Source organism: Aquarana catesbeiana, linkage group LG05, assembly GCF_042186555.1.
Source record: "Aquarana catesbeiana isolate 2022-GZ linkage group LG05, ASM4218655v1, whole genome shotgun sequence".
Lineage (NCBI taxonomy): Eukaryota > Metazoa > Chordata > Amphibia > Anura > Ranidae > Aquarana > Aquarana catesbeiana.
Genome location: NC_133328.1, coordinates 349,890,611 through 350,467,326, shown reverse-complemented (window position 1 = coordinate 350,467,326; position 576,716 = coordinate 349,890,611).

Genomic DNA, 576,716 nt, shown 5'->3' with positions numbered 1-576,716 from the left:
GTAATTAATGACACGAATTAGTATAAGGGAGGAATGTACTTATAAATTTATCTTTAAAAACACTTTATAAATTATATAAATATAAACACGAATATACACGGAAGGGAATTTTTTTTTTTTTCACAATACATAACAAGGAATTGTAGGGACTAAAGACACTATTCAGAATAAGGGGGGAACTCCCCACCCCCCTTTCTTTTTTTTTTTTTTTGAAGTGATTAATGACACTAATAAGAATAAGGGGGAAATTATTTAGAATTTTATTTTTAAACACTTTATAAATATAAGCACGATAAACACGATGGGGTGGGTACCAATTTTTTTTTTTTTTTTTTTTTGTCTCTCTTCACACAATATATAATTATGAATTGAAGTGATTAAGGACATTAATAAGAATTAGGGGGAACTTATTCATAATTTTATTTTTTAACACTTTATAAACATAAGCACGATAAACATGGTGGGGTGGGTACCATTTATTTATTTATTTATTTATTTTTTTTTTTTTCTCTCTTCCACAATACATAACAAGGAATGGAGGGGACTAAAGACACCAATTAGAATAAGGGGGGAAGTATTTATAATTTTATTTTTTTTTACACTTTATAAACATAAGCACGATAAACACGGTGCGGTGGGTACCAATTATTATTTTTTTTTTTTCCCCTCGCATATGTAAATGTCGGCCGCTGGGACAGGGGGGAAAACGGTGGTAGGTGATGTAGGATGTAATGTGTAGTATGTTTCTATTGTTTGAACAAAGGGGTATAGAATGTTGTATAAATGGTGTATTTATAAATGAAATAAACAATAAAAATTTTTGATTATTAAAAAAAAAAAAACACGATACTATGAAACCCCTTATAGTTAAAATAGTATGATCCCAAATGGGATGGTGGCACGATGTGGACGTGCTTCTCTTCTATAGCCCCTCCACAGTTGGGAAAGTGCCAACGGTCAGCAAAATTGGAGGCCACAGTCTGCCATTCCTGTGGCGTTGAAGGAAACTGTGGAGTCAAAACAGAGAAAAAAAAGAGTACTTTTGCACATAACATTGCAAGCAGATTAGACACAAACATTCTTGGCCAACATCAGTATTTATTTAATTTTAAGGAGTATTTAAAGACAAAAATATAAGGCCCACTTATCAGATTAATCCCCCCTCTGATGGCCCATTGTAAACATTTTAGGGGTGGGTAGGGTTTGAGATGAGTTTGCACCCCCCAAAAAAAGCCTTTGGCACTCTGCCTGAATTTAAGGACAACAATAACATTTGTAAACATTTTAGGGGGTGTTTGGGGTAAAGCACTACAATGGAACTGACAAAATACATTGTTAAGTGACTAGGCTATAGGTGTATATGGGCCCAGGATAGCATGTTGGGGAGGTTAGTGAAGGAAAATATGCATGTAGGCCAAAAAAGGAGCATTAAAAGATTACAGCATGCATGGGCACAAAGGGGCAAAGGGGACATTCACAGCATATTACAATCATGGTAATTAGGGAATGATGAAAGAAATACAAAACATTAGCAAGCTTTAAATACATAGAATGTGAGGTTAAAGGAGAAAACTTACTTTAATATAGTCCTTCTGCAGGACCTGAATAATAGCAGAACAGGTCTCTGGAATAATGATCCCCAGAGCCTGGGGGGAGATGCCTGTTGAGAACTTGAGGACCTGCAGGCTTCTCCCAGTCGCCAAGTACCGCCTCTGCTCTGGAGTGATGGCTTGCCGTATGCAGGTATCCTGCCTGCTAATATAAGGGGTCAGCAAAGCCAACGGACAGTGAAAGTTCCTGAAATCATCAGGATTATTCTCCTGGATCTCACGAAACAAAGGCATATGACAGAATTGGTCATGCTGGAGTAACCAATTCTTGGTCCATAAACTCCTCCCCACCCTGTTCATGGACTGGGCTTGGGTCAAAGAATGCACCCCAACACCAAGCTTCCACACAGCACAAACTCTACAATGAGTACGTACCCGCAACATGGCTTCAAAATGGTCGGCTGGTTACATAGTTACATAATAGGTGAGGTTGAAAAAAGACACAAGTCCATCAAGTCCAACCTATGTGTGATTATGTGTCAGTATTACATTGTATATCCCTGTATGTTGCGGCCATTCAGGTGCCTATCTAATAGTTTCTTGAAGCTATCGATGCTCCCCGCTGAGACCATCACCTGTGGAAGGGAATTCCACATCCTTGCCGCTCTTACAGTAAAGAACCCTCTACGTAGTTTAACCACTTGAGCCCCGGACCATTATGCTGCCTAAGGACCAGAGGTCTTTTTCCAATTTGGCACTGCGTCGCTTTAACTGCTAATTGCGCGGTCATGCAATGCTGTACCCAAACGAAATTTGCGTCCTTTTCTTCCCACAAATAGAGCTTTCTTTTGATGGTATTTGATCACCTCTGCGGTTTTTATTTTTTGCGCTATAAACGGAAAAAGACAGAAAATTTTGAAAAAAAATGATATTTTCTACTTTTTGTTATAAAAAAAATCCAATAAACTAAATTTTAGTCATACATTTAGGCCAAAATGTATTCGGCCACATGTCTTTGGTAAAAAAAATGTCAATAAGCGTATATTTATTGGTTTACGCAAAAGTTATAGCGTCTACAAACTAGGGTACATTTTCTGTAATTTACACAGCTTTTAGTTTATGACTGCCTATGTCATTTCTTGAGGTGCTAAAATGGCAGGGCAGTACAAACCCCCCCCAAGTGACCCCATTTTGGAAAGTAGACACCCCAAGGAAATTGCTGAGAGGCATGTTGAACCCATTGAATATTTATTTTTTTTGTCCCAAGTGATTGAATAATGACAAAAAAAAAAAAAAAAAAATATTTACAAAAAGTTGTCACTAAATGATATATTGCTCACACAGGCCATTGGCCTATGTGGAATTGCACCCCAAAATACATTCAGCTGCTTCTCCTGAGTATGGGGATACCACATGTGTGGGACTTTTTGGGAGCCTAGCCGCGTACGGGGCCCCGAAAACCAATCACCACCTTCAGGATTTCTAAGGGTGTAAATTTTTGATTTTACTCCTCACTACCTATCACAGTTTCGGAGGCCATGGAATGCCCAGGTGGCACAAAACCCCCCAAAATGACCCCATTTTGGAAAGTAGACACCCCAAGCTATTTGCTGAGAGGCATATTGAGTCCATGGAATATTTTATATTTTGACACAAGTTGTGGGAAAGTGACACTTTTTTTTTTTTTTTTTTTTTTTTTTGCATAAAGTTGTCACTAAATGATATATTGCTCACACAGGCCATGGGCATATGTGGAATTGCACCCCAAAATACATTTAGCTGCTTCTCCTGAGTATGGGGATACCACATGTGTGGGACTTTTTGGGAGCCTAGCCGCGTACGGGACCCCGAAAACCAATCACCGCCTTCAGGATTTCTAAGGGTGAAAATTTTTGATTTCACTCTTCACTGCCTATCACAGTTTCGGAGGCCATGGAATGCCCAGGTGGCACAAACCCCCCCAAATGACCCCATTTTGGAAAGTAGACACCCCAAGCTATTTGCTGAGAGGCATGGTGAGTATTTTGCAGCTCTCATTTGTTTTTGAAAATGAAGAAAGACAAGAAAAAACATTTTTTTTTTTCTTTTTTCAATTTTCAAAACTTTGTGACAAAAAGTGAGGTCTGCAAAATACTCACTATACCTCTCAGCAAATAGCTTGGGGTGTCTACTTTCCAAAATGGGGTCATTTGGGGGGGGTTTGTGCCACCTGGGCTTTCCATGGCCTCCGAAACTGTGATAGGCAGTGAAGAGTGAAATCAAAAATTCACGCCCTTAGAAAGCCTGAAGGCGGTGCTTGGTTTTCGGGGTCCCGTACGTGGCTAGGCTCCCAAAAAGTCTCACACATGTGGTATCCCCGTACTCAGGAGAAGCAGCAGAATGTATTTTGGGGTGTAATTTCACATATTCCCATGGCATGTTTGAGCAATATAACATTTAGTGACAACTTTGTGCAAAAAAAAAAATGTGTCTCTTTCCCGCAACTTGTGTCGCAATATAAAATATTCCATGGACTCGACATGCCTCTCAGCAAATAGCTTGGGGTGTCTACTTTCCAAAATGGGGTCATTTGGGGGGGGGTTTGAACTGTCCTGGCATTTTATGCACAACATTTAGAAGCTTATGTCACACATCACCCACTCTTCTAACCACTTGAAGACAAAGCCCTTTCTGACACTTATTGTTTACATGAAAAAGTTATTTTTTTTTTTGCAAAAAAATTACTTTGAACCCCCAAACATTATATATTTTTTTAAAGCAAATGCCCTACAGATTAAAATGGTGGGTGTTTCATTTTTTTTTTTCACACAGTATTTGCGCAGCGATTTTTCAAACGCATTTTTTGGGGAAAAAACACACTTTTTAAAATTTTAATGCACTAAAACACACTATATTGCCCAAATGTTTGATGAAATAAAAAAGATGATCTTAGGCCGAGTACATGGATACCAAACATGACATGCTTTAAAATTGCGCACAAACGTGCAGTGGCAACAAAATAAATACATTTTTAAAAGCCTTTAAAAGCCTTTACAGGTTACCACTTTAGATCTACAGAGGAGGTCTACTGCAAAAATTACTGCCCTCGATCTGACCTTCGCGGTGATACCTCACATGCATGGTGCAATTGCTGTTTACGTTTGACGACAGACCGCCGATTGTGTTCGCCTTAGCGCGAGAGCAGGGGGCGACAGGGGTGCTTTTTTTTTTTTTTTTTTTTTTTTCTTTATTATTTTTCTGCTTTTTTTATCTTATTTTTAAACTGTTCCTTTCATATTTTTTTTTTTTAATCATTTTTATTGTTATCTCGGGGAATGTAAATATCCCCTATGATAGCAATAGGTAGTGACAGGTACTCTTTTTTGAAAAAATTGGGGTCTATTAGACCCTAGATCTCTCCTTTGCCCTCAAAGCATCTGACCACACCAAGATCGGTGTGATAAAATGCTTCCCCAATTTCCCAATGGCGCTATTTACATCCGGCGAAATCTAAGTCATAAAATGCTCGTAGCTTCCGGTTTCTTAGGCCATAGAGATGTTTGGAGCCACTCTGGTCTCTGATCAGCTCTATGGTCAGCTGGCTGAATCACCGGCTGCATTCTCAGGTTCCCTGTTGAGACAGGAGAGCCAGAGAAAAACACGGAAGACGGTGGGGGGGGGGCATTCCCTCCCACGGCTTGTAAAAGCAGTCTAGAGGCTAATTAGCCGCTAGGATTGCTTTTACATGAAAGCCGACCGCTGGCTGAAAAGAATGATACCAAGATGATACCTAAACCTGCAGGCATCATTCTGGTATAACCACTCAAAGTCGTGAATGGCGTACCTGAAGACAAAAAAATGGTTAACAATAAAGCACAGTAAACGGTAAAGTATAAAAAATTGCATACCTGAAAAAGCAAACATGATAAAACATAATAACAATAAAACATTGCAGAATAGAATACAGTAAAAAAGAGCAGAACAATAGAGAGAGAATAGAGAGAGAGAGAACAATAAAACGACAACTATTTTTTTTTATTTTATATATATATTTTTTTTTTGACACTTTTTTTGTAACTAACTTTTGTAACTGTAACCGGTTCCAGGTTCGGGTCTCTCAAAATGCGATGGCATCTTGGGAGACCCTGTGAAAGTGTGTCCTAGTCTGTGCAATGCTGTACCCTACGCTAATACTCAACTAGTGAATGGTAGCGTTCAAAACATTCACCAATGCAAAGACCAGGATTGTCAGGACAGGAGGGACAACAATAGCGGGTGTCACGCCTATATCCGCGCTTCCTGCAGACACAACATCTTTTTTGGGGGTTCGTTGGGTAGGGGTATTCGGGAGGACATAAAAATGCCTCTCATGCAGCCGACTGCATTTGGTTGGGGATGTGAATGGGGGAAGTACGGGCGCTGCAGAAGTGGTGGGTTCCCAATTAGGATTGGCGAATGCAGCAGGAAGGGCACTATGGGCACGACGGGCCTGTGTTTGTCTTCTTGGTGGCAGCGGGACACTACTTGTGCTTGCCACCTCACCAGCTTGAACTGCACTTATGGGACTGGCCACGTCACCAAGTGTTGCTGCAGTGCTGGTTTGACTACGACCGGGGTGTACTAGGCCGCTGGTGCTTGCCAGTTCACCAAAACGCTACCAAAAAAACTGTTAGCGATCGCAGGGGTGAGGCCTGACTCTGCGAACGCTGCAGTTATGCGTTTAGTGTTTTGTAAGTGTCAGTGATCGATCGATACTGCACTTGGGTGGGCTGGGCTGGGCCGGGCGGAGGGGCAAAACACAGGTGCTAGCAGGTATCTGGGCTGATCCCGCTAACACTGCGTTTTTGGGAACCCTAAACTGCTGGGGACGCTAGTATAGATCTGATCGGATCAGATATTGATCCGTTCAGATACTATACCACTAAGGGAGGTGTATGCTGCGTGCGTGGGTGTTAGCGGTACTGGCGCTAACCTGATGCTGCCTGGGGCTGGTGCTTGCCAGTTCACCAAAACGCTACCAAAAAAACTGTTAGCGATCGCAGGGATCAGGCCTGACTCTGCGAACGCTGCAGTTATGCGTTTAGTGTTTTGTAAGGGACAGTGATCGATCGATACTGCACTTGGGTGGGCCGGGCCGGGCGGAGGGGCAAAACGCAGGTGCTAGCAGGTATCTGGGCTGATCCCGCTAACACTGCGTTTTTGGGAACCCTAAACTGCTGGGGACGCTAGTATAGATCTGATCGGATCAGATATTGATCCGATCAGATACTATACCACTAAGGGAGGTGTACGGTGCGTGCGTGGGTGTTAGCGCTACTGGCGCTAACCTGACGCTGCCTGGTGCTGGTGCTTGCCAGTTCACCAAAATGCTACCAAAAAAACTGTTAGCGATCGCAGGGATCAGGCCTGACTCTGCGAACGCTGCAGTTATGCGTTTAGTGTTTTGTAAGTGACAGCGATCGATCGATACTGCACTTGGGTGGGCCGGGCGGAGGGGCAAAACGCAGGTGCTAGCGGGTATCTGGGCTGATCCCGCTAACACTGCGTTTTTGGGAACCCTAAACTGCTGGGGACGCTAGTATAGATCTGATCGGATCAGATATTGATCCGATCAGATACTATACCACTAAGGGAGGCGTATGCTGCGTGCGTGGGTGTTAGCGGTACTGGCGCTAATCTGACGCTGCCTGGGGCGACGCATATCACCGCCGGGCGATCAGGGGGCTAAACCTTTATTCGGTAATAAACGGCGGGTGCCCTGACACTATAAAAAATAAACGAACTAACCAGCGTCAACCGTAACGTTTATACGGTGATCAGTGGTGAAAGGGTTAACTAGGGGGCAATCAAGGGGTTAAAACATTTATTAGATAGTATATGGGGGTCCCTGACGCTATAAAACGCTGACGGCGAACCTAAATATTTACCTCACTAACTAGCGTCACCAGTGACACTAATACAGCGATCAGAAAAATGATCGCTTAGCAACACTGGTGACAGGGGGTGATCAAGGGATTAAAACTTTATTAGGGGGGGTTAGGGGGGTATCCTAGACCTAAAGGGGGGTAATACTAACTGTCCCAACACTGTAACTGTCACAAACTGACACTATGCAGTAATCAGAAAAAAAAAAAAAACCTGCTGGTGTCAGTTTGTGACGGGGGGGGGAGGCGATCGGGGGGGGGATCGGGGTGTTTTGTATGCCTGGCATGTTCTACTGTGTGTGTAGTGTGTTGGTGCACTTACATTGATGTCTTCTCCCCTCGGCGCTGGAACGGAATACCGAGCTGAGGGGAGATGACATCATTTCCTTTGCTGCTGTTTAGCATACAGCAGCAAAGGAATGTTCCCATTGGCCGGCGGCGATCGCGAGGGGGGGGCCACGAACGGATGGCCTCCCCCTCATCTCGGATCGCCGGGGAACAGAACGGGACCGCCTCGGGCGGCGGGGGGGGGTCCGATCGGACCCCCCACCCGCGGAAGGCAAATCACGTACATGTACGTGATTTTGCCTGCCCGTGCCGCTTTGCCGACGTAAATCGGCGTTAGGCGGTCCTTAAGTGGTTAAGGTTAAACCTCTTTTCTTCTAATTTTAATGAGTCGCCACGAGTCTTGTTAAACTCTCTTCTGCAAAAAAGTTGTATTCCTATTTTGGGGTCACCAGTACGGTATTTGTATATTGAAATCATATCCCCTCTCAAGCGTCTCTTCTCCAGAGAGAATAAGTTCAGTGCTCGCAACCTTTCCTCATAACTAAGATCCTCCAGACCCTTTATTAGCTTTGTTGCCATTCTTTGTACTCGCTCCATTTCCAGTACATCCTTCCTGAGGACTGGTGCCCAGAACTGGACAGCATACTCTAGGTGCGGCCAGACCAGAGTCTTGTAGAGCGGGAGAATTATCGTTTTATCTTTGGAGTTGATCCCCTTTTTAATGCATGCGAATATTCTGTTTGCTTTGTTAGCAGCAGCTTGGCATTGCATGCCATTGTTGAGCCTATCCACTAGGACCCCCAGGTCCTTTTCCATCCTAGATTCCCCCAGAGGTTCTCCTCCCAGTGTATAGATTACATTCATATTTTTGCCATCCAAATGCATTATTTTACATTTTTCTACATTGAATCTCATTTGCCATGTAGTTGCCCACCCCATTAATTTGTTCAGATCTTTTTGCAAGGTTTCCACATCCTGCGGAGAAGTTATTGCCCTGCTTAGCTTAGTATCATCCGCAAATACAGAGATTGAACTGTTTATCCCATCCTCCAGGTCGTTTATGAACAAATTAAATAGGATTGGTCCCAGCACAGAACCCTGGGGGACCCCACTACCCACCCCTGACCATTCCGAGTACTTCCCATTTATCACCACCCTCTGAACTCACCAGTTTTCAATCCATGTACTCACCCTATGGTCCATGTCAACAGACTTTATTTTGTACAGTAAACGTTTATGGGGAACTGTGTCAAATGCTTTTTCAAAATCCAGATACACCACATCTACGGGCCTTCCTTTATCTAGCTGGCAACTCACCTCCTCATAGAAGGTTAGTAGATTTGGCAAGAACGATTCTTCGTGAATCCATGCTGATTACTGCTAATGATACCGTTCTCATTACTAAAATCTCGTATATAGTCCCTTATCATCCCCTCCAAGAGTTTACATACTATTGATGTTAGGCTAACTGGTCTGTAATTCCCAGGGATGTATTTTGGGCCCTTTTTAAATATTGGTGCTACATTGGCTTTCCTCTAATCAGCTGGTACCATTCCAGTCAGCAGACTGTCTGTAAAAATTAGGAACAACGGTCTGGCAGTCACTTGACTGAGTTCCCTAAGTACCCTCGGACGCCAGCCATCTGGTCCTGGTGATTTATTAATGTTATGTTTCTCAAGTATAATTTTAATTCTGTCCTCTGTTAACCACGGAGGTGCTTCCTGTGATGTGTCATGAGGATAAACACTGCAGTTTTGGTTACTGAAGCCCCCCCGATTCCCTTGTGAAGACTGAGGAGAAGAATAAATTCAATACCTTCACCATCTCTCCATCCTTTGTAACCAGATGTCCTTCCTCATTCTTTATGGGGCCAATATGGTCTGTCCTCCCTTTTTTACTATTTACATACTTAAAAAATTTCTTGGGATTTTTTTTGCTCTCCTCTGCTATGTGTCTTTCATGTTCTATCTTAGCCATCCTAATTGCACCCTTACATTTCTTGTTGCATTCTTCATAAAGTCTGAATGCTGATGATGATCCCTCAACCTTGTATTTTTTAAAAGGCCTTTTTTATGCATTTTTACATTGGAGTTAAGCCATCCAGGACTTTTGTTTGCGCTTTTAAATTTATTACCCAATGGGATGCATTGGCTAATGCCCTTATTTAATATGCTCTTAAACCAAACCCATCTCTCCTCCGTGTTCCTAATATTTTATCCCAATGTATGCCTTTTAGCAAGGTATGTAGTTTAGGGAAGTTGGCTCTTTTTAAATTCAGTGTCTTTGTATTCCCTTTATGTTTCCTATTTGTGTGATTTATACTGAAATTAATTGACCTGTGATCTCTGTTACCTAAATTGCCTCGTATTTCCACATCCGTGATCAGGTCTGTATTGCCGGTAATCAGTAGATCCAGTAATGCTTTATTTCTAGTTGGTGCGTCTACCATCTGACCCATAAAATTGCCCTGAAAGACATTAAGGAACTGGCAAGCCCTAAATGAATGTGTGGTTCCCTCCGCCCAGTCTATGTCTGGATAATTAAAATCCCCATTATGATAACACTTCCCATCCTTGCTGCTAATCCAAATTGTGATAGGAGATCTGTCTTCACTTCCTCCCTCAGCTTAGGGGGCCTATAGCATACTCCCAGTATTATTTTCCCCTTAGCTTCATCCCTTTGGAGCTCTACCCATAAGGATTCCATCTCTTCCCTAGCTCCCTTAGTGATGTCATCTCTCACATTCACTTGTACATTAGTCTTGATATATAGGCATACGCCTCCCCCTTTTTTACCCTCTTTATCCTTGCAGTAAAGGGTTTACCCTTGAACGTTTGCCAGCCAATCATGAGAGCTGTTGAACCAGGTCTCTGAAATTCCCAAAAATTCAAATCATCCTCGTACAACAGTGTCTCTAGTTCACCCATCTTGTCCGCCATGCTCTTGACATTGGTGAACATGCCACATAGTTTAGACCGGTCACATATTGTCCTCGTATTGGGAGTTCTGAGATTGCAACTAGGACTTGCTACTATACTTACCTTGGGTTTTTGTGCTTTGGTCAACCTACCACTAATGCCCCCAATACTGCCCTCTGGAATATGTTCTGTGCTGACTATCTCTACCTCTGGACCCTCCCCCCCATCACCTATTTTAAAAACCCCTCTAACTTTTTGGCCATCTTCATTCCCAGCTGATCCGCACCCTCCTCATTTAGGTGCAGTCCGTCCCTTCTATAGTACCGGTTATCGACTGAGAAGTCGGCCCAGTCCTCCAGGAACCCAAACCCCTCCTTACTACACCAGCTCTTCAGCCACTTGTTTACTTCCCTAATCTCCCTCTGCCTTTCTGGTGTGGCTCGATGTACTGGTAGTATTCCTGAGAATACTACCTTGGAGGTCCTTTTCCTCAATTTAGCTCCTAAGTCCCTAAAATCGTTCTTTAGGACACTCCATCTGCCTCTGACTTTGTCATTGGCGCCAACGTGCACCATAACAGCTGGTCAGAACGCACTAACAGAACGCACTGAAGAACAGCAAGGCCTGGAAAGAGCGAGCTGAAAATCAGAAACAAGCGGACAAGAACACACTGAAAAAAAACAGATACAAACTGTCTACAGGCTCTGAAAAGCACATACAAACCCACAAGCACAAACTGAAGAGCAGTAACGGACTGAAAAGCACGAAAGCTGAAAAGCGCGAATCATCTCTCACCAAATTTCTACTAACACGAGATAACCACGAGATTAGCAAAAGGAGCCCAGAGGGTGGCATGCTGGCTATTGCACTTCTTTTCTAGTCCCGTCGTATATGCTGTATGTCACCTCATTCTAGACGGTCGGACTTTGGTTTGACCTTGTGTAGGCAAGACCGCTTGAATGGAATTCCATCGGAGTTCCGTTGGAGAAACCTTCAGAGTTTATTCCGACGGCAAAACCAGTCGTGTGTACAGGGCATAAGGCTATTTCGAAATCAAAACTGCCTCATCACACTCTCTTACATTTTGGCCTTACCAAGCTGCTTACATACTGTCCACTAAGTAGGATGGCAAACAATAGGCGGACATGGAAACACAAAGAAATACAGAGGCAGACTACAGGCTAGGAGTGCACAAGTGCTGATAGCAAGGGGCTGACTGATACTTATAGGGAAACACACTGGTGCAGACAAACAGAAACTGATTGAAGTGCAGAAGATGAAGGAAGACTGGATGCTGGCACCAATGCGCATGGGATCACTAGGGTAGGAAAGAGATGACGAGACACAAGGATCAGAGGCACTGTCTCAAGGTAACAGGTAGGGGTACACAAGATTGATGCAAATATGAACCCAAAGACACTGGGAATGTTGGAATACTGAGGTACACATGAGTACAGGTTGGATGGACACTGGGACAATACTGGGAAACACTGGGAACCACAAGAAAATATGTAGAACACAGGGGTCCAGCTGCTAGCATGTGGACACGTTGCTCAAACACTGAGCAGCCCACATTCTAGACTTTTAAGACAGGCCCTTCTGTAATTGTCTGGATGCTAAAGCATGGAACAGATGAGTGTGACAATTACCATACCTTTTTTTTATAACACCTTGCCTATCAACCTGGAAAATTGGGGTTTAATGATTTCTTGATATGCGTACACACATGAAACTACGAAATGGACATACAGTGCCTTGAAAAAGTATTCATACCCCTTGAAATTTTTCACATTTTGTCATGTTACAACCAAAGACGTAAATGTATTTTATTGGGATTTATATGATAGACCAACACAAAGTGACACAAAATTGTGAAGTGGAAGGAAAATTATAATTTTTATATATATATATATATATATATATATATATATATATATATATTTCTTGCAAAATAGCTCAAGCTCTGTCAGCTTGGATGAAAATTGCTGTTTACAGACACTCTCCAAGTCTTGCCACAGATTCTCAAATGGATTTAGGTCTGGATTTTGACTGGGCCATTCTAACACATGAATATGCTTTGATCTAAACCATTCCATTGTAGCTCTGGCTGTATATTTAGGGTCCTTGTCCTGCTGGAAGGTGAACCTCTGCCCCAGTCTCAAGTCTTTTCCAGACTCTAACAGGTTTTCTTCTAAGATTGCCCTGTACGTGGCTCCATCTATTCAAAAGTGCACCTTGGGGATGGATTGACTGTGCACCAGGGCCATGTGTCTCGTGCCATTTGTCATCTTCTCATCAACTCTGACCACCTTCCCTGTTCCCTCTGAAGAAAAGCATTTCCACAACATGATGCTGCCATCAACATGTTCATGCTGGGGATGGTGTGTTCAAGGTGATGTGCAGTGTTACTTTTCCGAAACACATAGCGTTTTGCTTTTAGGCCAAAAAGTAACATTTGACCAGAGCACCTTCTTCCACATCTTTTCTGCCCCCCCCCCCCCCCACATGGCTTCTCACAAACTGCAAACAGGACTTCTTATGGCTTTCTATCAGCAATGGCTTTCTTCTTGTCACTCTTCCAGATTTGGCCAAATTTGTGGAGTGCACGGCTAATAGTTGACCCGTGAACTGATTCTCCCACCTGAGCTGGGGATCTCTTCAGCTCCTCCAGAGTTACCATGGGCCTCTTGGCTGCTTCTGTGATTAATGCTTTCCTTGCCCAGCCTGTCAGTTTAGGTGGACGGCCATGTCTTGGTAGGTTTGTAGTTGTGCCATACTCTTTCCATTTTCAGATGATGGATTGGACAGTGCTTTGTGAGATGTTCAAAGCTTGGGGTATTTTTTATAACCTAACCCTGCTTTAAACTTTTCCACAACTTTATCCCTGACCTGTCTGGTGTGTTCCTTGGCCTTCATGATGCTGTTTGTTCACTAAGGTTCACTAACAAACCTCTGAGGGCTTCACAGAACAGCTGTTTTTATATTGAGATTAAATTACACACATGTGGACTCTAATTACTAATTAGGTGACTTCTGAAGGCAATTGGTTCCACTAGATTTTAGTTAGCGGTATCAGAGTAAGTGGGGGCTGAATACAAATGCACGCCACACTTTTCAGATATTTATTTGTAAAAAATTAAAAAATCCTTTCACTTCACAATTATGTGCCAATTTTTTGTAGGTCTATCACATAAAATGTCAACAAAATACATTTATGTTTTTGGTTGTAAAATGACAAAATGTGGAAAATTCAAGGGGTATGAATACTTTTTCAAGACACTGTATATTCAATCCCAAGCATTATGTTAACTGTAGAAGGCAAGGAGTGATATATTTAATTACCTGTGAATGTCTTTGCAGCTATGTCTGGAAAACCAAGCTGGAGTTCTAGTACTACCTATGGGTCAACACATGGCCCTGGTGCACAGTCAATCCATCCCCAAGGTGCACTTTTTAGCACAGGATTAGATCCACCCCAGCCCCCAGGAGAGACAATTTTAACAAAATCCTTCTACAACAGGAACGGAGGAGGATCTATAATCTTAATGCCACCTTACCACCAGGCTTAAATAAAAACTTCAATTTTAAACCCATTTTGCAGGTTTTTATTTTACCAGGAGGTTGTGAATTTAATCTGTGACTCAGTTGCCATAATCCATTTTACTTCTACATACATTCACTAGTTTTTTCCCCTTCTTATTCTCCTTTCTTTGTTTTGTTTCATTTAGTTTTGTTCAGTCTTATTTAGTAAGGCTTTGGTTTTATTCTTAAATTGTTTTCAGTTTTTATTTTGTTTCCTCTTGCTTCCATAATATGTATATTTTTGTATCAAGGATGTATTTAATACAATGTACTATGTTCTCTGTAAAGATTTCACTGCTGCATGCAGCCTGTCCATTGGGTGGGGGCAGTGGAGGACCATCGGCAGCTGGCCTGCTCTATGTGTCATACGACATGCAGGGGCCTCCCAGATTCTTCTATTGGGGTGGCCTTAATGGGCTCTGGGTGGACCTGGCATTGCCAGCACCTACCTCTAATGGGGTTGGCCATTGCATCTCACTTCCACCCTTCCTGCGCACCTTCCCGGCCATGGGTCAGCCAACAACATGTCGGTGGCTCAGTGGTTCTTGATGTCATCCCACCCTGGTGGACAAGAGAACCCTCCCACCTCTGGCTGCTGTGGAGGGCTTGGCAGCCTGTATGGTGCTGATTGCCCAGCACTAATTTTTTTTGAGGACTTGGTTCCTGCCCAATCAGGATAGGGTAGGTATATATATACCACATGGCTGATGATTAGCCTCTGTCTTGATGGATCTGGTCAGACTTACACCTAGGACACAGTCTCTCTGTGATAAGTTATGCACACTTGTGTATCTTGTTTCTTAAAGAGGAAGTAAACCCTGGTGGGTTTTACGTCCTCTTTATTTCCCTGCAAAGGTAAAGCATAATGGGCTACTATGTATCGCATAGTAGCCCATTATGTGTCACTTATCTGACACCGAAGCCCGCTCTGTCGCTGTTGTCCCCACCAGCAGGGAGCTTCCATCTTCACCCCTCTTCCTTCTGGGGCCGCGAACTCCGGCTCGGTGACTGGCTGGAGTCGCGTGACGTCACTCCCGTGCATGCGTGCAGGAGCCACCAGTCACGGCATGACCCCTATTAGAAAGCGCACAATGTGCCCTTTTTAAAGGGTGCATGCATCAATGACACCGGTGCCAGCGCTGTAGTCATCGCCGCTCATCATTTTAGTAAATATTTCTTAAACCATGGAGGTTTAGGAGATATTTCAAGCACCTACAGTTAAGCCTTAATATAGGCTTAGCTGTAGGTAAAAGTGGTTGTACAACCACTTTAAGTGGACTCTTTATTTTTCAATCTGATGGGCCAATCTACCTTTTCTATTATATATACTACGTTATTGAGTTTATTATTAATACTTTCTCACAGTCTGCTTTACGAAAAAAGAGCAAACATTTTGAAAAAAAACAACAATATTTTCTACTTTCTCTTTTTAAAAAATCCAATAAAATCAAATTCCATCATAAATTTAGGCCAGAATGTATTCTGCTATATGTCTTTGGTGGAAAAAAAATATCATGATACGTATACCTTATAATAATTGGTTTGTGTGAAAGTTATAGTGTCTATATATAGTGCATATATATATATATATATATATATATATATATATATATATATATATATATATATATATATATATATATATATATATGCACTTGTGTTTAAACTTTAAACTACAACTGTGTTTTAGTGAACCCACTATAGTAATTAGAGCTAATGGCTTACGGCTTTAATGGTTCACTGCTCTAATACTTTTCAAGTATTTTTTAGTAATACTTTTAAAATAATGACTTTTAGCTCCTAATGGTTTTTAATGTTTTTTTTAATGCTTTAATATTTTAATGTTTCAATACTTCAATGACTCAATGTTCCAATGTTTTAACATTTTTTATACGTCTCTTGTCTGTAATTACATTGTATAATGTATAATCCCAACACTTTGTATACATGTGCCTTCTACTAGAACCTTAATTATACACACATACATTTGGTATTTATCTCATCTAGAGCACTGTGATGTGGATACTTCTAGAGTAAAGAAGAATACAGCACCCACTATGTGACACATCTCCTAATCAGCCATTCCTCTCTATGCATATCTACCACAACCTACAGACTTTCTTTTACTTTCCAAGGCTCTGATGAAGAGGGAACACCTCGAAATGTATTAGCCTACCTTGAGCATTTATATGACCAAAAAGAACTGCGCTAGCAACTTGCTAAAAATAAATAGTGTCAGAACCAAATACACTATATGAAAAAATATATAGTGAATATAACACAATATCATACAAAAAGAAAATTAGATATATGCCTAACACAACACACCAAGTGCTGAGTGGAACCGTGCACGAAATGCACTAACAAAAAATTACCTACAATATAATAAAGGATGAATCAGAAATGTGCAAACTATACATGTGCAACTGTGAAGTGATATAGATAAAGGTTATCACTGCACTCATACAAAAATATAAATAAATATATGTGCTCTCGTGGATTCACAAACACAAATGTTAAAGAAGCGAGCCTCTAAGAAGATGCCAGGTGGAATAGTAAAACAAAAAAGTCATCAACAAAATTTGCAAACTGAAAGTATTTGATTGAATAAAACTCTTCCATAGGAGAGACAATTGGCAGACTACCAACTAATTCATCCGTATAGTAAACAGGGCAGACGATATACTGATGTTGAAGATGCCCGGAAGGAAGCTTTGGAGGATCACAAGGACTCGCGTTCCGCCAAAAGAGAAAGAAAAAGTATATGGTGTAAAACCTTAAGATAACATAGGGTCACCTGCGCATATAAGCGCTAGTCACGGGACCGGTATGCAGAGCAGGCATTCAGATACTAGGTCGGTTCGCCACTAGTCAGCGTGCGTTCCACCAACTCCAGGAAGTGATGTCACTGGTCACTGGTTGCTGGTTATGCGTAGGCAGGATGTTGCATCGACGCGTTTCACCCCTCCCCCAGGGCGTTATCAAAGACTCTGATAACGCCCTGGGGGAGGGGCGAAACGCATCGACGCAACATCCTGCCTACGCATAACCAGCAACCAGTGACCAGTGACATCACTTCCTGGAGTTGGTGGAACGCACGCTGACTAGCGGCGAACCGACCTAGTATCTGAATGCCTGCTCTGCATGCCGGTCCCGTGAGTAGCGCTTATATGCGCAGGTGACCCTATGTTATCTTAAGGTTTTACACCATATACTTTTTCTTTCTCTTTTGGCGGAACGCGAGTCCTTGTGATCCTCCAAAGCTTCCTTTCCGGGCATCTTCAACATCAGTATATCGTCTGCCCTGTTTACTAGACGGATGAATTAGTTGGTAGTCTGCCAATTGTCTCTCCTATGGAAGAGTTTTATTCAATCAAATACTTTCAGTTTGCAAATTTTGTTGATGACTTTTTTGTTTTACTATTCCACCTGGCATCTTCTTAGAGGCTCGCTTCTTTAACATTTGTGTTTGTGAATCCACGAGAGCACATATATTTATTTATATTTTTGTATGAGTGCAGTGATAACCTTTATCTATATCACTTCACAGTTGCACATGTATAGTTTGCACATTTCTGATTCATCCTTTATTATATTGTAGGTAATTTTTTGTTAGTGCATTTCGTGCACGGTTCCACTCAGCACTTGGTGTGTTGTGTTAGGCATATATCTAATTTTCTTTTTGTATGATATTGTGTTATATTCACTATATATTTTTTCATATAGTGTATTTGGTTCTGACACTATTTATTTTTAGCAAGTTGCTAGCGCAGTTCTTTTTGGTCATATATATCATTAAAATGCAGCACTTTTGATTCTGCAGCTGCAACAGTTTATGATTTTTTGAGTTTAAATAATATTATACCACCCAATATTTGCGAGCGCTGTTTTGTATGTATATATACCTTGAGCATTTGCCCTCGTATGGACATAATTAATTCTTAATGAACATCTTGTAACCTAGTTTTTATGAATTTGTAGTAATTTCTTTATCTACTTTGTTTATGAATAATCTATATCACTTTGAATTCATGCGTTCGATCACGCACCTTCCAGCCCCTTTTTTCCACTCAACATAATGCGTGACACCTTACACAAAGGTACACACCAAAGAATGAGAAGCAATTAGTCTCTGGAAAAGAACAGTCAAGGCTGAAATCTCGCCTTTGATTGTACACAATGCCAGATTGTGCTTAATGTCAAATCCTTCAAATTTTAAATACTGCACTTAGAGGCGGATTTTTTCTTTTTCCTGTAACTATCGCCATTGCATTTTCTATTTCAATCCAGCTTCTCTACATAAGATTATACAAATGGTCACTACCTAATCCTGATATTTCATCTTAACAATATTTTATATTCTTTGGTTAACATTTATGTCAAGAAGATCAAATTCCCTAACTAACTTTTCAAAAAAGTGCACAGCTGCCGACAAGGCCTATTCCTTATGGGAGCAGACTTCAATGCATTGGAGACTCTATCATCGACTCTACCCCAAGAAAAAGAAAAAAGAATGAAGGTCCTGCAAAAAAGACAACAAAGGGGAGGAAGATGATGAAGATCCATCTGACAGAAGATATCCACAGAGAAACAAGAAATAAATCCACGTATGTTGTCCGCTTCTCCTGTTGTGAATCTGACTGATGTAAAGTTAGCAGAGCATGAAACTTCTCTTTTGTCTTGGGGTCTTTCCATTTCATCAACTTGGACACTAATAGATTTGTCAGAAATCTTTTGTTACAGAAACATTTAAATAAGAATGAAGGTACACAGGAAGAAAACCCAGATTTACATTCATGTTGATTTCTTTTCCGTTTTACCTGCCTCTCTTTTTCCTGTTGCCATGTATTAGTATTACCTTTAATCTCCCCCTGGTCATTTTTGCTTATTTTCTTGGGGTTTTTTTTGTTTTCTTCTCTTATTTCATTTTAATCTTTTTTTGTTATGTAACTGTGTCTGTCTGTGTTTTTGATTTAAGTGTTTGTGCTCGTTTATATACAGTATGGTGTTTTAACTCTCCAAGCAATTCAAATTATTCACTAATTTGGATAATTAACAGCCTATGCTCCCGGGAGAGGGTAATACACTATATAATGTGTAATTTTTGTGCATGCCATTTCTTGCAAACAAGGCCCACAAAGCTAAAACGCATTAGCAGCTGCTGTCTGGACATTGTGTTTTATGGAGAGTCAATACAATTTGAAGATTTTTAAGATGGTGAATAGTGATGAGCTTGATGTTCATTTGTTTGTAGAACAAACAAACATATGGGGCACTCATGGGACATTCGCCTGCCGCAGAGCACCCTTATGATGCACTGCGAGATCGCAGTGCATTGACAGCTGCTGATTGGCCAAAGCATGCACCTTACCTGTATGCTTTGGCCAATCACAGCGCGATGTGCTATGAGAGCCATGACTGGCCAAAGGCAGGGTGCCTTTGGCCAATTATGGCTCAGGGTAAAAGTCCACGCCCCACACCATATAAGGCTGCTTACACAGTGGCTGTATGTAGTGTGTTGTAGTGGAGAGAGATTAGGCAGGTTAGTTAGTGGACTGAGTGTGTCGGCAGTGTAGAATATATAATACAGTGCAGGCAGTGTAGAATATACAATAATATAATACAGTGCAGGCAGTGTATAATATATAGTACGATGCAGTCAGTGTAGTGTATATAATGCAGTGCAGACTATCTAGTGCAGTGCAGAGTATATACTACAGTGCAGTGCAGAATATATAGTGCAGTGCAGAGTATATACTACAGTGCAGTGAAGAGTATATAGTGCAGAGTATATACTACAGTGCAGTGCAGAGTATATAGTGCAGTGCAAGGCATATATTACAGTGCAGTGCAGAGTATATAGTGCAGTGCAGAGTATATAATATGGTGTAGCGCGGTGTGACTAACACAGTGATCCCATTATTTTTTTTCCATTAATCTTTTTTTTTTTTTACAATATCAGGTTCTGTTGCTGCATTATTAGTACTCCCCCTTCTGTGTCGCAGGTGTTATTCCTTCTCTGTCAGCACAGCAATGGCATACTTTCATTTTTTTCCAGCGGCGCAGCAGCACCAAAAATATTTAGAGCATAATTGCTGTCCCCCCTTCTGCATCACTGTTTCTCTTTCTGCATCAGCAGCAGATCCTTTTTTGGGGGGGGCTTTTTGAATTTTTTGGTTTCTAGCAGCAGCAAATAAAATATATCTCCATTATTGCTGTACCTTCTTCTGAGTCACAGGTGGACCAGAACACCAGCCACTTGGGCACCACATGCTTGACAAGACATAGCACGACCTGCCATGCAGTCCATTGCCAACAGCACCTGAAAGACCTACATCATAAAAAAATGCATACTTCTCTTTGCTCCTCATCTGTGATCTCTACCCCTACTATAACTCAAGTCTTCTAAAAAACCTGAACTGAGAGGAATGATGGTAAAGCAATGGGTGCCACAAGTACTTGCACCCAATCTGCTAGCAGTACACCACCTATAAATTTCACCAGGCAAATTTCGCTACCCCAGTTGCTGAACCGTAAAAAAAAATACTGTCCCAGCCACCCACATGCTCAGCATTTAAATGCTAGCTTGACCAAACTGCTAGCACTACAACTGCTGTCTTTTCATCTAGTAGACTCTTCCCCCTTTGGTGAATTTGCGGAATGTGCTGTACCACAGTGGCAGGTTCCAAAAAGAAGTTTCTTTTCACTTAAGGCCCTTCCAGCTCTGTACAGTCATGTGGAAGGCAATGTTTTGGCTTTGTTGGACAGGGCAGTCAGCAGCAAGGTTCACATTACTACTGACTCATGGTCCAGCAGGCATGGTCAGGGACATTACATTTCCTTCATGGCACACAGGGGGTAACTCTGTTGGCAGTTGGGAAGGATGCAGGGCAGAGTTCAGTGCTGGAGCTTGTTCTGCCACCATGCCTCCAAAAAGCTGGTGGTGATTCTGCAACATCTGTCTGCTCCACCCCCTCCTCTTCTTCTTCCCCTATGGCCTCTTCTGCTGAATTGTCCTCTGAACCAGCAGTACCCCCAAAGCATTCAAGGGGCTATGCAAGCAATCAGGCTAAAATATGCCATGTGGTAATTCAGACTGGGGCAGAGATTCAGGGGCAGGCTCAGAGGTGGTTGACGCCATGGCAGCTTGAGCCAGGAATGGTTGTATGTGACAATGGCACCAACCTTCTCTCCGCCCTCCAACAGGAACACTTGTCACATGTTTCATGCTTGGCACACATCCTGAATTTGGTGGTGCAGCATTTCTTGAACAGGTACCCCATCAGGATCTTCTGAGGCAGGCCAGAAAAGTCTGTGGCCATTTCCGGCGGTCATACAATACCAGTGCTTGGCTGGCTGACATTCAACTGGAATTTACCTGCCCACTAACCTCCTCATTTGTGACATGCCCACCAGGTGGAATTCAACAGTGCAATACTGCAGCGGCTGCACACACAGCAGAGGGCCATCAATGAGTACCTGTGTGAGTATGGCACAAATAAAGGCTCAGGGGAGCTTGGCTTCTTTTCGCCATGCCAGTGGCTACTGGTAAAGATGCATCCACTGTCCTGTCACCATTTGAGGAGGTCAAAAGGATGGTGAGCTGCGACAATGCATGCATCAGTGACACTGTCCCTCTAGTTTTCCTGCTGGAGCACACGCTTCATGGAATCATGGACAGGGCACTTGAGGCAGCAAAAGGAAAGACAGGGACTTTGCTTTCTCTTAAGGTCCCCCATTATGCAGATACCATTCCTGCAGGGATGTCAAACACACAGGAGGAAAGAGGAGGAGGAGGAGGATTGTGTCAGCATGGATTAGAGAAAAACATACAGCAGTCTTCAAGGCATGGTTTTCAGTCCCCAGAAAACCAATGAGTTGTACATGGCTGGGAGGAGGTATTTCTTGACAATGTCATCCTTAGTGACCCAGAGGACCTCATGCCTCCTCAAACTTACGCTGCATGGGCTCCCTGATTCTGCAAAGCCTGTGAAAGAACCCGGGGATTCATGGTATCAAGGAGAAAGACCATTGCTGGCTGGCAACCCTTCTTGATCCACATTACAAGGGTAAAGTTGCAGAGCTCATCCTACCGTCTCAGAGGGAGCAGAGGATGAAACATCTTCAGGACGCCTTAAAAAAAAAATTTGTGTAACACCTTTCCAGACACTGGGAGGTTACCATTTCCTGGTCAAAATGTTTCTGAGGCTTCATTCGGTCAGAAGAAAAGCAGTGGAGAAGGCGGCCGACTGACTGATACCTTTAAACAATTATTTAGTCCTCAGTGCCTAGGATTGTTAGACTTACGCAACCATCTGCAACATCTGTATCATATGGTACAGGATTATCTAGGGGCAAGAGAAGACTTAGAGACCGTTCCAAATGAGAATCCACTGGGTTACTGAGTCTTGAGGATGGACCACTGGCTAGAACTTGCTCAATATGCAATCGAGCTACTGGGTTGCTTTCCAAATGGACATTTAGTACTGATGGAGGGTTTGTAATAGATAAAAGAGTGCACCTGTCCACAGACTCCATTGATAGGCTGACATTTATCAAAATGAATCAGTTCTGGAACAAAAGCAGCTATCAAGCCCCTGATGCTGATGTAACTGATTGAATTTGCCAGGGATCTGGGATCCCTTGAAGACTGCCTATGCTCCCTATCCTATTCCTGAATCTTGATTATGCTAGCTTCCAACAATATTTTTGGTTTAGGGCACCACCAACACCTAAGGCCCAATTTTTCTGCACCTTTTTGACAGGTGCATGTAATTTCAAATTGTTTTCACATTTTTAACAGCAGGGCTCATTCCTGCGCCCAACAAGAGTAAATGTGAGGGGTTACAGTGTTCAGGCACCACTAGAGATGGGCGAACGGTTTGAGCCAAGCATAAGTTTGGCCTGAACGTTGCCCATTCAGGTACTTACCTAACACCCAAACTTTCAGGGCACTTAGCGGGATGTTTGCCCCCCGCCGAGCACACAGTCAATAGGCTGTTAAGGCATCCCCTCTGAGAGCTGAATTTAAAAAAAAATGTAAAAAAATAATGTAAATTAAAAAACACTGGTGAAAAACAGCATGGGGGACCCTTTGGGTCTGGTATGAATTTTAAGGAAAACCCCATGACAGAATTAAGAAAAAAATGGCGTGGGGTCTTCCCAAAAATCAATACCAGGCCCTTTGGGTCTGGTATAGATTTTAAGGGGAACTCTATGCCAAAATTGAAAAAAAAGTGATTTGGGGTCCTTCACAAAATCCATATATATTCAGTGGTAACAAAATTGGAAAAGTACTTGTGTAGAAGCACCTGTGTTATCAAAATGCATAGATGCATGCATGCAAGGGTGTGCATAAGGATTTAAACCTGTGAGCTTGCCTACTGCAAATGGAGTGAGTTGACAGACTGGTAAAAAATAGGGGGGATCTGGATGACACCTACCTACATGCCACAGAATAAATGGTTGGTTTGTTATTTGTTGTTTGTCTGTCATCTGTACCTACGGAGATATCAATGACACAGATGGACCCGGAAAGAATGACCCAATATAATGATATAATGCAGACTTGACAGTATCAGTAGGTATAAAAGGAATAGAGTGAATTGAATCATCAATATTGCTGACCTGCTTTTGAACTTGTTGTAAGGCTGCAGCCCATACACATCAGTTGCAGGCTGAAGGCAGTCTTTCTGGGAGTTCTGCGTCATGCATATTGTTCCTCTGGTCAGATCACCTGTGATCCATTGGGGTCCCAATTTTGTTCTTTCAGTTCTACAATTACCTCAACTTGAGCCTATTTGGGACCTTCCCTTAGTTTTTGTGACATAGAAAGAGGTGTTCCTTGTTGCCTTTCGGTATGAAGGGTATCTGAGCTGGCAGTTCTTTCTTGCAAGGAACCCTTCCTAATCCTTCACCTAAGGATTGTACACCAACATACTCATGATGTCAGAATACTATGCCCTCCTGAAGCGATCAGAGCCACTGTTGTTGCTTCAACCCGAATCCTGCAGAACAAATGCAGAAAAAGCTGCAATGGAGGGAGGGCAAAAATCTAAGAGAACTAGACCCATGGGGTTGTCTGTGCATAAACTACAAATGCCTGAGGATCTCTGGTCCTGGAAACAAACATGTCCAACTGCACATTGAACCTGGATCCTAGAAGATCTAAATTAGTTGTGTCTCTTCACCGGCAGAGTTCCTTGAATACTGTTCATTGAATACTTCTGGGTGAAGAGCTCACTCCCCCAGTGACAACTGTTGGTGACTGACAAAGTTCCACCTGGCAATTTTCCACTCCTTTAATGTGAACTTTGGACAAAGCGGGAACATGAAGTTCTGCCCAAGACAAAAGGAGGTTCACTTACTCCTGGGCTGCTCAACTCCTAGTACCCCCCTGATGATTTATGTGTGCCACAGTTGTGGTGCGGCCTGACTGAATCACTACAAGGAAACACTGCAACTGAATCAACCAATGCAGGAGAACTAGGCAAATTGACTGAATTTCCAGAATATTGATAAGTAGTAACTTCTCCATCAGAGGTTAAGTTCCCTGAAGTGAAAGTAACTCCATAACTCCCTCCCCCCAGCCTATTAGGCTGTCATTGTCAGCACATTCCAAGATGGGAAGAAAAGACTTTCCTGCCTCCGACCGCTACAGAAGCAACCACTAGTCCCAAGACTGCCCATTGCTGGAAGTAAGGACATTAGAGAGCCCAATGACTGCAATCTCCTGTCCCACCTCATCACAATGTTTTAATACAGAGGCCTAGAATGAGGCTGCATGAAGAGAACTGCCTCAAATGAGGTCACCATTTTTATCAACATATTTATGCAAAGCCGAATTGAGGGAAAATCCAGGGACCTGAGAGAAGTAACTTTATCTCTCATAGCCAGACATTTCCTCTAATGCCCCGTACACACGGACGGATTTTATGATGGAAAATGTCTGATCAGAGCATGTTGTCGGAAATTCCGACCGTGTGTGGGCTCCATCGGACATTTTCCATCAGATTTTCCAACACACAAAGTTTGAGAGCAGGCTATAAAATTTTCCGACAACAAAATCCGATCGTGTCAATTCCAACCATGTGTGGCCTGTTCCGACGCACAAAGTGCCACGCATGCTCAGAAGAAATTCCGACACGGAACAGCTCAGTCTGGTAAACTTAGCGTTCGCAATGGATACAGCACTTTTGTCACGGTGCAATGTAAAAAATGGTTTAATACAGCGCACTCTCTTCTTCTTTATAATGTGAGAAGAATTAAGTGGTTTTGCTGCTCATATTCACACACACTTCTCACAAACTTCTTTCTTTATTATTTAGCGGGATTCCCTTAATATATTTTGATTTGTCACATCTGACAACATTATTTTGGTGTTGGATTTTTTTGGTTTTGGTTTTAAGGCAGATTAGTTATTTTTGGTTTGTATCTTTTTCAAGGCTGATCTTTGTTTTATTGGATTTTTATTTGGACTCCAGAATATTTTTGTGTGTGTTTTGTGTGTCAAGTTACCACAACACCATTGATATCTTATATTATTTAATCTGTAGGAGATTGTTTGGTGTTGTTGTCTCTTGTTAATTTCACATTGTACTTTAGAAATGTACTTGAATCCTCACCAACAAACTGTCCTTTTTGAATGAAAACACACATAGGCAATACAATTTTCCTTAAAAAAACATTTATTAAGGGCTCACAACTAAACAAAGAGGGAGGCAACACTGGAGAAACATCTGAAATGGGTGAAGCCTTGGACCCCCAGGGCACACATCAACCATTTTGAAGCAAAATTGGTGGCCTGAGGAGTCCATATGTAAGGGAGTGCAGTCTGGTCCAGAAGTCCCAGAGATCCGGAAAGCAGCAGATGACATCTGTGTCCCCAGGCTGTGGTCATACGAGAGACTGCATCTTTTGTCAGACCAGACTGAACCCAGGGCCATCACTCTCTTGTCTTCCTTCCATGCTTCCTTCCACGCGGTGGCTCTCGTGGTGGAGTTGTGGCAGCAGGAGGAGGAGGATGGTCCAACTCAATCACGTCGATCTTGGGTGTTAGTTCCCCACTCACCCCCTTACTTAGGACTTTATAGAAGGTCCTCACAAAGCTTGCGTTGACCCTCCTGCATGCCCAACAGTTTTGTGGCAGCCATGCAGGCAAAGGCCTCTTCAGGAGTGGGTAAGGCTCGGAGGGACGCAGAAGCCTCCTGAATCAGCCTGAGTGCAGAATCCTGCATGTGAGTCGCCTTCCTCGCCCTTTTGTATGGAAGGCGGAGGGGAGGAACCTACGATTCGGTCAGGCTTCGACTTGTCCCAGGCTTATTCTGGCTGCCACTTAGCCCCGCCTCCTCCTGGCTGCCACTAATCCCCGCCTCCTCCTGGCTGCCACATTCCACAGCCTCCTACTGGCTGAGGTCTTCCTGTGTATGAAAAAGGGACATTGTTTTAGTATTTTTTTTCATCAATCACCCACATTTTTCACCTCCTGACTGTTGCAAATTGAATGTTAACAAATATAACAGACTATCATTCTGAGTCCAGCATTTTTCATTATTGTCCCAATTTTGAGTGCCCACTACTGTCTATTGATATGTAAAACACTTTTTTCAATCATCAATTAGTGATCAATAATAACATCTAGTAAACATTTATTTATTGACCAGAAATCTGTAGAAGAATGCTATACCTGACTCAAGCTGGGCTCCTCCATTTCTTCCTGGCTGGAAGGCCCAGGTTGGACATCGGAAGCCTCAGCTGGGTTGGAAGGAAGAGTGGAAAGAAGAGTGGAGAGGGATTCCCTGACTTCAGTGTGGTCTGACAGAAATCGCAGTCTCTCATAGTACCACAGCCTGGGGACATAAATGTCATCTGCTCCAGCTCCGGATCTCTGGGAATCTGTGACCTTCTTGCGCTCCCTAAGATATGTGCTCCTCAGGCCACCAATTTTGGCTTTTAAATAGGGGATGGTTGCTGTGGGGACCACCAACTCCAGCAGTTTCTCCACGCTGCCTGCCTCTTTTGTTTATTATTGTATTGGGGGTGTCTGACCTGCCACAGACAGGGCAGCTCCCTGTATTTGTCTATGAACAGGGGGAGGAAATTGTGGTCCTTGAACCCATCCATTTTCTCTGCAAGACACAACACAAGACAAACCCTAAATGTCAGGCCAAACTCTCCGAATCTTGTTACTATATAGACCTCAATCTAGAAGCAGTGTAGGCCCAAGTTTAGATCTTACCTTTGTTATCACGATCGGCGCCTCTGATGCTCCTTCCTCCGCTCACAGATCGTACGTAATACGCACGTGTGTTAAGCTTTATACACACTGCGCATGCGTGTAACTCCGCCCGCCCCTGATGTTCTTTCTAGTCTATTCCGCGCCCCTTTTCATTCTGCGCAGTGGGGGAAGAGCACATGGCGGAGACACAGCAGGTGCGTGCTAATTACAGGAACGAGGAGGAGGGGGAGGAAAGCCCGAAGCCGGAAACGTCCCGATCCAGAAGGAGATTTAAGGCATCAAATATGTCCTTTGTGGAGATGTTGGAGATGGTCGACATACTGAAGAGGGCCGACTATGATGGGAAAGGCCAAGATCATGGCGAAAGTGGTCAGGAGTCGCACCGGAATTTCGGGGTACGTCGATCGAAAGATCAGCTCAGGAAACGGTGGTCGGACCTCAATTTAAAAGAACACGAGCAGTACAGAAAGATCCGGAGAGTGCTGCAAAAAAGTAAGTAGTTGTGCTGTGTTCCTATTCTTTTTCTGTTTATTACGTTCGTGCTGCTCCATGTGCTTTACTTAAAAGTGTCCATTTTAAAATGGCAACTTTCATGTTCATGGGCACATTATTCGTTCGTATCAAACATTTTTCTTTCGACCTATAAAACACCATTGTTTTGGCCATATGCATCTTGCACATTTTTAACGCCCTACTTGTATGAAACCAGTTTGGTTGTGTAGATGGCTTTGTTACTAGAATGAAATGCAAACTAGATTCCGTGTAAGGAGAGGACACTCAGCAGCTGTTTTCACATCTGGACACTGGAGCACTAGTGTGGGACACAAGAACACCATTTTTATTAGGGGGCCCACACAGGTGCTCCAGTGTATACTATAGGGGGGTCTCCATCTGTGAAGCTTGTACAAAACAGGTAAAGTATTGAAGCTTGACAAAGGACACTCAAAATTCTACATCTTGGAACTCTGCCAAAATAGACAATTGTACCCCCCTTCCAAGCAATGTTTCCTATTTATAGTTCTGCCATCAAATATCTGTGTGCTAAGTATACCATTTTTGGTTTACATAGGGGAGAAAAGACTCGGAGGACCCCCCTCATCTGAGGAGACCACAGACCCCCCACCTCTGGAAGAAGGGGAAATCCGCCTAACCCAAGAAGAACAGGAGGAAGAAGACGTGGTGGAAATTGTCACCACAACAGGTGAGTGTCTGCGACCACAGGCTCAGGTAAGAGATGGGTGCTGGCATATTTTTGATACCTTTTTTTGTTTGGTTTCTCTCTTTTTAGGTGATCGTGATGTTGTGGATCCAGATCCTTTCACATCAGAAAGTGCCCAGATCCTGATCGGGGAGATCATGGGGTGTAATTTAGCTTTGGAAAAACTCAAAAAAAAAATCAATGATGTTATTCAAAAAAATAAGAACATCACTGATGTTTTGGGGTGAATTTAAAACCCCTCCAAATCCCTTTTTTTTGTGAGCTACAAAGTTCAAAATGTTTTAGCAATTTTTAGAAAAGCAAAATTTGGAAGATGCACACAGTGTGCCAACATGTGCTATCTGCCATCACGGTAGATCAATGGACGCGTTTTGGGGGTGCAACCCCTTCCTCAATAATAAAGTAGAGAGGAAGGGGTTTCTCCCCCAAAACACCTCCCTTGATACCCCGTCATGGCAGATAGCACATGCTGACATTGGCAAATTGGTGTGCATCTTCCAAATTTGGCCTTTCCTGGGGTGACTTCACCCCATCTGAATGCAATATCAAACACAGTTCCTAAATAATCATGTCTGATATTGCCTTCAAGTTCTACCAAATGTGAACTTTGTAAGTTCAAGATTTGTGTCTTTCTTGTTGGTTTTACACATGCCTGTTTTATCTTAAATGGCCATTTATCTTTTTTATAATGCCACCCCAAAGATTGTTATACAACAAACATGTTGGTTTGTTTTAAAAACCTTTTCTAAATGCACATGTGATTGTGCAGGTATTAAAATGATTGTTAATCAAGAATGTGTGGATTATTGTCTCAACGCTACAACACTTTTGTGGTGATGTAATTGCAGCTTTCAGTGAAAATGGGGGTTATTTCCTAAGGGCAAATCCTCTTTGCACTACAAGGTGCAGTTTCAGTGCAGTTTCAAGTGCACTTGTAGTGCAAAGTGTCTTTGCCTTTAGTAAATAACACACAACAGTGCTTTGTATAAGGTTACACAATCACGCCATTTGCAGGACTCCCCACATTTCTGTCAGGGTCAGCTAAAACAAACACAAGCAGTAAATGTCACCAAAGATTTGCTTTTTTTTGGATTTTATTTGATCAAGGCTTCACAAATGGTCTGGCATATTGATGGCACCCCTACCCACAAAGAACTCAAGGTATCGTAACCAGACATCACGGGCACTCAGGGAGGGCAAGCCAGGACGGCCACTTTCAAGCGCCGTCAGGGTTGTTTCATTTATCATTCCAGCCTCAGGCCCAACTGAGCCAACATAGTTGGCAGAATGTTGGCGTAAAAAGTTATGTAGAACACAGCATGCCAGGATTATATGATTAAGTTTATACTCTGCCATATGGATGGGGGTCAGAAATAGGCGGAACCGGCTGGCCATGATTCCAAACATGTTCTCCACCACTCTTCTGGCTCTGGCCAGCCGGTAATTAGAAACCCTCTGTTCCGGGGTGAGGGTCCTCACCAGGAATGGCCACATAAGATGGCCCCCCAGCACAAAGGCTTCATCCGCAACGAAGACAAATGGGAGTCCTTCCACATTCTCTTCTAGAGGTGGCAAGTCCAAGCTGCCATTCTGGAGATGCCTGTAAAACTCTGTCTGGGCGATGACTCCACCATCGGACATCTGGTCATTCTTCCCCATGTCCACAAACAAGAAGTCGTAATTAGCCGACACCACCGCCAACATCACAATACTATTGAACCCCTTGTAATTATAATAGTATGACCCCGAGTTGGGTGGTGGGACGATGTGGATGTGTTTCCCATCAATTGCACCTCTGCAGTTAGGAAAGTCCCACCGCTGGACAAAGTGGGAGGCCACAGTCTGCCATTCCTGTGGCGTGGAAGGAAACTTTTGAGGAAAACCAAAAAAAATTAGTATTTTTGCACATAAACATGGAAAGCAGATTAGACACAAACATTCTTGGCCAACATCCAGATAAAACATTTATTAAGGGGAATTTTACAACACCAAAGTTTAAGATACACCTATCATATTCCCCCTCCCCCCATGGGTCATTTCTGACATTATAGGGGGGATCTTGGACAGGTAACCCTCTTCACTTCATTGAGAGATGAATGCCTAAATAATGGGTATTACTTTGAACAGCCCCTCCTTAGTTACACTATTGGCAGCCCACTGGACAGGTAAGAAGTGTCATAATACAAAGATATAAATACACACTGTACACATTTAAGCACATTTGGACATTATGCTCTTACCTATCAAGATAATAATAGTATACAAAAACTTTAAACAGTACCATTTGCAAGTATACAGGCAGGCCCTTGCACTACATGCTTTGGGGAATTCATCCATAAATCTGACCACAAAAGAGATGGGTATAGTGTGTATGGGTTTGGCAAAGTCAGCAGATAGATGATTGAGAATAGATAGATAATTGGTATCAGCTGACTTAGCAGTTGGGGGGAGGGAGGGTTAATAAAAATGATTTGGGGACACTACAAAAAAAAAGCCTCTGGCACTCTGCCTAAATTTGAAGCACAAATCACATGTAAAAACATTTTAGGGGGTGTTTGGGGTAAAGTACTACTATGGAGCTGATAAAATACATTGTTAAGTGACTATATGAGGTGAATATAGGGCCAGGAGAGCATGCTGGGGAGGTAAGTGAAGGCAAATATGTATGAAGGACAACAAAAATAATTACATAAAAATCCAGCATGCATGAGGACAAAGGGGACATTCACAGCATATTACAATCATGGTAATTAGGGAATGAGGAAAGAAATACAATATATTAGCAAACATTAAATACAATAAAATGTGATATTAAAAGGATAAAAATCTTACCTTCATATACTCCTTCTGCAGGACCTGGATGATGGCAGAACAGGTCTCTGGGATAATGATCCCCAGAGCCTGGGGGGAGATGCCTGTCGAGAACTTGAGGTCCTGCAGGCTTCTCCCTGTCGCCAAGTACCGCAGGGTAGCGATGAGCCTCTGCCCCGGAGTTATGGCTTGCCTCATGCAGGTATCCTGCCTGCTGATATAGGGGGTGAGCGAAGCCAACAGATGGTGAAATACGGGGTCCGTCATCCTAAGAGAGTTCCTGAAATCATCAGGATTATTCTCACAGATCCCACGGAGCAAAGGCATATGACAGAACTGGTCACGCTGAAGCAACCAATTCTTGGTCCATGAAATCCTCCCCACCCTGTTCATGGACTGGACTTGTGTCAAGGTCAGGACCCCAACACCAAGCCCCCGCACAGCACGAACTCTATGAGGAGTACGTATACGCAACATGGCTAGAAAACGGTCGGCTGCTCAGAACGAAGTAACAGAACGCACTGAAGAACAGCAAGGCCTGTGAAGAGCGACCTGAAAAACAGTAACGACAGAAACAAGAACACAATGACTAAGTCACGCGGAACTTGCTTGCACACACTGAAGAGCAGATACAAACCCACAAGCACAAACTGAACCGCAGAAAACGATCTGAAAGCCACGAGTAGGAAAAATCGCGAATCGTCTCTCACCAAACTTTTACTAACACGAGATTAGCAAAAGGAGCCCAAAGGGTGCCACGCTTGGTTCTGAACTGGCCTTTTCTAGTCTCGTCGTACGTGGTGTACGTGACCGCGTGGTTGGCGATCGGAAATTCCGACAACTTTGTGCGACCGTGTGTATACAAAACAAGTTTGAGCCAACATCCATCGGAAAAAATCAGAGGATTTTGTTGTTGGAATGTCCGATCAATGTCCGACCGTGTGTACGGGGCATAAGGTAGAACAACCTTTTCCTGAGCAGAATAAAGGATCAGGCCTATATATTCCAAGTGCTGAGCCAAACCAGCCAAACCTCTCCAGAATGAGAGCTGTGAGAGCTATGTTACACTCCTGCAGGTACATAGATTGCTCCCTGAGAAGCAAATTGCACAGGTACCCCAGAATAAGCTCCCCCAGGGTCCTTAAAATCCCCAAAATAGGAGCCAGTATATTTGTGAAAACCCAGGAGGTCATAGACTGTCTTCCACCCCAAATCTAAGAAACCTCTTATGAGGTAGAAAAATCAGGATATGTATATAAACATCTATTTTGTCCCCTGATGTCAGGAAATCTCTTGGACAAAGAAAGGCCACCATTGTATGCACTGTGTCCATTCAAAACCTTCATACCTGGAGAAAGCTGTTGAAATATCTCAGATGCAATGTGAGGAGAACATCACTGTTTGGCTTTGGAACAGTAAACAATATTAAAATAGCAACCATGAAACCTTTTTGCATATCTGGTAGTGGATTGATCACTCCTAGACATACAGTACTGTAGAAGATGATCTAAAGATTGCAAAATTAATAGCCTTTTTTGTGGATTCATAGAAACATAGAAAGCATGAAGAGTGGAAGGGGAACATTTGGGAATTCCAAACCGTATCAATGAGCAACTGTACAGCAGACCAATTTGTCCACTACCTCCCCCTGCCAAATTTCCACAAAAGCCTGTAAAGGTCCCCTCAAATGAGTGAGGCTCCTCTTCATTGTGAAGAAGCCTTAGAGTCCTCTTTTGCTGGCTTGGGGACCTGGAAGCTTAGGCCTATAAGCAGTAATACATATATACATATCTAAATGTGGTCCAAACAAACATTCTCCATGAAAAGAAAAAACTTGTCAAAAACTTTTTGCAAGGCAATTCTGCAAATCAACACTTTAACCGAAGAATCCTGCATATGTGTACGTACAAAAAACCCTAAGTGAAATCTGCTGGATGGAAACATTCAAGGCATCCACAGCAAAACAAACAAGAACAGACTTGAACAGACAAGCAAAGTCCATCGGATACTTTCAAAAGTCAGCATCACAGCTTACTGACTCCAATCCCCTGTATAGGTGCCTTACTCCAGTCCTTTGTCTTTGGCAAACTGCAATACCCCAGGAACCCCTCCCTGACATTGAGGACATATGAATATATATACAATGAAAATCACAGCAATTGCTGATGATTTATTAATTTACATTTCCATCCCAAAGTCTAGTATTAATTAATAGAATTTTATGACACTGCCTCTGGTTACTCTATATATTTAGATAAGGCAAAAACACTGTATCTCAATAGTAAATATACTAAACCTCAATGGAGGGCCATTATCCTTTTACTTGGTGTAAGAACAAGGAGCATTCATCAACAAAAAAAAAAAACTTAAAAAAATGTATAAGGCTGGGTTCACACTATGTGCGGCCGCGGGGCACAGCAGGGGTCCAGTGCATCTCCTTTCACCATTTCAGATCCAAATTAGATAAGGATATTTGGCTGAATTCGGACCTGAAATGGAGCCAAAGACGCACAGCACTCTTCTGCTGTGTGCTCCGTGGCTGCCTAGGAGATGTGTGAACCGGCTCCATTGAGAGCCGGTCACAGTCTCCCGTCATGCGAATTGGATGTGGTACCCATCAGTGCAGCTTCATCAGTGTACATTAGTTAGGGAGAAAAATTACTTATTTACAAAATTTACTGACAGAAACTGAGAAATTGTTTGGTCTTTTTTTTGTAAAAAAAATTAAAAACCCAGCAGTGATTAAATACCACCAAAAGAAAGCTCTATGTATGTAAAAGAAATTATTAAACATTCATTTGGGTACAGTGTTGCATGACTGCGCAATTGTCATTCAAATTGCGACAGCGCCGAAAGCTGAAAATTGGTCTGGGCAAAAAGGGGGTGAAAGTACCCAGTATTGAAGTGGTTAAAATGTTCTGAATGCCCGGGGGCAGAAAAAGTAACAGGCTACTGGCCCATATGTGATAGTAATAAAGTTAAGATTAAAAAAATTTACAAACATTAAAGTAGCAAATACAAAGTAGAACAAAAATCCCCCCAAATTTTTTTTAAAGGCCCCTGGTCCATACGTACACACATACTTATGTCAATACATGCTTTGGGTGTGGCTACATATGAAAATGATAATTGTAATACCTATGTTGTATATCGCTGCACATGCTGGATTGAGAGCAATAGTTATATGGTCATCATTCACAATTAACTCTAAATTGATAACCTGTAAAGGCTTTTAAAGTGTCACCTCTGGGTATTGACATGTTTTGCATTTTCACAGGAATTTTAAGGCTTGACATGTTTGGTATCTATTTACTTAACACCATTTTATATTTTATATATAAAAAAGAGTAATATAGTGTTTTGTGTGCCCTAAAATAACTTTTGTTTTTCTACTGAAAATTTGCATTTGATAAACAGTTGAACTGTTATCCTGTGACATTAAAAAATGCAGCAGTAACCATTTTAGTCCCTGGTCTTTCTACTTTCAGATATTATATAATGTTTGGGGTGTAAACTAATCTTCTGGCCTAAAACATGCATTTTATCTCTAGCTTGGCACTGGCAGAGGAGGGGTTAATCATTATTAAAAAACAAAACAAAAGCTCCTCTCTGACAAACTTTTTTTGATATATATATATATATATATATATATATATATATATATATATATATACATACATACACACAGCATTGGTACATGTCCTTCAGGGCAGTGACCAGCTCCCCATGCTGTTTGTTTGATTCCCCATGTTGTTTTTTACAACAACAAACAAGGCTGCAGGCAAATGTAATTTACTGGCTGGCAATTTAAATTGTATGTTTTTTCTTTGTAAATACCACAGTATATGCTACAGGTGCCTTGCTCCAACCCCCAAGAATGGCATGTAAAAAAATTGTTTTTTAAAGGTACACAGCATTGGAAAAAAGATAGCTGCTCTCCACTAAATGGTACATTTAAAAAATCGTTTACACTGGTACATAACCCCTGGCAGTGCCCAGCTCCTCTTATCCTATTTTTTGACAATATCTTTAAAAACTTTAATAAACCTGTGCTAATTGTGTAAAGGATATGTAAACAGCAGCTGTACACTATGTCCTGATGACCGACACTCGAAATAAATACAAATTCAAACAGTGCAGCGCTCAAATGAGCAACACTATTAAAATAATAACTTCTACAAACAAGTGATTCATATTACAATACATGTAAATTATTAAATAAATATGTGACAGAAATATAGAAAAAAGCCAAAAATATTAAAGAAAGAAAACACTCAAACAACGAGTCAAGGTTTAGTCCCTCTAGCTGTGATGGAAATAGAAATCTTCCTTACCGGTGCATATGTGACCTCGTAATAAGAGTGGTCAATATATGCTTTCTTTGAAACAGTAAAACCAACATTGCAAATTGAAAATGATACTCCCAGGAGAACTTCAAAATCACCACCACAGGGATGATGATCACAGCCTCCTCTGCAGTCCAAACAGACACCACTGTATATAAAACTCAACCCGCCAACGGGAGGGTATATAATGGGGAACATGTAATAGAAGAATGCTCCACATAGTGTATTCTTCCAGGGATCAAAATGACCAATGACAGGGCGCACTTTCATGGTAGCATGTGTGTGTTTCTCCTCCCTACGCGTTTCATCACATATGATACAATTAGGGGCTGTCATGCATGCGCAGTTGGCCATCGGCCATTTTGGTTCCTGCACAAAGTTTTCCCCTCTGCATTTACATACTTGTTATGCCAACAGATATGTGAATGTATTTTTATTCAATAAAAACATCTGGTTTTATGATAATACACTATGTGGAGCAATCTTCTATTACATGTTCCCCAACATTGGTGGGCTAAGTTTTATATACAGCAGAGTCTGTTTGGACTGCAGAGGAGGCTGTGATCATTACCACTGTGGGGGTGATATTTTAAAGTTCTCCTGGGAAGATCATTTCCAATTTGTGATGTTGGTTTTACAGTTTTAAATAAAGCGTATATGGACCACTCTTATTAGAGGGTCACATACATTCCGGTAAGCATAGCATGAGAGTGGATATTGTCACCTTGGCTAGACTGATGATTCCTATTTCCATAACAGCTTGTGGGACTAAACCTTGACTCATTCTTTGAGTTTTTTTCCTTCTTTGACAATATCTTGCATTTTAACCTTAAAATGGAGTGAATTGATTTTCAGAAAACAATTCTCTTTGCCATCCGTGGGATTTGCAATAAGACAGTAACTGTAGAAAAAGAAGAACTGTAAAACATGCAAAATAATGATCTCCTCTGGGTAAACAACTGAACATGCTTGTATAAATAAGATCTAAAAATGCATTAAAGAGCAAAGCCCTTAACACAAAAGTGGCATACACAGCTACAGTATATCCAACTTTTATAAATGGGCATTCTAGTGCTGTAGGGTAAGAGTGCTAACTGAGAAACCCAATATGCTATGTACACTTTAATGAAGGAAAGATGTTTGTTATTGTCCCTTTTCTCTAGCAGAACCAAAATAGGTACTGTTTAAAAACAAAGGCCAAAACTTCCATATAGTTTTCAAAGGGAGAATAGATTTGTCTAAGAAGAAAGGAACATGTCTGGTGTAACCAAAATAGCATTTTATTTCTTTGGCATAAAGATGACAGTTGTTATCATAGTTTTGAAGCAGATGTAGGAGTGGAAAAGTTGACAGCATTAACAATGCTACATTATATTACAAAGACATATTCATATTTTCTGTATGGTTGGATAGGTGTCATACTAGATGAATGTTGTTTAAAAAAGAAAATAAATCAAAGTAAAATAACAATGTGAACATTGCCTGATACCATTTTTACTGCTGTTGAAAATGAACGTCTTTTGACATTATGTTTTTATGTTTTTACATTTTTTTTTTTATCTAATAAATGGCTCAAAAAATTGCACATAATGATTACATCCTATTAGAACACTAATCATGTTTTAATCCAAGTTCTATAGTAAGTTTTATAATAAGCTTATTATTTTGTGAATATCCATAATTAAATAGGAGAAACTTCTCTTAAATTATTTTAATTGCTTATTAGCTGTATACACAGAACAAGTCCTTTAGTAGCTTATGTATATTTATTTTAATAACAATAAGTCAACCTCTACTATTATTTTTGAGTTTAACCTGTTGCCTTAGTGAGGCATTTCTTTGACAGCAGCATCATAGATAATTATGCCTAAATCCAGCTACTAAGGAACAATCTTTAATAATTTCAATTGTTTGCCTTTGGAGGTGCTGTATAGATTTGTATTTTATTAAAATTGACATTTATTGCACCTATAGTTATAGAGTTATCAGGTGACAGTCTGACAAAGGATCATAAAAAAAAACTACTTATGAAACTAGTGTTGGATGGAAAAAAACAGCTAGTTGGAAATGTACACTGGATCTGCACTTATTGAGTGCATAGAAATAAACAAAAGTCGGATATGAAATAGTTTTACAACATACTTTGCTGTGCTATATGTTAAACATATCTAAACCCAAAAGAAAAGTATATTGCAGCTCTCCGGTACGTAGATGTGGTGGCTGCATTTGTTTTCTTTTTAAGGCTTTTGTCCCTTTATTTTATATTTTGGATTTTGATGGTTTTTGCCGGTAACACATTTCCTGTCCTTGACATTTCACCCCTGCGCTATATCTCTGAAAGAACAGCTTTTTTACCCTGGGCTGTTCTCTTGATTTGGACTACAGACACTTTGCTTCTCATCTCCATTACATATAGAGAATTGGTAGTGTGGTCCACAGAAAATAGCTTATAAGGCTGATTCCAGCATTTCAGATTTCAATATATTACACAGAAAATTACAGGGATAATACATTTCTATCATGATCAAAAGGTACTTTTCTGTCCTTGGGTTTAAATATACTACTATACTAGAGCCTAATCCTGCATACACACGATCTGACATTCCAACAATAAAATCCTGGATTTATTTCCGACGGATGTTGGTTCAAACTTGTCTTGCCTACATACGGTCGCACAAATGTTGTTGGAAACTTCCAATCACCAAGAACGCGCTGACGTACAACACGTATGACGGCACTATAAAAGGGAAGTTCAATACCAAGTGCGCCACCCTTTGGGCTCCTTCTGCTAATCTTGTGTTTATCTCGTGTTAGTAGACATTTGGTGAGAGACGATTTTCAGCCTCTTTTCAGTCCGTTACTGCTCTTCAGTTTGTGCTTGCGGGTTTGTATGTTTTTCAGTGCATGTAGTCAGTTCGTATCTGGTTTGCAGTGCGTTCTTGTCCACTCGTTTCTGATTTTCAGCTCGCTCTCCTCAGGCCTTTCTGTTTTTCAGTGCGTTCTGTTAGTTCGTTCTGACCAGCCGACCATTTTGAAGCCATGTTGCTGGTACATCCTTATCGTAGAGTTTGTGCTGTGCAGGGGCTTGGTGTTGGGGTTCTTACTTTGACCCAAGCCCAGTCCATGAACAGGGCAGGGAGGAGTTCATGGACGAAGAACTGGTTACTCCAGCATGACCAATTCTCTCATATGACTTTGTTGTGGGAGATCCGTGAGAATAATCCTGATGATTTCAGGAATTATCTCTGGATGACAGACTCCGTTTTTCACCGTTTGTTGTTGGCTTTGCTGTCCCCTTATATTATGAAGCAGGACACCTGTATGCAGCAAGCCATCACTCCTGAACAAAGACACAAAAAAAGTGTCAAGCATTTAAATAAAGGAATTGTCAAAAACTGTCTCTTGTCATTTTTAACATTTTTGACAGTTTTTTAGTGAAATGGTAGGGGTACTTTTGTACCCCCTTACCATTTCACACAGGGGGGGGGGCGGGATCTGAGGGTCCCCTTGTTAAAGGGGGCTTCCAAATTCCGATAAGCCCCCCACCCACAGACCCCCACAACCACCGGGCAAGGGTTGTGGGGATGAGGCCCTTGTCCCCATCAACATGGGGACAAGGTGTTTTGGGGGGCTACCCCAAAGCACCCTCCCAATGTTGAGGGCATGTGGCCTGGTACGGTTGAGGGGGGGCGCTCTCTCATCCCCCCCTCTTTTCCTGCAGCCTGCCAGGTTGCTTGCTCGGATAAGGGTCTGGTATTGATTTTTGGGGGGACTCCACACCATTTTTTTTTTAAATTTTGGCACGGGTTCCCCTTAAAATCCATACCAGACCTAAAGGGTCTGGTATAGATTTTGAGGGGGACCCCCCACGTCATTTTTTTAAAAAATGTTGGTTCGGGGTTCCCCTGTGGGGAATTCTCATGTCATTTTTATCAATGAACTTTTATGTGTATTGTCGGACCGGCAATTCATTATTAGCCGCGAATAGTTTTAAATTACTTTTTTTCCTTTGAAATGTTATTTTGCTGTCAGACTGTTCTAAACACGGGAAACATGTGCCCCTTTACAGGCATACTATAGAGCCCCCCAGGTACGAAATTTAAAGGAATATTACACTTATATTGTTTCACTTTAAGCATTATTAAAATCACTGCTCCTGAAAAAACTGCCATTTTTAAACCTTTTTGCATTGATCCATGTCCCCTGGGGCAGGACCCAGGTCCCCAAACACTTTTTATGACAATACCATGCATATAAGCCTTTAAAATTAGCACTTTTGATTTCTCCCATAGACTTTTAAAGGGCGTTCCGCGGCTTTCGAATTTGTCGCGAACACGCAAAATTGTTCGCTGTTCGGAGAACTGGCGAACAGCTGATGTTCGAGTCAAACATGAGTTCGACTCGAACTCAAAGCTCATCCCTACTTAGCACACGGATATTTGAGGCCAGAAATAGTAATATGAAACATTGCTTGGAAGTGTCGTACAATTGTCTGTATTGGCAGAGTTCCAAGCTGAAGACATTATTTTTTTCCCTTTCTAAAGCTGCAATACTTACCTTTTTTGTACAATTTTCACACATGGAGACACCCCTAGTATCCACTGGAGCACCTGTGTGGGACACCATAAAAAGGTTACTGGGAATAGGGTTGTAGTTTAACAGTCATTTATATATGGAATTTTACTTTTGGATAGTCTTTAATAAAGATTTGTACCTATATCACTGAATTGTCCTCATAGAAGAGTTTCTTTGTGCTTGTCACGTTTTTCTTTTGGATTTAATTATAACTCAGAGGACTACTAAATCCTAGTGTCTCTGGATTGCTATCTATCATCCGAGATACTTGGTTTAGACGGTGGAACCGTTTAGAAATCCCCATTACAGGTTCAGGCCAAGATATGGCCAGTATGTTCTAAAGGGGGATTATCGAATCGGTATTTAGGAGCAGTTGAGAATCCCCTTTTGTTTTTCTTTGACCATAAAAAGGTTGTTCTCCTGCGTCCAGATGTGTAAACAGCTGATAAGTGTCCTCTTCTTACACTGAATCAAGTTTGCATTTCACTCTAGTTACAAACCCATCTAGATAATTATGTAATAAACTTCTTTTAATACAAATAGGCATGACCAAATGTAGCTGCATCTGCCAAAAACATTGTATTAGTGGGCGAACAAACAATGTTTACTATGACCGATTACTGTGCCCACGAACATGAAAGTTGGCATTTTAAACTGTACAACAGTAAAGAAAAGCACATGGAGCAGCATGCAAGTAATAATAATAATACTAACAAAGGACAAATACTTACTTTGTGGAAACACTTTCCTGATCCTTCTGTACTGATCCTGCTCCCTCAATTTCAGGTCTGACCAATGTTTCCTCAATTGCTCCATGGATCGTCGTACCCCACAATTACTGTGCAGACTTTTCACAACTTTAGTCATGATCTTGGCCTTTCTCACATTTGGGTTTGTGTACGGTCCACACTTCCCATCATAGTCGGCCCTCTTCAAGATGTCCACCATCTCTACAAAAGGACATATTTGAGGCCTTATATCTCCTACTGAATCTGGACGTTTGTGGCTCCGGGATTTCCTTGTCATTGCTGCTATTATCACGCACCTGTTGTCTCTCCGCCCTGTGCTCTCCCACTGCGTCAAAAGAGAAGGGGCGGGGAATATACTGGAAAGAAGGTCAGGGGAGGGCGGAGTTTCAAGCATGCGCAGTGTATATAAAGCGTAACACGCGTGCGTCGTACGTATGATCTGTGAGCGGGGGAAGGAGTAGCAGAAGCGCCGATCATGATAACGAAGGTACAATTTTAACTTGGGGCATCAGTGGCCTATACTGCTTATAGATTGAGGCCTATATTGGGACAAGATTAGGAGAGTTTAGCCTTACATTAGGGTTTGTTTTGTGTTGTGTCTTGCAGAGAAAATGGATCGCTTCAATGATCATGACTTTCTTCCCCTATTCATTGATAAGTACAGGGAGCTGCCCTGTCTATGGCAGGTAAAACACCCCTTTTATATTAATAAAAGAAAGAGGAAGGCAGCGCTGGATCAATTGCTGGAATTAGTGAAGCTGCAGATCCCCACGGCAACCATCCCCTATTTAAAGGCAAAAGTTGGTGGCCTGAGGAGCACTTATAATAGGGAGCGCAAGAATTTCCAGGATTCCAGGAGATCAGGAGCTGCAGCAGATGACATTTATGTCCCCAGGCTGTGGTACTATGACAGACTGCGTTTTCTGTCAGACCAGACTGAAATCAGGCCATCACTCTCCACTCTTCCTTCGACGCTTCCTTTCACCCCAGATGAGGCTTCCAACATACAACCTGGGCCTTCCAGCTAGGAAGAAGTGGAGGAGCCCAGCTTGAGTCAGGTATAGCATTGTTCAACATATTTCTTGTCGTAAAATTAATGATGTTAACTAGATGTTATTATTGATTGATATTATTGATCTGAGACTCCTAGCCCCACTCCCTTTGTCACTCCAACCACCTAACTTTAGGAATCTAGCTGCAGCAACAGCTCCACAGTATGGTGACTAAAAGAACTACATGCATCATATTTTTTCCACTTTTTTTTTTTTGCCCTCTTGCTTACCATGTTCTTGCTTGCATTGATGACTATAGTAGTCTGGTACAATAAAAATGGAAAGGCTCCCCAGCTCCTCTGGGAGGTCCTAGCTCAGGGGATGTTCTGCATGGGTCTGACACTCCAACCTAGCCCAGTCACCTCCAGGAGGTAACCACAAATAGACATACTGGGTCGCCTTACGCTGTACTAAATACGCAAATCCCGTTATGGCACACGGTAAACCAAAATGTAATTTATGAAATATGCAGAGGGATAATATATACGAATGACAACTCCTAATATATGAACCTCTCCCAACCCACAAGTCTTTTTCATTGTGGTTTGGAGATGGAGTCCCCGACAGAACATCCTCTACCCAATATATAAGACACACCCATGATAATTATTTTACTTCTGAACCTACCAGTAAGATACCAAATCCATATCACATGTGTAGTTTAAATGCCTTATATAGGGTCAGACTCTAGTTATGAGGGTTAACAAACCTGCTATACCGCAGGGATAGTTGATATGATCAATAGCATACTAAGGCCTACCTAGATACGGAAAGATTGCAATAAATATAAGGCCTTGCAAACCCTAACTCCCCTACCACATTAGTGTACCCTTTCTCATACAACATATCTTTGGTGAAATAACACATGTATATGACCTTAAACTACAACCGCTCCACAGGGGCTCCTTTTTGGAACTTCAACCCTGAAATAATAGCCCTCTTATATAAGGGCAGTGTGTATACCCTATATGTATGAGGTGAAGGAAAGGACTGCGCTATAATGGGGTAAGTGAAAAAAAGCTGCTAACACTCAAACATACAAAGTTCAAATTAGATAATACAGTGACAGTGTAGCGCTATTAAAAAGTATAAGTAAAAAACTAAATGTGAAACCAAAACATATTGGCTAGACTAAATGTAGCCCAGTAAGTAGGTGAAAAAAGTGTCCACAAGAGTGTTGAATGGTATGCCCCAATCTTGGAAAAATGGTGTAAGGCTTGTCTGTAGTCAATAACAACGAAACTCGAAAAGTAAATGGATACTCTTACCAGCTGTGACGGACCCCGAATGTCGTATAACAGAGGGGTCAAACAAGCTTGGGCTCTTGTGCTGTATTCATCGGAGCAACTCATCGGTTGCTTGGTTCTGGACACAGATGAATGGGACCTGGTTCAAGGTAATATCCTCGGTTCCTGAACCGTGCAGACTCCAAGTGCTCCCCAGCCTGATAGCCGTCTCCGAAGCTGTTCCGTGAAGGCTCCAGGAAGTAATCATATAAAAACAGAGGAAAGGAGAAGGACTCCAATGGTGCAGGTCAAAAACCAATTGGGTTTATTAAAAAAGTCAAATGGTAGACTCCAAGGTAATAAAAGTGAACACAAAAAACAAGTAATAAAATAAAATAAGATAAGAGCAATGTGGGACACTAAGGGGTCTTCAACTGGGGCCCCCTCCCAACAGGTAACACCCCTAACAATCATTAACTGGCTCTACAGTGGTAATATACCACACCGTCCTCACTTCACCCATACAACACCTCCTTAACCCTATTCCATATGACCTCCTCTGTTCAGCGGGTCACACCCCTTCTACTACAACTAACACTCCTATCAGTAGCAGGCTCCCTCCCACACTGTGGTAAGGTGAAAAAGTCACGTGGCAGTGATGTAACGCGTAGGAGGAGCCTGTGACGTCCCCAGTATTTGCAGTGTGTGAGCAAGCGGTGACGGATGAATTGTCTCATCGCTGAGCTCTGTGCAGCTGATCAATACAAACGCGATCGTATGGAGTAGAGTATGTGAGTGAAACTGAGAAGTCTGATACATAGTATTTAATTGATTTAAATCTCTGCGCAATGGATGTATATATTTTTATCTTTTCATGTCCGGGATTCTGAGCGGAGTAGCGGAGTCTAACTAAACAAGAGAAGAAGTAAAAGTAAAAATTTTTCTTGACACTATTTATCTATCTATTTATTTACAAATTTTGCCACAGTATAACCGGCACTGATTGAACTTGCTTTTTAAAAGAACACTTGATGGTTTTTGAGCACTTTATGTTAATGTTCTTTTTAAAAAAACTCACCTTTTCATATATTGGATTTTAGTTTATGTTGAATAATTTATGTGGTACGGCACACATTTATATATATTTTTTATAAGCAGCAGATATATTTCTGAGCGCCTGTATATTAATTAGTTTCAACAATCCAAGCATTTATTTTATGCACACATTTAAATTTTCTCTAAGCAGCAGATATATATATTTTTGAGCACTTGTATATTAATTAGTTCTAAAAATTCATGCATTTATTTATGAGCACATTCACGTTTATGATGGAGGGTTAATTTTAGTATTTTTGTATTTTTATATATAATATCGTATGAGGATTTTTTAAAATTTTGAGATTACTTGGAGGTGTTTTATTATTATTTAAGGAGGATGGTTTCAGTTAGTCACAGATTGTAGTATTCAATTAGTAATAAGAGGATAATATTAGCGCAATTAACCACCATATAATTTATTGACCTTTCCAACTAACAGACTCGCTCTCTGACCAAGAGGGGAGATACTTATTCTTAAAAGGAACTATTAAATCTAAGCCTATCACAATCGCCAACGTTTATGCCCCTAATACCAAGCAAGTTGCATTTTTTCGTAATATTAGCAACCTCTTATCTTCCTTCTCAACAGGTATCCTTATTCTTGGAGGGGACTTCAATGTCCCTCTCAACCCACTCCTGGACACATCCTCTGGTACCTCTGCCATGCCATACAGAGCTCTAAAACAAATAAAGTTGCAAATCCAAAGCCTCATGTTGCATGATGCCTGGAGAACGCTGAACCCCCAAGGTACAGACTACACATACTTTTCACCCCTTCATCAAAAATACTCACAAATTGACTACTTCTTCATTTCTCAACCCGACATCTCTCTGCTTAAGAAAACCACAATAGAGCCCATGACAATCTCTAATCACCACCCGATAACCATTCTCCTAGTCTTTCCAGAAACTAATACTAGGACCAAAACATGGAGACTTAACCCCTCTTTACTTAAAGACCCAGTGAACGTAACAAACATCTCATCTTGCTTTAAAGACTACTTCACACTCAACAACCTTCCAGAAACTCCTACCCTAATACAATGGGAAGCCCATAAGTGTGTCATCCAGGGATAACTCATAAAAATGGCCTCCAAAATTAAAAAAGATCGACAATCCAAAATCTCAGCACTTATGTCTCTAATACGGACACTAGAAGCTACCCACAAACAGAATATAGCTTCCAAAACATATCAAGAACTGACCCAAGCCAGACAGCTTCTCTTGGAAGAACTAAATATGAAAACCAAACGACAATTTATATTGAGACACAAACTCTTCTATGAACGGGGAAACAAAGCTGGTAGCTTACTAGCCAAAGCAGTTCAAAACGAAAAATATAGCGCCACCATACACCACAAAACTGATAGGCACGTAACCGCACACACCTCCAATGAGGCTATAGCCCACCAATTTGAAAAATATTATCAGACACTATATAACATACCACCCAATTCCAATAGCCCCCACAACTCGGACACAAGAAAACTCAATATCAAAGATTTCCTTTCCAAATATAGCCCAACACCTATCTCCACAGAAACGGCCCAAAAACTAGACACTCCACTCTCTGAGGAGGAATTTAAAAAAGCCATAAAGGACATGAAAGTTGGGAAAACCCCAGGCCCAGATGGCTTCTCCTTACAATATTTTAAAACCTTCAAAGACATACTTAAGCCCCACTTCCTCGCTGCTTTCCGATCCTTTGCATCCAACGTGCAGGCTCCCCCACAAATGCTAGAAGCACATATAGCGGTTATGCCTAAAGACGGCAAAGATGCTTCCCTAGTAACTAACTATCGCCCGATCTGGCTCATCAATGTAGATGTAAAAATATATGCTAAAATTCTTGCAAACCGCTTACTACCCCTACTCCCCTCCCTGATCTCCTTAGACCAGGTAGGATATATACCTGGCAGAGAGGGTAGGGACAATACCACCAAAGCACTAAACATCCACCACTGGCTCACTTCAAACAATAAACAAGGGTTCTTCTTATCTCTGGATGCTGAGAAGGCATTTGACAGGGTGGCCTGGGATTACATTGACCTCTCGGTCCTCTCCGCTATCGGTATACCAAACCTATTGTTGTCATACACAAGAGCTTTATACACCTGACATACTGCTAGGGTCCGGGTCAATGGCCACCTGTCAAATGCCTTCCAGCTCCACAACAGCACCAGACAAGGCTGCCCCCTCTCGCCGCTACTCTATGTTCTTACGCTAGAACCCCTACTCAATAACATACGACTCAACCCCGACATCAAAGGAATCACAATAAAAAAACCACACTTATAAACTTGCAGCCTTTGCCGATGATCTCCTACTCTTTCTTTTTTTTTTTTTTTTATTGCGTTCTCCTACTCTTTCTAACAGACCCACATATTTCGATACCGAATCTCCTAAAAGATTTAAAGCTTTCCCAAACAATCTCCAATCTTAAAATTAACTATTCTAAATCGAATGCTCTGAATGCAACATTAACCAGGCCAAGCCAACTTCCCTTTCAACTGGGCTGAAAAATCAATCACGTACCTAGGAATTAAAATACCAAAATCACTCTCAAACCTTTTCCAAGAGAACTTTACTCCAGCCTTAAAAGAAACCAGGGAAGATTTAAAAAGATGGAACACTATCAACGTGTCCTGGTTTGGCAGGGTCCTCTTTATTTTGTTAGAACCCATAATAAATGTCTATTTTTTTTTTTTTCACAAATACTTGCCTATATGTTTTACTTCAAAAAGGACAGTTTGTTTGTGAGTAGGCAGATACATTTCACGACAAAAAATATTATGGAGATCATTAGAAAAAAAAATAATATAAAAAAAAAAAACAAAAAAAAAAAAAACAGGAGATCTTGATTAAAAAATAAATAAAAAAAGATCACTATAAAAATAAATTTGAAACATTATTATGGAGATCTGACGAAAAAAATACAAAATATTATTCAGGAGATCACGAGAAATAATAAAGAAATCAGTTTGTCAGAACTCCATGTGAATATCAGCAGCAAAACAACTTCTTTATTCTAGCATTATAAAAAAGAAGAGAATGCACTGCATTAAAAGATTTAAAAATTTGCAGCGTGATGAATGTGCTATCTCCATTACGAACGCTAGATTTACCAGACCGAGCACTTTTGTCTCGTACTTGATTCAGAGCATGCGTGGAATTTTGTGCATCGGAATTGTCTACACACGCTCGGAATTTGCGAGAACGGATTTTGTTGTTTGAAAATTTGAGATCCAGTTCTCAAATTTTTGTTGTTGAAAATTCCGACAGCAAATGTCCGATGGAGCCTACACACGGTTGGAATTTCCAACAACAAACTCCCATCGAACATTTGTTGTCGGAAATTCCAAGCGTGTGTATGCGGCATTAGAGTGTGCATTAGTTAAAGAAGATAGAGTACTCGGTTAGTTACACACTAGAGATAAGGTGATAGTAAGATGTAGGTGTTGGTCTGAAATAATAAGAAAGGTGCTGACTTTTTGTAGGCTCTCCTTATGACTGCTGCCTGAGATAAAATGTGCACCCTGAGTTGTGTTGGGAAGGTGAAAGTGTGTCATGAACCTAGCAGAGAGGTCTAAAGAAATGAGGATAGCCTCTCTTACACCTTCATTCCATGGCCCCTGGTATAAAAAATGAATAGTGCAGGGGCATGACATACCTTGTAGGTATTGCTGCTGAATACTGATGCAGTAGGACAGGAGTCTCTGGACCCATCAGTGGTGTGTAGCCTTCCCTCAGGAGATGACAGGCAGGAGAATAGTCACTGGAATAGCAAGCAGGAACATCACAGCAGTGAGTGACAACCACACGATCAGCAGACAAGTAGCAGACTAATGCATCGGCTTAGGGCTAAGGCAGGCAAGTAGACTTGAGCAATGCCTGAGAAACTGCAGACTGGTGTTAGTTGTGGCATAGAAACTCAGGACTGGTTTAAAGTCAGGAAAGCTGGATCAGTCACTGGCAATCAGATCAGGTATAATAGCATTAACAGGAAGAGCAGACAGAGGCATAGTCCAGGTGCAAGCCTGCAAATATGGAAAAGCCAATATGGGTAGGAATGAAGTCACAGATCACATAATCATGGGTAATGCTGTTGACAAGACGGCATTGGCTATGTGCAGTTAACCAGTTTAAATAGCCTGTCTGGCGCAGACATTATTAACAGGCACATGTGCACATCCCCACACATGTTTATGTGTATAATCTAGTAGCAACCCTGGATGTGAGGCTACGAGCCAGCCTGCTGAGTCTATGCATGGATGCTCACACAGATTCAACATTCTGAATACTGGTATAACTTTCCTGACAAAATGGTTCTAATTTCAGCTGTTTCTTTACTGATTTTACCGACATATAATTTCAGGTAGTTATCACCTTACAATACAAATCAGTCCTGATCCTTCGCAATTGTCTACTGATCTAATTACCACTTTTATCTTATTTTGTATAAATTAATATTCATAGAGTTTTAGTGCAATGCATAACTTCTGTGATCAGAGATATGTAAAGTTTTCTCTTCAATTCTAACAGCAGAATTAATTTTATCTTAAAGTGGAACTTTAGTCAGAAGATTAGGTCCTGCTAGATCACTTCAAGCTGGCCCCTTTTGCAGGTATGTAAAACATTAAAAATAAGTGCCTATTCTGTTTAAAATCTAGTAATACACTGTCTCACCCTGATTAGTTTCTCTCTATTTTTTGGCACTGTGCCAAAACTGTAGAGGCAGATCTGCTGACAGCCTAAAGATTTTCTACTGCTCAGGGGCTCTAGTCTTCAGCAAAATGGCAGCCTCCAGCAAGAAGATACAGGAACAATGCTGCAGGCAGTTTACAGCACACACTGATTTTGCTAGCATAATTAATAACGTGGAATGTATGTTCCCTGCTAAAGAACATTATTTCTTTTTATGAGGTTGGTATGGGTAAAGTTCTGCTTTAAACAATAATAAAATTAGCATGGTAGATTTTATAAAGTTGTGTTTTATATTTTTTCTGCATACATACATTTTGGTGGTTGGTGGGTTTCCTTATCATGTAATTAATGCATTCTCCAGCATTTTCTACTGCCTCAATGCATTCATTCTCGAAGGTAAAACAAATCCAAATGCCTGAACCCAGTTTTGCAAATTTGGCGTGTGTTAGTAAAACTGTACAGATCATCACAACTACTATACTTTTTTTTTTTTTAATTTGGTGATAAATGGTAATGGGAAGCTTTAGGTAATTATTTTTTTAATATCAAAGGAAAAGTGACCCATATTAGTAAAAAAAAAAAAAAATAATAATTTACAATTAACTGTAAATATGTTGTCATTGCCATGACCCACTGTCACAAATACTCAAATTAAATTCTCCTACTCTTAATGTTTGTGACTATACCACATCTGTGTATATTGTTTATTGTTTAGTAGAAGTGCCAATAAACAATAGTGGGCATTTTGCTTCTTTACCCTACTTAAAACACACTTACCCGGACCATTGACCCTGACACCAAACTCAACCTAACCAAGCCCTGATCTAGCCATTATTTTCTTTTTTAATTTTTCAGATAAGAAAAACAATACAGGGGCAGATTTTTTTGAGTAATTACTTTGATAGGCAATCACAGCAATCTTGTGATCAAGAACATGCCCTCCTAGCTCCAGATCATTAGCATGTGAGCTATCAGTGAAAGCTCTTCCAGCACAAATGCATATACTGTATATATGGTGCCTTGGAAAAAGTCCCACTTATTGCATGCCACATATATTTATGAGCTCAGCGGAAATGGGTTAAAGTGGTTGTAAACCTCAGACATGAACTATGAACAAAGCATATCCCTCTATAGTGTGTAGTTGTCTCAAACCAGATCACCGAGTGTCATTTCTGTCCACTGCCTCATTCCTCTGCTTTAACTTATGTAGGAGGATTTGTTTCATCTTTGTGTACCACCTGAGGCCAGTCATTTCACTGGTTATATGTGAGGGTTTACAACCACTTTTAAGCCACAACATATGATAAGGGTGATGTTGTTTTACAATCCTATAAAAATATATAATCTGATCCGGCAGGAGGAGGAGCCTAGCGGAGCAGACATGCATTGTTAGAGCTCCACACCGCTGAGGAGAGAAGAGAAGGACAAAGCGGAGCCTGCAGACTCAAAAGGTATCCATTTGAACCTTTTTGCCCCTGGGAACAAACTGTGAAAGTTTGGGCAGGAAATATGGTACTGGGAGGAAACCGTGGCAGGAATAAAAATCACCTCACAAAGAGCTCACAGGCACTCACTGCAGCTGAAGCAGCTCCAGTCACCTCACAAGATACAGCATCAGGGCGCTCTCACAGACAGAAAATGTCACAGCAAGACTCTCCATTTGAGTCAGATACAGAACAAATCCTCTCACAAACTTCTCCACAAGCCTCCTCAGCATCCCCAGAAATATTATTACAATTTGAAAAGATGCTTCATAAGGCTTTAAAACAAACCTCAGACCAAATAACAAAAAGCCTAACCAAAGAAATAAGAGAGCTGGGAAACCGCACCGCAGCCTTAGAAATAAAAATGGATGAAATTGAAATTACAACCCAAGAAAATATAACAGAATTGGAACAATTAAAAAAAGAGAATTTAATACTTCAAACTAAGCTCGAAGATTACGAAAATAGAGCCAGACGTTCAAACTTGCGCATAAGGGGAATACCTGAAACTGTGACAGACCTGCAATCTACTATTACTGCTCAATTACAAGAACTAAAGCCAGATATCCCTATTGAACGTTTAGAACTGGACAGAGTACACAGAGCCCTCACAGCCAAAAAGAAAGATGGACCCCCACGTGATATAATCACAAAATTTCATTATTACAGAACGAAAGAACAAATACTAATTGCTGCAAGAGAAAAAAAGGAACTTAATTTTCAAGGACACAATTATCAAATTTTTGCTGACCTATCCCAACTTACTATTACTAAAAGACGATCCATGAAACCCCAACTAATGGAACTGCAACGCCACAACATTATGTATCAATGGGGCTTCCCTTTTTCAGTCAGATTTAACTACCAAGGTACAATTTACAGAAGCAGATCAGCAGATGAACTACAACAAACCCTTTTAAAATTAAATCTGACAGAACCCACAAGCAGCAACACTCCCACATGCAGAAGAATGGCATCATCTTCACCTTCAGGCAGCACCCAGAAAATTTCTGAACAAAATGGGAATCATCATTCTCACAAAAGAGGCCGTTATGCCACATCATTCATGGACCAAGAAGATTCAATGGACTGACATCCTAATTCCTGATATCTCTTCATTTATTATACTAAGAGATGGTTCTCTATAAAAAACCTGTATTTATAACTGAATGTAACTGCATTCTGATAGTCACACACTGTGTGGGATCATGTTACATTCCAGTTATATTTCTTATTACTTCTGATTCATGTAGCCTTAGAATATATAAGTGAAATAAGGAAATTCTTATTCAGTTATATATTATCAGGTAATAACAATGGATTTATTACTTTTTAGGACAAATATGTTCAATAATCCAGAAGTAATGGAAGCTTTTTCTTTTTTTTTCTTAAAACAAATATATTATTACCTAACTAGTTCCTAGAATTATGTTTTTGTTTATTCTAATCTGAAGCAATACAACCTCAATTTTATGAGTTAACATATCTAAACAGTTACATATGAATAAAATATGTAATTGTTTACTCTAAAAGGGTTAAAATCCCCAAATAATTCATACTATCTTCATCAATACCAAAGTTATTAACTGTACCTTTCTAACTGAATTATTTAGCCTAGGGCAAGACTAACCATATACAACCACCCTAGAATAAATAATTTCAACAAAAACTATATTCTGCACTCCAATTAATGAAACATCATTTTGATGTCTTTTGACAAAGCACTTCTCTCCTGTAAGCGGAAGATCCGTGTACCCCCATTAGCCCTCCTCATTCTCCCAACCATATTATGTGGGAGTGTGACGAAGGCACTTATTCCCCTGAGAGAGATATTTATTCTCTTTCACGGGTAAATTGTGATTACTTGCAAAAAATTATTTATACAATGTATCATCTAATCTCATATGTTTTTTGTTTACTTTTTACTCCAGAATTCACTGGTTTCTTTTTTATCTATTCATCTCTTCAGTCCACACAGGTTGATCTGCGCAGTCAGCTCTGCATAACAAAAAGTAAGTCAAAACTATTTGATCTTTTGCCATGGCACCACTGAATATACTTTCCCTGAATGTTCATGGAATAAATGTCCCTCAAAAAAGGACCAAAGCCTTCCGTACTTTCCATAACAAGAAGGCTCACATAGTATGCCTCCAAGAAACACACTTCACCAAAGATTCTACTCCAAAATATATTTCTCCTTTTTATCAACAAATTTACACGGCTTCTGCCTGTACCAAGCAAAGGGGAACTCTAATTGCATTTCACCGATCCACGCCATTCACCTTATCATCAGAAATTAAAGACCCAGAAGGTAGATACCTGATACTCATGGGTTATGTAATGGATACAGCAATCACAGTGATTTCCTACTACGCTCCTAACAAACAACCTACACCATTCCTCTCACATATATTACAAGTGATTAATACACACAAAATAGGAACAGTGATAATGTGTGGGGATTCGAACCAGGTCCTCCTCCCATTTCTAGATAAATCACCTTTTACACCATCCAAAATAACCTCTAGATTACCTTTTTCTCAACTTCTTTCCAAATACAATCTGGTAGATTCATGGAGAGAAAGTAACCCAATGAAAAAGAAATTCACTTATTTCTCGCACCCTCATCAAACCTTCACCAGAATAGATCATATTTTTCTAACAATAGGAATGATACCAGAAATTATTGCATCAGATATAATTCCGATTCCGTGGTCTGACCATAATGCAGTATACACTACTATAGCCTCAGCCATACCAAAAGCGCATGACCCAACGTGGTACTTACCGGACATAATGCTCAAACACCCACTACATCAGATGGCCATTGAACAAGCTTTAAAGGAATACATATCAATTAATAATACAACAGACATCTCCCCAATAACACTGTGGGAAGCTCATAAGCCTGTCTTACGTGGTACAATACAAAGACAAATGGCATTATTTAAACGGGAACGCAAAAATCTAGCAAAAAAACTAGAACTCAATTTTAATGCAGCCTACATATCATTTCAAGATAATCCATCTCAGAGTACAAAATCTCATCTGGAAAAATCTAGATTGGAATACGATCTATTTCTCACTGAGTCAGTTGATAAATCCCTCAAACGCTCCAAACACAATTTCTACATGAATACAAACAAACCAGGTACATATTTGGCTCGGGCATTAAATTCAACTAACAAATCTTTCAAACCAATACGTTTGAAATTATCAAAAAATGTTTACACTTGTAATCCAGTTAAAATAGTCCATAAATTTCACTCACATCTCGCAACTTTATACAAGACAAACAATGAATTTAATCCTACAGAGGCTGAATCCTTCTTCTCAAAAATAACCTTACCTGAGTTATCTCAGAATCAAAAAAGCAGTTTGGATGAGCCTATAACTATAGATGAAGTTGCTAACGCCATAAAAGACCTAAAACTTAACAAAAGACCAGGCCCAGACGGCTACTCGGCTTTATACTATAAAACATTCTCAGAAATACTCTCTCCCATTCTCACTGAAACTTTTAACAAACTTCTAGATGGACATTCTTTTCGGCAAGAAACACTAATGGCAATTGTTTGTATGATCCCAAAACCCCTTTCTGATGATACTTCCTGTGTGAATTATCGGCCTATCTCTCTGTTAAACCTCAATATTAAATTATTAGCAAAAATAATAGCAAAACGCCTCAATAGCATTATAGAAAAATTAATACATAGAGATCAAGTAGGCTTCATGCCAAATAGACAGGCAGGTGATAATATACGCAGGGCAGTGTTATTGGCACATATTGCTAAAAAACGGAAAATCCCTTTATGTTTTCTATCTCTCGATATTAAGAGGGCATTTGACACAGTATCCTGGCAATATATGCAATATTCATTACAAAAATGGGGTTTTGGACCCCACTTTTTAACATGGATCAAAGCATTATATAATAAACCCAAAGCCTATATAAAATATGCTGGATACAAATCTGAAGGCTTTAATATCGAAAGAGGTACCCGACAGGGTTGCCCATTATCTCCCTTATTATTTACCCTTATACTCGAACCCATGGCCCAATACATCAGAACAAACCAAACTATAACTGGCATTGAAGTAGGAGGTATTACACACAAATTATGTATATTTGCAGACGATATATTACTTTTTCTATCATCACCACAGGTCTCTGGTCCTAACTTAATACCAGCTCTTGATGGATTTGCAGCCCTATCCGGCCTTATGATTAATCCCAAGAAATGCCTAGTGCTTAATATTTCACTCACAAACATGGAATTGATCCCGGCTAGGGCTGCACTCCCATTCACATGGGCAGGAAAATCAATCCCATATCTTGGAATTCATTTAACAGCATCTCATTCTGACTTATTCTCATCCAATTATCCTCCTGTATTAAGACAGATCACAAATCTAATAAAACAATGGTCGCAACTTCCTTTATCCTGGATAGGGAAGATTAATGCAATCAAAATGACTATTCTACCCAAATTGCTTTATCTATTCAGAGTCCTCCCTATTCCAATTCCTTCCTATTTTTTTTAGAATAGTACAAAAAAGAGCAACTTCGTTTATATGGGGCTCTTCTAAACCACGTATACCTATACACACACTACATCTTCCCAAAAATAAAGGAGGCCTGGGATACCCTAATTTTACTAACTACTACAGAGCAGCACATTTGGCCAGTCTATCCAAATACCATGCAAAACAGGAAATCCCATTATGGGTATTTATAGAGGCTTCAGAAAATGACCCTCTATTAATATCAAATTTATTATGGCTTGATCCTAAAGACCGCTTTAAAATTCATAATCCCATAACTAAACACTTCTTATCTCTCTGGGATAAACTAAAAACCAAATATCAGTTACAATCTCCACACAATCCTCTCCTTTCTTTTATCAGAAATCCGGCCTTTTATCCGGCATGGATCTACCCAAATTCTTTTAAAGCTTGGACAACATCAGGCATTCAGACACTAAATGACTTCATAGCATCTAAATCATTCCTTTCATTCCCATCGCTTAGAGAAAAATATGATCTACCAAACTCTGAGATATTTAGATATCTCCAAATCAAAAATTTCTATACACCATTCCTAAAGGGGGATACACCATTATCCTAATTATCCATTTTTGAATCAATCTGTACAAAAGATCCATTTGCTAAAGGTACAATTTCATCACTTTATAATCAATTATATGGAGTAGCAAATCTTAATAGACCCTCTTACGTTCAGAGGTGGGAGGAGGACCTGGGACGAACTTTAGAAGACACGGACTGGTCTAACATGTGGCTCACATCTTAGTCATCTTCACCCAACATCTTAGCACTGGAGACAAATTATAAAGTCCTAACTCGCTGGTACCTTGTACCCGCTAGAGTGGCAAAATATTCACCTAATACCTCAGCTCTTTGTTTTCGAGGATGCCAAGAAATAGGCACATATTTACACATATGGTGGACATGCCCAGTAATCCAAACCTTCTGGAAGGAAGTCTTCGTGATTGCATCTAAAATATTTAAAAAAATAATACAACCAGATCCATATTTAACTTTACTTAATCTAAAACCGGAATGGTTAACACTCTCTCAATTCAAACTTATGATCCAACTAATAACGGCTGCAAAACAAACAGTGGCCAAGGCATGGAAATCTCCTACATTGGTACTAGCAGAAACAATTCACAGAATGAATAATACAATGTCCCATGCTAAGATGGTAGCCATCGATCAAAATCAAATTCCAAAATTTGAAAAACTTTGGCATCCTTGGATAAAACAACAGTTCCTGTCAAACTTCAATGACTCTGTCCTGTTGCCATGGTAACAGATTAAATGACTTACAGAGGCACCCATTCTAAGGCTTCAAAGAGAACTAAAAAGAATAATAAACTGACGAGCGGGACAACCTTGTAGACCATACCTCTACCTTTCAACCCTTTTTCTTCTTTCTCTTTCCTTTTCTCCACCTTACGATTAAAGCTCATTATCAGAATTTATTTGACCTATATACACTCTACTTGTAAACAATATGTATAGTAGGTATAAATCATTTAAATACCTACAAAAGTAACTAAGGAAATGATATATATCTTTAATTTAGGTTTACGTGAACCCAATGTTTAATATTTGAAATATCATGATATTTACCTATATAAACCCTACTGTAAAACAATGAGCTTACTTTATAGATCCTTGTAAACTTACGTTATGTATCTTTATAACATTGTATACTCAATAAACTTCTTTTGACAAGGAAAAAAAAAAAAATATATAATCTAGCTGTAGGTGCCACTTTCAAGGTGTTTCAGAGAAAATAATAAGCAAAGAGCTAAAAATGACCTGTTCCCTGATATAATTGCTCAGAAGAATCTCTTTTTATACCTGGTACACTCCGAACTAACACTTTCTGTATTTATTTTTCTTGAACTTTAGATTTTATGAATATTTATGATACTGATCTTGCTGGACAGTTTATGAATATACACAGAGGAATATCAGACTAGAGATTGGCAAGATCAGGGCCTGTGGATAGAGACAGGGAATAAAACTGTAGGTAAGGGTAACAGAAAACAGGGAGTAATCTCAGCCTCTGTGTGTTGTGTTAGTTGTTCACAAGCATCAAAAACAAAATAACAGATACAATTTTCATGAATACATTATGTAAAACGTCAGTTCAGCAGGCTTTCTCACATAACGTCCCAAAAAAAACCCATTTTATTCACATTTGTAAATGATTACCAGTCCACATAGCGTCCTTATGTTTACAATAATGGAAATCCACCATGAGTGAAACACAGAGGCTGTCACTGATGAGAACTAGTTTTAAAAATGTTTGTTGCCTGGGTATCATACTTCTCTTTCATCAATACTTTTAATTGTAGTATATAAATTGTAAAAAGTTAAATTATGTGCAGCGCTCAAAACATGGAAATACATATGTATACAAACTAATGCACACTGTACAATGCCCACAAAAACTAATAATAATGAAAATGAGATGTGAAATTCACACCCAAACTAAAATCAATGTGCCATCATACAAAAGTTGTTTTAAAACATAAACATAGCAGTCTTTAAATAAACGGTGAAAACAAATTGTGTAAATAGAAGTGGGATTCCACGTGACATCAATGTTGAGGTGAGGACACAGACAATAGAACCACTACCGGTTAGTGAGGAGGCTTACCGGAGCCATTTGAGGACTCAAACGGGTCAACAAGGCTTATGCTGCAACCACCAAAATATTGGACCTCCATGTCTGAGTTCCACATCAAGTTGTAAGGCAATCCAATTGGTCAAGAGATGTCACCAAGAAGACGTCTTCAGAAGCAGCCAACTTATCAGACCAAATGCTCTCAAGTGTTCAAAATAGCATAACCAAAAAAGAAAATACTCCACATAGTGTGAATCTGTATAAATGTAAAATTTATTAAAAGAAAATTGGAAACACTTACATTTAGAACATGTAGACAAAAGGGGGATTTTGGTGGGATTTTAAGGGTACTCAGCAGAGAAATTACCGACAATACATCAAATTATAAAAAAAATCAAAATTTATTAACAAAGATTTAAAATATATATATATATACTGGCTATACATATACACATCTAATTGAAAAGGAAAGGGAAGAAGGGAAGAAGGGAAGGGAAGAGGAAAGGGCAGGAAGGGAGGGGGGAAGGAAGGTGGGAGTTGTTGGAAAACAGGAGAAGGGGGGAGGGGAGAAAGGCAGAGGGGGTCAGGAGCAAGTAATCTGACCATAAGGAAAATGCTAAATGGTGTGGTTACAGGAAGGGTTTAAAACTCAGAGTTTCTTTGAGGCCAGGGTATGTCATGGCCTTGAGGCCATGTATCCACCTGGTCTCAAGCTGTAGTAGGGCACGGTCCACACTATTACCTCCTCTGGCATTGAGAGGTAGGTGGTCAAGGGCGGAAAAGGAGATAATTTGGGATCAAAATTATGATACAGACCCACATGTGTGCTTACAGCTGTTGCCATTTTTCTTTTGGCAGTAGGGCCTATATGGTCACAAATTCTTTTGAAAAATGGGTGTTTCGTTTTGCCGATGTAGTAGCAACCACATCGGCATTGCATAATATAGACCACACCAGGGGTTTGACAGGTCACCTTATATCTAATGGAGTGTGTTTGACCATTAGGGAGGAGTATATCACTACATCACATCCACCACAAGAAAAAGTCCCTGTTTTATCAGGGGCTGTGGTGGAGACTACATTGTGGTGACTTCCGTGCACGGCGTGTGCACACATAAAAACACTCCCGCACCTCACATCATCAGATGCTGGTTGGGTCTGCCATGCTGAGACATCTCTCCCTAGGAGGTAACTGATTATATCAAGTGCTTTCCTTTATCTATTTGGTTGTGAACGCCTTTAGTGCTGCTGCATTCTGTGAGTTACGCTCCTTCTGCATTATACTTACCCATTACTTTTTACCTGTTGCCGTCTTCATTTATATATGTTTTTCCCCACTCTTTTCAAATTGGGGACAGACGATCTGCAAACAGGGGTATGGTCCTCCAGTGTATAGGACGAACAATTCATTTGTATTCTGAACTAAATAACTTATAATTAGACTGTTGCAGCACGCATCAGAAACTAAAATGAATATGGATTTCTTTTATATATTTTTAGTTTAAGCAGATATTCATTCCTGTTTATACTTTTCCAATTAGACAACACCTTAAAACTTAGGCACCCTTGGCCTCCTCATAGAGCCAGTTTTATAATTTGTAAGTACATTTTATTATGGTTGATATTCTCACATCCCCCCCTTACTTTTGCATTCTTACACTGGTGTCCCTCCCCATTTTCCTCCTTATTCCCTGTGTACTCCTTCCTTACTCTACAGTCGGACTGATATACCACTTCACTCCCAGTATTCCTTCCCCACCTTCACCCCCCCCACTTTCCCATCCCCTTTTCCCTCCACTTCACCCCTCCTTTCTTCCTTTCCTTCCCCTCCCCCCTTTCCCCTCCTTTTCCCTCCCTTCTTCCCTTCCTCTCCTTCCCTTGCTTTTGTCTCCCTTCCCCCTTCCCCTCCCCAGTCTTTTTTCCCCTCTTCCCTCCATCCCTTCCCTTCCACCATCCCACCCTTCCTTCCTTCCTTCCCATCCCCCCCCTTTTTCTCCCCCCTCCCTTTCCCCCTTCCTTCTTTCCTTTACCACGTGTGTTTCACGCCTTCTCATTCTCCCTCCCCTCCTTTCCCCTCCCCCCTCACTTCCTCCCCTTTCCTCTTCCCTTCCCCCTTTATAATTTGATGTATTGTCAGTAATTTCTCTGCTGGGCACCCTTAAAATCCAACCAAAATCCCCCTTCCTGTCTACATATTTTACAGGGATGTTGGTGCCATTTTCTTGACATTGTCATCCATCCATACAAATTACTACTCACATTTAGAAAGTGGATCAAGCGCTTAAAATTTAAGTTTGTGGGTAATGCAATGACATCAGCAGGGCTCAGACGAGCCCCTGTATTGTCTTTCTCATCTGAATGGAGGGCACATTGCATGTTTTTAGTCAGAAAGAAAAGTGTAAACAAAGAAAGGTTGTGTAAAAAAAAAAAAAAAAAAAATTAAAAAAGTAAATAATGGCTAGATCAGGGCTGGGTTAGTTTGAGGTTGGTGTCAGGTTCAATGGCCCGGGGACTGCAAATGTGTCATCTGAGCCCTACTGATGTCATTGCATTAACCACAAACTTTAATTTTAAGCGCTTGATCCACTTTCTAAATGTGGGTGTTTCCAATTTTCTTTTAATAAATTTTACATTTATACGGATTCACACTATGTGGAGTATTTTCTTTATTTGTCATGCTATATTGAACACTTGAGAGGATTTGGTCTGACAAGTTGGCTGCTTCTGAAGACGTCTTCTTGGTGACATCTCTTGACCAACTGGATTGCCTTACAACTTGATCTGGAACTCAGACGTGTCGTGGAGGTCCCATATTTTGGTGGTAAGCTTTGTTGACTCACTGAGCATAATGCCCATTTGAGTCCTCTCACTCCGGTAAGCCTCCTTACTCCGGTGGTGGTTCTATTGTCTGTGTTCTCACCTCAACATTGATGTCACTTGGAATCCCACTTCTATTTGCAAAATTTGTTTTCACCATTTATTTAAAGACTGCTATATTTATGTTTCAAAACAACTTTTTTTGTGATGGCACATGGACTTTAGTTTGGGTGTGAATTTCACATCTCATTTTCATTATTATTAGTTTTTGTGGTCATTGAACAGTGTACATTAGTTTGCTTACATCTGTATTTCCATGTTTTGAGCGTTGCACATAATTTCACTTTTTACTTATTCCTTGATTTACACTGGTCTTAGTGTTGTGCTGGCTGCTACCAGATATATGTCAGTGCGATATACACCAATTTTTTCTATATAAATTGTAAGTTTATTTGTAAAGCCAAAACGCTTTTAGGCTGGGTTCACACTTATGTGAATTACATCCAGTTCGCATAGCAGGAGAGTGTGACTGGCTCCCTATGGAGCCGGTTCACATATCTCCTTTGCGGCTGTGGAGCGCACCGCACAGAAATGCTGTGCGTCTTTTGCTCTGTTTCAGGGCCAAATTCAGGCACAGATTCGGCCCTGATTCATCCCTGAAATGGGGAACAGGGACGCACAGCGCTCCTGTGCGATCCGCAGCCGGTTCCAGTGTGAACCCGGCCTTAAAAGTTGGTGATTGAATGGGAAAGTGTTAGAAGCTCTGCCAAGATTTTCATTGCTTTCTGTGTTTCCAATGATTTAGCCTCACTGTTGTTCCTGATGACCATTTTCTAGAGAAATCCAATTTTTTTTAAGTTGTCAGTCATGGGGACAGCCCCTAAGGACTGGTGTCCTATGGGGACACCAATCTTGGTGACAAATGCTTGAGAAGGGATATTCTCTCACTTTAGGGAGATCTCCAGTTATTTCCCACCGTATCTCTGGGATAGCACGTGAAGAGAAATCTCCCCAGTGGGAAATAGACAGAACAGAGAAATGGACAGGGATATCAAACATTTTGTACTCCAAAAAACATAAAATGTTTCGGCTTTGCATACACCTCAATGATCTTGACTAAGTATGCACTTAATAGTAAAGTAAAATGTTTTATTTTATTTTAGATAGTAGGGAAGCATTGAAACCCTTATCAGGGTATATTTTAATGCCTGTGTTCCATGGGAAGAATCCTATCATTTCCTCTTCTTGAGACACATAAGGAAATTAGCGTAAAACTCTCAAAAGCCAAAATAATTCAAATTTTAGAGAGCTGTCATAGGAACAGGTATCCAAATGGTAAGATAGACTCTCAACTTACTGTGGTGACAACTTAGAATTTAAAATTTCTCATTACTTTCTGTTTTGGTAGCAGTGGTCACCAGTACAAAATTAGGAGTACATTGCACTGGTGGGGACACAAACCACAATAAAAACGGAATCTATGTAAACCAAAGAAAGCCCTACCCAATCCCAAAAAGTCATTGAAAGTGGGAACGTTCAGTCCTCTTGCACCCTAATATGTATCAAAATAAGCAAACTGTACCGGAATCATGGTGCTGGAGAACTATAATAGTCAATAATCCACTGTTAAAATCTAGACTGCAACAGTAAAGGATCGCTCTTATAATACAAACGTTACCAATCAACTATAGAAGTATATAAATAGTTCACATAACAATCACACAACATGTTCCAAATATGACATAGTAATGGTGCAAAAAAAGTCAGTTGTTTGTACTCCTGCTGTTTTAGAACCACTATAAAAAATACTTGACAAAGATTCTAGCCCTTTCTAGTATATCCAGAATAGGGATGAGCCGAACACCCCCCTGTTCAGTTCCCACCAGAACATGCGAACAGGCAAAAAATGTGTTTGAACACGCGAAAACCGTTAAAGTCTATGTGACTCGAACACAAATAATCAAAAGTGCTAATTTTAAAGGCTTATATGCAAGTTATTGTCATAAAAAGTGTTTGGGGACCTGGGTCCTGCCCCAGGGGACATGGATCAATGCAAAAAAAGTTTTAAAAACGTCAGTTTTTTCAGGAGCAGTGATTTTAACAATGCTTAAAATGAAACAATAAAAGTGTAATATGTCTTTAAATTTCGTACCTGGGGGGTGTCTATAGCATGCCTGTAAAGGGGAGCATGTTTCCCATGTTTAGAACAGTCTGACAGCAAAATTACATTTCAAAGGAAGAAAAGTCATTTAAAACTACTTGCGGCTATTAATGAATTGTCGGTCCGACAATACACATAAAAGTTCATTGCAAAAACTGCATGGGATTTCCCCACAGGGGAACCCCAAACCAATATAAAAAAAAAATGGCGTGGGGGTCCCCCTAAATTCCATACCAGGCCCTTCAGGTCTGGTATGGATATTAAGGGGAACGCCACGCCAAAAATGTTTTTTAAAAAAGGCATGGGGGTCCCCCTCAAACTCTATACCCAACCCTTCAGGTCTGGTATGGTTTTTAAGGGGAACCCCGTGCCAAAATTAAAAAAAAAAAAATGGCGTGGGGTCCCCCAAAAAAATCCATATCAGACCCTTATCCGAACAGGCAACCTGGCAGGCCGCAGGATAAGAGGGGGGGCGAGAGAGCGCCCCCCCTCCTGAACCATACCAGGCCACATGCCCTCAACATTGGGAGGGTGCTTTGGGGTCACCCCAAAGCACCTTGTCCCCATGTTGATGAGGACAAGGGCCTCATCCCCACAACCCTTGCCCGGTGGTTGTGGGGGTCTGCGGGCGGGGCGCTTATTGGAATATGAAAGCCCTTTTAACAAGGGGACCCCCAGATCACGCCCCCTCTGTGTGAAATGGTAAGGGGGTACAAAAGTACCCCTACCATTTCACCAAAAAAGTGTCAAAAATGACAAGAGACAGTTTTTGACAATTCCTTTATTTAAATGCTTCTTCTTTCCATCTTCTTTCTTCTATCTTCATTCGGTTTCTTCCTCCATCTTCTTCTTCTTCTGGTTCTTCCTCCGATCCTCTGCTTCTGGCTCTGGTGTTCTCATCCGGCATCTTCCTCCGGGGCGTCTTCTTCCCTTCTTCGTTCTCGGGCCGCTCCGCATCCACAATGGGAGGCTCCCGCTGTGTGATGCTTCTCGTCTTCTGATGGTGACCCCGCCCCCCTCTGATATCAAGGGGAAAGCCAATGATCAATGAACTTATATGTGTATTGTCGGACCGACAATTCATTAATAGCCGCGAGAATTTTTAAATGACTTTTTTCCTTTGAAATGTCATTTTGCTGTCAGACTGTTCTAAAAACGGGAAACATGCGCCCCTTTACAGGCATACTATAGACAACCCCCAGGTACGAAATTTAAAGGAATATTACACTTTTATTGTTTCACTTTAAGCATTATTAAAATCACTGCTCCCGAAAAAATGTCCATTTTTAAAACTTTTTTTTGCATTGATCCATGTCCCCTGGGGCAGGACCCAGGTCCCTAAACACTTTTTATGACAATACCATGCATATAAGCCTTTAAATTGTTCGCTGTTTGGCGAACTAGCGAACAGCCGACGTTCGAGTCGAACATGAGTTTGACTCGAACTCGAAGCTCATCCCTAATCCAGAACTTTAAGAAATTACTTTAAATACACTTTAATAAGTATATATATATATATATATATATATATATATATTATATATATATATATATATATATATGTATTTTTATTTTTTTTTTAAACTTTCCTGGTGTGCACAATTGTTCCAGATCAGTATTGAGTGAAACTATGACAGCCCCATAGACAGGTTTACTTTTAGTTACATCACTTTACCCTTTTTTTTCAAGCAGCATTGTGTGTTTTAAATAGAATTGCAGTTAGAGATGGGCCGAACACCCCCTGGTTCAGTTTATGGCAGAACTCTCAAACATTGCAAAAGTACAGACCCAAACCATGAATTAAAGTCTACGGAACTTGAAAAATCAAAAGTCCCCATTTTGAAGGCTTATATGCAAGTTATTGGCCATAAAAAGGGTATGGGGCCTTGGTACTGTTCTGGGGGACATGTACCAATGCAATTATTTTTTATTTTAAATATTGTTTTTAAAGGAGCAGTGATTTTAATGATGCTTAAGTGAAACACTAAAAATGAAAAATTCCTTTAAATATAGTACCTGTGGATCCCCTTAGTTTGCCTGTAAAGTGGCACATCTGTATCATGTAAAGAACCTGCTGCAGCAAAACTGACATTTATAAAGTAAATGTAAATACATTTAAATTGATTTTCCCTGCAAGCTTTCTTAATTTAGTAAACAATGACTAGGGGCCACAATTTAGTGCATAAGCTTAGAGGTTTTTTTTTTGATCAATTCTGGTGTCTCTTTGGCAGACTTTGGATGGCAATAACAAAAGTTTTGCATCACAGTAAGCAAGCTTTATGTGAAGAAGCCAAATTTTTTTTAGATAACGTCTGGTGTCTCTTTCACAAACTATGGATAGGAGTAACAGGTGTGGAAAAAATGGGCTTTGGGTGTTTGTGGTGCCTTCACACTGTACCCCTATAGAGGTAATCTTGATGAAAGCAAGAATTGGCCTTGCTGTAAAAAAATTAAAACTTGATGCCCCTGTCACACAGTTGCGGAAAAATTGGTCTTTGGGTGTTGGCAGTGCCTTCACCCTGTAACCTTCTAGAGGCAGAATAAGCCACTCTGGCAGCTGTGGTGGACTGCACACTAGTGTCAGCTTGAGTCAGAGGATGAGCATGGTTTAGTAAGCCAGTTCACCACCTCCGCTGAATCTGGATAGCCCAGGCAACATCACTAAACAGAGACAAATGTGCCCTGCCAGAGGACAGACCACGTCCACCTTTGCCCATGGAAACAGATGCTGCTGGCCCCTTCATAGTGGCATGGAAAAGTCGGCCTCTCCTTGTTGGCCTCCCATACATGATGGGAGCTTATTACCAAAATTTAATAGAAACTGGAAAACGTCATCACATCTGTGAGTCTGACCAGAAAGGATTGTGGGATTTGTAGTCTTTCAGACCAGCGTTTCCTTTGCGTGATATGACATCTGGACCACACATCCCAGGGATCCTTGCTACGACCCGAAAAGACTCCTGGGAGGAATTCTAAACCTGCCTGCTGTTCGTCAGACATCCATGCGACACCTACCCAGCTGATCTACACTACAGCCACCTGCATCCATCAGCCGTGGGTCATCGCCAGTCGCTTGCTGAAGGACGTCTCTTCCAGGATCACTGTCTGCAAGGTATAAGCCGGTCCGGTCGTTGGTGAGAGGGCAATTGCTCATCCTTTGCAACCCTTCTTTGCTACTATATCTGAACACTGTGTACAGACACCTTTACCTTGGGAACACTTTATTGCATTACTGTTTGGAACACTGTATAATAGACACATTTACTTAAAACCATTTCAAGATATCACTAGCTTGTTTAAGCCCTTCCTCTATTACCACACTACTGTGCTTTATTGGATACAATCTAATGAGCTCCAACTGAAGACTACCAGGCTGCATCTTGGACACTGCTGTTATTACCATCTAAAGGGCCCTACTCTATCCCCTATTTCGCCCGATCTCTGATTACGATATAAAGGTTGAATAGCCTGGCCTGGGGTTCCCCTTTAGTGTGAGACTGCCTATCCTAGATAGCTAACCTTTTGCTGCCTTTACAGGTTATGCTTCAAGTGGTAATTCATTGTACATATACAGTATCTCACAAAAGTGAGTACACCCCTCACATTTTTGTAAATATTTTATTATAACTTTTCATGTGACAACACTGAAGAAATCACACTTTGCTACAATGTAAAGTAGTGAGTTTACAGCTTGTATAACAGTGTAAATTTGCTGTCCCCTCAAAATAACTCAACACACAGCCATTAATGACTAAAGCGCTGGCAACAAAAGTGAGTACACCCCTAAGTGAAAATGTCAAAATTAGCCCTAATTAGCCATTTTTCCTCCCCAGTGTCATGTAACTCGTTAGTGTTACAAGGTCTCAGGTGTGAATAGGGGAGCAGGGGTGTTAAATTTGGTGTTATCGCTCTCACTCTTTCATACTGGTCACTGGAAGTTAAACATGGCACCTCATGGAAAAGAACTCTCTGAGGATCTGAAAAAAGAATTGTTGCTCTACATAAAGATGGCCTAGGCTATAAGAAGGTTGCCAAGACTCTGAAACAGAGCTGCAGCACGGTGGCCAAGACCATATAGCGGTTTAACAGGACAGGTTCCACTCAGAACAGGCCTTGCCATAGTCATCCAAAGAAGTAGAGTGCACATGCTCAGCATCATATACAGAGGTTATCTTTGGGAAATAGATGTATGAGTACTGCCAGCATTGCTGTAAAAGGGTGAAGGGGTGGGGGGGGTCAGCCTGTCAGTGCTCAGTCAATAAGCCTCACACTGTATCAAATTGGTCTGCATGGCTGTCGTCCCAGAAGAAAGCCTCTTCTAAAGATGATGCACAATAAAGCCCACAAACAGTTTGCTGAAAAAAAGCAGACTAAAGACATGGATTACTGGAACCATGTCCTGTGGTCTGATGAGACCAAGATAAACTTATTTGGTTCAGATGCTGTCAAGCGTGTGTAATGGCACCCAGGTGAGGAGTACAAAGACAAGTGTGTCTTGCCTATAGTCAAGCATGGTGGTGGGAGTGTCATGGTCTGGGGCTGCATGAGTGCTGCCGGCACTGAGGAGCTAAAGTTCATTGAGGGGGAACCATTAATGCCAACATGTACTGTGACATACTGAAGCAGAGCATGATCCCCTCACTTCGGAGACTGGGCCGCAGGGCAGTATTCCAACATCATAACAACCTCAAACACACCTCCAAGACAACCACTGCCTTGCTAAAGAAGTGGAGGGTAAAGGTGATTGACTTGCCAAGCATGTCTCCATATCTAAACCCTATTGAGCATCAGTGGGGCATCCTCAAATGGAAGGTGGAGGAGCGCAAGTTCTCTAACATCCACCAGCTCTGTGATGTCGTCATGGAGGAGTGGAAGAGGACTCCAGTGGCAACCTGTGGAGCTCTGGTGAACGCCATGCCCAAGAGGGTTAAGGAAGTGCCAGAAAATAATGGTGGCCACACAAAATATTGACACTTTGGGCCCAATTTGGACATTTTCACTTAGGGGTGTACTCACTTTCGTTGCTAGCGGTTTAGACATTAATGGCTGTGTGTTGAGTTATTTTGAGGGGACAGCAAATTTAAACTGTTATACAAGCTGTACACTCACTACTTTACATTGTAGCAAAGTGTCATTTCTTCAGTGTTGTCACATGAAAAGATATGATAGAATATTTACAAACATGTGAGGGATGTACTCACATTTGTGAGATCCTGTATGCAAATTGTGCTGTTGTACTGTTTTAAGCTGCCTTTTAGGGGAATTATTTTTTCCGAGTCTGGGCTGTTATCCAGCACTCGACTGACTAATTCCCCTTTTCTGTGTTAATACCAGATCACTTACTCCAGTAAAAGTGTATATACTATAAACATATTTGAATTGTGTGATGTGTCATTTAAAGGAAGATGTCTGAACCCAGAGTGTCAGGTGGGTTGGAATGTTCACAGGGTCATGGCGATGCAGAAGAACAGGTAAATCCAATCAGTCCTCAAGGGGCTGTGCTACAAAAAAAGGGGGGCAGGCAGGGGACAAAAAATATGATGTAATGCTGTGTTAAGCACTGCACTACACTAACACACTACACTGACACTACACTATACTGACACATTATACTCACACTACACTATACTGACACACTATACTAACACTACACTAACACTCTACACTCAGAGTCACAATGAGTAAACACACTAACTCGTTAGTAGCAAACTGAGCCCTGCTCTATCCTTCTCCACTCCAACAACACACTGCAAAAGCCTCCTGTGGGAGAGAACCTTTTATAGTGTGGGTGGGACTATAAGCACTGAGCAGTGATTAGACAAAGTCATCATCACTTTCTCCAGTCAAGTCTCTGACAGTGCTCTGTGCCCTAATTGGCAAAGCCTTGTACCTGAGCGCTTCATCCAATTAGGGTCCTAGAATGCACTGTGCATTTTTGTTTTGTTTTTTTGTTTTTTATTGTCTTTTTTCTCCCCTGCCTGCCCCCTTTTTTTTAAATTGTTAGCTGCAGTTTTTCTGACTGCAATGCTGGTGTTCCCCCTTTTTTATTTTTTATTTTTTTTATAGTTTTTACATTTCTGCAATTGTGTCCCAGTGCACATCACATCTGCCACAGTCTCCCAGTACACATCACATCCGTGCAATGTCCCAATGCACCAACATCATCTACAATAGTGTCCCAGTGCAACATCAACATCTGTTGGTGTCCTAGTGGACCATTAACACCTGTCAGTGTCTTGGTGCAGAACATCTGCAATAGTGTCCCAGTGCACAACAGCATCTGTTGATATCCACAGTGCCCATCAACATCTGTTGTTATCCCCAGTACACATCACCATCTGTTGGTATCCCCAATGCACATCAATACCTGTCGGTATCCTAGTGGACCATATTGTTCAAATGGTTCATCATGCCTAATAGAAAATACGTTGCTGTGTTTGTTTTTTCCAAAATGTGGTAATTTGGTGGGCGTTTCCACCGCCTGGTTGCCCCAGGGCCTCCAAAAATCCAAATGTCTCAGTGCAACATCAATTGACTTGCCAGAAGGCCATAAAAAAAACACCCACAACTTCTACAGACTCTAGAGAGGTTTGGATGCTATATTAGGGGCTCCCACTGGGTTCAAAGAACGTCCAGCGAATAGAACTTTACTTAGTTTGCTCTTTCCTATTCAACATCCACGTTTCAACATTTATTTTATATCAAATCAGACCTTCAGGTCGGGTATGGATTTTAAGGGGAACCCTGCACCAAAATTTAAAAAAAAAGGCATAGGCGTCCCCTCCAAAATCCATACCAGACCTTATCCGAGCATGCAACCTGGCAGGCCACAGGAAGAGGGAGGGACGAGACATCACCCCCCCTCCTGAACCATACCAGGCCACATGCCCTCAATATGGGGAGGGTGTTTTGGAGTAGCCTCCCAAAGCACACTTTCTTTTGTGAAATGGTAGGGGTACAATGTACCCCTCACCAATTCACATGGGTGGGCTAGATCTGGAGGTCCCCTTGTTGAAGGGGGCTTCCAGATTCCGATAAGCCCCCCCGCCTGCATACCCCCACAACCACCAGGCAAAGGTTTTGGGGATGAGACCCTTGTCCCCATCAACATGGGGACAAGGTGCTTTGGGGGCCTGCTCCAAAGCACCCTCCCTTTGAAAAAGAAATCAGTGGAACAAAATTACAAGAGCTATTAATTAGGTGGGAGTAGCACCGCATAGTGAAGAACATGTGAAAAAGAGGTACCAAGATATCAAGGGCAACATCAAGAAGAATATGGCCTTGGTCAGGAAGGAAAGGTTAGTCTGAGTGTGTGTACTGACATTATACATTAGTAATGTACATCTTAGATGTCTAACTTGTTGGCTTGATTGCTTATCTCATTTCTTCTAGGCAATAAACTGATGGTGGATTACTAGCTTCTTTTCAGATGTTGTATGTAGATGAGTATGAAAAAAAGCTGATGCCTGAGTAAAAGGTTCCACCAAGCTCAAACAGAACATTGTGAAATGTTAGAGGGTCATTGAAAGGCCATTGAAGTAGAAATTAGGCATTATAAAATCACATACAGTTTAAGGATATGGCCTTATATCCCTAGACAATGCTGGTTACAGAAAAACGCGTTGGGAGGGGCCTCACAGGTGATGCTATTCCGCAAGTCGGCCTGACCGCTTGGACCTGCTGGTTGTATGTAACACATGCAAGATTGTGGTATATATGGCTGCTATGCAGCAAGGCACCTGATGGTCTCCTTTTATGATCAGAGCAGCTGGTAAGGACCTCATTTAATAATTGGTGATTCCTTTTGGGAGCACTTTTTCTTCGGTGGTGCATGTTATCATCATTCCTTCAGGACAAAGAAAGAGGAACTATTGAGGTTTAGTAAATCTGAGCACATCTTTGCACCTTATATATTTATATTTTTCGGGTCCCGCGGACTCGATTGCCACATGGATACCCGTGATCGCCTCACAGAGAGGACGAAAGGGTAGATGCTGATGTTAACAAGCATCTCCCCATTCTGCCTATTGACATGTCACAGCTAGCCCATCCCCCCTACAGTTAGAACACAACCCTAGTACTGAATTAACCCCTCCCCGCCCCTAGTGGTTAACCCCTTCACTGCCAGTGTCATTTACACAGGAATCAGTGCATTTTAATAGCAATGATTGCTGTATAAATGACAATGGACCCAAAAATGTGTCAAAAATGTCTGATGAGTCTGCCATAATGTCGCAGTCACAATAAAAATTGCTGATCACCGCCATTACTAGTAAAAATAAAAAATTATTAATAAAAATGTCATAAAACTATCCCCTATTTTGTAAACACTATAACTTTTGCGCAAACCAATCAATCGCTTATTGCGATTTTTTTTACAAAAAATATGTAGAAGAATACGTATTGGCCTAAACTGAGGAAAAAAAAATGTTTTTTTAATTATTTTTTGGGGATATTTATTATAGCAAAATGTAAAAAATAATGCTTTTTTTCAAAATTGTCGCTATTTTTTTGTTTATAGCGCAAAAAATAAAAACCGCAGAGGTGATCAAATACCACCAAAAGAAAGCTCTATTTGTGGGAAAAAAAGGACGTCAATTTTGTTTGGGAGCCACGTCACACGACCGCGCAATTGTAAGTTAAAGCGGCGCAGTGCCGAATCACAAAAAGTGCTCTGATCAGGAAGGAGGTAAATTCTTTCGGGGCTGAAGTGGATATTTGTGAAGTGGAAGAAAAATGATAAATGGTAAACTACATTTACATGTTTGGTTGTAACATGACAAAATGTGGAAAATTTCAAGGGGTATGAATACTTTTTCAAGGCACTGTATATAAAGAATAATTCTTTTCATTTCCTTCTATGTGGCTTTCTCTTTATAAATGACCTTGGCATGTATATAGGGGCTTAAATGAGGCATATGCGTTTCAGCTAAAAAATCAAATGAATTAATATTATGTAGGTATCCACTGTTCTCTACTGTCTGTATTTGTAAGTGGCTCTGCTACATAATGTTAAATGATAAATTACATTTTTTACAAATAAATAGCTTAAAAGTGTGGCATGCATTTGTATTCAGCCCCCTTTACTCTGATACCCATAACTAAAATCTAGTGGAACCAACTGCAGAGATCCACAGCTCAGGTGGGAGAATCTGTCCACAGGACTACTATTAGTTGTGCACTCCACAAATCTGGCGGCAAGAAGAAAGCCATTGTTGAAAGAAAGACATTAGAAGTCCCATTTGCAGTTTGCACAAAGCCATACAGAGGACACAGCAAACATGTGGCAAAAGGTGCTCTGGTCAGATGAGACCAAAATTTAACTTTTTGGTCTGAAAGCAAAACGCTATGTGTGATGGAAAACTAACACTGCACATTTCACTGAACACACCATCCCCATCCTGAAACATTGTGGTGGCAGCATCATGCTGTGGGGATGCTTTTCTTTAGCAGGGACAGAGAAGCTGGTCAGAGGTGATGGGAAGATGAATGGAGCCAAATGCAGGGCAATCTTATGCCGCGTACACACGGCCAGACTTCCCGACAGAAAAAGTCAGATGGGAGCTTTTGATCGGACATTCCGACCGTGTGTATGCGCCATCGGACTTTTTCTTTTTTTGTCGGCATTTCCGATGGACTCAGGTATAGAACATGTTCTAAATCTTTCTGTCGGAGTTTAGCCCGTGGGCAAGTCCGCTCGTGTGTATGCGGCATTAGAAGAAAACCTGTTAGAGTCTGCAAAAGATTTTAGACTGGAGCAAAGGTTCACCTTCCAGCAGGATAATGGCCTAAACATACAGCCAGAGCTATATATATATATATATTTAACAACAATTAAATACAACATCGCTACAGTATAATGCCCTGTACACGCGCAATAGGTTTTTCCGATGGAAAATGTGTGATAGGACTTTGTTGTCGGAAATTCCGACCCTGTGTAGGCTCCATCACACATTTTCCATAGGAATTTCCGACACACAAAGTTTGAGAGCTTGCTATAAAATTTTCCAACAACAAAATCCGTTGTCGAAAATTCTGCTCGTGTGTACACAAACCTGATGCACAAAGTGCCACGCATGCTCAGAATAAATAAAGGGATGAAAGCTATTGGCTACTGCCCCGTTTATAGTCCCGACGTACGTGTTTTACGTCACCGCATTCAGAACGATCAGATTTTTTTGACAACTTTGTGTGACCGGTGTATGCAAGACAAGTTTGAGCCAACATCCATCGGAAAAAATCCATGGATTTTGTTGTCGGAATGTCCGACCGTGTGTACAGGGCATATGGCTGCAGTATAGAAAATAGATAATAACAAAATATCCTTCCTTTATTCGTATGTAGATAAACAGACTAAGTGGTTTATAATATAGTGGAATAATCTTCTTTGAATAAATTGCAATCCGGGAACAACCAAGCGACTGGCCAGCAAGGCTATAAAGGATCCAAAACAAATAGCTAAATACACACCAAGTTCTCAAGAGTTAAGAGCTGTCAGTCCAATAGTCCAATGTATATAATATAATATATATATATATATATATATATATATATATATATATATATATATTAGGACCCGGATAAAGAAGATAATAACCCAGTGCAGCTGCCTAACCACTGGAAAATGGAAGTCTAGCAACAAAACACAGAAAAGCAGCGCTCCATGGGTAAAATCATAAGTCATTAAAGTACGTCTAAACTGGTATATAGATGAAAAATAGTTTATTGCACTGAGAAGATGAACAATCCCTGCACAGGATTGTATAGGATTGTGGGATATAAAAAACAATTGCAGCAGTCATACAGCATAAAGCATCAAAATAAGGATAAGTTTAAAATGTTTTTTTTTTTAAAAGCAAAGCGGTACCAAACAGAAAAACTGGATAGGGAGGATGGTAGTATAGTCCAGGTTGCTTGCTGGTAAGATGTGAAAAGTAAACTACCCATATGAAGAACAGCCCGGTGGAGAGGAGATGATATCCAGCCGATGGCAGCACACAGGAGACTCAGCTCCGTGGGTCTGCAAGTTGGAAAGCTGCACCTGCAAAATGACACTCTGCTGCTGGTGAGGAGCTGGGGCTGATCGTGAGGCACAGCCATGCAAAAATTGCCAGATGTACACACCGTAATCCACGCTAGAACAGTGGAGCCAGGAGAACCGAGCAAAGCACCGAGATCTGGGGCGCGCTGGTGATGTCAAAAAGCTACGTCCGGATGTGGAGAGATGGAAGCCTCGTTTTAGGGTGGTGAACCACAGTGAACAATGGGTACCGATCGCTCCTGTGTTCATTCATCACTGAAGCATCGCTGAAGCATCGCTGAAGCATAGTAAACTGTGAATAGGAGCTGCTGCTCTGTACAGAGGCTTCTATTCATTCATTTTCAATGCATCTGGGGCTGCAGAGAAAAGAAATGAGGACCACAGTCCATTTCTCTGGCCTAAAAAAGAGACATTAGAAGTCTGTTTGTACATTTTTTTCCCCCAAAGCCCCCCCCCCCTAAAAAAAGTAGAAAATATGAAAAATATGGTTTTTGAAAAAAAAAAAAAAAAAAGTAGGAAGGCCTCATTCACATGGGGCATACTACAGTTTACACCCCTTAAGGCTCCGTTTACCTACAGCCACTGCTTCCATATTAACATCAATGGAGCTGCCTGCATTAGGATGCCCAGAACACCTTTGCATCCCCGTGCAAGTAAACATGGCCCTCACATGAGTGTAACTGTCATGTGACTGAATTCTTTTTAGGACTTTTTAGTGAATGGAGGAGCACTCATGCTCCAAACATGCGCTCCTCCCCACTCTCTCACCATCCGGAAGTGACATGTCCAGCCACCCCTGAGCCGAATCTGAGAACCAAGAAGCATTGGGAGTGACCAGCGCAGCCAGGAACATCAAATGCCTCTCCACCTGCGAGCTGACCACCCTCCCCCCCAGGAGTGGATGAACTTTCTATACAATTTCACAATGCGCTGTAATCTCTATAATCTTATAAGTTTAAAATCGTCTGTCCTATATTAAAATGCTTTTTTTTTTTCACGCTGGCGCTGCTCTCTTCTTTGTGTTTTACTGTCTACAGAGCCCCTTCTAGCTTGTTATGAGCCGGCAGCCATCCAGAGTCAGCCCATCTGTGACCAACTATGCACCTCTTGCTGCATTTGAACTCTCATGCATGGACTATAGAGAGTAGATTAATCGCCCATTTCTCTCTATTTGAGCTGACAGAGTGCACATGAACATATGTATACAATATTTCTGTACATGACCGGCCTTCCTCTGGTTTGGGGCGTGCAGGTGCATGCCCCCTACTGACTCGTGCTGTGATTGGAAACACCGCAAGTTTGCCAGCTGATTTCAGCCAAGAATTTTGTCTGAAACCTGCTGATCGGCTGTGCTTAATCACACAGAATTCTGCGTTTACACACACACACACAGAAATTTGTGTACATAGGAATAGTAATCTGGCTGTTTCTTCTCCCTGAAAAGTAGAGAGAAAAAAACAGCCAGATTAGTAAGTAAAAGCGGCACAAATTATACACATTACACTTGTTAGGTACACAGTTTACCCCTTGATTGCACCTAGATCCTAGACATTAACCCTTTCCCAAGCAGTGTCAATAGTACAGTGCACAGTATTATCACTGTTCATTGTATTAGTGTCACCAGTGACATCAGTATCAGTAAATGACCCTCCTAGCAAGTGTCTGTTAGTGCCAGATTGCCAAATACCATTAAAGGAAAGCGCTATTTGGTGAAATAAAAATGTATATAAATTTAATTTGCGTACAGTGTAGTACAATGCTGAATAGCAACAAATACTCTGGTCATGAAAGGGGTAAAGCTTTCCTGAGGTCAAGTGGTTACACAGTCTCTGACTCTTTTAGGTAAGCCCGACAAAGCATTAGCTCTGTGAGACTCTTACTTGTGACACAACAATCATATTTTATAGGTACAAGAAGTTCTCTTTAACCACACCCCTTAAGCTCTTCCCACCATTAATACAGTTTGGCCACACCCACTGTTCACAGCAGTATCCTATGCGCACTGCATCACTCCTTTACTTAGCATGCTCACAGGACACCAGGTCTTTTACAATACTAGCAACACCCCTGGCGTAATGAAAACTATTCCCGTTCTTCACTGTGACCTAGGGTTGCCACCTCATCTTCATAAAACCATACACATATTAATCACACAGATTCTGTGGCTGATTAAAGTGGTAATTAAACTCACTTGGTGCCTTATCTGCATTAAATTAGCCTCAGAACCTGTGTTATTAATATGTATTCGGCTTTAAAGGGATGAGGTGGCAACCCTACATGGTACACTAAGCACACCACATTATTTTGTTATCAAGCAATGGGGCCCATTTCTTTTTTTTTAAAACAGAAACAGTAGTGACAATTTTAACTTTTGTCACCCCTGTTGCTGATCCACTGCTCTATTGCCTCTATTGTATTTATGAGCCACTGTTGCTGTGGTCACCTATAACTTCTGCTCTTTTTACCTCTTCATCTTCCTTTTAGGTGCTTTGTCATTTCCCTCCTAATGTTGCCATGTTATTCCTGACACTAGCACAGAGAAGGTTGCTTTCCTCTTTCCATAGCAAGCTGTTTCCACAATTCCCTATGAGATGATAGTGAATCAGTTTGGCAATTAGCAGTGCTTGTTACCACACAGGAATGTTTTTTAACCATCTCAATACAGTTCATTTTAACCCCCTTCCTGACCAAGCCATTTTTCACACTTTGAATGACAATTGCGCGGTCATGCAACACTGTACCCAAATGAAATTTTTATTATTTTTTCCTCACAAATTGAGCATTATTTTGGTGGTATTTGATCACATCTGCGTTTTTTATTTTTTGCGCTATAAACAAAAGAAGAGGGACAAGTTTGAAAAAAACACAATATTTTTTACTTTTAGTTATAATAAATATCCATTTTTTTTTTTAAAAAACAAATTTTTTCCTCAATTTAGGCCGATACTTATTCTTCTACATATTTTTGGTAAAAAAATCGCAATAAGCATATATTGATTGGTTTGCGCAAAAGTTATAGCATCGACAAAATAGGGGATAGATTTATAGCATTTTTATTATTATTTTTTTTTTTTACTAGTCATGGCGGCGATCTGCAATTTTTATTGTGACTGCTATATTGTGGCGGACACATCAGACACTTTTGACACATTTTTGGGACCATTCACATTTATACAGCGATCTGTGCTATAAAAATGCACTGATTACTGTATAAATGTGACTGGCAGGGAAGGGGTTAACACTAGGGGGTGATCGAGGGGTTAACTGTGTTCCTAGGGAATGTTTCTAACTGAAGGGGGAGGGGACTCACAAGGGGAGGAGACCGATCTGTGTTGCTCTGTACTAAGAACACAGATCGGTCTCCTCTCCTCTCTGACAGGACGTGGATCTGTGTATTTAGATACACAGATCCACGTCCTGCCATGTTACCGGACAATCGCGTGTGCCCAGCGGACATCGCGGCCGCCGGGCACACGCATCAGGTGCCCAGTGACGCCGACGGCAATCGCACGCGCGTGCCCCCTGGTGGCTAGGGAAGGCGAGGGCGTCATATGACTCCCTCCCAGAACGAGAGCCGCGCCGCCTGGCCGTCATATGACAGCCGGCGGGTGACAAGTGGTTAAACTTGGCCATTCACCTTAGATGGCAAGCAAAAGTTTATTTTGTCTGCCTCTCTTTTACCATTGGTGAGTATCATCAGTTGTACTGACAATCTAATGATTATCACGCAGCTTTAGAGTATCAATACTACATCGGCACATGTACAATTAAAATATGTTTAACTGCTATTTAAATATCAGTTAACCTATATGCAAATACAGTAAAATCTTGGTTTGAGGGTAACTTGGTTTGAGAGCGTTTTGCAAGACAAGCAAAATGTTTTAATAAATTTTGACTTAGTATACAAGCAATGTCTTGATATACAAGTAGCATCATGTCACAACTGAGTATAAAACAGAACAGAGGCACCTCTAAGTGTATCAATATTTAATGGAGGTACAACATTTAATGAAGGTACAACATTTTGCAAATTACATGGTTGATGATTAAAACAGGCACATCTAAGTATGCAGGCATCCAGGGTAAAGCTGTCCACATCATCCCTTCCATGCTGCACTCCATGAGCGCTTCAAGCTTTGCTTTCAAATCGCTCTACTGCAGGGTGGTTTTCCTGGTCATGATTGCAGACCAATAGCGGTAAGAGCCCCGGCGGTGCAGAGGATGGTCTACGTGGACAGCTTCACGCCAGGTGCTTGCCTCTTTTAATCATCAACCATGTGAGTTGCTAAATGTTGTACCTTTATTAAATGTAACCATATTGCTACACTTAGAGGCACTTCTCGTCTCTTTTATACACTGTAGCTCTTGCTGGATTTTGCTTCTAATCCCCTTCTGGAGGCTGCCATTTTTGGATGAACATTTTATGGTTACACAACCTATCACATTGCTATAATCTTTTTATATGGACTATAAACCGAAGGACTGAATAAATGGTTGTAGAACTAATCAACTGCGTTTCCATTATTTCTTATGGGGAAATTCGCTTTGATATACAGTACAAGTGCTTTGGCTTACAAGCATGTTTCCGGAAAGAATTATGCTCGCAATCCAAGGTTTTACTGTATATAGTTAATTTGGCTTGTTATGATTAAAATATTACAGTATGTGATATTTTACAAGAAAGAAAATAAAACATGAAAAAAATAACTTTTTTTTTATTAGCTGTGTGCATTATGCTAAATGGTAATATTTTTGCAAGCATTCATTTTCCAAATAAAATGCAAAGCAAAGTGTACATGAACAGGGAATGTTGGCTTGTTCTTCTGGATCACTGGAGATTGCTAATTGGGGCAACTAAAAGTGCACAGAACATTATGAATTCTGTGTTGTTTTCCAGTTAAATGAGCTGTAAAAAATTATAACAGTTAATGCATGACAGTGATAGTCCTATTAAAAGAAATATCCTAGAATTAGTGTATTTGATCTAAAACAATATAAACCAGTAAGCTGAGTCTATACATAAACATAAATTCAAATAAAAAAGCAGATATTCTACATGATCATAATAACATTTTTTTTATAGATTGTATAGGGAAGAAAGGTTGCACATACATTTTTATCTAAACCTGGCAGTCCCTCCAAGGTACAGAGATTGCCAAAAGCCTAGTGAAAATCTGAATTAAGCACTTTAGTTTAGATAAATTACCCTTTTTTTAGGTATTTTATGTCAGCATATGAAGGGCTGAGTGCTTGTAGGCCCTCAACTTAAGGGGTGGTAGCCTGCACATGTGATGGACTAGCACCATTTTTTAATTTGCTTTTTTTTTGTAAATACAAAAAAATTTGTTAAGCCCACAAGCACTCCTGTAAAATGAGAGGAATGCTTCCAGACTGTACAATAATAGCTTTTTGCCTATTTATAGTAGGTGAAAAGTGAAAATTAGCAAAACTGAGTTTTCATATCAGTCAGTTCACTTTGTTTTGTAGCGCCTGCCTCTTTTACCTCTCTCTAAGACCAAAAACCTTTTTTTTAACGAGTCCATCAAATTAGCCGCTATTATTTCCCATTGTCAGGTCTGGGCATTTTACCTCATGGATCAAGGAAGTGAAGTCTTGGACGGTGTATGTTCCCTGCTTGAAATAGTGGCTGAGCTCTGTGACAATCCTCATCAAGCTGCCACCATAGTCATAGATCCCTATGTGCCTCCATCAGGTCAGAGGCCTGTTGAAGAGATATAGAAAAATATATCTCTAATTTTAGGAGATGGACCAAAGACACCCAATTAAATGTCATTGCACTCAAACACTAGTTCTGCTTTAGAATCTCAGAACAGGTAAAAGACAAGCTAGCTTGTTTTGGAATTCTGGATTCGCTAATTGAGTTGGCCCAGATAGCTACCCAAAATGACAATAAACCCACTGGAGCTCCTGAATCAATTGGTCTGGGCCTGGCCCAGCCAGCCCTTTCTCCTAAAGTGTACCTGAGGTTCATTCAAGACAGCCCCTGCTCTACTGTGGATCCCGGGGCATTTCCTTTAGAACTGTCCTGTTAAGCTATCCAGTAATTAAGCCATCATTTCCTCACAGTTCACTTCTGTCTGAATTTTTCAACTCCAGTTTCATTGTGTCTGTCCTTGCATGGGCCCAAAAAACATTACAAACACCCAAGCTATTAATCATTCTGGTGCATGTGTGTGCTTCTTGGAAGCATCTCCTACCAGCCAACACGATCCACTTTTCCATCTCAAGACTCATACCCTACCCATTCACCATTAAGCCAAGCTTGGGCCTTTTACACAAGAAACCTATCTACTCCTAATTATAGTATCTCTGTGTAACTAAGAGTATCTCAGTTTTGATAAAATTCCTCCTTCTCTGTTCCTTGTCATTCTGGGAATACCCTAGTTACAAAACCCCAGCATAAACTGGTCCTCAGGAGAGGTCATTTTACAATTAGTCCACTGCCACTAGTTCTACTGGACCAACCCAGGAAGTCTATTCTGCATGTTGAAGGTAGAGGGCATCCCCAGTTGTACCATGATTTCCTCCAAGTCTTCAATAAAAAGGGGTCACCCTCTCCTGCCACACTGCATCTATGGTTGTCTGATTGAGCTCCTTCCCTTTGCAGTGATCCTGTTTGGTAAAATTTATCCCCTGTCCAAACCAAAGCATGTAGCTCTCAGGAAGAATGTTGAAAAGAACTGGAAAAGGGGTTGATATGGCCAACCACCTCTTTAGCAGGAGCAGGTATTTTTACTTTCAAAATAAGGACCGCACCTTATATCCATATATCCATAACCAGGCTCTTAACAAATTTACTATTAAGAGCAGCTACACACCATGCCACTAGTTCCTAAAATTTTTAAAAACCTTAGGTTATGCCAAGATCTTTTTTTTAAGTTAGACCTGTGCAGAATGTATTTTTTTTTACTACCAATGATCGGCCAGTAACTGATACTGTATTATAAGAAATTAAGCTCTCATTGAAAGCCTCATATCACTCTGACATAATGGCAGGTATGCAGCAAATTAAAGGAGAAGTGCAGGAGTTGGGGGACAGGGTGGCACATGTGGAAGGCAGGATGGAGGAATACACTGTATCATTTAACATCATGGTAGATGTTCATACAGCGCATAGTGATGACATCTCCTGGCTCAAGGACAAGGTATCAGATTTGGTGGATAGGTCACGGAGAAATAATATCAAAATCAGGGGCATCCCTGAAACTGTTTTTTCCAGACAGCTGCAATAATTAGTAGAAGACCTCTTCTACTCTCTGTTTCTGTCACTATCTCTTGACAAACTCATTATCAATAGGAGTCACAGGATCCCCAAGCCCACCTACCTCCATTCTAATGTTCCAAGGAATGTGCCCCTCAGGGTGCATTGTTTCCATGTGAAGGAACAAATTCTGTTGACCTTTCACCGTATGGAAAACCTTCCCGAACAGCTCTCCCAACTCCAGCTACTTCCTGACCTTTCCCAACATAAGCTTCAGAGACACAGAAATCTTGCAACAGTGACTAAAGCTTTGAGGAACCACAAAATTGTGCACCACTGGAAATATCCAGCCACACTTAACATTATCAACAATGGCACCACCACCATAGTGTCTACAATGAAAGAAGGCCTACACGTGGGGCATCATTCCTGACACAACCTCACCTCTGCAGGGCGACACTAGCCCACAGAATGTCAGGTGGTTTCCTACAAGAGATCTTCTCAGAAGAAAGCCCAAGGAGGATCCCCTTCACGTAAATATTTTATAATCTCCCCAGTGGTGAAAAGGAGGACTATACTCTCTTGTAAGGATCAGCCGAACACCCCCTGGTTCGGTTTGCACCAGAATATGGGAACAGGCAAAAAATTTGTACGAACACGTGAACACCGTTAAAGTCTATGGGACACGAATATGAAAAATCAAAAGTGCTCATTTTAACCGGTTCCTGACTGGCGCATGGCTATGTACATTTGCAGAATGGCACGGATGGGGACATGGACGTACCTGTACGTCCTTTTAAATTTGCCGCCGTGCCATTGGCCTGCACGTGCTGCGGTCAGGACCTCTGTGAGTTGGGTCTTGGGTCCCGTGGGCTCGATCGCTGTGGGGATACCCGCAATCGCCTCACGGAGAGGAAGAATGGGGAGATGCTAATGTAAACAAGCATCTCCCTGTTCTGCCTAGTGACAGTGTCACTGATCTCTGCTCCCTGTGATTGGGAGCAGAGATCAGTGACATGTAACACGTAGCCATGCCCCCCCCACAGTTAGAATCACTCCCCAGGACATACTTAACCCTTACACTGCCCCCTAGTGGTTAACCCCTTCACTGCCAGTGTCATTTACACAGGAATTAGTGCATTTGTATAGCACTGCTTGCTGTATAAATGAAAATGGTCTAAAAAATGTGTCAAAAATGTCCGATGTCTCCGCCATAATATCACAAAATTGTCGCTCTTTTTTTGTTTATAGCACAAAAAATTAAAACCACAAGGGTGATCAAATACCACCAAAAAGAAAGCTCTATTTGTGGGAAAAAAAGGACATCAATTTTGATTGGGAGCCACATCACACAACCGCTCAATTGTCAGTTAAAGCGACCCAGTGCCGAATCGCAAAAAGTGCTCTGGTCTTTGGCCAGCAAAATGGTTCGGGGCTTAAGTGGTCAAAGGCTTATATGCAAGTTATTGCCATAAAAAGTGTTTGGGGACCTGGGTCCTGCACCAGGGGACATGTATCAATGCAAAAAAAAGTTTTAAAAACAGACGTTTTTTCAGGAGCAGTGATTTTAGGGCGGCACAGTGGTGTAGTGGATAGCACTTTCGCCTAGCAGTAAGAAGGGTTGCTGGTTCGAATCCCAACCATGACACTACCTTCCTGGAATTTGTATATTCTCCCTGTGTCTGCGTGGGTTTCCTCCGGGTAATCCGATTTCCTCCCACACTCCAAAGACATGCTGGTAGGCTAATTGGATCCTGTCTAAATTGTCCCTAGTATGTATGAATGTGAGTTTGGGACCTTAGATTGTAAGCTCCTTGAGGGTAGGGACTGATGTGAATGTACAGTGGGGACGGAAAGTATTCAGACCCCCCTACATTTTTCACTCTTTGTTATATTGCAGCCATTTGCTAAAATCATTTCAAGTTCATTTTTTTGCCTGATTAATGTACACACAGAACCCCATATTGACAGAAAAACACAGAATTGTTGACATTTTTGCAGATTTATTAAAAAAGAAAAACTGAAATATCACATGGCCCTAAGTATTCAGACCCTTTGCTCATATATTTAACTCAGGTGCTGTCCATTTCTTCTGATTGTCCTTGAGATGGTTCTACGCCTTCATTTGAGTCCAGCTGTGTTTGATTATACTGATTGGACTTGATTAGGAAAGCCACACACCTGTCTATATAAGACCTTACAGCTCACAGTGCATGTCAGAGCAAATGAGAATCATGAGGTCAAAGGAACTGCCTGAAGAGCTCAGAGACAGAATTGTGGTAAGGCACAGATCTGGCCAAGGTTACAAAACAATTTCTCCTGCACTTAAAGGTCCTAAGAGCACATTGGCCTCCATAATCCTTAAATGGAAGACGTTTGGGATAACCAGAACCCTTCCTAGAGCTGGCCGTTCTGCCAAACTGAGCTATCGGGGAGAAGAGCCTTGGTGAGATAGGTAAAGAAGAACCCAAAGATCACTGTGGCTGAGCTCCAGAGATGGAGAAAGTTGTAGAAAGTCAACCATCACTGCAGCCCTCCACCAGTCGGGGCTTTATGGCAGAGTGGCCCGACGGAAGCCTCTCCTCAGTGCAAGACATATGAAAGCCTGCATGGAGTTTGCTAAAAAAAACACCTGAAGGACTCCAAGATGGTGAGAAATAAGATTCTCTGGTCTGATGAGACCAAGATAGAACTTTTTGGCCTTAATTCTAAGCGGTATGTGTGGAGAAAACCAGGCACTGCTCATCACCTGTACAATACAGTCCCAACAGTGAAGCATGGTGGTGGCAGTCACATGCTGTGGGGGTGTTTTTTAGCTGCAGGGAGAGGATGACTGGTTGCAATCAAGGGAAAGATGAATGTGGCCAAGTACAGGGATATCCTGGACGAAAACCTTCTCCAGAGTGCTCAGGACCTCAGACTGGGCCGAAGGTTTACCTTCCAACAAGACAATGACCCTAAGCACACAGCTAAAATAACAAAGGAGTGGATTTACAACAACTCCGTGACTGTTCTTGAATGGCCCAGCCAGAGTCCTGACTTAAACCCAATTGAGCATCTCTGGAGAGACCTAAAAATGGCTGTCCACCAACGTTTACCATCCAACCTGACAGAACTGAAGAGGATCTGCAAGGAGGAATGGCAGAGAATCCCCAAATCCAGGTGTGAAAAACTTGTTGTATCTTTCCCAAAAAAACTCATGGCTGTATTAGATCAAAAGGGTGCTTCTACTAAATACTGAGCAAATAGTCTGAATATTTAGGACCATGTGATATTTCAGTTTTTCTTTTTTAATAAATCTGCAAAAATGTCAACAATTCTGTGTTTTTCTGTCAATATGGGGTGCTGTGTGTACATTAATGAGGAAAAAAAATGAACTTAAATGATTTTAGCAAATGGCAGCAATATAACAAAGAGTGAAAAATTTAAGGGGGTCTGAATACTTTCCGTCCCCACTGTATTTGTAAAGCGCTGCGTAAATTGACGGTGCTACCTAAAGTACCTGAAATAAATAAATTTTAATAATGCTTAAAGTGAAACAATAAAAATTAAATATTAATTTAATTATCGTGCCTGGGGGGTGTCTATAGCATGCCTATAAAGTGACGCAATTTTCCCATGTTTAGAACAGTACCACAGCAAAATTACATTTCTAAAGGAAAAAAGTATTTTAAAACTGATGGCGGCTGTAATGAATTGCCGGGTCTCTGCAATATAGATAAATCTCAATGAAAAAAACAGCATGTGTTGCCCCCAGTCCATTACCAGGCCCTTTGGGTATGGTATGAATATTAAGGGGAACTCCGAACCTAAAATAAAAAAAAAATGTGTGGGGATTCCCCCAAAATCAATACCAGGCCCTTCAGGTCTGGTGTGGAAATTAAGGAGAACCCTGCTCCAAATTTTTTAAAAATGGCATAGGGGTCCCCCCAAAATCCATACCAGACCCTTATCCAAGCACGCAACCTGGCAGGCAGCAGGAAAAGAGGGGGGAAGAGAGAGCGCCCCTCCTACTGAACCATACCAGGTCACATGCCCTCAACATGGGTAAGGTGCTTTGAAGTAGCCCATGTTGATGGGGACAAGAGCCTCATCCCCACAACCCTTGCCCGGTGTTTGGGGGGGACTGTGGGCAGGGAGCTTATCGGAATCTGGAAGCCCCCTTTAACAAGGGGACCCCCCAGATCTCAGCCTCCCCCCCATGGAGGAGACACTTTGGGACAAGTCCTTTTATAAAGATAAAAAATAAATATGTCCCACGATGTAAATCAATCTCACGCCGCCCAACGGACCAAAAAAAGGAAAAAAAATCAGCCTTTAATGGTTCTTTTTCAGTTCAAAAGCTTGCAGGGGGTGGACACAGCTCCACAATCCAGCCACTCCTTCACTCCCTCCCTCTGGAGGACATGTGTGTGTGCCTGGTGAAGAGGTGCACACCCAGGCTGCTATCTAGAACAAGCACATTCTTCACGTGCCTCTGTTTCAATGGCAGCGTGTCCCCAGCTAAAACCCAGTGTGATACAAGTGAAGTCTTGCCTTTCTCTGGCTGTTATCTGCAAGCTCTCCTCTGCAAGACTCCAACACCTCTCCTCTGGGCTTTGATGTTCCTGTGTTCTTCGAATTCCCTCCCCCCTCTCCCCTCACTCATTCAAAGTTCATGTCAGCGTCTCCTCCAGCCGATGTAAGAGGGGGGAGAGTCACTGAAAACTTATCATGTACAGAAATGAACAATGGTGAGCTCTCTACACATAACACTGTGTTATATCAGAAGAGAAGACATGGTGAGGAGCATAGTCACATGTGCCCTATGTCTGTTCTCTGAAATGTACACAGTGCTATGTGTAGAGAGCATACCTGTGTACAGTGCATAGGAGAGGGAGACTGACAACTCCCCCACATCTAAAATGATCCCCAATATGTCCCCAGAGTTTCCTTTATTGTACATACAAATAATCCCCCGTCACTGATCCCATCCCCCCCACCACCATCCCTCTGTCACTGATCCCATCCCCCCTCCCCCAGCATCCTTCTGCCACTGATGTCACCCTTATCCCCCCATCCCCTGTACTCCTATACAATCCTATCATCCCCATCCCCTGTACTCCTATACAGTCCCATCATCCCAATCCCCTGTACTCCGAAAAAGCAATATTCCCCTAACTGGACTTTAAAGGCACTAAAATTCCAAAATACGTAGAAAAGTATACATTTTATTAATAACAAAGATTATTGCGTGAGATAGAGAATAAAAAAGCAGAATGTTAGCAACAATGCATATATATATACTGACAGTCATATAATAATTGACAATATTACTTTATGGGTCACCCTACGCGTTACGGAGTTTCCAAAATCTCCTTCTTCAGGGGTACGTAAAAGAGTCAATCATATGTTTATAATATATTAACAAAACAGTTTAGGCATATAATCTTAATAGCCAAAAGGATGGATAACAAAAATGCAATATCGGTAATGAGTACAGATGACAAATGTACTTACACATTTCTGAAACTGTCATATGCATAAACATTCAGAAAATTTTAAAAACAACAGGAAAATTGAGCGGAGTTGTGTCCTGGATCTGCCCGTCTGGGCTTTTGAAATGTGGATGTGCTTGTTGAAAAGTGGTCGGATCAACCCAAGGAGGGGTAATCACCCAACATGCTGAAGTCGAGAAGAGGTGTGACTCTATGAGTAAGAGAATTGTGAGAAATTTTTTGTATATATTTGTTGTAGCTATTATTTGAAGATCAAATATCAGTGTCACCCAGGGACACCATACCTCATAACAGTCATACCTTATGATGGAAAGATGGATGCTATTCATTCACAGGCAATGATGGTGTGCCATCAAACAAGTTGCCACTAAAAAGTAAAGTTTGTAAGAAGAGGGGAATTTTATTGATATAATGATATATATGTAAGTGTAATCATTACATAAACTGAGATATAATTTTAAATGTCCAAACTGATTACTGATCATATCTCATCTCATAGTCGGTCATATTAAAAAAGGCTCTTAGACTATAAAAAATTAGGATGAAAAACAAGAGGGGGAGAGATCTAAGTAACCATAGATAGAGGGCAGTAGAAATAGCATAAATAAATGTGATCATACCTTATAGATGTAAGAAGTGATGTGAGGACACAATCCAGCATCCAACCTGATGGTGGATGTCGGTGTGTGCTCCACACGTAGTTGCCAACAGTCCCAATTTTCCCGGGACAATCCCGATTTTGGGACCCTCATCCCGATTATTTTCCGAGGATTTTGCTTTTGTTCCAGGAAAATCAGGAATATTTTTGGCTAAAAACGGCAACGGGTGCACAAAAATGTCCGCCGCCTCCACGAGTGTTGTTTCCCCTTCTGTTCAGTGCAGTGGAGAGGTCGCCAATTGGCTTCTCTCTTCAGTGTACAAATAGAAAATGTTATTGTACACTGAAGCCTATTGGCTGCAGGGATTGGTGACCCCTCCCCGCTCTCCACTGAATACAAAGAAATGTTCAGCCTCCACCTGCCGCCACCGCGCCAACCCTCCGCCCCCGTGGGTTCGAAGAGCGAGGACACTGATGGAAGGATGGGGGCTCCACTGGCTGGGTACACTGATGGTCCTGGCTCCCCCCTTGCACCCCCTCCCCATGTCACCACCATACCTGCACCCCCTCCCCCCATATCACCACCATACCTGTTCCTCCCTCCCTCCATGTCACCACCATACCTGCACCCCCCTCCCCCCATGTCACCACCATACCTGTTCCCCCTCCCCATGTCACCACCATACCTGTTCCCCCTCCCCCGTGTCACCACCATACCTGCACCCCCGTGCCCCTGATGTCACCACCATACCTGCACCCCCTCCCCCATGTCACCACCATACCTGTTCCCCCCTCCCCCATGTCACCACCATACCTGCCCCCCTCCCCCTGTGTCACCACCATATCTGAAGCCCCCTCCTCCCCATGTCACCACCATACCTGCAACCCCCTCCTCCATGTCACCACCATACCTGCACCCCCTCCCCCCATGTCACCACTATACCTGTTCCCCCCTCCCCCATGTCACCGTCATACCTGCACACCCTCCCCCATGTCACCACCATACCTGCAACCCCCTCTCCCATGTCACCACCATACCTGCAACCCCCTCCCCCATGTTACCACCATAACCTGCAACCCCCTCCCCCATATCACCACCATACCTGCAGCCCCCTCCCCATATCACCACCATACTTGCCCCCCTCCCTTCATGTCACCACCATACCTGTTCCCCCCCTCCCCCCATGTCACCACAATACCTGCACCCCCTCCCCCATGTAAAAACAATGCTTGCACCCCCCATGTCACCACCATACCTGCACCCCCCCATGTCACCACCATGCCTGCACCCCCCTACCCCATGTCACGACAATACCTGCACCCCCACCCGCCATGTCAACACCATGCCTGCACCCCCCTCCCCCTATGTCACCACAATACCTGCACCCCCTCCCCCATGTCAACACCATGCCTGCACCCCTCCCCCATGTCACAATACTTGCACCCCCCTCCCCCATGTCAACACCATGCCTGCACCCCCCTCCCCCCATGTCACCACAATACCTGCACCCCCCTACCCCCATGTCAACACCATGCCTGCACCCGCCTCCCCCATGTCACCACCATGCCTGCACCCCCCTCCCCCATGTCAACACCATGCCTGTACCCACCTCCCCCATGTCAACACTACATATGCATCCCCCTCCCCCCATGTCAACACCATGCCTGTACTCCCTCCCCCAAGTCACCACCATGCCTGCACCCCCTCCCCCAAGTCACCACCATGCCTGCACCCCCTCCTGCCTAGTCACCACCTATTCACATTCTCTAAAGCTTCAGACTTCTCCAGCACAACTCTTATTTGTACACTGTTACTTTCTCTCCTGTGCAATACTTGGTTCCTGGCACAGATAGCACATGGTTAGTCCCAACTCTGAATTAGGCCCAACTTTTTTTTGTAATTTGCTGGAAGGAACTGCGGGCCCCTTTGGTGTAGCAACTAATAGCAGTAGAAGAAAAGAAGAAAAGTCTTTAGTGCTAGCTGTATCAAGGTGGACTACTGGTCCCAGTCAGTCCTGTGCAGACTCTGCCAGCCCTCCTGGCTGCAGCAGCCTGACTTCAATGCCAGTAACATCACAGTCTCTCCCACTGGCTCTACATCCACTCCTACCATGCCTCTCCCAGCTCTCCCGACTGTGCCTGTCACTCACTGACACCTGGTGGATCCCTCCTAAAGACTTGCCCGGCAGTGTTCCCGCTGTCCTCTCCTACTCCTGTTCACGACACCCCTTTGGTTGCATGGGGTTGCTTCACAGTTTTGAGCCCTTGGCCCACGGTCACCCCCCTTTAGACTAGGGGGCTCCCTCCAAGGCCCTGACAACCTAACACTCCATCTCTCAGTTCTTCCACCCGAACAACTTCTCCCTAGCTGGGCTGACCCAAGGTATTTAAGGAGGCCTGCCCCCTGCCAATCCTAGTTGGGGATTGGTCAGGGTTCCTTACCACACCCCAGACAGCTCTACCAATCTTCCCCTCCTCTGCTTCTAGAATCTTCCAGAGGCCAGAGGGAGGTAACCAAACGTTGATGCTATCTGAGTCACCAGCCTACACTAAACCACTCCTCTTCCCCCAGATCAAAACAAACAGGCCTAGCTGAAAGCTAGGCCTGCCTAAATTTACCTGCACTGGCCAAAAAAAATAACTCTAGCACCTACCTAAGGTAGAGGGTGCAATACTATTAAAATAAAATAGTTTATTCACTGACATTACTTTATTAATTTTATATTTCCTAGACATTAAAATATAATACCATAAAAAAAGATAATATCATATTTCTCAAGATTCTTACAGTCATTTTGGAAATATATTTGCATTTTTTTGAGGAAGCAAAACTTTTGAAAAAATTTTATTGCCCAGTGTAACCCTTTCACTGTCAGGCCCTGAGTTCCACTTTTAAACAGAGATGGCCAGACCATTTGAGGTTTTTCATTTTTTTTTTCACTGTAATAGTAGATGAAAATACAGAGAAACCTGATGATATCCAATGTTTGTCTTACCAGGGCTCTACATCAGTGGTCATCAGTGGTCATCAACCCTGTCCTTAGGGCCCACTAACAGGCCAGGTTTTATGTATTACCTTGGGGAGATGCAGACTAGAATACTGCAATCACTGAGCAGCAAATGATATCACCTGTGATGTATTTCAGACATCTTGCAAACCTGGCCCGTTAGTGGGCCCTGAGGACAGGGTTGATGACCACTGCTCTACATAACCCCAGGAGGCCAGTAAGAAATACACTAGAAGCCTTCCTAAAGATGAAATTTCCTTCTAAAGGCTATACATTGATTTTGTAGTTAACAAAGTTAGCAAAATCAAGGGTATGAGTATAAGTATGTGCTGGTCTGTGTAGACATGTTTTCAAGCTGGCCTGAAGTATGGTCAGTAACTAAGGCCACTGCAAATTCAACTGTAAAAACAATTACTGTCAGAAATAGTCTGCAGGTATAGGATCCTAGAGATTATAGATAGTGATCAAGGGACACACTTAGCAGGGGAGTTACTAAAGGACATTTTTAATGTCCTTGGTTTCCAGCAGGTTTTCCACAACCCTTATCATCTGCAGAGCATTGGCAAAGTAATGAGACTGAATGGTAGTGGCAGGCACTGGAAAGCCCTGGCTGACTGTAATGATCCTGTCAGTAAAGTGGTACCAAACATTAGTTTATTGTAACTCTGTGGAACCAAAAGGGAGGATGAGAAATACATTTTTATATTAATGTATTTATACTGTATATGATTACATATGTGATTTAACAGTTTTGTTCAGCAATTTTGAAGTTACTTGATCCCTATTTTTCTTGCATCTCTTGTGGAATTGTATACTGTATCACACACCATTTCAGTTTCAAGGTAAAATCTAGCTAAAACTTACTGTAATTTGCAATGTAAAGTGTAAGATAAGATACTTTTCTATAATTTAAACTGTTTCTGTTTAAAGTTTGTTCTCCAAGATTACATGCTGAGGATCAGATCTGGGAGTACAACTAATTACTTTGTAAATAATATACCATCATTCATTTGTCCTCTTCTTCATTTCTGTATAATAGTCCTGTCTTCTTGCCTAATAAACTGGAATAGTTTGTATGCCACTCCAAGCAACTTGATGTCTGTCTGCTTAATCGACAATTGGACTCAACTCATCAATTCTTACTGATGAAACTTGAAATTCCATCATAGTGCTTATATATTTTTTTGTTTCACAACACAGGAATCAGTAATTGCAGTTGTCCTTCAGAAGACAAAATATTCTTCAAAACTTTCCCTGTTTGCGCCTCCACCCCTGCTAGTGCATGGGTGCAGACTAGTATGCCCTCTACATTCACTGCCCCAGTGAGCTGTCAAGCCATCAAATGTATTTGCACAGAATGCATGTGACCTTTACTATGTGTACTGCATTAGTTGCAACAGGCTATTATGTGAGTGCAGAATCTGCCAAGTAATGACCAAAATTTGGAATACACACTCAACTATGTGGTGTGTAAATGTCAGGCAATTGTTAAAGACCCACATCTCTGTATACAATGCATGCTTAGAATATGATCTCAAAAGGCCCTTATGAAATGCCTCATCCCCCACAAATGCCATTGGCGAGATTGCTTAGTATTTCCAGGAAGTGAACAGCTGGAGCCAGAGCCTCAAAACTTGTTAGTGAAAATGTCTTTGAATACCTGAATTAAATGTACAGCATCCTCCATGCCCCTATTCAATCATTGCAATATTTTAAGCCTGTATTCATTCAGGCTGTCAGCATTTTTCCACCTCCCTAGATGCCAGCTTTTATACTGGGAGTGAGAGAAGTCTGCATACACTAACGCGTGTTGTGAATCTTGCTCTGTGATGACAACTTCCAGCTTTTTTTTTGCTTTTATTATTGTTAGTAAATTGTATCACCTGCCCTATCCAGTGTGCGTCACCGGTTCCTTTGTTTTATCCACTTAAAAACCCAACTCCCAAAAATACAATGGAAATATGAATCTATGTGCCTCAAAATGCATCAACAATGTGTGTCAATTCACAAAGAAAATGCATTAATGCACATTAATGCATGGCAATACACAAGAGCAAAACATGTTGATGCAAGCCAATGCACCTGCCTAATGCTACAAAATACTGCACACACTTGGATTTAAATGCACCAATAAACTTTTTTTTTTTAATACATTTTATTTTATTGAGTTTTGTATAAAGATTACAAAAAAAAAAAACAGAAACCGTGCACAATGCACTATATTTAACAATAAACAACTCAGTTGTACTCTGCTCATAAAGATTTCAATAAGCACATCAGTGTCATAAAGAAAAGTAATAAGGTAACAAAAAAAGCTAGCAAAAATTAGCAACATGCCTTAGATTTCAGGCAAATAACAATATCTTTGACAACCACCTCCATCATTTTCATTTACAGAAAATACCATTAATATCCTCTCAAATCTTGCGGCTGTACTTATAGGAAAGAATATTAATTTAGAAATTGTATCTGATTAACATAGATAATTAAGTACTTTCATGAAAGAGAAACATACACAACAGAATTGCATTAGGACTTTACAAAAATATAATTTTTCTCTCTAAATCTAAATGAATTACATAAATCATCACGTTACTTTGCATGCGTTAAAGATATCACTTAAGTTTGCATATATTTTATCTGTGTATTTTTTAAAGAACAAAAGTTTTTAAATGTATAAAATAAAAAGATGAATCTTCTTAACATATGCATAACTTACATGTATTCTGCAAAAGATTATGCATAAGTGCTTTAGTATTTGTCCCTGTATACTTGGTAGTGAAGTTCTGCATTTATATTCTGTTTTACTCTGAAAAGAAGATAATCTTTTAGGTTGACAGTCTTACTTATAGCCATATTAACCAATATAACTATGTTTTGCAAGTGCTTAAATATAATTTGTTTAAATTGTAAATTAGGAGACAGAATTGTAAAGTATATTTCAAGTGAGTATAAATTTTGAGGAATTGTAATAAGATCACTGAATGTAATTTCATATGCGTTGTTTACATTGTGATTTATTTATTTGATATAAATAGTTACATAGTTGGTAAGCCTGAATAAATGCAAAAAGGTATAAAAAACACAAAGCGCTGTGATGCTAAATAACTAGTAAGTACACATAAAAACAAAGTGAGGCTGCTATCAAAAAGAAGTGTTATCAGGATCACTTATAATAGAATAAATTATGGTGTTTGAAGCGCTTCACAGTGTGTTAAAGGAATGAATAATTAATTAATAGGCTATTTAAATTAAATCCAGCAGTGAGTGAAAAATCCCTAAAAATAATAATAAATGAATCCAGCAGTAAAAAAATGTGAAATAATAAGAAATAAAAAAATTAAAATTGGTGACACCACATGTGTAAGAAGATCCAAATAAACAATAACAAATTAGGCAGTGTTCAAAGAGTTCAAAAAATATATATATATAAATATAATCCGATGGATAAAGAGACTTAATCAAGTCCCACTAGCAAAGTTCTGGAAAATAGCACACACTTGCTAAATTGGGCTGTTAGTTGATACAATTTTAGCAACAATGTTTCTAATGCTTCTGTTCACATCAGATGTGACGACTACAAACAGATCTCACAAATAAAGCAGATAAAAGAAAACCACATTATTGTGCAATGATCTTGATACCAGGTACACAGGCAAAAACTTGGTACACAGGCAAAAAACTTATCTAAACCACTCACGTGCGCCTTATACTGATAAGGCGTATGCAGGTTTCTTATATAGCAGTCAGCCGCTTCAGACAGGAGCAGAATCACTGCAGTACACTGCTTGACACTGCTAGTCTGCACAGAGCGTCCTTGGCTCCTCCCACGTGTTACATCACAGTCACGTGACTTTTGCACCTTTCAAGGAAGATTAGAGGAAGATCTGCTCACATATCCAGTTCCCCAACAATTTTTGAAATGACCAAGGGGTAATTTAGGTGATAAAGGGAAGAGGGCAATTTTCCCATTTTAATCCCAAGATAGGTTATGTGAGATCTGGCTATTGTAAAAATTGAGTTGGCTGCCCAGGGGGGAGGATGTGCATGAGACAGCAGTAGAATTTCACTCGTAGAGAAATTAATTCTTAACCCTGAGCAGGCCCAGAACCAGGTGAATATCTCCTGGATATGGGGCATGTCGGACTGGGGGTTGGAAGTGAATATCAAGATGTCATCGTCAAATAGAGCCGTACGCAGCTCTTGATGCCCTATCATAACATGTGGAGGCAAGAATAAAATAAAAGATGATGTGACAAGGGCTCAAGTGCTAAATTAAATAGCAGTGGGGATAAGGGGCACCCCTGCCTTGTAACTTTGTGGAGGGGGATGTTGTTCGATATGTTTCCTGTAGAAACCACATTTGCTGAGGGGGCGGAATACATAGTAGTGATAAGATGGAAAAAGGGGCCAGAAAAAACAAAACTCTGCAGGACTAATCGCAGCCAGTGAAAGCTCACATTATCAAAGGCTTTCTCAGCATCTAGGGTGATAATGGCAAGGTCACTGGAGGGATTAGCCCTGGCCTGTTCTAGAGTGGTGAGGACCTTTCAAATATTAGAGGTGGCAGAGTGCCCTAGGGTGAAGCCAGCTTGAGAGGGATAAATTAAGGTGGGCATAATTACGGCCAGCCCATTGGCTATGATTTTGGATAATATTTTAGAGTCTAGGTTTAGCAGGTATATCGGGCGATAGGAAACTGGTTCCATGGGGTTTTTGCCTTTCTTAGGATGTGGGCTTGAAAGCCAGAGAGGAGGTATTGGCCCCCATCTAGGATTGACTGGTAGATGGAGACTAGGGTTGGAGCTACGGTGGTAGCTGACAGTTTGTAAAACTCTGTTGTATACCCTGAGCTTTCCCGTTTACTAAAGAGGTGATGGCAGACAAAACATCCGTCACTGTAACCAGGGCGTTAAGCTGTGCTAGTAGTGTTTGATCAACCCGCAGGAGGGGAGCCTGCTCGAGGAAGGCTTGCGTTGCAGCAACGTCGATGGGATCGGGAATAGAGGTTGGTGTAAAAGTGCTCTAGAATAAGGTTGATGTCTTTGGGGCATGTGGAGAGCTTACCATGAGTATCTTTTAGGACAGAGTTATGAGCAGGGACGCAATGGCCCCTGCTTAAGCAGGCCAACAGCTTCCCAGCCTTGTTACCAAACTTGTGGTATTGAAGGTCTAAGAAAGACTTGTGGATCCGCTCCTATGCGTCTGACTATGTATCAAATTGAGATTTGGCTTCACGCCATATCTTTCTATGCTCTGGTGAATTTTGCTGGGAGAGCCGTGTTTGGGCACAACGGAGGGTAAGTATGATATCAGCATGATATCTTTTGTTAACATTTTTTCTGCAGCCGGCGGAAAAGGCAATAATTTTACCCCGCAGCACGGCCTTCCCTGCCTCCCAGAAAAGGGAAGTTCAGTTATGTGTGCAGAATTGGTGTCCATATACTCTGACCAAGCCCCCCTGATGGACTTCAATAGTTCTTGATTGTTAGACAGATATGACGGGAAGCCCCAGGTATTGACCGGATTTGGCGGTAAAAAGTCTATCAGACTTACCAAGATAAAGGCATGGTCAGAGATGGCTATCACGTTAATGTGAGAATCAGAGGTGTATTTCAGTAGAGTGGAGTTACAGAAGAGAGAGTTGATTCTAGACAGGAAGTGGTGAGGTGGAGAGAAGATTGAGTATTCCTTCCCTACGGGGTGGGCCAGTCTCCATAGGTCTACTAACTGAAGACCATCTGCAAAATGTGTCAGTGGGGTAGTAAGTGATGAAGGTGAAATCTCTGGGGTACTTTTACCTGGGGATTTATCCTCCAGAAGGTGCATCACAGAATTGAAATCACCCCCTACTAGGAGAGGGAGGTGTAGGAAAGGGGCTAGGTGGGACGACAACATTTGAAAAAAAGGTTTAGTAGGGTAATTTGGGGCATAGATATTGGAAATGACCCATTCTCAATTGGATATTTTCAATTTCGTTGTCTCTCTTGATCGCTAGCACCTCACAGGGTACTTTTTTATGAATGAGGAGGAGGACACCTGCCTTACCCCTGACAGCTGCTGACCCTAAGACCTGGCCTACCCATAACTTGTGCATGCAATTAAAGCTCTCTGCCGCTAAATGGGTTTATTGTAATAGCGCAATGCCGGTTTTAAAATGGTTCAGGTGTCGTAAAATCACCATCCACTTGTGAGGGGAACAAAGCCCCTAACATTCCAGGAAAAGATTCTCATGGAGGGAAGAATTCCGTGGGGAATTTTACAATGGGATTACAAGGGATACTAAACACAGTGACTAGGCAGAGAGATGCCTAATGTTTACCTAATGTTTGGGATTGACATAAGGTAGCTTGACTCCTAAAAAAGAGGGTGATGAACAACTGAACCAGCAGGGAGTTAACGGGAAAAACAAGCATAAACATACCACAAGTAGAGGATGAAAACTAGTAGGCAATCTCCGATAAGGCTGTAAAATAAAGGAGGACATATAGAAATTAGAAAACTATCTATTTATGACCAATAAACAGGGCAACAAGATAAACTAGTACCAAAGTAATGTAGCAATGAACATTGGTTAATAGTTGTTAGGTGGGCATAGTGCCATCAGAGATATACAGCCAAAAGACATGTCAGCGGGATTTGTTACAGCTTTAGCTGTTAGTGTAGCGGGGTCTTTTTGGTGGGACCTTCCTCGGACTGTGTTGGTTCCTGGGACCGTGCGAGCGAGGAGATACAGTCTTGGAGTAAGGTTTCAGTGGGATATAAAAGTATGATTGCAATTAATTTGTCGCCTCCTCCGGTTGTGCAAAAAAAATGTTGTTTCGCCAGCAGAGTCAGTAAAGCGTAGGATGGCAGGGTAGGCCAAGGTGAACTTCATGCCTTTCTGAAATAACGCAGCACATATGGGTTGAAAGGCCTTGCACCTACTAGAGACTTCTTGAGAGTAGTCAGCAAACAGGAGCAAAATTATATAGAACGTCCTGTGAGCCTCCACTAACAATAATAAACCAATAAATCCTCTTTGAATCAGCTGCAAGCGGTAAACATGTCTCATAAACCATGTAAAAGTACTAAAATCGTATTAAAAACATTGCGCTGTAAAAGGTATAAGCATAAAGCCTCTGAACTGGTAAAATTATATCCTCTACACCGTGTTACTAATAATGTATAAAATATATGATAAAAAATATATAAAATAACAAGTGCTTAATAGCCAAATAATAAAGTGACAATGTGCATTCATATAGCGATGAAAAATATTAAAGCAAATAAGTCCATGGCAATCTAAATAGATCCAAATACTGGAATTATAAAAAAGTGCTTAAGAGCACTGTAAAAGGTTCAAATTGATCCAATTTACAGGTGCTGCACACTCCATTCGATCTAGTATGCTGTGAAAGTGATGCAATAATCAGATGCTGTGTTCTCACTCAGGTGCTCCCCCCCATGTAATGAAGGCTCACCTTAAGGTGTGTGACCTTGCTGTTAAGCTTGGTCAATACATGCTTTGGAACCACTACAGGGTTCAGCAGTGCGTCCAGATTCCTGGATGAATTGGCAATGTGCCTCAGTAAATCAATTAAAAAAGGATCTCGTAGTGTAGTATGCTTATGCAATTTATTGAAACAAAAATAAACAGGTCCCACACATGGTACTCACAATATCCAGGCGCTTCAGTGCGCCATTCTACATCAAGCAAAAAATGAATGGTTGAAAACGGACGGTAACAGGATGGTAAGCTGATCGTTCCCAACAGCTGATCTGCTAAGCGTGCCATCCTGTCCCCTTCCCCTACATGCGTCGATACAAGGGAATTTTGTATCTTCCTCAGGGGGTGATGTGATTGGACGGTGAATCTGCTAAAATAGAGTGTCCGCGGCCATTTTGTTGTGGTCCGCGGGACACTCTAGTGCTGGGTCCATGTACTTCAATGAGACTAACACCTAAAGTTAAACTACTTGGATACATTTAGGTGAATACCAGTCCATAGTGATTCACCATTTTTCCTATGATGTACGGTGTCCTACAAGAGCCATCACTGCTCAATATACGGTGTCCTGCATGAGCAAATAAGTGCACAAAAATACAAATTAATAGGATGGACACATAAAAAACAGCCTATCATCCCTTTTGTTAACCGGCAGTGTTAAATGCTTAAAACAGCTACTAATAATAATATATAATTGCAGTTAAAAAAGAAATAAACTTTACTATGTACTAAAAATTTTTTTTAAAATATAAATACTTGAGGTGATTGTAGCCATATTAGTGCAATTGTGACAGAGAAAATTGAGTACTGTCTGTGATACTTTTTTATTTGCACTAACATACAATTTTTCAGATCAAGCTTTTGTGGTATGTCCCCTTCTTCAAGGTCCAAGCAGTACTGATTCACAATTTTTTTAGCAGAATGTTAAAAAATAGAAAAGAGAAACAAACACATACAAATCAATGGTAATAAAGATAGCAGCAGAGTTAGTGAGATAAGACAGAGGGAGAGCTATAGGCTGGAGGGGGAGGGGATGCTAGTCACAGAGGGGGTCGTAAAACTTTAGTATAATGGGTAAGGAAACCAATATTTAAATTAAGGCCATTATTTTTTCTATCAAAAAGAATTAACATTCTTAGTTCAAATGTTTTCCTTTCCTGGATAGTTCTGAAATTATATTGATGATATCTTCGTGATATGGACTGAAGGTGAAGAAAATCTAAACCAATTCTTCTCATTGATCAACACTTTTTACCCATCTATCAAACTAAAAATGGATTATTCAAACACACGTCAACTTCCTAGACACTACAGTATACATCAGGGATGACAAGCTTCACACTTCAATATACAGAAAACTGACATAGAAATTTGGCTGCACACAGAGCACACAGCCAAATCTCCTGTTTCTAATCATAATAACAATTTCGTCTAATGATATAAATGCATCTCACCTTTTGATCATATGTCTTTCCTTCTGCCGTAGCCCCTCCTCTGGTGTGTGCCCCATGCTTACAAATAGACACAACACATGCTTCTTACATTCTCATCCCAGCAAGACTGCCTGCCACAGCCCTCAGTCTGCCTCCTTTATTCAAAGACAACAAAAGCAATAACAAACAGGAAGCCTTGGCCCCAACAGCCAGTCGCTTCCTTCACAGGATATGACCTCAGCCTCACAGGATATGACCTCACAGGATGTGAATGACCATATAAAGATTTAACAACAAAATACATACAACCAAATGGCGATGACTAGAGTTCCTCGTGCATGAGAGATTATCTGCAGGTGTACGTCATGGGACCCCAAACATGTTGATCAGGCATACCAGGGGTGACAAGAGCAAACCGCCGCTAAACCGATAATGTCTTTGCAGAGCGAACGCATCCCCACCAGACGATCGTTCTGTGCATTGCACAGGGGCCCTTTGCTGGCAGACATGTCTTCTCTCCGCAAACAACTCTCTCCAAACACCAGGAAGTTTTCCACTACCTAACAGGTCTCAACCAGCGTCAGTCTGCCCCAGTCAACTCTTTAGAGCGGGCTGCGATTGAGCAGACACTGGGAGACTCTTATGACAATACATTAATATAAAATTTTCCACAACAGTCCCTCCTCTTGTCATATGATCCCATGTGTCCCTCGATGAATCCTGATCTTCTTCTTAGTCCATAAAAAGTAAAACACGGCTTGACATGTTGACTTTGTTGGAGATGACGTGGTGAGCTGTAGTCGTTGCCGGTCGGTCTGGGATCCTCTGTGTCTTGTACGTGGGTCGGGCTTCGGGGCATCTCATCAGGGAAAATGTAAAAAACAGCAAGAAGCGCCAATCTAAGTTCAGTATCATGAAACTTTAATGAGATAATTATAAACGGACAAACAGCCGTTTATAATTATCTCATTAAAGTTTCATGATACTGCACTTAGATTGGCGCTTCTTGCTGTTTTTTACATTGTTTTTTCAGAGTTGCCTGCTTCCACTCTCAAGTGAGCTGCCGCTGGTGCTTTTTATCAGATCTTTAATTTCAGTGACTTTTTTTATATATATATATATATATACATACAATTTTTCTATATATATATAATTTTATTGACTATCACACCCTGGATGTTTTTTCACATTTACTTTGGACTCTTTATATGCATGTTTGTATGTTCTAGCGCCATTTATCCTTTTTTGCATCTCATCAGGGAAGATGTGGTCATCTGCTCAGGCTCTGGTCACGCGTCCAATCAGGCAACAGGAGCACCTCATCATGGCATATAGAAGGAATAGAAACAAAAACAACTTGAGTATATATACCCCTACTTCCTTCAACTATGATCGGCTGCAAGATAAAAATTAAATCCCCAATTATTCACAAACCCTTAAAAAGGATTCCAACCTTCACTAGCTATAGCTCTGGCTTTGCCTTGCAGGGATCTAAACCTTATCCATATGGGCCTGAACTTTGTCACTACTATCCCTGATCCAGATATAACAATCTTTACTTATGAATTCCCAGAGACCCTTGGACTGTGGGAACTTCCTTGTAGCTTCAACAGTTACATGAAGACATCCCATCCTCAATGGATGAGAAATTGTTCAAGCGTTTCATAAGCTCAAGCCCCCACTGTGTACAAGCAATTCCCTTCCAGCTGTCCCTGCCATTCTTACCTTCTCTCGCGCCATCAGATCCTTACGATCGGCCGCAACATAAGATGTTGGGACAAGTTTCACCAGCACACATGAACCTCTAGCCTTAGGGGAATTACCTTATAAGCTGCAGATCCGCATTAATACCAAACTACAGTTGAGGCACACTTGTGGGCTACCTAGTTATCCCAATACCAAAGCTGGCAAGAACCAGAGCTATTGTTAAAATTATAATTAATTTTACCCTCTAGAAATGTTTTGTTAAAGCGGAGTTCCACACAAAAATGGAACTTCCACTTTTCGGAACCCTCCCCCCCTCCGGTGTCACATTTGGCACCTTTCAGGGGGGAGGGGGGTGCAGATACCTGTCAAAGACAGGTATTTGCACCCACTTCCGGCATAGACTCCCATGGGAGTCTATGCCTCTTCCCGTCCCGACCGCGCTGTCTGCTGGGAACACACAGCTCCCAGGAGAGAGCGGGGACCACTAGGGACGCGCAGCGCGACTCGCGCATGTGCAGTAGGGAACCGGGAAGTGAAGCCGCAACGCTTTACTTCCTGATTCCCTCACCTAGGATGGTGGCGGCAGCTGCTGAGAACCGAGCGGGTTCTCGGCGTCCCCTGCCGACATCGCTGGACCCCGGGATAGGTAAGTGACCATCTATTAAAAGTCAGCAGCTGCAGTATTTGTAGCTGCTGGCGTTTAATATTTTTTTTTTTTTGGCAGTGTGGGTGAACCCCCGCTTTAAGTTCTTTTGACAGATGTCTGTTTGGATTTTACTAGGTTGTCAAAACTCCTCACACCAATATGAACGTCACATATAGCATGTACCGCCGTCATCGCTGAGGCACTAGTAGACCCAACCATGTGTCCTGTTCTCTTTCTTAGCTAGTTGAAAATACACTTTAAAAATATAAATAAACAAAGATACTCCTCATCCTTTTGGTGTAGTTGGTCCGCTTCTTGCAGTGGCTGGCGTGGTTTCATCCCTCAAGCTTCTTTACAATGACCCAGTCACCTGGTTGGAAAGAATGTAAACTGGTTATTGTGTCAGGGTCCAGGATGGACTCGTGAACCCTGTGGTGGACCTTTTGAAATTCATGTTACAGTGATTGCACCTACCCCATCAGCTGAGAATGTAGATGACAGCTAATGAGGAAAGTACAACTCTGTTTTTGGTTGACCTTCAAACAAACCTCATATGACAATAACCCAGACATCGGGACTGTGGTCACTGCATAACATGTGCGTGGCTTACCATCTGGGGCGTAATACCTGGAACCAGTGACAAAAAGGTTCTTAGCATCTGGGATGGGAGCTTCTTTCACCAGACTGCTGCTTGCTGATTCAAATTCTATCAAAGAAAGACAGTCTTGGCACAAACTTGGTTAGAATTACAAAGGTTAATATTATTGGTTTAAAAAATTGTCATTCTCACCACTCTCATCCCCCCTTTTCTTCCCTCCTCATTACAAACTGGAGGAAGACATGCAGGGTTTAGAATGGTGCAGAATAATACAGTGAAATAGCCTATGATACTTTTACCTTCTTATACACCTGTACACACACTTCCAGAAACTCTTTGGACCAGAAAAGATACTTATAAACAAAAGTTATTACTCTATCCTTCAAAGAATGGTAAACAATACAACATTCATATACATTAGTAAATTGTCACTGACATTCCACAAAACCGATAATAACTAAACCCTCTGTAAATCTTACTTTCACGTTTTTTTACTAAAATACAACAGCCGCGACACGCAAGAGGGCTGTCGCGGTAGGTTCAAACATCTTGTTACCACATACAAACATTGAAACAAAGACAAACATTTAGATACAAATGTGGGGGAGATATTTCATAGTTCACAAAACTGAAAAATGAAAAAAATAAAAACGACCAGATGGAATGCAGCCTTCACTCTTTTAGCGATAGAAAAAGAATACAAATTGAAAAGCACGAAAGCATCTCGAAATCTTTGCATGGACCAGCCACACAAAGTTCAAAAACAGGCCTGTGTATTTTTGATCACACAAACGTGTACTACGCATCCATCAACTCACTCAACATTACAGATTTCTGAAGCCGCAGCTGAACTACTTCCAAGGTATTTTTATTCTGGGGTCTTGTACCTCCAGATATCAAAAGTACCTTCCATACAATACACCTTACTGTACCCTCCGACCATATCTGCCAATCTTTAAGGGGTCTCGTGTCCGGAGCCCCAAACCAGATCTCATGTGAGGTACAGCTGTCTGACTGGTGTGGAGCCTCATTTTTTTTCCTCCAACGCATGGACCAACATTACCCATGATGATTCGAATCGCTTATGACCATCCCTGCGTCCAGGGCACCCTTGCACTAGTTTTCAAATCAGTACTGCTTAGTGACTATTTTTACAGTACTGGCATCCGGCGTTCTTCGATTATTTTACACGGCCTCCCGGTGTGCTAGCATACTAATCCTCACATTTACATGCTCTACAACCGGTTATCGGCAGCCCTATAAATGTGTTGTCAGACAAACTACAAAGCACCATGAAATCCTCCACTATTCAAAACAATATTATGGCTTCTATCTGTACCTAGATATTACAACAATAACTTGGAAACTGTATTACAGTATAAACCTTAATTTAATTTAAAAATAAAAATGATTTTGTCTTTCCAAACACAAGTCAAAAGACCCCAAGCCCCTCCCACCAACTTCCTGTTGCACACCTGAGTAGTAAGAGGGAGGGGGAGGGGAAGCCTCGGATAGCTTCATATTTTGTCTATCAAGACATTAGAAAAATCTATGGCTAACATCAACAAAGAAAAACTTTTGTCCAGGAGTGGGTGGAATAAACCCCCATATTGCAAATGGGAGGGAATCCCCCTTGACTCACATATCCCCTGGGAAGTCAAACCACAAGTTTTGACCGAAATACCACACAACAGTGTAACAAAAGCCAAAAACTGAAACTCCTGCAAAAAGATGGCTTAAGGAGTTCAACCAAAGTCTTTCCCTTCCACTGCAAACCACAAACAAAATGGCGCCATTAACACATGAAATTTAGTTGTTGATCCCGCCAAAATCGAGATTTCTTCACTAGAAACATAAACTTCTTTAAAACAATTGGAATTAAATTTAAAACACTTTAAAACGCCAGTATTTCCCACTGTCCTTCCAAGCACAAATCTCATTTGCTTGTTTGATACTCCAAGCCCCCCCCCCCCAACTTCCTGTTGATACATAAAATGCTGCGTGCCCAGCTCTAAAACCCCTCAAACTGGTTTATTTACATATCAATGTACAGAAAAAGGGAGGGGAGGGATACTGCAGGCTAACAAACCTTAGCTAAAGCGATACAAGCCTCAAAACAATGAATTGCTGTCTGAGAAACTCCTAAACATTAAAAAAAATTAAAATAACACACACACCGCTGTGTACAAAAACTCAGTTAAAGCTAGTCTTCTTATCCATTGAAATTCAGTGCAAAGTAGAGATTTCACTCAAAACCAATATTCAATACAGAAAACGCAATAGTTTCCTTGAAAAGTATGTAAACGGGGGGAGATGGGCGGAGCCTGGCGGAGCAGACATGCATTGTTAGAGCTCCACACCGCTGAGGAGAGAAGAGAAGGACAAAGCGGAGCCTGCAGGCTCAAAAGGTATCCATTTGAACCTTTTTGCCCCTGGGAACAAACTGTGAAAGTTTGGGCAGGAAATATGGTACTGGGAGGAAACCGTGGCAGAAATAAAAATCACCTCACAAAGAGCTCACAGGCACTCACTGCAGCTGAAGCAGCTCCAGTCACCTCACAAGATACAGCATCAGGGCGCTCTCACAGACAGAAAATGTCACAGCAAGACTCTCCATTTGAGTCAGATACAGAACAAATCCTCTCACAAACTTCTCCACAGGCCTCCTCAGCATCCCCAGTAATATTATTACAATTTGAAAAGATGCTTCATAAGGCTTTAAAACAAACCTCAGACCAAATAACAAAAAGCCTAACCAAAGAAATAAGAGAGCTGGGAAACCGCACCGCAGCCTTAGAAATAAAATTGGATGAAATTGAAATTACAACCCAAGAAAATATAACAGAATTGGAACAATTAAAAGAAGAGAATTTAATACTTCAAACTAAGCTCGAAGATTACGAAAATAGAGCCAGACGTTCAAACTTGCGCATAAGGGGAATACCTGAAACTGTGACAGACCTGCAATCTACTATTACTGCTCTATTACAAGAACTAAAGCCAGATATCCCTATTGAACGTTTAGAACTGGACAGAGTACACAGAGCCCTCACAGCCAAAAAGAAAGATGGACCCCCACGTGATATAATCACAAAATTTCATTATTACAGAACGAAAGAACAAATACTAATTGCTGCAAGAGAAAAAAAAGGAACTTCATTTTCAAGGACACAATTATCAAATTTTTGCTGACCTATCCCAACTATTACTAAAAGACGATCCATGAAATCCCAACTAATGGAACTGCAACGCCACAACATTATGTATCAATGGGGCTTCCCCTTTTCAGTCAGATTTAACTACCAAGGTACAATTTACAGAAGCAGATCAGCAGATGAACTACAACCAACCCTTTTAAAATTAAATCTGACAGAACCCACAAGCAGCAACTCTCCCACACGCAGAAAAATGGCATCATCTTCACCTTCAGGCAGCACCCAGAAAATTCCAGAACAAAATGGGAATCATCATTCTCACAAAAGAGGCCGTTATGCCACATCATCCATGGACCAAGAAGATTCAATGGACTGACATCCTAATTCCTGATATCTCTTCATTTATTATACTAAGAGATGATTCTCTATAAAAAACCTGTATTTATAACTGAATGTAACTGCATTCTGATAGTCACACACTGTGTGGGATCATGTTACATTCCAGTTATATTTCTTATTGCTTCTGATTCATATAGCCTTAGAATATATAAGTGAAATAAGGACATTCTTGTTCAGTTATATATTATCAGGAAATAACAATAGATTTATTACTTTTTAGGACAAATATGTTCAATAATCCAGAAGTAATGGAAGCTTTTTCAGTTTTTTCTTAAAACAAATATATTATTACCTAACTAGTTCCTAGAATTATGTTTTTGTTTATTCTAATCTGAAGCAATACAACCTCAATTTTATGAGTTAACATATCTAAACAGTTACATATGAATAAAATATGTAATTGTTTACTCTAAAAGGGTTAAAATCCCAAAATAATTCAAACTATCTTCATCAATACCAAAGTTATTAATAGTACCTTTCTAACTGAATTATTTAGCCTAGGGCAAGACTAACCATATACAACCACCCTGGAATAAATCATTTCAACAAAAACTATATTCTGCACTCCAATTAATGAAACATCATTTTGATGTCTTTTGACATAGCACCTCTCTCCTGTAAGCGGAAGATCCGTGTACCCCCATTAGCCCTCCTCATTCTCCCAACCATATTATGTGGGAGTGTGACAAAGGCACTTATTCCCCTGAGAGAGATATTTATTCTCTTTCACGGGTAAATTGTGATTACTTGCAAAAAATAATTTATACAATGTATCATCTAATCTCATATGTTTTTTGTTTACTCTTTACTCCAGGATTCACTGGTTTCTTTTCTATCTTTTCATCTCTTCAGTCCACACAGGTTGATCTGCGCAGTCAGCTCTGCATAACAAAAAGTAAGTCAAAACTATTTGATCTGTTGCCATGGCACCACTGAATATACTTTCCCTGAATGTTCAGGGAATAAATGTCCCTCAAAAAAGGACCAAAGCCTTCCGTACTTTCCATAACAAGAATGCTCACATAGTATGCCTCCAAGAAACACACTTCACCAAAGATTCTACTCCAAAATATATTTCTCCTTTTTATCAACAAATTTACACGGCTTCTGCCTGTACCAAGCAAAGGGGAACTCTAATTGCATTTCACCGATCCACACCATTCACCTTATCATCAGAAATTAAAGACCCAGAAGGTAGATACCTGATACTCATGGGTTATATAATGGATACAGCAATCACGGTGATTTCCTACTACGCTCCTAACAAACAACTTACACCATTCTTCTCACATATATTACAAGTGATTAATACACACAAAATAGGAACAGTGATAATGTGTGGGGATTCAAACCAGGTCCTCCTCCCATTTCTAGATAAATCACCTTTTACACCATCCAAAATAACCTCTAGATTACCTTTTTCTCAACTTCTTTCCAAATACAATCTGGTAGATTCGTGGAGAGAAAGTAACCCAATGAAAAAGAAATTCACTTATTTCTCGCACCCTCATCAAACCTTCACCAGAATAGATCATATTTTTCTAACAATAGGAATGATACCAGAAATTATTGCATCAGATATAATTCCGATTCCGTGGTCTGACCATAATGCAGTATACACTACTATAGCCTCAGCCATACCAAAAGCGCATGACCCAACGTGGTACTTACCGGACATAATGCTCAAACACCCACTACATCAGATGGCCATTGAACAAGCTTTAAAGGAATACATATCAATTAATAATACAACAGACATCTCCCCAATAACACTGTGGGAAGCTCATAAGCCTGTCTTGCGTGGTACAATACAAAGACAAATGGCACTATTTAAACGGGAACGCAAAAATCTAGCAAAAAAACTAGAACTCAATTTTAATGCAGCCTACATATCATTCCAAGATAATCCATCTCAGAGTACAAAATCTCACCTGGAAAAATTTAGATTGGAATACGATCTATTTCTCACTGAGTCAGTTGATAAATCCCTCAAACGCTCCAAACACAATTTCTACATGAATACAAACAAACCAGGTACATATTTGGCTCGGGCATTAAATTCAACTAACAAATCTTTCAAACCAATACGTTTGAAATTATCAAAAAATGTTTATACTTGTAATCCAGTTAAATTGTCCATAAATTTCACTCACATCTCGCAACTTTATACAAGACAAACAATGAATTTAATCCTACAGAGGCTGAATCCTTCTTCTCAAAAATAACCTTACCTGAGTTATCTCAGAATCAAAAAAGCAGTTTGGATGAGCCTATAACTATAGATGAAGTTGCTAACGCCATAAAAGACCTAAAACTTAACAAAAGACCAGGCCCAGATGGCTACTCGGCTTTATACTATAAAACATTCTCAGAAATACTCTCTCCCATTCTCACTGAAACTTTTAACAAACTTCTAGATGGACATTCTTTTTGGCAAGAAACACTAATGGTAATTGTTTGTATGATCCCAAAACCCCTTTCTGATGATACTTCCTGTGTGAATTATCGGCCTATCTCTCTGTTAAACCTTGATATTAAATTATTAGCAAAAATAATAGCAAAACGCCTCAATAGCATTATAGGAAAATTAATACATAGAGATCAAGTAGGCTTCATGCCAAATAGACAGGCAGGCGATAATATACGCAGGGCAGTGTTATTGGCACATATTGCTAAAAAACGGAAAATCCCTTTATGTTTTCTATCTCTCGATATTAAGAGGGCATTTGACACAGTGTCCTGGCAATATATGCAATATTCATTACAAAAATGGGGTTTTGGACCCCACCTTTTAACATGGATTAAAGCATTATATAATAAACCCAAAGCCTATATAAAATATGCTGGATACAAATCTGATGCCTTTAATATCGAAAGAGGTACCCGACAGGGTTGCCCATTATCTCCCTTATTATTTGCCCTTATACTCGAACCCATGGCCCAATACATCAGAACAAACCAAACTATAACTGGCATTGAAGTAGGAGGTATTACACACAAATTATGTATATTTGCAGACGATATATTACTTTTTCTATCATCACCACAGGTCTCTGGTCCTAACTTAATACCAGCTCTTGATGGATTTGCAGCCCTATCCGGCCTTATGATTAATCCTAAGAAATGCCTAGTGCTTAATATTTCACTCACAAACATGGAATTGATCCCGGCTAGGGCTGCACTCCCATTCACATGGGCAGAAAAATCAATCCCATATCTTGGAATTCATTTAACAGCATCTCATTCTGACTTATTCTCAACCAATTATCCTCCTGTATTAAGACAGATCACAAATCTAATAAAACAATGGTCGCAACTTCCTTTATCCTGGATAGGGAAGATTAATGCAATCAAAATGACTATTCTACCCAAATTGCTTTATCTATTCAGAGTCCTCCCTATTCCAATTCCTTCCTATTTTTTGAGAATAGTACAAAAAAGAGCAACTTCGTTTTTATATGGGGCTCTTCTAAACCACGTATACCTATACACACACTACATCTTCCCAAAAATAAAGGAGGCCTGGGATACCCTAATTTTACTAACTACTACAGAGCAGCACATTTGGCCAGTCTGTCCAAATACCATGCAAAACAGGAAATCCCATTATGGGTATTTATAGAGGCTTCAGAAAATGACCCTCTATTAATATCAAACTTATTATGGCTTGATCCTAAAGACCGCTTTAAAATTCATAATCCCATAACTAAACACTTCTTATCTCTCTGGGATAAACTAAAAACCAAATATCAGTTACAATCTCCACACAATCCTCTCCTTTCTTTTATCAGAAATCCGGCCTTTTATCCGGCATGGATATACCCAAATTCTTTTAAAGCTTGGACAACATCAGGCATTCAGACACTAAATGACTTCATAGCATCTAAATCATTCCTTTCATTCCCATCGCTTAGAGAAAAATATGACCTACCAAACTCTGAGATATTTAGATATCTCCAAATCAAAAATTTCTATACACCATTCCTAAAGGGGGATACACCATTATCCCAATTATCCATTTTTGAATCAATCTGTACAAAAGATCCATTTGCTAAAGGTACAATTTCATCACTTTATAATCAATTATATGGAGTAGCAAATCTTAATAGACCCTCTTACGTTCAGAGGTGGGAGGAGGACCTGGGACGAACCTTAGAAGACACGGACTGGTCTAACATATGGCTCACATCTAAGTCATCTTCACCCAACATCTTAGCACTGGAGACAAATTATAAAGTCCTAACTCGCTGGTACCTTGTACCCGCTAGAGTGGCAAAATATTCACCTAATACCTCAGCTCTTTGTTTTTGAGGATGCCCAGAAATAGGCACACATTTACACATATGGTGGACGTGCCCAGTAATCCAAACCTTCTGGAAGGAAGTCTTCGTGATTGCATCTAAAATATTTAAAAAAATAATACAACCAGATCCATATATAACTTTACTTAATCTAAAACCGGAATGGTTAACACTCTCTCAATTCAGACTTATGATCCAACTAATAACGGCTGCAAAACAAACAGTGGCCAAGGCATGGAAATCTCCTACATTGGTACTAGCAGAAACAATTCACAGAATGAATAATACAATGTCCCATGCTAAGATGGTAGCCATCGATCAAAATCAAATTCCAAAATTTGAAAAACTTTGGCATCCTTGGATAAAACAACAGTTCCTGTCAAACTTCAATGACTCTGTTCTGTTGCCATGGTAACAGATTAAATGACTTACAGAGACACCCATTCTAAGGCTTCAAAGAGAACTAAAAAGAATAATAAACTGACGAGCGGGACAACCTTGTGGACCATACCTCTACCTTTCTACCCTTTTTCTTCTTTCTCTTTCCTTTTCTCCACCTTACGATTAAAGCTCATTATCAGAATTTATTTGACCTATATACACTCTACCTGTAAACAATATGTATAGTAGGTATAAATCATTTAAATACCTACAAAAGTAACTAAGGAAATATTATATATCTTTAATTTAGGTTTACGTGAACCCAATGTTTAATATTTGAAATTTCATGATATTTACCTATATAAACCCTACTGTAAAACAATGAGCTTACTTTATAGATCCTTGTAAACTTACTTTATGTATCTTTATAATATTGTATACTCAATAAACTTCTTTTGACAAGGAAAAGTATGTAAACAGTACAAAAGTAGAATTCACAAAATGTTGCCTAGAAGCCAGATTGTAGCTTAAAGCACGTGGCTTTGCACACACAAAGGAATACACAATGGAGCAGCTTCCCCTATAGGAAGGCCCAGAGGTCTTCAAAATGTCCGCCAATGTTCATGGTGACCACAACAAAAGCCAGACCCCAACAAAATGACGCATTTTCCCGCCAAAACTAAACATTTCTCCCCACAAAATTACACATTTGAGATACTAAATGAACACTTAGACAGACATTTAAAAGTGTTATGCTCCGTACACACGGTCGGATTTTCCTATGGAAAATGTCCGATCGCAGCGTGTTGTCGGACATTCCGACCGTGTGTGGGCTCCATCGGACATTTTCCATCGGATTTTCCGACACACAAAGTTTGAGAGCAGGCTATAAAATTTTCCGACAACAAAATCCGATCAATTCCGACCGTGTGTGGCCAGTTCCGACGCACAAAGTGCCACGCATGCTCAGAAGAAATTCCGAGACGGAACAGCTCGGTCTGGTAAAATTAGCATTCGCAATGGATATAGCACTTTCGTCACGCTGCAATGTAAAAAATGGTTTAATACAGAGCACTCTCTTCTTCTTTATAATGTGAGAAGAATGAAGTAGTTTTGCTGCTTATATTCACACAGACTTCTCACAAACTTCTTTCTTTATTATTTATCGGGATTCCCTCAATATATTTTGATTTGTCACATCTGACCCATTTTTTTTGTTTGTTTTTAATTGTAAAAAAATTTTTTTCAAGGCTGTTTTTTTTTGTAATTTTGTTTGCTTTTTAATAAAGAATATTTTTGCGTGTGTTTTGTATGTCAAGTTACCACAACACTATTATTATCTTGTATTATTTAATCTCAATGAGATTGTTTGGTGTCTCTTGTTAATTTCACATTGTATTTTGAAATGTACCTGCCTCTTCACAAACAAACTGTTTTTCTTGAAGGAAAACACACATAGGCAAGTAAAATTCCTTTATTAAGGGCTCACAACCAAACAAAGAGGGAGGCAACACTGGAGAAACAGCTGAAATCGGTGAAGCCTTTGCCCCCCAGGGCAGACATCAATTATTTTACTGCAAAATTGGTGGCCTGAGGAGTCCATATCTAAGGGAGTACAGTCTGGTCCAGAAGTCCCAGAGATCCTGAAAGCAGCAGATGACATCTGTGTCCCTAGGCTGTGGTCATACAAGAGGCTGCATCTTTTGTCAGACCAGACTGAACCCAGGTCATCACTCTCTGGTCTTCCTTCCACGCTTCCTTCCACGCTGTGGCTGTGGAGTTGTGGCAGCAGGAGGAGAAGGATGGTCCAACTCAATCACGTCGGTATTGGGTGTGATTTTGCCACTCACCCCCTTAGTTAGGACTTTATAAATAAGTTTCTCACACATGAGGCGTTGGCCCTCCTGCATGCCCTTCAGTTTGGTGGCAGCCATTCAGGCAAAGGCCTCTTCAGGAGTGGGTAAGGTTCTGAGGGACGCAGAAGCCTCCTGAATGAGCCTGAGCGCTGAATCCTGCATGTGAGTCCCCTTCCTCGATCTTTTGTATGGAAGGCGGAGGGGAGTAACCTGCGATTCTGTCAGGCTCTGACTGGTCCCAGGCTTCTCCTGGCTGCAACTTAGCCCCGCCTCTTCCTGGCTGCCACTAACCCCCGCCTCCTCCTGTGTGCCACATTCCAGAGCCTCCTCCTGGCTGAAGTCTTCCTGTGTATGAAAAAGGGACATAGTTTGAGTTTTTGATTCATCAATCACACACAATTGTCACCTCATGACTGTTGCAAATTGAATGTTAAGAAATATAACTGATGATCATTCTGAGCCCAGCATTTTTCATTCTTTTTTTTTGAGGAGGCAAGAAAACTTTTTATTGTAAATAAAAGTCATAGTACACAATAGTGATACAGAATGATAGCATACAAGGATTAATACAATGCTTTGATATAGAATGTGCATTACAGTAAGCTCCCTTGTTGTATTACATGCTCTAATTAACTTTTCTACTTAGGAACTGAAGTATGGAAGAACAGTAAGCGATCATAAACAAGTACTGAACAGTCAAACAGTGGCATCTATGCCTTGAATTAATGTAGTGAGTACATTCTTGTAACTGGGGTCCCGTTAGGGCTTTGCACGTTTAATAACGTATCCTAAGGATGTGTTCTATTGTGCTTGTCTGGCTTACTGTAGGCCATCTTGTTTCTTAAAAGGTAGTCTTTTTAATAATGTAGGTAAAGTTCAGGGGTCTTCAGGTATTATGGCTATAATTGAGAATGTGTGTAGGTTCGTACAGTCATAAGCTAAATTGATTTTTGTTTGTTTGGGTTCGATGAGTTATCTGTGAATAGAATTCTATTGATGATTGTGTATTGCCTCTAAATAGGTTAATTTGTGGTAGGATTGCGGTCACCGGACCACTAGCAATCCTTTAATGGGTTGATCAGAAAGGCATAAAATTATGTAGATTGGAACATGGAGATTGTGGGCTTGGAAAGAATAGGTTCAAGGAGAAGGTGTAGAGTGGGTAGGCGGGAGTGGTAGTGTCATCTCTAGCATCATGTAGTGACCCTGTAGGTGAGAGAGGAAAGTAAGGAAGGGTAGGACAGAGGGAGTTGTGAGGTTACAGGATTTAGATGAATAGGATAGATTTTAACGTTTCCTCCTCCGACTAGGCTTCGAAAGGCAGTGTAAGTCCTTAAGACATTAGATCAGCATATTCGTCTGTTGTTTGGAAATGTTGCCAACAAGACCAGATATTCCTGAATTTGGAAGGCGTATCTTTGGCTTGGTGGATCAGTTCCTCCATTTCTGCTACTCTAGTTATTCGTTTGAGCCAATCAGCTATAGTAGGGGGTTTGGAGGACATCCATGGAGTCGGAATGCACATTTTGGCTGCGTTTATCTGGTTTAGAGCAAGAGAGCGATGGTAGTCCTTTTTTGGGATGGAGGAGTGGTGTAGCAGCATTTGGGCTGGAGTGAATTCAATTTGGTAGGTGGTAATTTTAGAGGTGATGCGATGGACCTCTTTCCAGAAAGGTTGAATGGATGGACAGGACCACCATATGTGGACAAGGGAACCTTCTCCCTCTGAGCATCTCCAACAAGTGGAGGGGACATTGGGGGAAATTTTGTGAAGTTTAAGCGGAGTCTTGTACCACTTAGAGAATACTTTGTAGCCATTTTCTTGCGTCGACACGTTAATTGATCCTTTGTGGATATAGGAGTATATATTTTCCCATTCTTCTTCTGATAGGTCTATCGATAATTCTCTTTCCCAACTGCGAGTGGCTATGTTAGATTTAGGATTGTGTTCAGAGAAAAGGGGAGCGTATATATCTGAGATCACATGTCTTTGTGGTTCCGTCTTGGTACACAGTATTTCAAAAGGTGTGAGTTGTCTGGAATAGTCGGAGCTCTTGTGGGGGTGGTTAATAAAGTGACATATTTGAAAGTATGTCCATAACGGGAAGGGACGTCCAGATGTATGCGTGGGTAAATTAGGGATGGTTAGAAAGGTTTTTCCGGAGAAGAAATGTTCTGCACGTAGAGCTGTGTGGGGTCAATAGTCCGCAAGGAATGTAGCCGATAGACCCACTGGGAAATCTGGATTGTTTCGGATTGGAGTCATTGGGCCTGGTGTGGAGGAGATGTGATGTTTACGGCACGCTATCTTGAAGGAAATAAGTGTGGTGGAGATCAGGGGATTTTGATTGCAGGCCAGAGGGACCTTTATTGGGGAGATCCAAGGTAATTGTTGGATCGGGATTGAGGAAAATTCATTTTCAATTTGTGCCCAGGCTTTCGTATGGGAGTGGACGTTCCAGTCAACTATTCTTGACAGTTGGCAGGCCCAGTGATATTTAGTAATGTCTGGGAGAGCTATGCCTCCCTTCAATTTGGGTAGGGTTAGCCTATCAAAGCTGAGACTAGGGTGATCCTTGCCCCATATGAAGTTGCTGCAAGCCTTGCGGTATGAGGTAAAGAAGGCTTGTGGTAATTTTATGGGGACTGTTTGCAGAACATATAATATTCTCGGTAGAATGTTCATTTTAATTATTGATGCCCTCCCAAACCAAGAGAACATTCCTGACGACCAGGACTTTAGGTCCTTTTGAATATGTTGGAGGATCGGGAGATAGTTTTTGGAATATAGGTCAGATAGGCGAGCCAGTAAGTGGATCCCGAGATATGTAATTGCATCTCGGTTCCATCTGAAGGGGAAGTTAGATTGACAGGTTGTAAGGGTCTCTTTCTGTAAAGAAATGTTTAGGGCTTCCGATTTTGCGAAGTTAATTTGTAGGTTAGTCAATGAGTTAAAAGTGGCAAAGTCCTTAAGTAAATTGGGAAATTAATGTGTTGATCTGTCAGGAATAAGAGGATGTCGTCTGCGAAGGCAGACAGCTTGTATGTATTATTTGAGACGGACACTCCCTTGATGTCTGGATTAGACCTTAATCGCTGGAGGAGTGGTTCCAGCGTGAGGACAAATATTAAGGGTGAAAGTGGACATCCCTGGCGGGTCCCGTTTGATATGGAGAAAGCATTCGACAGGTGGCCATTGACACGGACCTGTGCGGTTGGGGCAGCGTAAAGGGCCATTATAAATTGTAACATGCGGTCTCGTATTCCAATCATTTTAAGTACTTCAGACATATAGTCCCACGCCATCCTGTCGAATGCCTTCTCCGCATCCAGAGATAGAAAAAACCCCTGTTGTTGGGTGGAAGTTAACCATTTATGAATATTGATTGCCTTGATCGTGTTGTCTCGTGCCTCTCTACCAGGTATAAAGCCCACCTGGTCTAATGAGATGAGTTTGGGTAGTAGGGGCAAGAGACGATTAGCCAAGACCTTGGCATAAATTTTGAGGTCGACATTTAATAAGGAGATTGGGCGATAGTTAGACACAATAGATGCCTCTTTATTAGGCTTAGGTATTACAGCTATGTGTGCTGTTAGTAAGTCTTGAGGTGGAGGATTGTCAGAAGAAAGTCAGTTGAACGCAGTCAGGAAGTGTGGTTTGAGAGTTTCTATGAATGTTTTGTAGTATCCTGTCATCAAACCATCGGGTCCAAGGCTTTTGCCTGGTTTCAGTTGTTTGAGTACTATGTCTATTTCTGCGGATGATATAGGTTGTTCCAGGTCGGTAGCTGCTTCAGATAGGGGTTCGGGACTGTATTGCGTGAGGAAATCTCTGATGGATTTTGTTCTTTGAGTACTATCCGTCTGTGGGTTAGTGGGGTGTAGATTGTATAACTGCGTATAATAGTGTACAAACTGATCTGCTATTTGGTCATTTGATACTATTTTTTGCCCTTTAGCATCTGCTATTGAGTGGATTGTTGTGGGTGCTTTCTTGGCTCGGAGAGCTCTTGCTAAGATTTTACCAGATTTATTGCCATATTCGTAGAATACTTTTTGGGAGAGTATATAGTTTCGTTTCGTTTGCTTGTTTAGAGCCTCTAATAGGCCAGTCCTGGCTTGGAGTAGTTCTGGAAGGGATGTTAGTGCTTTGGAGGTTTTATGAGCACTTTCCAGTGCTTGAATACGGGAAGTCAGTTCAGTAATGTGTGCCTGTCTGTCTTTCCTTCTTTTCGCTGAAATTGCTATTGGTTCCCCCCGGATGGTGCTCTTATGAGCCTCCCATCGCATCATGGGTGAAACGTCAGGGGAGTCATTTTCCTGGAAGTAAAGCGAGAGGTGTTTGTGTATGTCAGTCGTTATGGCGGTGTCTGTGAGAAGCGAGGGGTCTAGGCACCAAATTAGGGATCTGGGATGGGCATCTGTGAATTCGAGGGTCATGGATATAGGGTGGTGGTCCGATAGAAACATGGGGTCAATGGTGGCTGTGATTAACATCGGCAGGTCCCTTAGTGATAGTAGGTAGTCAAGTCTAGAGTATCGGTTATGGGGAGCCGAGTAAAATGTGAAATCTTTCTCATTCGGGTGAAGTGTACACCATGAGTCATGTAATGACAGCTCCTTTAGTTGTGTTTTAATGGCTCTTAATGTGCTGTATGGCATGGTTGAGGTACCTGCCGAGGTATCATGTAGGGGATTCAGAGGGACGTTGAAATCCCCTCCTAGGACAAGAAGGCCTTCTTGGAACGAGGAGAGTTTTTGTAAAGTGGACTTGAAGAAAGGGACCTGTTTCATGTTGGGTGCGTATATACTGACGAGGGTGATACGTTTTCCAAATAGCGTGCCTTTCACAAAAAGGTAGCATGCTTACTCATCTACGCAGGTGTCTTTGTTTTGAAACGGGCAGTTTTTTGCGAATAGAATAGAGACTCCTTTGGTTTTTGTAGAGTGATTAGTTGCGTGAGTGGAGGTTGGGAATCGATAGTTGGAGAGTTTTGGGGTGGAGCCTGTTCTGAAATGCGTCTCTTGAAGAAAGACAATGTCCGCATTATTTCTTTGTAAAGAAAGTAGTAATTGAGAGCGTTTTTCTGGTAAGTTAAGTCCCCGTACATTTAGGGATATTATTTTGATTGTTTTGTGTTTAGTGCGTGACAATTGCGGCATATTGTAGGGACGGTTCAGGTCTTGGAGTGTTGGCAAACAGAGAGAGATGGTTGGTGTATTGCTATGGTTGCCCGTCGGAGGAGGAGGGATAAAGTAAGGAAATGGAGACTAGAGAATAGAAGATTTGCGTCCTATGTAGAGAGGTTATGATACAGGGTAGGGGGGTAGAACAAGGAGAGGGGTTAGGGGAAAAAGCTGTGTATGTTTATCACTCTTAGTCAGGGGGCGTCTGTGAACAAAGATAGTGAGATGTGCCCGTGTGGGTAGGAGATCGTTTCCGGTGAATAGCGAGAGCCTGCTCGCTAGTCCGCGGGGAGTATATACCTGTTTTTAGGTATACCCGGAGTGAGTCAGTGGCGAGAGGTAAGGTCAGATGTATATATATATCGAGATTTATGAAGTGAAACGCCACTGAGGGGGGGAGCAGCTGAAATCGGTGGTAAGAGGTGGTGTTCGAAGAGGAGTTGCTGTCCGCTAGACAGAGAGGGATGTAATGTGAGCAAGATGAGGAGGTCAAGGAGGTTATCAGACTAATGTTGAAGTGTAACCCGGAAGCTTTATGGTTGGGTGATCGGGATATAGATTGCAGGTGAAAGAGTGGGTGGTGTTAAGAGAGAGGGAGGTAATTTATGTATGTGGAAGAGTATATAGTTTGGATTGGGAGTAAACTCTGTGTGGCCAGTTAGTGTACTTGTGAGGTGTGTGAGTAGATTCGGGGCAACCTATAGGCCTCCGTGTAACTGAAAACAAGAGTGCAAACCTTATAAAGCATCTAACAACAGGATGTAATAAAAAGTCTTAAGTAACCCTTAACAACAACTAGGGACTAATAGGCTATATGAAACAAAACTCAACAGATTGGTAACTCATGTAAGATTTGCGCTTATTGTTGTCCAACCTAATAGGGTTTGATATAGTTATTCATCTTGATCATGAGGTAAGCGAGTCAGGGCTCTGTACCCTGTCCTGTGGTGGGTCAAAAAGTGTTTAGGGTATCTGAGGTTGAGTAAGCCTGGTTTCCCTTTGGTTATTGGGGAGGTAGGAACTGGAGTGAGAACTTCGAGGTGGGAGAGTGGGTGAACCACCTATTAAGCATGCCATGCTCATTCACAGTGGATGTTACTCCCAACTGGAAGGGTTAGGGGCCCGTTGGGGATCCATCTGCTAACCGATCATGTGGACACTAAATGCTGGTAGATGGGGATGCAGCGTGTGGCATAAATGTGTGTTGGGGTCCTCATGTTGTACCATCTACCTGTCGTTTCAATATGTACCAGCAGTGTGTTTTCAGAGAGTATCCATTTAAAGTGAGAGAAGCTTCAGGGGGGTCGCTCTGTCAAAATAAATAAAATTTTTTCCCCCCTTCCTTTTGCAAGGGAAAAAGAAAAGGGGAGCCCAATTCTGCTGGGGTGCATTTTGTGCAGTTTCATGAGGTCAGGAACCCCAGCAAAATTGGGAAGCTTCTGAATGAAGTTATAAACATAGGGGGCGGTCTATTTATATCGTAAGGGTGTATTCCCAGTTGCATTTAAGTGGCGCAGCTGAGGAAATGGGTGTTGTGAACTCCTCAGATCGGCTCCCGCTGCACGGAGATGTTGGTGTATTTGGGTAAGCAAGTATCGGTAGAGTAGTGAATATATTAAATTTGAACCTTAATCGAGGAACCCCAACGTCTATTCCTTAAGGATGCATTGAGCCATATAGTATCATAGGTGGTGATGATCCGCAGGGGTCCAACCTCCCTGACTATAAACCAGGGGGTGGGTGGGCATGAGTAGGTACTGGGATTGGTGCCACATTTAGGTGCGTAGTCTCTCATGTCGAGAGGTGTTTGCGTGGGGACAACCAATGACAACTGGTCATTACATGCAATATCAGAAATGTGTATGTCTGTCCGCAAGGACTGTTACAGCCTGCAGAGGGGTATTGATGTATTGTGTAATGAATTTGTATAGTCCTGCGGATCATCACTCCCATTACTACTTGTCATGTAAGGCTTGATCGTTAACAAAAAAGTAAAACGTCAGGAAAAAAGAATTTTGTTAAATAAAAAAAAACATATAATAGTCTCCCCTTCCTCCACCCTTGAGCAAGGGGGGGTAGGGGGTAAGGATAAGGAAGGACACGTGTTGGGCTCATAGGTTTCTATGGTAAATGGCCTGTGAAGTTCAAGGGGGCATGTCTGTTATCTTCTTAATGTCCGGTAGCTCCTGTGGAAAAAAGATTGATGTACTGTTTCGATCTCTTGTGTGTGGCAGCAGTGCATTGGTTTGTATCATGCTCCACAGGGAAGGGCTTACCTTCAAAGTCTTATAGACCTTTGTGCTATGTGGTAGGCAGAGATGAAATCCGAGGACGTAGGGAGGACAAGTTGATAGTGTATGGGATGGACGAGTAATTTCAGTAACCAGGAGGGCCTTTGAGGAGAGTGGATGAAACAGGTAGGATTGAGGGGTGACGGAAAGTTAAATCAGCTGGGTAATGCAAGAGCATTGCCGTTCAGCGGTCTCGCCGCGCTCTTCTGGATTGCGGGGTTTTCGATGGGCTGGAGCCGTGGTTTGATCCTGGCGCTGGATGCTGCGGTCGGGTTTCAGACGGGGAACGTTGTCTTCTGTAGCGGTGGGTTTGAGTCTCCATGGGTTCACTGTTAGGAGGGGTGTTTCTAGAGGCTGGGGGATGGAACTCCGCGTACCACTCGGGCACTTCTGTGAAGGGTATGTCAAGGGTTTCACAGAAATACCTCAGATCCTCTGGCACTCTGAGGAGTGCGGAGCAGCCTTGTGATGAAGCTGACAGGCAGAAGGGGAACTTCCACCTGTATGGAATCCCCTTGGTACCCAGGACTTCCAAAAGGGGGCGCAATTCTCTTCGGCGTTGCAGCATTATAGTAGAGAGGTCTTGGAATAGGCGAATGTCCACACCATTGTGTGATATCTGTGGAGTGATGCGGGCCTTTCGTAGAATCTCTTCTTTTAGCTGGTAGTCAATGATATTGCAAATCACATCCCTGGGTGGGTCTGAATCTCTGCCCCGTGGACGCAGGGCGCGGTGGATTCATTCCATTCCTATAGGAGTAGTGGGGGGCTTTTCCAGTAGGTTGTTAAATAAACAGGTCACTTCTGCTAGCAGCCGGTCCGCCTCGATCGTTTCCGGTAGGCCGCGTACACGGAGGTTGTGGCGCCTGCCGCGGTTGTCTAAATCTTCCATGTGGCGATTGAGTTCTCGTAGCTGCAGGGTGTGGGTGTCTAAGACCTGACAGGTACGGCGCAACACATTTGAGTGGGTTGTGGTCGTCTTTTCCACGTCTTGAACCCTGCCTGCAATCGATTGTATGTCGATCCTGAGGTCCGAGTTTGCGGCTGTTAGTGCCGCCGTGAGGGTGTTTTTGATGTCAGTTGCCACGGAATGGAGATTGTGCAGGCTGGGGTGTGAATGCGGTGTGAGGATTACCGCTCCATTGTCTGGGGAAGGGTTGGTTCCTGTCGTCAGGCCTGCTGGCTGAGGAGAGCCTCGTGTGGGCGCCATGTTGCCGGATTGTGACCGGAACATTTCAGGAATATTTTGGCTAATCCTGCCGGTCAAATCTCGGGGAGATCTGGAGCGAGATGCAGAGGAGCTGCGGGAAGAGGTCCCCATGGTTATCAGGTGTGTAGGGAAGTGATAAACCTCCGTTGTAGGCAGATTATCCTCTCTGTCAGCGGGAGCGGAGAATTCAAGCTGCCATCTTCTCCCAAGGTCAGGCCACGCCCCCCAGCATTTTTCATTCTTGTCCCAAATATTTTTGCCCACTACTGTCTATTGATATGTAAAACACGTTAATAAATCAGCAATTAGTGATCAATGATAACATCTAGTAAAGATCATTTATTTCTTGACCAGAAATCTGTAGAACAATGCTATACCTGACTCTATCTGGGCTCCTGCACTTCTTCCTGGCTGGAAGTCCCAGGTTGGACATCGGAAGTCTCAGCTGGGGTGGAAGGAAGAGTGGAAGGAAGGGTTGAGAGGGCATCCCTGACTCCAGTCTGGTCTGACAGAAATCGCAGTCTCTCATAGCACCACAGCCTGGGGACATAAACGTCATCTGCTGCAGCTCCTGATCTCTGGGAATCCATGACCTTCTTGCACTCCTTAAGATAAGTGCTCCTCAGGCCACCAATTTTGGTTTTTAAATAGGGGATGGTTGCCGTGGGGACCACCGGCTTCACCAACTCCAGCAGTTTCTCCAGCGCTGCCTGCCTCTTTTGTTTATTATTATAATGTGGATGTTTCCCCTGCCACAGACAGGGCAGCTCCCTGTACTTGTCTATGAACAGGGGGAGGAAGTTGTGGTCATTGAAGCCATCAATTTTATCTGCAGAACACAACACAAGACAAACCCTAATGTCAGGCAAAACTCTCCTAATCTTGTTACAATATAGGCCTCAATCTAGAAGCAGTATAGGCCCAAGTTTAGATCTTACCTTTGTTATCACGATAGGCGCCTCCGATACTCCTTCCTCCGCTCACAGATCGTACGTACTACGCACGCGTGTTACGCTTTACACACACTGCACATGCGTGTAACTCCGCCCGCCCTTGACGTTCTTTCTAGTCTATTCCCCACCCCTTTTTGTTCAGTGCAGTGGGGGAAGAGCACATGGTGGAGACACAGCAGGTGCGTGCTAATTATAGCAACGAGGAGGAGGGGGAGGAAAGCCCGGAGCCTGAAACGTCTGGATCCAGAAGGAGAAGATTTAAGGCCTCCAATATGTCCTTTGGGGAGATGTTGGAGATGGTCGACATCCTGAAGAGGACCGACTATGATGGAAAGTATGGACCTTACCCCAACCCCAATGTCCAAAAGGCCAAGATAATGGCGAAAGTGGTCAAAAGTCTGCACCGGAATTTCGGGATACGACGATCGAAAGATCAGCTCAGGAAGCAGTGGTCGGACCTGAAATTAAGAGAGCATGAGCAGTACCGAAAGATCCAGAGAGTGCTGCAAAAAAGTAAGTAGTTGTGCTGTGTTCCTATTTTTTTTGTGTTTATTACGTTTGTGCTGCTCCATGTGCTTTTCTTAACTGTTGTACAGTTTAAAATGGCAACTTTCATGTTCATGGGCACATTATTCGTTCATATCAAACATTTTTCTTTCGGCCTATAAAACACCATTGTTTTGGCCATTTGCATTTGACCACATTTTTTAGGGCCTACTTGTATGAAAATAATTTGGTTGTGTAGATGGGTTTGTTACTAGAATGAAATTCAAACTGGATTCTGTGTAAGGAGAGGACACTCAGCAGCAGTTTTCACATCTGGACACTGGAGCACTAGTGTGGGACACAAGAACACCCTTTTTATTAGGGGGCCCACAGAGGTGCTCCAGTGTATACTATAGGGGTGTCTCCATCTGTGAAGCTTGGACAAAACAGGTAAAGTATTGAAACTTGACAAAGGACACTAAAAATTCTACATCTTGGAACTCTTCCAAAACAGACAATTGTACCCCACTTCCAAGCAATGTTTCATATTTATAGTTCTGCCATCAAATATCTGTGTGCTAAGTATTTATTTTTTTACATGGGGAGAAAAGACTCGGAGGACACCCCTCATCCGAGGAGACCAGAGACCCCCCCCTCTGTATGAAGGGGAAATCCCCCAAAGACAAGAAGAGCAGGAGGAGGAAGACGTGGTGGAACAGTCACCACAACAGGTGAGTGTCTGCGACCACAGGGTCGGGTAAGGGATGGATGCCGGCATATTTATAATACATGGTGTGTTTTTGTTTCTATCTTTTTAGGTGATCGTGATGTTGTGGATCCAGGGCATTTCACCTCGGAAAGTGCACAAATCCTGATTGGGGAGATCATGGGGTGTAATGTTGTATTGGAAAATATCAAGAAAAACATCAATGATGTTCTTCAAAAAAATAAGAACATCATTGATGTTTTGGGGAGAGTTTAAAACCCCTCCAAATCCCTTTCTTTTATGGTGTGCTACAATTTTTAAATTTTTTGTCTAATTGTAGAAAAGCCAAATTTTGAAGAGGCACACAGTGTGTCAACATGTGCTATCTGCTATCACGGGAGATCAATGGACGCGTTTTGGAGGTGCAATCCCTTCCTCAATAATAAAGTAGCTGAGAGGAAGGGGTTGCTCCCCCAAAACACGTCCCTTGATCCCCCATGATGGCAGCTAGCACATGTTGACATTCGTAAATTGGTGTGCATCTTCAAAATTTGTTTTTTCCTGGGGTGACTTCACCCCATCTGAACGCAATATCAAACACAGTTCCTAAATACTCATGTCTGATATTGCCTTCAAGTTCTACCAAAAGTGAACTTTGTAAGTTCAAGATTTGTGTCTTTCTTGTTGGCTTGAAATATGCCAGTTTTATCTTAAATGGACATTTCTACTTTTTCTAATGCCACCCCAAAAATTTTTATACAACAAACATGTTGGTTTGTTTTAAAAACCTTGTCAAAATGCACATGTGATTGTGCAGGTATTAAAAAGATTGTTAATCAAGAATGTGTGGATAATTGTCTCAACACTCCAACACTTTTGTGGTGCTCTAATTGCTGCTTTCTGTGACAATGGGGGTTATTTCCTAAGGGCAAATCCACTTTGCACTACAAGCGCACTTGTATGGATATTAAGGGGAACCCCATGCCAAAATTTAAAAAAAAAACGGCGTGGGGTCCCCCCAACAATCCATACCAGACCCTTATCCGAGCACGCAACCTGGCAGGCCGCAGGAAAATAGGGGGGATGAGAGAGCGCCCCCCCTCCTGAACCGTACCAGGCCACATGCCCTCAACATTGGGAGGATGCTTTGGGGTAGCCCCCCAAAACATCTTGTCCCCATGTTGATGAGGACAAGGGTCTCATCCCCACAACCCTGGCCAGTGGTTGTGGGGGTCTGTGGGCGGGGGGCTTATCGGAATCTGGAAGCCCCCTTTAACAAGGGGACCCCCAGATCCCGGCCCCCCCTGTGTGAAATGGTAAGGTGGTACCCCTACCATTTCACTAAAAAACTGTCAAAAATGTTAAAAATGACAAGAGACAGTTTTTGACAATTCCTTTATTTAAATGCTTCTTCCGGTGTTCTTGTCAAGCATCTCCTCCGCAGCGTCTTCTTCCCTTCTTCTTCCTTCTTCAGGCCATCCTCATCCATGATGGCATGGAGGGAGGCTCCCGCTCTTCTCTTCATCTTCTTCTCTTCTTAATCTTCTTTTCATCTTCTCTTCTTCATCTTCTTCTCTTCTTCATCTTCCTCTCCAGGCTGCTCCGCATCCATGCTGGCATGGTGGGAGGCTCCCGCTGTGTGACGTGTCTCCTCTTCTGACGGTTCTTAAATAATGGCCCCACCTGGTGACCCCGCCCCCTCTGACGCATGGTAACTTGACAAGAATTCCCTGTGACGTCACGGGGAATGCTACAGGGAAGTCCTGTCATGTCCCGTGCGTCAGAGGGGGGCGGGGTCACCGGGTGGCCACGCCCCCCATTATTTAAGAACCATCAGAAGAGGAGACGCGTCACACAGTGGAAGCCTCCCACCATGCCAGCATGGATTCGGAGCGGCACGGAGAAGAAAATGAAGAAGAGAAGAAGATGAAGAAGAAAAGAAGATTAAGAAGAGAAGAAGATGAAGAGATGGATGGGATGGATGCGGAGCGGCCCGAGGAGAAGAAGGGAAGAAGACGCCATGGAGGAGATGCTGGACGAGAACACCAGAGGAAGAACCAGAAGAACCAGAAGAAGAAGAAGATGAAGGAAGATAGAAGAAAGAAGAAAGAATAAGCATTTAAATAAAGGAATTGTCAAAAACTGTCTCTTGTCATTTTTAACATTTTTGACAGTTTTTTAGTAAAATGGTAGGGGTACTTTTGTACCCCCTTACCATTTCACACAGGGGGGAGGGCCGGGATCTGGGGGTCCCCTTGATAAAGGGGGCTTCCAGATTCCGATAAGCCCCCCGCCCGCAGACCCCCACAACCACCGGCCAGGGTTGTGGGGATGATGCCCTTGTCCTCATCAACATGGGGACAAGGTGTTTTGAGGGGCTACCCCAAAGCACCCTCCCAATGTTAAGGGTATGTGGCCTGGTATGGTTCAGGAGGGGGGCCGCTCTCTCTTCCCCCCTCTTTTCCTGCGGCCTGCCAGGTTGCGTGCTCAGATAAGGGTCTGGTATGGATTTTTGGGGGGACCCCACGCCGTTTTTTTTTAAAATTTTGGCACGGGGTTCCCCTTAATATCCATACCAGACCTGAAGGATCTGGTATGGAATTTAGGGGGAACCCCCACGTCATTTTTTTTTTAAATTTTGGCCGGGGTTCCCCTTAATATCCATACCAGACCTGAAGGGCCTGGTATGGAATTTAGGGGGACCCCCACGTCATTTTTTTTTTTTAATTTTGGTTCAGGGTTCCCATGTGGGGAATTCCCATGCTGTTTTTATCAATGAACTTCTATGTGTATTGTCGGACCGGCAATGCAATAACCGCGAGTAGTTTTAAATGACTTTTTTTCCTTTGAAATGTCATTTTGCTGTCAGACTGTTCTAAACACGGGAAACATGCGCCCCTTTACAGGCATACTATAGACACCCCCCAGCTACGAAATTTATTACACTTTTATTGTTTGACTTTAAGCATTATTAAAATCACTGCTCCCGAAAAAACGGCCGTTTTTAAAACTTTTTTTTAGCATTGATCCATGTCCCCTGGGGCAGGACCCAGGTCCCCAAACACTTTTTATGACAATAACTTGCATATAAGCCTTTAAAATTAGCACTTTTGATTTCTCCCATAGATTTTAAAGGGTGTTCCGCGGCATTCGAATTTGCCGCGAACACCCCAAATTGTTCGCTGTTCGGCGAACTTGCGAACAGCTGATGTTCGAGTCGAACATGAGTGCGACTTGAACTGGAAGCTCTTCCCTACTCATAAGTAGCCGACACCACTGCCAACATCACAATACTATTGAACCCCTTATAATTATAATAGTATGACCCCGAGTTGGGTGGTGGGATGATGTGGACGTGTTTCCCATCAATTGCCCCTCCGCAGTTAGGAAAGTCCCACCGCTGGGCAAAGTGGGAGGCCACAATTTGCCATTCCTGTGGCGTGGAAGGAAACTGTTGAGGAAAACAAAAAAAAAATAGGCTTTTTGCACATAAACATGGAAAGCAGATTAGACACAAACATTCTTGGCCAACATCAAGATAACATTAATTTATGGGAATTTTTAAAGACCAAAGTATAAGGTACACCTATCATATTCCCCCTCCCCACCTCTCATGGGCCATTTCTAACATTATAGGGGGGGGGGGCTCTTGGACAGGTAACCCTCTCCACTTCATTGAGAGATGAATGCATAAATAATGTGTATTACTTGGAACAGCCCCTCCTTAGTTACACTATTGGCAGCCCACTGGACAGGTAAGAAGTGTCATAACACAAAGATATAAATACACACTGTACACATTTGAGCACATTTGGACATTCTGCTATTACCTATCAAGATAATAATAGTATACAAAAACTTGAAACAGTACCATTTGAAAGTATACAGGCAGGCCCTTGCACTACATGCTTTGGGGAATTCATCCATACATCTGAGCACAAAAGAGATGGGTATAGTGTGTATGGGTTTGGCAAAGTCAGCAGATAGATGATTGAGGATAGATAAAGAATTGGTGTCAGCTGACTTAGCAGTTGGGGGGAGGGAGGGTTCCAAATGATTTGGGGACCCCCCAAAAAAAGCCTCTGGCACTCTGCCTGAATTTAAAGCACAAATCACATTTAAAAACATTTTAGGGGGTGTTTTGGGTAAAGCACTACTATGGAGCTGATAAAATACATTGTTAAGTGACTACATGAGGTGAATATAGGGGCAGGAGACCATGCTGGGGAAGTAAGTGAAGGCAAATAAGTATGAAGGACCAAAAAAAAAAGTTACATAAAAATCCAGCATGCATGAGAACAAAGGGGACATTCACAGCATATTCCAATCATGGTAATTAGGGAATGAGGAAAGAAATACAATATATTAGCAAACATTAAATACAATAAAATGTGATGTTAAAGGATAAAAATCTTACCTTAATATACTCCTTCTGCAGGACCTGGATGATGGCAGAACAAGTCTCTGGGATAATATTACCCAGAGCCTGGGGGGAGATGCCTGTTGAGAACTTCAGGTCCTGCAGGCTTCTCCCCGTCTCCAAGTACCGCAGGGTGGCGAGGAGCCTCTGCTCCGGAGTGATGGCTTGCCTCATGCAGGTATCCTGCCTACTGATATAGGGGATTAGCAAAGCCAACAAACGGTGAAATACGGGGTCCGTCATCCGGAGAAAGTTCCTGAAATCGTCAGGATTATTCTCACGGATCTCACGGAGCAAAGGCATATGACAGAACTGGTCACGCTGGAGCAACCAATTCTTGGTCCATGAACTTCTCCCCACCCTGTTCATGGACTGGACTTGTGTCAAGGTCAGGACCCCAACACCAAGCCCCCGCACAGCACGAACTCTACGAGGAGTACGTATACGCAACATGGCTAGAAAACGGTCGGCTGCTCAGAACGAAGTAACAGAACGCACTGAAGAACAGCAAGGCCTGTGAAGAGCGACCTGAAAAACAGTAATGAACGAACAAGAACACAATGACAAAGTCACGCGGAGCTTGCTTGCACGCACTGAAGAGCAGATACAAACCCACAAGCACAAACTGAACAGCAGAAAACGATCTGAAAACCACGAGTCTGAAAAAGCGGGAATCGTCTCTCACCAAACTTTTACTAACATGAGATTAGCAAAAGGAGCCCAAAGGGTGCCGCGCTTGGTTCTGAACTGGCCTTTTCTAGTCTCGTTGTACGTGGTTTACGTCACAGCGTTCTTGGCGATCGGAAATTCCGATAACTTTGTGCGACCGTGTGTACGCAAAACAAGTTTGAGCCAACATCCGTCGGAAAAAATCCTAGGATTTTGTTATCGGAATGTCCGATCAATGTCCGATAGTGTGTAAGGGGCATTAAAGTTACGAAAAATCACAAGTTAGGAACTCATAGTAGATGAAATCTAGACCACAGCAAGATGGCTGATGACAAAAAGACCACATTAAAAAACACAAGCACACGGCTGCCACATACCCTCTCCTCAAACTCAGTTCACATCAGCTTTCACAGGAACAAGACATTGAGAGATACAAACAATTATGACTTCATGTTCTTTTCATAACCATCAAAGTCCACTAACCATCTGTGTCTTGAGTCAATCAAACACTCTACAAGACTCATGCAATCTACTTGTCCCATACATAAGTAATAATTACAATTCATCCATTTCTCACATGCATTACAAACTTGTTACACAGCATCAGTCACACCCACATTGCAGGCTGCAAATGATCATACATTTCTATTTCTCATAAACTTATTACACAACATACAGTTTCCTTACACAAAGATTCGAGATACAAATCACACACACACACACAGGCACACACCAGACCTACTATCAAACTTCCAGCATTTTTTCAAAAGACGAAAAATGTGTTCTTTTCGCGAAGCAGACCCTCCCCAGCACATCTTAATGATCCAATTCTGAAGGAGGTTCTGTTCACTCCTACGTTCTGGCTCGCCAAGCTGACATAGAAATTTAGCTGCACACTGAGCACACAGCCAAATCTCCTGTTTCTAATCATAATAACAATTTCGTCTAATGATATAAATGCATCTCACCTTTTGATCATATGTCTTTCCTTCTGCCATAGCCCCTCCTCTGGTGTGTGTCACATGCTTACAAATAGACACAACACATGCTTCTTACATTCTCATCCCAGCAAGACTGCCTGCCACAGCCCTCAGTCTGCCTCCTTTATTCAAAGACAACAAAAGCAATCACAAACAGGAAGCCCTGCCCCCAACAGCCAATCGCTTCCTTCACAGGATATGACCTCAGCCTCACAGGATATGACCTCACAGGATGTGAATGACCATATAAAGATTTAACAACAAAATACATACAACCAAATGACGATGACTAGAGTTCCTTGTGCATGAGAGATTATCTGCAGGTGTAGGTCATGGCACCCCAAACATGTTGATCAGGCATACCAGGGGTGACAAGAGCAAACCGCCGCTAAACCGATAATGTCTTTGCAGAGCGAATGCATCCCCACCAGACGATCATTCTGTGCATTGCACAGGGGCCCTTTGCTGGCGGACATGTCTTCTCTCCACAAACACCTCTCGCCAAACACCAGGAAGTTTTCCACTACCTAACAGGTCTCAACCAGCGTCAGTCTGCCCCAGTCAGCTCTTTAGAGCGGGCTGCAATTGAACAGACACTGGGAGACTCTTATGACAATACATTAATATAACATTTTCCACAACAAAACTGACTGACCGATGCAGCTATCTTTATAGTTCCAGTTTTCACCCCCAACACAGCCAGGCCATCAGATACCACCAAATTTGTTCAGACCCAGAAGACAGAAATAAACATCTCAGAACACTGGTAGGCTCCTTCCATAAGAAAGGTTACAAAGACAAAACCATCAACAATGGCATAAACACAGGCTTGAAAACCCGAAGAGAAAATCTCCTCCAATATATAGATAAAAAAACAAATTAGTGAGTACCTCTAGTCACCACATACAACCCAGCACTTGAAGGGATCAAAAAGTTAATCAAAGATTTACAATGCATTATAACAAAGGATGAAACTCTAAAAGGAATATTCCAACAACCCCCATTATTGGCTTTCAGACAACCACCCAACCTCAGACACAAACTAATCAGCAGGAAACTTCACTCTGATTATGAAGTCACAAATAATGGAAGCAAACCCTGCAATAAAAAAACACTGCAAACTGTGCAACCAGATCAATCTATCCAAAAGTGTCACACACACAAATGGGACCTTCAATATCATGGGATCTTACAAATGTACCTCCAGTAATGTTGTGTACCTCATCCAATGCAAAAGGTGCAGCAAAGGATCTTATGTTGGTGAAACAGGACAGAGGTTGCAAGCGAGGATGAATTTGCACAGACATCAAGGAACATAAAGAAGACAGTTTATGCACACCTGTGGGACATCACTTCTCACAACCGGACCACACTATAGAAGACTGCAATGTTTTAGTTCTTAAAGGGAATTTCAGAACTATCCAGGAAAGGAAAACGTTTGAACTAAGAATGATAATTCTTTTTGATACAAAAAATAATGGCCTAAATTTAGCTATTAGTTTCCTTACCAATTATACTAAAGTTTTACGATCCCCTCTGTGACTAGCATCACCCCCAGTCTATAGCTTTCCTCTGTCTTATCTCACTAACTCTGCTGCTATCTTTATTACCATTGATTTGTATGTGTTTGTTTTTCTTTTTTTTAACATTCTGCTAAAAAATTTGTGAATCAATACTGCTTGGACCTTGAAGAAGGGGACATACCCCGAAAGCTTGTCCTGAAAAATTGTATGTTAGTGCAAATAAAAAAAGTATCACGGACAGTACTCAATTTTCTCTGTCACAATTGCACTAATACGGGTATAATCACCTCAACTATTTATATTTTATGTGATATTTTATTTTATTTTATGCAGTGATGGCTCATGTAGGACACCGTACATCAAAGGAAAAATAGTGAATCGCTATGGATTGGTATTTATCTAAATGTATCCAAGTAATTTAACTTTAGGTGTTAGTCTCATTGAAGTACATAGACCCAGCACTAGAGTGTCCCACGGACCACAACCAAATGGCCTGCGGACACTCTATTTTAACTGGCAGATTCACCGTCCAATCACATCACCCCCTGAGGAAGGTAGGAAATTCCCTTGTATCGACACATGTAGGGGAAGGGGACAGGATGGCATGCTTAGCAGATCAGCTGTTAGGAACGATCAGCTTACCATCCTGTTACCGGACGTTTTCAACCATTCATTTTTTGGTTGATGTAGAATGGCGCATTGAAGCGCCTGGATATTGTGAGTACCATGTGTGGGACCTGTTTATTTTTGTTTCAATAAATTGCATAAGCATACTACACTATGAGATCCTTTTTTTATTGATTTTTTTTTTTTTTCCAAAAATTTTATTGATTTTTACAGATTAACAAAGAATATGATACATACATCTCAGTCAATAGGATACAAACATGTAGTATGTATTCACGGTCTGTTTTGGCCAGCTCGCCTAATATGGACGCTGTGTCAGATCCATGTGCAACGAAAGAAAATGCAGCCCAAACTTTCTAAAATTCCGTGTGCTAGATCACTATTCTTGAGGTGTGAGGACAGCTCTATATGGTTAGGTCGGAAGGGGTGCAAGGGTCATACCAACACCAACAAGGGCCAGTCCCGGTTCCATTCACCCCTAAAGGGGCCATCGCTGTGAATGGGCCGGGATATAGGAACACTGAGTGAGTGGGGTCGGAGTTGAAGGTGTGGTTAGAAGTGAGATGTAGTCCCAATAGGTGTTCGGTTTGTCAGTGTAATAATGTTAGATAAGAGAATCTGACATCTGGAGCTGGAGGCCCGTGTTAGTGGTGTGGGATAGGTGAGAGTATGAGCAAAGGGGTATGTGACTAGGGTGTCCATAAAGGAGACGGGGTTGGGGAGATATTGGAGGTGAGAAATGGGGTATAGGATAGGAACGGGGAAAGGCGGCACAGCGAAATAGGGTGTTCCAGAACCGGAGGTAGTTAGAGTCAGTGTGGCGAGTGTGTAGGAGTTGGAGACGGAGTGGTCTGTGTGAGGGATTGTTTGTAATGTATTCAACTTGCCCATGTGGTATTGAATTTGGTAGGGTTGTCATTGGCTTGGCATATGAGTTTTTCCATATCTGCTATTTTGTCTACCCGGCGGATCCAATCTTGTACTGTGGGGGGTGCTGTATTCCTCCAGAGGGCAGGGATGCATAGATTGGCAGCGTTGATGAGGTGTATGGTAAGTGACTTTTTGTAGGACTCAGGGGAGTCAGGGGAGTGGTGGAGTAAGTATCGTTCAGGGGAGAAGGTCGGTGTGTATGTGGTGATTCGTGAGATCAGCTGGTGAATTTCTACCCAAAAAGGCTGTATAAGTTTGCAATTCCACCATATGTTCAATAGGGTGCCCTTGGTTGTACCACACCTCCAACAAGTTGGGGGGATGGTCAGGTGAAAGTGATGGACCTTGTCGGGTGTCCTGTACCATTTAGAGAACAATTTGTACCTGTTTTCCTGTGTTGAGACGTTGATGGAGCCTTTGTGCATGAGGGTGAATATATGATCCCATTCCTGGGAGGTGAAGATCTAGGGATAGGTCAGTTTCCAATTGTTGCACTAGTTTGTCATTTTTTACCCTGTGTTGTGAAAACAGGAGAGAGTAAGTTGCGGATATCAGATGACCCTGGGGTTCTGCATTGTAGCAGAGGAGTTCAAGTGGTGTATGGTCTCTGTGCCAGTGATAGGCCATTTGAGGGGCTTGAAGGAGGTGTCTCAGTTGTAGGTATTTGAAGAAGGGTATGTGGTAATTGGGTAGTGTTGCGGAGAGATCTTGGTGAGAGAGGAGCGTACCGTTTCGAAAGCAACTATGGGCCCTGGCTTGAGTGATAGTTGTCCCCAGAGTGGGGTCTCTAAGTGCAAGGCTGAAGGGAAATCCGGGTTGTTGTCCAGTGGTGTCATGGGGCCCGGTGCGGGTATGAAGGTGAGTGATTTGCACACCCTTTTAAAAATTGTTAGGGTGGCGCCAATGGAGGGGTTGAAAGCGAAGTCTTTGGGTACGTGTCTGCTATTAATCCATGGAGAGTTGGCAATAGGGAGACTCGCAAAGGAGTCTTCCAAGGTTATCCAGTCTTTGGAAGGGCGGTGTACATGCCAGTCAACTAGTCTAGTTAAGTGACATGCCCAGTGGTACTTTTGGAGATCCGGGAGCCCTAGGCCCCCTAATTGTTTGGGAAGGACTAGTCTATCCCAACCAAGCCTTGGGTGTTTAGATGCCCATATGAAGGTCCTACAGATACGTTTGTAAGATGAGAAGAAAGATAACGGTAGTGTAATTGGTATAGCTTGGAGGAGATAGAGGAGTCTGGGCAGAACATTCATCTTCAATATGGCAATCCTGTCCAGCCAGGAGAAGGAGCCCAGATGCCACTTCTGGAGGTCTTTCTGGATGGACAGAATCAATGGAAGGAAATTACTGGCATAAAGATCTTATAGATTGGTGGTAAGTTTAATTTCAAGGTAGGAGATAGCCGATTGCTCCCAGCTAAAAGGAAAATTAAGTTTACAGAGATTAACCGTTTCAGTCATCAGGGTAATATTGAGGGCTTTGGACATCTCAAAATTAATTTGTAAATTGGAAAGGGTTTTAAAGAGTTTAAAGTCAGCTAGGAGGTTGAGGATGGAAGTGATGGGTTCCATTAGGAAGAGTAGGATGTCATCGGCGTAAGCCGCCATTTTGTACTGTTTGTGGTGAATAGCGATACCTTTGATGGCGGGGTTATCTCTTAGTCTGCGGAGCATGGGTTCCATGGTCAGTATGAATATAAGCGGTGACAGAGGGCACCCCTGACGAGTTCCGTTGGATACAGAGAAGGCGTCCAACAGCCCACCATTGATCCTTAACCTAGCTGTTGGGGAGGAATATAGGGCTAGGATCATTTGAAGCATACAAGGTGGCAGACCAATCGCTTGTAGGGTGGCCGCCATGTAGTCCCATGCCACCCTGTCGAACGCCTTCTCTGCATCCAAGGAGAGGAAGAAGCCCGGTGTGGATGTTCTAGTGAGCCAGTGATGGATGTTCAAAGCTTTGGTGGTGTTGTCCCTGGCCTCGCGACCTGGGACAAAACCAACCTGGTCAAGCGAGATTAGAGAGGGAAGGAAAGGTAAAATACGATTAGCCAATGCTTTCGCATAGAGTTTAAGATCCACATTCAATAAGGAGATGGGGCGGTAATTAGTCACTAGTGTGGGATCCTTGCCTTGTTTGGGAATAAGTGTGATGTGGGCTGCGAGCATCTTGTTATGTGTAGCCGGTGCGTGCGTCAGGGTGTTGAGGGCTTTAACTAGGTGTGGAAGGAGAATGGTCGAGAAAGATTTATAATAGCTGGCCGAAAGGCCATGAGGGCCGGGGCTTTTGCCGTCTTCATTTGTTTTAAGGCTGTGAGGAGTTCGTCTGCGGAGAGAGGAAGGTCTAGCGATTGTGCGTCTTCTGAAGAAAGGGGGGTCGGGCCATGTTGCGCTAGGAAGTCCAAGATGGCAGTCTTTCTGTCTATCGGAGTGTCGTGGTGGGAGTTGGAGGCAAATTATACAATTTAGTGAAATATTGAACAAATTGTGTTTAAATGTCTTCATTGGTAACCAAAGTCTCCCTGGCTGAGTTGTAGATTTTGTGGATAGTATGGGAAGCCTTTTTAGATTGGAGAGCCCTGGCCAATAGCTTACCGGCTTTGTTGCCAAATTCATAGTATCATTTTTGCGTCAGTGCAAATTTGCGTTTCAGCGTCTTGTTAAGCGTATCGAGAAGTTCCTCTCTAGCCTGTGTCAGTTCGTTCAGTGAGTCAATTACAAGAGAAGCTTTGTGCGTCTGTTCGAGCGTGCATATACGCGTTATTAGTTCAGCAATGCGAGTATGTTTAAGTTTGTTGCGGTGTGCCATTATGGACAACAGTTCTCCTCGAATGACGCATTTGTGGGCATTCCATGCGGTCATGGGTGCAGTATCAGGAGAGGAATTGTTGCTGAAGTAATCAGAGAGGCACGTGGTCAGCCTGCGTGTGTTGATCTCGTCTGTCAGTAAGGAGCTGTCAAGGCACCAGATACGTGTCTTCGTGCACGATGTTGGTAGATGTAAAGTCATAGAGATAGGGTTATGGTCCGATAGGAGGGACGTGTCTATGGTGGCTTTAGTGAGGTGTGTCAGGTCATTCTGGGAGAGAAAGAAGTGTTCCAATCTGGAGTACTTATTGTGGGTTGGTGAAAAGAAGGTGAAGTCCCTCTCCTTGGGGTGCAACGTACGCCAGGTGTCGTGAAGAAGTAGGTTGCTTAATTGCAGTTTGATGGCCTGTAGGGCCCGGTATGTGAGGGAGGATGCCCCGGTCGAAGTATCAATGGACGGGGTCAGAGGGACATTGAAATCTCCGCCGACAATAAGGGTTCCAAATTGGAAGCCGGAGAGCAATTGTAGAGTCGTGCGGAAAAAGGTGACTTGGCCAGAGTTGGGGGCATATATGTTGGCTATAGTAAAAGGTAAGTGGTGTAGAGTGCCTTTTATAAAAAGGTATCTGCCTAGAGGGTCTCGTAGTGTGTCAGTTACTTGGAAGGGACAGTGTTTAGCAATGAGGATGGTTACGCCTTTGGATTTCGCCTCTAAATTGGAGGCATGGATCACAGTGGGGAAGTGGTGATTGTGTAGTTTGAGGATGGAATCCGTCCGGAAATGTGTTTCCTGTATGAGTGCAATATGTGCTTTAGAATGTTGAAGGGAGAGTAGAAGTTTAGACCATTTTTCAGGAGTGTTAAGACCCCTGATGTTGATGGAGTATAATTTAAGTGATTGTGGTAGGGATGGTGATACACCCTGAGCAGGAAGGGTGTCCGATGGGGCCGCCATCCTGAAAAAGTGGGAGGGGAGAAAAGGGGAGAGGTAGGGGGGGTTGAAGTCTGTTGCGGAAGATGTGAGCGTGGAGTGGGTGTGGGGGTATTGTGGGGGAAACCGAAGAGGTGTGGATCTATGTGTCCACTCGCCTCACAAGTTCGGTACGGTACAGGATTTGAGCGGGATGTGTCGCCCTGTAAGGGAGCCCGATACAAACCTGTGTGGGGGTTGGCCAAGAGCAAGGCAATGGAGAGAGCGTGGGAGTAAAGGATCAAAAGAGGAGACAAGGTCCGCCGCCACAGGATGACGTGTAGTTAGTAATGAAGGTAATGCGCCTAAGGGACGTTATCCCGGGTCTTATGATGAAGACTTTGGTGGGTGTGAGAGAGGGTTCAGTAAGCACCTGGGGGTACACAATGAGCTAGAAAACAGTAAAACAATCAAGGTGAATATTTAAACATACTGGGCTCAGGGGTCAACCACCCGCCTTGAACTGCAGGAGAGGGCAGACTATTGTCTATGCCACGTCCTGCAGTGCAGTAACATACACCAACAAGGATGTGAGGTAGCGGCGTCGGCAGGGGGCATAAGCCTGAGCCAGAAACAAAAATGCCCGAAGGGCAGGTACCTTAAACATAGAAACAGGCTGATCTGCTACATTATGTCTCTAATCAAGTACACTACTGAGTAGGAAAGGAGTGATAAATATAAGGTATTGAGATATCAGCAAAACAAGTAACAGTTCAACATGTGAGTATTGTGTGGCATAAGAGCCAAAAAAGGAAGAAAAAAAAAATGTAAAAATAATACCGGAGTAGTCTGTACTCGGAGAAGGGGAGAGATGAACGGCAGCAGGGTGACTTTTCTAGCAGTTCGTAGGCATGCGTCTGGGGTATGGTGTCTTCCGTAGTAAGTGTCTCCCGGTTCAGATGGATATTAGGCAGAGATGAGCTGACCGAAGTGAGTCTGGATCAACCGGAAAGCCACTGTGGGGGCAAGCTATTGGATGAATGAAAATCGCCGGAGCAAGGGGTTCAGCTCTGTGGGTTGACTGAGGAGTGTCTCTGCTAGGTACAGGAAGTCAGACGGGGGACATACGAGTCTGCGACGTGACTGGGGCAAGATTCGTTGCTGAAGTGCATTGTGGTAAATGTAGTCTTGGGCCGTGTAGTACAGCAAAATCCCGCTGAGAATTGGTGGAGTCGTCAGCCTAGGAAGATTGGAGCTAAAGGCAGTCAGGAGGCTGATGAGTGAGAAGGCAAAGGGAGGAGTAGCTGCCATGCGAGTGTTACGGATAGGCATGTGAGGGAGCCTGATGTATAGGCGAATAGACCGGTGATCTCTATTTGTAGCCTAGTCAGGCCAGGACTAAAACACGTCAATAAAAAGTAGAAAAAGTAAAAATAAAAATGAAATCCATAACAGGAACCAAAGACAATAACAGACCATGCTATGGTCTAACTGCTTAGATGCGCTGAGGGACAGATCCATTTCCATTAACCTTTAGCGGTCCCTGCGGGTTCTCCTGGACCTTGGCGAAGTGGTGGGGCTGGCATTATGGGTACCCAAGCGATACATGGTGTGGCCCCTTATTGTAGAAGGGGAGCGTCTCCTGCTGTGCTTTTTTAATTGATTTACTGAGGCACAATGCCAATTCATCCAGGATTCTGGATGCACTGCTGAACCCAGTAGTGATTCCAAAGTGTGTATTGACCAAGCTTAACAGCAAGGTCACACACCTTAAGGTGAGCCTTCATTACATGGGGGGAGCACCTAAGTGAGAACACAGCATCTGATTATCACATCACTTTCCCAGCATACTGAATCGAATGGAGTGTGGAGCACCTGTAAACTGGATCAATTTGAACTTCGCACAGTGCACTTAAGCACTTTTTTATAATTCCAGTATTTGGATCTATTTAGATTTCCACGGACTTATTTGCTTTAATATTTTTCATCACTATATGAATGCACATTGTCAATTTATTATTTGGCTATTAAGCACTTGCTATTTTATATATTTTTTATCATATATTTTATACATTATTAGTATCACGGTGTAGAGGATATCATTTTACCAGTTCAGAGGCTTTATGCTTATACCTTTGATAGCGCAGCGTTTTTAATGCAATTTTAGTACTTTAGTACCCACCAAATATTGTCCTACTGAATCGCGTGGAGTGTGGATCATCTGTAAATTGGATCAATTTAAACTTTGCACAGTGCACTTAAGCACTTTTTTTTATAATTCCAGTATTTGGATCTATTCAGATTTCCACAGACTTATTTGCTTTAATATTTTTCATCACTATATGAATGCACATTGTCACTTTATTATTTGGCTATTAAGCACTTGCTATTTTATGTATTTTTTATCATATATTTTATACATTATTAGTATCACAGTGTAGAGGATATAATTTTACCAGTTCAGAGGCTTTATGCTTATACCTTTGATAGCACAGTGTTTTTAGTGCGATTTTGGCAAACAGGAGCAACTTGTGGCTGTCGACTTGGAGAGACTTAGCGTTGTGAAAGAATCTTAGTATGGACACTCTGTCAGTGTAATTTAGATAACACACAATGACAGGACGGGGGGAGCGGAGATCATTCAAGGGGGTCCCCAGGCAATGAGCCCTTTCCACTACACAGGCCGCAGTGATCCCTAGTGCTTCTGGGATGCATGTTGCGCAAACCTCTGGCAGGGAGCTAGTGTTAAATGACTCAGGGAGACCAATTATTCTCAGATTGTTCCGAAGGGAACGATTTTCCAAATCATCGAGTTTCTCTACGATATATTGCTGCATTTGGGAAAATTGTTGGTCGCTGGTCTGGGTGGTTTGCATTTCATCTTCCAGATCAGAAAGCCGGTGTTCGATTTCACAGAGTCTCTTGGCATGGTCCCCAGCACCTTTCTGAGCTGTGTGATGCCTGCTGCTATTGCCCTATCTACAGTAGCTGTGATTATGGGAGACAGGATGGCTGCTACTGCCTGGGCCATCTTACTGTATTGATCCTCTGAGACAGCATGCGGGATGCCTCCTGACAGTGCTGGGCCCACAGCTTCCCCTGTCACCATGCTGTTGGCCATATTGGTTGCATGTGCAGCTGGAGGAGGTGTCTCTGGGCTGGCGTTGAGCTCGGGCCGCTATGGATTATGTAGCGGTCCATGCTGTGATCGCTGAGGAGGGCTTGGGGGAGGTGTATGGAGCCGATGCACGCCCACAGGCTGTGTGGAGCTGGCATTGTAAGCTGGTAATGACCGGAGCCGCCGATGCTTACTCCCTTCTCATGTGGCACTGGAACTGGAAGTAGGTTTTTTATCTTAATGCAGAGAACGGTAATTTTTTTTTTTTTTTTAAAACCACTTTAAGAAATGACAAACTTTAGATTAGTGAGCAGTTTCTTCAGCCTGGAAGTCCACCATTATAACATTTCCCTGTCTTGCTGCCATTCCTAAATGTGATAGGAGGTTGATTCCTCCCCATCCTTCAGGTTAGGGGGCCTATAGCATAAGCCCACTATTCATTTCACATTTTTGTCTTCCATTTGGAGCTCCAGCCACAAGCATTTCTTCTCCTCCCTTGCCCCATTAGCAATGTCATGCCTCATATACACTAAAAAATCATTCTTTATATACAGGCACACCCCTCCCCCTCTTCTACCCTCCCTGTACCTCTGATACAAGGAGAACCCCTGGACAGTGGAAAGCCAGTCATGTGAGCTGTCAAAACAAGTTTCAGATATTCCCACAAAGTCAAAATCCTTCAGCAGCTCCAGTTCTTTCATTTTATTAGCTAGGCTTCTAGTATTTGTGTACATAAACTTAACTTGTACAGGTACATAATAATTTCTCCTTATTTGTTTTGAGGCTGCATATGAATTATGCCAACATAATCACTTTTTTTACATTGTTTCAAAGGGCAGTTATAGGTGGGGCAGTGGTCATCTGTTTGTACTGTTGGAATAGTGGTAAGGGGATGCACTGGACATCTTCACTGCCATTGTGCTATATGCTGGGTGTCCAGTGTTTTCCTGTTCCTTTAAGGAGGGGTTGGCTCCCTCCAGGCTCACTTGCCCTCTGTCTATCCATTAAAATGCATGTGCTTCCACTGTGGAGGCTCTCACATATTAGAGTTAGGACTGCAGATAATATTTGGGTGCCATGAAGAGACTCTGCAGCTTACGCATGTATGTGTGTGCAAACTAAACCCCTGTTTTTAATGCATACTGTTAGACAGGTTCATCTGGTTGGTTGCAGACTGGTCGGTAAGTAGAGTTGGGAATTTTCTTTGGTTTTCTTTGACACTGTAATGCCCCGTACACACGGTCGGATTTTCCGATGGAAAATGTGTGATAGGACCTTGTTGTCGGAAATTCTGACCGTGTGTAGGCTCCATCACACATTTTCCATTGGATTTTCCGACACACAAAGTTTGAGAGCAGGATATAAAATTTTCCGACAACAAAATCCGTTGTCAGAAATTCTGATCGTGTGTACACAAATCCAACAGACAAAGTGCCACGCATGCTCAGAATAAATAAAGAGATGAAAGCTATTGGCCACTGCCCCGTTTATAGTTCCGATGTACGTGTTTTACGTCACCGCGTTTAGAACGATCGGATTTTCCGACAACTTTGTGTGACCGTGTGTATGCAAGACAAGTTTGAGCCAACATCCGTCGGAAAAAATCCTAGGATTTTGTTGTCGGAATGTCCGAACAAAGTCCGACCGTGTGTACGGGGCATTAGACATACCAGCTTGGCCTACACAATTGCACGCACATTTTTCAGGTAGATGGGGCACTCCATAGAGGCTTGGCCACCAATAGGAATATTTGTGAGACATAGGTCCGGTAATAGATTTGAGCTATTGGGTTGCTTTTTATTTTCGTATAGGGCCCAGAAATTCTTCCAGCACTGTGGTATAACTATTCTGCTGCCTTTTATGTATTGTATATGTGGCCTTATTGACATATGAGTTGGTGCCATATTTGGATGTTCAAGTGACTTTTTAACAAGAGTAAGGTATTGTAATTTAATAGGGGATATTACAGTATTTACACTGAATGAGTATCAATTGATACATTTTTACCCCTTGATTGCTTTTATCGATGCTTATGTCTAATAATTGGAAATTCCCCTATATCCGGTGGGCAATCTATACAGAGAACGCTTCAAGGCCCCAGTGAAAGAAACCATGAAGTACCCCTGACAAGTCTGGAGCCCCTCCAAACCCAGTGGCGGAATGCCAGGGCTAGGTCCCAAGAGCACTTGAGATCCTGGTAGTTTCTGCTGCTGGTGTTGGTAGTTTTTTTATTGTGGTTGTTTTATTTATTTTATTATTGTTTACTATTTTATTTCATTATTATTATGTGTTTTTTTTTTTTTTACAATTTTATATTTTATTATGTTTTACCATTTTTTAGAAGCCTCACTGGGAGGCTTTGGTGAAATATCAGGGGTCTAAAACAGACCTCTGATGTTTTACCTTTGAGGCAGAGAAAGGATATTGAGGTCACAGCCTTTATACTCCATCTCAGCAGCCTCAGCTGCATGGAATTAATGGACAGGAAAAGCTCTGTACAGAGATCCATTCACAAACTGAAGCATAGTAAACACAGTTTTATGCTTCAGCTATGGATGGACAGAGTTAGTGAACAGTATTGATCAATGACTCTGTCCATCCAGAAAAGGAAGGTGCCGGCAAATTACATATTTGTCATCTCCTTCCCCCTGCTCTCCATCCTGACACATCCTCTGCAGCAGGCGGTGGGAGAGGGGATGGTGGAGAATTAAGAAGTGGAAGCTGAATAGGGGTGGCATATAGGAGGAACCAATCCCCACCACCAATCCTTCCTGCAGCCACTGAAAGCCTGTGGGAGGGAGAGAAGGGCATTGATTTCTCTATATGCCACCCCTCCTGTCCAGATGTAAAGGGGGGCCGCACCACTCCCCCTGGAGCATGGAGCCAGGTCGCAATTGTGACCCCTGTGGTTACCTCCCTGGTATGAGGATCCATGTTTTATTTATACTTATGTGACGAACTAAAAAGTACAGTTAAATCCATACAAGATTCATTTATATTGGAGGTGTCGGAATCCTTCTAGCCCCACATAGCACCTTTCAGGTACTTCACCCACCTCCCTCTCTGTCACTCTCCTCTTTCGAAGCACACTGTATTCGTCTTTTCACTCAAATTTTGCTAAGGATAGCTGTGACCTACAGGTCCCCTGGACCAGTATCAACCTTTCTTGATGACTTCTCTGCCTGGCTACCCTACTTTCTTTCTTCTGAAATCCCCACAATCATTCTCGGGGACTTCAACATGCCTATTAATACTAACACTCCTGCCACTTCAAAACTTCTCAGCCTAACATCCTCCTTTGACCTGAAGCAGTGGATACATGCTCCTACTCACGCAGAAGGCAATATCCTTGACCTTGTTTTCTCTCACCTTTGCACTCCATGCAACCTCTCTAACTATCCATTGCCTCTCTCTGATCACCACCTTATTAGTTTCACTCTCTCCCTTTCCTTCACCTCCTCTCCCTCCAACCACCTTAAAGTTACCCGCAGAAACCTATGTCATCTCAACCCTTCTCTTCTCTACTCTGCTATCAACAACCTCTACGACCAAATCTCACCCCTATCCTGCACCAACCTAGCCACTTCTGTCTACAACGCTTCATTTCTAGCCTCACTGGACTCACTGGCCCCCCTCACTAGACACAGAATCAAGCCCAGACCCCTTCAACCTTGGCAAACAGATGGTACTAGAAGTCTGAAAAAACACAGTCGTGCTCTTGAGCACCTGTGGCGTAAGACTAATGCCCACGGTCGGACTTTGTTCGGACATTCCGACAACAAAATCCTAGGATTTTTTCCGCCGGATGTTGGCTCAAACTTGTTTTGCGTACACACGGTCGCACAAAGTTATCGGAATTTCCGATCGCCAAGAATGCGGTAACGTCAAGCACGTATGACGAGACTAGAAAAGGCCAGTTCAGAACCAAGCGCGGCACCCTTTGGGCTCCTTTTGCTAATCTTGTGTTAGTAAAAGTTTGGTGAGAGACGATTCACGCTTTTTCAGACTCGTGGCTTTCAGATCGTTTTCTGCCGTTCAGTTTGTGCTTGTGGGTTTGTATCTGCTCTTCAGTGCGTGCAAGCAAGTTCCGCGTGACTTTAATTAGTCATTGTATTCTTGTTCGTTCGTTACTGTTTTTCAGATCGCTCTTCACAGGCCTTGATGTTCTTCAGTGCGTTCTGTTACTTTGTTCTGAGCAGCCGACCGTTTTCTAGCCATGTTGCGTATGTGTACTCCTCATAGAGTTCGTGCTGTGCGGGGGCTTGGTGTTGGGGTCCTGACCTTGACACAAGTCCAGTCCATGAACAGGGTGGGGAGGAGTTCATGGACCAAGAATTGGTTGCTTCAGCGTGACCAGTTCTCTCATATGCCTTTGCTCCGTGAGATCCGTGAGAATAATCCTGATGATTTCAGGAACTTTCTCAGGATGACGGACCCCGTGTTTCACCGTCTGTTGGCTTCGCTGACCCCTTATATTAGCAGGCAGGATACCTGCATGAGGCAAGCCATCACTCCGGAGCAGAGGTTGGTCGCTACCCTGCGGTATTTGGCGACAGGGAGAAGTCTGCAGGACTTGAAGTTCTCGACAGGCGTCTCCCCCCAGGCTCTGGGTATCATTATCCCAGAGACCTGTTCTGCCATCATACAAGTCCTGCAGAAGGAGTATATGAAGGTAAGATTTTTATCCTTTAATATCACATTTTTTTGTATTTAATGTTTGATAATATATTGTATTTCTTTCCTCATTCCCTAATGACCATGCTTGGAATATACTGTGAATGTCCCCTTTGTTCACATGCATGCAGGATTTTTATGTAATTATTTTTTAAGGTCCTTCATACAGATTGGCCTTCAATAACCTCCCCAGCATGTTCTCTCCTGCCCCTATATTCACCTCATGTAGTCACTTAACAATGTATTTTATCAGCTCCATAGTAGTGCTTTACCCCAAACACCCCCAAAATGTTTAGAAATGTGATTTTAGCTTTAAATTCTGGCAGAGTGGCAGAGGCTTATTTTTTGTGGTGTCCCCAAATCATTTTTAGTAACCCTCCCTCCCCCCAACTGCTAAGTCAGCTGATCCCAATTCTCTATCTATACTCAATCATCTATCTGCTGACTTTGCCAAACCCATACACACTATACCCATCTGTTTTGTGCTCTGATGTATGGATGAATTACACAAAGCATGTAGTGCAAGGGCCTGCCTGTATACTTTCAAATGGTACTGTTTAAAGTTTTTGTATGCTATTATTATCTTGATAGGTAATAGTAGAATGTCCAAATGTCCTCAAATGTGTACAATGTGTATTTATATCTTTGTATTATGACACTTCTTACCTGTCCAGTGGGCTGCCAATAGTGTAACTAAGTAGGGGATGTTCCAAGTAATACCCTGTATTTAGGCATTCATCTCTCAATGAAGTGAAGAGGGTTACCTGTCCAAGATTTCCACACACCCCATAATGTTAGAAATGGCCCATGGGGAGGGGGGGGATATGATAGGTGTACCTTATACTTTGGCGTTGTTAAATTCCCCTTAATTAATGCTATCTGGAGGTTGCCCCATAATGTTTGTGCCTAATCTGCTTGCCATGTTTCTGAGCAAAAATAGTAATTATTTTTTTTTTCATCAACAGTTTCCTTCCACGCCACAGGAATGGCAGACTGTGGCCTCCCACTTTGCCCAGCGGTGGGACTTTCCTAACTGCGGAGGGGCAATTGATGGGAAACACGTCCACATCGTCCCACCACCCAACTCGGGGTTGTACTATTTCAACTATAAGAGGTTCAATAGTATTGTGATGTTGGCGGTGGTGTCGGCTAATTACAACTTCTTGTATGTGGACGTGGGGAAGAATGGCCGGATGTCCGATGGTGGAGTCATCGCCCAGACAGAGTTCTACAGGCGTCTCCAGAATGGCAGCTTGGATTTGCCAGCTCCAGAGGACAATGTGGAAGGACTCCCATTCGTGTTCGTTGCTGATGAAGCGTTTGCGCTGGGGGACCACCTGATGCGGCCATTCCCGATGAGGACCCTCACCCCGGAACAGAGGGTTTTTAATTACCGGCTGGCCAGAGCCCGAAGAGTTGTGGAGAACACATTTGGAATCCTGGCCAGCCGGTTCCGCCTATTTCTGACACCTATCCATATGGCGGAGTATAAACTGAACCATATTATACTGGCGTGCTGTATTCTCCATAACTTTTTAAGGAAACATTCGGCCAAGTATGCTGGCTCAGTTGGGCCTGAGGCCGGAGTGATACCCGAAACACTGACGGCGCTTGAAAGCGGCCGTCCTGGCTTGCCCTCCCTGAGTGCCCGTGATGTCCTGTTACGATACCTGGAGTTCTTTGCGGGTAGGGGGGCTATCAATATGCCTTCAAATTTGTGAAGCCTTTTTCCAATAAAAAAGCAAAAAAATTAAAATCTTTGTGGACATTTACTGCTTGTGTTTGTTTTAGCTGATCCTGACAGAAATGTGGGGAGTCCTGAAAATGGCGTGATTGTGTAACCTTATACAAAGCACTGTTGTCTGTTATTTACTAAAGGCGTATACACTTTTTATACTACAAGTGCTCTTGAAACTGCAATGAAAATGCTCTTGTAGTGCAAAGAGGATTTGCCCTTAGGAAATAACCCCCATTTTCGCTGAAAACAGCAATTACATCACCCCAAAAGTGTTGTAGTGTTGAGACAATAATCCACACATTCTTGATTAACAAACTTTTTTATACCTGCACAATCACATGTGCATTTACCAAAGGTTTTTCAAACAAACCAACATGTTTGTTGTATAACAATTTTTGGGGTGGCATTATCAAAAATATAAATGTCCATTTAAGATAAAACAGGCCTGTGTAAAACCAACAAGAAAGACAAAAAACTTGAACTTACAAAGTTCACATATGGTAAAACCTGAAGGCAATATCAGACATGAGTATTTAGGAACTGTGTTTGATATTGCGTTCAGATGGGGTCAAATCACCCCAGGAAAAGCCAAATTTGGAAGAAGCACACCAATTTACGAATGTCAACATGTGCTAGCTGCCATCACGGGGGATCAAGGGACGTGTTTTGGGGGAGCAAGCCCTTCCTCACCGCTACTTTATAATTGAGGAAGGAGTTGCACCCCCAAAACGTGTCCATTGATCTCCCATGATGGCAGATAGCACATGTTGGCACACTGTGTGCATCCTCCAAATTCGGCTTTTCAAAACATTGCTAAAATATTTAAAACATTGGACCACACTAAAAAAAGTGATTTTGTGGGGTTTTAAATTCGCCCCAAAACATCAATTATGTTATTATTTTTTTGAATAACATAATTTATTTTTTTCTGGATGTTTTGCAATTCGACATTACACCCCATTATCTCCCCGATCAGGATCTGGGTACTTTCAGATGTGAAAGGATCTCGATCCCTAACATCACGATCACCTAAAAAGAGAGAAACCAAACAAAAACAGGTATCAAAAATCTGCCACCATCCATCTCTTACCTGAGTCTGTGGTCGCAGACACTCACCTGTTGTGGTGCCAATCTCCACCACATCTTCTTCCTCCTCCTGCTCTGCTTGGGTTGGGGGTATTTCACCTTCTTCCATAGGTGGGGGGTCTGTGGTCTCCTCAGATGAGGGGTGTCCACCGAGCCTTTTCTCCCCTATGTAAAACAAAAATGGTATAATTAGCACACAGATATTTGATGGCAGAACTAGAAATAGGAAACATTGCTTGGAAGTGGGGTACAATTGTCTATTTTAGCAGAGTTCCAAGATGTCGCTTTTTTATTGGCCTTTGTCAACCTGCAATACTTTACCTGTTTAGTACAAGCTTCACATATGGAGACCCCCCTATAGTATACACTGGAGCACATGTGTGCCCCCCCTAATAAAAATGGTGTTCTTGTGTCCCACACTAGTGCTCCAGTGTCCAGATGTGAAAACAGCTGCTCAGTGTCCTCTCCTTACACAGAATCTAGTTTGCATTTCATTCTAGTAACAAACCCATCTACACCACCAAATATTTTGCATCCAAGTAGGCCCTATAAAATGTCTGAAAATGCATATGGCCTAAACAATGGTGTTTTAGAGGGGTCCAAAAAAATGTTTGATATGAACGAATAATGGTCCCATGAACATTAAAATTGACATTTTAAACTGTACAACAATTAAGAAAAGCATATGGAGCAGCACGAACGTAAGAAAGACAAAAAGAATAGGAACACAGCACAACTACTTACTTTTTTGCAGCACTCTCTGGATCTTTCTGTACTGCTCAGGCTCTCTTAATTTCAGGTCTGACCACCGCTTCCTGAGCTGATCTTTCGATCGTCGTACCCCGAAATTCCTGTGAAGACTTTTGACCACTTTCGCCATGATCTTGGCCTTTCTGATATTGGGGTTGGGGTAAGGCCCATACTTTCCGTCATAGTCGGCCTTCTTCAGGATGTCGACCATCTCCAACATCTCCCCAAAGGACATATTTGTGGCCTTAAATCGTCTCCTTCTGGATCGGGACGTGTCTGGATCTGGGCTTTCCTCCTTTTCCCCCTCATTCCTGTAATTAGCACGCACCTGCTGTGACTCCGCCATGTGCTCTTCCCCCACTGCGCTGAACGAAAAGGGGCGGGGAATAGAATAGAAAGAACGTCAGGGGTGGGTGGAGTTACACGCATGCGCAGTGTATCTAAAGCGTAACACACATGCGTATTACGTACGATCCAAGGATCATTGGACGCGTCGATCGTAAGAACGAAGGCAAGAGACAAACTTGTGCCTATACTGCTTCTACATTGAGGCCTATATTGTAACAAGATTAGGAGAGTTTTGTCTGACATTAGGCTTTGTCTTGTGTTGTGTCTTGCAGTGAACATGGATATGCTATGGAAAGACAATGACTTCATGTCACTATTCATTGATATGTTAAGGGAGCTGCCCTGTCTGTGGGAGATCAACCACCCACATTATAGGAACCAAACAAAGAGGAAGGCAGTGCTGGAGCAATTGTGTAAAATTGTGAAGCAGGTGATCCCCACGGCAGACATCACATTTTTGAAGATCTTAATTGGTGGCCTGAGGAGCACATATGTAAGGGAGCGCCAGAAAGTCCTGGATTCACAGAGATCCGGAGCAGTAGATGACATCTATGTCCCCAGGATGTGGCATTTTCTGGCAGGCCAGACTGAACCCAGGTCATCCCTCTCCAGTCTTCCTTCCACGCTTCCTTTCCCCCGGCTGAGGCTTCTGACGCCCAACCTGGGCCTTCCAGGCAACATGTGGAGGAGCCCAGCTTGAGCCAGGTATAGCATTCCTCGAAATATTTCTGCTTGTCCAATCAATGATGTTAACTAGATGTTAGTTTGGAGTACTAATTTAGGATTGTGATTGATGAAGCAAAAAATAAAACCATGTCCCTTTTTCATACACAGGGAAGTCTCAGCCAGGAGGTGGCCGGGCCGAGCTGCCTGCCTGATATGCTGGTCCCTCCCCAACACCTGGAAAGAGAAAGTGGCGGGAGGAGAAGTACCCTAGAGGAGGCTACCAGAGGACTCTTTTGGAGGGCTACAGAGGCCCTGGAAGCACCACATACCGTTGAGGAGGACATTGCTGCCCTCATTGCCTCAAAAAGCAGAGGATGGAGGAGGGACAACAACTCATGTGTGAGTCGCTCATATTGGAGGCTCTTAACAAAGGTATGAGGGGCCAAATTACAGCTCAGACACACCTTTGCGAACTCACAGATGGTCCTCCTCCTCCTCCTGCAGGTCCTCCTCCTCCTCCTTCTCCTCCAGGTCCTACTCCTCCTCCTGCCACATCTCCAACAGCACAGCCACAGCCCGGAAAGGAAGGGTGGAAGGAAGACCAGAAAGTGAGGACCCTGGGTTCAGTCTGGTCAGCCAAAAGATGCAGCCTCTTGTGGTACCACAGCCTGGGGACACAGATGTCATCTGCTGCTTTCCGGATCTCTGCGAATTCTGGACCAGACCGCCCTCCCTTACATATGGACTCCTCAGGCCACCAATTTTGATGTTCAAGAATTGATGTCTGCCGTGGAGGTCCCAGGCTTCGCTAATTTCTCCTGTTGATCCAGTGTTGCCTCCCTCTTTGTTTGGTTCTGAGCCCTATATAAAGGAATTTTGTTTTGAATTATACTTGCCTATGTGTGTTTTACTTCAAAAAGGACAGTTGGTTTGTGAGGATTCAGGTACATTTCAAATATACAATGTGAAATGAACAAGGGACACCAACACCAAACAATCTCGTTGAGATTAAATAATAAAAGATATCAATGGTGTTGTGGTAACGTGACACACAAAACACACACAAAAATAGTCTGGAGTAAAAATAAAAATAACATTGAACAAAGATCAGCCTTGGAAAAAATACAAACATAAAATCTAAAACAAAAATGGCTTAAAATACCAAAAAAAAAAAAAATAAATAAAAAAAAAACATTATGTCAGATGTGACAAATAACAATATATTCAGGGAATCCCAAAAAAAAAAAAAAAAAAAAAGTTTGTGAGAAGTGTGTGTGAACATGAGCAGCAAAACTACTTAATTTTTCTCACATTATAAAGAAGAAGAGAGTGCGCTGTATTAAACCATTTTTGACATTGCAGCATGACGAAAGTGCTGTATCCATTGCGAACGCTAAGTTTACCAGAACGAGCTGTTCCGTGTCGGAATTTCTTATGAGCATGCGTGGCACTTTGTGCGTCGGAACAGGCCACACACGGTCGGAATTGACGCGATCGGATTTTGTTGTTGGAAAATTTTATCTCCTGTTCTCAAACTTTGTGTGTCGGAAAATCCGATGGAAAATGTCCGATGGAGCCCACACACGGTCGGAATTTCCGACAACACGCTCCGATCGGACATTTTCCATCGGAAAATCCGACCGTGTGTACGGGGCATTAGTCTCAGAGAGATTTCAACCAATATAAATCTGCCCTCCAAAAATACAATTCCAGCCTCCTCTCTGCCAAGCAGACCTATTTTACCACTCTCATTAGCAACTTATCATCCCGTCCCGTCAACTCTTCTCCACCTTCAACTCTCTACTTCATCCTCTACCACCTCTACCTGCCAACTCACTCACTGCCCAGGAGATCACCAATCACTTCAAACAGAAGATTGATACAATTTGCGCGGAGATCTCTACTATTCTGACACCCTCCACGCTTTACACTTCATGCCCACAGGCACAATCATTATTTCCCTCTTTCAACCCCACCAATACAGACGAAGTTGCTACACTACTTGCTAATGTCCACCTTACCACCTGCCCTCTGGATCCTGTTCCCTCACAAATGCTACGTTCACCCTCTGACCCTATGCTACACTCTCTAACCCACATCTTCAATCTCTCCCTCTCTTCTGGCATCTTCCCCAACTCTCTAAAACATGCACTTGTCAGACCCATACTTAAAAAGCCCTCACTGGACCCATCCAATCTTAACAACCTACGCCCCATCTCCTTGCTCCCCTTCTTATCCAAACTCCTCGAACATCTGGTCTACAACCGACTGCGCGTCCACCTCATTGATAATAACCTTCTTGATCCCCTTCAGTCTGGATTTCATCCTCAACACTCCACAGAAACTGCTCTCCTAAAACTAACAAATGATCTACTAGTGGCCAAAACCAATCGACACTATTTTGCACTCCTACTCCTGGACCTCTCTGCTGCCTTTGATACGGTTGACCACCCCCTCCTCTTCAAAAAACTACACGCCTTTGGTCTCCATGACTGTACACTTTGCTGGTTCTCTTCCTACTTATCCAACCGCTCCTTTAGCGTTTCTTATAACTCTACTTCCTCCTCTCCTCTTCCTTTCTCTGTTGGGGTCCCCCAGGCTTCTGTTCTTGGACCTCTCCAATTTTCAATCTACACCGCCTCCCTGGGTCAACTGATAGCCTTCCTTCGCTTCCAATACCACCTCTACGCTGACAACACCCAAATCTATTTCTCTACCCCTCAGCTCACTCCCTCTATCTCCTCACATATCACTAATTTACTATCAGATATATCAGTCTGGATGTCACACCACTTCCTCAAACTCAATCTATCCAAACCCAAAATTATAATTTTTCCTCCCCCATATGCCCCTTCCTCTGATCTCTCTGTCAAAATCGATGGCACAACTATAAGCCCATCCCCACATGCCAAGGTTCTAGGTGTAGTCCTAGACTCTGAACTCTCCTTCAAGAAACACATCCAATCACTGTCTAAATCCTGCTGCCTCAACCTCCGCAACATCTCCAAAATAGGCCCCTTTCTAACCAATGACACAACAAAGCTCTTAATTCACTCGCTTGTCATCGCTCGCCTCGACTACTGCAACTCCCTTCTCATTGGCTTGCCTCTACATAGTCTATCACCTCTTCAATCTATCATGAATGCCGCTGCCAGACTCATCCACCTTACCAATCGCTCTGTGTCTGCCACTCCTCTCTGTTAATCCCTCCACTGGCTTCCGCTCGGCCAAAGAATTAAATTCAAAATTCTAACAACTACATACAAAGCCATCCACAATTTTGCCCCCAGCTACATCACTAGCTTAGTATCTAAATACCAACCTACTCGTTCTCTTCATTCCTCTCAAGACCTCCTGCTCTCTAGCTCCCTCGTCACCTCCTCCCATGCTCGCCTCCAGGACTTTTACAAAGCCTCTCCAATCCTATGGAATGCTCTACCACAATCTGTCCGCTTATCTCCTACTTTATTAGCTTTTAGACGATCCCTGAAAACCCTTCTCTTCAGAGAAGCCTATTCTACCCACACCTAACAACTGTATTTTCATTTTTTCCATCAGGTCACCCCCCACAGTTATTACCTTTTGTTTCCACTTGACCCTCCCTTCTAGATTGTAAGCTCTAACGAGCAGGGCCCCCTGATCCCTCCTGTATGGATTTGTATTGTAAGTGTACTGTCTGCATTCTCATTATTGTAAAGCTCTGCAGAAATTGTTGGCACTATACAAATCCTGTATAATAATAATAATAACAATAATAATAATATATTCTTTCAGTGATATTTTACCAACAATGAAAACTTTTTAATTACTGCATAATACAATGTATTTTCACAAAATATATTAACACATTTATTTATTTTAGCCTGGGAAACAGAGCCAACGTGTTTTCAGTCTTTGCCATATGCTAATTACTTGTGTTGGCTCAATTGAAGAAGGTCACTAAGAGATGGATTGATATGAAGAAGATACCCCGCTGTTACAAAATTCCATACATATGTTCTATTTTAGGAATGTAAAACCCTTTGTATATTGTTTTCAGTTATATAAAGAGCTTGTCTTCCCAGCTGTACATGCATATGCTGTGTTCAGAACTGATATAGATATATTAAATGTGAACTAGAGGTTGCAGAAGTGGCTGTTAGTAGAAGAACTTGCAATAAACAAAAGTGAACAAAATGTAGCATCTGCATTAACCAGTAGAGAGAGGATTACAAATTTGGAAAGAATTAAGAGTTATTAAATAAAAACACTAAGGGATCTCTTAAAAAGAATTTACTAGGAAATGCACCCAGTGATATCTTCACCAGGGATGTGCTAGATTCCACTGGGTTCAGTTAGATTGTTGTTTCGTGAACATAAGATGCCAAACCCCATTGGAATCAATAATAGCTGAATCTGTCAAATTAAAAATGCCAATTTTCTTAGTTAACCACTTAAGTCCCGGACCATTTGGCTGCCTAAGGACCAGAGGACTTTTTACAATTTGGCACTGCGCTGCTTTAACTGGTAATTGTGCGGTCATTGAATGCTGTACCCAAACAAAATTTGCGTCCTTTTGTTTACACAAATAGAGCTTTCTTTTGATGGTATTTGATTGCCTCTGTGATTTTTATTTTTTGCGATATAAATGGAAAAAGATTGAAAATTTTGAAAAAAAATGATATTTTCTACTTTTTGTTATAAGAAAAATCCAATAAACTCAATTTTAGTCATAAATTTAGGCCAAAATGCATTCAGCCACATGTCTTTGGTAAAAAAAATGTCAATAAGCGTATATTTATTGGTTTGCGCAAAAATTATAGCGTCTACAAACTAGGGTACATTTTCTGGAATTTACATAGCTTTAAGTTTATGACTGCCTATCTCATTTCTTGAGGTGCTAAAATGGCAGGGCAGTACACTCCCCCCCCCTCCCCAAATGACCCCATTTTGGAAAGTAGACACCCCAAAGACATTGCTGAGAGGCATGTTGAGCCCATTGAATATTTAATTTTTTTGTCCCAAGTGATTGAATAATGACAAGAAAAAAAAGAAAAAAAAATTACAAAAAGTTGTCACTAAATGATATATTGCTCAAACATGCCATGGTTATATGTTGAATTGCACCCCAAAATACATTTTGCTGAGAGGCATGTTGAGTCCATGGAATATTTCATATTTTGCCACAAGTTGCGGGAAAATGACAAACTTTTTTGGTGGGTTCTCAATTAGGATTGGTGAATGCAGCAGGAAGGGCACTATGGGCTCGACGGGCCTGTCTTTGTCTTCTTGGACACTACTTGTGCTTGCCACCTTGCCAGTTTGAACTGCATGGGACTCGCCACATCACCACATGTTACTGCAGTGCTGGTTTGACTACAACCAGGGTGTACTAGGCCGCTGGTGCTTGCCAGTTCACCAGAAGGATGAGCGGCACTAGTACTTCTCTGCTCCATACGAGAGCCCTGCGGTTCTTGCACCTCAACAGCAGAAGAAGATCGGGGTCTGGTACGCCTGACTTTGGCAGGGACCACAACTCTGCCGTCAGAGGTATCTGTCATGGAGCCGCTGTCGTCTACAGGATCATATTCTGAGCCTGAATCTGACAGATGAGTGACTTCCTCATCACCATCTGTCATGCTCAGAAACGTGTAGGCCTCTTCACTACTGTACCTTCGATTTGCCATTTTGGGCTCTAAATTTACTGGTACAGTAGTGAGACATACAGGTAAAAAAGCTCCTAGGCTGTCAGCAACTGTATCAAACACTACCAAAAAAACTGTTAGCGATCACAGGGATCAGGCCTGACTCTGCGAACGCTGCAGTTATGTGTTTAGTGTTTTGTAAGTGACAGTGATCAATCAATACTGCACTTGAGTGGGCTGGGTTGGGCAGAGGGGCAAAACATAGGTGCCAACAGGTAGCATTTTTGGGAACCTTAAACTGTTGGGGATGCTAGGATAGATCTGATCAGATCAGACAGTGATCCGTTCAGATACTATACCACTAAGGGAGGTGTATGCTGCGTGCGTGGGTGTTAGCACTACTGGCACTAATCTGTTGCTGCCTGGGGTGACGCAGACCCTAACTGAACCTAAAACATAACTGATATCACCCGCCGGGCGATCAGGGGGTTAAATCCTTATTGAGTAATATACGACAGGTATAAAAAACAAGCTAACTAACCAGTGTCACCCGTAACACTTATGCGGTGATCACTGGTGAAAGGGTTAACTAGGGGGTAATCAGGGGGTTAAAACCTTTATTAGGTAGTATATGGGAGTACCTGACGCTATAAAAAACTGACGGTAAACCCAGAGGCGGCTCTAGGCTTTGTGAGGCCTTAGGCAAAACCTAGACATGAGGCTCCACTCACGCCCATAATGGGAAGAATAATTCAAGCGATAAAAATGAATTGTATAAATTGTATATATTAAGAACCTTAAACACTATGAACTATAATTTCACAGTTTCTAGAATTTTCTCTAGCAAATTATCATTAAAGCGGGGTTCCACCCAAATTTTGAACAATATCTGTATGTATTCTCTTCCTTGCCTAGATGCTGACATGCCGATTAAAAAAATTTAAATCGCAGTAATTACCTTTTATTTTTCTATTCTTCTTTGCACTTCCTGGTTCTCCTCCCGTGGGAGTAGGCGTGTTTCTAGCCTCTCCCAGACTCCGCACAGTCTCCTGGGAGCTAGTCTCAGGCTTCCCAGGATGCCACTGAGCATGTGCGGGAACGAGCAGTGAATGCTGGGAGCACAGCATTCACCGCATCCAGGAAATAAATGCTTGTGGGCTTCAAATGCCCACAATGAAGATGGAAACCGCCTGCAGTGAATAATATAAGTTATTCTTTCCGACGAAATCTGACACAGGCGGACATATTACACACAATATGTGAGTATGTAATGCTGAGAAGAAAAGTTTGTGAATGAACTCAAAAAAAAAAAAAAGATAGATAGGTGGACCCCCGCTTTAAACACATATATATTACATGCATACAAATATAGATACAATTTGTGCAGCTGCTACTAGTAATGTGTAGTAGTAATAGTAGAATAAAAGTCAAAAATCATATTTCTTCATTCACATGAAGCTCAGGTTAATATAACCCAGCACAGAGTTCCCCCTTACATCAGAGTCTGCAAGATTCCAGCTTACAGTGCAAGGGGAAATTTGATGTAAGGGGCAATGCTGCAGACTGGAGTAAGGGGGAACTCTAAAGTAAGGGGGGCTCTGGTGACCAGAGATCACTTTATATCAGAGTGCACAGCATTCCCATTTAGAACTCCAATGCGGGGGATATGCTGGTGACCACAGACCACCCGCAGAGTGAATACACTAAGGTCAATGGGGTGGTTACTAATATAAGTGGGAACCTTTATATCAGTGCCCCCTTACCTTACTGTATTCACTCCCCCTTTACATTACTGACCCCCATCAGACTATCCTTGCAGCGCTTTCACTGACCTCCTATCGGGTGCACCGTGCAGGGCTCAGCCAGACGATCCTCCCTGGGCTCCAGCTTGGTGGCTCTAGTTTCATCCTATAGGAGAAGGTCAGAGATTGCAGAGGTATAAAACAGGAGACGGTCAGAGATTGCAGAGATAGCAACAGGAGACGGTCAGAGATTGCAGAAATGAAAACAGGAGACGGTCAGAGATTGGTAATGACAAGCAAACTCTCACATTGCTGCAGCAGCCACCAAACACTACAGCCACATACAGCATCTCTTTGATTTGGGGGGGAATGATATGTGTGTGCTAGGGGGTTCTTTGGGAGGGGGAAAGACTTGTGCTGAGGGGTGAGGGGGATGGATTTCATATCCATCCCCCCTTGTAGCAACAAGTCTTCTACAATCCTAAAGTGCCCATATATCCTCTCCCCCAAACCACTCCAATTGTACTGTATGTTTAGCCCCCTGCAAGTCTCACTTTTAGTTTATTAATAAAGACCTCAGATCAGCGCTGTCCTGCCAGAGCTGCGTGGCCGTGCTTCCTCCCTGCCTCCTCCTCTGTGTCCAGGAAAACATCACAGCAGGTGGAGGAGGGGGCAGGGTCAGTGCGCAGAGCTCTGTATGTGTGTGTGTCAGCTGCCATACGAAGCTTTGCTCGTGGGAACCAAGACACTCCGCGGGCATTCCAGGACTCTGATTCGCCAGGACTCCAGATTGGGACATGGTACAAATTGCGTGACGATCCCAGGGATGTTGAGCTATGGGCAAATTACGGCAATCAGAAAAAAGATCGCTTAGTGACACTGGTGAGAGGGGATGAAAGGGTTAACTGGGGGTGATCAAGGGGTTAAACCTTTATTAGGGGGGGTTAGGGGTGTACCCTAGACCTAAAGGGGCCTACCACTAACACTTATAACAGTCACAAATTACACCAATGCAGTAATCAGTAAAAAAAAAAAAAAAAAAACTGCTTTTGGTGTCACTGTGACAGGAGGTGCAAGGGGGGTGATCGGGGGGGGATCGGGGGGGTTTATGTGCCTATGTGTGCTAGTGTTAGTGTAGTGTTGGTGCAGACTCACTGTAGATGTCTTCTCTCCTCGGAAGCCGGAACAAAAAGGCTTCACGAGGAGAGATGACATCACTTCCTCTGCTTCTGTTTACATTTCAGAAGCAGAGGAAGCTTCTCATTCGCCAGGAGCTATCGTGAGGTAGAGGCCATGAATCCGTTGCCTCCCCCTCAGGACAGATCGCTCCTGGAACAATGTCGACCGCCTTGGGCACCGGGGGGGGGCGCGATTGCGCCCCCCGCCAGCGGGAGGGGAGTAACGTACTCATACATTTCTCTGCCTTTCTTCCGACGTATATCGTCTTGAGGTGGTCGGCGAGTGGTTAATAAGTGAAAGGAAATAGTAGGTATTCTGGACGACCACCCTTCTATAGGTACACTAACAGGACCCTCAAATATCTGGAGACACCGAATGAAACGAGAGGCAGATTGTGCATTCGTAAAATGTCTGCCTTTATTAGGTGCGTTACAGCTTATTTATGGTTCAACATACCAATCAAAAGAGGGAAGAGGGGAGTGGTTAGTAAATGATGTATTTGTATAAAATATATGGTTGTACAAGTCAGAGACCCCTAACATACACTTATCATGAGTTCACAGGAGTCAACAGATCATCTGGTTATGAGTCATAAGTCATGCATCCTGTCCCATGGCCTACAGAACAGGGAACAGGAAAGGACAAACCAACCCACAATGATATATATAGAGTGCAGTGCTTGTGCATTAATTTTTCTAAGCATTCTTTCATAGTTGCAGATTTAAGCTATCTTGTATACTGAAATGGCAAAGCATATCAAAATGGAGTCACAATGGTTTGGGCATATTATTACAATAAGCAAGGCAGGGGCTTTTTCGAAAAATATCATGGGGTAGGCACTGCACTTTGGAACATGCACCAATGCTAAAAAAGGGTTTTAAAAATTCTATTTGGCCAGGAACAGTGACTTTTTTGAAATGCTTAATGTAAAATATTAAAATTCTAAATTCCTTTAGGCTCGATTCACACTAGTGCAGGCCGTGAGTTCCAGTTGCATTTGTGGACATCGCATTGTTTCCCACATCCGCAGGCGAATTGCAGTGCTCTTGCGAGATGCACAGGGCTGCAATTCATGTTCAATGGCACACCCACACATCTCAGCCCACAGTGTGATCTCGTGTGTGGGAACTGCTGGGAAACTGCATGGTCAAAAAGACCATGCCAGTTCCCTGCGACACCTAATGTTGGTCAAATTACGTTTTTAAATACTCTCCACAAGAAAATAGAGGTTGTCCAGAGGGGCTCACTTCTCTTGATCGAAGACTTCAAAACCATAAAAGCCAAACACTAGACATCTCAAAATCTAGTTCCCAGGTAAAACAAACACTCCAAAACTTTCTGAGGAAAAAACTTCTATATGACCGTGGTGCTATACACACGCTACTGAAAAAAACTATACTTACTGTTCAGCTCCCCACGGCTCATATTCTAGCATTGACTTATTCCTCACAGACCTGACCCTATTACACAAGGTTCTTAAAGCCGACATTATGCCTATAACATGGTCTGATCATGCATTCATTAGTCTGACATTGACAGTGGATCACAGAACCCTCCCGACCTGTCTCTGGCATAATAATGCGTCTGTTCCATAATTGTGCTTGTAGAGAAAGACTTAGTGACCACCTTGAGGAATTTTTCCTACATTAATCTAACTCCTGATTCAAATGTGTCCAATGTATGGTGTGCCCATAAGGCCTACTCTAGAGGACTGCTAATACAATCAGCAGCGAGGGAAAGGAAACATAGATTGCAGTCTATAGAAAACACTCTTACTAAAATCCAATCCCTAGAATCTACCCCACCAAACTGACAAAATACAGAAATTAACTAAGGCTTCTCATACTCTCCGATCATGAGAGACAGATCTACTGACTGAAGGCCATCCACTATTTTCAAGGAAATAAAGCTGGTAAGCTCTTGTCTAACTAACTAAAAACATGGCAACTGAAAAAAAATCAGTAGCATACCTTCTAAAATCAGGAACAAATTCAAAACTTTTTCACCCAAAAGACAAAGCAAACTCTTTTAGGGACTATTATCATGCCTTATACAACCTTCAAAATGACATACAAGCCAGTACCAACACCATACAAAAAAAGATTTGACCTCCCTCCATCTCCCAACCATAGATGAAGAAACCTTAAGAAACTTAAACTCCCCTATGACTAACACAGAAATTTCTAAAGTAATTAAATCCCTTCCCAATAATAAATCACTGGGAGTGAATGGATTATCATCTGAATATTACAAGACCCTTCAGAATATTCCGATCCCATACTTACATTTATTCCTTGAAGCTGCAACCTCAGGATCCTTCCCAAATGAAATGCTTAAAGCCATTATTGTTACCCTGCCAAAACCAGGGAAGGAGCCAACAAGCCCGCAAAATTCCTGCTCTATCTCACTCCTAAACACAGATTTAAAGATTTTTTCAAAAATATGAGCAAACTGACTGGCAGAAATCACCCCTCTTTAATTAATATGGACCAGGTTGGCTTTGTAAAAGGCCGCCAAGCCTCAGATGGCACTAGGATGATTAACTTCCTCACAACAATGGAATCCAGGAGAAAGCCTGCGGCCTTTTTACCATTAGACACTGAAAAGGCTTTTGATCAGGTCCATTGGGGGTATCTCAGAGAAAGATTGGCATACAAAGCCCCATATTGACAGCAAACTCAGCATTAAACTCCTGCCCCTCGGCCCAAGTGTATACATCCAATGCCCTGTCATACTCATTCAGGATAACTAACGGGACCAGACAGGGGTGCCCACTATCCGCAATCATTTTTACACTCATCATGACAGAGAAAATGGAGTACTGTCCGTGATACGGACAGTACTCCATTTTCTCTGCCACAATTGCACTAATACGGCTACAATCAAATCAAGTACACTCATCATGGAAACCTTTGCAGAATCCATTCAACAAAATCCCCAGATACAAGGAATTAATATTAACTAATAACACAAAGTTTGGCTTTCTGCGGATGTCCTCTTGACCCTAACAAACAATGCTCCTTTCCTAAGGGTGGTACAGGATGAAATAGAGAAATTTGGGATGACCTCATATTACAAAATAAACATGACCAAGTCATCTATTTTCCCTATTGGTATTAGTAAACCAGCCATCACACTCCTAAAATGGGAGTTTCCTTATGTCTGGGATATTAAAACAATCGACTATGTTGGCATTAAACTAACATCTCCCATATCCACACTATATGAAGCCAACTTCCCTAAACATCTACAAAATATCAAACAGGACTTCCTTAACTACAAAAAAATTGAGACTTCATGGGTAGGCCACATTGCGGCATTCAAAATGCTATGTCTCCCTAAGATAGTTTGCCTCTTCCGCATTATCCCTATCATTCTCCCAGCTAATTTCTTCTCCACTTCTTGGAACTCAGGCAAACCAAGAATAGCTTGCAGCATCCTCTATAGACACAAACATCAAGGTGGAGTAAATTTACCTCATTTCCAAGTATACCATAAGGCAACTATACCGGATAAATTTAGAGACTGGCTTGAACCCAGCCCCACTAAACATTGGGTCAGTATTGAGAAATCTATTTTACTAAACAGGTACTTACCCTCCCTTTTAATTGCAAGAGCCATACACCAGAAAGTATACAGTGGGGACGGAAAGTATTCAGACCTCCTTAAATTTTTCACTCTTTGTTATATTGCAGCCATTTGCTAAAATCACTTAAGTTCATTTTTTTCCTCATTAATGTACACACAGCACCCCATATTGACAGATATGCATTTTAAAGGGAACCCCACGCCAAAATTAAAAAATATAAAATGGCGTGGGGTCCCCCTAAAAGTCCATAGCAGACCCTTATCCGAGCATGCAACCTGGAAGGCCGCAGGAAAAGAGGGGGGACGAGAGAGCACCCCCCTCCTGAACTGTACCAGGCCACATGCCCTCAACATTGGGAGGGTGCTTTGGGGTAGCCCCCCAAAACACCTTGTCCCCATGTTGATGAGGACAAGGGCCTCATCCCCACAACCCTGGCCGGTGGTTGTGGGGGTCTGCGGGCGGGGGGCTTATCGGAATCTGGAAGCCCCCTTTAACAAGGGGACCCCCAGAACCCGGCCCTCCCCCCCTGTGTGAAATGGTAAGGGGGTACAAAAGTACCCCTACCATTTCACTAAAAAACTGTCAAAAATGTTAAAAATGACAAGAGACAGTTATTGACAATTCCTTTATTTAAATGCTTCTTCTTTCTTCTATCCTCCTTCGGTTTCTTCCTCCATCTTCTTCTTCTTCTGGTTCTTCTGGTTCTTCTGGTTCTTCCTCTGGTGTTCTCGTCCGGCATCTTCCTCCGCGGCGTCGGCTCTTCTTCCCTTCTTCTCCTCGGGCTGCTCCGCATTCATGATGGCATGGAGGGAGGCTCCTGCTCTTCTCTTCATCTTCTTCTCTTCATCTTCTTTTCTTCATCTTCTTGTCTTCATCTTCTTGTCTTCATCTTCTTGTCTTCATCTTCTTTTCGGGCCACTCCGCATCCATAAGGCGATGGAAGGAGGCTCCCACTGTGTGATGCTTCTCCTCTTCTGACGGTTCTTAAATAATGGGGGCCGGGGCCACCCAGTGACCCCGCCCCCCTCTGACGAATGGGGACTTGACGGGACTTCCCTGTGGCATTCCCTGTGATGCCACAAGGGAAGTCCCGTAAAGTCCCCCCCCGTTATTTAAGAACCGTCAGAAGAGAAGAAGTGTCACACAGCGGGAGTCTCCCTCCATGCCATCATGGATGCAGAGCGGCCCGAAAAGAAGATGAAGACAAGAAGATGAAAACAAGAAGATGAAGAGAAGAAGATGAAGAGAAGAAGATGAAGAGAAGAGCGGGAGCCTTCCTCCATGCCATCATGGATGCGGAGCGGCCCGAGGAGAAGATGAGAAGAAGACGCCGACACCGCGGAGGAAGATGCCGGACGAGAACACCGGAGGAAGAACCAGAAGAACCAGAAGAAGATGGAGGAAGAAACCGAAGGAAGATAGAAGAAAGAAGAAAGAAGAAGCATTTAAATAAAGGAATTGTCAAAAACTGTCTCTTGTCATTTTTAACATTTTTAACAGTTTTTTAGTGAAATGGTAGGGGTACACCTTACCATTTCACACAGGGGGGAGGACCGGGATTTGGGGGTCCCCTTTTTAAAGGGGGCTTCCAGATTCCGATAAGCCCACCACTCGCAGACCCCCACAACCACCTGCCAGGGTTGTAGGGATGAGGCCCTTGCCCTCATCAACATGGGGACAGGGTGTTTTGGGGGGCTACCCCAAAGCACCCTCCCAATGTTGAGAGCATGTGGCCTGGTACCATTCAGGAGGGGGGGCGCTCTCTTTTCCCCCCACTCTTTTCCTGCGGCCTGCCAGGTTGCTTGCTTGAATAAGGGTCTGGCATGGATTTTTGGGGGGACCACACGCCATTTTTTTTTTAAATTTTGGCGCGGGGTTCCCCTTAAAATCCATACCAGACCTGAAGGGCCTGGTATAGATTTTGATGGGGGCCCCACGCCATTTTTTTTTTTATTTTGGCCAGGGTTCCCCTTAATATCCATACCAAACATGAAGGGCCTGGTATGGAATTTAGGGGGACCCCCTACGTCAGTTTTTTTTTCAATTTTGCTTTGGGGTTCCCCTGTGGGGAATTTCCATGCCGTTTTTATCAATGAACTTTTATGTGTATTGTCGGACCGGCAATTCATTAATAGCCGCGAGTAGTTTAAATTACTTTTTTCCTTTGAAATGTCATTTTGCTGTCAGACTGTTCTAAACATGGAAAACATGCACCCCTTTACAGGCATACTATAGACACCCCCCAACAGGTGTCAGAGTCAGCACCTGTGGATAATTGCGGTATAAACTATAAGTGTGTCGGTAACTGTGCCCCTGTGAGAAGGACGTAGATGTACTTCGTGTGGCGTCAGTGTCCAAATCCCCTAGTTGTCCATTGCGAGCCAGGGGAGGTCGTACACATGTATGTCTGTGGGCCAAAAGGCGCCAGACTGATATTCAGTGTATCTGTTAGTTAGCGATCACATTAGGTGACCTGTCCTTGGTGTCTCCACTGCTCCCAACAGACAGGGGAAATGGCCATGTCCTTAAATAGAAAAAAAAGGGGTACTGTGCATCAACCGTGAAAGATCAAATGAGATAAAACCAAACAGAACTAGAGAACAAACAATAGGAAAGCACAGGTCAAGAAGGAGACCTGAGGAGACAAGAGAGTGAAGATGAAAAAAGGAGTAAAGAGAAACAGAAGAAGAGAAAAGGCAGGAAGAAGATCTTCAGTGATGGTGCAATACCTGCTTCCCTACACATAGTGCCATCTTAAGAGCATTATAGGCCCCCAGGCAATGTAATGCACTGGGGCCCTGTCTACACAATCACGCACAAGAAAAAAAAAAATGCAAATTATCAATAAGGCTATATTTATTGGTACTTCCAACAAAATCAGTGTTTAAACATTAACACAACATTTGGACAATATAACACGAGCTTGAAAAGCAAGGAATTGGAAAACAAGAAATTACAGATTGAAATGGGACAGTACAAAAGCAATAATTATGTGTAAGCGTGTAAACGGGAGATATTTGTAATCTGGCGGTCCTGGGGACTTCTGGTCACCCTAGGCTAGTGGCCAGCAGGACCCACAGGTCAGTGGCAGCAGGACCCACAGATCAGTGGCCAGATCCCAGCAGGACATACAAGCTGCGGACCTGTGGGTCTTGCTGGCCACTGACCTGTGGATCCTGCTGGGAGCTGGCTGCGGACCTGTGGGTCCTGCTGGAAGCTGGCCACTGACCTGTGGGTCCTGCTGGCCACTGACATGTGGGTCCTGCTGGCCATGGTCTGTGGGTCCTGCTGGGAGTCGACCATGGCATGTGGGTCCTGCTGGCCTGTAAGCTGTGGGCAACTCCCAGCAGGATTCACAGGCCATGGGCAAGGTAAATGAGGTGTATGGGGGAAGATCGATGGGATGATTGATCCTGTGGGGGTGTCAGGGTCTCTCACCTCAGCTTGCTCAGCAGACTCAGTGCTCAGCAGCAGCAGGACAGGTCCTCTCTTCGTCCTTCTCCATGGCTTCCTCCAATCCTGGGGGTGGGTGATGATGTTGCTCCTGGCCGGGGGTCACATCTACTCCACAGTACTGTTACTGTACCACCAGCCAGCAGCAGTTGCCCAGGCCAGCCACATCACGTGGTGTTTTTACACAGTGTCCAGCCAAGCAGAGGCACTGGTGCAGGCAAAATATCCTGGATTCTGACCACTGCGATAGAAGTTGTAGCACACGGTAGGCTGGCTGTGCTGCTCTCCTCAGACTGACTCCACCCCCCCGGAGCAGGGAGCTTGAGCACGAAGCCGCCGCCATGGACTACAACTGCCATAAACAACAGCGGGGGCCAACGACCATCATGCGACATCACCTGACAGACTGTCACTAAATAATGAGTCATTCAGCGATCAGCGGGCCGACACTCAGACAGCATTTAATTTGGGGGGCACATGGGGTCCCACGCTGGTGACACCATTGCACAGCACTGGCACAATGCAGCAGCGAACTTGGCTGGGGTCGCTGGGCAGGTGGGGCCCCCCAGGCAAGTGGGGACCCTGGGCAACTGCCCAGCGTGCCCATGCGAAAAGACAGCCCTGCCTACACAGCACCAAGGGCAAGTGGAGGTGGCAGGTGCCAGGGATATGTATTTAATCCAGGGTTCCCAAAAGGCATCATGTTTGGCAACTGTATCCAAAAGGATGCTAGTTGTCTTTTTCTGGGACATTAACCATGAATTTTTTCTTTTAACCAAGGTGGCATAGGAATATTTAATACCCTTATTCTCGGTTGGCTCAGGATCCCAATCAGGACAAAGAACCCTAGAAAAGCAAAAAACCTCCCAGGACATGAATACTTTATATACAGTGGCACAAATAAAACAATTCCATAAATGCTATCCCCCCTCATACGCAAATGTTAAAGATGCTGTTTGGTCATTCTTTAATCTCTTGCCGACCAGCCGCCATTATACTGTGGCAGGTTAGCTCTCCTGCACAAACTGCCTTAGGTGTGCGTCAGTATTTGAATAGGAGTTAGCGGGCGTGCCGCGTCGAGGAAGCGTGCCCACTGGTTCGGCAGACTTGTTGTCCGCCGGCGACCCGCGGTGTACAGAGGCAGAACAGGGACACAAAGCGATTCCCCGTTCAGCCAGATGACATGTCAGAGATCTTCTGTTCCCAGTGATCGGGAACAGCGATCTCTGTCATGTCCTTGGTAGCCCATCCACCTACAGTTAGAACACACCCAGGGAACACACTTGTCCCCTTGATCTCCCCCTAATGTTAACCCCTTCCCTGCCAGTGTCATTTTTACATTGATCAGTGCATTTTTATAGCACTGATCAATGTAATAATGTCACTGGTCCCAAAAAAGTGCCATTTGGGGTCAGATTTGTCTGCCGCAGATCGCCACCATTACCAATAAAAACAATTAAAAAAAAGTCCCTAAATCTATCCCATAGTCGCTATAACTTTTTAACTGTTTTAAAAACTATTTAAAATAACGCAGAGGTGACCAAATACCACCAAAAGAAAGCTCTATTTGCGGAAAAAAGGACATCAAGTTTGTTTGAATACAGTGCAATTGTCAGTTAAAGTGACGCATTAAGGGGCAAATCCTTCTGGGGCTGAAGTGGTTAGTAATACAACACCTTCTAGAAAAGGCATAACTTGGTTTTATAAATACTTGAATTACCAATATTCTGAAAGAAAACCTCAGATCATTAGATGGGGAAACTAATTACAGATAGAATACTCTCTTACAGAGCGGAACAAGGCACTTTCCACAACCCTGAGCTCTTCCCATTGTACTTCACACTGGGAAAATGCTATACAAATTGTTTATAGGTGGTACATGACGCCAGCCAAACTTAAACGTATGTTCTCTGATACCTCACCTGTATGTTGGCGCCAATTTGGACAAGTTGGCGACATGTACCACACCCTATGGGCATGCAAGGTCTTGAGGAGCTTTTGGAACTCAGTGTTTAACCTAATTTCACATATAACTGGAATATTCACTGCACCATGCAACTCCTTAGCCCCTTTTGGAATGCGGCTAGATGGTTTCCCCAATCAATATTTGACAATAGTTTCACATATACTGATAGCAGCCTGAATGATAATAACAATCATAGGCGTGCACACAGGGTGCACACAGGACTCTAATCACCCTGTGTGGTACAGATTTCCCCTGTTTAGACCCCTGATATTTCACCAAAGCCCCCTAACAGGGCTCCTAAATTTTTTTCTAAAAAATAATGAAAGTAAAAACTACTGGAGCGCATGTGCGGAGTGTCCAAGATGGCTGCTTAAGCCGGAGCTCCGTCACACCCAGCCCCAACGGTGCCTACAGCACAACACAAACCAGTCCCAGACAGGGTACAATGGGCGATCTGGACCCCCTATCATACAAGGACATCCACCACATGTTTGGAAACTAGAGACCTTGGGCCACAATTTAAACGGGCTTCGCTGACCGGGTGTATCAATATGTCCGCTGCGGCCCAGCAACATGCCTCACACATGGAGAGTAATGCTGAACAGAGGCAAGTGATAGCCCCAGCTTCCCTTACATACTCCCCAGCTAACCAGCACATGCTCCTACAGCAAATGACACCTTCCCCAGCATCTACTGTATTGCTTCTCAGCAGACACTTTGGGGACTCTGCTTTCTCTCCAGCTGGGCCAACCTTAACTTCACAACAGGGGGATCCCTTCCCAGCTTCCCCGATACCAGAGGCAGGCCTTCACTCAGATGACTTTCTCCTGAAGCTTACAGCTTTACTGGAAAGAGGGCTAGCCTCCACAGCAGCTAAGATAACAGGGGACATAAAAGCTGATTTCCAGAACCTGGGATCCAGGATGGAAGCCATTGAGCACAAATTTGACATGACAGTAGCAACCACCAATAGAATTCAGATCACATCCAGACACTTCAAGACAGGCTAGACTCGGCCCTATTCAGAATCGATGAACTAGAAAATAGATCCAGACGATACAATTTCAGGATCAGAGGTCTCCCCGAATCCATTGCAGATGTATCACTAGCAACCCAGGAGATAATTAAATCCTTGATCCCGAACATACCACAACACCATGTGGAACTGGACAGAGTCCACAGAGCCCTGGGCCCCCTCAGAAAGGATGGCTCACCCAAGGACATCATCGCAAAGCCACACTTCTACCTGGTCAAGGAGGAGTTAATGAAGCATTCCAGAGCGATGAAACGAATTTCATGTCAAGGTCACCCTATTCAAATTTTTGCCGACCTGTCCCCAACCACAATCCAGAGAAGATGGGCCCTGAAACCCCTGCTATTGGTCCTGGCCCAAAAGGACATTAAATACTGGTGGAATTTACCATTTTCTGTCAAATTCCATTTCAAGAGCAAGCATTACTCATTCCCCAACTTCCAAGATGGAGAAAAGATCCTCCTATCCCTGAAGTTTATATGGACACTTCCAACCCTGCATACAACTCAGCTAAAAGACCCTCACCCACTAGCCCACTGACGCCCCCATGGAACAAACCGAGGACGAAGAGAACAATAGACAACAACCTGACCTGAAGCACTGAAAAGTCATTGGCATTCTTCAAATTTGAGCTTCTTTTTCTGTACTCCCAGAGGGAGTAAATATCCGGGACTTCCTGTCCTTCTGAAAGGAGCTATAGCTCCTCCATTCTCCCTCAAGTTTCCTTCCCCCTTTTTCACCAGTTAGAAAGTGTTATTCCCACAGTTCACCCTCTCCCTCCCCTGAATACGTTTTGGTTGGATCTTGAGGGAACCTGGCCAACCCTGAATTTAACCTGTTGGAAAACCAGTTATTTTAGCTAACTTTGGTTAATGCACTCAGAAGAGCCCCCTGACAATAGATGCCTAAAACCTTTTTTTTTTTTTTTTTTTTTCTCGAGCTCGTTTTTTTGCTCCAACGGAAGCTAGGCTAAGAATGTGGAACACTATCCACACCCTCAGAGGGGGTGGGGGTAGGGGCTTCCCCGCAAGGACCTGTTAAGGGGAATAGATCAACTCCCAATATGGGAAAGCAAATTGTTTGTGTTTCATTTTACTAAAAAGTTATCTGTTTTTATTTAGTCGCCCAGGTGCTGGGTACTGAGCATGTGTCTCCACCTACCCCACAGACTCCCTAGGATCTGCGGGATAGGTTGTCTGCCCTTAGTTGAGCAGATGACTTCTGTGAGATTCAGCCACAGGGGACAGTTTTGTCCCCTGGGTGCTGATCCAAAACTACTGAAGAGGCTTTCTATTGCCCCTTCGTCTCTCTTTTCTCTTTTTTTCTCTCTCTCAATCTTTCCTCTTTCCCTCTCTCTCATCCCCTCCCACCATCTGGGATACTTAATAATTATTTCTCTCTCAATATCCACCCAGGTTCATAACAAGGTTCCTAAATGCACAGTGTTCCCACATGGAAGGCACATCAGTCTGAAAACTGAACGACTGGCATACCTAACAGTAAGTGACACAGAGTTAGACAGCATCACCCTCCTTATTCTCCATGGCTAGTGCACCCAGACCAACACTTAAAATAGAAACCTACAACGCTCAGGGACTGAATTCTCCCCTCAAAAAGAGAAAGATGTTTGACAGCTACAAATCCCTCAAACTAGATGTGGTAATGGTACAAGAAACCCACTTCCCTAAACGGTACAGCCCCAACTACCTGCACCACCAATTCCCTCTGTTCTACTTAGCAAAGGCAGAGGGCACGTCGAAAGGGGTAGCAATTCTATTCTCTAAAACTTGCAATTTTTCCTGGCAGGCTGAAAACAAAGACCCGGAAGGGAGATTCATCCTGGTTAAAGGGATGATAGACGGCCACTTATTCTTATTTATTTTTTATTAAGCCCCGAATAAGGGTCAACAAAATTTTTTTCAAACAATGATGTCAATTCTAAATCCTCTCTTGGAGGGGACTCCCATACTCGGAGGAGATTCCAGTCTAGCGTTAGACCAAGGACTAGACAAATCCAATCCAACCAAAATTACCTTAACTCGCCCATCTAGAACTAGCCTAAATTTTGCTACATTTATCCATGCACAAGGAATGGCAGATGTATGACGAGAATTGAGAAAGTCACGTGACATGGGATGATACACGTAGGGATGAGGAGTCAGTGAAGTCATTGCATAGTGGTCGGCAAACACAGCGATAGCTGTATGAGGGGTGAAGCTGTCTGACCATTGTAACAAAAGCGATTAAGCTATTGCGAATGTGTGAGTGGATTACATTGATTGTCCAGTTTTGTAGCATTTAAAAACCCTGGGCAATGATGGTTTTTCTTTTATCTTTATGTGAATCATCACCTTGCAAATGTAATTCATCATGCAACTGTGATATGTGATAATTGAAATACAAGCAAGTTCATCAAAGGCATTTGACTGGACATTTAAACCTCAGCTGGATTAACACAGACACTATAAATGTTTTTTTATTTTTATTTCTTTCATCAACATGTATCCAGGGATATGTGTTCCCTTATAGGTTTTTGATGCATTTATTTGCACCCATTCACTTCATTGATTGATATATTTATTTGCACTTATTCACTTTACTGATTGTAATATCAGGGTATTTTTTATGGTTTAGGATTTTATATATAAGCACCACTCCAACAGATGGGGAGAGTTTGATAAGTGCACCAACATATTTTATATTGATGGCGAGAATTGAACCCGACGAAAAGGGACTACTCCCACTTCTCTAGTCCCCATCAATCCTACGCAGGATATATCACATCCTCATGTCCACTCATCACCTACCCAATTTCACTAGTGCCAAAATCATAGACACAACACTCTCTGATCACACCATCGTTACAGTAACACTAGATAAACCTTCTCATAGACCCAAGCATTCTCAGTGGAGGCTAAATGAGTCTATTTTATCAGATCCCACTAGGGTGACCGAGATTAATAGAGCACTTATGGAATATTTCACCCTAAATAAAGTTGGGAATGTCTCTGCGGAAATGCTCTGGGCAGCCCATAAAGTAACCATCAGGGGTAAAATAATTCAAATCGCATCACAAATCAAAAGAGAGAGGAAGGCAGGCATTGATAAACTGGAAAGAACATACGCTTCCCTTAGGGCCCAGCATAAAAAAGACCTGACCAGAGTCACCACATCACAATAAGACACCACTAGATTAGAGCTGAACCTTGCCCTTACAGCACGAGCCGAGAAGCTGATCCATTGAAGTGGTGCAAAATTTTATTCTCAGAAGGATAAATTAGGCTCGATGCTAGCCAACAAACTATCCCCCAGGATGAGGATTACAACTTCTGACCCCACCAAAATCCTATTGGCCTTCAGGGACTTCTATAATAAACTGTATAGTGCCAACCAGCAGGGCACCAATAGCTCCATCTCACAATTCCTTGACACCCTCCCTATCCCTACACTCTCCGACAAGCACAAAACCATCATGGAGGAACCAATTTCAGTAGAGGAAACTTTAGAGGTCATTAAAAATCTAAAGAGGGGATCGGCTCCTGGTCCTGACAGGCTGTCGGTGCCCTACTATAAAACATTTTCAGAGACCTTAGCCCCCTATCTGACTAAATTCTTCAATGAAAAAGTGGCCGGCACTCCTCTCAATCCTGACCTAAACACGGCCTTCATTACAGTTATCCCAAAATCAGATAAAAATCCCGTAGAATTAGGGAATTACAGACGAATTTCGTTAATAATTAATGACTTGAAAATGCTCACTAAATTCCTAGCAAACAGGCTAAACTCCTTTATTAGCTCCTATAGCCACAAAGATCAAGTGGGATTTATCCCAGGTAGACAGGGCCCTGATCAAACCAGACAAACCATAGACATAGTCTCAATCCTACAGTCTAACTGACCTGGGGGATCCAGACAACAGGGAATGCTTCTTTCCCTGGATATACAAAAAGCATTCCACTCAGTGTCCTGGCCATATATCTTTTTGCTTTTAGATCATTGGGTTTTTTTTAACGCTTTATAGGAATTAAGAAAGCCCTCTACTCCACACCCACAGAGCATATCAGACTACAAGGATACCACTCCTCCCCGATTCACATTGCTAGAGGTATGAGGCAGGGTTGCCCTTTATCACCCCTATTATTTACCATTGCCATAGAGACACTAGCGATAGCAATACGAGAGAATCCCAACATCAAGAGGGTAACCTGTGGCACCCAGGAACACAAATGTGATCTGTTTTCTGATGACCTAATAGTCTTTATTACCTCTCCCCTAACATCCCTCCCCAATTTATGCAAGACCCTATCTTCCTTCATGAACATTTCTGGCCTTCAAGTTAATTACTCCAAGTCCGAAGCCCTAAACGTATCTCTCACTCCCAAGATGGTTTCCCTGCTTAAACCAAACTTTCAATTTGACTGGAATGATTCAGCTATCAAATACTTAGACATTTCCATCACCTCCAAATTTGACTCTCTATACACTAAAAACTTTCCACCCATGTACCATAAACTGAAACAAGACCTGAAGTCCTGGTCCAAATAAAATTTATCATGGCATTTATCATGAGTAAATGCTGTTAAGATGACTTTGTTACCGAGGCTGCTCTATCTATTCTGGGCCCTCCCCATCCCACTGAGGAGGGACCACCTTCAGTCCTTCCAGAGCAAGATTCTAAAGTTTATATGGGGGGGGCTCAGGTTACAGGATAAAACAACAGACCCTTTATCTCTCACGAAAACAAGGCGGGCTGGGTTTTCCACATCTCAACAGATATTACCTAGCATCCAGACTAGCCCAGTTCTCTATAATACACTATAATGCCGCGTACACACGGTCGGAATTTTGGCCCGCAAAAGACCGATGAGACTTTTTCGTCAGAAAATGCGACCGTGTGTATGCTCCATCGGTCTTTTGCTGGCGGAATTCCAGCCAGCAAAAGATTGAGAGCATGCTCTCAATTTTCGGTCGGGAAAAGTCCCTATCCAAAAATGCGATTGTCTGTGGCAATTCCGACTCACAAAATCGATATGCATGCTCGGAAACAATTCGACGCATGCTCAGAAGCATTGAACGTCATTTTCTCGGCTCATCGTAATGTTGTACGTCACCGCGTTCTTGACGGTTGTAATTTCAGTGAACTTTTGCGTGACCGTGTGCATGCAAGGCAAACTTGAGTGGAATCCCATCGGAAAAGCCGTCATATCTTTTTCCAACGAGAAAACCGATCGTGTGTACGTGGCATAACAGGGAAAAACCAGATTGGATGCAGATAGAAGGTCATGCGGTGCCTCAACACTGGATTTTCTACCCTCCCAAAAATAGACCCCCCCATCCTGGCTCCAACACTCTCACATTCCTATGCGATGTGGGAAAAATTAAAATTTAATCCAAATCTCACCTTGGAAATGAAGCCCCTGTCGCACCTGTTTCGTAACCCAAAATTCCCGCCAGGGTTAGACATTAAGGCCTTTCAGTGGTGGCTTGACAAAGGGCTGTACCAAATAGGTCATTTCTTCACATCTAGAAGTCCTCTCTCCCTAGCACAATGCGTCAGCAAACTAGACCTACCACAATCAGAACAGTTCCAGTTTAACCAAATCAACCATATCCTTCATAGCATCTGGTCTGATAAACCAAATCCTCCCAAATTCTCCAACTATGAACTCTGGTGCGGTCAAGCTATGGAGCAAAGAGGAGGCATTTCAGTCATCTATGAGTCACTTTCCCAACCTTCTGGTAAATCTCCATACATGTTAGCTTGGGAGGAGTATCTCCAAATCCAGTGGAGCCTGGAGACTTGGCAATCGGCACTAGCCACTGCATACAAAGGCATCATCAATACTTCCCTAATGGAAGTGAACATAAAAATTATGACTAGGTGGTACATGACACCAGCTAGACTAGCAAAAATGTTTCCGTCAGTGGAACCACCGTGTTTTAGGGGATGCCAACTACTAGGCACGATCACACATGTATGGTGGGAATGCCCCAGAATCAGGACTTTCTGGAAAAAGATATTAAACCTCATTAAAAAGGTTACCGGATGCGAGATTGCCAGGTCTCCTGAAATCGCTCTACTGAATGCACATATCCCAAGGATCTCCAAATACAATCGCAAACTGATTCATTTTATACTGTTAGGTGCTAAAATAACACTGGCTAAGGCTTGGAAGCAACCTACAGTTTCAGCAAGAGCAGCCGCTAGGAAAATTTCCTGGATTATGGCCCAGGAAAAACTGGCTAGCATTCTCAATTACTCAAAACATAAATTTGAGATGATCTGGGAACCTTGGGCTAAATTCATGGGTATAGCCATTTCCCCAGGAATCTAACCCAACCAAAGCCAGGACCAATATTGCAATGAATGAACCTTACTTTCCACTCCCCCTTTATCCTTCCTTTGTCCTTTATTCCTTCTTTATTCTTAGATAGCTTTCCCTTTTCTCTCTCAGGGTATCTGACCACTGTGATTGGTACCTTACTGGGGTTCCGCTCTAAAGACAGAAAGTCCCAACTAGAGGTTCCCACCTGGGGGGGTTTTCCCACTCCCCGGCACAGTGTGTTCCCATTAGGGGTGCCGGGGGGTCCTCTTTGGGAGATGGTATCCTTACAAGACCAATCTCACCAGTAGGAGACTTATTGTATAATTAGCATGTTGTTTGGTTTTTATTAAATTCTCCATTTAAGACTACTGTTTTATACTGTCATGGCTTGTAACCCACTTCTCTTACTGTACCTAGGCAATACCTTATGTCTTTAAGTTGTAAAAATTACTCTGTATTTTACTATTTGAAAATAAAATATTCTGAAAGTAAAAATAAAAACTACTGACACCGTCCACTGCCCTACTGACACCAATCTTTGCCCTACTGATACTGTCCATTGCTCTGCTGACATTGTCAGTATATATACACATGCACACCCATGCAAACATGTTTGAGCTTTGGGGTGCACACCCTAATGCAATAGGCTGTGCACACCTATAATAACAATCAAATGGAAACAGACATTAACCCCGAATATTTCCAAAGATATAGATATTTCCATAGATATAGAGTGAATGTCCAATACGCTTGTGAAAAGCATATAGTGGGTCTAAACTGCTCTCTGCACACATTCAAACAAAAATAGATGACATGGGTCCCGGCGTTTAATCTACACCACATCTGACAATCTAAAGATCATTGATATACCCTTTAGTTAACCTTTCTGTTAAATATTTTTGTGCTGATTTACTCATGAGGTGTTTGGATGTTAAGCCCCTATGACCACTAGAGAGAGATCATGAGAGGGCCGAATTATCCGAATTTTTGTTAATTTTCAGTTGATGTGTATCCTTTATTAAATACTGATTCCTTTTATGCATCCTAACTCTCAGCATCTCAGAACAGCCTTGTTCAGTTCTTTAAATAGTTCTCTCACTGGCATGGCATGTTGTTTTAAGTGATCCTGCCATGCACAGTGGTGTTGTTTACCTTATATATGGGTTAGTTTTCCTAGTGACGTTATTTCACTATTCTATATTACTTGGGTAATTTTCTACGGTATGTGATGTATTTTCTACGGTATGTGATGTATTCTCTCGAGATTTCTGTTAATGATAAAGGGTAACTCCGCTTTCATGGGGAAAAAAATAGCAAAGAATAAATAATATAGTGCATACTATTGCAACACAAGTCATATTGTAATTGAATGTTATTAAAAATTACCTTTCCCTTTATCCACCACACCTTCAGCTCATATTATGAATCCCTGTACAACCTAAAAGATCACCAATCTACACCCCAACCCACTCAGGAACTAATCCCACAATTTGTATCCAATATTCATCTCCCTTTATTTACTGAAGTTCAGCTGAGTGATCTAAATTCCCATTTCTCCCAACAAGAAATTTAAAGTGGTTGTATACCCTTTTTTTATTTGTACCTACAGGTAAGGCTATAATAAAGTTTACATGTACTAAAATGAATATCTCCTAAACCTGTATGGTTTAGGGGATATCCACTTTGCATGCAGCCACTGACATGAGTGGTGCATGCGCTGTGAAGGACTGGCTGCAATTTTTCTTTTAGTTTTTTTTTATCCTGTGCGGGTATACAACCGCTTTAACAATGTATCCAATCACCACCAACTGGCAAGTCCCCGAGTCCTGATGGATTACCAGGAGAATACTACAAAACAGTTTAACTCTACACTCACCCCCCATATGCAAGAGCTCTTTAATGACACTGAGTCCTCCCTGTTTCCTGAAGAAATGTTGAATGCAATTGTTGTTGCTTTACCCAAATCAGGGAAAGACCCTGATACCCCACAAAATTTTAGGCCAACTTCCCTTCTCAAAGTAGACCTAAAACTGTACGCCAAACTACTTGCTACCAGACTGTCCAACCTCCTCCCCCTTCTTATTAATCTTGAGTCTGACCAGACAGGCTTTATTAACCACTTGCCCACTGGGCACTTAAACCCACTTCCTAACCAGTCCAATTTTCTGCTTTCGGTCCTCTCACATTTTGAATGACAATTACTCAGTCATGCAACACTGTGCCCATATGAAAGTGTTGTCCTTTTGTTCACACAAATAGAGCTTTCTTTTGGTGGTATTTGATCACCTCGGGGTTGAAAGGGTTAATCCTGTGTCTAGGGGGGTCCCTTTTAACCTCTCAGACCTCGGATCGATGTATTATGCATTTCAGATATATCCGGAGCCAAGTCCCAAAAACGAATGAACCACACGCACACGACAATTGTGTCTTGGGAAATGACTGTATTTGGTTTTCATTCTAGTGTCTTTACAGCAAATTACAGTTCACACAGAATACTAAAAAGAAACATGCGCAGTAGATGTTAAATTTCATATGCAGTTCCAACTAGTTAAAACAAATACTCATTGTTCTTTGTTCTCAGCTGCTAGATACAAGGGAGGTTGAGAAAGTGTAGATAAGAAATATGTGAGAACAGTTCATTTAGAAGAATCTCATGCTTAGACAGATATTTGTGAAGCTTAAAGAGGTATTATAACTGTACATATTATTTAAAATGGCTGACAAAAACAAGATGGGTGCTTACCATAACCTTTCAACCCCCTCTTAAGTCATGAATATGACTTTCTACAGATCCGCAGCCTCCTGAAATCTACGGTTCTTTCTACGTTTGTTGTATTCATTTACATAAAGCTGCAGATATTGTGTATATACGTGAGAAGGTTGGTCTGGTGTGGTGCATTTGCTAACACAAAGTAAAATAAGCTTGAAAATCAGGTAGCCTATCAATCCTAACAATAGTACTATGATAATCATAATCACTATCTACTGGTCTTGAAGTAACTTGTATGTGATGCTCCTGAGTCTGGTCTAGGGCTCACATGACTGGTATTAACTGTGCTAATTAACACCATCCTTTCACTCCTGCGGGGATCCATGGGTAAAAAAATTTTACCACAGCATATGTATGTATTGTTTCCCAATTAAAAACTTCTAAGAGAACTACGTTGAGGCTCAGGTCCAGCCGCACGTGCATCACTAACAAGTTTACCCACAAGTATCCCAGAGGTTGTATTCTTGTATGTAGTAAGTTTACTAAGGGTGTTGTTAAGGGATTGATTTTTGTAACTACACAACTGACCTGTGTAAAAATCTTAGCAGTTTCTAGGTGTAACTTACTACAAATCCAGCATTTTTCATATCCTGACTTTCTAGCATAAGCATTTAAATTTTAACAGTAACATTTTTCCAGAAAAAACAGTTTCTTTGATCAATTCATTAGCGACATCTCTTTTACTGTGATCTCTGGGGTGAAAGTAAATATGGTTGGTGTGTGCTTCGCTTTTACCACATATGAGTTTCAAGACTCCTAAGTCATCAGGATGATAGATACAGTTAATTATTATCCACACTGGGACAAAGATCAGAAGTAGAAATGAGCTACATCACTGTCCTTTATTCCTATGCTTGTCTTTTGATGACTTAAAACACCTGCTTCGCCTCTTTTCAGCCTTTCTTCAATTGCTGGGCTTAGATCAACCTTCTTTATCCTGCTGGCATGGATCCAGGTAGGACTTTCCTCGGTAAGGATGGCAGTCCTGGTGACTGCTACCACTTTGGTCCATGGTCTGAATGGAATCTCTTGTGGCTTTCAACCTTTCTGAAGCTTCTGGACCACAACTTGATCACAGACCTGGAACGGGTGGGTTGGTACCTGTGAAGAAGAAGGAGAGGTGCGAGCGACTCTTCTTTCAACAACAGTTTCAATCAATTTTTTTTATATTCTTCCTGTATATGTTCCAAATCACCTTCCTCCACCATCAAAGGATGATTAGCCCACGGTGTGGGGAATGGCCTACCCATGAGTACCTCAAAGGGGGAATAACCCGTCACACTGTGAGGGGTCATTCTGATTTCAACTAATACAGCTGGGAGAACTTTTCTCCATTTGTCTACAATCCCTGAACTCTGTGGATGGTAGGGGAGGTTAAATTTCCAGTCTATTTTTAGTACTTTTACAAGGTCTTGGCAGATTTTAGCTGTGAAATCTGGGCCATTGTCTGAATTTATTTGTAATGGACATCTCCATCTAGGAATAATTTCCTGTGTGAGGATCTTCACCACAGTTTGTGCGTTTTCATTGTTGGTGACAAAGATTTCTGGCCAGTGTGACATCATGGTGTTGTTGGGTACTCAAGATGTTCATGTTTTGATTTCTTTGGGTTTGTTGGATTGTTCCTAATGCAAGTGACACATCTCCGTACAAAAGCTTTGACTAGATTAGGTAGTCCTGCAATGAAAAAAATCTGCATCTAGGAGTTCACATGTGGCCTGCCAGCCCTTGCAACCCAGTTCATGGTATCGCACAATGAAGAGGGGGCACTAGCAACAAGAATACATAGTCTCCTCTCTTGGCAGATTAATCCTGTTTTAGGATCCTCTTGCACTATTCCATCACAGTTCCATTGCACAATATCATCAGGGGTGGCAAAAGCCTGCAGTTCCATGAGCCAGTGTGCCTCTTTCAGGGAACATGGCTGAGGTGTTAGCATGGGCATTTGAATGTTTCCCTTTTGTGTAGATGCAGCTTCTTTGGCAATTCTGTCAGCTAGTGCATTCCCCTTTGCTATATCAGTCATTTGGCCTGTATGTGCCTTACAGTGCATGATAGCTAGTTTTGAAGGCAACTGAATTGCATCTAGTAATGCTGTGACTAAGTCAGAATGTGAGATGCTCTTTCCATCTGCTGCTACATATCCTCTGCAAAGCCATATTACACCATGGTCCCAGACCACACCATGAGCATATCTGGAATCCGTGTAAATGTTTACCTCTTTTCCTGCAAACAGCTGGCATGCACGGGTTAATGCTATCAATTCAGCAGCCTATGCAGACTGATAGGGTATTGGATTGGCCACGAGGACAGTATCCGGCAGTTGGACCACAGCATATCCCACATGATAGACATTATCACTTGGTCTGCTGCAAGAGCCATTAACAAAAACTGTTTGTGCAGTAGGGATTGGTATTGAAAGCATATCTGCTCTAGGTGAAGTGTCCTAATGTAGTGATTGTGTACAGTCATGAGGTGGTGGTAAGTCATCCTGTTCTCCTTTAAGACCTAATAAGGCATTCAAAATTGGAGCTGGGCCAGAGTTTATGTTTGAACTTTTTATTTTCAGGTTTGTATTGGACAGGAGGATGACTTCATACCCATCTTTGTGCTGACATATGCTGAGTATGTAAAGTTTTGAGGAGTGTGTTGACATTGTGTATAGTATGTAAGGTATTGTCGTGACCCAAGGTAAAAGGTGTTGCCATCTCTACAACCATTGCACAAGAAGCCAGCGCTCTGAGACACGCAGGCATGCCCTGTACCTGTACTGGAACCACCTTTAAGAAAAAATCTACAGGGCGTAGTCTCCCACCATGTTCCTGGGCCAGTACTCCCACCATGGTTCTGCAATTTTCCCTGGCAAACAAGTGAAACATTTTGCCATATTCAGGGAGGCCAAGGCTCGGGCTGGTAACCATTGCACATTTAAACATGGCAAAAGCATTTCATATTTCATCAGACCATTTTACAATATCAGACATTTCAGAGAGGGTTGCTTGTCTCAATATATTGTCATAGAAAGAACAGTCAGGTATCCATTGGTGGCAGTAACCAATCATTCCAAGAAAGGTAAGCATGTCCTTCTTGGTAAGTGGGCAGGGCAGACCCACAAGAGCGGCAGCTCTTTTGTGACTGACTTTACTAACTCCCAGAGACAGCACAAACCCTAGGTACTCAACCTCCTGTTTACACAATTGTAACTTTTTCTTAGACACTTTGTGACCACATACATGTAACCATTTCAATAAGGATAGGCTATCAGCTCGGCAGTCCTCCTCTGAAGAACTACAAATCAAAAGATCATCAACATATTGCAACAGTACAGAACCATGAGGGGCAGTCCAAGGCCTGAGGGTGGCTTGGAGTACTATAGAATAGACCACAGGTGAGTCTATGTAACCCTGGGGCATTCTACACCAGGTAAACCGGCGATTGTGTTGGCCAATCGATACAGTAAAAGCAAAGAGTGGCTGTGTCTCCTTGTCTACAAGGACGGAAAAAAAAAATTCTTTAAATCAATCACAGTAAAACATTTGGCTGTTGCTGGAATGGAGGACAGGAGTGATGGAACATCAGGTACAATGGGTGCTATTGGGACTATGGGTCATTTATGACCCTCAAGTCCTGTACAAAACTGAAGGAGCCATCCGGCTTCTTTATAGGGTTAACAGGTGTGTTGTATGGAGAAATAATTTCTTCCAGGATCCCATCCTGCAGAAACTTTTTCACCATTGGCACTATGCCAGCTATCTTTTCCTTAGAGAGTGGATATTGTTTGTGATAGATAGGAAATGCACCTTCTTTGAGAGTGGCTTTGTATGGTGTGCATGAAATAAGTCCTACATCCAGATTTGTTGTAGACCAGACCTGGGGGTCTATAGCCTCAAAATCTTCTTCACTACTTTGTTGTGACAGCATCAATAAACCTGGTTTACATGCTACTATAGTGATTTTATCTAAAGAAATGTCTAGACCTCCTTCTGAGTTGGTTCTAATTGTGATTCCTAGTGGCCCAAACAAGTCTCTTCCCATCAAATTTACAGGGCACCTTGGTATTATCCTAAAAGAGTGTGTGCATATGGTGTAACCTTCATCATCCTCTATTGGTAGGGGTGGGGTCCTATATGTTTTTGTCAGTATCGCATTAATTCCCAAAGAGGGTTCTGCTGGTTCCTATTTGCCTTTGAAATGATCTTCACAAACAGTACTCCTAGTGGCCCCAGTATCAACAAGATAGGGAAGGGGTCTCCCATTTACTGAAATAACAACCATTGGACTGTCAGTGAAATCATTTGAGACAAAAGGAAAAGCTGGGACACTACCCTCCGGGCCCCATCATTGTTGTTGATTTCCCCATTTTATTGGAAATGTTGGACCTTGTTGGATGGATGCCTGTGGTTGTTGCGTCTGGTTAGGGTCAGAGCTGGAGTCGGGAGTGTGTGGAGAGGTGGGGAGAGGACACTGACTCACCCAGTGATCCTCGGCACCGCAGTTGAAACATTATTATTATTATTATAAGAGATTTATATAGCGCCAACTGTTTACGCAGCGCTTTACAATGTATAAGGGGGACAACACAATTACAGTACAGTTCAATACAAAAGGTACAGGAGGGCCCTAGGGCGACTCATCCCTCTTCCATTTCTGCTTCCAAACCTGCCTCTTCCTCTAAAGCTTCCCTTCATATTTCCTTGGAAATGTTGTGTGGAGACAGGTGATGGCTTTGGTATAGCAAAACAACCTGCTGCATCTTTCTGTGAAAGTGCTTTGCCAAAGTCAGTTCTAGGAAGAGTTGACCATTCAGTAATCATTTGTTTGACTGGGACCACTAAATGAGGTTTGAGATTACTCAGGAAAGACTGGATCAATAATGGATCCATATCTGGCTGAATACCCAAACCGGCTTCCTGTGTCCACACATCATTGAATCTTTTCCAAAATTCAAGAACTGATTCTCCTGTCTTTCGTTTGCATGCTATGGATGTGGGCAATGAAGATTTTGGTTTAAAAATCTCTAACATGTGAGTTGTTAATTCACTCCACATATCATCTCTCCCTTGTTCTGTGTTAAGCTCGTAATCGGTTGCAGCTGTAGCCGCCGGTTCTACAGTAGATATAGTTCCGACCTTGGTCCAGTCCCAACCTGTACCTGTCCCTACAACACCCTCAATATTTAACCTCATATCTTCCTGTGTGTATTTTCTGCCTTTACAAGCTCTTTTTAGGTAGGCGAGAGTGGCAGGTTTATGTCTTTATTTTTCTTTCTAAACATTCGGATTATGTTCTTGTAGATACTCTGAGTCTTTTTTTTTTGGCAAAATGCCAATAAGCACTCCTTATGGTCAGAGGTTCCCCTGATCACAAGCAAGCCTTGTACTTTATTACTTTTCTTATTTTTATAACCAAACAATTTTTATCTATATTTCAAATTTTTTGGCAGAGTGCCAACAGGTTCAAACAGTGCCTTCAATTGCGGTAGTACCAATGCCGCAAACAATTCCCCACTATCTATTATGGTTAGGGAGATATTAGCACTTGAACCCGGTTGGCAAAAAGCCAAATATCCCAATTTTGCACCTGACTTCCCCTGCGCAAGAGATGTCAGTAGCAAAAAGAATTATTCAAATAGCATGTTTTGATCAAGAGTTAGCCTCAGAGTATCCTGCCAACGCCAATTTATTTTCCTTTTGGAACAAATTAAAAAGTTTTTGGACATACAATAAATACACAACCTTGCTCACGGACCTGCTGTCTTGCTTCATATAACCTCCGGGGACATTACTCACCAAATATGCCCTTTGGTTCCTGAAACAAAATAGCAGTCCACATATACACTCAGCGCAATTCATTCAGCGTGATACTTTTAAAGCAATTAAAAGCAATTAAAGCAGTTATACAATCATACACAGTTTACACAATACATCGATCGTCAGTCTCTTGTTCTGTACCAAACAGAAAAAACTCTAGAGTACTCTGTAAATTCTCTTAAGGTCATCAAAACCTTTTCAAAGGTCATTAAAACCTTTTCAAGTGTCCCCAAAACACTATTTATATGTCAACTTTTATCTATACTTATGAGAGGTTCTATAACCCAGCAGCAATCTCTATGGGGTGGAAGCCACACCGACCCCTGGCAAGTCAATTTCACTCAATAAGAATAAGATTAACTTACCGAAGGGTTAATCCGTTAAGGGTAGACTTCCAACCCCGGACTGAGCCCTCAGTGCTGAAAGGGTTAATCCTGTGTCTAGGGGGGTCCCTTTTAGCCTCTCAGGCCTCGGATCGATGTATTATGCATTTCAGATATATCCGGAGCCAAGTCCCAAAAACGAATGAACCACACGCACACGACAATTATGTCTTGGGAAATGACTGTATTTGGTTTTCATCCTAGTGTCTTTATAGCAAATTACCGTTCACACAGAATACTAAAAAGAAAAATGCGCAGTGGATGTTACATTTTATATGCAGTTCCAACTAGTTAAAACAAATACTCATTGTTCTTTGTTCTCAGCTGCTAGATACAATGGAGGCTGATAAAGTGTAGGTAAGAAATATGTGAGAACAGTTCATTAAGAAGAATCTCATGCTTAGACAGATATTTGTGAAGCTTAAAGAGGTATTCTAACTGTACATATTATTTAAGATGGCTGACAGAAACAAGATGGGCGCTTAACTTAACCTTTCAGGGTTGTTTTTTTTTATTTTTTGCTCTAAAAATGAAAAAAGACCAAACATTTTGTAAAAAAAAAAAAAAAAAAATTACCCCTTTTTGGAAAGTAAGAGGCACTGTTAGTTTTTTGAAGTTTTCATTTTCTCCCACAATTATTTGCAAATTATAATTTATACGAGCATAAACTACACATCTCATTTCTCAACCACATATTACATTTGTGAAAGCCCTGAATCACCAGGACAATGGAAACACCCACAAAATTACCCAATTTTGGAAAGCAAACATCCCAATGTATAATCTATGAGGCATAATGAGTCTTTTGAATGGTTAATTTTTTTTCAGAAGTTTTTGGAAAATGAGGAAAAAAAATGAAAACTCTTTTTTTTTTACACAAAGTTGTCAATTTATAAGATATTTCCAACACATAGCATGTACATAGCAAAAATGACACCCCAAAATACATTCTTCTACTCCTCCTGAGTAGGGATGAGCCGAACACCCCCCTGTTCGGTTCGCACCAGAACATGCGAACAGGAAAAAAGTTCGTTCGAACATGCGAACACCGTTAAAGTCTATGGGACACGAACATGAATAATCAAAAGTGCTAATTTTAAAGGCTTATATGAAAGTTATTGTCATAAAAAGTGTTTGGGGACCTGGGTCCTGCCCCAGGGGACATGGATCAATGCAAAAAAAAGTTTTAAAAACGGCCGTTTTTTCAGGAGCAGTGATTTTAATAATGCTTAAAGTCAAACAATAAAAGTGTAATATCCCTTTAAATTTCGTACCTGGGGGGTGTCTATAGTATGCCTGTAAAGGGGCGCATGTTTCCTGTGTTTAGAACAGTCTGACAGCAAAATGACATTTTGAAGGAAAAAACTCATTTAAAACTACCCGCGGCTATTGCATTGCCGACAATACACATAGAAGTTCATTGATAAAAACGGCATGGGAATTCCCCAAAGGGGAACCCCGAACCAAAATTTAAAAAAAAAAATGACGTGGGAGTCCTCCTAAATTCCATACCAGGCCCTTCAGGTCTGGTATGGATATTAAGGGGAACCCCGGCCAAAATTAAAAAAAAAAAATGACGTGGGGTTCCCCCTAAATTCCATACCAGACCCTTCAGGTCTGGTATGGATTTTAAGGGGAACCCCGCGCCAAAAAAAAAAAAAAAAAACGGCGTGGGGTCCCCCCAAAAATCCATACCAGACCCTTATCAGAGCACACAACCTGGCAGGCCGCAGGAAAAGAGGGGGGGACGAGAGTGCGGCCCCCCCTCCCTCCTGAACCGTACCAGGCCACATGCCCTCAACATTGGGAGGGTGCTTTGGGGTAGCCCCCCAAAACACCTTGTCCCCATGTTGATGAGGACAAGGGCCTCATCCCCACAACCCTGGCCGGTGGTTGTGGGGGTCTGCGGGCGGGGGGCTTATCGGAATCTGGAAGCCCCCTTTAACAAGGTGACCCCCAGATCCCGGCCCCCCCCTGTGTGAAATGGTAAGGGGGTACATAAGTACCCCTACCATTTCACGAAGAAAGTGTCAAAAATGTTAAAAATGACAAGAGACAGTTTTTGACAATTCCTTTATTTAAATGCTTCTTCTTTCTTCTATCTTCCTTCATCTTCTGGTTCTTCTGGTTCTTCTGGCTCTTCTGGTTCTTCCTCCGGCGTTCTCGTCCAGCATCTCCTCCGCGGCGTCTTCTGTCTTCTTCTCCTCGGGCCGCTCCGCACCCATGGCATGGGGGGGAGGCTCCCGCTCTTCTCTTCTTCTTTTCTTTTCTTCTTCATTTTCTTCTCTGGGCCGCTCCGCAATCCATGCTGGCATGGAGGGAGGCTCCCGCTGTGTGACGGCGCTCCTCGTCTAACAGTTCTTAAATAACGGGGGGGCCGGGGCCACCCGGTGACCCCGTCCCCCTCTGACGCACGGTGACTTGACGGGACTTCCCTGTGGCATTCCCCGTGACGTCACAGGGAAGTCCCGTCAAGTCACCGTGCGTCAGAGGGGGGCGGGGTCACCGGGTGGCCCCGCCCCCCGTTATTTAAGAACTGTCAGACGAGGAGCGCCGTCACACAGCGGGAGCCTCCCTCCATGCCAGCATGGATTGCAGAGCGGCCCGGAGAAGAAAAGAAGAAGAGAAGAAGAGATGAAAAGAAGAAGAGAAGAGCGGGAGCCTCCCCCCCATGCCATGGGTGCGGAGCGGCCCGAGGAGAAGAAGATAGAAGACGCCGCGGAGGAGATGCTGGACGAGAACGCCGGAGGAAGAACCAGAAGAGCCAGAAGAACCAGAAGAACCAGAAGATGAAGGAAGATAGAAGAAAGAAGAAGCATTTAAATAAAGGAATTGTCAAAAACTGTCTCTTGTCATTTTTAACATTTTTGACACTTTTTTCGTGAAATGGTAGGGGTACTTATGTACCCCCTTACCATTTCACACAGGGGGGGGGCCGGGATCTGGGGGTCACCTTGTTAAAGGGGGCTTCCAGATTCCGATAAGCCCCCCGCCCGCAGACCCCCACAACCACCGGCCAGGGTTGTGGGGATGAGGCCCTTGTCCTCATCAACATGGGGACAAGGTGTTTTGGGGGGCTACCCCAAAGCACCCTCCCAATGTTGAGGGCATGTGGCCTGGTACGGTTCAGGAGGGAGGGGGGGCCGCACTCTCGTCCCCCCCTCTTTTCCTGCGGCCTGCCAGGTTGCGTGCTCGGATAAGGGTCTGGTATGGATTTTTGGGGGAACCCCACGTCATTTTTTTTTTTTAATTTTGGCCGGGGTTCCCCTTAATATCCATACCAGACCTGAAGGGCCTGGTATGGAATTTAGGGGGACTCCCACGTCATTTTTTTTTTTTAATTTTGGTTCGGGGTTCCCCTTTGGGGAATTCCCATGCCGTTTTTATCAATGAACTTCTATGTGTATTGTCGGCAATGCAATAGCCGCGGGTAGTTTTAAATGAGTTTTTTCCTTCAAAATGTCATTTTGCTGTCAGACTGTTCTAAACACAGGAAACATGCGCCCCTTTACAGGCACACTATAGACACCCCCCAGGTACGAAATTTAAAGGGATATTACACTTTTATTGATTGACTTTAAGCATTATTAAAATCACTGCTCCTGAAAAAACGGACGTTTTTAAAACTTTTTTTTGCATTGATCCATGTCCCCTGGGGCAGGACCCAGGTCCCCAAACACTTTTTATGACAATAACTTGCATATTAGCCTTTAAAATTAGCACTTTTGATTTCTCCCATAGACTTTTAAAGGGTGTTCCGCGGCATTCGAATTTGCCGCGAACACCCCAAATTGTTCGCTGTTCGGTGAACTTGCGAACAGCCAATGTTCGAGTCGAACATGAGTTCGACTCGAACTCGAAGCTCATCCCTACTCCTGAGTATGGCAATACCACATGTGTGATACTTTTACACAGCCTGGCCACATACAGAGGCCCAACATTGAAGTAGCACCATCAAGTGTTCTAGGGACATAAATTACACATCTAATTTCCTGACAACCTATCACATTTTTGAAACACATAGCATGTACATACCAAGAATTACGCCCCAAAATACATTCTGCTGAGCAAAGGGTAAACAAAAGATTACGTGGTTTTAGTAGTGCAGTTCCTCCTCTGAAACACATGTCTTCTGACGTCTTTGGCCTGTTTCACGGAGGGGGAGTTTCTCAGGAAAGTGACGTTCTTCGAGTCTGCTTACTGAATCAGAGCAAATATTTTATGGTGGGCCTTCAGGGTACAATAGGGCGGTGATCATTTCTTCTTGGTAATGAAGATAAAATATGGATAAAATATGGGGTCTTGGTAGATAAATATTATAATATACATGGCCAAACTGAAAAAATAAATAGAAACTTTATACCAATGGTGGGATTTTCCTGTGGGAAGGTAGGGTTTGATCATCTAATCTTTGAAGTTAACACCCCCATGAACAAATGATATTCATGGACACAAGCTGGTTTCTGAATTGAGCCGTTTCTTCTTGGGATTTCCATGTAGATGTCGTCATGAATTGTTGAGAGCATGTGGACGTTTTGTTTGTCCCTCCACTTGACAGCCCATAGCTCCTGGTTCCACAAAAACACCATCTCCCCGCTTCGTAGCCTCTCATTAATGAGCCTTGGTGGAAAGCCCTTCCTTTTGGCTCTCACTGTACCACATGCTGGAGTGACCTTCCGGTAAAGACTGTGGAAGAGGGGTAAGCTTGAATAGAAATTATCCACATAAAGATGGTAACCCTTTCCAAGGAGTGGATAGACAAGCTGCCAAGCAACTTTTCCACTGACTCCACTGTACTCAGGGCATTCAGGGGGATGTAACTGGGTGTCCTTCCCTTCATACACCAGGAAGGCGTAAATGTACCACGTTTCTCTATCAGTCGCAAAGCTTTTACAGCTTAACCCCATTTCAAGCCCTTTTGCTGGGGATAAACTGTTTGATACCTAGCCTGCCTGTGAATTTTACAAGTGACTCATCAATGGAGATATTTTGGCCGGGGGTATATAACTGGGGGAATTATTCTGAGAAATAATTTAGTTAATTGTAAAACAAATTGTCATAAGCTGGGTTATTGTGGGGAGGGCACTGGGTGTTGTCATTATAATGGAGGAGCCACATAATGATAAGGTATCTTGACCTTGGCATAAGGTATGAGAAGATTGGCGTGCGGTGGATGGGGTTGGTGGACCAGTAGAAGTATAATTAATTTTTTTTTTGTGAGTCCCATATTACAAGTTAGGCCTAAAAAATGTTTAAATTCCTCCACGGTGAGTTCTCTCCCCTCAAAGAGACGGGAGTAACTAGAACCAGGGTTGCCTTCTATGATCTGTTGTGCATAGAGATTGTACTGGGCCACTATAGAACATAGTAGGTCTTCAGTAAAAATTTAATAAAAAAAAATCAAGAAGGGCAAAATAATCAGTGTTCACCTGGACACCTGGCTTGGTGGTGAAAGGGGGGATGTTTGCTGTTCCGGAATTAGAGGGAAGCCACAGGGGGTTCTGAAGGGCATAGGGAAGGCCGGCATAGGTCCTCACCCTTTGGGGCTGAGATGACACGCTACTAGTGCTTGGCCTTTGCTGCAGTGGTACTTCATTTGTCGTGGATGGCACTGAGCTAGAGGTGGATGACACTGCGCTAGAGGTGGATGGCACTGTGCTACTTGTAGTAGCCTGCTGCTCCTCGCCAGAACACTTTCTTTTCATGGGCACAAGTTCCTCTTCCTCCAATTCTGTATTAGCCCCACTGTTTAAAACGGGTTCATAATCCGAATCAGAATTGGATGCAGACTCAGAGAGATCCCTGCTGCTCTTGTCACTCAGGCTAAGAAGCTGGTATGACTCCTCAGTGGAAAAATATTTTTTTCTCCATACTGATGACTGTGGGCTTCGGTGTGATAGGGATACTAGGACGGATGTGGATGCACAGCTGGGTGCTGATATGGGTGCACTGATGAGGTTGCACTGATGTGTACTAATGCACTGTGGCTGCACTGATTAGCTGGCACTGATGAGGTGACACTGACAGGCACTGATGAGGATCCACAGATAGGGTGGCACTGATGAACACTCACTTATGGGCACTGATGTACACTATTGGGCACTGTAGTGGCACTAATGTAGCACTGTAGTGGTGCAGATGAGCACTGATGACACTGTAGTAGTGCTGATGGGCACTGTAGTGGCACTGGTGGGCACTGTAGGGCACAGATGAGCACTGTAGTTGCACTAATGTAGAACTGATAGGCACTCTAGTGGGCCAGATGAGCACTGATGTGGCACTGATGGGCACTGTAGTGGCACTGATGGCACAGATGAGCACTATAGTGGCAGTGATGGGCACAGGTGGCACTCTAGTGGCACTGATGGGCACTCTGGATGCACTGATATGGCACAGGTGGCACAGATGTGGCACATATGTGGCACAGATGTGGCACAGTAGCGCACTGATTTAGCACTGCTGGACACTGCTGGGCACTGTACAATTTAATAAAAACTCACTGCTGGCACTGCTGGACACTCGATCTCTCTCCTCTCCACGCACGCTGTATCAGTGTGGCGAGAGGAGAGAGATGAACTCTTGGATGAGCCCGCTGTGTTTACATTGTGATCACTCTGTCATTGGACGGAGTGATCACATGGTAAAGGGCCGCTGCCATTGGCCCTTTTCCGCGATCCGTGACCTGCCGGGTCCCGTGAACCCAAGCAAGCACGGAGAGTCCCATGTGGGGGCGAGCGATTCTGGGAGGACTTTATAGTACGCCCTCCCAGAATTATCCGACCGCGCTGCAGTCGTTGTTCGGCTATGGCCGGTCGGCAAGTGGTTATAGGATGGCAATCTGACACAACAAGAAGGTTAATTAACTTGATACACACAGCCTGTGCCGCCAAAATGCCTTCTCTGCTTCTATCATTAGATGCAGAGAAGACATTCAACAGAGTGCATTTGGCATACATGAAAGAAATGCTCATCAAATTGGGCTTTAGTGGATACATTTTACACGCTTTTATGGCCTTATACTCCGCCCTGTCTGCCTCAGTGTATTTAGATGAGATGCTCTCTACCACCTTTCAAATCTTGAACGGTACCCAACAAGAGTGTCCCCTTTCTCCCCTTATTTTTAATTTGGCCATAGAACCATTGGCAGAGTATATTCTCAAAATCGGTTAGAGGCCCCCTTGTTGCCAACACTAATCATAATCAGCTTATTCGCCGATGACATCATTCTCATGCTAACTAATCCACACTCGTCCTTACCAGCTGTGCAATCCATACTACAAATATTTGGTGAGATATACTACTATACTACTAAGTCAATGCCACTGAATCATACATCCTAGACCTGGGAGTGGATAGTATTACCCGTAACCTACTTTCCCTACATTTCCCATTTTGCTGCGTAGACCTCGGAATATTTTATATAGGAATTACCTCAACAAGGAACCCAAAAAAACTAGCACTTTCACCCCCTTCCTGCCTAGGCCAATCCCTTCCTGCCCAGGCCAATTTTCAGCTTTCAGCACTGTAACATTTTGAATGACAATTGCGTGGTCATGCAACGCTGTACCCATATGAAATTTTGATAATTTTTTCACACAAATAGAGCTTTCTTTTGGTGGTATTTTATCACCTCTGCGGTTTTTATTTTTTGCACTATAAACAAAAAAAAAAAGAGCGACAATTTTGAAAAAAATACAATACTTTGAACTTTTTGCTGTAATATTTATCCCAAACTTAAAAAATAATAAACATTTCCTCAGTTTAGGCCCATATGAGCGTACATTGATTGGCTTGTTATAGCGCTTACAAAATAGGTTATTGATTTATGGCATTTTTATTATTTTTTTTTTTTTTTACTAATAATGGTGGTGATCTGTGATTTTTATCAGGACTGCGACATTGCAGCGTACAGATCGGACACTTTTGACAATATTTTGGGACCATTGACATTTATACAGCGATCAGTGCTATAAATAGCCATTAGTTACTGTATAAATGCCACTGGCAGGGAAGGAGTTAACACTAGGGGGTGATCAAGGGGTTAAATGTGTTACCTGGGGAGTGATTCTAACTGTGGGGGGGAGGGGACTGACTGGAGAGGAGACCGTTCGGTGTTCCTATATACTAGGAACACACGATCTGTCTTTTCTCCCCTGACAGGATGTGGATCTGTGTGTTTACACACACAGATCCACGTTCCTGCTCTGTCACGAGCGATCACGGGTGCCTGGCGGACATAGCAGCTGCCAGGCACGCGCATCAGCTCCTCAGTGACGTGGTGGACGCGCGCCCCCTATGCCGTCTGGAAGCCGAGGATGTCATATGACACAGGCCCAGGATGGGAGATCCCATCTGCGGACGTAATTTTACTATAGTATGGTATTGAAGTGGTTAAAGAAAATCATACCCATTTCAAACCGAAATTCCTCCATTCACTTCAACAATGAACGAAGCATGAATTGTCCTGGGCAGGTAGACTGGTAGCCTTCAAGATGTTGTAATGGAAATTTGTATGTTCTGTAAATAATTGTATTTTATTTTGTATGTATTGCACACTGCCCTCACTGAGCACTAATAATGTTTTCAGTACATGTTTACATTCTTTCGAGTTCTGATTAGAATTAGCCTGCCTATGTAACGCCCCTTGTAACCATAAACGTACAATTGTAATATTAATGTGATACCTACATAATCATGTGTATAAAAACCTTCAATTGCGCCATAATAAAGCAGAACAGTTATTTGGAAAGATGCTGAGCATATCTTTTGTGTCTGTTCCCTACTGCAGTAGTTATTATTAATTTGGAACCACTAATCAATATGAGGATAGGAGTTGCCTATCATCAATTTAACCGAGTCAATGTCCATACTCCCCCAACCTATCTACCTTTTCCGCACATTACCTATCCCCATTCCCAAGGCCTACCTTCACTGTCTTCAAACATCTCTCCATAGTTACGTCTGGGTGAGTACAAAACCTTGAATATGCAAATCTAGACTTATTAAACACAGATCTGGTTGACCTTGCTGACTACCACATCGCTGGTATATTAGTACAGATGAGAGAATGGTTTCTCCTGAAAGCCACAACTCATTGGGGAGGGGAGAATTAGAATGACAAGTAATTCCTGGCAACAACCTAAAACTTTGGCTATAACCAGCAGCAAAGCTTCCTTCCCATCTTCCTCCCACTATTGTAGCAGCCGTTAAATCATGGCACAGATTTACATCCATGGAGTGAATAAATACCCCAACCTCTGCCATGAAAATACCACTCTCAATCCTTAGACTAATACCAGACCTCCGTACTCAGAACTGGCCCAACTATGACTCACCACAACTAGCCAATTTCGTTTGTGATAGACAGGTCAAACCCTTCTCCCAAGTACAAACCAAATTAGGCCTAGGTCCTGAAGCCTATTATCAATACCTACAAATAGCACGCTGTCTTAAAAACAACTCCCAACTCTGGGCAGTACTTGCTTGGGCTTACTATTCACCTAACTCTGGGGGGGAGGGTGAAAGGAATATCTATATTCTACAACATACTCCATGAAAAAAAAGCACTCCCTAGCCTTCACCCTGTGGGAACATGATTTGGGGAACCATTATACAGGCAAACAATGGCAAAGAACCCTACAGTCTACTTACGAGCTTACAAAATGCACTGCCTTATGGAAACTCACACAAAGCTTGGTACAAAGAAGGTACCAAAACACCTGACAGATTAGCTAAATTTGACAGGCACACATCCCCCGAATATTGGAGGAAATGTGGAGCCCCAGTACATTGTTCCACATCCTGTGGGAATGCCCACATATAACACAATACTGGAAAACCGTATTCTGCCTGTCATCGCAAGTTTCTGAATTAACTATACATGCCTCCCCTGACTTAACACTACTCAATTTAAACATTGAAACCTTACCAAAAACTCACCATAAAGTGACTACACATATCCTACTTGCTGCAAGACATCATGGGGGTTATTTACTAAAGGCAAATCCACTTTGCACTGCAAGTGCACTTGTAAGTGCAGTCACTATAGATCTTAGGGGAAGTTTTGAAATGAGGGGAAGCTCTGCTGATTTTATCATCCAATCATGTGCAAGTAAAAATGCTGTTTTTTATTTTCCTTGCGTGTCCCCCTCAGATCTGCAGCGACTGCACTTCCAAATGCACTTTCAGTGCACTTTCAAGTGCACTTGGAGTGCAAAGTGGATTTGCCTTTAGCAAATAACCCCCAATATCACTAATCTCTGGAAAAACCCCAGAACCACAGTCAATGTCATAAAAGTGTTCCAAACTCACCACATATATGTGCTACTTTTAACAAAATATAGCCACTCATACCTTAAGCAGAGACAACTGTGGAACCCCTGGTCCAAGTGGTACAACTTCTACACCCAAAATTGATACCCTCTTAAACCCATGTGCAAAGTTTCCTCCCCATTCCCCCTTCCACTTTCCAATTTCCTATCCCCCCCCCATCTCCCACCTCCCCCCATTCCCCTCTGCCCCCTCCTTATACCCTCCTGATTAAAAATTGTTCTGTTCATAACGCCATGGTATTTATTATGAGATGGTAGTTTAATGTTGAAGAAAATATTTCTTACATTAACTGTTTATTACAGTTGTTCCAGTTTACTACAGTACAAAACAATTTATTAATGCTTGTACAAACTACCTGACTTAACAGAATATGTTTGTACTATTGTTAGGCCAAAATGTATTCTATTCTTCTATGTCTTTGGCAAACAAAATCTCAATAAGTGTTTATTGATTGGTTTGTGTGAGAGTTATAGTATCTACAAATGATGGTATATATACTGGATTTTTTTTTTTTTTTTTTTAGTAATGGCAGTGATCAGCGGCTTCTAGTGAGCCTGTGATAGTGCTAATACTTTATAGAGGAGAAACAACACAGGTATGGGCTAAAGAGTGAATGATCACTGTGATAGCAAATCAGAGGCTATCACAATGATCATGTGATTGGGATTCAGTTCTCCCAATTCACGATCCTTAGTAGAACCCCAGGGGTGTCACTGATAGACTGGTCTCAGTGCTGGGAGTGCACGATCGAGCACACTTTTAGCACAAACAGAGGAACACATATATGCAATGGCCAAGATTAACCACCTGACCACTGGGCGCTTAAACCCCCTTCCTAACTAGACCAATTTTCAGCTTTCGGTGCTCTCACATTTTGAATGACTCAGTCATGCAACACTGTACCTATATGAAATTGTTGTCCTTTTTTCCCACAAATAGAGCTTTCTTTTGGTGGTATTTAATCACCGCTGGGTTTTTTTATTTTTTGTGCTATAAAAGAAAAAAGACTGAAAATTCTGTAAAAAAAAATGAATTTTTCTTCGTTTCTGTTATAACATTTTGCAAATTAGTAATTTTTCTTCATAAATTTTGGCCAAAATTTATACTGCTACATATCTTTGGTAAAAATAACCCAAATCAGTATATTGTTTGGTCTGTGTGAAAGTTATAGAGTCCACAAGCTATGGTGCCAATCTCTGAAAATTGATTACACCTGAAGTACTGATGGCCTATCTCATTTCTTGAGACCCTGACATGCCAGGACAGTACAAATACCCCCCAAATGACCCCTTTTTGGAAAGTGGACATTCCAAGGTATTTTGGCCAAAATTTATACTGCTACATATCTTTGGTAAAAATAACCCAAATTTGTGCATATTATTTGGTCTCTGTGAAAGTTAGAGAGTCCACAAGTTATGGTGCAAATCATTGAAAATTGATCACATCTGATCACATCTGATGTACTGACTGCCTATCTCATTTCTTGATACCCTAACAAGCCAGGAAAGTACAAATACCCCCCAAATGACCCATTTTTGGAAAGTAGACATTCCAAGGTGTCTAGAAAGAGGCATGGTGAGTTTTTTGAAGTTATCATTTTTTCCCACAATTCTTTGCAAAATCAAGATTTTTTTTTCACAAAATTGTCATATTAGCCACATAGAGAGGCCCAACATGTAGGCGTTCTGGAGCATAAATTACACATCTAATTTTCTGACTACCTCTTGCACTTTTGAAGGCCCTGGAGCACTAGGACAATGGAAATACTCCAAAAATGACCCCATTTTGGAAAGAAAACATCCCAAACGTATAATCTATGAGGCATAATGAGTCTTTTGAACTTGTTATTTTATTCTACAAATTTTTGGAAAATGTGGAAAGAAAATGAAAACACATTTTTTTTAACACAAAGTTGTCCATTTATACAATATTTCTAACACATAGCATGTACATACCAAAAATGACACCCCAAAATAGATTCTCCTACTCCTCCCAAGTATGGCGATACCACATGTGGGAGACTTTTCCACAGCCTGGCCACATACAGAGGCCGAGTACGGCTGAGTATGGCTGAGCACGGCTGGTTATGGCTAAGCATGGCTGGGTACGGCTGGGTATGGCTGAGTATGGCTGGGTACGGCTCGGTATGGCTGAGTATGACTGCGTATGGCTGAGTATGACTGGGTATGGCTGAGTATGGCTGGGTATGGCTGAGCATGGCTGAGTATGACTGGGTATGGCTGAGTATGACTGGGTATGGCTGAGTATGGCTGGGTATGGCTGAAAATGGCTGGGTATGGCTGAGTATGGCTGGGTACACAAAGTTGTCCATTTATACAATATTTCTAACACATAGCATGTACATACCAAAAATGACACCTCAAAATAGATTCTCCTACTCCTCCCAAGTATGGCGATACCACATGTGGGAGACTTTTCCACAGCCTGGCCACATACAGAGGCCGAGTACGGCTGAGTATGGCTGAGCACAGCTGGTTATGGCTAAGCATGGCTGGGTACGGCTGGGTATGACTGAGTATGGCTGGGTACGGCTCGGTATGGCTGAGTATGACTGCGTATGGCTGAGTATGACTGGGTATGGCTGAGTATGGCTGGGTATGGCTGAGCATGGCTGGGTATGGCTGAGTATGGCTGGGTACACAAAGTTGTCCATTTATACAATATTTCTAACACATAGCATGTACATACCAAAAATGACACCCCAAAATAGATTCTCCTACTCCTCCCGAGTTTGGCGATACCACATGTGGGAGACTTTTCCACAGCCTGGCCACATACAGAGGCCAAGTATGGTCGAGTATGGCTGCATGGCTGGTTATGGCTAAGCATGGCTGGGTATGGCTGGGTACGGCTGGGTATGGCTGAGTATGGCTGGGTATCGCCGAGTATGGCTGAGCATGGCTGGGTAAGGCTTGGTATGGCTGAGTATGACTGGGTATGGCTGAGTATGGCTGGGTATGGCTGAGCATGGCTGGGTACGGCTGGGTACGGCTGAGTATGGCTGGGTAGGCTGAGTATGGCTGGGTATCACCAAGTATGGCTGAGCATGGCTGGGTACGGCTGGGTACGGCTGGGTATGGCTGAGCATGGCTGGGTACGGCTGAGTATGGCTGAGTATGGCTGGGTATCGCTGAGTATGGCTGAGCATGGCTGGGTACAGCTCGGTATGGCTGAGTATGGCTGGGGTGGATGGGATGGCTGAGCATGAATGGATGAATGAGTATTGCTGGGTATGGATGGCTGAGCATGGATGGGTGGATAAGTATGACAGAGGGATGGCTGAGCATGGATGGATGAGTATGGATGGATGAGTATGGATGGCAGGATGGATGAGTGTGGATGGCTAATACAGAGGGATGGATGGCTGGATGAGTGCTGCAGTTGTCACTGAGCAGCGCTGTGGGCACTACCCATCCAGCCCACAGCGCTGCTGCATCCGTCAGTTCTCTCCCCTCTCCTCTCACACTGTACGGAGAGGGGAGAGAAGAACCGGACATGATGCTGGTTTGTTTACATGTGATCGTTCCGTCATTTGACAGAGAGATCACGTGGTAAACGGCCGCTGTCAGCTGTTACCATGATCTGTGATGCGCCGGTCCTTTGGACCCAGCGGTCACAGATACTCCCGTGTACATGCCCCAGGGGGCACATGGGAGTGCGATTCTGGGAGGATGTCAATGTATGCCCTCCCAGAGTTATCGAGATGCACTGTAGCCATCATTCGGCTATAGTGCGGTCGGCAAGTGTTTAAAATCCACTGCCTGAAAACTGCATATATGAATTGTATGCAGTTGTTAAGGTAAACATATGCTTACCTGCTCTGTGCAATGGCTTTGCACAAAGCGGTCTGGATCTCCTCTTCTGGGGTACCTCACAACTGCTCTTGGCTCCTTCTCTTCTCTGTGTGTCCCCATAGCACTCATTTGAGTTATGGGAGCACTCATTTGGGTTTGATCCTGAGCTGGACTGTGTGCATCTACTGATACACACTGTACGGCTCGGCCTCAACCTCCCTATCATCTCACAGTTTTGACTGATAGCAGTAGGAGCCAATGGCTCCCACCGCTCCCAGCCAAGTTTGTAAGAGAGGGAGGAGGGGAGAAGAGTTCCTTCAGACAGGTCAGAAATGGATTGAACTCAGGCTCAGGTAGGTGTTTAAGGGGGAACTGGGGGAAGCTGCAATTGAAAGGTTTTTCACCTTAATGCAGAAAATGCATTAATCACTTCATTAACCAGCCATAGTCAAATGACGTCTGCCGATGGGATCTCCCATCCTGGGCTGGCGTCATATGATGTCCTTGGCCACTCATGCACGCCCCCCGGAGTTGAGGCTTTTCCCTCGGACAAAGCCCAGCCCAATCAGGGTAAAGAGCCAATGAAATGCCTGCCATCAGAGTACCTGCCATCAGAGTATCTGTCATCAGAGTACCTGTCATCAGAGTACCCGCCATCAGAGCACCTGCCATCAGAGTACCTGCCATCAGAGTACCTGCCATCAGAGTACCCGTCATCAGAGTACCTGCCATCAGAGTACCTGCCATCAGAGTACCCGCCATCAGAGTACCTGCCATCAGTGTACCTGCCATCAGAGTACCCGTCATCAGAGTACCCATCATCAGAGTACCTGCCATCAGAGTACCTGCCTTTAGAGTACCTGTCATCAGAGTACCTGCCAACAGAGTATCTGTCATCAGAGTACCCACCATCAAAGTATCTGTCATCAGAGTACCTGTCATCAGAGTACCCATCATCAGATTATCTGCCAACAGAGTACCCGTCATCAGAGTACCTTTCATCAGAGTATATGTCATCAGAGTACCCGTCATCAGAGTACCCGCCATCAAAATACCCACCATCAAAGTACCTGTCATCAGAGTACCTGACATCGGAGTACCTGCCATCAGAGTACCTTTCATCAGAGTACCCATCATCAGAGTACCCGCCATCAGAGTACCCCTCATCAGAGTAACTGTCATCAGAGTACCCGCCATCAGAGTACCTGCCATCAGATACCCGCCATCAGTGTACCTGTCATCAGAGTACCTGCCATCAGAGTACTTGTCCCGTGCAGAAGTACCTGTCTGTAGCCAATTACTACCAAGGTGCAGCCCATTAGTCCCTGACGTTCAGCCCATTAGTCCCTGATGGGCAGCCCATCAGTGTCACCCGTCATACAGCCACTATGTCCAGAAAGGTATACACTCCAGAAGAGGCATATCAAATTCTGAGTCTGACCGATGAGAGCAATGGGGAGCTCTCACCGCCCAGTTCTGATTCCAATTCTGGTTCGAAATATGAGCCAGTCGAAGCCAGCACATCAGAATCCGAATCAAAGGAGGAAGTAGTCCGTCCAAAAAGAAGATTGTCTGAACACCAGGCAGCTACCAGCAGTGCTAATGGCGCTAGACCCCAGGAGGAGAGGCCCCCATACAAGCGCTGCTAGACCCAAGGAGGAAAGGCCCAGTACAAGTGCAGGAATTGCATGCCAAAGAATTAGGGCCCATTGTGGCTGCCTTCTAGCACAGGGTCAGCAACAACCCCCCCTTTCACAGCACAGCCAGGTGTGCAGGTCAACACTGAAGGTTTTTCCAAAATTTATTTTTTAAATGTCTTTTCCCCTGACAAATTAGGCTGGGTATCGCCGAGTATGGCTGAGCATGGCTGGGTAAGGCTTGGTATGGCTGAGTATGACTGGGTATGGCTGAGCATGGCTGGGTACGGCTGGGTACGGCTGAGTATGGCTGGGTAGGCTGAGTATGGCTGGGTATCACCAAGTATGGCTGAGCATGGCTGGGTACGGCTGGGTACGGCTGGGTATGGCTGAGCATGGCTGGGTACGGCTGAGTATGGCTGAGTATGGCTGGGTATCGCTGAGTATGGCTGAGCATGGCTGGGTACAGCTCGGTATGGCTGAGTATGGCTGGGGTGGATGGGATGGCTGAGCATGAATGGATGAATGAGTATTGCTGGGTATGGATGGCTGAGCATGGATGGGTGGATAAGTATGACAGAGGGATGGCTGAGCATGGATGGATGAGTATGGATGGATGAGTATGGATGGCAGGATGGATGAGTGTGGATGGCTAATACAGAGGGATGGATGGCTGGATGAGTGCTGCAGTTGTCACTGAGCAGCGCTGTGGGCACTACCCATCCAGCCCACAGCGCTGCTGCATCCGTCAGTTCTCTCCCCTCTCCTCTCACACTGTACGGAGAGGGGTGAGAAGAACCGGACATGATGCTGGTTTGTTTACATGTGATCGTTCCGTCATTTGACAGAGAGATCACGTGGTAAACGGCCGCTGTCAGCTGTTACCATGATCTGTAATGCGCCGGTCCTTTGGACCCAGCGGTCACAGATACTCCCATATACATGCCCCAGGGGGCACACGGGAGTGCGATTCTGGGAGGACGTCAATGTATGCCCTCCCAGAGTTATCGAGATGCACTGTAGCCATCATTCGGCTATAGTGCGGTCGGCAAGTGTTTAAAATCCACTGCCTGAAAACTGCATGTATGAATTGTATGCAGTTGTTAAGGTAAACATATGCTTACCTGCTCTGTGCAATGGCTTTGCACAAAGCGGTCTGGATCTCCTCTTCTGGGGTACCTCACAACTGCTCTTGGCTCCTTCTCTTCTCTGTGTGTCCCCATAGCACTCATTTGAGTTATGGGAGCACTCATTTGGGTTTGATCCTGAGCTGGACTGTGTGCATCTACTGATACACACTGTACGGCTCGGCCTCAACCTCCCTATCATCTCACAGTTTTGACTGATAGCAGTAGGAGCCAATGGCTCCCACCGCTCCCAGCCAAGTTTGTAAGAGAGGGAGGAGGGGAGAAGAGTTCCTTCAGACAGGTCAGAAATGGATTGAACTCAGGCTCAGGTAGGTGTTTAAGGGGGAACTGGGGGAAGCTGCAATTGAAAGGTTTTTCACCTTAATGCAGAAAATGCATTAATCACTTCATTATCCAGCCATAGTCAAATGACGTCTGCCGATGGGATCTCCCATCCTGGGCTGGCGTCATATGATGTCCTTGGCCACTCATGCACGCCCCCCGGAGTTGAGGCTTTTCCCTCGGACAAAGCCCAGCCCAATCAGGGTAAAGAGCCAATGAAATGCCTGCCATCAGAGTACCTGCCATCAGAGTATCTGTCATCAGAGTACCTGTCATCAGAGTACCCGCCATCAGAGCACCTGCCATCAGAGTACCTGCCATCAGAGTACCCGTCATCAGAGTACCTGCCATCAGAGTACCTGCCATCAGAGTACCCGCCATCAGAGTACCTGCCATCAGTGTAACTGCCATCAGAGTACCCGTCATCAGAGTACCCGCCATCAGAGTACCTGCCTTTAGAGTACCTGTCATCAGAGTACCTGCCAACAGAGTATCTGTCATCAGAGTACCCACCATCAAAGTATCTGTCATCAGAGTACCTGTCATCAGAGTACCCATCATCAGATTATCTGCCATCAGAGTACCCGTCATCAGAGTACCTTTCATCAGAGTATATGTCATCAGAGTACCCGTCATCAGAGTACCCGCCATCAAAATGCCCACCATCAAAGTACCTGTCATCAGAGTACCTGACATCGGAGTACCTGCCATCAGAGTACCTTTCATCAGAGTACCCATCATCAGAGTACCCGCCATCAGAGTACCCCTCATCAGAGTAACTGTCATCAGAGTACCCGCCATCAGAGTACCTGCCATCAGATACCCGCCATCAGAGTACCTGTCATCAGAGTACCTGCCATCAGAGTACTTGTCCCGTGCAGAAGTACCTGTCTGTAGCCAATTACTACCAAGGTGCAGCCCATTAGTCCCTGACGTTCAGCCCATTAGTCCCTGATGGGCAGCCCATCAGTGTCACCCGTCATACAGCCACTATGTCCAGAAAGGTATACACTCCAGAAGAGGCATATCAAATTCTGAGTCTGACCGATGAGAGCAATGGGGAGCTCTCACCACCCAGTTCTGATTCCAATTCTGGTTCGAAATATGAGCCAGTCGAAGCCAGCACATCAGAATCCGAATCAAAGGAGGAAGTAGTCCGTCCAAAAAGAAGACTGTCTGAACACCAGGCAGCTACCAGCAGTGCTAATGGCGCTAGACCCCAGGAGGAGAGGCCCCCATACAAGCGCTGCTAGACCCAAGGAGGAAAGGCCCAGTACAAGTGCAGGAATTGCATGCCAAAGAATTAGGGCCCATTGTGGCTGCCTTCTAGCACAGGGTCAGCAACAACCCCCCTTTCACAGCACAGCCAGGTGTGCAGGTCAACACTGAAGGTTTTTCCAAAATTTATTTTTTAAATGTCTTTTTCCCTGACAAATTAGTTCAAGGCATCGTGGACCAAACCAATCTTTTTGCTCAACAATTCATTGTAAACAACCCAGCTCAAGCTATGCCCACCTTTTGAATGGAGACCCCTAACAGTGGAGGAGCTTAAATTGTTTTTAGGCCTAACGTTCAACATTGGGCTTACAAAAAAAATGAGGTGCATACATATTGGTCTACCAACCCTATCCACCACATGCAAATTTTTTCATCTGTCATGTCCAGGTCCCTATATGAAATTATAATGCGCTTCCAGCATTTTAGTGATAACTTACAGTGCCCCCCCCAAAAAAAAATCACCCAGACTTTGATAAATTATATAAAATGTGCCCCCTAATCGATTTTTTCTCCAAGAGGTTTGCTGTACTTTATATCCCTGCCAAGAACATCTCTGTGGACAAATCCCTGGTCCATTACACAGGCTGGCTGGGAATCAAGCAGTATATCCCCAGTAAGAGGACGAGGTACGGGCTCTGTGAAAGCTCCACCAGATATGTGCACTCATTCCATGTGTACAAAGGCAAAGACTCCCAGCTCCAGCCCCCTGAGTGTCCACCTTACATGGGAATAAGTGGAAAAATTGTCTGGGAGCTGGCATTCCCACTCCTCCAAAAGGGGTATCACATTTACATGGACAATTACAATTACTATACCAGTTTTCCCCTTTTCTGCCACTGTAATGGATGTGGTTTGTATGTGCCAGTCTTATTGATGTATCTCAATCTTTAATGGAATTGTATAAAAATCTTGAGAAGCGGAAATATTAAACAGAAAGTAATTTGATTCTGAACGAAGCAGTCTCAGTGTGAGCTTACTTGAAGCATGCATGCTTTATACTCAACAATCTGATCAGGGGTAGATATAATCATTTCAGAACTTTTGTTCTGAATTCAAAACACCACCTATACCTGAAAAATACTTTGGCCTTCGGTACAGCAAGGAAAAACAGAAAGGGCTTCCCACAGAGTCTAGTCAGCACAACGCTACAAAGGGGGGAATCGACAAGCTTGAGGAGCGAGGAAGTATTGGCTGTAAAGTGGTGGGATAGGAAAGATGTGTACATCATGTCCACCATCCATGATGACACCTCGGTGGAACTTCGCAGAAGATCCATCGAAAGCCTTCCTGTATCCACGAGTACAATAAATTCATGGGGGGGGGGGGGGGGATTTAAATGATCAAATTTTTCAGCCCTATTTATCAACATGAAAATCCCTCTTCTGTTATAAAAAAATCACAATTTACTTTTTTAATTTGGCCATGTATAATTCTTTCATCAACTATCAAAAATTGATGGAAAAACCCAACACCTTCCTAAAGTTTTTTAAACTTTAGGAAGGTGTTGGGTGTATTCCATCCTGCTGCATGGACAATCCTTTTGCTACCACATCCCTGTCTGCTACCTGGACCAATGCTTTGGCTGTGCTGACAACATTTCTACCTGTACTGACTATGGACAGTATTCCTGCCTGCTGCCTGTTTGCTGTCGCTGTCCACATTCCTGCCTGCTGCCTGGACCAATGCTCTCCTCTGTGGATCACTGCACTACTAAAACCGCAGATAATCTTTTCTTTACTCTTTGCTCAGCAGAATGTATTTTAGTTTATAATTGGTATGTACAGTACATGCTATGTGTTAGAAATAGGAAGGGCCTTCAACAATGTGATAGGTTGGCAGGAATTTATGTGTGTAATTTATGCTCCTAGAACGCCTAAAGGTGCTACTTGGATGTTGGGCCTCTGTATGTGGCCAAAGTCTCACATCTTATAAATGGACAACTTTGTATTAAAAAAAAAATGCGTTTTCGCCATTTTTTTTCCACATTTTCCAAAAACTTCTGGAAAAAAATGAACCGTTCAAAAGACTCATTATGCCTCATAGATTATACATTGGGGTGTTAGCTTTCCAAAATGGGGTCATTTTGTGGGCGTTTCTATTGACCTGGTGCTCCAGAGCCTTCAAAAGTGTGATAGGTAGGGATGGTCTGACTGTTCGAGTCGAACATGAGTTCGACTCGAACATCGGCTGTTCGATCGTTCAACAAAGATCGAACATTCGGGGCGGTTGCGCCAAATTCGAGCAGCGCGAACGGCCCATAAAGCACTGTGTCATCGAAGTGCTTTGCTGGCTGATGATTGGCCAAGCATGCACTATGACCTGCATGCTTTGGCCAATCACAGCGCCATAAGCAAACAGAGCCATAATTGGTCAAAGGCCTTTGGCCAATTATGGCTCAGGGGGTAAAGTACACGCCCCACACTATATTAGGCCGCCTGCACGTCGGCCCTGTGTAGTGTGTTGCTGGCATTATAGAGAGATAGATAGAGAGAGAGAGTGTGTGTCATTTCATTTACTTTGAGCAGGTAGTTTATTCAGTTAGCTAGATCTCACTGCAGACCGTTACTGCTGTACTATTTCTAATCTACTTCAGGCAGGCAGTTGATCCTGATTAGCTAGGTATCACTGCAGACTGTTCCTGCTCTACTGTTTCTAATATACTTCAGGCAGTTTGTTTATTTAGTTAGTTGCCGTGTATTTCATATATATATATATATATATATATATATATATATATATATATATATATATACAGTCAGACTGCTATATATCTGTATATATGTATATCTGCTATATAACTGTATCCAGTTTAGCTAGATCTCACTGCAGACCGTTCCTGCTCTACTGTTTCTAATATACTTCAGGCAGTTTGTTTATTTAGTTATCTGCAGTGTATTTCATATATATATATATATATATATATATATATATATATATATATATATATATATATATATATATATGTACAGTCAGACTGCTATATATATCTTATATATATATATATATATATATATATATATATACACTGTGTCCAATTTAGCTAGATCTCACTGCAGACCATTCTCCTGCTCTACTGTTTCTAATATACTTCAGGTAGTCAGTTGATTCAGTTAGCTGCAGTGTATATCATATATATATATATATATACAGTCAGTCTAGTATATATATATATATATATATATATATATATATATATATACACTGTATACAGTTTAGTTAGATCTCACTGCAGACCATTCCTGGTGTACTGTTGCTAATATACCTCAGGCAGGCAGTTGATTCAGCTAGCTGCAATGCATTTAATATATATATATATATATATATATATATACAGGCTTATATATATATATATATATATATATATATATATATATATATATATATATATAGTCTAGCCAACCCTATACCTGACTGTAGGCCATTCCTGGAGTATGTGTTCAAAGACACTTTCAGGCAGGTGGCTCAGTGATGTGTAGTTCATAAAATATATATTCACTGCATTGTAGTCCAGCCAAGCCTATACCTGACTGTAGGCCATTCCTGGAGTACGTGTTCAAAGACACTTTCAGGCGGGTGACTCAGTGGCGTGCAGTTCATAAAATATATATCCACTGCATTGTAATCCATCCAAGCTTATATCTGAAAGTAGGCCATTCCTGGTGTACTGTTTTTAGTAAACTTCAGGTGTTGTTTTGCTAATCTAATTGTACAGTATGTCTGGAAGGCCACCAAGGAGGAGCAGATGCTCAAAGACCACTACAAGAGGGCAAGCAGGCTCTCTGTGTACAGCTAAACAGTGCTGGTCATGGACACGGTGCATCCTCAGCACTTGGCCGAGGGGCACGCTTGTCCTTTTTTTTGGCAGCTGGCCGTGTTGAGCCACAACATGCAGAAGAGTTGGTAGAGTGGATGACCAAGCCATCTTCATCCACCTCATCCTCTGTCACCCAGGCTCAGGGTACTTTGTCTGCCAATGCAGCTGCCAAAGCGGCCTCTTCCGGCTTAATGTCATCAGTCACTCCTTCCCTAGCCCCACCATCATTCCCTGAGGAGTCCCCCGAACTGTTCGACCACAGTGTAGGGTACATGGTGCAGGAGGATGCGCAGCATTTGAAGGCTCTGATAATGGTACCCAGGTTAAGGATGAAGGCAGTAACGTAAGCCCAGAGAGAGGGGGTGCCCAAGAAGGACAAGAAACTGGCAGTTATGTTCCCCCAGCTGCAGCATACTGCCAGGTTTGCTCCAGTGGCGAGGAGGGAGGGGATGATGAGGTCACTGACTTTACGTGGGTGCCAGATAGAAGAGAGGAGGAGGAGAAGGAGGCACATCTCCAATAAGGCAGGATGCCCTCCAGGGGCCAGCTTAAGGGCAGCCAACTAACTGCATCACACCGCAGAGCTTGCATGTGCAGGACGCTGCTGACTCCGAATGTTTTTCCAAAAGGTCTTTGGTGTGGGCCTTTTTTGAGACATGTGCAGCAGATCACACCATTGCTGTTTGCAACACATGTCTGAAGCGTATCAAGCGTGGCCAAAACAGCAGCTGCTTGGGCAGCACATGCTTGACCAGACATATGTTGAACTCCCATGCAGTCCGTTGGCAAGCGTGCTTAAAAGAACCACACCAAAGAACAATGCGGACCTCTCCTTGCTCCTCATCAGCTGGGATCTCCAACCCCACTATACCTTCAGTCCTCTCAGAGACCTGCACTGAGAGGAATGAAGGTGTAGAATTAGATATCCCAAGCACTTCTGGGCAATCTGCTAGTGGTACACCAACATCCGATTGTAGCAGGCAAATTTCCCTACCTCAGGTGCTTAACTGGCTAAAGAAATTTGGTCACAGCCATCCACATGCCCAGCAGCTGAATGCTAGTTTGGCTAAATTGCTAGCACTCCAACTGCTGCCTTTTCAGCTGGTAGACTCTGCCCCCTTTCAAGAAATTGTGGAATGTGCGGTACCTCAGTGGCAGGTTCCCAAATGCCAATTTTTTTCTCGGAAGGCCATTCTGGCTCTCTACCGACATGTGGAAGGCAATGTCTTGGCCTCATTTGGACATGGCAGTCAGTGGTAATGTGCATATTATCATTGACTCATGATCCAACAGGCATGGACAGGGACGAAACCTTTCTTTCATGGCGCACTGGGTAACCCTGCTGGCAGCTGGGAAGGATGCAGGACAGGGTGCAGTATTGTTGGAGCTTGTTCTGCCACCGCGTCTCCAAAATGCTGGTAATGGGGAATCAGCCACACCTCTCTCCTCCACCCCCTCCTCTTCTTCTTCCTCTATGGCCTCTTCCTGTGCAGATTTGTCCTCCGAACCAGCGGTGCTCCGTAGGCTTTCTAGGGGCTACGCAAGCACTGAGGCAAAAAAATACCATGCGGTGCTTGAGTTGGTCTGCTTGGGGGACAGGAGCCACACTGGGGCAGAGATTCTGGCAGCTCTGCAGGGGCAGGCTCAGAGGTGGTTGACACCACGCCAGCTTCAGCCAGGAATGGTGGTTTGTGACAATGGCACCAACCTCCTCTCTGCCCTCGACAGGGACACTTGACCTATGTCCCTGTTTGGCTCATGTCCTTAATTTGGTGGTGCAGCGGTTCTTGTGCAGGGCTTACAGGATGTCCTGAGACAGGCCAGGAAAGTCTGTGGCCATTTTTGCCGGTCATATAATGCCAGTGCTCGGCTGGCTGACCTCCAAAAGGAATGCAACCTGCCCAAGAACCACTTCATCTGTGACATGCCCACCAGGTGGAACTCAAAGTTGGCAATGCTGCAGCGGCTGCACACGCAGCAGAGGGCCATCAATGACTACCTGTGCGAGTATGGCACCAGGACAGGCTTGGCTTTTTTTTGCCACGTCAGTGGCTCATGATCAAGGGTGCATGCACTGTCCTGTCACCATTTGAGGAGGCCACGAGGATGGTGAGCAGTGACAGTGCATGCATCAGTGATACTGTCCCTCTTGTCTACCTGTTGGAGCACACGCTGCGTGGAATAATGAACAGGGCACTTGAGGCAGAACAGAGGGAGGAAGAGGAGGACTTCCTTACCTCTCAAGGCCCCCTTTATCCAGACAGTATTCCTACAGGTCCGCCTATCACACAGGAAGAGGAGAAGGAAGAGCAGGAAGAGGATTGTGTCAGTATGGAGGTGGAGCCTGGCACTCAGCATCAGCAGCAGTCTTCAAGGGATCATTTCCAGGCCCCAGAAACCCATGGACTTGTACGTGGCTGGAAGGAGGTTACTGTGGATAATGTCATCCTTAGTGACCCAGAGGACTCCTGACCGAATGCCTCAGCAAACCTACGCTGCATGGCCTCCCTGATCCTGCAAAGCCTGTGAAAGGACCCTCGGATTTGTGGTATCAAGCAGAGGGATCATTACTAGCTGGCAACCCTTCTTGATCCATGTTTCAAGGGTAAGGTGGCAGAACTTATCCAGCCATCGCAGAGGGAGCAGAGGATGAAACATCTTCGGGAGGCCTTGCAGAAAGGTTTGTGCAATGCGTTTCCAGAGCCTGGGAGTTTACAATTTCCTGATCCTCCTGGACAACGTGTTGCTGAGGCTTCTGTCAGTCACAGAAGGAGCAGTGGAGAAGGTGGCTGTCTGACCGATGCATTCAGACAATTTTTTAGTCGGGAGCTCCAAGGTCTGATCGGTTCCAGCAACCATCGCCAGCGTCTGTTGCACATGTTGCAGCAATACCTAGGGGCAAGATCAGACTTGAAGACCTTTCCAACAGAAAATCCACTGGGTTACTGGGTCTTGAGGATGGATCACTGGCCAGAGCTTGCACAGAATGCAATTGAGCTACTGGCCTGTCCTGCATCCAGCATTCTTTCAGCATGCACATTTAGTGCCGCTGGAGGCTTTGTAACCAATCACAGAGTGTGCCTGTCCACCGACTCGGTTGATTGGCTCACCTTCATAAAAATGAATCAGTCTTGGATCACCAGCTACCAAGTGCCTGATGCTGATGTAACCGATTAATTTTTTTATGAATGTAAGATCCCTTGAAGACTGCCTATGCTGATGCTGAGTGACTATCCTGTTATGCTGAGTGACTATCCTATTCCTCCTCAATGTTCATGTTGATAGCTTTTAAGAACATTTTTGGTTCTGGGCACCACCACGACTGCCTAAGGCCAAATTTTTCTGCCACTGTTTAACAGGGACATGTCATTACTAGGGATGAGCCGAACACCCCCCTGTTCGGTTCGCACCAGAACATGCGAACAGGAAAAAAGTTCGTTCGAACGCGCGAACACCGTTAAAGTCTATGGGACACGAACATGAATAATCAAAAGTGCTAATTTTAAAGGCTAATATGCAAGTTATTGTCATAAAAAGTGTTTGGGGACCTGGGTCCTGCCCCAGGGGACATGGATCAATGCAAAAAAAGTTTTAAAAACGGCCGTTTTTTCAGGAGCAGTGATTTTAATAATGCTTAAAGTCAAACAATAAAAGTGTAATATCCCTTTAAATTTCGTACCTGGGGGTGTCTATAGTATGCCTGTAAAGGGGCGCATGTTTTCTGTGTTTAGAACAGTCTAAAACAAAATGACATTTTGAAGGAAAAAACTCATTTAAAACTACCCGCGGCTATTGCATTGCCGACAATACACATAGAAGTTCATTGATAAAAACGGCATGGGAATTCCCCAAAGGGGAACCCCGAACCAAAATAAAAAAAAAAAAAATGACGTGGGAGTCCCCCTAAATTCCATACCAGGTCCTTCAGGTCTGGTATGGATATTAAGGGGAACCCCGGCCAAAATTAAAAAAAAAAAATGACGTGGGGTTCCCCCTAAATTCCATACCAGACACTTCAGGTCTGGTATGGATTTTAAGGGGAACCCCGTGCCAAAAAAAAAAAAAAAAACGGCGTGGGGTCCCCCCAAAAATCCATACCAGACCCTTATCCGAGCACGCAACCTGGCAGGCCGCAGGAAAAGAGGGGGGGACGAGAGTGCGGCCCCCCCCCTCCTGAACCGTACCAGGCCACATGCCCTCAACATTGGGAGGGTGCTTTGGGGTAGCCCCCCAAAACACCTTGTCCCCATGTTGATGAGGACAAGGGCCTCATCCCCACAACCCTGGCCGGTGGTTGTGGGGGTCTTCGGGCGGGGGGCTTATCGGAATCTGGAAGCCCCCTTTAACAAGGGGACCCCCAGATCCCGGCCCCCCCCTGTGTGAAATGGTAAGGGGGTACTTGTACCCCTACCATTTCACTAAAAAACTGTCAAAAATGTTAAAAATGACAAGAGACAGTTTTTGACAATTCCTTTATTTAAATACTTCTTCTTTCTTCTATCTTCCTTCATCTTCTGGTTCTTCTGGCTCTTCTGGTTCTTCCTCCGGCGTTCTCGTCCAGCATCTCCTCAGCGGCGTCTTCTATCTTCTTCTCCTCGGGCCGCTCCGCACCCATGGCATGGGGGGAGGCTCCCGCTCTTCTCTTCATCTTCTTCATCTTCTTCTCTTCTTCTTTTCTTCTCTTCTTCTCTTCTTCTCTTCTTCATTTTCTTCTCCGGGCCGCTCCGCACCCATGCTGGCATGGAGGGAGGCTCCCGCTGTGTGACGGCGCTCCTCGTCTGACAGTTCTTAAATAACGGGGGGGGGCACCCGGTGACCCCGCCCCCCTCTGACGCACGGGACATGATGCGACTTCCCTGTGGCATTCCCCGTGACGTCACAGGGAAGTCCCGTCAAGTCACCGTGCGTCAGAGGGGGGCTGGGTCACCGGGTGGCCCCGCCCCCCGTTATTTAAGAACTGTCAGACGAGGAGCGACGTCACACAGCGGGAGCCTCCCTCCATGCCAGCATGGGTGCGGAGCGGCCCGGAGAAGAAAATGAAGAAGAGAAGAAAAGAAGAAGAGAAGAAGATGAAGAAGAAGAGAAGAGCGGGAGCCTCCCCCCATGCCATGGGTGCGGAGCGGCCCGAGGAGAAGAAGATAGAAGACGCCGCGGAGGAGATGCTGGACGAGAACACCGGAGGAAGAACCAGAAGAGCCAGAAGAACCAGAAGAACCAGAAGATGAAGGAAGATAGAAGAAAGAAGAAGCATTTAAATAAAGGAATTGTCAAAAACTGTCTCTTGTCATTTTTAACATTTTTGACAGTTTTTTAGTGAAATGGTAGGGGTAAGTACCCCCTTACCATTTCACACAGGGGGGGCCGGGATCTGGGGGTCCCCTTGTTAAAGGGGGCTTCCAGATTCCGATAAGCCCCCCGCCCGCAGACCCCCACAACCACCGGCCAGGGTTGTGGGGATGAGGCCCTTGTCCTCATCAACATGGGGACAAGGTGTTTTGGGGGGCTACCCCAAAGCACCCCCCCAATGTTGAGGGCATGTGGCCTGGTACGGTTCAGGAGGGGGGGCGCACTCTCGTCCCCCCTCTTTTCCTGCGGCCTGCCAGGTTGCGTGCTCGGATAAGGGTCTGGTATGGATTTTTGGGGGGACCCCACGCCATTTTTTTTTTTTTTTTGGCGCGGGGTTCCCCTTAAAATCCATACCAGACCTGAAGGGTCTGGTATGGAATTTAGGGGGAACCCCACGTCATTTTTTTTTTTTAATTTTGGCCGGGGTTCCCCTTAATATCCATATCAGACTTGAAGGGCCTGGTATGGAATTTAGGGGGACTCCCACGTCATTTTTTTTTTTTAATTTTGGTTCAGGGTTCCCCTTTGGGGAATTCCCATGCCGTTTTTATCAATTAACTTCTATGTGTATTGTCGGCAATGCAATAGCCGCGGGTAGTTTTAAATTAGTTTTTTCCTTCAAAATGTCATTTTGCTGTCAGACTGTTCTAAACACAGGAAACATGCGCCCCTATACAGGCATACTATAGACACCCCCCAGGTATGAAATTTAAAGGGATATTACACTTTTATTGTTTGACTTTAAGCATTATTAAAATCACTGCTCCTGAAAAAACGGCCGTTTTTAAAACTTTTTTTGCATTGATCCATGTCCCCTGGGGCAGGACCTGGGTCCCCAAACACTTTTTATGATAATAACTTGCATATTAGCCTTTAAAATTAGCACTTTTGATTTCTCCCATAGACTTTTAAAGGGTGTTCCACGGCATTCGAATTTGCCGCGAACACCCCAAATTGTTCGCTGTTCGGCGAACTTGCGAACAGCCAATGTTCGAGTCGAACTCGAAGCTCATCTCTAGTCATTACAATTTTTGCTGTAATATTTAACAGCAGGGCTTGTTCCTGCGCTCAACAAGAGTATCTGTGAGGGGTTGCAGTGTTGTGGCACCACCACCATTGCCTAAGGCCCAATTTTTCTGCTCCCGTTTAATAGGGGCGTGTAATTACAATTTTTGATCTACTATTTCACAGCAGGGCTCATTCCTGCGCCCGCCAAGAGTAACTGTGAGGGCTTGCAGTGCTGTGGCACCACCACCACCACTACTGCCTAAGACCCAATTTTTCTGCCCTTGTTTAACAGGGGCGTGTAATTACAATTTTTGCTGTAATGTTTAACAGCAGGGCTCGTTCCTGCGCTCAACAAGAGTATCTGTGAGGGGTTGCAGTGTTGTGGCACCACCACCACTGCCTAAGGCCTAATTTTTCTGCCCCTGTTTAACAGGGGCATGTAATTACAATGCTTGATATAATATTTCACAGCAGGGCCCATTCCTGCGCCCCCAAGAGTAACTGTGAGGGCTTACAGTGTTCTGGTACCACCAACACCTAAGGCCCAATTTTCCACAGAATGTATAGGACAGGCCGTATAGTATATACAGGCGGTCCCCTATTTTTAAAAATCCGATTTACAAACAACTCCTACTTGCAAACGGAGGGAGACAACAGGAAGTGAGAGGAAATCTACCCCTAGGAAGGGAATTTCTCTCCTGTTAATATGGGAAAAAGGTGTCTCCTCCACTGATTTATCACCAATCCTTGTTTCCCTTAAAAACCCCAAATTTTCAAAATCCAATTGTCATTGGGAAAGAAAGTGAGGTGAAATCTTCTGAACAGGGGCACAGACAGCAAAATAAATGTTACAGGGGTGATGACCCTTACCTATGTTTTCCAAAAAGCTTTAAAATAGATTTTTTTGGCTGGAGCTACACTTACGAAATGTACCTGTTCCGAATTACAAACAGATTCTACATAAGAACAAACCTACAGTCCCTGTCTTGTTTGCACCGCCTGTATACTGCTGTTCAGAGTATATAGGGGCTGGGGGCCCAACACCTTTTCTTTTTTTAATTTGGGTGCGGGGTTCCCCTTAATATCCATACAAGACCCAAAGGGCCTGGTAATGGGATGGGGGGGGAGCAACATTTCATTACAGCTGCAAGCAGTTTTAAATTACCTTTTTTCCTTTAGAAATGTCATTTTGTGCAGGGACTGTTCTAAACACTGAAAACATGTGCCACTTTACAGGCATACTATAGACACCCCCCAGGTACGAAATTTAAAGGAATATTTCACTTTTATTTTTTCACTTTAAGCATCATTAAAATCACTGCTCCCGAAAAAACGTCTGTTTTAAAAACTTTCTTTTCCATTAATACATGTTCCCTGGGATATCACCCCGGTCCCCAAACCCTTATTAGGTCAATAACTTGCATATTAGCCTTTAAAATTTGCACTTTTGATTTCTTACACTCGAGTCTCATAAACTTTAATGGTGTTCAAATGTTTGCGCAAACTTTTGGTCCGTTCACATGTTCTGGATGCGAACCGAACCGAGGGGTGTTTGGCCCATCCCTAGTGATAGGTTGTCATCAAATGAGATAGAACGCCTGGAGGTGCTATTTAGATGTTGGACCTTTGTATGTGGCCAGACTGTGTAAAAGTCTCACACATGTGGTATTGCTATACTCAGTAGGAGTAGCAGAATGTATTTTGGGGCATCACTGCAAGTACGCATGTGCTGTGTAAGAGAAATTACTAGTTATTATGACAATTTTGTGTAAAAAAAAAAATGTCTTCATTTTCCCAAGAATTGTGGGAAAAAATTACAACTTCAAAAAACTCACCATGCCTCTTACTAAATACCTTAGTATTCTGCTTCCAAAAAGTGGTCATTTGGGGGTATTTGTACTTTCCTGGCTTGTTAGGGTCTCAGGAAATGAGATAAGCCTTCGGTACATCAGGTGTTATCAGGTGTGATTTTCAATGATTTGTACAATAGCTTGTAGACTGATTTGGGTTATTTTTTTACTAAAGATATGTAGCAGTATAAATTTTGACCCACATTTATGAAAAAAAGACTTATTTGCAAAATTTTACAATGGAAATTAAAAAAAGTGTTTTTTTTTCAAAATTTTCTCTATTTTCACGTATATTGCAAAAATAAAAAAACTCAGCGGTTATTAAATACCACCAAAAGAAAGCTCTGTTTGTGAGAAAAAAATGATAAAAATTTTGTTTGGGTACAGTGTAGCATGACTGAGTAATTGTCATTCAAAGTGTGAGAGCGCTGAAAGCTAAAAATTGGTCTGGGCAGGAAGGGTATATAAATTCCCTATATTGAAGTGGTTAAGGTAATAAAAAAAAAAACTTTACCTTTGCAACTACTTTAAGGAGTTAGAGATTTCTTACCACTTTCTGTACTGCTGACAATGTTTTTACCAGACAGGAAGGGATGGCAAATCTGCAACCGGAATATAGCCAGAAATAAAAATCTGACAGAAGGCTGTAGACTAAAGAAAACATTTTTTATGTGTGCCTTTGTTTCTGCTGGAGAGCTCCCCTAACTTCCTGTCTTGTAAAATGTTTCCAGCAGAATTCAAAGTGAGGGTAAATCATTCTAACAGAGCCCTGGATAAATCAGAAAGGCTTTATAATCCACTCAATCCAAAACTAAGCACAAAAGTTTTGTTCTATGCACAGTTTAACCTGTAGAAGAATATGCCCACACACATTCTCCATGCTACTGAAAATATATATTTATACAATTTCAGCACCATGAGAGCTATATGTCATTTAAAAGAAAACATCTTTAAAGCATCCCCCTTTCATTCCTAGGAACTAACCAGCTTGACACAACAGGCATGCGGACTGCTATCCTCAGTAGGGAAGGCCAACCCCCTTGCTATACTGATATCAGCAAGGGGTAGCAATCAGCAATCAGCAATCAGTTTTATCTGCAAATATGGATCCCTCCCCCAAAACACCAGTTTCCACTGCTGATAGGAATCTTCAGCACCCCAAATTCCCAGGAGGGGGTACCAACTACTTTCCCTGCACTGGGATATCTCCTCAATTCTTGGACCCCATCTTGTGGATTGGGGTTGCTGAAGAGCTTAATGTCAGTTAGCAACAGGCACGGGTGCTTTAGAAGGGGGACTACTTTGGGAGTGGAAACCTATTTTTGTGGGAACGTCCCTGCCACTGTGTTAGAAGAGGGAAATAACACACTGGGTTCTCAAAGTCACAGATTAAGGGACTTCAGAATATTAGTACTGAAGGGTGAAGACCAGCTTTTAATTTTTCTTCGGGTTTTGTGATTCCTGGATCTGGTTCTTGAGTTCAGAGACTTCAAAGAGTCTTAGCAGGGATGAAGCCTCTAATCCTGTATCCAGTACTTACCAGAGACAAGCAGGCTGTGTATATGCATGTGAACAAAGCGGTTATAGGCAATGAAATGTTCATAGTTCAGGTCTCCATCTGGGAGACAGGAGGTTCTTTGTCTAGGTCAGGGTGAGGGCCAGTGTAGCAAGAAGCTGCGAGAGAGCTGAACGAGCTACAACAGCTGAAAGTAAAGTGCCAACATTAAATGAGAGCACAACCATGCTGTGAGTTAGTCTGTGGGATCAGACTAAAGGCCTAGGTTTCATGCCTGTGGTACTACAAGAGAGAGTCAGGGGGATTAATGTCATGTATTTTTGTAATTGAAGTATGGTGGAAACATCTGTGAGGGCAACCATTTTTTTTTTAACTTTTACTTTAATTTCAAATAAAAGTGGGCCAACAGGCCCTAAAACAAGACTACCTGGCTAGATTAAACCCATTGGGAAGCTCTACTCCTTGAGTGACAGGCAGTGTTTTCCTGATCCTTGCATGTGAAACAGTAAGTTCTTGCAAGGAACTGTAGGTGCTTTGTGCTGAAGAACCCCTTGAAAGTGTGTGGCAAGTAGCAGGTGGTGCACCTGCAAGTGAAACTGAAAGCACCCATTTGCTGGGACTGTACAAATTATTGTGGAATTTGTAAACAGTATGCCACCAAGGTTGGGATGTATTAAGAAAAATGACAGTACTGAAATAAGAGATAGCTGGATGTCTCCATTTCTGCAAGGTCCACAGGTGGCCAGGCCAGAGAATTCACCAACTTTTGAGTTGTCTGTGGAATGGTGCTGATGCCTGTTGGCTGAAGTAATCCCAGCTGTACAGGAATGCAAGCCAGATATCAATACTGTGAGAGAGCCAGTGGCTGTCCTGACCTAGAAGAGGTTGTGAGGCTGTGAGGTCATGTCTTCTGACCATATGTCAAAGAGGTTCCCTACTAAGGATCATGTTAAGGCAGAAGAGCCAGCAAAGTTCAGCTGGGAAGATTGTCTACCCTGGCAACCAAATAAAGTGTGTCATTAGGAAGGAGATGCTGCAATGGAGAGGCGGCTCAGTGTCCCCACAAAGAGGCCTGTGAGATCCTGCCAGCTTGGATTCTCCAGAAGAAAAACTCTCTATGGAAAAACAACTGCTATTGCCCCCTGGCAACAGTGGTCAAAATCCAATTTGGCCTGCAGCAGGTGTCAATGAGCTTGTAATAACTAAATGGTAGAATGTGGTGCTTGCTTAAAGTGGTACTAAACCCACAACAGTGAAATCAGTCTGTATATACAGTAAAGCATGCTTCTTATACTCACTGTGGAACCTAAGGAGTTAATCCTCTGCATTGATCCTGTATGCACAGATCCTCCTCTTCTTGCACGTCTCCAAAACATGTCCGGATAAGACAGAGTTACTGGAGTCAGGCTACACATGCTTAGTTTGGTGTGTATTGCTAGAGAGCTTTTTTCTTTCTTGGGAGAGTGTATGTGATCAGCACAGGACCAATCAGCACTCTCCAGACAGAGGGTCAGGGGTCCTGCATCCTGATAGGTCAGCCACTGCAGTATGAAAACTCCTCCTACAAGCTTTAACCAGGCACTAAAAGAAGTCACAAGACTGCTATTTACTGCTGATGAGAAAAGGTATTTAGCAGTTTACATTTACTCTAATTATTGCATTTCCGTGTTCTGTGTACTGTGGGAGACCAGATATAGTGAATGCAGGGTCCTGGGTTTAGTAACATTTTTTAAAAAATATCATAATAGAGAAGAAGTATTCATACTCCTTGGAATTTTCCACATTTTGTCATGTTACAACCAAAAACGTAAATGTATTTTAATGGAATTGTATGCGATAGACCAACACAAAGTGGCACATAATTGGGAAGTGAAAGGAAAATAATAAATGGTTTTTAACATTATTATATACATATCCAAAAAGTGTGGCATGCATTTATATTAAGAAACCCCTGAGTCAATACTTTGTAGAACCACCTTTCACTGCAATTACAGTCTTTTTGGGTATATCTCTACCAGCTTTTCACATGTAGAGAGTGAAATTTTTGCCCATTTTTCTTTGCAAAATAGCTCAAGCTCTGTCAGATTGGATGGAGAGCGTCTGTGAACAGCACTTTTCAAGTCTTGCCACAGATTTTCAATTGGATTTAGGTCTGGACTTTGACTGGGCCAGTCTAACACATAAATATGCTTTGATCTAAACCATTCAATTGTAGCTGTGGCTGTATGTTTAGTAGGGACAGCTGTAGGGATGTCATGTGCCATCAGAGGGGGGCGGGGTCATCCGGTTACATCAGTGGGTGGCCCCACCCCTTGCCTATGTAACAGCTGTCACAGCGAAAAGACAGCAATTGTCGGGACGCCTCCCATGGAGACGGAGTATGTGTTTGTTTTTTTCGGGTCCGTCGGATGGCGTGATTGAAGATGGATGGATATTACAGGACATTTTTTTTTTCTTTTTTAATACAGGGATTGTCAAAAACTGTCTGTGGTTTTTACTTTTTGATACTTTTTTGGTGAATGGGTAGGGGTACAATGTACCTGATACCCATTCACATAGGGAGAGGCAGGATCTGAGGGCTTCCAGATTATAAGCCCCCCCGCCCGCTGACCCCCTCAACCACCGGGCAAGGGTTGTGGTGACGAGGTTGTGGGACCCCAAAGCACCCTTCCCATGTTGAAGGTATGTGGTCCGGTATGGTTTGGGGGGGCGCTTGCTTGTCCCCCCCCTATCCTGTCGTCCAGGCTGCATGCTCGGATAAGGGTGTGTTATGAATTTTGAGGGGGACCCCATGCCAATTTTGTTTTTAATTTTGACGTGGAGTTTCCCTTAAAATTCATACCAGACCCGAAGGGCCTGGTATGGATTTTGGGGGGGTCTCCATGCTGTTTTTTTTAAAAACAATTGGCATGGAGTTCCCCTTAATATCTATACCAGACCCCAATGGCCTGGTTCAGACAGGGGGGGTGTGGAAACCCACGCCATTTTTTTTCCTTGATTTTTATCTATATTTCCGGGAGCTGGCAATACATTACAGCTGTGAGCAATTTTAAATGACATTTTTTCCCTTTAGAAATGTAATTTTGCTGTGGCACTGTAAAACACATCAGAAATATGCGCCACTTTACAAGGGGAGGGACCCCCCCAGGCACGATATTTTTCATTTTTCTTGTTTCATTTTAAGCATTGTTAAAATCACTGCTCCTGAAAAAAGGGTAGTTTTAAAAACCTTTTTTGCATTGATAAGTGTCCCCTATACAGTTCCCAATCAGTGCCAATCAGTACCACAGTGCCAATTAGGATCAGTGTCACAGTCTGTGCCATCAATAATTAGTGCCCATCTGTGCCAATTTGTGCCCATCTGGGAAATCAGTGCCCATCTGTGGCATCAGTGATCAGTGCCATCAGTGATCAGTGCCCATCTGCGCCACCTCATCAGTGCACATCTGTGCAATCAGTGCACACCTGTGCCACCTCATCAGTGCCCATCTGTGCCACCTCATCAGTATCCATCTGTACCATCTCATCAGAGCCCATCTGTGCCACCTCATCAGTGCCCATCTGTGCCAATCAGTGCCTGCCAGTGTCAATCAGTGCCCATCTGTGCCACCTCATCAGTGCACATCTGTGCAAATCTGTGCCACCTCATTAGTGCCCATCTGTGCCACCCTAATCAGTGCCTATCTGTGCCACCTCATCAGTGCATATCTGTGCCACCTCATCAATGCATATCTGTGCCACCTCAGCTGTGCCCATCTGTGCCGCCTCATCAGTGCACATCTGTGCAATCACTCAGTGCACATCTGTGCCGCCTCATCAGTGCACATCTGTGCCGCCTCATCAGTGCATACATGTGCCATTTCAATGCCCACCTGTGCCACCTTCTTAGTGCACATCAGTGCAATCAATAAGTGCACATCTGTGCTGCCTCATCAGTGTACATCTGCGCCAACTCATCAGTGCCCATCTGTGCTACCTTATCAGTGCCCATCTGTGCCACCTCATCAGTGCCCACCTGTGCCACCTCACCAGTGCATATCTGTGCCGTCTCATCAGAGCACATCTGTGCCCATCAGTGCAGGCTTAGTGCACCTCTGTGCCACAGTCTGTGCCATCAGTGCAGGCTTATAGAACAAATCTGTGCAGGCTCATCAGTGCCACCTCATTAGTGCCCATCAGTGCAGACTTAGCACACACCTGTGCAGTCTCATCACCACCAGCAACCATGTCCAAAAGATGCTCTTCCACCAAGGAGGCATTCCAAATACATTCCATGGCCGACAAGAGCAACAGGGAGCTCTTGTTTTTGGATTTCCTTTCAAATTCGGATTCTGAGTCTGACATAAATTATGAGCCAGTCCTCAGTAGTGGAACACTGACAGACTCAGAGGAGGAAGATATTCTGCCTGCCAAACTAAGGCATTCTGGTGAGGAGGCAGTGGTATCCACCAGCACCACAGTGCCATCCACCAGCACCACAGTACCTCGGCAAGAAAGGCCAAGTACTAGTGGGGTGTCACCTCAGCCCCAAAGGGTTAGGACCCATGCCAGCCTTCCCTATGCCCTTCAGAACCCTTTGTGGCTTCCTCCTAATTCCCTAACATTCCCCCTTTCACTGCCCAGCCAGGAGTCCAGGTGGACACAGAGAATTTTTACCCAATCAATTTCTTTATTTAATTTTTATGGAGGACATGCAACACAATTTATTTTGAATAATCCAACATCCTATTATGCCCATCCCTATGAGTGGAGAGACCTAACATTGGAGGAGTTGAAGGTTTTTTTGGGCCTCACGTTTTGTATGGGACTCACCAAAAAAAAAGAATTGCGTTCCTATTGTTCAACACACCCCATCCACCACATGCCGATCTTCTCCGCGGTAATGCCCAGAACCAGATATCTCATGATCATGAGGTTCCTACATTTCAATGATAATACCCAGTGCCCTCCCCGAAATGACCCAAATTATAACAGGCTTTACAAAATTCAGCCCATACTAAATTATTTTTCTGAAATATTCTCCTAGTTTTTTACCCTGGACCAACACATATGTGTGGATTAGTCCCTTGTTAAATTCAGTGGCAGGTTTAAATTTAAGCAATTTATCCCCAGCTATGGGGTGAAGATGTACAAATTATGTGACCGAGCCACAGGGTACACATATGCTTTCATAGTGTACGAAGGGAAGGACACCCAGCTGCATTCCCCTAATTGCCCAGACTACTTGGGATCAAGCGGGAAAGTTGTTTAGGACCTCATATACCCCCTACTGGATAAAGGCTACCACTTGTATGTAGACACAAGTCTGCCCCTGTTCCACAACCTTCACCGGAAGAAGATGCCAGCATGTGGCACTGTAAGAAAGAACCAGAAGGGCTTTTCTCAAAGATTTGTCAATATGAAGTTGAGAAGAGGAGAGACGGCAAGTCTGCAAAACAAGGAGATTCTAGCAGTGAAGTGGAGGGACAGAAGGAATGTCTACATGCTGTCTTTGATCCACAATAATACCTTTGTGGAAATCCCCAGAAGCAATGGCCCCATCCAAAAGCCAACATGCGTCCATGAATACAATTTACAATTTGTTCATGGGGGGAGTCGACTTCAACGACCAAATGCTCAAACCCTACCTTTCCACAAGACGGACATACCATTGGTACAAAAAAGTAGCAATTTATATTTTTCATTTGGCCATATAACTCCTATATTATTACTGCAACTCCACCCAAAACCCCAACCCTTCCTTGGCTACCAGGAGGAAATTTTCACTGCACTTATATTCCCAAACTTCCCACCAGAAAACATCTGATCAGATGTTCTTAGTCGACTCTCTGATACCACTTTCCCAATAAAATCCCTCCCAAACCAACAGGCCAAAGACATAAAAAAAAGTAAGGTGTGTACCAGTGGAGAAGTCAGAAGAGACACATCTTATTATTGTCCCCAGTGTCCTTCCCAACCAGGCCTCTGCATAGGTGACTGCTTTCACCGTTACCATACTTCAGTAAATTATTAGTGAAGTATGGTGTGACAGACCTAGCCAGGACAGAGGCTTTTGGAGGGGACTGAATGCCAGCCGCTTGCCTACCGATTATGGGCTCTGGCATTTGGGGGAACAGTGCTCGTTGTAAGCTGTATGCCTGGGGATCCTGGAAGTAATGTTACCTGGGATTCAAGTCTGGGAACCCCGTATGTGCCATATTTTAAATAGTGACTGCTTCACAATGTTGTGTGTATATATTGTGTGTTGTCTCATGCTGTTGTGTACTATTTGCTGTGCTAGTTTGGGGTGGGGCTGTATTCCAATGTTCTATTGTGTCTGTCTGCCTTTGATCACAGGATGTGTATCTCTATGGAGGGAGGGGAGATTCCTCCAACAGCTCTACCTGCTGATAAGACTGTGTACTGATGAGACGTTAAACACACCTGACCTGTGTGTCCATTGTCATTGGACAGTTTAACCTGCCCTGCTTTCCAAGGGTGGGGGGGGGGGGAGTGTTTTGAAGTAGGATCTGTATAACATGTTTTTAAATAAAGATTCAGTCCTGCTTGAACCTCAAGACAGAGCATCTTGTCTCATACTTGGGGGAGAATTATTTGTATGGGTTCCTGATTCGGCTGATGGAAGTGCTCGGTAGCTGCTTTTGTGTTTGGGTATAGAATGTCCTAAATGACTTTAACCCGTTTCATACCCGGGGTGTCATTACAAATGGTAAACATAATCCTCAGTTCCTGCCATTTACCTTCACACCCCTTATGCCACTGCTTGCTCTGTAACTGACCCTGGCTTGCTATTCGACCACGCTTCTGCCTACCAATTCTGTACATACCTCTGCCTGATCTGGAACTGACCCTGGACTTGTATTTGACCATGCTTCTGCCTACCGATTCTGTACATACCTCTGCCTGATCTGGAACTGACCCTGGACTATTATTCGATCATTCTTCTGCCTACCGATTCTGTACATACCTCTGCCTGATCTGGAACTGACCTTGGACTGTAGGACCATGTTTCAACACTGGGGTCTCACATATGTGAGGGGCTCCAGAATAGTTTTTCTGGATGAAGAAAACTTTTTCTTGTTTTCTCATTCCTAGATTAGGGTCAAGAGACTCAGAGGCTTCAAAGAGATTTGGGTGGGAGAAGCCCTGTCCCCATTCTGTCCTGAATGAGGCCCTACTTCTGCCTGCTGCCTGTAGGACTTACTGCCATCATGCTTCTGCCTGTCGCACTGACCACACCCCATGAACCATGTTGCTGCCTACTACCAGGGCCAATATTTTTGGCACTACTGACAATATCTCTGCCTGCACTGACCCTGGACTGTATATGGACAGTATCCCTCTGGACAATTATGTTTGCCGTTGCTGACCAAGTCTCTGCCTGCTGCCTGGACCAGTGCTATCCTCCTGTGAACAACTGTGCTACTAAAACCACAGGTAAACTTTTGTTTACCCTTTACTCAGCATAATGTATTTTGGGGTGTAATTCTTGGTATGTGTATTCTATGTGTCCCTGGAACACCTGACGGTGTTCCTTGCATGTTGGGTCTCTGTATGTGGCCAGGCTGTGTAAAAGTCTCACACATTTGGTATCACCCTACTCAGAAGGAGTGGCAGAATGTATTTTGGGGTGTAATTTTTGCTATGTAAATGCTATGTGTTGGAAATATCTTATAAACTGACAACTTTGTGTAAAAAAAATGCATTTTAATTTTTTTTTTCACATTTTCCAAAAACTTCTGGAAAAAAATTAACCATTCAAAAGACTCATTATGCCTCATAGATTATATGTTGGGGTGTTAGCTTTCCAAAATGGGGTCATTTTGTGGGCATTCCCATTGTCCTGGTTCTCCATGGCCTTCAAAAGTGTAATAGGTGGTTGAGAAATGAGATGTGTAATTTATGCTCCTAGAACGCCTGAAGGTGCTACTTCAATTTTGGGCCTCTGTATGTGGCCAGGCTGTGTAAAAGTCTCACACATGTGGTATTATTATACTCAGGATGAGTAACAGAATGTATTTTGGGGTGTTATTTTTGCTATGTAAATGCTATGTGTTGGAAATATCTTCAAAAGACTCATTATGCCTCATAGAATATATGTTGGGGTGTTAGCTTTCAAAAATTGGGTCATTTTGTGAGCATTTCTATTGTCCTGGTGCTTCAGGGCCTTCAAAAGTGTAATAGGTAGTCAACAAGTTAGATGTGTAATTTATGCTCCTTGAACACCTGATGGTGCTCCCTGCATGTTGGGCCTCTGTATGTGGCCAGGCAGTGAAAAAGACCCACACATGTGGTATCGTAATACTCATGAGGAGTAGCAGAATGTATTTTGGGGTGTCATTTGTGGTATGCACATGCCAAATGCAAAAAAAAAGCTATTACAATGACAATTTTGTGAAAAAAAATCTTTGCAAAGAATTGTGGGAAAAATGACAACTTCAAATAACTCACCATGCCTCTTACTAAATACCTTGGAATGTTTACTTTCCAACAAGGGGTCATTCGGGGGCATTTGTACTTGCCTGGCTTCTTAGGGTCTCAAGAAATGAGGCTGCCAGTACACCAGAGCTTTTAGACTCTATAAATTTCACACAGACCACATAATATCACTAATTTGGGTTATTTTTACCAAAGATATGTAGCAGTATAAATTGTGGCCAAAATTTATGAAGAAAAATTACTAATTTGCAAAATGTTATCACAGAAACAAAGAAAAATGCATTTTTGTTTTCAACATTTTTGGTCTTTTTTCATTCATAGCGCAAAAAATAAAAAAAAAACAGGAGGTGATCAAATACCACCAAAAGAAAGCTCTATTTATTTGAAAAAAAGGACTAAAAATCATTTGGGTACAGTGCTGTATGACTGAGTAATTGTCATTCAAAGTGTGAAAGCACTGAAAGCTGAAAAATTGGTCTGGGCAGGAGGGGGGTTTAAGTGCCCAGTAAGCAAGTGGTTAATAGGGTTTGCATGTTCACACAAATTTGTTGCCTGTTCGCATGTTTTGGTGCAAACCGAACCGTGGGGTGTTCAGCCCATCCTTATTGTTTAGGGTTGTTGTCATGCTGAAAGGTGAACCTCCGTCCCAGGCTCAAGTCTTTTGCAGACTCTAACAAGTTTTCTTCTAAGATTGCCCTGTACTTGGCTCCATCCATCTTCCCATCAACTCTGACCAGCTTCCCTGTCCCTGCTGAAGAAAATCATCCTTAAAACATGATGCTGCCACCACCATGTTTCATGGTGGGGATGGTGTTTTCAGGGTGATGTGCAGTGTTAGTTTTCTGCCACATATAGCGTTTTGCTTTTAGGCCAAAAAGTTAAATTTTAGTCTCATCTGATTAGAGCACCTTCTTTCACTTGTTTGCTGTGTCTCCCACATGGCTTCTTGCAAACTGCAAACAGGACTTTTATGGCTTTCTTTCAACAATGGCTTTCTTCTTGGTACTCTTCCATAAAGGGCAGATTTGTGGAGTGCACAATTAATTGTTGTCCTGTGGACATATTCCCCCACCTGAGCTGTGGATCTCTGCAGCTCCTCCAAACTTACCATGCTTCTCTGATTAATGCTCTCCTTGCCCAGTCTGTCAGTTTAGGCGGATGGCCATGTCTTGGTAGGTTTGCAGTTGTGCCATACTCTTTCCATTTTCGGAAGATGGATTGAACAGTGGTCCGTAAGATGTTCAAAGTTTGGGATTTATTTTATAACGTAATCCTTCTTTAAACTTCTCCAAAACTTTATCCCTGACCTGTCTGGTGTGTTCCTTGGCCTTCATGATGTTCTTTGTTTACTAAGGTTCTTTAACAAACCTCTGATGCCTTCACAAAACAGCTGTAATTTTACACACAGGTGGAATCTATTTACAAATTAGGTTGCTTCTGAAGGCAATTGGTTTCACTAGATTTTTGATAGGGGTATCAGAGTAAAGGGGGCTGAATACAAATGCACGCCACACTTTTCAGGTATTTATTTGTAAAAAAAATAAAAAACATTTATTATTTTCCTTTCACTTCACAATTATGTGCCACTTTGTGTTGGTCTATCACATTAAATCCCAACAAAATACATTTACATTTTTGGTTGTAACATGACAAAATGTGAAAAATTTTAAGGGGTATGAATACTTTTTAAAGGCACTGTATATCTCCACTCCCACTCCCCTCCACAGTGTATTTATCAATGGTAGTCATATAAATAAAAAGAATCTTCCCATATTGTAAAACTGTGTGCAGTGGTATAAGTTCATCTGCAATTCCGATGTCTTTCTTTCGGCCTTTGCACTTCTCCCCGAATATTCATTAAGATATTGATTTCCACACTGGCTCCCTTGAGAGAGATGGCACTAAAGCCCTGTATACACGGACATTTTGACAGTAAAACCATGGATTTTTTTCCGACGGATGTTGGCTCAAACTTGTCTTGCATACACCCGGTCACACAAATGTTGTCGGAAATTCCGATCACCAAGAACACACTGACATACAACACGTACAACAGCACTAGAAAAAGGGAGTTCAATACCAAGGGCGCCACCCTTTGGGCTCCTTCTGCTAATCTTGTGTTAGTAGAAGTTTGGTGAGAGACGATTCGCGCTTTTCAGCCTCATGCTTTTCAGTTCGTTACTGCTCTTCAGTTTGTGCTTGTGGGTTCGTATCTGTTCTTCAGTGCGTGTTGTCAGTGCGTATCTGTTTTTCAGTGCGTTCTTGTACGCTCATTTCTGATTTTCAGATCGTTCTTCTCAGGTTCTTTCTGATTTTCAGTGCGTTCTGTTAGTTCGTTCTGACCAGCCGACCGTTTTCAAGCCATGCTGAGGGTACGTACTCGTCGTAGAGTTCGTGCTGTGCAAGGGCTTGGTGCTGGAGTTCTTTATTTGACCCAAGTCCAGTCCATGAATAGGGCAAAGAGGAGTTCATGGACGAAGAATTGGTTGCTCCAGCGTGACCAATTCTCGCACATGCCTTTGTTGCGTGAGATCCAGGAGAATAATCCTGATGATTTCAGGAATTATCTCTGGATGACGGACCTCATTTTTCACCATCTGTTGGCGTTGCTGTCCCCTTATATTATGAAGCAGGACACCTGAATGCGGCAAGCCAACACTCCTGAGCGAAGGCTCGTCACCACCTTGTGGTACTTGGCGACAGGGAGAAGTCTGCAGGACATCAAGTTCTCGACAGGCATCTCCCCCCAGGCTCTGGGGATCATTATTCCAGAGACCTGTTCTGCCATCATACAGGTCCTGCAGAAGAACTACATTAAGGTAAGTTTTCTCCTTTAACATCACATTCTATGTATTTAATGTTTGCTAATGTATTGTTAATATTTCATTATTCCCTAATTACCACGATTGTAATATTCTGTGAATGTCCTCTTTGTCCTCATGCATGCTGGACGCTTTTAATGCTCCTTTTTTGTTCTTCCTGCATATTTGCCTTCATTGCTTACCCTAAACACCCCCTAAAATGTGTCCAAATGTTATTTTTGTCCTTAAATTCATGCAGAGTGCAAGAGGCTTTTTTTTTGGGGGGGGGGGGCAAACTCATTTGGAATCCCCCCCAACCACTAAGTCAACCGATACCAATACTCTATCTGCTGACTTTGCCAAACCCATACACACTATACCTACCTCTTTTGTGGTCATATTTATGGATGAATTCACCAAAGCATGCAGTGCAAGGGCCTGCCTAAATACTTTCAAATGGCACTGTTTTAAGTTTTGTTCTCCTATTATCTTGATAGGTAATTGCAGAATGTAAAAATGTGCTTCAATATGTACAGTGTGTATTCATATTTTTGTATTATGATACTTTTTACCTGTCCAGTGGACTGCCAATAGTGTAAGTAAGGAGGGGCTGGCCAAAGTAACACACATTATTTATGCATTCATCTCTCAATGAAGTGGAGAGGGTTACCTGTCCAAAACACCCCCCCCCCACCATAACATTTTTACAATGGGCCATCAGAGGGGGTGAATAATCTGATAAGTGGACCTTTTGTCTTAAAATACTCATTTCAATAAATGTTATACTTATGTTGGCCAAGAATGTTTGTGTCTAATCTGCTTGTAATGTTATGTGCAAAAGTACTAATATTTTTTTTTTTTATGAAAAAATGCAACAAACTATGTGGCCTCAGTTGGGGCTGAGGCCAGATTTCAAAATACAACTCTGATGACACTTGAACCTGGTCGTCCTGGCTTGCCCCCCCCCAAAGCGCCCGCAAAGTTAGACAGAAGTATGTCAAGTACTTTGCGGGTAGGGGGGCCATTGATATGCCAGCCAATGTTTGAAACATTTTTAAAATACATTTTTTTGGTATAAACTGAACTCATATTTCATTTGATTTACTGCTTGTGTTTCTTTTAGCTGTCTCCTAGGTTCTCCAATGGCCTTTTTTTTGGCCATTTTCTTCAATAGTGCAAACATAATTTATTTGATACATGAGGCAACAATCTCTTCTTCAGCTAACTATTATGTTGTGGGTCTGCTACACACACACACACACACACACACACACATTGTTTTTGTTGTTAATGTATGTAATGCATTATTGATAAAAATTATTATCATTTTCAGCTCCATTAATTAATTGCGTTGAGTCCCTAAAGTGCCGTGATTGGGGCAAATTTTAGAGCACTGTGGGACTTATTTACTAAAGGCAAATCCACTTTGCACTACAAGTGCACTGCAAGTGCACTTGAAAGTGCACTGAAACTGCACTGAAAGTGCACTTGTAGTTCAAAGTGGATTTGCCTTTAGTAAATACCCCCATTGTCACTGTAAACTACACCAACTTACTACAAAAACTGGTATTGAGCATTGAAAGAAGATGCCACACATTGGGGGTTATTTACGAAAGGCAAATCCACTTTGCACTGCAAGTGCACTTGAAAGTGCACTGAAAGTGCACTTGGAAGTGCAGTCGCTCTATCTAAGGTTGAGGGGGTAGCTCTGAAATGAGTGGAAGCTCTGCTGATTTTATCATCTAATCATGTGCAAGCTAAAATGCTGTTTTTTACTTTCCTTGCATGTCCCCCTCGGATCTACGTAGTAAATAGTGGAGATAAGTTGGGACTTTAACAAAGCCATGGCCTGGTAAGGCCGTGTATTTCCATCCCAGGGGACTTTAATGAAACCATGGCCTGGTAAGGTCAAGTGTTTCCTTCCCTAATCGATTCAAAACAAGGGGGGAGCAAGGGGAAAAGGGGACATTGCGACTTTGTATGAAGCACATGGTAGCAAACTAGTGAATTAGTGGATAAATAGGGATTTTTATTGATTACATTAACATAACTTAAGATGCTGGTAACAATAGTAAGCAAAGTAATTGCAAGACAAAATGATTGCCAAACATGGTAATGTCTAAACATGATAATAACATTAGTGTCACAAAGTAAAATCACAATAAATATCCAGAGTTCACCAAGGCATGATTAGATAAAAAACATAAGCAAATTGATGCCTACAAGACCAAGGGCCTCTTACACCTGTGGGGGTGGTAGGTAATAACTTGAAAAACTGGTATGTTGGTAAGAACATGGCATTTGTTGGCTCTACGCATTTCATGGCCTTTTAACCACTCGTCAGGAGAAAGGACATGATAATATTATGATAGAAAAATTGTATTTAAATAATTAAAAAAAATAGAAAATAAAAAATAAACTTCAATTAATGAGGGGCATGACCGGGGGGGGGGTAAAGGGAACCCCACACCGAGTAGGTGCTTACTTACTTAGGTAAAAACAAAAATTGCGCTTACACTAATATATATAAGCAGCGACTAAAAAGTAGTAAACCATAAATCATATATATATCAAAAAAGTCGCGCTAAAAATTAGAGGTAAAAAACTTCATAAAGATATGAAGGTGAATAGTGATCATTAGGTAGATGAATTTCATAAGAGTGCTGAGCAATGTAAATACACGCTTTAAAAATAAATGCTGTTGGTTAAATAGGACACAGAAATCATTGACTATGTCCGTATGAAAGGATCAATATTGCATGACCCAATCGGTGACAAGTAAATATCTCAAATAACTGTAGGGATAATAATGTGACAAATCTGTGACTAAAAAACTGAACCGTGATGAATGAAGAAAAAAATATAATATAAATGAATAAAAAATAAAAATACAATAAACCCAAAATAAGTCCGTGACTCAACAAAAACAATAATAATGGAAGTCCATCCCTGCTAGATTGATATGCAAAGAAAATAACTTGTCTCCCAGTGCTCTGTGAAATAATGTAACAAAATCTTGCTGTGGTAAAAATTAGAGTGCGTAGACAGACCTCCACCTCTTGGAAAAATTGCTGCCTCTTACCAGACAAAAATGGCCTCTTAATTACAGGAGACCCAGGGAGCGGATGGCTGCAACCCCAGCCAGGGATCTTAAAGGCAGGCACTCAGCATCCAGATCCAGGGACTCTCTCCCACCAGCCTCCGCAAACAAGGAAATGTCACCATGCTTCTCCTCACGTGTTCAGACTAAGAGGACTTACTTACTTAGGTATGCATGTTGGTGGAATGGTAGGTCGACTCCACAAGCTGTCCGTAGGCAACCCCAACCGGGAGCCATGGCAGGCAACCCTAAGGGGATGACACACATGGACTGCAACCATGGTAGGTATAGAAAACCAAGAAACACCCCTGTGTGAAAGAGGTGAACCATGAGAACCATCAGGAGGGTCAGGAGACTGTGCATGAGGTAAGGGAGTGAACAAACCCATGAATGTGAAGAGAAAAGAAGTGCAGGGGTGAGAGGTCACCAGGCCAAAATGTGAAAAGCCTGTGAGTGGCTAGAAACTAAGAATGAAGCAGGTGGTGGCCCGCCAGTGACAGCTAGGAAGTGAAGGAGAAGAGCCTAAAAGGGCAGGGAAATGGAGTGCACAATTACCTGTCAAAAAAGAAGAAAAAAGGGCAATGAGAGGAGGTAAGGAGAGTTAAACCAAAAACTCTGTGTGATCCAGCGTGGAGAAAACCTCGAGTGCCAAGACCTCCCGGGGAGCCGCCCCTATATACGTTGCCAACAAGGCGGCCAAGTAACGTCACGCTGCATGGCTGGGAGGAGGAGCACCGTTAGCTGGATATCGTGTGGCTCCGGCTCAGCTGCTCCAAGTCTCCCGTGATGCCCGCAGATCTAAAGACCAAGCCGCATTCCCGCATGGGATAAAATGGGTAAGGTAGAGGAGACTAGCCAAGGTCAATAACTGCAGAATGGTGCTAAAGTTTATCAATGGAGCACTACCACATGCTTCCATCCCTAGTTCATGTAGTAAATAGTGGAGATAAGTTGGGACTTTAAAGAAAGCCATGGCCTGGTAAGGCCGTGTAATTCCATCCCAGGGGACTTTAATGAAACCATGGCCTGGTAGGGTCAAGTGTTTCTATCCCTAATCGACCCCCTCGGATCTACAGCAACTTTACTTCCAAGTGCACTTTCAGCGTACTTTCAAGTGCACTTGCAGTGCAAAGTGGATTTTTCTTTAGTAAATAACTACCATTGCTGAGTATAAAACATTTTACTCAAAGCACATTCACATGTGCATTAGAAAAGGTTTTTGTTTTTTTAACAAACCAACATCTTTGGTGTATAACATTTTTATGTTTGACAGTAGAAATATCCTTTCTTGGGTTAAACAGGCATGTTTAAAACCATAACATACACAACTCAGGAACTTACAAAGTTCAACTTGGATAAATTGAAGGCAATATGTGACATTAGTATGTCATAACTGTTTTGATCTTGCCTTCATCAGATGGGGTGATGTCACCTCTGTAAAAGCCAAATTTTGAAGATGCACACAAATTGGGAGTGAAAATATGGAATTTCCCTCCTGATCCCATGCCTAATGTCAACATGTGCTAGCTCCCATCATGGGGGATCAATGGACGTGTTTTGGGGGTGCAATCCCTTCCTCTCATTTACTTTAGTTGCGAGGAAGGGGTTGCACCCACAAAACACTTGCATTGATATCCCATGGTGGCAGATAGCACATGTTGACACACTGTGTGCATCTTCAAAATTTGGCTTTCAAATTACTTTAAAACTTTTTTAAAATAAAAAAATATAATGACAAATTATAAAAATGTTTGGGTGTTTTATATTCTGCTTAAAACATCAATGATGTTGTTAAGTCTTTTTTCAACATCATTGATGTTTTCCTTTATCTTCTCTAATTCCCGTTTGCACACCATTATCTCCGCGATGAGGATCTGTGCACTTGCACTGGTGAAATGAGTTTCTTCTTCCAGAACATCCACCACATCACCTAAAAACAAAAAAACACACCATGTATTATAAATATGCAGGCATACATCTATTACCTGAAGCTGTGGTCTCAGACGCTGACCTGTTGTGGTCACTATTTCACCCAATTCCAGAACCTCTCCCTCCACATCTTCATGGTGTGTGGGGATTTCCCTTTCTTTAGGAGGTGTGGTGTTTTTGGTGTCCTCAGATGTCCCGAGTCTTTTCTCCTCTATGTGAATTAAAAATAAGATATACTTAGCACACAGATATTTGAAACAAAGAAATGTCATACAACTGTCTGATTTGGCAGAATTCCAAGCTGAAGACATGTTTTTTTCCCTTTCTAAAGCTGGAATACTTACCTTTTTTGTTAATAAAGTTTCACAGATGGAGAGACCCCTAGTATCCACTGGAGCACCTGTGTGGGACACCCTAAAAAGGGTGTTCTGGTGTCCCACACTATTGCTCCTGCGTCCAGATGTGTAAACAGCTGTTGAGTGTCCTCTCCTTACACTGAATCAAGTTTGCATTTCATTCTAGTTACAAACACATCTAGACAACAATGTATTAAACTTCTTTTCATACAAAAAGGCATGAACAAATGTAGTTAAGCTGCATCTGCCAAAAACATTGTATTAGAAGTCGAACAAACAATGTTTACAATGGACAAATGATGTGTACTACGGACGCACCATGTTTACTACGACGATCTAACGAACAATGTTTACTACGGATGATTACTATCCCCACGCTATTCTTAAATGTACAACAGTAAAAAAAAGCACATGGAGCAGCATGCAAGTAAAATAATTGGAACACATGGAAAAAAACTTTTTTGCAGCACTCTCTTGATCCTTCTGTACTGATCCTGCTCCTTCAATTTGAGGTCTGACCAGCATTTCCTCAATTGCTCCTTGAATCGTCATACCCCAAAATTCTTCTGCAGACTTCTCATAACTTTAGTCATGATCTTGGCCTTTCTCACATTTGGGTTGCTGTACGGTCCATACTTCCCATCATAGTCGGACCTCTTCAAGATGTCCACCATCTCCACCATCTCTACAAAAGATATATTTAACGCCTTAAATCTCCTCCTGGATCAGGACGTTTGATGCTCCGGGCTTTCGTCCTCCTCCTTGTTGCTGAGATTATCATGCACCTGTTGTCTCTCCGCCATGTGCTCTTTCACTGCGCCGAAAGAGAAGGGGCAGGAAATATACTAGAAAGAAGGTCATGGGCAGAGTTTCATGCATGCCCACTGTAGATAAAGTGTAACACGCGTGCGTTGTACGTACGATCTGTGAGCGGAGGACGGAGTAGCATAAGCGCCGATCGTGCAAACGAAGTTACCATTTTAACTTAGGGCATCAGCTGTTAGTGGCTTATACTGCTTTTAAAGATTGAGGCCTATATTGGGACAAGATTAAGAGAGTTTAGCCTGTCATTAGGGTTTGCCTTGTGTTGTGTCTTGCAGATAAAATGGATACATTTAATGACCATGACTTCCTCCCCAACTTCATTGATAAGTACAGAGAGCTGCCCTGTCTGTGGCAACTGAAACATCAATTTTATAACAACAAACTAAAGAGGAAGGCAGCGCTGGATCAACTGTTGGAATTGGGGAAGCCAATGACTCCCATGGGAGACATCACCTATTTGAAGGCCAAAATTGGTGGCCTGAGGGGCACATATAATGGGGAGCACAAAAAGGTCTAGGATTCCATGAGATCAGGAGCAGCAGCATATGACATTTATGTCCCCAGGCTGTGGTACTATGACAGACTGCGTTTTTTGTCAGACCAGAGTGAACCCAGGCCATCACTCTCAACCCTTCCTTCCACACTTCCTTCCACCTCAGATGAGGCTTCTGACGTACAACCTGGGCCATCCACCCAGGAAGATGTGGAGGAGCCCAGCTTGAGCCAGGTATAGCATTGTTCAACATATTTCTATTATATTACAACATATTACATGCCATGAGCCTTTGCGTGTATGACGGCCAGTAATATGCAAGAAATAGAGGAGGGCCAACGCCTCATCTGTGAGGAGGTCATAGTTCAGACCATAAATAAGGGGGTGAGGGGCCAACTCACCAACAAAAGTCATGTATGTGAGTTGGACCATACTCCTCCTCCACCTCCTGCGACAACTCCAACACCACAGCCACAGCCTGGAAGGAAGCGTGGAAGGAAGTCAAGAGAGTGATGGCCTGGGTTCAGTCTGGTCTGGCAAAAATGCAGGCTGTCGTAAGACCACAGCCTGGGGACATATATGTCATCTGCTGCTGCTCCCGATCTCTCGGAGTCCTGGACCGTATTGTGCTCCCTATTAAATGGACTCCTTAGGCTACCAATTTTGTCTGTCAAATAACTTATGTCTGCCCTGGGGTACAAAGGCTTTGCCAATTTCAACAGTTTATCCAGCCTTGCCTTCCTCTTTAGTTTGTTATGACCCCTAATAATTTTTTTTTTTTTACAAATACTTGGCTATGTGTTTTAGTTCAAAAAGGACAGTTTGTTTGTGAGTAGGCAGGTACATTTCAAAAATACAATGTCAAATTAACAAGGGACACCAACACCAACCAACCTCTATGAGGTTAAAAAAACAAGATAATAATGGTGTTGTGGTAACTTGACACACAAAACGACAAAAAATATTATGGCGATCACTATAAAATAAATAAATAAATAAAATCAAGAGATCTTGATAAAAAAAAGTATATCCCTCTAAAAAAAATAAGAAACATTATTCTGGAGATCTGGCGAAAAAAAATTAAAAAGATTATTCAGGAGATCACAAGAAATAATAAATAAATCAGTTTGTCAGAACTGTGTGTGAATATCAGCAGCAAGGCAACTTCATTATTCTAGCATTATAAAGAAGGAGAGAATGCGCTGCGTTGAAATATTTAAAAATTTGCAGTGTGACGAATGTGCTATCTCTATTACGAATGCTAGTTTTACCAGACCGATCGCTTCCATTTTGTACTTGATTCTGAGCAAGCATGGAATTTTGTGCCTCGGACTTGTGTACACACGCTCTGAATTTCCGACAACAAAGTTTTTTGTTGGAAAAATTGAGAACCTGCTCTCAAACAGTTGTTGTCGGAAATTCCGACAGCAAAGGTCTGATGGAGCATACATACGGTCGGAATTTCCAACAACAAGCTCCCATCGAACATTTCCCATCGGAAAATCCAATCGTGTGTACGAGGCCTAAGCGTTTACCACTATTTGAACGAGATCCTTCTCCTAGCAGACAACCCAAGTCGGCTTATCTCTCGCAACAAAAACTGTTGCATGCTCTTATGGAGGTTGGATGGCTCCTGAATTTGGAGAAGAGCCAGTTATCTCCAACCCAGCACACTGTTTATTTGGGGGCAATGTTCAATCAACACCAAGAACGGTATGGTATCATTACCTCACCTGAAGGGGGAAATCATCATTCTAAAAATGGTCAGGATTATCCAGAGTTCACATTTGACAGCTTCACAACACCTGAATCTCATTGGACCAATGTCATCCTGTATCCCTAATTTCATTGGATTTCATTGGCACACTGGCATCTGAGATACTTCCAATGGGGATTCTTGGCACAATGGAAGAAACAACGTCTTTGTCAGTCAATCCTGTTGATGTTAGTAATGCGCAGGAGCTTGCACTGTTGGACGGACCCAGAGAACCTCTCCAGACCCCGACACCTAGGTTCCCTCTCCTGGACCATAGTTACATCAGATGCCAGCAGACAAGGTTGGGGAGCCCATTGAGGATTTACACCTAAATTCACAACTCCAAGCCACTTGATGGAACCATGGGCGCTGCCAGTATTTTCAGACCCTGAATCAATTTCCTGTCATGAACTAGACATCTCCAGAGTACTCAAGGCTTACTTAACTGCAATCAAAAGTTCCAGGAATTCTGAAAGATTTTTTGTCATCCCATGGGGAAAGACCAGAGGAAAGGAAGCCTCCGGCAGGACCTTGGCCTCATGGGTAGTCAAGCTAATCCAAAAAGCTTACAAGGTGAAGAGTATGGATCCTCCTTAACAGGTGAATTCTTATTCAACCAGGACAGTCTTATGGGCAACAAGGGTGAATGTCTCCTTGGAAACAGTGTGCAGGGCAGCCACGTGGTTGTCTCGCCACACATTCCTCAAACACTACCACAATGACCCAGGAGCTCTGACAATTGTGGAGTTTGGGGGAAGAACAATTCAGGTAGCATAGTATCAGGGCTGGGCTTAGCCTTTCCTTCTCTGAGCTGGCCGCTCAGCTGTCGGCTTATTGCCAGCTCCCATCTCTCTCCACAGTTACCCAGCTTTTGTTGATCCTGCTCGTCACTCCTGCCTACTTAAGTCATTCAGTCCAGATGAGCTCTGCCCTCCCCTTGGTCACATCACAAAAAACTATCTCCTGCATTCCTGTTTAAAGACTGGCTTTGCTGACATCCCTTCAAGCTACAGATCCTGCTTGCTGTTCCACTACTTTGATCCCTGACTCCTGGCTTGGCTGACCATCCGGCTGAACTTTGGCTATGTTTTGACTACGTTTGTTCTTTTTACTTTTATTATTCAACAAGTGTGGTTTAACTGTACTTCTGTCTTGGTCTGATTTCATAGTTTCTGACACATAGACATACAAAAAAGATCTGATATGAAATGGGTAGAGGTAGTGTCTCAGTACCAAAGTAGTATGCACACAGCAAAAAATATTTAACCACGGGACTTTTAAAAAGTCACACCTAACAATGAGAAATGTATTCACATATATTTTTAAAACCACATACAATATAACAACTTGTTAATGAACAATGCATAAATAGTGTATCACATGAAAAGACCTTTTTGATAGGACCTACAAATGCCAAAAAGATACCCCCATCAATCTGGAGCAACTGTGCAACTAATCTCGACATGTTTCATGAGACAATTCTCGCTTCTTCAGGAGAAGAACAGGGGGCTATCTGGAGATAAACAACATGAAAGAACAAAGAGAGAAAAAAAATATTATTTAAGGAATTAAAATCAAATATATATGTATTGTATAAAAAGTATACTGTAATCTGTTCAACTTACGGTTAATTGCAAGATGCTTGCCAACTCACGCCATGGTGGTCAGGCTGCAGAGTATATGCAAAAACTCATATATAGCCATGTATATTGTACCCCAAAAAGGAAAAATAAAAATCAATAGAGCCTGAGAAGAGGTCCACCATTCTTCCCCCGGGAGCTGTGAAGGGGTGGGGAGATGACAAAAAAGTGATGTGCTCACAAACAGGAGCCCTGGCAATTGATGTTGGATCCAGCAAGGGAAGAAAAATGCCACACACCTAAAACAATCAATAATAATGCTCCATGAGGTGAAACATATATGTGTCTATGTACAAGGAAACAAATCCAGTATTATAGTTATATAATGACTATATGTGATGTTGCACCATAAACCTATGGGTGGATGGGAGTAATATATATAAGCTGTATATGTGAAGTCAAATAATCCAATAGTGAAGCTGAGTATAAAAGAGATGGATAGAAACAAAGCACCAAAAGCTATAATAACTGCCAAAAGAGCCTATGACACCAGTCAAAACATGTTCAGAAGCATGGTTGGAAACATCCACAATGAATGAACCACCCAACATAACTTACTCTTGGAGGAGAGACAGACAAAAATGGTCAGAGATCAGTTCACATGGCAGACATAGTACTGAACCCAACCCAGAGTCTGAACTAAATAGTCCAGATCTCTGGGTTCACCCTGCCCCCCCACCCCGCCCAATAAGCATCATCACCTAAAACAATCAACAATAGTGCTCCATGAGGTGAAACATATATGTGTCTCTGTACAAAGAAACTGTCACGGAACGTCCCACACTCTGCTTGACTGCTTCCATCAGTATACCGCTTCCTAAGTTCTGGAACACGAGTCCAATGGATCTGGCTATAGGAACCCCCAAGAACTAGACAACACCAGTCTTGGAGTACATCAGAACTGTTTTATTTAGAATCAAAATTACAAGACTTTATATGCCGTTGGAACCTCCTCTAACAATACAACTGTAACCTAATTAACCTAATTAACCTGAGCTAATTAACTAATCCTTTATACAGCCTAGGTGACTGAGACATGACCTATTGCCCAGACTGAGTTAATTATCACAGGACATTTCTCACAATAGCAGCAGCTCCAATAGGAGTCGTCCCGTCTCCTACATTGTATAGAGGACAATGTGATCAGCTCATTCAATTAACATAAACACATTATAGCAGAGAACAAGACAGGTAGTTGGAGTTGATGACACCAGCATCTCCTCACAGGATGTGTCCCAACAGTATAATTCAGTCTTATCATTCTAATATGGCATATAAAGGGTTCCCAGAGTCTGTGTGTTTTGGGGGGACATGGAGCTGAATCCCAAGTAACACCAACCCCAGGGTACCCAGGCATACAGCTCACAGAGAGCACCATTCCCCCAAATGCTAGGACCCATAATCGGTGGGCAAGAGGCTTGCGTTCAGTCCCCTCCAATAGCCTCTGTCCCGGGTGAGTCTGTCACAGAAACAAATACCCCAAAGCCAGTATTATAATTGTATAGTGACTATATGTGATGTTGCACCATAAACCTATAAGTAGATGGGAGGAATATATAAGAGGTGTATGTGTAACGTCAAATAATCCAATAACGAAGCTGAGTATAGTAATGTACTGTGCTGATGATAAGTTACAAGTGGCTAAATAATTAATAAATACAAAAACAGTAATACAAATGAGGAAGCCACATAGCTATAACTTAAATTAAACTGGAAAGAAAAATAACACATATAAAATGGTGTGTAATATATGTAATATGTAATATGTGTATATATATATATATATATATATATATATATATATATATATATATATATATATATATATATATATATGTATATATATATATATATATATATATATATATATATATACAGTATCTCACAACAGTGAGTACACCCCTCACATTTTTGTAAATATTTTATTATATCTTTTTATGTGACAACACTGAAGAAATGATACTTTTCTACAATGTAAAGTGGTGAGTGTAAAGCTTTTATAACAGTGTAAATTTGCTGTCCCCTCAAAATTACTCAACACACAGCCACTAAACCACTGGCAACAAAAGTGAGTACACCTCTAAGTAAAAATGTCCATTTGGGGTCCAATTAGCCATCCCCCCCCCCCAGGTGTTATGTGACATAGTTACAAGGTCTCACGTGAGAATGGGGAGCAGGTGTGTTCAATTTGGTGTTATAGCTCTCACTCTCTCATACTGGTTACTGGAAGTTCAACATGGCACCTCATGGCAAAGAACTCTCTGAGGATCTGAAAAAAAGAATTGTTGCTTTACATAAAGATAACCTAGGCTATAAGAAGATTGCCAAGACCCTGAAACTGAGCTGCAGCATGGTGGCCAAGACCATATAGCGCATTAACAGGACAGGTTCCACTCAGAACAGGCCTCACCATGGTCGACCAAAGAAGTTGAGTGCACATGCTCAGCATTATATCCAGAGGTTGTCTTTGGGAAATAAACGTATGAGTGCTGCCAGCATTGCTGCAGAGGTTGAAGTGGTGGGGGGTCAGCCTGTCAGTGCTCAGACCATATGCCACACACTGCATCAAATTGGTCTGCATGGCTGTGGTCCCAGAAGGAAGCCTTTTCTAAAGATGATGCACATGAAAGCCCACAAACCATTTCCTGAAGACAAGCAGACTAAGGACATGGATTACTAGAACCATGTCCTGTGGTCTGATGAGACCAAGATAAACATGTTTGATTCAGATGGTGTCAAGCGTGTGTGACAGCATCCAGGTGAGGAGTACAAAAACAAGTGTATGTTGCCTACAGTCAAGCATGGTGGTTGGAGTGTCATGGTCTGAAACCAGAGTGCTGCCATCACTGGGAAGCTATACTTCATTGAGGGAACCATGAATGCCAACATGTAGTGACATACTGAAGCAGAGCATGAGTCCCTCTCTCCGAAGACTGGGCCACAGGGCAGTATTCCAACATAACAACCCCAAACACATCTCCAGGATGACCACTGCCTTGCTAAAGAAGCTGAGGGTAAATGTGGTGGACTGGCCAAGAACGTTTCCAGACCCAAACCCTATTGAGCATCTGTGGGGCATCCTCAAATGGAAGGTGGAGGAGTGCAAGGTCTCTAAATTCCCCCAGCTCCGTGACGTCATGGAGTGGAAGTGGACTCCAGTGGCAACCTGTGAAACTCTGGTGAACTCCATGCCCAAGAGGGTTAGGGCAGTGCTGGAAAATAATGGTGGCCACACAAAATATTGACACTTTGGGCCCAATTTGGCCTTTTTTCACTTAAGGGTGTACTTACTTTTGTTGCCAGTGGTTTAGACATTAATGGCTGTGTGTTGAGTTATCAAATTTACACTGTTATACAAGCTGTACACTCACTACTTTACATTGTAGCAAAGTGTCATTTCTTCGGTGTTGTCACATGAAAAGATATACCAAAATATTTACAAAAATGTGAAGGGTGTACTCATTTTGTGAAATACTGTATATATATATATATATATATATATATATATATATATATATATATATATATATAATTAATGTGTCTTAATTAGACTAAGCTACCATCTAAATGAGTGACAAAAGAAAACAGAAATAGCAAAGCGTAGCAAAGACCCAAAGATCCACAAAACATATAAGGAAATGAATAGAAACAAAGCAACAAAAGCTATAATAACTGTCAACAAAACCTATGACACCTGTCAAAACATGTTCTAAAACATGGTAGGAAAACATCCACAATGAATGAACCACCCAACACAACTTACCCTTGGAGGGAAGACAGACAAAAAACAGCCAGAGATCAGTTCAGATGGCAGAAATAGCACTATAACCAAACCAAACGCGAGTAAGTGAGGAGGCGGACTTGCCATCTCCTCACCTGGTGCTGCTGGAAAGTATAATGCCCAAACCACCTGACTCAGCTTCACTATTGGATTATTTGACTTCACATATACACCTTATATATTATCCTTTATACTTTTTATACAATACATATATATTTTATTTTCATTTTTTAAATAATTTAATTTTTTTTCTCTCTTTATTCATTCATGTTCTTTATCTCCAGATACTCCCCTGTGCCTCTCCTGAAGAATCGAGAATTGTCTCGCGAAACGCGTTGAGATTAGTTGCACAGTTGCTCCAGATTGATGGGTGTGACAGACTCACCCGGGACAGAGGCTATTGGAGGGGACTGAAGCAAGCCTCTTGCCCACCGATTATGGGCCCTAGCATTTGGGGGAATGGTGCTCTCTGTGAGCTGTATGCCTGGGGACCCTGGGGTTGGTGTTACTTTGGATTCAGCTCCATGTCCCCCCAAAACACAGAGACTCTGGGAATCCTTTATATGCCATATTAGAATGATAAGACTGAATTATACTGTTGGGACACATCCTGTGAGGAGATGCTAATGTCATCAACTCCACTCACCTGTCTAATGTCAGCTATAATGTGTTTAATATAAATAAGTTTAGTCTAGGTTCTAAGGGTATTCAACTCATTGTTGTTTGTTCTAATTAACCCTGTGTTGATGTTTATGGTAATGTATGTTAATTGAATGAGCTGATCACATTAGCCACCAGCACTGGCTAGGAGACGAATGGTCTAGGCTGAGGAGGGGGGAGATTGTTGTTTGTATTGTTAATTGTAATTAGCTCCAGCTATTGTGTTTATACTACTGTGTGAAGCTCGGTGCCCACAAGTCTGTCATCTGGTCTGGGTAAATGTTTTAGTAAATTAGCGCATGTTAATTAGGTTAGCTTTGAGTCAGCCTGCTGTATAAATGTGTGTGAGATCTCAAATAAAGAGTTAGTTCTGATGTACTCCAAGACTGGTGTTGTCTAGTTCTTGGGGGTTCCTATAGCCAGATCCATTGGACTCGTGTTCCAGAACTTAGGAAGCGGTATACTGACGGAAGCACTCAAGCGGAGTGTGGGACGTTCCGTGACATTGGTGGCAAGCAGCGGGAAAGCTTCCTGCAGTCTGGGACATCCAAACCTCCAACTGGATCCAAGATCAGCATAGCAGATTTCAGTCACCCCAGCGGAGATATGGACCTGGCATCAGAGTTCCCGGGGCTGCTGCGGATCATCCTTTCAACATACACCAGAACGGTGTCTGAGGATGAATACCTGGAGCTCAGGCAGCTGATTTGGGTGAAGCTCTGGATTGGAGCCCTTCAGCTCGCTGGTATAAAACAGGGCAAGTGCTTTCCAACCCAAGAGCAACGGGCCAGTGACCAACGGGCATTGCGGATGGCATTCCTGGGAGAGCGGCCCCAGGAGCAATGGGTGACTGAGTTGGACAGGCTGGTCCAGCAGGAGATAGAGCTGGACAATCGTTATCGGGCTCTGCAATGGCACGCAGAGGAGGGATATTTAGGGGAGACAACAGAATGCTCTCCGGAGGGATATGACTTTGGAGGCCCTGGATTGCTGTGGGAGAGCCTTACAGATCATTTTATGTTTGGTGATGAAGGGGAACCTGACCTTGAGGACCTGCGAGAATATAGAGAGGCTATGCTCAGTCTTGCAGGGGTCTCAGAGCTCAAACCTGATCTGGACCATTTGCTAAGGAAGGAACAGCATCTGGAAAGGGCATACAGGAAACTGCTAGAACAAGTTCAGCAGCATGCCAGAGAATCGGCAGTGGAAAATCTGAAGATTGCCGTCCCCAAACCTGAAGTGCTGACAACAGGGCAGAGCTCTGCTAACCTCTACCCAGAAATGATAGCATCTTCTGGGTTCCATGGACAGGAGATGGTGAACCTATATCCCCAGACATCAGTTGCAGAGACATGGGATTTGATAGACTTTTCTGCTGAGAAAGAACAACCTGATGAGCCTCCAGCAGAAGAGCTGCTATCAGGGCCAAAGTTCACTGTGCTCTGCCCAGCACCAACAGTGGCTTCGGCCTTCTTGAGAGAAGAGGTAGTCGGCCTTTCTCCCACAACACTGACAGGGACATGTGATTTTCTGCCAGCAGCATCTATGGAGTTAAAACAAACCTCTCCAGCTGAAGATCTGGTAACTGAACAGAGGATCCAAGACCTCTGTCCCACACTTTTACCAATTCCAGAGACTGGGGATTTAATAGACGTTTCTGTAGAGGAGGAACCACGTGGCAAACCACCAGCAGAAGTGCTGGCAACCGGACAGAGGGTCCAAGACCTCTGCCCCACACCTGCAGCAATTGTGGAGGCTCAGGGTGAGAAGGTGGCAATCACTTTCCAGCAGCAGATACAGGGGGAGAAGGGAGAGGAGGTGTCTGTTGTCCCTCCCCAACAGTTGGCCAGGGTGGAGGAAGCAGGCTTTCCTCCCCAGCAAAGATCCGTGCACCTGGGAGACAGTACCATCGACATGTCGTCCCAGCAGCCAGATGAGGGAATGGAAAAGGAAGCAGCCGGCTCCCTTTTCCAATGGCAACTACACAGTTTGGGAGTGGAGGAAGCCAGCCTCCTGCCCCAACGGTTAGCCGGAGCGGAGGATGCGGAGTCCCCAGCAGAAGTGCTGGCAACAGAGCAGAGTGCTACCAACCTATTCCCAGCACCGGCAACAACTGTGGAGTTCCAGGGAGCCGGGGCAGTTGGCCCCTCTCTCCGACGACAAGCTGATGTAGTGGAGCTGCTACTCCCAGCTGAAGCGCTGGCAACAGGGCAGAGCGCCGCTGGCCTCTGCCTAGCACCTAGTGTCTCTCTACAGCTTCAGGAAGCTGGGGTGATCGGCCCCTCTGCCCAGCAGCAGACCGAGCCCAGGAATGTTAAAAACAATCGAGCTGAAGCCCTGGCAGCCAGACAGAGAGTAAATGACCTCTGCCCCACACTTACTGAGGTCAACTATTCCTTGCAGCCAAGAAAGGAGATCATTCGGGAAGACTATGTGAGTTCACTCTGCCTGACTAACGCATGTCCAGACCAAGTGGAGGTCTGGGACCTTGTTAGTCAACCTTTGATGGGGGAGAAATGTGACAGACTCACCCGGGACAGAGGCTATTGGAGGGGACTGAACGCAAGCCTCTTGCCCACGATTATGGGCCCTAGCATTTGGGGAAATGGTGCTCTCTGTGAGCTGTATGCCTGGGGGCCCTGGGGTTGGTGTTACTTTGGATTCAGCTCCATGTCCCCCAAAACACACAGACTCTGGGAATCCTTTATATGCCATATTAGAATGATAAGACTGAATTATACTGTTGGGACATATCCTGTGAGGAGATGCTAATGTCATCAACTCCACTCACCTGTCTGATGTCAGCTATAATGTGTTTAATGTAAATAAGTTTAGTCTAGGTTCTAAGGGTATTCAACTCATTGTTGTTTGTTCTAATTAACTCTGTGTTCATGTTTATGGTAATGTATGTTAATTGAATGAGCTGATCACATTAGCCACCAGCACTGGCTAGGAGACAACTGGTCTAGGCTGAGGAGGGGGGAGATTGTTGTTTGTATTGTTAATTGTAATTAGCTCCAGCTATTGTGTTTATACTACTGTGTGACGCTCGGTGCCCACAAGTCTGTCATCTGGTCTGGGTAAATGTTTTAGTAAATTAGCTCATGTTAATTAGGTTAGCTTTGAGTCAGCCTGCTGTATAAATGTGTGTGAGATCTCAAATAAAGAGTTAGTTCTGATGTACTCCAAGACTGGTGTTGTCTAGTTCTTGGGGGTTCCTATAGCCAGATCCATTGGACTCGTGTTCCAGAACTTAGGAAGCGGTATACTGACGAAAACACTCAAGCGGAGTGTGGGACGTTCCATGACAATGGGGATATCTTTATGACATTTGTAGGTCCTATAAAAAAAGGTCTTTTCATGTGATACACTATTTATGCATTGATGTTCATTAACAAGTTGTTATAATGTATGCGGTTTTTAAATATATGTGAAAACAATTTTCATATTATTTTTTATATATTTTGTTTGAGGTGTGACTCTTTAAAAGTCCCGTGGGCTAAATATTTTTTGTTGTGTGCATACTACTTTGGGACTGAGACACTACCTTTACCCATTTCATATCAGCTCTTTTTTGTATGTCTATGTTGCAATATGGTGGAAGACACCAAGCCCTACCCTTTTTTTGAGCTGATCTGTCATGGATATTATACATATCCTTTTTGTTTTATTAGTTTATTTACATTTTGGACCTCTCTCCGGGGTCATTCCCAGTCCATTACCCCTATATCCAATATGAAACACTATCAGGGCACTACTGAGGAACAGAAGACGCAGGGACATCATGCCAAATATGGGGGAGCTAGCAGTGCATACAATATATATATATATATATATATATATATATATATATATATATATATATAATTTTAATGAGATAGGTGACATATATTCTCCCAGAGGTAGGCATGCGGCCCACCTTCATGCATACGGTTCCCTTAAAGTCCTTTAAAGTCCAGTTTTTATGCTTTTAACATATTCCATAGGGCCCACGAGGGGGGATTGGGATGGAGAGAGATGAGATGGATACATTCACTGCAACTTCTACCCCTGGGTTGAATGAGACCACCTCATTTAAGTCTTTCTTACCCATTTAGGGTTGTTATGATTAATTGATATATATATATATATATATATATATATATATATATATATATATATATATATATATATATATATATATACTGTATGTATACATCCATCTTGACATATGACAGAGTTTGGAGATTTATATATATATTTACCACCCCCCTTTTTTTTCCCCCAAGACAGGTCCGGTGTCTGTTTTTCCTTCCGGGTCCTGCAATCCCCCTGGTCTTCCTTCACTGCATGGTGCTTCCTCTATATTGGGAAATTTTCCTTTTTCAGTTGGTGTTCCCTGCAGTGATAGGGGGGGACTTTACCTCTCCTTCCGCTCCCGCCCTTGGAGAGGAGAGGGATTGGCATCATCTCGTGCTGCCAGTACAATGCCCATGGTCTCCCAAAGTCACATGTCATCGCGCCATCACCCCCGCAGCATTACACATGCGCATTGTGTCCATGCCACATGGATGCGATTGTCAGGGTTCACTGCGACTGGTCACAGCTGATTATCAGCTGAGTCTGGTGGTTTCGGCATTATACTATCCGGTCGCACCAGGTGAGGAGATGGTAGGTCCACCTCCTCACTTACTCACAAGCCCATTAGTGGTTCACCACCATGATGACACTGATTGGGCAGGGCACACCCAGAGATCTGGACTATTTAATCCAGACTCTGGGTTTGGTTTTAGTGCTATGTCTGCCATCTTAACTGATCTCTGGTCATTGTGGATGTTTTCCTATCATGCTTTTGAGCATGTTTTGATGGGTGTCATGGGTTTTGTTGACAGTAATTATAGCTTTTTTTTTTGCTTTGTTTCTATTAATTTCCTTATATGTTGTGTGGCTTTTTGTGTCTTTGCTACGCTTTACTATTTCTGTTTTCTTTTGTCACTCATTTAGATGGTAGCTCTGTCTAACTAGGACACATTTCTTATATCACTTTCAATTGTCCACATGTTGTTTATAGTATATATAAAACAGGTGGGATATTTCTATCAACACATTTATTATACCACATTCACTTGTCCACATATTGTGTATATTCTATACTGTATATACAGCAGGTGGGATATTGATATTAACATATTTTTTCTTTTTCACAATCAAGATTTAATGAAAGTTTATGAAAGTATACAATATGACATTGTAGCATATATTGAGTAAGACACATGAATAATTATGTCAGTTTACATGAATGATGGTAAACATATTACAGTGTACATCTTTAAAGTAATAGTTAGAGGGTAACTTAATGCATCTAGATTCACATTAGGAGTACATTGAGGAAAGGTGGGAGTTAGGATGACATATGGGGAAACTTAAATGCTAAGGATGAAATAATAATAACAATTTCTAAAGTCATATTAAAATGAAATAAAAAATAATAAGTAATAATAACAATAATAATAATAGAATGGTCTTTTAATGTATGCTGTTGAAACTTAAAGCATTTGTTAACCCCCCAAAAAAATGCTGCTCCTGTCCCTTTAATGTGCAAGCTGCAGCATGGTGCTTTTGCTTTTTCATTATTTCTCTGTATCTCCTAAAATACATGTTTGATCCTACCAGGTCCTGGCTTCCCCCTGAGAACTGACCATGATTATCACGGCTGCTGAGCCAAGATACCATGGTCAGAATGCATGTCTGTGTCATCTGCAGGTCTCCTCTCTCCTCTATGTCTTCAGCTCCCCCCTCCCTCTCTGTGTCAACACCTTAGTAAAGAGTCAGAAAATCTCCTTCACTCCCAGCCCCGCCCTGCCCCTCCCCTCTTTCCTTCTCCCCCCTCCCCTCCTCTCTCCTCTAGTACAGACTTGGTTGATAACAATGTTTACCTGAAGCTGCTCCTCCCCCTTACTTCTAGTAAAGCCTGCATTGTTTATAACACTGTAATATCGAAGGAGACAGCAGCTTGCAGGTCATTCTTGGATGTTTTTTCACAAGCTAATCATTTTGAACAATTTAAAAAATCCCAAGTCCCAAGATCCCAAGTCTGCAAAACTGAAACTACCTGTCAATCAATAGTAACACCGCCCCGTCCACAAAGTTCATTTTACAGGAATCAAATTTATGTTTTAACAACATAGATATGTCTTGTGTACTGTCTGTAATGTTTCTGGTGGGTGTACACATCATTTATTATTATTATTATTAGGGTTGTCCCGATACCACTTTTTTAGGACCGAGTACAAGTACCGATACTTTTTTTCAAGTACTCGCCGATACCGATTACCGATACTTTTTTTTTTTAATGTCACGTGACAGTTTTATTTTTATTTTTAACAATGCTTTCTTTTTTTTTGGGGGGGGGGGGGTGAACGGTGTCTGTTTTTTTTTTTTTTTATTTACAATTTTTATTTTTTGCAATAATATTTTTTTTATTCATTTTTGCAATATGTTTTTTTTTGTTTTTTTTTAATCAGCCCTGTTGGGGGGCTTTGGTGAGATATCAGGGGTCTTAACAGACCTCTGATATCTCCCCCTTGAGACAGAGAAAGAGACCGAGGATAGAGATTCCCCAGTCCCTCTCTCTGCAGCCTCAGCTGCACTGAGAATGAATGGAGAGAAGACAGCGGCTCCTCTCCATTCATAAACTGACACATTGTAATCACAGGAGATTACAATGTTTCAGTTATGTGAATGGACAGAGTCAGCTGACTCTCTCCATACACAAAGGAAGGAGGAGGAGGACGGCGGAACGGAGGGGACAGCAGAACGGAGGTGGACAGATAAGGAGAGGGGGACAGAGGAACGGAACGGAGGGGGACAGATAAGGAGAGGGGGACAGAGGAACGGAACAGAGGGGGACAGATAAGGAGAGGGGGACAGAGGGACGGAGGAACGGAACGGAGGGGACAGATAAGGAGAGGGGGACAGAGGAACGGAACGGAGGGGGACAGAGAAGGAGAGGGGGACAGAGGAACGGAGTGGGCATGGAGGAGGATGAGGTGATAGTCAGCGGTGATCACCGCTGTATGTCACTGAAAGCCGTGGGGGGAAGCTTGTAACTCCCCCACACGCCGATCACCGCTGACTGTCATAGTATCGGCGGAAGCATCGGGAGCATTTGCCCGAGTACAAGTACTTGGGCAAATGCTCGGTATCGGTGCCAATACCGATACTAGTATCGGTATCGGGACAACCCTAATTATTATTAATAATTTTTGGTTATTAATTATTATTATTATTTTTTTTTGGTGCTGCACGGCCACAGAGGAAAGATCATAGATTCCTCTTCTGATGTATCTTGCATACATCAGAAGGAGTCTGGGCCCCTCCTACTCGGCTGTGGACAGCAAAGAAGAGGGGACACCTGACAGAGATTATAAAAACAGATTACAGGTATTTGAAATAAAAAAAATAAAAATGACACATGCTGCACTGCTTATGGAAGCATGTAAGGTGTGTCAGATCAATTTAGTTAACAACCACTTTAAGTTGACAGGACTGAGGAATGATATTGCCATATGAATAGATGTTCTTACATTATGCATTTGCTTCATTGAAGTCATCAGATTGTGTGAATAACCACCAATGTTGCCACATCTTATGGGATTTGGATATTATTTCTTTTTGCATTGCTAGAGTTTCTTCCATTTTGTAGATGGTGTTGACTCTGTTGAGCCAATCCTTGACTGTTGGAACATGGGTGGTTTTCCAATGCAGAGGAATGAGGGTTTTGGCTGCGATTAAAAGATGTCTAGTGAGCGTTTTCTTATACCTACTCAGTGAGTAAGTGTTTATATGCAGTAAGCAGGCTGCAGCATTTAGATCCAGTTTAGTCTTGGTGATATGTTTTATCCATTTTATAATTTTTTACCAGTAGTCAACGATTGGAGGGCAGGCCCACCATATGTGTAGGAATGTTCCTTTGTTTGTACTGCCACCATGGCTCATATTGTGAAAGTGAAATACCTCCTTGTGGGGTGACAAATAGCGGTGAGTGCGTTTCTTATGGGGCACTGTTTTATAAGAAGCACAGAGCAATTTGAAGGAGCACATTTTCACTTTATTATTGGACTTTTTTTATACACCATTTTTTAAGGTCTGTGTTTTTATGGAGTTCAGTAAGGGTTTAAAATTGGCTTTGTAGAGAGATTCTATGTTCGGTGTCAGGCTAATCCCCAGGTATTTAAGGGTTTTTTGTTCCCGTTTGTAAGGACAATTCATTTGTGTAAGGTGTAGTTGGTTGGGAGTTAAGGTAAGATTAAGTGCCTGAGATTTGTTTTGGTTGACTTTGAAGTTGGAGATGTAGCCAATGGTTTTAAAAACTTTATTAAGGTTGGGGATGAAGACGTGGGGTTGGGTAAGGAGAAATAAATAAATCATCTGCGTACGCCGCTGATTTGTATTCTCTATTGTTCACATGGAAGCCTTGTATTGCGATCTCGAAGTTTATTGTTCTGATGAGGGGCTCAAGAGTCAATATAAAGAGGAGGGGAGAGAGAGGACATCTCTGTCCGGTTCCATTGCGTATATTTATTGGGTTTGAAAATATATTGTTTATCTTAATTTTGGCTTGAGGGTTGTAGTAAAGGGCTTTTATCCAGTTTGACATGTTGTTTCCCATGCCGATAGTAGAGCAAGTGGATAAGATGTAGTTCCATGATACTCTATCAAAGGCCTTTTCGACATCTATGGACAGTGAAAGGCCTTTGATCTCTGAGTTGTTTGCATGGTGGATTAGGTTCAATGATTTGGTTATGTTATCCCTGGCTTCCCTGTCTGGCATGTAGCCAACTTGTTCTGGTCCTATGATTTTGGATAGCAAGGATTTCATTCTATTTGCTGGTATTTTGCTAGTAATTTTAGGTCCACGTTAAGGAGGGAAATGGGTCTAGAATTGCGCAGTCTGTGTGTTCTTCGTCAGGTTTCGGTATTACTGAAATGTAGGCCATTAAGAAGGAGTTTAAATTGTTTTTGTTTTTTGCTAAATAGTTAAAGGTTGCAAGAAGTTGTTTGGATAATGGTTGTGCATATATTCTGTAGTACTGGGAGGTGAATTCGTCAGGGCCAAGGCTCTTCCCAGGTGTTAGGTCTTTGATTGCTGCCTGTAGTTCATTTATGGTGATGGGTTCTTCTAATTTATCTCTATCTCCTTTTTTAAGAGATGGGAGATTGCTATCTTTCAGGAAGTCTTGGATTATTTCTTCTTTTGCTTTTGACAGATGTGGGGGTTTATGTTGAGGTTGTATATTATATAATTTGGTGTAAAACTTCTGGAAGAGGCCTGCTATTTTTTCTGGTTTGTTTTCTAATGTCCCTTCCATATTGCGGATGACGTGTATGTAACCCGACGTTTAAGCATCTTTAAGGGCTCTGGCTAAGTATTTCCCACTTTTATCTCCATGTTCATAGAAGATGCTTTTTTTGAAAAAGAGTGATCTTTTGGTTTTAAGTTCTAGGATCTGTTTAAGGGAGCTCCTACATTGTATAATTTCATCTTCTGTTTTGGCGAAGAGGCATTGTTTATGTTGTGTTTCTAGTCTAGCTATTTTATTGGATAGTGCTGTGATTTCTCCTTCTCGTTCTTTTTTTTCCCTTGCACCCCATTTTATCAGTTCACCTTTGATAACACTTTTGTATGCCTCCCAGTTGTTTAAGGGACTGGTTTCAGAATCTGTATTAATCTCAAAGTAGTTTATAATGGAGTTGTGTCAGTTTGTATTGTTTGGTCCATTAACAATGCTGCATTAAGTCTCAAGTTGAAAACAGTAGATTTTGGTGATTGAAGTTTCCGAGTTATGGAAGTGGGTGCGTGGTCTCATGCTGAGATTATACCTATTTCTGCTTTGGTTATGTTTTTCAAGTCTCTCTGGGTTATGAAGATTAAATCTAATCTTGAGTATCTCTTGTGGGGGGAGAAGTAAAAGGTGTAATCCTTATCTGATGGATGTGTGGTTCTCCACGTGTCTACCAGAGATAGGGATTGTAGGAGTTTTTTAATACGCTTTAATATTTTGTATGCTACATGGGTGTGTCCTGTTGAGGTGTCTTGAAGGGTGTTTAATACAATGTGAAAATCTCCGCCGAGGAGAATGCAGCCAGAGGTAAACCATTTGAGTTCATCAATAATTTTTTGACAGAATGTTATATGCGCCTTATTTGGGAAGTAAACTTTAGCTAAGGTTACTGGAGTACCATCCCAAGTGCCTTTTAGGAATATGTAACGGCCTTTGGGATCAGTTAGTTGTTGTGTAAGAATGAAAGGGGAATTTTTGCTAATTAACCCCTTCCCATCCGAGCTATAGCTGAATGACGGCTACAGTGCCTACCTATTTTGCTGGGAGGGCGTCAATAGATGTCCTCCAGTGCTCGAGCAGCCTGTAACCCCCTGCAGGGTGCACAGGGCGTGCTTTGTGATCAGCGAGTCTTTGAGACTCGACTGATCACATATCGGAGTAAGGGGTCAATCCCGACCACTTACCACGTAATCAGCTGTCAGCCAATGACAGCTGATCATGTGATGTAAACAGAGCCGGTAATCGGCTATTTTTTCTCCTCACGCTGATAGCACTGGCGGCTGTCAGAGGAACATCAGTCCTAATCAAGGAGAGCAGCCGCAGAGTCATCTGTGCCCACCAGTGCTACCTGCCAGTGCCCACAATGCCACCCATTAGGGCCCACAGTGCCACCCATCAGTGCCAACAGTACCACCTATCAGTGCCCACAGTACCACCTATCAATGTCACCAATCAGTGCATCATCACCAGTCCTGCCTATCAGTGCCACCTACCAGTGTCCATCAATGCCACCTATTAGTACCCATCAGTGCCGTCTATCAGAGCTACCTATCAGTGACACCTATCAGGGCCCATCAGTGCCGCCTCATCAGTGCCCATCAGTGCCGCCTTATCTGTGCCTATCAGTGCTGCCTTATCTGTGCCTATCAGTGCAGCCTATCAGTGCCCAACAGTGCAGCCTCATCAGTACATATCAATGAAAGAGAAAAATTACCTGTTTGCAAAACTTTTATAACAAACTATGAAACATGTTTTTTTTTTGTTTGTTTAGCAAAAAATGAAGACCCCTAGTGGTGATCAAATACCACCAAAAGAAAGCTCTATTTGTGTGAAAAAAGGATAAAAATGTAATTTGGGTACAGTGTTTCATGACTGCGCAGTTGTCATTGAAAGTGTGAGAGCGCTGAAAGCTGAAAATTGACCTGGGCAGGAGGGGGGTTTAAGTGCTGAGTAAGCAAGTAGTTAAGATTGTGACCCATTTGGTTTTCACTGTAGGGTTGGTGGCGTGAATGGCATTCGTGAAGTAGTTGTTTGTAAGACGAGGGATGTTTTGTGCTCTAAAATGTGTTTCTTGAAGGAAAAACTATTCGTGGGTTGACTTTTTCAGGAATATTAAGAACATTCTCATTATGTGATATAAAGCTTGGTGAATTTTCTAATAGAGAGTAAGCCATTAAGAAAAAAAATTAAGTGGGGGGGGGTGTGTGGGGGTCATGGTAGAAGGGTGGTAGTGTAGTGGGGAGGGAAGATATTGGTCCTGGTGGAACCGAGTTTGTGTTTCTACTAGGTAGAACACAAGAGGATACTTAAAGGTTCTTAACATAGCTATCAAGTACTGTTGTTCTGGAACAATAAGAAATGTTATTCTGGGGGGTAGGTGGGAGGAGCACTGGTGAATGGGTTGTTGTTGAAAGTTTATGAGGTTTGTCTCTCCAGAGAACTCCTCTTCCTGAGTGTACCTGGGATATGATGTGTCTTAGTAGTCATTAGGATAACTGTCTGAGACCCTGTTATTATCTTATCTAAAATTCTTTAAAAATAGCTTATCTATGTGTAAACTTTAATTGTTGCATTTAGAACAAAATGGTAACAGACATAAACTTCAATACAAAACATAAACATTTTAGTCTCCAAGAAGACCAACACTCATTGTCCGCCTGTTTTTTGGAAGGATTGTCAGAACATCTCCATTAAAGAACATTTGACCATTTAAGTGTGGGTCTCCTTTAGAGATGATCTTTTCTATGTAGATCAATGTCCAATGTCCAGTGACCAATGTCTACACCAACTTTGGTTATTTCTATTTCTGAACCAAATAATCTTATTCATTAAACAAGTTATTTTGAATTGAGTTCAATTATTGCTATATTCTGAGTTTTCAAGCAGGTGATCTTTGTTGACCAGAGATGTGTACGGTGGAACTGGTCCCAGTTCGTGTATAGTGAGGTCAAGGAGTGCTCTTCTTTTTTTGTTCTTGTTTGGTTGGGACTTATGGTGTATAAGTGCTGCCCTTGAATTGCTTTAAGGTTAATTGCTTATTTATCAGGTGCGTTGACATTCAAGGGTTTTGGGGTTAGCATTTAGTGGGCTCTAAGGAATCCCTTTTCTTATGAAGAGCTTGATAAATATGCCTCTTAAGTGATTTGTAGAGTGATTGTGGTAAGTTATGGCACAATTCCAGTAGATAGTGGAAGTGTCACTTTTGCTTACCCAATGCTGGTGTGCCCTCAATTGGGTTACCTAAAAGTAGGTTGTCCTTTGAGTTTCAGTTGTCCTTTTCGTATCTGGTGAAGTGAGGAGGTATTGCAGGAGGTATTCTGTGTTTGTTGGTCTGGATATGCAAAGACAAAACTAAACTGTTAAATGTTAGTGTTGAGAAAAGTATTAAGTAAAGTGAAGAACAAAAGAAACTTAAACTTGTTTGTGCTCTGCATTTTTCAAGTTAACGTAGGTAAAATTACAGTACTTGTAGCTTCAGAATAGGTTCTGGTAGAGCGGGTTCTATGGTTGAAATTCTATGTAACAGTTATCCATAACATTTTAAAGGTAAGGGTGTCATCTAGTGGGCAAACATTTTAATGACATATTTTTCATCATGTGAAAGTTAGAATGTAGAAATTCCCATGTGCTTTATTATGCAGTGGATTAGTATAGATAAGCAGAGTTAAATTTCACAGCATTTGAATTTGTCATGTATTGAAGATATCAGTCCAGGTGTTTTATTTTTGTTCCCTTGTTCTGGGGTTTTTAGCAGCAGGGGAGTTGTAGTTACTTTGGTTTGCATTTCTGCATTGCTTTCCTGGTTGTAAAGGAGATTTTGCAGGGGAGGGTCCCGGCATAGAGGGTTTGTTGTTAATGACTGGTGGAATTCTGCATACCAATCTGGCAGTTCGACTGGAGTAAACTGAAGGCTTTCACAGAAGTTGGTTAGGTCATCAGGCACACGTAGTACGTGTTGTTTGCTATTAAAGGAAGCTTGCTGTCATGGTTATGCAGTCATTTTTGTCTGTCAGCTTACCTCTCCATGTGTTCAGATTAAGAGGCCAGCCACTCTCAACTGTCTGCTTAAGTAATCTCTCCTCAAAGCATGGCTCCACCCTAGCCCCTATCAGGGAACTCTATATTAACCTGTGCACTGCAAGCCAGCTCTGCTGATCAATATTGTGTGTTTTGGCTTCCGTGTGCTCATTGCTCTGTGTCCTACATCTGATCCTGTTTACCGACCTTGGCTTGTTCTTGACTGTCCTCGTCTGCTTCATATCCTGACCTTTGGCGTTTTTCTTGACTATCCCTATCTGCTTGTTGCCCCGACCTTTTGGCTTATCTCCTGACTATCCTTTGTTGTCGCAGTTTGCTGCTTCCTCTCTACCTTCCTGTACTTTACTGTGAGCGTGAGCTGGGTGACTCTGGGGGCCGTGAACTGGAGCCAGACTGCAGCGAAGTCCATCCCCACCATCAGGGGCCCTGGTGAACACCCACTGGCTCTTAGATTCCGCGCCCTGGGAAATCTCATGCTCTAGCTCCCAGTGTGATCTGTGTTGGTGCTCCAGAGTACCTGCTTTCCTGGACCACCCAGGGCTCCATCCGCAGCAGTCGGTCATAGGGTCCACTACCTTGCGGTGCACTCCAGACCCCCACGGGGGGCATCTGTCACCTGGACTCAGGTGACCTTACATTTTGATCAGCCATGGACCCGGCTGATGTGCCGCTACTGCAGATGATCCGTTGCAGGGCATATATGGAAGAAGGGGAAATACCGCGCTCCTAACAATATAGGTTAAACTAAAAGTGAACATAAAGCAGCAACTAATATATGGAATACATATATATAACATCAAATAGGAGAGAAATAGCTGTGCTAGACAGTGAAACCACTAGTAATGAACCAGTGCTAAGTGAATAAATATATAAGTGTACATGAATGTAAAAAATATTTAAAAATACAAATGACAATACACAAAATGTTTAAAAAAAAGTCCAAAAGAATGTAATGTCAGAGTATCAAAAAGTGAATGCGAAACTAAATAAAAAAACAAATGTTAGACAAAGTCCAAATTATCAACTAAGATAATATGATATAAATGTGCAATCTTCCATCACCATTGAGTGCTGATCACCGTGAGAAATGCACACTTACCGGAAGGCAAGCAAAAGACAGCTTGCGGCTAAACACCCAGTCAGGGCCTTGTCCTAAGGGATCCGGGATATACATCTCAGAGGGCTTAAAACCAGGACTCAAAGCGGCCAATAAACCACTATTAAGGTGTTGTGGAGACTCTCGGATGTGTACCAGATGTCACCCAGAAATAGAAAAAAGGGAACTTCCCATGGTGTAATACTGATACAAATGTTTAAATGTAAAGGATAAAAAATACACTTACGTTGGCAGGAGGCGGAGCCTAGCAGAGCAGACATGCATTGTTAGAGCTCCACACCGCTGAGGAGAGAAGAGAAGGACAAAGCGGAGCCTGCAGGCTCAAAAGGTATCCATTTGAACCTTTTTGCCCCAGGGAACAAACTGTGAAAGTTTGGGCAGGAAATATGGTACTGGGAGGAAACCGTGGCAGAAATAAAAATCACCTCACAAAGAGCTCACAGGCACTCACTGCAGCTGAAGCAGCTCCAGTCACCTCACAAGATACAGCATCAGGGCGCTCTCACAGACAGAAAATGTCACAGCAAGACTCTCCATTTGAGTCAGATACAGAACAAATCCTCTCACAAACTTCTCCACAAGCCTCCTCAGTATCCCCAGAAATATTATTACAATTTGAAAAGATGCTTCATAAGGCTTTAAAACAAACCTCAGACCAAATAACAAAAAGCCTAACCAAAGAATTAAGAGAGCTGGGAAACCGCACCGCAGCCTTAGAAATAAAAATGGATGAAATTGAAATTACAACCCAAGAAAATATAACAGAATTGGAACAATTAAAAAAAGAGAATTTAATACTTCAAACTAAGCTCGAAGATTACGAAAATAGAGCCAGACGTTCAAACTTGCGCATAAGGGGAATACCTGAAACTGTGACAGACCTGCAATCTACTATTACTGCTCTATTACAAGAACTAAAGCCAGATATCCCTATTGAACGTTTAGAACTGGACAGAGTACACAGAGCCCTCACAGCCAAAAAGAAAGATGGACCCCCACGTGATATAATCACAAAATTTCATTATTACAGAACGAAAGAACAAATACTAATTGCTGCAAGAGAAAAAAAGGAACTTAATTTTCAAGGACACAATTATCAAATTTTTGCTGACCTATCCCAACTTACTATTACTAAAAGACGATCCATGAAACCCCAACTAATGGAACTGCAACGCCACAACATTATGTATCAATGGGGCTTCCCCTTTTCAGTCAGATTTAACTACCAAGGTACAATTTACAGAAGCAGATCAGCAGATGAACTACAACAAACCCTTTTAAAATTAAATCTGACAGAACCCACAAGCAGCAACTCTCCCACACGCAGAAGAATGGCGTCATCTTCACCTTCAGGCAGCACCCAGAAAATTTCAGAACAAAATGGGAATCATCATTCTCACAAAAGAGGCCGTTATGCCACATCATCCATGGACCAAGAAGATTCAATGGACTGACATCCTAATTCCTGATATCTCTTCATTTATTATACTAAGAGATGGTTCTCTATAAAAAACCTATATTTATAACTGAATGTAACTGCATTCTGATAGTCACACACTGTGTGGGATCATGTTACATTCCAGTTATATTTCTTATTACTTCTGATTCATATAGCCTTAGAATATATAAGTGAAATAAGGAAATTCTTGTTCAGTTATATATTATCAGGTAATAATAGATTTATTACTTTTTAGGACAAATATGTTCAATAATCCAGAAGTAATGGAAGCTTTTTCTTTCTTTTCTTAAAACAAATATATTATTATCTAACTAGTTCCTAGAATTATGTTTTTGTTTATTCTAATCTGAAGCAATACAACCTCAATTTTATGAGTTAACATATCTAAACAGTTGCATATGAATAAAATATGTAATTGTTTACTCTAAAATGGTTAAAATCCCAAAATAATTCAAACTATCTTCATCAATACCAAAGTTATTAACAGTACCTTTCTAACTGAATTATTTAGCCTAGGGCAAGACTAACCATATACAACCACCCTGGAATAAATAATTTCAACAAAAACTATATTCTGCACTCCAATTAATGAAACATCATTTTGATGTCTTTTGACATAGCACTTCTCTCCTGTAAGCGGAAGATCCGTGTACCCCCATTAGCCCTCCTCATTCTCCCAATCATATTATGTGGGAGTGTGACGAAGGCACTTATTCCCCTGAGAGAGATATTTACTCTCTTTCACGGGTAAATTGTGATTACTTGCAAAAAAATAATTTATACAATGTATCATTTAATCTCATATGTTTTTTGTTTACTCTTTACTCCAGAATTCACTGGTTTCTTTTCTATCTATTCATCTCTTCAGTCCACACAGGTTGATCTGCGCAGTCAGCTCTGCATAACAAAAAGTAAGTCAAAACTATTTGATCTATTGCCATGGCACCACTGAATATACTTTCCCTGAATGTTCAGGGAATAAATGTCCCTCAAAAAAGGACCAAAGCCTTCCGTACTTTCCATAACAAGAAGGCTCACATAGTATGCCTCCAAGAAACACACTTCACCAAAGATTCTACTCCAAAATATATTTCTCCTTTTTATCAACAAATTTACACGGCTTCTGCCTGTACCAAGCAAAGGGGAACTCTAATTGCATTTCACCGATCGAACCAGGTCCTCCTCCCATTTCTAGATAAATCACCTTTTACACCATCCAAAATAACCTCTAGATTACCTTTTTCTCAACTTCTTTCCAAATACAATCTGGTAGATTCATGGAGAGAAAGTAACCCAATGAAAAAGAAATTCACTTATTTCTCGCACCCTCATCAAACCTTCACCAGAATAGATCATATTTTTCTAACAATAGGAATGATACCAGAAATTATTGCATCAGATATAATTCCGATTCCGTGGTCTGACCATGATGCAGTATACACTACTATAGCCTCAGCCATACCAAAAGCGCATGACCCAACGTGGTACTTACCGGACATAATGCTCAAACACCCACTACATCAGATGGCCATTGAACAAGCTTTAAAGGAATACATATCAATTAATAATACAACAGACATTTCCCCAATAACACTGTGGGAAGCTCATAAGCCTGTCTTGCGTGGTACAATACAAAGACAAATGGCACTATTTAAACGGGAACGCAAAAATCTAGCAAAAAAACTAGAACTCAATTTTAATGCAGCCTACATATCATTTCAAGATAATCCATCTCAGAGTACAAAATCTCATCTGGAAAAATCTAGATTGGAATACGATCTATTTCTCACTGAGTCAGTTGATAAATCCCTCAAACGCTCCAAACACAATTTCTACATGAATACAAACAAACCTGGTACATATTTGGCTCGGGCATTAAATTCAACTAACAAATCTTTCAAACCAATACGTTTGAAATTATCAAAAAATGTTTACACTTGTAATCCAGTTAAAATAGTCCATAAATTTCACTCACATCTCGCAACTTTATACAAGACAAACAATGAATTTAATCCTACAGAAGCTGAATCCTTCTTCTCAAAAATAAACTTACCTGAGTTATCTCAGAATCAAAAAAGCAGTTTGGATGAGCCTATAACTATAGATGAAGTTGCTAACGCCATAAAAGACCTAAAACTTAACAAAAGACCAGGCCCAGACGGCTACTCGGCTTTATACTATAAAACATTCTCAGAAATACTCTCTCCCATTCTCACTGAAACTTTTAACAAACTTCTAGATGGACATTCTTTTCGGCAAGAAACACTAATGGCAATTGTTTGTATGATCCCAAAACCCCTTTCTGATAATACTTCCTGTGTGAATTATCGGCCTATCTCTCTGTTAAACCTCGATATTAAATTATTAGCAAAAATAATAGCAAAACGCCTCAATAGCATTATAGGAAAATTAATACATAGAGATCAAGTAGGCTTCATGCCAAATAGACAGGCAGGCGATAATATACGCAGGGCAGTGTTATTGGCACATATTGCTAAAAAACGGAAAATCCCTTTATGTTTTCTATCTCTCGATATTAAGAGGGCATTTGACACAGTATCCTGGCAATATATGCAATATTCATTACAAAAACGGAGTTTTGGACCCCACTTTTTAACATGGATCAAAGCATTATATAATAAACCCAAAGCCTATATAAAATATGCTGGATACAAATCTGAAGCCTTTAATATCGAAAGAGGTACCCGACAGGGTTGCCCATTATCTCCCTTATTATTTGCCCTTATACTCGAACCCATGGCCCAATACATCAGAACAAACCAAACTATAACTGGCATTGAAGTAGGAGGTATTACACACAAATTATGTATATTTGCAGACGATATATTACTTTTTCTATCATCACCACAGGTCTCTGGTCCTAACTTAATACCAGCTCTTGATGGATTTGCAGCCCTATACGGCCTTATGATTAATCCTAAGAAATGCCTAATGCTTAATATTTCACTCACAAACATGGAATTGATCCCGGCTAAGGCTGCACTCCCATTCACATGGGCAGAAAAATCAATCCCATATCTTGGAATTCATTTAACAGCATCTCATTCTGACTTATTCTCAACCAATTATCCTCCTGTATTAAGACAGATCACAAATCTAATAAAACAATGGTCGCAACTTCCTTTATCCTGGATAGGGAAAATTAATGCAATCAAAATGACTATTCTACCCAAATTGCTTTATCTATTCAGAGTCCTCCCTATTCCAATTCCTTCCTATTTTTTGAGAATAGTACAAAAAAGAGCAACTTCGTTTATATGGGGCTCTTCTAAACCACGTATACCTATACACACACTACATCTTCCCAAAAATAAAGGAGGCCTGGGATACCCTAATTTTACTAACTACCACAGAGCAGCACATTTGGCCAGTCTGTCCAAATACCATGCAAAACAGGAAATCCCATTATGGGTATTTATAGAGGCTTCAGAAAATGACCCTCTATTAATATCAAATTTATTATGGCTTGATCCTAAAGACCGCTTTAAAATTCATAATCCCATAACTAAACACTTCTTATCTCTCTGGGATAAACTAAAAACCAAATATCAGTTACAATCTCCACACAATCCTCTCCTTTCTTTTATCAGAAATCCGGCCTTTTATCCGGGATGGATCTACCCAAATTCTTTTAAAGCTTGGACAACATCAGGCAATCAGACACTAAATGACTTCATAGCATCTAAATCATTCCTTTCATTCCCATCGCTTAGAGAAAAATATGATCTACCAAACTCTGAGATATTTAGATATCTCCAAATCAAAAATTTCTATACACCATTCCTAAAGGGGGATACACCATTATCCCAATTATCCATTTTTGAATCAATCTGTACAAAAGATCCACTTGCTAAAGGTACAGTTTCATCACTTTTTTATCAATTATATGGAGTAGCAAATCTTAATAGACCCTCTTACGTTCAGAGGTGGGAGGAGGACCTGGGACGAACTTTAGAAGACACGGACTGGTCTAACATATGGCTCACATCTAAGTCATCTTCACCCAACATCTTAGCACTGGAGACAAATTATAAAGTCCTAACTCGCTGGTACCTTGTACCCGCTAGAGTGGCAAAATATTCACCTAATACCTCAGCTCTTTGTTTTCGAGGATGCCCAGAAATAGGCACATATTTACACATATGGTGGACGTGCCCAGTAATCCAAACCTTCTGGAAGGAAGTTTTCGTGATTGCATCTAAAATATTTAAAAAGATAATACAACCAGATCCATATTTAACTTTACTTAATCTAAAACCGGAATGGTTAACACTCTCTCAATTCAAACTTATGATCCAACTAATAACGGCTGCAAAACAAACAGTGGCCAAGGCATGGAAATCTCCTACATTGGTACTAGCAGAAACAATTCACAGAATGAATAATACAATGTCCCATGCTAAGATGGTAGCCATCGATCAAAATCAAATTCCAAAATTTGAAAAACTTTGGCACCCTTGGATAAAACAACAGTTTCTGTCAAATTTCAATGACTCTGTCCTGTTGCCATGGTAACAGATTAAATGACTTACAGAGACACCCATTCTAAGGCTTCAAAGAGAACTAAAAAGAATAATAAACTGACGAGCGGGACAACCTTGTGGACCATACCTCTACCTTTCTCTTTCCTTTTCTCCACCTTACGATTAAAGCTCATTATCAGAATTTATTTGACCTATATACACTCTACTTGTAAACAATATGTATAGTAGGTATAAATCATTTAAATACCTACAAAAGTAACTAAGGAAATGATATATATCTTTAATTTAGGTTTACGTGAACCCAATGTTTAATATTTGAAATTTCATGATATTTACCTATATAAACCCTACTGTAAAACAATGAGCTTACTTTATAGATCCTTGTAAACTTACTTTATGTATCTTTATAACATTGTATACTCAATAAACTTCTTTTGACAAGGAAAAAATACACTTACAAACGAAGAGATAAAAATAGCATGAACAGCCGGCCGACATGCGAACGCTTGTTCTCTCAGAAGATCAAACACGATGGGGTGGACAGGACGTGCTGACGTTGTCGCGTTTGATCTTCAACAACCTCAATCGCTATCTGCTACCGCACCTATTCTGGTCACAGCCGCATCCACAAATTATTTGCATTTACTTGCTCTGTCCTGTTACTCCAGGGACCTCAAGGCCTGCGGGGGGTTCTTTAGCCAGTGCACAATTCATTTTGACCTCCAGCCCCAAAACTTCCTGTCTGATCAGACGAAGGTAGCCTATATTATATCCCCCCTGTCCGGCGAGGCGTTAGCCTGGGCTGCCCCTCTGTGGGAACTAAATGATTCAGTGGTTTCTAGCCTGTCTGACTTCTTGAAAATATTTTGGAATATCTTTGAGGAACAGAGTCGTGTCTCTTCAGCGACCAGCGCCCTTTTACGTCTCCGTCAAGAGTCCACTTGTGTGGGACAGTACGCTCTTCATTTTTGTATTTTGACTGCTGAGCTGAGCTGGAATAAGGAGGCCTTAGTTGCAACCTTTTTACATGGCTTCTCTGACAGAGTGAAGGATGAATTAGTGGTAAGAACCATCCCTGCTGATCGGGACAGTGGCATCACCTTGTGTAACCAGATCGATATTCGCTTTCAGGAGAGGACCTTGGAAAAAAGACGCCAGCACTCCCCGGTCTTTAGGCAGCCTGAGCTCACTGTCCCCTCTCTTTGACCCAAGGAGCACCTCCTGTCAGCTGAGGAACCTATGCAGATGGGCCGGACCAAGCTATCTCCCGAAGAACGTGCTAGGCGCAGAACTCTGGGCCTGTGCCTCTATTGTGGGCCAAAGGTCATTTTCGTGACACATGCTCTCTTCGTCCGGAAAAATGCTCTGGGCTAATACATCTGGAAAGTGGAGTATTGGACCCTTAAATATCACATTCACCTTCTCGTCTTCTTCTTTCTTTGTTCCTTCATGTCGGCGCTTCCTCTCATTTGGTCTCGGCATATCTGGATTCCGGAGCCGCTGGCAATTTCATGGACCGGGGAACTGTATCTTCCATGAGACTTACCCTTTTGCCCCTCACCACACCATTGGTGGTCTTGGCGATTGATGGTACTGTTCTCCCAGGGGGCCCTATCCACTTTAAGACCCTCCCTGTTAAGGTGTCGGTAGGGAGACTCCACCAGGAGTGGATATCCTTCCTTATCTTACCTAAGGCCTCAACACCTATCGTTTTGGGTCTTCCTTGGTTACGGCTCCATTCTCCACACGTTGGCTGGACTGCTGGACAGATCCGGCTTGGGGTTCCTCCTGTTCCTTTATCCTGCCTACTCAAGGTTGCCCCAGAAGAGAAACTTCCTGTTGCCACCATCCCAGTATCTTCTGCTCTTCCCGCTGCATATAGCGATTTCTAGGATGTGTCCTGCAATAGTCCGGGTGATGCACTCTCTAGATCTTGTGGCACTCTGGATGAAGAGCCCACCTGTGAACCTGAGCTGATCATTCACTTCAGTTTGCATAACCATTTACCTTTGCCTGTCCTTAAACTCCCTTGGATGCACAGACAGGCTAACTTGTCTGCAAGTTCCACGGTCGCTACGCCCTGCGATGCAATTAAGATAGTCACTAAACCTGGCGATGCTATTCAGTCGGCCTCTGCACCAGTTATGCCAGTCCAGGCCATGCCCAATGAGCTTCCTGCTTTTTCTTATTCAGCACCTTCTGTAACCTGGCCTCACCCTACTACTACTATGTCCATTCAAACCTGTCTAAGGGGCTCAATCCATCTTTGGAAAGACTGCCTCATTTGGCCAGGTGGGATTTTCAACCTTTTTTTCAGGGCCCTCTGCATTTTGCTTGTGTTACAGCTATCCAGCTTGACTCCTGTGACACTTCACCTTCTAATAAACCTGGCCTCAGGATCTACTGACCTCTGCCCAGTCTGATGGTCCTGTGCTGGATGTTCAGTTCATCTTTAAGGGTCTGGGGGACCCTGCTCAGACTCCTGATGGTCTTCTCATGCCTTTAACCATTCCTAAAAAGCCTTTAGTCCTCAATAAGTCCTCTCATCCTCTCCCTACCTCTGTTCCGGTCTCTGAGGATAATCTAAAGTACGAGGTTAGTCAAGTTCTGGATTCCTGGCTTAGTAAAGGCATTACTTAGTACCTTGTACATTGGAAAGGGTTTGGTCCTGAGGAGAGCTCTTGGATCACTGCATCTGAGGTCTTTGCTCCTCGTCTGTTAAGGAGGTTTCATCTGAATTTTCCCTCTATGCCTGGGCCCAGGTGGGAGAGGGGGAGACCTTGTAAGGGGGGGGTACTGTTATGGTTATGCAGTAATGTTTGTCTGTCAGCTTACCTCTCTATGTGTTCAGATTAAGAGGCCAGCCATTCTCACCTGGCTGCTTAAGTAATCTCTCCTCAAAGCATGGCTCCACCCCAGCCCCTATCAGGGAACTCTGTATTAACCTGTGCACTGCAAGCCAGCTCTGCTGATCAATATTGTGTGCTTTGGCTTCCGTGTGCTCATTGCTCTGTGTCCTATGTCTGATCCTGTTTACTGACCTTGGCTTGTTCTTGACTGTCCTCGTCTGCTTCATATTCTGACCTTTGGCGTGTTTCTTGACTATCCCTATCTGCTTGTTGCCCTGACCTTTTGGCTTATCTCCTGACTAGCCTTTGTTGTCACAGTCTGCTGCTTCCTCTCTACCTTCCTGTACTCTACTGTGAGCAAGAGCTGGGAGACCCTGGGGCCGAGACCTGGAACCAAACTGCAGCGAAGTCCATCCCCACCATCAGGGGCCCTGGTGAACACCTGCTGGCTCTTAGATTCTGCGCCTTGGGAAATCTCATGCTCTTGCTCCCAGTGTGATCCGTGTTGATGCTCCAGAGTACCTGCTTTCCTTGACCACCCAGGACTCCATCCACAGCAGTCAGCCATAGGGTCCACTACCTTGCGGTGTACTCCAGACCCCCAAAGGGTGCATCCGTCACCTGGACTCAGGTGACCTGACACTTGCAGAAGTTAGGGAGGCAGCAAATAATGTCTCTTGGAAGAGCATTATCTGGGGCTCTGGGTCTAAGGGCTCTGTGAGCTCTGTCATATTCTATTGGAGATTCAGCAGGTCTTTCTATGAGACTGTTAAAGATGGAGGTTAGTGCAGGCTTGATCTGATCAGGGGTTACAGCTTCAGAGATCCCCCTTACTCTGATGTTATTACTTCTCCCCCTATTATCCAGGTCTTCTATTTGCCTATTTATCTATCAGATGCTGTGAGTGTGTGGCTGTAACTTCATCTAGCCTGAGCAGGGCTCTGTCCCTCCATTTCCCTGCTCTATCATTAACAGCCATTTGCTCTGTGAGCATTAGTAAATCTGCTTTTAAGTCTATAATGGCAGCTGAGAGAGAGTTTTTGATGTCTGCTGCAATCTCTGTCATGTCAGCAAAAGTCAGGGGGTGGTCAGTGTACTATTTACCTCTTGCTGAATCCTCAGAAGCTGGTAGGGAGATCTCATCGTCCTCCATCTACACCTCGCCTGTTGTCCTGTGAGTCAGCGTCATCTTGCTTCCCCCACCGCTGCCGCTGTATCTATATTTGTTGAAGATAGCAGGGATATGCTTGCTGTTTGGGGTGGCTGAGGAGTGGATGGATCTGTTCTGTGACCCCCTTTGGTTCAGTTTGGACATATTCCTGCCAAAAAACAGTTCGTTTTCTATCCCAGGGCACTGAGAGAGCAGGAGCTCCTCTATCTAGCAGCCATCCACACTGCGTGCCAAGCCCTGTCCTAACACATTTAATCCATCACATTCAATTGCCCACATGTTGCTTATATATTATATATATATTCATACAGTATCTCACAAAAGTAAGTACAACCCTCACATTTTTGTAAATATTTTGTTATATTTTTTCATGTGCCAACACTGAAGAAATGACACTTTGCTACAATGTAAAGTAGTGAGTGTACAGCTTTTATAACAGTGTAAATTTGCTGTCCCCTCAAAATAACTCAACACAAAGCCATTAATGTCTAAACCACTGGCAACAAATGTGAGTACACCCCTAAGTGAAAATGTCCAAATTGGGAACAACTAGCCATTTCCCCTCCCCGGTGTCATGTGACTCATTAGTGTTACAAGGTCTCAGGTGTGAATGGGGAGCTGGTGTGTTAAATTTGGTGTTATCGCACTCACTCTCTCATTCTGGTCACTGGAAGTTCATCATGGCACCTCATGGCAAAAAATTCTCTGAGGATCTGAAAAAAGAATTGTTGCTCTATGTAAAGATGGCCTAGGTTATAAGAAGATTGCCAGGACCCTTAAACTGAGCTGCAGCATGGTGGCCAAAACCATATAGCAGTTAAACAGGACAGGTTCCACTCAGAACAGGCCTCACCATGGTCGACCAAAGAAGTTGAGTGCACATAATTTGGTGTTATCGCTCTCACTCTCTCATTCTGGTCACTGGAAGTTCATCATGGCACCTCATGGCAAAAAATTCTCTGAGGATCTGAAAAAAGAATTGTTGCTCTATGTAAAGATGGCCTAGGTTATAAGAAGATTGCCAGGACCCTTAAACTGAGCTGCAGCATGGTGGCCAAAACCATATAGCAGTTAAACAGGACAGGTTCCACTCAGAACAGGCCTCACCATGGTCGACCAAAGAAGTTGAGTGCACATGCTCAGCGTCATATCCAGAGGATGTCTTTAGGAAATAGATGTATGAGTGCTGCCAGCATTGCTGCAGAGGTTGAAGGGGTCAGCCTGTCTGTGCTCTGACCATACGCCACACACTGCATCAAATTGGTCTGCATGGCTGTCATCCCAGAAGGAAGCCTCTTCTAAAGATGATGCACAAGAAAGCCTGAAAACTGTTTCCTGAAGACAAGCAGACTAAGGACATGGATTACTGGAACCATGTCCTGTGGTCTGATGAGACCAATATAAACTTATTTGGGTCAGATGGTGTCAAGCGTGTGTGGCAGCAACCAGGTGAGGAGTACAAAGACAAGTGTGTCTTGCCTACAGTCAAGCATGGTGGTGGGAGTGTCATGATCTGGGGCTGCATGAGTGCTGCCGGCACTGTGGAGCTACAGTTTTTTTGAGGGAACAATGAATGCCAAAATGTACTGTGACATACTAAAGCAGAGCATGATCCCCTCACCTCAGAGACTGGGCTGCAGGGCAGTATTCCAACATGATAGAGACTCCAAACACACCTCCAAGACGACCACTGCCTTCCTAAAGAAGCTGAGGGTAAAGGTAATGAACTGGGCAAGCATGTCTTACTTAAACCATATTGAGCATCTGTGGGGCATCCTCAAACAGAAGGTGGAGAAGCTCACAGTCTCTAACATTCACCAGCTCTGTGATGTCATCATGGAGGAGTGGAAGAGGACTTCAGTGGCAACCTGTGAAGTTCTTGTGAATTCCATGCCCAAGAGGGTTAAGGCAGTGCTGGAAAATAATGGCGGCCACACAAAATATTGACACTTTGGGCCCAATTTGGACATTTTCACTTAGGGGTGTACTTAGTTTTGTTGCCAGCGGTTTAGACAATAATGGCTGTGTGTTAAGTTATTTTGAGGGGACAGCAACTTTACACTGTTATTCAAGCTGTGCACTCACCACCAACATTGGTAATAATTAACATACATAGATTTTTATACACCATTTTATATGTGTTATTTTTCTTTCTGGAGTAATTTGTATCATCACTAATATTATACACTATAAAAGTAAGGAAACATTTGGATGAATGGCAGCACTCCCATATAATGCAAAAAGGCTTTATTATATCCAAAACATATAAAAACAATCCATACAGGCAGGGGAACAAACAGGCAGACGCGTTTCACACGCAAACGTGCTTTGTCTAAACCATATGGAAATGCGAGTGCTATCTCAATATATATTTATATTTATATATATATATATATATATATATATATATATATATATATATATATATATATATATTTATTTATTTATGAATCGATTATAAAATAAATAGCAAACTAAAAACTAAAAACTTTTATAAGCATAGCATACATAAGACTGTGGAGGATCTATCATGAGGACATCATGTGGCTATCAATGTACACGAAAAAAAACAAATACATGTATGAATACTTGAATATGTGTATACAGATATGCCGCCACAAAGTTCATATTAAATGAGAGGAGGTGAATTGTAAACTATGAACTATAAATATTATTGATCAACACCCACACTCACGTGTCAAAGCACATGTATGTGCTGGTGTGTATACATATTTATCAGTGAACAACTGTGCCAAGATGAGTCAATGGCATTGGTCAATTATCTATTGTATACAATGGTCAATCATAATAATGGGTTGGATCCCATTCAATACACTTCACGTTTACACAGTATCCTAAAACTGTCACCTCCTTGTCTAGGTTTAGTAATTCTTTATATACCCTGTATTTGTATCAAGGAAGTATCACCAGTATGAATCTCATTAAATTGTCTGGCAATGTTAGTGGCATGCTCCTTTTCAGTATCACGAACATGGTGATTCAATCGATCTCTCAATCTTCTAGTGGTACAACCAACATATTGAATATTGCATTCTTTACATGTGATTAAATAAATCACATCTAGTATTGCAATTAATGTATTTCCCAATGCTGTAGGACTTGCCACTAATGCTGGAAGAAAATCTATCACCCCTGATTATACGTGTGCAGCACGGGCATATATTGGCTCCACATTTGTAGTTACCCACAAAATCAAGCCATGTCCTATTGGGAGTGCTAGAACAAAAGTCACTAGATGATAAAACATTGCCCAAGGACGGGGCCGTCTAGGTACTACTTTTATTCCCTTGGATAGAATATTGGCATATGTATTATGCTCATATAAAATTGGTATGTGTCTCTCAATAATCCTCTTGATTTTTCCAAATTCTAAACTGTAATGCCCCGTACACACGGTCGGACTTTGTTTGGACAATCCGACAACAAAATCCTAGGATTTTTTCCGACGGATGTTGGCTCAAACTTGTCTTGCATACACACGGTCACACAAAGTTGTCGGAAAATCCGATCGTTCTAAACGCGGTGACGTAAAACACGTACGTCGGGACTATAAACGGGGCAGTGGCCAATAGCTTTCATCTCTTTATTTATTCTGAGCATGCGTAGCACTTTGTCCGTCGGATTTGTGTACACACAATCGGAATTTCCGACAACGGATTTTGTTGTCGGAAAATTTTATATCCTGCTCTCAAACTTTGTGTGTCGGAAAATCCGATGGAAAATGTGTGATGGAGCCTACACATGGTCGGAATTTCCGACAACAAGGTCCTATCACACAATTTCTGTCGGAAAATCCGACCGTGTGTACGGGGCATAAGGGGTTGAGAACACTTGTACACTGACTGCATGTTTTTTCTGCTTTTTATCTTGTAAGAGTGTGTCTCTGTCAATGGTATCAGAAATATTAATCGCTCTCTGGATGGTTCCTGGTCCATATCCCCTTGAAGAGAACCTACTATCCATAAGTCTCTTCTCATCTTCGTACGTTTGAAGCTCACTACACACTCTCCGTAATCTAATAAATTGCCCAACTGGTATCCCCCGTATGACATGTTTGGGGTGTCCAGAGTCAGCATGGAGTAGTGTGTTTCCAGAAAGGGGTTTCCTGTATAAACTGGAACAAATGCAGCCCCCCTTACTGGAAAGCAACACATCCAAAAAGGAGATGGATTCCGTATCAATCTGTCCAGTGAAACGTAAATTCAGGCTGTTATCATTCATATAGCCCAGAAATTTGTCAAGATCATTAACATCCTCCAAACAGATGAATAACAGGTCATCAATGTACCGATGGTACATGATGATGGATGAACAAAAAGGGTTCCCATTTCCAAAGATGCGGACCCTCTCCCACCAACCCATATATAGGTTGGCGAGAGAGAGTGAAAATCACGCCCCCATCACGGCTCCGCACCTCTGGAGATAAAAGCTACCACCAACTGAAAAGAAATTGACAGCAGGTAATCCAAGCATTCAAGAAAAAACTCTTGATGCACTAGTGAATAGGGATGAGCTTCGAGTTCGAGTCGAACCCATGTTCGACTCGAACATCGCATGTTCGACCATTCCTCAAATTGTGAACGTTATGGGCCGTTCGTGCCAAATTCGAGTGGCGCGTCACGGCCCATAATTCACTGAGGCATTGCAGTGCATTGCTGGCTGATGATTGGCCAAGCATGCACTATGACCCGCATGCTTGGCCAATCACAACGCCATCTGTACTGAGAGGCGTAATTGGCCAAAGCCAGGGTGGCTTTGGCCAATTATGGCTCAGGGGGTTTAGAACATGCCCCACACTATATAAGGCCGCCTGCGTGGTGGCCTTGTGTAGTGTGTTGTGGCGGCGGCGGAGAGATAGACAGAGAGACAGTGTCATTTGATTTAAGTTAGATAGAGTAGGCAGGCGAGTCAGTTAGCTGCACTTACAGTGTATTGTGTATATATATGCATCCGTTCCTGTTATTCTCTTCCTACTGACAGGCAGGCAGGTGTTTTTACAGTATTTACAGCTACCTGAAGAAAATTGGTGGTGTTCTTCTGATCCTATTAGTACCGCAGGCAGCTGCAGTATTTACAGTTAGTGTAGTGCGTCCTCTGCACAGTGTGCACCTAAAGCTACCTGAAGAAAATTGGTGGTGTTCTTCTGATCCTATAAGTAACGCAGGCAGCTGCAGTATTTACAGTTAGTGTATTGCGTCCTCTGCACAGTGTGCACCTAAAGCTATCTGAAGAAAATTGGTGGTGTTCTTCTGATCCTATTAGTACTGCAGGCAGCTGCAGTATTTACAGTTAGTGTAGTGCCACCTCTGCACAGTGTGCACCTAAAGCAAATTGGTGGTGTTTTTCTGATCCTATTAGTACCGCAGGCAGCTGCAGTATTTACAGTTAGTGTAGTGCGTCCTCTGCACAGTGTGCACCTAAAGCTACCTGAAGAAAATTGGTGGTGTTCTTCTGATCCTATAAGTAACGCAGGCAGCTGCAGTATTTACAGTTAGTGTATTGTGTCCTCTGCACAGTGTGCACCTAAAGCTATCTGAAGAAAATTGGTGGTGTTCTTTTGATCCTATTAGTACTGCAGGCAGCTGCAGTATTTACAGTTAGTGTAGTGCCACCTCTGCACAGTGTGCACCTAAAGCAAATTGGTGGTGTTTTTCTGATCCTATTAGTACCGCAGGCAGCTGCAGTATTTACAGTTAGTGTAGTGCATCCTCTGCACAGTGTGCACCTAAAGCTACCTGAAGAAAATTGGTGGTGTTCTTCTGATCCTATTAGTACCGCAGGCAGATGCAGTATTTAGTTAGTGTAGTGCCTCCTCTGCACAGTGTGCACCTAAAGCTATCTGAAGAAAATTGATGGTGTTCTTCTGATCCTATTAGTACCGCAGGCAGCTGCAGTATTTACAGTTAGTGTAGTGCGTCCTCTGCACAGTGTGCACCTAAAGCTACCTGAAGAAAATTGGTGGTGTTCTTCTAATCCTATAAGTACCACAGGCAGCTGCAGTATTTACAGTTAGTGTAGTGCATCCTCTGTACAGTGTGCACCTAAAACTATCTGAAGAAAATTGGTGGTGTTCTTCTGATGCTATTAGTACTGCAGCCAGCTGCAGTATTTACAGTTAGTATAGTGCGTCCTCTGCACAGTGTGCACCTAAAGCTACCTGAAGAAAATTGGTGGTGTTCTTCTGATCCTATTAGTACCACAGGCAGCTGCAGTATTTACAGTAAGTGTAGTGCGTTCTCTGCACAGTGTGCACCTAAAGCTACCTGAAGAAAATTGGTGGTGTTCTTCTGATCCTATTAGTACCACAGGCAGGCAGCTGCAGTATTTACAGTTAGTGTACTGCGTCCTCTGCACAGTGTGCACCTAAAGCTACCTGAAGACAATTGCTGTTGTTCTGATCCTATTAATACCACAGGCAGGCAGCTACATTATTTCCAGTTAGTGTACTGTGTCCTCTGCACAGTGTGCAGCTAAAGCTACCTGAAGACAAGTGGTGGTGTTCTTCTGATCCTATTAGTACCACAGGCAGGCAGCTGCAGTATTTACAGTTAGTGTACTGCGTCCTCTGCACAGTGTGCACCTAAAGCTACATGAAGACAATTGCTGTTGTTCTGATCCTATTAATACCAGAGGGCAGGCAGCTACAGTATGAGTAACGCTCTCCACTCTACACTTCCCCAGGCTATGAGCTAATCTGCAACGGCTGCGAGTGAGACTGATTGGGAGCCTCCCAGCATTCCAGCATTTCAGCCTACTGAGTTCAGTGGAGACATGCCAACACGCAGGCAGGCAGCGCAGCAAGTCGGGGGAATAAGATCTTGTCTCTCTCCATGTGTAGCGGGGTCTGGACGCCGACAGGGAAGACAGGAGGAGGAGATGAAAGGAACGGCGGACCTCGGTGGGAGCTGCTCAGTAAGCGGAGAATGATGCTGATGCCAGGTCGCGGCATCCAAGCTGCAGAGCGAAGATCTCCTGTGCTGGGAAGGGGAAGGACGGCCTACAGAGATGGCAGTACAGCAAACAGCACAGACCCCCCAGGGATAGAGGCAGCTCTACAGTCCCCTAATCGGAACAGCCTGGCATATGGAGATACACCGCTGAAGGTAAACCCTGGAAAAGAGGGAAGGAAAGATGGCTCATCCAAAGTACATCAGGAATCTCAGGACTCTCAGGTACAAGAGCAAAGGGATTTAAGGACCCAGGTGACTAATAGGATCGGGAGAGACAGGACAGTACTGAGCCTCAGTGAGGAAATATCCATAATGAATAGGACTCCCCCAGGGTCTGAGGAAGAAGGTGTGGAGTCAAGCATGGGAAAGAATGTGGATGGACCAGGCTCCCCCGGAGAGGGATCAATCTCCAATGAGGCAGGATGCCCTCCAGGGGCCAGCTTAAGGGCAGCACACCGACTGCATCACAGAGCTCCGCATGTGCAGGGAGCTGCTGTCTCTGTGCCTTATTCCAAAAGTTCTTTGGTGTGAGCCTTTTTTGAGACGAGTGCAGCAGATTCCACCGCTGCTATTTGCAACATATGTCTCAAGCGTATCTCGCGTGGCCAAAACATCACCTGCTTGGGCACCACATGCTTGACCAGACATATGTCGACCTTCCATGCAGTTTATTGGCACACACCAAAAAACAAAGCGGACCTCTCCTTGCTCCTCATCAGTTGGGATCTGCAACCCCACTATACCTTCAGTCCTCTCTGAAACCTGCACTGAGAGGAATGAAGGTATAGAATTAGGTGTGTCACAGCAAAGTACTTGCGGGCAATCTGCTATCGGTACACTGACATCAGATTGTACCAGGCAAATTTCCCTGCCCCAGCTGCTGCACCGCTGAAAGAAGTTTGCTCCCAGCCATCCACATGCCCAGCCGTTGAATGCTAGCTTGGCTAAATTGCTAGCACTTCAACTGCTGCCCTTTCAGTTGTTAGACTCTGCCCCCTTCCGTGAGTTTGTGGAATGTGCGGTTCCTCAGTGGCAGGTTCCCAAACGCCACTTTTTCTCATGGAAGGCGATTCCGGTTCTCTACCGGCATGTGGAGGGCAATGTCTTGGCCTCGCTGGACAGGGCACATATTACCGTTGACTCATGGTCCAGCAGTCATGGACAGGGACGTTACCTATCTTTCACTGCGCACTGGGTGACTCTTCTGGCAGCTGGGAAGGATGCTGGGAAGGATGCAGGACAGGGTGCAGTAGTATAGGAGGTTGTTCCGCCACCACAGCTCCAAAATTCTACTAGTGGTGATTCTGCCACACCTCTCTCCTCCACCTCCTCCTCCTCTTCTTCTTCCTCCATGGCCTCTTCCTATGCTGATTTGTCCTCAGAACCAGCGGTGCTCTGTAGGCGTTCAAGGAGCTACGTAAGCACGCAGGCAAAAAGATGCCATGCAGTGCTTGAGCTGGTGTGCTTGGGGAACAGGAGCCAAACTGGGGCAGAGATGCTGTCAGCTCTGCAGGGGCAGATTCAGAGGTGGTTGATGCCATGCCAGCTTAAGGCAGGTATGGTGGTTTGCGACAATGGCACCAACCTCCTCTCCGCCCTCCGACAAGGACAACTGACCCATGTGCCCTGTTTGACGTCCTTAACTTGGTGGTGAAGCGGTTCTTGGGCAGATACCCGGGCTTACAGGATGTCCTGAGGCAGGCCAGGAAAGTCTGTGTGCATTTCCGCATATCAAATAATGCCAGTGCTCGGTTGGCTGACCTCCAAAAGGAATTTAACCTGCCCAAGAACCGCCTAATCTGTGACATGCCCACCAGGTGGAACTCAACGTTGGCCATGCTGCAGCGGCTGCACAAGCAGCAGAGGGCCATCAATGAGTACCTATGCGACCATGGCACCAGGACAGGGTCAGGGGACCTTGTTTTTTTTTCTTCCACGCCAGTGGGCTATGATCAGGGATGCATGCACTGTCCTGTCATCATTTGAGGAGGCCACGAGGATGGTGAGTAGTGACAGTGCATGCATAAGTGACACTGTCCCTCTTGTCCACCTGTTGGAGCACATGCTACGGGGAATAATGGACAGGGCACTTAAAGGCAGAACAGAGCGAGGAAGAGGAGGACTTCCTTACCTCTCAAGGCCCCCTTTATCCAGACAGTGTCCCTGCTTGCCCGCCGATCACACAGGAAGAGGATGAGGAGGATTGTTTCAACATGGAGGTGGAGCCTGGCACTCAGCATCAGCAGCAGTCTTCAAGAGATCGTTTACAGTCCGAAGAAGCCCATAGACTTGTACGTGGCTGGGAGGAGGTGGCTGCGGATCATGTCGTCCTTAGTGACCCAAAGGACTCTGGACCAAATGCCTCAGCAAACCTATGCTGCATGGCCTTCCTGATCCTGCAAAGCCTGCAGAAGGATTCTCGTATTCATGGTATCAAGGGGAGGGATGATTACTGGCTGGCAACCCTCCTTGATCCACGTTACAAGGGTAAGGTTGCGGACCTTATCTTGCTGTCGCAGAGGAAGCAGAGGATGAAACATCTTTGGGAGGCCTTGCAGAAAGGTTCGTGCAAGGCATTTCCAGAGCCTGGGAGGTTACAATTTTCTGGTCCTCTTGGACAACGTGTTGCTGGGGCTTTGATCAGTCACAGAAGGAGCGGTGGAGAAGGTCGCCATCTGACCGATGCGTTCAGACAATTTTTTAGTCCGCAGCCCCAAAGTCTGATAGGTTCCAGCAACCATCGCCAGCGTCTGATTCACATGGTGCAGGATAACCTAGGGGCAAGATCAGACTTGGACACCTTTCCCACCGAAAATCCTCTGGGTTACTGGGTCTTGAGGATGGATCACTGGCCAGAGCTTGCACAGTATGCAATTGAGCTACTGGCCCCTCCTGCATCCAGCGTTCTTTCGGAATGCCCATTCAATGCTGCTGGAGGCTTTGTAACTGATCACAGGGTGCGCCTGTCCACCGAATCGGTCGATCGGCTGACCTTCATAAAAATGAATCAGTCTTGGATCACCAGCTACCAAGCACCTGATGCTGATGTAACCAATTGATTTTTTTTTTAATGTGACCCATTCCTGTGCCCACCAAGAGTAACTGTGAGGGCTTACAGTGTTGTGGCAACACCACCCGCACCACCAAAGGCCCAATTTTTCTGCCCCTGTTCAACAGGTGCATGTAATTACAATTCTTGACTCTTGATATAATATTTCACAGCAGGGCCCATTCCAGCACCCACCAAGAGTAACTGTGAGGACTTACAGTGTCTTGGCACTGGCACCACCACCAAAGGCCCAATTTTTCTGCCCCTGTTCAACAATGACATGTAATTATAATTCTTTTTTTTTTTCTTCAATATTTTTATTGGAAATTTTCATACAGATTACAGTATACAATCGGACATTGTATGTCGTGCAACAACATTCTGATTAGTCAATACAAGGTATATGGTTCAACTTGTGAGTTCAATATGTATAGCAATTCACCAACCCGGGTTGGTTATAACTCTTATTAAACATATATCTATTGTAGATTTTGGATTACCGGAGTTATTATTCGTAATTGTGTATTTTTGGTCCTCTTCACTAGAGTCGCACCCCAAATGGGATCTTTAGTGCCACAGGAGTGAAGAGGCCCTGTCTATCATATGTTTATATTGATAGATATGTGCTAGTTAGGACTAGCTGTTGCATACATCTTGTTTCTCTTGCCTATATAAAGGTATTGCTCGGTCAAGAAGAAGAAGTGTGTATCAGTGTTTAGGTTAGTGGGTTGCGCAGTGAGTAGTCCAGTTAGTCCATGGTTGCCAGTTCTTGTGTGTTTTCGTCGCCTGGCCAGTGTGCGTAGCTGTTGTGATCTCGTAGCTGTAGTGAAGGGCTACTAAGTCAATGACTTGGGTTATTGTCAGGGGGTTGTCAGACTTCCAATGTCTGGTTATGTTGAGTCTTGCTGCCAGGAGGATATGAGTGACCACTGGCCTGAATGGGTATGGGATTGATTCTATAGTTAGGTTAAGTATCGCCAGTGCTGGGGAGGGGTGAATTTTAATTTGGGTTATGTTTGAGATTAAGCTAAAAATTCTTTCCCAGTAATTGTGGAGTTTAGTGCATGTCCAGAGTACATGAAGTATGTCGCTAGGAGAAGAGTGGCATCTCCAGCATATATTGGGGATTCTTGGATTAAAGATTGTAATTTTGGCTGGGGTGATATACCAACGTAATGTGATTTTCTGTGTGAGTTCCCATAGGGCCGCGCATTTAGTGGCCTTGTATGTAGTTTTGAGGGCAAGTTGCCATTGGTCTTCCGTGTAAGGCTGGGCTAGGTCTTTTTTTCCAACTTTGGTGGGGTTTTAGTTTATGGAAGGTACGTTTGTTGTGGAGAATGTTGTAGAAGTAGGATATACTTCTGGTTTTAGTGGCTGTGTTGGTGAGATATTCCCAGGTTTCAGGGTGAATAGTGTAGAGGGGGAGGGGTATAGTATTTAGGTAGTGGTGTAGGCGGATGTAAGTGAATTTGTCAGATGCAGTTAGATTGAATTCGGATTAAAGTTGTGTGAATGATTTAATGTGGTTGTTATGTATTAGATCTTGTATGAGATGTATACCTTTGGTGGTCCAAGGTGATAGAGAGATTTCTGGTAATGTGTGATTTAGGGATTCCAAGGGAATGAAACTTGGAGATGTGGCGGGAGTGGAGGTCAGTAAGGTTACTGATTTCTTCCAAGCGAGTGCCGAAGCTCTCATGGTCGGGGGAAACGCTTTTGGTATTATGGTTCCCAGTGGGATACTAAGTATCCAATTTCTTAAGTTGGGTTGAGATAACGAGGAGCTTTCAATTTGTCCCCAAAGTGTAGTGGGTTGTGTTTGGAACCAGGAAGGTAGTTGAGCTAGGATTGTTGCTAGGTAATAGTCCTCGAAGTCTATAGATCCTGTTCCGCCGACTAGTTTGTGTTTTACTAAGTTGTGTTGGGCACTCCTCGGTTTTTTCCCGTTCCATAAGTATTTGTTAAAAATAGTTTTAAGTGATTTAAAGAAGGTGGTTGGCAGAGGTATAGGTAGGGTTCTAAAATGATAAAGTATTTGGGGGAGGCATATCATCTTAAATGCTGCAAGTCTGCCCGACCATGAGAGTTCGTGTTTTGCTATTTGTTGTGAAGTGGATTGAATTTGTTGTAAGAGTGGTATGTAGTTGCTCGAGTAAATTTTCTTAGTTTCCCTCGGGAGTTGAATGCCCAAGTATGATATGTCGGTTTCTGCCCATTTAAATGGGTATTGTAGTTGTAGGAGGTGTTTTATGGTGGTGTTTATGTTTATGTCTAGTATGAATGATTTGGTCACATTAAGCTTGTAATAAGAGATCGAGCTAAACCATGTGAGCAGTTTTTGTACTTCTGCCAGGGAAACAGTCGGATCTGTAAGGATTAGAATTACATCGTCCGCAAACAAACTGATTTTGTGGTGTGAGAGGCCTATACACAGGCCAGAGATGTTAGGGTGGGAGCGTACGTGCTCAGCCAGGGGTTCCATAAGCATGTTAAATATTAGAGGGGAGAGGGGGCATCCCTGGCGTGTGCCATTTGTGATGGGGAATGGGTGTGAGAGCATGCCTTCTGTGAACACTTGAGCTTCAGGGTTGGAATACAATGCTAGGATGGCTGTTAGGATCTGTCCCTGGAATCCGAATTTGTGTAGAACTGCTTCTAGGTAGGTCCAGTGAACTCTATCGAACGCCTTCTCTGCATCCAGGGAAAGAAGCAGAGAAGGCGTTCCAGTGGATTCAGCATGGTGGATGAGGTCTAGCATTCTTCTGGTGGCATCTGAAGATTGTCTGCCTTTAGTAAAACCAGTCTGATCTTGGTGTATGATAGTTGGCATAATCTCATTTAGTCTGTTGGCTATGGTTTTGGAGTAAATTTTTAGGTCTAAGTTGAGTAAGGAGATCGGGCGAAAATTTTGGGGGACATCCGACTGTTTCCCTGGTTTTGGTATGGTTATTACTAGCGCTTTTAAGTATTCTTTCGAGAAGCTAGCAGAGGAGGCAGCGTGGTTAAAGAGATCAGTAAGGTGTGGGATTAGTTGATTGGAGAACAATTTGTAGTATTCCCCTGTTATCCCGTCTGGACCTGGTGCTTTGCCACTAGGTAATGAGTTAATAGTAGCCTTGATTTCCTGGTCAGTGAATGGTGCATTCAGGGTGGTCAGTTGGTCGCTAGATAATTTGGGTAGGTTGATTTTAGAGAGGAAGTTGTTAATGTCGTCTTGTTTGGGTTGGGGGGTTTGGTGGTCTTGTTTTAAGTTGTACAGGTCTTTATAATAGGTGCTGAAAGCATCGGCAATGTCTTGGGGGTTGGTCAGTGGGGTGTTAGTGTGGAGGTGTTTAAGTAGTGTTATTCTGGTTTTATTTCGTCTTCCTTTGAGTTGTTGGGCTAATGTCTTTCCTGCGGTAGAGTAGGAAGATGCTTTAAATTTCCTTTGAAGGAATTCGTATGAGTGAAGGAGAAGGGTTTTCAGTTCCTGTCTTAGGGACAGCAGTTGATTTGTGAGTGGGTTTTGAGGGTCACATTTGTGTTTCTTTTCTAGGTCCGCTATTTGGGCTGTTAGTGCATCTATGCGCTGCGTCCTCTGTCGCTTATGATGAGAGCACAATTTAATGAGCATTCCCCTCATATATGCTTTATGAGCGCTCCACACCACGGCAGGGTCGGGTACCGATCCCTTATTCAACGAGAAAAATTCTGAAATGTGTTCTGAAATTTCTGGGGTGTATTTAGTATTTTGAATTATGGAGTTGTTTAGTCTCCATAGGAACGTATTATGTTGAAGGTTGTGATCTTGGATTGTAATTGAGGTGGGGGCGTGGTCCGACCATGCCGTGGTGTGGATTACTGACTTAGATATTTTTTGTAAAATATGCTTATCAGACAGAAACAAATCAATTCTGGAGTAGGAGTGATGTCTGGGAGAAAAAAAAGTGAAGTCATGTTCGGCGCCATGGTGACAGCGCCAGACATCATACAGGTCATGGGTTTGTATAAACGTTTTTAGAGGAGATTCGCGTCTCTTCGCTGAAGAGGTAGAGTCTAGGGATACATCTGGGACCAGGTTGAAGTCCCCACACACAATTGTGTGGCCTTTTTGGATGGGTTGTAATGTGCGGATAATCTTGCGTAGGAATCTCATTTGGTGAGAATTCGGCGCGTATAGGTTGATGATGGTGTAGGTTGCTCTATTAATGGTGCATATTAGGATGATGAAACGACCTTTGGGGTCTGGGACTGTTTCTAGGAGTTGGAAGTCTATGGTGTCTTTGATGGCGATCATGACTCCTCTAGTCTTGGTAGAGTGAGTTGCGTGGAATATGTTTGGGAAGTGGCGATTCTTACACAGAGGAGTGTTGGGAGCTAGTAGGTGGGTTTCTTGAACGCAAAGGATGTCACTCTGGAGATCCTTGACGGTTTTCCATAGTGAGTGGCGTTTGGCTGGATGATTAAGCCCATTGACGTTGAGTGAAAGGATGTTAAATGGCATCTTGTGAGTGTGGGTTTGGTGTAAGCTTCTTGTAACACTTACAGTTAGGCGATCTCGTGAGGATCTGGTTTTTTGTTTTCCCAGGCGATGTGATGGGTAGGGTGCGGTATGGAAGTCCGAGAGTCAGTGCAGCTGGGTTCCGTGTGGAGGAGCGAAGAGCGTTGCTTCTGGCTGGCCAGGGGGCCGAGGCGAGGCTGGACTAGTAGACTGCAAATAGAGCAATACGTTAGGTAACAAGGCAGTTGTAATCAAATAGAGATCATGTATACTTTTGAGTACCGATGAAAATTTTGAAAAAGCTCTGTGTTGTGAGCTGGTGAATTAGCTTGCTAGAAGAAAGATGGCGGTTATATCGTTGCAAGTGTGAAAAAAAACTTTGTGAAAGAGAGAACAACAAAAAAAAATAGAATACAAATTAGAGGGGGTGCTGAGCACCTGTGAACCTCTGTAATGGGGTACAAAGAGTCACTACTGCGGGTAGCAGAAGACAGGAATAGAGGATAGCCATAGCACAGGGGAGCTGTTGTTTCTGTTATCGGCTTAGTGGAATTTGTATGTTTTCATTTGATGTTTTGATCTAGTTGTCTGCGGGGAGAGGATGAGATTCTGTTATGTTGAGCAGGATTAGGCGGTTCTGGGTTTATGCCCCAGGTGTGGAGGAGCTTCAGGCCTTTTTCTAGTTCCCCTATTGCGTGGGTTTGACCATTGCGGACAATGAGAATGGTGGCTGGGTATCGCCATTTGTATTGCAGCTTGTGATTTTGTAGGCTTTTGGTGATCGGGTTCAAATGGCGCCTCATTTGGAGGGTGTATTTTGAGAGATCAGGGAATAGTTGAATTCCCGTGTATGGCGCTGGTAGTGGCGATTTAGCCCTGAGACCCATGAGCAGTTTTTCTTTGATGTGGTAAAAGTGAACCCTCATCAGGACATCTCTGGGGACTGAGGCAGCTAGGTGGGATGGTTTAGCAATTCTATGGATTCTATCCACAATGACGTCTCTCGGGGAGGCCTCAGGGAGAACTAAGTGCATCAGTTCTTTTGCATAGCGTGGCAGATCTGCGGGTAGTATGGACTCAGGGACCCCCCTCAATTTAACGTTGTTTCTGCGAGATCTGTCTTCTAAGTCGGCCAGTTTGGCGCGCATCCATGTCTGTTCCTCTCTAACAACTTCAATGGTGTCATTTACTGTGGAGGTGCAGGCATGTATTCCTCTCTCAGCATTTGTCACTCTATCATCCAATATGTGGATGTCAGTGGTGATCTTGTGGAAGAGGGATGATAGATCTGTCATTAGGGAGGTCTGCAGGGATATGAGCATATCTTTGAGCATTGTGTCCATGACCGGCTGCCCTGAAGTGGGGAAGGATGCCATAGAGGAATGTAGGGCCTGGTCTAGTGAGTAGGGGGTAGGAGCCTGGGCCTCAATTTGTGAGTACCGCGACCGCTGCGGCATCGCATCCATCCTCATTTTTGCCTTTGCTGGGCTGCCTAGGTTGGGGTCACCTTCTGGGGCATGGGGGAGGTTGTCCACGGTACCTGTGTCTGGAGGATCTTCTGTGTCATCATCCGGCAGGTCCGTGTAAGCTGTGGACGGCGCGGCCTGGCCGGCGCCATCTTGGATCTTCCATCCCGCCGGCTTGTAGGCAAATTCGGTGAGTTTTTGCGGTATGTGGTCTGTAATTCTCTTTCTGGATATCATCCTTATTGTCCCCTGATTGTGAGGAGCACAGATGGGTAGGTTAGAGTCGTTTTAGGCAGCCAATGGCGTTGGATTCTTTCCCCTGGCTCAGAGCTGTGGAATTAGGTGTCCATCTGCTATCCCGGCTGGCCACGCCCTAATAATTCTTAATTTAATATTTCACAGCAGGGCCCATTCTGCGTCCGTCCACCAAGAGTAACTGTGAGGGCTTACAGTGTTGTGGCAACACCAACACCTAAGGCCCCAATTTCTGCAGAGTATATAGGGCAGGCCCCAACTTTCAAACATCCAACTTACAAACGACTCCTACTTGCAAACGGAAGGAGACAACAGGAAGTGAGATGAAATCTACCCCTAGGAAAGGAAATTCTCTCCTGTAAGAGTTAATATGGGAAAAAACGTGTCTCCTCTTCACTGATGCTTTATCACCAATCCTTGTTTCACTAAAAACCCCAAGTTTTCAAAAAACATTTGTCATTGGGACAGAATGTGAGGTGAAATCTTCTGAAGAAGTGCACAGACAGCAAAACAAATGTTACAGGGGTGATAACCCTTCCCTATGTTTTCCAAAAAGCTTAAAAATAGATTTTTTGTCTGGAGCTACATTTTAAAAATGTACCAGTTCAAAATTACAAACAGATTCTACTTAACAACAAACCTACAGTCCCTGTCTTGTTTGCACCGCCTGTATACTGCTGTTTGGAGTATATAGGGCCTGGGGGCTCCTTTCCTTTTTTTAATTTGGGTACAGGGTTCCCCTTAATATCCATACAAGACCCAAAGGGCCTGGTAATGGACTGGGGGGGTACCCATGCCATTTGTCTCACTGATTTTCATCCATATTGCCGGGACCCGACACAACATTAAAGCCCCAAGCAGTTTTAAATTACTTTTATTTCTTTAAAAATGTCATTTTGTGCAGGGACTGTTCTAAGCATGGGAAACACGCACCACTTTACAGGCATACTATAGACACCCCCCAGGTACGATATTTAAAGGAATATTTCACTTTTATTTTTTCACTTTAAGATCCTTAAAATCAATGCTCCTGAAAAAACGTCCGTTTTAAAAAAAAAAAAATTATTGATACATGTCCCCTGGTGCAGGACCCAGGTCCCCAAACCCTTTTTAGGACAATACCATACATATTAGCCTTTAAAATTAGCACTTTTGATTTCGAACGTTCGAGTCACATAGACTTTAATGGGGTTCTAAAGTTTGCGCAAACTTTCGGTCCGTTTGCAGGTTCTGGTGCGAACCGAACCGGGGGGTGTTTGGCTCATCCCTACTGGTGAATACCCACTGTATAAATCCAGGAAAAAGCTCACTGCCTATATACCTAACCCATGAGGGATGGATGAGTACAGGCTGGACACGTCACAGACAATCCATCTCTGTCCCATATCCCATTGCATACCATTAACAATGGTGAGAAGCTGTTTGATGTCCCTAAGATAGCTTGGAAGATTTTTAACTAGTGGTTGTAGCTGGTAATCCACCCAACAACCTAATTCTTCATTGAGAGAACCATTTCCAGCCACAATTGGATGTCCAGTCAAGGGAGTAAGACCCTTGTGAGTTTTAGGGAGGTGGTGAAAGACAGACATAATTGGAGTGTCGGAAATCATGGCCTCACCCTCCTTCCTAGATAGTACCCCTAAACACACACCTTTTTCTGCAAGTATACTTAGGATACTTTTGTATTTAACAGTGGGGTTGCTAGTTAATTTCTGATATGTTTTATGATCTAACAACTGTCTATGAGCTTCCTCCCTATAAACATGGGAATACTGGACCATAACTACACCTCCCTTGTCTGACATTTTTATAACAATAGAGGTGACAATATGAGTGTTTTTAACGCATTGCGTTCTTCTGATATAAGAATATATTTATGGATATACCCTCTATTGTTAGAACATGTGGCTAGTCTGGTAAGCTCCTTCTCAATGTTCCTTTGAAAAAGATCTAAGCATTTACCCCTAGAGTTGATCGGATAAAAATCCAATTGTACCTCAAGGGGGCTTGCATTGGTAGAACATAATCCTCATCTTGATCATCACATACAAAGGCAAATTCTCTTTGCAACCCAGAGAGGAAGAGGTCTTGGGAAGAACAGGGAGGACAGTTTGGGTAATATTTGGAGACTGGTGATGTAGCCAGGGGCAGAGTTGTGAATGGCTTTGCATGTTGTGATTAGTATTTTGAATTTTGAATTTAATTTGCTAGCCAGTGTAGGGATTGGAGGAGAGGGTTGGCAGATGCTGAATGGTGGGTAAGGCGGATAAGCCTGAAGAGGGGATAGCCTATGGAGAGGCAGGCCAGTGAGAAGGGAGTTGCAATAGTCAAGGCAAGAGATAACGAACGAGTGAATAAGGAGCTTGGTGCTTTCATTTGTTAAAAAAGGGGCGAACTTTAGAGATGTTACAGAGGTGAAGTCTACAAACTTCACAATACCTATTGGTATTGTCTGCGATAATGCTTATGATGAAGATTCAAAATGAAAAAAAACAGCCAAACATGCAATTTCTAGGTCAGGTACTTACCGAGCTAGCGTAGCAAGTAAAAGTCCAAGTAAATACAAAAAAGCCGCTGCTCCCAGGTTATGTAAACCGACCATAAGCTTCAAAGCATGCTGCAACATGCTACAAATTTTGTTCAAACCCCTTTTCCTTGTTGCCTTTAAAGTCCTTATCACTTACCTGGGGGATATTTGCTCCTTTATATTGAATCTGGGATTGGCAACCTTTAGCCCCTTTTTGGTGGATTTTCATAGCTAAAACATATAAAAACAATCCATACGGGCAGGGGAACAAACAGGCAGACATGCTTTGTCAATACCCTATGGAAATGTGAGTGTTATCTCAATATATATATGAATAGATTTCAAAATTACATTCACCTCATATATATTCCTCCCATCTACATATAGTAACCATAATTTTCCTTTCCTGGCACCTTTCAATGGCAGCGTATGCTCCCACCCTCGGTATTCTATTTTTACAGAGAATGCTGGGGCAGAGGGCAGGTTTTTCTTTTATGCTATTCACTAGTTCTGAGTGAGGAGTCTCTCATCAGTATGCTGCCATGGATTGGTGCCAGGAAAGGAAAATTATGCTAAGTATGATAACATTTTCTGTTTTCCATGCATTTTTGATGCAGAAAAAAATGCACTGAACTGCATGTGGTTTTCATGTTTGTTAATTTATGTTTTAGGCTTAGGAGCTAACTATCTGCACTTACAGTCTGGGTCCAAATGCAGTCCTTTTTTAAAAAGACTGAGGTTTTTTTTTTTAAAAAGATTTGTTTCTGCATTCTATTTAGAAAAAAAAAATAAAGGTCTAAATTATCTGCAGATTTTTGTGTCTACTGTTATCAATGTATTTTATTTCATCATTTGTTTTGACATTTTATATTTATTACATTATATTAGCAATATTATTCAACATCCATAGTTGATTTAACAGTTTTGCATAATCCTATTCATTTCCATGAGAAATCATTCAATATACAGCAATAACCTCCTACAGATTGTTTGCACACAAATAATTCAATTTGGCATAAAGAGCAAGATGAGTGAGCCTTTTCAGTAAGAACTTCCCTAAAGAGTCACATTTATTTGTTAAGATATTTTCTCACTACTTGGCCTTGGTGAGTAGACTGACCTTTCCACTGCAGGGTTCAAAAATCAAGTAACTCTCTGATGCCATTTCAGCAAGGAGGGTTAAAGTCTATTGCATCTGACAAAAATAGATGGGCTGAAAAGTAAGAGTGAAGCTCAAGTCAAAAGCTAAATGAAAAAATATAGAAATGCAGTCCCTTATTTAGAAAGAAAGACAAAGCAAAGGGAATGAGAAATTACGTTAAGAAAGCAAACAAGATTAGATCTTTTGCTGGAAGAATGGCAAACACCCAAATCTATCTCAAGGGACCAACAATGAATCAGATCTAATCTAAAAGAGACTGAAATGAAGGAAGAAAAGATCTACATTTCTGTGGTAATGGTTCTGTACTGGATGCTTTGAAATTCTGACATTACACAACTTCTGTTCAGGCAAAGTAATTTCCAAAAGGATTCCTTGCAAATATCACAAAGCAATCTAGTTTTTCCTTGATACTTTGGATTAACCTTATATTAAATAACATGCTATTTCAATTTTACTTTTTACTTTTTTAACAGTTAAAGCGTTTGTTACCCTAAAAAAAAAAAAAATAGATTGTGTTCCTTTAAACCATGTTATACAGCACAGTGCTTGTGCTGTGTAATTTGGCCCCTTGTATCACCTGAATTACCCAGTTTATACTGCCTGGTTCTGCCCCCCCCCCCTGTAAACTGACCACAGTTAATTATGGCTGATGAGCCCTGACACCATGGTCAGTTTACGTACCTCCATTATCCGCAGCTCTCCTGTCCTCCTCTGTTCTCTCTCCTTTCATTTATCCCTGCCTGTCAGCTTTGTGTCAGGGCTCGCCCCCCTCCTTCTGCTGAAATAACTTTTACATCTTTATACAATCCTCTGTGTTTCCTAATGACAGGTGCCCCTGTGTATGTGGCTTATAAAAAAAAATGCCGTCTATACCAAAATTACTTCAAAAACTGGTATTGAGCATTGAAAGAAGAAGCCACACATTGTTGATTAGCACACTTTTTAATCTGTGCACATTCACATGTGCGTTCTAAAATTTTTGTGTAAAATAAATCATGTTTTTTTTCTCAAGTTTTTTACAATTTTTTTTTTGTTATAAACAGACATGTTTAAAAACATAACATACACAACTCTGGAACTTACAAAGTTCAACGTAGAAAAACTGAAGGCAATATTGCCTTCATCAGATGGGGTGATGTCACCCCTGTAAAAAACAAATTTTGAAGATGCACACAATTTGGGAATCAAAATGGATATTTCCATCCTGATCCCATGCCTAATGTCAACATGTGCTATCTCCCATCATGGAGGATCAATGGACGTGTTTTGGGGGGTGCAACCCCGTCCTCTCACCTACTTCATTTGGGAGGAAGGGGTTGCACCCACAAAACACAAACATTGAACTCCCCTGATGGCAGATAGCACATGTTGACACACTGTGTGCATCTTCAAAATTTGGCTTTTAAAATGTAGAATAAATATTTTTGTTTAGCACAACAAATGTTAAAATGGTTGCATTTTGAAAATCTTTAAATTCTTCCCAACACATCTATCATGTTGTTCAAGAACATTGAGTTTATTCCTTATGATGTCTATTTCACGATTCCACGTCATAATTAGGGATGAGCTTCGTGTTCAAGATGAACGCATGTTCGACTCGAACACTAACTTAACACTAACTCTAAATACTTCAAGAGCCTGCCTGTGCTATTAATAGGATCAGAAGAAGCACACAAGCACTTGGCTTCATGTAGCTATACTGTAGGTGGAACTGTGCAGGGTTACACAGTACACTAACTGTAAATACTTCAAGAGCCTGCCTGTGCTATTAATAGGATCAGAAGAAGCACACAAGCACTTGTCTTCAGGTAGCTATATTGTAGGTGCAACTGTGCAGGGTACACAGTACACTAACTGGAAATACTTCAAGATCCTGCCTGTGCTATTAAAAGGATCAGAAGAAGCACACACACACTTGGCTTCAGGTAGCTATATTGTAGGTGCAACTGTGCAGGGTACACAGTAAACTAACTGGAAATACTTCAAGATCCTGACGGTGCTATTAATAGGATCAGAATAAGCACACAAGCAATTGGCTTCGGTTAGCTATACTGTAGGTGCAACTGTGCAGGGTTACACAGTACATTAACTGGAAATACTTCAAGAGCCTGCCTGTGCTATTTATAGGATCAGAAGAAGCACACAAGAACTTGGCTTCAGGTAGCTATACTGTAGGTGCAACTGTGCAGGATACACTGTACACTAACTGCAAATACTTCAAGAGCCTGCCTGTGCTATTAAGAGGATCAGAAGAAGCACACAAGCACTTGGCTTCAGGTAGCTATACTTAAGATGCAACTGTGCAGGGTTACACAGTACACTAACTGAAAATACTTCAAGAGCCTGCCTGTGCTATTTATAGGATCAGAAGATGCACACAAGCACTTGGCTTTAGGTAGCTATACTGTAGGTGCAACTGTGCAAGGTACACAGTACGCTAACTCTAAATACTTCAAGAGCCTGCCTGTGCTATTAATAGGATCAGAAGAAGCACACAAGCACTTGGCTTCAGGTAGCCATACTGCAGGTGCAACTGTGCAGGGTACACAGTAAACTAACTGGACATACTTCAAGATCCTGCCTGTGCTATTAATAGGATCAGAATAAGCACACAAGCACTTGGCTTCGGTTAGCTATACTGTAGGTGCAACTGTGCAGGGTTACACGGTACACTAACTGGAAATACTTCAAGAGCCTGCCTGTGCTATTAATAGGATCAGAAGAAGCACACAAGCACTTGGCTTCAGGTAGCTATACTTAAGATGCAACTGTGCAGGGTTACACAGTACACTAACTGAAAATACTTCAAGAGCCTGCCTGTGCTATTTATAGGATCAGAAGATGCACACAAGCACCTGGTTTTAGGTAGCTATACTGTAGGTGCAACTGTGCAGGGTTACACAGTACACTAACTGTAAATACTTCAAGAACCTGCCTGTGCTAATAATAGGATCAGAAGAAGCACACAAGCACCTGTCTTCAGGTAGCTATACTGTAGGTGCAACTGTGCAGGGTTACACAGTACACTAACTGGAAATACTTCAAGAGCCTGCCTGTGCTATTAAGAGGATCAGAAGAAGCACACAAGCACTTGGCTTCAGGTAGCTATACTTAAGATGCAACTGTGCAGGGTTACACAGTACACTAACTGAAAATACTTCAAGAGCCTGCCTGTGCTATTAATAGGATCAGAAGAAGCACACAAGCACCTGTCTTCAGGTGGCTATACTGTAGGTGCAACTGTGCTGGGTACACAGTACACTAACTGTAAATACTTCAAGAGCCTGCCTGTGCTATTAATAGGATCAGAAAAAGCACACAAGCACTTGACTTCAGGTAGCTATACTGTAGGTGCAACTGTGCAGTGTACAAAGTACACTAACTGGGAATACTTCAAGAGCCTGCCTATTAATAGGATCAGAAGAAGCACACAAGCACTTGGCTTCAGGTAGCCATACTGCAGGTGCAACTGTGCAGGGTACACAGTAAACTAACTGGAAATACTTCAAGATCCTGCCTGTGCTATTAATAGGATCAGAATAAGCACACAAGCACTTGGCTTCGGTTAGCTATACTGTAGGTGCAACTGTACAGGGTTACACAGTACACTAACTGGAAATACTTCAAGAGCCTGCCTGTGCTATTAATAGGATCAGAAGAAGCACACAAGCACCTGTCTTCAGGTGGCTATACTGTAGGTGCAACTGTGCTGGGTACACAGTACACTAACTGTAAATACTTCAAGAGCCTGCCTGTGCTATTAATAGGATCAGAAAAAGCACACAAGCACTTGACGTCAGGTAGCTATACTGTAGGTGCAACTGTGCAGTGTACAAAGTACACTAACTGGGAATACTTCAAGAGCCTGCCTATTAATAGGATCAGAAGAAGCACACAAGCACTTGGCTTCAGGTAGCCATACTGCAGGTGCAACTGTGCAGGGTACACAGTAAACTAACTGGAAATACTTCAAGATCCTGCCTGTGCTATTAATAGGATCAGAATAAGCACACAAGCACTTGGCTTCGGTTAGCTATACTGTAGGTGCAACTGTACAGGGTTACACAGTACACTAACTGGAAATACTTCAAGAGCCTGCCTGTGCTATTAATAGGATCAGAAGAAGCACAAAAGCACTTGGCTTCAGGTAGCTATACTTAAGATGCAACTGTGCAGGGTTGCACAGTACACTAACTGAAAATACTTCAAGAGCCTGCCTGTGCTATTTATAGGATCAGAAGATGCACACAAGCACCTGGCTTTAGGTAGCTATACTGTAGGTGCAACTGTGCAGGGTTACAAAGTACACTAACTGTAAATACTTCAAGAGCCTGCCTGTGCTAATAATAGGATCAGAAGAAGCACACAAGCACCTGTCTTCAGGTAGCTATACTGTAGGTGCAACTGTGCAGGGTTACACAGTACACTAACTGGAAATACTTCAAGAGCCTGCCTGTGCTATTAATAGGATCAGAAGAAGCACACAAGCACTTGGCTTCAGGTAGCTATACTTAAGATGCAACTGTGCAGGGTTACACAGTACACTAACTGAAAATACTTCAAGAGCCTGCCTGTGCTATTAATAGGATCAGAAGAAGCACACAAGCACCTGTCTTCAGGTGGCTATACTGTAGGTGCAACTGTGCTGGGTACACAGTACACTAACTGTAAATACTTCAAGCGCCTGCCTGTGCTATTAATAGGATCAGAAAAAGCACACAAGCACTTGACTTCAGGTAGCTATACTGTAGGTGCAACTGTGCAGTGTACAAAGTACACTAACTGGGAATACTTCAAGAGCTTGCCTGTGCTATTAATAGGATCAGAAGAAGCACACAAGCACTTGGCTTCAGGTAGCTATACTTAAGATGCAACTGTGCAGGGTTACACAGTACACTAACTGAAAATACTTCAAGAGCCTGCCTGTGCTATTTATAGGATCAGAAGATGCACACAAGCACCTGGCTTTAGGTAGCTATACTGTAGGTGCAACTGTGCAGGGTTACACAGTACACTAACTGTAAATACTTCAAGAGCCTGCCTGTGCTATTAATAGGATCAGAAGAAGCACACAAGCACCTGTCTTCAGGTAGCTATACTGTAGGTGCAACTGTGCAGGGTTACACAGTACATTAACTGGAAATACTTCAAGAGCCTGCCTGTGCTATTAATAGGATCAGAAGAAGCACACAAGCACTTGGCTTCAGGTAGCTATACTTAAGATGCAACCGTGCAGGGTTACACAGTACACTAACTGAAAATACTTCAAGAGCCTGCCTGTGCTATTAATAGGATCAGAAGAAGCACACAAGCATCTGTCTTCAGGTGGCTATACTGTAGGTGCAATTGTGCAGGGTACACAGTACACTAACTGTAAATACTTCAAGAGCCTGCCTGTGCTTTTACTAGGATCAGAAAAAGCACACACGCACCTGACTTCAGGTAGCTATACTGTAGGTGCAACTGTGCAGTGTACAAAGTACACTAACTGGGAATACTTCAAGAGCCTGCCTGTGCTATTAATAGGATCAGAAGAAGCACACATGCACTTGGCTTCGGGTAGCTATACTGTAGGTGCAACTGTGCAGGGTTACACAGTACACTAACTGGAAATACTTCAAGAGCCTGCCTGTGTTATTAATAGGATCAGAAGAAACACACAAGCACTTGGCTTCAGGTAGCTATACTGTAGGTGCAACAGTTCAGGGTTACACAGTACACTAACTGTAAATACTTCAAGAGCCTGCCTGTGCTGTTAATAGGATCAGAAGGAGCACACAAGCACCTGTCTTCAGGCAGCTATACTGTAGGTGCAACTGTTCAGGGCACACAGTACACTAACTGGAAATACCTCAAGAGCCTGCCTGTGCTATTAATAGGATCAGTAAACAAAAAGGATAAATGGCGCAAGAACACACATCAAACATGAATGGAAATAATACACATAAACATAAAAACAAGTCCAGGATAGGACGGGCAGGTGACTAAACACCCTGAGTGTGCAAGATCAAAAATGTAAAAATATATATGGACTTTGCCACAAAACGTCCAGAGAGTAAGAATAATAGTCAATGAAAAAAGAAAAAAAATATATATAAAATAGTCAATGATGAAAATGTGTAGATTAAAGGAATCTGATACTAAACACCAGCGGCAGCTCTCTTGAGAGTGGAAGCAAACAATTCTGAAAGATAATGTGAAAAAAAAGGGCAAGAAGCACCAATCTAAGTGTAGTATCATAAAAACTTTAATTTAAATAAAATAAAAACAACAGCCAAATGGCTACTCACAAAGGCAGGATTAATACAGGCAAGGACATATAATGAGTCCAGGGACGTCCTCCTCAGATGTTGTAAAGGTGCATGGTGCAGGTTCCAGTGGAAGTGCTGTCAGCGCTATGATGTACGTTGGTCTCTGGGATCACTGCTGTGGGTGCTGGGCTGCAAAGGGGATGGAAGTGTCCGCAAGGAGAGCCGGCATCTACTCGGATATAAGGAGCCAGGACCGTAGCAGGAAACAGGAACCGGATGGAGACAGGCATGGAACGCAAACACTATTCCAGGAACCAAAAGAGCGGAAGTGACGTATGGACGTGTCAGATGATGCGTTTCAATGCTTCCGCATTTTCTTCAGATCTAACGGGCTAATACGACACATGTCCTTTATGTGGGAGCTGTGGAGTCAGTTGCTAAGCAACAAATTGAACCAGACACAACATACTGAGTACAATAAGAAGGTGGAATGAAGTGTAGGAATTGAGTTCGGAACACCAAGCTGAAATGTAAGAAAGGTTAATGTGGAAAGAAATAAATGAATGTATATAGGGAAAAAAGGAATTTAGAAAAATAAATAAAAAATAGTGAAGAATAATAGTAGATGGTAAATGATGAATGATTTGTAATAAATAACAAAAGAATTATATGAATAAAATAATAATGAAAGAAAAGAAAAGAAAAAACGAATGATAAATAAAAAATTAAAAAAAAAATATATAAAAAAAAAAAATATATATATATATATATATATATATATATATATATATATATATATATATCTCAAAAAAATTATATAAGAAAAAAATATATATAAAAAATAAAAAATAGAAAAATGAAAAAAATGAAAAAAATGAAGAAAAAATAATAATAATAAAAAATAAAAATTAAAAAATAATAAAAAATAAGGTAATAATAATGATAAAAATAAAAAATATATATAAGAAATTATATAATAATAATGAATAAATAATAATAATGAGAATAATAATAATTATGTATATAAAAGAGAATATATATAAAAGAATATGTAGGGAAAAGTTATATGTATGAAAAATGCCGAATAATTAATAAGGAAAAAAATGGGAGAAATTAATAAACAGAAAAACCTAAAAATAGATGCAAAAAAGGAATGGAAAAGGAAAATGTATGAGAAACATATATGTAAAAACAAACAAAACATGTATAAAAATACATGCAAAAAATATATATATATACATATGTATAAATGGATGACCCTAGGATTGAGAATTCTGAAAACACCTAAAATAATTGATGGAATAGTTATATACGATAACACATATTGGTAAGCATACATACACACACCCATGTATATACGTATGTATGTATACACACAGGATTCAAAGGAATTAAGATTGTGTGTGAGAGAAATTTAGCCCAAAAGTAGCAACAGGGAGTATGGCTGTAAACTGATTGGGTATATAAGGGTACACAGTACACTAACTGTAAATACTTCAAGAGCCTGCCTGTGCTATTAATAGGATCAGAAGAAGCATACAAGCACCTGGCTTCAGGTAGCTATACTGTAGGTGCAACTGTGCAGGGTACACAGTACACTAACTGGAAATACTTCAAGAGTCTGCCTGTGCTATTAATAGGATCAGAAGAAGCACACAAGCACCTGGCTTTAGGTAGCTATACTGTAGGTGCAACTGTGGAAGGTACACAGTACACTAACTCTAAATACTTCAAGAGCCTGCCTGTGCTATTAATAGGATCAGAAGAAGCACACGAGCACTTGGCTTCAGGTAGCTATACTGTAGGTGCAACTGTGCAGGATACATAGTACACTAACTGGAAATACTTCAAGAGCCTGCCTGTGCTATTAATAGGTTCAGAAGAAGCACACAAGCACTTGGCTTCAGGTAGCTATACTGTAGGTGCAACTGTGCAGGGTTACACAGTACACTAACTGTAAATACTTCAAGAGCCTGCCTGTGCTATTAATAGGATCAGAAGATGCACAGAAGCACTTGGCTTCAGGTAGCTATACTGTAGGTGCAGCTGTGCAGGATTCATAGTACACTAACTGAAAATACTTCAAGAGCCTGCCTGGGCTATTAACCTCTTGCCGCCCGCCGACCGTCATATTATGGCCAGGCGGTGCTGCTCTTTTTCTGGGAGGGCATCATATGATGCCCTCGCCTTCCCTACCCACCAGAGGGTGCGCGCGCACCGCTGACGGCAATCGCACGGACCCGACGAGTCACTGGGCACCTGATGCGCCTGCCCGGCACACGCGATTGCCCGGTAACATGGCAGGACATGGATCTGTGTGTGTAAACACACAGATCCATGTCCTGTCAGACAGGAGAGGAGACCGATGTGTGTTTTCAGTACAGAGCAACACAAATCGGTCTCCTCCCCTTGTAAGTCCCCTCCCCCTTCAGTTAGAAACATTCCCTAGGAACACAGTTAACCCCTCGATCACCCCCTAGTGTTAACCCCTTCCCTGCCATTCACATTTACACAGTAATCAATGCATTTTTATAGCACGGATCGCTGTATAAATGTGAATGGTCCCAAAAATGTGTCAAAAGTGTCCGATGTGTCTGCCACAATATTGCAGTTACAATAAAAATCGCAGATCTCTGCCATTACTAGTAAAAAAAAAATAATAATAAAAATGCTATAAATCTATCCCCTATTTTGTAGGCGCTATAACTTTTGCGCAAACCAATCAATATACGCTTATTGCGGTTTTTTGTAACCAAAAATAAGTAGAGGAATAAGTATCGGCCTAAACTGAGGAAAAAATTTGTTTAAAAAGAAAAAAAATGGATATTTATTGTAACAAAAAGTAAAAAATATTGTGTTTTTTTCAAACTTGTCCCTCTTCTTTTGTTTATAGCGCAAAAAATAAAAAACACAGATGTGATCAAATACCACCAAAATAATGCTCTATTTGTGGGGAAAAATAATAAAAATTTCATTTGGGTACAGTGTTGCATGACCACGCAATTGTCATTCAAAATGTGACAGTGCTGAAAGCTGAAAAATGGCTTGGGCAGGAAGGGGGTTAAAATGCCCTGTATTGAGATGGTTAATAGGATCAGAAGAAGCACACAAGCACCTGTCTTCAGGTAGCTATACTGTAGGTGCAACTGTGCAGGGTTACACAGTACATCAGCTGGAAATACTTCAAGAGCCTGCCTGTGTTATTAATAGGATCCGAAGAAGCACACAAGCACTTGGCTTCAGGTAGCTTTACTGTAGGTTCAACTGTGCAGGGTTACACAGTACACTAACTGTAAATACTTCAAGAGCCTGCCAGTGCATTAATAGGATCAGAAGAAGGCTCTTGAAGTATTTCCAGTTAGTGTACTTTGTACCCTGCACAGTTGCACCTACAGAATAGCTACCTGAAGACAAGTGCTTGTGTGCTTCTTCTGATCCTATTAATAGCACAGGCAAGCTCTTGAAGTATTTCCAGTTAGTGTACTGTGTACCCTGCACAGTTGCACCTACGGTATAGCTACCTGAAGCCAGGTGCTTGTGTGCTTCTTCTGATCCTATTAATAGCACAGGCAGGCTATTGAAGCATTTACAGTTAGTGTACTGTGTAACCCTGCACAGTTGCACCTACAGTATAGCTACCTGAAGCCAAGTGCTTGTGTGTTTCTTCTGATCCTATTAATAGCACAGGCAGGCTCTTGAAGTATTTCCAGTTAGTGTACTGTGCACCCTGCACAGTTGCACCTAGAGTATAGCTACCTGAAGCCAAGTGCTTGTGTGCTGCTTCTGATCCTATTAATAGCACAGGCAGGCTCTTGAAGTATTTCTAGTTAGTGTACTGTGTACCCTGCACAGTTGCACCTACAATATAGCTACCTGAAGACAAGTGCAGGTTTTCTCATACTAATAATACTACAGGCAGGCAGTTGATTCTGCTAGCTGCAGTATAATCGGTTTATATATATATCCCAGTTTTGTGTAGCTACATCTCAGTGCAGACCATTAGTATGTCTGGAAGGCCAACAAGGAGAGGCAGACAGTCACAAGCCAATAAAAGAGGGCAAGCAGGCTCTGTGTCTAGAGGAAACAGTGCTGGTCATGGACACGGTGCATCCTCATCAGCACGTGGCTGTGGGACATGCTTGGCCTTTTTTTCAGCAGCTGGCCAAATTGAGCCACAATATGCAGAAGACTTGGTTGAGTGTATGACCAAGCCGTCCTCATCCTCCTCATCCTCTCTCACCCAGGCTCAGGGTACTTTGTCTGGCAAAGCAGCTGCCAATGTGACCTTTTCCCTCGGATCAATGCCATCAGTCACTCCTTCCCTAGCCCCATCATGTCCTCCTGAGGAGTCCCCCGAACTGTTTGACCACAGTGTTGGGTACATGCTCCAGGAGGATGCCCAGCGTTTTGAAGGCTCCGATGATGGTACTCAGCTAGAGGAAGGCAGTAACGTGAACCCAGACAGAGGGGGTGCCCAAGAAGGACAGCAATCTGGCAGCCATGTTCCCCCTGCTGCAGCATACTGCCAGGTTTGCGCCAGTGATGAGGAGGGAGGGGATGATGAGGTCACTGACTCCACGTGGGTGCCTGATAGGAGAGGGGAGGAGGAGGAGGCACATCACCAACAAAGCAGGATGCCCTCCAGGGGCCAGCTTAAGGGCAGCACACTGACTGCATCACACCGCAGAGCTCCGCATGTGCAGGGCGCTGCTGTCTCTGTGCATTATTCCAAAAGTTCTTCGGTGTGGGCCTTTTTTGAGACGAGTGCACCGCTGCTATTTGCAACATACGTCTCAAGCATATCTCGCGTGGCCAAAACATCACCCACTTGGGCACCACATGCTTGACCAGACATATGTTGCCCTGCCTTGCAGTTTGTTGGCAAGCGTACCTAAAAGACCCACACCAAAGAACAAAGAGGACCTCTCCTTGCTCCTCATCAGCTGGGATCTCCAACCCCACTATACCTTCAGTCCTCTCTGAGACCTGCACTGAGAGGAATGAAGGTGTAGAATTAGGTGTGTCACAGCCAAGTACTTGCGGGCAATCTGCTATTGGTACACCGATGTCAAATTGTACCAGGCAAATTTCCCTGCCCCAGCTGCTGCACCGCCGAAAGAAGTTAACTCCCAGCCATCCACATGCCCAGCGGTTGAATGCTAGCTTGGCAAAGTTGCTAGCACTTCAACTGCTACCTTTTCAGTTGGTAGACTCTGCCCCTTCCGTGAGTTTGTGGAATGTGTAGGAATTTAACCTGCCCAAGAACTGCCTAATCTGTGACATGCCCACCAGATGGAACTCAACGATGGCCATGCTGGAGCGGCTGCACATGCAGCAGAGGGCCATCAATGAGTACATGTGTGACTATGGCACCAAGACAGGGTCAGGGGAGATTTTTTTTTTCCCCACGCCAGTGGGCCATGATCAGGGATGCATGCACTGTCCTGTCACCATTTGAGGAGGCCACGAGGATAGTGAGCAGTGACAGTGCATGCATCAGTGACACAGTCCCCCTTGTCCACCTGTTGGAGCACATGCTGCATGGAATACTGGATAGGGCACTTGAGGCAGAACAGAGGCAGGAAGAGGAGGACTTCCTTAGCTCTCAAGGCCCCCTTTATCAAGACAGTGTTCCTGCATGCCCGTCGATCACACGCATGGAGGTGGAGACTGGTACTCAGCATCAGCAGCAGTCTTTAAGGGACCATTTACAGTCCCAAGAAACCCATGGACTTGTACGTGGCTGGGGGGAGGTGGCTGCAGATCATGTCGTCCTTAGTGACCCAGAGGACTCCGGACCAAATGCCTCAGCAAACCTACGCTGCATGGCCTCCCTGATCTTGCAAAGCCTGCAGAAGGATCCTCCTATTTGTGGTATCAAGGAGAGGGATCGTTACTGGCTGGCAACCCTCCTTGATCCACGTTACAAGGGTAAGGTTGTGGACCTTATCTTGCCATCGCAGAGGGGAGAAGAGGATGAAACATCTTCGGTAGGCCTTGCAGAAAGGTCTGTGCAACGCGTTCCCAGAGACTGGGAGGTTACAAACTCCTGTTACTGGACAACGTGTTGCTGAGGCTTCGGCCAGTCAAAGAAGGAGCAGTGGAGAAGGTGGCCGTCTGACCGATGCGTTCAGACAATTTTTTAGTCCGCAGCCCAAAGGTATGATCGGTTCCAGCAACCATCGCCAGCGTCTGTTTTACATGGTGCAGGAATACTTAGGGGCAAGATCTGACTTGGATACCTTTCCCACTGAAAATCCTTTGGGTTACTGGGTCTTGAGGATGGATCACTGGCCAGAGCTTGCACAGTATGCAATTGAGCTATTGGCCTGTCCTGCATACAGCGTTCTTTCGGAAAGCACATTTAGTGTTGCTGGAGGCTTTGTAACTGATCACAGGGTATGCCTGTCCACCGACTCAGTTGATCGACTGACCTTCATAAAAATGAATCAGTCTTGGATCACCACCAGCTACCAAGCACCTGATGCTGATGTAACCGAATATTTTTTTTTGAAATGTCAGATTCCCTCAAGACTCCCTATGCTGATGCTTAGTGACTATCCTGTTATGCTGAGTGACTATCCTCTTCCTCCTCAATGATCATGCTGATAGCTTGTAAGAATAATTTTGGTTCTGGACACCGCCACCAGCAGCTAAAGCCCAATTTTTCTGCCCCTGTTTAACAGGGGCGTGTAATTACAATTTTTGATGCAATACTTTGCAGCAGGGCTTGTTCCTGCACTCCAACTACAGTATCTGTGAGGGGTTGCAGTGTTGTGGCACCAGCTGCAGTGCCTAAGGCCCAATTTTTCAGCCCCTGTTTAACAGGGGCGTGTAATTAGAATTTTTGATGCAATACTTTGCAGCAGGGCTTGTTCCTGCACTCCAACTACAGTATCTGTGAGGGGTTGCAGTGTTGTGGCACCAGCTGCAGTGCCTAAGGCCCAATTTCTCAGCCCCTGTTTAACAGGGGCGTGTAATTACAATTTTTGATGCAATATTTTGAAGCAGGGCTCGTTCCTGCGCTCCAATTAGAGTATCTGTGAGGGGTTGCAGTGTTGTGACACCAGCACCAGTGCCTAAGGCCCAATTTTTCAGCCCCTGTTTAACAGGGGTGTGTAATTACAATTTTTGATGCAATACTTTGCAGCAGGGCTCTTTCCTGTGTTCCAACTAGAGTATTTGTGAGGGGTTGCAGTGTTGTGGCACCAGTGCCTAAGGCCCAATTTTTCTGCCCCTGTTCAACAGGGACATATAATTACAATTCTTGATCTAATATTTCACAGCAAGGCCCATTTCTGCGCCCACCAAGAGTAACTGTGAGGACTTACAGTGTTGTGGCACCACCACCACCACCAAAGGCCCAATTTTTCAGCCCCTGTTCAACAGGGGCATGTAATTACAATTCTTGATATAATATTTCACAGCAGGGCCCGTTCCAGCGCCCACCAAGAGTGCTTGTGAGGACTTAGAGTGTTGTGGCACCAGCACCACCACCACCATCACCAAAGGCCCAATTTTTCTGGCCCTGTTCAACAGGGGCATGTAATTACAATTCTTGATCTAATATTTCACAGCAGGGCCCAGTGTTGTGGCAACACCAACACCTAAGGCCACAATTTCTGCAGAGTATATAGGGCAGGCCCCTACTTTCAAACATCCAACTTACAAATGACTCCTACTTGCAAACGAAAGGAGACAATAAAAAGTGATTTGAAATCTACCCCAGGAAGGGAAATTCTCTCCTGTAAGAGTTAATATGGGAAAAACGTTTTTCCTTTCCACTGATGCTTTATCACCAATCCTTGTTTTACTAAAAACCCCACATTTTCAAAAAACATTTGTCATTGGGACAGTAAGTGAGGTGAAATCTTCTGAAGAGGAGCTCAGACAGCAAAACAAATGTCACAGGGGTGATAACCCTTCCCTATGTTTTCCAAAAAGCTTAAAATAGATTTTTTGGCTGGAGCTAAACACTTTAAAAATGTACCAGTTCAAAATTACAAACAGATTTTACTTAACAACAAACCTACAGTCCCTGTCTTGTTTTCACTACCTGTATACTGCTGTTCAGAGGGCCTGGGGCCCCACACCTTTCCTTTTTTTAATTTGGGTGCAGGGCTCCCCACTGATTTTCATCCATATTACCGGGACCCGACATTACATTAAAGCCGTAAGCAGTTTTAAATGACTTTTATTCCTTTAAAAATGTCATTTTGTGCAGGGACTGTTCTAAGCACGGGAAACACACGCCACTTTACAGGCATACTATAGACACCCCCCAGGTATGATATTTAAAGGAATATTTCACTTTTTTTTCACTTTAAGCATCATTAAAATCACTGCTCCCGAAAAAACTGCAGTTTTTAAAACTTTTTTTTGCAATGATACATGTCCCCTGGGGCAGAACCCGGGTCCCCAAACCATTTTTAGGACAATACCATGCAAATTAGCCTTTAAATTAGCACTTTTGATTTTGAATGTTCGTGTCCGGTGGACTTCAATGGGGTTCTAACGTTTTGGTCCGTTCGCAGGTTCTGGTGGATCCGAACCGGGGGGTTGTTCAGCTCATCCCTAGTCATAATGTCCTAGATTAGGACTTGTGCACTTACACTTGCGAAATGTTGAGCTTGCTCTTCCAATTCCAGCACATCACCTAAAAATTTTAGGAAAAACATGTATTATAAATATGCAGGCATACACATTTTACCTGAATCTGGGGTGTCAGACACTCACCTGTTGTTTGACAAGATCACTTATTTCCTCCACCTCTCCTTCCTCCAGATCCTCGGGGTGTGGTGTTGTGCTGAGTTCCCCTTCTTTTTGAGGTGTGGGGTTCCTGGTATCCTCTGAGTGGTGTCCTCCGAGTCTTTGCTCCCCTATGAGAATGAAACAAAAGGTATACTTAGCACACAGATATCTGAGTCCAGAAATAGGAATATGAAACATTGCTTGGAAGTAGGGTACAATTAGGGGGCTTATCCCTAGTCATAATGTCCTAGATTAGGACTTGTGCACTTACACTTGCGAAATGTTGAGCTTGCTCTTCCACAACCAGCATATCACCTAAAAATTTTAGGAAAAACATGTATTATAAATATGCAGGCATACATATTTTACCTGAATCTGGGGTGTCAGACACTCACCTGTTGTGTGACAAGATCACCCACTTCCTCCACCTCTCCTTCCTCCAGATCCTTGGGGTGTGGTGTTGTGCTGAGTTCCCCTTCTTTTTGAGGTGTGGGGTTCCTGGTGTCCTCTGAGTGGTGCCCTCCAAGTCTTTGCTCTCCTATGAGAATGAAACAAAAGGTATACTTAGCACACAGATATCTGAGTCCAGAAATAGGAATATGAAACATTACTTGGAAGTGGGGTACAATTGTCTGTTTTGGCAGAGTTCCAAGCTGAAGACATGATTTTTTAGCTTACCAAAGCTGGAATACTTACCTTTTTGTGACAATTTTCACACATGGAGAAACACCAAGTATCCACTGGAGCACCTGTGTGGGACACCCTAAAAAGTTTCTTCTAGTGTCCCACACTAGTGCTCCTGAGTCCAAATGTGTAAACAGCTGCTTCAGTGTCCTCTCTTTACACTGAATCAAGCTTACATTTCATTCTAGTTACAAAAACATCTAGACAGCAATGTACAAAACTTATTTTTATACAAATAGGCATGACCAAATGTATTTAACCTGTATCTGCCCAAAACGTCATATTTAATGAGCGAATGATGTTTAATACAACCAATTACTGTGCCCACGAACATGAAAGTCACCATTTTAAAATGTCCTACAGTAAATAAAAGCACATGGGGCAGCATGCAAGTAATAATAATAAGAAGAAGAACACAGGAGAAATAATTACTTTTTCAAAGCACTTTCTTGATCCTTCTGTACTGATCCAGCTCCCTCAGTTTCAGGTCTGACCAGTGTTTCCTCATTTGCTCCTTGGATCGTCGTACCCCAAAATTCATGTGCAGACTCGTCACAACTTTAGTAATGATCTTGGCCTTTCTCACATTTGGGTTTAGGTACGGTCCATACTTCCCATCATAGTCGGTCATTCTCAAAATGTCCACCATCTCCACCATCTCACCAAAGGACATATTTGAGGCCTTAAATCTTCGCCTCCGGGATTTCCTCCTCATTACTGGAATTAGTAACACACACCTGCTGTGTCTCCGCCATGTCGCTCCTACTGTGCGCTGAAGAGAAGGGTAAGGGAATAGACTAGAAAGAACATCAGGGGCGGGCGACACGGGCGGAGTTTAACGCATGCGCAGTGTATATAGAGTTAACACGCGTGTGTCGTACATACGTTAGGTGTGCTGAGGAAGGAGGTCGAGTGTTCTAACGAAGGCAACATCTTAACTTTGGTACATCAGTGGCCTGTATTGCTTCAAGATTGAGGCCTATATTGGGATAAGAGAGTTATTATGAGAGTTTAGGCTGACATTAGTGTTTTTGTCTTGTGTATTGTCTTACAGCAAATATGAATCACTTTAAGGACCCAGAATTCATGGCCAGTTTCATAGACAAATACAGGGAGATGAGGAAGTTGTGCGAAGTGAAACACAGCTTATATTATAATAAACAAGCTAGGAGGTCAACGCTGGAGAAACTTCTGGAATTTGTGAAGACTCAGATCCCTGATGCAAGCATTGTGTTCTTGGAAAAGAAAATTGGGATCTTGAGGAACATGTATAAGAAGGAGCATAATAAGATCCAGAAATCACGCAGTACCCAGGCTGTGGTACTTCAACAAACTGTGGTTTCTGGACGACCAGACTGAAGCCAGGGAATCACTTTCTACCCTTCCTTCCATTCTTCCCTCCACCCTTCCCTCAACCCCAGCAGAGGCTGACGAGGAACAACCTGAGCCTTCCATCCTGGAAAAAGTCGATGCGCCCAGCTGGAGTCGGGTATATTATTTTTATACATATTTATTGTCCTAATATTAGTGATGTTAACTAGATGTTATAATTGATAACAAATTAATGATTTAAAAAAAAAGTGATTTACATATCAATAGACAGTAGGGGCCAAAAAATGTTTGGGACAAGAATGAAAAATGCTGGGGTCAGAATGATAGTCTTTTCTATTTATTAACATTCAATTTGCAAGTCATGAGCTGAAAATTGTGTGTGATTGATGAACCAAAAACTAAAACTATGTCCCTTTTTTTTTTACACACAATGAGCTCAGACAGGAGGTGGCCGTGCCCAGTGTCAGCCAGGAGTTGGGCGGGCCCAGTGTCAGCCAGGAGGTGGGCGGGCCCAGTGGCCTCACCCAATCACAGATACCTCCCCTCTGCCTTATAACAAAAAGGCCCAGGAAGGGGGCGATGACGGAGGAGGCAGCAGCGGGCCTCATAAGTGAAGCAAGTGATGTCCTCAGAAGCCCCCCTGATGCTGAAGAGGCCTATGGCTGTTATCTAGCCACTAGATTGCAGAAATCCGTGAGGGAATTTTTGCTCAGGCCCTTCAGAAGGGGTTGAGGGGCCAGCTGACTGAGAACAGCCATGTATGTGAGCTCGCCCATCCTCCTCCTCCTCCTCCTGCCACAAGTCCACCTCTGGAGCCACAGCCTCCAAGGAAGGCTGCAGGGAAGTGTGGAGGGAAGGCTGCAGTGAAGAGAAGAAAGTGATGGCCTGGGTTCAGTCTGGTCTGACAGAAGATGCAGGCTGGTGTAGTACCACAGCCTGGGGACATATATGTCATCTGCTGCTGGTCCTGATCTCTGAGAGACTTGGACCAGATTGAATTATATGGACTCCTCAAGCTAACAATTTTATTTTCCACAGACTTGATGTCTACCCTAGGGGCCAAAAAGCTTCTCAAATTCCAAAAGTTTCTCCAGCGTTGCCTTCCCCTTTATTTTGTTACCCAGAATAAATGGATATTTTATTTTCTGAAAATACTTGCCTATGTGTTTTTCTACAAAAAGGACAGTTTGTTTGTGAGTAGGCAGGCACATTTCAAAAAGACAATGTCAAATTAACAAGGGACACCAACCTCCTTGAGGTTAAAAAATACAAAACAATAATGCTATTGTGGTAACTTGACACACACAAAAAAAATTCTATATGGAGATCACTAGAAAATAATTTTTTTAATAATCCAAAAAAAAGGAGATCTTGATGACATAAAAAAAAAGATGACTATAAAAAATAATTCTAAACATTATTATGGAGATCTGGCTTTTAAAAAATAAAAGATTATTCATCATGAGATCACAAGAAATAATAAAGAAATAAGTTTGTGAGAACTCTGTGTGAATATCAGCAGCAAAACAACTTCATTATTCTAGCATTATAAAGAACAAAAGAATGCGCTGCATTAAAAGATCACAGAATTTGCAGAGTGAGGAATGTGCTATCTCCATTACGAACGCTAGTTTTACCAGACCGAGCGCTTCCAGCTCGTACTTGCTTCAGAGCATGTGTCATTTTTGGTACGTCGGAACAGCATACAGACGAGCGTTTTTCCCGATAGGAATTTGTTCCGTCTGAAAAATATAGAACATGTTCTCTATCTAAGTCCGTCTGAATTTTTGATGTTAAAAGTCCGATGGGGCATACACATGGTCGGAATATACGATGAAAAGCTCCCATCTGACTTTTTCTGTTGGAAATTCCGACCGTGTGTACGGGGCATTAGAAAAAAAAATCTTTAAAAAATCATAACAAAATGATTATTATTTATTTATTATTTTTACATACTGTCACCAGTCAGTGTCCCCGATCACCACCACATCAGTTATATGATAATGCTGTACTACACTGGTGACAGTATGTAAAAATTGTGATTTTTTTTTTAATCTCTTCATTTTCCAAAAAAATTGTGACAGAAAAATTACAACTTCAAAAAAACTTGCCATGCCTCTTACTAATTACATTGGATTGCCTACTTTCCAAAAAGGGGTCATTTGGGGGTATACAGTATGTACTGTCCTGGCATTTTCGGGTCTCAAGAAATGAGATAAGGTGTCAGTACATCAGGATTGATCAATTTTCAGATATACTGTATATACCAAAGTTTGTGGACTCTGTAACTTTCCTACAGACTAAATAAGAAAAACTGATTTGGGTTATTTTCACTAAAGAAATGTAGCAGAATACATCTTGACCTAAATTTATGAAGAAATATTATTTTCAAAATTTTATGACAGAAACAAAGAAAAACTTTTTTTTCAAAATGTTTGGTCTTTTTTAGTTCATTTAGCAAAAATGTTAAGAACCCAGTGGTGTTTAAATATCACCAAAAGAAAGCTCTATTTGTGTAAAAAAAAATGATAGAAGTTTCTTATGGGTACAGTGTTGCATGACCACGCTATATGTGCTGTGGGAGGTCAGCTTCAAGTGGAGAGTTCTCAGAGAGGTAATTCAGTTGAGTGCAAGGTTAAGCGCTTCCTGCCTGTATTTATTTGGTCAGCCAGTACAGCAAACAGAAAAGGATTCCCGCGCAGGGGTAGAAAACATAGTCCCAAAGCAGAAGTCCATCAAAATAAATGTAAGCCTCCTGGCTAATAAATAGACCTCACTGGGTCTGCTCCAGTCCTGCAGGCATGTTCCCTCACAGCCTGCTTCTCCTCTCTCAGCACCAACTACCTGATAAACCCAAGGAAAATACATTATACTCCAGGTCAGGAGCAAGGTGTGGCCAGTGCTTAACCTCTTGCTGCCTACAGACCTCCCACTGCCACCCATTTACCTTAAAGTAGAGTTCTACCCAAAATTGGAACTTATGCTTTAAGTGCTGGTGATCCCCTGACAAGCCACACAGAGGCGGCTCTCTAATTAGGCATATTAGGCGGTCGCCTTAGGCCCCGCAATGGGGGGGGCCTCGCGGCCGCCTGATCTGTCTACTTAGAGAGCCGCCTCTGAGGCTGACAGTTCCGGATCACAGATAGAGCCCCTCAGCAGGGCTGGCCGCTGGCGCCAGTTCAAGGCCACCTTAGGGGGGCAGGAGAGGGGGGGCACTGAAGCCGACGGTCCCTCAAGTGCTTATGCTGGCACCGCCCTGCTCACACCTGCTCAGCAAAGCAGACATCAGACCGGTAACATGCAGCGCTGGGCACTGTGAGATTCAGCCTCCACATTAACTTTCATTAGCTTCCGCGGCCCCTCCTCCTCCCACATGAAAGGCAGATGATGGCCTTTCATTTCAGCACATCGATCAGTTGCAGCTTCTATCCAAGAGAATCTTCTCTCACGTGGGCGGTACCAGAACCGCCTCCATTCCAGCATACTCGTTGGTGAACTGGAGGTAAGTGAGAGGAGGGGGAGGGGCCGAGTGAGACCAGAGGGAGGGGCCAGCAGACACAGTAGCAGGAATGGCATGGATCCTCAGAGGAAGATAGAGGTAAGGTGCTGTATCTTGTCGGACTGTACTGATTACACAGCCTCTTGCATGTACATAATAGGGACCCATCTAGAGATAGAGGAGGGATAGATGGGGCAGAGAAGAGGATATAAGGACAGAGCAAGGGAATAAGAGAGATGATGGCAGCTAGAGAGTACATGGGGACAGACAGAGCAAAGGTGATGGGACAAAACAAGACATCAATGAGGCCCCTTTCACTTGGGACAGACTCTGCTTTGCTCAGTGGGGAGTCTGTCTGCTGACTACCCTCTGAGCAGAGCAAGAGGTTAACAGGTCTGCGTCTGCACCACTTATGTCAAGTGGACACAGACACAGCCCACACTGCTCTATGGGCAGTCAGGTATAAACGGACCGCCTATCTGTTTATACCCAACTGACATTCTTCCTGATCAGCCTAGACAGAGGATAATGGATCCCCCTTCAGTTTGTTTTTGTTGGGCCGGATTGAAGGTAGGCGGGTGTAAGTGGACAAAAGACCATTCACATCCACCGCTCCATAGAGGAGAATGGAGGGTCTGCCTGAAAAACTGACAGGTGGACCTGATTGGATCCTTCATGTGAAAGTTCCTAAAGTGCAATGTAATAGATATCAAGAATTATATATAGACACACACACACACACACACCCAATTGTGCTGTGGTAATCTTGTGCATATCCACTGCAAGCTGTTTGCACAGACTTCGGTGTACATCACCAAAACAAAGCACATACCATTTGTTTACCAAAAAATTTGACTCCTTAAATTTATGAAGTTACATGCACTTGTCATCTGTGGGATATTTACAGCCACTTCACTCAAAAAGTGACAACGCAGTTATGGTAACTTTCTCCCAGGAGCAGCCTTTTACCACTCTGCCTGGTCAGGTACCAACCACAGCAACCCCGTGTATGCAAAGAATAAAACGTACTGTATGCATTACCATGACATACTGCGTTGCCTTCTTAAAGTAATGTACTTACAGCAAACTTTACTAGGATAAAGCAACAAATTGTTTACTTGTCCTGGTATTGATTTATTCTTTGCATTTACGGGGTTCCCTGTGGTTGGTACCGGACCAAGCTACTATGCCTGCAGTGTTGTTTTTTGAGTGAAGTGGTTGTAAATATCCAGCAGATGACAAGTGCATGTGACCTCATAAGTTTAAGAAGTCTATTTTTTTTGGTAAGCAAATGGTATGTGCTTTGTTTTTGGTGATGGGAATCTGACGTCCAAGCAAATAATTTGCAGTATATCTGCACAAGTTTATCACAGCACAGTTTTGTTGGATTTTTTTGTGTTACATGTATGTTTTATGCTTATTATTTATTGTACCAGCACTTTGGAATGTACATATATTAATTATTCTTGGTATCTTCACACTATATAACATTTTACTGTGGTACACACTTATATGATGGATGTTCTTTTCTTTAATTTCCCCAGTGACAGCCTGCCAGAATAGCTAGGATCTGCGAGAGCAGCTCCGTATTATACATTACTGTCCCTATACTGTACCCTTCTGCCCCCTGTACTGTGTCCACTTGCCCTCCCCCTGTACTGTACCCTTCTGCCCCCTGTACTGTGTCCACTTCCCCTCCCCCTGTACTGTACCCTTCTGCCCCCTGTACTGTGTCCACTTGCCCTCCCCCTGTACTGTACCCTCCTGCCCCCTGTACTGTGTCCACTTCCCCTCCCCCGGTACTGTACTCTCCTGCCCCCTGTACTGTGTCCACTTCCCCTCCCCCTGTACTGTACTCTCCTGCCCCCTGTACTGTGTCCACTTCCCCTCCCCCTGTACTGTACCCTTCTGCCCCCTGTACTGTGTCCACTTAACCTCGCCCTGTACTGTACCCTCCTGCCCCCTGTACTGTGTCCACTTCCCCTCCCCCTGTACTGTACCCTTCTGCCCCATGTACTGTGTCCACTTCCCCTCCCCCTGTACTGTACCCTTCTGCCCCCTGTACTGTGTCCACTTCCCCTCCCCCTGTACTGTACTCTCCTGCCCCCTGTACTGTGTCTACTTCCCCTCCCCCTGTACTGTACCCTTCTGCCCCCTGTACTGTGTCCACTTACCCTCGCCCTGTACTGTACCCTCCTGCCCCCTGTACTGTGTCCACTTCCCCTCCCCCTGTACTGTACCCTTCTGCCCCATGTACTGTGTCCACTTACCCTCCCCCCTGTACTGTACTCTCCTGCCCCCTGTACTGTGTCCACTTCCCCTCCCCCTGTACTGTACCCTTCTGCCCCCTGTACTGTGTCCACTTACCCTCGCCCTGTACTGTACCCTCCTGCCCCCTGTACTGTGTCCACTTTCCCTCCCCCTGTACTGTACCCTGCTGCCCCCTGTACTGTGTCCACTTACCCTCCCCCTGTACTGTACCCTCCTGCCCCCTGTACTGTGTCCACTTCCCCTCCCCCTGTACTGTACTCTCCTGCCCCCTGTACTGTGTGCACTTACCCTCCCCCTGCACTGTACTCTCCTGCCCCCTGTACTGTACTCTCCTGCCCCCTGTACTGTACTCTCCTGCCCCTGTACTGTATCCACTTATTCTCCCCCTGTACTGTACCCTCCTGCCCCTGTACTGTGTCCACTTACCCTCCCCCTGTACTGTACTCTCCTGCCCCCTGTACTGTGTCCACTTACCCTCCCCCTGCACTGTACTCTCCTGCCCCCTGTACTGTACTCTCCTGCCCCTGTACTGTATCCACTTACTCTCCCCCTGTACTGTACCCTCCTGCCCCTGTACTGTGTCAACTTACCCTCCCCCTGTACTGTACTCTCCTGCCCCCTGTACTGTGTCCACTTACCCTCCCCCTGTACTGTACTCTCCTGCCCCCTGTACTGTGTCCACTTACCCTCCCCCTGTACTGTACTCTCCTGCCCCCTGTACTGTGTCCACTTCCCCTCCCCCTGTACTGTACCCTTCTGCCCCCTGTACTGTGTCCACTTACCCTCCCCCTGTACTGTACTCTCCTGCCCCCTGTACTGTGTCCACTTCCCCTCCCCCTGTACTGTACCCTTCTGCCCCCTGTACTGTGTCCACTTGCCCTCCCCCTGTACTGTACCCTCCTGCCCCCTGTACTGTGTCCACTTCCCCTCCCCCTGTACTGTACCCTTCTGCCCCATGTACTGTGTCCACTTCCCCTCCCCCTGTACTGTACTCTCCTGCCCCCTGTACTGTGTCCACTTCCCCTCCCCCTGTACTGTACTCTCCTGCCCCCTGTACTGTGTCCACTTACCCTCGCCCTGTACTGTACCCTCCTGCCCCCTGTACTGTGTCCACTTCCCCTCCCCCTGTACTGTACCCTTCTGCCCCCTGTACTGTGTCCACTTACCCTCCCCCTGTACTGTACCCTTCTGCCCCCTGTACTGTGTCCACTTACCCTCCCCCTGCACTGTACTCTCCTGCCCCCTGTACTGTACTCTCCTGCCCCTGTACTGTACTCTCCTGCCCCTGTACTGTATCCACTTACTCTCCCCCTGTACTGTACCCTCCTGCCCCTGTACTGTGTCCACTTACCCTCCCCCTGTACTGTACTCTCCTGCCCCCTGTACTGTGTCCACTTACCCTCCCCCTGTACTGTACTCTCCTGCCCCCTGTACTGTGTCCACTTACCCTCCCCCTGTACTGTACTCTCCTGCCCCCTGTACTGTGTCCACTTCCCCTCCCCCTGTACTGTACCCTTCTGCCCCCTGTACTGTGTCCACTTACCCTCGCCCTGTACTGTACTCTCCTGCCCCATGTACTGTGTCCACTTACCCTCCCCTGTACTGTACTCTCCTGCCCCCTGTACTGTGTCCACTTACCCTCCCCCTGTACTGTACTCTCCTGCCCCCTGTACTATGTCCACTTACCCTCCCCCTGTACTGTACCCTTCTGCCCCTGTACTGTGTCCACTTCCCCTCCCCCTGCACTGTACTCTCCTGCCCCTGTACTGTATCCACTTACTCTCCCCCTGTACTGTACCCTCCTGCCCCTGTACTGTGTCCACTTACCCTCCCCCTGTACTGTACCCTTCTGCCCCTGTACTGTGTCCACTTACTCTCCCCCTGTACTGTACCCTTCTGCCCCTGTACTGTGTCCACTTACTCTCCCCCTGTACTGTACTCTTCTGCCCCTGTACTGTGTCCACTTACTCTCACCCTGTACTGTACCCTTCTGCCCCCTGTACTGTGTCCACTTACCCTCCCCCTGTACTGTGCCCTCCTGCCCCTGTACTGTGTCCACTTACCCTCCCCCTGCACTGTACTCTCCTGCCCCTGTACTTTGTCCACTTACCCTCCCCCTGTACTTTGTCCACTTACCCTCCCCCTGTACTGTGCCCACTTACCCTCCCCCTGTACTGTGTCCACTTACCCTCACCCTGTACCCTCCTTATACAGTTAATTTTTATATCGCTTGAATTATTTGTCCTATTATGGGCATGAGTGGGGCCTCATGTTTAAGTTTTGCCTAAGGCCTCACAAAGCCTAGAGCCGCCTCTGATGCCACAGACGGCATGTCATTTTTTTGGGGGGGTTGGGTATCCTGTTTTTACAGTCATGCAGCTCCCACTTTCTCCCCTGGTGCCGCAGAGCCAGAAGGAAGATCATCTCTCCCCCTCCCTCCCTGCAATCTTTTGGGACACGTCACAGGTCCCAGAAGATTTCCCAGCCATTCACAGTGTGCAGTGTGGCTCGCGCATGTGCAGTGCGAGCCTGGCTGTGGCTTCACAGCCGGGCGCCCACAGTTAGATTGCCGGCGCCGCGGAGAAGAGTGAGGCTTTGTTTGTCCGCATCACTGGACTGTGGGGCAGGTGAGTGTCTGATTAATAAAAGCTACACTTTTTGTAGCTGATGACTTTTAAATGGGTGGAACTCCACTTTAAAAACCTCAAGATTCTGTGTGGCAGATACACTCCATCAATAACTGATGGGGCTGTTTGTCACAGTGCCTTACTATAATGTATTATTATTATTATTATAAAAAATTTGTATAGCGCCAACAGTCTGAGCATCGCTTTACAAGATGAGGCAGGGCCGCTGATGAGGGGGTACCACCAGCTCTGCTGTGCGTAGTTCCAGAGGGGGTCTCGGGCAGCTAACAAGTCCATCTGCAACCGCTAAGCTGCATTCTGTTTCATAGCCTGTTGTTATTCTATAACAGAGCGGCTCAGTGCTCTGAATGTTAGCTGCGCTCCCACTCTTTAAGTGTAAGTCTGGTTGTAACTTTGCTTTTCTCCCCTCTCTCCCTCCAGATTCTTGCCATACTAACTCTGCTTCTCAGATATCGCCCCCCCCCCCAGTTCCCCTTCTCTATAATCACGTTCCGATCCCTGATATATCTGATTATGCCCCATGTCTCCTTGCAGACCTTCACTCCTGTACTCCTACTTCTGCCCGATCTATTCTGTCTCCTGTCTGCCCAGCCTATATAGCTTCCTTGTTCTCTCCCTGTCACTCTGCCTTCATTAAACAGTCACAGCTGACCAGCTGTATTCCATTCTGTAGCTGTATTTTATCTTCTCCCAGCACAGCTTACTGTACTATATGTAGCTGGGTTTCCCACTCCCCTAGTCTGGTTCCCTTTAGTTCACTGCTACAAATCTCTCATTACAGTCTATTCTATACAACTTTGCTCCCCCCCCCCATACACTGTCATCACCTGTTCCCTCTGCAAATCTATATATCACTGCTCAACTCTTTCTATTTAACTGTTTACTAACTGATCTAGTTGCAGCAAAACTTAACCAAAAAGGGAAATTTCCACTTTAAGCCCCCCCCTCCTCTGCCTCATTTGGCGTGTAATTTTTTTGGGAGGGAAGAAGGTACCTGGTTTTGACAGATACCCGCTCCCACTTCCACTTGGATTGCCTAGGAGATCTGAGCAGATGGGACACATCACAGATCCCAGGAGACTGCAGGACCATTCATTTGCACATGCACAGTGGACAGCCAGCTTTGAAACCAAAAGCAGCAGTGGCTAGCCGGCGGAGTGAATGGCTGCATACTGAGACAGCTCCTTTCCACAGCGGGCCATTGGAGACCTTCACAGTGACACAGGACTTCGGATGGAGCCGCTACTGGGCTCCAGAGCTGCAGGCACACCTCCCGATGGCCACAAAAAAGAGGAAGGATTGAAACAAGCCAGGGAATTTTTTTCCCCAGCCGCAACGCTATAACATCCAAGATGGCTGCCCTGCAGGCTTCACTTGTGGTCTCCCTTTGGAGCACAGCCTAGTGCCTAAACACCTTCCAGTGCACAGTAATAGACAGGGAGAAGGAGGACATTCATATCCACTGTCATCCTTATAGAGCCCAGCAAAGAACAGGCAAAATATTAATGACACACCAATGGTTAATCCGGAGATAAGCTGTTTTGATTCATCGTCATATGACACAAGGGAGTTACAAGACTCCATCTCAGAATTTCCCACAGCAAACCAGACAGTTCTTGATACAACGTTAAAATATATGTTGGTATCCCTGCACTCAACCCTCCATGCAGACATATTAGCACTGGCCCAACAATATAAATCCGAAGTCTCTGCAGTAAACAAGAGAGTATCCCATAATGAAACAAAAATGGGGGAATTTGCATCTATCTTTAACAACTTAGTGGATGCCCATGATGAAAAAGATGATGAGATCCAGTGGCTGAAAACCAAACTTGCAGATTTGGAGGAAAGATCGCGACATAACCATGTCAAAATCTGGGGGATCCTGGAATCTATTAAACCTCCAGATCTCGAAGCGCATTTCACCAATCTATTGAAGGATGCGCTTCCAAATGTGCCATTAGAAGACCTGCTCCTAGACCGTATTCATAGGCTACCGAGACCCAAATGCATCCCATCTCATCTACCCAGATATACCATTGCAAGAATTCATATAAAAGAACAGCTTATGTCGATCACCAGAAACCGCGATAGTTTACCACAAAGCCTGCAGGAACTGTCATTCTTTGAAAGCTGAGTGATCTACAATACAGGCAGCTTGCAACCATCACAAAACCTCTACAAAATCACAGCATCAAGTATCGTTGGGTCTATCCTGCTAAGTTACTCATAACAAAAGGTGACACCACCTATGCGGTAACCACCGTGAAAGATGGGCTGCGTCTCCTGCGTCAGTGGCTTATTCTAGAACCACAAGGAACAGTAGAGGAAGGTTCCTCCCACTCACCTCCATCTACCCGAGAGGATTCTGATGTTGAAGCAGGCTGAAACATGTGTACCTATTCACTACAGAGTAAATCTCATTCTCTGATGGCCCAGGAGATAGCCACATTGTTGAGTTCTCCGCACAGATTCTGTTGTAGAATTTATCTTTTTTTCATTTTTTTTATTTTATCACTAATGACATTCATATCCTATAAAGTTCAATTACAGATCCTCATTCTCCTGATGACTGTCTGGTTGCACATATCACTACTCCGGTAACTTGACATCTCTCCACCGAAGCTTCCTTCGGCAATCACTCATTCAACAGGTAACACATTCTTGTTGCTGTCTCTCTTCTTTCACAGTCTAATCCAACAATAATACCTGTACTGTCACTTGGTATTAACACACATTGACCTTTAAAATATAGTCTCTATATGTGAAAGGCTTGAATAGCCCTAATAAGAGACAGAAGGCCTGGAAGGAAGCGAGCTGGCTTAAAGGTGACATTGTTTTCAAGAGACACACGTTGCCTCCCACAAATCTCTGGTCTTTTAGCACCACGATTTTCCACATGTATTTGTAGCCTATGGTCCGTTAAAGAAATGAGGAGTAGCAATAGAAATTAAGGTACAATTCACTCAACTGGAGTTTCACATGGATATCCCTGGCAGATTCTTAATCCTTGTTTGTGAAATCAATAATGCTAAATATACATTGGTCAACATATACCTTCCCAACACTAAGCAACTATCTTTTCTGAAAAAAATGTAATCACTCTGTCAAGGGCATGTGGTCTTATGTGGAGACTTTAATGCCATTCCAGATAAAGTACTGGACCTTTCTAGCGACACACGACATCAGTGACGTAGAGCAACACTGGCCCATTTCATTTCCTCATCTGGCCTGTTTGATGTCTGGAGATGTCAACACCTGTCAGAGCATGATTTTACATTCTTCTCTAACGTTCATCATATGTATTCATGTATTGATTTATTTTTGGTAGATAAATTTATGTTATAAAAGATTACCAAATCAGATATTCATTACATCATGTGGTCTGACTACGCCCCAATTTCCTTCAGTGCCCCAATTTCCTTCTCAACCAGAGAATACAAAACTAATTTTAACAGCACTTTAGGAATTTATTTGTGATGACCCCTTCACAATGTGGAACTCTCATAAGGTATATATTAGAGGCTTTCTTATACAGTTAAGTGCAAGAATAAAAAAGCAATGGACAAAGGGGCTTAAAGACTTGTTATCTAGCATACAGCACTTGGAAGGCATTAACTGATAATCCACCTCACAAAATTGGGACTACCTGTACAGAATAGTGGAAAAGTTTGGCCTAAAGGGTCCAATACAAAAAGCTGTTTCTGCTATATATTTTTCCCCCTCGGCTTATGTCTTCATGGAAGGCATGTTCTCTAAAAACTTTAAAATATCCAATGGGACGAGACAAGGTTGCTCCTTGTCTCCACTGATGTTCATCCTAATTATGGAACCCTTAGCGGACAGAATCAGATCACATCCCAATATTGAAGGCATTCCCTCATAGGGTATCCAACATCTTACAACGTCTTATTATTTTCTGGTAATGTCATATTGATGCTAACTGTCCCACCACTTTTCTTACCAGTAGCCCATGATGTACTTCTCCTATTTAGCAAAGTAACTTACTACAAGGTTAATGCCTTTAAGTCCAGTATATTGAGTATAGCTGTAGATAAGACCCTAAAATAGTCCCTGCAAAACAGCTTACCATATCCTTGGACAACAGGTCCATTACAATATTTGGGAGTCAAATTAACCTACCCACTTACCGACCTACATAAGGTGAACTTTATTCCACTTATTTCTAATATCCAACAGGAGATGGCTAGGCTCAAAAACGACTTCCTATCTTGGTCTGTATGCTTAGCAGCTTACAAAATGCTGCTGATACCAAAAATAATTTATTACTTTAGAGCTCTTCAAATTGCTATGCCCTCCTCCTTATTTACAACTATGCAAAAATAAATGGTACATTTCATCTAGGTGGGTGGTAAAGCGAGATGCTCCCCTCAGGTGCTATGGAGGCATAGATGGGTAAGCGGTATGGGAATTCTGGTCCTGAAGGACTATTACATGGCATCAACGTTGGACCAGATTAGGAATTGGTTCAGCTGCTCAACAATGAAACCTTGGTGCCAGTTAGAATTCACTTGGATGCGTTCAAAATCTCCCCTATCACTCCTGATGGCTACTGACCTATTCTCCACAGGGAAAAATGTAGAGCAGCCTACTATACTAGCTATGCTAAAGGCTTGGTCATATCTGAAGAAGACAAGCGATGACACTTTAACATGTTCTAACATTCCCATTCCTTTAGAGTCCCTTAAATTGGCTATTCCACATATTTCTTTAGATTAGTTGTTAAAGTGTAAGTTCACCTTTACAGAAAAATCTGTAAGGTGAACTTACATAGGACCCCCTCACCCTCCCCTGTTCCACTGACCTGGAACACCACAATCTCCCGTTCTGAGCCCTGCTATAGCCACATCACCAAACCAGGGCTTAGAAATCCACTCGGCTTTCTCTCTTCCTCTTCCCCGCTAACATGATTGGGCTATGCAGGTTCTGATTGATCGGCGCCGCCCATGTGATGACGCCGACCAATTAGAATGCTCCTAAATGTACCTCCTGTTGGGGTACGTTTTGTAGATTAAGCTGAGGAGATTTCTAAGCCCCAGTTCGGTGACACGGCTATAGCAGGGCTCAGAACAGGGGATTGCCACACTCCAGGTAAGAAGGAAGGGAGGGATGAGGAGAGGGTCCTGTGTAAGTTCATCTTACAGATTTTTCTGTAAAGGTGAACTTACCCTTTAAGTAAAGGTGTTAACAATCTAACGGATCTCTTTCAGAAAATAAACTAATGTCAAAAGTTACACCTACTCCCAAATCTCCTCACTCTGTCAGCACTCAAGGGGCATTCACCTCTTACAATGTACTGCACTCTAAAACTACCTTTAGTAAACAAACCCATCTAGTTAAATGGGAAACAGAACTGGGGAAAGTCTTTTCTGACCATCATTGGTTAAGAGTGATCAGATGTAATTATCAATACTCTCGATTCTACAATTATTGGGAACTGGCACAAAGATTCCTCTTGAGGTGGAATTTTACCCCATATATACAGTGGAGAAAATAATTATTTGATCTCCTGCAAATTTTGTAAATTTGCCCACCTACAAAGAAATGAAGGGTCTATCATTTTTATTATAGGTGTATTTTAAATGATAGAGACAGACCAAAAATCCTGAAAAAACACATGATACAAATGTTATAAATTGAGTTGCAGTCCAGTGAGTCCAGTGAGTAAAATAAGTATTTGATCCTCTACCAACCACGATAATTCTAGCTCCCACAGGCTGGCTACAGTATATGCTCATGCGGTACACAGATTAGCCCTGTCAATTGAAGAAGATGATTCTAATGACAACTTGTTATGTGTAGAAAAGACACCTGTCCACAGAATCTCTTTCTTCCATTCAAACCTCACAATCATGGGCAAGACCAAAGAGCTGTCAAAGGATGCCAGGGACAAGATTGTAGACCTGCACAAGGCTGGAATGGGCTTCAAGACCATCAGCAAGAAACTTGGTGAGATGGAGACAACTGTTGGAGCGATTATTTGCAAATTAAAGAAATACAAAGTAACCATCAATCGCCCTCAGTCTAGAGCTCCATGAAGGATTTTGCCTCATGGGGTAAGGATGATCATGATAAAAGTTAGCGATCATCCCAGAACTACACGGGAGGAGCTTGTGAATGATCTCAAGACAGTTGGGACCACAGTCACCAAATAAGCCATTGGTAACACAATACGCCGCTATGGATTGAAATCCTGCAGCGCCCGCAAGGTCCGCCTTTTCAAGAGAGCACATGTACGGGCCTGTCTGGAGCTTGCCAATGAACATCTAAATGATTCAGAGTAGGAAGGGAAGCTATCGGCTGACCCAGGGAGGAAGTGTAGAGGAGGTGTAGAATGAGAACAGGAATGTTCTAAGGACAGAACCTTGGGATACCCCAACGGTAAGAGGAAAAGGAGAGGAGGAAGTAGAGTTGTAAGTGACACTGAAGGTGCAGTGAGATAGGTAAGATTCAAGCCAACTGAGAGTACAGTCACGGAGACCAAGGAAATAGAGTTTTTTGAGGAGGAGTACGAAATAGCAACCATTTGTTTTAGCTGTTAGTAAGTCATTTGTGAGTTTTAGGAGAACAGTTTCTGTGGAGAGCTGCGGGCAAAATCCAGACTGAAGGGGATCAAGAAGGTTATTCTCAATAAGGTGGCAGCTCAGTCGGTTGTAGACTAGATGTTCAAGGAGTTTGGAGGCAAAAGGGAGTAAGGAGATGAGTCTTAGGTTTTTTGATGTTTGGTGGGGTCCGGTGAGGCCTTTTTAGGTATGGGGGTGACTAGTGCATGTATTAGAGGGTTCGGGAAGATGCCAGTAGAGAGAGAGTGAGATTGTAGATATTGGGTTAAATGTAGGATAGAGCCAGAGGGTGACCTTAGTATTTGCGAGTGAACAGAGTCTAGGGGCAGGTTCAGTAAGTTAGTGGGTGGAGGTAATGAAGGATGAAGTAGAGAGTTAAAGGTAGAAAAGCGTTGACAAGGACTGCATGAGAGGGAGTTAATAAGAGTGATAAAATAGGTCGGTTGGCAGTGTGGAGGCAAGGATTGTATTTTTGGAGGGCAGATTTCTATTGGTAAAGTCTTGCTGGGACTTAGTCTTATGCCACATACGCTCAAGAGCTCAGCTACATTTTTTGAGACTTCTGGTATTGTCTGTTTGCCAAGGTTGCAGCAGTCAGAGCCTGATTCTTTGTGTAATGAGGGGGGAGAGGTGTGTCAAGGGTGTATGACAGTGAGCTGTTGTAGCCAGATATGGCCAGGTTGGGGCAGGACAAGGCTGAGATTTTGTCATAGGGACGACCTGTTGCAGAAAAAAAAGAGAAGGGTTAAGATGGCGAAGGTTTCTATAGGTAACTGTTAGGTGGTGGGAAGGCGAGGTGGAGGAAGACATGGAGAGAATGAAGCTGATAAGGTGGTGATCAGAAAGAGGAAAAGGAGTATTGGAGAGGTTGCAAGGAGTGCATAGGTGGGAGAATACAAGATCAAGGCAGTTGCCATTAGAGTGAGTAGAAGTGTGTGTCCCTTGTTTTAGGTCAAAAGAGCAGGTTAGGCTCAGACGTTAAGAAGTAGCAGGAATGCTAATATTAACAGGGGTGTTGAAGTCACCGAGAATTAGGGATGAGCCGAACACCCCCCGGTTCGGTTCGCACCAGAACCCGCGAACGGACCGAAAGTTCGCACGAACGTTAGAACCCCATTGACGTCTATGGGACTCGAACGTTCAAAATCAAAAGTGCTCATTTTAAAGGCTAATTTGCATGGTATTGTCCTAAAAAGGGTTTGGGGACCCGGGTCCTACCCCAGGGGACATGTATCAATGCAAAAAAAACTTTTAAAAACGGCCGTTTTTTCGGGAGCAGTGATTTTAATGATGCTTAAAGTAAAAAAAAAAAAGTGAAATATTCCTTTAAATATCGTACCTGGGGGGTGTCTATAGTATGCCTGTAAAGTGACGCGTGTTTCCCATGTTTAGAACAGTCCCTGCACCAAATGTCATTTTTAAAGGAAAAAATCTCATTTAAAACTGCTTGCGGGTTTAATATCATGTCGGGTCATGGCAATATGGATGAAAATCAGTGAGACAAACGGCATGGGTACCCCCCAGTCCATTACCAGGCCCTTTGGGTCTTGTATGGATATTAAGGGGAACCCCGCACCCAAATTAAAATAAGGAAAGGTGTGGGGCCACCAGGCCCTATATACTCTGAACAGCAGTATACAGGCGGTGCAAACAAGACAGGGACTGTAGGTTTGTTGTTAAGTAGAATCTGTTTGTAATTTTGAACATTTTTAACGTGTTTAGCTCCAGCCAAAAAATCTTTTCTAAGCTTTTTGGAAAACATAGGGAAGGGTTATCACCCCTGTGACATTTGTTTTGCTGTCTTTCCTCCTCTTCAGAAGATTTCACCTCACTTTTTTGTCCCAATGAAAAATGTTTTTTGAAAATTTGGGTTTTTTTGTGGAACAAGGATTGGAAAGCATCAGTGGAAAGGAGAAATTGTTTTCCCATATTAACTCTTACAGGAGAGAATTTCCCTTCCTAGGGGTAGATTTCATCTCACTTCCTGTTGTCTCCTTCCGTTTGCAAGTAGGAGTCGTTTGTAAGTTAGATGTTTGAAAGTAGGGTCCTGCCCTATATACTCAGCAGAAATTTGGGCCTTAGGTGTTGCTGTGGCCACAACACTGTAAGCCCCCACAGGGCCCTGCTGTGAAATATTAGATCAAGAATTGTAATTACATGCCCCTGTTGAACAGGAGCTGAAAAATTAGGCCTTAGGCACTGGTGCTGGTGCCACAACACTGCAACCCCTCACAGACACTCTAGTTGGAACGCAGGAACGAGCCCTGCTGCAAAGTATTGCTTCAAAAATTGTAATTACACGCCCCTGTTAGACAGGGGCAGAAAAATTGGGCCTTAGGCACTGGTGCTGGTGCCACAACACTGCAACCCCTCACAGACACTCTAGTTGGAACGCAGGAACGAGCCCTGCTGCAAAGTATTGCATCAAAAATTGTAATTACACGCCCCTGTTAGACAGGGGCAGAAAAATTGGGCCTTAGGCACTGGTGCTGGTGCCACAACACTGCAACCCCTCACAGACACTCTAGTTGGAACGCAGGAACGAGCCCTGCTGCAAAGTATTGCATCAAAAATTGTAATTACACGCCCCTGTTAGACAGGGGCAGAAAAATTGGGCCTTAGGCACTGGTGCTGGTGCCACAACACTGCAACCCCTCACAGACACTCTAGTTGGAATGCAGGAACGAGCCCTGCTGCAAATTATTACATCAAAAATTGTAATTACACGCCCCTGTTAAACAGGGGCTGAAAAATTGTGCCTTAGGCACTGGTGGTGGCGCCCAGAACCAAAAATGTTCTTACAAGCTATCAGCGTGATGATTGAGGAGGAAGAGGATAATTACTCAGGGATAGTCACTCAGCATCAGCATAGGCAGTCTTTGAAGGGATCTGAGATTTCAAAAAAAATTATTCGGTTACATCAGCATCAGGTGCTTGGTAGCTGGTGGTGATCCAAGACTCATTCATTTTTATGAAGGTCAGCCGATCGACCGAGTCGGTGGACAGACGCACCCTGTGATCGGTTACCACGCCTCCAGCAGCACTGAATGTGCGTTCCGAAAGAACGCTGGATGCAGGACAGGCCAGTAGCTCAATTGCATACTGTGCAAGCTCTGGCCAGTGATCCATCCTCAAGACCCAGTAACCCAGAGGATTTTCGGTGGGAAAGGTGTCCAAGTCTGATCTTGCCCCTAGGTATTCCTGCACCATGTAAAACAGACGCTGGCGATGGTTGCTGGAACCGATCATACCTTGGGGCTGCGGACCAAAAAATTGTCTGAACGCATCGGTCAGACGGCCACCTTCTCCACCGCTCCTTCTTTGACTGACCGAAGCCTCAGCAACACGTTGTCCAGAAACAGGAGTTTGTAACCTCCCAGTCTCTGGGAACGCGTTGCACAGACCTTTCTGCAAGGCCTCCCGAAGATGTTTCATCCTCTGCTCCCTCTGCGATGGCAAGATAAGGTCCGCAACCTTACCCTTGTAACGTGGATCAAGGAGGGTTGCCAGCCAGTATTGGTCCTTCTCCTTGATACCACGAATACGAGGATCCTTACGCAGGCTTTGCAGGATCAGGGAGGCCATGCAGCGTAGGTTTGCTGAGGCATTCGGTCCGGAGTCCTCTGGGTCACTAAGGACAACAACGTCCGCAGCCACCTCCTCCCAGCCACGTACAAGTCCATGTGTTCCTTGGGACTGATCCCTTAAAGACTGCTGCTGATGCTGAGTGCCAGGCTCCACCTCCATACTGACACAATCTTCCTCCTCCTCCTCCTCCTCCTCGTCCTCTTCCTGTGTGATCGGCGGGCACGCAGGAACACTGTCTGGATAAAGGGGGCCTTGAGAGCTAAGGAAGTCCTCCTCTTCCTGCCTCTGTTCTGCCTCAAGTGCCCTGTCCATTATTCCATGCAGCGTGTGCTCCAACAGGTGGACAAGGGGGACAGTGTCACTGATGCATGCACTGTCAGTGCTCACCATCCTCGTGGCCTCCTCGAATGGTGACAGGACAGTGCATGCATCCCTGATCATGGCCCACTGGCGTGGGGAAAAAAAACCAAGCTCCCCTGACCCTGTCCTGGTGCCATAGTCGCACAGGTACTCATTGATGGCCCTCTGCTGCATGTGCAGCCGCTGCAGCATGGCCAACGTTGAGTTCCACCTGGTGGGCATGTCACAGATTAGGCGGTTCTTGGGCAGGTTAAACTCCTTTTGGAGGTCCGTCAGCCGAGCACTGGCATTATATGACCGGTGGAAATGCACACAGACTTTCCTGGCCTGCCTCTGGACATCCTGTAAGCCCGGGTACCTGCCCAAGAACCGCTGCACCACCAAGTTAAGGACGTGAGCCAAACAGGGCACATGGGTCATTTGTCCCTGTCGGAGGGCAGAGAGGAGGTTGGTGCCATTGTCGCAAACCACCATTCCTGCCTTAAGTTGGCGTGGCGTCAACCACCTCTGAACCTGCCCCTGCAGAGCTGACAGAACCTCTGCCCCAGTGTGGCTCCTGTCCCCCAAGCACACCAGCTCAAGCACCGCATGGCATCTTTTGGCCTGCGTACTTGCGTAGCCCCTTGAACGCCTACGGAGCACCGCTGGTTCCGAGGAAGAGGCCATGGAGGAAGAAGAAGAGGAGGGGGTGGAGGAGAGAGGTGTGTCACAATCAGCATTTTGGAGGCGTGGTGGCGGAACAACCTCCAACACTACTGCACCTTGTCCTGCATCCTTCCCAGCTGCCAGCAGAGTCACCCAATGCGCCGTGAAACTTAGGTAACGTCCCTGTCCATGCCTGCTGGACCATGAGTCAGCGGTAATATGCACCTTACCGCTGACCGCCCTGTCCAGCGAGGCATGGACATTGCCTTCCACATGCCGGTAGAGAGCCGGAATCGCCTTCCGTGAGAAAAAGTGGCGTTTGGGTACCTGCCACTGAGGAACCGCACATTCCACAAACTCACGGAAGGGGGCAGAGTCTACCAACTGAAAAGGCAGCAGTTGAAGTGCTAGCAATTTTGCCAAGCTAGCATTCAACCGCTGGGCATGTGGATGGCTGGGAGCAAACTTCTTTCGGCGGTGCAGCAGCTGGGGCAGGGAAATTTGCCTGGTACAATCTGACGTCGGTGTACCAAAAGCAGATTGCCCACAAGTACTTGGCTGTGACACACCTAATTCTACACCTTCATTCCTCTCACTGCAGGTCTCAGAGAGGACTGAAGGTCTAGTGGGGTTGGAAATCTCAGCTGATGAGGAGCAAGGAGAGATCCTCTTTGTTCTTTGGTGTGGGTCTTTTAGATACGCTTGCCAACGAACTGCATGGCAGGTCAACATATGTCTGGTCAAGCATGTGGTACCCAAGCGGGAGATGTTTTGGCCACGCGAGATACGCTTGAGACATATGTTGCAAATAGCAGCGGTGCGATCTGATGCACTCGTCTCAAAAAAGGCCCACACCAAAGAACTTTTTGAATAACGCGCAGAGACTGCAGCGCCCTGCACATGTGGAGCTTTGGGGTGTGATGCAGTCAATGTGCTGCCCTTAGGCTGGCCCCTGGAGGGCATCCTGCCTCGTTGGTGATGTGCCGCCGCCTCCTCCTCCTCCTCCTCCTCCTCCTCCTCTCTCCTATCAGGCACCCACGTTGAGTCAGTGACCTCATCATCCCCTCCCTCCTCATCACTGGAGCAAACCTGGCAGTATGCTGCAGCAGGGGGAGCATGACTGCCAGATTGCTGTCCTTCTTGGGCACCCCCTCTGTCCGTGCTCATGTTACTGCCTTCATCGAGCTCAGTATCGTCATCAGAGCCTTCCAAACGCTGGGCATCCTCCTGGAGCATGTACCCAACACTGTGGTCAAACAGTTCGAGGGAATCCTCATGAGGACATGGTGGAGCTAGGGAAGGAGTCACTGATGACATTGAGCTGAGGGAAGAGGCCGCTGCTTTGCCAGACAAAGCACCCTGGGCATGGGTGAGAGAGGATGAGGAGGATGAGGACGGCTTGGTCATCCACTCGACCAAGTCTTCCGCATGTTGCGGCTCAACACGGCCAGCTGCCGAAAAAAAGGCCAAGCGTGTCCCATGGCCACGTGCTGATGAGGATGCACCGTCTCCACGACCAGCACTAGACACAGAGCCTGCTTGCCCTCTCTTATTGGCTTGTGACTGTCTGCCTCTCCTTCTTGGCCTTCCAGACATACTAATGGCCTGTAGCTGCACTAAGCTGGGATAGAACACCTGTAATTTTCTTCAGGTAGCTTTATATACTGTAACCAGACAAGCCTGCCTGTCAGTAGGAAGATAACAGGAACGGATCTAGCTGAACACTGTGAGCAGGACGCACTGTACTAAATGTAAATAGTCTAGCTGCCTGACCGTGGTACTAATAGGATCAAATAGAACACCTGTAATTTTCTTCAGGTAGCTTTATATACTGTAACCAGACAAGCCTGCCTGTCAGTAGGAAGATAACAGGAACGGATCTAGCTGTACACTGTGAGCAGGACGCACTGTACTAAATGTAAATAGTCTAGCTGCCTGACCGTGGTACTAATAGGATCAAATAGAACACCTGTAATTTTCTTCAGGTAGCTTTATATACTGTAACCAGACAAGCCTGCCTGTCAGTAGGAAGATAACAGGAACGGATCTAGCTGAACACTGTGAGCAGGACGCACTGTACTAAATGTAAATAGTCTAGCTGCCTGACCGTGGTACTAATAGGATCAAATAGAACACCTGTAATTTTCTTCAGGTAGCTTTATATACTGTAACCAGACAAGCCTGCCTGTCAGTAGGAAGATAACAGGAACGGATCTAGCTGAACACTGTGAGCAGGACGCACTGCACTAAATGTAAATAGTCTAGAAGATAAGAGGAACGGATCTAGCTGAACACTGTGAGCAGGACGCACTGCACTAAATGTAAATAGTCTAGAAGATAACAGGAACGGATCTAGCTGAACACTGTGAGCAGGACGCACTGCACTAAATGTAAATAGTCTAGAAGATAACAGGAACGGATCTAGCTGAACACTGTGAGCAGGACGCACTGCACTAAATGTAAATAGCAGGAACGGATCTAGCTGAACACTGTGAGCAGGACGCACTGCACTAAATGTAAATAGTCTAGAAGATAACAGGAACGGATCTAGCTGAACACTGTGAGCAGGACGCACTGCACTAAATGTAAATAGCAGGAACGGCTCTAGCTGAACACTGTGAGCAGGACGCACTGCACTAAATGTAAATAGCAGGAACGGATCTAGCTGAACACTGTGAGCAGGACGCACTGCACTAAATGTAAATAACAGGAACGGATCTAGCTGAACACTGTGAGCAGGACGCACTGTACTAAATGTAAATAGTCTAGAAGATAACAGGAACGGATCTAGCTGAACACTGTGAGCAGGACGCACTGCACTAAATGTAAATAGCAGGAACGGATCTAGCTGAACACTGTGAGCAGGACGCACTGCACTAAATGTAAATAGCAGGAACATGTAAATAGTCTAGCTGCCTGACCGTGGTACTAATAGGATCAAATTGAACACCTGTAATTTTCTTCAGGTAGCTTTATATACTGTAACCAGACAAGCCTGCCTGTCAGTAGGAAGATAACAGGAACGGATCTAGCTGAACACTGTGAGCAGGACGCACTGTACTAAATGTAAATAGTCTAGCTGCCTGACCGTGGTACTAATAGGATCAAATAGAACACCTGTAATTTTCTTCAGGTAGCTTTATATACTGTAACCAGACAAGCCTGCCTGTCAGTAGGAAGATAACAGGAACGGATCTAGCTGAACACTGTGAGCAGGACGCACTGCACTAAATGTAAATAGTCTAGAAGATAACAGGAACGGATCTAGCTGAACACTGTGAGCAGGACGCACTGCACTAAATGTAAATAGTCTAGAAGATAACAGGAACGGATCTAGCTGAACACTGTGAGCAGGACGCACTGCACTAAATGTAAATAGTCTAGAAGATAACAGGAACGGATCTAGTTGAACACTGTGAGCAGGACGCACTGCACTAAATGTAAATAGTCTAGAAGATAACAGGAACGGATCTAGCTGAACACTGTGAGCAGGACACACTGCACTAAATGTAAATAGCAGGAACGGATCTAGCTGAACACTGTGAGCAGGACGCACTGCACTAAATGTAAATAGTCTAGAAGATAACAGGAACGGATCTAGCTGAACACTGTGAGCAGGACGCACTGCACTAAATGTAAATAGCAGGAACGGCTCTAGCTGAACACTGTGAGCAGGACGCACTGCACTAAATGTAAATAGCAGGAACGGATCTAGCTGAACACTGTGAGCAGGACGCACTGCACTAAATGTAAATAACAGGAACGGATCTAGCTGAACACTGTGAGCAGGACGCACTGCACTAAATGTAAATAGTCTAGAAGATAACAGGAACGGATCTAGCTGAACACTGTGAGCAGGACGCACTGCACTAAATGTAAATAGCAGGAACGGATCTAGCTGAACACTGTGAGCAGGACGCACTGCACTAAATGTAAATAGCAGGAACGGATCTAGCTGAACACTGTGAGCAGGACGCACTGCACTAAATGTAAATAGCAGGAACGGATCTAGCTGAACACTGTGAGCAGGACGCACTGCACTAAATGTAAAATAGCAGGAACGGATCTAGCTGAACACTGTGAGCAGGACGCACTGCACTAAATGTAAATAACAGGAACGGATCTAGCTGAACACTGTGAGCAGGACGCACTGCACTAAATGTAAATAGCAGGAACGGATATAGCTGAACACTGTGAGCAGGACGCACTGCACTAAATGTAAATAGCAGGAACGGATCTAGCTGAACACTGTGAGCAGGACGCACTGCACTAAATGTAAATAACAGGAACGGATCTAGCTGAACACTGTGAGCAGGACGCACTGCACTAAATGTAAATAGTCTAGAAGATAACAGGAACGGATCTAGCTGAACACTGTGAGCAGGACGCACTGCACTAAATGTAAATAGCAGGAACGGATCTAGCTGAACACTGTGAGCAGGACGCACTGCACTAAATGTAAATAGCAGGAACGGATCTAGCTGAACACTGTGAGCAGGACGCACTGCACTAAATGTAAATAGCAGGAACGGATCTAGCTGAACACTGTGAGCAGGACGCACTGCACTAAATGTAAATAGCAGGAACGGATCTAGCTGAACACTGTGAGCAGGACGCACTGCACTAAATGTAAATAACAGGAACGGATCTAGCTGAACACTGTGAGCAGGACGCACTGCACTAAATGTAAATACCAGGAACGGATCTAGCTGAACACTGTGAGCAGGACGCACTGCACTAAATGTAAATAGCAGGAACGGATCTAGCTGAACACTGTGAGCAGGACGCACTGCACTAAATGTAAATTGCAGGAACGGATCTAGCTGAACACTGTGAGCAGGACGCACTGCACTAAATGTAAATAGTCTAGAAGATAACAGGAACGGATCTAGCTGAACACTGTGAGCAGGACGCACTGCACTAAATGTAAATAGCAGGAACGGATCTAGCTGAACACTGTGAGCAGGACGCACTGCATTAAATGTAAATAGTCTAGATAGAAGATAACAGGAACGGATCTAGCTAAACTGAATACAGTGTATATATATATATGCAACACCTGGGATGCATATATATACACAATACACTGTAAGTGCAGCTAACTGACTGACTGTTCTGCCTAATCTATCTAACTCAAATCAAATGACACTGTCTCTCTCTCTCTCTATCTCTCAGCACACCGGAACACACACTACACAGGGCCGCCGTGCAGGCGGCCTTATATAGTGTGGGGTGTGTACTAAATCCCCTGAGCCATAATTGGCCAAAGCCACCCTGGCTTTGGCCAATTACAGCTCTCTCTACTGACGGCGCTGTAATTGGCCAAGCATGCGGGTCATAGTGCATGCTTGGCCAATCATCAGCCAGCAATGCACTGCGATGCCGCAGTGAATTATGGGCCGTGACGCGCCACACGAATTTAGCGCGAACGGCCCATATCATTCGCAATTCGGCGAACGGGCGAACAGCCGATGTTCGAGTCGAACATGGGTTCGACTCGAACACGAAGCTCATCCCTACCGAGAATGATTGTGGGAATTTCAGAAGAGAGAAAGTAGGGTAGCCAGGTAGAGAAGTAATCAAGGAAGCTTGATACCGGTCCAGGGGGCTGATAGATCACAGCAATTCTCAAAGAAACTGGAGAGAATAGACAAATACAGTGAGCTTTAAATGAGGAGAGGGACAGAGAGGGGGAGAATGAAGGACCTAAAAAGTGCTTTGAGGGGTTTGGGGGATTCCAACTCCACCTCCCTTCTGTCCACTAGGCCCAGGAGAGTGAGTCCAGAGGAGGCCACCATGGGAGAGGGCAGCAGGAGGAGGAAAAGTTATATCTTGAAGCCAGGTCTCAGTAAATGCAAGCAGATTAAAGGAGTTTGTGATAAAAAGGTCATGGACAGAAGTGAATTTTTTACAGACAGAGCAGGCATTCCAAAGGGCATAGGAAAAAGGGAGGCTGGTTCTAGAAAGAAGAGGAATAGAAACCAGAGTGTGTAGACTGTGGCCGCTGTTGGAGAATAGGGGGTGCTGGGTGTGTTGGTCAAAGGTAAATGATGGCGGTCCAGGATTTGAGGAAATATCTGCAAGCGTTAGGAGAAGCAGAAGTGTGAGAGAGATAATATGGGAGTATGACTTATATGGGGGACATGTCCCAGTGTCTTGGAGGTTTTATTTGTATGTGGGTTCAGAATTAACAGGAGTTAATGAGTGCAGTATTAAGGTGAAGACAGGAGTGAAGGTGATATATATATATATATATATATATATATATATATATATATATATATATATACAGGGGGTCCCCGGGTTACGAACAAGATAGGGACTTTAGGTTTGTTCTTAAGTTGAATCTGTTTGTAAGTCGGAACAGGTAAATTTTTTAAGTGTAGCTCCAGCCAAAAAATCTATTTTTAAGTTTTGTAGATAGCATAGGGAAGGGTTATCACCCCTGTAACATTTGTTTTGCTGTCTGTGCCCCTGTTCAGAAGATTTCACCTCACTTTCTGTCCCAATGACAATTGGATTTTGAAAATTTGGGGTTATTAGGGAAATAAGGATAGGTGATAAAGCATCAGTGGAGACACCTTTTTCCAATATTAACTCTTACAGGAGTGAATTTCCCTTCCTAGGGGTAGATTTCCTCTCACTTCCTGTTGTGTCCCTCCGTTTGTAAGTAGGAGTCGTTTGTAAGTCGGATGTTTGTAAGTAGGGGACCCCCTGTATATATATATACATAAGCTATGGGGCGGAGAAGATTGGGGAAGGAGAGAGAAAGAGTTTGAGGATAGAGGATACATTTGCGAGAAGAATTTGGGAGTGCATGTTACACAGTGATTTTTGATATATATTGCTGGATGTTGGATAGTCATTGGCACCACATCCCTATATTAAAGTACGTGGATAGGAAGAGCATGATGGGGTTTTTAGGGTGCCAAGAATAGATCAGGAACAAACCAATATATAAAAATATCAAATTTATTTATACATAAAAACATCAGGGCATCACCATACAGTAACCATATTTTAGATGAACAGCAGTATTTTCTTGCTCTACATGTTTCACCATATAATGGCTTCCTCAGGAGATAAGCACTGCATGTATGGTCACTGATATAATAAATATCCTATCAATAAAGGCAGGGCTCAAAATTTCGAGTCCTGAGCTACTAGCCAGGCCTCAAGGGTTACCAGTTGCCCCAGCCCACGCCGCCCTATACACTCAGCCGTGTGTCCACCAATGCAGCCTTGTGTCCATCAATGCAGTTGTGTGCCCACCATGCAGTTGTGTGCCCACCAATGCAGCCTTGTGTCCACCAATGAAGCCTTGTGCCCACCATACAGCCTTGTGCCCACCATGCAGCCATGTGCCCACCATGCAGCCTTGTGCCCACCATTCAGCCTGTGTCCACTATGCAGCCTACCTGTGCAGGGGGGGAGAGGAACAGGAGAGCTGCCCAGGTGATCAGAGCACAGCGCAGGGAACACAGTGATAACAGCTTTCATTTTAATTGCCATGTTCCCGCCGCTCAATGTCATATACAGCCCCACCCCCTGGCCGGGGAACTTTGATTGATAGTTCACCCCTCACCGGGATTGGATGGGTTATCTGTCTATCAAAGTCCTGGGACCAGGAGGAGGGGCTGTATCTGACAGCAAGTGGTGGGGAACACGGCAATTGAAATGAAAACTATTATGTGTTCCCTGCGCTGCGCTTTGATCACCTGGGCGGCTCTCTCTCTTCCCTTCGCTGGGAGAAGGACTCCCATTCCACCCAGGCTGATCACGGGATGTAAACAGAGCCGGTAATTGGCTTTTTTTCCCTTGCACTGACAGTGTGAGGAGAAAATAAAGCTGATTACCATCGGGAGTAAATGGGACATCAGTCCTGCACACTCCAGACCCACTGCTCCTAAGCAGTGCCCACCAGTGCCACCTATCAATGCCCACCAGTGTCACCTATCAGTGCCCATCAGTGCTGCCAATCAGTGCCCATCAGTGCAGCCTCATCAGCAAAACATCAATGAAGGAGAAAAATTACCTCTTTGCAAAATTTCTTAACAAACTACGAAAAGTTTTTTTTTACTTTCAAAATTTTATCAGTGCCTCATCATCAATGTCACCTATCATTGCTGCCTATCAGTGTCACCTACCAGTGCCTATCAGTGCCAATTATCAGTGCCCATTAGTGTCACCTATCAGTTCCCTTTAGTGCCGCCTATCAGTGCCCTTCAGTGCTGCCTGTCAGTGCCCATCAGTTCCATCTATCAGTGCCCATCAGTGCCACTTTTCAGTGCAGCATCATCAGTGCATTATCATTAGTGCCCACCAGTGCCACCTAGTTAGTGCCACCTATCAGTACCCATCAGTTCTGCCTTATCAGTGCCTATCAGTGCAGCCTATTAGTGCCCATCGGTGCACCCTATCATTTCCCCTTAGTGCAGCCTATCAGTGCAGCCTATCAGTGTCCATCAGTGCAGCCTCATCAGTGCACACCAATAAAGGAGAAAAATTACCTGTTTGCAAAATTTTATAACAAACTATGAAAACTGTTTTTTTTTTATTTTGAAAAGTTTCGGTCTTTTTTTGTTTGTTTAGCAAAAAATAAAAACCCAGTGGTGATTAAATACCACCAAAAGAAAGCTCTATTTGTGTGAAAAAAATGATAAAAATTTCATATGGGTACAGTGTAGCATGACTGCTGTCACTGATTGTCATTCAAAATGTGACAGCACTGAAAGCTGAAAACTGGCCTTGGAAGGAAGGGGGTTTAAGTGCCCAGTAAGCAAGTGGTTAAAGTCTTCATTTTTGGAAAAGGCAGAAAAAATATATATTTTTTTTTACACAAAGTTGTCAATTTAATGTTTCCCACATACAACACGGGTGTAGTTAGAATTACAGTACAGTCCAAAACACATTCTATTACTCCTTTTGAGTATGGTGATACCACGTGTGTGAGACTTTTTCAGTTTCTGGACTGATTATATACTGGACATTGTATCTTGTGCATCACACAAATCAACCAATTGTATCAAAACCAATGTACTGTAATGGTTGCCTCTATATGAGTGATCAGGGAATAAAGCTTAGTGTAGTGTCACCTATAGCAGTCCCAGTTTCTATAAACCAAACAAGCCTAGCCTATTTGTATATGGCTGCTCCAAAGAATGTCATGTTCACTGACCAGGAAGTAGAGGAGGCTTAAGAAATAAAGAGAAAAATTGTCCCTGTGGTTCTAGTAATACTGTTGTTCGAAGGGGATGGCTGGGACTGGTGTTTCACCAGAACATAGTCAGTTTGATATGCAGATGATCAGTTCAGGTCACAGGCAGAGACCTGGTCAGCAACCAGGCAAAAGATCGGTTCAGGCAACAGGTAGAAACGTGGTCAATAAACAGGCCAGGGTTAGTTAAAAAACAGTTGAGATCTACAGTATTTCAATATTCATACCATATGGGTTCAGGGTTTAAGTCATATATCCACCGTGTCTCATTTCTGGATAGCTCCTTTTTTTAAGTCAGGCCCTCTCCAATGACTTACAACCCCGTCTATGGAAAAAAAAAAGACAACTTGGCTCTATATTGTGAAATAACCTAAAATGATTTGAGACACTGTGTTTACTAAAACCCTTGTTGGTGTTATTAATATTTTTATTGATATGGAAAAACAGTTTCCTTGTAGTTCTGTCCACATATCATAGGCTGCATGAGCACTCCCAGATGTAGGTGAGGCGTAATGAAATACATTTCTCTATACAATACTGTTTGTGGGTATAATAAGATCCCACCCTCTTTCTATCTTTGCATCCCACTCTTTTGCACAGTAGACACCTTTCAAATCTAAAAAAGCTGATCTGATCAAAGGAGGTAACAGTGTTCTTAGGGGGTCCAGAACATTATGGACAATGATGATCTGAATCCTGGAAATTTTATATATATATATATATATATATATATATATATATATATATATATATATATATATATACCTAAGTTTATTTGGTAATATTTTCCTAGCATGGAAAAATTGGCCAGTATTTTTTCACACATTTTTTTACACTGCTTGTTAAACTCAGTAACAAATGCTATATCAAAAGGTTTAGGTCTCCCAAATTCTTTTTTTCAATAACTGTTCCCCATCCATGTTCCATTTATCCAATTCTTTTTGTACTCTTCAGGACTTCCTTTTGATATCCCTTTTTCACAAATCTTTTAACTAATATATCTGTTGTGGCCTCCTAGTCAGATACTAGATCGCATGAGTTGCCCTACCGATATCCTCTTAATCCACTTGGGGTGGTGACGGCTTCTCATTGGGTTGTTAATAGTGTTTCATGCTTATAAGCATTGTTCTTCCTTAGTTCACGACAAAAATTAAATAACATGAACATTGTGAAGTCCACATCATATTCATACTAGAAAACATTTGTTCTACGGGGCATTGCTTCCAAGCATATATCTGTACTAGCTTCAGAAACTGATTACATGGTGCCATTCTGCCATTGAAGTAAGAAAATGCTTCACTCCATTTGTTACCCACATCCAACCTTTTAACATTTAATTCCTAGACTTTTCTCAGTAACATAATTCTTTAGACAAGTAATCTCATCAAAGAGATTTATTTTTTATTTTATTATTTATTTCAGGTACATATATAGCGCCGTCAATTTACACAGCGCTTTACATATATATTGTACATTCACATCAGTCCCTACCCTCATGGAGCTTACAATCTAAGGTCCCTAACTCACATTCATACATACTAGGGACAATTTAGACAGGATCCAGTTAGCCTACCAGCATGTCTTTGGAGTGTGGTAGGAAACCGGAGTACCCGGAGGAAACCCATGCAGACACAGCGAGAACATGCAAACTCCAGGCAGGTAGTGTTGTGGTTGGGATTCAAACCAGTGACCCTTCCTACTGCTAGGTAAAAGTGCTATCCACTCTACCACTGTGTCACCGATCATACTCATTTTGAACCAGGGCACTGTTTTTTTACAAACAAAAGATACTGCTGGTTCAAAGCATTCTCTCGAAGGTTTGTGTTTCATCAGAATACACTTAATTGGTCTAAAGTCAGCCATACATGTTGTGGTTTTACCGAAAGATCAGTGCCACCTGCTATAGCCAGCAACACTGATCATTGCATTCTGATGATGGGGAAGGCTCTCTGTTGCCAGAATACAATACCAAAACAGGTTTTCTCACACCCACATTGAATGTGTGAATGGCGAAATAGAGGCATTTTCTTTCATCCAAAAAATGCATAATACAATATATGGATTAGATTTTACTAAGGGTAATAGAAGACTCTACAGTTGGCTTTTTCTGTGTTTCAATGTTTTTATTATATCAAGAAACAAAGGAACGTAGAAAAATTCAAACCTCAACAAAGCACATGGGTCAAAAAATATTTTTTTTACCATAAGAAGGACATTTATCTTCAGAGAGAAAAGGGCACTTTATTGTTGGATGGTGTTTTACAGTGTGAAATAAAGACATACCTTCCTGAAAGGTATGACAGTGCAAGGCCCTGCCACTATGAAAAATGGTTGTAAAAAGGACATAGGATTCACATGTATGTAGATGTGTTGCGTTTGCTGTCCTCTAAAACAATGAGAACTTAGACACTATTATTGTATGTTGGGCTCTTCTATTGTTCTACATTAATTATATAAATGAAATCAACAACTCAGGTAATCAGTTATCAACAATAGCTTGATCTTTTGACATGTATGACCTATCGCATGTATGATACAATAGTGCCATCTAGACGTTGAATTGGAGAATGTTTCACCTATATGACATAAGTGTATTAAGGCAGAAAAGGATACTCCCATGTGGAATTATCTACCCTAAATTTTCTGGCTAAAGGGCCAGAGCTTTTAGGCTGGAGGAGAACTCTATAAAGACTTAACACAAAGTAAGGTTTGTGCCAGAACAAACTACATCTGATGACGCTTTTCGCCTGATCTCCTACAACCGCTTGTAGAGCAAGTCTGGGGTCCTCGTTGTCTGTGGAGATCGTGAACCTGATCTAACCTGAGCTAAGTAAATTTTCAGCTTGTTTCTATTCTATAAAGACTATAGTTTTTGCTTATTCACTAAAAAAATAGGTAGCAATTTGTTTGCTACAGGTATATCTGTCAGTCTTGTATTGTACTTCTATAATTGTAATAGTTTGTATGTACAGCATTTTTGTTTATTTTTTTTTTTACTTCAATCCTTTTTATTACGTTTTCAAGGTATACAAATACATAAATCAACATCACATTTCAATATGAATATAAAATCATTTCCAGAGGCCCGGCACGACTCCCTCTAGTAACTCACTCGATTACCGTCATACCTTTTTTTTTTTTTATTTTACCCATTCCCTTTATACCCCCCCCTCCCCCCCCCCAACCCTCTGGCTCTATCAAGAGAAACTCTAACATCATGCCACAATAATCTAATCTACAGTTGAAAGATATTTCGACAGTTACCAATTACCCTTCCATCCCTTTCCCACATGCCTAGTTACAGGAACCCCCGGACAATACCCAGCCTACAGACACCCCCGATCAATACCCATCCCCTGGAGCCACGGTTCCCATATATTCCTAAACTTCCTATAGCTTCCTCTTATATAAGTTATTCTCTCTGTTCTCACCAGCACATTCATAGTTCTAACCCAACCCTCCAGGGTAGGAGGGGCCGCTGAAAGCCAGGACTGTGCTATCAGTTTCCTCGCTTGATAGAGGCATCTTACACTGCTGTAATTTTAAGCTTATTTCCCATGTTCTGACCAATTAAACCCAGCACGCACGCCTTAGCCTCTGAATCCAGACTTATCCCGAACCTAGATTCAATAATCTTCAGGATCTCGGGCCAGTATCTGGCTAATTTCGGGCATCTCCACATCATGTGTATGAGATCGCCCGTCTCACCACACCTAGGACGTTTCTCATCTACTCTGCGACCGAACCTGAACAGCTTCTTTGGGGTGTAATAAGCTCTGTGTATCAGCAAGAGGTGGGACACCCGCTGGGACAGAGAGACCGACACCAGAGGGCCTAGCGCCAGTATTCTATTCCACTGGTAGTCCGTCAACTCCCCCACATCCGCCTCCCATCCCTCCCTTGCACGTCCGAGCGTTTGTATATTTGCCATTCTAGCCATCAGTTGTCCATAGATCCTTGAAACCATTCCCTTAAAATTAGATGTTGATACCACACTATTAAGAAGGGGGGCCTTGCTCCATTCCACCGTCCTAGACTTAAACTGTTTATCCAGGGCATGTCTGATCTGGAGGTAGTAGTAAAATGTTTCCTTTGGAATACCAAATTCACTTCTTAGCTCCAGAAAGGACTTGAGAACCTTATCCTTATACAATTGGGCCAGCCGGACCAAACCGCACTCTTCCCACCACCTGTTTTTCCCAACAGAGTTTACTTCCTTCAACTGCTCGTTGTTCCATATAGGTGAGAACTCCGTAAAGCCCTCATATCCCAACTCCGCCTTCACTACCCGCCAGGTTTTTGCCACCAGTTTGTATGCTGGTAGCGCGCAGTGAATAGACTTAGCCTGTAAGGCCCCTGCCAAGGATTTGTGCGGGTTACCTGATAACATAATTTCCCTACTGTTGTTCATCTCCCCCCTCTTTTCACACCCTCCCAGATGTTGTAGCTGTGCAGACAGAAAGTACCTATATGGATGAGGAACCGCCAACCCCCCCTCCTCCGTAGAGCGTTGTAATGTCTGAAGACTGATCCTAGCCTGACCTTTTTTCCATATTAACTCACGGAAAAGGGAATTTATTTTAACGAACCAATCTCTTTTTATCCAGACCGGAGAGTTGTGGAGTATGTACATTAACTGCGGCATCCAAATCATTTTAATCAGGTTTATCCGGCCTGCTACCGACAGAGGGAGCCTGCACCAAATATCCTTCTTCCTTTTAAATCTTTCTAAGATTGGGACTAAGTTGTCACTAATAAACTGGTCAGGGGTACTAGAGATCACTATTCCCAAATACTTAAATTTTTCCACTATCTTAACTCGGGGTACTCCCTGGGGCAGCAAGCCACGAGTCAACCGGGAGGAGGACCGACTTCTCCCAATTGACCATCAGCCCCGATACCCTCCCAAAACCTTCCACCAGCTGCATTGCTTTTATTAATGAGGGCCCTGTGTCCCCCAGAAATATTAGAACATCGTCAGCATAAAGAGCTATTTTTTCTTCTCCCTCTTTCCTCTTAAATCCCTGCAAACCAACAGCTTTTCTCACAACTTCAGCAAAAGGCTCCATTGCCAGGGCGAACAGCAGGGGTGAAAGCGGGCAACCCTGCCTAGTTCCCCTCCCAACGGATATCTTCCGCGAGTATGCGTTGTTAATCTTTAATCTGGCGCTAGGGTGCTGATAAAGTATTTTAAGCCATCCGATAAACCCCGGGCCGACACCAAACCTCTCCAGAACCCACCATAGGTAGCCCCACTCCAGGGTGTCAAATGCTTTGGCAATATCCAAAGATAAGACAGCTCTAGATCCTATGTTTACAGTCGGGGTCTGAAGATTCAAAAATGTCCTTCTGATATTTTTGCTAGTAGCTCTATTCTGTATAAACCCAGATTGATCTGGGTGCACCAGGGTAGTAATGCACTTATTTAGCCTAGCTGCCAGGACTTTTGCCAAAATCTTAACGTCAGACCCTGACAAAGAAATTGGCCTATATGAAGATGTGTCTACTTGATCTTTCCCTTCCTTCTGGATTAAAACTATTGTTGTTTCGGACATCGAGGATGGTAGACTACCGACGGTCGCCGACCAGTTCAGTGTCTTCAGAAGCTCCGGGACCAGCACCTCCCCATATTGTTTATAAATTTCAACTGGGAGACCATCTGGACCCGGAGCTTTCCGATTAGGCATATCTGATATAGCTTGTGACATTTCCTCAAGAGTTATAGGGGCTTCTAGACTTATCCTATCTGCAGCCGAGAGGGCCGGGAGCTCAGTGCCTTCCAAGAATTTTTCCATCTCACCCCTTTCTACACAGTATTGCGACCTATACAGGTCTTTATAATACTCAAAGAACCTTTCCCTTATTACCCCTGAGTCCGATGAAATCACCCCCTCTGGTGTCCTAATTAGAGGAATTATTGAGGAGGGCGCATTAGCGCTGGCCAGCATGGCCAACAACCGGCCAACACTCTCCCCCTCCCCAAAATTCCTCTGTCTCCGGAAGAGTTTCCTATTTTCTGCAGCTCTAATACTTTCCATTTTATATTCCTGTTGTTTCCTTATCCAACACTCTTGATTTACCAGACTTGGATCTGCCACGTACTTTCTTTCTGCTACCATCACTTCCTCTCTAATAGCCTCACCCCTTACCCTTGATTGTTTCTTCACTATTGATATCTGTTGGATCAGAAGCCCTCTCAGGTACGCTTTTAAGGAATCCCAAACCACCCTTTCCGACACAGAGCCAGCATTATGTTCAATAAACTCACTTAACCTTGCCTTCATTTCCTCATTATTCCCAATTACCTCCAACCATATTGGGTTTAATGACCACACCCTCTGGCTGTCACAGCCCTGCACCCCTATTTTTACTATCAGCGGTGAATGATCCGACACCCCTCTTGGACGGTATTCAATTTTCCTTATAAGAGGCTGGATTTCCTGATTGCCGATTGCCAAGTCAATGCGGGAGAGGGTGTGGTGGGTCCCCGAGAAACAAGAATATTGATATGTATTAGGAAAGCAAACTCTCCATAGGTCACACCACCCCATCTCCTCAAGAAACTGGGCCAATCTACCCTCAGACACCCTGCTCCCCTCCTGCCCAGGGGGAAACCTATCTAGCCTGTTATTCAGTACGGCATTAAAGTCCCCTACTCCAATAACAGGCACCCCTTCTTTATCTTCCATATACCTTACCAACTGTAGCAGAACGTCCATCCTGAACGGAGGAGGAATATACAAATTTACTATAACAAAAGGGCTACCCTCAATTAAACAATACAAAAAAATAAAACAACCCAGCTTGTCGATACTGACATCCCTGCAGGAAAACGTCAGCCCGCGCTTAACCAAAATACTGACTCCTCTTGAATAAGAGGAGTACACAGAGTGGTACTGTGTCTGGAATTTTTTATTTTTAATTTGTGATTTAGTCTCATTTGTCAGGTGTGTTTCCTGCAGGCATATCACTTCTGTGCCATAGGCTTCCAGTTCCGAAAAAACAGTGGCCTTTTTAATAGAATCGCTCATCCCCCTTATATTCCAGGAGGTTATACCAAATACTCTAACCTGCATAAAACAATTAGCATAAAAAAATACCAGTAGTATCGAAACCGTAGGGGGATTAATTCCCAACTTAATAATGTGTACAACAGGGCCACGAAAGGAGACTGCATTAATACCCTAGCATTAAATAAAAAAGAAAATAACAAAGGAAAACAACCCTTCACTATTATCACAAAAGCATACTGACACCCGTGCCCTCCCCCCCAGCGATCCCTTAACACTCTGCATCGGTTCACCAATAAACCCAAAAAAAATAAAAAAATACCCGTCAGTGTTGCTTTTATCAATCTTTTGTGAGAAAGGGGCACAGGTCGGAAGCAGAAGGAGGCTCCTCCCACCTCCTCCCCAGACCTATTCAGTGCTATTTTTAATCCCTGTCCTATCTTTGTGCAATTTAAGTGCATCCTCTTATTTGCTTTCAACGTTACCACATCTATTAACCGTATTCTGGAATCTTTAACCCTTGCTACATTTGAGCCATTCTCCCCACCCCGTTGCCTATCTTGGCCAGCCCTAGGAGCTTTCCTCGTGACCTCATTGATCCCCCCAACCACATCCAACCAATCCCCCACCCCCCTCCCTAAGTGAGCATTATTTAACCTACATAGCAATCCCTTCCCACCCCCTCCCCCCTCCTCTTCCCAAATCCCCTGAGACCCCCTTATCATAAGGGTCAAAAAAACCTCAAACCACCATCCTATTCTTACACTCATCAACTAATATACCAATCCATCACACACCCTCCCGGTCCCTACAAAAAAAAAAAAAAAAAAAAAAAGGGAAAATCTTGCAATCCCCATATACTTTCAGCTGTTATCTCTAACAGTTCTTTTTGTATTCTTCAAGCCATTCCATGGCCCCCCGAGCTGATTCAAAAAACTGGGTTGACCCTGAGGCCACAACCCACAGCCGTGCTGGATATAAAAGTGCATATGGTATATTCAAGTTCCGTAAAGCTCGTTTAATATCCAAAAAACCCGCTCTTCTTCTCTGCAGTTCTGGGGAGTAATCCGGGTAGAACGATATTCTAGCTCCATTGTAAAAAATGTCCCCCTTTTCTCTTGCTCTCTGCAGCACCTTCATTTTATCTTTGAAACTGAAAAACCTCATTATCAATGGTCTAGTTCGATTTTCTGAATGTGTAGGGTTAGTAGGCACTCTGTGCGCTCTCTCAATAGAGAAAAGTTGAGAGAAAGTCTCGGCCCCAAAAACTTCTTTAAGCCACCCCTCCATAAATTCCTCGGGACGGGGGCCCTCACATTTCTCTGGGAGACCTAATACTCTTATATTCTGCCTTCTCGACCTGTTCTCCCATTCGTCCACTTTAAGCTTAATGGCCTCCAGTTGGGCTTGCATTTTTTTTGAAGTCCTTCTGCATTGGAGATACCATATCTTCCGTTCGGCTGACCCTTTCTTCCAGACCACTAATTCTCTCAACCACTTTCTGAATCTCTTGCCTGATACTACTGACTTCTTCTTTAAGACCTCTTAACTCCGTGCACATTTCGCTCAACAAGCTACTACAGGCATTTATTGCACCCATTACTTCATTTAGGGTAGGCTCCTGGTGACCAGCTATATTCACATTGTGGGTATTGTCCATGGTCGCCCCTGAGTGGCCCTTCACAGGGCTTTTCTTGGTCACTACTCTCGGGTTAATTGCAGAGTTATCCGCTACCTTCCCCAGACTTTTTCTATCCCCAGGCCCTCCTGTCGATCCCTTCCCTGGGGGGACTTGGTTACTCTTACCCGGCGACTGCGAGGGGATGTGTGCAAATTTTTCTAATTTTGCTGCGGCAGCAGCTGCAGAAACATTTTGGCTCCCCTTCTCCTTAGTTGAACGGGTTGGGTGTGCGGATGAATTCTCCTGAACTGGTTGATGCTGTTCCTCACCCTTCTTCCTGGTCATCATAGGCTTTACCTACTTAGCAGGCTAGTTTAACGTTGCCTAGGCAGGAGAGCTAATACACACTGCAGTCACCCTTTAGTTATTTAAATAGTCCAAGCTTCTCAGCATAGGAGGTAATTCCACACCACCCCCCTTGCCGTGGTGACCACACAGTAAGTAAAGTCCCAAGGCAGTAAAATCTTCTAAAGTAAAAAAGATAAATCTTCTACCTCTTTCTGCTTTGCAACTACTCCGTCCCAGGAGCGGCACAGGGCCGACAGCCAGCCAGCGTTACTCCTCCTCACCTCCGTCAGTTGTTATCAGCGCGCGTACCTGACTCAGTCGCCGCGGCTCACTCTCCTTCCACTATCCCCGGAACTCTGTTCCCAATCTCGCGCTGCTTGTGCCACGTCACTGGGCTCCGACACTGGGACCCTGCGTCGTCCGGGCACTCCTCCTCCGCACGGCGGCACTGCGAGGTCTCCCGACCGTCACCACCGTCACCTCCGCCCGGCCAGTCAAGCACCACCGCACACCGAGCACCAGGGAGCATCCACTGATAAGAAGATAACAGGGCCTGTGCCTATGTCTAGCTTGGGGAGACTTCAGTCCAGCGTTACAACGCTAGTTCAGCATCAGAGCAGAGACCGGGAGGAGAGCACACGCAACACCATTCACTCCCACATCCGGTCACGCCCCCGCATTTTTGTTTATTAAAGGCACATTAATACAGTACAGAGTTGTAATTGCTTCCCTGGCTTATACCGCAAAGTAACCTTAAACGACACAAGCAAAACAGCAGAGTGTGTGTGTGTGTGTGTGTGTGTGTGTGTGTGTGTGTGGGGGGGGGGGGGGGCTCTGGGATATTGATTATGAGTGGGGAAAACAGTTTTTACAACTTTTTCTGGATTTTGACATTCCCAGATTGGGATCCATAGTTTAAGGACCTGGCCAGAGCTTAAGGCTCCAATTTGAAGGCAGGTGTATGTTCATATTAGGAGACATAGGTGCTCTGCTCAAGAGACAGCATTCCATGCTGGAAGAGAGATGCGTGTTCATAGGGCTGAGAGGGTTGAGGCAGCTAAATGAGTCTGGGAGACTGAGAAAGAATTTGGGACACTCAAAGGGCTGAGACCAGGGGGACTGAGGGAATCTGTAAGTCTCAGAAGAGTGAAAGATTCTGGGGTGTCAGGAGAGCCCCTATTGAGAGGTCAAGAGTTGGTCTATACAACAGAGAGCTGTAACTACAGGCTGAGTGAGCCAGGAAAGCCCAGAGAGACAAGAGAAGCTGGGTGAGATGGGCTGGGGGATCTTATATGGGTGACTAATATATCATCAGCACACCAAAGATCTCAGAAAAAGCATCCAAGAGCTTTATTAAATAATCACATCACAGTGTAAAACAGCAACATTTCAGAGCCTTGCAGGACCCTTTCTTCAGACATGTGAGGTCAGTTTAAGTGACCCAAAAATCAATTCATGTGCCTCTAAAATAATTTTTGTGTCCAAAAAATAATTTTGTGTGCCTTAAAAATCAATTAATGTGCTTTAAAGGCGCATGCGTGGTGGCACCTAAAATGGACGCTTAGTCCATGATTGATGACTTTGAAAACAGGAATAGGAGGTACAATTTCAGAGCCAGGGGGCTCCCAGAATCTTATAAGGATATCCCTGAAACCATAAGATCTTTTATTAAGGACTTGCTCCCTGACACGCCGCAGCACAGACTGGAGCTGGGCTGGGCTGACGGTCTCCCCCGTGATATTGTGGTTAAACCACATTTCTACTCTGTCAAGGAGGAGGTGATGCGGAAATCAAGAACCATGTCTAAAATTGTATTTCAGGGTCATCAACTGCAAATATTCGCAGACTTATCCCCATCTACTATCCAAAAAAGGAGAGCCCTAAAACCGTTACTTCAAATCCTGATGGACAAAGAAATTAAGTACTGGTGACACTTTCCATTCCAACTTAAACTCCTCTTTAAAAGCAAAGCATACACCTTCGGATCCCCACAGGAAGGAGAAAAGCTTTTGCTGCAACTAGGTCTCATCAGCCAAGACCCGAATGTTCCACAGCCGGGATCGCAACAAAACTCAGCAAAGAGACAACTCCCAACCAGCCCCCTGAATCCGGTCTGGGAAAAGACCAGATCCAAGAAATCCAAGGAAACCATTCCTCCCTGACTCTCATAACATGAACATCCTCGGTTTTCCCCTTTTGCCCGTTATTCCTCCCAGTTGATAACTGGGAGGACTTGACCTTCCCATTTGTGTCTCGTGATACGAGTATCCTTTCAGGGTACCCTCACGCCTCTGCCGAGGCGGTCTTGTGGGGCACATAACCCGGTGAGGAAACTGATTTAGATTTTATCCTGTCTGAATGCACTGGGTTACCCCTTTGTTATTTCTAAATGGGGGGAGGAGGGGGGAGCAAAACATAGCTCCTGACCAACCCAGGGGAACTTTCCATTACCACCAGAATGTTTTGGGGTGCCATATCCCTTGATATCCCTTCCCTCTAATTGTTGCCCCCCTCCCACCTCTCCACCCCTTACCCTCAGGAACCGTTAGTCCTTCAGGATCCAGATTAACACTTATCTTCCTAATAGATGTATATCCTCTGTTATTGTTTAATGTTGAATACTGCATATTCACCACCAAGTTTGCCTTAGCTTTAGAGCATGTCATGATAGAGGTGACATTGTAAATGTCAGGCCTAGTGCTTTTTTTGTTATGCACAAACCATTGCACGAGGCCTCTCTGCTGGGGTGGTGTTCATGCAGCCCTTCCTGTCCAGTAGAACAGGTACTTTACCCTTCTCTAGACAGGACTAATTCCTGTTTTCTAGAGGGATTTCAGTGTAACTCACACTTACTGATGGAGGATTCTGTCCCCTCCACTCTACGGGAGACTCTCTTGTCCTCTGACTTTCTTTTCTGCCTCTCTGTCCTCCCACATCAACCGTGTATTAATTATCATTTCATTGCAGGAGTCGACTGGGGGGGTGACCCCTGATACCTACAGGCTCTTTCAGAGGTCCTCATCTGGTGTGTGGGCTGCCTTGGGACCCATGAATACCTGTTGGTAAATGCTGCTAATTACCTAAAATGGCTCCCACCTCTGCTCAATGGCTAACAACTCTCCAGTAACAATACCCCTTAAGATAGTATCCCATAATGCTCAAGGATTGAACTCCCCAGCTAAAAGATGTAAAGTTTTCCAATACCTTCATGCCCAGAAGGTGGACATGGTCCTCCAGCAGGAAACGCATTTCCCTAAATGATTCTGCTCTTCCTTTATCCACTCCAAATTCCCCTTCTTCGCACTGGCCGATGCTGAGGACAAAACAAAAGGAGTGGGTATTTTCATCTCCAAAAGGTGCAAATTTACCCTCAAATCTGAACTCAGGGACCCTGACGGAAGATATATTCCCATAGTGGGGGAATTGGATGACCGACTATATTCATTAATTTCATACTATGCCCCCAACAAAGGCCAACTAGCCTTCTTTCAACACCTGTTGAAAACCCTAACTCCATTGCTGGAGGGCACAGTGATTTTTGGGAGCGATTCCAACACAGCTTTTGACCAGGGGCTGGACAAGTCACGCCTCCCTGGCAAATGCCTCACTAGACCCACCAAACAGAGCCTCCGCATAGCCAAGCTAATCTTCCAGCATGGACTGGTGGATATTTGTAGAGAAGTGAACCCCATTCTGCGAGATTTTACACATTTCTCTAACCCCCACAGATCTTTTACATGGATAGATCATATCCTCATTGCTCAAGCCTCCATTCCACTAACGAACAGGGCTTACATCAAAGATGTGGCCTGGTCGGACCACTCCATGGTGAGCCTGACACTTCAGCACCCGGTGGGTCATAAACCATGCAGGCGTTGGAGACTCAATGAGTCCATTCTGAGTGATCCGATCAGAGCAACAGAAATCGAAAATAATATCCGTAATTATTTCCTCACTAACAATATACCAGAAACTAGCCCCCCATGCATCTAGGCATCACACAAGGCCGTCATTAGAGGTTATCTGATTCAAATAGCCTCCCAGATTAATGCTAACATAGTGGACATAGGTAAGTTAGATCAGGAATATACAGGCTTAACTAAAAAACATAAGGCCAACCCAAGAGCTGTTCCCACAACTAAGCTGGATGCAGCCCGTATGGCATTAAATCTCGCCCTAACCACAAAGGCAGAAAAATTGCTGTGGTGGAATAGATCCTGATTCTATTGTCATGGCGACAAAATCGGTTCTATGCTCGCAGGCAGGCTTTCTCTGAAATTTAGATCCCCGGCCCTCCTCAAAATTAAAATTCACGGCGGCATTCAGTCCCAGAACCCCCAAAGCATCATAGGGGAATTTCAAGACTTCTATAAATCCCTATACAGCGGTGAGAACGGCCCTTCTCAAAAGGCGGTCGATCATTTCCTTGACAACGTCCAGACTCCTAAAACTAGAGGACAGACACCACCTGAAACTAGACGCCCCTATCTCCACTGACGAAGTGTGTGCGGTCAGAAAAAAATTAAAATCACATTCGGCGCCTGGCCCGGATGGCTTCTCAGTGCCCTACTACAAATCATTTTCCACCACACTCGTCCCCTATATGGCTCGCTTTTATTTATATTGCTCTTAGATAGGGGGGCCAATTAGACACCTCAATTAACACGGCCTATATTACAGTTCTCCCCAAACCAGATAAAGATGCCAGCTCAATAAGCAACTATAGGCCAAAATCTCTCATTAATAATGACTTAAAGATTCTGACTAAAATCCTTGCAGACCGCCTAGCTTCCTTCATTAGCCTATACATTAACAAAGACCAAGTGGGTTTTATCCCGGAGACAGGGTCCTGATCAGACTCGACGTGTGAGTGACATTATATCCCTCCTCAATTCTAATTGGGACAGGGGCTCTCCCAGGCAGGGTTGTTTGCTCTTCCTGGAACTCCAAAAAGCATTTGATTCTGTTCATTAGCCATACATCTACACTACTTTAAAACGACGGGGATTTGGGGATTCATTCCTTAATGTTATGCATGCCCTTTAGTCGGAATCTTTCCCCATATCTAGAGGCACAAGACAGGGTTGCCCACTCCCCCAGTTGATTTTTGCCATAGCAATCGAATCTTTGGTGATAGCCATCAGAAATAATCTGAACATCCAAGGCATTCAATGCGGCTCCCGTTGCCACAAATGTGCATTATTTGCGGATGACATTTTACTGCTTGTGTCATCTCCACTAACCTCCCTCCCCAAAATATGTCATCTCCTGGACGAATTTGGGGCAGCCTCGGGCCTTACGGTCAATTACATTAAATCCTGAGCACTTAATATTAACATCCCAGACTCTCTTCTGACCAGGCTTAGGGAGAGCTTCTGGTTCACCTGGAATGACTCAGCAATTACCTACTTGGGGATCAAACTGACCCCCAGGATTGAACACCTCCGTCAAGCAAACTACCCACCACTTTACAAAAAACTGGAGAAAGACCTCTCCCGGTAGTCCAGGCTCTCCCTATGCTGGTTAGGCAGAATCAATATGATCAAGATGACCCTACTCCCCTGCATCCTATACTACTAGAGCCCTCCTGATCCCTGTCGTCAAAATTTGCCTAAAACACTTCCAAGCCAAACTCATCAAATTCATATGGGGCAAAGGGGGACACAGATTTTTCAAAGCAGTCCTGTTTAGATCTAGAGAGAAAGGGGTATTGGGCCTTCCCAATCTGCTTTGGTACTTCCAAGCAGCCCAACTGGCTCAGATATCTGGTTTATTCACGCTGGGAATAACTCGCCTGGATACACATCGAGAGGCAGGCAGTTCCCCTTCACACACTGGACTATCTCCTCTGTAGCCCTAAGAAACTGAGACCTCCCATCCTATCACCAACACTTTCACACGCATTTGCTCTTTGGGTTGGCCTAAGAAGCAACAACCGATAAACACGTATAACACAACCTTAAGAACTAGAACTAGAACACATATAAAAAGAACTATTGTCATGTCATGATGATGAAAGACAGCTAGAGCCCATTGCAGCTGCTGACTCCTGGAAAAGAAGTGGGCAATAAGAGAAACATAAATGCAGCACTCAATGGGACCAGCAATAAAAACATGTTGAATGAGGTAAACAGTGCAGTTCATTTAATGGATGCACATAGAAATGAAAAACAAAAACAGCTGGCAATGAGAAAATAGATAAAATCAAATCACACTGATTAAAAACAAATCATTGCTAGAAGTACTGCAAATATGATGAAAGCGATACCGCCATGACTCCGGGAAGTACAAGGTTAATAACAGCAAGTGTGCCTTACGTAACAATCCTCAACAGCGGACCCTGTGAGTGGGATGTGTCCAGATGGGATGGTGGAAAAAAACGTTCTCTGTAGTGTAGCAGAAACTTAAAATACCGGACTCACTTGGGTGGGGAGTGTCCTGTGGAACCCACCATGGAAACCTCACAGTCGGGCTGGCTTAACAGACAAGCTGGAGCCGGCTTCCACACCAGCGCTGCGGAACATCCACGGTGGAAACAAGGACCGGAACTCACTGTCAGAGTCGGGAGTGAGGAGGAGGCAGATGCTGGGTGGATAGTCAACTACGTGGTGTTGCCGTGGCGACCGAGACTAACATGTTTCGCTGCGCTTTGTCAAAGTCTCAGGCGCCATCGGCAGAGGCAAATATAAATGGGCTTGTGAGTATAGAGGGGAGGAGAATGTCGGCTCTTGTGGTATTAACCCCTTATCTACACATGATTAATGAAAAACAAAGGTACACAGATTGCATGGACCCATAATATAAAAATAAAAATGCCAAAAAATGTTGCAGTCTCAAAACAGGACAAAGGGAAAGTATATTGCAATGGATGGGTAAAAAGACAAATGAATAAATAGATTCCAATGCAGAGAGAAAAAGGAAAAAAATATCTATATATAAAAATAGATGAAATATAGATATTGAAAAAAATAAACATGAAAATAAAAATAAACAAAAATTAATGTGATTAAAAATATGATAAAAAATAAAAAATGACAAATGATCAAAAAAAAAAAAAAATATTATTAATATTAAATAGTGAATAATATTATGAATAATGAAAATGGTAATAATATTCAAATTGCTGTGTGGCAATCATGTGATATGCTAAACAAATCGCATGTGGACAAGAATTCCTAAGGTTGAGAATGTGTGTTTTGATAGATTAAATATAAATGTAAATAAATATTAAAGATAAAATCAATGAAAATCAATAAAAACGATAAAGATGTTGTGGGTACAGGGAGGAGAGATGGGGGAACATGGGCCATCAACACGAGATCAATAAAAGACATGAGAGATGGATGATAAGAAATAATAACAATATAGTGGCAGCCCCAACCTATTTGTTATTTGATAACACTGAGGACATCAATTTCCACATTGAGGCCCTCAGGCGAAAGGGAACCCAATAAATATATCCAAAAAGTTTCCCTTCTACAAAGAAGGGAGAACCTCTCATTTTCATTTAGGGTCCCCCTAGGAATGGCCTCAATTGCAAGTACTTCCATACAGTATGTCTAAAATCTTTGTTGTGTACTTGGCAGAAATGTCATGGAACGCTGTGTTTAACGCACCCCTTCTTGGTTAGTCTATGATGTTCACCTATTCTGGTTTGCAGAGTACATATTATGCAACCAACATATAATAGACCACATGGAACCGCTACAACACTTATTCCAAAATCCAGCATTCCCCCTGGGTCTTACTATAACAGTCTTCAAGTGGTGGCTCGACAAAGGGCTTTACAGAATAGGACACTTCCTCAGACCTCTTAGCCCACTCTCTAAAGCATTCTGTGTCAGTAACCTAGATATGCCTGCTTCCGAATTCTTCACATTGGAAGGAAAACACACATAGGAGAGTATAATTGAACCAAAAATGCCTTTATTAAGGGCTCAGAACCAAACAAAGAGGGAGGCAACACTGGAGAAACAGCAGAAATTGGTGAAGCCTTTGACCCCCAGGGCACACATCAAGTATTTTACTGCCAAATTGGTGGCCTGAGGAGTCCATATCTAAGGGAGTGCAGTCTGGTCCAGAAGTCCCAGAGATCCAGAAAGCAGCAGATGACATCTGTGTCCCCAGGCTATGGTACTACAAGAGAATGCATCTTTTGCCAGACCAGACTGAACCCAGGGTCATCACTCTCTGGTCTTCCTTCCACACTTCCTTCCACGCTGTGGCTCTGGTGGTGGAGTTGTGGCAGCAGGAGGAGGAGGAGGATGGTCCAACTCAATCACGTCAGTCTTGGGTGTGATTTCGCCACTCACCCCCTTATTTAGGACTTTATAAATAAGTTGCTCACACATGAGGCGTTGACCATCCTGCATGCACTTCAGTTTGGTGGCAGCCATGCAGGCAAAGGCCTCTTCAGGAGTGGATAAGGCTCCGAGGGATGCAGAAGCCTCCTGAATGAGCCTGAGTGCTGAATCCTGAATGTTACTTGCCTTCCTCGCTCTTTTGTATGGATGGCGGAGGGGAGGAACCTGCAATTCGGTCAGGCTGCGACTTGTCCCAGGCTTCTCCTGGCTGACACTTAGCCCCACCTCCTCCTGGATGCCACTAACCCCCGCCTCCTCCTGGCTGCCACATTCCACAGCCTCCTCCTGGCTGAGGTCTTCCTGTGTATGAAAAAGGGACATAGTTTTAGTTTTTTATTCATCAATCACACAATTTTCATCTCATGACTGTTGCAAATTGAATGTTAACAAATATAACAGACTATCATGCTGAGCCCAGCATTTTTCATTCTTGTCCCAATTATTTTTGCCCACTACTGTCTATTGATATGTAAAATACTTTATTAAACCAGCAATTAGTGATCAATAATGACATCTAGTAAAGATCATTCATTTATTGACCAGAAATCTGTAGAACAATGCTATACCTGGCTCCAGCTGGGCTCCTCCACTTCTTCCTGGCTGGAAGGCCCAGGTTGGACATCGGAAGCCTCAGCTGGGGTGGAAGATAGGGTGGAAGGAAGAGTGGAGAGGGATTCCCTGACTTCAGTGTGGTCTGACAGAAATCGCAGTCTCTCATAGTACCACAGCCTGGGGACATAAATGTCATCTGCTCCAGCTCCTGATCTCTGGGAATCCGTGACCTTCTTGCACTCCCTAAGATAAGTGCTCCTCAGGCCACCAATTTTGGCTTTTAAATAGGGGATGGCGTCACCACCACCAGCGTCACCAACTTGAGCAGTTTCTCCAACGCTGCCTGCCTCTTTTGTTTATGGTTATAATGTGGGTGTTTCACCTGCCACAGACAGGGCAGCTCCCTGTACTTGTCTATGAACAGGGGGAGGAAGTTGTGGTCATTGAAGCCATCCATTTTATCTGCAAGACACAACACGAGACAAACCCTAATGTCAGGCAAAACTCTCTTAATCTTGTCCCAATATAGGCCTCAATCTAGAAGCAGTATAGGCCCAAGTTTAGATCTTACCTTCGTTATCACGATCGGCGCCTCCTATACTCCTTCCTCCGCTCACAGATCGTACGTACTACTCACGCGTGTTACGCTTTATACACACTGCACTTGCGTGTAACTACACCCGCCCCTGACGTTCTTTCTAGTCTATTCCCCGCCCCTTTTCATTCGGCGCAGTGGGGGAAGAGCACATGGCGGAGACACAGCAGGTGCGTGCTAATTACAGCAACGAGGAGGAGACAAGCCCAGAGCCTGAAATGTCTGGATCCAGAAGGAGAAGATTTAAGGCATCAAATATGTCCTTTGGGGAGATGCTGGAGATGGTCGACATCCTGAAGAGGGCCGACTATGATGGAAAGTAATGACCTTACCCCAACCCCAATGTCCGAAAGGCCAAGATCATGGCGAAAGTGGTCAAGAGCCTGCACCGAAATTTCGGGGTACGACGATCGAAAGGTCAGCTCAGGAAGCGGTGGTCGGACCTGAAATTAAGAGAACACGAGCAGTACAGAAAGATCCGGAGAGTGCTGCAAAAAAGTAAGTAGTTGTGCTGTGTTCCGATTCTTTTTGTGTTTATTACGTTCGTGCTGCTCAATGTGCTTTTCTTAACTGTTGTACAGTTTAAAATGGCAACTTTCATGTTCATTGGCACATTATTCTTTCGTATCAAACATTTTTCTTTCAGCCTATAAAACACTATTGTTTTGGCCATATGCATTTGACCACATTTTTTAGGGCCTACTTGTCTGCAAATAATTTGGTTGTGTAGATGGGTTTGTTACTAGAATGAAATGCAAACTAGATTCTGTGTAAGGAGAGGACACTCAGCAGCTGTTTACACATCTGGACGCTGGAGCACTAGTGTGGGACACAAGAACACCCTTTTTATTAGGGGGTACCACACAGGTGCTCCAGTGTATACTATAGGGGTGTCTCCATCTGTGAAGCTTGTACAAAACAGGTAAGTATTGAAGCTTGACAAAGGACACTGAAAATTCTACATCTTGGAACTCTGTCAAAATAGACAATTGTACCCCACTTCCAAGCAATGTTTCATATTTATAGTTCTTCCCTCAAATATCTGTGTGCTAAGTATACCATTTTTTGTTTTACATAGGGGAGAAAAGACTCGGAGGACACCCCTCATCCGAGGAGACCAGAGACCCCCCACCTCTGGAAGAAGGGGAAATCCCCCAAAGACAAGAAAAGGAGGAGGAGGAAGACGTGGTGGAAATTGGCACCACAACAGGTGTGTGTCTGCGACCACAGGCTCAGGTAAGAGATGGATGCCGCCATATTTATAATACATGATTTTTTTTGGTTTCTCTCTTTTTAGGTGATCGTGATGTTGTGGATCCAGGGCAGTTCACCTCGGAAAGTGCACAGATCCTGATCAGGGAGATCATGGGGTGTAATGTTGCATTGGAAAACATCAAGAAAAACATCAATGATGTTAGTCAAAAAATAAGAACATCATTGATGTTTTGGGGAGAGTTTAAAACCCCTCCAAAGCCCTTTCTTTTATGGTGTGCTACAATTTTTAACTTTTTTGAAGAATTGTAGAAAAGCCAAATTTTGAAGATGCACACAGTGTGTCAACATGTGCTATCTGCCATCACGGGAGATCAATGGACGCGTTTTGGGGGTGCAACCCCTTCCTCAATAATAAAGTAGCTGTGAGGAAGGGGTTGCTCCCCCAAAACACGATCCTTGATCACCCGTGATGGCAGCTAGCACATGTTGACATTTGTACATTTGTGTGCATCTTCAAAATGTGGCTTTTCATGGGGTGACTTCACCCCATCTGAACGCAATATCAAACTCAGTTCCTAAATACTCATGTCTGATATTCGTACCAGATATTTAATCCTAAATGCCAACAATTGCCCAAATATCACCTAAAGGCACATAGGATAAACATGGGGCGCTAAAAATATATAATGTGTAACCAAAAGCTGTGTTAGCACAATAGTGGTGAAACCCTCTTATTGTGTATATATGACTCATGATGAACAAGCAGTGCTATCAATCTCAGAGTAGCATATAAAATAAATGAATATGTGTGACATACAAGTGAAACACTAAGTGCAATCACTACACTCCATGCTGTGACATATCAAAACATCACATAACAGTCCATATAAAATAAATCCATCCAGAAGGAACTGCTTGTGACAACATCTAGTGTAATATCAGATGCATACACTCAGGTGTCTTCGTGTGTCTTCCACCTCACCCCTGTGTTCAGTGAATCACACCCTCCAGAAATGCACTCACCGATTTAAAATGCCAGCACTTTCATGCAAGGCAATACACGCTTGTTATACCACACTCAGGGGTAAATGGATCAATCGGTGTCCAGGAGGAAAGTTGTTAAATAGATCCACATGAAAAAAATAACACTTGCTGTCATGGCAATCCCATGATTAAGTCTACCTATGAAAAAACATGTCGGGGGCGTGGCTGTGAGACGTGACACACAGCGCGGTTAGCTACACAGGAGGCAGGAAGTTTGAGTGCACGGAGGAGCGGAGGACAGCCGAAGGGAGGGGTGAGATTGCAGCCCCGTGAAAGTACACCTCGGGTCCGCCGTGGCCAACAGTTGTTTTGTTGTATTATCCACACTTGCTTGAAGATTGATGTGATCCACACTTGATTTCTGCTGTTTTATCTTTGGTATAATGTGAGTGCATCAGTTGAAGATTGCAGTGGTTTTAATAAATGTTGTTTACTGGTTCACACTATTGGAGCACTTTATTATTTTTTTCATGTGGATCTATTTAACAACTTTCCTCCTGGACACCGATTGATCCATTTACCCCTGAGTGTGGTATAACAAGCGTGTATTGCCTTGCATGAAAGTGCTGGCATTTTAAATCGGTGAGTGCATTTCTGGAGGGTGTGATTCACTGAACACAGGGGTGAGGTGGAAGACACACGAAGACACCTGAGTGTATGCATCTGATATTACACTAGATGTTGTCACAAGCAGTTCCTTCTGGATGGATTTATTTTATATGGACTGTTATGTGATGTTTTGATATGTCACAGCATGGAGTGTAGTGATTGCACTTAGTGTTTCACTTGTATGTCACACATATTCATTTATTTTATATGCTACTCTGAGATTGATAGCACTACTTGTTCATCACGAGTTATATAAACACAATAAGAGGGTTTCACCACTATTGTGCTAACACAGTTTTTGGTTACACATTATATATTTTTAGTGCCCCATGTTTATCCTATGTGCCTTTAGGTGATATTTGGGCAATTGTTGGCATTTAGGATTAAATATCTGGTACGCATATTATACATTTTTTAAGGGGCAGCTTTTTTCATCACTTTTAATATTTATACTTTCACGTTTATGTTGAGCTCACCATTTAACACTGGTTAGCACTAATTTTTTGGATTAGTTATTTAGAGTCATTGGCGCGGTGGGGGTGTCTTTTGTTGGAAGGGCGCTTTATCTAGGATACCCAGTTATCATTGCTCATGTCTGATATTGCCTTCAAGTTCTACCTAATGTGAACTTTGTAAGTTCAAGATTTGTGTCTTTCTTGTTGGTTTTAAACATGCCTGTTTTATCTTAAATGGACATTTCTACTTTTTTCTAATGCAACCCAAAAATTGTTATACAACAAACATGTTGGTTTGTTTTAAAAAACCTTTTCTAAATGCACATGTGATTGTGCAGGTATTAAAAAGATTGTTAATCAAGAATATGTGGATTATTGTCTCAATGCTACAACACTTTTGTGGTGCTCCAATTGCTGCTTTCTGTGACAATGGGGGTTATTTCATAAGGGCAAATCCACTTTGCACTACAAGTGCAGTTTCAGTGCAGTTTCAAGTGCACTTGTAGTGCAAAGTGTCTTTGCCTTTAGTAAATAACACCCAATAGTGCTTTGTATAAGGTTACACAATCACGCCATTTTCAGGACTCACCACATTTCTGTCAGGGTCAGCTAAGACAAACACAAGCAGTAAATGTCACCAAAGATTTGCTTACTTTTTTTTATTTGATAAAGGTTTCACACATTGTCTGGCATATTGATAGCCCCCCTACCCGCAAAGAATTCAAGGTATCTCATCACGGGCACTCAGGGAGGGCAAGCCAGGACGGCTACTTTCAAAGGCGTCAGGGTTGTTTCATTTATAATTCTGGCCTCAGGCCCAACTGAGCCAGCATAGTTGGCAGAATGTTGCCGTAAAAAGTTATGTAGAACACAGCACGCCAGGATAATGTGATTCAGTTTGTACTCCGCCATATGTATGGGTGTAAGAAATAGGCGGAACCGGCTGGCCATGATTCCAAATGTGTTCTCCACCACTCTTCTGGCTCTGGCCAGCCAGTAATTAAAAACCCTCTAGTCCGGGGTGAGGGTCCTCATCGGAAATGGCCACATGAGATGGTCCCCCAGCGCAAAAGCTTCATCCGCAATGAAGATGAATGGGAGTCCTTCCACATTGTCTTCTGGAGGTGGCAAGTCCAAGCTGCCATTCTGGAGATGCCTGTAAAACGCTGTCTGGGCGATGACTCCACCATCGGACATCCGGCCATTCTTCCCCATGTCCACATACAGGAACTCTTAATCAGCTGACACCACCGCCAACATCACAATAATATTGAACCCCTTATAATTATAATAGTACGACCCCGAGTTGGGTGGTGGGACAATGTGGACGTGTTTCCAATCAATTGCCCCTCCACAGTTAGGAAAGTCCCACCGCTGGGCAAAGTGGGAGGCCACAGTCTGCCATTCCTGTGTCGTGGAAGGAAACTGTTGAGGAAAACAAAAAAAAATGAGTCTTTTTGCACATAAAAACATGGAAAGCAGATTAGACACAAACCTTCTTGGCCAACATCAAGATAATTTATTAATGGGAATTTTTTAAGACCAAAGTATAAGGTACACCTATCATATTCCCCCTCCCCCCCTCTCATGGGCCCTTTCTAACATTATAGGGGGGGCTCTTGGACAGGTAACCCTTTCCACTTCATTGAGAGATGAATGCCTAAATAATGGGTGTTACTTTGGGCAGCCCCTCCTTAGTTACACTATTGGCAGCCCACTGGACAGGTAAGAAGTATCATAATACAAAGATATAAATACACACTGTACACATTTGAGCACATTTGGAAATTCTGCTATTACCTATCAAGATAATAATAGTATACAAAAACTTTAAACAGTACCATTTGAAAGTATACAGGCAGGCCCTTGCACTACATGCTTTGGGGAATTCATCCATAAATCTGACCACAAAAGAGATGGGTATAGTGTGTTTGGGTTTGGCAAAGTCAGCAGATAGATGATTGCGGATAGATAGAGAATTGGTATCAGCTGACTTAGCAGTTGGGGGGAGGGAGGGTTCCAAATGATTTGGGGACCCCCCAAAAAAAGCCTCTAGCACTCTGCCTGAATTTAAAGCACAAATCACATTTAAATACATTTTAGGGGGTGTTTGGGGTAAAGCACTACTATGGAGCTGATAAAATACATTGTTAAGTGACTACATGAGGTGAATATAGGGCCAGGAGACCATGCTGGGGTGGTAAGTGAAGGCAAATATGTATGAAGGACAACAAAAATAATGATCTAAAAATCCAGCATGCATGAGGACAAAGGGGACATTCATAGCATATTACAATAATGGTAATTAGGGAATGAGGGAAAAAATACAATATATTATCAAACAATAAATACAATAAAATGTGACATTAAAGGATAAAAATCTTACCTTAATATACTCCTTCTGCAGGAACTGGATGATGGCAGAACAGGTCTCTGGAATAATGATCCCCAGAGCCTGGGGGGAGATGCCTGTTGAGAACTTCAAGTCCTGCAGACTTCTCTCCGTTGCCAAGTACCGCAGGGTGGCGATGAGCCTCTGCTCCGGAGTGATGGCTTGCCTCATGCAGGTATCCTGCCTGTTAATATAGGGGGTCAGCAAAGCCAACAAACGGTGAAATACGTGGGTCCGTCATCCGGAGAAAGTTCCTGAAATCATCAGGATTATTCTCACGGATCTCAAGGAGCAAAGGCATATGACAGAACTGGTCACGCTGGAGCAACCAATTCTTGGTCCATGAACTCCTCCCCACCCTGTTCATGGACTGGACTTGTGTCAAGGTCAGGACCCAAACACCAAGCCCCCACACAGCACGAACTCTACGAGGAGTACGTATATGCAACATGGCTAGAAAACGGTCGGCTGCTCAGAACGAATTAACAGAACGCACTGAAAACAGCAAGGCCTGTGAAGAGCGACCTGAAAAACAGTAATGAACAAACAAGAACACAATGACTAATCAAAGTCACGCATAGCTTGCTTGCACGCACTGAAGAGCAGATGCAAACCCACAAGCACAAACTGAACAGCAGAAAACAATCTGAAAACCACGAGTCTGAAAAAGCGCAAATCGTCTCTCACCAAACTTTTACTAACACGAGATTAGCAAAAGGAGCCCAAAGGGTGCCGCGTTTGGTTCTGAACTGGCCTTTTCTAGTCTCGTCGTACGTGGTGTACGTCATCGCGTTCTTGGCAGTCGGAAATTCCGACAACTTTGTACGACCGTGTGTATGCAAAACAAGTTTGAGCCAACATCCGTCGGAAAAAATCCTAGGATTTTGTTGTCGGAATGTCCGATCAATGTCCGACCATGTGTACAGGGCATTAGAATCTCTTTGGGTGGGGAGCCCTGCCACAGTGTGATCCCTTTCGGGGTGGCGGAGCCTTCCCCTCCCTCTTCCCTTGTCATTTCACATGACAATAACATTAATTGCTGGACACTAAGAGCATAATTGCTATCCGGTAACTCTGAACAATTCGCACTACAGGTGTTGTTTGATACGTGTGTATATATTTTGTATAACCCTTCTTGACTATTTTGTTGTCCAAGTGACCATGTTGGTCGACTCAGGGCTAATGGCCCTCATTCTATCTTTACTTACTGATGTCTTCTTTTCTTTTTTGAAAATAAAATATATTGAAACCTAAAAATCAATTACCGGTAATGTGCTTTAAAAATCAGTTCCTGTCCCCCCAAAATGAATTCCTGTGCCTTAAAAATAATTTCAAACCCCTTAGAAATCAGTTTATGCGCCTTAAAAAATAAATTCATGAACCCCAAAATTTAACTGCTGTTTGTACCTGAATGGATGCAGTAAATTTTATATGTATATATATATATGTGTGTGTGTGTAAATTGTTAGATTTTAGTCACACGTGTTGCTCCCCTATTAATATGCAAATGACTCGCTGGGCTAATTTGTAAAGCTCAGCACAAGAAATGATGCTACATGAAATTATGTAAGCAGGAAGCGAAGGGAGGAGAAAGGACTTGAACAACCATGTGCTAGGGGACAAAGGTTGTTTACAGGACTCTGAGAAGGAAGAAGCTATAAGAAGATTCCATCAAAATAAGGCCCAAGTTAAGCAGATGCTTAGTAACTTATTGGATACATTGTATATGCTTATTTGATAGTAAGGGGATAGCTTGTGCATGTTGTAAGCATATTTTGTAATATCTGTCAGTCTTGTACTGCATTCCTAAAAGTGTAATAGTTTGCATATGCCGCATTTTTTTAGTAAAAGCACATTAATATACAGCAGAGTTTTAATTGCTTGGGTTTAATTCCTTGGGTTTACTGCAAGAATCTTAAATAGGTGCAAAGCAAAACAATTGGGGTCTCATGGTCCCATTTTAGCTAAAGTTCAACTGAAGCCAGCCTGTTTTCTCTGGTGTGCAGTGTTGCTTTTGTTGGGAAAAATGCTGCATACACTGCTTAGGAAAAATAAAGCTACAGAGGTTTCTGGTGTCCAGGAGGTGACACAATTCCTGCCTACCTGGGCCAGAAACAGTAGGTAGATGTCTCTTGCAAAGGAGCTTGCTAGGCATGCTTCTCCTTTGAACAAAAATTAGGATAATAGAGTCTCTGATTTTTCCTCAGATTTTAGTCTTAGAAGTTTTTGGTTCAGTAAGGGGGAGATGTGGGCAGTAGCTGTGTTTGGTTTGCACTTTCTGCATGCTCTACATACTGAATCTGAAAAGAGGAAAAAGGCAGCAGTAGAAAGAGACTTGCAGTGGCAACTAAGTGTTTGAAAAACACAGCAAGCAATCTGATTTGCTTTAGGCGGGGGTCCCTAGAGAGGAAATATATGGAATTCCTATGCTAGCTTTGCTTAAGAAGGGGAAGAAGGTGGATGGGAACAGGAAATGCTATTGCATTAGGTGTTTCTTGTCATAGACTGGGGCAGTGGCGGTTGGTGCTCAAAACTTTTGGGGGGGCGCAAACAAACTGAAAAATACTGAACCCCCCATCAATTGCAGCCCCACTGTGCCCATCATATGCAGCCACTGTGCCCATCATATGCAGCCACTTGTGCCCATCATATGCAGCCACTGTGCCCATCAATTGCAGCCCCACTGTGCCCATCAAATGCAGCCACTTGTGCCCATCAAATGCAGCCACTTGTGCCCATCAAACACAGCCACTTGTGCCCATAAAACGCAGCTACTTGTGCCCATAAAATGCAGCCACTTGTGCCCATCAAATGCAGCCACTGTGCCCACCAACCCTCCCCCAATCACAGTGTTTGTGGCTCTGGCAGCATCTGGCAGGTCTGACATCCTGCCTCCTGATTGGTGGGGAGGAAGGTTAGTGTGAAAATAGTGAAAATTAATTTGCTATGGTCACACAATTGGGTGGGATCAGGGCGCACTCTCTGCACCCAGAGCCCAACCTATTTTGAATCAGGTGCTTAAAAAAATACCACCTCCTCCCATCCCCGCCATAGGAATCCATGCGTCTGGCATCCTGAAGGGGACCAGGTGCATGGATGGGGGGGCGGAGCCCGTGCGCCCACAGGACTGGGGAATATTGCTAGAAAGTCCCATGCTGTGAAAACTGGACAACAGCAGGCCAGTGTTCAGCATAGATAGAGATTCAAGCTTCCTTCCGCTGGAAATTTATACCTTTCCCTAAGATGTTACAAGCAACAGTACAATAGTACAATAGTTTTGCAGTCAGAAATGGGCAGATAGAGAAATGTGAGCATTGAGAGGGGGAGCAGGCAGGGCAAATGACCAGGCAAGATGGGATGAGGCAGACCAGAAAATCAGATGAGAGTATGTGGAAATGTAGATGATTTCCTGATAGTAGCTGAATTTGAGGGGACTTTCATCTGAGCATTTCCCTGTGGTCTGGAGGACAAGGAACTTTCATCTGGAACTTTCCTTCCATCTATGTTACACAGACTGACAAGAACATTGCTAACCCTGCAGAAAGGAATGTTGCATCTTGTCCAGGGACAAAAGTCTGATCACCCAAAACATACTGGGGAGTTTATTTAGCCTTTTCCTGGACAAAGGTTGTAAAGCTGTTGAAAATTGCTTAGTTTTCAATTTTTCTTATATTATGCTATACAAATCAAGAGGTGGAATGTGTTGCTATGGCTTTTTTTTGTGATTTTTTTTTAATAGCATAAATAAAGAATTTAGACCATGCATTGTTTTAGAAGTTAGGTCTCCCCTATTGATTTCCAAATTAACTAATTGGAGTGGTTTGTGAAGCTCATTACAGGAAGTGAGGGGAGGGGAAAGGGCTTAGCTATGTGCTCAGAAACAAATGGACGTTTTTTTAGAGGACTTTGGAGAGGCAAGCTGTCTGGAAGATATTAGATCCTGGAAGATGAATCCATCACCAGGAAGAAAAACCCAAGTTAAAGCGAAGCTCCACCCAGAAGGAGAAGCTCCACTTATCTGTCGCAACCCCTCCAGTGCCACATTTGGTACCTTTCGGGGGGGAGCAGGTACCTGGTTTTGACAGGTACCAGCTCCCACTTCCAGGTGATCTCGCAGTGGCAAGATCACCCGGAAGTTTTGCCCCCTCCTCCTTCCCCCGCCAGGGTGCCATTGAAAAAGCACAGTGTGCTTCACGCATACTCAGTAGGGGACTGGTTGTGAAGCTGAAAAAGCTTCACTGCTGATTTCCCTTAGAAGCAATGGTGGCGACAGCACCCGAGAACTGATGGAAAAATTGGCTGGGGTGCTGACATTGCTGGATTTCTGGACAGGTAGGTGTCCTAATGTTAAAAGTCAGCAGCTACATTATTTGTAAATGCTGACTTTTAATTTTTTCTGAAGGAACCTGGACTTTCTCTTTAAATAGATGTTTAGTATGCCTATCATATACAGTACATTGTACTTGCTTATTTACTAGAAAGGATAGTTAGCTTGTGCATGTTGTAGCCATATTTTGTAATATCTCGTATGCTATGAATTGTTTTTTCCTGCAGTTGTATGTGCAACCTTTTGTTTAGTAAAGAACATAAATACTGTATACTACAGAGGTTTTTAAGCTTCCTTGGGTTTACTGCAAGAACCTTTAATAGATGCAAAGCAAAGCAGCCTTTTACAAAGCCTAACTGATTGGGGTTTATGATGGTTGAGAGGACAGTTGGTCAAGGATTTTGTGTAGATTTTAGGAGTTTAGCAAGTTTGAATTTAGTAAGGAAATTGGTCGTAGAATTTAGAGTTGGATGGATCATTATTTGTTTTAGTAATCATAATAATGATGGCTAATAGCATTTATTTGGGAAGATTACCATTATCTATAAGATAGAGAAAATAAGTTCCAGGTGCTGATGACAAAAAGTTTACCCAAGATGTAAAATGAGCACAGCTGAACCATGCCGCTGTCTGATGGCATGGGATTGGATTCTGAATTGTTAAAGAGATATGGGTTGACAGTGCTCAGAAGCTGAACTGAAAGTATTGAGGGTTTCCGGTTCCGGCGCCACATGAGGAGGAGGTAGGAATCCTCAGCTCCCGCCACACTCCCCGTCTAACCGGCCATAAAAGCCCAGCAAACGCCTCGGGGAGACCCCCCTTCCACCGGTCAACAAGAGGGGACACATATGGATCGCTTTGTGGAGCGATCATATGCACGAGTGGCATCCTCCTCACTGACACTGACAGGAGGGACAGAGACAGGCGCAGCTAAAATGGCGGCCGCGATCTCCTCAGCAGAACAGCTGCTGCCGCCTCCACTGCATACACAGCCATCCTCACAGCACCCCTCAGCCCCAGGAACGGTAGCCGCCGACCCTGCCTCTCCTGAAGGCATAGCCCAAGCAGTGGTAACACTGCTAGGACCTACACTTGCTGCCACAGTAGACACAGCAGTAAACAGAGGGCTGGAGCTACTCCATACAGAAGTGCAGGCACAAGCACAGAGGATTACACACACAGAGGAACAGATCTCCTCTCTGGAAGATGAAGCTGCTGCCACATCTGCTGCAGTAGCACGTATGAGCATTACACATAGAGAGATTTGGGATAAACTCGATGATCTCGAGAATCGTTCGAGATGAAACAATTTAAGGATAATAGGGCTTCCTGAATCAATCACTACTCAACATCTAACAAACATATGTGCAAAGATCATTCCCGAACAACTGGGCCTCCGCATACCGTGCGTAGTGGAAAGAGCACATCGCATTGGACAATACTCGGAAACCTGTACCAAACCCCGACATGTTATTGTCAAATATTTGAACTATGCAGACAAGAACGCCATTATGCAAAAATTTCGCCGCTCACGCTCACTAACAGTAGATGGCGCAAAACTGCTATTGTTCACAGATTACTGTTGAGGTCATGAATAAGTGCAAGGCATTTTCTCCAATATGCTCCATTTTATACAACAATCAGCTCAGATTCTCCTTGGCCTACCCGGCAACCCTCCGCGTTCAAACACATGACGGGGAACAACTCACTTTTGCCACGCCTGATGAAGCGGAAAAATTTGTCTCTACTCTAGGCACGGAAATGGAACATCTCAACTCTACAGAGGGCTATGCTACAATATCGACGATCCCTCCTTCTTCATCCGCTAAACCCCAACGTAGTCCAACCAAACCCCCATACAAGCGCATTTGTGTTACGCAAAAAGAGGATCGTTCGGGACACCGCTGATGACTTACAAGGACCGGATGTTGTTACACTTATCTGGGAGACGGGTAGTATTACTCCCCCCACATGCTCCCTTTCTTCCTTACTTGCGTTATTTTTACTACTTCTATACCTTATATGCCTAAGCGAACTGCCACAGTTAGTATTATAACATGCTGCTATGTTTAGGCACGGTTATGTTTGATCAATGTTTGCTCGGTTAACCATAGATATATGGCTTTGTAAAACTCCCACTGTTTACGGGTTTAGTTGTTTGACCACCACAGAGGCTTCAATTACAGATCCGTTCCTTTGATTCCCATTATTTCTAGATCTGATTCACAAGATATAGTCTTTTATTGACGCGTCCCTCCTAGGTGTGGAGTCGATACGCTCCATTTAAAACCTTAGTCCTTATGACTTGCAATTTATTCACATCTCCTCCCCCCTGCCCTTCTACCCCCCTCCCTCTGGCTTAACATCTGCAGCCGAGAGTGGAATGGGAGACTGATGGGAGCAATGAAAAGTAGTCGAACCTCATGTGGAAAAAAGTGAAGCTTATAATGTATGTTAAAGATTTTTCCCATTTAACCTCTGCCAAGCTGTTTTTCTTCATCCATAGCTATATTTAGTTATCGAATGTATTCACCTGTTCAATACTTGTAACCTCAGGAAGCTTTGGTGACCTCCAGATTGCAGATGCATTGTCTGATTGGGGACCTTATTACACACCCTCAACCCAATATACTTCTCAATATCAGACATGGCCTCTTCAACTAGTGGGAACCACTTAAAGTTTACTTCATGGAATGTCAAGGGGCTCCGCTCTCCATGTAAGCGGATGGCTATTCTTAGACATCTGAAGCGTCTTCAGACAGATGTGGCCCTATTACAGGAAACACACCTGTCTGCAGATGATCTAACCCGCTTATGCAAATTGTGGGTGGGTACGGTGTATGGTTCGCCTGCACTTGGTCGCAAAACGGGGGTGGCTATCTTATTACATAAGAATTTAAAACACACATTAAGGGATGTTAGGATTGACTCGACAGGCCGCAAGATGACCCTACACATGACTTTAGATAACAAACAAGTGGCTATCACTAACATCTATGCTCCTAACTCGCCAGACATCTCTTTTTTCCAAGACATGGTTCAATGGATACTCTCCGCTCCTGAAACACTACACTTAGTAGGCGGGGATTTCAATTCGGTCATGTCCACGCTAGCAGACCGCACAAAAGACTCCACCCGCCGAACACATAATTCCACACCGCAAACACCCGACTCTACTCTCCTGGCACAAGCCGTTGCTTCCATGCAATATATAGATACTTGGCGTCTGAATCACCCGACTGATAGGGAATATACTTTCTTCTCGCCCCCACATAACTCCTTTTCTCGCATTGACTACTTCTTTGCCTCCCCTGCACTAATCAACACCTTATGCGACTCAGAGATTTTAGACGCTAGGATATCTGATCATAGCCCCATCTCTATACACCTGTCACAGGCCACACCTTCCTCCCCTCGCCCATATGGCGCTTTACATCTTACTTGATGGATGATGAAGATTTTCGCCACACACTAAACACAGCTTGGAACGACTATGTCTCCACCAATGGAGCTCATATTACCGAACCCAATCTCTTTTGGGAATCTGGCAAAGCTTCTTAAGAGGGACGATCATTTCCTATACCACACAATTTAAGAAACACACTAAACAGCAATACAATTAGGAGAAAGCGCCTACGATCAAACAGTTAAATTACCGCATATACAGTACCATCATCCCAAATATCTAATACAAGGAGAGGCAGGGAGTAGGGCAAGCCGCAGCTAGCTGCTTCTGTCGGCAGATGTCCCAACCCCCCACACATAGGAAAAAACACAGGGGACTATTACGGTACTAAAGGACTAAAGGTAGTTGGATATTGGTACAAGAAGAGAGGAAAAAAGTGATAAGATAAAAAACTACATTTTAATAGAAAATCGTTTTAAAAAGAAGATATATATATCTATATATTACAATAACATATACAGTTGTAATACAGGACAAGGCAATATATACAACCATATGAATTGCATCAAGTGATAACAGAAATTGCAAACATGACTTGAATTCTCGACCGGTTTCGCGGTATTCACCGCTTCCTCAGGAGAGTAAAGTCTATAATATAGCATAGAAAACATGAAATAAATATACAAACATTTCACAGATGTATGAAGGTTTTTGTAATGGTTGCAGCAGAGTCATTGAATAATATATTAGACAATTATGTACAAGTTAAATATAGAAAGGACAGGCTCACCCGTTCAGGTATTCTCTGTAGGTATGTAGAGCCCCATGCGATTCCCCCTGCGACGAACACAGGGGATAACAGAACAGCCTCTGGTAGATAAAGTATTTAAGTAATTGGTTTATGTGTGAGTCACTGAATCACAAGACCGAGCAAAAGGTAGTATAGTGTAGGGGTACCCATACGGTAGCTCGAAGATTTAGAACCCAGTGTGCAAAGAAATGGTACTAAGTTAAGTGGTTGAAAGAGGATAACAAGAAAGTGAGGGAGGGGGGGAGGGGGGGGGGGGGGAGGGGAGAGGGGGAAGGGGAGGGGAAGGGAGGGGGGGGGGGGGAAGCGGGAGGGAGGGGAAGGAGGGGGGGGGGGGAAACGAGGAAGGAGAGGGAGGGGGGGGGAGGAAGGGGGGCAGGGAGAAGAGGGAGGGGGACAGTGAGTATAGTGTAGTGAACAGGACCTAAAACTTACATCCAGGTGAGAGATAGGTCAACCTTAAAAGGAAAAGGAAAGGAAAAAATTGCACACAGGTATTGAGAGCCAACACTTACCCCTACAGCATTGATCGGTGAGGGGGAATAAGATGAAGTACAAGAGGAACATATAATAAAAGGGATCGTGATATACAATAATTTAAACGATCCAAGCACTCATGGGCTAATGATGAAAGCTCCCCAGGGCTGAAGCCACTGGTGTATGCAGGAAGAGTAGTCACCGCAGCCGCTGTAATAGAGTAGAATAAATTTACCTTCCGCAGTAATAAAGAGGGAAGGGGGGGGGGGGGAAATACCCACACAATAAGGGGGAACAACAGAGGTAGGTCACTGGGGTGAAGAAGTACCAAACCATGGGTAAAAAATAGGTAACCAGTACCAAGAGGTATCAAAGTAAAGATTGTATGGAATCCCCAGTAAGGAAAGATATTGAATTACCAGCAGAGGAACCAGCATAGATGCTGCAGGCAGCCCTGTGTGGGGAGACAGTGATCAACAAGTTCAGCATAAATAGGGGAAGAAGCAAGGGAAAAAGCCGACCAGGAGGAAGGACGGGGAAAGGAGGGGAGGGGAGAGAGGGGAGGAGGGGAGGGAAGGGGGGGAGGCGAGACTTACCCCAGGTACTGTTCCTCGTTTAGCGCGGCAACAGAGGGCTGTAGGCTCTTACTGCGGCCGTGTCCGGCCGCTATAAGAGCACCCCAACCCGGAAGTCAGGGACGGCATAACGAGGGCGGTCCCTGACGTCACCGGGTCTGCTCGCCCGCACTGCGCAGGTGCACTGTATGTGCTACTGCGCAAGTGCGCGCTCCTGTCAAAGGGAACCAAGTTCCCAAACAAGGAGACGCAAGCAGTCAAAAGACTGCCAGGGCGAGCATGTGTCCGTCGCCTAGGAGAAGGATCGGGGCAAGATACCATCAACAGAGTCTGGAAACGGGGGAGAGAGAGCTTGACCTTGTACAGCAACAGAATAAAACAGCATGGTACAACAAAGTGAAATAAAAATAAAAATAAATTATATACAGAATTAAATGGAATTGTGTGAGGGTGTCAGCCATCCACAACTTTTAAGGATAAACCTTGGGCAGACATGACCAGTACATTGATACTCGGTCTTGGGGTGACAATGGGAGGGAGTGGGGGAGAAGAGGGGGGGGAAAAGGGGGAGAGGGATAAAAGGGGGGAAGGAGGGGGAAGACAGGGGGGGGGGGGAAAGGGGGGGAGAAAAAAGTAAGGAGAGAAAGGATAAGGGGGGGGGGGGACAACCAGGGAAGGGGGGAGGGAGGGAAAGGAGGGAAAAGGAGGAAAAGAAGGGGAGGAAGGTGGGGAGGGGGATAATAGGGGAAAGAAAGGGAAAGGGGCGGGAAGGAAAACGAGGGAGGAAGGGGAAGGGAAGAAGGGAGGGCGAGAAGGGGAGGGAAAAAGAAGGGAAGGAGAGGGAAAGAAGAAAAAGGGGAAGAAAGGGAAGGGGAGAAGGAAGGGGGGGGGGGGAGTGGAAAAAGATCTCATAAGAAGGCCCTATAGGACACCGACTCGTTTAGGCCAGGGGGGGTGGTGGCGTTGAGTCGCTCGATCCAGAGGGACTCCCTCTGCAATATCGAGCGATCCCAATCGCCACCTCTAGGACTGGGTTTCACCACCTCTAGTACCAGAAATTTGGCCACGGAATTGTCGAATCTGTGATAAAGTCCGATGTGTCGGCCGATCGTAGTCAATTTACCGTTTTCTGAGTCATAGAGGTGGTCACCGATTCTCTGCCTAAGTTCCCTAATAGTTTTGCCCACATAGAAAGCTTTGCATACACATTTCATGAGATAGATGACCCCCTTTGTAGCACAGTTCGCGAAGGTCCGTGGAACCAGTATTTCCCCATTAGGTAGAATCACAGTTCTGCTTTCATGGACCCAAGGGCACCGGGGGCATTCCCCACATTGAAATGTGCCATTGGGGCCATTACGCACAGGTTTGATGGGGTTATAGTGGCTGGCAGTCAGTTGATCACGTAGTGATCGAGCTCTGCGAAAGACCACTTCCGGTGTATCTCTGATGTATTTGGTCAAGGTATGGTGTTCAGTCAAGAGGTGCCAATGTTTGGCTAGAATATTGCGCAGTACATGGTGATGTGCAGAATAGGTGGTAATAAATCTTACAGTTTCTGTGGGGGGAGGCGGTTTCCTATCTTTAAAAAGGAGAGAGGTCCGTGAACGTGCCAAGGACTTGTTATAAGCTTTGCGCAAGGTGGTAGAGGGATAGCCTCGTCGTAGGAGGCGATCGCGCAGTGCTTTAGCCTGGCGTTTAAAGTCGCTGTCGTGTGTGCAGTTCCTGCGTAGTCGTAGGTATTGGGCATAAGGTATGCTCCGTATCAGGGAATTGGGGTGGGCACTCGTGGCAAACAATAGGGTGTTCCCCGCCGTGGGTTTTCTATAGAGATCCGTTCCTAGGGTGCCATCAGGTTGTTTGATGATTAGTAGATCTAAGAAGGGGATTTGTTCCGTCTCAATTTTGAAGGTAAATTTAAGATTTAAATCGTTGTTATCGAGTTGACGTAGAAATTGTAAAAGTTTTTCCCTGGGGCCCGACCAGACCATAAACAGGTCATCAATAAAACGATACCATACCAAGATATCGTTTAGGAACTCCATGTACTGGTCATGAGCATGAATCTGTCGCTCCCAGCCGCCTAGATATAAGTTGGCATAGGCTGGGGCGCAGGACGTCCCCATTGCAACACCCTGTATTTGTAAAAATAATTGATCATTGAAAATAAAGTAATTCTTGGTTAGAATAAAGTACAGTAGTGTCAAATATAAACTGATTCAGGGGCCAGGTCGTTGTATCTTGTTCAGCTAAGAAGGATCCAGCCGTCCGTACGCCCTGCTCGTGGGGGATACTGGGATCCTTCCCCCCCCCCCTTCCCTCTTTATTACTGCGGAAGGTAAATTTATTCTACTCTATTACAGCGGCTGCGGTGACTACTCTTCCTGCATACACCAGTGGCTTCAGCCCTGGGGAGCTTTCATCATTAGCCCATGAGTGCTTGGATCGTTTAAATTATTGTATATCACGATCCCTTTTATTATATGTTCCTCTTGTACTTCATCTTATTCCCCCTCACCGATCAATGCTGTAGGGGTAAGTGTTGGCTCTCAATACCTGTGTGCAATTTTTTCCTTTCCTTTTCCTTTTAAGGTTGACCTATCTCTCACCTGGATGTAAGTTTTAGGACCTGTTCACTACACTATACTCACTGTCCCCCTCCCCTCTTCTCCCTGCCCCCCCTTCCTCCCCCCCCCTCCCTCTCCTTCCTCGTTTCCCCCCCCCTCCTTCCCCTCCCTCCCGCTTCCCCCCCCCCCTCCCTTCCCCTCCCCTTCCCCCTCTCCCCTTCCCCCCCCCCCCTCCCCCCCTCCCTCACTTTCTTGTTATCCTCTTTCAACCACTTAACTTAGTACCATTTCTTTGCACACTGGGTTCTAAATCTTCGAGCTACCGTATGGGTCCCCCTACACTATACTACCTTTTGCTCGGTCTTGTGATTCAGTGACTCACACATAAACCAATTACTTAAATACTTTATCTACCAGAGGCTGTTCTGTTATCCCCTGTGTTCGTCGCAGGGGGAATCGCATGGGGCTCTACATACCTACAGAGAATACCTGAACGGGTGAGCCTGTCCTTTCTATATTTAACTTGTACATAATTGTCTAATATATTATTCAATGACTCTGCTGCAACCATTACAAAAACCTTCATACATCTGTGAAATGTTTGTATATTTATTTCATGTTTTCTATGCTATATTATAGACTTTACTCTCCTGAGGAAGCGGTGAATACCGCGAAACCGGTCGAGAATTCAAGTCATGTTTGCAATTTCTGTTATCACTTGATGCAATTCATATGGTTGTATATATTGCCTTGTCCTGTATTACAACTGTATATGTTATTGTAATATATAGATATATATATCTTCTTTTTAAAACGATTTTCTATTAAAATGTAGTTTTTTATCTTATCACTTTTTTCCTCTCTTCTTGTACCAATATCCAACTACCTTTAGTACCGTAATAGTCCCCTGTGTTTTTTCCTATGTGTGGGGGGTTGGGACATCTGCCGACAGAAGCAGCTAGCTGCGGCTTGCCCTACTCCCTGCCTCTCCTTGTATTAAACAGCAATACAGACAGGCCAGTGAAGCTCTACGTACAGCGCATGAATGCTTGACTATAAATCGTACACTTGATAATATCCGAACGTGGAGACAGGCTAAGTGCACGTTTAATCTCTGGGCGGAATAACAAGAGGCGGCTAAAATGTCATACTCTAAATTACATTTTCACAGATATGGCAACAAGGCGGGCAAGCTACTGGCTAAACTATGTGCAGGACCGAGACGACCCACTCGCATCTCTACTTTGAGAAATGCGGATGGATCCCTAACTACATCTACTGATGAAATCAGCAATATAATTACAAAATACTACACAGACTTATATGCAGCTGACCAAACCGATCCAGCCATTGCTGAAGCTCTCCTGTCTAAAGTACGTCTACCCAGACTTCAAACTGCACAATTAGAGGCACTCAATGCTCCTATCACAACCGACGATATCCGGCGAACGATCAAAAATATGTCATCTAATAAAGCCCCAGGTCCTGACGGATACACGGCCGAATTTTATAAAATGATCAACGATTTTCTTCCCGACACCCTAAAACATGTATACGCAGCCATGTGGGATGGGGGACCATATCTTCCTACGGGGACACAAGCCCACATCAAACTGATATCTAAAAAAGGAAAAGACCCCCAACTGCCAGGTTCGTATCGCCCAATCTCCCTAATAAATGTAGATGTCAAAATCCTCTCTAAAATCGTTGCGTTACGCTTAGCCCATCTTCTCCCTTCATTACTAAACTCAGCCCAATCAGGATTCGTTTCGGGACGATCAGCCACTTTAAATATACGAAAAGTGCTAATGGCGTTACACTACGCTAAAACACACCCTGATCAAGATGTCGCTATTATATCACTAGATGCCGAAAAAGCTTTCGACAACGTTAGTTTGTCCTGGCTGTTTCGAGTATTACAACAGTTTGGCTTCACAGGTCCTATCTTCAGTTTTCTTCAACAAATGTATGCATCCCCAACAGCGCGACTTGTCACTCCTGACTTCATGTCTGACTCAATCCCTCTGACAAAGGGAACGAGACAGGGCTGCCCACTTTCCACCTTACTTTTTAACTTAGCCATAGAGCCACTATCCAGAATACTCAACTCACAAGATGGAGTCAGCGGGATTGAAATAGGAGACCAAGTTCTCAGATCCGCTTTATTTGCAGACGACATACTATTGTTCTCCACTAATCCTCTTTCAGACTTTGACAGACTATGAGAACTTTTTGCGGCTTTTCGACTGAGCTCGGGCTTTCGAATAAACTTTGACAAAGGTGAAATTCTACCACTACACCCACGATTATCAACTAAGTTGCAACATCTATCACCATTCGCTTTGGCAACTCGATATATCACTTATCTAGGCATACACATAGGTCGTGAACCTTCTTCTCTCTATATACTTAACTACCCCCCCTTAGTAACTAAGATTGTGCAGGAGTTGGAGGTTTGGGCAGCCCTCCCCCTCTCGCTCTTTGGGAGATGCCACTTATTCAAAATGGTATCATTTGCACGCTTGCTTTACCCAATGCAGACCATACCTTTATTACTAAAACACTCGGATGTACAGAAAATTCATAAAGCATTAACAGCTTTTATTTAGTCTCTCAAAAAAACACGTATTGCACTGCAAAAACTATGCCTTCCGAAGACCGAGGGTGGAGTGGGTTTACCCAATATACGTTTTTATAATCTTTCATGTTTGCTTAGACAGAGTTTGGATTGGCTGAAAGGAAAGTCCAAATATTGCAATACTCTCCTCGAAGGTGCAATGACCTCACCTTATGCCCTGTCAGCTGTCCTCCACTCTATTCTCAACGCTCTACCACCTCACCTCAAGTCAAATATACTCACCAGAGATACTATAGTTGCCTGGAGAGAAGTACAAAAATTATTGGGGCTCCCATCAAATATTTCAAGACATTTACCCATTCAAGGAAACCCCATGTTTCTCCCATCCACGATACACAAAGCATTTGAGCAATGGGGATCAAACGGCCTCACGAAAGTAGCCTCCATATACCAAGGCACATCGGGAGACTTCAAACCTTTCCGGTCACTAGCGAGCGAATTTTCCCTACCATCAACACACATCTTCTTTTACTATCAATTGATCGATTATTTGAAGTCCTGCTATGGGCCTAGATCTGATCCCTTTCAGAAATCCTTCATAGACACGGTTTTACAGCAAAATGACTACTCCATCACCAGTTTATATTCCTACCTCATCCAACATCAATCAGCAAAATACCACCTCAAACCATTTCAAAAATGGTCTGTTATCTTAGGAGATGATGAACTATCAGAAAAAAATACTTGAAGGATACAGACAAGTCCGCAAACTTACGATATCTGAAACGTGGCGGGAAACCCAATTCAAGATTATACACAGAGCCTATTACCCTTTCTACTTTAACAAGGACAATCCAAGTCAAATGAAATGCCCTTGGTGCTCTGAACCACGCCCCACCTTATTGCACCGTCTTTGGAAATGCACAGCCATAACCACATTTTGGAATTCTATCTTGGATCACATTGGCGAAATCAGTAAAACACGAATCCCAAAGGATCAATTATTATGCCTATTTGGATACACGCCCCAATCATCCCCCCCAACAGCCAGAGGACCTATAAATATTCCTCAATGGGCACATCTACTCCTTCTAGTGGCCCGTAGAACGATGATGAATCACTGGATTTCAACGACTCCACCTGCCCTACCCGAAGTGAAAAAAGCTATGATGTCACTTTTCTACATGGAACGGCTTGACACCATTACACTGAACTTTCGATCTACTTCGCGCTTCTTCATGAGATGGCGTAAATATATAGAAGCCACGTTAACCCAGAAAGCTCTACAAGACGTCATGCACCCATTCCGATACACGGATTGGTACCTGAAAAGAGACATCACAAACTCTCTGGGCAACCTTAAAATTCCTATCCAGACTGATCCCCCAGCTTCCAACCACCTTAATTCTTCAAAAGGTCATTGCAGCTCCTTGACTTCCATGTCTCCTGTATCTCTGACATTGGTAACTCTCACAACATACATTGTTACTGTTAGAGCATAATGCATCCATATAGGACATTGTTTTCTGCTTTGTGCTTCCACTCCTGAGGTTATAAAGATACAAGCACCCATCGCACTATAAAAAACGCTAGTTAGCCGTTGTTCTTTAGGTGAAAGTAATCTGCTTGGCATACCCCCCTTCCCCCCTTTTTTATTTCTTGTTTACAAGTTAGTTTCTTTTTATTTCTACTTTATATATACTAAGAAGTATGTATTTATATGTATGTATATGAGCTAACCTTCCTTGGCATTACTGCACTGTACATGTTTATGCTATGTAAACCTCAATAAAAAATTAAAAAAAGTATTGAGGAATGGCTGCAATTAACCACATGTGCTCTCAACGAATTGCTGTGAAAAGGATAATAAAAACAGTACAATTATTGCATGATAATGTTGAAGTTACCACACCAGCTGCGGAGCTGACTGGGGCACTGATGGATTAAATGTCAGACCAATAGTGGGATGCCGACCATGGATGCCGCAATACAAGCCAAATCAGTGTGTTATATATAACATATTTAATATTGATAAAGGTGAAAATAAAACTAATAATAAAAAAATAAATAAATAAAAGAAAAAAATGCAAAAAAATAGAAAAAAAATTATAGAAAAAAAAGAAATATATATAGTAAAGAAAAAAGACTGATAAAAAAATCCACAAAAGTCAGAAGGGTTCTATAAAGAGCAAAGTAAACCCTATAAAAGTATATATGACAAGACAATCAGACAACATTGTGTACTTCTAGGTCCTCAGTCTTGCTTGCACAAGAGAGAAAACCTTTCATTATCAGTTAGGGTACCTTTAGGAATGGCTTCAATTGCCATCACCTCCAGGCTTTTGATATTTAAGTTTTTCCAGTCCTTCCTCCAAAGGGAGTTCTGAAAGAAAAAAGAAAACTAGAGGAGGATGAAGAGGCGCTTCTCGCCTCAAGGTTAAAAAAAAAAGAAAGGACAGGCTCGAGGTAACTAATGATGCAGTGAAAATTTACAATTTATCTTCCCGCACTCTTACCCCTTTATTTTTGAAAAAGTGTCTAGGTTTTTCTCCCTCCACAGGACCAAATAGTTTTGGTCTTTTCAAAGAATTCAGTACATGTATACGTCTACTCACTGTCAAGAGACACTATACTAATAACAATAGTTCCAACAATATTCATCCTTCCCAATCTCCCCCTTCCATTTCAGTTACATCAGCCAATGATTCAATCTTACAGAATGATCCAATTCTAAACATCTTAGAAGATCTATGGCTAGAGATAGCCGATGGTCAGCATATGGTTCCATTCTTGGAACCTGAAATCAGACACACTAGCCTTAGACCAAAATCCACATTCAACCCAGTTTACTTTAACCGCTAAGCCACCGCCCACCGTCATATGACGGCTGGACGAGGCTTCTATTGTTCTGGGAGGACGTCATATGACGTCCTCGCCTTCCGAGCCACTAGGGGGCGCGCGCGCGCGCCGCCGGCGGCGCGCGCGCGTGCCCGCTGCGTCGCTCGGGACCCGGTGCGCGTGCCCGGCGGCCGCGATGTCCGCCGGGCACCCGCGATTGCCGGGTAACAGAGCAGGAGCGTGGATCTGTGCATGTAAACACAGATCCACGTCCTGTCAGAGAGGAGAGGAGACCGATGGCGTGTCCCTTGTACATAGGGACAGCGATCGGTCACCTCCCCCAGTCAGTCCCCTCCCCCCACAGTTAGAATCACCTCCTTAGGTAATACATTAACCCCTCGAGCGCCCCCTAGTGTTAACCCCTTCCCTGCCAGTCACATTTACACAGTAATCAATGCAATTTTATAGCATTGATCGCTGTATAAATGTGAATGGTCCCAAAAATGTGTCAAAAGTGTCCGATGTGTCCGCCGCAATATCGCAGTCACAATAAAAATTGCAGATCGCCGCCATTACTAGTAAAAAATAAATAAATAATAAAAATGCTATAAATCTATCCCCTATTTTGTAGACGCTATAACTTTTGCGCAAACCAATCAATATACGCTTAGCGCAATTTTTTTTTACCAAAAATATGTAGAAGAATACGTATCGGCCTAAACTGAGGAAAAAATTTGTTAAAAAAAAAAAAAAAATTGGATATTTATTATAGCAAAAAGTAAAAAATATTGTGTTTTTTCAAAATTGTCCCTCTTCTTTTGTTTATAGCGCAATAAATAAAAACCGCAGAGGTGATCAAATACCACCAAAAGAAAGCTCTATTTGTGGGGAAAAAATTATAAAAATTTCATTAGGGTACAGTGTAACATGACCGCGCAATTGTCATTCAAAGTGCGACAGCGCTGAAAACTGAAAAATGGCTTGGGCAGGAAGGGGGTGAAAGTGCCCTGTATTGAGGTGGTTAAAGCACCATATAGTGAAACTTATTACCAGGCTGTATATAAGGACTTTTTACAACTTTGTGAGTCCACCAAAAAGAAAACACACTGTAATCTTACCATCATCTGAAATGCAAATGTTGCCTCATGCACCTGTGTACATAACTGCAGGCAGCTCTAAATCATACTTAAAAATATATAAATTGGCATCCATTGATTCACTAAATACATTAATTTCTACATCACCTTCTAGTAGATGTTGCCCTGCATGTAAATAGCATAGTGATCTGCTGAACCAGCAGGACAAAAGAGGGTGCCAAAATTGATATGGTATTACAAAACCTTTAATGAATAAAAAGACAAGTTGCAACTCACATAAGAAAGGTGATTATCGAGGGGGGAGAGGCAGACAGACATGTCCAGCTGAAGCTCCACATCTCTCGGGACTCCTCGGCTCATAAAGACATCTGCAAGGCATGGTAAACTGAAAATAATCTTACCATAAGCCATCTCAGTGACCCTGGGATAAATAAAATGGTCTTTGGTGCTGCCCGAGGTAAAAATAAACTAAAGAGTTCCAAGGATACACAGTCAAGAGGCCCCTGTAAAATGGCACAGCCTCCATCCTCACACACAGGCATATCTCATGCTGCTAAGCAACTGAAGTTAGGCCAGCACACTTCTGACCTAGAAATCAGAGTGGATGACATGGAAATGAATGTACTGTCCCATGATGATGAATTAGAGACTCTTAAGGAAGAAAACCTTATTCTGCAAACACGCTTTACCACCTTCAGTATAATCTGACTAAACTGATTTAAAATAATACTGTTCTATTAACTTTTGAACTTACCCCTTTTAACCCCCATTGCCTAAGATAAACATATTTTATGTTTTATCTATTTACCCCTTTCTCCCTCCCCCTTCCCTCAACCCCCTCCCCCCATCTCCCTCCCCCTTCCCTCAACCCCCTCCCCCCATCTCCCTCCCCCTTCCCTCAACCCCCTCCCCCCATCTCCCTCCTTTAAGCCAATGCGATACCTATTGTCTCAATTATAACCTTATTTACTTATATTTATCTTAAAGAAACATCTAGTTATTTTTTTAAATTGAAGTACTTCTATTGTTTTATTTATTTAATGATCCTGTTTATCAATATTTTCCTCCTTCATTACTGGCAATCCTATGATAAGTAATATTGCTATGCAAATTATACAGTTTGTTATTTTAATGTATTTTTTTCCCTATGGTTACCTGTAGGTATATATACTCACCTTACAGTATAGTTGTTAATAGCTAATTAACTTTTTTTTTTTTTTTACCCTTGCTCAACGGCCGAACTTGGGTGTCCAAGTATTTCTCTTTTAGATCTAGGCCGTTGGGGTCTCAAGAGATTGTCACTGCTCCCCCTATCTTTCTGTCCTAGGATAAACCTCCATTCTGACCTATTATTGGAGGACCTCCTCAGATAGATACTAGGCCTCTGAGTTAGCGTTTTTTTACACACTCAGTACCCTGCCTTTTTACTTTTCTTATTCACACAATTTACCCCGGGGTAATTGTAGACTCACAATCTAAGAATGTAGTATACTACAATATTTCCTTTAATATTTACAGCTGGCCCCCTTAAATGTCCTTACGTTAAACGTACAAGGTCTAAATCTCCAACAAAAGCAAACTAATTTTTTTGCTCCTTATCTTCCTCAAAAGCACATGTTGTGTGCCTCTGTCAAAACGAAACAATGAGGGGTGCTAATAGCGTTTCATCGTACTACACCCTTTTCCCTTCTGACAGAGATCAAAGAACCAGAAGGTCGCTATCTTATACTCAAGGAGTATCTATTTGATTCCCTAATCACAGTGGTATCCTACTATGCTCCTAACAAAACTCCATCCTCATTCCTCTCCAATTTATTACAGGTAATTGACACGCATAAAATGGACACACTTTTAATCTGTGGAGATTCGAATCAAGTCCTTTATCCTTTTTTAGCCAAATCCACAACTCCTATTGCATCTAATTCTCAATCTCGTCTGCTCCAACAACTTCTTCAACAACACTCTTTATTAGATTCTTGGCGTGAAATCAATCCTGCTAGGCGCCAATTTACTTTTTATTCTCATCCCCATAAATCATTTTCCCATATTAATCACATTTTGATCTCAATAGGCATGACCTCTGAACTCCTTTCTTCATCTATTATCCCTTTTACATGGACTGACCACTGTGCTGTACTTTCAACTTTCACTTCTCTAATACCTAAAACACAAGATTCTACATGGCATATTAATGACTCAATCCTACCTCATTCTTCACACTCCTCTGATCTAGAAAGAGCCATAAAAGATTACCTGGCCAATAATGAGACCCCTGATATATCCCCACTGACCCTATGGGAAGCTCATAAACCTGTTCTCCGTGGGGTTTGTATCTGCCAAGCCTCATTTCTTAAAAGAGATTTCTTAAAACTAAAACAAAAATTAGAAGCAGAATGACACACAATCTTTCAATCCAATCCTACCCCTGTGACTAAATTATGACTTAAAAAAGCACGTTTAAACCTTGACCTTTTTTATCACAATCTGTAGATAAAATGTTATGTAAGTCTAAACATAAATTTTATCGTAAAGTGATTAAACTGGACACTCTTTTAGCTCAAACACTTAAAAAAAGAAATCGCCCCTTTAAACCGATTCAACTGAAATTATCTCATGATACATTTACTAGTAATCCAGTAAAGATCCTCCACACCTTTCAAAAACATCTTACCTCCTTATATAAAAAGGAAGGATCTTTTGATCATATTTTAGCAGAATAATTTTTTTCACAAATCGAACTTTCTACTATTCCTTTAACCCAATGCGATTGTCTTGAAAGCCCCATTACATCTATCAAAATTAAATTAGCAATTAACTCTCTTAAACCAAATAAACGTCCAGGCCCAGATGGATTCTCTGCCCTATACTATAAGAAATTCTTTCATATCCTTGCTCCAATGTTAACAGATTCATTTAATTCTGTCCATAACGATCAATCGGTTCTCCCCGAAACATTAACGGCTATAATTTCAATGATCCCCAAACCTCAGTCAGATGATACATCTTGTTCTAATTACAGACCCATATCATTACTCAACCTTGACATTACGTTACTAGCAAAAGTCTTAGCAACCCACTTTAATAGTGTAATAGGTTCTTTAATAAATGAAGACCAGGTCATCTTTATCCCACAGAGCCAAGCGGCAGATAATGTACGCAGGACTACTATACTAATTCAGGTAACAAATACCCATCTGCCGCTTATTTTTAGAGATCAAAAAAGCATTTGATACAGTTTCATGGCATTACCTACATTTTGTCCTGCAGCATTGGGGATTTGGTCCTCATTCTCTTAGCTGGGTCTCCTCATTATACAAAAATCCCAAAGCTTATGTTAAATGTGCTGGATATAACTCAAACCTATTTGACATCTGTAGGGGTACGCATCAGAGATGTCCACTTTCCCCACTCTTATTTGCCCTACTCATTGAACCCCTTGCTCAATTAATCCATACTGACCCCTCTATTAAAGGTCCAGATTTAGCTGGTCACCAATCGGGATGAGCCAAACACCCCCCACAAAAATTTGTGCCAACATGCGAACCCCATTAAAGTCTATGGGACTCGAACGTGAAAAATCAAAAGTGCTAATTTTAAAGGCTAATATGCAAGTTATTGTCATAAAAAGTGGGGACCCGAGTCCTGCCCCAGGGGACATGTATCAATGCAAAACAAAGTTTTAAAAACTGCAGTTTTTTTCGGGAGCAGTGATTTTAATAATGTTTAAAGTGAAACAAGAAAATTATAATATTCCTTTGTCCTTTGTTCCTTTGTCCCTGCACAAAATGACATTTCTAAAGGAAAAAAGTCATTTAAAACTGCTTGCATCTGTAATGTAATGTTGCCCCCCCCAGCCCATTACCGGGCCCTTTGGGTCTGGTATGGATATTAAGGGGAACCCCGCACCCAAATTAAAAAAAAAGCGTGGGGCCCCCAGGCCCTATATACTCTGAACAGCAGTATACAGGCGGTCCCCGGGTTACAAGCAAGATAGGGACTGTAGGTTTGTTGTTAAGTTGAATCTGTTTGTAATTTGGAACAAGTACATTTTTAAAGTGTAGCTCCAGCCCAAAAAATCTATTTTTAAGCTTTTTGGATAATATAGGGCAGGGTTATCACCCCTGTAACATTTTTTTGCTCTCTGTGCCCCTGTTCAGAAGATTTAGCCTCACTTTCTGTCCCAATGACAATTGGATTTTGAAAATTTTGGGTTATTAGGGAAACAAGGATTGGTGATAAAGCATCAGTGAAGACACCCTTTTCCTATATTAACTTTTACAGGAGAGAATTTCCTTCCTAAGGGTAGATTTCCCTTCACTTCCTGATGTCTCTCTCCATTTGTAAGTCAGAAACAGTGAATGGTGGATCTGTGCTTAAGAGTGCCACATCCAGTATTTAGAGCAAGAAGAAAAAAGGGTTCCCCTAAATGGACTTTTTAGGCAACTAAAAAAATTCTAGTAAACATATACAAAGGTAATGTAATAACAACAAATTTTATTAATAATTAAACATGATAAAAATGAAATGAAACATTGATAGGTCACAATACAGTTCATTACTATCCCCATGAACAAGGGATTTTTTATGAAGAGACCTTCTTACACCCAACACGTTTCAGGGTACAGTGTAATCCTTCTTCAGGGTAGCAGAGGAAGGAGGAATTCATCTAAAGCATAATTAAAACATTGAATCAATAGCTTGGAGTGAAAGAGCTGTTACTATCATAACATACATAAATAAATGCTTAACTGTTATGGTAATTCACTTACATAAAGTTTAATGGTGAGATAGTTTCCAATGTTCCATTATAGCAACATTAAAAAGTGCAAACAAAACAGCACAAAATAATTTTGCCAGTGGGGGGGTGCTCTCTCAAGGCAAAGGGGCATCAGAGGAGTCTGAAAAACAGATTTGATGTTGCTATCTTCCAGGGGGTGAAAATCTCCCTACATTCCCAGGCAACAGACGGCCAGAAGAATATACTGAGACCATATGTGGAAATCCCTAAGAAGTGAAACAAATGTACTAAGTTGTAACTCAAAATAAAAAAACATGAAAGATATGTCAGACTTAAAATATCTGCTGTCCAGCAATATGTGTAGCAATTGAATAGGTATACCTACTAGTGTTGGAAAAATGCTGGTAGGGCTAACAGTCAGGGAGAGTGAGGAGCCAACATCAACAATTACAAAAATAAATAAATGAATGAGTCACACAAAAGTGTGCTTTGATAGTAAACTTAAAATACACAAAGTGTGTTTATCAGTATAAATCAATCAGAATGAAAAGAGAGTAAAAAAGTGTTTTTAAGAGAGTCTAGTTCCATCCAATGATTTATATGTGATGGCAGCAGTATAAAGTATAATAGTGAGTGATGTTTTACCTTGATTGTAAGGAAGATGAGAAAACCCAGCCGCACATCCCGGCATCCAGCAGTAAAGTGCTGGGTGTGGGAGTGCGCTGGTTGTATATATGTGCCAGCTAATACCCAGTCAGCTGGCGCAACTGATTGCAAACAGCTGACATTGGGGAGAGAACTGCTGGGAAATCCTAGAATAGCCCCCTGAGCCAGGTGTGCGCGGCACGGCCCCCAGCGCACATGCGCGTACGTCTGCACGTTGGAGCAGCGTCACGTACACTCAACCCACCGACACAATGAGCCTCATCGGCGGACTGCGCATGGAGTGGTAAGATGGAGGACGTGGGCGGTGATGTTAAACGTCCATCAGCCTCCAAAGCGCCGCCTACGGTTAGATAACCAGGTGGCTTTGTGTGCCGGGCAATTCTAATGGTCGGCCGGAGTGCTGGGAAGGAACATAGGGAGAAGTCCCTAGAAGAGAAAGCAAACAAAGTAAGAATGCAGTAAAAATAGATGTATAGGTTACCAATAATATATATATAGGTAATAAAACCAGACATTGAAGTAAAATTAAATAGAAAACCTGTGCCCAGATGCCATGAAAGAGAGGAAGCCCCACAGATAGCAGTTAATAAAGATGGTTAAAGTATATAAGAAAAGAAAAACACAGGTGACATGATATGATAATGCGAATGTAATAATGAGGATATCCAAAGATACGGGTATATGATTGCATACTGTTAATAACAATAAAGATGTAAGGCCATTGTAATGATGATAGCTCAGATAGTTTCATAGATGGAAAAATAGAACATTGATTATCATAGTGAGTCCATCTACAAGTATAAATATTCATGCACTAGTATCTGCACCGTCACCACAAAATATCAATGACAGGGGAGATACAAGGCCAATATAATGTTTGACACTTTAGATAAATCTAAAAAAAGAAAAGCGAAGGATTACTTATCCTGGTAAACCCATCTACGAATACACACATATATGCATTGGTACCTGTATAGGTATCTATATCATCTAAGTAGAGATATTTGTCGAGCAAAAGGGTTATGAGAATACCTATACCTAGCCAGGGGGTCAGGAAGCCCATCTCAGAATGGTAAGAATGAGAAAAGACACTCAATGTAGAGGTTTATTTTTCCATTCCTCCAGAGGAGAAACCCTCACGGAATGGTTTGAAACATATGACCTCGTTTAGGCCTGGGGGCATTATTGCATTCAGCTGGTAAATCCATCTTAATTCCATCTGGAGGAGGGTTTTGTTCCAATCCCCCCCCCCCCCAGGATTGGGATGTATTCGAACCAGGATCAGAAATTTAATATTGGGGAAGACACCGCCATGGACCAATGATATATGGCGTCAGAGAGGGAGGTCGGGATTGCATACCTGCATATATGTCTATGGAGTTTGCATGTTCACCCTGTGTCTGCGTGGGTTTCCTCCGGGTACTTCGGTTTCCTCCCACACTCCAAAGACATGCTGGTAGGTTAATTGGATCCTGTCTAAATTGGCCCTAGTATGTATGAATGTGAGTTAGGGACCTTAGATTGTAAGCTCCTTGAGGGTGTAGGGACTGATGTGAATGTATAATGTATATGTAATGCGCTGCGTAAACTGACAGCGCTATATAAGTACCTGAAATAAATAAATAAATAGAAGCCCTCCTCCAGAATTCTACTTTAGTCTTCCCAATATAGAAGCAGCCAAAGCTGCATTGTAGCATGTAGACAACTCCATAGGTCCTACAGTTCGCAAAATGTTTTGGATAAAAGACTTTTCCATTGGGGAGAGGGGTTTTTTTTTGCGTAAGCATATATCTACAGTAATTACATGTACCGCACATAAATTTGCCTTTGTATTTACAGTGCCCTCTGATTGACTCATTCTTAAACTCACTACTAACGATCTTGTCTCGAATGGAAGTGGCTCTTCTGAAAGTGAAGAGAGGTTTTTCTGGGACAAATTGTCCCAGAGACAGGTCTAATAGTAGCATGTGCCAATATTTTTTGATAATTTTTTTGACTTGAGATTGTTGTTGGCTAAAACTAGTGATGATCCTTAGCTTGTTGGTATTGTTTCGTAATTTAGTAGTATGTAATAGATCTTTCTAGATTTCATCAAGACTTGCTTATAAGATCTTTTTAGAGCGGCATGTGAGTAGCTCCTTATAAGGAGCCTATCACGTATGTTAGCCGCTTCTTTTATAAAGGCTTCCTGATCAGTACAATTTTGTTTTATTCTTAAATATTTAGAGTAAGGGATCAAGTCAATAAGGGGTTGTGGATGGAAGTTTGTAGCGTAGAATATAGTGTTTCCTGCTGTGGCCTTTATGTATAGTTGGCTACACAGTTTGCCTTCTTTCCCCCTATAGATTTCCACATCTAGGAATGTTATGCAATTTTTGTCATGACATGATAAAGCTTAAATTGAAATCATTCTTATTCATTCTTAGGAGGCACTGCTGGAGCATGTCCTGGGACCCATCCCAGATAATCAAGATGTCATCGATGTACCGATACCATCCTAGGATGTGATCCATGTAGATGGCCAGATGCCCATCAGCTAAGAACATCCTCTCCCACTCCCCCAGGTACAGGTTGGCATACAATGAGGCACAGCATGTCCCCATTGCAACCCCCTGCACCTGGAGGTAGTGGGAGCCATTGAATGTAAAAACATTATGTCCAAGGACATACTCCAGCAGTGACAGAATGAATTAATTGTACATGGGATCCACTGCAGGATTGTACTGCAGGACATGTCTAAGAGCTGCTAGACCTTTTTGCCTGTGGGATAGAGCTGTATAATGCTTCTACGTCTATTGTGACTAGGAGGGCATAATCGGGGATGTTAAGTTCATCAATTATCTGCAAGAGTTGGACCGTATCTCTTACATAGGATGGTAATGATGTTACATATGGTCTTAGAAATTTGTCTACTAATTTGCTTGCGTGGTCACTAATTGAGCACCACAGTGGAGTAGTGGATAGCACTTTTGCCTAGCAGTAAGAAGTGTCGCTGGTTCGAATCCCAAAAATGACACTACCTGCCTGGAGTTTGCATGTTCTCCCTGTGCCTGCGTGGGTTTCCTCCGGGTACTCCGGTTTCCTCCCACACTCCAAAGACATGCTGGTAGGTTAATTGGAACCTGTCTAAATTGTGCCTAGTATGTATGAATGTGAGTTAGGAACCTTAGATTGTAAGCTCCTTGAAGGTAGGGACTGATGTGAATGTACAATGGATATGTAAAGCGCTGCATAAATTGATGGCGCTATATAAGTACCTGAAATAAATAATAATAAATAAATTGAGCCAATTTCCAAGATAATGGGCCTGACTGGGGGTTTTGTAGGATTTTTGTGAATTTTAGGGAGTATGTAAAACGTGGAGACCTTCTGAAAATTATTTCTGATGAAGTTCCACGTTTGTTTACTAATTGTGTTTAAAAAGGCAGTACCTACTAATGCATATAATTCTTTATTGTATCTTTCAATAATATCTACCAGAACCTTTCAATACCAATTATGATTGTTGAGAATTTTTTTACATGTATTGCTATAATCTTCGTTGTTTAGAAGAACCACATTTCCACCTTTATCTGAAGGTTTGATAGTAATTTGCTTGTTTCCAGCACGTGCGTTGAGTGCATCTAACTCTTTTTTTATTCAGATTTGTAGGACCCCTGGCCTTAACTTTTAATTTCTCCAGATCGTTGTTTACTAGTTTCAAAAATGCCGCTGCATTTGGGCTAGTGCTGGAAGGTGGACAAAAATCTGATTTTTTCTTTAATAAAGATATTGATGGACTAGTTATAGTGTAATGATCCTGTTCTTCAATAGACTGTAGAATATGGGATAAGTCAATGGAATTAATCAGGTCTGCTGTATCGGTCTCTTCTAGGAGCTCGATCAGCTGATCCAGGGCCTTATTTTCTTGGGCGGCATGGTCTATATTTCCTTGTTGTTTGTGGTACAATTTTTTGAGAATTAGTTTACGGATAAACAATTGAAGGTCTTTGTATATCTCAAATTTATCCAAATTCTGATTTGGACAAAAATTCAATCCCTTTTTCAAAACTGAGACCTCTTCCTTAGAAAGAGTGTGTGAGGATAAATTGATTATGCTCAAATCAGTGTTGATTTGTATTGAGGGTTCTTGTGGGGAATTCAAAGTGTAACTTGTGTGTACATGTTGAGGTTTGGTGGTGTAGGCTTGACGCCTGCTAAGGTCTAAAAAAGACGGATCGTTAGAATGTAGTTCAAGTGAATTGGTAGGTGCCATAGTAGTCACAGGTAAAGAATCCTGTAATTTTTGTGTAGGGACCACATCAAAATTCTCATAAAAAAACTCCACATATTCCTCCTCCAATTCCCCAGACACAAAAAACAACACTAGGCACTAAACGCCAAAACTATGGTGACCAAGCACAAGACCAAAAAGCCAAAAAACAAGTCTTAGAAAGCACACCTATGCTCCCTCACTTGGCCCCTTCACTATTTGAAACATCTTTGAACCACCCCACACAACAATTACAGGATTCTTTACTTGTAACTACTATGGCAACTCCCAATTCACGTGAACTACAGTCTAACGATCCATCTTTTTTAGACCGAATCTTAGCAGGCGTCAAGCCTACACCACCAAACCTCAACACGTACACACAAGTTACACTTTGAATTCTCCACAAGAAACCTCAATACAAATCAACACTGATTTGAGCATAATCAATTTATCCTCACACACTCTTTATGAGGAAGAGGTCTCAGTTTTGAAAAAGGGATTGAATTTTTGTCCAAATCAGAATTTGGATAAATTTGAGATATACAAAGACCTTCAATTGTTTATCCGTAAATGAATTCTCAAAAAATTGTACCACAAACAACAAGGAAATATAGACTGTACCCCCAAGAAAATAAGGCCCTGGATCAGCTGATCGAGCTCCTAGAAGAGAGCGATACAGCAGACCTGATTGATTCCGTTGACTTATCCCATATTCTACAGTCTATCGAAGAACAGGATCATTACACTAAAACTAATCCATCCAAATCTTTATGAAAGAAAAAATCTGATTTTTGTCCACCTTCCAGCACTAGCCCAAATGCGGCAGCATTTTTGAAGCTAGTAAACAACGATCTGGAGAAATTAAAATTTAAGGCCAGGGGTCCTACAAATCTGAATAAAAAAGAATTAGATGCACTCAACTCACTTGCTGAAAACAAGCAAATTACTATCAAACCTTCAGATAAAGGTGGAAATGTGGTTCTTCTAAACAACAAAGATCATATCAATACATGTAAAAAAAATTTCAACAATCATAATTGATATCGAAAGATTCCGGTAGATAGTATTAAACAATGCAATAAAGAATTCTACGCATTAGTAGATACTGCCTTTTTAAACAACACAATTAGTAAACAAACGTGGAACTTCATCAGAAATAATTTTCCGAAGGTCCCCACGTTTTACATACTCCCTAAAATTCACAATAATCCTACAAACCCCCCAGTCAGGCCCATTATCTCGGGAATTGGCTCAATTAGTGACCACACAAGCAAATTAGTAGACAAATTTCTAAGACCATATGTAACATCATTACCATCCCATGTAAGAGATACGGCCCACCTCTTGCAGATAGCTGATGAACTTAACATCCCCGATTATGCCCTCCTAGTCACAATAGACGTAGAAACATTATACAGCTCTATCCCACGTGAGATTCTGTCGCTGCTGGAGTATGTCCCTGGACACAATGTTTTTACATTCAATGGCTCCCACTACCTCCAGGTGCAGGGGGTTGCGATTGGGGACATGCTGTGCCCCATCGTATGCCAACCTGTACCTGGGGGAGTGGGAGAGGATGTTCTTAGCTGATGAGCATCTGGCCATCTACATGAATCACATCCTAGGATGGTATCGGTACATCGATGACATCTTGATTATTTGGGATGGGTCCCAGGACATGCACCAGCAGTGCCTCCTAGGAAAAAATAAGAACGATTTCAATTTAAGCTTTACCGTGTCATATGACAAAAATTGCATAACTTTCCTAGACGTGGAAAACTATAGGGGGAAAGAAGGCAAACTGTGTAGCCAACTATACAGAAAGGCCACAGCAGGAAACACTATACTCCACGCTACAAGCTTCCATCCACAACCCCTTATTGACTTGATCCCTTACTCTAAATATTTAAGAATAAAACAAAATTGTACTGATGAGGAAGCCTTTATAAAAGAAGCAGCTAACCTACGTGATAGACTCCTTATAAGAGGCTATTCACATGCCTCTCTAAAAAGATCTTATAAGCAAGTCTTGATGAAATCTAGAAAGGATCGATTACATACTACTAAATTATGAGACAATACCAACAAGTTAAGGATCATCACTAGATTTAGCCAAAAACAATCTCAAGTCAAAAAAATTATCGAAAAATATTGGCACATGCTAACATTAGACCCGTCTCTGGGACAATTTGTCCCAGAAAAACCTCTCTTCACTTACAGAAGAGCCACTTCCATTTGAGACAAGATCATTAGTAGTGAGTTTAAGAATGAGTCAATCAGAGGGCACTGTAAATACAAAGGCACATTTATGTGCGGTACATGAAATTACTGTAGATATATGCTTACGCAAAAAAAACCTGCTCTCCCCAATGGAAAAGTCTTTTATCCAAAACATTTTGCAAACTGTAGGACCCATGGAGTTGTCTACATGCTACAATGCAGCTGAGGCTGCTTTTATATTGGGAAGACTAAAGTAGAATTCTGGAGGAGGGCTTATAGACATATCCGCAGCATGCAGATATGCAATTCCGACCTCACTCTCGGACACCATGTATCATTGGTCCATGGTGGTGTCTTCCCCAATATTAAATTTCTGATCCTGGATTGAATACATCCCAATCCTGTGGGGGGATTGAAAAAACCCTCCTCCAGATGGAATTGAGATGGATTTACCAACTTAATGCAATAATGCCCCAGGCCTAAACGAGGCCATATGTTTCAAACCATTCCTCAAGGGTTTCTCCTCTGGAGGAATAGAAAAATAAACCTCTACATTGAGTGTCTTTTCTCATTCTTACCATTCTGAGATGGGCTTCCTGACCCCCTGGCTAGGTATAGGTATTCTCATAACCCTTTTGCTCGATAAATATCTCTACTTAGACGATATGGATACCTATACAGGTACCAATGCATATATGTGTTTATTCGTAGATGGGTTTACCAGGATAATTAATCCTTCACTTTTCTTTTTTTAGATTTATCTAAAGTGTCAAACATTATATTGACCTTGTATCTCCTCTGTCACTGATATTTTGTGGTGGCGGTGCATGTACTAGTATGTGAATATGTTTTTCTTTGCTGATATACATTAACCATCTTTATTAACTGCTATCTGTGGGGCTTCCTCTCTTTCATGGCATCTGGGCACAGGTTTTCTATTTAATTTTATATCAATGTCTGGTTTTATTACCTATATAAATGTTAATGGTAACCTATACATCTAGTTTTACTGCATTCTTACTTTGTTTGCTTTCTCTTCTAAGGACTTCTCCCTATGTGCCTTCCCAGCACTCCAGCCAACCATTAGAATTGCCCGGCACACAAAGCCACCTGGTTATCTAACCGTAGGCGGCGCTTTATAGGCTGATGGACGTTTAACATCACTGCCCACAGCCTCCATCTTGCCACTCCGGCGGACATGCGCAGTCCGCCGATGAGGCTCACTTTGTCGGTGGGCTGAGTGTGTGTGACGCTGCTCCAATGTGCAGACGTTCATGCATGCGCGGTGGGGGCCGCGCCATGCACACCTGGCTCAGGGGGCTATTCTAGGATTTTCCCGCAGTTATCTCCCCAGTGTCAGTTGTTTGCAATCAGTTGACTGGGGATTAGCTGGCACATATATACAACCAGCGCACTCCCACACCCAGCACTTTACTGCTGGATGCTGGGATGTGCGGCTGGGTTTTCTCATCTTCCTTACAATCAAGGTAAAACATCACTCACTATTATACTTGTAGCACTAACCCCGGAAGGAGCTGCTGATTTTGATCGGGCTGTTACCATCACCTCCTTACCCGTAGTTTCACCATTACTAGAACTTAGAATCCATGTTGAGCTTTGTATCCGACAATGTAGGCACCAGTCACTTAGTACTTTTTCAATGCTTTAATAGGAAGTAACTTGAAGAAGTAGCAGGAAAGAGGTAGAAGAAGAGTTGCAGGGAAGTTCAAATACCTTTTCTTTAGCACACTAAGGAATTTGAAATCTTGGGGATGAATATACCTTCAGTCCAGGATTAAATCTTTGCCCACCCGGATAGGTCTCTCTCACTGTCCTAGCAGCCAGAGCGTAGCACGAACAAAAAGTCTCTGCCACAGTTTTGAAAAGAACAATTTTACTGTATGATCCTCTGCCACAGGACATAGTGGTAGTTTTAGATGAACTGCAACACAGTACCAGAACCTTTAATCCGACCCGGCAGTACTTGTGTGATAGGTTAGATTAAGATGCATCCTCCAATCGAGTCACCAGGCCCCTCTTGAGACACCAGCATTCCGCTCGGTCCTCTCCAAAGACGGGTCCTCCCCTGGGTCTTCTCAATTGTCTGGCTTCCTCCTGCAGGACAGAGAGCACAGGACCATCCCCGCAGCAGTAGGCCCCAGACAGGCTTCTGGGCCTACCTGCAGGGCTGCAGCATCGCAGCCCTCCAGGGTGGAGGGCCATGAAGTAAAACTCCCTGTCACATACCTTTAGGCTAGGAGGGCCAGCAGGTGAAAGAGATAAAAAAATGGCGTCTGCTCCTTAAGTACTCTCTCCCAGCATGCCTTGCAGTGGACCACCTCTGCCGAGTTACCTCTGGGAAAGAAGAGCACTCAATATACTTCAGCTTGTTGCTTTCCAACACCTATGGTGACAACGACACCTACAGGCAACAATGTGAAACTGCACGCAACACAGCCAATGCTGGAACAGAGGCTAATTTAGCCATAGATTAAATTTGAACTATGTACAGAACAGATGACCCACTAAATTTACATATAAGCGATAGATTAGGAATCTACCAGCACTACATACTTTATACTGCTGCCATCACATATAAATCATTGGATGGAACTAGACTCTCTTAAAAACACTTTTTTACTTTCTTTTCATTCTGATTGATTTATACTGATAAATGAGCATACTTTGTGTCTTTTAAGGTTACTATCAAAGCACACTTTTGTGTGACCCATTCATTTATTTATTTTTGTAGTTGCTGATGTTGGCTCCTCACTCTCCCTGACTGTTAGCGCTACCAGCATTTTTCCAACACTAGTAGGTATACCTATTCAATTGCTACACAAATTGCTGGACAGCAGATATTTTAAGTCTGACATATCTTTCATGTTTTTTTATTTTGAGTTACAACTTAGTACATTTGTTTCACTTCTTAGGGATTTCCACATATGGCCTCAGTATTTTCTTCTGGCCGTCCGTTGCCTGGGAATGTAGGGAGATTTTCACCCCCTGGAAGATAGCAACATCAAATCTGTTTTCCAGACTCCCCTTTGCCTTGAGAGAGCACCCCCCACTGGCAAAATTATTTTGTGCTGTTTTGTTTGCACTTTTTAATGTTGCTATAATGGAACATTGGAAAATCACCACTAAACTTTATGTAAGTGAATTACCATAACAGTTAAGCATTTATTTATGTATGTTATGATAGTAACAGCTCTTCATAAAAAATCCCTTGTTCATGGAGATAGTAATGAACTGTATTGTGACCAATCAATGTTTCATTTCATTTTTATCATGTTTAATTATTAATAAAATTTGTTGTTATTACATTACCTTTGTATATGTTTACTAGAATGTTTTTAGTTAGTCCATTTAGGGGAACCCCTTTTTCTTCTTGCTCCGTTTGTAAGTCAGATGTTTGAAAATAGGGGACCGCCTGTATATACTATACGGCCTGCCCTATACACTCTGTGGAAAATTGGGCCTTAGGTGTTGGTGGAACCAGAACACTGTAAGCACTCACAGTTACTCTTGGTGGGTGCTGGAACGGGCCCTGCTGTGAAATATTATATCAAGAATTGTAATTACATGCCCCTGTTAAACAGGGGCAGAAAAATTGGGCCTTAGGCAGTGGTGGCACAACACCGTAAAGCCTCACAGATGCTTTTGTTGAGCGCAGGAACAGGCCCTGCTGTGAAATATTAGATCAAAAATTGTAATTATGTGCCCCTGTTAAACAGGGGCAGAAAAATTTGGCCTTAGGCAGTGGTGATGTTGGTGGTGGTGGCACAACACTGTAAAGCCTCACAGATACTCTTGTTGAGTGCAGGAACAGGCCCTGCTGTGAAATATTAGATCAAAGATTGTAATTAAGCGCCCCTGTTAGACAGGGGCAGAAAAATTGGGCCTTAGGCGGTGGTGGTGATGGTGGTGGTGGTGGCACAACACTGTAAAGCCTCATAGATACTCTTGTTGAGCACAGGAACGGGCCCTGCTGTGAAATATTACATCAAAAATTGTAATTACAATACAGTGCAGCCGTAGTGAAGTTGCTACTACTTTTCTGGTGGTGTACACAGTACACAATACAGTGTAGTGCAGTGTTGCAGAACAAAAATATCATGTCCAGAAGGCCACCAAGGAGAGGCAGACACTCACAGGCCACTAAAAGAGGGCAAGCAGGCTCCGTGTCTACAGTCAACAGTGCTGGTCAGTGGTCATGGACATGGTGCATCCTCTGCCGGTGGCCGTGGGGCAGACTTGTCCTTTTTTTCTGCTCCTGGCTGTGTTATTGAGCCAGAACATGCAGAAGAGTTGGTGGAGTGGATAACAAAGCCGTCCTCATCCTCCTCATCCTCTGTCACCCAGGCTCAGAGTAGTTTTCCTTCCTATGCAGCTGCCAAAGCATCCTATTCCACCGACTCTTTGTCCACAGTCACTCCTTCCGTAGCCCAACCATCATGCACAGAGGAGTCCCCCAAACTATTCGACCACAGTGTCAGGTACATGCTGCTGGAGGATGCACAGCGATTTGAAGGCTCCGATGTTGGTTCCCAGGTTGAGGAAGGGAGTAACATAAACCTAGAGAGAGGGGATGACCAAGGAGGGCAAGAAACTGGCAGTCATGTTCCCCCAGCTGCAGCATAGTGCCAAGTTTGCTCCAGCGATGAGGAGGGAAGGGATGATGAGGTCACTGGCTCTACTTGGGTGTCTGATAAAATAGAGGAGGAGGAGGAGGAGGCACAACTCCAATGAGGCAGGATGTCCTCTAGGGGGCAGCTTAAGGGCAGCCACCTTACTGCATCACACCACAGAGCTCCGCATGTGCAGGGCACTGCTGACTCCCCGCTGATTTTGAAAAGTTCCTTGGTGTGGGCCTTTTAGGACACGTGTGCAGCAGATCGCACCATTGTTGTTTGCAACCTATGTCTGAAGCGGATCAAGCGTGGCCACAACAGCAGCCGTTTGGACACCACATGCTTGACCAGACATATGACAACCTCCCATGCAGTCTTTTTCCTGTATACTATATTTGAGCATGTTAATATCTCTCAGATATGATTTGGGTTAAATGAGAGTTCTTTGACCATGAATGAAAGCTTTAACACAATAACAACATTTATTGGTGAGTAGTTGAAAGTCTATCTAATACACAACCATCTATCTATATTCTACACCAAGAAAGAAAATATTAGGTTAAAATAAGAGAATTACATGAAGGAATACAGAGTATGTTCCTGAAAACAATAATCTGCAAACATATTTAGTTACAAGTAAAATGCAGACCTTTCCCATAATTACTCTTTGCACCAAGGTTCCATTCTGATGGTTGCTCTCCCATAAAAGTGTGTGTTTCCCTCCCATCTAGTCTGTGTACATCATTACATTCTGATGCCTCATTGGTTGGCACAGCGTGGCTCTGATTGGTGAGCTTCCCTATTCCTGGTTAAGGACTGGCTACATCTCCAATCCCTATACTTTGCATAAGTTAGCCCCCTTTAATGCAAATCCTTGTGACTATTCTGAGCAGGAGTTTAACTTGAATTTTCCTGGGAAGTTAAGTATTGATTACAGGTTGGCCTCCCTTCATTGCATATCCCAGCATGGGATCCTTTGAAGTGAGTATGTGTAAAACAATGAGGTTTGGATCCCATTGTTTGTATACACAAGTCTAGGCACCGATTTGTTTGGTCTACCGGAGATTTCTGTGAAGATAATATGTTCCACCTTACATAGATAAAAGCTAAATTAAATATATTAATTAAATATAAATAAATTAAATATAAATTAAATATTAATTAAATATATTCATAATTCCAATATTTTACAGCTATTAATGTAGTTTTCACATAAACTCATAAGGCAACAAGTCCGTTGGCAACAGCACTTAAAAGACCCACATCAAAAAAAAAGGCGGACTTCTCCTTGCTCCTCATCTGGACTCTCCAACCCTACTCCAGTTCTCTCTAAAACCTGCACTGAGAGGAATGAAGGTATAGCAATAGGTGTCTCAAGTACTTGCAGCCAATCTGCTAGCAGTACACCACCATCTGATTTTAGCAGGCAAATTTCCCTACCCCAGTTGCTAAACCATAAAAAAGAAATTTGGTCCCAGCCATCCACATGCTCACCGTCTGAATGCTAGCTTGAATGCCATGTTGGCCAAATTGCTAGCACTGCAACTACTGCCTTTTCAGTTGGTAGACTCTGCCCCCTTTCGTGAATTTGTGGAATGTGCTGTACCTCAGTTGCAGGTTCCAAAACGCCATTTCTTTTCATGGAAGGCCATTCCAGCTCTCTACTGGCATGTGGAAGGCAATTTTTTTGTCTTGTTGGACAGAGCGGTCAGCAGTAAGGTGTATATTACCGCAGACTCATGGTCTAGCAGGCATGGGCAGGGATGTTATTTTATTTTTCCTTCACGGCGCACTGGGTAACTCTGCTGGGAGCTGGGAAGGATGCAGGACACGGTTCAGTATTGTTGGAGCTTGTTCCGCCACCACGCCTCCAAAATGCTAGCGGTGATTATGCCACAGCTCTCTACTCCACCCCCTCCTCTTCTTCTTCCTCTATGGCCTATTCTGCAGATTTGTTCTCTGAACCAGCGGTACTCCATAAGCGTTTAAGGGGCTCGCAAGCACTCAGGCAAAAAGATGCCATGCGGTGCATGAGTTACATACTTACATAGTAGGTGAGGTTGAAAAAAGACACAAGTCCATCAAGTCCAACTTACAGTCAGGTCCATAAATATTGGGACATCGACACAATTCTAATCTTTTTGGCTCTATACACCACCACAATGGATTTGAAATGAAATGAACAAGATGTGCTTTAACTGCAGACTTTCAGCTTTAATTTGAGGGTATTTACATTCAAATCAGGTGAACGGTGTAGGAATTACAACAGTTTGTATATGTGCCTCTCACTTTTTAAGGGACCAAAAGTAATGGGACAGATTAACAATCATCCATCAAACTTTCACTTTTTAATATTTAGTTGCAAATCCTTTGCAGTCAATTACAGCCTGAAGTCTGGAACGCATAGACATCACCAGATGCTGGGTTTCATCCCTGGTGATGCTCTGCCAGGCCTCTACTGCAACTGTCTTCAGTTCTTGTTTGTTCTTGGGGCATTTTCCCTTCAGTTTTGTCTTCAGCAAGTGAAATGCATGCTCAATCGGATTCAGGTCAGGTGACTGAATTGGCCATTGCACAACATTCCACTTCTTTCCCTTAAAAAACTCTTTGGTTGCTTTCGCAGTATGCTTCGGGTCATTGTCCATCTGCACTGTGAAGCACCGTCCAATGAGTTCTGAAGCATTTTGCTGAATATGAGCAGATAATATTGCCCGAAACACTTCATAATTCATCCTGCAGTTTTTGTCAGCAGTCACATCAATAAATACAAGAGAACCAGTTCCATTGGCAGCCATACATGCCCACGCCATGACACTACCACCACCATGCTTCACTGATGAGGTGGTATGCTTTGGATCATGAGCAGTTCCTTTCCTTCTCCATACTCTTCTCTTACCAACACTCTGGTTGATCTTGGTCTCATCTGTCCATAGGATGTTGTTCCAGAACTGTGAAGGCTTTTTTAGATGTTGTTTGGCAAACACTAATCTGGCCTTCCTGTTTTTGAGGCTCACCAATGGTTTACATCTTGTGGTGAACCCTCTGTATTCACTCTGGTGAAGTCTTCTCTTTTTTCTTCCATATTTTTATTGAAAATTTTTATTCAGATTACATTATACAATTGGACATTGTATGTCGTGCAACAACATTCTGGTTAGTCAATACAAGGTATACGGTTCAACTTGTGAGTTCAATATGTATAGCAATTCACCAACATGGGTTGGTTATAACTTTTATTAAACATATATCTATTGTAGATTCTAGATTTCCGGAGTTATTATTCGTAAATGCGTAGTTTTAGTCCTCTTCACTAGAGTCGTACCCCAAATAGGATCTTTAGTGCCACAGGAGTGAAGAGGCCCTGTCTATCATAAGTTTATATTGATAGATATGTGCTAGTTAGAACTAGCTGTTGCATACATCTCGTTTCTCTTGCCTATATAAAGGTATTGCTCGGTCAAGAAGAAGAAGTATGTATCAGTGTTTAGGTTTGTGGGTTGCGCAGTGAGTAGTCCAGTTAGTCCATGGTTGCCAGTTCTTGTGTGTTTTCGACGCCTGGCCAGTGTACGTAGCTGTTGTGATCTCGTAGCTATAGTGAAGGGCTACTAAGTCGATGACTTGGGTTATTGTCAGGGGGTTGTCAGACTTCCAATGTCTGGTTATGTTGAGTCTTGCTGCCAAGAGGATATGAGTGACCACTGGCCTGAATGAGTATGGGATTGATTCTATAGTTAGGTTAAGTATCGCCAGTGCTGGGGAGGGGTGAATTTTAATGTGGGTTATGTTCGAGATTAAACTAAAAATTCTTTCCCAGTAATTGTGGAGTTTAGTGCATGTCCAGAGTACATGAAGTATGTCGCTAGGAGAAGAGTGGCATCTCCAGCATATATTGGGGATTCTTGGATTAAAGATTGTAATTCTGGCTGGGGTGATATACCAGCATAGTGTAATTTTCTGTGTGAGTTCCCACAGGGCCGTGCATTTAGTGGCTGTGTTAATAGTTTTGAGGGCAAGTTGCCATTGGTCTTCCGTATAAGGCTGGGCTAGGTCTTTTTCCCAACTTTGGTGGGGTTTAAGTTTAAGGAAGGTACGTTTGTTGTGGAGAATGTTGTAGAAGTAGGATATACCTCTGGTTTTGGTGGCTGTGTTGGTGAGATATTCCCAGGTTTTAGGGTGTATATTGTAGAGGGGGAGGGGTAGAGTATTTAGGTAGTGGTGTAGGCGGATGTAGGTGAATTTGTCAGATGCGGTTAGATTGAATTCGGATTGAAGTTGTACGAATGATTTAATGTGGTTGTTATATATTAGATCTTGTATCAGATGTATGCCTTTGGTGGTCCAAGGTGATAGAGAGATTTCTGGTAATGTGTGAGTTAGGGATTCCAAGGGGATGTAACTTGGATATGTGGCGGGATTGGAAGTCAGTAAGGTTACTGATTTCTTCCATGCGAGTGTCGATGCTCTCATGGTCGGGGGAAATGCTTTTGGTATTATGGTTCCCAGTGGAATACTAAGTATCCAAGTTCTCAAGTTGGGTTGTGATAATGAGGAGTTTTCAATTTGTCCCCAGAGTGTAGTGGGTTGTGTTTGGAACCAGGAAGGTAGTTGAGCTAGTATTGTTGCTAAGTAATAGTCCTCAAAGTCTATAGATCCTGTTCCGCCGACTAGTTTGTGTTTTACTAAGTTGTGTTGGGCACTCCTCGGTTTTTTCCCATTCCATAAGTATTTGTTGAAAATAGTTTTGAGAGATTTGAAGAAGGTAGTTGGCAGAGGTATAGGTAGGGTTCTAAAATGATAAAGTATTTGGGGGAGGCATATCATCTTAAATGCTGCAAGTCTGCCCGACCATGTGAGTTTGTGCTTTGCTATTTGTTGTGAAGTGGATTGAATTTGTTGTAAGAGTGGTATGTAGTTGCTCGAGTATATTTTCTTAGTTTCCCTCGGGAGTTGAATGCCCAAGTATGATATGTCGGTTTCTGCCCATTTAAATGGGTATTGTAGTTGTAGGAGGTGTTTCATGGTGGTGTTTATGTTTATGTCTAGTATGAATGATTTGGTCACATTAACCTTGTAATAAGAGATCGAGCTAAACCATGTGAGCAGTTTTTGTACTTCTGCCAGGGAAACAGTCGGATCTGTAAGATTAGTATTACATCGTCCGCGAACAAACTGATTTTGTGGTGTGAGAGGCCTATACGCATGCCTGAGATGTTAGGGTGGGAGCGTACGTGTTCAGCCAGGGGTTCCATAAGCATGTTAAATATTAGAGGGGAGAGGGGGCAGCCCTGGCGTGTGCCATTTGTAATGGGGAATGGGCGTGAGAGCATGCCTTCTGTGAACACTTGAGCTTCAGGGTTGGAATACAATGCTAAGATAGCTGTTAGGATCTGTCCAGTGATCTCTATCGAACGCCTTCTCTGCATCCAGGGAAAGAAGCAGAGAAGGCGTTCCAGTGGATTCAGCATGGTGGAAGAGGTCTAGCATTCTTCTGGTGGCATCTGAAGATTGTCTGCCTTTGGTAAAACCAGTCTGGTCTTGGTGTATGATAGTTGGCATAATCTCATTTAGTCTGTTGGCTATGGTTTTGGAGTAAATTTTTAGGTCTAAGTTGAGTAAGGAGATCGGGCGAAAATTTTGGGGGGTATCCGACTGTTTCCCTGGTTTTGGTATGGTTATTACTAGCGCTTTTAAATATTCTTTCGAGAAGCTAGCAGAGGAGGCAGCGTGATTAAAGAGATCAGTAAGGTGTGGGATTAGTTGACTGGAGAACAATTTGTAGTATTCCCCTGTTATCCCGTCTGGACCTGGTGCTTTGCCACTAGGCAATGAATCTATAGTAGCCTTGATTTCCTGGTCGGTGAATTGTGCATTCAGGGTGGTCAGTTGGTCGGTAGATAATTTGGGCAGATTGATTTTAGTGAGAAAGTTGTTAATGTCGTCTTGTGTGGGTTGGGGGGTTTGGTGGTCTTGTTTTAAGTTGTACAGGTCTTCATAGTAGGTGCTGAAAGCATCAGCAATGTCTTGGGGGTTGGTCAGTGGGGTGTTAGTGTGGGGGTGTTTAAGTAGTGTTATTCTGGTTTTATTTCGTCTTCCTTTGAGTCGTTGGGCTAATGTCTTTCCTGCTTTGTTGGAGGTAGAGTAGGAAGATGCTTTAAATTTCCTTTGAAGGAATTCGTAGGAATGAAGGAGAAGAGTTTTCAGTTCCTGTCTGAGGGACAGTAGTTGGTTTGTGAGTGGGTTTTGAGGGTCACATTTGTGTTTCTTTTCTAGGTCCGCTATTTGGGCTGTTAATGCATCTATGCGCTGCGTCCTCTGTGGCTTATGATGAGAGCACAATTTAATGAGCATTCCCCTCATATACGCTTTATGAGCGCTCCACACCACGGCAGGGTCGGGTACCGATCCCTTATTCAACGAGAAAAATTCTGAAATGTGTTCTGAAATTTCTGGGGTGTATTTAGTATTTTGAATTATGGAGTTGTTTAGTCTCCATAAGAACGTATTATGTTGAAGGTTGTGATCTTGGATTGTAATTGAGGTGGGGGCGTGGTCCGACCATGCCGTGGTGTGGATTACAGACTTAGATATTTTTTGTAAACTATGCTTATCAGACAGAAACAAATCAATTCTGGAGTAGGAGCGATGTCTGGGGGAAAAAAAGGTGAAGTCACGTTCGGCGCCATGGTGACAGCGCCAGACATCGTACAGGTCATGGGTTTGTATAAACGCTTTTAGAGGAGATTCGCGTCTCTTCGCTGAAGAGGTGGAGTCCAGGGACACATCTGGGACCAGGTTGAAGTCCCCGCACACAATTGTGTGGCCTTTTTGGATGGGTTTTAATGTGCGGATAATGCTGCGTAGGAATCTCATTTGGTGAGAATTCGGAGCATATAGGTTGATAATGATGTAGGTTGCTCTATTAATGGTACAGATTAGGATGATGAAACAACCTTCGGGGTCTGGGACTATTTCTAGGAGTTGGAAGTCTATGGTATCTTTGATGGCAATCATGACTCCTCTGGTCTTAGTAGAGTGAGTTGCATGGAATACGTTTGGAAAGTGGCGATTCTTACACAGAGGAGTGTTGGGAGCTAGTAGGTGGGTTTCTTGGACGCAAAGGATGTCACTCTGGAGATCCTTAACGGTTTTCCATAGTGAGTGGTGTTTGGCTGGATGATTAAGCCCATTGACGTTGAGTGAAAGGATGTTAAACGGCATCTTGTGAGTGTGGGTTTGGTGTAAGCTTCTTGTAACACTTACAGTTAGACGATCTCGTGAGGAGCTGTTTTTTTGTTTTTCCAGGCGATGTGATGGGTGGGATGCGGTATGGAAGTCCGAGAGTCAGTGCAGCTGGGTTCCGTGTGGAGGAGCGAAGAGCGTTGCTTCTGGCTGGCCAGGGGGCCGAGGCGAGGATGGACTAGTAGACTGCAAATAGAGCAATACGTTAGGTAGCAAGGCAGTTATAACCAAATAGAGATCATGTAAACCTTTAAGTAACGATGAAAATTTTGAAAAAGCTCTGTGTTGTGAGCTGGTGAGTTAGCTTGCTAGAAGATAGGTGGCGGTTATATCATTGCAAGAAAAAAAAAACTTTGTGAAAGAGAGAACAAAAAAATAGGATACAAATTAGAGGGGGTGCTGAGCACCTGTGGACCTCTGTATGGGGGTACAAAGAGTCACTACCGCGGGTAGCAGAAGACAGGAATAAAGGATAGCCATAGCACAGGGGAGCTGTTGTTGCTGTTATCGGCTTAGTGAATTCTGTAGGTTTTCATTTGATGTTTTGATCTAGTTGTCTGCGGGGAGAGAATGCATTTCTGTTATGTTGAGCAGGATTAGGCGGTTCTGGGATTATACCCCAGGTGTGGAGTAGCTTCAGGCCTTTTTCTAGTTCCCCTATTGCGTGGGTTTGACCGTTGCGGACAATGAGAATGGTGGCTGGGTACCGCCATTTGTATTGCAGCTTTTGATTTTGTAGGCTTTTGGTGATCGGGTTCAAATGGCGCCTCATTTGGAGGGTGTATTTTGAGAGATCAGGGAATAGTTGAATTCCCGTGTATGGCGCTGGTAATGGCGATTTAGCCCTGAGTCCCATGAGCAGTTTTTCTTTGATGTGGTAAAAGTGGACCCTCATCAGGACATCTCTGGGGACTGAGGCAGCTAGATGGGATGGTTTAGCAATTCTATGGATTCTATCCACAATGACGTCTCTCGGGGAGGCCTCAGGGAGAACTAAGTGCATCAGTTCTTTTGCATAGCGTGGCAGATCTGCGGGTAGTATGGACTCAGGGACCCCCCTCAATTTAACGTTGTTTCTGCGAGATCTGTCTTCTAAGTCGGCCAGTTTGGCGCGCATCCATGTCTGTTCCTCTCTAACAGCTTCAAAGGCTTCAATGGTGTCATTCACTGTGGAGGTGCAGGCATGTATACCTCTCTCAGCATTTGTTACTCTCTCATCCAGTGTGTGGATGTCAGTGGTGATCTTGTGAAAGAGGGATGATAGATCTGTCATGAGGGAGGTCTGCAGGGATATGAGCATATCCTTGAGTGTTGTGTCCATGACCGGCTGCCCTGAAGTGGAGAAGGAGGCCATAGAGGAATGTAGGGCCTGGTCTAGTGAGTAGGGGGTAGGAGCCTGGGCCTCAATTTGTGAGTACTGCGACCGCTGCGGCATCGCGTCCATCCTCATTTTTGCCTTTGCTGGGCTGCCTAGGTTGGGGTCACCTTCTGGGGCATGGGGGAGGTTGTCCACGGTACCTGTGTCTGGAGGATCTTCTGTCTCATCATCTGGCAGGTCCGTGTATGCTGTAGACGGCGCGGCCTGGCGCCATCTTGGATCTTCCATCCCGCCGGCTTGTAAGCGAATTCGGTGAGTTTTTGCGGTATGTGGTCGGTAAATCTCTTTCTGGATGTCATCCTTATTGTCCCCTGACTGTGAGGAACACAGATGGGTAGGTTGGATTCGTTTTAGGCAGCCGATGGCGTTGGATTCTGTCCCCTGGCTCAGAGCTGTGGAATTAGGCGTCCATCTGCTATCCCGGCTGGCCACGCCCCCTGGTGAAGTCTTCTCTTGATTGTTGACTTTGACACACATACACCTACCTCCTGGAAAGTGTTCTTGATCTGGCCAACTGTTGTGAAGGGTGTTTTCTTCACCAGGGAAAGAATTCTTCGGTCATCCACCACAGTTGTTTTCCATGGTCTTCTGGATCTTTTGGTGTTGCTGAGCTCACCGGTGCGTTCTTTCTTTTTAAGGATGTTCCAAACAGTTGATTTGGCCACACCTAATGTTTTTGCTATCTCTCTGATGGGTTTGCTTTGTTTTTTCAGCCTAATGATGGCTTGCTTCACTGATAGTGACAGCTCTTTGGATCTCATATTGAGAGTTGACAGCAACGGATTCCAAATGCAAATAGCACACTTGAAATGAACACTGGACCTTTTATCTGCTCCTTGTAAATGGGATAATGAGGGAATAACACACACCTGGCCATGGAACAGCTGAGCAGCCAATTGTCCCATGACTTTTGGTCCCTTAAAAAGTGGGAGGCACATATACAAACTGTTGTAATTCCTACACCTGATTTGGAAGTAAATACCCTCAAATTAAAGCTGAAAGTCTGCAGTTAAAGCACATCTTGTTTGTTTCATTTCATTTCATCCTTAGTGACCCAGAGGACTCAGAATCAAATGCCTCTGCAAACTTTCGCAGGCTTTGCAGAATCAGGGAGGCCATTCAGCGCAAGGAGCCTAGGATTTGTGGTATCAAAGAGAAGGAATCATTACTGGCTGGCAACCCTTCTTGATCCACGTTACAAGGGTAAGGTTGCAGAACTCATCCTGCCTTCGCAGAGGGAGCAGAGGATGAAACATCTTCAGGAGGCCTTGAAAAAAGGTTTGTGCTATGCATTTCCAGACCCTGTGAGGTTACAATTTTCTGGTGCTGGACAACATGTTGCTGAGGCTTCTGTCAGGTCACCTGAGGCCAGGTGACAGATGCACATCATTGGGGTCAGGAGTGCACCGCAAAGGTAGTGGACCCTACGGCTTACTGCTGCAGATGGGAGTCTAGGTGGTTAAGGAATTCAGGTCCGGATCCCACAGGGGCTAAAGTGTAAAATTCCCCAGGACACGGAGTCTAAGAGCTAGCAGGTGTTCACCAGAGCCTCTAGTGGTGAGGATGGACTGGGCTGCAACTAGCTCCAGGTCGCGACCCCAGGGTCTCCCAGCTCACGCCCACAGTAGGCTATAGGAGGACAAAGATAGTAAGGGAATAAGCCAAAGGTTGGGGCGACTAGCAGACAAGGATAAACATAGAACACGCCAAAGGTGAGGGTCACAAGCAGGCAGGAATAGTTGAGAACAAGCCAAGATTGGTCACTGGAATCAGACGTAGAAGACACAGCAAGATGCACATGGAAGCTAAACACACAAAGGTTGATCAGCAAAGCAGGCTTGCAGTGCACAGGTTAATATAGAGTTCCCTGATAGGGGCTGAGGTGGAGCCATGCTTTGAGGAGAGATTATTTAAGTAGCCAGATGAGAGTGGCTGGCCTCTAAAGGTGAACACATGGAGGAGAGGTAAGCTGACAGACAAAGATTACTGCATAACCATGAGAGCACGGTACTGTGGATATATATAGATATATCTATATCTATATATATAGATCCATATATCTATATATATAGATATATAGATCTATATATCTATATATATATATATATATATATATATATATATATATATATATATAGATATATAGATCTATATATATATATATAAAACTGAATCACCTGCCTGCCAGAAGTATATTAGAAACAGTACACCAGGAAGGGCCTGCAGTGAGATATAGCTAAACTGTATGCAGTGGATATATATATATATATATATATATATATATATATATATATATATATATATATATATATATACAAGACTATCGGTATATATATTATAATACACTGCAGCTAACTGAATGACCTGCCTGCCAGAAGTATATTAGAAAGAGTACACCAGGAACGGCCTGCAGTGAGATATAGCTAAACTGTATGTAGTGGATATACATATATCTATATATATATATATCCATATCTCTATCTATCTATCTATCTATCTATCTATCTATCTATCTATCTATCTATCTATCTATCTATCTATCTATCTATCTATCTATCTATCTATCTATCTATCTATCTATCTATCTATCTATCTATCTATCGATCTATCTATCTATCTATATCTATATCTATATATATATATATGACTATCTGTGTATATATATATATTACATACACTGCAGCTAACTGAATCACCTGCCTGCCTAAAGTACACCAGTAATGGACTGCAGTCAGATCTAGCTAAACTGGATAAAGTGGATATATATATATATATATATATATATATATATATATATATATATATATATATATATATATATATATATATATATATATATATATATATATATATATATATATATATATATATATATTATAGTAGGGACGGAAAGTATTCAGACCCCCTTAAATTTTTCACTCTTTGTTATATTGCAGCCATTTGCTAAATCATTTAAGTTCATTTTTTTCCTCATTAACCACTTCAGCCCCGGAAGGATTTACCCCCTTCCTGACCAGAGCACTTTTTACAATTTGGCACTGCATCGCTTTAACTGCTAATTGCGCAGTCATGCACCTGTACCCAAACGGAATTTGCGTCCTTTTCTTCCCACAAATAGAGCTTTCTTTTGATGTTATATGATCACCTCTGCGGTTTTTATTTTTTGCGCTATAAACGGAAAAAGACCGAAAATTTTGAAAAAAAATGACATTTTCTACTTTTTGTTATAAAAAAAATCCAATAAACTCAATTTTAGTCATACATTTAGGCCAAAATGTATTCGGCCACATGTCTTTGGTAAAAAAAATGTCAATAAGCGTATATTTATTGGTTTGCGCAAAAGTTATAGCGTCTACAAACTAGGGTACATTTTCTGTAATTTACACAGCTTTTAGTTTATGACTGCCTATGTCATTTCTTGAGGTGCTAAAATGGCAGGGCAGTACAAACCCCCCCTAAATGACCCCATTTTGGAAAGTAGACACTCCAAGGAAATTGCTAAGAGGCATGTTGAGCCCATTGAATATTATTTTTTTTTGTCCCAAGTGATTGAATAATGACAAAAAAAAAAATTAGAAAAAGTTGTCACTAAATGATATATTGCTCACACAGGCCATGGGCATATGTGGAATTGCACTCCCAAATACATTCAGCTGCTTCTCCTGAGTATGGGGATACCACATGTGTGGGACTTTTTGGGAGCCTAGCCGCGTACGGGGCCTCGAAAACCAATCACCGCCTTCAGGATTTCTAAGGGTGTACATTTTTTATTTCACTCCTCACTACCTATCACAGTTTTGAAGGCCATAAAATGCCCAGATGGCACAAACCCCCCCCAAATGACCCCATTTTGGAAAGTAGATACCCCAAGCTATTTGCTGAGAGGCATGTTGAGTCCATGGAATATTTTATATTTTGACATAAGTTGCGAGAATATGACACATTTTTTTTTTTTTTTGCACAAAGTTGTCACTAAATGATATATTGCTCACACAAGCCATGGGCATATGTGGAATTGCACCCCAAAATACATTTAGCTGCTTCTCCTGAGTATGGGGATACCACATGTGTGGGACTTTTTGGGAGCCTAACCACGTACGGGGCCCCGAAAACCAATCACCGCCTTCAGGATTTCTAAGGGCGTAAATTTTTTATTTCACTCTTCTCTACCTATCAAAGTTTCGGAGGCCATGGAATGCCCAGGTGGCACAAACCCCCCCCAATGACCCCATTTTGGAAAGTAGACACCCCAAGCTATTTGCTGAGAGGCATGGTGAGTATTTCGCAGCTCTCATTTGTTTTTGAAAATGAAGAAAGACAAGAAAAAAAAAATGTTTTTCTTTTTTCAATTTTCAAAACTTTCTGACAAAAAGTGAGGTCTGCAAAATACTCACTATACCTCTCAGCAAATAGCTTGGGGTGTCTACTTTCCAAAATAAGGTTATTTGGGGGGGGGGGGTTGAATGTATTTGGGGTGTAATTTCACATATTCCCATGGCATGTGTGAGCAATATATCATTTAGTGACAACTTTGTGAAAAAAAAAAATTGTCTTTTTCCTGCAACTTGTGTCACAATATAAAATATTCCATGGACTCGACATGCCTCTCAGCAAATAGCTTGGGGTGTCTACTTTCCAAAATGGGGTCATTTGAGGGGGTTTTGAACTGTCCTGGCATTTTATGCACAACATTTATAAGCTTATGTCACACATTACCCACTCTTCTAATCACTTTAAGACAAAGCCCTTTCTGACACTTATTGTTTACATGAAAAAATTATTTTTTTTTGCAAGAAAATTACTTTGAACCCCCAAACATTATATATTTTTTTTAAAGTAAATGCCCTACAGATTAAAATGGTGGGTGTTTCATTTTTTTTACACAGTATTTGCGCAGCGATTTTTCAAACGCATTTTTGGGGGAAAAAACACACTTTTTAAAATTTTAATGCACTAAAACACACTATATTGCCCAAATGTTTGATGACATAAAAAAGATGATCTAAGGCCGAGTACATGGATACCAAACATGACATGCTTTAAAATTGCGCACAAACGTGCAGTGGCAACAAAATAAATACATTTTTAAAAGCCTTTAAAAGCCTTTACAGGTTACCACTTTAGATTTACAGAGGAGGTCTACTGCTAAAATTACTACCCTCGATCTGACCTTTGCAGTGATACCTCACATGCATGGTGCAATTGCTGTTTACATTTGACGCCAGACCGACGCTTGCGTTCGCCTTAGCGCGAGAGCAGGGGGGGACAGGGGTGCTTTTTTTTTTTTTTTTTTTTTTCCTTTATTATTTTTTTGCTTTTTTATCTTATTTTTAAACTGTTCCTTTCATTTTATTTTTTTTAATCATTTTTATTGTTATCCCAGGGAATGTAAATATCCCCTATGATAGCAATAGGTAGTGACAGGTACTCTTTTTTGAAAAAATTGGGGTCTATTAGACCCTAGATCTCTCCTCTGCCCTCAAAGCATCTGACCACACCAAGATCGGTGTGATAAAATGCTTTCCCAATTTCCCAATGGCGCTGTTTACATCATGAAAGTCATGAAATGCTCGTAGCTTCCGGTTTCTAAGGCCATAGAGATGTTTGGAGCCACTCTGGTCTCTGATCATCACTATGGTCAGCTGGCTGAATCATCGGCTGCATTCTCAGGTTCCCTGTTGAGACAGGAGAGCCAGAGAAAAACACGGAAGACTGTGGGGGGGGATTCCCTCCCACTGCTTGTAAAAGCAGTCTAGAGGCTAATTAGCTGCTAGGATTGCTTTTACATGAAAGCCGACCGCTGGATGAAAAGAATGATACCAAGATGATACCTAAACCTGCAGGCATCATTCTGGTATAACCACTCAAAGTCGTGAATTGCGTACCTGAAGACAAAAAAATGGTTAACAATAAAACACAGTAAACGGTAAAGTATAAAAAATTACATACCTGAAAATTAAACATGATAAAACATAATAACAATAAAACATTGCAGAATAGAATACAGTAAAAAAGAGCAGAACAATAGAGAGAGAATAGAGAGAGATAGAACAATAAAACGACAACTATTTTTTTTATTTTATATTTTTTTTGTGTTTTTTTTTTTTTTTACACTTTTTTTGTAACTGTAACTTTTATAACTGTAACCGGTTCCAGGTTCGGGTCCCTCAAAATGTGATGGCATTTTGGGAGACCCGGTGAAAGTGTGTCTAGTCTGTGCAATGCTGTACCCTACGGTAATACTCAACTAGTGTATGGTAGCATTCAAAACATTCACCAATGCAAAGACCAGGATTGTCAGGACAGGAGGGACAATAATAACGGGTGTCACACCTATATCCGCGCTTGCTGTAGACATGACATCTTTTTTGGGGGGGTTCGTTGGGTAGGGGTACTCGGGAGGACATAAAAATGCCCCTCATGCAGCCGACTGCATTTGGTTGGGGATGTGAAAGGGGGAAGTATGGGTGCTGCAGAAGTGGTGGGTGCCCAATTAGGATTGGCGAGTGCAGCAGGAAGGGCACTATGGGCACGACGGGCCTGTTTGTCTTCTTCTTGGTGGCAGCGGGACACTACTTGTGCTTGCCACCTCACCAGCTTGAACTGCACTTATGGGACTCGCCACGTCACCAAGTGTTACTGCAGTGCTGGTTTGACTATGACCGGGGTGTACTAGGCCTCTGGTGCTTGCCAGTTCACCAAAACGCTACCAAAAAACTGTTAGCAATCACGGGGATCAGGCCTGACTCTGTGAACGCTGCAGTTATGTGTTTAGTGTTTTGTAAGTGACAGTGATCGATCGATACTGCACTTGGGAGGGCTGGGCTGGGCGGAGGGGCAAAACGCAGGTGCTAGCAGGTATCTGGGCTGATCCCGCTAACACTGCGTTTTTGGGAACCCTAAACTGCTGGGGACGCTAGTATAGATCTAATCAGATCAGATATTGATCCGTTCAGATACTATACCACTAAGGGAGGTGTACGGTGCGTGGGTGTTAGCGGTACTGGCGCTAACCTGACACTGCCTGGGGCTGGTGCTTGCCAGTTCACCAAAATGCTACCAAAAAAACTGTTAGCGATTGCAGGGATCAAGCCTGACTCTGCGACTGCTGCATTTATGCATTTAGTATTTTGTAAGTGACAGTGATCGATCGATACTGCACTTGGGTGGGCTGGGCCGGGTGGAGGGGCAAAACGCAGGTGCTAGCAGGTATCTGGGCTGACCCCGCTAACACTGCGTTTTTGGCAACCCTAAACTGCTGGGGACGCTTGTATAGATCTGATTTGATCAGATATTGATCCGTTCAGATACTATACCACTAAGGGAGGTGTATGCTGCGTGCGTGGGTGTTAGCGGTACTGGCGCTAACCTGGTGCTGCCTGAGGCGACGCATATCACCGCCAGGCGATCAGGGGGCTAAACCTGTATTAGGTAATAAACGGCGGGTGCTCTGACACTATAAAAAAATAAACGAACTAACCAGCGTCACCCGTAACAGTTATACGGTGATCAGTGGTGAAAGGGTTAACTAGGGGGCAATCAAGGGGTTAAAACATTTATTAGATAGTATATGGGGTCCCTGATGCTATAAAACGCTGACGGCGAACCTATATATTTACCTCCCTAACTAGCGTCACCAGTGACACTAATACAGCGATCAGAAAAATGATCGCTTAGCGACACTGGCGACGGGGGGTGATCAAGGGGTTAACACTTAATTAGGGGGGGTTAGGGGGGTATCCTAGACCTAAAGGGGGCTAACACTAACTGCCCTACCACACTAACTGTCACAAATTGACACCATGCAATAATCAAAAAAAAAAAACTGCTTGGTGTCAGTGTGACGGGGGGGGGGAGGGGTGATTGGGGGGTGATCGGGGGGGATCGGGGGTGTAAAGTGTGCCTGGCATGTTCTACTGAGTGTGTTGTGTTGGTGCACTCACATTCTAGTCTTCTCTCCTCGGCGCCGGAACGGAAAATACTGAACCGAGGAGAGATGACATCATTTCCTTTGCTGCTGTTTAGCACACAGCAGCAGAGGAATGATCTGATTGGCTGGGAGCGATCGCGAGGGGGGGCACGAATGGATGGTCTCCCCCTCACGTCTGATCACTCCCAGACACCAGCCGACCGCCTCGGGCACCGGGGGGGGTCCGATCGGACCCCCCGCCCGCGGGAGGCAGATCACGTACAGGCACGTGATTCTGCCTGCCCGTGCCATTCTGCCGACGTACATCGGCGTGAGGCGATCGGCAAGTGGTTAATGTACACACAGCACCCCATATTGACAGAAAAACATAGAATTGTTGACATTTTTGCAGATTTATTTAAAAAGAAAAACTGAAATATCACATGGTCCTAAGTATTCAGACCCTTTGCTGTGACACTCATATATTTAACTCAGGTGCTGTCCATTTCTTATGATCATCCTTGAGATGGTTCTACACCTTCATTTGAGTCCAGCTGTGTTTGATTATACTGATTGGACTTGATTAGGAAAACCACACACCTGTCTATAAAAGACCTTACAGCTCATAGTGCATGTCAGAGCAAATGAGAATCGTGAGGTCAAAGGAACTGCCTGAAGAGCTCAGAGACAGAATTGTGGCAAGGCACAGATCTGGCCAAGGTTACAAAAAAATTTCTGCTGCCCTTAAGGTTCCTAAGAGCACAGTGGCCTCCATAATCCTTAAATGGAAGATGTTTGGGATGACCAGAACCCTTCCTAGAGCTTGCCATCTGGCCAAACTGAGCTATCGGGGGAGAAGAGCCTTGGTGAGAGAGGTAAAGAAGAACCCAAAGATCACTGAGCTCCAGAGATGCAGTCAGGAGATGGGAGAAAGTTGTCTTTACCTCTTCATATTTTACAACAAGCGCAAACATTCCTCCCTTTCTCATGGTCCACTTCACGCCTTCTTTACCTAGGGTTAACTCTCGCACCCAATCTTTCTGACATTTTCACTTCCAATTATCTTCCAATTTTGTGTCAAATATCTAATCTTCTGACACAATGGTCCTCTCTACCATTATCTTGGATAGGTAAAATGAATGTAATAAAGATGGCTATACTGACAAAAATTATTTATCTTTTTCGAGTTTTATCCATCCCTGTTCCAACATACTTTCTCAGAATACTACAACATAAGGCATTAACTTTCGTTTGGGGCTCCTTGAAACTACATCTGTCCAAACACACTCTTTACTTTCCATAGCCCAAAGGGGGACTAGGGTTTTCTAATTTTACCACCTATTACCATGCAGCTCAATTATCCCACTTTCAATAACTAACCTTGTATGGTCTAATTTCACCGACCGTAAAAAATGAAATAATCCTATAACTAAACATACACTAGCCATCTGGGATAAATTTAAATTAGTAAATGGACTACAATCTCCCCATATACCTCTTTTATCATTTCTTAAAAATCCACTTTTCTATCCTGCTTGGTCTTCCCCTAAATCTTTTAAAGCATGGACCTCCACTAATTCAACTCATCTCTGTGAACTAGCATCCTCTACTTCATTCAAAACTTTCCCTGACTTATGTGAAAGTCACAAACTTCCTAATTCAGAGCTCGTTCAATATCTTCAGATTCAATTTTTTTATGCCCTATATACAAGGAAGAATTAATTTAGATAAATCAACATGCTTTGAAAATATATGTAAACGATGGGCAGGAGGCGGAGCCTAGCGGAGCAGACATGCATTGTTAGAGCTCCACACCGCTGAGGAGAGAAGAGAAGGACAAAGCGGAGCCTGCAGGCTCAAAAGGTATCCATTTGAACCTTTTTGCCCCAGGGAACAAACTGTGAAAGTTTGGGCAGGAAATATGGTACTGGGAGGAAACCGTGGCAGAAATAAAAATCACCTCACAAAGAGCTCACAGGCACTCACTGCAGCTGAAGCAGCTCCAGTCACCTCACAATATACAGCACCAGGGCGCTCTCACAGACAGAAAATGTTACAGCAAGACTCTCCATTTGAGTCAGATACAGAACAAATCCTCTCACAAACGTCTCCACAAGCCTCCTCAGCATCCCCAGTAATATTATTACAATTTGAAAAGATGCTTCATAAGGCTTTAAAACAAACCTCAGACCAAATAACAAAAAGCCTAACCAAAGAAATAAGAGAGCTGGGAAACCGCACCGCAGCCTTAGAAATAAAAATGGATGAAATTGAAATTACAACCCAAGAAAATATAACAGAATTGGAACAATTAAAAAAAGAGAATTTAATACTTCAAACTAAGCTCGAAGATTACGAAAATAGAGCCAGACGTTCAAACTTGCGCATAAGGGGAATACCTGAAACTGTGACAGACCTGCAATCTACTATTACTGCTCTATTACAAGAACTAAAGCCAGATATCCCTATTGAACGTTTAGAACTGGACAGAGTACACAGAGCCCTCACAGCCAAAAAGAAAGATGGACCCCCACGTGATATAATCACAAAATTTCATTATTACAGAACGAAAGAACAAATACTAATTGCTGCAAGAGAAAAAAAGGAACTTAATTTTCAAGGACACAATTATCAAATTTTTGCTGACCTATCCCAATTTACTATTACTAAAAGACGATCCATGAAACCCCAACTAATGGAACTGCAACGCCACAACATTATGTATCAATGGGGCTTCCCCTTTTTCAGTCAGATTTAACTACCAAGGTACAATTTACAGAAGCAGATCGGCAGATGAAGTACAACAAACCCTTTAAAATTAAATCTGACAGAACCCACAAGCAGCAACACTCCCACACGCAGAAGAATGGCATCATCTTCACCTTCAGGCAGCACCCAGAAAATTTCAGAACAAAATGGGAATCTTCATTCTCACAAAAGAGGCCGTTATGCCACATCATCCATGGACCAAGAAGATTCAATGGACTGACATCCTAATTCCTGATATCTCTTCATTTATTATACTAAGAGATGGTTCTCTATAAAAAACCTATATTTATAACTGAATGTAACTGCATTCTGATAGTCACACACTGTGTGGGATCATGTTACATTCCAGTTATATTTCTTATTACTTCTGATTCATATAGCCTTAGAATATATAAGTGAAATAAGGAAATTCTTGTTCAGTTATATATTATCAGGTAATAACAATAGATTTATTACTTTTTAGGACAAATATGTTCAATAATCCAGAAGTAATGGAAGCTTTTTCTTTCTTTTCTTAAAACAAATATATTATTACCTAACTAGTTCCTAGAATTATGTTTTTGTTTATTCTAATCTGAAGCAATACAACCTCAATTTTATGAGTTAACATATCTAAACAGTTACATATGAATAAAATATGTAATTGTTTACTCTAAAAGGGTTAAAATCCCAAAATAATTCAAACTATCTTCATCAATACCAAAGTTATTAACAGTACCTTTCTAACTGAATTATTTAGCCTAGGGCAAGACTAACCATATACAACCACCCTGGAATAAATCATTTCAACAAAAACTATATTCTGCACTCCAATTAATGAAACATCATTTTGATGTCTTTTGACATAGCACTTCTCTCCTGTAAGCGGAAGATCCGTGTACCCCCATTAGCCCTCCTCATTCTCCCAACCATATTATGTGGGAGTGTGACAAAGGCACTTATTCCCCTGAGAGAGATATTTATTCTCTTTCACGGGTAAATTGTGATTACTTGCAAAAAATAATTTATACAATGTATCATCTAATCTCATATGTTTTTTGTTTACTCTTTACTCCAGAATTCACTGGTTTCTTTTCTATCTATTCATCTCTTCAGTCCACACAGGTTGATCTGCGCAGTCAGCTCTGCATAACAAAAAGTAAGTCAAAACTATTTGATCTATTGCCATGGCACCACTGAATATACTTTCCCTGAATGTTCAGGGAATAAATGTCCCTCAAAAAAGGACCAAAGCCTTCCGTACTTTCCATAACAAGAAGGCTCACATAGTATGCCTCCAAGAAACACACTTCACCAAAGATTCTACTCCAAAATATATTTCTCCTTTTTATCAACAAATTTACACGGCTTCTGCCTGTACCAAGCAAAGGGGAACTCTAATTGCATTTCACCGATCCACACCATTCACCTTATTATCAGAAATTAAAGACCCAGAAGGTAGATACCTGATACTCATGGGTTATATAATGGATACAGCAATCACGGTGATTTCCTACTACGCTCCTAACAAACAACCTACACCATTCCTCTCACATATATTACAAGTGATTAATACACACAAAATAGGAACAGTGATAATGTGTGGGGATTCGAACCAGGTCCTCCTCCCATTTCTAGATAAATCACCTTTTACACCATCCAAAATAACCTCTAGATTACCTTTTTCTCAACTTCTTTTCAAATACAATCTGGTAGATTCGTGGAGAGAAAGTAACCCAATGAAAAAGAAATTCACTTATTTCTCGCACCCTCATCAAACCTTCACCAGAATAGATCATATTTTTCTAACAATAGGAATGATACCAGAAATTATTGCATCAGATATAATTCCGATTCCGTGGTCTGACCATAATGCAGTATACACTACTATAGCCTCAGCCATACCAAAAGCGCATGACCCAACGTGGTACTTACTGGACATAATGCTCAAACACCCACTACATCAGATGGCCATTGAACAAGCTTTAAAGGAATACACATCAATTAATAATACAACAGACATCTCCCAAATAACACTGTGGGAAGCTCATAAGCCTGTCTTGCGTGGTACAATACAAAGACAAATGGCACTATTTAAACGGGAACGCAAAAATCTAGCAAAAAAACTAGAACTCAATTTTAATGCAGCCTACATATCATTTCAAGATAATCCATCTCAGAGTACAAAATCTCATCTGGAAAAATCTAGATTGGAATACGATCTATTTCTCACTGAGTCAGTTGATAAATCCCTCAAACGCTCCAAACACAATTTCTACATGAATACAAACAAACCAGGTACATATTTGGCTCGGGCATTAAATTCAACTAACAAATCTTTCAAACCAATACGTTTGAAATTATCAAAAAATGTTTACACTTGTAATCCAGTTAAAATAGTCCATAAATTTCACTCACATCTCGCAACTTTATACAAGACAAACAATGAATTTAATCCTACAGAGGCTGAATCCTTCTTCTCAAAAATAACCTTACCTGAGTTATCTCAGAATCAAAAAAGCAGTTTGGATGAGCCTATAACTATAGATGAAGTTGCTAACGCCATAAAAGACCTAAAACTTAACAAAAGACCAGGCCCAGACGGCTACTCGGCTTTATACTATAAAACATTCTCAGAAATACTCTCTCCCATTCTCACTGAAACTTTTAACAAACTTCTAGATGGACATTCTTTTCGGCAAGAAACACTAATGGCAATTGTTTGTATGATCCCAAAACCCCTTTCTGATGATACTTCCTGTGTGAATTATCGGCCTATCTCTCTGTTAAACCTCGATATTAAATTATTAGCAAAAATAATAGCAAAACGCCTCAATAGCATTATAGGAAAATTAATACATAGAGATCAAGTAGGCTTCATGCCAAATAGACAGGCAGGCGATAATATACGCAGGGCAGTGTTATTGGCACATATTGCTAAAAAACGGAAAATCCCTTTATGTTTTCTATCTCTCGATATTAAGGGGGCATTTGACACAGTATCCTGGCAATATATGCAATATTCATTACAAAAATGGGGTTTTGGACCCCACTTTTTAACATGGATCAAAGCATTATATAATAAACCCAAAGCCTATATAAAATATGCTGGATACAAATCTGAAGCCTTTAATATCGAAAGAGGTACCCGACAGGGTTGCCCATTATCTCCCTTATTATTTGCCCTTATACTCGAACCCATGGCCCAATACATCAGAACAAACCAAACTATAACTGGCATTGAAGTAGGAGGTATTACACACAAATTATGTATATTTGCAGACGATATATTACTTTTTCTATCATCACCACAGGTCTCTGGTCCTAACTTAATACCAGCTCTTGATGGATTTGCAGCCCTATCCGGCCTTATGATTAATCCTAAGAAATGCCTAGTGCTTAATATTTCACTCACAAACATGGAATTGATCCCGGCTAGGGCTGCACTCCCATTCACATGGGCAGAAAAATCAATCCCATATCTTGGAATTCATTTAACAGCATCTCATTCTGACTTATTCTCAACCAATTATCCTCCTGTATTAAGACAGATCACAAATCTAATAAAACAATGGTCGCAACTTCCTTTATCCTGGATAGGGAAGATTAATGCAATCAAAATGACTATTCTACCCAAATTGCTTTATCTATTCAGAGTCCTCCCTATTCCAATTCCTTCCTATTTTTTGAGAATAGTACAAAAAAGAGCAACTTCGTTTATATGGGGCTCTTCTAAACCACGTATACCTATACACACACTACATCTTCCCAAAAATAAAGGAGGCCTGGGATACCCTAATTTTACTAACTACTACAGAGCAGCACATTTGGCCAGTCTGTCCAAATACCATGCAAAACAGGAAATCCCATTATGGGTATTTATAGAGGCTTCAGAAAATGACCCTCTATTAATATCAAATTTATTATGGCTTGATCCTAAAGACCGCTTTAAAATTCATAATCCCATAACTAAACACTTCTTATCTCTCTGGGATAAACTAAAAACCAAATATCAGTTACAATCTCCACACAATCCTCTCCTTTCTTTTATCAGAAATCCGGCCTTTTATCCGGCATGGATCTACCCAAATTCTTTTAAAGCTTGGACAACATCAGGCATTCAGACACTAAATGACTTCATAGCATCTAAATCATTCCTTTCATTCCCATCGCTTAGAGAAAAATATGATCTACCAAACTCTGAGATATTTAGATATCTCCAAATCAAAAATATCTATACACCATTCCTAAAGGGGGATACACCATTATCCCAATTATCCATTTTTGAATCAATCTGTACAAAAGATCCATTTGCTAAAGGTACAATTTCATCACTTTATAATCAATTATATGGATCAGTAAATCTTAATAGACCCTCTTACGTTCAGAAGTGGGAGGAGGACCTGGGACGAACTTTAGAAGACACAGACTGGTCTAACATATGGCTCACATCTAAGTCATCTTCACCCAACATCTTAGCACTGGAGACAAATTATAAAGTCCTAACTCGCTGGTACCTTGTACCCGCTAGAGTGGCAAAATATTCACCTAATACCTCAGCTCTTTGTTTTCGAGGATGCCCAGAAATAGGCACATATTTACACATATGGTGGACGTGCCCAGTAATCCAAACCTTCTGGAAGGAAGTCTTCGTGATTGCATCTAAAATATTTAAAAAAATAATACAACCAGATCCATATTTAACTTTACTTAATCTAAAACCGGAATGGTTAACACTCTCTCAATTCAAACTTATGATCCAACTAATAACGGCTGCAAAACAAACAGTGGCCAAGGCATGGAAATCTCCTACATTGGTACTAGCAGAAACAATTCACAGAATGAATAATACAATGTCCCATGCTAAGATGGTAGCCATCGATCAAAATCAAATTCCAAAATTTGAAAAACTTTGGCATCCTTGGATAAAACAACAGTTCCTGTCAAACTTCAATGACTCTGTCCTGTTGCCATGGTAACAGATTAAATGACTTACAGAGACACCCATTCTAAGGCTTCAAAGAGAACTAAAAAGAATAATAAACTGACGAGCGGGACAACCTTGTGGACCATACCTCTACCTTTCAACCCTTTTTCTTCTTTCTCTTTCCTTTTCTCCACCTTACGATTAAAGCTCATTATCATAATTTATTTGACCTATATACACTCTACTTGTAAACAATATGTATAGTAGGTATAAATCATTTAAATACCTACAAAAGTAACTAAGGAAATGATATATATCTTTAATTTAGGTTTACGTGAACCCAATGTTTAATATTTGAAATTTCATGATATTTACCTATATAAACCCTACTGTAAAACAATGAGCTTACTTTATAGATCCTTGTAAACTTACTTTATGTATCTTTATAACATTGTATACTCAATAAACTTCTTTTGACAAAAAAAAAAAAAAAAAGAAAATATATGTAAACGTGACCCACACACTAAGGAACTTATTTCAACTCCTTACACTCATCTTATTACTAAACCAACTCAGACCCACCATCATATGTGGCTAAGTGGGAGATGGGAGTTGGATCTTGGGTTTTCGTTGGAAGCAGCCGATTGGGATACGATTTAGATCACAACTAAGTCATCCTCACAAAACATAGCTGCCTTAGAGACAAATTACAAAGTACTCACACAGTGGTATTTGCTCCCTGTCAGAATTGTAAAATATGCTCCAAATTATTCCCATCTTGTTTTCGTGGCTGTGGTGATCTTGGATTCTATCTTCATACTTGGTGGGATTGCCCGGTATTAAAAATTTCTGCAAAGATGTATTTCTTATGATTTCAACACTGTTTGAAATCCCTATCAATCCTGATCCTACAATAGCACTTTTAACTTAAAACCGACCACTTTCACCTACCGCCAATTCAAACTCCTATTACAGATCACTACAGCCGCAAAACAAACAATTGCCAAAGCTTGGAAATCCCTGTCCTTAATAATTGCTGAAACTAAAAATTGAGTCAATCAAGCAATGATCCATGCCAAAACAGAGGCTATAACTCAAGATAAAATATCCAACTTTGAGAATATATGGTAGTCATGGGTGACTGACTTTTTGCCGTCCAATTTTGATGCTTCCCTACTAAGATCTTGGTAATCTCGACTTATACTTCCATCCTCTGCATTCATGGTATGTGTTTATTACCATGTACTACCCTGGGGACCCCTACTACCTCTCATTTCTTTCTTCCCTATCTATTTTTTCTCCCACCTAAGATTACTTTTTCTTTTATCTTCTTTCTCTCTTCTACTTTTTCCCCCATTCTCTCTTCTTTCAGTTGTTTACTCTTTATATAGTTCTGGTAGCAGAACTTTTATTTCCTTGGTTATCATTATACCAATTGTAAATGGTTCCAATATGTAGTATTGATTTTAACTTCTATAATAAATTATTTATTTGTTTACATTTTTATTTAAAAATTATACTATAATAATTAAGGCTTTTTTTTATCTGAGGTCATTTAATTTTAACCTGGTCTAATTTGGTTTTATCCTCTCTTATACAATGTATGACACAATCTTTTGAGTAGTTAGATCAATGCTAAATTTGTTTTAGTTAAACTAATTTTAGTTTATGTTGGAACTATAACTCAATATTATTACTATATATATGATCTTTTCTTTTGCTGCCACCATATGTACTTATGTATACTAATTGTTAAAATTCCATGAACAAATTTGACAAGAGAAAGGTGATTATCAGTGCCTGTCATCAAAACCTATGGAACCGGCAGCTGGTCCAATGGTATCCCCCATTCCAGGCCAGGAAGCTGTATCCTACCACAAGCCGGTTAATGTGAAGAAACCAGGAAGTAACTGGAAGAAACAGGTTTATTTAAATCAATCGACTTGTGGCAATCATACAGCTTCCTGTGCTGAAGTAGGGGATACCTTTGGACCACTTAGCTGCCGATTACATGACGTTCCATTGCTATAGTATGTTCACATTTATTACAGCATGGTCATTCCAATGTATTTTGCTTTCTTTTTTGAATCTGGAGTTTTTCTGTAATAGTGTAATGCTCTGTTAGTTGTTCCTTTTTGTTCCTACAGACTGATGTTTTGACAGATAAAATTTCTTGTATTGACTTAGATATTCAGATCTTTGTGAATATATGTCTTGATTAATGTGCTTTGCAAATTTTAAGGTACTGCAATCTTCTAACTGTATATATGCAAATGATACTAATCTAATATCCAGAAGCTGTCCACTTTAATGCATGTAAATTACTTAAGAAAAGCACTTATTCATTCTTATTGTCATCACATCATTAGTTTTGTACAGGTTAAACACACTTAGCATCGTATTTGCAAATTTAGCATTGCATCAGCTGTATTCCTGACATATAATTTAGCAGAGAAGTTACTATATAATAATCAATTAGCTGAACTTAGCTGAGATAGGGGATTTTCATTGCATTTTTTAAAGTCTATTGTTTTAAAAACAGCAATTCGTTGTTTGTAACAGTTTCATAGTCATACATTTTTAGGATTGAGAAATTTGCATATATATTATTTGGAAAAAATCATCTGCATTCTATTATTACTGTTACAATTTACAGATGGAAATGGAATTACATTCTTACTTTGCATGTGCAGCTGTATAAATAACTTCAAAAACATTGTCCATGTAGAGTTGCAGTTTCTTTGTTTAATTGCTTTCTATACAAAACAGCTAAAACATTAAAGATATAGCACCAAAAAAGCCAGAGTATTAATGTAGTTCCTAATTCTAGCTTTTTTTGCATTCACATAGAATGGGTGGTGCTGATGAGGTTTTTTTTTTTTTTTCTTAAAGAATATGCATGTGCCTCAGCCATATTTGCTCATTACACATTCAAAAGGATGCTCGTGTTACCAAAGAAGTCAGGCATGAGCTTTGTGTTGTGGCTATACAGTGAGAATACACAGGTAGGAACAACTGCTAGAGACACCCATAAATCATAAATGTTGAAGCCTACATATTTTGGAATGGGCAGCTATAGTACACACCAAAGTTTTGAAAATACCTTACCAGTGCACATGGTATATGTGAAATATCTTCAGTCTCTCTGAAATGGCACCTAAAATGCTTGTAAATGCTTTTATACAGCAGTAGAGGCTTAATGTATACTTTTTAAGAGAGAGACATTTTGACATATGCATTTTCAACAATGTTTCCCTCTTTTTTTTATCCTAGTCATTTTGCTGTTCTACCAGATTTTTCATCCAATTTCTGAAGTCTAGCCCAAGGCATTGAGCCTGGGCAACCCTATTAGTGTTGCTGTAAAGGAGAAGTGTTCCTGTTGCCTGGACAGGTTGTTTGATATTTTCTTCACAAAGTACACTCATTTTGTTAGTATCCTATTTTTTTTACAATAGTATCAGATGTAAAGTTGCTCTTTATATAAAAAAACCCTAAAATATGTCTTTAAAAAAGAACAATTATAGTTGCACTTGGACTCTATCAACTGCTTTATAAAAATCTATTGATAATATGTGTTATGACTTTTTTTGCTAGCCTAATAGTACAACATAATTATCTGGCCAAAGCAAAGGTGTTATAAGAGACCACTTAATACCAAATAAAAATGGCAAAGAAATATACCATATGAAAAGTTGTAGAAAAGAAAGTAAGCATTCAAATTAAACCTGAAATTTTAAAAAACGAAAAAAGACCTAACTAGTCATTAATGCTGGCCAACTACAGCTTTGTCCACACATATACTGTATGTGGGGATATAATGGGAAATATCGATATCCATTACCTAGCAGAGGAACTATTATACACCACCTACATTGAGAAAAGAGTTGAGGAGGTTGCTTGTTCTTTCTAAACTACCTCTAGCATGATAGGGTGTTTATACAGGTAATTAAAGCATTGTTAAACCAAAAAGCAAACATAATATATTGTAGCTTTTCGAACCTTAAATGTGGTGGTTGCATTTGTTTTCTTTGTTTAGCCTTTTTTCCAGATCTGCCCAATAACACACTTCCTGCCTCATTGTGTCTCCACTCTAGACGGGGGGTCAACAGAGGCACTTTTGGACAACAACATCATCAATCTGGGGAGAGAGTATTGTTGGATGTACTAGCAGATTTAGATGGACCTGACTAGTGAATTAAAGCTAGAATCCAGCTAACACTTTTTAACCACTTGACCACTGGGCACTTAAACCCCCTTAATAACCAGACCAATTTTCAGCTTTTGGTGCTCTCACATTTTGAATGACAATTACTCAGTCATGCAACACTGTATCTTTATGAAATTTTTGTCCTTTTTTTCACACAAATAGAGCTTTCTTTTGGTGGTATTTAATCACCGTTGGGTTCTTTATTTTTTGCGCTATAAAAGAAAAAAGACCGAAAAATCGGTAAAAAAATGCATTTTTCTTCGTTTCTGTTATAAAATTTTGCAAATTAGTAATTTTTCTTCATATATTTTGGCCAAAATGTATACCTCTACATATCTTTGGTAAAAATAACCCAAATCGGTGGATATTATTTGGTCTTTGTGAAAGTTATATAGTCCAAAAGCTATGGTGCCAATATCTGAAAATTGATCACACCTGAATTACTGACGGCCTATCTCATTTCTTGAGACCCTAACATGCCAGAAAAGTACAAATACCCCCCAAATGAACCCTTTTTGGAAAGAAGACATTCCAAGGTATTTAGAAAGATGCATGGTGAGTTTTTTAAGTCGTCATTTTTTCCCACAATTCTTTGCAAAATCAAGTTTTTTTTTTCTTTTTTTTTTCACAAAATTTTCATATTAGCAGGTTATTTCTCACACACAGCATATGCATACCACAAATTATACCCCAAAATACATTCTGCTATTACTCCCGTGTATGGCGATAACACATGTGTGATGCTTTTACACAGCGTGGCCACATACAGAGACCCAACATGCACGGAGCACCTTTAGGCGTTCTGGAGTGCCCAGGCCAATTCTGACATTTCTCTCCTACATGTAAAAATCATCATTTATTTGCTAGAAAATTACATAGAACCCCAAAATATTATATATGTTTTTTTAGCAAAGACCCTAGAGAATACAATAGCGGTCATTGCAACTTTTTATCTTGCACGATATTTGCACAGCAATTTTTCGAACGCGTTTTTTTTGGAAAAAAAACTGTTTTATGCTTTAAAAAAAACAAAACAGTAAGGTTAGCCCAATGTTTTTGCATAATATGAAAGATGAAATTATGCTGAGTAAATAGATACCTAACATGTCACCTTTCAAAATTGCACACGCTTATGGAATGGTGCTAAACTTTGCTACTTGAAAATCCCCATAGGCGACGCTTTAAAATTTTTTACTGGTTACATGTTTTGAGTTACAGAGGAGGTCTAGGGCCAAAATGATTGCTCTCGCTCTACCGATCACAGCAATACCTCACATGTGTGGTTTGAACACCGTTTTCATATGTGGGCGGGACTTACGTATGCGTTCGCTTCTGCATGCGAGCACACGGGGACAGGGGCACTTTAATTTTTTTTTTTTTATTGTTCATTTTACTTTATTTATTTTAGTTTGACGCTTTTTTCCAAAAAAAAAAATTTTTTTGATCACTTTTATTCCTATTACAAGGAATGTAAATATCCCTTGTAATAGGAATATGGCATGACAGGTCCTCTTTACAGTGAGATATGGGGTCAATAAGACCCCATATCTCACCTCTAGGCTGGGAAGCCTGAAATAAATAAAAAAAAAAGATCCTGGCTTCGATCGTAGCGGTGAGTCGGTAGAAGCACCGGAGGGCGGTGGCAGGGGGGACATCCCCTCTCGCCACCCGTAAGAATGATCAAGCAGTGTAACAGCTGCTATGATCATTATTATGGTGTAGGGAATCGCCGGATGAAAAAGTTGATATCTGAATGATGCCTGTAGCTGCAGGCATCATTCAGATATCCCCGCACAAAGTCAAGGACGTCGTATGACGGTGTCTTATGGCACCCCAAAATAGATTCTCCTACTCCTCCTGAGTACAGCGATACCACATGTGTGAGACTTCCACAGCCTGGCCACATACAGAGGCCGAGTACAGCCGAGTATGGCCGAGTATGGCTGAGCATGGCTGGGTATGGCTGAGTATGACTGGGTATGGCAGAGTATGGCTGGGTATCACCGAGTATTGCAGAGTATGGCTGGGTATTGCAGAGTATGGCTGGGTATCACTGAGTATTGCAGAGTATGGCTGGGTATTGCAGAGTATGGCTGGGTATCACTGAGTATTGCAGAGTATGGCAGAGTATTGTGGGGTATTGCAGAGTATTGTGGGGTATGGCAGAGTATTTCAGAGTAATGCGGGGTATTGCAGAGTATTGTGGGGTATTGCAGAGTATTGTGATGTATTGCAGGGTATGGCAGAGTATTGTGGGGTATTGCAGGGTATTGTGGGGTATTGCAGAGTATTGCAGGGTATTGCAGGGTATGGCAGAGTATTGCAGAGTGTTGCGGGGTATTGCAGAGTATTGCGGGGTATTACAGAGTATTGTGGGGTACTTCTGAGTATTGTGGGGCATTGCAGAGTATTTTGGGGTATTGCAGAGTATTATAAGGAAAAATCTTGCGAGCCACAATAATCCAATGCTCAATGTGCATAAATAGACATCTCATCTATGATGCCAGCTTTCAGACTACCACAAATGCCATGACTCCAACATGCTAGGATGTTATCGGCCTAGAAAATATCATAGACAATTTTTAATGAACATATAGAAATGTAATAAAAAATATATAATAAACTTTTTTTGAGTTCACACAAGATAAATACATAAATTGGCTTTAACATTGTTTGTGAAAAGGTTTGTGGATTGCTGATTAGGCAAATGCTAACATGAAATGCTTACAATCAATACATACAGTATCTCACAAAAGTGGGTACACCCCTCACATTTTTGTAAATATTTTTATTATACCTTTTCATGTGACAACACTGAATAAATGACACTTTTCTACAATGTAAAGTAGTAAGTGTACAACCTATACAACAGTGTAAATTTGCTGTCCCCTCAAAATAACTCAACACACAGCCATTAATGTCTAAACCGCTGGCAACAAAAGTGAGTACACCCCTAAGGGAAAATGTCCAAATTGGGCCCAATAAACCATTTTCCCTCCCCCGGGGTCATGTGGCTCCTTAGTGTTACAAGGTCTCAGGTGTGAATGGGGAGCAGGTGTGTTAAATTTGGTGTTATTGCTCTCACTATCTCATACTAGTCACTGGAAATTCAACATGGCACATCATGGCAAAGAACTCTCTGCACAGAGTCCTGACCTCAACCCAATAAAACATCTTGGGATGAATTGGAGCAGAGACTGCGAGCCAGGCCTTCATGTCCAACATCAGTGCCTGACCTCACAAATTCGCTTCTGGAAGAATGGTCAAACATTCCCATAGACACACTCCTAAACGTGTGGTCAGCCTTCCCAGAAGAGTTGAAGCTGTTATAGCTGGTGGGCCAACTCAATAATAAACCTTACGGACAAAGGCTGGGATGCCATTAAAGATCATGTGCTTGTAAAAGCAGACATCCCAATACTTTTGATAATATAGTGCAGGGATATGCAGTTAGTGGACCTCCAGCTGTTGCAAAACTACAAGTCCCATCATGCCTCTGCCTCTGGGTGTCATGCTTGTGACTGTCAGAGTCTTGCTATGCCTCATGGGACTTGTAGTTCTGCAACAGCTGGAGGTCTGCTAATTGCATATCCCTGATATAGTGTATATACCTTGCATTTCTATTTTAAACTGAATAGGTTTAAGATAGGTAATAGACAATATGGTTTGACTATTCTTATAGAAGCACATTTGTGAGGTCAGGCACTGATATTGGACGAGAAGGCATGGCTCATACTCTCTGCTCTAATTCATCCTAAAATTGCTCTATCGGTTTGAGGTCAGGACTTTGTGCAGTTCAGTCAAGTCCCCCCACACCCAACTCGCTCATCCATGTCTTTATGGACCTTGATTTGTGCACTGGTGTGCAGTCATGTTGGAACAGGAAGGGGCCATCCCCAAACTGTTCCTATAAAGTTGGGAGCATGAAATTGTCCAAAATGTCATGGTATGCTGACAACTTAAGAGTTCCCTTCACTGGAACTAAGGGGCCAAGCCCTACCCCTAAAAAGCAACCCCACACCATAATCCCCCCTCCACCAAATTATTTGGACCAGTGTACAAAGCAAGGTCCATAAAGACATGGATGAGGGAGTTTGAGGTAGAGGAACTTGACTGGCCTGGACAGAATCCTGACCTCAACCCGATAGAACACCTTTGGGATGAATTAGTGCAGAGACTGCGAGACAGGTATTCTTGTCCACATCAGAGCCTGACCTCACAAATGCACTTCATGAATAGTCAAAAATTCCTATAGACACACTCCTAAACCTTATGGACGGCCTTCTCAGAAGAGCTGAAGCTGTTATAGCTGCAAAGGGTGGGACAACTAAATATTGAACCCTATGGACCAAGACTGGGATGCCATTATACATGTGCATGTAAAGGCAGGTGTCCAAATACTTTTGAATATATATATATATTGTAAAGCGCTACGTAAACTGTTGGCGCTATATTAATACTGTATAATAATAATAATAATAATTATATATATATATATATATATATATATATATATATATATATATATATATTTATATATCTAGATATATCTAGATCGATCTATCTATCTATCTATCTATCTATCTATCTATCTATCTATCTATCTATCTATCTATCTATCTATCTATCTATATCACTGGATTACAGGCAGCTGTGTTCCTAAGTAGAAAGAAAACAAACTGCCACAATGGGATGGATGCACTTTGATGCCTAGCATGGTCAATTTGGAACTGGAAAGCAAGGAAGGAGACTGGCAGGATCACCAGGTGTTTCACACAAAAGTAGCAATGAAAAGGAACAGGATAATTTTTAATACAAGTACAGAGTAACACAGACACATATCAGGAATATGAAATGTTGGGGTAACCTACAACAGTGAAACTTTAGAGTTGGAAATAAATTATGTAGCTGGATTGGATAAGACACATTTATTAAATTCATTTTCGCACACAGCATAGGCATACTTAAGCCTCGTACACACGATCGGATTTTCCGATGGGAAATGTTCGATGTCAGGCTGTTGGCGGTAAATCTGACCGCATGTATGTTCTATCGGACAAGTGTTGTCAGACTTTCCGACAACAAATGTTGGCTAGCAGGTTTTCAAATTTTCCGTGGACAAATGTGTGTTGTCGGATTTTCCGATCGCGTGTACACAAATCCATCGGACAAAAGTCCAAAAGACAAACATGCATGCTCGGAAGCAAGGACAAGCTGGAAGCGCTAGGTCTTGTAAAACTAGCTTTCGTAATGGAGATATCACATTTGTGATGCTGCAAATTATGAAATCTCTCAATGCAGTGCATTCACTTCTTCTTTATAATGGTATAATAATGGAACCGCTTTGCTGGTGATATTCACAGAGTTTTGACAAACGTATTTCAATATTATTGTATTTTTCTAGAATAATATATATACATATATATATATATATATATATATATATATATATATATATATTTATATACAACTATGTTGGTGTCCCTTGTTAATTTGACATTGTATTTTTGAAATGTACCTGCATCAATTATGTGAATTTCAAAATTGGTAACCTGAGGAGTCCATGTAATAGGGAGCACATTACGGTCCTGGACTCCGAGAGATAGGTAGCAGCAGTAGATGACATATATGTCCCCAGTAAGGATGAGCCCATTGTTCGAGTCAAATGTAAGTTCGACTCGAACATCGGGTGTTCGTCTTTTCGCCGAATAGCGAACAATTTGGGGGGTTCACAGCAATTGTGAAACACCCTTTAAAAGTCTATGGGAGAAATCAAAAGTGCTAATTTTAAAGGTTAATATGCAAGTTATTGTCATAAAAAGTGTTTGGGGACCTGGGTCCTGCCCCAGGGGACATGTATCAATGCAAAAGAAACTTTTAAAAATGGAAGTTTTTTCAGGAGCAGTGATTTTAATAATGCTTAAAGTGAAACAATAAAAGTGAAATATTCCTTTAAATTTCATAGATGGGGGGTGTCTATAGTATGCCTGTAAAGTGGTGCATTTTTCCCTTATTTAGAATAGTCCCTGCAAAAATGACATTTCTAAAGGAAAAAAAAAGTCATATAAAACTACTCGCGGCTATAATGAATTGTCTATGGGAGAAATCAAAAGTGCTAATTTTAAGAGTTAATATGCAAGTTATTGTCATAAAAAGTGTTTGGGGACCCGGGTCCTGCCCCAGGGGACTTGTCTCAATGCAAAAAAAAGTTTGCCTGTAAAGTGGCGCATTTTTACTGTGTTTAGAATAGTCCCTGCACAAAATGACATTTCTAAAGGAAAAAAAAGTAATTTAAAAGTAATAGCGGCTATAGTGAATTGTCGGGTCTCGGCAATACAGATAAAAGTCATTGAAAAAAACAGCATGGGATCCCCCAGTCCAATTACCAAGCTCTTTTGGGAACCCTGAACCAAAATAAAAAAAAAAAAATTGCGTGGGGGTCCCCCCAAATTCCATACCAGGCCCTTCAGGTCTGGTATGGATTTTAAGGGGAACCCCACACCAAAATAAAAAAAATGGCGTGAGGGTCCCCCCAAAAATCCATACCAGACCCTTATCCAAGCACGCAACATGGCAGGCCGCAGGAAAAGAGGGGGGGACAGGAGAGCGCCCCCCCTCCTGAACCGTACCAGGCCACATGCCCTTAACATGGGGAGGGTGCTTTGGGGTATCTGCCATGCTGCTGTGATGGGTGGGGTGGCTATGGTGTTGGTGGAGGTGGTGGAGGATTATGGTCAATTTCACATATGTGCATTTTTGGGTGATTTGGCCCCTCTTCTCCTTGTTGAGGAGCTGAAGGATTACCTCTTCGCACATGCTGCGCTGGTCCTCCTCCATATCTTTTAATTTGTTTCTAGTCATGCAGCCAAAAGCCTCCTGGGCATCAGGGGTCATGTTAATAGCACTTGTGGCATGCCTGAGGAATGCAGCTGTGGCATCATCCAGGTTTCTTGACTTCCTGGCACTTTTAGTTGGAGGGTGGAGGGGAGGAACCTGGGATACAGTCTGGCTGCTCGGCACGGCCTCCTCTTGGCTGAGACTTTCCTGTGTATTAAAATGGGACTTATTTTTAGGTTTTTGGTCATCAATCACATACAATTTTGAGCTCATGACTGTTGCAAATTGAATGTTAACAAATAGAAAAGACTATCATTCTGACCCCAGCATTTTTCATTCTTGTCAATCATTTTTGGCCACTACTGTCTATTGATATGGAAACCAGTTTGGTAAAGCAGAAATTTGGGATCAATAACGTCTAGTTAACATCATTCAATATTTGACAACAAATATGTTCAACAATGCTCTACCTGGGTCAAGCTGGGTTCCTCCACATCTTCTTCCTGTGTCGAGCCTCAGCCAATGTGGAAGGAAGTGTTGAGAGTGATGGGCATGGTTCGGTTTGGTCTGACAAAAAGCGCAGGCTGTTGTAGTACCACAGCCTGGGGACATATATGTCATCTGCTGCTGTTCTGGATCTCTGGGAATCCATGACCTTCTTACACTCCCTATTACATGTACTCCCTGGCTACAAATTTTGGCCTTTAAATAATTGATGTCTGCCAAGGGATACACAGGCTTCACCAAATCCAACAGTTTCTCCATCGCTGCCTTCCTCTTGATTTTGTTTGAATAATCCCTGCTTTTACTTGCCATAGACATGGCAGCTCCCGGTATTGTTGGATAAATTCCGGTAAAATGGGCTGTAAATTTATCCACCATTTTACCTGCAAGACACAACACAAGACACAGCACAAGACAAACCCTAATGTTAGGCTAAACTCTCATAATCATGTCCCAATATAGGCCTCAATCTATAAGCAGTATAGGCCACTAACCACTGATGCCCCAATTTACAATTGTACCTTCGTTTGAACGTTCCTTTGTGCGATTCCGATCTTACGTCCTCCACTCACAGATTGTTCCTACAGCCATTACATCGACCATGCATTATGCTTTATATACATTGCGCATGCGTCAAACTCTGCCCCTTGTCCTTCTTTCTAGTGTATTCCCTGCCTCTTCTCTTTCGGGGCAGTGGGAGAGCAAACAATTGTGTGCTGAGAGCAGCAACAATGAAAGTCCGGAGCAAGCCAGTTCCAGATCCAGTAGGAGATATAAGGCCTCAAATATGTCTTTTGAAGAAATGCTGGAGATGGTGGACATCTTATTGAGGACAGACTATGATGGGAATCATGGACCTTACAGAAACCCAAATGCCAGAAAGGCCAAGATCATGGCTAAAGTTGGGAGAAGTCTGCAGAGGAATTTGGGGTATGACGATCCAAGGATCAGTTGAGAAAACGCTGGTCAGACCTTAAATTGAGAGAGGAAGATCAGTATAGAAAGATCAGGAAAGTGCTGCAAACAGTATGTATTTGTCCTGTGTTCCTATTATTATTATTACTTTCATGCTGGTCCATGTTCTTTTCTTTACTGTTGTACAGTTTAAAATGCCAAGTTTTATGTTCGTGGACACAGGAATCGTTAAAGAAAAACATTAAACATCATTCGTTTGATCACTAATACTTCGTTTTTGGGAGATGCAGGTTAAATACATTTGTTCATGCCTATTTTGATTCGAATAAGATCATTAGATTGTTGTCTACATGTGTTTGTATCAGACTTCTATGTACCTGACTGGTGAGTCCACTTGGGCAGAGTGTAGACTCCCTTACTCGTTCCGACTTGCGGCTCCTGGTAGAGTACACAGGAAGCACAGAAGTGGTATGGGAGCCTGGTAATAGAGTCCAGATGCAGGTAGATAGGCAGTCCTAAACAGCAAGGTGCAAGCTGGAACACAGGCAAACAGGAGCTGAGCAGGAGCAGAGCAGGGAGGTCCGGGTGCAGGCTGGGTTCGGCAACAGGCAGGCAATGAGGTACAAAGGAGTAAGCAGAAGAGTAGTCAAACAGGCCAGAGGTCAGGTGTGGGCAGAGTTCAGAGGAGTCCAAGAAGCAAGCCGGGTTTGTCGGGAGATCAAAATACAGGCACAGGAAACAGGAACAAGGGCACAGAAGAGCTGTTGATCAGGCAGCACCGAGCAGAGAGTGCAGCCAACCTAAATAGGGAGATTGGCGCCAAATGGCACCCGTGCACACGCACCGACATGCACGGGCGCACGCACTCACACACGGATGCGCGCACACCAGCACCCACTGAATGATGCGAACCAGTGCCCAAAGGAACACGCACGCGTCTGAACACGGCGCGTATACTAGGATCAGCCGAGTCGCACACGCCAGTGCCTACAGGAGCGCGCACACCAGGACGAGCAGGAACGCGGGCGCCGGCACACACCGGTGCACCCCGACGCACACCACGGCGAGCAACACCATGTCCACTGAGGTAACCTCTCTGACAGTGCCCCCTCCTCAAGGGCAGCCTCCGGATGCTCAGTTGGGCCAACCTGGTTGCATGGGAATTTTTGAATGTTTGTAACAGTTCCTTGGCATGAAGGTTACTCTCGCGCTCCCAGGAGTTATCCTCAGGTCCATACATTTTGAGGGTCCATCCTGATGCCCTCGAATGAAATGATGAGAACCAAAAATTGAATGCATTGGAGTTCAAACTCACTTTTGTCGAGTTTAGCATACAGTCCATGTTGCCTGAGCCCAGCAAGGACGTTCCGGACGTGCCTGCGGTGGTCAGTCAATGAAGAGGAAAAAATGAGGATATCGTCAAGGTAGACAATAACATACAGGTCCAGGTAATCACGAAAGATATAATTGACGAAGTGTTGGAACGTTGCTGGTGCATTGCAGAGACCGAAGGGCATAACGTGATACTCGAAATGCCCAAGGCGAGTACGGAAAGCGGTCTTCCATTCGTCCCCTTCTTGGATACGGATTAAATCATACGCTCCGCAGAATTCCAGTTTTGTGAAAACCGTTGCGGTTCCAAACCTTTGGAACAGTTCAGGCACCAGAGGTAGTGGGTAACGGTTTTTAATCGTTATTTTATTCAGCTCCCGATAATCAATGCAGGGATGAAGGGAGTGATCCTTTTTTTCCACAAAAAATATACCGGCCGGGGAGGTGGATGGGCGGATTAATCCTTTTTCCAGATTTTCGTCAATATATTTCTTTAATGTGTCTAACTCCTGCTCAGTTAATGGGAAGATCCTCCCGAAGGGTACCTTAGTTCCGGGTAAAAGTTCTATTGGACAGTCATAAGGTCTGTGCGGGGGAAGGATCTCTGCTCCCTTTTTGCTGAAAACATCTGAGAAGTCCTGGTAGGGTTCTGGGATAGATTGGCGTAGTTCTGTATCTGAATCTAAGCAGAGAAGTTGAGAAGTCTTACTGATCGTTCCCCGCAGACAATGCTGTTGACAGTACTCAGAGAGGAACTCAATTTTCCCTGTAGTCCAGTTAATACAGGGATTATGGGCTTGTAACCAAGGCATTCCCAGGATGATAGGGAAGAGAGGAGAGGAGATGGCATCTAGCAAAGGAGTTCTTGGTGCTGAGGGCCCATGGTAGCTAGTAAAGGGACAGTCTCCTGTATGACAGGACCGGAACTGAGGGTGGAACCATCTGCAAGGTGTACAGCAAGGCCTTGGGCTTTGGGTTGAAGTGGAATGCCGTGATCGGCTGCAAAGACCAGGTCAATGAAGCAGCTGCATGCTCCGGAGTCAATGATGACTGATGCTGGGATAGTCCTTCCTGGAAGCTGCAATGTGATAGAGATAGCAAGGTGAGTACTGGGTTTAGGCATGACAGTTGCACACATACGAGAAGTAGAATGGCACTTACGCGTCTTGTTGTGAGCATGTCTGCGTAACTTCTCCTCGGGGGTAAGGGAAGGATGAAGCAGGCCAAGCTGCATGGGTTCTGGAGCATCTAGGACTGGAGCAGTTGATGTAGCGGAGGGCCGACTGGGGGGACTGGGAACTTGAGGGAGCTTCCTGGTGGGGCGAAAAGCACTGGTAGACCTTTCGGTGCATCGCTCTCTCAGGTGACGGTCAATTTGGATGGAGAGATTGATGAGCTCATCCAGGGACTGAGGCACTCCAACCCGTGCCAGCTGATCTTTAAGTGGGTCAGATAATCCCATCCGAAACTGGTGACGCAAGGCGGCATTGTTCCAGTTCATGTCAGAGCTCCAGCGTCTGAACTCAACCGCATAATCTTCAGCCATCCTGTGGCCTTGTCGGCAGGAGTGCAATGCGGCTTCAGCAGTTGCAGTCAGCTGGGGGTCCTCATAGAGCTAAGACATATCCAGAAAGAAAGTATCCAGACTTCCTAAAGAGGCTGCCTTCTGCTCTAGGAGATGGTGGGCCCAGGTTTGAGGCTCACCGAACAACAGGGAAATGACAAAGCCCACCTTGGTTGCTTCTAGTGAGAAGGTACGGGGCTGCAAGGCAAAGTAGAGCTCACAGGCATTTCGGAACACACGGTATTTGCTACAGACTCCAGAGAACCTTTCAGGTATGAGTACTCTGGGCTCTGGAAGGAGCATAACTACGGAGGGTGCGGAAGATAATCTGGCAGACGAAGCCCCCTGGGGACTGGTGGGCGAGTACAGAGCCTAGACTTGTTCCTCCAATCTTGAATAGCTTTCCTGTGGGCTTTTCACCGCTTGGGTAAGGCCCGCCAGATGTCTGCAGAGTTCATCCATGGGGGAAGGCCCCTGCCCGGACTCGGTCATGGCTGCCTGATACTATCAGACTTCTACGTACCTGACCGACGAGTCCACTTGGGCAGAGGGTAGACTCCCTTACACGTCCGACTCGCGGCCCCTGGTAGAGTATACAGGAAGCACAGGAGTGCGGAGTGGTAGTGCAGCCAACCTAAATAGGCAGATTGGCGCCAAACGGCGCATGTGAGCGTGCACCGATGCGCATGGGCGCATGCACGCGTGCGCACCCGCACACCGGCGCGCACACCAGCACTCACTGCATGATGCAAACCAGTGCCCAAAGGAACGTGTGCACTAACGCGCACCCACGCACGCATCTGAACACCGGCGCGCACACCAGGACCAGCTGAGTTGCACACACCAGTGCCTACAGGAGCGCGCACACCAGGACAAGCAGGAACATGTGTGCCAGCGTGCACCGGCACACCTTCGATGCACGCCACGGCGAGCAACACCATGTCCACCGAGGTAACCTCTCTGACAGTTTGAAACTATAATCAAATGTCAACTTTATTCAGTGTCAGTAGAGGACACTCAGCAGCTGTTAAGCATCTGGACGCATGAGCACTAGTGTGGGACACCATAACAACTTTGTTATGGTGTCCCATGCAGGTGCTCCAGTGGATACTAGGGGTCTCTCCATGTATGAAACTTGTACAAAACAGGTAAATATTCCAGCTTTTGAAAGAGAAAAAGTCATGTATTCAGCTTGGAACACTGCCAAAACTGATAAGTTGTAACACTCCCAAGCAATGTTTCATATTACTATTTCTAGCCTAACATATCTGTCTGCTAAGTATACCTTTTTTTGGATTCACATAGGGGAGAAAATAAGAGGGACATCTGAGGTGTGTGGGGACACCAGTAACCCAGCACCTACTGAAGATACTGAAGAAAGGCAACTCACCACACACCCTGAAGATGTTGATGCTGATGTGCAGGAAGTACTGGGTGGAGTTGTCGAAATGGTGTCGACCACAGGTGAGTGTCTGAGACCACAGCTTCAGGTAATAGACGGAAGCCTGCATATTTTTAATACATGGTGTATTTTTTATTTTTAGGTGATGTGGATGTTGTGGAAGAAGAAAATCACTTCAGCAGTGCAAGTGCACAAATCCTGATCAGTGAACTCATGGTTTGCATTCGTGATTTGGAAAAAATGAAACAAAACATCTATGATGTACAAAACAGACTTAGCAACATCATTTTTTAGGTAAAATCTAAAAAACAAAAAAGTTTTATAGTTGTTGTTATGTTGTACGTGTTTTTACAGTTTTAAATGAATCACAAAGCCACATTTTGAAGATGCACTCAAATTAGGACTCCAAATTTGGATTTCCCTCATAATCTGATGCCCAAAATGTGTGTCTTTCCCTACATCTATTTTGCTAAAGCACCAAAACACACAGACAGTGTGTCAACATGTGCTATATCCCATCACGGGATATCAATGTATGCATTTTGTGGGTGCAACCCCTTCCTCCAAACTAAAGTAGGTGAGAGGAAGGGGTTGCACCCCTGAAACACGTCCATTGATCCCCCATGATGGGAGCTAGCACATGTTGACACACTGGGGCTTATTTTAAAAAGGCAAAACCAGTTTGCACTACAAGTGCAATGCAAGTGCACTTGAAAGTGCACTTGTAGGGCAAAGTAGATTGGTCTTTCTGAAAAATAAGCCACAGTGTGTCAACATGTGCAAGCTCACATCATCGGGGATCAATGGATGTGTTTTGAGGGTGCAACCCCTTCCTCTCATCTATTTTAGTTTGGAGGAAGGGGATGCTTCCACAAAATGCATACATTGATATCCCGTGATGGGAGAGAGCACATGTTGACACACTGTGTGTTTTGGGGCTTGAAGAAATAACCTGTTTGTAGCTATACACATTTTAGGCAGGGGATCATAAGGGTCATTTACCAGTTATGCCTCTATGTGTACGTGGCTTCAAATTTTGGCTTTTAGAGGGGTGAGATCACCCCATCTGAGGAAGGCAACATCAACACAGTTTTGAGATACTAATGTCTCATATGGCCTTCACTTTAGCAAGTCGATCCTTGTAAGTTCCTGAGTTGGGGATGTGTATCTTATGTTTTTAAGCATGCCTGTTTAGCTCCAAAAAAGGCTAAATAATGTCAAACATACATGTTATACACCAAGATGTTGGTTTGTTCAAAAACCTTTTATAACGCACAAGTGAATGTGCTTGGAGTAAAATGTTTTATACTAAACAATGTGTGGCTTCTTATTTTAATGCTCAATACTAGGGATGAGCCGAACACCCCCCGGTTCGGTTCGCACCAGAACCTGCGAACGGACCGAAAGTTTGCACGAACGTTAGAACCCCATTGACGTCTATGGGACTCGAACGTTCGAAATCAAAAGTGCTCATTTTAAAGGCTAATTTGCATGGTATTGTCCTAAAAAGGGTTTGGGGACTCGGGTCCTACCCCAGGGGACATGTATCAATGCAAAAAAAACTTTTAAAAACGGCCGTTTTTTCGGGAGCAGTGATTTTAATGATGCTTAAAGTAAAAAAAAAAAAGTGAAATATTCCTTTAAATATCGTACCTGAGGGGTGTCTATAGTATGCCTGTAAAGTGACGCGTGTTTCCCGTGTTTAGAACAGTCCCTGCACCAAATGTCATTTTTAAAGGAAAAAATCTCATTTAAAACTGCTTGCGGGTTTAATGTAATGTCGGGTCCTGGCAATATGGATGAAAATCAGTGAGACAAACGGCATGGGTACCCCCCAGTCCATTACCAGGCCCTTTGGGTCTTGTATGGATATTAAGGGGAACCCCGCACCCAAATTAAAATAAGGAAAGGTGTGGGGCCACCAGGCCCTATATACTCTGAACAGCAGTATACAGGCTGTAGGTTTGTTGTTAAGTAGAATCTCTTTGTAATTTTGAACGGGTACATTTTTAACGTGTTTAGCTCCAGCCAAAAAATCTTTTTTAAGCATTTTGGAAAACATAGGGAAGGGTTATCACCCCTGTGACATTTGTTTTGCTGTCTTTCCTCCTCTTCAGAAGATTTCACCTCACTTTTTGTCCCAATGGATTGGAAAGCATCAGTGGAAAGGAGAAATGTTTTTCCCATATTAACTCTTACAGGAGAGAATTTCCCTTCCTAGGGGTAGATTTCACTTCCTGTTGTCTCCTTCCGTTTGCAAGTAGGAGTCGTTTGTAAGTTAGTTGTTTGAAAGTAGGGTCCTGCCCTATATACTCAGCAGAAATTTGGGCCTTAGGTGTTGCTGTGGCCACAACACTGTAAGCCCTCACAGGGCTCTGCTGTGAAATATTAGATCAAGAATTGTAATTACATGCCCCTGTTGAACAGGAGCTGAAAAATTAGGCCTTAGGCACTGGTGCTGGTGCCACAACACTGCAACCCCTCACAGACACTCTAGTTGGAATGCAGGAACGAGCCCTGCTGCAAAGTATTGCATCAAAAATTGTAATTACACGCCCCTGTTAAACAAGGGCTGAAAAATTGGGCCTTAGGCACTGGTGCTGGTGCCACAACACTGCAACCCCTCACAGACACTCTAGTTGGAATGCAGGAACGAGCCCTGCTGCAAAGTATTACATCAAAAATCGTAATTACACGCCCCTGTTAAACAGGGGCTGAAAAATTGTGCCTTAGGCACTGGTGGTGGCACCCAGAACCAAAAATGTTCTTACAAGCTATCAGCGTGATGATTGAGGAGGAAGAGGATAATTACTCAGGGATAGTCACTCAGCATCAGCATAGGCAGTCTTTGAAGGGATCTGAGATTTCAAAAAAAATTATTCGGTTACATCAGCATCAGGTGCTTGGTAGCTGGTGGTGATCCAAGACTCATTCATTTTTATGAAGGTCAGTCGATCGACCGAGTCAGTGGAAAGACGCACCCTGTGATCGGTTACCACGCCTCCAGCAGCACTGAATGTGCGTTCCGAAAGAACGCTGGATGCAGGACAGGCCAGTAGCTCAATTGCATACTGTGCAAGCTCTGGCCAGTGATCCATCCTCAAGACCCAGTAACCCAGAGGATTTTCGGTGGGAAAGGTGTCCAAGTCTGATCTTGCCCCTAGGTATTCCTGCACCATGTAAAACAGACGCTGGCGATGGTTGCTGGAACCGATCATACCTTGGGGCTGCGGACCAAAAAATTGTCTGAACGCATCAGTCAGACAGCCACCTTCTCCACCGCTCCTTCTTTGACTGACCGAAGCCTCAGCAACACGTTGTCCAGAAACAGGAGTTTGTAACCTCCCAGTCTCTGGGAACGCGTTGCACAGACCTTTCTGCAAGGCCTCCCGAAGATGTTTCATCCTCTGCTCCCTCTGCGATGGCAAGATAAGGTCCGCAACCTTACCCTTGTAACGTGGATCAAGGAGGGTTGCCAGCCAGTATTGGTCCTTCTCCTTGATACCACGAATACGAGGATCCTTACGCAGGCTTTGCAGGATCAGGGAGGCCATGCAGCGTAGGTTTGCTGAGGCATTCGGTCCGGAGTCCTCTGGGTCACTAAGGACGACATGGTCCGCAGCCACCTCCTCCCAGCCACGTACAAGTCCATGTATTTCTTGGGACTGATCCCCTAAAGACTGCTGCTGATGCTGAGTGCCAGGCTCCACCTCCATACTGACACAATCTTCCTCCTCCTCCTCCTCCTCTTCCTCCTCGTCCTCTTCCTGTGTGATCGGCGGGCACGCAGGAACACTGTCTGGATAAAGGGGGCCTTGAGAGCTAAGGAAGTCCTCCTCTTCCTGCCTCACTACTGCCTCAAGTGCCCTGTCCATTATTCCACGCAGCGTGTGCTCCAACAGGTGGACAAGGGGGACAGTGTCACTGATGCATGCACTGTCACTGCTCACCATCCTCGTGGCCTCCTCAAATGGTGACAGGACAGTGCATGCATCCCTGATCATGGCCCACTGGCGTGGGGAAAAAAAAACAAGCTCCCCTGACCCTGTCCTGGTGCCATAGTCGCACAGGTACTCATTGATGGCCCTCTGCTGCGTGTGCAGCCGCTGCAGCATGGCCAACGTTGAGTTCCACCTGGTGGGCATGTCACAGATTAGGCGGTTCTTGGGCAGGTTAAACTCCTTTTGGAGGTCCGTCAGCCGAGCACTGGCATTATATGACCGGCGGAAATGCACACAGACTTTCCTGGCCTGCCTCAGGACATCCTGTAAGCCCGGGTACCTGCCCAAGAACCGCTGCACCACCAAGTTAAGGACGTGAGCCAAACAGGGCACATGGGTCATTTGTCCCTGTCGGAGGGCAGAGAGGAGGTTGGTGCCATTGTCGCAAACCACCATTCCTGCCTTAAGTTGGCGTGGCGTCAACCACCTCTGAACCTGCCCCTGCAGAGCTGACAGAACCTCTGCCCCAGTGTGGCTCCTGTCCCCCAAACACACCAGCTCAAGCACCGCATGGCATCTTTTGGCCTGCGTACTTGCGTAGCCCCTTGAACGACTACGGAGCACCGCTGGTTCCGAGGAAGAGGCCATGGAGGAAGAAGAAGAGGAGGGGGTGGAGGAGAGAGGTGTGTCACAATCATTAGCATTTTGGAGGCGTGGTGGCGGAACAACCTCCAACACTACTGCACCTTGTCCTGCATCCTTCCCAGCTGCCAGCAGAGTCACCCAATGCGCCGTGAAACTTAGGTAACGTCCCTGTCCATGCCTGCTGGACCATGAGTTAGCGGTAATATGCACCTTAACGCTGACCGCCCTGTCCAGCGAGGCATGGACATTGCCTTCCACATGCTGGTAGAGAGCCGGAATTGCCTTCCGTGAGAAAAAGTGGCGTTTGGGTACCTGCCACTGAGGAACCGCACATTCCACAAACTCACGGAAGGGGGCAGAGTCTACCAACTGAAAAGGCAGCAGTTGAAGTGCTAGCAATTTTGCCAAGCTAGCATTCAACCGTTGGGCATGTGGATGGCTGGGAGCAAACTTCTTTCGGCGGTGCAGCAGCTGGGGCAGGGAAATTTGCCTGGTACAATCTGACGTCGGTGTACCAAAATCAGATTGCCCACAAGTACGTGGCTGTGACACACCTAATTCTACAAATTCATTCCTCTCAGTGCAGGTCTCAGAGAGGACTGAAGGTCTAGTGGGGTTGGAAATCTCAGCTGATGAGGAGCAAGCAGAGGTCCTCTTTGTTCTTTGGTGTGGGTCTTTTAGATACGCTTGCCAACGAACTGCATGGCAGGTCAACATATGTCTGGTCAAGCATGTGGTACCCAAGCGGGAGATGTTTTGGCCACGCGAGATACGCTTGAGACATATGTTGCAAATAGCAGCGGTGCGATCTGATGCACTCGTCTCAAAAAAGGCCCACACCAAAGAACTTTTTGAATAACGCGCAGAGACTGCAGCGCCCTGCACATGTGGAGCTTTGGGGTGTGATGCAGTCAATGTGCTGCCCTTAGGCTGGCCCCTGGAGGGCATCCTGCCTCGTTGGTGATGTGCCGCCTCCTCCTCCTCCTCCTCCTCCTCCTCTCTCCTATCAGGCACCCACGTTGAGTCAGTGACCTCATCATCCCCTCCCTCCTCATCACTGGAGCAAACCTGGCAGTATGCTGCAGCAGGGGGAGCATGACTGCCAGATTGCTGTCCTTCTTGGGCACCCCCTCTGTCCGTGCTCGTGTTACTGCCTTCATCGAGCTCAGTATCATCATCAGAGCCTTCCAAACGCTGGGCATCCTCCTGGAGCATGTACCCAACACTGTGGTCAAACAGTTCGAGGGACTCCTCAGGAGGACATGGTGGGGCTAGGGAAGGAGTCACTGATGACATTGAGCCAAGGGAAGAGGCCGCTGCTTTGCCAGACAAAGTACCCTGGGCATGGGTGAGAGAGGATGAGGAGGATGAGGACGGCTTGGTCATCCACTCGACCAAGTCTTCCGCATGTTGCGGCTCAACATGGCCAGCTGCCGAAAAAAAGGCCAAGCATGTCCCATGGCCACGTGCTGATGAGGATGCACCGTCTCCACGACCAGCACTAGACACAGAGCCTGCTTGCCCTCTCTTATTGGCTTGTGACTGTCTGCCTCTCCTTCTTGGCCTTCCAGACATACTAATGGCCTGTAGCTGCACTAAGCTGGGATATATATATATATATATATATATATATATATATATATATATATGTACTGATACTGCAGCTAGCAAAATCAACTGCCTGCCTGTAGTATGAGAACACCACCAACCTTCTACAGGTAGCTTTAGCTGAACACTGTGAGGTGGACGCACCCCACTAACTTGTAGGTTTAGCTGAACACTGTGAGCAGGGCGCACCCCACTAACTTGTAGGTTTAGCAGAACACTGTGAGCAGGACGCACTGCACTAACTGTAAATAGTCTAGCTGCCTGACTGTGGTACTAATAGGATCAAAAGAACACCAGCAATTTTCTTTAAAATACTGTAACAAGACAAGCCTGCCTGTCAGTAAGAAGATAACAGGAACGGATCTAGCTGAACACTGTGAGCAGGACGCACCCCACTAGCTTGTAGGTTTAGCTGAACACTGTGAGGTGGACACACCCCACTAACTTGTAGGTTTAGCTGAACACTGTGAGCAGGACGCACCCCACTAACTTGTAGGTTTAGCAGAACACTGTGAGCAGGACGCACTGCACTAACTGTAAATAGTCTAGCTGCCTGACTGTGGTACTAATAGGATCAAAAGAACACCAGCAATTTTCTTCAGGTAGCTGTATTTACTGTAACAAGACAAGCCTGCCTGTCAGTAAGAAGATAACAGGAACGGATCTAGCTGAACACTGTGAGCAGGACGCACCCCACTAGCTTGTAGGTTTAGCTGAACACTGTGAGGTGGACGCACCCCACTAACTTGTAGGTTTAGCTGAACACTGTGAGCAGGACGCACCCCACTAACTTGTAGGTTTAGCAGAACACTGTGAGCAGGATGCACTGCACTAACTGTAAATAGTCTAGCTGCCTGACTGTGGTACTAATAGGATCAAAAGAACACCAGCAATTTTCTTCAGGTAGCTGTATTTACTGTAACAAGACAAGCCTGCCTGTCAGTAAGAAGATAACAGGAACGGATCTAGCTGAACACTGTGAGCAGGATGCACCCCACTAGCTTGTAGGTTTAGCTGAACACTGTGAGGTGGACGCACCCCACTAACTTGTAGGTTTAGCTGAACACTGTGAGCAGGACGCACCCCACTAACTTGTAGGTTTAGCAGAACACTGTGAGCAGGACGCACTGCACTAACTGTAAATAGTCTAGCTGCCTGACTGTGGTACTAATAGGATCAAAAGAACACCAGCAATTTTCTTCAGGTAGCTGTATTTACTGTAACAAGACAAGCCTGCCTGTTAGTAAAAAGATAACAGAAATGGATCTAGCTGAACACTGTGAGCAGGACGCACCCCACTAGCTTGTAGGTTTAGCTGAACACTGTGAGGTGGACGCACCCCACTAACTTGTAGGTTTAGCTGAACACTGTGAGCAGGACGCACCCCACTTACTTGTAGGTTTAGCAGAATACTGTGGGCAGGACGCACTGCACTAACTGTAAATAGTCTAGCTGCCTGACTGTGGTACTAATAGGATCAAAAGAACACCAGTAATTTTCTTTAAAATACTGTAACAAGACAAGCCTGCCTGTCAGTAAGAAGATAACAGGAACGGATCTAGCTGAACACTGTGAGCAGGACGCACTGCACTAAATGTAAATAGTCTAGCTGCCTGACTGTGGTACTAATAGGATCAAAAGAACACCAGTAATTTTCTTCAAAATACTGTAACAAGACAAGCCTGCCTGTCAGTAGGAATATAACAGGAACGGATCTAGCTGAACACTGTGAGCAGGACGCACTGCACTAAATGTAAATAGTCTAGAAGATAACAGGAACGGATCTAGCTAAACTGAATACAGTGTATATATATATATATATATGCAACACCTGGGATGCATATATATATATACACAGCACACTTTAAGTGCAGCTAACTGACTGACTGTCCTGCCTAATCTAGCTAACTCAAATGAAATGACACTGTCTCTCTCTCTCTCTAAGCACACCGGAACACACTGCACAGGGCCGCCGTGCAGGCGGCCTTATATAGTGTGGGGCGTGTACTAAATCCCCTGAGCCATAATTGGCCAAAGCCTCCTTGGCTTTGGCCAATTATGGCTCTCTGTTAAGGCGGCGCTGTGATTGGCCAAGCATGTGGGTCATAGTGCATGCTTGGCCAATCATCAGCAAGCAATGCACTGCAATGCCGCAGTGAATTATGGGCCGTGACGCGCCACACGAATTTGTCGCGAACGGCCCATATCGTTCGCAATTCGGCGAACGATCGAACAGCCGATGTTCGAGTCGAACATGGGTTCGACTCGAACACGAAGCTCATCCCTACTCAATACCAGTGTATTTGTTAAGTTGGTGTAGTTACAGTGACAATGTGCTGTGAAATGTGCCAAACTCAGGCAATTTGAGGGACTCCAAGCAATTAATTCAAGGAGTTGAAAAGGCTGAATATATTTATCATTAATGCATTACATACATTAACAACAATAACACTGTGTGTGTGTTGCAGACCCACAGAACAGCATAATAGTTAGCTGAAGAAGAGATTGTCACCTCATGGAGCAAATAAGTTAGGTTTGCACTATTGAAGAAAATGGCCAAATTTAAAAGGCAATTTGAAAACCTAGGAGACAGATAAGAAACACAAACAGTAATTCAAAGGAAATATGAGTTTAGTATAAAAAAATATTTGAATCAGCCAAATTTTGCTGTAAAGCTACTACCCTTCTACCCACAAAGTACTCAAGATACTTTTGGCAGACTTATCTGGCAGTTTGGGATGGCAAGCCAGCATGGCCACTTTCCATACCAGTCAGCACTGTTGATTCAGCTGCAAAGTCCACTTCAGTCGAAACTGAGGCAAGATAGCTGGCTGCATTCCTCCTTAAATAATTGTGAAGAATGTAGCAGCACACCACATGATTGAGTTTGTATTCTGCCAGGTTGATCGCAGTAACAAAAAGTCAGAACCGACTCGACATGATGCCAAACACATTCTCCACAATTATAGAGATATTATGCGCTGCGCTAGGGTGAACCAAAATAATATGTGAACCCTGTATATCAGTATAGAGCCTGGGGGTGGCTCCAAAGTGTGGTTTCACACGGTTAGCAGCTGTGTTACGTGCTCTGAGGTGAGCGTAATTACCTAGGGGGGTCATGCTGGATGACACCATATATGAACACTGTTTATGCACGTTTTTAATATATATATTGTTTAGGACTTTTTTCACGGATCACAAAGGATCATTTAACAGGACTGTTTCTATCAGAGTGGAGCACTGAGCACTTTCCTATTCATGCATGCACTTTAAATTTAAAACGAATTGCTATTTATGTACATTGAACTTTAATGCTGTTATGAAAAGATTTATATACATGATTTTTTTATTTTTGATTGACACAATTTTCCCTTGTAACTCACTTAGAGGGGTTCACATATTATTTTGGTTCACCCTAGCACAGCGCATAATAACTCTATACGTAGTTTGCACAGTTATGAAACGTGATCTGCGCCTGCAGCTGGATACTATCATTAGTCACTTTACGGGCATTGGACTGTTGTGGCTCGCAAGATTTTTTCTTTCTTTGTCACATTCTCCACAACTCTTTGGGCACGAGACAGCCAATAGTTAAAAATCCTCTGCTCTGGGGTCAGGTTCCTCATGGGAAATGGGCTCATGAGATGTTCCCCCAAAGCAAAGACCTCATCCGCAACAAACACAAAGTTGAGGCCCTCCACATTCTCCTCAGGAGGTGGCAAGTGCAAGGTGCCATTTTGTAGCCAATGGTAGAATTCTGTCTGGGCTATCACTCCTCTGTCCGAGTTTTGGCCGTTCTTCCCAACGTGAAAGTAGAGAAATTCATAATTGGCCGACACCACCGATAACATCACAATACTACAAAAGCCCTTGTAATTAAAATAATAAGAGCTCTATTTGGGTGGTGGGTGGGACAATCCACACATGCTTCCCATCAATAGCACCACCACAGTTGGGAAAATCCCACTGTTGGTGGAATTGGGAAGCCACAGTCTGCCATTCCTGTGAAGTCAAACAAGAAAAAAAAATAATTTTGCACATAACATTGCAAGTAGATTAGACACAAACATTCTTGGCCAACATAAGTATAACATTTATTGAAATGAGTATTTAAAGACAAAAGTATAAGGTCAACTTATTAGATTCCTCACCCCCTCTGGTGGCCCATTCAAAAAATTTTATGGTGGGGGGATGGGTAGATGTTTTGGACAGGTAACCCTCTCCACTTTCATGAGAGCTGAATGCATAGATAATGTGTGTTACTTTGGCCAGCCCCTCCTTACTTACACTATTGGTAGCCCACTGGATAGGTAAGAAGTGTCATAATCCAAAAATATGGATACACACTGTCTAAATTGAAGCACGTTTTTACATTCATAAATTAACTATCAAGATAATAGGAGACAAAAACTTTCAACAGCAACACTTGAATGTATTCAGGCACTACATGCTTTGGTGAATTCATCCATAAATCTGACTACAAAAGAGGTAGGTATAGTGTGTAAGTGTTTGGCAAAGTCAGCAGATAGAGTATTGGTATTGGTTGACTTAGCATGGGGGGGGCTCCAAATGAGTTTGGGCCCCAAAAAAATAGCCTCTTGCACTCTGCCTGAATTTGAGGACAACAATAACATGTACACATTTTAGGGGGTGTTTAGGGTAAGCACAAAAATGTAGCTGACAAAATATATTGTTAAGTTACTAGGCTAGGTGTGTATGGGCCCAGGATAGCATGCTTGAGAGGTTAGTGAAGGAAAATATGCATTAAGGACAAAAAAGAAGCATTACAAGCTTACAGCATGCATGAGGACAAAAGGACATTCACAGCATATTACAATAATGGTAATTATGGAATGAAGAAATTAATACAATACATTAGCAAACATTAAATACATAGAATGTGATGTTAAAGGCTAAAACTTTCCCGAATATAGTCCTTCTGCAGGACTTGTATGATGGCAGAACAGGTCTCTAGAATAATGATTCCCAGAGCCCAGGGGGGAGATCCCAGTGGTAAACTTGATGTCCTGGAGACTTATCCCTGTCACCAAGTACCGCAAGGTAGCAATGAGCCTTTGCTCGGGATTAATGGCTTGCCTTATGCAAGTGTCCTGCTTATTAATTTAGGGGGTAAGCAAAGCCAATAGATGGTGAAAGCAGGGGTCCGTCATGTAGAGATAATTCCTGAAATCATCAGGATTATGCTCCTGGAGCTCCCGCAGCAAAGGCATATGACAGAATTGGTCATGATTGAGCAACTAATGGTCCAAGAACTCCTCCTCCCCCTGTTCCTGGGTAAAAGCAATAACTCCAAGCCCAACAATAGCACAATCTCTCTGATGAGAACACCACATGGCTAGTAGACGTACAGCTGTTCAGAAACAAACTGACAAGAATGCACTGAAAATCAGAAAGGACCTGACAAGCACGACCTGAAAATCAGAAACGACCTGACAAGCACACACTGAAAATCATAAGTGAACCAAAAAGAATGCACTGAAAATAAGAAACGAGCTGACGAGCACGACCTGAAAATCAGAAATGAACTGACAAGCACAAGGCTGAAAAGTGCAAATCAACACTCACCAAACTTCTACTAATACCAGATTAGCAGAAGGAGCCCAAAGGGTGGCGCATGACTAGTTCCTTTTTATCAGCTCGTAGTAGGTCTAGTACGTCACTACATTTGTAATTGTTGTCCAACATTTGTGTAGCCGTGTGTATGCAAGACGAGTTTGAGCCAATGCCCTTCAGACAAAATTTGTCGGTTTTTTTGGTGGAAAATCCAATCGTGTGTACGAGGCAGTTTCACTCCAAAACACATTCTGCTACTTTTTCAATGTTAAGACTGATTATGTACCAGGCATTGGGGTTGATTTACTAAAACTAAATAGTGAAAAATCTGGTGCAGCTCTGAAAAGAAACCATTTAGCTTCCATTTTTTTTTGTCGAAGCTTTATTGAACAAACAAAGTAAACACTGTTGATGGTTTACACTAGTCTGGTGAAACTGGGGCTGGTGTGGCTGTGATCAGGAACACTGTTGTTGGCATACATTAGTCAGGTGACACTGCGACTGGTGTGGCGGTGATCAGGAACATTGTTATTGGCTTACACTAATCTGATAATACTGAGACTGGTGTAGCAGCAATTAGGAACACTGTTGATGGCTTACTTTGATCTGGTGACACTGGGACTGGTGTAGCAGTGATCAGGAACACTGTGGCTGGCTGCACTGGTCTGGTGTGATGGCGAACAGGATCATTGTTTCTGGCTACACTTGTTATTGTTTCCTGTACTCTCACATATTATCTTCTAATTTAACCTTACTTATTTTGAGAATAATATTATTGTTTCAAACATTAACTCTTAATGCATCCTGCTGCTGGAGCCTGCCTCTTCATCCAATGCTGGGGTATGTAAATTAAATTAAGATTGCAAAGATATCCTTTGTTTATGTCTGAAATGTGACCTAATGCTGTGTGTGAGACAAGTGTATGAAATCTAGAACAGAAAATTTAGTCCACCTTCTTGCTCCTGTGTTTGTTTTTTTCTAACATATTTATAAATTTTCCATACAAAAGTACAACATTTTAGAATCAGGAGTAGTATGCCAGCAAGGGCAAAAAGTAAAAGACATAGGAGTTTATTTGCTAAAGCTAGAGAGGGCAAAATGTGTTACAACTATGCAGAGAAACCAATCAGCTTCCAGGTTTTATTGCTAAAGCTTAATTAAACAAGCTGAGGTTAAAAGCTGATTGGTTTCTCTGCAGAATTGTGACTGATTTTGCTCTCTCTAGCTTTAGTAAATAATCCCCATAGTCTTCACAGAGTGAAAAGTATGACATAGTAAGCAAGATAGAACTGTGTGGCTTAGAGCCTACAAATATTCATATGATAACTAGTAACATATTATCTGGTCTACCAAGGGTAACTAACCAATGATTCTATCAAAGAGGTGACCTAAGGCGTGGAAGCAGGTAAACATTCCACAGGGAATGGGTAGAAAGATGAATAAAGTTATGAAGAAATAATTAATATTTCACATCAAATAAGGTACTAATTGATCACATAGAGTAGGTGGAATGCCTAGGGGAGGGGATATGGGGGGTCAAGGAGCTGGAGGTGTCCTGGATCCTGAGTTTGCCCAGTGTATTGGTAAGGTCTGCACACAAGTACCAGTCTGTATAGCGGAAGGGAGTCATGTGAAAAGAGATCTCTTCTGGAGAAAAGGAATGTTCCATTTGGCAATAAAAGTGTTTTAGTGATTTAGAATGTTGGGTGAAAGTATTTAATTTCTCAATGTGAAATAGAGTTTGAAGTGCTTGTTTTACCGAAGCAATTTGAGGTGGGGAAGGGTGGATCCAAGCCTGCATTAGTCCCCTGCGCACTGTCAAAAGGCATATATGGACCCATCGAGGAAGAGAGTCACAGGTAGGCATTGAAGAGGAAGCCTGCGGGGTGTTGCGCTGAAAAGGCATAGCAAAGGGTCCTTAGGCAGAAGTAATTGCTGGATCCTATCAATATATTTCAATACCTGATCCCAAAAGGTGGAGATTGCTTGATTGGTCCATAGTCTGTGGAAAAGAGATAGTTGGGGATTAGCACACCAGGAGCATGTGGAACGAGAGGAGTCAATTTTGCTGTGGCGAAACAGGAGATATGCCCGAAGGGCAATTTTGAATTGGTTTCTCACCATAAATAAATAATTAATAATAAATAATAAATAATAATTGGTTTCTCAAAATAAATAAATAAATGTTTCGCAGATCACCAGAGAGCAGACTTTTTGATACCCCGCCATGATCTTCGTGTCTTGGTTGTCGAGGATAGATATCCAGGGTTTGAGTATTTGGTTTTTAGGATAGAGTATATGGAATCAAACATTTCTGAATTGTATGGATACTTTCACAGAAAATTCTGTCATCATTTGTTTACAAAGATACAAGCATTTCAGCATACCTATCTGTTTAAAATTCATGTTGACTAATTGTGATGTGGCAAAATTGCATTTACATAATCTTTATTTTTTAGCCCACATTTGATGCATCTGGAATTGCTAAACAAAATGTGCACAGCCAACAAAAATCAACAAAATCCCAGCTTCAAGCAAGCAGAAACAGGAGCAATGCTGGAGGCAATTTACAGCGCAAACTAATTGTGGTTGCATAATTATTAATGTGGACTGTAAGTTCTTTAGTTAAAGAACATTAATTGTTATCAAACTGTTATGAATAAAGTTTCACTGTAAGCTTTTCACAGTGAACATGCTCTACTCCTGCATTTGATGAAGTTCTGACACAATATATTTTGAAACAGCTCTTGCTGGCTCAGTTCGGGCAGATCTTTTCAAGAAAGGTAAAAAAAAAAAAAAAAACAAGCATGTAAAGATCCTCAGAAATTTTTATATAATATTTTCCCACCTAAAACACAAATTAATGGGGTAAAGTTGCAATATTACCTAAGATTGGTGATGGTTTACTAAAGGGATGTAGGCTGAACACCTAAACTGAAACATAAAATTGATGCGCTTTAAATAAATAGTGCACAATATGCTGCTGCGACTAAGCTTAAATCCAGGAATAAAAAATGCATACATGTGAATAAAATAAATACATAATTATGGTGCTAATACATGTGTTAAAATTGCCAAAAAAAAAATAATCTTCAAATTGGTGATGTGACGGTTAGTATAAATAAAATAATAATGACACTCTGAGTACAATGTCCAGGCAGAGATAAATAGTGGGAGAAAGTAAACAGTTCCTTCCCTTAATCCAGATTGATTGACTCACTGGGTTAGATCGTTTGTATCAGGATATTTAGTTTTTCTTGCATCCCACTTCAACAATTACACTGCTGGTGATTCGGCTCTCAGGATAAAGGTTTTATGCAGAGCAAGCAAAGAAAAAATAGATCATTGTGCAGTGAACTTACTAGATAGTACATAAGCAAAACAGAGACAAGAGATACACTCACAAACTCCCGGTCTATTAGAAGCATTCAAATAAGCAGATTGCAGTCAGCCGCTGTGGACAAGGTTTCCCATAGAGAAACAGCTGCTGTTAACCTTCAGGTGTATTGCAGCACTGAACGTCCTAAGCTCCTAAGGGAGGAGCTTAGGACGTTCAGTGCTGCAATACACCTGAAGGTTAACAGGTGTAACAGGTGTATTGCAGCTGTTTCTCTATGGGAAACCTCGTCCACAGCGGCTGACTGCAATCTGCTTATTTGAATGCTTCTAATAGACCGGGAGTTTGTGAGTGTATCTCTTGTCTCTGTTTTGCTTATGTACTATCTAGTAAGTTCACTGCACAATGATCTATTTTTTCTTTGCTTGCTCTGCATAAAACCTTTATCCTGAGAGCCGAATCACCAGCAGTATAATTGTTGAAGTGGGATGCAAGAAAAACTAAATATCCTGATACAAACGATCTAACCCAGTGAGTCAATCAATCTGGATTAAGGGAAGGAACTGTTTACTTTCTCCCACTATTTATCTCTGCCTGGACATTGTACTCAGAGTGTCATTATTATTTTATTTATACTAACCGTCACATCACCAATTTGAAGATTATTTTTTTTGGCATTTTTTTTTTTTTTGGCAATTTTTTTTTTTTTTTTTTGGCAATTTTAACACATGTATTAGCACCATAATTATGTATTTATTTTATTCACATGTATGCATTTTTTATTCCTGGATTTAAGCTTAGTCGCAGCAGCATATTGTGCACTATTTATTTAAAGCGCATCAATTTTATACTTAGTACTATTTGTTTGGTTATCTGATCACCCTATATTGATAGCAGCTTTAATTTACTGATTTTTTTATAGCACTAACTATATTGGTATATATATATTTTTAAGCACAATTTATTTATATCACACATATCTATCCACATCAGCGCTTGGTTTTTATTCATTTTTCTAAACTGAAACATAACTTGATCTCACGCAGTAAGCTACTGTAAGGGCCAATTAATTCCGAAAAATAAGCTCTGTGAAACCAACAACAATTCTAATGTAAGTGACACCTACTCCACAATAAGATTTGCACACTGTTGAAAAACTATATTTTATGCTATGCTTAAAAAAAGTGAGATGCTTAAAAGCTGACAATTACTAAACGTGACACTCATTTGCTCACAGGATCTGTGCCGTCTGACTCAGAAGGAGTTTGTACCTTCCATGGACTGGTCAAATGGCCACAGCTCCCAGAGAATGCTATAAGAAATAAAAAACAAATTGTAATATAAAGGTACATATTCAAAGAGGATGAATGCAGTTCTATAGGAGGAGAGGAATTCTTCAGTTTTAAAAATGCATACAAAAACACTCAAAATGGTGTAAAAAGGCATGTGTTTTGCATTTACAAGCATTCTAATGAATTCAAAAGTCAATAGAATACCTACATGTGTAAAAAAAAAAGTGAACAGGCACATTTAGAAAGAATGTGATTCTGTATAGTCAGGCATAGTCAGGCATAGGGAAATGAGCAAAAAATGCTGAAGTGTGAATTTGGTCTTACTTGCTAGGAAGAAGGACACTGTTATACCAGACACAGATAGTTGTTAGAAATTGAAAAACAAGTTTTGTGGAAAATTTGTCCTGGAATGGCGTTCTGTTTATCTGGAGTCATTCAAATAGTGTTAGCAAGGACATCCTGTGATAACATTACATTAGAAACAGTAGGAAAAGCATGTAGGGAAAAAAGGGGCAAAAGTAAAAATGCTCTACCTGTAGGAAATCAGAAACAATTTTGTAGTTGACTGTTAGTGACAGCAAGATGCAATAAGGGTCACTATAGGCTGCTTAGCATGATATGCATTAGACTGAATTCACATAGCTAAAACACTAGGAGAACTATGCTTTTTTTTTAATCGTAGTCTTTTTTATATAAGTAGAATGGGCTTGGAACATTACAGTCACATGGCTATATTCTATACCATTATAATTTTTTAGCATTATTTATTTTAGATTTTTCAGATAAAATGTACCAAAAAATACAACTTTTACAACTTTTCATATACTTGAAAGTTCAGCTTAGTAACTTCAATTACAACAGACCTCATACAATAGAGTAGTGAAAGCTGTGGTGACAATAAGAAATTCTGTGTGGACATTGGTTAAACATGCTAAAGAATGTGAAACTTTTTACTAGAACTCTATTACATGTAGTTAACTGAGCTCCAATGTACTCACATTTGTAAATCCTGTAGCTGTTCAGAAGTAAAATTGTTCAGAGAATGTCTAGTTGAGTTCAGGAAGCAAAAAAGAGTAAAAGAGAACTAGAAAGAGGGAAAGAAAAAACAATAGAGCAATATCCTTGTTTTAATTTCAATCATTTTTAATCAAGAATTATCAGAGTACATACAGTTACATACATACAAAAAATTTTGGAGTCACTCAAAACACAAATTAGATCAGTAAGAAAATTACAGTTCCAAACCACATATATTGTAACATGAGCAATGACATAATTGAGGTTACATATTTAAAAACTATGATAACAAAGTACACGCATTGTTTCCAAGTATTAAAAAAGATACAGTAGATAATACTGATACAAGTGTATGTCAGTATCACACTCATTGGTCATGTCAGGTACTGCAACTTTTATATTGAATGTGTCCAACGTGTTGGTGAGTCGCTCCTCTCTCAATTTCAAGTCTGGTAGGTGACGGAGCTTGCCCAGATCCTGTTGCGTAGAATTGATTTCTGTTTTTAGAGTGTCTAAATAAGTTTCCTTGAATTTGACTAGAAGTTTCATTAGATGCATTGTCTAGTATTCTGGTCCATTTTGTTCTAAATTCTAAATCTTATACTTCAAAAAGGGAATTTCTTGAATCCTAAACCTCTTGCAATCCTGTTCTCCTTAAGATGTTCTTCCATGGAAGCTATATCCCACCATAGTTGGGTCTCTGTGCACATAAGTTTCTCCAGCTTGTGGAATAAGCTATTCAGGGTTTATATTCATTGGGTTGTTCAGTACCAATGACTGACTTGCTCCTGCTAGTTCTATCCCTGAATCTACAGTATATGAGTATCTATTGGAATTGGGTAGCAAGAAATGAGACTGGTTTAATCTCAGGTCAACAACTGACCTAATTGATGAAAATAAGCTATAAAGTAGAGTAAATGAAAAGAGTATCAATGACACTGAGAAATTACAGGATTAGAATGGAACTGACAAATGTTTCGGTCATAAAAGATATATAGCCATGGTCAAAAGTTTTGAGAATTACATAAATATATTTTTTTTCACAAAGTCTGCTGCTTCAGTGTTTTAAGATCTTTTTGTCAGACGTTACTATGGTTTACTAAAGTATAATTACATGCATTTCATAAGTGTCAAAGGCTTTTATTGACAATTATATTAGGTTTATGCAGAGAGTCAATATTTGCAGTGTTGACCCTTCTTTTTTATAACCTCTGCAATTCGCCCTGGCATGCTGTCAATCAACTTCTGGGACACATCCTGACTGATGGCAGTCCATTCTTTCATAATCAATGCTTTGAGTTTGTATGAATTTGTGGAGTTTTTTCGTTCACCCGACTCTTGAGGAGTGACCATGAGTTCTCAATGGGATTAAGGTCTGGGGAGTTTCCTGGCCATGGACCCAAAATTTTTATGTTTTATTCCCCAAGCCACTTAGTTATCTCTTTTGCCTTATAGCAAGGTGCTCCATCATGCTTGAAAAGGCATTGTTCATCACCAAACTGTTCTTGGGTGGTTGGGAGAAGTTACTCTTGGAGGATGTTTTTGTACCATTCTTTATTCATAGCTGTGTTCTTAGGCAAAATCATGAGTGAGCCCAATCCCTTGGCTGAGAAGTAACCCCAGACATCAATGGTCTCAGGATGTTTTACTGTTGGCATGACATAGGACTGATGGTAGCACTCACCTTTTCTTCTCTGGACAAGGTTTTTCCAGATGCCCCAAACAATTGGAAAGAGGATTCATCAGAGAAAATTACTTTACCCCAGTCTTCAGAAGTCCTATCCCAGTACCTTTTGCAAAATATCAGTCTGTCCCTGATGTTCTTTCTGGAGAGAAGTGACTTTTTTCTGCCCTTCTTGACACCAGGCCATCCTCCAAAATTCTTCGCCTCACTGTGTGTGTAGATGCACTCACACCTCTCTGCTGCCAATCCTGAGCAAGATTTGCACTGGTGGTGCTCCGATCCCGCAGCTGAATCAACTGTGAGAGACAGTCCTGGCGCTTGCTGGACTTTCTTGAGAACCCTGAAGCCTAATTCACAAATGCAATGGAAATGTTTTTTATGGAATTAAGTTCATTCTCATGGCAAAGAGGGACTTTGCAGTTAATTGCAATTCATCTATATGCGAATTACCATCATAAAAACTGAGACAGCAGACTTGAAAATGAATATTTGTGTCATTCTCAAAACTTTTGGCCATGGCTGTATATGTAATTAAATGGGTGAAACTACAGTCATTTCCACTAATCTTCCAGGAGAAAATAGAGGTTGTCACTCAGAGCTCTCAAATTTATAAGGTGATGATGTACTGTATATTATTATAAACAATGTGTATAATAATGATAATGATGGAGGATTAAAGAATGAAAATTTAAGCTGGAATCAGGAATTTAAGTTGAGACATATATGTAAGTGTCTCATGAAATGAGACTAAGAGGTGTATCAACAGAACCCCAATAAATCATGCTATCTGGCACTAAGTGGCTATATGGAGAGTGAAATGTGGAAAGATTAACTGTTTTGGTCTAGAATATTGGATAAGTGTGACTATTGTTCTAGAATGTCATAGAAAATGTCCTAAGCCCAGGTTCACACCGATCTGCGGGACCTCACACGATTTCACTCAAGCATGTCAGTCACGATTTTGGCTGTGATTTCACAGACATCTGTGTGGGTTTCTGCACAGATGTCAATGGAAATCGCACCTCCCTAGAAACTACTTTTTGAAATCGGTGCATCGCGGAAAATGCAGTGTCACACCGATTAGGACAGTGTCATTGCCCGCAATTGATGCCGATTTGACATACGTTTTGACATGTCAAATAGCATGTCAAATCACCCCAATGTGAAACTGGGGCTAAGACCCCTTTCACACTGAGGCATTTTTCAGGCGCTAAAGGGCTAAAAATAGCGCCTGTATAGAGCCTGAAATACGGCTCCCCTGCAGCCCCAGTGTGAGAGCCCGAGTGCTTTCACACAGGAGCGGTGCGCTTGCAGGACGTTCGAAAAAGTCCTGCAAGCAGCATCTTTCAGGCAGTGGACGAGCAGTGTATACACCATTTCTCCATTGCCCCTGCCATTGAAATCAATGGGCACCGCTGCAAATCGCTTTGGCAGCGGTGCTTTGCGAGCACTTTTAACCCTTTATTCGGCCACTAGCGGCCAAAACACCCCCCCACCCCAGGGTAAAAGTGCCCTAAGTGTTAGACAGTGTAAGGAACTTTGCACTCAATCGCAGTGTATATGGTAATACATATACATGATATACCAAAACTTATAGTGCTAGACGTCGAAACACATAAAGTTGCTAAAGTAAGGGTAAATAATGTTTCCAAAAAACGAAAATAACACAAAATGTGCACAATAAATGCAGGTGATATTCAAAGACACATGACAGAGTGTTGATTGCTGTGAATCAGTGATATGGAAATAAAATAAAAAGCAAGGGCAAATCAATCTAATTATGAGGGGAATATTACTTAGAATTAAATAAATCAGCCAAAAGTATAAGGAGGCATTGGGGTTGATTTACTAAAGGCAAATCCACTCTGCACTACAAGTGCACTTGGTAGAGCAATCACTGAAGATCTGAGGGGAAGATCTGAAATGAGGGGAAGCTCTGCTGATTTCTATTATCCAATCACGTGCAAGCAAAAATGTCCCCCTGAGATCTGCAGTGACTGCACTTTCAAGTGCACTTGCACTTGTAGTGCACTTGTGCACAGTGGATTTGCCTTTAGTAAATAAACCCCCCTGTGTTTTCCTAATGTATGAACAATATTTGTGACAGATAGGGATCAAATGATTCTGTGGACAGTGATCTAAAATTAACATAATTCTGTCTACTGAAACTGAAAAGATACCCTAATGCCCTGTACACACGGTTGGATTTTCCGACAACAAATGTTCGATGGGAGCTTGTTGTCGGAAATTCCGACCGTGTGTAGGCTTCATCGGACATTTTGAGTCAGAATTTCCAACAAACAAAATTTGAGATCTGGATCTCAAATTTTCCGACAACAAAATCCATTCTGGTATACTCCGACCGTGTGCACACAATTCCGACGCACAAAGTTCCACGCATGCTCTGAATCAATTACGAGACGGAAGCGCTCAGTCTGGTAAAACTAGCGTTCATAATGGAGATAGCACATTCGTCACGCTGCAAATTTTAAAATTTTTTAATGCAGTGCATTCTCTTCTTCTTTAGAATGCTAGAATAATGAAGTTGTTTTGCTGCTTATATTCACACAGAGTTCTGACAACCTGATTTCTTTATTATTTCTTGCGATCTCATGAATAATTGTTTTTTTGGGGTTTTTTTCATCAGATCTCCATAATAATGTTTAGAATTTTTGGTTATAATGTTTTTTTTTTATCCAGATCTCCTATTTTTTTTTATAGTGATCTCCATAATTTTTTCTTTCGTTTTGTGTCAAGTTACCACAACACCATTATTATCTTGTATTTTTTAACCTCAAGGAGGTTGGTGTTGGTGTCCCTTGTTAATTTGACATTGTATTTTTGAAATGTACCTGCCTACTCACAAACAAACTGTCCTTTTTGAAGTTAAACACATAGGCAAGTATTTGTGAAAAATAAATAGCCATTTATTATGGGTCATAACAAAATAAAGAGGAAGGCAACACTGGAGAAACTGGTGAAATTTGCAAATTTTACAATCAAAATTGGTGGCCTAAGGAGTCCTTATAATAGTGTGCACAATCCGGTCCTGGACTACAAGAGATTAGGAACAGCAGCAGATGACATATCTGTCCCAGGCTGTGGTCTTACCACAGCCTGCGGCTTTTGTCAGGTCACACCAAACCCAGGCCATCACTCTCTTGTCTTCCTTACACACTTACTTCCAGGCTGTGGCTCTGGTGTTGTAGTTGTGGCAGGAGGTGGAGGAGGAGGAGGAGGACCATGGTCCAAATCACAAATGTTGCTTTGGCTTGTGAGTTTGCTCCTCCACCCCTTATTTAGGGCTTGTAACATAACTTCCTCACATAAGAGGCGTTGGCCTTCCTCCATTTCCTGCATTTTGCAGGCTGCCATGTAGGCATAGTCCTCTTGATTATTGGGGGGTTCTGAGGGCTGCATTAACCTTCCGAAATAGGCCAAGTGCTGTCTCCTCCAGGTTACTCCTCGTCCTGGGACTTTTTTGTGGAAGGCGGAGGGGAGGGACCTGGGATTTGGGAAGACTACTGGGACCGGCCACCTCCTGGTTGCCAAGTACCCCCGCCACCTCCTGGTTCAGTCTGGCCTGCCAGAAAATGCAGTCTGTCATAGTACCACAGCCTGGGTACATAAATGTCATGTGTTGCAGCTCCTGATCTTTGGAAATCCTGGACCCTCTTGTTCTCCCTATTATAAGTGCTCTTCATGCCACCAATTAGGGCCTTCAAATAGGGGATGTCTTCCATGGGGATCACCGGCCTCACAAATTCCAGCGCTAGCTTCCTCTTTGGTTTATTGTTTTAAAAGGGGTGGTTTACCTGTCACAGACAGGGCAGCTCCCTGTACATATCAATGAATATGGGGATAAAGTCCTCATCATTGAATAGATCCATTTTCTCTGCAAGACACAATACAAGACAAACCCTAATGTCAGGCTAAACTCTCCTAATCTTGTCCCAATATAGGCCTCAATCTCGAAGCAGTATAGGCCACTAATGCACCAAGTTAAAGTTGTACCTTCATTAGAACGATCGGCGCTTCCGAAACTCCTTCCTTCGCTCACAGATCGTATGTTTGACACACACGTATTACACTTTATATACACTGCGCATGTGTGAAACTCCTCCCGCCCCAGACGTTCTTTCTAGTATATTCCCCACCCCTTGTCTTTCTGTGCAGTGGGAGAGCACATGGCAGAGAATCAACAAGTGCATAAAGACAGCAGCAGCAATGACAAAAGCCCGGAGCCACGAACGTCCTGATCCTGGAGGATATTTAAGGTCTCAAATATGGCCTTTATAGAGATGGTGGAGACGGTGGACATCTTCAAGAGGGCCGACTATGATGAGAAGCATGGACCATACCCAAACCCAAATGTGAGAAAGGCCAAGATCATGACTAAAATTGTGAAAAGTCTGCCAAAGAATTTTGGGGTATGGAGATCCAAGGATCAACTGAGGAAACAATGGTCAGAACTCAAATTGAGGAAGCAGGATCAGTACAGAAGAATCAAGAGAGTGCTGCAAAAAAGTAAGTATTTTGTCGTGTGTTACTATTCTTCTTCTTATGTTCCTACTGCTCCATTTGCTTTTGCATTTGACAAGTTTCAGGTTCGTGGGCACAGTAATCGTTCGTAGTAAACATCATTTGTTCGCCCACTAATACAAAGTTTTTTGCAGATGCAGGTTAACTACATTTGGTCATGCCTATTTGTCTTAAAAGAAGTTTAGTACATTGTTGTCTAGATGAGTTTGTCTCTAGATTGAAATGCAAACTTGATTCAGTGTAAGGAGAGGCCACTCAGCAGCTGTTTACACATCTGGACGCAGGAGCACTAGTGTGGGACACCAGAAAAAACTTTTTAGGGTGTACCACACAGGTGCTCCAGTTGATACTAAGGGTCTCTACATGTGTGATACTTTACCAAAAAAGGTAAGTATTCCAGCTTTGTAAAGGGAAAAAAATCTTCAGCTTTAAACTCTGCCAAAACAGACAATTGTACGACACTTCTAAGCAATGTTTCATATTCCTATTTCTTGCCTCAAATATCTGTGTGCTAAGTATACCTTTATTTCATTCACATAGGGGAGAAAAGACTCGGGACGTCTGAGGTCACCAAGGACCCCCAATCTCCTAAAGAAGGGGAAATCCAAAAACAACAACCAGAAGATGTAGAGGAAGGAGAGGTTTGTGAAGTGGGTGAAATTAGGACCACAACAGGTGAGTGTCTGAGACCACAGCTTCAGGAAATAGATGGATGCCTGCATATTTATAATACATGGTGTGTTTTTTTTTTTTAGGTGATGTGGATGTTGGTGAAGAAGAAACACATTTCACAAGTCCTCATCGGGGAGATCATGGTATGCAATCTGGATTTACAGAAGATCAAGGAAGACATCAATGATGTTGAAAAAAGACTAAAAACATTGATGTTTTAGGCAGAATCTAAGACACACCAACATTTATTAAATTCTTTCTATTTTTCTAACTTTTCTCCAAAATTTTTAAAGCAAATTTTGAAGATGCACACAGTGTGTCAACATGTGCTATCTGCCATCATGGGATATCAAGGTACATGTGAGAGCAAGGGGTTGCACCCCAGAAATACGTACATTGATCCCCCATGATGGGAGCTAGCACATGTTGACATTAGACATGGGATCAGGAGGGAAATCCCCATTTTGACTGTCAATTTGTGCGCATCTTCAAAATTTGGCTTTCATAGGGGTGACATCAACCCATCTGATGAAGGCAATATTAACAAAGTTTGGACATACTAATGTCTGATATTGCCTTTACTTTGTCAAAGTTGAACTTTGTAAGTTCCTGAGTTGTGTATTGTTTTATGGTTTTAAACATGCTTGTTTTAACACAAAAAAGGCTATTTGTACGGTCCAAAAAAAAAATGTTATTACTAAAATATGTTGGTTTTTTAAAAAACCCTTTTCTAATGCACATGTGAATGTGCACAGAGTGGAATGTTTTCTACTCAACAATGTGTGGCTTTTTCTTTCAAGGCTCAATATCATTTTTTGGACTAAGTTGGTGTTTACACTGAAATGGGGGTTATTTACTAAATGCAAATCCACTTTGCACTACAAGTGCAGTTTCAAGTGCAGTTTCATGTGCACTTTTGCAGTGCACTTGGAGTGCAAAGTGGATTTTCCTTTAGTAAATAACTCCCACAGTGCTTTATAATTTGCCATAATCATGCCATTTTCGTGACTCACCAAAATTCATTCATGGTGCTGAAAATGATGTATATTTTTATCAGTAATGCATTACATACATTAACAACAAAAATAAGGTGTGTGTAGCAGACGCACAACATAATAATGGTTCGCTGAAGAAGGGATTGTCACCTCATGTATCAGATAAATTACATTTGCACAATTGAAGAAAATGGCCAAAAAGAAAAGCCCATTGGAGAACCTAGGAGACAGCTAAAAGAAACACAAGCAATAAATCTAAGTAAATCTTATTTCAGTTTAACTAAAACAGTTTCTTAAACAATTTCTGGCATATCAATGGCCCCCCTACCCGCAAAGTACTCGACATACTTCTGTCTTACTTCGTGAGTGCTTTGGGGGGGCAAGCCAGAACGTCAGGGTTTCTTCTTGAAGTCCGGCCTCAGGCCCAACTGAGGTAACATAGTTCATTGAATTTCTCCTTAAAGAATTGTGGAGAATGCAGCATGCAAGGATTATATGGTTAAGTTTATATTCCGCCATGTTGATTGCCATAAGGAATAGGCGGAACCAGCTGACCATTATCCCGAAAGTGTTATCCACCACTCTTCTGGCTCTGGCCAGCTGGTAGTTAAAAACCCTCTGGTCTGGGGTGAGGGTCCTCATGGCTTAAAAATGGTCGGCTGGTCAGAACGAACTAAGAGAAAGCACTGAAAAACAGAAAGGCCTGAGAAGAGTGAGCTGCAAATCAGAAACGAGTGGACAAGAATGCACTGCAAAATCAAATACGCACTATAAAATACGCACTGAAAAACAAATGCAAAATGACTACACGCACTAAAAACCAGATACGAACCCACAAACACAAACTGAAAAGCAGTAACAATCGGAAAAGCACGAGGCTGAAAAGCGCAAATCATCTCTCACCAAACTTCTACTAACACGAGATTAGCAGAAGGAGCCCAAAGGGTGGCACACTTGGTATTGAACTTCCCTTTTCTAGTCGTAAGTGTTGTACGTCACCGCGTTCTTGGCGTTTGGAATTTCCGATAAGATTTGTGTGACCGTGTGTATGCAAGACAAGTTTGAGCCAGCATCCGTTGGAAAAAATCCATGGATTTTGTTGTTGGAATGTCCGATCGTGTGTATGCGGCATAAGTGTGCTAATTGTGACTCATGACATGTGAATATACCTCACGGGCTGTTTGGCACAAAATAATCAACAAAGAATCACAAGTTCAATCACCAAGTATTCTGAAATATAGACAAACAATTCTCCTCTTGGTGTTAGATGAATGATTGAACTAATATGGTTTGTCGATACAGTTTAAAGCTCAGAAGCCATAGCTAGCAGTGAATAACTAAAAAGCCGGTGACACAGGAGCTCAATGATAAACAGTTAATCCTAGGGATCAATGAGTTACACTGATCTGCAGCATGTAATTAATTGATATAGATCAATGACACACAACAATTACTCAGTATTGGAACACAACAACTTATGTCAGGGTCTGTATGTTGTAGGTGTTTACAAGATGTTCATTTCAAAGTGGGCAGTGGGCTGTGAGGGAGATGTGGACAACAAGTCTCAGGTGGATGAGATCTATAGTAACATAATATGCCTTTTCGGACTCTGTTACTCAAGATACCTAACAGAGGGTTTTGGGTTCAATCATAAGAAATTGGAGTGTGCAGACAAGCGATTCTCCTCTGAAAGGTTAGTAAATGGTTGATTCTGGATGAGTGAAAAACGAAGTGCAAAACAAAAAACTTTTAAGAGCATTAAACACGTGCATTGAAAAATAGTGACAGTTTAAACCTTGAGTGCTGCAATATATGCAAGACAATTAAGGATGATGTTAAAGCTGAGAGGTCATGACTGTCAATGGGTTTATGTGAATCGGTAACATATCAGCTCAATGGTAAAGAAAATTGAGTACTGTCCGTGATACTTTTATTTGCACTAACATACAATTTTTCAGGACAAGCTTTTGGGTATGTCCCCTTATTCAAGGTCCAAGCAGTACTGATTCACAAATTTTTAAGCAGAATGTTAAAAAAAAAAACATCTATGAGGGAAAGGAGAGAGAAAAAAAAGAGGAAAAACAAACACATACAAATCAATGGTAATAAAGATAGCAGCAGAGTTAGTGAGATAAGACAGAGGGAGAGCTATAGAATGGGGGGGGGGGTGATAGTCGCAGAGGGGGTTGTAAAACTTTAGTATAATGGGTAAGGAAATCAATATCTAAATTCAGGCCATTATTTTTAGTGTCTTTTTGACACATATGGGAAACATTTAAGCATCATCGGTAGTCACTCAACTTACAGTATGTGAAGGGCTGGCAGGTGTGTGTGATTACTCATGTCTTGCTATTTGCTTGGAAAATTGATTAGTGCGATGAGAACAAATATGCCATGCTCTATACAAAAAAGTTATAAGTGCAAAACGTAGATAAGTCAAACCCTGATATAATAAAGAAGCGGTTAACTGCTTGTACTCCCAATTAAACCCGTTAAAAACAAAAACATTATTCATATATTAGTTAAAAAAATAGTTTTTGTTTGTATATGTGTCTAAGGCATCAATCACAGAAAATTGTTGTCTTCACTATGTAAATATTCAAAGAAATGTTTTCCCTAGAGAAATTCAAAATGCAGTTTTTCAGGAATAGGACACAATTTTAATTATAATAGTTTGAAATACTCACACTATAACCTCATGTTCCAATGGCCTTTCCATAATTATCAAATAACTAGTTAACTGTCACACTAAATACGTAATACAGTCACTTTTACTGCATGCAACATTCAATATATAGGAAGAATCACCAGACGACTTAGTGATAGCATAACAGATCATCTAGCAGATATTAAAACAAACAAAAATACAAACCTAGCGAGACACTTCAATCAACTAAACCAACGGAACACACAAAAATAATTGAAAGAGTAAATTTCCCGCTCATCGGTGGAAATCGCTTTTCCTTTCTTTGCAAAAGGGAGGTTTACTGGATCCTCAGGGTGGACACCCGCATTTCCAAGGACTTAAATTATGGGTCAGTGAGTCAAAAGGGAGGTTCACTTGTGCCTCAAGATGGACACCAGCATTCCCAAGGGCTAAAATTATGAGTCAGTTCCTGCTACGTTCATACATTTACACATACATTTAGAACTATTATAATTACAATTGTGACCTATTCCTGAATAACTGAGTGCGTTTTGGAATTCTCTAGTGAAAACATTCCTTTGAAAATTTACACGGTGAAGACAAAAACCTTCTGTGATTGATGCCCTAGTCACATATACTGTACAATCAAAAACTCTTTTTTAAACTAATATATGAATAAAGTTTTTTTTTTAACAGGTTTTTTTTTTTTAACAGGTTGGAAGTAAAAGCGTTTAAGCGCTTCTTTATTATATCAGGATTTGACTTATCTACGTTTTGCATTTATTACTTTTTATTGTATAGGGCGTGGTATATTTGTTCTCACCACGCTAATCAATTCATTTTCCAAGCAAATAGCAAGACATGAGAAATCACACACACCTGTCAGCACTTCACATAAGTTGAGTGACTACCGATGATGCTTAAATACCGCCCATACGCATGTGATCTCCATGACTAAGCTCCAGGGGTAGGGGCAAAACATGTTGGGGGCATGGCCTGGTCGGAGTCCAGACTGAGGTTGCCACTCTGTTCACCTCCATAGGATTTCTCAGATGTGCAGCATCAGGGATGACCCCTTTCCTGTTTGTTTCCACTTGTTGGCAATAGTTAACCTTGCTACAAATAAATTATGTAAAACCAGGGGCATGTTCAAGCCGCAGACCAAGATGACCTGCTTGGCTCTAACTCTCCCTGCCTCTCAGGGTTCTAGCAGTGGCTCGCAACACTACCAACACCCATTACCAGCTCCAAAGGAGGACACACACAATGGGCACTGAGCAGACTATGTCCCGGAAGAAAAATTGTGCGCCAGATGACTGATTTCTTCATGCTGACAGCAGGTACACACAGCCACGATGGAGCTCGAAAGAACGGCCATTCTCCCCTCCAACACACACACAGGCACAGCCTGATCCAGCCTCAGACACCCTTTCAGACATGGAATATTCTTCACGGCAGGCTGTCAGCTCTCCAGCATCTGACCTGAGGTAAGAGAGCAGCAGACTCCCCTGCATTCTCTCCTCAGAAACAGCTCTCTGTAAAAAAACACCACTGGGCAGACATGAGTCCCAGCAGACACTCCAGCTGTTCACACACCACCTCTAACTACTTTCCCTGCCTCAGGTGCTCTTACTTCTGAAAATACCATTAAAGCAATGCTTCTCTCACTTACAAAATGAGCTGCGCTCCTCTGTGTCCCCTCTAACTAATATAATTGATGGTATTGAAGATCGCACAGCTAATATAGAATCCCAGCTAGGAGTAGTTGTAAAAGCTCATTTAGAAATGGTAGACGCACATGAAGAACAAGCAGACATAATCCGCCAACTACAACTAAATATTGCAGACTTAGAGGACCACTCCTGCCCTAACAACATAAAAATTAGAGGGGTACCTGAGGCTGTAAAACCACAAGACCTCATACCTTATCTACAACAGCTTTTCCTGAAGCTCATCCCTGATCTCTCACTCAGAGATTTATTAATGGACAGAGCGCATAGGATCACCAAACCAGCGCACCTACCTGACAGGGTCCTTATGCCGCGTACACACGGTCGGACTTTTCATCTACAAAAGTCCAACGGACGCCGACGGACTAAAGCTGGCTGGTAATCCGATCGTGTGTGGGCTTCTCCGGACTTTCAGCAGACTTTTTCAGCCTCAAATCCGACGGACTTTAGATTTGAAACATGCTTCAAATCTTTACGTCGTAACTACGACGGACCCCGAAATCCGCTCGTCTGTGTGCTAGTCCGACGGACAAAAACCCATGCTAGGGCAGCTATTGGCTACTGGCTATGAACTTCCTTATTTTAGTCCGGTGTACGTCATCACGTACGAATCCGTCGGACTTTTGTGTGGTCGTGTGTAGGCAAGTCCGTTCGTTAGAAAGTCTGCTGCAAGTCCGCCGAAAGTCCGCCGGAAGTCTGTCGGACAGGCTGTCGGACTTTTGTAGACGAAAAGTCCGACCGTGTGTACGCGGCATTAGGGATGTCCTAACATGGGTCCACTATTACCACATTAAGAAGCATCTTCTAAGAGCTGCTAGAACTGCAAGATCTCTCAGCTGCAACCTCCAAGATGAGGAAAGAATTCTCTCCTATCACTGCAAAACTGCGTGACCACAATATCGTTTACCGAAACCAACAGGTCACCATCTCCTCTCCGAAAGATGTCTTAAAAAAACACAATGGTGGTCTGACACCCCCATCACCCCCGAGCAATTCAAGAAATAACACATCCCATAAAACCTGAACAACACGCTATTAGTTACTACACCTGGTTAATTAATTGTCCTCCTTGCCACATTTCACTATTATTTGACAGAATGTCTGGTTTCCTTAAGCTTACATAAGTAAGTTTTATAATTGTTATCACACACCCCTGGCACAAAGTGTGCTAAGTACATGGCCTACGCACTGTTTAATTGTTGTTAATGTTCTGTGTATCCTACATCTGCTTGCTAAGCCATACTATATTGTTTTTGTTGGCACAACTCTACTTCCAGATACCATTCCCTACCCTCCTATGTAACTGCTAAGCTGTAATATAACTGCCGATAGTGGGCCTTCTCTGTCTCTCTGTACCCATCTAACACTGCCTACACTCCCTATAATGCCTATCTGCATTACCACTATCAACGCAAAAGACCTCAACAGCCCTTTCAAAAGATCCCGACTTTGGCGGGAACCCGTAATACAAAAAATAGACATATTATGCGTGCAGGAAACGCACTTTAAGTCAAATAAACCCCCCTCCTGCCATCACCAGCTATACCCCCACACCTCCTTCATGTACACTCCTAAAAAAGTAAGAGGGGTCATGATCACAGTGCGCAAATCCTTATCCTTCCAGCTTAACCATCTTGACGTTGACCTGTGGAAGATACCTAATATTAAATGCCCTCTTTGACAATATTCCACTTGTTATAGCTAAAATCTACGCCCCCAACTTTATTCAGAAACAATTTCTCAAAACCCACAGGGGAACCCCGTACCAAAATTTAAAAAAAAAATGACGTGGGGGTCCCCCTAAATTCCATACCAGGCCCTTCAGGTCTGGTATGGATATTAAGGGGAACCCCAAACCAAAATTAAAAAAAAAAATGACGTGGGGGTCCCACTAAATTCCATACCAGACCCTTCAGGTCTGGTATGGATTTTAAGGGGAACCCTGCACCAAAAAAAAAAAACGGCGTGGGGTCCCCCCAAAAATCCATACCAGACCCTTATCTGAGCACGCAACCTGGCAGGCCACAGGAAAAGAGGGGGGATGAGAGAGCACCCCCCCTCCTGAACCATACCAGGCCACATGCCATCAACATTGGGAGGGTGCTTTGGGGTAGCCCCCAAAACACCTTGTCCCCATGTTGATGAGGACAAGGGCCTCATCCCCTCAACCCTGGCCGGTGGTTGTGGGGGTCTGTGGGCGGGGGGCTTATCGGAATCTGGAAGCCCCCTTTAACAAGGGGACCCCCAGATCCCGCCCCCCCCGTGTGAAATGGTAAGGGGGTACTTTTACCCCTACCATTTCACTAAAAAACTGTCAAAAATGTTAAAAATGACAAGAGACAGTTTTTGACAATTCCTTTATTTAAATGCTTCTTCTTTCTTCTTTCTTCTATCTTCCTTCATCTTCTTCTTCTGGTTCTTCTGGCTCTTCTGGTTCTTCCTCCGGCGTTCTCGTCCAGCATCTCCTCCGCGGTGTCTTCTATCTTTTTCTCCTCAGGCCGCTCCGCACCCATGGCATGGGGGGAGGCTCCCGCTCTTATCTTCATCTTCTTCTCTTCTTCATCTTCTTCTTCATCTTCTTCTCTGCTTCATCTTCTTCTCTTCTTCATTTTCTTCTCCGGGCCGCTCCGCATCCATGCTGGCATGGAGGGAGGCTCCCGCTGTGTGACGGCGTCTCCTTGTCTGACGGTTCTTAAATAACGGGGGCCACCCGGTGACCCCGCCCCCCTCTGACGCACGGTTAAGTGTTGGTACTGTAGCTATGGGGGCTAAGTACGCCCCGAGTGTAGCCAATCTGCTCCTTAATAAATGGGAAGAAGAACAAATCTACAGTACCAACAGATCCCATCTGAAATTTTACCGACGGTATATAGATGATATCGTAATAATCTGGGGAGGCACTGAGGAAGAGTTACAAGCATTCTTTGATGAACTAAACAACAACATATATGGTCTATCTTTCTCCGGGAATTGGAGTAGACAGAACATCAATTACCTTGACCTCCAGCTATACAAAGAAAACGGACACCTTAGCACAAAAACGCACTTTAAAGGCACAGACAGGAATGGTTACATTCCCACTAGTAGTTGCCATCACCCAAAGTGGATTGGGAATATCCCAAAGGGACAATTTATGCGAATACGCATAAATTGCAGTAACATAACCGACTTTGAAGAGCAAACAGATATCCTAATCAAGCGGTTTGTGGAAAAGGGATATAAAAGGAAGGATCTTACGTCACTGAAAGAAAAAATAAAAAAAACATGGACAGAAACAGGCTAATGGAAGGCACACAGAACCCCCATAAACAAGAAAAAAATAAACAACTGGGTTTTGCCTTTCTGACTGGATACAATAGACAATATAGAACTATGGAATCTATTGTTAAAAAACATTGGCCCATTTTACAATCGGACCAAGTCTTAAAATCAGTATTATAAAAGCAGTGTTATAAAGTAATCACCATTTAGACTAAATTATCACACTAGACAGCGCTAATGTTGAGCAATTGAAACTTGTGGCCAACAACACATAAATGGACAGTCTTATATCAGAAAAGAGTCCTTTAGAAGAAAATCCCTTATAAAGGGAAGTGATGAAAAGTTCAGGGTGCAATTCAGATAATCTACAGGTGATCTTGAAAAAAACAGTCCTCCACATGCACCTTCCACCGATCACTGAGAAATCCACCCGGTGACAAACACTCTCCCCCTAGGGGGTTAAACTCACCAGAAAAGGGGAGTAATACAGCCTTCAGAGTCAGCACTCTTTAGAAGTAGTATGTTGCCATCATCACTATACATAGGGTCACAGGTTTGCAGGGCTCATAATGAATCAAAAACAGAAAGAAAGGTGCACATAGCGTAATCCTGTTTAATGATTCAAACCCCTTGCACAAAGACAGACAGAGAACCCCCCTTCAATAAAAATACGCAGGTATTGCCAGTATGTACACTTAGTAGTAGTAGTAGTAGTAGTGTACATACTGGCAATACCTGCCTGTTTGATTGATTGCTCACTGTTTATTTTATTTGATGTACGTATTTTTATTGAAGGGGGGTTCTCTGTCTGTCTTTGTGCAAGGGGTTTGAATCATTAAACAGGATTACGCTATGTGCACCTTTCTTTCTGTTTTTGATTCATTATGAGCCCTGCAAACCTGTGACCCTATGTATAGTGATGATGGCAACATACTACTTCTAAAGAGTGCTGACTCTGAAGGCTGTATTACTCCCCTTTTCTGGTGAGTTTAACCCCCTAGGGGGAGAGTGTTTGTCACCGGGTGGATTTCTCAGTGATCGGTGGAAGGTGCATGTGGAGGACTGTTTTTTTCAAGATCACCTGTAGATTATCTGAATTGCACCCTGAACTTTTCATCACTTCCCTTTATAAGGGATTTTCTTCTAAAGGACTCTTTTCTGATATAAGACTGTCCATTTATGTGTTGTTGGCCACAAGTTTCAATTGCTCAACATTAGCGCTGTCTAGTGTGATAATTTAGTCTAAATGGTGATTACTTTATAACACTGCTTTTATATTTGTTTTTTTCTCTGGTTTGAGACAGCTGCTGCTCACTAGATTGTCTCTCTGCCTAGGCAGACATAGTGGAGTTCAATCCTATTTATGTTTAGCTTTTAATTGCATACTGTTGTTCATTTACGGGTATGCACTTTTGATCATTTACTTATTCTTTTTTAATATCATTATATCTGCACCTTGGGTCTGTTTGGGTGTTTGGCGCTGAGCGGTGTTTCTGCAGGCCTGGTGAAACACTTTTATATCTTAAAATCAGTATTACCAAGGAAACCCGTCTTTATTTATAGAAAGGCCTCAACCCTTAGAAATGAATTAGTGCATAATGCACTTGATCCTCCGAAACAAATCAGAATAGGCAATAACCTAAAAGGCTTTTATAAATGTGGGAAAAGTCTGCCTTGCAGAGTGAGCAAAAAAAAAATAAGAAGACAACCAAGTTTAAGTCAACAGCAAACTGAAAAGAACACACAATTAGGGACCTAATAACGTGCAATAATACGCACGTCACTTATGTATTAGAATGCCCGTGTCGTAAACAGTATGTGGGACGTACTACTAGGAAACTACATATAAGAATTAGGAAACACATCACAAATATAACGAATGGTTTTAAAAAACATAGTGTATCCAGGCACTTTAGAGAACACCACAACAGAGACCCCAAGGGTATGATTTTTTATGGTATTGATAAAATAAAGGGACACTGGAGGGGTGACAATAAAAAAGTAAAAGTGTCACAAAACGAAACCAGATGGATTTTCCAGCTGGATACACTTCAACCATCGGGAATGAATATAGATGTTGACCTTAATTGCTTCCTTGCCAATTACTAAAATTTGTACACTATTTTCCCCACTCTTTTATGTAAAATATTTGGAAACCTTCTGCAAGTGCGCACTTATATGCGCCCATTACCAGATTGAAAACATACTTCTTTTCTTCCCCATGTATATTTGACCTCCTTCCAAATACACTCGCCTAATATAGAATTTTCTTACACAATATTTCTCCTGGTTTAACCTCTTGACTTCTAGAATATAGCTAATATCTACCCCCATATTAAAGGTTTATATACTCTCTATTCCACCTCTCTTTTTTAACCTATTTTTAATCATCAATTTTATTTAATTTTATTTTTATTTTTCATTTTTATATATTTTTACAATCAAATTTTTATTTCTGTTGTCTATACTTAACAGTTTCACATTTAATACTAGCAACATATTTTTAACATTTTTTATTAAATATATACTTTTTAACATAAATAAATGTATTAAATATATAAGGTTGTAGCACTGGTAGTGTAATCTCACTGTACCGTCAGGCAACTAAATGTAATCAAATATACTGTGCGGTAAAAATAGGCATAAACACTAGATAATATATTCAATTTGATCTGACCACTGGTGACACATACACAAAATGGCTTATATGCCTGCGTGGTGTCACCTTGCGGTCCTTTGGTATGAAGTTTTGGCTCGGATGGACCGATGCGGGCTTCAGTCTAATTATAATCTGTCCGTTCCATGGGGTTAAGATCACAGGGAAAATGGCCGCGGTCTTCGGTCTGCAATATCCTAGAAAATATGGCCGCCCGAGTAGTGTGGAACGCAAGCACACACAGACAATATGGCTGCTGGAACACAAGCACATTACATACCGCACAGTATAAAAGGGAGGGGAGATGACGCAAGAGTCATGCTCCCGTAGACATCCTCTGACGAAACGCGCGTAGGGCGTGGCCTATTCTTTATAGAGACTGTTGTGTTTCACTTACGGTCCACTGGGCACACATCACGGCTGGTTCACCAGCATCTTCATTATAAAGAGATCACAACAACACTATTTATACAGACTGTTTAATCATCACCAATTATATTACTTATGTGTGATCACATAATATTATTTTTAAAGTTCATGATATCATTGTCATAAGTTGCATGTCACGTGTGATACAGTTTATTGTTTTATATACTACTTTTTTCTTTTTTAAGGATTATAGCACATGTCACTTTAACACCTCTTTCATGTTTACAATTATTGGGGAAGTTCGTTTGTATTTTTAGTAATAGCACTTTAGGACGGCGCCACACTCACTCCTTATTTTTACATTTATCCTTTCGCTCACTCCACTTCGGTGGAGATTGCATGTGTGAGGGCAGCAGTCCAACATTTTTTTGCTCACCTAATTCCGTTGCGCGGATTTCACTTTTTATTTTGCCATTTTCCCCTTAATATCCATACCAGACCTGAAGGGCCTGGTATGGAATTTAGGGGGACCCTCACGTCTTTTTTTTTTTTTTAATTTTGGTTCAGGGTTCCCTTGTGGGGAATTCCCATGCTGTTTTTATCAATGAACTTCCATGTGTATTGTCGGACCGGCAATGCAATACCCGCGAATAGTTTTAAATGGCTTTTTTCCTTTGAAATGTCATTTTGCTGTCAGACTGTTCTAAACACGGGAAACATGCACCCCTTTACAGGCATACTATAGACACCCCCCCAGCTACGAAATTTAAAGGGATATTACACTTCTATTGTTTGACTTTAAGCATTATTAAAATCACTGCTCCTGAAAAAACGGCCGTTTTTAAAAGGTTTTTTTGCATTGATCCATGTCCCCTGGGGCAGGACCCAGGTCTCCAAACACTTTTTATGACAATAACTTGCATATAAGCCTTTAAAATTAGCACTTTTGATTTCTCCCATAGACTTTTAAAGGGTGTTCCGCGGCATTCGAATTTGCCACGAACACCCCAAATTGTTCGCTCTTCGGCGAACTTGTGAACAGCCAGTGTTCGAGTCGAACTCGAAGCTCATCCCTAATAAGGACATTCTGATCCCCAAAATGTGCTCCTACATGAATGGGATAGGAACAAACTGGGGGATGAGGAGGGAGGCTCTGGAGGCTGCAAGTACCATTATTCCAAAGGCAGGAAAAGATCCCTCAATGTGTTCTAGTTATAGACCTATCTCACTGCTGAATGCCGAAACACAAAACTGTTCAACAAGATATTGTCAAATAGAATGAAAACGGTAATGAGGGACTTAGTACATGCAGATCAGGTAGGATTCACCCCAGGAAGCGAAAGTAGAGACAACAGAATCAGAACGCTTTTAGCAGTGCAGAAAATTAAAGAAGGTAAATCCCCAGGATTGCTGCTCTCAATAGACGCTAAAAAAGCGGTTGACAGAGTAGACTGGGGATTTATGCAGAACACATTAAAGGAAATGGGACTGGGCCCACGGATGGCCCAACAGATTGAAGCACTATACAATCAGCCTTCAGCGAGGGTAAAGGTAAATGGGACAGTCTCCAAATCCTTTGAGATGTACAATGGGATGAGACAGGAGTGCCTGTCTCATCCCCTTATGGCACTGGAACCACTCTTGGCTGGGATCAGACAAAACACAGATATTAAGGGGATAAGGATAGGGGACGAGGAACACAAACTGGAGGTGTATGCCGACAATATTCTGGTTTATATAACTAGCCCCAGGATAACCCTGCCCAACTTAATGAAAATTTTAAAAGCATATGGAGAGGTATCAAACTTTAAATTGAATCCCTCAAAATCTGAAATCCTAAACATTAACATGAAGAGCAGATATACCAAAACGAGTTTTCATTTATTTGGAGAAAATTGGAATTGAAATATCTAGTAGTAAAAATAACACCAACCACAGAAACACTATATCAACGAACCTTATCCTGCTTTTGAATGAAATAAAAACAGATTCAAATAAAATTTCAAGATATCTTTCTTGGACTGGCAGAATTAATATTTTTTAAAATGGTGATTTTATCAAAGATCATGTACAAGATGCAGATGCTACCAATCTCCCTCCCACAAGTATATTTTAAAACATTAAAAACGCTACTCTTAAGATTAATTTGGCAAAAAGAAGCCTTACATAAGCCTGACAGTACTAACTAGGGAGAAGGGGCAGGGGGGACTGGGGGTGCCAGATCTTAAGAACTATTATAATGCTATTTTGTTCTCATGGGTGTTAGAATGGGTAAAAAAGAATAAAGAAAACAAGATGGGTTAAAATGGAAAACACGATTAGTAATGCCACATTGGGAAAATAATATGGATACCTGCACACTTAAGAGAACTGAGCTCCAACACACACGATATCACACAGAAAACATTGGCCATATGGGACACAATACACAAAAGGGAAAAATTCACTTTTGATTCCACTAAGAAACACAAATTATTTCCCACCAGGGAAAGGGGGGATGTTTGGTAATTGGATAAAAAAAGAAAGTGCACAATTAAAGGATATTATGGAAAAGGGTAAAATTTGCACACTACATGATCTAAAATATAAAAAAGACTCTTTGATAATAGATGAATGGCGGTACTCCCAGTTGAAACACTTTGTGACCGCCCTACCACAAACATTTAGATCCGAAGAGAACATGTGGCCGTTAGAGCGGCTATGTATAGCCACAGACATGAAGAAGGGGGTCTCAAAGATCTATAAAATATTGATGGGACTGAAGGGACTGGAAATGCCGCCATTCATAGGTAAATGGAGGGACGAACTGGGATCGCCAGGGCAAGATTTAGATGTAGGGAAAATACTGAAGCTGGCACACACCACGGCAACAGACAGTACCACTATATAAATGAACTATAAGTGCCTGGCACGTTGGTATATAACACCTAACAAGGCACCCAAAAGCCAAAGGGAGGTCTTGCAGTAGGGAAAGAAGAAGAAGGGAAAAAAGACTAAAATTTTGTGGGCTCCTTCCCTGTGTTAGTATGATAGCTTGAAGCATTTCCATGGGAAACAAGCCAGAGAGTGCAGCTTTGTTAAACAAAGCTTGTCAATGAGGAAATAAAATGTCCTAAAAAGATTTGTAATATTCAGAGGAAAAGCCATCAGCTCCAGGGGATTTATTACCCTGAAGAGGAGCAATAACTCTATGAGTTTCAGCTGAGGGGATCAGTTGGTTTAATTGTGCTAAAGAAAAACACCACTCAAGATAATGTGGATCAAGCTTAACCCCTTTCTCTAAAGAACATTTTGAATGTAAATTATCAAAAACTGTATAAAAAATTCTACGATCAGGTATATAACCCAGAGACTAGTTATATCTCCAGAAAGACAGGGAATATGGGCACATATGAGCATGAAATACTCCCTTCGGTGTACAAAATATTCAACGTTATTGCGAAAAAATGTAAAAACACACATATCATATAACACATTCAAATATTCCAGCCAGCCTACTCCTATCATCTGGCTCAAAGATCTTGTTGGGCATTTAAGGTCCACAGACCTACCAGTTAAACTAGACACTTAATGTGTATATATACACTTGATCACACATTGCTTTAATCAGAGAGGGTGGTCACCCCTAAAAATGTGTATCGACTGAAAGAGAAAAAAAAATCTATCAAGAAGCTGAGTGGTAATAATCATCTGTATGGTAAGAAAAATATTTTAGTGTTTAGCAGGAATGTCCCTTTAAGATAATTTATTGTAAAAGGTATTACTCTGTTCTCCTTATATGATTCTATATGGGATATCCACCCATGAATGATTAAAGATCTTTAGGGACAAACACTGTTCAATGTCATAGTAACAGTGTGTACAGTAAAGGTCAATGTACAGTAAAGGTCAATGCTCCAATTAACTAACTCAGAAAGTCCAGTGTTAATTGGAAAATCCTGGTTCCAAACACTCCAAGGATGCATTTTCCTTAGGATGAAACATTTTTGAATGATCTCTTGAGTTCACTAAACAGGCTATTCTAGCTTTTTTTTAGTTTTTTTTTCTAGCCTGACACCTCCGTAATTGTAAATTAAGAAGTTTACCCACTTTGTTGCCTTGTGCATAATAGGTGGCCTTAAGCCTTTTAAGGTACTTCTCATGGGCCGTGGATAGAAGCAATCAGAGTTCATTCCTGCATGTTTTTAGTTCTACAATCATAGCTTGTGCTACTTTTTGTTTGTTCTGCAGTTCTGCAGTTCTAGAAAGGAAATTTTAGACTTTTCTTTAGGCTGCTAGTTGAATAAACAGACACCTGCTAAAGGCCTTGTGTGCATGCCAAACAGTGAATATGTTGGAGTCTTGGCACTCTTTCTATGATGCCGCATACACACGACCGGACTTTACGCCAGACTTGGTCCGGCGGACCGGAGTCCGGCGGACAATTCGATCGTGTGTGGGCTCCAGCGGACTTTTTTTTCTCAAAAGTTCGACGGACCTAGAAATGAAACACGTTTCAAATCTTTCCGACGGACTCGGCTTTCTAGCTTACAAACCGTTCGTCTGTGTGCTAGTCCAACGGACCAAAACTGATGCATGCTCTGAAGCAAGTACAAGACAGAAGCGCTCAGTCTGGTAAAACTAGCCTTCGTATTGAAGCTAGTACATTCCTCTTCTGTGATCTTTTAATACAGCTCATTCTTTTTTTCTTTATAATGTGAGAAGAATGAAGTTGTTTTGCTGCTTATATTCACACAGAGTTCTCACAAACTACTTTCTTCATATTTATCCTCATGTCATGACTAATATTATAGTTTTTAAAAGCCAGATCTCCAGAAATAATATCTATTTTACAATTTGTGATAAATTCTCAAAAATCTATTGATTTAAATGTTTAATTTTTTTATGGAGTTTCAAGTTACCACAATAACCTTATTATTTTGTATTGTTAATGAACCTTAATGAGGTTGGTGTCCCTTGTTAATTTGACATAGGGGGGTTATTTTCAAAAGGCAAATTCATTTAGCACTACAAGTGCAAAGTGTACTTGAAATTGCACTGAAAGAGCACTTGGAAGTACAGTCGCTGTGGATCTGAGGGGCACATGCAAGGAAACAAAACAAATCATTTTATCTTGCACATGATTGGATGATAAAATCAGCAGAGCTTCCCCTCATTTGAGATCTTAAAAAAAATGCACCTTTCAATGTGCGCACAGTATAATGTTTTTATTACTACAATGTGTGTGGCTTATTATTTTCCAGTTTCTTAATTTTTTGGGTGTTTACAGTGACAAAGGGCCTTATTGACTAAAGGGAAATGCACTTGCCACTACAAGTGCACTAGGAGACAGCCAAAAATAAATGCAAACAAGAATAAAAACAAGAGATTTGATCCAAAATATTTTTTTTTGTATTTTGTAAAAGTTTAAAGATGTTCTGGCATTGCAATGGCCCCCCGACCATTAAAATAATTGACATATCTGTCCCGCGCTTGACGGGCGATTTGGGGGGCCAAGCCAGTTCGGCCAGTATCCAGGCCTGTGAGTGGAGATTCGGCACTAAGTCCGGCCTCAGGCCCAACAGAGGTTATATATATGTTGAAGAATGTCTTCTCAAAAAATTATGGAGAATGCAGCAAGCCATTATGACATGATTGATTTTATAGTCCGCCAGATTTATGGCTGAGAGGAACAAACGGAACCGGCTGGCCAGAATCCCGAAGGCATTCTCCATAACTCTTCTTGCTCTGGCCAGCCGGTAATTAAATACCCTCCTCTCAGGGGTGAGGAACCTTTGGGGGAACGGCCTCATCAAGTGCTCTCCAAGAGCAAACGCTTCATCTGTGATGAAAACTGAGCGGAGTCCATCAACGTTCTGGTCATCAGGTGGCAATCCCAGGCCACTAGTCTGGAGACGCTGGCACAACTCGGTCTGTGCGAAGATTCCTCCGTCCGACATCCGGCCATTCTTCCCCACGTCCACGAACATAAAATCCAATTGTGCCGAGACCACCGCCATCAATACTATACTATTAAACCCCTTATAGTTAAAGTAGTAAGACCCAGAATGGGGTGGTGGCACAATGCGGACATACTTCCCATCAATCGCCCCGACATAGTTGGGAAAGACCCAACGGTCAGCGAACTGGGAGGCCACAGTCTGCCATTCCTGTGGGTTGGAAGGAAACTGTGGAGTCAAACAAGAAAAAAAAATATAAGTACTTTGAAACATAACTTTGCTAGCAGATTACACAAAAACATTCTTGAACAACAGCAGTCTAACCTTTTTTAAATGTATTATTTCTAAAAATCTAAAACATAAGGCCCACTTATAAGATTACTCACCCCCTCTGATGGACCATTGATCAATTTGTATGTGGGGGGGTGGGGGGTTCTAATTTAGTAGAAGACCACACCTGACATTTGGAGACAATTGAGGGGGTGGGGGAGGGGTTCTAATTTAGTAGAAGTCCATACATGACATTTGGAGACATTTGAGGGGGTGGGGGGGTTCTAATTTAGTAGAAGACCACACCTGACATTTGGAGACATTTGAGGGGGTGGGGGAGGGGGTTATAATTTAGTAGAAGAACACACATGACATTTGGAGACGTTTGAGGGGGTGGGGGAGGGGTTCTAATTTAGTAGAAGACCACACATGACATTTGGAGACATTTAAGGGGGTGGGGAGGGTAAAGCAGTACAATGGAGCTGACAATATACATTGTTAAAGGAACTATAGGCTATAGGTATAAATGGGCCGAGGATTGCATGGTGGGGAGGTTAGTGAAGGTAAATATGCATGTAGGGCAAAAAATGATTTAGGTAAAAAAAACATGCATGCATGAAGATAAAGGGGACATTCACAGCATATTCCAAGCATGGTAATTAGGTAACGAGGAAATTTATACAATACATCAGCAAACATTAAATACATATCATGTAATGTTAAAGGATAAAAAACTTACCTTCATATAGTCCTTCTGCAGGACCTGAATTATGGCAGAACAAGTCTCTGGGATTATGATCCCCAGAGCCTCGGGGGAGATGCCTGTTGAGAACTTCAAGTCCTGAAGACTTCTCCCAGTCGCCAAGTAACGTAACGTGGCAACTAGCCTCTGCTCCGCAGTAATGGCTTGCCTCATGCAGGTATCCTGCCTGCAGATATAAGGGGTCAGCATAGCCAGCAGACATTGAAAAACAGGGTCCGTCATCCTGAGATAATTCCTGAAATCCTCAGGATTATTCTCACGGATCTCACGGGGCAAAGGCATGTGCGTGAATTGGTCACGCTGGCGCAACCAATTCTTCGTCCATTAACTCCTCCTCGCCCTGTTCATAGACTGGACTCGGGTAAAATTATTAACACCAAGTCCCCATGCAGCACGAACTCGAGAAAGAGTACGTGCACTATGTTCCAACTTAGAACAAATGCACTGAAGAACAGCAAGGCCTATGAAGAGCAACCTGAAGATCAGGAATGAGCGGACCAGAACGGCCTGCTAGGCAGGTTACGAACTGACCAACCGCAGAAAATGATCGAAATAAGCTGAAGTGTGAAAAGCGCGAATCGTCTCTAACCAAACTTCTACTAACACGAGATAAACAGAAGATTATCAGAAGGAGCCCAAAGGGTGGCATAATGGGGCTTGAACTTCCTTTTTCTAGTTCCGTCGTACGTGCTGTACGTCGCCGCATTCAAAACCATCAGACTTTTGGAGTGATCATGTGTGTCCAAGTCCGTCCGTTTGTAAGTCCGGCGCACCTACGCTACAAAGTCCATTGGAAAGATCGTCGGACCAAGTCTGCCGTAAAGTCCACTTGTGTGTACGCGGCATAATGGACATCAAAAATTGTTTGTAAAGTTCTAAACACTGTACATACATGTACACACACACACGTACACACAGACACACATGTACACACAGACACACATGTACACACACACATTTACACAACCCCCTCCCACTTTTCACTTGTATTACAACCCTTAGAATCACAACATAACTCCATCATCTCAACCTGTCAGGTGTCCCGTCTGAGGAGATTAAATACATTGAATCCAATCTACAGCACAGCAGCATGCCACTACACACACACTAACTTGTTGACTTACCCTCCATGCTGCTCTCTCGCATCAAAATGCACCTGAAAGGGCTGGGTCCACTCCCACCACTGACAAGGCTGACCACACCCTTTCCCCATGTCCCACCCAATAACGTTAATAACCAGTAATCTAGCAGCAGCAGGCTCCACCTCAGCAGTATAGGAACACCTGTGGCCACAGGGAGGAGGAATCAGGCAGCTGCATTGGCGGTGGCTTGTGTGATTCTCTATTGCGGGAGCTGCGCGGGCTAGCAGCTGCCTGCTAAGTGGTAAGTGTTAACAGTTTCATTTAATTATGCTGCATAATGTTTGTTGTTCGCCGAACGTCCGAACAACCAAAGTTTGGCCCAAACTTATGCTCGGGCTGAACCATTCACCCATCCCTATTGTTGAGTACATTGAATATTTTATTTTTTTGTCACAAGTGATTGAAAAATGACAAAAAAAAAAATACACAAAGTTGTCACTGAAATTATATATTGCTCAAAAATGCCATGGGCATAGGTGAAATTACACCCCAAAATATATTCTGCTACTTCTCCTGAGTATGGGGATATCACATGTGTGGGACTTTTTGGCAGTCTAGATGTGTACAGGACCCCGAAAACCAATCACTGCCTTCAGGCTTTCTGAAGGGCGTACATTTATTATTTCACTACTCACTACCTATCACAGTTTTGAAGGCTTTGAAATGCCCAGATAGCACAACCCCCCACCCCCCCAAATGACCCCATTTTGGAAAGTAGACTCCCCAAGCTATTTTTTGAGAGGCATGTTGAGTCCATGGAATATTTTATATTTTGCCACAAGTTTTGGGAAAATGACAATACAATTTCTTTTTCACAAAGTTGTCACTAAATGACATATTGCTCAAACATGCCATGGGCATATGTGAAATTACACCCCAAAATACATTCTGCTACTTCTCCTGAGTACAGGGATACCACATGTGTGGGACTTTTTAGCAGTCTAGCTGCGTACAGGACCTCAGTAACCAATCACTGCCTTCAGGTTTTCTAAGGGATCTCACTCCTCACTACCTATCGCAGTTTCGGAGGCCATGAAATGACCAGATAGCACAACCCCCCTCCCCCATATGACCTAATTTTGGAAAGTAGACACCCTAAGCCATTTGGGGGGCTATCTGGGCATTAGAAACTGTGATAGGTAGTGAGGAGTGAAATCAAACATGTACGCCCTTAGAAAGCCTGAAGGCGGTGCTTGGTTTTCAGGGTCCTGTACGCGGCTAGACTGCCAAAAAGTCCCACACAGGTGGTACCCCCATACTCAGGAGAAGCAGCAGAATGTATTTTGGGATGTAATTTCACATATGCCTATGGCATGTTTGAGCAATATACAGTATCTCACAAATGTGAGTATACCTCTCACATTTTTGTAAATATTTTATTCTATCTTTTCATGTAACAACACTGACCACAGGCACTTTACACCTGGTAATGGAGGAGCTGATTGCATACACATACAGTATCTCACAAAAGTGAGTACATTCCTCACATTTTTGTGAATATTTTATTATATCCTTTCACTGAAGAAATTACACTTTGCTACAATGTAAAGTAGTGAGCGTACAGCTTGTATAACAGTGTAAATTTGCTGTCCAAAATGGGGTAATTTGGAGGGGTTTGAACTGTCCTGTTATTTTATGCACAACATTAGAAAGCTTATGCCACACATCACCCACTCTTTTAACCATTGAAGAAAAGGCCCTTTATGACACCTTTTTGTTTACATGAAAAAAATTGCTAGAAAGTTACTTTGAACCCCCAAATATTATATATATATATATATATATATATATATATATATATATATATATATATATATATAATATATATACATATATATATATATATATATATATATACAGTATATATATATATATATATATATATATATATATATATATATATATATATATATATTTTTTTTTTTTTTTTTAAGAAAAGGCCCTACAGATTAAAATGGTGGGCATTTTTTTTCACATAGTATTTGTGCAGCAATTTTCAAACACTTTTTTTTGTAAAAAAACACTTTTTTTAATTTAAATGCACTAAAACACACTATAATGCCCAGAATGGTCAGGGGTGGGTAGTGGGGTTCCCCAGGGTTCTGTGCTGGGACCAATCCTATTTAATTTGTTCATAAACGACCTGGAGGATGGGATAAACAGTTCAATCTCTGTATTTCCAGACAATACTAAGCTAAGCAGGGCAATAACTTCTCTGCAGGATGTGGAAACCTTGCAAAAAGATCTGAACAAATTAATGGGGTGGGCAACTACATGGCAAATGAGGTTCAATGTAGAAAAATTTAAAATAATGTATTTGGGTGGCAAAAATATGAATACAATCTATACCCTAGGGGGAGAACCTCTGGGGGAATCTAGGAAGGAAAAGGATCTGGGGGTCCTAGTAGATGATAGGCTCAGCAATGGTAAGCTGCTGCTAACAAAGCAAACAAAATATTGGCATGCATTAAAAAGAGGATCAACTCCAGAGATAAAACGATAATTCTCCCACTCTACAAGACTCTGGTCCGGTCGCACCTGGAGTATGCTGTCCAGTTCTGGGCACCAGTCCTCAGGAAGGATGTACTGGAAATGGAGCGAGTACAAAGAAGGGCAACAAAGCTAATAAAGGGTCTGGAGGATCTTAGTTATGAGGAAAGGTTGCGAGCACTGAACTTATTCTTTCTGGAGAAGAGACGCTTGAGAGGGGATATGATTTCAATATACAAATACCGTACTGGTGACCCCACAATCGGGATAAAACTTTTTCGCAGAAGAGAGTTTAACAAGACTCGCGGCCACTCATTAAAATTAGAAGAAAAGAGGTTTAACCTTAAACTACGTAGAGGGTTCTTTACTGTAAGAGCGGCAAGGATGTGGAATTCCCTTCCACAGGCGGTGGTCTCAGCGGGGAGCATTGATAGCTTCAAGAAACTATTAGATAAGCACCTGAATGACCGCAACATACAGGGATATATAATGTAATACTGACACATAATCACACACATAGGTTGGACTTGATGAACTTGTGTCTTTTTTCAACCTCACCTACTATGTAACTATGTAATGCCCAAATGTTTGGTAAAATATAAAAGATGCGCTTATGCCGAGTACATAAATACCAAACAGGACATGCTTTAAAATTGCGCACAACCGTGCAGCGGCAACAAACTACATACATTTTTAAAACCCTTTAAAACCTTTACAGGTTACCACTTTGGATTTACAGAAGAGGTTTACTGCTAAAATTACTGCCCTCGATCTGACATGGTGATACCTCACATGCATGGTGCAATTGCTGTTTACATATGACACGAGACGGACACTTGTGTTCACCTTTGCAAGCGAGCATGGGGGGACAGGGGTGATTTTTTTTATTTTTATTTTTTTTTAATTATTTATTTTACTTTTTTATTTTATTTTTGCATTGTTCCTTTAATTTTTAATCTTTTTATCATTTTTATTGTTATCACAGGGAATGTAAATATTCCCTATGATGGCAAAAGGTAGTGACTCTTTTTTTCCCCGGTGGGACAGGAGAGGCAGAGAAAACCATGGAAGACTGCGGGAGGAGGGGACATTCCCTCCCACTGCTTGTAAAAGCAGTCTAGTGGCTAATTAGTGGCTAGGATTGCTTTTACATAAAGCCAACCACTGGCTGAAAAGAATGATACCAAGATGATACCTAAACCTGCAGGCGTCATTCTGGTATAACCACCAGTACGTTGCTAGTCCTTGTTGGGCATATATTGTATTGTTCTTTTTTTTCATGCAGCTCATGGGCTGAACGAAAAAAGAGATTGATCTGTGGGTGTGCCCACCATTAGAAAACTGCCCTGCATCCACCCATTTTTAATGATAGGCATGCATGCACCATTTTATTAAAACTGTGGTGGGGAAATCACCTCCTACAGCACTGGAGTCACTGATTTACGTATCGTGAGAGCAAACGCTGTTGCTGTCAAGATAGATAAATAAGTGCTGCAGCTGGATGGTGTACCTGAAAAGCAAACAATGGTAACAATAAAACAATAACTCAAAAAACAAAAATCTGTGCCAAAAAAAGAGTAAAAAATATATGCTGAAGCATGGGGGCAATCTGCCCCTAATGTTAGAGGCAAATCGCCCCTCCACTAGGGATGAGCCGAACACCCCCCGGTTCGTTTCGCACCAATGTTAGAACCCCATTGAAGTCTATGGGACGTTTAAAATCAAAAGCGCTCATTTTAAAGGCTAATTTGCATGGTATTGTCCTAAAAAGGGTTTGGGGACCCGGGTCCTGCCCCAGGGGACATGTATCATTGCAAAAAAAAGTTTTAAAAACGGCCGTTTTTTCGAGAGCAGTGATTTTAATGATGCTTAAAGTGAAAAAGAAAAAGTGAAATATTCCTTTAAATATCATAGATATTTAAATTAGATCAAGAATCGTAATTACATGTCCCTGTTAAACAGGGGCTGAAAAATTGGGCCTTAGGCACTGGTGCCATAACACTGCAACCCCTCACAAATACTCTAGTTGGAGCGCAGGAACGAGCCCTGATGCAAAGTATTGCATCAAAAATTGTAATTACACGCCCCTTTTAAACAGGGGCTGAAAAATTGGGCCTTAGGCACTGGTGCTGGTGCCACAACACTGCAACCCCTCACAGATACTCTAGTTGGAGTGCAGGAACGAGCCCTGCTGCAAAGTATTGCATCAAAAATTGTAATTACATGCCCCTGTTAAACAGGGGCTGAAAAATTGGGCTTTAGGCACTGGTGCTGGTGCCACAACACTGCAACCCCTCACAGATACTTTAGTTGGAGCACAGGAACGAGCCCTGCTGCAAAGTATTGCATTAAAAGTTGTAATTACACACCCCTTTTAAACAGGGGCTGAAAAATTGGGCCTTAGGCACTGGTGCTGGTGCCACAACACTGCAACCCCTCACAGATACTCTAGTTGGAGTGCAGGAACAAGCCCTGCTGCAAAGTATTGCATCAAAAATTGTAATTACACACCCCTGTTAACCACTTCACTACCCGCGTATAGTCATATGACGTCCACAGATGGGATCTCCCATCCTGGGTGGACGTCATATGATGGCCTCGGGTTCCCGGCCATCTAGGGGGCACGCGCGGGCGCCCGCCGCGTTGCTCGGGACCCGGTGCGTGTGCCCGCAATGTCTGCCGGGCACCCGCGATTGCCCGTTAACCGGGCCGGACCGTGGATCTGTGTGTGTAAACACACAGATCCACGTCCTGTCAGCTCAGAGGAGAGCGATCTGTGTTCCCAGAACAGCGGAACACTAATCGGTCTCCTCCCCTTGTATGTCCCCACCCCCTACAGTTAGAAGCATTCCCTAGGAAACACATTTAACCCCTTGTGTCTCCCTAGTGGTTAACCCCTTCCCTGCCTGTCACATTTACACAGTAATCAATGCAATTTTATAGCATTGATCGCTGTATAAATGTGAATGGTCCCAAAAATGTGTCAAAAGTGTCCGATGTGTCCGCCATAATGTCGCAGTCACGAAAAAAATCGCGATCGCCGCTATTACTAGTAAAAAAAATAAATAAATATTTTTTTTTAAAAATGCCATAAATCTATTCCGTATTTTGTAGACACTATAACTTTTGTGCAAACCAATCAATATACACTTATTGCGATTTTTTTTACCAAAAATATGTAGAAGAATACATATCGGCTGAAACTGAGGAAAAATTTTGTTTTTTTTAAAAAAATTGGGATATTTATTATAGCAAAAAGTAAAAAATATTGTGTTTTTTTCAAAATTGTTGCTCTTCTTTTGTTTATAGTGCAAAAAATAAAAACCGCAGAGGTGATCAAATACCACCAAAAGAAAGCTCTATTTGTGGGGAAAAAAGGACATCAATTTTGTTTGGGTACAACGTCGCATGACCGCGCAATTGTCGTCTAAAGTGCGACAGCGTTGAAAACTAAAAATTGGTCTGGGAAGGAAGGGGGTGAAAATGCCCTGTATTGAACCGGTTAAACAGGGGCTGAAAAATTGGGCCTTAGGTGATCCAAGACTAATTCATTTTTATGAAGGTCAGTCGATCGACCAAGTCCGTGGACAGGCACACCCTGTGATCGGTTACAAGGCCTCCAGCAGTACTGAATGTGCGTTCCGAAAGAACGCTGGATGCAGGACAGGCCAGTAGCTCAATTGCATACTGTGCAAGCTCGGGCCAGTGATCCATCCTCAAGACCCAGTAACCCAGAGGATTTTCGGTGGGAAAGGTGTCCAAGTCAGATCTTGCCCCTAGGTATTCCTGCACCATGTAAAACAGACACTGGGGATGGTTGCTGGAAACAATCATACCTTGGGGCTGCAAACTAAAAAATTGTCTGAATGCATCGGTCAGACAGCCACCTCCTCCAGCGCTCCTTCTTTGACTGACCAAAGCCTCAGCAACACGTTGTCCAGGAACAGGAGTTTGTAACCTCCCAGTCTCTGGGAACACGTTGCACAGACCTTTCTGCAAGGCCTCCCGAAGATGTTTCATCTTCTGCTCCCTCTGTGAAGGCAAGATAAGGTCCGCAACCTTACTCTTGTAACGTGGATCAGGGAGGGTTGCCAGCCAGTAACGATCCCTCTCCTTGATACCACATATACGAGGATCCTTCCGCAGGCTTTGCAGGTTTAGGGAGGCCATGCAGCTTAGGTTTGCTGAGGCATTCTGGAGTCCTCTGGGTCACTAAGGACGACATGATCCGCAGCCACCTCCTCCCAGCCACGTACAAGTCCATGGGTTTTCTTTGGACTGTAAATGATCCCTTAAAGACTGCTGCTGATGCTGAGTGCCAGGCTCCACCTCCATGCTGACACCATCCTCCTCCTCCTCCTCCTCTTCCTGTGTGATCGGTGGGCACGCAGGAACACTGTCTGGATAAAGGGGGCCTTGGGAGCTAAGGAACTCCTCCTCTTCCTGCCTCTGTTCTGCCTCAAGTGCCCTGTCCATTATTCCACAGAGCGTGTGCTCCAACAGGTGGACAAGGGGAACAGTGTCACTGATGCATGCACTGTCACTGCTCACCATCCTCGTGACCTCCTCAAATGGTGACAGGACAGTGCATGCATCCCTGATCATGGCCCACTGGCGTGGGGAAAAAAAACAAGCTCCACTGACCCTGTCCTGTGCCATAGTTGCACAGGTACTCATTGATGGCCCTCTGCTGCATGTTCAGCTGCTGCAGCATGGCCAACGTTGAGTTCCACCTGGTGGGCATGTCACAGATTTGGCGGTTCTTGGGCAGGTTAAATTCCTTTTGGAGGTCAGCCAGCCAAGCACTGGCATTATATGACCGGAGGAAATGCACACAGACTTTCTTGGCCTGCCTCAGGACATCCTGTAAGCCCAGGTACCTGCCTAAGAACTACTGCACCACCAAGTTAAGGATGTGAGCCAAACAGGGCACATGGGTCAGTTGTCCCTGTTAGAGGGCGGAGAGGAGGTTGGTGCCATTGTCGCAAACCTCCATTCCTGGCTTAAGCTGGCTTGGCATCAACCACCTCTGAACCTGCCCCTGCAGAGCTGACAGAATCTCTGCCCAAGTGTGGCTCCTGTCCCCCAGGCACACCAGTTCAAGCACCGTATGGCATCTTTTGGCCTGCGTACTTGCGTAGCCCCTTGAATGCCTACGGAGCACCGTTGGTTCCGAGGACAAAGTACAGGAAGAGGCCATGGAGGGAGAAGAAGAGGAGGGGGTGGAGGAGAGAGGTGTGTCAGAATCACCAGTAGTGGCATTTTGGAGGCATGGTGGCAGAACAACCTCCAACACTACTGCACCTTGTCCTGCATCCTTCCCAGCTGCCAGCAGAGTCACCCAATGTGCTGTGAAACTTAGGTAACGTCCCAATCCATGCCTGATGGACCATGAGTCAGCGGTAATATGCACCTTACCACTGACCGCACTGTCCAGTGAGGCCAAGACATTGCCTTCCACATGCTGGTAGAGAGCCGGAATCACCTTCCGTGAGAAAAAGTGGTATTTGGGAACCTGCCACTGAGGAACCACACATTCTACAAACTCACAGAAGGGGGCAGAGTCTACCAACTGAAAAGGTAGCAGTTGAAGTGCTAGCAATTTTGCCAAGCTAGCATTCAACCGCTGGTCATGTGGATGGCTGGGAGTGAACTTCTTTCTGGGGCAGGGAAATTTGCCTGGTACAATCTGACGTCGGTGCACCGATAGCAGATTGCCCGCAAGTACTTGGTTGTGACACACCTAATTCTACACCTTCATTCCTCTCAGTGCACGTCTCAGAGAGGACTGAAGGTATAGCGGGGTTGGAAATCCCAGCTGATGAGGAGCAAGGAGAGGTCCTCTTTGTTCCTTGGTGTGGGTCTTTTAGGTACGCTTGCCAACGAACTCCATGGCAGGTCAACATATGTCTGGTCAAGCATGTGGTGCCCAAGCGGGAGATGTTTTGGCCATGCGAGATACGCTTGATGCATATGTTGCAAATAGCAGCGGTGTGATCTGATGCACTCATCTCAAAAAAGGCCAAAGAACTTTTGGAATAATGCGCAGAGACAGCAGCGCCCTGCACATGCGGAGCTCTGCGGTGTGATGCAGTCAGTGTGCTGCCCTTAAGCTGACCCCTGGAGGGCATCATTGGTGATGTGCCTCCTCCTCCTCCCTTCTATCAGGCACCCACGTGGAGTCAGTGACCTCATCATCCCCTCCCTCCTCATCACTGGAGCAAACCTGGCAGTATGCTGCAGCAGGGGGAACATGACTGCCAGATTGCTGTCCTTCTTGGGCACCCCCTCTGTCTGGGCTCACGTTACTGCCTTCCTCTAGCTGAGTACCATCATCGGAGCCTTTAAAACGCTGGGCATCCTCCTGGAGTATGTACCCAACACTGTGGTCAAACAGTTCGGGGGACTCCTCAGGAGGACATGGTGGGGCTAGGGAAGGAGTGACTGATGCCATTGAGCTGAGGGAAGAGGCCGCGTTGGCAGCTGCTTTGCCAGACAAAGTACCCTGAGCCTGGGTGAGAGAGGATGAGGAGGATGAGGACTGCTTGGTCATCCACTCAAACAAGTCTTCTGCATGTTGCGGCTCAACACGGCCAGCTGCCAAAAAAAAGGCCAAGTGTGTCTCAAAGCCACGTGCTTAAAGGATGCACCGTGTCCACGACCAGCACTGTTGCCTCTAGACACAGAGCCCGCTTGCCCTCTTTTATTGGCTTGTGACTGTCTGCCTCTCCTTGTTGGCCTTCCAGACATACTAATGGCTTGCAGTGAGATGTAGATGCACAAAACTGAGATGTATATTGTTAGGTGCGCCCCTCTTCCTGTGGTCGAGCTGGTCTTCTAGTGGTCAATGGAAAGACTCTCTGACCGGTCGGGTAATCAAGACATCATGCAATGTATGGCTTATCAAGAATACAATTTTTTATTCCGTGAGCATTGAATATATGCACTCAGTGATTACACAAGGTATAAGGGGGAGGGCCCCTTGAACAGCCAATCATATACATCCACATATACATTGGTGATACAATAAGTAAAATATATTTGTGTTATTTCTGCCTAGAGATGAACTCTGTGTCGTTGGTCTAAATATATGTTTTTAACCTTTAAAGCCTTTATTTTGATCATCGCAGACCAATGCTCCTAACACACACTATATGTAGGAAAAAGAAATAAAAATATATTAAAGATATAAATGTCAGCTGCGACCTCAGGTGCATCCTGCTTCTTGCAAAACTTTGCACTTCAGAAGAAACTTGCTAAGCATGGTGAGCAAGCAGTTTCACTAACCTTTCTTATATAAATTTGTCTATGCAGGCATATTCTAAGTCCTATCTTAACAGCATAAATTTGTGTCTATTAAAGGGTAACTCCACTTGTCCTTACAAGCCCTCCTTTGATCATGGGAGACAAAGTCTTCCTTTGATCATTCTCCATACCACTTATGTTCTGAATAGAACATGGTCATAGTGGTCTCTGGTTCTGAGGTGGGGGGTTTTATTTTTGTAACTTTTCCTATCAGGCAGAATACAATTTTAATAGTTGCATAAACTGCAACTCCCAGAATGAGTATCATGATGAGTATCATACCAGCCTTTTTAAAGAAATTCATGATGCTATCCCAAAAAGAGCCAAACCGTCCTCCTACCCCAGGGAATGGATTCCAGGAGTCTCCTAAGCGCCTCATTTGGTCCTGTAATTTTGCCCTTTCATCATTATGTCCTTTTATAATTTCATAGTAATCAGGCACCTCTAAGTCCTCAGATGGTTTTGTAAGGTTGTTCATGTATGTACAGCATAAACTTTTGTCCCCAGTCAGTTCACAGAGCCCAGTGAGTACCATCATCATTCTTTCCTGTCTTTGTTTAATGATTTCCTGTTCAAACAATATCTTCCTAAGTTCCTCATTTAACAGCCCTATGTCCATGGCAATAGCATGCATCCAAGAGTCTACCAACATTCCAAATTCATCTACTTTTGTGAGGGCATTGTACATACCCATTCCACCTAGTGATGCAAAAACTTTGTCCCATCAAGTTGTGACCTCTCTCTTACGTCTCCCAAACTCTAAATGACCATGTGCAGGTATCATTGATACCGGGGAATCACCATCAGTTGTTCCCATAAAAGGTATCATTTCTACTAGGGTACACCAACCTGAAGTTTTTCTATCTATGGGATACAGTATGGTTGTGTGGCACCTCAGTCCACAACATACCATCCATCCATGAGGGACATGAGGTGCAGGAACAACTGTGGGTGGACTTGATCTTGACCTTAGACCTACAAGGCACACCCAATCTCCCAATGATGGTTTACCACTCTCCTCCTCTTCCATCCAGGGACTGTTCATATGTGTGTTATTAACCCAACTAATGGCCTCAGACTTCAAGTCACCCCGAACACAATTGGAGATGTTATACAGGGACATACTACCTATACGTTCATCTAAGTCAGGGATGCCATGGGTGGTGAGACCTTCTACTTCAATGGTGCCATTCAGGGCTAGTGAAAGATCTAGCATTGTAAAATTTACTAAGGTGTCTCTACAAAACTCACCATTGTATAGAAGTTTACCTGCTCCATTTAAGAAGCAAAACTGGGGTTTTCTAGTGTATCCAGTAAATAACAGGGGCTTGCTGAGGGCGGTCATATTGGACATAGGAATCTCTTGGGTGACATTTAACAGCTGTTCTAGGGTAACTGATCTTTCAACCATAGGGACTGAGTGTCGGCCATTACCCATATGAGAACACACCCAGCATTCAGAACGGTTTTGTTTCCTAGCAAAAGTGTACATTATGACAAAATGATGAGGGACTGTATCTAATACTGAATATGTTTCTGGGTCCAGTTGTGCCCCATTATTCTCACTGTCTATATTTGGTTTAAGTAATTTTCTTTTCAATTTGGGTTGGGATAAGGGTGACATAGATCTTCTATAAGATCTACTTTGTTGCATTACTGTATTAATGCCCTTCTCTAATGCTTTTACCCTTTTGAATTTACTAACTATACGTTGTGTAGCCAGATGTTGCGGATTCATGCACCGTGTCTTGTTCTGTCCTTCGTGTGTAGCTAAGAGTATAATGGCTGCTATGTGACATGTCCCATGCCTTCTCTGGTAATGGTACCCAGTGACTAACTGAGTCTGTGCTTTTGACATTTGATTGGCCATTTTTGTGCAACAGGGGTAAATGTCACTGGTTCCCATATAAGCAGCTCTCCCTCTTAATTTTATACTATCATTACTACTCATTCCGCATGAGGATGTGATCCAACACCCAAAAATTGTTAACAAAAACACTTTGAATGTTAATACAGCTGAGAGAATAACAATAGTTCTTACGTTACATCAACGGGGAGGCACAAGTTGGGGCTTTGGGAGACCTAGAGTGAAGGCAAATTGGCGATGTGACAAGGGGGGTCTGTTGGGCAAGGAAGGGGGACAGGGAACAATGGAATCAGAGTCTCTTTTTGTGCATCCAAGGGTGAGTGGCCTTGCGGTAACTCCTCTTCTGTTTCCTTTGGTTGCGGGCTTTTCTTTATCCTTGATGTGTGGATACATTGTGGGCTTTGGTCAGTCAGAACTGCTGTACGGGATACTTTCAGGACTTCAAACGGACCTTGGAATGTTGGACCAGGTTGCTTCCGGACTGCAAGCTGTTTGACGAGTACTTTATCCGCTGGTACGAATGGATGTGTTGGTTCTGTGGAAAGAGGAGGAAAGGTGACAGCAACCTTGTCATAAGTTTCAGTAAGGCTACTTACCAGATGTTTCACGTGCTCTTCCTGCAAAGAATATAAGTTAGATTCCTCACCTATTTTAGGGGTCTTTTGTGTGGGTCTATCCATGAGGATTTCAAATGGGGAAAGTCCTGTCCTAGCATGAGGTGTGGTTCTTATTTGAAATAGAACTCCAGGAAGAAAATGCAACCAATTCTTCATGGTACCCTGAGTAGCCTTTTTTAGTTTATCTTTAATGTTTCTGTTCATTCTTTCTACTACCCCTGCGCTTTGGGGGTGATATGGGATGTGGAGTTTCCTCTGAATACCCAAGGCCTTCACTAATCCTTGAGTAAGCTTTGCTGTGAAGGCAGGTCCTTGATCTGAGTAAATGGTAGCAGGTAAATCAAACCTGCTGATCCAATGATTGATCAAACATCTTGTTGCTATACCTGCTGTTTCACCTGTGACAGGGATGGCTTCTGGCCAAGAGGAAAATTTGTCCACTATTACGCAAAGATATTTGATGTTTCCTTTTTGTTTTGGCATATGTGTAAAATTTATCTGTAAGTCCTGCATGGGGCCTAAGGGGGGTGGCAAGTGACCATGCAGGCCATGTTTCTGGCCTTGAATGTTATTCTGTGCACAAGTGAGGCAGGAGTCCACTAGCTGACTGACAAGGGAATGTGTCTTGTGAGTACAAACGATTTGGTTGTATAGTTGTAAAAGAGGCTTCTTTCCTATGTGGCCAGGGCCAAGGAGGTATGACAAAATCAGGGGAGCCACAGCTTCTGGAATGCCTATGACTCCCTCCTTGTTTGACCACAATCCGTCCGGATCGCGTGTCAAACCTGCAAGTACCCAAAAATCTATGTCATCAGGTTGTGCTTTATTTTGTAGTAGGGATGCTGTAGAGGGGAAGTCAGGAGATAGAATATCTGTTGAATAGAGTAAGTGTGTCTTTTCAATGAATGTTTCATCCGCTGCAGCTTGGGCAGCCCTGTCTGCTAAATTGTTGCCTTTTGTGGTTTCTGATTTGTCATAAGAATGGCCCTTTACTTTAATGATGTTAATTTTAGATGGTAAGTGAAGAGCATGTAAGAGATCCTCCACCCATTGTTGGTTAGCAATTTGTTTATTGTCGGTCGTTTTAAATCCGCGGCTTTGCCAGATCTTACCAAGGTCATGCACCACCCCGAAAGCGTACCTACTGTCGGTGTAAATGTTGACTTTTTGTCCTTGAAACAGCTGACAAGCTCTTGTCAGAGAAACTCAGGGTTGGGAGTGTCAGTAAGATCTTTTCTGGGTGAGGTAGTATTTGTTCCATGGAACAGTCATGTGAGGGGGCGATATCAGTGGGCAATCTAAGTAAAGAGTGTAAGAGCTTGACTGCGGGTGTTGTTTCTGAGCAAGACTTGATTGTGAGCCCGTGAATGTTCAACAGTACTATCTCATAGCCATTGGATCTTTGGGCTGTCATATGTTGAGTTGAGATGTTTTGTAGGAGGTGTACTACTGTATGTGTAGTATACAAGACAGTGTCGGTGCCAAGGGTAATTTTGGATGCCTCCTTTATGGTCATTGCACAAGCTGCCATAGCTTGAAGACAGGAAGGCATGCCTTGGACTTGGATTGGCAGTTTCTTTGAGATGTAGGCCACGGGGCGGTAGTGAGTGCCTTGCATTTGCGCTAGGATAGCAGCAAAAGCAGGGCCTCTGACTACACAATATAACACAAAGGATTTCTTGTAATCTGGTAAACCGAGTGCTGGGGCACTGGCGAAGGACTGTAACAAAGAGTTAAAGGCTTGTGTCATTTCCTCAGTGTATGTGACTTGTCTAGGAGCAGTCAAGGTAGCGGCAGGACACAGAATTGAGTCATGGAAAGAGCAGTCTGGGATCCATTGCCTACAGCAGACGATAGAGCCAAGGAAGGAAAGGAGCGCTGCCATATCCTTTGGGGGGTTGAGACAGGTCAGAGTCTTGACTTTTCAGGGGACACTTGCCTGGTCCCGCCTGAGATAATACATCCTAGGTATTCCACCCTCTCCCCGTACCACTGGATCTTTTTCCGAGATGCCAAGTGGCCCTTAAGAGCTAGGTGAGTCATCAGGCTCTCAGAGTTTCTGCACACTGTGCCCCACTCTCACTACATAACAGTAGGCCATCTACATATTGCAGTAGGACAAATCCCTGTGGTGGCACCCAATCATCTAACGTAACCTTTAAAACCATGGAAAACGCTGCAGGACTGTCCGAATACCCCTGAGGGAGACGCGTCCAGGTCAGTTGGCCTGAGCCCCAAGCAAAGGAAAAGATTTTTTGAAAATCCTCATGTACATCAATGCTAAAGAAAGCATTGGACAAGTCTAGTACTGTATAAGTAGTGGATGTGGCAGGGATGTTTACAAAAATTCCTGTGATGTCTGAAACTAGAGGTAGGAGAGGCTGTATACATTTATTTAATCCCCGCAAATCCTAACTGATTTAGCTGTCATACTGCCTTGTAAGTCAAATGTAATACTCAGTCCCAGAGAGGACACGAGATCCCTGCCCATAAGGCATAGGGGGCATTCTGTCAAGATTGTAAAAGTTTGTTTGGTCAATAATTTATTATCTAGGTCCGTCACCCCTAGGGGTTCAGTGATCTTGTGAGTAACATCTGTCCCATTTATTCCCATAGAGCAACCCTCAGTACAATTCTCATTTAAAAATTGGGGATCATTTAGGCAACTCGTGCTAGCCCCTGTATCTATTAGAAAACAAATCACATGTCCTTCAACTTTCAGAGTTACTTGCGGAAGTGTTTTCCAATGAGAGGAGAAAAAGTGCATTACCAAGGTGGGAATATGCTCGGGGCGTCCTTATGTTCTGTGGTGGAAAGGGTTACGAGGATTGTCATCCCTGTACCCTGGCCAATCCATCTGAATCAGATCTACTGTGTACCTTGGTTCTGTGGGTCGTCTCTCATTAAGTTGGGGCAGAAGGCCACCAGGAGTTCTTCCCTCATTCTGAGTGTATGTCGAGTTTTGTTGTTGTGAGTAATTCTGCTGTTGTCTCTGGCCCCTTCCCTGGTATCTCCCCCTAAAGTTACCCCTCCTTGGACCGCCTCTTGGTGGACGATAACCCCTTCTGTGAGGGCAATCGGACTTCCAATGTGCGGAATCCCCACAGTTGAAACAGCCTTGATTGTCATAGGACTGTGGATAAGGTCCCTGGGGACTATTCAGAGCCGGAAACATGGCTGACACATTGGTGGGAGAATCTGTGGAAGTTTGTGCAAATAAGCCTCCCTTTGTATGTAAGGCTCCAGAGGATGCTCTCTTTTTTACATCGTCCAGAAAATCTTGTGGAGTTTGTGTGGCCCAATCGGAGTTTACTAATTTAATTTTTTGGGTTACTTTTGGGTTCCCATTATTCATGGCTGTACTAACAAAAAGTTGAGGACTTTGAATGTCAGAGGAATTATAGATTTTAAACAAATGTGAAACAAAGGAATAAAAATCTTCCCCCGTTTGTTGTTTGCAGGAAATTAAATCATGTATAGGCATTTCTGGTTTATAAGCTTTCCTCCAGGCGGCTAAGAGATTGTTCCAAAAAATGGACCAATCCTCATCATCTTGATATATGTTACTCTTCTCGACCCACTTTGAGACCGATAGGTCTGCCATGGTTTCGGGGTCTACATCAGTTATGATGACCTCTAGGTCTTCCCTAGACATCCTAGCCCCTTCACAATATCTTTTAAGAAAGTTTACGACTGCTTTGGGGTCCTTTTTAGGTTTGGGACACGTCTCTTTAATCTCCCGTACTGTTCCCAAGGGAAGGGGAATTTGGACTTGGGTGGTACCCATGGTTATAAGGGGAAACTTAAGACCTACCACACTTTCCTCCTCTGAGGTTTCACTTTGTTCTGGACTTTTGTCAAGTGACACTCTAATGCCCCGTACACATGATCGGACATTCCAACAACAAAATCCATGGATTTTTTCCGATGGATGTTGGCTCAAACTTGTTTTGCGTACACACGGTCGCACAAAGTTGTCGGAATTTCCGATCACCAAGAACGCAGTGACGTACAAAGAGGCTTCTTTCCTATGTGGCCAGGGCCATGAAGGTATGACAAAATCAGAGGAGCCACAGCTTCTGGGATGCCTGTGACTCCCTCCTTGTTTGACCACAATCCGTCCAGATTGCGTGTCAAACCTGCAAGTACCCAGCAATCTATGTCATCAGGTTGTGCTTTATTTTGTAGTGGGGATGCTGTAGAGGGGAAGTCAGGAGATAGAAAATCTTTTGAAAAGAGTGAGTGTGTCTTTTCAATGGGTGTTTCATCCGCCGCAGCTTGGGCAGCCCTGTCTGCTAATTTGTTGCCTTTTGTGGTTTCTGATTTGTCATAAGAATGGCCCTTTACTTTAATGATGTTAATTTTAGATGGTAAGTGAAGAGCATGTAAGAGATCCTCCACCCATTGACCATCTTATGCGGCCATTCCCGATGAGGACCCTCACCCCGGACCAGAGGGTTTTTAATTACTGGCTGGCCAGAGCCAGAAGAGTGGTGGAGAACACGTTTGGAATCATGGCCAGCCGGTTCCGCCTATTTCTTACACCCATACACATGGCGGAGTACAAACTGAATCACATCATTCTGGCGTGCTGTGTTCTACACAACTTTTTACGGCAACATTCTGCCAACTATGCTGGCTCAGTTGGGCCTGAGGCTAGAATTCAAAATGACCCAACCCTGACAGCGCTTGAAAGTGGCCATCCTGGCTTGCCCCCCCTGAGTGCCCCTGATGTCCGTCTAAGATACCTTGAATACTTTGCGGGTAGGGGGGCTATCAATATGCCAAACAATGTCTGAAACCTTTTTCAAATAAAAAAAAAAAAATTAACCACTAAAATCTTTGGTGACATTTACTGCTTGTGTTTCTTTTAGCTGACCCTGACAGAAATGTGGTGAGTCCTGAAAATGGCGTGACTGTGTAACATTACAAAGCATTGTTGGGTGTTATTTACTAAAGGCAAAGACACTTTGCACTACAAGTGCACTTGAAACTGCATTTGTAGTGCAAAGTGGATTTTCCCTTAGGAAATAACCCCCATTGTCACTGAAAACACCAATTAGAGCACAACAAAAGTTTTGGAGTGTTGAAACAATAATCCACACATTCTTGATTAACAATCTTTTAATACCAGCACAATCACATGTGCATTTAGAAAAGGTTTTTAAAACAAACCAACATGTTTGTTGTATAACAATTTTTGGGGTCACATTAGAAAAAGTAGAAATGTCCATTTAAGATAAAACAGGCATGTTTCAAACCAACAAGAAAGACACAAATCTTGAACTTGCAAAGTTCACATTTGGTAGAAATTGAAGGCAATATCAGACATGAGTATTTACAAACTGTGTTTGATATTGCATTCAGATGGGGTAAAGTCACCCCTAGAAAAGCCAAATTTTGAAGATGCACACAAATTGCCGAATGTCAACATGTGCTAGCTGCCATCACGGGGGATCAAGGGGCGTGTTTTGTGGGTTTTCACAAATATGTCCAAAAATGGTAAAAATTTTTAGCTCACAAAAAGCACAAAAAAACAAAGGTATTTCGAGGGGTTTTAAACTCTCCCTAAAACATCAATGATGTTCTTCATTTTTTTTGAACATTGATGCTTTTCTGGATGTTTTCCAAGTCCCTATTACACCCCATGATCTCCCCGATCAGGATCTGTGCACTTTCTGAGGTGAAATGCCCTGGATCCACAACATCATGATCACCTAAAAAGATAGAAACAAAAACACACCATGTATTATAAATCTGCCAGCATCCATCTCTTACCTGAGCCTGTGGTCACAGACACTCACCTGTTGTGGTGACTAGTTCCACCACATCTCCTTCCTCCTCCTCCTCCTGTTGGCTTTGGTGGGTCTCCACTTCTTCATGAGGTGGGGGGGTCTCTGGTCTCCTCGGATGAGGGGTGTCCTCCGAGTATTTTATCCCATATGTAAAAAAAAAATAGGTATACTTAGCACACAGATATTTGATGGCAGAAATAGGAATATGAAACGTTGCTTGGAAGTGGGGTACAATTGTCTGCTTTGGCAGAGTTCCAAGATGTAGAATTTTTATTGTCCTTTGTCAAGCTTCAATACTTTACCTGTTTAGTACAAACTTCACAAATGGAGTCACCCCTATAGTATACACTGGAGCACCTGTGTGGACCCCCTAATAAAAAGTGTGTTCTTGTGTCCCAGACTAGTGCTCCAGCATCCAGATGTGAAAACTGCTGAGTGTCCTCTCCTTACACAGAATCTAGTTTGCATTTCATTCTAGTTACAAACCCATCTATACAACCAAATTTTTTTCAGACAAGTAGGCCATAAAAAATTTTGGCAAATGCATATGGCCAAAACAATGGTGTTTTCTAGGCCAAACGAACAATGTTTTATACGAACGAATAATGTGCCCATGAACATGAAAGTTGCAATTTTAAACTGTACAACAGTTAAGAAAAGCACATGGAGCAGCACGAACGTAATAAAAATAAAGAATAGGAACACAGGACAACTACTTACTTTTTTGCAGCATGTGCTCTTCCCCCTACTGTGCCGAACGAGAAGGGGCGGGGAATAGACTAGAAAGAACGTCAGGGGCGGGCGGAGTTTCACACATGCGCAGTGTCTACAAAGCGTAACACACGTGCGTAATATGTACGATCTGTGAGCGGAGGAAGGAGTAACGGAGGCGCCAATCGTGATAGCGAAGGTAAGATTTAACATTGGGCCTATACTGCTTCTAGATTGAGGCCTGTATTTGCACAAGTTTAGAAGACTTTAGGCTGACATTAGGGTTTGTCTTGTGTTGTGTCTTGCAGTGAAAATGGATATCTTGAAGGATCAGGACTTTATGCCAATCTTCATAGATATGTTCAGGGAGCTGCCCTGTCTGTGGCAGATAAACCACCCTGAATATAAGAACCAAACAAAGAGGAAGGCAGTGCTGGATAAGATGATTTGTGAAGTAGGTGATCCCCACGGCAAACATCACCTATTTGAAGATTCTAATTGGTGGCCTGAGGAGCACTTATCTAAGGGAGCACAAGAAGGTCCAGGATTCCCAGAGATCAGGAGCTGCAGATGTCATTTATGTCCCCAGACTGTGGTACTATGACAGACTTCATTTTCTGGCAGGTCAGACTGAACCCAGGCCAGCATTCTCCACTCTTCCTTCCACGCTTCCTTCCCCCCCAGCTGAGGCTTCTGACGCCCAACCTGGGCCTTCCAGGCAGCAACATGTGGAGGAGCCCAGCTTGAGCCAGGTATACCATTCTTCTAAATATTTCTGTTTGTCCAATCAATGATGTTAAATAGATGTTAGTTAGGAGTACTAATTCATGACTGTGATTGACGATGCAAAAACTAAAACCATGTCCCTTTTTCATACACAGGGAAGTCTCAGCCAGGAGGTGGCTGGGCCAAGCAGGCTGCCCGATACCCAGGTCCCTACCCTACACCTTCAAAGACAAAGGGGCAGGAAGAGGAGTAACCTGGAGGAGGCTGCCATATGCCTCTTTTGGAAGGCTACTGAGGCCCTCAGAACACCCCACAGTGTGGATGAGGACTTTGCTGGCAAAACTGCATGCAAAATGATGCAGATGGAGGAGGGCCAATGACTCCTATGCAAGTTTTTAATTTTGGAAGCTCTAAATAAGGGGTTGAGGGGCCAACTCACATGTGCAACCCACATTTGTCACCTCACCCATGATCCTCCTCCAGGTCCTACTCCTCCTCCTCCTCCCCCTCTAGGTCCTACTCGTCCTCCTGCCACATCTCCAACACCAGAGCCACAGCGTGGAAGGAAGCGTGGAAGGAAGACCAGAGAGTGATGACCTGGGTTCAGTCTGGTCTTTTCAAAATATGCAGGCTCTTGTAGTGCCACATCCTGGGGACATAGATGTCATCTGCTGCTTTCCGGATCTCTGGGACTTCTGGACCAGACTGCACTCCCTTGTATATGGACTCCTCAGGCCACCAATTTTGCCGTAAAATAACTGATGTGTGCCCTGGGGGTCAAAGGCTTCACCAATTTCTGCTGTTTCTCCAGCATTGCCTCCCTCTTTGTTTGGTTCTGAGCCCGTAATAAAGGAATTGTTGTTTCAATTATACTTGCCTATGTGTGTTTTTCTTCAAAAAGGACAGTTTGTTTGTGAGTAGGCAGGTACATTTCAAAAATACAATGTTAAATTAACAAGGGACACCAACACCAAACAATCTCCTTGAGATTAAATAATACAAGATAATAATGGTGTTATGGTAACTTGACACACAAAACACACACAAAAATATTCTGGAGTAAAACAAAACAAAACAAAAAATAACATCAGCCTTGAAACAAATACAAACCCAACAAAAAAAATAAAAATAAAAATCAGCCTTGAAAAAAATACAAAACCAAAAAAAAAATAACCAAAAAATATTTTTTTCAGATGTGACAAATCAAAATATATTGAGATGATCACAATAAATAATAAAGAAATACGTTTGTAAGAACTCTGTGTGAATATGAGCAGCAAAACTACTTCATTCTTCTAGCATTATAAAGAAGAAGAGCGTGCACTGCACAATTTTTTACATTGCAGCCTGACGAAGTGCTCTATCCATTCTGAACGCTAATTTTACCAGACCGAGCTGTTCCGTCTCGGAATTTCTTCTGAGCATGCGTAGCACTTTGTGCGTCGGAATTGTCCACACACGGTCGGAATTGACGCGATCAGATTTTGTTGTCGGAAAATTTTATAGCCTGCTCTCAAACTTTGTGTTTCGGAAAATCCGATGGAAAAAGTCCGATGGAGCCCACACACGGTCGTATTTTCCGACAACACACTCCGATCGCACATTTTCCGTCGGAAAATCCAACCGTGTGTACGGGGCATTAGAGTACTAGTTTTAATAGTGAGATCTGTAAGATCCTCGTCGGACTGTTCAGTTAAGGCTGTGTCTTTTAGCTCTTCTTCTCTATGCATTTGCCATTGAGGTGTTTTCCTTTGAAGATGAGTCTTCATTTGTCCTTCTGTTGAAATTTGTTCAAAAACTTTTTTAATATCTTCCTCTAATTTCTGTTGTTTTTCCCATCTAGTGTGTTCTCTTTTATATTTCTTTTCATTTAATAAACTCTCCTTCTCATTTTTCTCTTCTTCCTCTTTCTGTTGTCTTTCTAATTCTCTTAGCCTTTCTAATGATCACCTGTCATTCTCTTGTTGTTGTAACCAATTTTCGCCCTTTTCATCTGCTATGGCCACTAAAGCACTCATAGTTAATTCATCAGAGGGATAAAGTTTCTTTCTTGATTTAGGAGTTTCTATGTCTGTTTTAGCCATCACATAGGGTGGCGGTGGTGCAAGATGGACATAGTCTCCTGATTTTGTGTTACTTTGTTGACCATAGTCATTAAGTGGGACTGGAAGTGAAGCAGAGGGAACAAGGGGTGGCCCTGGACTTTTATTAGAAGTTTGAGGAAATGTCTTTTTATATACTTTCAGGGCTTTATACCAAATTTTATAACAATCAATCATGTATTCTTTATCATAGGGAAATGGTGGATAATTGTACTGTTTATGTTGCCCACAAATTTTAGTAACCACCTCCCAGTCTTCTTGATAACAGGGACCATGAATGGACAATCCTGAGATTTGAAGACTATGCGCCCTGGATAATATATTTGTCCAAAAAGGTTCAGTACAATGTTTTCCATAATTTCCCAACACAAAATGAAATGGGGTAGGTTGTTCCAGTTTACCTCCTGGATTGCCTTTACCAAACTGATTTCCCATTATACAATATTTATCTTATCTATATACGTCCCTTGGTGAACATACAGTCAATGATCTAGGACACACAACAAATCTTACACCAGTTCTATATTCAATTGTACTTCTAACACCTTTAACCGTTAAACCTTCCTGAAATTCAAAAGTATTATGTATGTTAAACCTTAACGGTTGTATTCTTGGTGGACCTTCACAAAACAATGGACCTTTACCAAGTCTATGATAATATCCACCAGGAACACTAGACACAAATATGTTCCCTGTCTGTGATATACAAATAATAGGCCTGTTTTACACTCAGAACAGCATCCTGCCGATAAGTAGGCAGTTGAGTCCCTTGACATTTGTTATAAATAAGAGGTTTCCAATGACCAGTCCTTTTATTGAAAAATTAAATATTTTTCGATTTCCTATAACTACTACTTTGGGTCCCAGCCAACCTAGCGAGGACTCCCTTACTTATGAGCGAGCTAACTTTTATCAGATGGAGATCTTACTCCCATTCTGAGTTTCTATAATTGTCAAGGTACAGTATTGATGCAGGACAAGCTATTCAAAAATACTTTTAAAAAGTAAATTTAAAGAAAGCTTACCTGATCATCAATGACTGTACCCCACTTCTGGTACCATTTCCTGTTATGTGCACCCCTCTTCCTGTGCTCGAGTACATGACCACTTCTAGTGGTCAATAGAAAGACTCTCTGACCGGTCGGGTAATTAAGACACCATGCAATGTATGGCTTATCAAGAATACAATTTTTTATTCCGTGAGCATTGAATATATGCACTCAGTGATTACACAAGGTATAAGGGGAAGGGCCCCTTGAACAGCCAATCATACACATCCACATATACATTGGTATTATTAAGGACATATACATTGGTGATACAATAAGTAAAATATATTTGTGTTATTTCTGCCTAGATGTACTCCGTGTCATAGGTCTAAATATATGTTTTTAACCTTTAAAGCCTTTATTTTGAACATCGCAGACCAATGTACCTAATACGCACTATATGTCGGAAAAAGATATAAAAAGATATAAAAGATATAAATGTCAGCTGCGACCGCAGGTGCATCCTGCTTCTTGCAAAACTTTGCACTTCAGAAGAAACTTGCTAAGCATGGTGGGCAAGCAGTTTCACTAACCTTTCTTATATAAATTTGTCTATTCAGGCATATTCTAAGTCCTATCTTAACAGCATACATTTGTGTCTATTAAAGGGTAACTCCACTTGTCCTTACATATATATATACCAATTATACTGCAGCTAGCAGAATCAACTGCCTGCCTGTAGTATTATTAGTATGAGAACACCTGCACTTGTCTTCAGGTAGCTATACTGTAGGTGCAACTGTGCAGGGTACACAGTACACTAACTGGAAAAACTTCAAGAGCCTGCCTGCTATTAATAGGATCAGAAGAAGCACACAAGCACTTGGCTTCAGGTAGCTATACTGTAGGTGTGACTGTGCAGGGTACACAGTACACTAACTGGAAATACATCAAGAGCATGCCTGTGCTATTAATAGGATCAGAAGAAGCACACAAGCACTTGGCTTCAGATAGCTATACTGTAGGTGCAACTGTGCAGGGTTACACAGTACACTAACTGGAAATACTTCAAGAGCCTGCCTGTTCTATTAATAGGATCAGAAGAAGCACACAAGTACTTGGCTTCAGGTAGCTATACTGTAGGTGCAACTGTGCAGGGTACACAGTACACTAACTGGAAATACTGTAAAAGCACCTGCCTGCCTGTCAGTATATTAGGAAGAGAATAATAGGAATGGATCTAGCTAAACTGAATACAGTGTGTGTGTATATATATATATATATATATATACACACACAACACCTGGGATGCATATATATGCACAATACACTGTAAGTGCAGCTAACTGACTCGACCTGCCTGCTCTATCTAACTTAAATCAAATAACACTGTCACTCTGTGTATCTATCTCTCTCCGCCGCAACACACTACACAAGGACGCCATGCAGGCGGCCTTATATAGTATGGGGCATGTACTAAGCCCCCTGAGCAGTAATTGGCCAAAGCCTCTCTGGCTTTGGCCAATTACGGCTCTCTGTACACACGATTTTATTGGCCAAGCATGCGGGTCATAGTGCATGCTTGGCCAATCATCAGCCAGCAATGCACTGCAATGCCACAGTTAATTATGGGCCGTAACGTGCCACCTGCTACATCACTGGAGTCACTGATTTACGTATCGTGAGAGCAAACGCTGTTGCTGTCAAGATAAATGAATCAGTGCTGCAGCTGAATGGCGCACCTGAAAAGAAAATGATGGTTAACAATAAAACACAGTCAGCAGTAAAGTATAAAAGAATTACATACCTGAAAAGCAAACATGATAAAACATAGTAACAATAAAACATTGCAGTTAAAAAATACAGTAAAAAGAGCAGAACAATAGAGAGAGAACAATAGAGAGAGAATAGAGAGAGAACAATAAAATACCAACTATTTTTGGCTTTTTCATTTTATATTTTAATTTATTTTTTTTAACTTTTTTTACACTTTTATGTGTAACTGTAACTGTTATGCTGCCTACAGATGATCGGACATTCCGACAAACAAAATCATGGATTTTCTTCCGACGGATGTTGGCTTAAACTTGTCTTGCATACACACGGTCACACAAATTTTGTCGGAAATTCTGAACGTCAAGAACGTGGTGACGTACAACACGTATGATGAGCTGAGAAAAAATGAAGTTCAGCAGCCAGTGTGGCTCTTCTGATTGATTCTGAGCATGCGTGGACTTTTGTGCATCGGAATTGTGTACACACATTCAGGATTTCCGACAACAAGTCTTGTTGTCGGAAAATTTAAGAACCTGCTCTCAAACAGTTGTCGGAAATTCGACAGCAAATGTCCGATGGAGCATACACATGGTTGGAATTTCCGACAACAAGCTCACATCCAACATTTGTTGTCAGACATTTTGATCATCTGTACGCAACATAACTGTAATGGTTTCAGGTTCAGGTCTCTCAAAATGCAATGGCATCTTTGGAGACCCTATGAAAGTGTACCCTTGACTGTGCCGTGTTGTACCCTACGCTAATACTCCACTAGTGTGTGGTAGAGTTTGAAACATTCACCAATGCAAAGACCAGGTTGGCCAGGACAGGCGGGACAATAACAGGGGCTGTCATGCCTATATCTGCATTTCCTACAAACACATCTTCTTTAGGGGGTTCGTTGGGTGGGGTACCAGGGAGGACATACGGAAAATGCCTCTCATGCAGTCGGCTCACTAAATTTAGATTGGGAAGTTGGGCCACAGCACCGTCTGGAGACAGAAGGGCTGTGATGATCTCTTCCTGGAATTTAAGGAAGGATCCAGTTTGTCCTGATGTTTTGTATAGCATATAAGCATTCAGCAGAGCCAACTGAAATAAGTATACAGACACTTTTTTGTACCAGTGTCTGTCCTTAAGGGCAATTAAGTATGGCGCCATCAAATGGTCATTAACCACTTGCTGCCCGCCCACCGTCATATGATAGCGGGATGGTGCAGCTGTTATCCTGGGCCTTCGTCATATGACGTGACGGCCTTCCGGGCCCCCCAGGGGGCTCGCGTTTTGTTTATAGCGCAAGAAATAAAAACCACAGGGGTGATCAAATACCACCAAAATAAAGCTCAGGGGTGGACCTTAACCACTTCCATACAGGGCATTTTCACCCCCTTCCTGCCCAAGCCAATTTTCAGTTTTCAGCATTGTAGCACTTTGAATAACAATTGCGCAGTCATGCAACACTGTACCCAAATGAAATTATAAAAATTTCATTTGGGTACAGTGTTGCATGACTGCGCAATTGTTATTCAAAGTGCTACAATGCTGAAAACTGAAAATTGGCTTGGGCAGGAAGGGGGTGAAAATGCCCTGTATGGAAGTGGTTAAGGTCCACCCCTCCCATATTAAGGTTGTATTCGTGGACACAGGGATTTCTTCACAACACCAGTCGCCATTGGAATTTGGACTGTCGTATCTGCGTGAAGGGAGGACAGACCAAAATATTCCACTTCACTGCAAGCAAATTATTACTTCTCAAGCAGGCTCTCTCCCCCAGTCTAAGTCAGAACTCTACAAGCCATTGGGGTAAGCCCCAGCGATTAGATCGCACTTTGCCACATGCGCCAATTCCATGATCAAACAAGTGACTAAAAAGTGGCACGCTCGTACAATAATTGTCCACGTATAAGTGGAACCCCTTTTCGAATAAGGGTGACACCAAGTCCCAAACAATTTAGCCAATGCTCCCTATGTAGTATGGGCAGTTCTCAGGCTCCACGTGACTATCTTTTCCCTCATAAACCATAAAACTATATGTATAGCATGTTGCCCTGTCACAGAGTTTATACATCTTGATCCCATATCTGGCACGCTTGCTGAGGAGATACTGATTGAAGACAAGCGGCCAGAAAATGTAATCAGGGACTCAGCAATGCAGATAACTTGATCAGGAGTAAACAAGGCTGCAAACTGTTGGTTGAAGTGGTTTACGAGGGGCCGAATTTTGTGGAGCCGATCGTATCCAGGGTCACCCTGAGAATGACAGAGTTAATTGTCATTAAAATGCATGAACTGCAAGATCTGCTCATATCTACCCTGGTCATGGATGCAGAGAACACGGGCATATGGTGAATTGGGTCAGTGGACCAATATGACTGCAACTCACTTTTTTTAACTATGCCCATGAAAAGGGATAGGCCCAGGAAGGCCTTAATCTCAGAAACCGTAACTGTAATAGGTTTCCAATCTCTGGCAAGGGGATTAGCGGCAATGAATTGACCAGCATCAAGTGACGTTAAATAAACTGTTTCCACCTGAATTCTGGGTTGGCCAGTGAATAGTGGAAGTACAGTACATGTGCTCCAGAAGTGGTGGGCTCCCAATTAGGATTGGCATATTCTGCAGGAAGGGCACTATAGGCTTGACGGGCCTGTGTTTGTCTTCTTGGTGGCTGCGGGACATTATTTGTGCTAGCCACCGCACCAGCTTGTACTGCACTTATGGGACTCCACATCACCACGTGATACTGCAGTGCTGGATGTATGACCAGGGTGTACTAGGTCGCTGGTGCTTGCCAGTTCACCAGAAGGATGAGTGGCCCTAGTACTGGCTCTCTGTTACATACAAGAGCCCTGCGGTTCTTGCACCTCAACAACAGAAAAAGAACGGGGTTGGGTACGCCTGACCTTAGCAGGGACCACTACTCTGTCGTTAGAGCTATCTGTCAGGGTGCTGTTGCTGTCTACCGGATCATATTCTGAGCCTGAATCTAAATGTTCCCTGAGTCTCTTCCACAATCTGTATCTGTATACATGCAGGCATACAGATTAAATAAAGAAGAAGAAATTGAGTTTCAAATCCACAGTTACTAATAAAGAGTACCAGATAAAAGAATTTATATCCTGCCGAACAGAGGGAGTAGTGTACCTGTTAGAATGTCCATGTCAGATCCAATATGTGGGACAAACTAAAAGAGAATTGTGGAAGAGACTCAGGGAACATACCCAAAATATTAAGGATGGCTACCCAAAACATAGTTTATCGAGACACTATGATCAATTCCATAATAGAGATCCCTCCTCGCTGAAAGTATGGGGAATAGAGAAATATAAACCCCATTGGAGGGGGGATAACAAAGTAATAAAACTCAGCCAATCAGAATCTCGTTGGATCCATGAGCTTCGTACTTTAACGCCACTAGGACAAATGTGGAATTTGATCTTAATAGTTTTATTTCAAATTATTGAATTTTGATCCCTCTACCCTACTATATTTAGTTATGGAAGTAAATAACATTACTTCAGCAATTACTATTAATTGAATATCAGTTATTAGGATTGGGTGTCATTTGCTTCTGTATTGTTATCCTTTCTCAGTTTTCTGAAAATAAACCCCTGGGAGGTTCTTTCATTATTCATAATTTATTTTGTTTTTTATTTTGGTATTGTGGAATATTGTAATGAGATTTATGGGACAATTGTGGAATATTGTAATGTGATTTATGGGACAATTCTACTTTTTATAAGTCATCATACTGCAAAAAAATATATCTCAAAATATTTTAACTATTTAGGTTTTGTCACTATTTGGTGTGACATTACAAAGTGTTATCTTTCCGTTTTTTGTGTTAAGGTGTATTTATTAATATTAACAGGTCATCATACTGCACAAAAAGTAATTTTAAATTATTTAAAAAATGTTTTTTAACTATGTTAGGTTTGTTACTATGTGTTGTGTCATTACAAACTGTCAGCTCTCCGCCTTATGTGGTAATGTGTATTGGATTAATAAGATTATCTATCAGATGGCAGCTTATTTGAAGTTGTCATTTGCATTATTATCCACTAGAGGGTGCTTTTATTTATTTATATATATCTTTCATTATAGTTCAAGAATTTTATAGTGATCAATGCCCGGCATAGGATTTTATTGTTTTTTTATTTTAATATTATTGTACAAATTTAATTTTATATGATATTACCGTATGTAAATTGCTGCCGAATAGGGATTGTTCTTGATTTTGACACTCGCCGAGCAGGGGTTACTATGGTTACCTTCTGCTATATGAGCGGTCTCTCTATGCCTGTCTCCATACCCTTTGAAAAAGTGATGTTACAGTCACGCAATGCGTCAGGGAGGAGAGGAGGGCTTCATTTGGCTTCCCGATCACAGCCGGATCGGGTAGCAGTTGTTTGCTTACTGGCTTGTTTTGAATTCATCCTTATATAAGTGCAATACTTAGAATAAAATGATTGTTAAAACTACTGCACTGTGGAGTACTTCCCCTTTGTCTTATATTGCTGGGCTGACTGACTGGGCGACCTGAGAGCGGAGGATGATCTGTGAGAGGAGACCCCTATAGGAATCAACACTGGGGGGGGATCGTGAAATCTATATAATCATCCTTGGTTGATTTTAGGGCTGTAATCGTTCAGCCTTGAGGTGAGAGGCTGGGGAGACCACAATTATCACACACTTGGGATTAATTTTGGCACTGGGCACTTTTTGATGAACTAATTTTTCACACACTCTAATTGGGAGTTGCATGATTTGGTTCACATCATATATGACTTGTTTATTGAAGATATCGTTTCTTATTCAAAATTTTTGTGAACTTCTTGGTTTTTATATCAAATATTTTTATTTTTACACATCTGTGTGGAACTTTCACATCAACTTTCTTCTAATTGCTTTATACACTAATTTTGAAAATGTGCATGTCACTTATGGTTTTTGCTGATTTATTCACTTGATATTGCACAGATTGTATATTTGCACATTCATTTTATTTATTTACTATTAATTAGCATTATGTCATTTTTATCCATTATTTATACACTCATTGATGCTGCACTTATTTATTGACATATTTATTTAGTATGCCCCGGCTAGGGTTTATTTTTTAGGAATTCTAATTGTTCACCTATTAATTTCCCCTCCTGGTTATTTATTTATCTAATTTTTTGTAAACTTCTTCTTTTTTTGCGTTACTCCTTCTGTAACCCATCGGGGAGGTGGTGAGGCTATATTAATTTCTTTGTTGCAACATTGGCTTATTATAACCTTTGGTTGCATAATGTAATGGAAGAGCAAGGTTAAACACAATTATTTTTGGACTTTCAGTTATGAATTTCCTGAATATTTGGTTGCTTTACAACTTTGGTTGATTCTACTATATATTATTGTCTGATTGTAGTAAGTGCTGCATATTTCAAAATTTCACAATTTAACCAGGGATTAAATCTTTATTTAGGGGGGTACCCTAGACTTACCTGGGCCTACTACTAGCTACCCTAATGCTGATTAGTGTCACAGGTGACACCAATGCAGTGATCAGGAAAAATCTGAAAACTGCAATTGGTGACACAGTGACAGGGAGTATAGGGGTTAACTGGGGGGGGGGGGGGTGATCGGGGGGGGTGAAATGTGTGCCTACGTGTACTGTGTCAGTGTAGTGTTGATGCAACTCACTTTTAGATGTCCTCTCTCCTCTCTCTGAAATCAAAAAGAATTCCATGAGGGGAGATGACTTCACTTCCCCTGCCTGTGTTTACACTTACAGGCAGGGGAAGTATTTCATTTGTTAGAAGCGATCAGCAGGTCCAGGCCAAAAATCATTGGCCTGGACCTGAAGACTGATCGGTTCTGCAACAAATCCGATCGTCGAGGGCACAGCAGGAGTGAGCGACATACAGGTATGTGGTTTTGCGCACCCATGCTATTCTGCCAACGTATATTGGCGTGAGCCAGTTGGGAACCGTTTAAAGTGCACCAAACATCACTTTCTGTTGATTAAAGTGCATCTACATACACATTTCCCCATCCTTGTTACATTTTGTTAATAAGCCACCCCCCCATCATGTCTGGGAGGTTAACAAGGCGAGACAGACGTTTCCATGGTACTGTGAAAGAGCCAGCAACATCTGTGTCCACAGGCAAAAGTGGATGTGGTCCGTCTTCAGGCAGGGAATCATTTCCTCTGTTTAGAGATGTTGCCTGTGCTATCCAGCCACAGCCCTGCAGAGGAGGTGGTGGACTGGCTTACTAAACCATCCTCATCCTCCTCATCCTCCATTACCGAAGCAGAGATTAGTGCACAGTTCACTGCAGCTGCTAGTGGCTTATTCTGCTACCTTGTTCACAGCTACTCCTGCAATAGCCCCAGCATCAGGCATGGAGGAGTCAGCTGAGTTATTTGAATACAGTGTCAGCCACTTGCTTCTTGACAATGCACTGCCATTGCTTGATTCAGATCTTGGTTCTGAGGTTAAAGAAGGTAGCCTACATAGCCTACAGAGAGGGGAGAAAACTGGTAAACAACAAATTGACAGTCATATTCCCCCAGCCGTGGCATATTGCCAAGTTGGTTCCAGTGATGATGTGGATGGAGGGGATAGTGATGATGAGGTTACTGATGCAACTTGGGTGCCAGATAGAGCAGAGGAGGAAAGTGAGGGGTAAGGCACAACACCAATGAGGCAGCCATCATGGAAGAGTAGAGAGCAGTCACTCTATTCCACCTGATTGTGGAGCTGTTATCTCCTGGCCCACTTCCCACAGCTCAGCTGTCTGGGCGTTTTTAGCACATGTGCAGCTGATCACACTGTTGCAATTTGCAAACTGTGCCTCAAGAAAATCAAGCATGGCAAAAACACCAGCCATTTGGGTACCACATGCTTGACAACTCATTTAACCTCCCACCACTCAGCCCGTTGGCAAGAGCACCTGAAAGCCACACAAAAGAGACACTATTCTGCTGCTTCTCACTCCTCACCTTTCCAGTTTACCCCCACTATACCTCATAACCTCTCATAAGCCTCCACTGACAGGGATGATGGTATAGTGAAGGGTGTCACAAGTCTTTGCAGCACATCTGCCAGTAGCACACCACCAGTTGTAGACTATAGCAGGCAAATCTCTCCGCCCCATCTGCTGCAGCAAAAAAAAAAAAAACAAACGTCACTGCCACCCACATGCCCAGTGTCTGAATTCAAGCTTGTCGAAGCTGCTAGCTTTACAACTCCTGCCTTTCCATCTGGTGGATTCTGCCCCCTTCCGTGATTTTGCAGAATGTGCTGTACCACAATGGCAGGTTCCTCAGTCCCTATTTATTTGCACGTAAGGCCATTCCAGCTCTGTACCATCACGTGGAAGGCAATGTTGTGGCATTGTTGGGCAAGGCAGTCAGCCGCAAGATCCACGTTACTACTGACACGTAGTCCAGCAAGCATGGCCAATGTAAGAAAAGGTGACAAAAGCGGTATGTATATAAAGTCCCCTGAAGAAGGACTTTATATACATACTGAAATGCATTGAGTGTGAGGAGGTTTAGTTACATACTTTTTTATGGCGTTTATATGCACTGTATAGATTAATCAATGTCTCGTTACAAATGTTTTTAATATATTTCTATAAATAAAATGTATGTATTTCTATACATTTTTGTATACTTTGCTATATACTTTTACTACACAATACGAATTGAGTGCCTTTAAAGTCCATTTAGGGGAACCCTTTGTACTTTTGTCTCGATTACTGGATGTGGCCCTCCCCCCAAACATAGGTTAGCCTTAAGTCCTCTCTCTTTATAATGTAAGAAAAGGTGTTCATTGTAAATTGGGCATACCATCATCCCTATTTTTCTGATAAATAGGACAAGAATATGTTTTGCCCTGGGACTATAAGAGTAGCCACTAAATTTCATAAATTGGTATAAAACATGTATTATATTAATTTGAAACAATCAATAAAAACAATGATTTAAAAGAAGAAAATTGTTTGCTGTTTACAGATGAAACAAATATTATGTTACAGTACAGAAATGCATATGATCATAACATTGTCTGTGCAATAGAAGGTATGGGGAGCAACTCACGCATTTCAGTGTTACTTTCTTCAGGAATGTGTCAAACCATGACATATGTTATTCTGTCTGTAATAGAGCATGATAATCAATATACAGATCAAAATTATGAATCATAATTGATTAATCCAGACAGCACTAAACAACTTACATTATATATAGAGTATCTGTACAAATCATTAAAACCGCATGGAAACATTCATTTAATGATTGCACAGACAATGTTATGATCATATGCATCTCTGTACTGTAAACTTAATATTTATTTTATCTGTAAATTGCATACAATTTTCTTCTTTTTTTATTGTTTCAAATAAATAAAATACACGTTTTATACCAATTTAGGAAATTTAGTGGCTATAGTCAGGGATGATATATTTCATTCACAACACACTGGGTACCTCTGCTTGCAACTTGGAAGGATTCAGGACAGGGCTCAGTGCTGCAGCTTGTTGTGCCACCACAACTTCAAACATCAAGTGGTGATGATGTGAGACTTGTCAACTCGACACCTTCCTCCTTCTCCTCCTTCATGCCCTCGTCTGCTGAATTGTCCTATGAACCACCAGTAACCCCCTAAGTGTTCAAGGGGCTACTCAATGACTCAGACTGAAAGGTGCCATGCAGTGCTCAGCTGGTCTGTGTAGGGGACAGGAGCCACACCATAGCAAAGATTCATGCAGGTCTGCAGGGGCAGGCCCAGAGGTGGTTCACGCCACACCAACTGGAGCCAGGAATGGTGGTTGTGCAATAATGGCACAAATCTCCCGTCCTCCCTTAGACAAGGAAAGTTGAAACATGTGCCATGTCTGGCACATGTCCTCAATTTGGTGGGGCAGCATTTCTTAAATAGGTACCCAGGATAAGAATATCTGCTAAAGCAGGCCAGAAGAGTCTGTAGCCATTTCAGATGGTCATACACAGCCAGTGCTCGGTTGAGTGAAATTCAGCGGACATGCCCACCAGGTGAACTTGCTCACCAGGTGAAACTCGATTTTGGCAATGCTGCAGCAGCTGCACATGCAGCAGAGAACCTGTGTCAGTATCGCACAACAACAGGCTGATATGACATAAGTGCAACACAACAATATAAATATTTGTGCAATCTCATATCTAAAATGAAATATATAAAGTGCATAAATAATAAAATACTTCAAATCTAACAACAAAATGGTGCCCATGTGATTACTTGAAGTCTGTATTAATCTTGCAATAATAAAGCGTGAAAACCGAATTTTAATGAATCCATCATATCATAAAAAAAAAATAATAATACTTTCTCAATATTACAAAAATCCAAAATCCATATGCATGCTTCATCAAAGTGTGCCTCCAACTTTAAGGCAAACCGCCTACTTCAATATTTTGAAACTAAAATGAAGTGACACTTACAAGAAAGGTGAGCTTGTAACTAGTGCACACAGTAACATCATCTCTTTTAATGTAAAAACATTGCCCTCCTAAAGTGGAAGTAAACTCCCATGCAGGATTGTTACCTGTAGGCAAGCCCTTTAATAATATCCCTTTCATGGCTAAGCCTATTTTTGAAATCTGGTGTTTACAAGTTAAAATCCATATTTTTTGCTAGAAAATTACTTAGAACCCCCCAAACATTATATATATATATATATATATATATATATATATATATATATATATATATATATATAGTAATATATATATTTTTAGCAGAGAATCTAGAGAATAAAATGGAGATTGTTGCAATATTTTATATCACACAGTATTTGTTCAGCGGTGTTTTAAACGCAAATTTTTGGGAAAAGGGACACTTTTTAAAAATCCAAACAGTAAAGCTACCCCAATTTTCTTGTATAATGTGAAAGATGATGTTACGCCGAGTAAATAGATACCAAAAATGTCACACTTTATAATTGAACGCACTTGTGGAATGGCGACAAACTACGGTACCTAAGAATTTCCATAGGCGATGCTTTAAATCTTTTTTTTTACAGTTACCAGGTTAGAGTTACAGAGGAGGTCTAGTGCTAGAATTATTGCTCTCACTCTGACGATCACGGCGATACCTCACATGTGTGATTTGAACACCATTTACATATGCGGGCGCAAATTCCATATGCGTTTTCTTTGCTGCGCGAGCTCGCGGGGACGGGGGCGCGTTAAAATTTTTTTTTTCTTATTTATTTTATTTATTTTTATATTTATAAATTGTGTTAAAAAAAAAAAAATTGATAACTTTTATTGCTGTCACAAGGAATGTAAACATCCCTTGTGACAGTAATAGGTGGTGATAGGTACTCTTTATGGAGGGATCGCTCCTTTGCACTTCAAAGTATTCAGATCACTGAAAACGGTGATTCTGAACACTGTGTATTTTTTTAAAACCGGCGCCATTGGCAGCCGAGTAAACGGAAAGTGACATCATGACGTCGCTTCCGTGTTTACTAATAGGAGGCTGGAACAAAGCCACAGCCCACCCCCAGCCGCTTTTAGCCGCATCGGTAGTTATACTCGGATAGCCGATCGCCCGCTCTAAACAACGGTACCAGGATGATGCCTGCAGCTGCGGGCATCATCCCGGTATAACCCCAGAAAGTCGAGTAAGCACATCTGCGTACGCTCGGCGGGAAGGGGTTAAGGCTTAGCTATAGGTACTGTAAATATCTCCTAAACATGCACAGTTTAGAAGATATTTACTGTACATGCAGGCGGTGATGCCAATGGTGCATGTGTTCTGAAGGAACGCGCATACCCGTGCCGTTCCTTCAGAGTCCTGAGCCAGAAATGGCAGATCCCGCGTGCATGCATGGGAGTGACATCATTGTGGCTCTTGCCACTCACACAGCTGGAGTCCACGAACCTGGAAGGAAACCCGGGGGAAGATGGAAGTGCCTTTAGCTGTGAAAAACACTCCTGAGTATCAGCCTCTTCTATTCATGCAAAAAGTTTGCATAAGAAAATTCCACTAGTCTCATCCTCAGAAACCAGCTCCTATACGTTCAGAGGCCTCTCCTCAAGGGGATAATATTATGCAGACTGCATACTTACCTGTCTGTCGATGGCCCTCACTGTCTGCTCCCAGGTCGTAGTGGTGGCTTGCATCTCAGTTGCTAAGCAACAAGACACAACATCTCTTCTTTCAGCAGCAGCCTGCATTCCAGTTGCTTGGCAACAAGGTGCAGCATCTCCCGGCTGTTACTTGCTGCCACCCTGTACATCCTCTATCTTCCTTTGCAACTGAAAGGTAACTAGTCTGGATACCTCTACTGCCTTCTGCCTGCCCTGACCATTTGTACTTTACTGTAATCTTCTACTCTCTGCCCCAACCTTTGTTATGTTCTCTGATTTCTCTACTGTGTGCCACCTTCCTTGGCCTTTGTAAGTTCATGGCATATGCCTGCTCCTAACCACCAATCCTAACTCCTTCACAGCATGTCTCATCTTGTTTTTCCCATTGCTGTATGGTACTTTTACCCTCTTCTTTCTTGGGTGTGCTAGCAACATTCCATAGCCAGAGTTAAGGTAAGGATGGGGTTCAGCTTTAATTCTGCGCCAGAGATGAGTGAATTGCTGAATCAGGTTTGAAATCACAAAATATTGAGCAAACCACTGGCAGATCCATTTTCCCACAGGTACTGGATTCTTTTTATTCACCTCAACCCTGGAGCCAAAAAAGCTTACTTTATAGGTGGCACAGTGGTGTAGTGAGTAGCACTCTCACCTAGCAGTAAAAAGGGTCACTGGTTCAAATCCCAACCACGACACTACCTGCCTGGAGTTTGCATGTACTCTCTGTGCCTGCGTGGGTTTCCTCCGGGTGCTCCGGTTTCCTCCCACACTCCAAAGACATGCTGGTAGGTTAATTGACTTCTGTCCAAAATTGGCCCTAGTATATGAATGGGGACCTTGGATTGAGGGTAGGGACTGATGTGAGTGTGCGATTTACAGGTTAGGCACAATTGTAGACACACACCCACACTCACTCAGGATGGACTGGTGTCTTTATTCAACCTTACTAAGTGTAACTATGCAATATGGCCTGTGAAAATCACATGACAATCTATTCTACAATCCTTTAGATATCTCTTCTGGCAATAATTTTGAGTATAGGGCAACATTGAACTACTCAAGATTACAGGGGTTGATATACAGTATGTGTCGGATTTGACTTGTCAGTATACGTTTTGAAAGGAAAATAACAAGCCTTATGAAAAGCCCACATTTGATGTTAAAGCATCATAATAACAGCCTGAGATATAGCTGTTAAAAAGGGAAAGCAGTAATGGCAGTCTCTATTAATTCCTTAGAACAGTTCTAGGAAATGTAAAGTGTGTCAATCTTTAACAGTTGTAGACAGATGATATATTTAACCATATATCAAGTTTTGCAGTATGAGCAAGCAGGAAGGATGCCATAAGATTTTAGCCTCACTATGAGGCATGCACGTGGCCACTTTTTGCCTTTTATCATGACTCAATTATGCTGGTCATATTTTCAGACTAAAAAGTACTGTATTTTAAAGGCACACCCAAAAAATAATAAATGCACATATTTTTGCAGGTAAAGAAAATGTGCATTTACTTTTTTTTTCATGAGCCTTCAGAGCATTACAGTTTAATGTCAGGCCTCTGCAAACACTGCCTATAGCTTTCTACAAATACATTTATATGGGCTTTCTGTTTAAAAGTTGTAGGAAGTGTCAATATACACTCATCAGCACCCTTGCAGTTCATTGAGACCTGCAAGCCATCTGCCACGGTGAAAGCCTGGACTTGTAGTTGATTCTTTCACAGATCCCTGTGGATAAATGACAGGGCTGTGCAGGTGGAGCCCTGTACAGCCACACTGTTTTTTAATTGTGACAGTGGGTGTGGAGAGAGGACCAGTGTTGCCAACCTGCCAGATTTAAATTTACTGACAAGACACCTAATATTTACTGGCACAGCCAAGTTTTTACTGACATTTCCAAAAGTTACAAAATAACAGTTGTAAGTGTAATTTCAGTGTTTAGGCTAGCAATGTGATATAAGGTAGATACTAAGACAAAAAACATATTTCCCATTTTATTTTCGACATAGTAAGTAAGTAGCTCAGGGACAGGACTCAGGAGGACAAGAAATTAGAATGGGCAGGCACACACATGCATGAAATTGATTCTCACAGTGACACTGACAGTAGTGTGCAGCAGCACAGATGATGATGACACCCCACCGACATGACACGTACCCTACTGAGTTATAGTGACAGTCTCTTTCCACGCCAGGTGACCACTTCAGTCCACTCCAGTCCAAACAGCACTGACAGTCCTGCTCCTAGTTTGCCTTGCTACCATCCAGCAGACTTTCACACGAGGCTCCAGCCACTCTGCTCGGCTCCCTTGCAACATGACATCACATGGCACACTCAGGCACCACCTCTGCCAAACCCGCCCCCTGCCAGTGCTGCCTAAATACACTGTAGCAGGCACTCGGATGGTTTTGGCTGGCTCCGGACCAGAACTGCGCGTGCACAGTTCCAAGCTGAGCCCATTTTTTACTGGCTGTGACTAAAAATACTGATGGTTGGCAACACTGGAGAGTACCCTCACCTGCCGTCACGGGGAAGGGGGGTTTAGGGAGGTTCGGGAAAGTGCTCTTTAACCACTTCCTGCCCGCCAGTCATCATATGACGTCCTTGACTTTGTGCAGGTATATCTGAATGATGCCTGCAGCTACATGCCTCCAGCTACTATCTGCTTTTTCGGCCAGCGATTCCCTACACCATAAGAATGGTGTAAGCAGCTGTTCTGCCACTTGATCATTCTTACAGGTGGTGAGAGGGGACGCCCCCCTCCTGCCACCCTCCGATGCTTCTACCGACTCACCGCTTCCATCAGTGAGTCGGAGACAGGATCTGCTGGCCCCGGATGTTTACTATAGAGATTTCCGGTGGACCAGATGGTCGCCAGAGTCTCTATGATCGTTCAGAGGCCGGGCGCAATGTTATGCCCTCACTCCCGGCCTCTACATTCAAACAAATGGTGCTGCCTCAGCTGGGAAGGCAAGATAATCTTTTTATTTTATTTCATTTCAGGCTTCCCAGCCTAGAGGTGAGATGTGGGGTCTTATTGACCCCATATCTCACTGTAAAGAGGACTGATCATGCCATATTCCTATTACAAGGGATGTTTGCATTCCTTGTAATTGGAATAAAAGTGATCACATTTTTTTTTAAAGTGTCAAACCAAAATAAAAAGTAAAATTACCAATAAAAAAAAAAAAATTAAAGCGCCTCTGTCCCTGCGTGCTCGCACGCGGAAGTGATCGCATTCGTAAGTCCCGTCCCATATGAAAATGGTGTTAAAACCACACGTGAGGTATCACTGCGAATGTTAGAGTGAGAGCAATAATTCTAGACCTAAACCTCCTTTGTAACTCAAAACATCTAACCAGTAAAAAAAATGTAATGCTTCGCCTATGAGGATTTTTAAGTACTGAAGTTTGGCGCCATTCCATGAGCGTGTGCAATTTTGAAGCGTGACATGTTAAGTATCTATTTACTTGGCATAACTTCATCTTTCACATTATGCAAAAAAATGGGGCTAACTTTACTGTTTTGTTTTTTTTTTAAAGCACAAAACAGTTTTTTTTCCCAAACAAACTCATTCGAATTATTGCTGCGCAAATACCGTGCAAAGTAAAAACGACCACCATTGTATTCTCTAGGGTCTTTGCTAAAAAACATATATAATGTTTGGGGGTCCTATGTAGGCGAGAAATGTCATAATTGGCCTGGGTGGCGAGTTGTTAACCACTTCAGCCCTAGAAGATTTGCCCCCTTAATGACCAGGCCATTTTTTGCGATTTGGCACTGCGCCGTTTTAACTGACAATTGCGCGGGCGTGCGACTTTGTACAAAAACAAAATTGATGTCCCTTTTTCCTCACAAACAGAGCTTACTTTTGGTGGTAATTGATCACCTCTGCAATTTTTATTTTTTGCTCTATAAACAAAGAAAGAGCGACAATTTTGAAAAAAAAAATATTTTTTACTTTTTGCTATAATAAATATCCTCCAAAAAAATTGAAAAAAACAATTTCTTCCTTTTTAGGCCAATATGTATAATCGCAATAAGGGCATATTGATTGCTTTTCGTAAAAGTTATAGCATCTACAAAATAGGGTCTACATTTATGGTATTTTTATTATTATTTTTTTAACTAGTAATGGCAGTGATTTGCAATTTTTTTCAGGACTGCGACATTGTAGGGGCAGATCGGACACTTTTGACACCTTTTCAGGACCAGTGACATTTATACAGCGATCAGTTCTATAAAAATGTACTGATTACTGTATAAATGACACTGACAGGGAAGGGGTTAACAGTAGGGGGCGATCAAGGGGTTAACTGTATGTCATAGGGAGTGATTCTAACTGTGGGAGGGATGGAACTGCCTGGGTGAGGAGACCGATCATAGTTCATGCTTAGTATGAACAACAGATCAGTCTCCTCTCCCCTGACAGCACGGTCATACGTCTGTTTTCATTGACAGATCTCCATTCTGTCTCTGTGTAGAGCTATCGCAGGTGCCCGGTGGTCATCGCGACCGCTGGATATGTGTATCGGCTCCGGCAGCACATGGCGGGCAGAGCTCGCATGCTCCCTAGTGATCTGAAAGTGAACCGACATATAGCTATGACGGTTCACCCAGGGGAGCCAACCTGTCGCAGTATAACTGCGGCAGCTGGTCAGGAAGTGGTTAGTAACATGTTTCTTGTTTACATGTTTTACAGATCATATTAGGCCTGAAGATTACTTAATACCCTCAAAACATTATGGGGTTGAATTGCTAAAATTCAAGAGTGCAAAATCTGCATAAACCAACTGATTATATATAACTAATCGGTTTCCAGTTTGTTTGTTTTTTTGAACAAGCTGATTGGCTACCATGCACAGCTGCACCAGATTTTGCACTCTCCAGTTTTAGTAAATCAACTCCTATATATTTTCTGAAAGCAGGCACCCTGGAGAATAAAATAGTTGTTGTTCCAACTACAACTTTTTTTACAAATCTCAGTAAAAAAATACACTAAATTAAATTTTAGGGCACCTAAAACACAATAAATTACCCAATTTTTGGTAAAATATAAGGGGAGGTGGTTGTGCCAGGTACATGTCAAGCATTAAAATTGTGTGCACCCATGAAACTAGAAAAAAATTCAGTACACTAAACTTTTTCATAGGCAATGCTTTAAAGGCCCTTACAGATCAACAGTTTAGAGTTACTCAGGGGTTCTGATACTAGAATTATTGTTCTCACTCCATGGTCATATATACAGTAACATGTATTCGACAATTGCTGTTTTTTGTACGTAGAAACCCCAATGCATGTGTTTTTAGGTCTATATGTGTTTGTGGGGGTGATGGGGACATTCAAATATTTATTTATTTTTTGTGTGTCAAGTTAAATGTTTAAAACTTTTTTTCCATTACTTAATTCCTATCCTATAGGGGAACAATTGTGATGGCACCTAGGTGACAAAAACTTTTTGTAACACATCCGGGGACTATTAGACCCTGGATGTCTCCCCTGTACTCCACTGCAGCTGATGGAACACAGATCATGTTCCATCAGCTGCTTCCCAAGGCACTCTTCCTGGAGAATGACAGCATTGGATCAGGAAGTGACATCACAGACATCATGACCGTACCGTGCCAGCAGGTGGGACAGCGGAGCCAGGTATATATGATGGGGGGGTTGCACAAGGGGGGTGGGGTGCATTGTGTCGATTGTAGAAGTGATTGGACTGCTTCACAGCTGTTTTTACTCCTTCTGCATGAAAGCCAACAATCAGCTTTACAAGTGTACACACACTCCTGGCTGGTATTGCAGCCTGGGAGTATATTTAAAAAGCACATGTTCATAGCACTGTCCCAGCACCATTTTAAAATGACACAGGGACTAAAGTTGTTAAACTTATATGATGTACACTAACTCAACTTACTAATTCCATACCTGTTAATTTTCAGTTTGAACAGCAACCAATCCACATACAAGCAGTACTACATAGCTGTTGAATGTTTGGAAGCCACCGGCATACTCCAAACCAACATCATGAATCTGGTGTTTCCACACCAAGCTGCTGATGTTGTATTATTGACCACAATATAGGGTTCCATCAAAGCAGTGGCATGTCCATTTAGACATTTGTGCAGCCTGGGTGGATTCACAAAAGCAGTAGTAAATTAGGGCCAATGTGCAATGAATGACCTATTACCTCTACATCAGGGAAAGCCCAAGGATGGTCCTGACAATAAACATCCATTTAAAGTGGAAGGACTGGATCAAAGATTGGATACTGCAGAATGATTGTGTTAGACACAACTGAATAAGAGCCCTATGTAAGGATATAGTGTGGACCCATTTTTTACTTAAGCCATATGACCATTCATATCTATCCAATTCACGGCTAAAGTACGCAGTTAAAGTAGATTGTGGGAGAACATTTATGTCAATTCATAAATAATGCCTAAAAATTATAGTACACATCTATGTTTAAAAATACTAAAACATTTCTAAACATTCCAGCACAATGAGATTGCATTGAAGGTCTTATATGTAAGTATCTTTATTTTCAGGCATATAATAATTTCAAGTAGTTACTTCAATGTGTTTATACATTAGGCTTCCTCAAGAAGAATAACACTACTAGAATTTGTGAACTCAGCAGCAACGCCCAAACACAACTGGTGGTTATGTGTACCCCCTAGTCCTCCAAAGGGTCCCACTACATACATACAGCACCGCAATCTGACCCACGAGAGCAAAAAAGTGAGCCACAGGAGGAGAAACAATTGGAACATTTACTGACAATTAAAACAATCAATGAGTATAAAAAAACATAACTGGATGGAGATTGAGAACCACTATGCTCTTCATCATGCCACACTTAAAACTATCTACTGTGCAAGCTACCCAGGTCTGAAATCCAACGTGGCATTGGTACTTGTGTTTTTGCCTGCACTGAAAAATGCAAGAAACACCAGGAAAAGGCCTATTTTGTTAATAAGGCTCTAAACAGCACTTTAAATGTTCCCCAGGCTATTTAAAGATAGGTACTGCCTCCCAAAATATGCTTTGCCTCCCTAACTGTGACAGAGTATTAATAATATAGGTACTAGGTAAACAGAGCAGAAAAAAAAAACATTTCATTTTTTTTTTTTTTATAAAATCAAAGCATTCGTTTTACAGAGTTCTGTCACACTATGATCCAATCATCATTCATGGTCCATCAGTCTCTTCTCTGGCATCTGTCCAAGCCATGAAACATTGAATGCATTAAGGTTTGCTGCCAGGGGAGTGAATGACAGACCAGGACTTATAATTGGGGTGAATAGGAGTTTTACAATGGTTACACACTGGAAATTTCGACAGATATTTCAAGAAAACTGTCCAGCAAAAATAGTGACCTGTCATCATCTCATTGCCTTATTTTGTTGTTTGTGCTGCTGTGCATTTTATTTTTATTCTAGATACGTAGCTGACTTGAAGCAAAAATAAACGTCATACCATCATGATATTGTTCAGCAAAACTTGTGATTTTTAATAAATGTAATTAGCTCATGCAAGTGATATAAATGTAATGATTAGATTATTCGTTTAAATCACCTTATGATTACATGATTATAAGGATTGTAATATGGCCTCGCTAATTATATTTACTTATATTGGTAAGATTCAAAATAATAAGTTTTCATTATGTAGGAAAAGAATAACATGCAACATATTGTATGAATTGAACTGTACTTATATTTACAAAATAATTTATTCTTAGATTCTTAGTTGGAGGAAAGTAACTAGGTTCAAAAACAATTTTGCTATGTAATACACTGGACAAAAAAATCTAAATTTTTAGAGCTGATGAATGTTTTTCTTTCACTGTAAATGTTACCGCGATTTTCCTTATTCACCCTTATTATTATACTAAATAATACTAATACTAAATAATACCATTTAAACTCTGATCTACAGTGAACTTCAGCAGTAAGTATTTAAAGTTAAGCAATCATTTTGGTCTAAGCAACTGCAGCAATTGCATTCATTCCTAAAGTTGTGTACTAATTGTTAAATGAGACTTGTGATAAAAAGTAAAATCTATATAGTGCCTGCCATTCTTCTAGCCAAGCGTACAGTAATAATACAACTTACATTTTATCTTAAACCTAAACGTTTGTAGCACTAACTCACGGTGGAGCTGCTGGTTTAAGCAGGTCTGTTACCTTCACTTTGCTTCCCTCTGTTTCACGGGCACCAGGTCTAGGGGTTCCATTGAGTTTACTGCTGGATGACACACGCACCAACACTGGAGTACATTTTCAATGCTTTATTAAACAGTCAAACTTTAGGAAGTAGCAGGAAAGAGACGGAAAAGGAAACTCTCAGGAGAAACTCAAATATCTTCTTGCAAAATCTTAGCAACAAATGTCCCGATAGAATTCAGATAATTATGTGGAATGCGTTCCCCTCATGGGACGCACCCTTTGCTCATCTGGATAGGCCTCTCTCACCGGTCTAGCAACCAGTACGCAGCACGAATCTAAAGTCTCTGCCACAGACTTATTTGGGGGGTAAATCTGCACGATCCTCTGCCACAGGATGTATCAGATCTTCTGCAGTGAACAGTCACAGTGCCTGAACCTTTAAGCCGAACCGGCAACACTATGCTGTATGGTTACTTCTTTTGGAAACGTCCTCCAGCCGAGTCACCAGGCTCCTCTATAGACCAGCACGCTGCGTAATCTCTCCAAGACAGGTCCTCCCCTGGGATCTCCTCGGCCGTCCAGCTTCATCACACAGGACCGACAAGTCAGGACCATTCCTCGGGCGCAGTGGTAGGCCCCAGACAAGCCTCTGGACCCACCCCTACGCCGTAGCATCGTGGGCCTCCCGATCGGAGGACCACGAGGTAGCTCCTTAACGCATATCTGTCGGCCAGGAGGGCCAGCAGGTGGCTGCAAAACGAACCCTAGAACATGGTGTCTGTCCCATAAATACCCTCGCCCAGAATGTAACTCGGAGGACCACCTCCACCGAGCTTGCCTCCGAGACAGAGGAGCATCTATACACTTTGACACGTTGCCCTCCCAACACTGACTAATGGTAACAGTGACACCCACCGGTCAGCACAGAAGAACACACAACGTCAGCCAAGCTGCAACAGAGGCAAACTTTTAAATAATAGGTTAAAAGTCCACGCTCAGGAAAAAGGGAGGGCTGCAGCCTCCCCCTAATTAGTTCCCAATGGGAGCTATTAACGTATATGAAGAAAAAATGGGAAAAATTGGCGCTGCCCTATTTCAACACAGTGTTTAAATGGTTAAAAAATAAAAAATGAACTGCTAAAAATAATCGTACAATTCCTGTGCAAGAAAAAATATAAAGCTAAGTACCATATACATGCATAAAAATGAATTAAGCTTACAGTATGCACACTGGTTATACAAGACCTTACGTGTGTGTAAAGTTAAAAATAAAAAATATATATGTTAAAAACATTAAAGATAAATAAAAAAAGGAAGAAATGAACACGCTAAAGATATCGTGCAATTCCTGTGCAATAGATAAATGTAATGATAAGTACTGTGAAATGCAAAAAAGTGAATTGAGCTTACAGTGAGCACACTAATTATAAAAGACCTTAAGTTTGTGACAGTATATCACCCCTATAGGGCAAACAACAATGGTAAAAAATATAATGATGATTAATTATAATATATCAGCAACGTGTGTATTAACTCCCATGTATACTGTTTCTAATAAAGTGGACAGTAAATTCCTGAGAATCCCTGTTATCATATGTTAAGCCCCAATAGGATTCATGCGATGTATAAACAAAATCTATACAAACATTCCAGATCAGATATGTGTACGGTTAAGTGATTGCTAATATACTCTTGTAAGCTGTATGTGAAAAAGCAAAGTGTCTGTAAAAAACAGCCAGGCAAAACGAAAGTTCCTATGGAAAAAACAAGAGTTCTATAGACGCCGGGATCCGGCCAGTATGCAATCTTGAGGATACCAAAGACAAAAGAACGGTGACTTCCGTGCTCATGCAGACACGGGGGAGCACTTGGAGTCACCAGTCTGCATGAGCACGGAAGTCACCGTTCTTTTGTCTTTGGTATCCTCAGGATTGCATACTGGCTGGATCCCGGCGTCTATAGAACTCTTGTTTTTTCCATAGGAACTTTCGTTTTGCCTGGCTGTTTTTTACAGAGACTTTGCTTTTTCACATACAGCTTACAAGAGTATATTAGCAATCACTTAACCGTACACATATCTGATCTGGAATGTTTGTATAGATTTTGTTTATACATCGCATGAATCCTATTGGGGCTTAACATATGATAACACGGATTCTCAGAAATTTACTGTCCACTTTATTAGAAACAGTATACATGGGAGTTAATACACACGTTGCTGATATATTATAATTAATCATCATTATATTTTTTACCACTGTTGTTTGCCCTATAGGGGTGATATACTGTCACAAACTTAAGGTCTTTTATAATTAGTGTGCTCACTGTAAGCTCAATTCACTTTTTCGCATTTCATAGTACTTATCATTACATTTATCTATTGCAAAGGAATTGCACAATATCTTTAGCGTGTTCATTTCTTCCTTTTTTTATTTATCTTTAATGTTTTTTACATATATATTTTTTATTTTTAACTTTACACACACGTAAGGTCCTGTATAACCAGTGTGCATACTGTAAGCTTAATTCATTTTTATGCATGTATATGGTACTTAGCTTTATATTTTTTCTTGCACAGGAATTGCACGATTATTTTTAGCGTGTTCATTTTTAGGGTGATATACTGTCACAAACTTAAGGTCTTTTATAATTAGTGTGCTCACTGTAAGCTCAATTCACTTTTTCGCATTTCACAGTACTTATCATTACATTTATCTATTGCACAGGAATTGCACGATATCTTTAGCGTGTTCATTTCTTCCTTTTTTTATTTATCTTTAATGTTTTTTACATATATATTTTTTATTTTTAACTTTACACACACGTAAGGTCCTGTAAAACCAGTGTGCATACTGTAAGCTTAATTCATTTTTATGCATGTATATGGTACTTAGCTTTATATTTTTTCTTGCACAGGAATTGCACGATTATTTTTAGCGTGTTCATTTTTTATTTTTTAACCATTTAAACACTGTGTTGAAATAGGGCAGCGCCAATTTTTCCCAATTTTTTCTTCAGAAGCAAACTTTTAACCTTGCTAACACACTATTTACTAAATTTACCTAATCTGTAAATCTACCAGCGCTACACGTTTTTTTCTGGATAAAGTTGGGAAGTGTTAGATCTTCTGTTAGGTATTTATTGCTTTCTATGTCCCCATTTGACTTCAATGAGACAGTGAATTGGAAATGTGGCATTATCTTTCACTAACTATAAATTATTGAAATAAGGGACTTGTTATTGGAGATGGGCCGAACACCCCCCAGGTTCGCACCAGAACTCCCAAACATAGCAAAAATTCGGACCAGAACGCTGAACCCCATTGAAGTCTATGGGACCCGAATTTGAAAAATCAAAAGTCCCAATTTTTATTTCTTATATGTAAGTTATTGGCCATAAAAATGGTATAGGGCCCCGAGTACTGCCCCAGAGGACATGTATCAAAGCAAAAAAAGTTTCAAAAAGATAGTTGTTAAAGGGACAGTGATTTTAATGATGCTTAAAGTGAAATAATAAAATTGAAAAAATCCTTTAAATATAGTGCCTGGGGGGTCCCATTAGTTTGCCTGTAAAGTGGCGCATCTGTACCCTGTATAGAACCATCTGCAGCAAAACTGACATTTCTAAAGAAAAAAATGACATTTAAATTGCCGGCAATACAATACCATTTGCGGCAATATAAAAATGTGGAAAAAAAACCTTGTGGCCCCCCCCCCACAATCCAAGCCAGGCCTTATGGATTTTAAGGGGAATCGCATACCAAAATGAAAAAAAAAAAACAGTGTGCCCCCCCAAAAATCTGTATCAGACCCCTAGGTCTGGTATGGATTTTGAGGGGAACCCCTATATCTAAATTAAAAACCCAAAAGCCCCCCATCCGGAACCATACCAGCCCACATGCCCTCAACATGGGGCTTTGCCCCCCCGCCTCAAAGCCCTTGTCAGCATGTTAATGGGGACCAGGGTCTCTTCCGGGCAACCCTCGGCAAAATTTTGTGGGGGTCTGTACGCAGGGCGCTTATCGGAATCTGAAAGCCCCCTTTAAATAGGGGGCCCCCAGATCCCACCCCCAATGTAAATGAGTAGGGTACATTGTACCTCACTCATTCACAAAAAAAGTGTCAATAAGAAAAAAAATACAAACACAGTTTTTCACAATTCCTGTATTTAAAAATGTAAAAAAAAAATTGTCTCCCGATGTAGGTCCATCACCTGCCACCACCGTCGGACCCGAAAAAATGAAGAAAAAGAAAACAAAAAAATGATCCGCCATCAACGAAGGCTAACCACCTACTGCAGGCTCCGCCGTTTGACAGTTCTTATATAGGTAAAGGGCAGAGCCACCTGGCAATGTCACCTGGTGGCACAGCTCCCTTGTAACATCACCGACCCAATATGCACCGATCGGTAACATCACAAGGGGGCAGTGCCACCAGGTGAAGTTACCAGATGGCCCCGCCCCTGTTTTTTTCTTATTGACCCTTTTTTGGTAAGTAAGTAGGGGCACAATACTCATTCACATGGGGGGGTATCTGGGGCCCCTTTTTAAAGAGGGCTTCCAGATTAAGATAAGCCCCCTGCCAAGAGACCACCACAACCACCAGCCAGGGATTGTGGGAAAGAGGCCCTTGTCCTCATCAATTTGTAATTTTATATTGCATAATGTGGCTCACAGCTTGTCTTAGCTTCTGTGCCTTTCACTGTGAGCAGCCATGTCCCATTATAGACTAGTCACTTTACCTCTTTTGGGTGTGTCATGCCTGTCTTCTTTCCTAAAAGCTAATAAAGCTCAAATAAACAGTTGGAACGTGACTGGATTTCAACCATGTAGTAAATGTGCTTCCATGTGCCTGTTCTGGAAAAGATCAATGTATGTAAATGCTAGACCATGGTTGGATCTTAAAATACCATCTAAAAAGTTTTATTCAAAGTGATCACATCATAGCAGAGTGTTTTGGGGCCACGTAGGACCACTTCATCAGGCATGTGATAGGTGCACAATACAATAGTACAAGATTATATAAAGTGACATCCACCAATCAAAGCCGAAGTAGAAAGAGCGAACCTCTCCCTCTGTTGCCATCTAATGTCATCAATCCAGCCAAAACATTATGATGTAAACAAAAGCACGGATTCCCACATAATTATAATCTACACAAGCCACTAAATAGTAAAATAATGATTAGGAGGGCCGAAACATTTTGGACATGACTGCATGGGCATGTGGCCACCCCTCCCTCTAATTAAAAAAAAAATGTAAAAAAGTACCTCAGAATATAGGTTACTGTTCCTTTAGGAATTTAAATAAAGTTTGGGCAGGAAGGACAGGTTCTAGGTGACCAATGTTAAAAGTTTGTTAGGTCACATGGTACAATAGAAAGTTCTAGAAACAGTGGGTCTTATCATATAAAGGGGCTCCACTCTGCGCAATTTGCCAGTTGGACAGTGTCAGCTGAACAAGCTCCCAACCCCCCCTCCCATTGCAAGGCATGTTATGTGGTATTGTCACCCCTTTGATTGAAAGGGGGGGGGACTGGTGTTATATTCATTATATTTGAGCTTGAGTCCTTAATGACTGAGCTATTTTGATTTGCAGTAAAAAAAGTGTAAGTTTATTTACTAAAATAAAATTATTCATCAGTATGTGGTTATTATTTAATGATTTATATTACAAAAATAAACGTGCCACAGACAGTTATTATGCCTACAAAGCTGTGTGTCTCTATTTATTTATTAGATAAGTTGGTATTCAGGAGAGGGACCATTCCCATGGGTTGGAGGGGGTTGATCCACCGTCGTCGCAGGTAGCAGTCAATTGTCCCAGATGTGCGGTATCAAACTTGTCCCTAATTGGGCACATATGTCAGATGCGCTCAATTGAAGAGATATGAAAGACAGGGACAAGAGGCGCCCTTGCCAGGTGACTGGACCAATCAGCCAATTACTATGTACGGTATAAGCCGCACCTGTGCACTGCAGCTGGCTGTATCATGGCAATTGAGAATGCTGGCCAGTGGGGCCACTGCTACCATGGAATCCCATGACGTTAGGGCACCCTGTCCTCTTCAGATGCCACCATAGAGCATGGAGAAAGCTGCACAGTTGGAGGGGGTGGATTTGAAACCCCCCAAAAAATAAAATTAGACATGTGAACAGTGTTAAGACAAGGAAAATTAATGATATAAGGAAAGAGTAGGAAAGGCAGAGAAAAAAAGGGGACAAGAAAAAAGGAAAAATAGAAATAAGAAAAGAAAAAAAAAAAGGTAAGAAAAAAATAAAAAAAAAAACAAAAAAACAAAAAAATAATACAGCCTTTTCCCATACTCTCTATACCAGGGGTCTTCAAACTATGGCCCTCCGGTTGTTCAGGAACTATAATTCCCATCATGCCTAGTCATGTCTGTGAATGTCAGAGTTTTACAATGCCTCATGGGATGTGTGGTTCCGCAACAGCTGGAAGACTGTAGTTTGAAGAACCCTGCTCTATATTGGCAGCTGGAGATGGTGAGGTGCCCTGACGTCATGGGTTTCCATGGTGGCGGCAGCACCCCCAGCCAGCATTCCCAGTAGTCAATATGCGGCCGGCCACAGTGTGCACAGGCACAGCCGGAGCAAAACATAGTGATTGAGGGATTGGTCTAGTCTTCTGGCAATAACAAAGCTGGTCACTGTCAACTGGACAATTGTATTTCCTTGATCGGGTGAATCTGTCTGCTACTCATGGTCATAGTGGATTTCTCCACCCCCCCCCCCCCCACACACACACACACACCTACAATTTATTTCTTTATAATTACATTTGTATGTTACTGTATTTACAACTAAGCATCAAATAGAAATATTACTTTTTTTTGTGAACCAATTGCTAACTAGTATGGGATGTTAATTAATATTATACACAAAAGACTGCTCAGTTAAGTGTCACAATTGTAATCATCATTATAAAATTGCCCATTTATTACAGGATAAATATATAAAGCTCCACAGAATAAAATACTTGTATAAAAGACCATGTAGTAGACATTTAAAATTTGAACACTTTTGTGAACTATGATTTGAGCTATTCTAAAGTGTCATGAGATAATCTTTTAGTAAACTGATTTGCTAACATGTTGTTGTTTCCTAATACTGTAACACAATTTGCCACCCACAGTAAACAACACCAGATGTACATATTCTGCACACTCTGAAGCTTAGTTCATTACACAAATGTCCTAAAAAGTGGCACAATTAGTAATATAATAACTTTTTTTTATGGCATGTGTAATCACAATGATTACATCAATAGTCCCAATGATAATTAAAATACATCATAAATCAAAAAAATGTTGAATGCTGTATCATTCTAAATCATATCATACTGATCAATGTCAAGATATCCTTTTTTAGTGGTAAAGATACAACTGTTCTTTAAGTAAACTGTATATGGAAACAAAAAACAAAAAAATGTTACTAGCAAACTTGGATTGGACAAAGATCCTACATTTCTTAACTGGTTACATTTGATTTTTTCTTGCATAGTCATATTTCGAATAGGAATTTGCACTTTTATCACTCGTTGTTCCTTTTTCAATAATAGACGTTGACTGCACTTCCTATTGCTCTTTTTGCCTGGTGAGCAGGATGCTTCCGTTATATGGGAATGTCATGTTGAAACGTCTTATTAATAATAAATAGACTTTTTAATAACCCCACCACCTATGATTTCTCCAGCCAAACTGTACAATCCATTTTGTTCTTTTTCCCTTCAAGGTTTTTAAAAAGATTTACTTGTTTTTCCTAAAGCTGAATTTGATTCTGCGTATACGTTGCTTTCAATGGTTCCTCTGCTCATGGAGCTTTAAATAAAACCATTCTGTTTTCATTACATACCCTATTTCAGTTTCAATGATGTCATCATTGGGTCTCAGTGCTTCTCATTACAATGTTGGCAAAGAATCAGCAGAGTGGTGTACTGAAAACATCATAGTACCCTGACTTAGTACTTTATTCAAGGGCCCACACCCTGATGTGATGAGTGGAATGGCTTTTGTAGGAGTTAAGCAAGGATCAAAATGACACAAAAGACATCAACACTTCTAGCACGTAGAGTTCTGCCTTAAAGTCTATATAATATCCTTCTAGTATGCTTCTACAATGCAGCCCTCCTCAGATTGGGGTATCTAGTAGACAAATGTAAAAGAGCACACAGGAGGGCGCACACACCTAGTGCATTATTGAAGGTTCATTGTAAAAAATAAAACATAAAGCCAAATGGATAGTCACAAAAAATAGATGTATATGGGAGTTGTATGACACTACATCTCAATCCAGTGTGGGAATAGCATTTCCAAACACACCGTGATGCTGAGCTGGCAAGCTGTTGTGTTTCAGGGGAACATTTCTCCTTGAGCTCTGAGGAAGGCGTGTGTCTCCCAAAATGCGTCAGCTTGCCAGAGCTGCGTCACAATGTGTCTGGCTATGCTTTTCCCGCACTGGATTGCAATTTTGTGTCATACAATGCCTGTATACATTTTTTTTTATAAGTATCCATTGGGCTGTATGTTTTGTTTTCTACAATAAATCTTTGGTACTAGGCATGTGCACCCTCCTGTGTGCTCTTTTACAACCATCAAAATGATTTTTATGGGTAGACGTCAATTTATTAGGGTGTTCCCAGACTAGCTGCATTTGCATGTAGACTGCCCAGTTAATGATCACAACATGCTGAGCTCCCATAATAAACCCTTTTACTGAAAAAATATATGGAGGATAAAGGCGGGACTTTGTATGAGGCATGTTGGTGAGTGTGTCCACATTAAGGAGAGTGCTGTAGTGAGATGTCTAGGGTGGATCCTGTACATATTAATATTACCCACAGAAAATGTTGCAAGATAATGATGGTATAGAGTTTAATAACATAGATCTTAGAACAAAATACAGTCATAAATGGAACATGTTTAAGGCCACCATGTAGCATATTAAAAATAGTATATTTACAGACATAATTCAAATGTTGATTGTACAATTGCAGAAAAAAGTACATAGTACAATAAAATGAGTATGTGCAACTCTACGCGTTTCTTGGCTTGAAACCAATCATCAGGAGTCTGATGCAGTGGGCTGCATTAAAACAATAAACGTGTGTTAATGTGGGAACAGAGGTATGGGGAAGATAAGCTACGGGGATGCAAGTTGTTAATATACTCACAGATAATGCATAGGTCGGTAATGACCCATACATTAGAGTGCAATGTTGGTCTGGGTCCACTAAATCTCCCCCGGGGTTGAGGCAGAGAGCCCGCTCCAGGAAACCGTCGGCCACGGCTAACAAAGTGGCCAAAGCACCACAGGGGTCGCCAGGTGGGGACATGTGACGAGGCCAAGAGAGTAGAAGGAAAACTGTGAAAACAAACAGGGAGATAGGTGAAGTAAGTCGAGTGTGAGGGGTGTGGAGAGAGTGTAGAGGGAGAAACTAGGTATGGAACCAATGTGTGAGTGAGTGTCAGTGTATGAGAAGAGGCCCAAAACAAGAGAGAACCCCTTTTACTGCTAGAGACATTTTTTTGCACACATCTTGCGCCCCTGCCATGGGCTGGCAATATTTAGTGTATATCTCTACTGTAGCCAGCTAAGATATAATTTGCATGTTAGGTCTAATCAGGTTCAAGCTTAAACCTGGTGGCTGATTGCTTCTGTCTGCCTCTGGAAGAAGATAGCATAGAGTTTCATAAATAGTGTAAAAGGATCAGTCACTGGATTTTTGAATATTTATTGAACCCTAGCTAATCCCTGGGAGGCTCACCCAGAAGGTGTGCCTGGGGTGAAGATAAATGTTTGGGAAGGTCTGATCAGAGATATATCTCCTAGGGTTTTTTCCCCAGGAGGCAGCCTGTGTGTGTTACAGAAATAACTATTGCTGCTAGGCCTCAGCATGTGCTATGGTTGCGGCCCTGAGGGGACCTAGACTTAAAGCGGAGTTCTACCTGTGACATGTCCCAGATGATTGCTGAGAGGAAGGGAGGAGAGGTGAACTTACTTCCGGCACTGCGGTGCCCCGAGAAGAAGTGGGAGCTGGAACCCTCTAAAAATAGGGTTTCCGCTTCCCCCCAAAAAATTACATGTCAAATGTGGCATGTCAGGGGGTCACCTTCTCTTAAAGCAGAAGTTCCATTTTGGGGTGGAACTCTGCTTTAAGGAAACTTCCTAGCAGACACTACCTGTAGAAGCTTGGCTGGAAAGGAAACCTTTCATTAATGAATGTTGTACTTCAGCTGGTTGGCAATTTGTTTTAGAATGTGTCCTTCAAGATCTACATATGTTTATGAGTATCCTGCACCCTTAATCCTCCTTCCTGCTTATGTTTAAATTCTGCAATAAAATTTCAAAAAGATGCCCCTAGAGTAAGTCTGTGTGCTTCTGGAATTTGTACCAGGGCTAGCAGCGACCAGCACTAGCAGGGAGACCTGTATATTTGTACCAGGGCTAGCAGGGAGACCTGTATATTTCCAGCAACCCCTATGATGGGGACACTCCACTGATGACCCAGGGGCCAAATGTGGCCCCCGGAGCTTTCTGATGTGGCCCATGACCTCAAACCTAATATGATTACTAATTAATAGGAAATATGTCAAAAACTGACTAGCTAAGTACATAGCTGGGGTCAACAATTAATCGATCATTATCTGGGCTTGACAACCCACCACCCCAGAGCATCAGAGTGTAGTGAGCCAGCGCCAGCAGCAGATGGAGCAGGCAGCTGCAGAGGGAGCAGGAGCCACATAAGCCCAGGCTTCCTTTGTATCACCGGCTCATGTCCCAGGTGAAGGGATACCAAGTGCACCCCACCTTTTATCCCTTCTAGCAGTCTGGAGAGTGATGCCGGCAGCAGCTGCAAGAGGAAAAGAACAGGTCTTCAGGTCAGTGTATTAACCATTTAAGGACCAGGTTTTTTCTGGCACTTTTTGTTCACATGTAACAATCAGCGGTTTTTTTTTGCTTGAAAATTGCTTCAAACCCATAAACATTATATATTATAAGATTATTATAACCGTATATATCAAAATTTTCAAACACAATTTTTTGGGAAAAAATACACTTTTTTGAATTTTAATGCAAAAAACACAATACATAACCCAATTGTATATTTGTAAAATATAAAAGATGATGTTATGCCAAGTAAATAGATACTAAACATGTCATGCTTTATAGATGCGCATGCCCAAGCAACAGTGACAAAGGACATACATTTTACTATTCATAGGTGATGTTTAAAAAGCCCTTATAGGTTACCACTTTAGATTTAGATTTTGTCATGTTACAACCAAAAATGTACATTTATTTTATTGGTATTTTATGTGATAGACCAACACAAAATGACACATTATTGTGAAGTGGAAGGAAAATGATAAGTGGTTTTCAAAATGTTTTACAAATAAATATCTGAAAAGTGTGGCTTTCATTTGTATTAAGCCCCCTGTATCAATACTTTGTAGAAACATCTTTTGCTGCAATTACAGCTGCAAGTCTTTTTGGGTATGTCTCTACCAGCGTTGCACATCCAGAGAGTAAAATGTTTTCTGAAGGTCAACAGAAATTTTATTCATAACAGCTAAAAAATAATGTCCAATCATTTCCTACAGCTATCATTCTAACCTTCCTCCACAGATAAAATGGCAACAAGACATACAGACATGATCAAGGTAAAGTGAATCTGTCCAAAAACCCATCAAACTGTTCATGGGATTGAAAAAAATAATATTTAGAGGTTAATTGTAAAGAGACCAGTAGATCCAGAGGTACTGGCACCTGAAGACAAGCTAGTCTAGACATTTCTTGGAAACTCTGGACTTGGCCCTACCCTGTTCTGGCTTTAAAGACCTAATATTGGTCCTTTATTGTGCCCAATAAGGTGGCTGGCTAACCTCCATAATGCAGGAAAAGTCAACATTTACATAACAAATACAACTCTCTTTATTATGATCTACAGATCTCTATGACATGTGGTTTTCATTGATGTTAACTTCTGCTTATAGTGATACCCCAGTGATAGCTTCATGCTGAATCATCTATTGGCTCCTCTTGTGTCTTGAGGATAATATTCATGATAGGAACAATAGGATACTGACGTCATCAATAAGTTGACTCTTCTGTCACATATGCTGGACTAGAACATCAGGGGTTTTCTCCATTTGGGGAATTGCTCATCCTTTGTCTGTTTTTAATTGGTTGCGCTTATTATACTCATGACTGGTGCAGGTAAACTATGTTGGTAAATGTCAAGGGTATGTGATGGAATAACTGTATTTTTGATATGAATTGTTAAATGTTATTTTGCGTTTACAGACATCTTTAAAGTGTTAATGTTCCTGATGAAGCAGATGTTGACCTGGAAATGCATTGAACAAACAAGATGACTCCATGTGAATACCTATATGGGAGTCTCTAACACTGAAGGTATATTTGCTATGTCATCTATAAACTGTGCAATGCAACCCAGGAATGTATATTTGCGCAACTATTGGGGTTTTTTAATCTTTCTATGATGTAATAAAATGTGTTATAACTTTTTAAATATATTGAGTGGTACCTTAAGGCCCCATTCACACTAGCGCGTTTTTTGATGCATTTTGCATTTTGCAGAAATGCACGGGAATTTTTTAACATGGGTTCCTATGGAACATGTTCACATCAATGCTTTTTTGTATCTCTGCGTTTTTGGAAAGGGTCGGGGACTTTTTTTCATGCAAAAAGCAGCGTTTTGCATGTAATGGTTTTCAATGGACAAGCATCAAAAACGCAAGTGCACCGTTTTTTGCAGCGTTTTTGATGCGTTTTTGGTGCGTTTTTGGTGCGTTTTTGCCGTTTTTTTTATTTTTTTTTTTTTGTAATTTTTTTTTAAGACTGTAAAAAAAAATGAAAAAAAAAAAAAAAAACGCAAAACGCAAATCGCGGCAAAAACGCGGCAAAAACGCGGCTCAAAAACGTGCCAAGCATGAAAAAAAAACCTCCAAAAACGCTCAAAAGCAACATGCATAGGTGTGAATCGAGCCTAAAAGTCTGGTGTAGTTTTTGTTTATAGGGATTTTTCTGGTGTAACCTGACACCACATAGGTCCATACCTGGGGGAGCCAAAGCTTTTTCTTCCTTCTTCATAATATAAACCAGTAACTCCAAAGGTGACAAGTGTCCCATATGTTTGGGTTTAGCTGGTTGGATGGGTTCCAGGAAATATAAAAGACCATCTGCATTTAACAAGTAAGTGGAAAAAAAAATAGTTTTAGAACTAGATTACTAAATATAAGAAACTATAATCTCCCTTGTCTGCTTAGAATTGGTTTAAATTGGCTGATGAACAACTCTTTATATACCAACAACACCCGGAAACAACTTTTGCATCTCCATACAATTTACCAGCAATTCTGGATAGTGAATTAACCACTTCAAAACCAAGCCTATTTCTGACACTTGCTGTTTAGTTAAAATCAGTATTTTTTGCTAGAACATTACTAAGAACCCCCAAACATTATATATAATTATTTAGCAAAGACCCTAGAGAATAAAATGGCAGTTGTTGCAGAATTTTATGTCACACTGCAATTGCGCAGCGTTCTTTCAAACGCAACTTTTTTTGGAAGTAAAATACTTCACCGGACAAAAAAAAAAAAAAAAACCAGCAACATTAGCCCAGTTTTTTGTATATTGTAAAAGATGATGTTGTGCCAAGTAAATAGATACCTAATATGTTACACTTTAAAATTACACACACTCGTGGAATGGCGACAAAATATGGTACTTAAAAATCTCCATAGGCAACACTTTAAAAATTTTTAACGGTTACCAGTTTAGAGTTACAGAGGAGGTCTTTTGCTAGAATTATTGCTCTTGCTCCAACAATTGTGGCGATACCTCACTTGTGTGATTTAAACACTGTTTACATTTGTGGGCGTGACTTACGTATGCGCTATCTTTGGTGTGGGAGCACGCGGGGGACAGGGGGCGCTTTAAACATTTTTTTAATAATTTTTTTTATATATATATATATTATTTTTATACTGTTCCTTTAAAATAAAAATTATGATCACTTTTATTGCTGTCACAAGGGATGTGAACATCCCTTGTGACAGTAATAGGCAGTGACAGGTACTCTTTATGGAGGGATCTGGGGTATAAAAGACCCCAAATCCTTTCTTTGCACTTCAAAGTATACAAAACGCCAAAATCTGCATTTTTGAATGCCTTGGATTTTTTTAAATCGGTGCCGCTGGCTGCCGAGTAAACCAGAAGACACGCCGTTTCTTGGTTACTACATCGAAAACCCGATTGAAGCCGATCCCAGCTTTGTTCGTGACTCTGGCCAGCCATATAATCACAAACACACACACACTTGCAGCTGAAAAACATGGAAAGCAGAAAAGAAGCTCCAAAGAGATACAAGTGAACAGGAGGGGACCCACAGAATGTCAAGACACTGGACATTATGGGTCACAAATGGCACAGATCCTTAGTGCAATAGGAGGTGTGTCTAAAAAGTTTGGTGAATGGTATCAGAAAGCAAACAAAACAGAAGATACAGACAAATTACCTGTATTGTCTCTCAAAATAATTGCCATCCTTCACAACACACTTTTGGCAAAGTTCATAAAGCTTCTGGAAGCTGTCAGCAAAGGCCTCTTTTGGAATGAGGCTTTCATGATGCTTTTCAGGCGGGGAAACAGAAAGAAGTCTGCAAGCGCCAGATCAGGGGAGTACGATGAATGATTAAGAACAGGTACGCCACTTATCTAAATCTTTGCGGACGATGGTGAGCACCATTTCCTTGCTAATGCCCAATTTCTCCTCTATCAATCGTAGAGTCATTCGCTGGTCTCGTGGCAGCATTTGTTGCAATCCCTCGATCATGTCTGGGGTTCCGCTTGTCAACAGTGGACCTGAATGGGTCTCATCTTCAATCGTTTCCTTCCTATCACAAAAGTGTTTGAACCAGTTGTAAGCACATTTTCTGCTCACGGCTTCCGTCCCGTACACTTGCACCAACATGTCATGCATCTCCATCACTGTTTTCCCCAATCTGTAGCAGAACTTGATGTTTACTCGTTGCTCCACTGTGACCCTACCTCTCACACTGAATACGTTCGACTGTCCACAGCGGGTTTACCCTGATGGTCACGTGTACTCCATGCTAGGTGGCGCTTCTCGACATGTCTCTGGATAGCCATGTGAATGTGTGTGCACCTGGCCCATGTTGCCGTTGAGATAATGGACCAGTCACCTAACTTTTTAGACACATCTCATATGTCAAATATAATAAATCAGCACAAGTGAATTGGACTTTCCTATTTGAGTTTCTTTAACACACCTTATTAGCTAGAATTATCTAATCTGCCAATTTTCCCTGTCAATGGCTTCTTGTGTGACATGCCTATGGACTATTTTGTTCAATTTGTTTATTTTGTAATTGCTTGACTATGTATACATGTATTTGTAAAAATCTGAAGCAGAATATGAAAAGTGTATTAAAACATATTATGCAAGTATATTAAAGGAAACTGAATTAATAATTTGCTCCCATGGATTGCAAATAAAGAGTACAAAGCAGAGCAAAGCTCTTATGAGCAATTCCTGTGCATATCTATAATCTCAATACCTGTAACATTAGAAAGATTCTTTAAAAAAATCTTTATCTTTACAACATTATGCATAATTCAAAGATCAATTAAGAAGAATATTTTAATATCATTGCAAATATAACTTTAATTAACCATAATGTTATTCTGTAGGGATATCACCTAAAGCCCTGTGGCAATAATTATGGTGCTCATTTCAAATACGTACATTTTTTTAATTAAAAAATGATAGTCTACTGCAGAAATAAAATAATTATTTCAACTTGTATTTCTGAATAGAACAATAAATTAAAATACCCAGTACTGTAAAATATAAAAAAGAATAGAATGTAGTCCAAGTACTTTTAAAAATGGTCTTGTACAAGACAACCTTTACAGTCTTTTTTCCTTTTCAACAGAAAATATCATAGTGCTTTTCAATGTATACATTATTATTTAAAGAACAATTGGGTTTTTTTAGATAACTGGGGTTCTATTTCTAATGTTTTTTCTAGACCTAAATGAAATCATAAACCTCTTTCATATTGATGTGCGAAAGCATTTGTCCAGACTAGGATTAACAATGAATTGGCCTTATTCATTGGCGGTGAACGTTTGTGAAGTGTTACATCTGTTTGCGCAATTTTGTCTTCATGTGTATGAATTTAGAAGTTGGCAGGTCTTTTTGCCGTAGATGAATGCTAAGACTTTAATAGTTCCTTCAACAATTTGCAACCTGTCAGAAGGGATGACTTGGTATAGCACATTCACTTACAGTATGAATAGGAGACAGCAATAGCTAACTTTTTTTTAGAGTGTAGGAAAAAAGGGAGCACAAAGATGGGGCAAAAAGCAGATAAACAACATGTAGCCAAACTGACCTGCATATGTGGAATTATTACAGCAGCTGGTATGTAAAAGTACAGCCCAATTGCATGAATAACCAACATTTACAATAATTACAATAAGGTAAATACATATTCGGGGCGTATACAGTATAAATGTCTGTCAGGTATTTGTGTTATTTTTTATCTCCTCCCCTCCCTCTGTCCGTCTCCATCATCCAACAGCACACATATGTGAAATTTTATGATTTATTTGCTGAATTTTCTGTCTGGAAATAAATTTATTGGATGTATGACATTCATTCTTTTTATAGATAAACAACATACACTTTTTCAAGAGGCATGGATTCTGATGAAGTGACTTGTTTGCGAAAGGCATCAATCCATTTTACGCCATACATTATATACAGTATATGTTTGATGTAGTATTTTATTGTGTTTTAAACTTTGTTAATAAAGGCTTATGTTTTACATTTATATTGACTGTATTCTCCCTGGTGGCAAATTTAAAGTTCCATTTTATCTGTCTGTCCCCTCCTACCTCTTTGGTGGAGGTAAAGGGGGACATTTTCAAGTTGCTTTCACAGTAGGGATGGTGCCCCATTGAGACATTTTAATATATACACCATGAGGGTCCCGCCACTACTAGCACTTACACATACAGTATATACTGTACAGTACCTACTGAAAGATCAATGTAATGTTGTTCCAGTAAACAACTGAGTTTCTAATTTCTTAAGGGATACCATTAGTATGAAATAAATAGATCTGCTGCTTAATTCTTTCATTCAAATACTAGGCAGACTATTGGAGAAACAACACTGAGATATTATTAACAGCATATCCAGACCAAATTCTTTGCAACCATAATGCACTGCCTGGCCTTTAAACTTAGGTCAGACTTTGAATTTCCAATAGAAGGGCTTTTGTATAAGTTAGGAGTCGAAATTGTGGGAAACAAAAGTGTCCAAAGCAGAACCTTTTATATCAGTATCAACAGCTTCCTATTTCATGAAAGCTAGCAACTAAAATAAAAAAAAAGCTTCCCAAGTGTTAGTAGTTACATATATTTACATAATTAGTCAGGTTAAAAAAGACACAAGTCCATCTAGTTCAACCAATAAAATCATACAATCCCATATACACAATCCTATACCCACAGTTGATCCAGAGGAAGGAGAAAAACCCCAGCAAAGCATGATCCAATTAGGTACAGAAGGAGAAAAAATTCCTTCCTGGTCCCCCAAGAGGAAATCTGATTTTCCCTGGATCAACTTTACCTATAAATGTTAGTACCCAGTTATATTATGTACATTTAGGAAAGAATCCAGGCCTTTTTTAAAGCGATCTACTGAGCTGGCCACCTCTGGAGGGAGTCTATTTCACATTTTCACAGCTCTTACTGTGAAGAAACCTTTATGTATTTGGAGATGAAATCTATTTTCCTCTAGATGTAAAGAGTGTCTCCTTGTCCTCTGTGATGACCTTAAAGTGAATAACTCAGCACCAAGTTCACTATATAGACTCCTTATGTATTTGTACACGTTGATCATATCCCCCTTAAACACTTCCTTCCCTGCCCTTAGTCAAATGACATCCACAGGAGGGATCTCCCATCCTGAGCGGGCGTCATATGACGTCCTCGGCTTCCCGGTGACCGCGATGTCCGATTGCTGGTAACAAAGTAGGAAGTGGATCTGTGTGTGTAAACACACAGATCCACGTCCTGTCAGGGAGAGGAGACCAGTCATGTGTTCCTAGTACAGAGGAACACCCATCGGTCTCCTCCCCTTGTGAGTCCCCTCCCCCTACAGTTAGCATCACTCCCTAGGTAACACAGTTAACCCTTTGATTGTCCCCTAGTGTTAACCCCTTCCCTGCCAGTGAAATTTATACAGTAATCAGTGCATTTTTATAGCACTGATCGTTGTATAAATGTGAATTGTCCCAAAATAGTGTCAAAAGTGTCCGATATGTCCGCCGCAATGTCACGATAAAAATCGCAGATCGCCGTCATTACTGGTAAAAAAAAAAAATAATAAAAATGCCATAAATTTATCCACTATTCTGTTGACACTATAACTTTTGCGCAAGCCAATCAATATACGCTTATTGCGTTTTCTTTTTACCAAAAATATGTAGAAGAATACATATCAGCCTAAACTGAGGAAAACATTTGTTTTTTGGGGATATTTATTATAGCAAAAAGTAAAAAAATATTGTGTTTTTTTCAAACTTGTCACTCTTTTTTTGTTTATAACGCAAGAGATAAAAACCGCATAGGTGATCAAATACCACCAAAAGAAAGCTTTATTTGTGGGGAAAAAATCAGAAAAATCTTGGGTACAGTGTTGGATGACCGCGCAATTGTCATTCAAAGTGTGACAGCGCTGAAAACTGAAAATTGGCCTGGGCAGGAAGGGGGTGGAAATGCCCTGCATTGAAATGGTTAATCTTCTCTTCTTAAGAGAAAATAAATTCAGTTCCTCTAATCTTTCCTCATAGTTGAGCTCCTCCATGCCCCTTATCAGTTTGGTTGCCTTTCTCTGCACTTTCTCCAGTTCCCCCAATTATTATAATGTTCAAGTTTATATAATATTTTAGTGGTTGGATTTTCATTCACATTTACAAACTATGCTTGAGTTCTTTGAATTGCAGTGCAGGGGTACAGTACATTTTCCTATGAGCCCTTCCTATGTTTGCAGATCTGTAACCCGAAATCCTTTAACTACTTTAATACCAGGCACTTTCCCCACTTCCTACGCAAGCCAATTCGGCTTTCAGCGCTATCACTTTTTAAATAACAATTGCGCAGTCATGCTACACTGTACCCAAACAATATTTTTATCATTTTGTCTCCACAGAGCTTTCTTTTGTTGATATTTGATCACCTCTGCATTTTTTTTTTTTTTTGCTAAACAAATAAAAAAAGAATGAACATTTTGAAAAAAAAAAGTTTTTCTTTGTTTCTGTTATAAAATGTTGTAAATAAGTATGTTAAGGCGGCACTGATGAGGTGGCACCAATGAGGTGGCACTGATGAGGTGGCACTGATGGACACTGATGATGGGCACTGATAGGCAGCTCTGATTGACACTGATAGGCGGCACTGATGGGCACTAATAGGTGGCACTGATGGGCATTGATAGGCGGCACTGATGGGCACTCATAGGTGGTACTGATGGGCACTGATAGGAGACACTGATGGACACTGAAATGCTGCACTGATGGGCACTTATGGGTGGAACTGATAGGCAGCACTGATGGGCATTGATAGGTGGCACTTATAGGTGGCACCGAGGGACACTGATGGGTGGCACTGATGGACACTGATAGATGGCACTGATATGCATAACTGATGACACTGGCACTGGCAGGCATTGCTGATGGGAACTGATTGGCATCTGTCTGGGCACCTGTCTGGGCACTAACTGTCATCCCTAGTGGTCCATGGTGGCATACCTTGTGGTCATCTATTGTGGGCATTCTTGGTGGTACTGGTGGCATTCCTGGTGGTCCAGTGTGGGCATCCTCGGGGGGGGGCTGCCCTGATAATCAATCAGCTCAGACCCCCCCTGTCAGGAGAGCCCCCAATCAGCTCTCCTCTACTCGTGTCTGTCAACTGATAAAAGGCTTTTCCTGTTTACACTGTAATCAGCCATGATTGGACATGGCTGATCGCGTGGTAAAAAACCTCCATCAGAGGCTCTTTACTGAGATCAGTGTTGCGGTGTGTCAGACTGACACACCGCACCACCGATCACCGTGCTGCGCACTCCCACAGGCACGCCTCGGCAGTTATCCTAAAAGACATCATATGATGTCCAGTCAGGATAACTGAACCACCACCCGGCTGTCGTTCTGCTATAGGCTGGGCGGGAAGTGGTTAAGGGACCAATACATCTGTGCAAAAACTGATTATTACCTTGTTCTTTAATTGTTAACACTTTAGCTACTTTTTCTATTATTTTTTTCCCTTCTGCTTTAGATTATAGCTTTTAGCTTGAAGTGATAAGGATGCATGAGGCATGAGAGCTCTCTTCCCTGTGTAAGTGAACTACATCTTGATGAACGATTCATGCAGAACTGAGTCAGAACAGTGTTAAAACATAGAGGGTTGTGCCTGGGATTGACCATTGCTACCATCCATCCATTGGGGTTTTCTCCCATAAAGTGCCATTAAACCTTGTTGCATCTGAGGTCTAGCCCTCTGGTAACCAGAAGTCTGGATCATTGGTGGCTGGTATACAGTGGTGGTATGTAATAATAAGATTTACTCACAACTCTGGATTTTTATTTAATCATCAATATGCACTTGTGGACTTTTATGTTTGTACACAGTGATATTAATTTAATTTAACACCTTGATTTAATTAGTGATATGCATTTGTGGACTTGTATGCTTATAGTATATACAGTGATATCACTTTAAGGTTCATTTTATTGCAGACATTACACGTCTCTTTCACAATAAAGAATCTGCTTGCTCCTATTTTCTTTTAGGCTTTAATTCCACTTAAATATAAACTTAGGCACCTTATAAAACTTAAAGCAAACTTAATATTAGAAAATAGGAAAAAGGATCACTACCAATGCCACATCCGAAAATATAGAGACACAGGGAAAGGTGTTACTAAAGTAGCCAAAGGTCAGACTTTGTAGGCATGGAAACAATGGAGAAGTGACAAAAAATGATATTCACAACATTTATTGAAAAAAGTACATTGTATAAACATGGTGTTCAAAAAGAGATAAATTATGGGGCTTGTAGGCAGAAGGTTAGGCAGAACTCCGCTCGCACTTAACCAGCACACAAGTCAGCGAGACATAGGAGCCCGCCCAGACTTTGTGTGCTTCACTCAAGTTGTTATTGGTCGGTTTATAAAATAATAGTGATTGAATGTCTTTAGTGGTCTGCGTGAGAAGAGTCCACACATTAGAATTAATGTGTAAGGATGGAAACTGGGTGGATTTTTTCTTGACCTCCTCGCCCAATGATATGATGTCATCTTGATAAACTGTCATTTGAGTCCGAAGGCCGAGGGCCTCATTGGATTGTGATTTCTGCAACCTATTACTGGTGGGACCCTCTGTTGCTTATCCAAATGGCCAAATTCACTCCTTACAACATCACATTACTTGTCAAACTAAAGGAGTAATATATATTATACTTTACCAATGTGGAGCTTTATACGTTGGCAAGACCATCAGGCAATTTTGGAGGAGGATTAAAGACCATGTTTACTACGCCACCAGTGGCCTTTTGAATACCACTATGGGCTATCATATAGCCTTTAAACATAAATACGAACCTATGGTTTTCAAATTTGCTGCTCTTGATGTTATTTATGTAGACCCCCGAGGGGGCAATTTTGACTGTAGAGTTCTCCAGAGAGAGACCCAATGGATATACAGTTTGCAGGCCACCACATACCCGGACCTTAATGATATGATGAGCTTTAGACCTTTTCTGTAAAGTGATCTTGTTACTGTTTTCTTTATAATTGATATTTGCCCTCTGCATATTCTCTCCCTTTCTTCCTTGTTTTCCCATTTCTTTTTTTTAGTTTGATAACCGCTTGTCCATTTTATTTGCAATGATTGCATAGTCAACAACTTAATGGATCACCGGGTTATCTCATGATGTATAGCTCATATATTTTGAGTTTGTATTGTAAGCCAATCATACTGACTCTGCCCTTATACAATGGAATAAGATGTAATCAATCAAAATATTTGTGTAACCAATCCACAATTGTTCATGTGCATTATTGCTGTTTTTATTTAGCGTATGCTTTTTCATCCACGGGAATCTGTGCTGACAATATTTGGCCCCTATTTACATGATGGTATTGTATATCTTCTTTTTTCCCCACAGAGGTATTCATCCAATGCGCAATGTCTGGGCGGGCTCTTATGTCTCGCTGACTTGTGTGCTGGTTAAGATCTAGTGGAGTTCTGCCTATCATGCTGCCTACAATCCCCATAATTCAGCTGTCCAGTCCCATGTACCTCGCACATGTGCAAACCTAACGACACGACCACTCTCCACGCTGCCTACGTTGGCCATAATTTTTTTCACCACGTGATTGCCTCATGTGACGCTTCTACTTCCATTGGGTGTGACGCGGCCGGGCTATATAAATAGCCCATGTTTTGAACACGGGCTTTGTGTACAGCACCCGGCTGTCTACCAGGGGCATATCCTTGTATCTTCATTTCCATGTAAGTTTTTACCTGCGACTTCTATGGGCACCATCCTGGCTATCACTTAGGGCTATGTAATGCACCCTCCCCCCTTTTGTCTTTGTGTCCATAGGTATTGCGTGCTAGCAAGGGCTCTATTACATGCTGCTAGCATTGCTCAACCTTACTAAGGCTTATTCCTTCCTTTTTGTGATGCTGGACCTTTCAGTATCATTGTCCTGACGGTCTCTCCTTGTCTGGATACAAGATACACACTTGCCCCTCCTATAGAGATGTTTTGAAGTATTCAAACTAGTAGGTATCATGGTTTTTGTTAGTTTTTTATGGTATATAAACTATCCGCTGCATTATACTCTGTGTGTTAGAGCTTCTTGCATTTCTCTACTTCTCCATAGTCTGCATTAAACATTTCATAATTTTGGAGAATTTCCTACCACAGGGATTTTGTACACGAGGCTTATCCAAATTGAAGGTACCTTTTTATTGCCATCTTACTGTTCCTTCAGATTCTTCCTGGATGGTTTAGCACATGCTTTTTAATGTAATATTTTGTAATGCGTTTATGCAACACTTCTGATTTTAATTGGAATGTATCTCATTTCAGACAGTGAGACTTGCTCTCTTTTCTTTCTTTTTTGTTACATCTCTGAACCTTGATCGTGTCCTGAAGAAGTCTTACAGTGAAACGTGTAGACGCACAAGGGCTTACTGTACTATCTGTATCATTTTCAAACCTAATATTACTTTAAATCAGCAAACTTTGATCAAGGTGATAATTAGGTACTAACAGGTAACTAAACGTACCTTAAAATATCTTCCAACTTCCGGTTCCGGCGCCACATGAGGAGGAGGTGAGCAGCTTCAGCTCCCGCACAGCTCCTCACTAAACCGGCATCTAAATCAGCCACAGCTCCGGGGGGAACCCCTACTGCCTCTGCTCCATTCCAGGCAGACATGGATCGCTTCGTGGAGCGATCATATGCTCGGGCGCTGTCCTCGCCCCCCTCCACAGCTCCGCCGGCGGGAGACATAGCGGCCGACACAGCCAGATGGCGGCCGCTCCGGACACAGCAGAGAGGCCTCAGCTGCAGCCACAACCTCCCCCTGCCCCTGCTATGGCAGAGACTGACCCCACATCCCCTGCTAACATTGCCCAGGCTGTAGTGCAACTTCTGGGACCATCCCTAACAGCCACTGTGGACGCAGCAGTGCACAGAGGGTTGGAGCAGCTGCATATAGAGCTCCAGGCTCAGGCCCAATGCATCACTCAGGTGGAGGAGAGAATATCTATACTTGAAGATGACTGCACAGCCTCATCTGCAGCACTTGCATGCATCAATGCCTCGCACAGAGACATATGGGACAAGCTGGACGATTTAGAAAATCGCTCAAGAAGGAACAACGTGCGCATAATTGGCTTGCCAGAGTCGATCCCGGCCTCCCACCTTACAAATATATGTGCGAAAACCATCCCAGAGCAACTTGGCCTCCGCATACCCTGCACTGTTGAACGGGCGCATCGTATGGGTCAGCATTCTGACACACGCGCTAAACCTCGGCATGTGATAGTGAAATATTTGAACTATGCTGACAAAAACGCCATAATGCAAAAATTTCGTCGCACGCTCTCACTGGTGGTAGATGGCGCGAAACTGCTGCTCTTTGCGGACTATTCCATAGAGGCACCACAATCAAATCCGATTCTCCCTAGCTTATCCAGCTGTCCTCCGCGTTCAAACGACTGAAGGGGAGCAACTCACCTTTAATACACCTGAGAGGCGGAAACCTACCTAGCCAATAGAAGCTCCGAAATGGAACACAGCGCCGCTGCAGAGGGCTCACCATCGTCATCTTCACAGCACGCGTATGGACCCCCTAAACACCCCCGAAGCCCGACCAAACCTCCATACAAACGCAGTCGTTTCACCAACCAGGAAGATCGCTCTGGGAATCGTTGAAGGACTTCATATCACCACCTTTTTCACCTCGCCATCTACTAACGGGTAGTATCAACCCATCTTATATGTTTTTCTTTTCTTAATTTTTTATCCTTAAGACAAAGGTACTTTTGATGCCTCTAGAAACTGACGTACATGCTCTCTATGGAGCACTACCCTTACCAGCCTGTAGCTAAAAGTTATGCATTTACAGTCATATGGTCATGCAACTCAATAACGGAGGTGGCCTCCCACTATCTGGGGGACGTTCCTTTTCAGGGACACCTGCAATGTTTTTGTTTTTTTTGTATTTTCTATCTTCTGGTTTGTTTAGCTTAATTTATAGAGAGGGGCCTTCCCCTGTGTTTAGCCTACCTCGCCATTGGTTAGTTTAAACCTGCACTGCTTCCTCAGGGGATCCCCCCCAGACTACCCTCCCTTCCTATCCTGTACCCACTCCCCCCCCTTATCCCCCTTTCCTTTCCCCTACCTTCCCTATCCTCACCCCCAGTTGCTAACACCCTGCCCCTAAGTGAGCAGCTGGCAGTCAATGGGAGCTATGCTAACTAGATAGGTGAGACCTCATGTGGAAAAAAGAGAAGTCCACATGGCACGTTCTATATTTCCTTACCCGATACTCTGCCTTATTAATGTTTATAACTTATTGTTGCTTAGAGAAGTTTAAGTTCATATTTGCCAACCTAGTTCATATGTCTTCAGGGGTTCTGAGGCGCTTTGGTGGCTCCCAAAAGGTAGATAGCACATCTACAAAGGGGTTCTTATACAAACCCCTAAACCAAACCACTTTTAACTACCAATCATGTCACAGTCTACAGATGGGAGTCACCTAAAGTTTGTCTTGTGGAATGTTAAGGGGCTGCGTTCCCCAAACAAACGCATGTCCATCCTCAGACACCTGCGGCGTCTCCGGACTGATGTGGCTCTACTACAGGAGACACATCTGGCTGCAGACGACCTGCAACATCTTCGTAGAATGTGGGTGGGCTCTGTTTATGGTTCACCGGCAGTAGGCCGTAAAGCGGGTGTTGCTATCCTTCTGCACAAGAATTTACAACACACTGTTAGGGATGTCAAGGTTGACTCGGAAGGAAGGAAAATGACTCTACATCTGACTATAGACGACAAACCTGTAGCACTTACTAACATATATGCTCCTAACTCTCCTGACACCTCCTTCTTTCAAGATTTAGTGAAATGGGTGCTAACTACCCCAGAGACGTTACACCTAATGGGTGGGGATTTTAATTCAGTCATGTCCTCCCTAGCTGATCGCACAGGCCCCCCTGCACATAGAACACACACTCGTACCCCCCATCATCTACATCTACCCTGCTGTCACAATCCGTCGCCTCCATGCAATTTGTGGATGTCTGGCGCTTGATGCACCCGACGGATCGGGAATACACTTTTTTTTCGCCTCAGCACAATACGTTCTCACGAATAGACTATTTTTTTGCCTCCCCGGCTCTAAGCTCCGTAATCAATGCACCAGACATACAAGACGCAGTGATTTCAGACCACAGCCCAATTGTGGTTCACCTAACCCAAACGGCTCGTTCATCTCCCTCCCCTACTTGGCGCTTCCCCTCCTATCAAGTTGACAATGAGGACTACCAACATACATTATACTGCGCCTGGGAGGAATACATCTCCACTAATGGAGCTCACATTACAGACCCTAACCTCTTCTGGGAAGCAGGCAAGGCCTTCTTACGGGGTAAAATAATTTCATACACAGCCCAGTTCAAAAAAAGAGCCAAGCAACAATATAGTAAGTCAAGCGAAGCCTTACGCTTGGCACATGAACAGCTCACATTAAACCGCACCATAGAGAACATACAAAAATGGAGACAGGCTAAAAGCACCTTTGACCTCTGGGCAGAACAGCATGAAGCGGCCAAAACGTCATACTCTCAGCTACATTTCCATAGATTTGGCAACAAGGCTGGCAGGCTCCTGGCCAAGATGTGCTCAGGACCTAGACGTCCTACCCGTATCTCTGCTCTTAGAGCTACGACAGGCTCTCTGGTCACCTCCCCAGCTGAGATTACTACTTGTGGAATACTACACTAATCTATACAAAGCTGACCCGACTGACTTACCTACTACTGACTCTCTGCTTGACAAAATACGTCTACCCAAACTCCACCACACACAATTGGAGACAATTAATGCCCCCATTACTGTTGATGATATCCGATATACGATCAAAGACATGGCCTCGGCCAAAGCCCCGGGACCCGACGGATACACCGCCGAATTTTATAAAATGACCAGGGAATTTATTCCAGATACCTTAAAACATGTATACGCAGCCATGTGGGACTGAGGGCCCTATCTTCCTATGGGAACACAGGCCCACATCAAACTAATCTCTAAGAAAGGGAAAGATCCCCTATTACCGGGATCATACCGACCGATATCATTAATCAATGTCGATGTCAAAATCCTATCCAAAATAATTGCGTCACGTATAGCTCCCCTACTGCCATCTTTATTACACCCAGCCCAATCTGGCTTTGTTTCGGGGAGATCAGCTACCCTAAACATTCGCAAAGTATTAATGGCTCTGGAGTATGCTAAAACCCACCCTAACCAAGACATTGCCATCATGTCCTTAGACGCGGAAAAAGCCTTTGACAACATCAGTTTCTCCTGGCTCTTTAGAGTGATGACACAATTTGGATTTTCAGGCCAGATTATGCGATTCCTTCTACAAATGTACGCATCCCCTACCGCACGTCTTGTAACCCCTGATTTTATTTCAGACACGATTCCATTAACAAAAGGAACGAGACAGGGCTGCCCCCTGTCTCCACTCCTGTTCAATCTAGCAATCGAACCCCTGTCCAGAATGTTAAATTCAGTTGATGGAATCAGTGGCATCACTCTAAATAACCACACTCTCCATTCGGCGCTATTTGCAGATGACATACTATTGTTCTCCACTGACCCTATAGCAGACTTTGACAGACTCAAACAACTTTTCACAGACTTCAGACTTTGCTCGGGATTCAGAATCAATTTCGATAAGAGTGAGATCCTACCATTGCACCCCCATCTCTCCAGTAAATGGAAACACCTATCCCCCCTGGCCATAGCCAACCAACATATTACATATTTGGGCATTAAAATAGGACGTGAACCATCCTCTCTGTACTCACTGAATTACCCCCCTTTGATAACCAAAATTGTGAAGGAGTTGGAGGCTTGGGGGACCCTACCTCTTTCGCTCTTTGGGAGATGCCACCTTTTCAAAATGGTATCTTTTGCACGCTTGCTTTACCCAATGCAGACCATACCTCTTCTAATTAAACATTCAGATATCCAAAAACTCCAGAAGGCCCTAACTGCCTTCATATGGTCTCGCAAGAAACCTCGCATAGCGCTGCAGAAACTATGTCTCCCGAAGGGCGAGGGTGGGGCGGGACTGCCCAATATGCGCTTCTACAACCTGGCATGTTTACTTAGACAGGGCTTAGACTGGTTAACTGGAGGTTCTAAATATTCTAACTTATCCTTAGAAGAGGCTATGGTGCACCCATATGACCTTTCGGCCATCCTCCATTCCAATCCCAATGCATTACCCCCCCAACTCAAAACAAGTGTACTTATTAAGGATATGGTCATTGCTTGGAGAGAAGTAAGAAAGCTGCTTAAACTGCCATCCAGCATCTCCAAGTACCTCAAAATACAAGGCAACCCTATGTTCCTTCCATCAATCATCCATAAAGCTTTTGGCCAATGGAAACTTAAAGGCCTCACTGATGTCTCGTCTTTCTATCTCAACAAGCCGGGCAAATTCAAACCCTTTCAAACCCTGATGCGGGAGTACTCCCTACCACCAACTCATGTTTTTTTCCATCACCAACTCATCAACTATCTCAAATCATGTTCTGGCCCCAATACCAATCCACTTGAAACATCCTGCATTAATACTCTCATCAAAAGAAATAACTACTCCATCTCCAATATTTACTCCTGTCTCATACAACACCAAACACGGAAATATGCTCTCAAACCCTTTCAAAAGTGGTCACACGTATTAGAAGACGAGTCTCTGCCAGAAAAAATCCTTGAGGGATACAAAACAGTCTGCAATCTTACTGCTTCCGAAACTTGGAGGGAAACGCAATTCAAGATCATCCACAGGGCTTATTTTCCATTTCGCTTCAACAAAGCGGACGCTTATGCTTATTGGGCTAAGGTGATCACTTACATCAACAAGGTCCACTAAATTCAGTGTACTGAGGACCGCCTATTATGCCTGTTTAGCATACCCCCTTCACCCTCATCGCCAACGAGGGTCTCACAAAATATTCCACATTGGGCTCACCTGTGTCTTCTAGTGTCTCACTGGATATCAGCGACTCCACCTACCCTAACAGTGTTTAAAAAGGCCTTGGCATCACTTTTCCATCTAGAGAGATTGGACACCATCACCCTTAATTTCCGATCGACTTCCCGTTTTTTTAAAAGATGGAGAAAATACATCGAAGCTACATTCGCTTCACAGGCACTAATGGATATAATGCACCCATTCCGCTACACAAAATGGTACTTGACAAAAGATCTCACCAACTCTCTTGGCCGACTTAAAATACCCCCCACCCCGGATTCCTTTACTTTTAACCCACCGTAGGATATCCACAAATCCATTTTGCTCCTTAGCATCCACCCTCCCACATTTATTACTCTATATTTCTTAGTATAGTGAGATCAATCAGGATATTTATTATACCCTGACCAATATATACCATGCTCAGCCAGGTATATACAGACGCTGCCTCCACTCCTGAAGATATCTAGATGTTAAGATTTCATATGTCGAGCAAAATTACGCTCAATAGTGTTGATAAGATGGCAAATATGAACTCCCCTGACCTCCCCTCCCCTTACCCTCCCTATCATTTTTCTTTTTTTTTCCTGTTTTCTGTTTCTTTTCTTCTGTTCTAACTGATATGAGAAGTCTTTATTTTAACTACTATGAGAAGTCATTGTTCTTTACAGATTGTAATAATTAATACTCTGTAACCTTTGTTACACTCAGTTTTATACTATTGTATGCCATAAAACCCAATAAATATTTTTCAAAAAAAAAAAAAATATCTTCCAGAGCACTCCAAAACCTTGGGTGATAAATTATGCAGATAGCAACTTCACTTTTGAAGACATGAATTGTTGCGCTGAGGAACCAATAGGAAACAGAGGATAGCTAAAGACCAGAGTCAGTCTTACTGATCTTTGCATAATGTAAAACTCCAGATTTGTGTCTCCTAAGGCACTTTTGTGGAAATACAGGCCTCTAGATTCTTTTATTTAAAAATATAGGTAAGAGATATTCCTATACCCTACCACTTACACTTAAAAAACAAATCAGGAATAAAAATAGGAAATTGTGAAAGGTGAGCAGCTTCTCACCTTAAAGGTAGGTGGCCCCACATTAACACAAATATAAATGCAAAAATAATGCGGTGCTTGCTCTACAAGTTAACCATACACCATTCTGTCGTGCTTTAGAGGATAATTTTCCTGCATGGTATTTATGAATGAGTAATTTTAAACGATAACATTTTTAACCCCTTCCCGCCGAGCGTACATAGATGTGCGTACTCAGCTTTCTGGGGTTGCAGCTGCGGGCATCATCCCGGTACCATTTTTTACAGCGGGCGATCGGCTTTCCTGCTATAACAACCGATGCGGCTAAAAGCAGGAGGGGACGTCCCCCCCTCCCGCCACCTCCTGCCACTCTTACCGGGCTTCCCGTTCCATTGGGAGGTCGGACGCCTCCGGCAGCTGGCGGCAGGCTGGAATGAAGCCATGGATGGCTTCGTTCCAGCCTCCTAGTCGTAAACACGGAAGCAATGTCATGACGTCACTTCCCGTTTACTCGACTGCCAATGACGCCGGTTTTAAAAAAATACACAGTATTCAGAATCGCCGAAAACGGCAATCTGAATACTTTAAAGTGCAAAGGAGGGATCGGGGGTCTTTTAGACCCCCGATCCCGCCATAAAGAGTACCTGTCACCACCTATTACTGTCACAAGGGATGTTTACATTCCTTGTGACAGCAATAAAAGTCATCAAATTTTATTTTTTTTAACACAATTTATAAATATAAAAATGAATAAAATAAATAAGGAAAAACATTTTTTTTAAAGCGCCCCCATCCCTGCGAGCTCACGCAGCAAATAAAACGCATACAGAAGTCATGTAAAGTATGTAAACGGTGTTCAAAGCACACATGTGAGGTATCGCCGCGATCGTCAGAGCGAGAGCAATAATTCTAGCACTAGACCTCCTCTGTAACTAACTTGGTAACCATAAAAAAAATTTAAAGCGTCGCCTATGGAAATTCTTAGGTACCATAGTTTGTCGCCATTCCACGAGTGCGTGCAATTATAAAGTATGACATGTTTGGTATCTATTTACTCGGCGTAACTTTACTGTTTGTTTTTTTTTAATTCATGAAAGTGTCCCTTTTCCCAAAAATTTGCATTTAAAACACTTCTGCAAAAATACCGTGTGATATAAAATATTGCAACAATCTCCATTTTATTCTCTAGATTCTCTGCTAAAAAATATATATATAATGTTTGGGGGTTCTAAGTAATTTTCTAGCAAAAATACGGATTTTACTTGTAAACACCAAATTTCAAAAATAGGCTTAGTCATGAAAGGGTTAAGATACAGGATAAATCAACATGAATACTAAAAACAGGAGATTTGCATTCATGCATTCATACAAAATTGTTACTGTATATTTATATTGGTTGACAAAAACAATGTTACATATAAAATTAAGAATACCAATTGTGCTACACAAAATCAAGAAGACTAAGTAAAACACCTGTTAATGGCAGTGTTGTAACTTTTTAAATGACACAGAAATGATAAAACTTCCCTGTAGAATCAGTAACCAAGTAAATATGATGATTATACAGAACGTCCGTATTTCAGAAATTCAACCGTTACTGTACTACAGGTAAGTAAGTGATTAATAACGTGAAATAAAATTGCTATGTCAATACAATGGGAACTATAAAAATTATAATTAAAAATTTAAGTTTAGAGAAAAATGTACAAGGTGGTGATTGATTCAAGAGAAATAATTATCCAACTGTATAATAATCAATAAGTATATATTTAAAATGACACAAATGAATATAAGGTAAACATCAATTTGACATGATTACCCTTTCCAAAATGGCTACTGGTCTGAAATGCTGGTTACTAGAGTTTAAAAATGGCTGCCTTGGCTTCCAAGATGGCTTTTGCTTAAAGAGGAATTACTTCTTGGGACCTGAGATTTTCAAAGTATCAGGAGTCAAGGAATCTTCATGAATGTGAAGATACGAGTTGATGAATGGTGTGTGTGTGTCTGTGTGTTTGATTGAGTGTGCCTCCATGGCATCTATCTTGATCCTATATACCATTTTAGACAATAAGCTCATATAAATTATAATAAGCCTAGCCTACAAGGTGTAACTTATTTTCCATTGGTTGAAATGTCTATTGATTATCTTTTTTGTAGATTTAGGTATTACCAATTCCAACCACTAAGCATGTCTACAAGGTCTCAGGTGTGAATAGGGAGCAGGTGTGTTAAATTTGGTGTTATCGCTCTCACTCTCTCATACTGGTCACTGGAAGTTCAAAATGGCACCTCATGGCAAAGAACTCGCTGAGGATCTGAAAAAAAATGTTTGCTCTACATAAAGATGGCCTAGGCTATAAGAAGATTGTCAAGACCCTGAAACTGAGCTGCAGCACGGTACCCAAGACCATACAGTGGTTTAACAGGGCAGGTTCCACTCAGAACAGGGTTCGACCAAAGAAATTGAGTGCACGTGCTCAGCGTCATATCCAGAGGTTGTCTTTGAGAAATAGACGGATGAGTGCTGCCAGCATTGCTGTAGAGGTTGAAGTGGTGGGGGGTCAGCCTGTTAATGCTCAGATCATACACCACTGCATTAAATTGGTCTGCATTGCTGTCGTCCCAGAAGGAAGCCTCTTCTAAAGATGATGCACAAGAAAGCCCTCAAACAGTTTGCTGAAGACAAGCAAACTATGGACATGGATTACTGGAACCATGTATTGTGGTCTGATGAGACCAAGATAAACTTATTTGGTTCAGATGGTGTCAAGCGTGTGTGGCAGCAATCAGGTGAGGAGTACAAAGACAAGTGTGTCTTGCCTACAGTCAAGCATGGTGGTGGGAGTATCATGGTCTGGGGCTACATGAGTGCTGCCAACACTGGGGAGCTACAGTTCATTGAGGGAACCATGAATGCCAAAATGTACTGTGACATACTGAAGCAGAGCATGATCCCCTCCCTTCGGAGTCTGGGCTGCAGAGCAGTATTCCAACATGATAATAACCCCAAACACACCTCCAAGATGGCCACTGCCTTGCTAAAGAAGCTGAGGGTAAAGGTGATGGACTGGCCAAGCATGTCTCCAGACCAAAACCCTATTGAGCATTTGTGGGGCATCCTCAAACGGAACGTGGAGGAGCGCAAGGTCTCTACCAGCTCCGTGATGTCATCATGGAGGAGTGGAAGGAGACTCCAGTGGCAACCTGTGAAGCTCTGGTGAACTCCATGCCCAAGAGGGTTAAGGCGGTGCTGGAAAATAATGGTGGCCACACAAAATATTGACACTTTGGGCCCAATTTGGACATTTTCACTTAGGGGTGTACTCACTTTTGTTGCCAGCGGTTTAGATATTAATGGCTGTGTGTTGAGTTATTTTGAGGGTACAGCAAATTTACACTGTTATAGAAGCTGTACACTCACTACTTTACATTGTAGCAAAGTGTAATGTCTTCAGTGTTGTCACATGAAAAGATATAATAAGATATTTACATAAATGTGAGGGGTGTACTCACTTTTGTTAGATACTGTATATATATATATATACATATACAGGGCTCAGAATTTCAAGTCCTGAGCTACTAGCCAGTCCTGTTACTTGCCACCAGTTGCCCCATCCAACTCCTACCCTGCCCCACCCCTAATTCTGCCCCTAAACACGGTCTTAAAAATTATCTCATGAAATAACACTTAAATGTTTTATGCAGAATTAAGTTATAAACATAAATATTAACAACAACTTTATCCATGCCCATCAGTGCAGCCTCACCTGTGCTCATCAATGCAGCCTCATCTGTGCCCATCAATGCAGCCTCACCTGTGCCCATCAATGCAGCCTCACCTGTGCCCATTAATGCAGCCTACCTGTGTCCACCATGCAGCCTGTGTCCACCAATGCAGCCTACATGTGTCCACCAATGCAGCCTACCTGTGTCCACCAATTCAGCCTATCTGTGTCCACCAATGCAGCCTACATGTGTCCACTATGCAGCCTGCCTGTGTCCATCATGGAGCCTGCCTGTGTTCACCATGCAGCCTGTGTCCATCATGCTGCCTACCTGTGTCCACCATGCAGCCTGCCTGTGTCCATGATGCTGCCTACCTGTGTCCATTATGCTGCCTGCCTGTGTCTATCATGCTGCTTACCTGTGCACACCATGCAGCCTACCTGTATCCATCATGCTGCCTACCTGTGTCCACCATGCTGCCTACCTGTGTCCACCATGCAGCTTACCTGTGCCCACCATGAAGCCTACCTGTGTTCACCATGAAGCCTACTTGTGCCCACCATGAAGCCTACCTGTGTCCATCATGCTGCCTACCTGTGTCCACCAAGCAGCCTCCCTTTGTCTACCATGCAGCCTACCTGTGTCCACCATGCAGCCTGCCTGTGTCCATCATGCTGCCTACCTGTGTCCATCATGCTGCCTACCTGTGTCCATCATGCTGCCTACCTGTGTCCACCATGCTGCCTACCTGTGTACACCATGCAGCCTACCTGTGTCCACCATGCAGCCTCCCTTTGTCTACCATGCAGCCTACCTGTGTCCACCATGCAGCCTGCCTGTGTCCATCATGCTGCCTACCTGTGTCCACCATGCTGCCTACCTGTGTTCATCATGCTGCCTACCTGTGTCCACCATGCTGCCTACCTGTGTCCACCATGCAGCCTCCCTTTGTCCACCATGCAGCCTATCTGTGTCCACCATGCAGCCTACCTGTGTCCATCATGCTGCCTACCTGTGTCCATCATGCTGCCTACCTGTGTCCATCATGCTGCCTACCTGTGTCAACCATGCAGCCTCCCTTTCTCCACCATGCAGCCTCCCCTTGTCCACCATGCAGCCTCCCCTTGTCCACCATGCAGCCTCCCTTTGTCCAACATGCAGGGGAACAGAGGAGAGGAAGAGGACTGCCGGCCGGATGATCAGAGCACAGAGGAACACCGCTGGAACAGCTTTCATTTCAGTAGCACTGTGTTCCCGCCGCTGGGGGGCGTCACATGTAGTCCCGCCCCCTGGCCGGGAAACCTTGATACACGTCACTCATCCCTGGTGATCTGTCTATCAAAGTCCCGGGACCAGTGGGTGCACTCTGATGATCCGGCTGCCTGCTCTCCTCTCTTCCTCTCTGCGAGCGCTGGGAGAAGGACTCCCATACAACCCGCCTGCGTTTGGGGCTCGCCCCCCCACTCCCAGGTATCCCTCCCTCGCCAGCCCTCAAAATCCACTCGCAAAATGCGAGCAGGCGAGTGGAATTTTTGAGGGATATATATATATATATATATATATATATATATATATATATATAATATTCAGGAATTCTGGTAACCGGTACAATGTAGGGTATAATCTTACTCATCAATAGGGATGAGCCAAACACCCCCCAGTTCAGTTTGCAGCAGAACATGCGAACAGGCAAAAAAATTTGTGTGAACACCATTAAAGTCTATGGGACACGAACATAAAAAAACAAAAGTGCTAATTTTAAAGGCTTATATGCAAGTTATTTGCATAAAAAGTTTATGGGGACCCGGGTCCTGCCCCAGGGAACATGTATCAATGCAAAAAAAGTTTAAAAAAGGCCGTTTTTTCAGGAGCAGTGATTTTAATAATGCTTAAAGTGAAACAATAAAAATGATATATTCCTTTAAATATTGTGCCTGGGGGGGTCTCCTTATTCTGCCTGTAAAGTTACGCATCAGCACAGTGGTGTAGTGGGTGGCACTCTCACCTAGCAATAAAAAGGGTCACTGGTTCGAATCCCAACCACAACACTATCTGCCTGGAACTTTCCATGTTCTCCCTGTGCCTGCGTGGGTTTCCTCCGGGTACTCCGGTTTCCTCCCACACTCCAAAGACATGCTGGTAGGTTAATTGCCTTCTGTCCAAAATTGGCCCTGGTATATGAATGTGAGTTGGGGACCTTGGATTGTGGGCTCCTTGAGGGTAGGGACCGATGTGAGTGTGCGATGTATGTGTGGAGCACTTTAAATTGATGGCACTATATGGGTACCTTAAATAAGATAGGGATAATTGTAGACACTCACTCTGGATGGACTGGCGTCTTTATTCAACCTCACTAACTATGTAATTAAAGTGGTGGGCCACCCTAAAAATACATTTTACCTTATTCTCTTACTTTTAATGTACTAATAAACATTTCATTAAAAAAAAAAATTCACTTGCCTGTAAAGCACTGTTGCTAAGCAGACTTCCTAATCTGCCTTCTTCCTACACCGCGGTGCTCTTCTTCTCTTCCTTACTTCCATTGACTCATGGGAAATGAGTGTCATAATTTCCCATTAAGCTATGGGCATGACTGTGCTGAAAAAACGTGTGATTTGCAGGCAGGAAATGATGCAATTTGGGGGGATCTCAGTGCCATTTTTAAAAAGGGAACAAAGCCCTTTATTGCCAGAACACATGTGGCTATCCAGGAGAGAGCACCTGAACAGATAGGAGAGAAGATCTATCAGGATTCGTGCTGCTAATTCACCTTGAAGATTTACCCAGCACAGGTAAGCTTTTATAATAATGAAATGCAGGTCTAAATGTGCTAACTATGTGTATAGATGTCTTGTATAGGTTTATTTTTATTGCTCCTTCTTTGTCCTTTTTTAAAATCTCATTATTTTTTATATGTCTTCCCTTTCTTTCTTCTGTGTGTTAGCATGTCTTTCCTCTTTTCTTTGTTTAATAGATGTCCTTTTGAAATATTTTTTTTTTCGGTTTCCTTTTTTCTGCTTGTATATGTAGTATGTCTTTGCAATGCAATAGACTATTCTTAATTTTTTTTTTTTTCATTGTCAGATTTTTTTTTTCATTTTCTAATACATTTCTAAAATTATTTTTTAATTTTTATTCAGTTATAATTTTTTTATATATATATTTTTTTCTAATTTAATTATTGTCGCTGTTTTTAGTTTTAAATTTAATTTTATATTTTTAATAATTTTATTTATTTTTGTTAAAGAATTATTTTTAATTCTGATATCTTTTTTTTTTTGCAGTGATGTATTTTGTTCTGACCGTCCTCAAGATTTATCTATAATATTTCTAATTCCATCTTTACTCACTATACCCTGGTATGTCTCCAAAAAATATTGAACATTTTTTTTTTCATCTTTACTCCATGACTTCTATTGTAGTTTCTCCTGTACTCCCTCCTCCCTTCTCACTTCTCATTCTCCTCCCTCCCTCCCTCCCTCCTTTCTAATCCACCAACTACTTACTACTACACCCTTCTACTCCATCCCTTCCCTCCTCCTCCTTCCTCCATCCTCCATCTTCCATCCACTTCCTCCTTCCATCCTCCCTCCTCCTCCTCCTCTTTTTTTTATTATCCACCAACTACTTACTACTCCACCCTCCTCCTCTGTCCTTCTTCCTCCTCCTCCCTCTTAATCCTCCTCCTCCTCCTCTTCCTCCCTGCAACCTCCTCTGTCCTCCTCCTCCTTCCATCCTCCTACCTAATTTTTTACCTAGGGATGAGCTTCGAGTTCGAGTCGAACTCATGTTTGACTCGAACATCAGCTGTTCGCAAGTTTGCCGAACAGTGAACAATTTGGGGTGTTGGCGACAAATTCGAATGCCGCGGAACCCCCTTTAAAAGTCTATAGGAGAAATCAAAAGTGCTAATTTTAAAGGCTTATATGCATGGTATTGTCATAAAAAGTATTTGGGGACCTGGGTCCTGCCCCAGGGGACATGTATCAATGCAAAAAAAAGTTTTAAAAACGGACGTTTTTTTGGGAGCAGTGATTTTAATAATGCTTAAAGTGAAACAATAAAAGTGTAATATCCCTTTAAATTTCGTAGCTGGGGGGTGTCTATAGTATGCCTGTAAAGGGGCTCATGTTTCCCGTGTTTAGAAAAGTCTGACAGCAAAATGACATTGCAAAGGAAAAAAAGTCATTTAAAACTACTCGCGGCTATTAATGCATTGCCGCTCCGACAATACACATAGAAGTTCATTGATAAAAACGGCATGGGAATTCCCCACAGGGGAACCCCGAACCAAAATTACAAAAAAAAATGACGGGGGGGTCCCCCTAAATTCCATACCAGGCCCTTCAGGTCTGGTATGGATATTAAGGGGAACCCCGGCCAAAATTAAAAAAAAAAAAAATGACGTGGGGGGGTCCCCCTAAATTCCATACCAGGCCCTTCAGGTCTGGTATGGTTATTAAGGGGAACAACGGCCAATATTTTTTAAAAAAATGACGTGGGGGTCCCCTGAAAAATCCATACCAGGCCCTTCGGGTCTGGTATGAATATTAAGGGGAACCCCGCGCCAAAATAAAAAAAAACGGCGTGGAGTCCCCCAAAAATCCATACCAGACCCTTATCCGAGCACGCAACCTGGCAGGCCGCAGGAAAAGAGGGGGGGACGAGAGAGTGCCCCCCCTCCTGAACCGTACCAGGCCACATGCCCTCAACATTGGGAGGGTGCTTTGGGGTAGCCCCCCAAAACACCTTGTCCCCATGTTGATGAGGACAAGGGCCTCATCCCCACAACCCTGGCCAGTGGTTGTGGGGGTCTGCGGGCGGGGGGCTTTTTGGAATCTGGAAGCCCCCTTTAACAAGGGGACCCCCAGATCCCGGCCCTCCCCCTGTGTGAAATGGTAAGGGGGTACCCCTACCATTTCACTGAAAAACTGTCAAAAATGTTAAAAATGACAAGAGACAGTTTTTGACAATTCCTTTATTTAAATGCTTCTTCCTTCTTCTATCTTCCTTTATCTTCTTCTGGTTCTTCTGGATCTTCCTCCGGTGTTCTCGTCCAGCATCTCCTCCGCGGCATCTTCTTCCCTTCTTCTCCTCGGGCCGCTCCGCATCCATGGCATTGAGGGAGGCTCCCGCTCTTCTCTTCATCTTCTTGATGATGCCACAGGGAAGTCCCGCCAAGTCACCGTGCGTCAGAGGGGGCGGGGTCACCAAGTGGCCCTGCCCCCCCCCGTTATTTAAGAACCGTCAGAAGAGGAGAAGCGTCACACAGTGGGAGCCTCCCTTCATGCCAGCATGGATGCGGAGCGGCCCGGAGAAGAAGATGAAGAAGAGAAGAAGATGAAGAAGAGATGAAGAAGATGTATTCCTTTATTCTCCACTGCATTCCTTTATTCTCCACTGCATTCCTTTATTCTCCACTGTATTCCTTTTTTGTATTGACAATTGGTTTAGATATTTCTCTAAACCATGCGATTCTACGTGTTATGTATATGTGTGTATATCCATCTTTAATGCTACACCACATTTTCTAAACAAAATCATCCATCTTCTTTGTCTTCCTCATCTTCCTCTTTCCTCCTCCATCTTAGTTTATCTCATCCTCTATCTTCCTACTCCCCGTTTAATCATGTATCTTCCAACTATCCTCCTCTTCCACCTGCTCTCCACTGTATTCCTCTACTTCTATTTTCCACTGTATTCCTCTATTCTCCACTGTATTCCTCTACCTCTATTCTCCACTATCTTCCACCAAATTCATCCTTTATGCACCATCACATTCTCTATCCTTCATCTTTCATTTTTGTCCTCTCCCTCCTCCTTCATCCACTATCTTTCATCGTTCTCCACCTCTATCGTATATACGCTAACCTCCTCCATTTTCCTTCACCTTCAAACTTTATCCACCATCTCATCCACTATCTTGCTCTGTCCTCCTCCTCCTTATCCACTTTCATCCTCGTCCACTATACTACTCCACCTTATTCTCTATACTCCACCATCGTCCTACTACTGGTCCTTCCTCTATCCTATTTATCTTCCGCATCAATATTCCAGCACCACCACCTTTGATCATCCTTCTCATCATCTATCCTAATTCTCCACATCCTTATCCTTTATACTCATCCTAAGATATGGCTCTCTTTATCTCCCTTTCTTTCTCTCACTTACACTTCTCTCTCTCTCTCCCCCCTGCCTCCTTCCACCTTCCTCTTGCTTTTCACTCTCTCGCTCGCACTCTTCACTCGCACACTCTTCTTATCTTCTCTCTCTCCTCGCTCGCTCTCTCCTCGCTCACTCTTCACTAGCACACTCTTCTTATTTTCTCTCTCTCCTCGCTCACTCTTCACTCGCTGACTCTTCACTAGCACGCTCTTTTTATTTTCTCTCTCTCTCTCTCTCCTCGCTCACTCTTCACTAGCACACTCTTCTTATTTTCTCTCTCCTCACTTGCTCTTCACTCGCTCACTCTTCACTCGCTCGCTCTTCACTAGCACACTCTTCTTATTCTCTCTCTCCTTGCTTGCTCTTCACTCGCTCACTCTTCACTCGCTCGCTCTTCACTCGCTCACTCTTCTTATTTTCTCTCTCTTTCTCCTTGCTTGCTCTTCACTTGCTCGCTCTTCACTCGCTCACTCTTCACTAGCACACTCTTCTTATTTTATCTCTCCTCGCTCGCTCTTCACTAGCACACTCTTCTTATTTTCTCTCTCTCCTCGCTCGCTCTTCACTCGCTCACTCTTCACTAGCTCACTCTTCTTATTCTCTGTCTCTCTCTCTCCTCGCTTACTCTTCACTCGCTTACTCTTCGCTCGCTGTTCACTCACTCGCTCTTCACTCGCTCACTCTTCTTATTCTCTCTCTCCTCGCTTGCTCTTCACTCGCTCTTCACTTGCTCACTCTTCACTAGCACACTCTTCTTATTTTCTCTCTCTCCTCGCTTGCTCCTCGCTCTTCACTCACTCACTCTTCTTATTTTCTCTCTCTCTCCTCGCTTGCTCTTCACTCGCTCACTCTTCACTAGCACACTCTTCTTATTTTTTCTCTCTCTCCTTGCTTGCTCTTCACTCGCTCGCTCTTCACTCGCTCACTCTTCACTAGCACACTCTTCTTATTTTCTCTCTCTCCTCGCTTGCTCCTCGCTCTTCACTCACTCACTCTTCTTATTTTCTCTCTCTCTCCTCGCTTGCTCTTCACTCGCTCACTCTTCACTAGCACACTCTTCTTATTTTTTCTCTCTCTCCTTGCTTGCTCTTCACTCGCTCGCTCTTCACTCGCTCACTCTTCACTAGCACACTCTTCTTATTTTCTCTCTCTCCTCGCTTGCTCCTCGCTCTTCACACGCACACTCTTCTTATCTTCTCTCTCTCTCTCTCCTCGCTCGCTCTCTCCTCGCTCACTCTTCACTAGCACACTCTTCTTATTTTCTCTCTCTCCTCGCTCACTCTTCACTCGCTGACTCTTCACTAGCACACTCTTTTTATTTTCTCTCTCTCTCCTCGCTCGCTCTTCACTGGCTCACTGTTCACTAGCACACTCTTCTTATTTTCTCTCTCCTCACTTGCTCTTCACTCGCTCACTCTTCACTCGCTCGCTCTTCACTAGCACACTCTTCTTATTCTCTCTCTCCTTGCTTGCTCTTCACTCACTCGCTCTTCACTCGCTCACTCTTCACTAGCACACTCTTCTTATTTTCTCTCTCCTCACTTGCTCTTCACTCGCTCGCTCTTCACTCGCTCACTCTTCACTAGCACACTCTTCTTATTTTCTCTCTCTCCTCGCTTGCTCTTCACTCGCTCACTCTTCACTAGCTCACTCTTCTTATTCTCTGTCTCTCTCTCTCCTCGCTTACTCATCACTCGCTTACTCTTCGCTCGCTCTTCACTCACTCTTCACTCGCTCACTCTTCTTATTCTCTCTCTCTCCTCGCTTGCTCTTCACTCGCTCTTCACTTGCTCACTCTTCACTAGCACACTCTTCTTATTTTATCTCTCTCCCCTCGCTCACTCTTCACTCGCTCGCTCTTCACTCGCTCACTCTTCACTAGCACACTCTTCTTATTTTCTCTCTCTCCTCGCTAGCTCTTCACTCGCTCACTCTTCACTCGCTCACTCTTCACTAGCACACCCTTCTTATTCTCTCTCTCTCACCTCGCTTGTTCTTCACTCACTTACTCTTCACTCGCTCGCTCTTCACTCACTCACTCATCTCTTGCTCAGTCTTCTTATTTTCTCTCTCTCTCTCCTCGCTTGCTCTTCACTCGCTCGCTGTTCACTCACTCACTCTTCACTCGCTCACTCTTCACTAGCACACTCTTCTTATTTTTTCTCTCTCTCTCTCTCTCCTTTCTTGCTCTTCACTCGCTCACTCTTCGCTAGCACACTCTTCTTATTTTCTCTCTCTCCTCGCTTGCTCCTCGCTCTTCACTCGCACACTCTTCTTATCTTCTCTCTCTCTCTCTCCTCGCTCGCTCTCTCCTCGCTCACTCTTCACTAGCACACTCTTCTTATTTTCTCTCTCTCCTCGCTCACTCTTCACTCGCTGACTCTTCACTAGCACACTCTTTTTATTTTCTCTCTCTCTCCTCGCTCGCTCTTCACTGGCTCACTGTTCACTAGCACACTCTTCTTATTTTCTCTCTCCTCACTTGCTCTTCACTCGCTCACTCTTCACTCGCTCGCTCTTCACTAGCACACTCTTCTTATTCTCTCTCTCCTTGCTTGCTCTTCACTCGCTCGCTCTTCACTCGCTCACTCTTCACTAGCACACTCTTCTTATTTTCTCTCTCCTCACTTGCTCTTCACTCGCTCGCTCTTCACTCGCTCACTCTTCACTAGCACACTCTTCTTATTTTCTCTCTCTCCTCGCTTGCTCTTCACTCGCTCACTCTTCACTCGCTCACTCTTCACTAGCTCACTCTTCTTATTCTCTGTCTCTCTCTCTCCTCGCTTACTCATCACTCGCTTACTCTTCGCTCGCTCTTCACTCACTCTTCACTCGCTCACTCTTCTTATTCTCTCTCTCTCCTCGCTTGCTCTTCACTCGCTCTTCACTTGCTCACTCTTCACTAGCACACTCTTCTTATTTTATCTCTCTCCCCTCGCTCACTCTTCACTCGCTCGCTCTTCACTCGCTCACTCTTCACTAGCACACTCTTCTTATTTTCTCTCTCTCCTCGCTAGCTCTTCACTCGCTCACTCTTCACTCGCTCACTCTTCACTAGCACACCCTTCTTATTCTCTCTCTCTCTCACCTCGCTTGTTCTTCACTCACTTACTCTTCACTCGCTCGCTCTTCACTCACTCACTCATCTCTTGCTCAGTCTTCTTATTTTCTCTCTCTCTCTCCTCGCTTGCTCTTCACTCGCTCGCTGTTCACTCACTCACTCTTCACTCGCTCACTCTTCACTAGCACACTCTTCTTATTTTTTCTCTCTCTCTCTCCTTTCTTGCTCTTCACTCGCTCACTCTTCGCTAGCACACTCTTCTTTTTTTCTCTCTCCTTGCTTGCTCTTCACTCGCTCACTCTTCACTAGCACACTCTTCTTATATTCTCTCTCTCTCTCTCTCTCTCTCTCTCTCTCTCCTCGCTTGCTCTTCACTTGCTCGCTCTTCACTCGCTCACTCTTCACTCGCTCACTCTTCTTATTTTCTCTCTCTCTTTCTCCTCGCTTGCTTTTCACTCGCTCACTCTTCACTAGCACACTCTTCTTATTTTTTCTCTCTCTCTCTCTCTCTCTCTCCTTTCTTGCTCTTCACTCGCTCACTCTTCACTAGCACACTGTTCTTATTTTCACTCTCTCTCCTCGCTCGCTCTTCACTCACTCACTCACTCTTCACTAGCACACTCTTCTTATTTTCTCTCTCTCTCTGTCTTTCTGTATCTCTCTCATCTTTCTATATCTCTTTCATCTTTCTATATCTCTCACTCGCTCTTCTCTTGTTCAGTTTTCTCTCTCTCTCTCTCCCTCTCTATCATTATGCTTTATATATAATTATTTATACAATATTTTTTTTTTATGGTATATTATTGATTTCTTTTTATTCAAATGTTTAATAACATAGATATTGTATTTTAATACTCTTGCTGTCTTTTTGTTTTTTATAATTTTTGTGTGTGTGTGTATATATATATATATATATATATATATATATATGTATGTATGTATGTATGTATGTGTGTGTGTGTATATATATATAATAAGTAGTTAATATATTTAATAGAGATAAAATGTGTGTTAAACCATTAAATTTACATTTAACCCTTTCATGGCTAAGCCTATTTTTGAAATTTGGTGTTTACAACTTAAAATCCATATTTTTTGCTAGAAAATTACTTAGAACCCCCAAACATTATGTATATTTTTTTAGCAGAGAATCTAGAGAATAAAATGGCGATTGTTGCAATATTTTTTATCACACGGTATTTGTGCAGCGGTGTTTTAAACGCAAATTTTTGGAAAAGGGACACTTTCATGAATTTAAAAAAATCCAAACAGTAAAGTTACCCCAATTTTTTTGTATAATGTGAAAGATGATGTTACGCCGAGTAAATAGATACCAAACATGTCACGCTTTATAATTGCACGCACTCTTGGAATGGCGACAAACTACGGTACCTAAGAATTTCCATATGCGACGCTTTAAATTTTTTTTTTATGGTTACCAGGTTAGAGTTACAGAGGAGGTCTAGTGCTAGAATTATAGAATTATTGCACTCACTCTGACGATCGTGGCGATATCTCACATGTGTGATTTGAACACTGTTTACATATGCATGCGCGACTTCCGTATGCGTTTTCTTTGCTGCGCGAGCTCGCGGGGACGGGGGCGCTTTAAAAAAAAAAAATTTCTTATTTATTTGATTTATTTTTAAATTCATAAATTGTGTTTAAAAAAAAAATGTTTTGATGACTTTTATTGCTATCACAAGGAATGTAAACATCCCTTGTGACAGTAATAGGTGGTGACAGGTACTCTTTATGGAGAGATCGGGGATCTAAAAGACCTCCCATCCCTCCTTTACACTTCAAAGCATTCAGATCACCAAAAATGGCGATTCTGAATACTGTGTACTTTTTAAAAACTGGCGCCATTGGCAGCCGAGTAAACGGGAAGTGACGTCATGACGTCGCTTCCGCGTTCACAATTTGAAGGCTGGAACGAAGCTGTGGGCCCGCCCCCAGCCGCCGGAGGCATCGGATTGGTCATCAAGCCTCGGGATCGACCGGGAGGCCTGGTAAGAGCGGCGGGAGGGGGGACGTCCCCTCCCGCTGCTCCGGTACAACAGTCGAGCGGCTTTTAGCCGCATCGGTTGTTATACACGGATAGCCAATCGTCGGCTCTAAACAACGGTACCGGGATGATGCCTGCAGCTGCGGGCATCATCCCGGTATAATCCCCAAAAGCCGAGTACGCAGATCTGCGTACGGTCGGCGGGAAGGGGTTAAACTAAAAATTTAGGATTGCGTTAAATATACCTTCATGTATATTTATTTTTCAATTAAAATAATTTCTAAAAAAAATATGGGTATTTATGTGAATATTTTTTTTTTCAATCTTAATCGACAAAATTATTATATTTTATGCAAATTTTTAATTTTACGTGTTTTTTTTCTCATAGACATGCTTGACTGCATTATCCCCTCTTGCGGCCATGGCAGTGGTGAAAAAAATACAATTTCATCAAATATTTCCCTTTTCAGCTTTCCAAAAGATGCAGATGTGATAAAATCTTGGTTGAATAATGCCAGCTTTGATCCAAGATTGATTGAGGAATTGATTCCGCAGATTCTTGCAGATAAGCGAGGAGATCAATTCAGAATTTGTTCAGCACACTTTGTGGACGATTGTGTTTACATGCAAGTTGTTAGAAGAAAACTTAGAATTGGTTCAGTACCAACCATTTTCATTCCAACTACTGCAAAAAAACAACCAAACATCAGTTGAAAACAAGAGTGTCAATAAGAGCAAGAACAGGATTCATGATGGCGGGAACCTCACAGTCTGCGACCAGTGACGTGACAACGCGCAGTTGCAAGTGCCATAAGGAAGGACAACCAGCAATGGTACAACATAATGAGGTCAGGACACAAACAGGTCTTTTTGATTTACACTTTGACGAGTCCCAAGATAGCTATTTCAAAATAGCAAAAATTGAAGATGTTAAATTAGACCATACATATTATATGTATGATGAGGAATTAATGTCACCGCTCGAAGCATCAACACCCGATGCACACTACAAAAGTAAAAGTGTCGTAGCACATGCAAAAATAATGGAAGACATCATGACTTCACCAGAAGTGTAACCATTGAGTGTGGTATTCCCAGGGTTATCCAGTTTTCCTACCCCCCCTGAGAACAGAAACTCTCAAGTCAATTTACAATATAACATCTGACATCTGACAGAAAGTGTGACTGATACCCAAGCGCAAGATGCACAAGATTACCCTATGAATTTTGTAAAGGAAAAAAAATTCATTGTTTTTGAAAGCTTGTTAGACCAGCTATGCTGTGTCCCAATAAAACATGCTCTTCCAGAATTCTCAAAATACAAAAAAAAACAATTGGCACAATGGTTGTGGTGTATTCCACGTGTATCTTGCTGCATCATTTGAAATTGTGGCAAAGCCAACCAAAATTAAATCGTTATGCAGCAGGCAATGTACTATTGGCAGGTGCGATATGTCTAACTGGTGGTACTTATGCTAAAATTAAAGAAATATTTGATTTATATGGAATAGAAATATTTGGTAAATCAACTTTCAATCTTTCTCAAAGAAAATTAATATTCCCTGCTATCGATCACAATTGGAATTTAAATCATGCTGAAATTATTAATGAATTAACAGGTAAACCTCTATTCCTGGTTGGTGATGGGCGGTGCGACAGCCCAGGAGCTTGCACAAAATACTCAACTTATACCTTTAGGCTGGGTTCACACTGTTCCGACAAATGCTCCGACATTGGGAGCTCATGTTGCATGACGTGTGAAAATCAATGTTTCCCTATGGGAGCCGTCTTAACTGGTCCGACACAAGTCGGTCCGACTTTGAAAATGCTCCCTGTACTACTTTGGTCCGGCTTTGATCCTACTTCAGCCCATTGACTATCATTGAAGTAGGATCAAAGTCGGATCCTTGTCCTAACCATCCGACTTTGGCATCCGACATTGTGTTATTTCCTGCCCCCTGCTGTAGCCCCTGCCATTGTGTGTTAGTTTTGATTGGTCAAAGGACAAGTGTACTATCTGACAAGTAGTATCCTGTTAGTGAAAGTCGGATGGATGTAGGACCAATGTAAGATCAATGTAGGACCAATGTAGGACTGATGTTGCAGAGCAAAGTAGGATGAAAGTCGTACTACTGTTGTGTAGTATAGTGTGAACCCAGCCTTATGGATATAGTTTCCAAAAAAATTGTGGACTTTGAATTGGTGCAGGTGTCCCAAACTACATCATCGGTAGCAATGGAAAAATTTGGCTTCACCAAAACCTTAGACCGAATACGGGAACAAAATTTGGATGTTAAAATTGTAGGAACTGACAGACACACGGGCATTAGAAAATTATTGACGACCCCAAAATATGAAACAATTGATCACCAATTTGATATTTGGCACTATTCAAAAAATCTAAAAAGAAAATTGATTCAAATCTCCAAAAAAAAGGATTTTCGTCCAATTTTGCCATGGATTGGAGCCATACTTACCCATTTTTATTGGTGTAGCAGAACATGCGAAGGAGACGAGGAGTAATTTAAACAAAGGTGGGATTCTCTGCTACACCATATAGTTAATGAGCATGTGTGGAAAGTTGGAGAAATTACATATAATTGCAAGCATTCTAAAGATTATTATACAGCTAAGGTTAACTGGATTTTAAAAAATAGCCCTGCATTTGATGCATTGTCCACAATTCTTATGGATGCACAAATAATAAAGGATATCAAACATTTAACATTATTTTGTAAGACTGGTTAAATTGAGACATACCATAGCATGATTTTGAAATACCGTCCTAAAAGACTGCACTTCAAATATGATTCAATGGAGGCAAGAACCAAACTTGCCGCATTGTATCATAATCACAATGTTGTGCGATAGATTGCTGAAGTAATCAAAAAAGACGCTAGTGGATCAGAAATCTCAGTTCCAAGAAAAAAGTTGGAATTTCCTCGAGGTAGGAAAAAATGGATAGTACGTAATGTGCACAAAAAAATGTCATATGACCATGTTTTTAAAATTTTGTCTGACACGGTTTTGATAGCTGATGGTACTTTGCATACAACATGGAAACCAAAAAATGTGGACATGCCTGCAAACATTGCTACAGAGGAAAGGCCTGAAACTAGTGAAGCATTAAAAAAACATAGAACGCGTTTTCCAGAACTGTCTAAATAATTTAATATTAGTAAGATTAAAAAAAAAAAAATACAATAATTATTTAATTTTAATTTTTATATTATGCTTTAGAGTAATTTTTTATTATATAATGACATTTAAAATTATATTATCTATAATGTTTGTTTGCTGTGTGATTTGGTTGTATTCTACTTAAAATAAAAATAAATTTAATTTGCGATCTTTGAATTTAGTTGAACTAAATATGTAATAAGTGTGTTTTAATTTGTGAATATAAATATAAAAGAAAAAAAGATTAAATACATAAAAAAAACTATAATTTATTTAAATATAATTTTTATTAACTGTAAAAGACAAACATTTAAAAAAAAAAAACATAACATTTTAAAGAAAAAAAAAATACAAAATAACTAAAAAAAAGCCATTTCACCAGCATCGTAGTCATTACAGTATAGAAAGCCAACATAACAAGCATTCGGGTCAGGAAACACTTCACGCACAGCATTTACGGCACAAGAAGGAATCACCTTTCTGTTTCCCTTCCCTAAGATGCCATATATCCAAGCAATGAATGTTCTATATGCCATTTTCCGCAATCTTCTATAAAAAAAAAAAAAATTTTAGTAAGATGTGTGTTTTTTTTTTTAAGATAGCAAATATTATTTATTAATTTAGCAATTGTAGTATCTCACTTACCGATTATTATTAGGATCCACTTGCGGGAAGCAAGTGATGACAAAGATGTGCGATCCTGACATGTTCCGGATGTACTATTGTAAGGTATCGGCTTGAGTAATACAAGTGAGTCCCTCCGGGATACAAAGAGCAACCTCATCAATCTCTCGGCAGCAGCGTGACTCCACTTGGGTTGGCATGGATATACACCGTTCACATAAGCACCATTGAATGTTCCCGATTCTGTCCGTTTCTTGATCTTCCGATTCTACAGCGGAGGACTCAATGCTGTTTGTGGGTAAGGTCAGATTCACAGGAAATGCTGGATCATCCTCCGGGTCAGGATATCTAGCAAATAATTGTTGTAACATCATATTTCTCTAATAATAAAAAACAAAGAAAAAAATTAAGGATTTATGAACTCGCATTTGAGAGATTATTTAAATTTATATATGATTAATCACTCTACACTAATCGTATAGCAGAATGATGTCCGTGCAGTGGTTCAGTTATCCTGACTGGGAGTCATATGACGTCCTGCAGGATAACAGCCACCGCACGCCCGAGGGGGTGAGCATCGCAGCGATTGGTGGTGCAGTGTGTCAGTCTGACACACCGCTACAACAATCTTGGTAAAGAGCCTCCAACAGAGGCTCTTTACCACGTGATCAGCTGTGTCCAATCATGGCTGATCATGATGTAAACAGGAAGAGCCGTTGATTGGCTTTTCATAACTTACGTCTGACAGACGTAAGTAGAGGAGAGCCAATCGGCGGCTTTCCTGACAGGGGGAGTCTGTGATGATTGTTTATCATTGCAGCCCCCCCTCGGATGACGACACTGGACCACCAGGGAAGCCGCTAGGACCACCAGGGAAGCACCTAACATGTGGATGGCCAGGTACATCCCCCATGGCCATCCACATGTGCAAATGAATGCCCAACATATGCCAATCAGTGCCCACAAATGGGCACTGACTAGCACCTCTATGGCACAAATAAAATCATTGATGCCCAGCAGTGCTATCCATCAGTATCCATCAGTGGCACCGATCAGTGCTCATCTGTGCCCATCATTGCCCATCAGTACCACTCATAAGTACCCATCAGTGACACCCATAAGTACCCATCAGTGCCACCTATGAGTGCCCATCAGTGCCACCTATCAGTGCCCATCATCAGTGCCACCTCATCGGTGCCCATCAGTGCCGCCTTATCAGTGCCCGTCAGTCAAGCCTCATCAGGGCCAGTAATTGAAGAATAAAATGTACTTATTTTCAACAATTTTTAACAGCAACAAAGAATGATTTATTTTTCTTTTAATTTTGGATATTTTGTTACTTGTTGGGCCAAAAAAATACAAATCGAAGAGGTGAGCAAATACCACCAAATGAAAGCTCTATTAGTGGGACCTAATTGATAAAAAATGTGTTTCGGTACAGTGTAGCATAACTGCGCAATTGTCATTCTAATTGCGACAGCACTGAAAACAGAAAATTGGCCTGGGCAGGAAGGTGTATAAGTGCCTGGTATTGAAGTGATTAAATAAATATATATATATATATATATATATATATATATATATATATATATATATATATGTAAAAAAATGTAAACATAATGGAAAGAAAGACAGAGAAAAGAGAGGATAGACAGAGAAAGATGGGTAGCTGGGTGCGAGGACAGAAGATAGACTAGGTGAAAAGTGTAAAATCAATGGCGACAAACGGAGCAGGATTTACAGACTGGACTGGCTGGGAACAGTAGTCCACCAAGCAGCACATGCAACTAAATAACTGAACCGCCAGGGAGAGGTAATGGAGGCCTCTGGCCTAGTAACAGCACCTAAATACAGCCATCAAGTTGGGCGATATATATATATATATATATATATATATATATATATATATATATATATATATATAGATAGAGAGAGAGAGAGAGAGAATTTTGCACAATGACTCATGGAAACCTTATCCCAAAGCATGCTAATTAGTGAGCTGACTGGAAAAAAATAAGGCGACCTTGTACAGTAGGTGACCGTGATATTGTGTCAATTTCGCCGCAGTTATCGGCGAGATTTGACACCTGCGAGCCCTGTTGCGGGAGCCAGCACCGAGATGGCTCACTCATCGGGAAAGGAAAACTTTTTTTTCCTTTCGCGATGAACAACAGGCAGTGCTGACAGCTGTCTGGTATGAATCCTGTGGGGGAACGCCGCGCCAAATTTTAAATGAAAAAAAAATGGCGTGGTTCCCCCCAAGGGCATACCAGGCCCTTAGGTCTGGTATGATTGTAAGGGGAACCCCCTACACCTAAAAATCGGGATGGGGTCCCCCCAAAATCCATACCAGACCCTTATCCGAGCACTCAGCCTGGACGGTCAGGAAAGGGGGTGGGGACGAGCGAGCACCCCCCTCCTGAGCCGTACCAGGCCGCATGCCCTCCACATGGGGGGGTGGGTGCCTTGGGGAGGGGGGCGCCCTGCGGGCCCCCCCACCCCAAAGCACCTTGTCCCCATGTTGATGAGGACAAGGGCAAACCCACCTTATCCAAGTGCTGGAAATACACTGCTTGGAAGGTTAGGCATTTCTTTGTTTTATTATCTGAATACTTAGTTTATCTTATCTTAGGTTATCTTGTCATAACAACGGGGTGGGACCTTACTCCGTCGCCGCCCATTGTTATAGCAACTATACCAACTAACGTCAATACAAGCGCCGTTCAGATCCGCGCTATTGCCGAATGACGGCAACAGCGCGGACCTGCTTTGCCGGGACTATGTCTATTGATGTTGTCCCGTGCACGAGCGGCCTGCAGGGGGCGCGCAGTGTGCTCGGTGATCAGTGAGTCTATGAGACTCACCTGATCACAGATCGGAGTAAGGGGTTGGTCCCAATCCCTTACCACGTAATCAGCTGTCAGCCAATGACAGCTGATCATGTGATGTAAACAGAGCCGGTAATCGGTTAATTTTTCTCCTCGCGCTAACAGCGTGAGGAGGAAAAAAAAGCTGATCAACAGCGGCCGTGAGAGGGACATCAGTCCTGATTACAGCGGTCATCTGTGCCCCCTGCCAGTGACACCTAACAATAGGCAGCAGTGCTGCCTACCAGTGCCCACCAGCGTCACCCATCAGTGCCCACAGTGCCACCCATCAGTGCCCACAGTTCCACCCATCAGCACCCACAGTGCCACCCATCAGTGCCCACAGTGCCACCCATCAGCGCCCACAATCAGTGCCACAACAACAGTGCTACACATCAGTGCCACCTATCTGTGTCCATCAGTGTCACCTACCAGTGACCATAAGTGCCCATCAGTGCCCCCATCACTGCCCATCAGTGCCACCCATCAGTGTCACCCATCAGTGCCCCCCATCAGTGGTACCTATCAGTGCCCATCAGTGCCACCCATCAGTTGTGTGAAGTTGGCACCCCATGTTTGTAAAACCTGTATAAAAATATACCATTCATTTGTGCCGCGTTTGTGCTGATTTGTGCCGCAAAAATGAGCGTTTGTGCCATTCTGAGATATTAAACATTTAATTTAATGCAAGCCCCGCCCACTTTGCACCCCATATTGCCGAATTTTAAAAACAAACGCGTCATTCGTTTGTGCCGCGTTTGGGCTGGTTTGTGCCGCAAAAATAAATGTTTGTGCCGCTCTTGTTGCAGAGATATTGTATGTTATATTTGCTGAAACCCCGCCCACTTCACACCCCATATTGCTGAATTTTAAAAACAAATGCGCCATTCATTTGTGCCGTGTTTGTGCTGGTTTGTGCCGCAAAAATAAACGTTTGTGCCGCTTTGGTTGCGGAGATATTGTGCGTTATATTTGCTGAAACCCCGCCCACTTCGCACCCCATATTGCTGAATTTTAAAAACAAACGCGCCATTTGTTTGTGCCACGTTTGTGCTGGTTTGTGCCGCAAAAATAAACTTTTGTGCCACTTTGGTTTCGGAGATATTGAGTGGTATATGTTGTCAAACCACACTGACTTTACACCTCGTTATTTAATCTTACATACAACTAGATTTATTTGTTCGCAGTTTGTGCAGATTTGGTGGATATTGTACATGATGTTTTACTTCACATGCGTAGTTTTGCCACCCCCACAGGGATCCCCCTTCCGATTCTCTAGCGCTGACTGGAAGAACAGACGGAGGAGAAAGTCTGGGGAGGGGGGCGGGCACAGCTGGCTCTGGCTCTATTGAGCTAGAGCCAGCTTTCAATCAGGCCGCAGGAGGATCTCGACAGTATTGTCGGTATCTGTCCCGGCTGCAGCGCGGCTCTGCGCTGTCAGGATATAGTGGGCAATAACACGCCACATGCACATGAGTTTTTTTTGTCACAGGAGAACATACTATATGTCATCTTGTGAACAAAAAGAAAACTAAGGCCAAAAGAGGTTGGGCCATAGTTCTCTTTTAACAAAAGTTTAAACCAGGTGTTAACCTAGCAAAACAGCACTAGAGACTGTTCCGTAATAAGCCAACTCATGACCAAAGGGTGGGAACTCCGTCTGCCATGGAATCCATCAGGAAAGGAAAATTACCGTAAGTATTTGACAATAAATTTTCTGTTTTCCTGACAGACTTCATGGCAGACTACTTGTGGGAAATAACTAGCCAAACCACACGGGTGGGTATGCTGATAAAAAGAAGTTTAATTCTCCCCGTCAACCGACTGGGTTCTTAAACCAAAGATCGAAGAGGATAGAGAAGCAGGTTCTATGCAATAGCGTGACATAAAGGTGTTAATGGAGGCCCATGAGGCTGCCTTGTAGATGACATCAGGAGCCACATGCAGGGCTGCTGCCCACGAAGCCACCATACCCCTGGTAGAGTGTGCTGTCACCGCCTCTGGAGGAGCCAGGCCCTTAGCCCTCTAAGCCTGGTAGATAGACTGGACGATCCAGGTCACAATCATTCTGGATGAAGCCCGTTTCCCCTTGTTGTTGCTGGAGTGTAGAGCAAAGAGGAAGTCGGAGCGTCTAACGGAGGATATAACTTGTAGGTATTCCTTCAGCATGTCGCCTACATCCAGAGGATGAACTTCAGAGGAATCTGGGGTCCTGAATGTAGGTAGGACAATTTCTTGGTCCTCATGGAACACTGAAAAGTCTTCGGATTTGAGCCAAGCATAGGGATGAGGACCACCCGGTCCGGGAAGAAAATCAGCAATGGTTCTTCATAACCCAAGGACCCAATCTCAGAAACCCTAGCCGAAGTGATGGCTACTAGAAAGGCGGCTCTTGCAGAAAAGTCCTTAATAGAAAGATCCCGCAGTGCTTAGTCCAGACAGTGAGTCGAGAACCAGGGGAAGATCCCATCTGGGGAATCTTGGTCTTCTTGGGGGCTTGAGTCTTGTTGCCCCACAGAAAAACTGCAGAGTTAGAGGGTGAACAGCCCACAATGTACCAGAGAAGGCCGACAAGGCAGAGACTTGGACCCTGAGAGAGTTGATGGACAGAGACAGATCTAGACCGGATTGAGGAAAGCTGAGAATATCCTGGAATTCCTGGGTCCCTGAATGATCTGCCTGTAGAGGATGAGAATTTGACAAACTTGGCCCAAATTCTCTCATAGACTTTATTCGTGCTTGCCCTTCTCAAGCCCATGAGGGTGGAAATTACTCCTGAAGCACACCCGAGAGACTCCAACCTTTCCCTTTGAAGAACCAGACCATCAGTCTCAATAATGCCGGACAAGGGTGCAGGACTGTCCCCCTGAGAAAGAAGGTCTGGCCTGAGAGGAAGAGGTAGCGGGTCCCGGAAGCTGAGCTGGGTCAGGAGGTGAAACCATGGCCTGTTCGGCCAGTAAGGTGCTATCATCACCACCTCGACCGCCTCCGCTTGAAGCCTCCGTAAGGATCTGAGGATGATCGGGAACGGGGAAAAGGCATACGCCCTGTTGGAGCTTCCACTGATCTGTCAGGGCATCTATTCCTAAGGCCTGGCTGCAACGGCCCCAAGTGTAATACTTCTGGATTTTGAAGTTGCAGGGGGATACAAATCATTCTACTTCGGGATTGACTCCCAAGGACAGGATCCACTCGAATGTCTGAGCATGCAGTGATTACTCGTTGTTGTCCAGCTGAGTGCGCGACAAGAAGTCCGCTTGGACATTCTAGACTCCAGGGACGAAGACTGCTGAAATATTGGCCAGATTTTTATGAGCCCAGGACATGATGGGCTCGACTTCTTGGAGCAGAGTAGAGCTCCGAATGCCCCCCTGTCTCTTCACATATGAGACTGCTGTGGTGTCGTCCATCTTCAGTAAAACTGACTTCCCCTTCAGGAGATGAGTGAAAGATTGGAGGGCAGACCAGGCTGCCTGTAACTCCAGGACATTCGGTTGTGAAGACGGGCACCCCTCTTGCCTTGAGCAAGTTCTGACCCGCAAAGGGCTCCCCAACCAGCACCACTGGCATTGGTCAAGACCGTGACCCACGAGACGGAGGCGATGGAGTGGCAGGTAAGCAGGTTTCTGCGCTGGGGCCACCAGAAGAGGCTGTTCCTCATCACTAAAGTTATGTGAATGGACTGATTGTAGTCCCCCGAATTCCATTGTTGAAGAAACCCTATCTGAAAAGAGCGTAATCTCCCCAGAGACCACATGACCATGGGGGTTGTAGAGACCATTGTGCCGATAATCTTTAGGCATTGCGAGGCTTTTAAGTGTGAAGAGCTCGGAGCTTGGAAAATTCTTCCTTGAATGACTGGAATATTTTCCACAGGGAGAGAGATGGAACTTTCTACCGTGTGGAACTAAGTACAGTATATCAGGCACTGGACTGGTTCCAGATTACTTTTTCCCAGACGTGCTGGAAGACGCACCCCCACCTGACCCGCCTGTGCAGGCCCAAACTCAAAATGGCTTAGCCGGCTTTCGTCGACTGGACGCCTGGCTCTTAGCCGGCTTCTGGAAGGATGCCTATCTTCTGCTCCAATTCCTTCTGATATCTCGGCTGGGCCTGTAAGAGCGTGCTTCCCTTGAACGCTCAGTACTATGTCTTCTGTGCTGAGGACTATTCTGATTGAACAGATGCCTAACCTGATGCAGGAAGCCCGACCTCACACCTGTTGCCTGGGCTATGGTGCTATCCAGTTTGTCACCAAACAGCGAGGACCCTTTAAGGGGATGCTGGGTCAGCGAGCCAGGTGCGCAAACACAAGGCCCGCTTGGCCGTGACTGAGGACAGCATAGTCCGGGCTGACGGGCGCATAAGGTCGATTGAAGCCTCCCCCAGGAAGGCTACTGCTAGCTTCAGCTCCTGGATTACCGAGCCCCTGGCCAGTTCTTCTGAGACTCCTCTAAACATGGAGTCTACATTCTCCATTCAGACCTCCATGGCCTTGGACATGGCAGCAAGGGCCAAGGCGGGTTTCCCGGCTGACCCGTAAATCCTTTTAAGATCTTGATCTATTCTTCTCTCAAGCCCATCTTTGAAGGATACCGCATCTTCCAGAGGAAGAGTGACGCGTTTAGCTAGTCGCATCAGAGCTGCGTCTACGAGGGCAGCATTTTCCAGATATTTCACTTTCTCAGCCCTGAAGGAATATAACCTGGAGGTCCTACTTTCCATAGAGGTCTTCTTATCTACCTTGCTCCATTCCTCGTCAATAATATCCTTTTATTCAGAAAGGAGTGGAAAATTGGAATGTTCTTTCTCCAGATGCTTAAAGAATATCTTCTGTTTAGCCGGGGGAGTAGAAGAGTCTTCCCACTTAAGGGCCTCTTTGACCGCTTTAATTGGAGAAACCAGGGTGAAGTTGAAGCCTCCGACAAACTCATTTCCCTCCATCTTGCTGTGCGAGGAATCAGGGGAGGAATCATAAGGCTGGAATGGGCTCCTGGGCCTCATCAGCCAGGGAGCCAGATAATGTGGTGGACTGGCTCCACGTGTAAAATGTACTCCACTCTTTGTGGGATTGTTGCACCATCCGTTTGACCAGTGTCTCCATTTACCGGCTTTCAGCATCTTTTTCCCGACCACCTTGGCATAACAAGGGTCACATAAGGACTTGACTTCCGGGACCCAGATCCCACAACCCCAGCAGGATCTGTGATCAAAACGGCTGTCGTGGCGGTGGGTGTGGTGTTTGGAGGAGGAATGGTAACATCTCCTTTGTTGGGAGGAGGAATGGGAACATCTCCTCTGTTGGGAGGAGGAATGGGAACATCTCCTCTGATGTTGGGTCCTAGACGGAGAGTCACGTCTGGACCTTGATGAAGAAGGTGGGTGTTGCGGCCTGGCAAGGTCCCTGTGATCTTGGACAGTAAGCTGATGGTCTGACCTGGAAGGGCTAAAAAAGGGAGAACGTGATGTTTAGGGAATCAGTCCATCTGCACGTGGACCTGGCCCTCCCCTTCTCATGCCCCACATACCTAGAGCGTGAGGGCTGGCCACACGGAGGCGGTGATTTGTCCATGGCACCCTGGTGGATGAATAGGAGGCGATCGCGCGGCTTTGTAGGAACACTCACACGTCCTGGAACAAAGGAGTACAATTAGCAGTGCAGCTTCCCCTTTAAGAGGCATCTTAGCCCCCCTTCCCTCTTTTACCATAGCCCCTGGCTGAAGCTGACCATGATCTGGGAACCTGGGGCCTGAGGAGCTGACGCAAGCTGCCTGTAGTAATCCTAATGCCCTGTACACACGATAGGATTTTCCGATGGAAAATGTGTGATAGGACCTTGTTGTCGGAAATTCCAACTGTGTGTAGGCTCCATCACACATTTTCCATAGGAATTTCCGTCACACAAAATTTGAGATCTGGTTCTCAAATTTTCCGACAACAAAATCCGTTGTCGGAAATTCCGATCGTGTGTACACAATTCCGACACACAAAGTGCCACGCATGCTCGGAATTAAGCAGAAGAGCAGCACTGGCTATTGAACGTAATTTTTCTCGGCTCGTTGTACACGTTGTATGTCACCGCGTTCTTGACGTTTGGAATTTCCGACCAACTTTGTGTGACCATGTGTATGCAAGACAAGTTTGAGCCAACATCTGTCGGAAAGAATCCCATGGATTTTGTTGTTGGAAAATCCTATCGTGTGTACGGGGCATTAGAATGACAGGGCTCTCAGGGATTCAAACATCCCCGCCGGAATGACGTCACCACCATGCCCGGACTGTACCTGTGCAGTGGCAACCTGCCGTGGAGCGCCTGTACAGCCGCCGGATCCCCTGACACACCGCGCATGCGCGAAACCAAGCCTCGGCTTCGTCCGAGGATCGCACATGCGCAGTAGTGAGCCGGAGCCGTGGCCTGGAAGAGGGAGCCGAACCCTGGAACGCACTTGCGTTCCAGGCGCCATAGAAGCAAAAAGAAAAAGAAGACAGCAAGGCACATGAGGGAAAAACAAACAGGGAGCTTTTATATACAAAAACTGCTGCCATGGAGAATCTTCAGACCTGCCAGCTGTTCCACCGAGCCTGGGCATACGAAGGCCGTCCCCTCCACGGGACACAGGGGCCCGAGCCACACACCCGTCCATGGCTGGGCCCTGGGCTATCTTGAAACTGCCCGGCATCAACTTCCACGATCAATTTTGGACATCAGTAAATGTGAGTGCATTGACTTGTAGGTTCAATGAGAAGGACAGAAAAGGAACGCAGTCTCTAGTGGTGAGCT